The following is a 537,461-nucleotide window of genomic DNA, read 5'->3' as shown; positions in this document are numbered from 1 at the left end:
GGCTACTCTCTAGTTGCAATGTGTAGGCTTCTCATTGCAGTCGCTTGAGCATGGGTTCTAGGCATGTGGGCTCAGTAGTTGCAGTGCGTGGGTTTAGTTGCTCCACAGCATGTGGAATCTTTCCAGATCAGGGATCAAACCCACGTCCCTGCATTAGCAGGCAGATTCTTTACCACTGAGCCCCAGGGAAGCTCAGTCTCTTCCTTCTTAATGCTGCATGGTATTTCATAATATTATGTTCTACAGTTTGTTCAACATTCCACATTGAAGGACATGTGAATAGTTTCTGAAAAGTGAAAGTGAAAGTTCAAGTCAGTCAATCGTGTCCGACTCTGTGACCCCATGGACTTTACAGTCCATGAAATTCTCCAGGCCAGAATACTGGAGTGGGTAGCCTTTCCCTTCTCCAGGGGATTTTCCCAACCCAGGGATTGAACCCAGGTCTCCCACATTGCAGGCGGATTCTTTACCAGCTGAGCCACAAGGGAAGCCCAAGCATACTGGAGTGAGTAGCCTATCCCTTCTCCAGGGGATCTTCCTGACCCAGGAATCGAACCTGGGTCTCCTGCATCGTAGGCAGATTCTTTACCAACTGAGCTATTAGGGAATCCCTAGTTTTTGACTATTACAAATAAAACTGCTATGAACATACACATATAAGATTCTGTGTAAAAATAAGTTTTCATATCTCCAGTAAAATGCCCAACATTGCATTTTCTGGGCCAAATGATAAGTCCATTTTTAGTTTTCAAAGGAACTTCCAAACTATTTTCCAGGGTGGCGGTACCATTTTACAGTCTCACCAGCAATGTATGAACACCCTGGCTCTCTGCATTCTTGCAAGCATTTAGTGTTAGTGCTTTTTTAAAGCCATTCTAATGGGTGTGTAGTCATAATTCATTGTGGTTCTAATTTGTGCTTCCCTAATGACTAATGATGTTGCCCATCCTTTCATGTGTTTATTTGCCATCTATATAGCCTCTTTGGTCAAATATCTGTGTAAATCTTTAGTACATTTTCTATTTTGTTTGTTTAATGTTGACTTCTGAGAATTTTTTTAAAATAAATTCTAGACATCTTAAGTTCTTTGTTGGGTATGCAATTTGCAAGTATTTTATGCCATCTGTAATTTATATTTTCATCATCTGAACAGGATGTTTTGCAGAGCAAAGAAAATTTTTAATTCTGATGAAGTGATCCAATTTATCAATTTTCCTTTCATGGATTGTACTTTGGGTGTCAAGGTTTCAGAACTCTTTGTCTAGTCTCTCCTCCCTCCACCCCCCCCGCCCCCACTTCTGCCTGTGCCTTGATCTCAGACTTCTCAGCCTCCAGAACTGTAAGAAAGAAGCTTCTGTTGTTTAAGCCACCCAGTTAATGACATTTATTTAGCCCAGATGGACTAAGACAATGGGAGAAACCCAGGAGCTCAGTGCAGTGCCATCTCTCAAGTCTCCTTCCTGCCAGTCTGCCTTCCTCTTTCCACCTTACAAATCTTTTTATGATTGAAGGGATTTCCAATGCATTTAGTCATATTTAGAGGGAAGGAGCAGGAACAGGTGATTCTATACCATCTTGTCATGGAATGCCCAATCTTTCAAGTGTTTGGAATGTGTTCCACTCAATGTCTGTCCCTTGGGACGGCTGTAACAGTTCATAACCCCACCAGCAATGTTTGCATCAGTCCATTTTCTTCATCCATGCAAAAACATCTGATGTTGAGATCTTGACCCAAACCTTGAAGAAGTCACAAATGAAATAACTGATAGAGCCCAGAAGAAAGGTGAAAATGCAAGAGAAATCCATGGGAGGCAGAGCCAGGTAGGGTAAGGGAGGGGAGGGGAGACCATTCCAGTTTGGAAGCTGCTGCTCAGCTACCTAGGGCCAGGCCAGAGCAGCACCTCTCCTACTCATACCACTCTAGGGTCCCTGTCTGCCCAGCATTGCTCTTGTGAGGAGCAGATTCTGTGCCAGACACAGTCAAGACCAAAGCAGCCTGGAACCTACCTGGAGTGAGTGCCACACCACCTGGGCAGATCAGCTGGCTGCACCATGGCACCTCCCCATCCCAGGGGACAGTCAATTACAACTGTAGGTTGACAGCCCCAGGACAAAGACAACAATCAGGCTAGAAGACAGGGAGGTTCCCTAAGGCCAGAGTGGCCTTGCAGGGATGAACAAAAAAGGGAATGCTGAGCCAGCATCACCCTGTGCTTTGCCCTGAGGAGCATCCTGCCCGCCTTCTCTAATCTACCTGGAAGGTGCTGCCTGGGGTGAAGGCTGCCAGCTTCTCCTCCCGAGTGTACTCAACCGACTAAGTTGGCTGACCTTCATCAGGGAAAGTGAGTGGGACTTGCATGGTGGGCCGGTGGTTAAGATGCCACGCTTGCACTGCAAGAGCAATGGTTAAGGGAGCGTGGGTTCAATCCCTGTCAGGAAACTAAGATCCTACATGTCTTGCTGTGTGGCCAAAAAACGAACAAAAATCCCAACCAAACAAGTGAGGCAAAACAAAACAAACAGAAATAACAGAGAAAAAAAAATGGCTGTAGGGAAAAATGAGACGTGAGAAAACACCGAGAGGAAAAGATCACAAACTGAATACCAGAGGGAGCAGATAAACACAAGACAGGAAAAGCATTTACATGTGAATAATAAATATCCTCAGTAGGGTACTGGAAATACGAGGCTAGATGAGGCAGTTATGAATAAGAACCAGCTAGATGAGGCAGTTATGAATAAGAACCAGCTGGGGATAATGGGTGTAAACAATGTAGAAATGATGAACTCAATGGGAAGGTTAATGGGCAGAAGAACAAATGAATGAACACGGAGGAGCCAACAAGATGGAGAGTTAAGGGAGGATGGAGGTGAGAAGGGAAAGTGTTCCTATTGATCTATTAATAATATGAGTGCCAGAGGGAGAGGAAAAGATCAACAGATAAGAGAAAATATTTGAAAAATAACTGAGAATTTTCCCATTTCCGATTCATGCCAGTGACACATGTGCTCAATGCTTTTAATTTTTGCCAGTCTGGTGGGTACAAGAAATATTTCATTATCATTTAAATTTGCATTTTTATTAGATATCTAGAGGGCTTTAGCATCTCTTCAAGTGTTTATCAGCCATTCTCATATCTTCTGTAATTTGTGCATATTCTTTGCTTATTTTTCTGTTGGGCCATATTGACTTTGTAAAAGCTCCTTAGGTATTCTGGATATAAACCATGTGGCTGTTTATAAATCTTATAAATATTTTTTCTCCAGTATAACACTTGTCTTTTGATAAGTCCATGATGCCTTTCCTTATATAGAGGTTTTAAATGTTCATATGATCAAATCCAATGTTTTCCTATTTGGCTTTGAGGTTTTGTGTCTTGTCTGGGTGAGTCATTCTTACCTCTTTAATTATAAAAATGACCCTCTATTTTAAATATCCTCTTATTTAAAAAAAAATCTTTATGTTTTATAAATTTTTAATTTTTATTCTTTAGCTTAAAATATTAATAATTATTAAAGTATTTTTCTTTTCAATTTCATATTTATCAAGTGATTATTGGTTTTATTTATTTATTTTGACTAATTTATTTACATTTAGCTTAATTTAATTATTTTGAAGTAATATATGAACATAGATTGTAAACATCCCAACAATACAGGAATAGCATAAAAAGAATGGTTTTCTCTTTAACTTCCTTCCAAACTTTCTGCCTCACAGTTAACCATGTACTCTGTCTGATGTTTATCTTCCTGATCTCTAATTTTAGACACTTATATTCATGTATATTTATTTTCTTCCATGGAAGCTCTCTATTTTTACTACTGTATGTGTCTGGAGGACCTTTCTATATCATTGCAGCCTTTGTGTGTGTGTGTGTGTGTGTGTGTGTGTGTGTGTGTGAGATCCTTGTTCAGTCCGTTAATCCTGTAGAGAGAACTGGGAGCTTCCCATTCTCTCCTGTGTTCTGGTAACATCCATAACAGCCATCCCTTGTCTCTGGAGGTTGAGGGAGCCCTCCTTCATTACCTTTTCAGTTATGTTTATTATTCTTTTCGGGCTCCCCAGGTGGCCCTACTGGTAATGAACCTGCCTGCCAATGCAGGAGATATAAGAGACACCGGTTTGATCCCTGGTTCTGGAAGATCCCCTGGAGAAGGAAATGGCAACCCACTCCAGTGTTCTTGCCTGGAGAATCCCATGGACAGAGGAGCCTGGTGGGCTACAGTTCATAGGGTCTCATAGAATCAAACACGATTGAAGCAATTAGCATGCACTCACACCCACATTCGGAGAAGGCAATGGCACCCCACTCCAGTACTCTTGCCTGGAAAATCCCATGGACGGAGGAGCCTGGTAGGCTACAGTCCATGGGGTCGCTAAGAGTTGGACATGACTGAGCGACTTCACTTTCACTTTTCCCTTTCATGCGCTGGAGAAGGAAATGGCAACCCACTCCAGTGTTCTTGCCTGGAGAATTCCAGGGATGGGGGAGCCTGGTGGGCTGCCGTCTGTGGGGTCGCACAGAGTCGGACATGACTGAAGCGACTTAGCAGCAGCAGCAGCACACCCACATTGTTCTTTTCAGGTTTTCTGCCTCTTGTTAGGCCTATTTTGGTGATTTATATATTTCAGGAAAATCTTCCATTTGAAACCAATCAGAGTGAAGCTGTGCCTACCATCTTCTTGTGATTTAAAACCTCTCCTTCGTATCTGCAGTTGTGTCCCTTTCTTTAACCTCATATTTTCAGCTTCATACTTTTTCCCCTTTTTCTTTTGACTTTCCAGAGGTCAGCCTATTTTAATGGTCTTTTCAAATAACTGGCTTTTGGTTTTACTTATCAAATCTACTTTTATTGTTGTTTTAAAATTAAATTAGTTTATTTCTTATTTCATCCTTTTTTTTTTTTTTTAAAAAAAAAAGCTTGGCTGTATCTTTCCTATATTTAAGAATACCGATCGATTCTCAGGGCTTATCCAGCGGCTCAGCAGTAAAGAATCCGCCTGCAATGCAAAAGTTGAAGGAGATGTGGGTTTGATCCCTGGATAGGGAAGATCACCTGGAGGAAGGCATGGCAACCCACTCCAGTATTCTTGTCTGGAGAATCCCATGGACAGAGGAGTCTGGCAGGCAACAGTCCATAGAGTCACAAAGGGTCAGACATGACTGAAGTGACTTAGCAGGCAAGCATGTATACTCAAAGCTAAGAAATGTCCCCTTATTTGTATATATACTATAGGTTTTGATAGATCATGCTCTTATTGTACTGATCTTTCTCCACTTACAACAGGGTTACATCCTGATAAACCCATTGTAAGTAGAAAATATCATAAGTTGAAAATGCATTTAACACACATAATCTACCAAACATCGTAGCTTAGCCTGGCCTACCTTAAACGTGCTCAGGACACTCAGATTAGCTATAGTTGGGCAAAACCATCTAATATAAAGCATACTTTATAAGAAAGTTGTTGATAGCTCATGTAATTTACTGAAAGTGAAAAACAGAACAGTTGTCTGGGTACAGAATGGTTCTAAGTTATCAGTTGTTTATCCTTGTGATCGTGTGCCTGACTGGGAGCTGTGGTTCCACATCATGAGACAATACTGTACCACATTTCCCTAGCCCAGGAAAAGATCAAAACTCAAAAACTGAAGTATGGTTCTACTGAATGCATATCACTTTCACTGTATTCTGAAGTTGAAAAATCGTTAAAACATTTTTAGTCAGGGACCATCTATAAAGAGTTTTTCATTTTAGCTCTTAGTTTCTCTTCAACATAAGCTGCCCTTCTCTTTCCCCCCTTTTATTCTGTTTACTACAAATTCATTTGGGGATATGGATTTCTCTCTACTTCACAATTTTTTTGAACCCCATATTTTATATAAATACCTTATGGCTATTGATACCCAACATTTTATAATTCCCGTTGTGGAAATTAATTTGGGTTCCAAAATGCTTTTCTAATGTTCTTATTGTCCCTCACTGTACTGCACCTTGGTGACAGAACGTGATCTGTGAGAGATGCTGAGGGCTCCTCGCTCATCGACCACAGCATCAATGTTTCCAAATGCTCTACAGGAGCTTGACAAGAACATATGTTCTCTGTTGGGTTCAAATCTTTCTGTAAAAGCACATTAGAGATATTCCAATCTGTTCTCTTGTTTTGTAATAGCCTCGTTTGTTTTGTTTGCTGAAATCTCTCAAGCTAGTGAGACTTTTTAATGCATCCAGTATGTTTCTCTGCTTAGGCTGAAGGGGTAGAGTAGAGAGGGGCCAGATGCCTGTCGTCCAGGACTGGCACCTTTTCATTTGCTCTCATTGGTCTTGCCAGGTAAGCACTCCCCTGTCTCAGAGCGTAGTGAGCACAATGGCAGGGTGGGGTGCATTTCCCTTGGGTTGGGGGCAGTCCCACCTGTGCTGTTGCAGCTGAGACACTCCCCTCTCCCCTGCCTCATGATAGATCTTGTTGGTCAGCTGGCTCCCACCTGGCCTGGGATCCTGGCCAGCCCACAGTGTGGACATGGTCCCAGCAGGGATGGAGAAGAACTTAGGTTCCTTTGAGAGAACCAGGGTCTCCCCAGGCTGCTGCTGCTCTGACACCAGGATGTCTGGGAAGCCCTACACCTCTTCCCTAGTGGGCGGTCCTCTTCCTGTGGTGGCTTTCAGGGTGTCCCTCTCGCAGCCTGTCTCTCTTGTACTTTGTCTTACCCTGCTCTTTCACTACTTATCCTCTTCTCTCCCAAACTGACTCACATCTTCCGTGAGGTTTACGAAAACCAACTCTCACATGGTGCTCTAGCAGGTGCTAAGAGTGCATAATTCCTTAAAGCAGGGACTCAAACAGATATTTGCACATCCATGTTCTCAGCAGCGTTATTCCCAATAACCAAAACTTAGAAGAAACCTAATTGTCCATCAGTATATGAATGGATGAACAAAATGCGGTGCATCCATGCAATGTAATATTATTCGGCCTTAAAAAAGGAAGGAAATTCCAAAATATGCTACAAGATAGATGAACCTTGAAGATATTATGCTTAGCAAAACAAGCCAGACACAAAAGGGCAAATATTATGTGGTTCCACTTGTATGAGATATCCAGAAAAGACAAAATGGAAGGGATAAAAAATAGGACAGTGGTTGCCAGGGGTTGGGGGAAGGGAGGACCGGGAGTTGTTTCATGGGTTGGGCGTTTCACTTCAGGAAGATGAAAAAGTTCTGGAGATGGTGGTGACGTTTGCACAACATTGTGAATGTACTTAATACCACTGAACTGGACATTTAAAAATGGTTAAAATGTAATTTTTATTTATGCAGATTTTATCACATTTCTTTTTTTTAAGGCCTGGATTTGGAACCTGTCTGCCTGCCTTGGCTATTAAGTCGCTGGGTCTTAGGCAGGTTACTAAACTTCTTTGTTCCTCAGTCCTCATCTGTAAAATGGAAATCTTAGTATTTTAAGCATGATTTTGGGGGATAACACTGACAGAGTTGTTCAGTCGGCCCCGCCCAGTGTTAGCAACGGCCACTGCCACCTTCCCTGGGTGCCTCCTTGGGGGTGGGTATTGCAAGAAGAAACTCATTTTATCATCTCGTTTATTCCCAGTCTTCTTCCAGGAGAGCTTAGCCAGGGTTCCCCTCCCACCCAATGCTCAGCACCCCTCCTCATCCTGCCCTACTTGTTCCTTGACCTCTAATAACATCCGTTCATGCTCAGCTCTAGAGTGGCCGCCACCAGCCTCTCTGCCCACTGACGTCCGGGTTCTCGGTGAGCTCAGCGCAGGCATCCATGTGATGTCTCCTAACACTTCATTGCATATTTGTTGAGCCACCTGCTTCCGCCACTGAATGTTAAGATCCTGGACAAGGTCCGCAGCTGTGACTGACCCAGGCCATGGGGCCCTCCTGGATCCTCCGCTACCACAGTCAGCTTGCCGGGCTTGGCGCTGCGGGCCCCACCCGGGAACTGACCACGATGTCACGTTCTTTGCTGCCCTAACATCCGGCCCTGCCGCCCGTCAGCAAATGCTGCGGGGCTGGACTGGACACAGTGTGCCCTCTTATGGGACCTCACTTTCCCCATCTGTGATATGAACCGACAAGGCTACCGTAACTCAGATACTGTGTGCCTTCCTGATGGTGAGCAATGTCTAACCGGTGTAAGCTGAGCAGAGCCATCCAGGTGCGAAAGATTGTGCACACGTGTGCGTGCGTGCGCGTCACGTGTACGTGCGGGTAAGCGTGCACAGGTGTGTGTTCAGAGAGAGGACGGCCCGAGCTCCTAGCAGAGCGGAAGACTTTCTTTCTCTTCAGACCTTGGCGGATAAGAGGAGGAGAACTGTTTCCGACGTCTTGGGTGAGTAAATTCGCCGCTCGCGGGGATTGGGCTCCACTCCCCAGCGCTCGTCCAGGGAACTACACGCAGAGGCCAGGAGGGGGCGCCGCAGACAAGCAAATGCAGAGCGACGGCCGGTGGGCCTCGGGCGGATGGCGAGGGAGCGGGCCGCGCGTGATTCTGATCCTGGCCCACCGCTGATGGTGAGAGTGATAATTATGACTGCTCAGGACAGCTGGTGCTAATTTAGCGCTTATGCTCTCAGGCACTCGGCTGACCACATAATATGCATTGTCTCATTTTATTTCGCCAAAATTTGGAACTCCGTGTTTTTGTAAATCTGATGTTAAAACACCCCCGCTCAGGGTTGAACTAGAAGTGTAGAGACCCGAGTTCTGCCACTGAGTAGTTGTGTGACTTTGGACTCATCTTTGAGCCTGAAGTTCTTCTACATAAAACAGATTTTTTTTTTTAGCCTGTGTATGTACATATACAGGTGTGTGCAAGTGTGTTCATGGATGTGGCTGTGTGATTGTGTGCTTGCACGTGTACATTAAGGCTGTCTGAGCTGAACTTGAAGAAGTCAAGAGGCGAAGCCAGGAAGGCAGTTAACACAGGGCATTTAGTGCCCAGGAGAGATGCCACGGGCCAGATGCATCCCCGGTGTCGTGTTTTGGGGAGAGGCTCAGAACCTGCTTACAGGAAGAAAGGAGGAGCACTGGTGACTGGATCAGGACAGTCCCGTGCTTCAGGGGAGGTGAAAAGAGAGTGACTGAGAAGATGGAGAGAGTGGTTGGAGAAGGGAGTGGAAAGAGGGGACGCTGAGAAATGCACACGCTGCCAGGAGGGCATTCTGGCCCTTGGACTGAGGCTGTCCCTTGGGAAGGAGGCTGCAGTAGGGACTGTGCTCACAGCTTGGAATAGGAGCCCTTGAAGGAGGCCCACAGAGTGTGAACAAGTGGGCATAAGGTGATGGTGCCACTTCAAGGCACCACTGAAGCATGAGAGAGATGGGTTAATCTACAAAGGTAGTTGAGATAGGTAGTTAATCCATTTTTTAAAAAACTCATAAACTCACTCCTTACACTATGGTTTAACAAAGATTCTAGATGGATTAAACCTTTAAATGTAAAAAAGAGAGGAAAACTTAAACAGAAGACTTGTGAGCGGGTGGGTAATTCGAAGATGATTCCAGGAAGCAGGAGTGAGGGAGTAGAGAGGAGAAGGGATAGAGGAGATGCTGACAGCTTGGTGGCGGGGTGTGGGTGGGGTGAGGGGTTTGGGGGGTGTGGGAGATGGGACTCCTCCTGCCACTGCTCCCTCAGGAGTTCCTCCGAGATCTGGATGCTTCTCACATACAGGCTCCCTGATCAGGAAAGACAAGTGCTAGGGAAGACACAGTACTTGACATCACAGGGTCCACTGAGACCTTCTGGAGCACAAGCATCAGCTGCTTCCACAGGTTTGGTAAAGAGAAAAGTCCTGACCTGCCAAGACCATGGCCTGAGGACCTACTTGTACTTGCTTAGACCCTTCCATGCTTTTTTTCAGGTCTGCATATATTTCCATGGTTGCAGTCATGGAATGGGGCACTACTAAGCAGTCTGGACTTACGCACTTAGCTTTATTTATTTTTATCATTCATTTATTTGGCCATGCAACTTTGGGGTTCTAGTTCCTCGATCAGGGATTGAACCTGGGCCCTTGGCAGTGAGAACTCAAAGTCTTAGCTACTGGACCACGAGGGAATTCCCAATCTACTTAATATGAGTACTTGGATCTCTGTCCTGATATTGCCATTGCTGAGACCTCCCCGGTGGCTAGACACTTATGTTGCTGCCATCATTCTGCTCTTCCCATTGTAAAGGTTCTGCCCTAGGGCCTCCACGCGGCTGGCTGGCTGGCGTGGACTTCCCAAGGTGGACCACACTGTGAACTGCATTGCTATTTCCATCCTCACCATTATTGTCAGCATTGATGGAGAACTTTCTATGCACAAAGCCTAGTTTCAGGTGCTTTATAGGAATTTAGTCTCAGCCCTCATATGAGAAGCAGAGGCACAGTTGTCACCCGATTTACTGATGAGGTGCTAGAGCTTGCAGAGGTTAAATAACAAGACCAAAGGCACGGCCATTTTCATCTGCTTTGTCCCCAGACCAGCCCTTCTCCCTGTGCCTACTGCCCTTCCCACCATAACAGACACACCACCAGGAGTCTCGCTGGGTCCATCCAGCCGGCTCAAGGGGTTTCATCAGCCCCTCGGCCCCTGAGCTTCCCTGAGATATAGAGCTGACCTGGCCCTCCTAACTCTGGGAAGGTGGACTGTAGTGTGTATCTTGCTGTCAGAGCCTCCACAGGGCCTAGCACAGGGTCCTGGAGAGAGATCTTGTTCTATGAGCCTCACAGAATGCCAAGCCCCTGCATGTGTGCACACACATGTACACCTGTATGCACACACACACCCCGTATGCCCTCTTGTCTCTCTGAACCTTGAATTATACCCTCCCTTGCCCATCCCTGCCCATCCTTTAAGGCCATACTCCAAACCCATCTCAGCCATATCTGGCCCTCTTTTCTTCCCTTCCTCTTAGAACTGATGCTCTCCTCCGCCACTGAACATTCACTGGGTGCTTAGTGAATGTCAGGGCCTCCCATGTTAGGTGCAGCTACTGAGTGCAATCTATGTGCCAAGCCCGAGCTCCTCTGAGAAGCCCATGGTGGGCCGCCCCTGTGCTCGTCAGTAGGCCTGTGTCCTGGTTTCTAGGTGTTGTTTCTTCATCCCTGTATTTGTCTGTTTGTCCAGCAAATCAATGTGGAGAAACTTTCATGTGTACTTTCTCATCGTGGTCAGGACATCAGACTGTAGCTGACCTGAGAACTATTATAAAAACGATCCTTAGAGAAGAAACCAGGAGACATCGTTATAAGACATTGGCCTTGGGTGTACCCCTTAGTCTTCTGTGATTGGGTTAGTAGGAGTTGTGTCTCCAGGGTACTGGACCTGCAAAATGAAGAAGCAGACTTTAAGATCATCTCCCCCATCCCCACCATAGCCACTAACTCCAGTGGGAATGGTCCTGTCTTTTCTTTCTAATAACAATCAACTTAACAGCCACTTGGAGCTTCCCTGGTGGCTCTCAAGGTAAAGAATCCACCTGCAGTGTAGGAGACCCCAGTTCGATCCCTGGGTCAGTAAGATCCCTGGGTCAGCAAGAAGGGAATGGCAATCCACTCCAGTATTCTTAACTGGAGATTTCCATGGACAGAGGAGCCTGGTGGGCTCTAGTCCGTGAGGTTACGAAGAGTCGGACATGACTGAGCGACTAACACCTAACATCCACTATCATCTACTGGTGTTTTCTCTGGGCCAGGCTCTGTGTTTAGTGCTTTACACACATTCTGTTATTTGGAACCTCAAAACAACCCTATACTTAGCCCATTTCGGATAAGGATAATGAGCCCTAGTGAGGTTAAGAGTTAATTAAGTCCCTTAGCCAGTAGGTGGCAGCACTGCAGTTGGCCTCACCCCTGGAGCTCTTGGGTTTACATCCACAGCCCTGCATGGTATAATCTCTTTTCAGCAGTCTTGACAAGCAGCTGTGATTGGTCCTGCCCCACTGAGGTGCAGGCAGGCTGGAGCGAGGACCATCGAGCTGAAAGACCTGGAAAGAGAGTCCAGAGCTCGTGCCCTTGAGGAGGGGGCCCTGGTGTGAGCCAGTGAACTCAGATCAGCGCCCACCTGCTGCACGCAGGTTTCTTAGGCAGCCCTCCTTAACCTGTAAAACTAGGGGAACCTGTGATGTGGGGCCGCTGGGCAGGTAAGTGGGCCTTCCAATGCCAGGTGTCTGCACACGTGATCACAGGAAAGGCTGCCTCCTGGGGCTTGGCACCCAGTGCTGCTGGCTGGCCCTGTGATATCCCTGATCCCCAGTGGGGTGACTCCCCAACCCCCCACCCTGGGTCCCAAGCACTGGCCTTCCTCTCTCCTGCTCTGTCTGGTCCTGGTTACTCTAAATTGGCCACGTGTGAGCAGTAGCCCTTCTGGAAGCCACGTCCTCCAGAGAGATTTGATTATGTCCTGGTGGTGCCACCTCGCTAATGCAATCAGGAAGTTTCCTCAAGACTTCAGCTGCTTTGCTGGCAGCCGGGCCTGGCTCCCTGGACGACTGCACTGCTCCTTGGCTCACAGCTTCTCTCCAGGCTGAACGGGCCTCAGGGACCCTCTGCCATCCATGCCTGTGCCCACAGGGAGAGGCTGGCTTTGGGGTGTGGCCTCGCCAGAGAGTCTTCATGTTGCCTTCTCCTCTCCTCCCTCCCTTTGAGGTCCTTGGCTCTGGTGTTAATCAGAATCATTGGGAGTTTGTTTTATCTGCTTAGAAAAAGCACTCAGCATTCAAGAGTCAGTACTTTGGGCATTCCAGACAATGGCCATTTTCCATCAAGGTTAGGCTTTTAATTGAAAATTTTAGGAAGAGAGGAAAGTTGGGGAGAGTCCAGAAATTCTCTCCGTTATAAGCTGTAATCAGAACGAAAGAGTTGTGTTAATTCCCGGGGGTTCTCTCCTGGGAAGTGTCCAGAGTGCGGCTTCAAGAGACACTGGGACTCAGGGTGAGACGGAACTGAAGGAGTCAAACATTCCAGGAAGCAGATACAGGCATGGCGGGGGTGCACCTTGCTCCTTGGTTTTTCTGCACCCCCACCTCCTCACTCCAGCCTGCACCCAGCACTGACCTCAGAGGCAACTTGATGTCGTGCAGTCTGAAAATGTGGGGACTGGCCCTCCAAAGGATGAGTCTGAGTTGTAGCTGGGTGAGCGGGTGGTGTTGGGGGCCATGCAGAGCTTGTGGTGGTCAGGGTCTGGGGCTGAATTTAGGGTCTGGGTTTTCCCAGCCACGCGGGGACTAGAGATTGAAAGTGAGGTTGATGTGGGGGCTTGGGGGTGGGGTCCTTGTGGAGAGCAAAGTTTTCCAGGACACAGCCAAAAGAACCACTTCTCCAGGTGCATCTGGCCTGGCTCAATGGCACAGCCCCCAGTCTCTCTGTTTTATTTTTTAAAATATTTATTTATTTGGTTGCGCCAGGTCTTAGCAGTGCATGCAGGATCGTCGATCTTTGTTGTGACATGTAGGATCTTTAGTTATGGCACATAAACTCTTAGTTGCGGCATGTGGCATCTTGTTCCCTGACCAGGGATTGAACCCAGGCACCCTGCTTTGGGAACTCAGAGTCTTAGCCACTGGACCACCAGAGAAGTCCCTCTCTCTTTATTGAATAAGACTGTTCCTCAATTTTTGTACATTTTCCTCCCACTATTGCTGATTGTGGGACATTTTTTCTGGAAGGAGGTCAGGCATAAAAAGTAAGAAATAATAGGAGATGACTGTCTGTGAAGCGCTGTCTGCCCAGGATGGGTTATGGCTGTGGGCTGGAAAAGAATGGGACTGATGGCCTCAGGGAGCAGGTGTCAAGGAACACACACCTATAGGGACATCATGGCACGTCGTGTGACATATACTCGAAATACACAGAAGTGTTGCACGTGAGCATGGTTGAAACTTCCTATGCACAGGAGTGAAAACAAGATCACAGTCCATGCCCCTTATTCAGTTGTCACCGCGTTCGTATTTCTTGGCTGTCTTGGCTTGTACCTGCGGCGGCACTGTATGTGTTCGTGTTGTGCTTTGCTCACTGACCTCATGCCAGAGAGGGAAGCATCAGGCTTTACGTGAGCTTGTGTCTGACAGTGGCCTGCCTGCGTCTTGCTGAGATCCAGGTTGTTCCTGTTTTTCTGCCCCCCTGATGAAGATAGTGTATGCCTGTTAGTGCATAGGCTGTTTCTCTTCTCTTCAGTCATTTCTGAGGGTAATAAATGTGGAATTCGTGCACCTGAGGAGGAGGATTTGCATGCAGGTTATGTGTGGGGCCAGCCCAAAGCATGGGGCCAGTTCCCGGGCCACTGCCCCAGACACTTGCTCCTGCACTCAGACTTGTCAGTGCTGGGTTTGGCATTAAGACATTAATTTGGTGTAGCACTCAATCTGAATTTCTTTGACTGCTATGTAGTTGGACAGATTGCTCTACTTTTTGTTCTTGTGTTTTGTTTTGTTTTGCTATTTGTATTTCATTCTCTTAAACTATTTGTTCAGACCCATTACAACTTTATCAAGGACTTACTGAGTTCATCAAAACATGAGCAAATTTTTTATGTATCATAAAACTAGCCATAGGTCAGTCATATTTGGTTTTTTTTGTAATGTGTTTCATTTATTGGCTGCACCACAAGGCTTGTAGGATATTAGTTCCCCGACTAGGGATTGAACCACACTCCTTCTAGTGGAAGGTTGAAGACTTAACCAGTGGACCACCAGGCAAGTCCCTGGCCAGTTTTATTTGACAGAAGTATTTTCTAGTTTGTATTTCCTTCTGGAGAAGGAAATGGCTAACCACTCCAGTTGGAGAAGGAAATGGCAACCCACTCCAGTATTCTTACCTGGAGAATCCCGTGGACAGAGGAGCCTGGCAGGCCATGGTCCATAGGGTCTCAGAGAGTCAGACACAACTGAAGCGACTAAGCATGCAACCACTCCAGTATTCTTGCCTGAGAAATCCCATGGACAGAGGAGCCCGGCAGGCTATAGTCCATGGGGTTGCAAATGAGCCAGACATGACTTAGGGACTAAATAACAACAACAACAGATTTCCTTCTAATTTTAGTTTTTTTTTCCTTAGAAATTCAGACTGTTTTCTACCCATGTCATGGGAAGAATGTTCATGTCATGGCTAGAATATTCATTGGAAAGACTGATGCTGAAGCTGAAACTCCAATACTGTGGCCACCTGATGCAAAGAACTGACTCTTTGGAAAAGACTCAGATGTTGGGAAAGATTGAAGGCAGGAGGAGAAGGGGACAACAGAGGATGAGATGGTTGCATGGCATCACCAACTCAATGGACATGAGTCTGAGTAGGCTCCGGGAGTTGGTGATGGACAGGGAAGCCTGGCTTGCTGCCATCCATGGGATTGCAAAGAGTTGGATATGACTGAGCAACTGAACTGACTGAACCCATGTCATGGCCCTGATTTTTCTGGGGACCACCCCTGTCCCGATGCAGTTCCCCACCCCCATCTGGGGATTAACAGAGCCTGGCTGGGTGTGGTCTTGGGGTCCTGCACACCACATCATGCTATATTCCTATTCAGGAGTAAAGGCCCGGGAGCTGGGGAAGGGCACACACCTGGACGAGGGCTAGGGGCACACAGTGCCTCCTGGGATCAGAAGGACCAGGTGGGTGAGCTCCCCACTTGGCCCCAGGAGGGCGGCTACAAAGGAGTTCTTACTTAGGCTGTGTGGCTCTTAAAACCTTGCACACACATAAAAAGGAGAGTCCCAAGGACACGGCCCTCAGGGGCCACACAGTCCTCCATGTTGGTCCTGCACTGAGTGGGCCCTGGAAGATGCTCTGGGGATGGGGTAGGAGCACCCCCAGGGGAGGGTTTTGTGCTACAGAGTCAGAGTCAGGGAGGATCTGAGCCACATGTGCTGAGCAAGAAGCCCCCTCCCCAACCCCCCAGCGCTTCCCATTCTGCAGACCCAGCATCTCCTCAGCCTCCTGCCCACTATGCCCTCCCCTTGGGGTGCCTTGGAGGCAGTCAGTCCTGCTGATCATTCACCATACCCTCCTCACGAGCCTTCCCTTGCTGGCTGCTGCAGTTGATCCCCAGGCCTCTGCACGGCACTTCCTTGGTGTTGCATCCCAGAGGACTTCCTGGTAGAAGTGTTCCTGCTGGCTGTGTACCTGCCCACAGCTAGGTGTGGAAGAGGGCTGTCAGGCTAATGTGTTTGTTGGATGGTATGGTCTGAAGGGTGAGTAAGGTTCCTTTCTGGTCCCTCTGGGATCCCCTCAGCTCCCCCAGATGTGAGTGTGGACTTTTGGAGTTCTCTGGGTGGAGTGGGAGGTTGAGAGGTGCTCCTTTCCTGCCTCATTGCAGAGCCCAGGCTTAGTTCCAGAAGGCAGCTAGCCATCTCCTTGTCTCCGACCTCCTTCGTGTGTGAGTCACCATCTGGAAGTCGCCTTCATTTATTTTAATTTAGCGGGACTCGGCTCATCCTGGGAGCACGGCCACCAGCTTGTCCTTCCTTCTACTGTAGCTTTATGCTTCTGTGGAGAAAGGGGGCAGGGTGCAGAGTGCTTTGCAATAAAGCACTTCCCCCTCATCATCTTTTAAAAAAAATTTCTTAACAGAAGCAATGGGAGAAATTTACTGGCCTGTCAGAAAAGCCATTGCTCATCAGACTGGAGAAAGGAAAAGCAGAGGTCATCAATTCATGGGCAGTGTCTCAGGAAGGGATTAAATCATTTAGCAACATGTTCTTAAGAAATCATTGCAGCCTCACACTGCCGTTTTCTTTCTTGGACCTTCTCATCAAATACATTTTCCAAATGCAAGGTGAGTCAGCTGCTGATGGTCCGAAGGCTGAGCCTGCTCCATTTCTAGAAGATGATGCAGACCTGCGTGTGCATGGGTGTGTGGGTGATACACACACATGTGTCTGCATGTGCCAACAGATCTATATTTGTGTGATACGGTTGCATAAACACACATACAACCATTGTCTAGCTGTGACATTCGGTTTGTTGGGTTTTTTTTTTGGATGCATCATGGCATGTAGAATCTTAGTTCCCTAACCAGGGACTGAACCCATACTCCCTGCAGCCAGAAATGCAGAGTCTTAAGTACTGGGCCTCCAGGGAATTCCCTGATGTTCAGTGTTCTTATGTTTGTGTTATTTGTAAGTTGCCACAAATTTATTCTGATAAAAAAAAATATATATGTATGTATGTATATGTCCCAACTATAGGATTTCAGAGGCTAGGTTAGAGTCCCCTGGGTGTGTGTCACTTCTGTCATGTACAGGGCTCTACAGCACTTGGCCTCGTGTCATCAGGTGACCAGGGAGGCTTTAAACTGCCCCAGGCCAGAAGACCCCTTGAGAGTCAATAGCCCAGTAGTTGGGAGCTTTGGCTTTGAAGTCGGCTGGAACAGGTTCAAATTGCAGCTCTGAGCTGGTGAGTCATGTGGCCTACCCTCTCAACTGTCTCTTCCTGGGGCCACGTGAGCCTGGGGCCACGTGAGCCTGGAACACATGATGCTGTGACTGGTATTCAGGTTGATGGATGCAGGTTGATGGTTGACAACGTCCCTGAAATTCTGGCAGCCTCTCTCAGAAGGACAAACAGGGCACTAGGATACTTGACTAGGCATGAAATATGAATAACTAAGATATTGTGGTGGCTAATTTTATGTGTCAAACTTGACTGGGCCATGGGGCAGACAGATTAAGCATTATTCCTGGGTGTGTCTGTGAGGGCATGCATGGACAAGATTAAGACTTAAACTGGTAGACTGAGTAAAGCAGATTGCCCTCCCCAGGGGGGCAGCCTCATAATCAGTTGAAGGCCTGACCTGAACAAAAAGTGGAGGGAGGATCTGTTGCCTTCCTGCCTGTCAGATTGACCTGGAATGCCAGTGTTCTCCTGTCCTTGGACAAGGCTAACACCATCAGCCCCCCAGTACTCAGGTCTTTGCACTGGGGCTGGAATTACAGCACTGACTTGCCTGAGTCTCCAACTTGCAGATCGTGGGGCTTCTCAGCCTCCATAGTCACAGGAGCCAGTTCCTCATAATCAGTCTTTGTTTGTATCCATCTCATCAATCAATCTTGGAGAAGTCAATGGCAACCCACTCCAGTGTTCTTGCCTGGAGAATCCCAGGGACAGCGGAGCCTGGTGGGCTGCCATCTATGGGATTGCACAGAGTCGGACATGACTGAAGCGACTTAGCAGCAGCAGCATCAATCAATCTATGTATGTACCTATCTCCTATTAGTTCTATTTTTCTCTCGAGACCCCTGACAAATACAGACATGAAGGTGATCAAAACAACCAAGCTGGTCAAGAAAAACAACATAAAACAGATTAAATATCCCTGTTGCAATTAAATAGGAAAACTTTCTAAGCACTGATTGCTTCCTTTTGTACATCCAAAAAAAAAACTTGTCGAGTGTCTCCTTGTACCGGGCCCTGGTCTAGGGATCCAGGGTGAATCTGGAACCTGTCTGTCCCCTTGGGGCTCAGGTTCTTTGGGGAGATGGGCTGCGAACTGGTGAATGAGTAGAGAGGTGCAGCGGGTGGGCACTGTGCAGGCAGCAGCAGGGCCCTGGCAGTGAAGGGTGAGGATGGCCACACGCCTGTGGAGGACAGCACCGTGGGCACCACCCACCTCATGGGGCCCGGGGGAGAAGCTCTGCAGGTCTGTGGAGCAGCACGGGGCTTAGAGAGCTGTCAGACCCCCAGGAGCCGCCCCAGGCGAGGCAGCCGGCACTCAGCCAGGCTGACAGGCTACATCTTCAGTCTTCGTTTCATCCTACAGGAGGCATTCAGGCAGAGACTGCCCGAGGCAGGGCAGGCGTGTGGCCCTTGCAGGGCTCTGAGAGCCTGGAGCATCCCCCTCTGGCCTCCCTCCCTGGAGCATCTTCTATTTTCAGCTCTGCTTGCCAGTGTCATGCTTCCTGCCCAGGCTCAGAGGGGCCAGCCACACTCCTTCATCTGGTCCTCCTACAGTGTTACCTGCTGTCGCCCCTGGCCCCTTGCAGGAGTCAGGAGTGTGACCGGGGACCTGCTAAGTGGTCAGTGGCCTCAGCCAGTGGGTTCTGAGAGTTCCTGGTGGTGGCATGGTGCCTGGAGATGAGCCCATTTAGCCACCTTGGTGGGCGTCACCTGGGACTGGCCCAGCCTCACCCACGATCACTCCTGGAAGGTTCATGGGGCAGTTCTCACTCACCACCCCTTTCCTTGTTCCTGTTTAGGTGGTGACAGCTGGAAGTGCCTCTTAGGCAGCTGGAAACAGTGGTGGGTGGCACTATGCCAGGGATGGAAGACTAGTGTGATGGCCGGAGGCATCCTCCTGTTGGAAGACAGTGGGATCTGTAGTTGGTCTGGTCCTCCTGTGCTGCCTCCACCTCCCTCCCGGAGTCACCCAGGCTCTCTGTGTGTCCACCCCACACCCGAGGACTCTGGGCTGACCCTTAAGGCATTGGGGTCCCTCCCTGGAGCCTCACTGTTCCTGGGTCCTCAGGGGCCACAGTTCTAATCACAGCCTGGCCTAAGAGCTATCTCCGGGGGGCCTCTCCCTTGTCCCTCCCGCCATGACCCTCTCCCTGTAGCTGGATATGAGTCATGAGAATCAGGCACTGAGCTTTACCATGTTCTCCATGGTTCCGCTTCCCCCAAGAGAGACCAAGGGCTGAGGTCAGAGACACACCAAATCCATCTTTCATGCTTATTAAGCAAGCTGTAAGTGAATATGCCCCGTGCCTTTGGGCATTAACTGGATGGGGGATACAGAGTTAAAAACTACGGTCCCTTCTCCCTAGGAGCCAGAGCCTATGGGAATAGGGCATTAAGTTCTCAGGGCCTGCGGGAGCACACAGAAGCCCTGCCTCATGGGGTCGGAAGTAGGAGGGTGGGGGCGAGAGTCTCCCCAAGTGAGTCCTGAAGTGGGAAGAGCTGACCTTGAGGGGGAAAAGGCAATTCAAGCTGAGGACACAGCAGCACAAGACCGAGAGGTGGAGGGACATGGCTCATCCCTCTGACCAGGACTTCCCTGGTTTTAGCAACAAAAGTCCCAAGGGCCAGAAAAGTGCTGCATCCAGGTCCAGCTTGAATGGTTGGTCCTCCTGCTGGGAGGCAGGGTGTGGGTGTAAGAGGAGAGTTCGAGAAAGCAGGCCAGGCTCGGAGGGTGAGAAACACGCCCAGGAGCTTTAACTGGGCCCTGTGTGGTGTAGTGGATCCTGGGGGCCCACTGGGTCAGACTGTGTTTCTGAAAGGTCCTGAAGCTGCACTCAAGGATGATGGGCAGAAGACAGAGGTCAGCCAGGAGGCTTCTAGCAATGAAGGCCGGGCATCAGGGTCCCTCAAGTCGGCTGCAGTGGGGGGAAGGGAGGCATGGAGGAGGAGGTCAAGGACTGGGGGACCCAGTGAGTGTTCCAAGCAACTGACTGGCTGCATGTTGGATCCATGGAACAGGAGGTGTCCTGCACTGGTCAAGACAGAAGTACAGAGGACCCAGACTGGAGTCACCCTGATTGTAGGGTTCCCAGTGAGTTGGTCACTGAAGATCCAGAGGCCCTGGGAGTGTGCAGGCTGAGGGTAGCTGGCGGGCAGATGAGAGTGGGGAGGAGCCAGGGTGCCAAGTGAGGTGGCCATCGGGGCCAGGGAAGGGACAACAGGCAGAAGGGGATCCTTCAGGTTTGCCAGTTCCATGCCTCACAGGAAGACCAGTGTGAACCAGTGGAGACAGAGGTGTGACCGTAGATTCCCCAAATGGGTGAACAACTGCCTGTTGATCTCCCTTGGTGGTGGAGTGTGCATGTGCAAGAATGAGAGAAAAAGATACTGGAATAGGAGAGCCGGCCAGGCGGACCCCACCCAGGGGAGCCCCGGGCATCATCATTACCTCAGTCTCCTAGTATGAGTGGAGCAGTAGATCCCCTTGTCCACAAACTGGCAGAGCTTGTCTGAGGTGAGGTTAGTCAGAAAGCATCTGACGAACACAGCACCTGGATCTCTGCACCTGACTTTGTTGTAGTTGGTTCTGTGGGTAGATTTTAAATTCTGAATGTTCAAGGCATATTTAGGTTTTTTCTTTCTCTGTGAGATTCTGTGCAAGCTTTTGTTTCTTCAAGTTATTGTCCATTTTGCCGATATTTCAAATACATTGGCATAATAATGATCTGTATTTATCTTAAATTTTATGTTATATTTAAAATTATATCCTCTTCTGTCCTATGTGCTAATAACTCTTTGTCTTTCCATTCTTTTCATCATTTGCTCTAGAAGTTTATTTTTATTAGTATTTTCAAAGAACTACCTTTCCGTTAATTTTATTTCTGGCCACACTGGGTCTTCTCTTGTTGCTACGCGGGGGCTTTCTCTGGTTGTGATGAGCAGGGGCTACTCTTGCTTGTGGTGCGAGGGTCTCACTGCAGTGGCTTCTCGTTGCAGAGCATGGGCTCTAGGCACACGGGCTTAGTTGCCCCACGGCATGTAGAATCTTCCCGGATCAGGGATTCAAGCTGTGTCTCTGTATTAGCAGGCGGACCTTCAACCACTGGACCACCAGGGAAGTCCCAGAACTACCTTTTGATTTGGCTGATTCTTTCTGTTTTATCTTTATTTCCTGTTTCGTTGCTCTGATTGTGGTTACTTCCTTCTTCTTATCTAGAGATTATTTTCAGTAACTTCTTCTTCCTCATTTGGACTCTTAAATATTCTTTTTTAATACGTAACATTAAAGATCATAAATTCCTCTAGTGCATTTCAGTGGCATCCCTCAGGTTTTGATATGTATCATTTTCATCAATGATGTTTTATAATCAGTCATACAGTATGAATTATTTTATGCATCAGTTCTTACACTCAGCATTTGTGAGTTTTATCCACATTGTTGCCTGTGGCTATAACATATTCATTTTCTCTATTATATAATGTTTTATTGAATGATTATGTCATAATCTGTCCATCCTAATGTTGGTGGATATTTGGCTTATTTCTGATCCTTGGTTTTATGAATGATGCTACTGTGACCATCCTTGTACATGACTGTCTATTTGCCTGTGCCAGGTCTTAGTTTTGACACGCACTTTGTTTTTCTTTCAGTTGTGGCATGTAGGATCCAGTTCCCTAACCAGGGATCAAATATGGTCCCCCTGCACTGGGAGCATGGAGTTTTAGCTACTGGATCACCAGAGAAGTCCTGTACATGACTCTTGAGATACATGTCCACACATTTAGATTGGGTGTATATCTAAGAGTGAAACTTCTGGGTCATAGGATATGCTTATATTAAACTCCAATTAATAGTGCCATATGTTTTCCAAAATGTTGGTACAGTATAAACTCCTGCCAGCAGAGTGTGAGTACCCACCCCATTCTCCACAGTCTTGGCAACACTTGATATTGTCAGTCTTTTAAACTTTAGCCATTCTGATGAGTGTGTAATCGTTTCTCAGAGAGGTGTGAATTTGTATTTCCTTGACCAATATTGAGATTGAGGAAGTTTGCATGTGTATATCACCCCCGGTGTATCTTTTGTTTGAATTCCCTGTTCAGTTTTCCACGCTGTTTTTCTTTTGATTTGCCTGTCTTTTCCTTACTCATCAATAGGCTATATAGAGAGAATTAAAGTAATTTGGTTTTTTATATGTATTGTAAATATATTCTCCTAGTATGTGGGTTGCTTTTTCACTGTTAGTGGTATCTTTTGATGAATAAATATTCTTAACTTTAATGTAGTTCAATTTAGCAATCTTTCTTTATGGTTAGTGCTTTTTGTGTCCTGTTTAAGAGGTCTTTCCCTACCTCCCAAATCATTCTCCTGTATTATCTTCAATTCACCTAAAATGGATCTTTATGTATGATATGAAGTAGGAGTCAATCCTTATTTTTTTCCCACATGGATATCTGGTTGTCCTAGCATCATTTATTGAAAACTCTATCCTTTGTTCTTTGACCTACAATGACAAGTAAAATCAAATGCCCATGAATGAATGAGTCTGTTTCTTGCTTCTTTATTCTGTTCCACTAATCTGTCTATTGGAGAAGGAAATGGCAACCCACTCCAGTGTTCTTGCCTAGAGAATCCCAGGGACGGGGGAGCCTGGTGGGCTGCCGTCTATGGGGTCGCACAGAGTCGGACACGACTGAAGCAACTTAGCAGTAGCAGCAGCAATCTGTCTATTCTTGCACCAAGACTACTCTTTCAGGCAGCTTAAAATAATTTTTATTGATATCTGATAGAGCTAGTTCCGTCACCTTGTTTGTCTTCTTAAAGCATGTTTTTGCTATTTAGGGTCCATTTCATTTCTATTCTAAACATTTTAGGAACTAGCTTGTCAAATTCCTCTAAAAACCCTGGTGGAATTTTGTCTGTGACTGAATGATTTCGTTGAATCTATCTATGTGGGAATGATTAACATCTTTATTGTGTTAAATCCTCCAATCCAAGAACATGATACATCCCTCCAGTTATTTAGTTGTTGTGTTTCTATATAGAGCTCCAGCATACAGTTTGTTAAATTTATTCTTTTTTGATAGTTGTATATATGATATCAGTCTTCCCTCATAGCTCAGTTGGTAAAGAATCCGCCTGCAATGCAGGAGACCCTGCCGGTTTGATTCCTAGGTTGGGAAGATCTGCTCGAGAAGGGATAGGCTACCCACTCCATGATTCTTGGGCTTCCCTTGTGGCTCGGCTGGTAAAGAATTCGCCTGCAATGTGAGAGGCCTGGGTTTGATCCCAGAGTTGAAAAGATCCCCTGAAGAATGGAAAGGCTACCCACTCTAGTATTCTGGCCTGGAGAATTCCATGGACTATGTAGTTCATGGGGTTGCAAAGAGACACAACTGAGCGACTTTCACTTTCTTTCACTTTCACTTTCTATTTGATATCACTTAAAAATGTAAAATTCATTGTTGGGTCTTCCTTGATAGCGCAGTAGATAGGAATCTGCCTGCCAAGGCAGGGGACATGTGTTCGATCCCTGGTCTGGGAAGATTCCACGTGCCATGGATTAACTAAGTCTGTGAGCCACAACTACTGAAGCCCATGCACCTAGAGCCTGTGCTCTGCAACAAGGGACGCCACCACAATGAGAAGCCCATGCACCTACCACAGCAAGAGTAGTCCCCATTAGCTGCAAGCTGAGAAAGCCCATGCAAAAGCAACAAAGACCCAGCTCAGCCAAAAATCAAAATTAATTTAAAATTTCATTGTTGTTGCAGATGTATAACAATGCAATTATTTATTTATTTATTGAAATATAGTTGATTTATAATGCTGTGTTAATTTCTGCTGTACACCAAAGTGATTCAGCTATACATATACATATATTTTTATATTATTTTCCATATGGTTTACCACAGGATATTGAATATAGTTCCCTGTGCTAAACAGTAGGACCTTGTTGTTTATCCATTCTAAATGTAATAATTTGCATCTGCTAATCCCAAACTTCCAATTCATCCCCACCTACTCCCCTCCTCCTTGGCAACCATAAGTCTGTTCTCTATGTCTGTGCGTCTGTTTCTGTTTCATAGAAAGGTTCATTTGTGTCATGTTTTAGATTCTACATGATAAGTTATATCATGTGGTATTTGCTTTTCAATTTCTGACTTACTTCACTTTAATATGATAAACTCTAAGTCCATCCATGTTGCTGCAAATTTCATACTTTTTGTGGCTGTGTAATATTCCAACAATGCAACTGTTATTTCTAAATATATTGCTCTTTTATCTATCAAGATTGCTAAAATAATTTATTCATCTAAAATTTTATCTGTTGATTCCTTTGGATTTTCTATGTATACCATTAGATCATCTTCAAATGAAAGCAGTTTTATTTGTCTTTGTATTTTAACTTGGTTGCTTGACTAAGGCCAAAGTTGACAAATATCAATAACCACCTTTCAAGAAATACCTCAGATCCTTATCTTGCATCCCATTTTACTATTATTTTTCTCTACTATTTCAGTTCCAACTTGTTTTGTAGACCAAGCATTTTTAAATTTTGATAAGGTCCAACTTACTAATTGTGCTTTTGTGTCAAGTCTAAGATCTCTTTGTCTGACCTCGACTCCAGATATTTTCTCCTGTATTTTTTTCTAAATTTTTTTATAGGTCTATATTTTATATTTGAGTCTGTGATCCATTTTGAGTCAATTTTTGTATAACGCATGAGCTGTGGGTGGAGATTTATTTTTTGCTATGGATATTCAATTGCTACAGCCCAATTTGTAGAAAAAGTTATCCTTCCTTCCTTTTCTTTTTAAAATTTTTTACCTTTCCTTCTTGAAGTACTCTTGCATCTTTGTCAAAAATAAGTTGAGCATATTTATATCTGTCTTTTTCTGGGTTCTTGAGTCTGTTCTACTGATTTGTGTGTCTGTCCATTCACCAATACTTTGATTACTGTACTTATAGTAAGACTTAATATCAGGTAGAGTGATTCTTACTACTTTATTTTTATTTGTCAAGATTATTTTAGTTATTCTAGGGCACGTGTTTTTCCATTTAAGTTTTAGAATAATAATCACGTCTTGGCCTTTTGGCTAAGATCAAGTGTAAATTTTAGAATAAGCTTGCTTATGCCAAAAAAAACCTTGCTGAGAATTTGATAGGAATTGCATTAAACCTATCAATCAGTTTAAGGAGAACTGACATCTTTATAATGGTGAGTCTTTCAGTCCATGAATACAGTATGTGTTGACATTTATTTAGGTGTTCTTTGATTTTTTTTTTCTATCGGTATTTTGTAGTTTTCAGCATACAGACCCTGTACATGTTTTATTAAGTCTATACTTAAGTATTTAATTTTCTTTGGAGTGATTAGAAATAGTATTACAGTTTAGATTTCAGTTTCCACTTGTTCGTTGTTAGTTTATAGAAACACAATTAACTTTTGTGCATGATCTTATTTCCTGAGGGGCTTCCCAGATGGCGCTAGTGGTAAAGAATCCACCTTCCAACGCAGGAAACACAAGAGACGTGTGTTCAATCCCTGGGTTGGAAAGATCCCCTGAAGTAGGAAATGGCAACTCACCCCAGTATTCTTGCCTGAAAACTTCCATGGATAGAGGAGCCTGGTGGGCTACAGCCCATGGGGTTGCAAAGAGTTGGACATGATTGAGTGACTGAACATACACTTATTTCCTGAGACATTGCTGAACTCACTTAGTTCTTTTATATTTTTTGTGTAGGTTCCTTGGTTTTCTATATAGACAATCATGCCATCTGCAAATAGGGACAGTTTATATACTTCTTTCCAATTGTTATGCCTTTATTTCTTTTTCTTTTCTCATCACAACAGCTAGAACTTCCAGTCCTATGTTAAATAACAGTGATGAGAGTGAGCATATTAAGGGAAGGAATCCAGTCATTCATCATTAAGTGTGATATTGTGCTTAGTCACTCAGTCGTGCCTGACTCTTTGCAATCCCGTGGATGGTAACCTGCCAGGCTCCTCTGTCCACACAAGTTCTCCAGGCAAGAATACTGAAGTGGGTTGCCATGCCCTCTTCCAGGGGATCTTCCCAACCCAGGGACTGAAACCAGATCTCCCGCATTGCAGGGAAGATTCTTTACCGTCTGAGGCATGAGGGAAGTGATCTTAGTTGTGTGTGATGAAGGTGTTCTTTATCAAATTAAAGTAATTCCCCTTTGTGACTAACATGATGAGGGTTTTTTTGGTTTTATTTTTATAAAAAATGGGTGTTGTGTTTGTCAAATGCTTTTCCCGCATAACTGATACGATCACGTGATTTTTCTTCTTTAGTCTTTTGGTATAATTAATGATATTGCATACTTGGAATAAATCCCACTTGTTAATTGTCCAACAAACCAATTGTTGTAATTAGTTTGCTAACAAGTAGTTGAGGAATTTTGCGTCTGAGTTTATGGACAATATTGGTCTGCAGTTTTCTTTTTGTATACTTGTTTTATCTGGTTTTATGTGATAATACTGGCCTCATAAAATGAAAAGAGTTTCTTCTATTTTGGGGGGGTTGATAATGTGTAAAACTGGTGTTGTTCCTGTTTTAAATACTTGGGAGGATTCTTCAGTGAGACTCTCAGGGCCTGGAGATTTCTTGTTCAGGAGATTTAAAATTACAGATTTAAAGTTCAATTTTGTTAATGGTCGTAGAATTATAAGACTATGCATTTCATCATTGTTGAGTTTTGGGAGTTTTGGTTTTCATTCATTTGAGAAATGAGACTTTTCCTCCATTTTAATATAAGCATTTAGTGCTGGAAGTTTCCCCTTAGCATTGCTTTATATGTATATTTTAATATGTAGTATTTTTATTTCATATAGTTCTATGTATTTTTTAAATTTTACTTTGAAACTTTTTCTTTGACCCATTTCTTCTAAACTGTTGAATATATGAGCATAAAATTGATCATAGTATTTTCCTAATAGCCTTTGAATGGCTTCAGGATCTTCTGTGAGCTCTCTGTTTTATTTCTGATTTTGGTGATTTGTTTATTCTCTCTTTTTATCTGTCAATCTTGCTGAAGGTTTATCAACTTTACTGATGTTTGTTGAAGTATCAGATTTTTATTTTATTAATTTCTCTACTGCTTTTCTGTTTTAAATTTTGTTGATTTCTGCTGTATATTATTTCTTTGCTTTGGTTTATCTTGCTCTTCTTCTAGTTTCTTAGACCATTGATTTTGAGACCATTTCTCTATTAGTTTCCTTTTCAGATTGCTTTAACTGCATTTCACATTTTGATATATTGTATTTTTACTCTCATTCACTTCTATGTATTTTTAAAATTTTCCTTTGGAGCTTCAACTTTGACCACAGGTTATTTAGGAGTGGGTCGCTTAACTTTCGTGTGTTTAGAGATATTCTTGTTTTTATGTTATTGATTTCTAGTTTGATTATGTTATGGCTAGAGAAAATGATCTGTGTGACATCTATTATTCTAGATTTGTTGCGGTTTGTTTTGTGGCCCTGGGTATGGTACGTTTTGATGTCTACTCAATAGACAGTTGAAAACGAGATAGATTCTGTTGTTGCTGTACAGAGTGCCCTGCTGCTGTCATTGGATCCTGTTGGTTGACTCTGTTTTTCAAATCAATATCCTTACCAGTATTCTGTCTAGTAGTTCTAACAGTTGCTGAGAGGGAAGTATTGAAATCATCAACTGTAATTGTTGATTTTCTGTTTTTCCTTTCAGTCCTGTCAGTTTTTGCTTTATGTATTTTGAGGCCCTGTTTTTGGTACATATACATCTAGTTTTTATGACTTCCTGGTGGATTGATTCTTTTATCATTTTATAACATTCCTTTTTGTTTCTAGTAATTATCTTTGCTGTGAAATTTTTACTTAAGTAGATAATATAGCCAGTCCTGCTTTTTAAAAGCTAATGTTCATATGGTATATGTTTTTCTATAATTTTATTTTTAACCTTCCTATGTCACTGAATTTGAAGTGAGTTTTTATGTTTTGTTGTAAATAGTAGATAGTTGAACTATGGGTTTTTATGAACTATGTAAATAGTAGATAGTTTTTAATTTTTTTGTTTAATCCACTCCTCCTATCTGTCTTTGTGTTTGTATATTTAGACCATTTACATTTAAGGTAATCTTTGATATGTTAGAACTTAAACTTGCCACTTCATTATTTGTTTTATGTTTGTTTCCTCTGGTTCTTACTATTGTTTCTCTTTTGTTGTCTTCTTGGTTACTTGCACAATTTTTAGTATTTCATATTTATTTAGTTATAGTGCTTTTGAATATATTTCTTTGTATAGTTTTCATTTTGGTGGCTCTATATATTACAGTATACACATATGACTTATTACAGAGTGAAAGTGTAGTTGCTTAGTCGTGTCTGACTCTTTGCAACCGCGTGAACTGTAGCCCACCAGGCTCCTCTGTCCATGGAATTCCCCAGACAAGAATACTGGAGTAGATTGCCATTCTCTTCTCCAGAGGATCTTCCCAACCCAGGGATTGAACGCACATCTCTCACATTGCAGACAGATTCTTCACTGTCTGAGCCACCAGGGAAGCCCATTATTACAGAGTACTGGTATCAGTTTTTATCACTTAAGGTGAAATTTGAAAACCTTTTTTTCCATTTAGGTTAATTTGCTTTCCTTAATTTTATATTCTGTAGTCCTGAGCATCAGATAATGCCATAATTTTTATTTCAATCTTTAAATATGATTTATAAAACTCACAAGAAAAAGGATGGTCTGTTTTGTGTATATTTCCGATTATTCTGTTGTTCTTTCTTCCTTTCTGATGTTCCATGATTCCTTCTTTTTCAATTTATTTCATTTTTGAAGATTATCCTTTAGCCAATTTTTAAGGATATATCTGGAGGTGACAAATTATTTGTTTTCCTTTATCTGAGAATGTCTTTCTTTCATCTTAATTTTTTTTTTTGGGGGGGGGCTATGCTGGATCTTGGTTGCTGTGCTCAGGCTTTCTCTAGTTCAGTGAGTGGAGCCTACTCTTTGTTGCAGAGAACAGGCTTCTCACTGTGGAGACTTCTCTTGTTTCAGAGCATGGGCTCTAGGGCCCACGGGCTCAATAGTTGTAGCACATGGCCTTAGTTGCTCCCCAGCATGTGGAATATTCCTGGACCAGGAATTGAATCTGTGTCCCTTACATTGGCAGGCTGATTCTTAACCACTAGACCACTAGGGAAGTCCTCCCCTTAATTTTTGAAGGATAGTTTCACCAGATGCAGAATTTGTGGCTGACAGTTCTGTCTTTTTCAGTACCTGAAAAATGTACCAATACTGTCAGGTGTCCATAGTTTCAAATGAGAAATCCATTGCCGTTCAAATTGATATTCCCTTGTCGGTGTCATTTCTTTCTGGCTATTTCAATATTTTTTCTTTTTAGTTTTTAAAAGTGTAATTATGTTTAGTTTAAGAAGTTTAATTATGATATGTTGTGGTATGTATTCTTTGGGCTTACCCTGTTTGTGGATACTGTACTATCTTGAACCTATAGGTTTATGTATCATTCATCAAAATGAGAATTTTCAGCCATTATTTCTTCAAATACTCTTTTGACTTTCCTTCTTCCTCTCTTTCTGAGAATCTGATGATATGGAGGTTGGATCTTTTCTTATTATTCTACAGGTCTCTGTTCATTTTTTCAGCCTTTTTTTTTTTCTAGTATTTCAGTTAAGTTCAGCCACTCAGTCATGTCCAACTTTTTGCAACCCCATGAACTGCAGCACACTACCCTTCCCTGTCCAACTCCCGGAGCTTGCTCACTCTCATGTCCATTGAATCAGTAATACCATCCAACCATCTCATCCTCTGTCATCCCCTTCTCCTCCTGCCCCCAATCGTTCCCAGCATTAGGGTCTTTTCTAATGAGTCAGTTCTTCGCATCATGTTGCCAAAGTATTGTAGCTTCAGCTTCAGCATCAGTCCTTCCAATGAATATTCAGGACTGATTTCCTTTAGGATTGACTGGTTTCATCTCCTTGCAGTCCAAGGGACTCTCAAGAGTCTTCTCCAACACCACAGTTCAAAAGCATCAATTCTTCGGCGCTCAAATTTCTTTATGGTCCAACTCTCATATCCATGCATGAATACTGGAAAAACTATAGCTTTGACTAGATGGACCTTTGTTGGCAAAGTAATGTCTCTGCTTTTTAATATGCTGTCTAGGTTGGTCATAGCTTTTCTTCCAAGGAGCAAACGTCTTTTAATTTCATGGCTATAATCACCATCTGCAGTGATTTCAGAGCCCAAGAAAAGAAAGTCTGTCATTATTTCCATTGTTTCCCCATCTATTTGCCATGAAGTGATGGGACTGGATGCCATGATCTTAGTTTCTTGAATGTTGAGTTTTAAGCCAACTTTTTCACTCTCCTCTTTAACCTTTACCAAGAGGCTCTTTAGTTCCTCTTTTCTTTCTGCCATAAGAGTGTTGTCATCTGCATATCTGAGGTTATTGATATTTCTCCTTGCAGTCTTGATTCCAGCTTGTGCTTCATTCAGCCTGGTATTTTGCATGATGTACTCTGCATCTAAGTTAAATAAGCAGGGTGACAATATACAGCCTTGACGTACTTCTTTCCCAGTTTGGAACCAGTCTGTTGTTCCATGTCGGGTTCTAACTGTTGCTTCTTGACCTACATACAAATTTCTCAGGAGGCAGGTTAGATGGTCTGGTATCCCCATCTCTTTCAGAATTTTCCACAGTTTGTTGTGATCCACACAGTCAAAGGCTTCAGCATAGTCAATAAAGCAGAAATAGATGTTTTTCTGGAACTCTCTTGCTTTTTCGATGATCCAGTGGATGTTGGCAATTTGATCTCTGGTTCCTCTGCCTTTTCTAAAACCAGCTTGAACATCTGTAAGTTCATGGTTCATGTATTGTTGAAGTCTGGCTTGGAGAATTTTGAGCATTACTTTGCTAGCGTGTGAGATGAGTGCAATTGTGCATAGTTTGAGCATTCTTTGGCATTGCCCTTCTTTGGGATTGGAATGAAAACTGACCTTTTGCAGTCCTGTGGCCACTGCTGAGTTTTCCAAATTTGCTGGCATGTTGAATGCAGCACTTTCACCACATCATCTTTGAGGATTTGAAACAGCTCAGCTGGAATTCCATCACCTCTACTAGCTTTGTTCATAGTGATGCTTCCTAAGGCCCACTTGACTTCATACTCCAGGATGTCTGGGTCTAGGTGAGTGATCACACCGTCGTGGTTATCTGGGTCATTAAGATCATTTTTGTATAGTTCTGTGTATTCTTGCCACCTCTTCTTAATATCTTCTGCTTCTGTTAGGTCCGTACCATTTCTGTCCTTTATTGAGCCCATCTTTGCATGAAATGTTTGGTTGATATCTCTAATTTTCTTGAAGAGATCTCTAGTCTTTCCCATTCTGTTATTTAGGTGGGTAAATAATAATCAACAGATCTGTTGATCTGTCTCAAGTTGCTGATTTTATCCCCCATCATCTCTACTCTAGCCCATCCAACAAGTTTTAAGTTTCTGTTACTGTATTTTCAGTTCTATACTTTCCGTTTGATTTTTTTTTATAACAATTTCTTTGCTGGTGTTTTCTGTTTCTTCAAATATAATTGATTGTTGAAGCATTTTTATGATGGCTTCTTTAAAGCCCTTGCCAGAATATGTGACTATCAGATTTATCTCTGTGTTGGTGTCATTTGATTGTCTTTTCTCAGTTAAGTTGTTATATTTCTGATTCTTCATATGATGGGTGGTTTTTAAAATTACATACTAGAGTCTTTCCAGGTGGCTCAGTGGTAAAGAATCTTTCTGCCAATGAAGGGGACGTGAGTTTGATCTCTGGTCTGGGAAGATCCCACATGCTTCAGAGCAACTAAGCCCATGTGCCACAATTATTGAGCCTGTGGTCTAGAGCCTGGGTACTGCAACTACCAAAGCCCGTGCACCCTAGAGCCCATGCTCTGCAACAAGAGAAGCCACTACAATGAGAAAACTGAGCACTACAACTAGAGAGTAGCCCCTGCTTGCCGCAACTGGAGAAAAGCCCACACAGCAATGAAAACCCAGCACAGTCAAAAATAAGCAATAAATATTAATAAATATAATTTAAAATTGCATGCTAGACATTTAGTCTATTATATTAGAAGACTGATTCTTTTACTAATTTTTTTATTTTATATTGGAGTATAGTCGATTTACAATGTTATATTAGTTTCAAGTGTACAGCAAAGTGATTTAATTATACACATTCATGTATTTATTCTTTTTCAGATTCTTTTCCCTTACAGGTTATTACAGCGTATAGTTCCCTGCGCTGCACAATAGCACTACCCATTTTACATAATTGTGACTATCCATTTTACATATAACAGTGTATTTATATTAATCCCAAGCTCCTAATTTATCCCTCTTCCCTTCTTTTCCCTTTGGTAACCATAAGTTTGTTTTCTAAGTCTGTGAGTCTGTTTTTGTTTTGTAAATGAGTTCATTTGGATCATTTTTTTAGATTCCACATATGATATCATGTGATATTTGCCTTTCTATGTCTGACTTACTTGACTTAGTATGATAATCTCTAGGTCCATCCCTATCGCTTACAAATGGCATAATTTCATTCTTTTTTGAAGATATTTTGATTTATTTATTTTTGGTTGTGCTTGGTCTTCATTGCTTCACAGGCTTTTCTCTAGTTGCTGCGAGCGGGGGCTACTCTCTGGTTTCAGAGCACAGGCTCGCGGGCTCTGACTCCTGGGCTCTGGAGCACAGGCTCAATAGTTGTGGCACATGGGCTTGGTTGCTTCAGGGCATATGGGATCTTCTGGGATCAGGGATTGAACCTGCATCTCTTGCATTGGTAGGAGGATTCTTTACCACTAAGCCACAAGGGAAGTCCTATTTCATTTTTTTTAATGGCTGAGTAATATTCCATCATATATATGTACCACATCTTCTTTACTCATTCATCAGTCCATGGATACTTACATTGCTTCCATGTCTTGGCTACTGTAAACAGTGCTGCAATGAATATTCTAATTACAGTTTTGTGTGGATATATGCCTAGGAGTGGGACTGCTGGATCATATGGTATTTGTATTTTTAGTTTTTTAAGGAACCTCCATACTGTTCTGCATAATGGCTGTACCAATTTACATTCCCACCAACAGGGTAGGATGGTTCCCTTTCCTCCACACCTCTCTAGCATGTGTTATTTGTATACTTTTTAATTATGGCCCTTCTGATCAGTGTGAAGTGGTACCTCAATGTAGTTTTGATTATTATTTTCTCTAATAATTAGCTCAAATGGTAAAGAATCTGCTTGCAATGCGGCAGACCTGGGTTCGATCCCTGGGTCAGGAAGATCCCCTGGGGAAGGAAATGGCAACCTACTCCAGTATTTTTGCCTGGAAAATCCCACGGACAAAGGAGCCTGGAGGGCTACAGTCCATAGGGTCACAGAAGAGTTTGACACGACTTAGCAACCAAACGACAATAATTAGTGATGTTGAATATCTTTTCATGTGCTTTTTGGCCATCTGTATGAAGAAGACGCTGATTCTTATTTAAATTTTCTATTTTAGCAGATGATCACTGTGTTTAGGTTTAGTGTAAGGTGCTAGTTTACTTTTGTGGGCTGTGGTTCCAATGACAGTTTAATGTTCAAGCACTTTGTGGTATTATTTTCATTTTCTTAGTTTAAATCACGCTGTCAGGCTGCCATTGGTCCCTGCTCTTGCTACATGGAAGGCTGAGGAGTTTCTCTAGGCTTGTCAGCCTGTTGTCTCTGAGTGGGGAAAGGGAGTCTAAGGCCCACAGGGACAAAGAAGCCTTCCTGTCTGTGTGGCAGGTTCTGTCGTGCTTGTGGGGTACAGAGAGTGTCTCCCCAGTGAAGCATTTGTTTTGGTAGAATTCCCTTGGCCAGTGCTCTGTCCCCTGTCCTGCTATTTCTGGATAGGGAGACAAATCTCAGGCCTACAGAGAAGTGAACACTTCTTCTGGCCATTTATTGATAGTGGACTCCCAATCTGTCTCCCTGGCAGGTGGTACTGAGCTTTTCATAGGAAGGCACTAGGATGAACCCTCTTGTCTAATGGTGTGAATCCCTGTGACATACATGGAAGGCTCATATGGTTCTTGGTGATGTTACGCCAGTAGAAACACTGCCAAACTGGACTGGAGAGTTTAGAGAGAATACAAAATTAAATGAATACAAAACAAAAGAAGGCTGTTGGATCCCTAAAATTCTACAGGCAAGAAATGGGAACCCATAAAGCTACTCATGTGTTAACCTTTAAGAAAAAGGAAGGATAACTCTGAGGACAGAACCACTAGCTTAAAGGACTGAGCCTTGCACCACAGAGGATTAGTCCCAGACCGTGAAACAAAAAGTCTACATGGTGGGGGTGAGCCAAGAGGTCTTCTTCTCTGTTACCCTCACTGCGTCCTTGTGCCCTCCCTGTCTCGGGACCCCTGCAACCATCCCCTTAAGAGGGCTGAAAGCATCCACCTCGCAGGCTCTCTACCCACCAACCCCAGTACCTCTGTGTTCACAGATCTCTTGTTTTCCTTCTGTCTCCTAAGCCCACCTTCCCTGGCACCCAGCTTCCTGCTGGGCTCCTCAGGTGTTATCTGTTCCATCAGTGCTTCCTGCTGGACGGGGTGGGGAGGGCACTGTGTCTCAGGAGAGAGGAGACTCTGTCCTCTGTGACCTTGCCTGAGGCCTTGTAACACCACATGTACTAATTTTTCTTTTCCATGGCAGGTTGATTGGATTAACAGTGGCTACTGTCTATGGATCGTATTAAGCAAGGTCCCCCACAGTCTTCATGTTCTATTCCAGATGGGTTACCCATTTTCCCAATCCCTATTAAGAATCCTTTGTTGTTTGAATTCATGCTTGCTTTTTATAGATCCATAAAAGACCATGGTGAAAACTGCCCATTACTGTCTCAAATAAGGTAAAAAAGAGGTTACAATTGGGTGTTGCCTTAGTAACACAATAAAGGAATACAAATACTTATTTCCAAAGGGATGGTTATTTGGCTGTTCCTATAGGGGCTTGGCTATAAGTTGAGAGCAAACATTATGTTTTAGCCACTCGTTTCTGTGTGACAACCACTCTATGTAGTTTCTTATGAGTGAAGTAGAGGATCTTTTACACTGTTTACACTATGAAGATGAGCCTCCCACTCGCCTGTCTCTAGCTGTTCATGCTAACAGAGCGTGTGTGTCCCTCCATGTTAGAGAAAGCTTACTTCTTTTGCCTTGACCTTGGAAAGTGTCTAGTTCCAGGAGCAATATGTGTACGTTGGAGAGGAGAAGGAAGTTTATATTTTTAAAAATTATTTAAGATAATTTCTCTCTTCTTCCCCATCACAGTCTCTGCCTATTTCAGTGAATTTATTGTTTTTGTTAGGCTCTCAGTTGTGTCTGATTCTTTGCAACCCTATGGACTGTAGCCCATCAGGCTCCTCTGTCCATGGAATTCTCTAGGCAAGAATACTGGAGTGGGTGTAGCCATTTCCTTCTCCAGGGGATCTTCCTGACCCAGGGATCAAACCTGGGTCTCCTGCATTGCAGGCAAATTCTTTACTGTCTGAGTCACCAGGAAGACAGAGGACTAATTTGAAATTCATGGACCCTAAGAAGAGGGTTAGGGTATGGTTCTATTTCATCTTACTTTTGGAGAAATGTGGGCCTGGCAGGTAGTTGATGAGTAGTTTCTTAGCTAGAATAAAGAAAAAAATCCCCTTGTAATGTGTATTTTATTTGTCTCTTTTGTGAGCCAACATTTGGTGGAAGGTGGCCTGATCAGGACTGTTCAGAAGCAGTGATAGCTCACAGGGAAAAAAGCCACGTGTTTCATATGGTCTTGATCACCTGTGTTTGCCAGGAATAAAGTGAGAGGATGAAACTGCCAGATCACCCAGCAAGAGACCCAGTGAGAGCTGGAAGCCTGGCCTGTCACAACTAGAGGGCAAGTTCTTTCAATCTTGTGCATCCCAACACCCAAGTACCCCCTCCCATAAACACATAAATCAATTTTCTCATCAGGGTCATAACTGTCCTTGAAACAGGGCTTCTTCATGAAGAAGGCATCAGAGATGCTGGCTCAGGACCTGCGGTGCTGATTGCTTACTCTGCATCTGAGGTGGAGAAATGTTTGGGAATCACGATCATTTATAGCTCAAGGGACTGGGGTTGGTTTTTAGGTTAAGGAAGGCATGCGTCTATATCTTGGATCCTTCTGTCTCTTTTCTCCTCCCCGCCTCCCTGCCCCCCCCCCCCCCATAATTAAACTAATACAGTGAGGAGAAACCTTTAAATGCTGACCTTGGAAAATGAAATGAATTTCCTCTCATTTCTTGGAAAAGGAACAAAAACTAGGCCTGGCAGAAATGTAAGTTGTTACAAATAAGCCCTGAGGCCTCTGCTGTCCCTCATCCCCAATCTATCAGTGTAAAATAAGGGCCCCTGCTTGCCTCTTTGAACTAGGAAAATGGCTTTGGCTTAGCAGGGAGGGTGTCCTTGGGCAGAGGGGAGAAGGTGGCAAAGTTGTTCCCTCAGCAGTGGGTGCTGGCTTGACCACAATGAAAGGCACAGTCAAGATGTGTGGATCACAGACTGGGGCCCTGGGCATTGGGCAGGGGCTTTTAGAGATGCCCTGGGCAGAGTAGAAAAGAGCTTGGGCTGGGGGCTCTGAGTCCTTCCCCTCACTTCCCTGCTACTCTGTGGGGCCACTTCTGCAGGAACTGCGAAGATGGTTCCTCAGGAGCACTGGCTCCACAGGGAGGCTCCACCCTGTCTTCTCTGGTGACACCTTTCACAGGGACACAGGGCAAGACCCTACCTGGCTCCCTGTTGTTGGCTGAGTGGCCTGGGTCACTCTGAGCTGTGTTGTCAGAAGTAAAGACACAAGCATTGCAGCTTGCAAAGAAGGTGTTCATGCTGCTCTGAAAGAAGAAGGGCCCCACCAGTCATTGGAAGAGCAAGCAGAAGAATACTAGAGCCCAGTAGCTATGTGTGCACAAGGATCCAGCTTTAAAAACCAGACAGAGGTGATGGCAGTTGGATTATGAAGACTGTTGCAATGATGGAATGAGAAAGTCACAAGTGGAATAAAAAGGCACAACTAGAGGAAAGACGTATGCACACCTTGCATGTGTGTGTGTGGTAGGAAGAAAGGAGATGAGGTAGGAAAAAGAAAGATTGACAGGTTAAATTCTTGATTCTCTTTTATTGACCTCTGTGAGTTAGCTTGGCTATACATATGTATATGCATGCATGTGTGTACACACACGTGTGTGTTTTAGGTCAGGCAGTGAGGGGTTAAAGAAAGTGAGGCCAGACAGACTGGAGTTCCACCTGTCAGCTAGGTGACCTCTGGGCCTTTGCACGTGATGTTTTTTTCTGCCTGGTAGACTCACCCACTGCTTCTGGCCTGGCTAACTCCTATTGGTAATTCACTTCTCGGTTTACAGTTTGGAAGCCTTCTCCCATGCCTACTCCCACCTCTGGGTTAAGAAAGATACTCCTCAGCTGCCTGCATCCTGGCCTTTCCCCACATGTCACACTGCTCATGCTGTCCTGTGAGTGCCCTCTCACACACATGCCTTTTGATGAAGCAAAATGTGCATATACATAGAGAAGAACCTTATGCAATGCAATTGCACTATTTAAATAATAATAATCCAGTGAACATCTGTGTACTTGCACCTGATTTAAGAATAGGATATTTCTAGTTGCTTAGAATATACCCTTCCCCTTCCTTTCTCACTCCCCTGCCAGAAACAACCACTCTTCTGACTTTGGTGGTAAACATCCTTGCTCTACTTCATTAGTATATATAATGAATTTTATATTATTGCAGTTTTATTGCACGTGTTCTGTGATGCTCACTCTCTATGAAGTTTTTGGAATTTACTCATGATAAATTCATGTCACTATCTACAATTCATTCATTTTTCACTGTTATGAAATATGTATATACTATAAATTATTTATTTTTTCTATGCTAATATTCATATGGGTTGTTTTCACTTTTTTTCTGTTGCTCGTAGTGCTCCCAGGAACTGTGTGAGATACATGGGAAAGAATTTCTTTAGTGTATGTGTGTGTATTTTGCATGAAATATATGTATTTGTATGGTATATTTATTTATAGGAGAGAAAATCCTGGGCTGCAGGGCTTGCACATTTTACCTCTTCTAGGAAATGCTAACCTGTTCTTCCAGCAGTGAGTCAGAATTCCCATTGATCAAGTTCCTGTTGTTCAACATTACCAACATGGTATTGCCAAACTTTTAAACATTTGTCGATATGAAGGTAATATAGTATCCAATTGTGGTTTTGATTTGCATTTTTTTATCAGTAACATAGTGAAACATCTTTTCATATTTTATTATTCATTCAAATTTTCTCTTTTATGACTTCATAAAAATCTTCTTAAGTCTCTTGCACATTTTCCCATTGAATTTTCTTTTCTTATTGATTTTTGTAATGGAGCCGCTCAGACCAGGCTCATGAGAACCAACTGTGCCCATCTCTTCCCTCTACGCTCAGAGACCTCATGTTTTGGTGGCTTGAAATCAGCCAAGTGGGCCAATTAGTTAAAACTAATAAGTAATAACCTCAGATATACAGATGACACCACCCTTATGGCAGAAGGTGAAGAGGAACTAAAGAACCTCTTGAAGGTGAAAGAGGAGAAAGAAAAAGCTGGCTTAAAACTCAACGTTCAAAAAATGAAGATTATGGCATCTGGTCCCATCACTTCATGACAAATAGATGGGGAAACGATGGGAACAGTGACAGAGTTTATTTTCCTGGGCTCCAAAATTACTGCAGATGGTGACTGCAGCCATGAAATTAAAAGTAGCATGCTCCTTGGAAGAAAAGGTATGACCAACCTAGACAGCATATTAAAAAGCAGAGACATTATTTTGCCAACAAAGGTACATCTAGTCAAAGCTATGGTTTTTTCCAGTAGTCATGTATGGATGTGAGAGTTGGACCATAAAGAAAGCTGAGTGCCGAAGAATTGATGCTTTTGAACTGTGGTGTTGGAAAAGACTCTTGAGAGTCCCCTGAACTGCAAGGAGATCCAACCAGTCCATCCTAAAGGAAATCAGTTTTGAATATTCATTGGAAGCACTGATGCTGAAGCTGAAACTCCAATACTTTGGCCACCTGATGCGAAGAACTGACTCATTGGAAAAGACCTTGATGCTGGGGAAGATTGAAGGCAGGAGGAGAAGGGGACAACAGAGGATGAGATGGTTGGATGGCATCACTGACTCAATAGACATGAGTTTGAGCAAGCTCTGGGAGCTGGTGATGGACAGGGAAGGCTGGTGTGCTGCAGTCCACGGGATCTGAGTCCGCTCAGAGTCAGACATAACCGAGCAACTGAACTCAACTAATCTGTATAAATAATCTATTTATCAATTAACTTGTCTGATGGTTTGAGCATCCCTTGATTTTTTTTTGGCTTGAATCAGTTATTACAATGGTGCTACAAAATGGTTTCTAACTCTAGATCATTCCTTGTAAAGAAGAACATTCATCCATTCATTCATTTTCTAACTTTTGGTAATAGTATGATACTGTGTACTCTATTTTTATTTGCTGTCTTATAATCTATTACTGTCGTTTTTCATTTTCACTCTGATTATCTCAGGTTTTGCCAGTGGGAGCCTCTTCACTCTGAATACTGTGTCCTTCGTCATGCCTAATGAGTTTTCAAGCACTTTCTTGCTTTCTGGTACAAGAAAATGTACCACAATGTACTTTTCCTGCTTCAGTCTTGGATTTAGCCATTTGGGCCAGAATTTGGTTGGTCGGTTATTTTGAAGAAGGGATAAGGGTAGAAGGGAGAGCTTTGACTATCAATTAGATTTTGTTAATTTTTCCTGGTTTAACTATTCACATTCTTATGTACTTTTGACTTTCTATATTTTTATAGGATATTATTCATTTCATTTAGAATTTTAAATTTTTTCACATGTAACAAAATATTCACCTATTATTTTAAAAAATATCCCCTGTGTTTGTAGTTATTACCCTTTTTGTTCTGTATTTTCTGTCATACTTACTTTTGTATTAATACTTGTCTTTTTTTCCTTGAGGAGTACAGTGAGATATGTGTCTGTCTTTTTAAAAATTTTTTATTGAAGGATAATTGCTTTACAGAATTTTGTTGTTTTATGTCAAATCTCAACATGAATCAGCCATGCTGCCGCTGCTGCTAAGTCGCTTCAGTCGTGTCCGACTCTGTGCGACCCCACAGACGGCAGCCCACCAGGCTCCGCCGTCCCTAGGATTCTCCAGGCAAGAACACTGGAGTGGGTTGCCATTTACTTCTCCAATGCATGCAAGTGAAAAGTGAAAGTGAAGTCGCTCAGTCGTGTAGCCTACCAGGCTCCTCCGTCCATTGGATTTTCCAGGCAAGAGTACTGGAGTGGGGTGCCATTGCCTTCTCCGGAATCAGCCTTAGGTATACATATATCCCCTCCCTTTTGGAACCTCCCTCCCACCTCCCTCCCCGTCCCACCTCTCTAGGTTGACACAGAGCCCCTGTTTGAGTTTCCTGAGCCATACAGCAAATTCCCATTGGCTATCTATTTTACATATGGTAATATAAGTTTCCATTTTTAATTTTTACAATGATTTGTTTTGCTTTTGTTAATCTTCACTGTTTTATTTACTTGATCTCTGTCCTGATAGATATCATTACCTTCTGTGTTGTTTCCTTCTTTGGCTTTGCTGTTTTTCCAACTTTTTAAATTGAATGCTTAGCTTGTTTGTTCTTAATCTTACTTTTTCAAAAATGCATTTAATGCTACAATTTTCCCTCTGAAAATGGATTTTTTTTACAAGTTGTGTTTTTATTTTTTAGTGTTAAGTATCCTTCAATTTCTTTTTTTTTAACTCAAGGATTATATTTATTTCCAAGAATTGTGAGATTAAAAAAAACCCTCTCTTATCTTGGTTTTAATTGTCTTGTATTATGCTTAGGAATTACATTCTATGTGAAATTCATCCTTTAAAACTTATTTGTTTCCTAGTGCATGGTCAAGTTTTGTACATGTTCCATTTGTGCTCTAATTCAATGTATTCCAACTATCTGATGGACTTAGAGTTCTCTCTATATATCTGTTTATTGAAGTGTTTACATCTTGATATATGTGATTCTTTTCTTTGTCTGCTTGATCTATCAGTTTCTGAAACGGCAAGTTAAAGTATTGGTCCATCTCTGTACAGTTGCAATTTTGTTCACTGTGGCTTTATATATTTTGTTACTATCATGATAGTGGCATATATTTTCATGAGTGTGATATGTATATTTTATTTTTCCTTTAAGTAGTTCACCATATCTTAATTTTGCTTAACATTTTATCCTAAATTCTATTTTGTGAGATACCATATTTCATTGTTTCTAAGTCAAGCATCTTTCCACATTTTAACCTCTCTAAATTGAGTTGCTTCTTACACTTGGTGTCACAGAGACAGCAGATGTGACCCAGTTGTCATTGCTTGTATTTATGTGCACCTAATGATAGCTGTTCTTCTTGTCAAAACTTCAGTTGAATTATGTACGTCTTTGGCACTATAATGTGTTGAGTTTAATTGCTGTGTTATAATTTGCTAGTGAAATAATGAAAGTTATAATAGATGTGGAAAGACATGAAAATAGGTAATACATTCAATATTTAAAAGACTGTCATTGGAAAAATGACTGAAATTCTAAATTGTTATGCAAAGCAATAATCAAATGCTTTGTGGAACCCAAGAATTGAAGATACAAGTAGATGAGGTGTGTTTCTTTTATTACTAAGACTCATACAGAAGGGCTGCCTATTATCACCAAGTGCTCCAGTCAGAGGGAAGATACTTTGTTAGATTTCTTGGAACGGATGAAGAAAATTAAAAACAAGTGGCAGGCATGGCCTACTGATATGTCATGTAGGACTTCAGTCAAGATGTCATATATAAGTTTTGTCAGAAAATTCCTGCTGACTTGATCTGAAGCTATTTAACTTCCAGTAACACATGTTTCAGGGGCTTCGCAGGTGGCACTAGTGGTAAAGAACGCACCTGCCAATGAAGGAGATTAGGAGATGTGGGTTCGATTCCTGGCTTGGGAAGATCCCCTGGAGGAGGGCATGGCAGCCCACTCCAGTATTCTTGCCTGGAGAATCCCATGGACAGAGGGGGCTGGCGGGCTACAGTCCATGCAAAGAGTTGGACACAACTGAAGCAACTTAGCATGCATGTAACACATGTTTCAGGCTTCGCTGGTGGCTCAGTGGTAAAGAATCCACCTGCAATGCAGGAGACTCAGGTTTGACCCTTGGGTCAGGAAGATCCCCTGGAGAAGCAAATGCAACCCACTCTAGTATTCTTGGCCTGGAGAATCCCATGGATAGAGGAGCCTAGCAGAATACAGTCCTTGGGGTTGCAAAAGAGTTGGATGTGATTTGACCACTAAACAACAACAACAACACGTTTCAGTTGGGGAAAAAATGTGAAGGTATGAATTACATCAAATAAGAAATACTAATAAAACCCTGATGCTTTCATGGAGCTACTGCTAACATTGCCTTGTTATGAGCACAGGTTATAAAAAGTAGTGCATCACTATGTTGCTATGAATAACTACCCAAATCAAAACTTGCCACCGTATTTAATTTTAAACCACAGAGCAATAACTAAGAGTGAGATGTTTCCCCAAATATGCTACTGTGCTTGCACTAAAAAGAAAAGTAGGACATGAAGTAAACTGACAGCAGACTAACTTAAAGAATATGGAATAGGTGTCTAGGCAACCTAAGCAACTAGCCAAGTACATCTGTTTTGATGCATCTGATCAGCTAAAAAAGAAACTCACTGAAAAGTGAATTGAGTTGGTTGTTACTTCCATGAGGCATGACCAGAGTATGACCCCTTGATGATTCCATCAACAAACCATTTAAGATCTGCTTGAAGAAGGAAAATAATTTCTGTTTGTTATCCAAAAACCTTCCACTGGCAAGTTCTGGTAAGATTGTAGAAGCACACATCAACTTGCAGATTGATGTCAGTGTCTTGGAAGAAAAGAGAGAATAGTGCCGAAGAGAAGAGTGGACACTCTTACACAATGTTTCATCACGAATCTATCATTATCCCAGAGGACATGTTAGTGTACTTAAAAGCTTGAGTAACTGAGTGAAAAAGTAATTCAGAAGAGTTATACTCTAGTGTGAAAAAGTTTTAATTTTCCTTTTTATGTATGAATGAGGGTGATATATGATAAAAATCTGTATCTAAGTAGGTCTAAAAGAATTTTTAATTTTAATTTTATTTTTTTATCTTTTGGCCATACTGTGTGGCACGTGGGATCTAGTTCCCCAAGCAGAGATCGAACCCCTGTCCTCTGATTGGAGGTACAGAGTTTAACCACTGGACCACCAGGGAAGTTCCAAGAGTTATTTTAATATAGATATTAAAAATTCTATGTGATAAGAAAGAATTATTTCATTATTTAGCTGGTAGGGATTTTTCTTTCTTAATTATACATAAAATAGTATAACAGATGAAACCTCAGATACAATGTAAGTATTACAGTTATTCCACAAGCTTTTTGTTAGACATCTATTTTCGTGGAATGGCTATTTGCACCTTTTATGTTCAATTCTTCTGTGTCTCTTTGTTTTAAAAGTTTCTTCTGGAGACCACATATTGTTGGATACTGTTTTGTTTTTGTTTTACTCTCAGCCTTTTAATTGTTGGATTTAACACTTTTTATATATTTTGTAATTATTTCTGTGTACTTGTTTCATATTTCTCTTTACTTTTTTTCCATTGAATACATTGTTTTCTTTCATTGATGTAAGCTTACAACTATTATTTTACTTATACTCATGAGGCAATTGCCTTAAAATCCAAATACCTGTTTATTTACCTCTTCTGTCTTCTTAAGCATATTAATATATACATCTTTCCTCTAACAGTGTAAGTACATTAGACATTCACGATACTGTCAATGTTTTCTTCTTGTTCCTCCAATCCTTGTCATATTGACGTTGTTTAGAATCTCAATTCTTAGTTGCCATAAATACGTTTTCTTCTCTTTAGTGTTATATTTCTTTCCTACCTCTCTACCTCCCTTCCTTCTTCCCTGCTTCCCTTCCTTCCTGCTTTCCTTTCTCTTACTTTAATTTTTCCATGTCTTCCTTTCTTTCTTTTTTCTATCCCTCATTTCTTTCTAAAACAAAGACAGTGTTTGCTGATGTATTTGAGGATCCTTATTGCCCACATCTATAGCATACTTCTGAATTTCTTTCTCTTCTTATTTCTGTATTTTCTCTAAAACTATTCTCATGAGATGGTTAGATAACATCACCAACTGAATGCACATAAATTTGAGCAAACTCTGAGAGATAGGGGGCTTCCCTGGTGGCTCAGACAGTAAAGAATCTGCCTGCAATGCAGAGACCTGGGTTCAATCCCTGGTTTGGGAAGATCCCCTGGAGGAGGACATGGCAACCCACTCCACTATTCTTGCCTGGAGAATCCCAAGGACAGAGGAGCCTGGCGGGCTACAGTCCATGGGGTTGCAACGAGTCAGACATGACTTAACAACTAAACAACAACAATTCTCTTTGTGGATTTTTTTGAATCTTTGAGTGAAAACCTGAGGCCCTATCTATGCTTCAGCATATTTTTAATATATTCTTAGGTTTTCATGAAAAATTGGCTGGAGATTAAAATTCTAGTTTCAAAAAAAAAAACTTCTAGTTTCAAATTTCTTTTTCTTAAATACTTTAAAATATTTTTCAATTGCCCTGTTGCTTCCAGTGTTGCTTTTGAAAGGTTTAAAGCCAATATGATTGTTGTTGTTGTTGTTTAGTCACTAAGTCATAACTGATTCTTTGCAATCCCATGGACTACAGCATGCCAGGCGTCCCTGTCCTTCACTATCTTCCAGAGTTTGCTCAAACTCATGTCCATTGAGTTGGTAATGCTATCTAACCATCTCATCCTCTGCCTCCCCCTTCTTTTGCCTTCAATATTTCCCAGCATCAGGGTCTTTTCCAGTGAGTCAGCTCTTCACATCAGGTGGCCAGAGTTTTGGAGCTCCAGCTTTAGCAACAATCCTTCCAATGAATATTCAGGGTTGATTTCCTTTAGGATTGACTGGTTTGATCTTGCAGTCAAAGGGACTCTCAAGAGTCTTTTCCAGCACCACAATTCAAAAGTATCAATTTTTTGGCACTCAGCCTCCTTCTATGTAAGTGTTCTCTGGAAGCTTTCAGAATTTTCTCTTGTCTCTTATTTTCTGAGTTTGGGTAAACTCCGGGAGTTGGTGATGGACAGGGAGGCCTGGCGTGCTGCAATTCATGGGGTCGCTAAGAGTCAGACATGACTGAGCCACTGAACTGAACTGAACTTATTTTCTTAAGTGTCAATGTAATGAGAGTGAGTGTATCTTTATCTTTTCTGTTTGACACTTTATGAGCCCCTTTAACCTGAAGCCTTTATTTCTGGGAGATTTATCTTTACCTTTATTCAGATCTCTCTCTCTCTCTCTTTTGGAGGATTCCATCACCTCCTTCTCTTCTGGATGTTGGCACTTTAATATCTATCCTCCATATCTTTTAGCTTGCTTCTATAGTTTTTTTTTTCAATATTTATTTATTTATTTGCCTGTGCCGAGTCTTAGTTGCGGCTTGTGGGATCTAGTTCCCTGACCAGGGATTGAACCTGGGTCTCCTGCATTGGGAACATGGAGTCTTAGCCACTGGACCACCAGGGAAGCCCACTTTTATAGTTTTAAATGCTTTATTCTTTGCTGTCTTGTGAAATGTTCTCAACCTTTTCTGTCAGCCTCCTGACCTGCTCCACAGCTCTCTCCAGCATGGTATAAGGCCCAGTCCGATAGACATTTCGGTAGTTTCCAAACAACGTTTACCATGAAAAAACTGTAGTTAGTAGCCTACACCACTTCACATGTGTGAAAGGATGTCTGTAGGATAACTGCCACCCTCAAATTGGAAATGCTGAGTCAAGGGCATCTAATTTTGTCATTTCTGATAATTAAATTGTTCTCCATAGGGGTGGACCAATTTATACTTCAACCAGCAATGGGCAAGAGCCCCAGCCTCAGAGTATCTCACATTTTAAAAAGATTTTGCCAATCTGATAGATGAAAATAGTTTTTAGTGTAGTTATAATTTGCATTTCTCTTGATATGATGTGAAGCATGTTTCCACAGTTTTTGTATTTTTTTTTAATGAACATTCTAGTGGTGGTGGTTTAGTTGCTCAGTCTGGCTGACTCTTGCGACCCCATGGACTGTAGCGCACCAGGCTCCTCTATACATGGAATTCTCCAGGCAAGAATACTGGGGTGGGTTGACATGCCCTCCTCCAGGAATCTTACTGACCCAGGAATCGAACTTGGCTGTCCTACACTGCAGGCAGATTATTTACTGATTGAACCACCAGGGAAGCCTATCACCTTTACACATTTAGAAACTGAATTATTGATCTTATTCATGATAATTCTTAGAAGCTCTTTGTATATTAGAAGGTTCGCTCTCTGGTCTGACACAAGATACAGCGTTTCCTCCAGGGTATTATTTGTCTTTTGATACTGCTTATAGTACTTTTTTAAATTCTCTTATAGACACATTTATCAATCTTTTCTTTCATGTACTTTAGATTTTGAGTCATGGTAAGAAAGGCTTTCCTTCCTTCAAAGGTTTAAAAAAAACTTCCAAAAATGCTTTCTTCTGGAACATTTTTGTTCAATTTTTAATATTGTAGTCTTTGATCTGTTTGGAATTTTTTCTGGTTTAATGGATCAAGTACAGATATACTAATTTTATTTCAAAATGGGTACCAAGTTGTCACCAAATTATTTATCAAAAAATCCATTCTTTGAGATTCTACCCTATGTTGCATACTAATATGCTCTTTCTGAATCCATCAGTAGATTTTAAAATCTATTCCATTGATGCATCTGAATGTCCATGAAATCAATAACATACTCTTTTAGTCATTGAGGCTTTAGAATAATTTTAATAACTAGTTGAACTGTTGCTCCATCATTGCTTTTCTTCCTCAGAGTCTTACTCAACAGTCTTTGGGTATTTTTTTAAAAAAACTTTCCAGTGTATACTTAAGGACCAGTTTGTCTAGTTAAAAAAAGTCTATTGATATTTTCACTGGATTCACATTAAGTTTATGAAGTAAATCAGAGAGAATTCCCTTTTTTATGTTATTGTTTCTTCATACCCACTCCCATTTGTTCAAAAATTCTTTTTTGTTTCTCCAGTGCTAATATCTTAAGGTTTTCTTCATTTTATTATTTATTTATTTTAAAAGTGTATTTACTTTATTTTTTATTAATTAATTTATTTTAATTTTTTCTTTTTTTTTTTTTTTTGGCTGACCTAGGTCTTCATTGCTGCGTGTGGGCTGTCTCTAGTTGCAGCAATCCAGGGCTACTCTCTAGTTGCAGTGCACAGGCTTCTCACTGTGGTGGCTTCTCTTGTTGTGGAGCATGGGTTCTAAAGTGTGTGGGCTTCAGTAGTTGTGGCAAAAGGGGTTAGTTGCCCCAGAGCATGTTAAATCTTCCTGCACCAGGGAACCCGTGTCAGATACTTAACCACTGGACCACCAGGGAAGTCCAGCTTCATTTTAAATTTAACATATAGATCTTGCATATTTCTTGAGTTTACTCCTAGGCACCTTGACTTACTAGTACTATGTCAAAATTATAGCCTTTTCATAATTGATATTTTCTTTTTTAGAACTTTATTGAAGTATATTTCACATGCCATAAAATTCACTCATTTAAAATGGATTTTAGCATATTCACAGAGTTGGGCAACATCACTACACAATAATTTTAGAATACCATCGACCCCTAAAAGAAACCAGGTGAATGTTAGCATTCACTCCAATTCCCACTCCTCCCCCTGTCCCTACCTGTTCCAGCCCCAAGCAACAAATAATTTACTTTCTATCTCTGTAGATTTATCTATTCTGGACATTTTACATAAATGTAATCATACAATATGTGGTCTTTAGTGAATAGCATTTTTTGCACAGCATAGTGTTTTCAAAGTTCATTAATGTGGAGCATGTATCAGTACTTCATTTTTTACTGCCAAATAGTATTTCACTGTGTAGCCATACCATATTTTGTTTATCCGTTCGTTAGCTGATAGATATTTAGGTCATTTCCATATTTTGGCTGCTATTAATAATGCTACTATGAACATTCATGTACAAGTTTTTGTGTGGACCTGCTTTTAACTCTCTTGGGTATTAGGAAGTTCTGAAATCAGTTCCAGTGTGTGTGTAGGGTGGTTTCCTCACCATCATGCAATTCTTGGACTTCAGGTAAGTGTCCTACAACTCAACTCAATTCTGACACTGTTTACAGATTCCACAGGTTAAGGGCTCAGTCCCAAGAGACCACCTTCCCCACATCTGTTACTTCAGATGCCAATCAAAAGTCCAGGTTGTGGCATCTTTAGATGATAAATAAATATTAAAAATTCAGGCTGTCACCTGAGCTTCTGCCCAGCGGCTATATATTGGAAGTTCCAATAACCTCCTTCTTGGGTTGGATTAATTTGCTAGAGTGGCTCATAGAGCTCACAGAAACATTTTGCTTACTAGATCACTAGTTTATTATAAAATGATATAGTTCAGGAACAGTCAAATGGAAGATATGCATAGGTCATGTGAAAGTTGTGCAGAGCATCCATGCTCTATCCTTGAGGGTGCCCCTCTCCCCAGATCTCCATGTATTCAACCACCTGGAAACTCTCTTAGCCTAGTCCTTTTGGATTTTATAGAGGCTTCCTTACATGGGCGTAATTGATTAAATCACTAGTCATTGGTGACTGATTCAACCTCCAGCCCTTCCCCCATCTCCGGAAATCAGAGGGTGGGACTAAAGGTTCCAATCCACAATTTATGGGTGGTTCCCTTGACAACCAGCCCCTATCTTTAGGTGTTTACCAAAAATCACCTTATTAACATAAACCTAGTGTGGTGGAAAGGGCCTTGTTACAAATAACAAGACACTGAAGCCATTTCAGGAACTGAGACAAGAATAAAACATAAATATTGTAAAAGAAGATAATCCCATTTTTCTTATTACTCAGGAGATACGAAGGGTTTGGGGAACTATAAGCCAGGAACTATGAACAAAGACAAAAATATATGAGAAAAATATATTGGTCATCTGAATGGCCAAATATATATCTCTTATAAATCATGATATTGCAAATATATCTAAGGGTGGAATTATGGGGTCATATGGTAACTCTATTTTTAGCATTTTAAGGAACTGCCACACTTTTCTAAAGTGGCTCACCATTTTATATTCCTATCAGTAGTTTATGAGAGTTTCGGTTTCTATGCATCCTCATCAGTACTTGTTATTGTCCATTTTTTTTATTATAACCATCCTAGAGAGCATGAAGTAGTATGTCATTGTGGTTTTGATATATGTTTCCATAATGACTAATTATGCTCAAGATTTTTTCTTATGTTTATTGACTGTTTGTGTGTCGTCTTTAATGGTGTGCACTCAACTGCCGAGTTTAAAAATTAGGCTATTTGTCTTTTTGTTATTGTGTTGATAATTCATATTTTCTACTTGATTATTGCTTTTATTTGTGAAAAGCTATGGATTTTAGTGGATTAATTTTGCTATCTGCTAACTTTTAAAAATGTTTATTTTAATTATTCGGCTGTGCTGGTCCATGGGGTTGCAAAGAGTCAGACACGACTGAGCGACTTCACTTTCACTTTTCACTTTTATGCATTGGAGTAGGAAATGGCAACCCACTCCAGTGTTCTTGCCTGGAGAATCCCAGGGACGTTTGAGCCTGGTGGGCTGCCATCTATGGGATCGCACAGAGTCGGACACGACTGAAGCGACTTAGCAGCAGCAGCAGCAGCTGGATCTTAGCTGTGGCATACTGGATCTTTACTTATGGCATGTGGGAGCTATTTTCCCTATCAGGGTTCAAACCTGGGCCCCCTGCATTGGTAACATGGAGACTTAGCCAATGGACCACCAGGGAAGTCCTTGTTCTTTGCTAATTCAATAAATTGTCTTTTGTTTGTTATACTGTTTCAAAACACTGATTATCTTGGATTTTTCAGATATACAGTCACACCATAGTTTCTCTTTCCAATATTTCTGCTAATTTATTTCTCTTATCTAATTGTATTGGCTGCTTCCTCGAGTACCATATTAGATATAATATCATAAAGGACATCTTGTTTTGTTTCTGACACTGATAGGAATTTTTCTAGTGATATGAATTTTTGAGTTCGATATACATTTATCATATTATGAAGTATTAATATATTATTTTTTCATTTAAAATATTTAAGCTAAGACTGAATATAAATTTTTTATGCCTGTGACGGCAATCCAATTTTTTTCTTTAGAGCCATTGAATTCATGAATTAATTTCCTGATATTCAGTTATCCTCTTATTCTTGGAATAAATTCTACTTAGTCATAATAATGTATTTTTATTCTAGTCAATTGATAAGTTTTGTTTTTGAATATTCAATTTAGGATTTTAAAATTGGAATTAATAATTCAGATTGGTCTATATTTTTTTCCCCTTTTTGTGAGTACACTCCTCATCAGGTTTCAACGTTATATTTACTTCATAGAAAGACATTAGAAGTTTTTTCTCATTTTCACCACTTTGTAGTAGTTTAAAATGCACTGAAAGTGTCATTGTTTATTAAAAACTATGTAAATTATCTTATACAATTATCTAAGGCTATTCTGGAGAATAATTCATTGAAAACAATATTAGCTTGTTGGTGCTGCCATTGTCGGAGAAGGCAATGGCACCCCACTCCAGTACTCTTGCCTGGAAAATCCCATGGACGGAGGAGCCTGGTAGGCTACAGTCCATGGGGTCACTAAGAGTCGGACACGACTGAGCGACTTCACTTTCACTTTTCCCTTTCATGCACTGGAGAAGGAAATGGCAACCCACTCCAGTATTCTTGGCCTGGAGAATCCTAGGGATGGCGGAGCCTGGTGAGCTGCCGTCTATGGGGTCGCACAGAGTCGGACACGACTGAAGTGACTTAGCATTAGCTGCCATTGTAGGGTACCTCAAACTGAGTGGCTTCAATGACAGAAATATCTTGTCTCCAGTTCTGGAGTTTAGAAGTCTGATATCAAGGTGTTGACAGGGCCATGCTCCTCTGAAGGGTCTAGGGAAGGATCTGTCCCAGGCCTCTCTCCTAGCTTCTGGGGATCGCTTGTTCTGTGGCTGCATAGCTCCCATCTTCATGTGGCATCTCCCTGTGTGCCTGCATCTGTGTTCACATTTCCTCTTTTTATAAGGACATCAGTCATGCTGTATTAGTCCCAACCTGCCATAATGCAAGTTAGTGAGATTTCATCCTAACTTGGGCTTCCCTGGGGGCTTAGATGGTAAAGAATCTGCCTGCAATGTAGGAGACATGGGTTCAATCCCTGGGTCAGTAAGATCCCTTGGAGAAGGGAGTGACTACCCACTGCAGTATTCTTGCCTGGAGAATCCCAGGGACAAAGGATCCTTGTGGCTTCAGTCCCTGGGGTCACAAAGAGTCGGACACAACTGAGTAGCTAACACATCCTAACTTAACTGATTACATCTTCAATAACTGTATCCCTAAACAAGCGTACCTTTTGAGTTGCTGGTGGTTAGAATTTCAATATATACATTTTGGAGGACACAATTCAACTTGTAACAACAATCTTATCTCCTTCTTGCAAATCACTCTATTTAAATTTCCTAACTCTTTTGAAGTTAGTTCTAATAAAGTTATATTTTTCTAGGAAATTATTAATTTCTTAAATGTTTTCAAACATATTTGAATATAATTGAACAAGTAAGTATTTATCATTCTTTTAATCTTCTGTTTCTGGTTATGTCTCCCTTATCATTTGTTCTTTGTGATATTAATAAAACCCTTTTTCCTCATGTTAGTGGCTTATAGATTCTATCCTACCACCATCCTTCCCACAACAAGATTTTGAATTTAGTCATCAATTACTCTATTTTTCTTTTTTTCCAAATCACCAATTTATGTTTTCATCTTTGTTAATGACTTCTTTATGTTTTCTCTCAGTTTATTTTTTCTTTAAATGACTAAATGCATTTATTTAAAAATAATTATACAGTAAGACTGACTTTTCAAAAATTCTTTTGGTGTATAGCTCAATGAGTTATGAAACATGTATATGTATTTGTATACAACATATATATATATTTACATAGCGATCACAATAATCAGGATACAAAATTGTTCTATAACCTAAAAAAAAAGCAACTCATGCTCTTCACACCTACCCTCATTTCTAGCTCCTGTAGACCACTGATCTGTTCTGTATCACTATAATTTTGTCTTTTAGAAAATTACATTGGAGTAGAATCATATGGTCTATAACCTTTTGAGACCAGCTGCTTTCACTAAGCACAATACCTTGAAATTCATCCAAATTGTTCTGGGCATCAATATTTTGTTTCTTTTCATTGTGGAGTAGTATTCTATTGTATGGCTATATGACATTTGTCCATCATAGAAAATTTGGGGTGGTTTTGGCAGTTATGACCTGGTGGTTCAGACGGTAAATAATCCACCCGCAGTGTAGGAGACCTGGGTTTGATCCCTGGGTCAGGAAGATCCCCTGGAGAAGGAAATGGCAACCCACTCCAGTGTTCTTGCCTGGAGAATCCCAGGGACAGGGGAGCCTGGTGGGCTGCCGTCTATGGGGTCACACAGAGTCAGACACAACTGAAGCTACTTAGCAGCAGCAGCAGCCACACCAGTATTCTTGTATGGAGAATTCCATGGACAGAGGAGTCTGGCAGGCTACAGTCCCTGGGGCTACAAAGAGTTGGACATGATTGAGCAACTAACACTTTAACTTCACTCTTCTGGCGGTTATGAATAGAGCTGCTGGGTACATTTGTGTACAGGTGTTTGCGGGAATGTAAGTCTTCTTTTCTCTAGGATGAATCCCCGAGAGTAGGATTACTGGGTCATATAGTAAGGGTATCTATATCTTTTTAAGAAAATTATTAACTGTTTTCAGAGTGGCTATACCATTTTGCATTTTCATCATGAACTACAGGAACCAAACACTTCTAAACACAGCATTTTATAGAGTGATACTCTGAAATATGTTTCAACACTGCGTGACAAGATGAACATAGTTGTCTTTGTAAAGCCTTTAGTTTAGAAGTGTGTAGTTCTTGTAGTTCATGCTCGGTGAGACATGTTTAAAGAATGTGCTTAACAGAGAGAAGTGCATGAGGGAGTGATTTTATTTATTAACGTTTACCTGGTATATTTGTCCATCTTTTGGTGCTTATCTTGTGTTTGCTTAGAGTTGGACTTTATTTTGTGATATAATCTGAAAATCCATTTCTAAAAAACAGATGAGGGACACTTACAACTATTTATAGGCCAAATATGTTAACTCTGATCTCTGTTTCAAATCCTCTTTCTTTCTCTCAAATTCTTTTAGCTCTTTCTTGTGTGTTGCATTTTGGTTGCCTGTCTCATTTTTATCCTCCATGTCCTTTAATATGTTTTTCTCATGTCTACACTCCTTTTAAAAAGTGTTTTATTTATTTATTTTTGGCTGTGAGTCTTTGTTGCTGCACACAGGTTTTCTCTAGTTGCGGTGAGCAGGGTCTACTCTCTAGTTGGGGTACTCAGGCTTCTCATTGCAGTGGCTTCTTTTGTTGGGGAGCATGGGCTCTAGAGTGCGAGCTCAGCAGCATGTGGGATTTCCCTGGATCAGGGGTCCAAGCCGTGTTCCCTGCATTGGCAGGTAGATTCTTATCAACTGGACCACAAAGGAAATCCTACACTCTTTTTTTATTCTCTTTGGTTTTCTCACTATTTTGTATTTCTGCTTTGTGATCTTCCTTCAAATACGTTGTTGCTTTATAAAGTTTTTTTTTAATTCATAGAAAGATGTTTTGTTGTTAACATTTTATGGCAACATTTTTCAGATGAGTTTATTTTTGCCTGGTAATTTTTGCTGATCTTACTCACTTTCTCCCTACTGGGATTTCTTTATATTGATGCCATGCCAGCAGCCTTTTAGTTCTCTGTGTAATGAGTTGGATATTCCTTGCTTCGATATCAGCAGGAGGTTATTTTACGGAATGATTTTTACTGACAGTTTCTGAGAATTGTAGCCTCAGTCTCTGGATGTTTTTATAGAACTTCTTCCTTTTTTTTTTTTTCATTGGAGACAGTTTATTTATTTATTTCACCAAGCTGAGTGGACTCTGGGATCTTAGTTCCCTGAGCAGGGATTGAACCCATGCCCCTTGCAATGGAAGCATGCAGTCTTAACCACTGACCCACCAGGAAGTCCCAGCACTTCCTCCTTTGTTGAGTCTGTTGCCTCCTGCTTACTGCTCCCTGTGTCCCACAGTCATGGATACAGGACTATCACTCCAGAGTATGCCCCTTACTTATAGGAAAGGCAGGTTTTCTGCTTGTCTCCTGAGATCTGCTGCTCACAAGGAATCCTCTCCAGTTAATCTTCTTCCCATGTGAATTCTGAGCAGATTTCAGTTTATTAAGTGAACAATACAAAGAAATAGAGGAAAACAAGAGAATGGGAAAGACTAGAGATCTCATCAAGAAAATTAGAGCTAACAAGGGAACATTTCATGTAAAGATGGGCACAATAAAGGACAGAAATGGTATGGACCTAACAGAAGCAGAAGATAGTAACAAGATGTGGCAAGAATACACAAAAGAACTATACAAAAAAGATCTTAATAACCCAGATAACCACGATGGTGTGATCACTCACCTAGAGCCAGACATCCTGGAGTGCGAAGTCAAGTGGGCCTTAGGAAGCATCACTACAAACAAAGCTAGTGGAGGTGATGGAATTCCAGCTGAGCTGTTTCAAATCCTAAAAGATGATGCCATAAAAGTGCTGCAATCAATATGCCAGCAAATTTGGAAAACTCAGCAGTGGCCACAGGACTGGAAAAGGTCAGTTTTCATTCCAATCCCAAAGAAGAGCAAAGAATGTTCAAACTACTGCACAACTGCACTCATTTCACATGCTAGCAAAGTAATGTTCAAAATCCTTCAAGCTAAGCTTCAACAGTATGTAAACCAAGAACTTCCCTATGCATAACTTCCTGGATTTAAAAAGGCAGAGGAACCAGAAATCAAATTGCCAATGTCCATTGGATCATATAAAAAGCAAGAGAATTCCAGAAAAACATCTACTTTTAATTCAGGGGCTACACTGAAGCCTTTGACTGTGTGGATCACAACAAACTGGAATATTCTGAAAGAGATGGGAATACCAGACCACCTGACCTGCCTCCTGAGAAATCTGTATGCAGGTCAAGAAGCAACAGAACCGGACATGGAACAACAAACTGGTTCAAAATTGGGGAAGGAGTACATCAAGGCTGTATATTGTCACCCTGCTTATTTAACTTACATGCAGAGTACATCATATGAAATGCCAGGCTGGATGAAGCACAAGCTGGAATCAAGATTGCAAGGAGAAATATCAATAACCTCAGATATGCAGATGATACCACCCTTATGGCAGAAAGAGAAGAGGAACTAAAGAGCCTCTTGGTGAAGGTGAAAGAGGAGAGTGAAAAAGTTGGCTTAAAACTCAACATTCAAAAAAGTAAGATCATGGCATCTGGTCCCATCACTTCATGGCAAATAGATGGGGAAACAATGGAAACAGTGACAGACTTTCTTTTCTTGGGCTCCAAAATCACTGCAGATGATGACTGCAGCCATGAAATTAAGAGACACTTGCTCCTTGGAAGAAAAGCTGTGACCAACCTAGACAGCATATTAAAAAGCAGAGACAAAGGTCCGTCTAGTCAAAGCTGTGGTTTTTCCAGTAGTCATGTATGGATGTGAAAGTTGGACCATAAAGAAGGTTGAGCGCCGAAGAATTGATGCTTTCAAACTGTGGTGTTGGAGAAGACTCTTTGAGAGACCCTTGAACTGCAAGAAGAACAAACCAGTCAATCCTAAAGGAAATTAGCCCTGAATATTCATTGGAAGGGCTGATGCTGAAGCTCCAGTACTTTGACCACCTGATACAAAGAATTGACTCCTTAGAAAAGACCCTATGGAAAAGGGTCTAATGCTGGAAAAGATTGAAGGCAGGAGGAGAAGGGGACGACAGAGGATGAGATGGTTGGATGGTATCACTGACTCAATGGACATGAGTTTGAGCAAGCTCCAGGAGATGGTGAAGGATAGGGAAGCCTGGCGTGCTGCAGTCCATGGGGTCACAAAGAGTCAGACATGAGTGAGTGACTAGACAACAACAATAGAAAATTTCAATCCATAGATCATTACTGTGTCTTACCTTTGCTGAAGATAAAAAGTCTATGTCTTTTTTTCCACTGGGCTTCCCTTGTGCCTCAGCTGGTAAACAGTCCACCTGCCATGTGGGAGACCTGGGTTCAATCCCTGGGTTGAGAAGATCCCCTGGAGAAGGGAAAGGCTACCCACTCCAGTATTCTGGCCTGGAGAATTCCATGGACTGTACAGTCCATGGGGTCGCAATGAGTCAGACACAAGTGAACGACTGAACAACTTGCACTGCACTTTTTTTCCCACTACCCTGTAATTTTTGTAATCTATCTGAGGTTTCACATGCTACTCCCATGTTTGTACTCCAAGTCTCAACATCCCACGCTGAAATGATTTGGTCAGGGTATTACTGGTCTGTGTGACCCACAGCCATTGTTTTTAAACTGCAATCCATGGTCACCCACAGTGGCTTGTCTCTAACACCCTAACCACATATCTCATATGTCCAAGCATCATTTTGTGTAATCCTAACTGTGATCATCTCTAACAGCAGAGAGAAAAGTTGGCTCTACATATGGAGATTTTGCTTCCCAGGTGGTGCTAGTGGTAAAGAACCTGCCTGCCAACGCAGGAGACGCAGGTTCTATCCCTGGGTTGGAAAGATCCCCTGGAAGAGGGAACTGCAACCCACTCCAGTATTCTTGCCTGGAGAATCCCATGGACAGAGGAGCCTTGTGGGCTTATAGTCCATAGGGTTGCAAAGAGTCGGACAGAATTGAAGCAACTTAGCACATGGAGATTTTAGAGTGTTAAACCTATCATACCTACTTGCTTTATCATGTCAATTCATCTGTCATTAACATTTCCTTTCCTTTCTCTTGACTTCATGCTTGTCAAACAGGCTCACCATGGTACAGAAACATTCCATAGGGGGTTTCTGAGGAGCTAAGGCAGGGGCTGGGCCATCCCCTCTGGGATCATCAGTGTTTCCTAGCGAGTGACTTCTTTGCCCAGTCACATTTACAGGTTCATCTGCTCCAACAGAACACCTTCTTTGGCACTCTCCATGTTTTTGGATCTTGCCAGAACCACCTGCTTAAGTGTCATCACCATCATACTACATGTTGTTCTAAATTCACTAGGCACCTTCACAAGGTTGTCTTCCCCTGAAGATTTACCATCTTGGAACATCACTGTAGGTATGGGCTGCATGTTTGTGACCTCCCCAAATTCATATGTTGAAACTTTAACCACAATACAACAGTATTAAGAGCTGGGGTCTTTGGCGGTAACTAGGTCATGAGGGTAGAACCCTGATGATGGGATTAGTGTGCTAATAAGAAGCAGAAAAGAGCTAGGCTTCTCTTCTTTCTCTGCCATGTGAGGATACAACGAGAAGGTGGCTGACTAACCCAGAAAGGGTGTCCTCAGCAGAACCTGACCCTGCTGGTATCCTGATCGTGGCCTCCCAGCCCCGACAGCTGTGGGAAGTAAGTGTTCATTCTTTAAGCCACCCAGTCTGTGGCAGCCCAAACTCCCCGAGATAGGCACCAGTGAGTGACGGCCCCTGCTTTGAGCCAGCAGACACTGGCTGAGTCTCTCAGAGTTCCACTTCCTGCTGCGTTGTCTGTGACCCTTGTTTGGTGGTCAGGCTCTCAGCCCGGCTCCTATCCCTTGATGGGGACCAGGATGTTGCTGGGCTGGAGGGCCCAAGAGAAGCTTGGCTGTGGCAGGGGATTGGCTGCAAGGGCTCTGCTGCCCACGGGGCTAGTGTCCTCTGGGCCAGCCTGCTCACCACCTCCTCCCCACTCACCGCCTCTGAGTGGGCCAGGTGCCTCGGCACTCTAGTTTCTAAGAGGAACTTCAAATAGCCAAGAACTATAATTCCTGACAAATTCCTGTTCTCCCTCATGACGATATGTATGATTTATCTTCTGGGAAAGAACATCCCGGCCCTTGGCATCAATTCCTTAAGAGGACTCCCATTTGTTCATTCATTTCACGGGAGAGAAAAAAATCATTCATTACAGAGAGAGTGCTGAGAGTGAGGAGAGACAGGGAGACTCAGCCCCAGAAAGGCTGATCAGGCCGAGAGTCCCTGCACGGCCTGAAGGTGTGGCTCTTGGCCACCGCCCTGGTCTCCAACATCCTCTGCTAAATTGCTAGTCCTATTTCATGCCTCCCCCCATTCCTGATCCCCAAGCACTCTGCAGTCAGACGGTTCTTATGAACCCACTAGGGCACTTCTCCATTTTTAGATAGCCTGGCCTATCTGCAACTTTTAACTCTGCTGACCAACCTCTTTTTTTTTTTTTTATTACAAATGTAATGCATGCTTGCAAGAAAATGCACCTAAGACGGAAGCATGTTAAGTGAAATATAACATTTTCTTCCCTCATTGTCCTTCTCCAACACCCATCTCCATTTCTGGAGGTAGCTGCTGTTGATACATTGGAGAATATTCTTCCAGATTTTTCTCTGTACACCTGCACACACACACATTTGCACATCTATATTAGATACTGTTAGTGCTTGCCTAGATGTTGTTCATCTGACCAATACACCCATACCAGCTGATAATGGTTCAGAGTTGCACACTTTTGTGGAGAATCACCCTTAGCAGAAGTGATCTGCTTCACCCAGCAGTGTCTGGGAGGTCAAAGCATGTCCCGTGGGGCCAGCCCTCGACCAATGACTGCATAATATGTGTGTGTGTGTGCTGTGTGCTCAGTTGTGTCCAACTCTTTGCGACCGCATGGACTGTAGCCCGCCAGGCTCCTCTATCCATAGAATTTTTCAGGCAAGAATACTGGAGTGGGTTGCCATTTCCTCCTCCAGGGAATCTTCCCAACCCAGGGATCCAACACATATCTCTTGCGTCTCCTTCATTGGCAGGTGGATTCTTTACCACTGCCCACCTGGGAAATCAATGACTGCATAATGCAGGAACAAAAATCTGGTCCCCTTTCTTTGAGGTGGGGCAGCTCTGTGGTTCTACTCATGCTCTAGAGCTCCCAAGGGGATTGGGTGAGGCTTTTGATGGGTCCAGGATCTTCCCTGGCTTCTTTCTCTGCCCTTGCCTGCTTCCCTCAGTCCCTTAAAAATTTCACCTGAGAGCACTTTCTAAACAAATCCCTTGCAAATAAATGTTACTATATAATGTATAATATACAGGTGTGGGCATGCCAAGTCACTTCAGTCATGTCTGAATCTTTGTGACCCCATGGACTGTAGCCCACCAGGCACTCCTGTCCATGGGATTTCCCAGGCAAGAATACTGGAGTGGGTTGCCATGCCCTCCTCCAGGAAATCTTCCTGACCCAGAGATCAAACCCATGTCTCTTATATACTCCTGTATTGGCAGTCAAGTTCTTTACCATTAGGTCCACCTGGGAAGCCCATAATACATAGGTATATGTATGCAAATATACACATATGTATTTTCAGAAAGGAGTCCATGTTTATCTGAAACATTTGGTGGCTTTTTCACTTTACAGGATGCCATAAACACCCCTGAATGTAAGCCTACCTAATGTTTTCATGGTAGCAGAGTTGCCCTTGGAATTGATCTTCCATAATTTAGGTGATCAGTAGTCCTATTAATGAAATTGAATTTATTCATTCATTAAATGAATGGCTTATGAAGTGCTACAGCATGCCAGCTGCTGCCATATGCACTGGGGTTGCCTCCAATTTTTTCTCTCTTACAAAAACTATGAATATCTTTGTAAGCGTTTTCAAGCATTTGTGTAAGTGGTTTTGAAGGACAGATTCTTGGAGGTGGCATTGTGGGTCAACAGGAAGCTGCACTTATAGCCCTAATGGATCATTTTTAGGAAATTTTCTTCCTTCAGCTCCTCCCTGTGTATTCTTTCTTGGACCCTGTTTTGCAACTTCTCCTCTTTGCATCTTTTCCACCTGCCCAGTGAATGCTCAGAAACCCTTGGAGGGTCAGGGCTTTCTTCTCAGCCCTTTTCACTCTGGTGATGCTCTTTCTCTGAGCTGTGTCCATGCACCCTACCTGTTTCACCAGGCATTGAATCCGAGGACTCCTAGACCAACTTTCTCATGGTTTCCCACTGGATCTCAGGAGGGAGTGTACTAGTCAGGGTTCTCCAAAGAGACAGAACCAATAGGATATAGGTGGATGGATATATAAGAGGAGATTTACTGTAGGAACTGGCTTATGGAGTTATGGAGGCAGAGAAGTCCCATGACCTGCCATCTGAAAGCTGCAGAGCCAGGTAAGCCAGAGGTGAAATTCAGTCCTAGCCTGAAGGCCTGAGGATCAGGTGGGGCTGGTGGTACCAGTTCCCATCTGATTCTGAAAGCCTGAGAACCAGGAGCACCAGTGAGCTAGGGCAGGAGGAGATGGACGTCTTAGCTCAAGGAGAGAATGAATTTATCCTCTCTCTGTCTTTTTGCTCTATTTGGGTGCTCAGTGTGAAGCCCACTCACACTGGGGAGAGCTCTCTGCCTTACTCAGTTCACCAACTCAAATGCCCATCTCTTTAGGAAGCATCCTCCCAGACACACCCAGAAATAATGTTTTACCAGCTCTCTGGGCATCCCTTTTCCTAGTCTAGTTGACACTAAAACTAACCATCATGGTGATCAACTTTTCCCAAGCCTCTTGGCCAAATTTCTACCACATGTGTCCACTGGGATATCCCAAAGTCATTCCAGATTCACCTGTGTCCCAAATTCTCTTCACCTCTGCCCCCAAACTTTCTCTTTCTATGTCCTGTAATACCCAGAGGACAATGTCCCATCACCACAGACACCTTGCTTTCCTTCCCCTCTTTGTCAGGGATAGGTCCTCTTGACCGGCCCTCAGATTCATTTCTCCAACTGACCACTCCTGGGTGTCCCTCTGTTTCTGTCCTAGTCCAGGGCTGGTTTTATGGTCTCTGACTGGCTTGCCGCCTGGCCTGGCAGCACAGTTCCTCCTCCTCCTCACCGTCAGGGGAAAGCTCAGCAGGAGTTGCCCCACCCCTACCCCCAGCTCTGAGGGCATTCAGGACAGGGGAACAAGTAAGGGCTGGTACAGCATCCCAGGCTGACTTGGGCCATTCATCTCAAAGGCATCTTGGGTCCTGAGGACTTGGGACCAGCACCATGCACACCCAGTCCCCAGGAGCTGATGGACACGGCTCAGGCCACTTCAGCTGTCTCCCTGACAGCCTCCTCTCCCCTCACACACCCTTCTCCATCACACCCCCAGCACAGTTTGTTACCTCAGTGAGAGGTACTCACCAAGTGTGTAGGACACAGAGGAGAAGAACATCTCTATGATGGAGCCAGGAGAGGACTATGATGCACTTTTTGTAGGGAGGGCACTAACTAGCTTCGGTGGGAGTAGAAAAGAATGAAGGGCCATTCCCCGGGCTGGTTTCCTAGAGATCTGGGACTGGGCAGGTGACCACACCACTTGGCTTCAGGTGCTTCGTTGGCAAGTCCAAGGCGACAGATAGAGTGTCTCAACAGGCCGCTCTAAAAAAAGTAAGTTTCTTGAAGTATTTGGAGAACATTTGGGAAAACAGAACATTTTTATGGCGTCTTTGTTCTTTTCTGGATGGTGACTGTCCAGTGCCTCACTGCACTGTAGGTGGTGGGGAGATGTGTAATAAATGAGGGAGTGAGAACCTGGGCTTTCCCACCAGGAAAGTGGATGACTTTCCTGATGTAGCAAAAGCTGAGACAGGAACCTGAGGATATCATTTGCTTTTACTTCACTGGAGAATTGTTTTAAGTGGGAGTAACTGGTATACTGCTCGTGGTTGTGCTTGTGGTAAACTTTTTTTGGAGGTCTTTATGGAAAGTCCCCAAAGTATGCATGTCTTTAACTTATTGAAATTTTTTTTTTTGAAACATCAAGTCTGTTTTATTTTATTTTTTTTAAATAAATTTATTTATTTTAGTTGGGGGCCAATTACTTTACAATATTGTAGTGGTTTTTGCCATACATTGACGTGAATCAGCCATGGGTCTACATGTGTTCCCCATCCTGAACCCCCCTCCCACTTCCCTCCCCACCCCATCCCCCTGGGCCATCCCACTGCCCCAGCCCCGAGCATCTGTCCCATGCATCGAACCTGGAACGGTGCTCTGCTTCACATATGACAATATACATGTTTCAATGCTAACTTATTGAAATTTAGGATGTATGGTAAGTTTTAGTAACAAGACTCATCTTTGTAAATGCTATTTATAATAGAAAAAAAGTTGAAAACAACCCATGTGTCCAACAATAGAAGACTGGTTAAATAGATTCTAGAACTTATATACAGTGGACTTCTGTATAGCAGATAAAATTTATTATTGAAGTATATTCTTGATATGGAATAGGAGTCAAGATAAGTTATTAAATTGAGTCATGTTACAAAATAGTATGTACTCTATGGAAATTTCTTAGAACAAAAATGTATATACATGTATATTTTTAAACGTCTGGCAGGGCCTTGCTATCAAAGTGTCATCCCTGGACCAGCAGCCTCTTCATGACCCAGGAGTTTGTCAGAGATCTGAGTGGGTTCAGTGTGTTATACACTCACTCTCCATGTCTGCATGTGGGACGGTGAGGGGTTTTCATCCCTTCTTTTTGCTTATTTATTTACTTGAGATTTTTAAAAATTTATTTCACTTGATATTTAATTTTTAAAAATTTAATTTATTTGATGTTTTAAAAAAATCAGGTATAATTGATTTACAAGGTTGTGCTAATTTCTGCTGTACAGCAAAGTGATTCAGTTATATATATATATATATTCTTGTTCATATTCTTTTCCATTATAGTTTATTACAGGGTATTATAATATAGTTCCCTGTGCTATACAGCAGGACCTTGTTGTTTATCCATTCTAACTTCGTATCTTTTAACCCCAAACGCCCAATCCTTCCCTCCCCAACCCCCTGCTTATTTATTTTTGATTAATGTATATTATTGGCATAAAGAGGGGAAAAGAATGATAGGCCTTCTCCACAATGCACATCGGTGGGCTTCATTGTCATCAGACCTTTCTTGGTTCTTTTCCATCTGAAAATGTGGCAGATGGGCCAGGTCAGCACAGTCTGGGTTCCTGCCGACCACTCTCATTTTAAGCCTCGTTTTTCTTGGGTGCATTTCTCTCCTCCACTTTGGCTCTTGGCTTCAAGAGTATTGTGTTCAGAATCATCGCTGCTTTCCAAGGGACTCTGCTGCTCCTGGGGCAGGGCCTGAGGTAGAAAGTACTCTGCGCCCGCGACCCCAGGCAGGGACAAAACTGCTTTCCAGCCCTCCCACCCCACCGCATGGTGTTCCCATTAAGATTCAGGCTGGCTTGGCGGATGAGCTCATTTCTCTTCCAGTAAGCGAGTTGGCTGCTTATGTATTCTCCTGCGGCACCGATGCCAGACACATTTCTCAATCCTCCTCTGGTCGGAGAAGGCCAGGAACAGGCCGTTTCCACCTTCCTTGCGTCAATCTGTCAGGCGGTGGCAGGTGGCTGTGTTGGAAGCCACCGCCCTCGTCCTCGGCTGTCCAGGGGCCTGTCTGCCTCCAGCTCCGGTGACGTCAGGCGGATGCTCCACCTGCGACGGGAACAGCTGCCTTTCCCGAGTGCAACTTCCGGTCAGACTCCCGATAAGCCTAATGGGACCATGACAGTAGCTGGCAGCTCTCAGCATGCATTCACAGGAACGGGCATTGTTCGCCAAAGCCTCTGAAACAAGCAAGATTTTCGCACACACACACAAGATTTTCACACACATACACCCACACACCCCCCCACACGCACACACGCCCACCACCCACCCACCCGCAGCAGAGGGGGTAAACCGAGCCCTGAGGATTCTTCAAATTGAGTGAGGAGGGTCTTGGGTTCCTGTCCAACTCCGGTTCTAATGACAGATGACCTAAAGTGGAGATGCCAGTGCAAGTATTTGATGACGGTTTCCCATGATCGGAGTATTATCACAGTTTTTAAGACCCAGAGAGTGCTGAGCCCAGTCGCCCAATTTCATTTGCTTTATTCATTCCTTGCTGAGCACTGGCGTCCCTTCAGGTTTAGGGACAACTTATACCAGTGTGTTTAAGGGGAGGGGAGAGAGAACCAAGATACCTAAGATGGGATTGCATGTCAAGGAGCCTGTCACATGTCCGAGAAGGTCATAGGATATGGCTCCTTCCAGGACACAGGCTGAGGAACAAGGCCTGGGATGACCTCTGGGCTCAGAAGTTCATTTTCAAAAAGGTGCACCCAGGAAAGGGGAGGGTCCATGCACACAGCTCTGCTGGGAGGACCGGCTAGGGCCTGAGGCCAGGGCTTACAGTAGGGAGGGGGTGGAGGCAGACCCTTCTCCCCTGCCCTCTCCTCCTCCATCACGTCTCACACACAGTCTCCTGCAGATGGCACATGCGCCCAGGTGACCCATGTCAGCCCAGGGCGTGGTAGGGGACCTGTCCCCACTTTCAGCACTAGCCTAGCTTGTCCTCACCACTCACTCCAGGGACCTGGCCCTGCACCACTGTCCTTCTCAAGGTGGCACATGTTACCCCACTAAGCTTCCCCAGAGCAGCACCAGCAGAGAGACGTGAGGAAGGGTGTGCTATATTGTTCCAGCACTCTCCTGAATGTCCCCCAAATGTCTGACAAGACCAGAGGACAGAGCTTCCCTGGTGACTCAGTGGTAAAGACTGAGGAGACATGGGTTCAATCCCTGATCTGGTAAGATCCCACATGCCACAGAGTAGCTAAGCCTGTGTGCCACAACTATGCAGCCTGTGCTCTAGATCCTGGGAGCTGCAACTACTGAAGCCTGAGTGCGCTAGAGCCTGTGCTCCACAGCAAGAGAAGCCATTACCTTGAGAAGCAGCTAGAGGGTGGGCCCCACTCTCTGCAACTAGAGAAAAGCCTTCACAGCAGCAAAGACCCAGCACAGCCAAGATTAAAAACAACAACAAAAACGGAGGACACACCAGGATTCCTTGGCGACCGTTCCTCTCCCCTCTTTGGGTTTCTTTATTTTATTGTCTTTTACTTCCTTCCCATTCCTATTTGCCTCATTTCTTTCTCATATCCCCAGTCCTTCCTCCCCATACCTACTTGCAAAGACAGCACATGCTGTGCTGGTCCTCAGGGTCCCAGGCCTCTGCTGACCCTGGTACAGCCTCAGGGGTGCCTTAGATGATGGCTCATCTTGGGGCTGACTCCATACTTCGCTACGTGCATGCTTCAAAGGAGCCCCCACCTCAGTCTTAGTCAGCAAGATGCGTTATTCTTATATATACGACTTCTCATGGCTTGCACGCTATATTCCCGGAGCGCCCATGAAAGGAACACCTTGGCCTCTTGCTCTACCCAGGGACTAAGCGGAGAGGTGGGAGAAGTGATTCCAATAACATCTACTTATTGCTTGGTATATTACTATTGGTGTATTATTGCTTGGTATAATTTTATTGGCAAAACTATAGTGGCTCAGATGGTAAAGTATCTTCCTGCAATGTGGGAGCCCCATGTTCGATCCCTGGGTCAGGAAGATCACCTGGAGAAGGGAATGGCAAACCACTCCAGTACTCTTGCCTGGAGAATTCCATGGACAGAGGAGCCTGGTGGGCTACAGTCCATGGGGTTGCAAAGAGTCGGATATGACTGAGCGACCAACAGTTTCACTTTCACTTTCATAGTATTATTGGAACAGTCTTGTGTAAGGTCCTGGCAGATGGAGTTGGGGAGGGACACCGAGCCAAATCAGATCTGGTGCTCTCCCACAAGGATTACTCTTTGCAGGAGATGGAGAGCACTTGGCTGAAACAGAAAGGGAAGAATCAAGAAACAGTACCCATCTGGAGTGAGTCATCCTGATGGAAATCAGGAAAGGCTCCTTGGAGGAGGCAGCATTTGAGACTTTGATGATGAGTTACAATTGAAGGGATTGAAGAAGAGATGGGAGAGGGCAGTCTGGGCTGGAGAAGCACTGGAAGAGGGCGAGGAGGCCTACAACATGTGCTGTGTATAGAGAGTGTGTGAGTACCAGATTGTGTGGAGTGTGCAGAGGGAGATGAGCCCAGGCTGAGAAATCAGGACCAGGTTCAGGGTGGCCCGGAGGGCAGGTGAAGCAAAGGACCGGTGTCCTGGAGGCAAGCAGGAATAACGAAGGCCAACAGGGTGCCTATCTGTGACTGAAAGGACAGGTCCAAGGAGACACTCAAGTGTTGAAGGAAGAAGTGATCAGCCCTGTGCTTTAGTTAGGTCTTCTCAAAATGTGTTAGATGAGAAAGGAGTTCATGATCAAATAGATGTAGGAAATGTTGCATGCTTATTTGCTGCAGAATCTCTCAGAGCCTTTTATCTGGTGAACCTGCATTAAAAATTCAGAAGCAAGATTGGCAGTGAGTGGAGGGAGGTGAGGTGCAGCCTTTTCCAGTGCACCTGACAAAAGGACTTTGTGGGCCACTGACCCATGGGATGCACTCCTGTGAAGTGCCGATCCCAGGGGTGGTCATTCTGGGGCTGTTGGAGGGTGGGAGGAGCTGGAGGAGAGCGCAGAGCCTGCCCCTGGGGATGTCGAGGAGGGGGGGGTGGCTAGTAGTCAGGGTGGGATCCTCCCTGGGATGATAGCTGGTGGCTGTGTGGTTCCTCCTCTTGGTGGACCAGGTACCTCAGAGGAAGGCAGTAGGACACAGAAGGCCTACTGGGACACAGGAGGCTGCAAACTGGGGTGGGATTCAGGCTCCTTCGGTTTCTGCAGAGCACAGGCCGGGCAGACCCTGGCTGAGGCCTCATCCCTGCTGTTCCCTTTCTTTCCCATCGTGGCTCGCCTTTCCAGGAGGGAGAAGGAGCAGAAGGTTGTCATACCGGAGCCTTGCCAGTTTCCTTCCTTCCAGGCGCCTGAACAGCTTTGGAGGGTTCTTCTCCCTTCAGGTTTCTGCTCAGAACCGCACACTCCAGGCAGGGCTCTCTGCCTGGCCATGGCAGGGCTCCGTGGTCATTCCCTGCTGGCCCCAACATGGGAACCTCCCTCAGGGAGCAGTGCCACCCTGGACAGTGCCCTGGCATCTCTCTACAGGAAGCATAGAGGTGACCAGTGAGATCCCTGAGGCAAAGGGAAGTGAGGGCCAAGGTGATGGCTCAGGAGGGGCCCTGGGAAAGCCGTAGACTGCTAGGGGGAGATGGGGCCGTGGGGCTGAACTTCACTGGACAGCAGGGTGCTGCTGGTGGCTGGTGAGCAGGAGGAGACAGTGAAGGCCCAGGTGTACAAAGACGTAAGGTGCAAAGACTGGCATGGTGCCGGGGGCTGTGAAGCCCACACACCCAGCTTCCCAGAGCTCAGCCCTGTAGTTCTCAAGGGGATGTGGAAGGACACACAGCATATTTCGAGCCTGGTGGGTGCAGCCGACTGTCTTCTTCCCTCTGTTACACCTGCTGTGAACTGTATTCTGAGGCAGCTTCCGAGTGGGTCTGGACTCTTGTTCTGGAGACGCCTGCGTGGGAGGTGGGGAGAGGCTGGGGTAGCAGAGGAGGAGAATGGGCTGCCAGTGGAGGGGAGGCCCCTGGGCTGCAGAAGGCAGGTAGGCGCTGACCTCCAGCCCAAATAGGACTCTGAAAAAGGGGGCGGGGGGGAAGCCTTTCTGCTGAAAGGATGCTCCTATGGAGACCTAGATGCCATTTACCTGCAGTTTCATGCAATCCCACAGGCCAGGGCCAGGCACCCACCCCGCAGTACCAGTCACACACGCTCAGAAGCAGCCCAGCTGTGCACAGACCTTTCTGCTCAGAGCTGGGGTCATGACCCCGGACAGCTGCACAAGCAGGGCCCCTTCAAAAAACCAGCAGGAGCATTCCTGGCACCGCCCTTACGGCTGATGCCATCCCTCCCCCCACCTCCCTGATGAGGTATTTGAACTTCTGACGCCCTCTACGTGCAGGACAAGCCTGGTGATGTCACCGACTGATGTCACCGGCTGCAAAGGAACAGCAGGATGCTTCAGTTTTTCCCCGAAGTGCCCAGGTGTGCAGTCCATCCCCCACTGCTGCTGGAGTGTGGTGGGGCTGGTGGGCAGGTAGGGAACTCCTGAGGTTCTGATGTCACTCAGGCTCGGGCTGCAGGTGGAAGCCCTGCTGCTACCTTTTCCTCCCCTCTCACACCAACGGATGGCTCCACGGAAGTGGCAGGCCTAATGCTGTCCATGTAGCTCCGTCCGGCGGCAGGCTCTCTGGCCTCTGGCTCCTGCTGGGCTCAGACATCAGGAGACACCGACAAGTCACAGAGAGTGACCTGGGAGCATTTCCTCTCCCTATTCCTCCACTGCAAGGTTGTACTGGGTGGCCGCAACCTCTACCAAACACCCGGCTTCTGTCAAGCCCCGTCTCCAGGGCAACAGCCACACCATGCCCTTGTCCCTTCTTACCTCAAGAGGTCATTGCTTTCTGCCCTCCCCCACCTTTATAGACAGACTCTGTATTATCAGATGTCCTTGTTCGGATGCACCAGGGTCCCAGCTGGTGCCACTGGCTGGAGGCTGCTTGTTCTACCATGGCTCTCCTTGGATTTATTCCATGCCTTTGACGGGCATTCACTGAGCATCTACCGGGTACACCAGGCCTGTGTAGGTGCCACTACAGGGAAGAGTAAGACTTGGGTCCTGGCCTGCAGTAGGCTGAGCCACAGTGGGGGAGGAGGTAGGAGGGACAGTCAGGGGCCTGTGATCCCAGGGCCCCAGGTGTCCTTCTCAATATCCCAGTGCATGTCCCAGGAGGGGAAAATGGTACCTGTGTCAGTGTTGTGTAGTAGTTCACTGCAACATAAGTCACTGTCCACATTATTTTTATTGATAGTTCAGTGCTATCATTTCTCATTCTTTATCAGGATGGTCAAGAAAACCATCTATGACAAGATAGATTGTCCTCCCTTCATTTTTGTCATATTCTGGTTCTGCATGTGGGACAAGAAAGTCATGGAGCTGGGTACACACACACACCAGAATGCAAAACGTTATTTCTGTAGGAACAAATGTATGTGCATAGACACACACATAGTCTACAAGTATGCACACCAGCTTACAACTGTGCCCCCTCTGGGGTTCTATTAATAGACAGCAGCAAAGAGGAGATTTAACTTTATCTAGAAGGTCTGAGTTTTTTTTTTCAAGGGTCATTGTTTGTTTTGTAAATCAGCACAAGTTCCTGGATTGGTTTTGTAACTTAATCTTATTGAAGTATAATTTGATTTACAATGTGGTTTTAGTTTCTGGTGAAACTATTAATATCAGGGCTTCCCTGATAGCTCAGTTGGTAAAGAATCTGCCTGCAGTGCAAGAGACCCCGGCTCGATTCCTGGGTCGGGAAGATCCACTGGAGAAGGGGTAGGCTACCCACTCCAGTATTCTTGGGTTTCCCTTGTGGCTCAGCTGGTAAAGAATCTGCCTGCAATGTGGGAGACCTGGGTTCAATCCCTGGATTGGGAGATCCCCTGGAGAATGGAAAGGCTACCCACTCCAGTATTCTGGCCTAGAGAATTCCATGGACTGTATAGTCCATGGGGTCACAAAGAGTCAGACACGACTGAGCAACTTTCACTTCACTTTATTTAGTTTCTGGTGAAACTACTAATACAAGGTGATTCAGATATATATAACTGATTCAGGTGTGTGTGTGTGTGTGTGTGTGTGCGCGCTCAGTCGTGTCCAACTTTTTGCGACCCCAGGGACTGTAACCCACCAGGAATCTCTGTCCATGGGATTCTCCAGGCAAGAATATTGGAGTGGGTTGCCATTTCCTCCTCCAGAGGATCTTCCCAACCCGGGGATCAAACTCGTGTCTCATGTCTCCTGCATTGGTAGGCATGTTCCATTAGCGCCTCCAGGGAAGCCTAATATAGATATTGTTTTTCATCTTCTTTTCCATCATGGTTTATTATAGGATATCTAATTTATTTTTATTTATTTATTTATTTATTTATTCTATGGCTGTTCTGGGTCTTCGTTGCTGCGGGGGCTTTTCTCTAGCTGCAGCGAGCAGTGGCTACTCTTCACTGTGGTGCACGGGCTTCTCTTTGTGGTGTCTTCTCTTATTGTGGAGCACAGACTCTAGGTGTGTGAGCGTCGGTAGTTGTGGTTCCTGGGCTCTTGAGGACAGGTTCGATAGTTGTGGTGCACAGGCTTAGTTGCTCCACTGCATGTGGGATCTTCCTAGACCAGGGATTGAATCTGTGTCTCCTGCATTGACAGGTGGATTCTTTACCACTGAGCCACCAGGGAAGCCCTGTTGTTTATTTTAGATATAGTAGTTTGTATCTGCTAATCCCAAACTCCTAATTTATCCCTTCCCCACACTTTTTCTTCTTTGGTAATATAAGTTTGTTTTCTATGTCTGTGAGTCTATTTCTGTTTATGTTTCATAAGTTCATTTATGTCATATTTTAAATTCCACATTTAAGTGATATCATGTGAAATTAGTCTTTCTCTTTCTGACTTACATTACTGAGTATGATAATCTCTAGATCCATCCATGTTGCTGCAAATGGCATTATTTCATTCTTTTTGATGGTTGAGTGGTATTCCATTGTATATATGTATCACATCTTCTTTATCCATTCATCTGGCCCTGAACATTTAGGTTGTGTCCATGTCTTGGCTAGTGTGAATAGTGCTGCTGTGAAAATAAGAGTGCATATGTATCTTTTCAAATTATAGCTTTGTTCAGATACATGCCAAGGAGTGGTATTGCTTCATCCTATGTTAATGCTATCTTTAGTTTTGTGAGGAACCTTCTTACTATTTCCTATAGTGGCTACACCAATTTATATTCCCAGCAACAGTGTAGGAGGATTCCCTTTCTCCACACCCTCTCCAGCCTTTGTTATTTGTAGACTTTTTAATGATAGTCATTCTGACCAGTGTGAGGTGGTACCTCATTGTAGTTGTGATTTGCATTTCTCTAATAATTAGTGATGTTGAGGATCTTTTCATATGCCTATTGGCCATCTGTATGTCTTTTTTGGAAAAATATTTATTTAGGTCTTCTGCCCACTTTTTTTTGTTTGTTTGTTTTACAGTTTCAGTACCAATAAGTTTTTATTCATTGTATATTCCCAAGGAAAAGAAAGGGAAGGGAAAAGGGTCAGCAAGTATGTTACAAAATGATAGGAAATGGGAAAGGAAGTACCTGGCACAGCAAAATCAGCCATCAAATAAACACTGCCCAGATGGGGTCGCTAAGGCCCAAGGGGCTATGTCTCCTGCAGTTCAGGAATGAGAAGGGATGAGGGAAAGAACAGATGGGTACATGCTTTTCTACCCTCCTCCCTATAAATTCAAGATTTCATACAAAGCTTTGGTTTCTAGCAGTAAGCATGGAGTTACATTCAGCCATCTGCTGTTAAACAATCTTGTGGCTACTTTGACATAAGTTTCTTGCACCTGCATAATTGTTCCTAAGTGACTTGGATATACATTCATCTTTCCTTTTGTGGTCTCCCAGCCCCACCTTCTATATAGAAAGCCCTCTTCATTGCTCCTCTCTACCCTTGGATTAGACATTAAAGCTGGTCTTAATCCATCCAAATACAGCAGTCCATTTAACATGAATCAAATCAAGGAATGGACATGACTCGAGATTGGGAACAAGGGATGGAGAGATCTTAGCTTCTTCAGGATTTTTGCACAAATCGTTAAATTGCAGACACCCCACAAACTAAACGTATAGGTATATGGTCTGTTTTGGGGGGGCACAAAGGTGGAAAGAGGAAGGGGTAGAAATCTAGTTTTTAGGACAGATCTTGTTTGAAATAGGAAATAGAGGAAGGGGAACACAAAAGAAATTGCGGTTCAAGATGCTCCCACTTCAAGAAGAGGGGCCCCCAAGCTTATGTTTCAGATCTTTTTACCTGGTGCAGAACATTTTTTCAAAGATGCTTTGGCTATTTTTCTCAATATAAAAAGAAGTTTGTAAACAATAAAACCCCAAAAGAACATGGAGAAGACCAACACATTATATTTACACAAACTAGGCCACCTAGCAGTCACCAAATCAGCTACTTGTGAAGTTCTACAAAGCCCAGACAAATATAATAACTAGAGGGGGCAGCAGTTGGGGGAGACAAGGATTAGACACACATCACCCAATGCATTTTATTGCATTTGCCCCATGACAACACAGTGAGGTAGGTCTGCAGTGATCTCACAGCATGTAAACAAACCCCCCCTCCACTTTCTCCTTTAGCTGCCATGATACTAATCACTGCTTCAGCAGGGCAGGACCCTGGCTCTGGGAACCACAAAGAAGCCATTGCTGATGGTCTCTCTGGAAGCCAAGGAGGAAAAGCCCAGAATCATGAAAGATCTTGTCCTTGCTTCACATGTCCCTCCCTGGGCAGCTCAAGATGGGTACAGAGTCATTGTTCTTAAAAACCTCTCCATAACAACTTCCATTCATTAAAAAACACACACTTACACCCTGTTGTGTGTGGTCAGCCTAGCCCAGTCAGGTGAAGGATGGATCTGGTATATAAAGTGAGTCCTGTGCCCTGAGATTATAGATCTGGAACAGGAATCCTTTATCACACATACAGATGACCTTTACCTAATCTTGGCTTCCCCTCCCTACACTTCTTACCTGACCCAGCCTCTCCTAACCTCTATGCACCACATTTTCCTGTTCAGACCAATTTCCAATCTTACAGTAGGAAGGAGACCCAAGTCATAGGGCAACCCAGTTAAAACCTAGTCTCTCATGAAACGCTGAAGATGGAGGGGTTTCAAGAGGACACTATGGCAGAAGACCCACTTCTAATTGGCAAAAATAAGGTAGTTCAATAGGCTATACACTCCAAATAGTTGTTCTCTCTGGTGATACAGTAACAGAAAGCATTCCTGCCATGCAGACCTGGAGCTGCTGCCTACTTATCCCTGAGATTACTCACAAACCTAAGAACACAGTGCAGGAATGAGGGCCTTAGATTAAAATACACAAAATACAAAAACAGAATATTTATATTACGGGAAAAAAAGTTAAAATGCACAAGATACGTCATTCACACACAGCTAGTGCAGTTGACATCCTGGAGAAAGTGGGACCCAAAGTACAGTCACCAAAGGCAGCAAATAAATAAAATTGTGTTGGCCAAGAATGGGGTGAGAATGAGCTTAGAAGCGGCAGGTCTGCAGCTGTTCCCTCGATCACCCCTTTTTGCCTGTCATCACAACCTACTGCTTGAGACATTTCTCAGCATTCTGTCCCAAGAGGGGGTTATGAGGAGAGAAAATGAGGAAAACCCTGCCACGCCCCTGAGATGTTTCCTCCCACGGAATGTAGTGGCTTGTGGGTTCGGTCCATCAGTCTATTCTCTTCTTAATCTTTATACTCTGATATGGGAAATATTATTCCACATTCTTCTTTAAGAGTCAAACAACTTCCCTACCCAGGCCGCTTTCAAAAGCTGGAGATTCTGGGGTTGGAGACTCAGATAAAGCATGCAGGGAGGGTTAACCCCCAAAGCCCTCATGTGCATTTGGATAGAGCTAATTGGAGTTTCTTTGCCTCACCTCTTCCTCCCACCAAGAAGGAAGAAGGGGTGATGCTGTGGACTCCAGCCTCAGATATATGGCAGTGCCAGCTGCTCCCTACCCACCCTGTCCTCACTTTCTCCACTCTGCCGATTGATGCCTGCTCCTCAAAATTTTCTGATCACAAAAGGATAGCCCCCACCTACTGTGGCTCAACTCTGGGCCTCTGGGAGCATGGCAGAGCTATGGATCTCTTCTTCCTCTTCCGGAAAGTAGGCTGGCTTTCCTTGGGGGCTGGGAGCTTGCTGGGCCTTCAGTGGGCACGAGGCTACCACATGCTTGATGCTCTGGCGGAAGTGGCACTTCTTGGGCTGGGGTGGCAGTTTGCATTCCTTGGCATGATGGTCTAGACCGCCACAGTTGTAGCACCTGTCTCCCTTTGATCTGTGTTTCTGCATATTCTTCCCTTTGGGCCACCTTTCACTCCCAGTACAGAACACCCCACGAGGGCCGGTGACTCGGATAGATTCCAAGCCCTTAGCGGACTTCTTAAAGGTGAACTCCACGGCCTCACCCTCCTTCAGGCTCCAGAAGCCCTCCATGTACAGCTTACTCTGGTGCACAAAGATATCCACTGGGGGGTCGAGTGCGACCCCTGCACGGGCGGTCATGGACAGGAAGCCAAACCCCATGCGCACGTTGAACCACTTACAGATGCCGGCACCATGCAGCAGCTGCGGCTGCTTTAGTCACTGTTTACTGAGCTGATGGTCTGGAGAGAGGAAGGTGGACTCAACCTTCTACCCCAGGAGGGACTGGCCCTTTGAGAGCCAGGAGAGGGACTCACCCAATCAGCGGAACAGGGGAAGGTTTCCAGGAGTGACCCTAAGCAGTAAGGCAAGTAAGGCAAGCATAGGTGGTGGTGAGGATGGGAAAGGGGAGAAGTGGTCCTGGAAGAGAGAAACATGAGATAATCCTTTCAGTAGAGGGACCCAAATCTTCCCCTACTTTCCTGTCCTGGAGGACGGGGCCCAGTCCCTGGCCTTTGTGAGCCACCACCCTTGCAAGGGAGGCCCCGTGTCACACTACACCACTCACTGGCTGACCAGGGCACTCACTCTGGTCTTGGGTGATGGACGTGGTCCTCAAGGCCTCCATCGTGGGGGGAAATCCTTGGAAAGCTGGGGTCATGGAAAGGCAGGGTTCATGCCTTGGCCATCTTGTTTCTCCAGGGACCCTGTCATTACAGCTGGTGATAAACCTGCTGTTTTTCCCAATTAGCAGCCTTAATACCTCATGCAAGCCATTAACAGGCTGGTGCAGTGGATACACATCTTTTGATGTAATTAGCAATGTTGTTAGCCTAATCCATAATCGATACTCGGGTAATTGCTTCCTTGGGTTTGTATTTAGTCCTTGGGGTCTTGGCGTCATGAGGATCATCCATCTCCAGATGTGATAATGAGTGTGTGTCAGTCACCGACAGCCCTGCTTACCCAGGACCCCTCAAGGGACAGCTCAGCAAGCAGACACTGATGGTCAGGCTTTGTCCCCAGCATCCAGGAGCCTTTGGAGGATGTGGTTTCAGCGAATCCTGGGTCCATCAAGGGCTTGGGTTCCTGCTCTGGGAGTAGAGGTCAAAGGGTGGTCCTAGGGAAAGCTCAGACCCTCCCCCTCCCCATACTGCCACCCTTCCGGAAGAATCTAGGGAGAATACTGAGGATGGTCCCCCAACTAAAGGTGATGAGACATCATGTCCTTAATATTCTTCCTTCTCATGCTCCCTCAGCTCTCCCCCTCCAAGCCCAGCACACCGTGGCCTGCCTCCCCAGCTTGCTGGGAAGCCTGGGGCTGAGCCCAGTGCAATTTCCTCTCTATCTGAGGCTGGCGACAGCGATGGTGGCTCAAGGTCAGGCCAGAGCGGCAGGAGAGGAGCCTGTCAGAGGCAGTCCTTATGAATGGGTTCTCATCTGACTGTAATTGGAATTAATATTGAGGCTCCACTTCCAGGAACTTCCCCAGCAGACAAATCTGGGCTGCAGAGGTCTGAGCTGGAATGCTCCGAGAGCCAGCCATAAATCTCTCCCCAACATGACGATGCACAAGCTAATTGCTCTGGAAGCACACAGCATGTCATTCTGCGTCCTCCCAGGCTCGATCCCCTTGCTGGGAACAGGGCCAGGGAGAGGTGGACGGGAGCTGGCAAAGTCACCGTGAAGGAAAACATTTTAATTCATTTAATTATGAATCTCAGAAAACCAAGCTCTGTTTCTTCTTGAGCTAGTCAAAGGAAATGAGATGTGACACTTCCCACCCCCACCTTCCCCTTGGATAAGCTGAAACTGTTGGATGTGGGCAGCATCAGGCTGAGTGCATCCAGGAGCAGGTCCTATAGGGGGCAGTGGTCCAGCCCAAGCAGGCCTGTGCTCCCCAGCCCCTGATCAGCACCCGCCCCCATCCTCTCTCTCTCACACACACGCAATCAGCATTATCTCTTTCCCTTCACAATGGACAAAGTTTCATGCTGGATCTACCCTTTCTAAGTATGTGCTTGATAAATGGCAAGATGGTAATAGATATGAAACTTAAAATAATAATCATAAACTTTGAAATAATAATCAATAAACCTTTAGATGATAACCATAGCCCTTCACCAGAATATCTGTACCTATCCGTCCGTCCATCTATCCATGACGGTGATGTATGTTAGTGTATCCACAACGTGCCCCACTTAAGTACTGGGCACTGTTACTTATTGAGGATGCAGGCAGGGCTTGAGTTCCATTCTAAGGGCAGAACATTAGGGTTTAGGGCAAGAGTTGCCCTGGTTGATGCTTTTAAAAGAGTCAGTCTGAGGGACCCTGGATGCTAACCTGAAGAGGTAAGACATTCTCCTGGAGGAGACAGGAAGCTGGAAGGGGCTTTTCAATAGGGAACTGGCAGATTGTTCTTGCTTGTCTTTGGCCCCTTGTCCTGCCCAAGTGCAAATCCCAGCAGGCCTCACACCTGGCAGCCTGGGGAACTTGTCCTTCCTTAAGGAGCTTGTGTACTTGTGCAAGCCCTGGGTGCACAAGTGGCTTGTGCCAAGAGCAGAGCTCCCCTCCTCCCACTGAGAGGCCTGGGACAAGGTGTCCTTGCCGAGTTCTCTGTTTCCTTCTCTACAAGACAGTATACTGAATTTACACCATCTGACACTGATGTACACTTTAAAACACTTAAAATGGTAAATTTTGGGTTATGTCTATTTTATGACAAAAATTTTATAAAAATTTAATATCCAATTCATGATAAAATTCTCAGAAAAAGTAACAACAAAGGGGAAATAGCTCAACTTGATAAAGTGTTTTTATTAATATCAAAAACCTACAGTCAACATTATACTTTTTTGGCTACTATCCTTAACTTACTAGACATTTATTCACATTTATTAATACTAGAACTATTCCTACCTGCGAAGAGAGCCCTCATCCAGACTCACAGTCAGTACGGGCTTCCTTAAGTGCTCAAAGTAATTTGCTAATTAATAGTAGCAATAATCTTGTATATAGTTTCCATTGTTCTTATTGATTTCTTTTGTCTTTACCTCTCTGGGACTTTTGCATTAACAAATCAATTGAATAAACATTCTTCATTTTATATGTATTGTTTATTAATAATTAAAATAGTTGTTTATCGTTAATTTCACTAACAAGTGATTTTTGAAATTGATAATTGCCTTCCCAAGGGTTTAATAGAAAAAAATTACCCTCTTAGGGTGAGAGAAGACTTACAAAATTTTAAATATATTTTATTTCTGTAAAAATCAAAGTTTAAATTTTGATTTAAATTTAATGACAGAGACAACGTTGCTTTTTCCTTCCCAGGTGGAAACACTAAATGCTTTTCCCCCTCAGCTCAGGAAAAAGATAAGAATGACCACCCTTGCCACAACATTGTACTTATGGGTCTAGATGGTGCAATAAGACAAGAAAATAAAATAAAAATCATTCACCCTGGGGAGGAAGAAGTAATGTTGTCTCTGTTTACAGGTGACATGACTGTTTACATAGAAAATTCAAAAAAATATGCAAAACCCGCACCAAACCCTCTGAGAACCCTCTTGTTAAGTAAGTTCAACAAGGTCACATGACAAAAGATGAACAAAATCAATGTATTTCTATATATTAGCCTGAACACAGGAATACTGAAATTAAATTTAAAATAGACCTATTATACAATTTAGCACTCCCACTTTGGGGTATATCTGAAGGGAATGAAATCAGTATCCTGAAGAGATATCTCCACTCCCATGTTCATGGCACCAATACTCACAATAGCCAAGATAAGGAAACTACTTGAGTGTTGTAAATAGATAAAGAAAATATTATATATAATTATCCATAAAAAAGAAGGAAATCCTCCCTTTGCAACATCATGGATTAATCTGGACATTATGCTAAGTGAAATAAGCCAGATAAAGAAAGACAAATACTGTATGATCTCATCAATATGAGGAATTTTTTAAAAACTCAGAGAAGAAAAGAGGGAAAGAGTGGTTTCCAAGGTCTTGGGTGAGGGTTGGAGGAGGAAGTGGATAGATGTTGGTCAAAGGGTGCAAACTTTCAGTTATAAGATGAATAAGTTATAACTTTCAGTTATAAGATGAATACTGCGCAACATGGTGACTATGGTTAATAATACTATATTGTATACTTTAAATGTGCTGCGAGTAGATTTTTAAGCTTTCTGACCACGTACAAAAAAGGTAACTGTGTGAAGTGATAGATGTGTTAACTTGATTGTGGTGATTATTTCATAATGTATACATATATCAAATAATCATGTTGCATACTTAGTAGCTCAGATGGTGAAGAATCTGCCTGCAATGTGGGAGATCTGGGTTAGACCCCCAGGTCAAGAAGATCCCCTGGAGAAGGAAGTGACAAACCACTCCAGTATTCTTGCCTGGAGAATCCCATGGACAGACCATGGAGTTGCAAACAGTCAGACACGATTAAGTGACTAACACTTTCATTTTTCATACTTTAAATACAATTTTGTCAATTATGCCTCAATAAAACTGGGAAAATACAATACTATTTATAATCACTAAAACAAAACATGTACAGTATTTGAATGCCGAGAACTACTAAACACTGATGAAAGAAATCAAAGAAGATCTAAATAAAGGGAGATACATACTGTGTTTGTGTACTGGAAGACTGAACATGGTAGAGATACCTATCAATTTTTCCCAAATTGAGATTATTCTAAAACTTATATGGAAGGTCAAAGGAACTAGAATAACCAAAATAGTTTTGAAAAAGAAAAATAGAGTAGGGGGAATTAGTCCACGTGATTTTTAAGACATTATACAGCTATAGTGATCAAGACTGTGGTACTGGTAGAGGTTAGTTACATAGATGAATGGAACAGAATATAGAACCCAGGAAAAAACCCACAGAATAAAGCCTGACTGATCTTTGGCAAAGTGCAAAAGTAATTCAGTAGAGGACAGATAGCTTGTTCAACAAATAGTGTTGCAGAAATCAGATAGTCATTGGCCAAAAAAAGAGCTGAACTTCAATCTAAACCTCATATGTGATAAAAAAAAATTAACTTACTAAGGATGATAGACTTAAATGTAAAACTTAAAACCATAAAGCTTTTGGAAAAAATAAGAGAAAAAATTCGGGACCTAGGGTTAGGCAAAGTGTTCTTAGGCTTGACACTAAAAGCACAATCCATTTAAAAAATCAATAAATTGGGCTTCTTCAGAATTAAAAACTTTTGCTCTGCAGAATATTCTATTAAGAGGATGAAAGACAAGCTATAGACAATATATTTGGAAAATATATTTGTAGGCCACATATCTGATAAAAATATAAAATATACAAAGAACTCTCAGAAGGCAATAAAGAAAAAAAACTCAATTAGAAAATGGGCAAAGGACATGAAGAGACATCTCACCAAAGATGGCAAATAAGCACATGAAAAGAAATTCAACATCATTGACCATCAGAGGAATGTGAATTAAAACCACTATACATCTATCAGAATGTCTAAAATAAAAATAGTGACAACACCAAATGCTGGTGAGGATGCAGAGAAACTGGATCCATTGGATACATTGCTCATGAGAACATAAAATGGTAAAGCCACTCTAAGAAACAGTTTGGCAGTTCTTTAAGAACAAAACAAAAAAACAAGCAGCAGCAATAACAACAACAACAAAATCCCTAAATATGCAATTACACTGTGACCCAGCAACTGCATTCCTAGGCATTTATATATGAGAAATGAAAACTTAGGCTTGCACAAAAATCTGTACAAGAAGATATATAACAGCTTTTTTGGTAGTAGCTGAAAATTGGAAACACCCTAGAAAACAGTTTTTCATTGAGTGATTGGTTAAACAAACTATGGCAAATCCACACCATGGAATTTTACACAGCATTAACAAGGAACAAATTTTTGGTCCATGCATCAACCTGAATGAAACTCCAGAGGATTATGCCAAGTGAAAAAAACCAAAGCCTTTAGGGTTTTCTATGTAGAGGATCATGTCATCTGCAAACAGTGAGAGTTTTACTTCTTCTTTTCCTATCTGTATTCCTTTTATTTCTTTTTCAGCTCTGATTGCTGTGGCCAAAACTTCCAAAACTATGTTGAATAGTAGTGGTGAAAGTGGGCATCCTTGCCTTGTTCCTGACTTTAGGGGAAATGCTTTCAATTTTTCACCATTGAGGATAATGTTTGCTGTGGGTTTGTCATATATAGCTTTTATTATGTTGAGATATGTTCCTTCTATTCCTGCTTTCTGGAGGGTTTTTATCATAAATGGATGCTGAATTTTGTCAAAGGCTTTTTCTGCATCTATTGAGATAACCATATGATTTTTTTCTTTCAATTTGTTAATGTGGCGTATTACATTGATTGATTTGCGGGTGTTAAAAAAACCTTGCATTCCTGGGATAAAGCCCACTTGGTCATGATGTATGATCTTTTTAATATGATGTTGGATTCTGTTTGCTAGAATTTTATTAAGGATTTTTGCATCTATGTTCATCAGTGATATTGGCCTGTAGTTTTCCTTTTTTGTGACATCTTTGTCTGGTTTTGGAATTAGGGTGATGGTGGCCTCATAGAATGAGTTTGGAAGTTTACCATCTTCTGCAATTTTCTGGAAGAGTTTGAGTAGGATAGGTGTTAGCTCTTCTCTAAATTTTTGGTAGAATTCCGCTGTGAAGCCGTCTGGTCCTGGGCTTTTGTTTGCTGGAAGATTTCTGATTACAGTTTCGATTTCCGTGCTTGTGATGGGTCTGTTAAGATCTTCTATTTCTTCCTGGTTCAGTTTTGGAAAGTTATACTTTTCTAAGAATTTGTCCATTTCTTCCAAGTTGTCCATTTTGTTGGCATATAGCTGTTGGTAGTAGTCTCTTATGATCCTTTGTATTTCTGTGGAGTCTGTTGTGATCTCTCCATTTTCATTTCTAATTTTGTTGATCTGATTCTTCTCCCTTTGTTTCTTGATGAGTCTGGCTAATGGCTTGTCAATTTTGTTTATCTTCTCGAAAAACCAGCTTTTAGTTTTGTTGATTTTTGCTATGGTCTCTTTTGTTTCTTTTGCATTTATTTCTGCCCTAATTTTTAAGATTTCTTTCCTTCTACTGACCCTGGGGTTCTTCATTTCTTCCTTCTCTAGTTGCTTTAGGTGTAGAGTTAGTTGATTTATTTGATTTTTTTCTTGTTTCTTGACGTACGCCTGTATTGCTATGAACCTTCCCCTTAGTATTGCTTTTACAGTGTCCCATAGGTTTTGGGTTGTTGTGTTTTCATTTTCATTCGTTTCTATGCATAATTTGATTTCTTTTTTGATTTCTTCTGTGATTTGTTGGTTATTCAGAAGCGTGTTGTTTAGCCTCCATATGTTGGAATTTTTAATAGTTTTTTTCCTGTAATTGAGGTCTAATCTTACTGCATTGTGGTCAGAGAAGATGGCTGGGATGATTTCAATATTTTTGAATTTACCAAGGCTAGATTTATGGCCCAGGATGTGATCTATCCTGGAGAAAGTTCCATGTGCACTTGAGAAAAAGGTAAAATTGATTGTTTTGGGGTGGCAAGTCCTGTAAATATCAATTAAATCTAATTTGTCTATTGTATCATTTAAAGTTTGTGTTTCCTTGTTAATTTTCTGTTTAGTTGATCTATCCATATGCGTGAGTGGAGTATTAAAGTCTCCCACTATTATTGTGTTATTGTTAATTTCCCCTTTCATACTTGTTAGTATTTGCCTTATATATTGTGGTGCTCCTATGTTGGGTGCATATATATTTATGATTGTTACGTCTTCTTCTTGGATTGATCCTTTGATCTTTATGTAGTGTCCTTCTTTGTCCCTTTTCACATCCTTTATTTTTTTTTTTTTTTTTTTTTTTTTGACTTTCTTTTTTTTTTTTTTTTTATAAATTTATTTATTTTACTTGGGGGCTAATTACTTTACAATATTGTAATAGTTTTTGCCATACATTGACAAGAATCAGCCATGGGTTTACATGTGTTCCCCTTCCCGAACCCCCCACCCACCTCCCTCCCCCTCCCATCCCTCTGGATCATCCCACTGCCCCGGCCCCGAGCCCTTGTCACATGCATCGAACATGGAATGGTGCTCTGTTTCACATATGACAATACACATGTCTCAATGCCATTCTCCCAGAACGGCCCACCCTCACCTTCTCCCTCAGAGTCCATAAAATTGTTCCATGCATCTGTGTCTCTCATTCTGTCCCGCATATAGGGTTATCGTTACCATCTTTCAGATTCCATATATATGCATTAGTATACTGTATTGTTGTTTTTCTTTCTGGCTTACTTCACTCTGTATAATGGGCTCCAGTTTCATCCATCTCAGTAGAACCGGTTCAAATGTATTTTTTTTAATGGCTGAGTAATATTCCATTGTGTATATGTACCACAGCTTCCTTATCCATTCATCTGCTGATGGACATCTAGGTTGCTTCCATGTCCTGGCTATTGTAAACAGTGCTGCGATGAACATTGGGGTACACGCGTCTCTTTCAATTCTGGTTTCCTCGGTGTATATGCCCAGCAGTGGGATTGCTGGGTCATATGGCAGTTCTATTCCCAGTTTTTTAAGGAATCTCCACACTGTTCTCCATAGTGGCTGTACTAGTTTGCATTCCCACCAACAGTGTAAGAGGGTTCCCTTTTCTCCACACCCTCTCCAGCATTTATTGCTTGTAGACTTTTGGATAGCAGCCATTCTGACTGGTGTGAAATGATACCTCATTGTGGTTTTGATTTGCATTTCTCTAATAATGAGTGATGTTGAGCATCTTTTCATGTGTTTGTTAGCCATCTGTATGTCTTCTTTGGAGAAATGTCTGTTTAGTTCTTTGGCCCATTTTTTGATTGGGTCATTTATTTTTCGGGAATTCAGCTGCAGAAGTTGCTTGTATATTTTTGAGATTAATTGTTTGTCTGTTGCTTCATTTGCTATTATTTTCTCCCATTCTGAGGGCTGTCTTTTCACCTTGTTTATAGTTTCCTTTGTTGTGCAAAAGCTTTTAATTTTAATTAGGTCCCATTTGTTTATTTTTGCTTTTATTTCCAATATTCTGGGAGGTGGGTCATGGAGGATCCTGCTGTGATTTATGTCGGAGAGTGTTTTGCCTATGTTTTCCTCTAGGAGTTTTATTGTTTCTGGTCTTACGTTTAGATCTTTAATCCATTTTGAGTTTATTTTTGTGTACGGTGTTAGGAAGTGTTCTAGTTTCATTCTTTTACAAGTGGTTGACCAGTTTTCCCAGCACCACTTGTTAAAGAGATTGTCTTTTCTCCATTGTATATTCTGGCCTCCTTTGTCGAAGATAAGGTGTCCATATGTGCGTGGGTTTATCTCTGGGCTTTCTATTTTGTTCCATTGATCTATATTTCTATCTTTGTGCCAGTACCATACTGTCTTGATGACTGTGGCTTTGTAGTAGAGTCTGAAGTCAGGCAGGTTGATTCCTCCAGTTCCATTCTTCTTCCTCAAGATTGCTTTGGCTATTCGAGGTTTCTTATATTTCCATACAAATTGTGAGATGATTTGTTCTAGTTCTGTGAAAAATACCATTGGTAGCTTGATAGGGATTGCATTGAATCTGTAGATTGCTTTGGGTAGAATACTCATTTTCACTATATTAATTCTTCCAATCCATGAACACGGTATATTTCTCCATCTGTTTGTGTCCTCTTTGATTTCTTTCATCAGTGTTTTATAGTTTTCTATATATAAGTCTTTTGTTTCTTTAGGTAGATATATTCCTAAGTATTTTATTCTTTTTGATGCAATGGTGAATGGTATTGTTTCCTTAATTTCTCTTTCTGTTTTCTCATTATTGGAGTATAGGAATGCAAGGGATTTCTGTGTGTTAATTTTATATCCTGCAACTTTACTATATTCATTGATCAACTCTAGTAATTTTCTAGTAGAGTCTTTAGGGTTTTCTATGTAGAGGATCATGTCATCTGCAAACAGTGAGAGTTTTACTTCTTCTTTTCCTATCTGTATTCCTTTTATTTCTTTTTCAGCTCTGATTGCTGTGGCCAAAACTTCCAAAACTATGTTGAATAGTAGTGGTGAAAGTGGGCATCCTTGCCTTGTTCCTGATTTTAGGGGAAATGCTTTCAATTTTTCACCATTGAGGATAATGTTTGCTGTGGGTTTGTCATATATAGCTTTTATTATGTTGAGATATGTTCCTTCTATTCCTGCTTTCTGGAGGGTTTTAATCATAAATGGATGCTGAATTTTGTCAAAGGCTTTTTCTGCATCTATTGAGATAACCATATGGTTTTTTTCTTTCAATTTGTTAATGTGGTGTATTACATTGATTGATTTGCGGATGTTAAAAAAACCTTGCATTCCTGGGATAAAGCCCACTTGGTCATGATGTATGATCTTTTTAATATGATGTTGGATTCTGTTTGCTAGAATTTTATTAAGGATTTTTGCATCTATGTTCATCAGTGATATTGGCCTGTAGTTTTCCTTTTTTGTGACATCTTTGTCTAGTTTTGGAATTAGGGTGATGGTGGCCTCATAGAATGAGTTTGGAAGTTTACCATCTTCTGCAATTTTCTGGAAGAGTTTGAGCAGGATAGGTGTTAGCTCTTCTCTAAATTTTTGGTAGAATTCCGCTGTGAAGCCGTCTGGTCCTGGGCTTTTGTTTGCTGGAAGATTTCTGATTACACTTTCGATTTCCGTGCTTGTGATGGGTCTGTTAAGATCTTCTATTTCTTCCTGGTTCAGTTTTGGAAAGTTATACTTTTCTAAGAATTTGTCCATTTCTTCCAAGTTGTCCATTTTATTGGCATATAGCTGTTGGTAGTAGTCTCTTATGATCCTTTGTATTTCTGTGGAATCTGTTGTGATCTCTCCATTTTCATTTCTAATTTTGTTGATCTGATTCTTCTCCCTTTGTTTCTTGATGAGTCTGGCTAATGGCTTATCAATTTTGTTTATCTTCTCGAAAAACCAGCTTTTAGTTTTGTTGATTTTTGCTATGGTCTCTTTTGTTTCTTTTGCATTTATTTCTGCCCTAATTTTTAAGATTTCTTTCCTTCTACTGACCCTGGGGTTTTTCATTTCTTCCTTCTCTAGTTGCTTTAGGTGTAGAGTTAGTTGATTTATTTGATTTTTTTCTTGTTTCTTGAGGTACGCCTGTATTGCTATGAACCTTCCCCTTAGTATTGCTTTTACAGTGTCCCATAGGTTTTGGGTTGTTGTGTTTTCATTTTCATTCGTTTCTATGCATAATTTGATTTCTTTTTTGATTTCTTCTGTGATTTGTTGGTTATTCAGAAGCGTGTTGTTTAGCCTCCATATGTTGGAACTTTTAATAGTTTTTTTCCTGTAATTGAGGTCTAATCTTACTGCATTGTGGTCAGAGAAGATGGCTGGGATGATTTCAATTTTTTTGAATTTACCAAGGCTAGATTTATGGCCCAGGATGTGATCTATCCTGGAGAAAGTTCCATGTGCACTTGAGAAAAAGGTAAAATTGATTGTTTTGGGGTGGAAACTCCTGTAAATATCAATTAAATCTAATTTGTCTATTGTATCATTTAAAGTTTGTGTTTCCTTGTTAATTTTCTGTTTAGTTGATCTATCCATATGCGTGAGTGGAGTATTAAAGTCTCCCACTATTATTGTGTTATTGTTAATTTCCCCTTTCATACTTGTTAGTATTTGCCTTATATATTGTGGTGCTCCTATGTTGGGTGCATATATATTTATGATTGTTACGTCTTCTTCTTGAATTGATCCTTTGATCTTTATGTAGTGTCCTTCTTTGTCCCTTTTCACATCCTTTATTTTAAAGTCTATTTTATCTGAAATGAGTATTGCTAGAGTTAATCAATGAACATAGTAAAGTTGCAGGATATAAAATTAACACACAGAAATCCCTTGCATTCCTATACTCCAATAATGAGAAAACAGAAAGTGAAATTAAGGAAACAATACCATTCACCATTGCAACAAAAAGAATAAAATACTTAGGAATATATCTACCTAAAGAAACAAAAGACTTATATATAGAAAACTATAAAACACTGATGAAAGAAATCAAAGAGGACACAAACAGATGGAGAAATATACCGTGTTCATGGATTGGAAGAATTAATATAGTGAAAATGAGTATACTACCCAAAGCAATCTATAGATTCAATGCAATCCCTATCAAGCTACCAATGGTATTTTTCACAGAACTAGAACAAATCATCTCACAATTTGTATGGAAATATAAGAAACCTCGAATAGCCAAAGCAATCTTGAGGAAGAAGAATGGAACTGGAGGAATCAACCTGCCTGACTTCAGGCTCTACTACAAAGCCACAGTCATCAAGACAGTATGGTACTGGCACAAAGATAGAAATATAGATCAATGGAACAAAATAGAAAGCCCAGAGATAAACCCACGCACCTATGGACACCTTATCTTCGACAAAGGAGGCAAGAATATACAATGGAGAAAAGACAATCTCTTTAACAAGTGGTGCTGGGAAAACTGGCCAACCACTTGTAAAAGAATGAAACTAGAACACTTCCTAACACCATACACAAAAATAAACTCAAAATGGATTAAAGATCTAAACGTAAGACCAGAAACTATAAAACTCCTAGAGGAAAACATAGGCAAAACACTCTCTGACATAAATCACAGCAGGATCCTCCATGACCCACCTCCCAGAATACTGGAAATAAAAGCAAAAATAAACAAATGGGACCTAATTAAAATTAAAAGCTTTTGCACAACAAAGGAAACTATAAGCAAGGTGAAAAGACAGCCTTCAGAATGGGAGAAAATAATAGCAAACGAAGCAACAGACAAACAATTAATCTCAAAAATATACAAGCAACTTCTGCAGCTGAATTCCCGAAAAATAAACGACCCAATCAAAAAATGGGCCAAAGAACTAAACAGACATTTCTCCAAAGAAGAAATACAGATGGCTAACAAACACATGAAAAGATGCTCAACATCACTCATTATTAGAGAAATGCAAATCAAAACCACAATGAGGTATCATTTCACACCAGTCAGAATGGCTGCTATCCAAAAGTCTACAAGCAATAAATGCTGGAGAGGGTGTGGAGAAAAGGGAACCCTCTTACACTGTTGGTAGGAATGCAAACTAGTACAGCCACTATGGAGAACAGTGTGGAGATTCCTTAAAAAACTGGGAAGAGAACTGCCATATGACCCAGCAATCCCACTGCTGGGCATATACACCGAGGAAACCAGAATGGAAAGAGACGCATGTACCCCAATGTTCATCGCAGCACTGTTTACAATATCCAGGACATGGAAGCAACCTAGATGTCCATCAGCAGATGAATGGATAAGGAAGCTGTGGTACATATACACAATGGAATATTACTCAGCCATTAAAAAAATACATTTGAATCGGTTCTACTGAGATGGATGAAACTGGAGCCCATTATACAGAGTGAAGTAAGCCAGAAAGAAAAACAACAATACAGTATACTAATGCATATATATGGAATTTGAAAGATGGCAACGATAACCCTATATGCGAGACAGAATAAGAGACACAGATGCAGAGAACAATTTTATGGACTCTGAGGGAGAAGGTGAGGGTGGGACGTTCCGGGAGAATAGCATTGAAACATGTATATTATCATATGTGAAACAGAACACCATTCCATGTTCGATGCATGAGACAAGGGCTCAGGGCCAGGGCAATGGGATGACCCAGAGGGATGGGATGGGGAGGGAGGTGGGTGGGGGGTCCAGGAAGGGGAACACATGTAAACCCATGGCTGATTCATGTCAATGTATGGCAAAAACTATTACAATATTGTAAAGTAATTAGCCCCCAACTAAAATAAATAAATTTATATAAAAAAAAACAAAAAAAAACCAAAGCCAAGGTTACATACTTCATGCCTCCATTTGCATAACATTCTTGAAATGATAAAATTATAGAAATGGAGAATGGATTAATGTTTCCCAGGGGTTAAGGATGGGGCAGAATTAAGAGGCAGGGAACTCCTCTCCTTGGGGGAGCTGAGGCAGGGGGACATATATGACAATAAAATGGCAACATGAGGATCCTTGTGGTGATGGAAATACTGTGTCTCTCCACTGTATCTGTGGTTATCCTGGTTGTGAAATTGTAGTATAGTTTTACAAGATGTTATCATTGGAGGAAATTGGGTAAAAAGTACATTATAAATGTACTAATAAACCTTTCTGTATTATTTATTAGAATTGCATATGAATCTGTTTTTTAAAATTAAAAGTTTCATTAAAAAGTACTAAAAAAGTTGCCTAGATTTAACAAAATCAAGCTAAGCTGTGAATTTAATGACATAGAGCATTAAAACAAAGTTATCTTTGATTACCTGACTTTTAAACTTCATCCAAGCGATCTGTATACATTGTCTGTATAAAACATTTAAGCCTATTACAAGGCTTATAAAGAAAAATGGCAGTCCTTTGCCCTAACGCTCTCCACCCCTAGAAGGATCTCATTTAGGCTTTACAGCTCTTCCATCTGGTATATACTTTCAGATTCTAAGAAAAATGCTTACATTGCTATTTCTTGATTTTTCCATTTAGATGTTAACTAAGTGAACCTGCTTTCAAGGAAACTAAGAGTTTGGTTCTGCTTACATCCCCTCCTCCCTCCACCCCCTGCCCTCAACTTCCAGTGGCATTATCTCATGACAGCTTCTTTTTTAAAAAATAATATGTATTTATTTATTTGGCTGTGTCAGATCTTAGTTGCAGTATGCAGGATCTTTAGTTGTGGCACATGGGATCTAGTTCCCTGACCAGGGATCAAACCCAGGCCCCCTCCATTGGGAGCACAGAGTCTTAGCTACTGGATCACCAGGGAAGTCCCTCTTATGATATCATTTTAAATTAATTTTACTTTTTAATATATGATTAAGTAAATATCTTTTATAGCCGAGTCAGATCCTTTTCTATTTGTTCATCCAATCATGCATGCCTCGTATGTGCCAGGCACTGTTCTAGGGACTGAGGACCCAACACTGAACAAATGAAATGCTTCGCATTGAAGCTCAAGGAGCTGGATAAGAAACAAATATGTGATTATTTTTCTAGTCTTAAGCACTACAGAGGATCAGGGAATGGGGTGCAAAATGCTCTTGAACAATAACCACAAAATATTATATAGTAGATGAACTGCCAAGAATTGACTATATTAATAAGAAAAGGAACATGTCAATACAGCAAATGCTTGAGTGTCTACGGTTATTCCTAGTGCTGTGTTAGAATGTGAGTATTCAGACTGAGTACTAGTCCTTCCCTATAAAAGCCCACAATATAGAAGTATTGTCAAAAGTCAAAAGTTCGTATGGGTTTTTCCATCACAACTTACGGAAAAACCTGAACAATCTTTTTGGCCAACCCAATAATTCTGTGTCAGGTATTTCATTGAATGTTGAGTAACTGTCAATCATATTGTAACTTTCATGCTTAGGTCAAAAAGCAGTACCAGCAGCAGCATCACCTTTTGGTGATAATTTGACATTCATGATTTTTTTCCTATTAACTTTCATTTTCTGATTTTTCTATAATCATGCAATGTCTCTTTTTTATTAAAGATAGTTGATTTACAATGCTGTGTTAATTTCTGCTGTATAGCAAAGTAATTCAGTTATATATATGTATACATTCTTTTTCATACTCTTTTCCATTATGGTTTATCACAGGATACTGAATATAGTTCTCTGTGCTATACAGTAGGACCTTCTTGTCTATCTATCCTATATGTGATAGTTTGTATTTGCTAACTCCAAATTTCCAATCCATTCTTCCTCCTCCCCCATCCTCCTCTCCCTTGGCAACCACAAGTCTGTTCTATAGGTCTGTGAGTCTATTTGCTAAGTTTATTTGTGCCATATTGTAGATTGCACATTTAAGTGATATCATATGATATCTGTCTTTCTTTATCTGACTTACTTCACAGTAAACAATCTCTAAGTCCGTTCATGTTGCTGCAAATGGCATTATTTTGTTCTTTTTTTGTGGCTGAGTAGTATTCCACTATGTATATATACCACATCTTCTTTATCCATTCACTTATCTATGGACACTTAGACTGTTTCCATGTTTTGGTCATTGTGAGTAGTGCTGCTACGAACATAGGGATGCATGTATCTTTTCAAATTATAGTGTTGTCAGAATATATGCCCAGCAGTGGGATTCTTGGATCCTTTGGCAACTCAATTTTTAGTTTTCTGAGGAACCTCCATACTGTTTTCCATAAAGGCTGCACTCTTTTTTTGTTAGGATTTTTAGTAGAGCTTTGATTGAAATTCTTCTTTGATATTATAGCAGAGATATGTGATTTTCCAATTTATTATGCATTGTAGTTTTCCTAAAATATCAAGAATAATGGGGAGAACCTTGTCTTTAAAATTTTAAAAAAAAGAGGACAGTTTTTTTTTAAGGTGACAAGTTGCGGGAATAAGGAAGGAGAACAACAATTCTAATATAAAGACACATAGGAAGCATCTCAAGTGTTTGTTTTTTTTTAAGGCAATGGAGAAAGCTAAGTCTCATACATATATAAAGCTGGCCCTGTTGTATACCATGGGGATAGTTCTTTAAGCTAGTTGACCTATTTATGTATTTCATGTAACTGTGTCTCCACTTCCCCAGAAGCACTGATCTCTTGTTTCAGAGAAACAGAGGCCTCAGAAATCAAGCAGAAGTTTGCAACAGGCAGAACTATAGGATTCCTACATTGTAGCAAATCCAATGTTTGAAGCTTAGATTACCTTTCTTTTTTAAAAAATTAAATTTATGTATTTTTAATTGAAGGATAATTGCTTTATAGTATTGTGTTGTTTTCTGCCATACATCAACATGAAGCAGCCATAGGTATACCTACGTCCCCTCCCTCTTGAACCTCCCTCCCACCTCCCTCCCCATCCCACCCATCTAGATTGTTAGAGAGCCCTGGTTTGAGTTCCCTGCATGATATAGAAAATTCCCATTGGCTATCTATTTTACATATGATGGTATATATGCTTCCAGGGATGTATGGAGAGAGTAACATGGATTACTTTTCTTTGTAGTGGCCTGAGATATGTGAATGATAACATTATCTTTCTGGGCCAGGGCAAAGCAATAGGTGAACAAAAAAATACATCATAAAAACCTTTATGTTGTTAAGAATTAGGAAAAGAATGGTCAGAGATGGAAAGAGGGATGGGAAGAAATATTATTGGTCCAGTGTCTTGTGGCGAAGCAGTCAACCTCCATGTCAGTTACTTCTGTTCCTAGTCAATTGGATTTGAAGGTCTTCAGCATTTGCATGCTTTCTTTTTTTTTAATGTCATGAGCTTGTGTGTTAGAGATGTAATAGTGTCTATGTATTGGAATACAGCATGGTTTGATCTAAAAGTTTATCTAACTTCTACTGTTAAAAAAAAAAAAAAAGGAAAACCCAAACCCAATGCTCAAGTATTTGGACTTTTTAAAAGTTATTTTGATCAAGTATTGAAGACACAAAGTTCACCTTGTAATGGCCAGAAGAATTTAGGAAATAGGACTACTGAGAATTGGCAACTCTCAGATCCGTGCAGCATTTGTGTGTGTGTATGTGTGTGTGTGTGTGAAACAGAATGTAAAATATAAAATGGTATAGGTGCTGAAAAGGGAACAGTGTTTGCACTTAGCCTTGAAACAAACATAAGAATACAGAACACAGTACTTAAAAATTGAAGTAGAATTTAATATCTACTTAGTTATTTCCTTTCAGTTCAGTCGCTCAGTCGTGTCCGACTCTTTCCTTTAGGTAATATGAAAAACTGAGATGCAGAAGTAAATTGATACCAGGGATGAAGTAAGAGTAGATAAAATGATGACGACTCTGGGTGTTATTCTTCCCAGCAACTTGCAAACCCTCCCTGGGTCTCTCAGCAGAGCCTTACTGACTACTAGCAGAGGGCAGCTCCAGGGAGGGCTCCAGTCTTCTCAGAGTGGACGGAGGAGACACTAGGGGCCTGACAAGGGCGCGCGAGCCCTGTGGGTTTCTAGAGGAAGAGCTTATCCAGGCAGGAGGAACAGAAAGCTCCAAAGCCCTGGGTGGGAGTAAGCTTGGTATGTCCCCAGGCCAATGTGACGGAGCAATGGAAAAGAGGAGGGAACCAGAGGAGATGACAACGGAGCAGGGGCAGTGGCGGGGGGGGCGGCAGCTAACAGTCCCCCTTTCCACCCAGGGCCCTCCACCTCGTGGGAAGTCAGGCTCGCTTCTAACTTACTGATGCCCTGCCTGCCCTTGGCAGTAGCTAAGAGTCAGCCTTTTCCACTCTGTGAAGTCAGGTACCGCTCATCCTCCAAGTTTCCATCTTTCAAAATTCTGTGACACCCCACATCTGCTGTCCTGTCTTCGCCCCCACAGAAATCTGTCACCTCTTCCTGCCGCTCACCTCCCAGGGGTAGAAGCTCCACACCCGAGGGGGGGGGGCCCACCTGGAGGGCTGAGGCAGTCAGCAGAGATGTCGCCAGGGAAATGGAGCTCGAGCTGAACGGGAACAAGTGAGGAGGAGGTGAGGATGCTGCATTCCCAACAGCTGGGACGCGTTGTCCTTGTCACGCTCCGCTTCCCCAGCTCGGGCTATTTTGGGTCAGGCAGCAGGGACCTGCCACGGTAGCACCGTGGGTGGTGAGTGGCAGGCTCGCCTACCTCCTCCAGCTGCCCGGGAACAGGGCCAGGCTGGTCCCAGCTCAGGGTGGGTCCTCACCCCTGGAGGAGAGCCGGGAGGAGCCCTTGGAGCAGGGAGATCAGATCCCTGTCAACATCAGCTTCTGTGGTGCTCAGTTTAGGGAGAGAACAGGTGTCTAAGCAGAAACCTGCCAGGCTGGGCGGGCGAAGTGTGCACCACATGACGCAGGCCATAGGCAGTGTCTCTGGGTGGGCTGGGGTCTGGGGACAGTCTTCACTACCAGTCAGCAGTTGAATAGGGCAAGAGCAGAGGAGTTCGTTAGGCTGAGCAGTGCTGGGCAAAGAGCAAAAGGCAAGGAAGAAGGCTCAAGGACTCCTTGCTGGGGCAGGAGCCTCTCCTGGGGATGCTGTGGCTTTGTCATAGGTCCAGGAGTTGGGGGGCTCCCAACAGGGCTGGCATAGTGGAAGCAGCTGCTTCCCCCAGCTCCGAGCAACCCTTACAGCTACCTGGGAGGTAAAATTCCCTCATCTGAGGAGGCAGGATGTGTCTCCTGGCCGGTTTCAACTTCTTGTTACCCTCACAACTGAGTGTGTGCGTGTTTAGTCGCTTCAGTCATGTCTGACTCTTTGCAACCCTATGGACTGTAGCCTGCCAGGTTCCTCTGTCCACGGGGTTTTCTGGAGTGGGGTGCTGGGCAGGCCAATGGAGTGCTGGAATACTGGAGTGGGGTGCTGGGTGGGCCCTCCTCCAGGGGATCTTCCCCACCCAGGGATCGAACCCAGGTCTCCTGCATCGCAGGCAGAGAGCTGAGCCATGGGAGAAGCCCCACAACTGAGTGAAGCACTATCAGAGTCAACCTTTTGAAAAGTCACAACTCCCCACTTCTTAGGTGCAGGAGCAAAAGGGAAAGATAGAACCCCGATTACTCACTGTGGTCCCCGGTCCCCAGTCCCATGGCAGAAACTTGGGGTCTGAGTGCAGAGGCCACGTGGTGCAGCAGTAGAGGGTATGCGGCTGCACCGGTCAGAGGGTTCACCCTGGGACTCCGGGACAGAATATGCTGTCATGCCTCAGAGCAGGGATGTGTCTGCCAGTGGAAGGGCTCCCCTGAAATCCATCAGAGGAAAGGCCTCTCTACCTGCAGCTCAGTCACCCACACGTCGCTCAGCAGGGTTATCAGGGAATCACTCTGAACCGCTCTGACTCTTAGGGAGGCTTGGTGTGAGTTAAGAAGAAGAGGCAGCACCTCTGCACTGTGGGCCCCACATAGTTCCCGACCAAGCTGGCTCCCAGATTTGTGACCTCTGCGGGCCCAGTCTTGGCTGGTATCTTTGCTCCCAGGAACAGGACAGGGGGTCTTTCTCCTTCTCTTAGGGGAGCTACAGCTGTGGTAGGCAGTCCCAGCCCCTGGCATGGGGGTGCTCAGGTTCCCTGCTGGAGTCAGGGCAGGCTGGTCTGAGAGAAGGAGGGGCAAGTGTCTTGGATTCTGTGTGGTCTCTGCTCAAGGTGGCCATGGCCTTCCCACCTGGGTCCCAGCCAGCGGAGTGGCACAGTGTGCTCTTCACACACTCACCCACACCATCCCACTCCCGCTGATTAATTGCATAATTAGCTTGAAGCTACATGTTGCCACTCAGGGTGAATCTGGTCTAAAAATATTTTCTTATGAAAAACACAACAGAACCTAAAATAGCCCCTCTGCGGTTGCCCAGGGACACCTCCTGCTGGGGCCACCCCAAGCTGTGACTCAGGTTTTTGAGAGTGTGGAATCCTCAGGCAGCAGGCATGCTGGGCACAGTTTCCCTCCCCACGGCAGATGAGCTAGAGCTGTCCAACCTGTCTGGGCACTGCCAGGGCCCACAGACCCCCAGCTCCCAAGAGCTGGCCAGAAGTCCACCAGGACTGCCCGGGAGGCTCCCATTTGTGTTGAGGCAGAGTCCAAACATGAGCTTGGAAAAGAATTTCCTGACCCAGAGCATGTCAGAGGGAGTGAGTTTATTAACAGCAAAGAACAGAGCTAATGTGGGCACTGCAAGCACAGCGGGCTGACCTCCTGAGAGACCAGGAGGAATCGACACTTTTCATGGGTTAGTAGCCAACTTTTATGGCATCAGGACAAAAATTTCTGCTGGAAGTTTGGCATTAGGTGATTGGCTAGGGCACTCTAGATTGACAAGCAGGATGGGCATTTTTGCCTGATTTGGGGTCAGGAAGCCAGCTGGTGATGATCAGGGGGGCTTTTGGCAATGGTTGCAAAGGGGCTCAGACATCTTTGGAGGTGACCTTGATTCAAGCCCATTGTACAAGATCTCACAGACTCAACAGGTTACAGAGAGGACTTGCAGAGAGCCTGATTCCAGGGAAGCCATGATGGTCCCATGAGGAGGTACAGCCCACATGATACGGGGTCCTGTGAAAAGCCCTCCTCACCCTGTCTGAGGCATCAGAGGAGTCTCACAAAGGACCAAAGCTGAACTGGTGTGACTTCGAAGGCCAGAGACACCAGAAGGTGTGGGCCTCAGGACAGGCGAAAGGAACAGCTGCAGCAGAGTTCCTGGGGAAGAGGTCACTGCCAACCTGTGCAGGGGATTGAGCAGGGCTAGAAAGAGGGCAGGCCTGGGATGGAAGGACTGGGCTCAGGCCTAGACCCCCTAAACCAAGGTTGCCAGGCGCCTGGCCCTGTGCCTGCATAGGATTTGCACAGTTTGCTGTACGTTCAGTGGTCAGTGGGGACAAGCAAGAGCTGGGACACTGCCTCTGATTGTGCTCCAAGGTTCATGAGCAAAACCACACCCCTACTCTGTCACAGGTGTCTCCTTGGGTGTACTGATCAAGGGGGATGATCAGGAACTTATTCTTCCTCCCTTATAGTCTCCTTAACTGTGAGCCATCGCCTCCTACTGCTAGAGTCTGTCCAGGCCGTGCCTGCCCTCCATCTGATCACTGGGTAGGTGGCCAGCACTCCTTGCCTCCACTCCCTCCTCTGGCCAACTGAAGCAGCTAAGCGCACATCTGGGGCCTTCTCTCTGGTCCCAGGCCCCTCTGGACCACACAGGGAGGTGAAAGGCACAGCCAGGCTGAGCACTGCCTTCTCCCGAGCCAGGCGGTGGGTACTCGGGGGGTTCCTGCATGAAGAGAGCCAAGAGGATGCTCCCTGCACCCCACCAGCCTTGAATCTCTAAAGGGTGATAGGGTAAGTTGGGAGCCTATATGAGTCATATTCATCGGACTTGACCGTGGGTGCTGCCTTTGGCCAGCAGGGGACCTTGGGCAGGTCATTTATAACCACCGAGCCTTGGCTTCTTCATCTGTGAAAAGGAATGAACAGTCCCACTGCTCAGGGTATGTGTAGATTAAATGGCAGTGTATGCAAACCCTTGGAATTTGATAGTTTTTTTTTTAAATAGGTGGTGACTGTGTAGTTATTACCTGAGTCAGTCAGCTCTCCAGTGATACAGCTGGAGACGTGGCCATCTCTACCGCAGTGTATCACAAAATCCAACATCCCTGGAGGATTTGTTAAATACAAATGACTGGGCCAATAGCACTTGAGGGGGTGGCCTGTGATCAGGTAATGATATGTACTCTAAACTTTAAAATAAAATAACAAAACAGGGTTACAGCTCATGAGTTTTAAAAGGAAATAAAATGGAATCATAACACAGACTTAATTTATGCAAAAGGTAAACAGGAAAAGGGAAAAGGGAAAACAAAAACAGAGTTGCACTTCTGCAATTGCACCATGAGTACTTTCATAAAAAGTGAATTTCTATTGTTTTAAGCTACCGACTTTGTGGTATTTTGTTAAAGCAGCCACGACAAGCTGATACACATTCTGACATGGGGGAGTGGAGTGCCGCTGTAACGAATACCTAAAATAGGCAAGTGGCTTTGGAATTGGATAATAGGCAGGGCTGGAAGAATTGTGAGAACATGATAGAAAAATCCAAGGTTGCTTTGAACAGATAGCTGGTAAATATATGGTTGTTGAAGATTCGGCCTGTGAGGGCTCAGGTGTGCAAGGCTGCATTGTCATAGAAAATCCATGTATCATCATACACAGAACACTGTTAGAAACAGGAACATTAAAGGAACTTCTGGTGAAGGCTCAGACGGAAATGAGGAACATTTAGAAACTGGAGGGAAGGCAATCCTTGGTATTTACTGTCAGGAAACTGAGCTGAAGTGTGTTCCAGATTGTATGGAAAGCAGGGTTTGTAACAGTGATGTTGGATATTTGGTTGAGGAGATTGCCAAGCTTAGTGTGAAAGGTGCAGCTGTTTTTTTTTTTTTTTTTCTTCCTTGTTGCTTATAGTAAAATGTGTGAGAGAGAAATTGAGGAAAGAACTGATAGGCAAAAAAAAAACATTGATGAGTTAGAAAATTCTCAGCCTATCCAGTTTGCAAAAGATGCTACAATTAGGGGATTCCCTGTTAGGAAGCCTGCACCCTTCAGCCAAGGGTGTGGCTGAACAACCCTTTTTTGTGAATGCAGGGACTAGCTATGAGAATTTCCAGAACCGCATTCCCAGAGCCAGGGTAGAAGTATTGGAGGTGGTGCTTGAGTTTTCACCTATAATTAGTTGTGGGTGGAGCTAGAGAAAAATCATCTGTTCTATGTGAACCTGAGTTATCTTTACATGCTGAGTGATACCTCGGGGGCCTCTGCATTCTAGATCTGACATTCTAGTCCTCTCTGGAGGGCTTCGTCCTCCTCTCTGACTCTTATTTATGTCATTCTTAGACTACAGTTTACCATGTATCATGTATTTAAATTTATTATTAGTTTGAGCTTTGCTCAACCATTGTAGTGTATAGAACATAAAATTTAGTTTCACACATTGTTTTTCTCAGTATCTTTTTTTCTCCCATTCCTCAGACTTTCTCCCCCCAAAATCTCTGTCAAATATTCCTTTTTTAAGAAATTGGAGGATAATTACTTTATAATATTGTGATGCCATACATCAACATGAATCAGCCATAGGTATACATGTGTCTACCGATATACAGGTATACATAGGTATACTCTGATGCTGGGAAAGATTGAAGGCAAGAGGAGAAGGGGATGACAGAGCATGAGATGGTTGGATGGCATCACCGACTCAACGGACATGAGTTTGAGGAAGCTCCGGCAGTTGGTGAAGGACAGGGAAGCCTGGTGTACTGCAATCCATAGGGTCGCAAAGAGTCGGACACAAATGAGCGACTGAACTGAACTGACTGATGCATGTGTCCCCTCCCTCTTGATCCCTCCTCCCATCTCTCTCCCCACCCCATCCCTCTAGGTTGTAACTGAGCACCAGCTTTGAGTTCCCTGTGTCATATAGAAAACTCCCACTGGCTATCTATTTAACATGTGGTAATGTGTATGTTTCAATACTATTCTGTCAAATCAGCCCACCCTCTCCTTCCCGCACTGTGTCCAAAAGTTGGTTCTTTATGTCTGTGCTACCTTTGCTGCCCTGCACATAGGATTGTCAGTACTATCTTCCTAGATTTCATATATATGCATTAATACATGATATTTGTCTTTCTCTTTCTGACTTACTTCACTCTGTTTAATAGGTTCTAGGTTCATCCACCCCATTAGATCTGACTCAAATGCATTCCTTTAAGCTGAGTAATATTCCATTGTGTACACATACCACAACTTCCTTATCCTTTCATTTGTTGACAGACATCTAGGTTGCTTCTTTGTCTTAGCTATTGTAAATGGTGCTGCAATGAACACTGGGGTACATGTGTCTTTTTCAATTACGGTTTCCTAAGGGTATTTGCCAAGGAGTGGGATTGCTGGGTCGTATTGTAATTTTATTCCTAGTTATTTAAGAATCTCCATATGATTCTCCATAATGGTTGTATCAATTTGCATTCCCACCAACAGTGTAAGAGGGTTCCCTTTTCTCCACATCCTCTCCAGCATTTATTGTTTGTAGACTTTTTGTGATGGCCATTCTGACTGGTATAAGATGACACCTCATTTTAGTTTTGATTTGTATTTCTCTAATAATGAGCATAGCGAAGGAAATAGCAACCCACTCCAGTATTCTTGCCTGGAAAATCCCATGGACAGAGAAACTTGGGCTACAGTCCATGGGGGGGCAAGAGTTGGACATGCCTTAGCGACTAAATCAATAATGAGCAATGTTGAGCATCTTTTCATGTGTTTATTAGACACCTCTGAGTCTTCTTTGGAGAAAGTCTGTTTAGGTTTTCTGCCTGCTTTTTGATTGGGTTGTTTGTTTTTCTGGTATTAAGCTGCATAAGCTGCTCATATATTTTGGAGACTAATTCTTTGTCAGTTGTTTCATTTGCTATTATTTTTTCCCATTCTGAGGGTTTTTTCACCAAGCAAGGTCAAATATTCCTTTTTTATTGAGGTAAAATTCACATGACATGAAAGTTATCACTTTATATTCATTTACTTGGCGGTGCTATGTGGCGTGTGGGATCTTATTTCCCTGACCAGGGACTGAACCTGTGTCCCCTTCATTGGGAGTGTGGAGTTTTAACCACTGGCCTGCCAAGAAAGTCCCCTGAAAGTTACCATTTTAAGGAGTACAATTCAGTAGCTTATAGTATATTCACAATGTTGTAAAGCCATAGCTACTATCTAATTTCAGAACATTTTTATCTCTTCCAAAAGAAATCCTGTACCCATTAAATAGTAACTCCCCATCCTCACCCTTCCCCCAAGTCCCTGGCAGCAACTAATCTGCTTACAGTCTCAGTGGATCTGCCTGTTCTGGATGTTTCATATACATGGAAACATACAATCTGTGGCTCTGTCTATCTGGCTTATTTCACTCAGCATATTTTTGAAGTTCATTCATTTTGAAGCATGCATAAATATTTTATTCCTTTTTGTGGCTGAATATTATTTCATTAGATGGATATACCACATTTGTTTATCTGTTCATCACTTGATGAACATTTGAGTTATTTCTGCTATTTGATTATTATGAAACCAAACATGTGAATGTTTGTGTAAAAATTTTTGTGTGGACATAAATTTTCAATTTGCTTGAGTACGTACCTGGGGTGGAATTGCTGAATCATGTGGTAATGCTACGTTTAACTTATTGAGGAAGCATCTCCTATAGACAGTATACAGTTGGACCATGTTTTCTTTAATCTGAAAATCTCTGTCTTTAGATTTGATTGTTTAGTTCATTCACATGTTTTGAAGAAAGATTTGCCTTTTAATTAATTTTTCTATTGAAGTATAGTTGATTTACAATGTTATGTTAATTTCTGCTGTAAAGCAAAGTGATTCAGTTATACACATGTATACATTCTTTTTAATATTCTCTTCCATCATGGTTTATCACAGGATATTGAATATAGTTCCCAGTGCTATACAGTAGCACCTTGTTGTTTATCCATTCTATATGCAATAGTTTGCATCTGCTAACCCTAAACTCCCAGTCCATCCCTCTCCCACCCCTACCCTTGGCAACCATCTGTCTGTTCTCTACATCTGTGTATCTTTTTTGTAGATAAGTTCATTTATGCCATATTTTCAGTTCAGTTTAGTCACTCAATCCTGTCCGACTCTTTGCGACCCCAAGGCCTGCAGCATGACAGGCTTCCCTGTCCATCACCAACTCCCAGAGCTTGCTCAGACTCATGTCCATTGAGTCAGTGATGCTATCCAACCATCTCATCCTCTGTCATCCCCTTCTCCTCCTGCCTTCAACCTTTCCCAGCATCAGGGTCTTTTCCAATGAGTCAGCTCTTCGCATCAGGTGGCCAAAGTATTGGAGTTTCAACTTCAGCATCAGTCCTTCCAAAGAATACTCAGGACTGATCTCCTTTATGATTGACTGGTTGATCTCCTTGTTGTCCAAGGGACTCTCAAGAGTCTTCTCCAACACCACAGTTCAAAAGCATCAATTCTTCAGCACTCAGCTTTCTTTATGGCCCAACTCTGACATCCATACATGACTACTGGAGAAACCATAGCCTTGACTAGACGGACCTTTGTTGGCAAAGTAATGTCTCTGCTTTTTAGTATGCTGTCTAGGTTGGTCATAGCTTTTCTTCCAAGGAGCAAGCATCTTTTAATTTCATGGCTGCAGTCACCATCTGCAGTGAAGAATCCAAAAATAAAATCTCACTATTTCCAACGTTTTCCCATCTATTTGCCATGAAGTGATGGGACTGGGTGCTGTGATCTTAGTTTCTTGAATGTTGAGTTTTAAGCCAACTTTTTCACTCTCCTCTTTCACTCTCTTCAAGAGGCTCTTTAGTTCTTTGCTTTCTGCCATAAGGGTGTTGTCATCTGCGTATCTGAGGTTATTGATATTTCTCTTGGCAATCTTGATTCCAGCTTGTGCTGGAATCCAGCCTGGCATTTCGCATGATGTACTCTGCATATAAGTTAAATAAACAGGTTACTGATATCATATGATATTTGTCTTCTCTTTCTGACTTATTTCACTTAGCGTCATAATCTCTGGTTGCATTCATATGCTGCAAATGGCATTATTTCCTTCTTCTTTATGGTTGAGTAGTATTCCATTGTGTATATGTACCATAGCTTCTTTATCCATTGATCTGTCAATAGACATTTAGGTTGTTTCCATGTCTTGGCTATTGTGAATAGTGCTGCTGTGAGCATAGGAGTGCATATGTCATTTTGAATTATATTTTTGTCCAGATATGCCCTGGAGTGGAATTGCTTCATCCTATATTAATTCTAGTTTTAATTTTCTGAGGAACCACCATACTGTTTTCCATAGTTACTGCACCAACTTACATTCCCACTAATGGTATAAGCCTCTTGATGAAAGTGAAAGAGGAGAGTGAAAAAGTTGGCTTAAAGCTCAACATTCAGAAAACTAAGATCATGACATCCGGTCCCATCACTTCGTGGCAAATAGATGGGGAAACAGTGGAAACAGTGGCAGACTTTATTTTGGGGGGCTCCAAAAATCCCTGCAGATGGTGACTGCAGCCATGAAATTAAAAGACGCTTACTCCTTGGAAGGAAAGTTATGACCAACCTAGACAGCATATTAAATAGCAGAGATGTTACTTTGCCAACAAAGGTCTGTCTAGTCAAGGCTATGGTTTCTCCAGTAGTCATGTATGGATGTGAGAGTTGGACTATAAAGAAAGCTGAGCGGCAAAGAATTGATGCTTTTGAACTGTGGTGTTGGAGAAGACTCTTAAGAGTCCCTTGGACTACAAGGAGATCCAACCAGTCCACCCTAAAGGAGATTAGTCCTGAGTGTTCATTGGAAGGACTGTTGTTGAAGCTGAAACTCCAATACTTTGGCCACCTAATGCGAAGAGCTGACTCATTTGAAAAGACTCTGATGCTGGGAAAGATTGAAGGTGGGTGAAGAAGGGGACAGCAGAGGATGAAATGGTTGGATGGCATCACTGACTCAATGGACATGAGTTTGGATAAACTCCGGGAGTTGGTGATGGACAAGGAGGCCTGGCATGCTGCAGTCCATGGGGTTGCAAAGAGTAGGACACAACTGAGCAACTGAACTGAACTGAACAGTATAAGAGGGTTCTCTTTTCTCCATACCCTCTACAGGCTTTGTTATTTATAGACATTTTAGTGATGGCCATTCTGGCAGGTATGACGTGTTACCTCATTGTAGTTTTGATTTGCATTTCGCTTAGTGATGTTGAAGTTATTTTATGTGCTTCCTGGCCATCTGTATTTCTTCTTCGGAGAAATGCCTATTTAGGTCTTCTGCCCATTTTTTGATTGAGTTGTTTCTTTTGTTATTGAGTTGTATGAGCAATTTTTATATTTTGGACGTTAAGCCCTTGTCAGTTGCATTGTTTGCAAATATTTTCTCCCATTACATAGGTTATCTGTTTGTTTTGTTTATGGTTTCCTTTGCTGTGCAAGAGATTTTTGTTTGATTAGGTCCCATTTGTTTATTATTTTTTTTTATTCCTATTGCCTGGGAAACTGACCTAAGAAAACTCTGGTATGATTTATGTCAGAGAGTATTTTGCTTATGACCTCTTCTAGGAGTTTTATGGTGTCTTGTCTTTTATTTAAGTCTTTAAGCCATTTTGAGTTTATTTTTGTGCATGGAGTAAGAGTGTGTTCTAACTTCATTGATTTACATGCGACTGTCCAACCTTCCCAGCACCACTTGCTGAAGAGTAGTTCATTCACATGTAATGTTATTATATAGTTGGATTTATGTCTGCCTTTTTACTTTTTGTTTTCTATGATCATATTCTTCCCCCGTCCCATGTTCTTCTTTAATGCCTTCTTTGGTGTTAAGGAGATATTTTGTGGTATATCGTTTTGATTCCCTTCTTATTTATTTCCCTATATTTTTAGTTATTTTCTTAATGATTGCCTTGCAGGTTATAATTATCACCTTAGCTTATAAAAATCTAGTTTGGATTCATACCAACTTAGCTTCATTAGTATATAAAAACTCTTCTTTTATGTAGCAACACCTGCTTTGTGTTATTATCACAAATTAAGCTTTTGTAAATTGGATATTAATTGTCATAGATTTATAATTATTGTTTTATGTAGTTGTCTTTAAAATCATATGGAATAAAAGGGGGACTTGCTAAATAAGATATGTTAATATTGACTTCTATATTTATCTATATAGTTACCCTCACAGTGTACTTTGTTTCCTCATATGGATTTGAGTTATGGTCTAGTGTCCTTTCATTTCAGCCTGAAGGACTCCCTTTTAGTATATTTTGCACTAGTGATGAACTGTCTCAGTTTTGTTCTCTAAATCTGGGAATTTCTCTTTGATTTTTTGGAGGATAGTTTTGCTAGATATGGAATTTGGGGTTAACCATTTTATTCTTTCAACACTTTGGATATTTTATCCCACAGCCTTCTGGCCTCCGTTGTTTCTGCCTAATGTCTTTGAAAATCTCTTGTGTATTACAAGTGGCTTTTCTCTGCTTGCTTTTGGGATTCTCTCTTCATCTTTATCTTTCAATAGTTCATTTATAATGTGTCTCAGTGTGGATCTCTTTGAGTTTATCCTACTTGAGAATTTTTTAAAAATATATATTCACTTCTTTCTTCAAACATAGGAGGTTTTGGTCATTAATTAAAAAAATATATATGTTTTCTACCCTATCTCACTTCTCCTTCTGGCACTTGTATAATCCATATGTTGATACATTTGATGGTATCCCATACATCTCTTAGGATTTGTTCATTTTTCTTAATGATCCTCAAATGGAGAATCACAATTAACCTAACTTTAAGCTCACTGATTCAATCATCTGCTTGCTCAAACCTGCTGTTGGACCCTCTAGTGAACTCTGAGTGGCAGAACCAAAATTAAAGTCAAGTGCTGCTGAAAAGTTGAGGAATACATTCTTATGTTTCCTAACTCAGGCACAGCAAGCCATGAATTTTGGGTCCCTGATTACTCTCACTCACTTACAAGCAGTTGTTCCACACCAAGAAAAACAAACTGAGAAGATCAGAGGCTACCACTGCCACCCAGTGACCTAGAAGAGTGTCCAAGAGATTTTTCCCTGGGGGAGAGGCCATCCATGAGAACATAGAGCTCCCAAACTCTCTGCTGAGGAAGTCTTCATTTGAAATAGAATAGAGGCAAATTCATGCCTAAGAATTATCTAAGAGAATGGAGATTTTGATGGTAGGCAAAGAGGAAATTGATAACTCCATGAGCACCAAGCTAAATTATAGGCCAGCTAGTTTGCCAGGAAGAACCAAAGAGATAGCTAAGGAAAAAACCTCCTAGGGTCAGAAAAAAATCTGAAAATCATCCCTGCATAAGTTACTTGGATTGGACTATGGAATAATTGATGGGCATTATTAAAACATAGAGTATCTACCATCAAGTAGTGGAAACTGACAGTTGGATGTGGTGGCAAATGAGGTGGAGAGATGAACATAGAGATCAGGGAAAGAGAAAGTCAGAGAGAGCCCTGAGAAAGCCACTGTTATCCCACAGTGGCTGTGTATATATCTGAGGTTGCACCCTCTGAGTAGCAGAATGCTTCACTAGAAGAATTTTGCCAGCTCACTAAAAAAATAAAGACAATCACAATAGCAAAAGCAAGCCCTAGAGAGGATGAAGAAGGGAATCAGTATCCAGAGTTTCTGCAATCTATTGCCTGAACTCTTCAGTCTTCAACAGAAGATCATAAGATATGGAGAGGAACATGAAAGTATGACTTATACACAAGGAAAAAAGCAGGCAACAGAAAATTTCTGTGAAAGGGCCCAGATGTTGGATTTAACAGGCAAAGACTTCAAAAGAGCTATTAAAATATACTCGAAGAGCTAAAGAAAATCTCTTCATTTAAAAGATAAAGAGGCTAGGATGACAATGTCTCATCAAAAATAAAATATCAATAAAAAGAAGTTATAAAATGAACTCAGTGGAAATTCTGGAGTTGACCTTATAGAAATAAAAATAATTACAAAAATATTATGAACAGTTGAGTGCAACAAATTAGGTAATTCAGATGAAGTTCCTAGAAAGACACAAACTACTGAAACTGACTCAAGAAGAAACAGAACAGCTAAGCAGACCTATGACAAGTGAAGAAATCAAATAGTAATCAAAGTATTGCTCTCAAAGTAAAGTCTAGGTTCAGACATCTTTACTGGTAAGTTAAACCAAATATGTAAAGATTCTTGTCATTTGGACCATTTCTCAATGCCAGCATTCATCTACTTGGGTTCCAGAGAGCTCTGCATTTGGCAAAACAGATAAAATTAGCTACTGGAGTGAACTTAGAATCCAGGGTGGGACATTAAAAAAAAAATCCTTTACCTACTCTTCCAAAAAGCAGAATAGTCAGAAACACTTTCTAACTTACTCTATGAGGGCAATATTACTCTGATTCCAAAACCAGATAAAAACATCACAAGAAAATGAAACTGTAGACCAAAAAGTCTTATTACTATATAGACACAAATTGCTCAATAGAATACTTGGAAGCTGAATTTAGCAATATATAAAAAGGACTATAGGGGACTTCACTTGTGGTCCGGTGGCAAAGACTGGGTGCTCCCAATGCAGGGGGCTCCATCTCTGGTCAGGGAACTAGATCCCACATGCCACAGTTAAAGATTCTGCATGCCTTAACTAAAAAAAAAACAACAAAAAAACCCTGTGTGCTGCAACTAAGACCTAGAGCAAATAGATAAATAAATAAATATCTTTTAAAAGGACTATATACCATAATTAAAGGGGGTTTATTCAAGGAGTGCAGGGCTAGTTTAACAAACCAAAACAATTAATGTATATTAATTGTTATTGTTGTATATTACTATAAAGGACAAAACCCATGGTCATCTGAATCAATGCAGAAAAAGCACTTGACAGAATTCAATACCTCTTTAATAAAAACAATCATCAAATTGGGAGTAAAAGGGCACTTCCTCATCCTTCTAAATAGCATCCATGAAAATCGCATAGCTAGCACCATACTTGGGGCTTCCCAAGTGGCGCTAGAGGTAAAGAACCCATCTGCCAATGCAGGAGACTTAAGAGATGCAGGTTCAGTCCCTGGGTTGGGAGGATCCCATGGAGAAGGGCATAGCAACCCACTCCAGTATTGTAGCCTGGCGAATCCCATGGACAGAGGAACTTGGCAGGCTAACAGTCCATAGGGTCGCACAGAGTTGGCCATGACTGAAGTGACTTAGCACACAGGCACCCGACATCATACTTAGTGGTGAAAGACTGAGGATGTTCCCTTGGAAATCATAACCAAGACAAGCAAGTCTGCTCCTGCCACTTTTCTTCAACACTGTGCTGGAAGTTATACCCTGGCAATTTGGTGAGAAAAAACAAATGGCATCCAGATTGGAAAGCAAGAAGTAAAATTCTCTATTTGCCGATGGTATGATCTTTCATGTGAAAAATCCTAATGAATCCACAAAAAAATGTTAGAACTAGTAAACAAGTTCAGCAAGATACAAAGTCAATAGACAAAAATCAGTTGTAGTTGGGAACACTTGAACATCCCTATGTGAAATCTTTTTTAAAAAGTCTATTTACAATAGCATCAAAAGAATAAAATACAGAGGAATAATTTAACAAAAGTACAAGAATAGATACTGAAACCTATAAAACATTGTTGAAAGAAATGAAAAATGGCCTAAATAAATGGAAGGACATCCACATTCATTGATTGGAAGACAGTATCATTAAGTTGGCAACTCTCCTCAAATTGACCTACAGTTCTAAAACTCCCTATCAAAATTTCAGCTTATTTCTTTGAAGAAATTGATCCTAAAATTCATATGGAAATACAAGGGACCCAGAATAATCCAAGTAATCTTGAAAAAGGACAAAATCTGGACACGTGCTTTTCTATCTCAAAAGTTACTATAACCAGCCTGGATGAGAGAAGGGTGGTTTGAGGGAGAATGGATACATATATACGTATGGCTGAGTCCCTTCACTGTTCACCTGAAACTACCACAACATTGTTAATCGGCTATACCCCAATATAAAATAAATGTTTAAAGTTTGAAAAAAAACTCACTATAAAGCTATAATAAGCAAGACAATGTGGTACTGGCATAAGCCCCAACTTTATAGACCAATGGAACAGAATTGAGAATCCAGAAATAATCTCTTACATTTATAATCAATCCATTTTAGACAAAGGTGCTAAATCAATTCAATAGGGAAAAGTTAGTCTTCAACAATGATGCTGGTACTGCTGGATATCCACATGCAGACAAATGAAGGTGGAACCCTACCTCACACCATATATAAGAATGAACTCAAAGGCATCAAAGGTCAAAATGTAAAAGCTAAAGCTATTAAAATCTTAGAAAACATGGGTATGATTTTTCATATACTTAGATCTTGGCTTATCTTTCTGGATTTCCGTATTGTCTAAATGTTTTGACTTGAGAAGTTCTTGCTTTTTTGACTAATTTTTTAATGCATTTTAGAAAATTATTTTTGTATTTTGTCTAGGTTTTCAGTTGTTTTCAGTGGAAGACCTGATGTAGGTATCCAGCCAACCATATTGTCAATGTGTCCAGAATGACCCAATTTTTAGGTTTCCTAATTATATAATTTCAAAATTATGCAGTGCATTTTGTCTCTAAGATTTTGGGAGATTTGAGAGATCAGTCTTATCCACAGACGCTGACATCTCTTCCTTCCAACTGCCATACCCCCTACTCCACTCCACTTATAACATGTGCTTGCAGCCTGTGCAGGGTGGGGGAGTCCTGGAGTCCTCTGTGTCCTAGACTCCAGCTCTGACCTTCTTAAGGTCATGGGCCTCTTTAAGAATTGATGAAAGCTAGATGAGAACACAACAGATAAAAACACAGCGAACAGTTTCTGCTGGATACAGCCTCAGGAGGCTGTGGATCCTGTGTAGTGGGATCCCCTGGTTCCAGAAAGAGGACTGCCTCCTCCCAACTCCTCTGCCTCACATCTGTGGGTTTGCTGCTGGAAGGACAGAGGGCAGCAGGGGCTCAGCCATGGGTGTTCTGCTGTGAACCAGCTGTGCCTGTGTCACGTGCCAGGGCCATGATTAAGAGCTGCTAAGGCGGAGTCAGGATCTTCCCTGGTGGCTCAGCAGTAAAGAATCTGCCTGCAGTGTGGAAGACCTGAGTTTGATCCCTGGGTCAGGAAGATCCCCTGGAGGAGGGCATGGCAACCCACTCTAGTACTCTTGCCTAGAGAATCCCATGGACAGAGGAGCCTGGCAGGCTGCAGTCCATAGGGTCGCACAGAATCAGACACGACTGAAGTGATTAAGCAGCAGCAGCAAGGTAGAGTAAGATGTGGCCCAGCTCCTCCTGGGCTCCTCCAAGCCTCAGCAGAGACTCTGGCCAAGAAGTGAAGTCTCTGGCAGACATCTGGGGTTGTGAGCCATCTAAAGTGTCATCCTTGGCAGAGGCAAGATGCTCAGGTCAGCGACTGGGTGCTTCTGTGCTCACATAGGCTTTTTGTTGGAATGGGAGCTTCTCAGATCAGGACCCCTCTCACTCATGCAGGCAGCCACACCTGGCGCCCCACACTCCACTTAGAGGCTTCTGTCCAGCAGTCAGTTGGAGCCACCTCCCTGCTCCCAGCATCCCTCTAGGCTTAATGAGATCACACTGCAGGCATGGTGCCTCCATCTACAGGGCTCTGGGACAGAGAACTGGGAGCAAAAGCAGACACTTGCTTCCAGAGGCATGAGCGCCTGCAGGCCCCTGAGGAGCAGATGGGCTCAGGTGATGGGGAAGGCCTCACAAAGCAGGAATGGCCAGTGCGGCTTCCGTTACTGCTTCGCCCCCAGGCCCCTCTGCACCTCACTTACTGGGAAAACAGCCACCCTTGACCACCTGCCCACTGGCCCCTCCTGCAGAAGACACTCCAAGAAGCATCTGTTAGAATGTTCTCAGGGCTAATCACTGTTGGCTGTCTCCAAAGTACACTCAGCTGTCCTTGGGGCTCAGCCAGCCCTGCACAGAGGAGGGACAGTGCCCACAGAGGCAGGACTCAGCCACATGGCTCACGGCCTCCATCCCCAGGGCCTTCCCAGCCTCTCTTTAGAAGGCCTTTCTGTTGTTGCAGTATTAGCTTTGGGGTTGTTTACAGAGATTGTCCTGGCGCTATATTAAGACCACATATTGTTTTCCCAGTTTAGACTCGCTCTGAGGTGGTCCATGCTCCAAGGGTGACTTTTCCAGAGCTGCTGCCCCGGGCGGTTCAGAGCAGACCCTGACTTAGCCCGCCCAGCAGAGCCAACTCCCTCTGAGAGAAAGACAGATCAGCCCAGAGCCCTGGGTCTAAAGTCTCAGAGGGCCCCACCCAAGTCCTGTCCTGTTCTTGCTGCCTGTGTGACTTGGTGTGAGAGCCTCTCTGGGACTCCATTTTGTTTTAGTTTTTTTTAATTGGGATATAGTTGCTTTACAGTGTTATATAACAAGATGAATTAGCTATAGGTATACATATATCCCCTCCTCCCCCCTCATCCCCATCTAGGTCACCACAGAACACTGAGCTGAGCTCCCTCTACTGTACAGCAGGTCCCCACTAGCTGTTTTACACTTGGTAGTTCACATACGTCAATCCAAATCTCCCAGTTCATCCCACCACTCCCTCCCATGTCCAAATGTCCATTCTTTATGTCTGTGTCTCTATTACTGTCCTGCAAATAGTTTCATCAGTACTGTTTTTCTAGATTCCACATATATATCTGTTAATATACGATATTTTGTTTTCTCTTTCTGACTTACCTCACTCTGTATGACAGCCTCTATAGGTCCATCCATGTCTCTACAAACGATGCAGTTTCGTTCCTTTTTATGGCTGAGTAGTATTCCATTGTATATATGTACCACATCTTTATTCATTCTTCTGTAATAAGAGGAAACCATTCTTGCGTAGCTCACCATGCTATGATGGTTTAGGGGAGGGCCTGACATATTGCAAGCACCTACAGCAATAATGATCATGTTTATGGCATACCATCATTGTTTCTAAGATGTCCCTGAACAGCCAGCTCCGAGACCTCCCACAGACTGGCTCCTCCAGGCTCCAGACAAGCCTGTCCCACACTCACACCCTGTGCTGCCTGGCCTCCGCTGGCCGTTCTTCTGGGCATTCCTCCTCCCAGGGGCCATTACTGCCGCTCCCAGGGATCCAAAGTCTGGAGAGACTGTTCTCCAGCTCCCTCAGCTCCTTGGGCACCTGTGAACATCACCACCTTGTGCCCCCTCCACCTAGGCCCCACCCTGGCTCAGCCTGCAGTGTCAGCCTGGCCATGGGAACCCACTCCAGCCACTGGGAGTGGGGAGAAAGAGGCTAGCTGGGGCCATTTCTTTGTGCCTGAACCCAGTGTCTGTTGAACTGATTTATTGATCAGCAGTGGACCAGTCCCTGAAATCAGATCCTACTCTGCACTGGGGTGGAGAGCCTGGCTGCCACCCACCAGCCCGAGTGGGTGTGCCCGGGGCCCAAGCAAGGGCCTCCCTGCGCTCCTGGCCCCACATGGTGCTCATTTTTGGAGAGTGACGAAGCTTAGTGTCTCCCCATGAGCCCCAGTCTCATGCTTGGGTTCCCTCTTCACAGCTGGGTGCCCTGCTTTGCCTGCCCTCCCCTGCTCTCTTTCATGCTGGGCTCACATGGCAGGGCCTCTGTGTCTTTTATCTTGGGACAGGCTGGGCCTGGGAGGACAGGAGGGAGGGATGTGGGCTGAGAGGGTGGCCGCTCCAGCTGCTGCATCAGGAAGGGGACCAGAAGTCCCCAAGAGGGAAGTCCGAAAGCGCGGAGGAGTGCAGAGGGTGCGCTGGGCCGATGCGTCATCTGTCATCCGGGAGCAGGGGTTTCCTGGGGACAGCAGGTGGCCGGGTGAGCCGGCTGTGCTGGCTTGCAGGCTCGGAGGCCAAGAGCGATGACATCGTGGGCTCCGGCCTCCTGCCCAGATGTTCCCCTCGTGAGGGGCCTGCTCTGGGCTCCATCGACAGCCAACCCTCTCTTAGCCCAGACCCACTGGGTGGAAAGGGCTCTTCTCCCTCCAGGCACCCACCCCTGGGCCTGTGTCCACCAGGACTTGCCTCTGTCTTCTCACACAAAACAGCAATGATCACCACGGCAAACATTTCTTTCCTTTTTTTTCCCCTATAATTTTATTTATTTGTGGCTGTGCTGCATCTTCATTGCTGTGCCTGGGGTTTCTCTAGTTGCAGTGAGAAGGGGGAGGCTACTCTCTAGTTGCAGTGCAGGGTCTTGTTGCCATGGGCTTTCTTGTTGTAGAGCACAGGTTCTAGAGTGTGGGCTCATTGGTTGTGGTACATGGGCTTAGTTGCCCCGAGGCATGTGGGATCTTAGTTTCGGGACCAGGGATAGAACCCGAGTCCCCTGCATTGGCAGGTGGATTCTTAACCACTGGACCACAAGGGAAGTCCCACGGCAAACATTTCTGAGCACACTGCTGGCCAAGGCCCAACCCACAAAGGTCATGGGCATCACCAGTTGTCATAACTCTTCTCACCACATGCCAGAGGGTCCTGTAGGATGAAAGCCAGTTCAGAGCCCTCCTCTGTTCTGAGTAAAAGTTAGGATTCCCACGTGGCCTGTGAAGCTTTCGAGGCTGCTGCTGCCCCAGCCTGGAGGAGGCCTCAGTCCACACCAGCTCTCAGCTGTCCATCTGCAGAGCTCTTATACACTGAGGAGCAGGGTGTGTTTAAGGCTGGCCTGGAGAGCTGGCCGAAGTGGTGGTCTTATCAGGAACCATGGGACCCAAAGAGACCAGTCAACCTGGCCTAGAGCAGCACCTGCCAGCTGGGACAATTGTCTGGCCAGAAGGACAGAGGGGCTCAGGACAACTTTGGGTGGGATCCTCAGATTTCCATAGTGTGTTACCATTGGAGAGGGGTGGTACAGTGTAGAAGAAAATGATCCAGGGCCATGTGGGGTTCACAGGAGGGTGGGCTCCACAGCCACAGCTGACTCAGAGGCCACCCGCCTCACCAGGCCAGGCCCTTAGCGGCATCCTTTCTGTGCGTTTTCATCCTGGGGATGCCAAGCTATCGGCCACAGTGGGGAGACTGGAGGCCCTGAGCCCAGGTGGCCTCCACCCTCTGCCTGTAACAGGACATTTGTGTTCTCCGGTTTCCTTAGAAGTAAAAGGAGCCACAGGCCTCCTCAGTGGGATTGTCAGGAAGATTCAACAAGATGTAGTACTAAAAATGAGAACATTGACATACTGAGTGTTTTCTATAGGCCCTTCTGTCTTTTAGCTCCTTTGACCCCCACAACCAAAGCATAGCAGTTAGATCCTGGCTATGGTCCTCATTTTAGGGGTGAAGAAATAGAGGTGCTGAGTTGCTTATTAGGGACGTAATGGTGCCCCAGCTGGAGGCCAGGCACCCGGCCTTCACTGCTGTGGGTCAGTGTCCAGGGCTCCGGAGGGAGCCTGCTCCCATACGTTCTCAAGGAGGGGCCTCTCTAGCCCACCCCTCCCCAGACCCAGCCACAGAAACCCACTGTCACGTGGCCACCCCCTACTGTCCTGTTCAAGCTTTGAAATTCAGGAGTCCCTGAATGTTTTTACATAACATTACAGATGTTTAAAATGTTTGTATGTCTAAAGACAGCAATTACTATTAGATCTGCTCACAGATCTCTTTATTTAACACGTCAATAAAAAAGCCTGTGGATTACTATGTCTCAAATCTGCTTTTAACTTGATGATTGTCTATTTATTTGGTTTCCTCTGTTATCATATGTATTTTTATTGTACATTTTAAAATATTACAATAAGAAAGGGCCCAGGGACTTCCCTAGTGGTCCAGTGGTTAAGAATCCACCTGCTGATATGGGGGACACGGGTTCGATCCCTGGTCTGGGACAATTCCACATGCCACAAGGCAACTAAGCCCTTGCACCACAACTATTGAAGCCCAAGTGCCCTAGAGCCAGTGCTCCCAAACAAGAGAAACCACTGTAATAAGAAGCCAATGAATCGCAACTAGAAAGTAGCCTCTATTTGCCGCAACTAGAGAAAGCCCATGTGCAGCAACAAAGACCCAGCACAGCCCAAAAAAATTACAAATAAGTAAATTAAAAAAAAATTTTTTTTTTTAAAGGGCCTATAGGCTCCACCAGAAGCCTGAAGAAGGTCAAGGGGCCTGTTCTTAAGGCTTATTGTCAACCCTTTTTTTTTCTTTAATTTGACAGAAATCAGTTTTTTAAAAAAAATATATTGATTTATTTGGCTACACCAAGTCTCAGTTGAGGCATGCGGGATCTTTAATTGCAGCATGGGAACTTAGTTGGGGCATGTGGGATCTAGTTACCTGACCAGGGTTTGAATCCAGGTCCCCTGCCTTAGAAGTGTGGAGTCTTAGCTTCTGGACTATGAGGGAAGTCCCTCATTGTATCTTCTTGTTGGGAGTCTCCATGTGGCCCTGTGGACAGCCCTTCATGTCTGGCTCCTGAGGCAGCTCTGAAGTGTAATGGGCCTTCAACAAGTGACTGAATATGGTGCAAGATAGACCCCTGCCCAGTCCACTAGCTTCAAACCTCAGCAAGTTGTATCACCTCTTTCTCTCTTTTAACTTTATATTTTGAGACAATTGGAGATTCCCTGGCATCTGTAAGAAATAATAGAGGGATCCCCTTTTCCCTGTACTGTTTCCCACAATGGTAACACCTTGCAAAACTGGAGCACGGTGTCAGAACCAGGATATTGACATTGAGACAGAACATTTCCATCCCCACCAGGATCCCTCCTGCTGTCTTTTAGAACCACCCCATTTCCCTTCAACCCCTAGGGACTGAGCCATGTTATATGAATGGAATCATTACCTTATGAACATTTTGGCCTTGATTTTTTTCACCCTGCCTTGGAGACCCATCCAAGTTAGTGTGTGTATCAATAGTTGATTCCTTTTTAATAGAAATTTAAAGTACAGATAGTACTCCATGATACTGCAATTTTGTTTAACCATTCACTTACTGAAGAGCTTCTGAGTTGTTCCCAATTTTTGGTTATTATGAAAAAACTACTATGAAATTTTATGTAAAGATTTTTATGTGAATATAAGTCTTAATTTCTCTGAGATAGATGCCCAGAAGTGCAATTTCTGGAGTGTGTGGTAATTGTATGTTTATATATAAGAAACTGACAAACTGTTTTCCAGAGTGACTGTAATGTTTTCTATTCCTGCCAGTGACAAAAATATCCAGTTTTTTCACATCTTCACCAGCATTTAATGTTGTCACTATTTTTTTATTTTAGCCATTTTTACAGATATATAGTGATATCTCATTGTAGTTTTAACTCCCATTTCTCTAATGGCTAATGGTGATGAACATGTTTTCATGGGTTTATTTGCCATCTGTATATACTCTTATGTGATATGTCTGCTCATGTCTTTTGCCCATTTTCTAATTGGATTATTTGTATTTTTTAAAAGTATTGATTCCTGAGAGTTCTGTATTTATTCTAGATACTAAAAGCCATTGTCAGAGATGTATTTTACAACAATCTGCCTGTCTGTAGTTTGTCTTTTCATCCATTTAACAGTGTCTTTCACAGAGCAAAACATTTTTAATTTTAAGGAAATTCAGTTGTTTTTTAATTTTAATTAAATTTTGTTTTAATTTTAAGGAAATTCAGTCAAATCTAAGACTCTTGTTAGCCTGGATTATAAAATTTTTATCCCATTTTTTTTTCTAAAAATTTTATAGTTTAACATCCATGACCCATTTTGAGTTTATTTTTGTATGAGGCATAAGATCTAGATCAACATTTCTTATTTTTGCCTTCATTTCAATTGGGTGGCGCAGTGGTAAAGAACCCACCTGCCAAAGCAGGCAACTCAAGAGACCTGGGTTCAATCCCTGGGTCCGGAAGATCCCCTGGAGTAGGAAATGGTAACCCACTCCAGTATCCTTGCCTGGAAAATTCCACAGATAGAGAAGCCTGGCAGGCTACAGACCCTATGTCGCAATGAATTGAACACGACTAACCACACATCCATCATGTCCACAGGTCCTGCACCATTTGTGAAAAGGCCATCCTTCCTTCACTCAACTGCTTTTGTACCTTTGTCAAAGTTCAGTTAGGAAAATTTGTGTGGGTCTGTTTCTGGGTGCTATTAATCTGTGATTTGTCTGTCCCTCTGCTGATACCACACTGTCTCGATCAGTAAGCTTTAATATCAGGCAGAGCGATTCTTCCCACTATATTCTTCCTTTTTAAGATTCCTTTTGCTGTTTCAGGGCCTGTGCCTTTTTAGAGTAAGTTTTTCTATATCTACAAAGAAATCTTGCTAACATTTTGATCCATCTGTAGATCAATTTGGAAAGAATTGGCCTTGTTCTTACGTTGGGTCCTGTATATGTTTTGTTAAGTTTACACCTAAATATTTTATTACTTTGGGGGTGATTGCAAATGATCTTGTATTTAGTCAGTTCATCATTAGTGCTTAGAAATGAGATTGATTTTTTTGAGTGTTGATCATGTATACTACACTTTTGCTGAACACGCTTATTAGTTCTAGGTGTTTTATGTAGATTCCTTGACATTTTCTGTGTAGACTATCGGTCATATGCAAATAAAGACAGTTAATTTTTTTCTTTCCAATATGTATGCCCTCTCCTCTTTTTTCCTTTATTGGAGTGGGTAGAACTTCCAGTGGGGCTCCCCAGGTGGCACAGTAGTAAAGAGTCCGCCTGCCAATGCAGGAGATGCAAGAGACATGGGTTAGATCCCTGGGTTGGGAAGATCCCCTGGAGTAGGAAATAGCAACCCACTCCAGCATTCTTGGCTGGAAAATTCCATGGACAGAGGAGCCTGGCGGGCTACACTCCATTGGGCCACAGAGTCAGACACAACTGAGCAAACTGAGTGTGCACGTGTGTGCATGTGTGCACACAAACACACACACACACACACACACACACACACAGACCTTCCAGTGTTACATTGAATAAGAGAGGTGAGAACAGACATCCTTGCATGGTTCTCAATCTGAGAGGAAGAACATTCAGTTTTTTAATCATTTATGATATTAGCTATAGTATTTTTGTAGATGATCTTTATGAGGTTGAGGAAATTCCCTCCTATTCCTTGTTTGCTGAGAGTTGTTATCATGAATAAGTGTTGGATTTTCTTGAATGCTTTTTCTGTATCAACTAATATGATTATGTGGTTTTTCTTCTTTAGCCTCTCAGTAAGAGGTGTCAGAATAAGTCCCAACTGGTCGTGGTGTTGAATTTGATTTACAGGTTGCTGAATTTGATTTGCTAATATTTTGTTGAAGATTTTTGCGTTGAAATGCATGAGCGATACTGATCTTTAGTTTTCTTTTTGTGTACTACCTTTTGTCTGGTTTTGGTATCAGGCTGATACTAGCCTCATAAAATAACTGCTTCTTCTATTTTCTGGAAAAGATTGTGTAAACTTGGCATTAAGTCTTCGTAAATGAATAGAAGTTTTTTCCAATGAAACCATCTAGGCCTGTAGATTTCTTTTAAATTTCAAATTCATTTTTAAAAATTGTTATAGGACTATTTAGTGTGTATATTTCATATTGGCTGAGTTTGGGTAGTTTGTGGGTTTTGAGGAATTGGTCCATTTTTCTGTGTTGTCAAGTTTATGATTGTAAATTGTTTGTAGTACTCCCTTTAAATGGCTTCAGGGTCTGTAATGATATCTCTGTTTCATTCCAGATATTAGCTATTTGTGTATTCACTATTTTATCTTTAACAGTCTTGCCAGAGATTTATTTTTTTCAGAGAACCAGAGTTTTGTTTCCTTGTTTTTCTCTATCGTTGTCCTGTTGTCACTTTGATTGACTTCTGCCTTTATCTTTATGGTTTCCTTCACTCTGCTTGCTCTGGGTTATTTTGCTCTTCTTTTTTATGTTTCTTGGTGCAGTTATTTAGATTGTCAGTTTGAGACTTTGCCTCTTTTGTTTTCTTTTCCTTTCTCTCTTTCTTTCTTTTTATTTTCTTTCCTTCTTTCTTTTGATTTTTTTCTTTTCTTTTATAAAAGGTATTTATTTGACTGCAGGATCTTCAATCTTTGTTGCAGCATGCAGGATTTTTAGTTGGTGTGTGTGAATTCTTAGTTGTGGCATATGGGATCTAGCTGCCTAACCAGGGATCGAACCTGGGCCCCCTGCATTGAGAGCATGGAGTCTTAGCCACAGGACCACCAGGGAAGTCCCTCTTTTTTCTAATGCAAGTATTTAGTGCTCTACAGTTGTGAGCTTCAGGTATTCTCATTTGCAAATGAAAGCTTAACTGAGGCAGATGGTATAGAAGACAGAGAAACCTGGTCAAGAAAGGACAGGCTCTGTTGCCTGTCCATGGCTTGGTTATTTCAGCTCTCAGCACTTTCTCATCAGAAAATAGAGATCATATACCCATTGTAATGGACTTCTGGGAAGACTGATGCTTCTTGTCTCAGAGTATGTTTCCCCCACCAAGCAGATTTTCAGAAAACCTTTCTAACAGTTTGATTCTGTGATTAATTTAAAAATAACATATATTTTACATTATAAAGTAATTTTGGCCACCTGATACGAAGAGCCAACTCATTGGAAAAGACCCTGATGCTGGGAAGATTGAGGGCAAGAGGAGAAGGGGATGGCAGAGGATGAGATAGATGGATGACATCACTAACTCAGTGGGCATGAGTCTGAGCAAATTCCGGGAGATAGTGAAGGATAGGGAAGCCTGGGACTTCCCTGTGTCTCAGCTGGTAAAGACTCCGCCTACAATGCGGGAGACCTGGGTTCGATCCCTGGGTTGGGAAGATCCCCTGGAGAAGTGAAAGGCTACCCATTCCAGTATTCTGGCCTGGAGAATTCCATGGACTGTATAGTCCATGGGGTCGCAAAGAGTCTGACAAGACTGAGTGATTTTCTAAAATGGCTTCCCTGATAGCTCAGTTGGTAAAGAATCCGCCTGCAATACAGGAGACCTGGTTTGATTCCTGGGTCGAGAAGATCCGCTGGAGAAGGGAAGCCTGGCGTGCTGTAGTGCGTGGGGTCGCAGAGTCAGACACAACTTAGCGACTGAACCACAATAAATGGAGTAATTATATTCCTACTGGAGAAAGTTTGGAAAACATCAAAGAGTGTAGAGAGAGCAAGTATTCAAAAACTTTGCCTCTTCCACCACTTTTTGACTACTGCTGTCCTTAGGGACACCCTTCAAACATTTTTTATATGATCTTTCTTTTAAAAAAAAATAAAGTGCATGTGTATTTTGAACACATTCACTTAGCAATAATTCAAGTATATCTTTATGTTATTAAATTGTCCTAAAATACAATTTTAGCATATGTGGATATATACCATAAGTCCCCAGTTACTGTGTATTTAAGTGTTTCTAATTTTTGCAGTGGGTTTTGTGAACAAAAACATACATAAATCTTTAGATGGGTCTCTGATTGTTTCCTTAAGATAAACTCTTAGAAGGGGAATTTTGATGTCAAAGGATACGGTCATTTTTAAGATTGCCCTCTGGAAAATTTAATCCCAAATTAACTCCCACACAGTGTGCCCTACATTCTTCTATGTGGATGTTTGATTATTTTTAAAATACTGCATTTGCTTTGTGGTGATGGTTGTTTAGTAGCTAAGCTATTTCCAATTCTGTGACCCCAGCTATAACCTGCCAGTCTCCTCTGTTCATGGAATTCCCCAAGGAAGAATACTAGAGTGGGTTGCCATTTTCTTCTCCAGGGAATCTTCCCAACCCAGGGATCAAATCTGCCTCTCCTTCCTGGCAGGCAGATTCTTTACCACTGAGCCACCTGGGAAGTCCCACCTTTGCCTTTAGTATGGGTAAAATCTTATACCATATTGTTTTAATTTGCATTCCTTATAGTAAATCATGGGTCACTCTATGTATAATTTGCACATATGGAGAAAGATCTCATCTTTGTCTTTCTTAAAACCAACTTGCTTTCACTCCAGGCTTGGAACTTCCCTGTGGGGCAGTAGCCTAAGAAGCCCTTCTACACTGGTTACCCCTGAGACCCCTCAAGGTGCTAATGTACATGGATCTTTCAGATTTGTAGTCTTTGCTCTTCCTTCCCTACCTTGGCCATAAGACACCCCTCACCCTATTTCCCTCAGGAACCGGGCTCTGGATCCTTCTAGTGATGTAGCACCCAGACCCTTGCACTCATTCTTGGCTCTGCCAAGCCCCTGGCCTCTTTCTGCTTCTCAAATGTTCTCTCTGCCTTCTCCTCCCAGGACACTAAGCATCATCTATTCTGGGCATTAGCCTCTTAAGGGAGTGGCTACCCACCAGGATCTTCCCATTACCTGAGAAGGCAAAACAGAAAACAGCACACAATTTAGCAACTCACACAAAAAAATCACCTTGCTTTGCGAACCAGTCTCCGCGGGTTGCTGGCCTGCCTGCCTCCTCAATAATGTGACGGCTTTTGTTACTGGCTTCTGTTCACCATCTCCTTATTGAATTATAGGAGATCTTTATACAATAAGACAACAATCCTTTCGTTATCGTTCATGTGACAACATTCTCCCCGAGGGCAGTGTTATGTGCCTTTGAACTCTACTGAGAGCTTTGTGTGTTAATTTTTTTTTCTTTCCTTTTAAATTTTGTTGTGAGTTGAAGCCTTCATTTTTTTTTTTAATGGTTTTCACAGTATTTTTTATAATTGGAAAGGCCTTCCCTACACTCACCATTTGGCTTTTCATGGTTTCCTTGTTAATTTTAAAATGTAAATTGCTCTGGGATGCATTTTGGGATATTATTGGGTGGAACACTCTTGTTTTCTCGCTGGATATCAGATACACCAGTGCCTGCCATGAAAACACCTTCTGTCCACAGTTGACGTTTCCTGGGCTGAGTGCAAGGCCCTGGATCTCCGTAAGGGAAAGAAGGCAGTGGTGCAGAAGCCGGCAGACACCGAGGGGATCCCAAGTCCTCAGGGTGGTGTCGCCCTGCAGTGGCTGAGGCCCAGCACTCAAGGACACCCTTAGCTACAAGGCGGCCCCTCACTCCTTCCTTCCCGTGAAATGGGGGACAAGGGGGCTCTTCCTTCTGGTATCAGGAACCATGACCCCCTTCCTCTGCTGGCTGTTTTAGGCCCTTTGAAATGGTTTCTTTCTTTCTCCCAGGCCTGGCCAACATTCCCAGTGCTCAACAGAATTTGTTCCAAAGACAACATATCACCTAGGATATAACAGAAGCTGTTAGCTGATGGCTCCCTGGCAACCGGGACTGGGGCTCCCAAGATCAGGTCCCTCAGCTTCTGGCCAAGTCAGGGGCTGGGTTCTCTTAAGACACGAAGCCTGTCTCCCCTCCTGTGTTCTGTTCTCTGTTTCCCTCTTGCATCATCACCAGAAGTGTGTTGGGCGGGGTGGGCTGAGGGGCTGAGAGGGGAGCAGATGCAGAACAGAGACCCCGAGCTGAAGCTGCGGTCTTTGAATGGCTGCAGAGGCCAGCGCTGTCTTCCCAGGGCCCGTGCCGGGGAGCGGATGTGATCCTTCTTGAGATGTCATCTGAGGGTCCTAAAGTAAATTAGGAGGCACTTTCAGTCACTGTAATTAAAGGGGAGACAATTACCCAGACAAGGAGCCCTTAACCCTGTGGAGCTGGAGTCAATGGCAGGCCTGCGGGTCCGCCTTTGTTGTCACCCGCGCCCCCCTCCTCTGCTAGCATGACTGAGCTTCCCTCTGGTCCCTGGCGGCCCCTGCGTAGGGCGCTCCTTGTGGGGGCCCAGCCCCTCGGCTGAAGCTGGGGGAGGCGATATGTGGAGCGGCCACTTGCTGACCCCAAAGCACCAGCTTGGGGCTCAGATGCAAAGAGAGGGCATCTATCTTGCGTCTGGCATCTGAACAAGACGAAGAGATCCATCAAGTGCAATTAGGTGAACAGCTCCTTCCTGCTCTGCTTAGCTGAGTAATTCAATAGGAGCCAAACCAGAGGCCTGGCCCGGGAAAGGCGCTCCCAAATCGAATGAAGACCTCGCTTCTGTAGCCCGGCCGCCAGCATTAACATGTCAGCTTCCGCTCGGGAGTCAGGCTGGGGCCACCCCTGCCTTGAGAGGTACCAGGGCCCTGCTGCCACCACCCTGCCACCTTCCCACAGGCACCTCTCTGTCAGGCAGGGGCTCAGGAGGGAAGGGGACTTGTCATGTCAGCCACAGGGAGCAGGAAGCGCCACACCCCCACACAGGCCTGTCCGCAGCTGATGTTCTGTTCTTACCGGGTTCCTTTCTCGGCAGAGTGCTATGCTCTGAGCAGCGTTGCTCCAGGCCAGTTGGAGGGTCAAGTGGAAGAAACCGTGGTGGCGAGGGTGCTGCTGGGCTGGGGGAGGTGGGGACAGGCTCTGGGCACAGCTGGATTCAGCCTCCAGCCAGACCTACCGAGGGAAGCACAGGAGAGGGGCTGTGTGGCTTCCCTTATGGGGCTCAAGGCCAAGGCTGTGTCCCAAACACCTCTGGGTCCCTCAACACCCAGCCTGAATGGCTTCCTTCACTGAGCTCAAATCTTAGACCCAGAGACGCTGGCATCTCAGGACTTGAGGGGATTAGAGAGACCAAAAAGTCAAATTCCTACCTACCCAACCAGGGATTGCCATTAAGAGTAGGGTCTCACCAAGGGTGAGCAGCACTAAATCTAGCTGAGGTTCAGGCGACCCGGAGACATGAGACATGTATGACTAGTTAAGGATAAGGCTTTGCAGTGTTAACTTCTTAATGTGCATATTCTATTGATCATTCAGATTGGTTTTCCTGTGACTCATTCAATACCACTGAACTTCCAGGGCACTTTCTACATAAAAATGTGTGGTATACTCCTCCTAGGAGGTGGGCCAGTTCAAGGATGAGCCATCCTTCCCACTTGCAGTGGGGTCAAGTCCAGCACCCTCAGGGTACCCCCAGAACCTCTCAGGGTCAGGGCTTGATGCTCAAACCCACTCACTCCATCTCTGGGCTAGCATGACTGCATGGAAGCTCTTGAAATAATTTATTATTCATAGACTTTTTAGGATAAATAAATCCATACCTTTGGCACCCTCTGTTGAGATAATGGATTTTTTATTATTCTGTTTTGCTTTGTCTGTGTTTTTGTTGTTGTTTCAGTTTGGTTTGTATTAAAACTGATACCTGCACATGATCAATTTCAAACAATACTGATTTGGTGAAATATATAAAATTAAAAGCTCACCTCCCAATAGTCTCTAGAGTAACTGCTGTTAACCATTCACTGTGTATACTTTCAGAAAAAAATGTTTATGCATACTCAGCATCCACACAATGAGCATCATACTATACATTCACCTGAATCACAGTGCAAAAGCAACTCCTTTTTTAAAGTTTTATAGTAGATTGATCATGTGCAGCCCATGTTCCACAGCTAAGCAATTTCCCACTGGTGGACACTGAGGCTGTTTCCAGCCATTGGCCCCTGCAGACAACACTCCAGGACATCTTATAGGAAATTTTACTTGGCAAAATTTGCAGGTGTGTTCTTAGGATAATTTCCTGGTACTATAACTACCACCATCACCAAATTCATCTGGGCCAAAGCATATGTGGAAATAAGTTTTTAAAGGAATCTTGCTAGATTACTTCCAAAAAAGACCACATTTATATACCCATCTTTCAACAACACAGATTATCAATGCTTTCAAATGAACATATCATCTCATTCTGTTTTGCATGTATTTAGTCACAAGTGAAGGTGAGTGCTTTTTAATATTTTTGCCCCTGGTTCTGTGGGTTGTCTTTTTCCAGCTGGTGTGTGAGTGCTCTTGATCAATTTAGGAAATTAGACCCCCTTGGTTGTCCTGTGTATTGCAAATATTTTCCCCCATTTGTTTATTGTATCATACCAAAGTTTAAAATTTTTTAAATTTAAACACATGTATCAATCATTTTAAAATCAAGTTTGTTTGACATTGCTTAGAAAGGCATTTATTATTTTTAAAAAAATCACATTTACTTCTAATAATTTTGTGGTTTTATGTTTTATATTTAAATTTATTTTATATTTGGCATTGAGTTAGAGTTAGATAACTTTATTTTGCTCAAAATATTGCTTTATTTCTCCCAAATGGCTTATCTGTTGTTACACTGTTATTTATTGAATGGTTCATTTTTACCCCCATTGCTACAATGTCACTCTACCTTCTACTAAATTTCCATACATTTTGACTTAATTTTGGACTCTGTTCTATAAATTTCTTCGGAGAAGGCAATGGCACCCCACTCCAGTACTCTTGCCTGGAAAATCCCATGGATGGAGGAGCCTGGTAGGCTACAGTCCATGAGGTCGCTGAGATTCGGACACGACTGAGTGACTTCACTTTCACTTTTCCCTTTCATGCACTGGAGAAGGAAATGGCAACCCACTCCAGTATTCTTGCCTGGAGAATCCCAGGGATGGCGGAGCCTGGTGGGCTGCCGTCTATGGGGTCGCACAGAGTTGGACACGACTGAAGCGACTTAGCAGCAGCAGTTATAAATTTCTTATACAAGATTAATCTATCCTAATCGCTATAGTTGCAGAAAGGACTTTTCTGTTCTTTTTTTAAAAAAGAATTTTCTTTTTATTTTGGCTGTGCTGAGTCTTCCTTGCAGGGCTTACTCTTGCAGGCTATGGGATCTTAGTTCCCCAAGTTAGGGATTGAACCCACATACCTTGCATTGGAAGGCAGATTCTTTTTTAAAAAAAGTATTATTTATTTACTTGTATTTGGCTGTGCTGGGCCTTCATACAGGCTTTTCTCTAGTTGCAGTAAGCGGGGGCTACTCTCTAGTTGTGGTATGTAGGCTTCTCATTGCAGGGGCTTCTCTTGTGGAGCACAGGCTCTAGGGCACGAGGGCTTCAGTAGTTGCAGCACATGGGCTCAGTAGTTGCGGCTCTGGGCTCTAGAGCACAGACTCAGTAGTTGAGGCCCACAGGCTTCATTGCTCCTTGACAGGTGGGATCTTCCCAGATCAGGGATCAAACCTGTGTCTCCTGCATTGGCAAGCAGATGCTTTACCGCTGAGCCACCAGGGAAGCCCCTGGCCTTCTCTGTTTTGGTACAAGTTTTTTTGTATCTTTCAGTAGCAGTTCAAAGTTTTCTTCATGTAGCTCCTATACATTTATAGTTGGGATTATTTCTTGAGATTTTGCTTCAATGAATTGCTTTTGTATATGAAATATTTTATTCTATTGTGTCTTTATTTTGTTGACGTTTATGCATTGGAAAGCCCCTAATACGTGTACATTATTTTTGTTAGTATCAACTCTACAGAATTCTACTCTTACCTGTTTTGGGTTTACTGGGCAGTCAGTCATATCTGCATTAACAATCATTCTGCCCCCTCCCTTCTCCCATGTCCCATTTCCCCATCTCTTTTTTAACATTGTATATATGTGTATATATATAACTATATTGTTTATTTATTTGACTGTGCAAAGTCTTAGTTGAGGCACATGGGACCTTCAGTCTTCATTGCAGGATGCAGAATCTTAGTTGCAGCATGAGAACTCTTAGCTGTAGCATGTGGGATCTAGTTCCCCGACCAGGGATCGAACCCCAATCCAGTGCACTGGGAGCACAGAGTCTTAGCTCCTGGACCACCAGGGAAGTCCCCCGTTTCTCCCTCTTAATTGGCTGTGTCCTGGCTTCACCCCATTCAGTGGTCATAAATCTATGATTCTGTGGCTCTTGGGGTTGGTGCATGTTTGCTGCCCTATCTATTCTGGTTTCCCAGGTTCACGACTGTTGAATTGTATTCAGTGCCTTTGTAGCATTTATTAAGGTTTATGTTTTCTAGTCTTCAGGGGTTAATTTTGATCATTTACATAATTTTAGAAAATCGTTCTTTTTATCTAGGTATTCAAATTTATTTGTGTAGCAATTTCCGAAGCAGGCTCTTTTGAAGTTCTTTTGCCTCTGTGGCAATTTCCCCTTATTTATTTCCACTTTTCTCTCTTGTCCCTCCGCCACCCACTTTTCCTCCTCCTCCTCTGTGTCGGGAAACAACAGTTGCTGGCTGGCTGGCCTCTGACTCCAGAAGAAGGGCCACTGGCCTTGTGCTCTGCTCCTGACTGTCTGGTCAGATTCCAGCCCTGTGCAGTCCAGGTTGAGGAACAGTTTCCCTGCTGATGGAGGGGTGGCCCCTGGGTCATGTTTGGTGCTGGCACTTTCCTGTCTCTTGCCCCAGAATCAGGCAGACTAGAGAAACTGCTGCCAGGGGATGCTGAAGAATCCTGGGAGTTCACCATCCATTTGGGGTCTGCCTTGTTTCATTTTGTTTTATTAACCCTTTATTATGGAGAATTCCAAACATATGTAAAAGTAGACAGAATTATATAATGCACCCCTCCGTACCATCACCCCAACCCCAAACCATTGGCCTGCAGTTCCTACTGCCTTCTTCACACCCCAACTACTTTCCATTTTTGTTACTTTGAAGCACATCCAAAACATCATATCATTTCATCCATAAACATTGAAGCACATAGCTTATCTATAAAAAATGAAACTTTAAAAAATTGTTTGTGTTTTTAATTGAAGTATTAGTGGATTTACAATGTTGTGCCAACCTTTGCTGTACAGTAAATTGACTCAGGTTATACATATATATATACATTCTTTTTTTTATATATTCTTTCTCAGTATGGTTTATCACAGGATATTGAATATAGTTCCCACACTATACAGTAGGACCTTGTTGTTTATCCCTCCTATATATAATAGTTTAAATCTGCTAATCCTAAAGTCCCAGTCCTTCCCTTCCCTACCCCCTCCCCCTTGGTATTCACAAGTTTTGAAAAAAATGGACACTTTTAAAACATAATCACAATAGTGTTATCACATCTGAAAAATTAATCACAACTTCTTTTCATCAGATGTCTAGTGTTCAGATTTCCAGTTGTCCCCCCAAAATTCTCTTTACAGTTTATTTGAACCAGATCCAAGGAAGGCCCACTCTTTTCATCTATCATTGCTCTTCTATCCCATCCTTTATTGTCTTATAATATTCATTGAAGAATTTTTGCCTGTAGAGCTCCCATCTGCATTTGGCTGGTTGCTGCCCCGTGGTGGTGTATATCTTCCCTGACCTGGGCATTTTCTGCAAGTTGGCAGCTGGATCCACAGGCCACAGGACCTTTAAGCCTGTTATAGCATGTGCTTCTAGGGCTTCCCAGGTGGCACAGTGGTAAAGAATCTGCCTGCCAATGTAGGAGACACAAGAGATGTGGGTTTGATCCCTGGGTCGGGAAGATCCCCTGGAGTAGGAAACGGTAACCCATTCCAGTATCCTTGCCTGGAGAATTACATAGACAGAAAAGCCTGGCTGGCTATAGTCTGTGGGGTCGCAAAGAGTCAAACATGGGTAAGCACACAGCAGCAGCAGTGTGTGCTTCTAATACGTGGGGCTGGTGAGCTTTTCCTTGAAGGGACAAACAGTAATATTTTCGGCTTTGTGGGCTGTGGGGCCTCTATCACAGCTGCTCAAGTGAAAGCAGCCAAGACAATGTGTAAACAAATGAGACTTCAGTTAATAGGCTGGTAGCCATCTGGACAAGGCCCATGGGTGGCAGTTTGCTGGCCCTTGACCCTGAATCACAACAGTAGGAAAAGCCCCCTTGACTCTGCCTGGTGCAGGCCCAGGCTTACTGGGAATGACTTCCAGAAGGAGGACATGGGGTCCACATAGAGGAGACAAGGGGTCCTCACAATACTTCCTGTTTCTCACTTGAATCTGATGTCTGACTGCTAGAAGGAGCCCCAGGAAGAAAAGACTTATTTTTCTGAATACGTCCCAAAGGCAGAGTTAATGGCTTGGGCAAGGGACTGTCTTCTGAGCAAGTTGGCCATGGTAATGAGGACAAGAGACTGATTCCCTGACATCATCACCTGTGCTCTGAGGCAAGCTGGGAATGGACTGGCTGAGGCTCTGTTGGCCTCAGCAGTGGCAAGCGGTTTCTCTGCAGGCTCCGTGGGTCCTCTACAAGTATCCTTCTCAGCATAGGGTCCTGCTCTCCTATCGCCTGACTTTAGACTCCTCCGTCCACCAGCTGCCGGGCCCCCAGAGAGCCTGCCTCTCCCTTCTCTGCGACCTGGACCTCTAGTGTCAGCTTGGACCGTGCGGAAGTCAGGCTGTTCTGGGAGGCCCAAGGAGAGTCCCAGAGAGGCCGTGGGTGACGCTTCCAGTGAGCTGGCCCTGGCAGACCCTGGGATATTCCTGGGGTGGATCTGTCCAGGTGCTGAGGTTGCTCAGGGCCAGCAGGGTCCAGGTGCACACGCAGTGGGCATGATCTACAGGGAAACCAGATCAGAGGTCATGGGTAGAAAAGGCCAACTCTAGCACTTGTCCACTCCCTGTACCCCTGTGCCCTCTGGGGTCCCAAGATGAATGAGGCTGAGCTGGCTTCTAGGGAGCCCTGACCCCCTTTGCTGGCATGCAGGGCTGTGGAGTGGACCCAGGGGAGCAACTTGGAGGCCAGGGGGACCTCAGGAGCCTCCCTCATCTGAGGTTGGCAAACGTCCTCCAGGTGTCGCGTCTCAGGCAGCTCAGTGCACAGTAGGGGCTTTGAACTTCACTTGTGAAGGCCTGGGGACCCTGAACCCTGTTCTCGGAGGACGTGGATGGTATCAGCAGTCAGGTGCCACATACACACAAACACACAGTACATGCACACATCACATCCATACATCTATATGCATACCATACACATACACATACCACACATCACACATACACACCCCAAACATTTATACATATGGCACACACATATACACATGCTACATACACATACAGTACACATATACATATACTGAATGTGCCATACACACCACACACACCGCATACATATATACACCATATGCACACATACACAGATACCACACGCATGCACCACACATGCAGTACACGTGTGTACACACCACATACATACACATACATGCATCACACATACACACATACACACACTATGTGCACACAGTGTGTGCGTGCACACACACAACAAAAAATTCACACCCACACACTGCACATATACCTATCACACCACATACACATGCGCAGTCCAAGAGGGAAGTGAGGACATCCCAGGCCCTCAGTCCCTCACAAGAATAGGACAGGCCAAGCAGGAGGAGCCCTGGGGTCAGAGTTCCTGGTGCAACGCCTCACATCTCAGACCCGGGTCTTTTTTTATTGAAGTATAGTTGATTTACAATGTTGTGTTAATTTCTGATGTACAGCAAAGTGACTCAGTTAAACATAGATATATTCTTTTCCATTATGGTTTATCACAGGACATTGAATATAGTTTCCTATGCTATACAGTAGAACCTTGTTGATCCATTCTATACATACTAGTTTGCAGCTGATAATCCCAAGCTCCCAGTCCTTCCCTCCTCCACCCCCCCATTTGGCTACCACCAATCTATTCTCTATGTCCATGATTCTGTTTCTGTTTCATAGATAGATTCATTTGTGTCATATTTTAGATTCCACATATAAGTGATATCATATGGTGTTTGTCTTTCTCCTTCTGACTTACTTCACTTAGTATGATAATCTCTAGGTCCATCCATGGTGCTGCATATGGTATTCTTTCATTCTTTTTTATGGCTGAGTAGTGCTCCATTATATATATGTATTATGCCTTCTTTATTCATTCATCATCAATGGACATTTGGGCTGCTTCCATGGCTTGGCTATTGTAGATAGTGCTGTTATGAATGTAGGGGTACCTGTATCTTTTCAAATTAAAGTCTTATTTGGATATATGCCCAGGAGTGGGATTTCTGGATTATATGGTAACTCAGTTTTTAGTTTTTTAAGGAACCACTATACTGTTCTTCATAGTGGCTGTGGTTGTTGTTGTTGTTCAGTCGCTAAGTTGTGTCTGACTCTTTGCGACCCCATGGACTGCAGCACTCCAGGCTTCCCTATCCTTCACTATCTCCCAGAATTTGTTCAAACTCATGTCCATTGAGTTGGTGATGCCATCCAACCATCTCATGTTCTGTCACCCACTTCTGCTCCTACCCTCAATCTTTCCCAGCATCAGAGTCTTTGCCAATGCGTTGGCTCTTCGCCAAACTATTGGAGTGGCCAAAGTGGTCAGGTAGCCAAAGTATTGGAGCTTCAGCTTCAACATCAGTCCTTCCAATGAATATTCAGGGTTGATTTCCTTTAGGATTGACTAGTTTGATCTCCTTGCTGTCCAAGGGACTCTCAAGAGTCTTCTCCAGCACCACAGTGCTGTACCACAGTGGCTGTACCAACTTATATTTCCACCAACAGTGTAGGAGGGTTCTCTTTTCTCCACACCCACCCCCAGGATTTGTTAGATTTTTTAATGATTGCCATTCTGACCAGTGTGAGGCAGTACCTCCTGACAGTTTTGATTTACATTTCTCTAAAATTAACAATGATGAGCATCTTTTCATGTACCTACTGGCCATCTGGAGAAATATCTAATTAGATCTTCTGTCCATTTTTTGATTGGGTTGTTTGTTTTTATTATTGAGTTTTATGAGTTGCTTGTGTATTTTGGAAATTAAGGCCTTTCAGTTGCATTATTTTCAAGTATTTTCTCCCAGCCCATAGGTTGTCTTTTCATTTTGTTTACAGTTTCCTTTGCTGTGCAAAAGCTTATAAATTGGATTGATCCCATTTGTTATTTTTGCTTTTATTTCCTTTTTTTAAAAATTAGTTTATTTTCTATTTTTTAACTTTACAATATTGTATTTGTTTTGCCATACATTGACATGAATCCACCATGGGTGTACATAAAACTGACCTAAGAAAACATTGCTGTGATTTATGTCAGAAAACATTTTGCCTATGTTCTCCTCTAGGAGTTTTATGGTGTCATGTCTTAAGCCAGTTCAAGTTTATCTCTAATGTATGGTGTGAGGGAGTGTTCCAACTTCATTGATTAACATGCAGCTGTCCAGCTTTCCCAGCACCACTTATTGAAGAGACTATTTTTTCTTTATTCTATATTCTTGCCTCCCTTGTTGAAGATTAGTTGACCATAGCTGTAGGAGTTTATTTCTGGGCTCTCTCTTCTGTTCCATGGGTCCATATGTCAGACCTGAGTCTTTTACATCTCCAAGCCTCAGTTCCTTCACTTGTGAACTGAAGAGTGTCTGTCTCTGCCCCAAAGCCGTCATGAAGGTGAGTAGAGTGGAAGTGTGCCTGGTGACATTCCTACCATGCATGCCCTCTCACCCTTCCAGGATGCACTAAGGAATGAGAGGCCCTCGTCCTGGCCAAGCCTGTGCTGCCCAGCCTTCAACTCAGGAGGGAAGTGGTCCTTCACAGAAGGGGGCTGGCCCCAAGGTAAGGCCCAGCATGGCATGGGCCTCTTCTCTTCTTTCAGGGGCCTGGATTCAAGTGTCAGCCTTTCCTTGGCCCAACTGTCACTGCTGGGCCTAATAGTGACCTATGGTGGGGAGCTCCAGACTTAGGGGTCAGAGCCTGTTATATGGCAATTTTGCTGTGTTTCTGCCAGCCCAAGGTTAAGGCTCAGCTCCAAGTGTGCCCAAAGGGAAGAAGTGGCCCTGTGCGTCTCAGGACTGGGGTCCCCTCCAAAGGCAGCTGGGTGGGTAGTCATGGGACACTGGACCCAGGCTACAACACCAGGGTCTGCTCTGCTGAGATCTGGATGGCGAGGTGGGCACCATGTGACTCCAGAAGCTCACACCCTTCTCTCTGGAAGGCCCTGCAGTTCTGACTGGGCCTTTTGGGGGCTCCTGTGACCCATGTTAGCCCTGGTAGAACACTAGGCACAGCTCTCTTCAGCCAACCCTCCTGAAAGCCTGCAGAAGCAATAAATGGGAGACAGAAGCTCAGGGAGTTCTCTTGGGATGGTCATAAACTGGGGTTTCCTCATCCTGACTTTGAGGAAGGGAGGGGTGTAGGGCATCTTTCTGGTTCATCAGGAAACCAAGAAGCCCGTGCTTGGTGGTTTGGGTCCCTGCTTGGTGGCGCAGCACCTCTGACCTTCTGTGCTGCTTGGAAGACAAACTTTCTTCTTGGCCAAAGGGAAGCCCAGGGGAGCAGACAAGCTGCAAATGTGTCTGTGAGTCAGGGTGAATGCTTGCCCTGGGGAGGTGTGAGGGCCCAGGGCTCAACATCCTCGGGTCTCAGGCTGGATGTGCCTGGGGAGGGCTGCACTGAGGGGAGCACTGGGCTGGGGTGCATGGGTCTCACAGCAGACCACACACAGGCTGGAGTGCTGGTTGGGCAGGTCAGTGCCAGGGTCTGTTACTCTCATTCCTTTATCAGAAAATTGCCACATTCCCCATTAGGTAGGACTGGACATTATCAAATTTAGTTCTATTGACTTCTTTTCAGGACATATTTAATTTGTGCCAAATGAAAAATATCCTTGAATAGGCTGCTGCATCACATGGAGCTGCTCTTGGGCCCTCCCAGGGGCTTGGCAGGGAAAGGGGTAGTAGCCCCTGGGAGCCCACTTTTCACCTCTGCAGGGTCAAGGAGCTCTGCCCAGGCCAGGGAGGAGGGCCCAGCCTAGATGGGCCCCTCCAGAGGGCACATCCGGAGCCTAGAGGAATTGGGCTTTGCTAGCTCCAGGACGCACTAAGGAAGCGTCATCTCACTGTGACCCAAACAGGCTGGGATCTGCTGTTTAGAGCAGCATGGGAAGACCATGATACAAGGTGGGAAATGAGTGATGCCCATGGAGCACTGCGGGTGTCCAGGCCAAGCCTGACCCATGTCAATGCATCACATTGGTTTGGGGAAAGGACAGAAGCTGTCAAGATGGAATGGCCCCATGGATGGTGTTGGCTGCCCCCAACAGTGTCCCCAGTCTCCAGTGGACCTGGTGGCTACCATCAGTAGTCCCCAGTCATCGGATCCTGGCCTGGCAGAGAGCAGCCTAGTCACTCTGGATTGATGAAGAGGACATCAAATGAGAAAGGACAGGACCCTGCCATGGGGCTGTGCTGACACTTTCCAGCAGCCAGGAAAGGCTCCCTGGTGAAGTGAGGCTTACGAGGGGGAGGGGTGTGGGGTGGGGGCTGGTTGTGAGGGAGAAGGGCTCTAGGCAGGGAACAGCAGGGTTAGGACTCTGAGACCAAAGGCACCTGATGCCCAGAGCAGGACTGACAGTTCTAGAGTAGCAGGTGGAGAAGTGAGCAGACAAGCAGGGCCACCTGGCTCTGGCAAGAAGAAGAGGGCCATCCAGGAGTGGTGGCCAGAGGTACAGGTCCTCAGAGAGAGAGGAGAGCTTTGTGTCTGGTCGGGCTGTATCCTATTTTTTTAAGATGAAAAATATCAAACACAAAGGTTGGAAGAGTTGAAAGACCAGTACAAGCACAGCTGGACTGAGAAATTGTGAAAATTGTTAACATTTGCTAAGTTGGCTTTTCCTCTTCTCTTTCCTTCCCTTTTTCTCCTCACACCCTCATACACACCTATATACACAGATGCACAGGTAGTTTTACTGAATCATTTGAAGACATTTGATTCCTAAATACTTCAGCCTGTATCACACAATAGAAAGGACATTTCCTTATATTCTATTATGATACCTTGGAAAATTAAGAATGACTCCAGTATATCATGCAGTCTCCACTCCAAACTCTGACTTCCCAAAGCGACCCAAGAATCTGTTTTATGTCGTTTTAAAAAGCCCAAATCAATCTGGGACCATGCTGCCATTTGGTTTCACCCCTATGGTCTTTCTAGTTGAGAATTTCTCTTCTTCTGTTATCTTTTTGATGAATCCAGGGACCATTGTCTCACGGAAGACTCACGTCCATGATCTGCCTATTTAGTGTCATTGAACTTGTTCCTCTCTCCCCTGTATTGCCTGTAAACCAGAAGTTAGCCCATTTAGGAGAGACTGTCTCATAGCAGGGCTCCCTTGGTGTTGACCAGGGGTTCCCAGTGAGGTCAGTTCAGTTCAGTTGCTCAGTCGTGTCTGACTCTTTGTGACCCCATGAATCACAGCACGCCAGGCCTCCCTGTCCATCACCAACTCCCGGAGTTTACCCAAACCCATGTCCATCGAGTTGGTGATGCCATCCAACCATCTCATCCTCTGTCGTCCCCCTCTCCTCCTGCCCCCAATCCTTCCCAGCATTAGGGTCTTTTCCAGTGAGTCAACTCTTCGCATAATGTGGCCAAAGTATTGGAGTTTCAGCTTCAACATCAGTCCTTCCATTGAGCAACCAGGACTGATCTCCTTTAGGATGGACTGGTTGGATCTCCTTGCTGTCCAAGGGACTCTCAAGAGTCTTCTCCAACACCACAGTTCAAAAGCATCAATTCTTCAGCGCTCAGCTTTCTTCACCATCCAACTCTCACATCCATACATGACCACTGGAAAAACCATAGCCTTGACTAGACGGACCTTTGTTGGCAAAGTAATGTCTCTGCTTTTAAATATGCTGTCTAGGTTGGTCATAACCTTCCTTCCAAGGAGTAAGTGTCTTTTAATTTCATGGCTGCAATCACCATCTGCAGTGATTTTGGAGCCTAAAAAAATAAAGTCTGCCACTGTTTCCACTGTTTCCTCATCTATTTCCCATGAAGTGATGGGACCAGATGCCATGATCTTAGTTTTCTGAACGTTGAGCTTTAAGCCAACTTTTTCACTCTCCTCTTTCACTTTCATCCAATGAGGTCACCCACTGCCAGTCCCAATGCCTGGTGGGGTGCTGACTGCCAGGTCACCTCATTATCAGGGCTCAGTTTCCTTGAAGGGACATTTTCTGTCCCATCTCTTGGATCAACAGAGCTGGGCCTCATAGGCACTTCCAATTCAGGAAGTTGATATGCCTGACAGGGCTTCCTCAGACAACTGCCCAAGATACTTTGCCAAGGGACAGGTAGAGTCTGAAGTCCACTCTCCAAGCTCAAGGCTGGCTTGACCCACATAGGGCCAGATCCAGAGGGAACATCCTATCCGCTGTGGGCCATACCGCTAACTCTGACAACCTGGGGTCAGGGCAGTGGGGTCCCAAGTGCCCCCCGTCCCCCACTTTCCCGGCCTCTTCCACCATCCAGTGGACTCACTACTACCTTGAGTCCCTGCTCGAAAGGTGGCTGCCTTCCTCTGGGCAAGGTGGAGGAGCAGGCAGCAGGGAGTCAAGATTTATTACTGCTCCAAATCACCCCTGATTTCTTGGAGGCTCCTGCATGGGTGCATGCAGAGCTGGTGGGCTGGCTGGGAACAGTCAGGGAAACTGAGGAAACAGGCCCTACGCTGGAGCACCCAGAGGAAGGGAGAGGTGGGTGAAGTCTGCAGTTTGTGTGGGGTCTTCTCTTTCTTGTTCCCACCTCCACCCTTTTCCCAACCCCTATAAGAGCAGGAGTTGGCCACCAAAGCCATGACTCTGTCTTTGTCCCCAACACACGTACACACACGTGCACACACGCACACACACACACACTCATACATCTGTGTTCATGGGGACTTTATCACTGGGCAGGTGGGGGGGGAGGGCAGGTGGCAGGAAGGAGAGAGAGCCCCCCTGGGGTCCCTGGATAGAGAGGATAGGAGGCAGCCCCTGGTGGACTGTTCAGAGGGACTTGGGAAACTGGGTTGGGTAGATTCACTTTGGAGCCCACCAGTAAGGGGCTTCTCCCCACCTCAGGCCTGGACACCTGAGGAACTTCCTAAGGCGGCTCCTTAGCAGGCAGTGGCTGAGGCAGAGGTGGGGTGGGCAATAGGTAGCAAATGGGGACCTGAAGCTTCAGGCTGGACCTGCTGGGGCCCCAGCAGTGAGCCCAGAGCCCTGTGGAGAGGCTCAGAGCCACCATCGGGTGGGGGGGTGGGGGTGGGTTCAGCCCATCATGAGAGTCTGTGCTGCTTCACAGAAGAGCCCGAGTTTCAGAGCAAGGCTCTGCTGTCATGCTCCACCATCTCTCTACCAGTCCGTTGGCCTCCCTCTGGGCTTTCTAGAGACCTGCCCAAGGCCAAGATGTGGGGACTAAACTGCCTTTTGAACAAGTTAAGGCAGGAGACCACTGAACACTGAGGGGCCAATCCTCCATTCTCTCTGGAATCTGAGTCCCCGGGGTGAGGTGGGTACCCTGGGAGGAGGGGGCCAGGCCCCAGGCACACCCCCAGCAAGGCAGCCCGCCATGGCTCCTGGACCTCCCCCCATGGGGGGTGCCCAGATGAGAGGCCCTGTGGGAGGGGGAAAGCTGCTTCTCCAGGGGCGCCGGCCTCCCTCCAGGCTGCCCTGGGCTGACCCTGAGCAATTTGAAAGGCCCCCTGAGACTTCCTGCCAGCACAGGCCCTGGAGCTGAGCACAGCCCAGAGCAATCACACAGGCCATCAGTCACGGGAGCCTGGAGCCCCGCCTCCTCCAGCCTCCCCCGCAGGCAGCCCCCATCCTGCAGAGCCCCAGGCACCCCCAGTTTCCTTCCTGAGGCTCTGCACCTCCCAGAGCCTCCAGCATCGGCACCCATACCAGCTCAGAGCCACCCTGGGAAGAACGGGCGTGGGGCACACAGGCAGAGGGACCGTCCTGGGGGCAGAGGGCAGAGGGAGGCCGTAGTAGGACAGTGCCCTGACCTGCAGTGGAAGTCAGAAGGATTCTCTGCCCGCCCTGTGCCCAGTGAGACACCCGCACGATCTACTTCCCCATGCTGGTAACCCCAGGAAGAAACTGGAACCATCAGGGCCGGCAAATGACAGATTGGACAGCCCTAATCTCTCTGAAGTTCAAAGAGACCACCGAGTCAGGAGCAGGATTTCAGGCCAAGCTGCCCCCTGTACCCACCCTAATACCTGTTGGCATGGCTGATCCATCCCTGGGGACAAGCACATGCTACCACCAACCACCTCTGCACCCTCAGTCCCAGCGTGAACAGAGCAGAGGCGCCGACCAGGCGTGGGCTGGTAACTGCCCGAGGCGGAGCTCAGGTATGCAGGATGCAGGGTTCCTGGGCAGAGGTAGAGGTCCAAGGCCCAAAGATCCTGTCTTCTGGAAGGACAAGGGACACAACACCTCCAGTGAGTGTAATGAGGCCATTTTACCAGGCTGTGTGCGAGGATGGGGTCTCAGTTTAGACCTACTGATTAATGCTCACTTTGGGGACACGTCACAGGCAGATGAGAAATTCCCGACAGCTTGACGGTCAGGGTCCCTGTGTCCCTGTATATCAAGGAGAGGGAGATGGATTCCACACACCACCCACCCGCCCAAGGCCTGTATAACAGGCGCTGCAGAGGGCGATTGATGGGGGCTGTGACTAGGGCTGCGGCTGCTTCCTGAGCACTGGGAGCATTTTGGGCCGGTTCTGGGGTTAATGCAGCCCTCCTTATCTCCAGATCCACTGGGAGAGGATGTTTTTCTATGATTCAGCCACCAGCTCTCCCTCCTGCTGGCAGATAAGATTGATATAGTGAGGCTGTGCCCCTGAGAAGCAGAGCTCGCAGGGAGTAGCTCTGAAGGGGACAGAGGCTGGGCCCCCTGAGCAGGGGCAGCCTCACTGTCTGGAGGGAGGGCCAGGGCCGGCTGGGACCAATGCGTGCGGATGGAGGCTGGTGTTCAGGGCACCACATTCAAGCCCTGCTCCATCTTCCTAGACTAGGCTCCTGGGCAGGTTATTAATTCTCTCTGAGCCTTAGTCTGAGGCTTAGTCTCTGACCCTTATTGCCCTCATCCATGTAAGTATGTTGATGATGATGGTATCTCAGGGGGATGGGTAAGGAGGAAAGTCTTTAGTGAGAAGTCAGCAAAGGTGATGTTTTATGGAAAGTGTTAGTTGCTCAGTCATGTCCAACTCTCTGCAACCCTATGGACTGAACCTGCCAAGCTCCTCTGTCCATGAGATTCTCCAGGCAAGAATACTGGAGTGGGTTGCCATGCCCTCCTCCAAGGGATCTTCCCAACCCAGGGATCAAACCCTGGTCTCCGGCATTACAGGCAGATTCTTTACCGGGAAGCCCTGGTTTTATGTAAATGCTTGTTATTAGGCAGCCTAAGGAAAGACAGGGCATTTGGCTCTGCTCCTGAGAAGACCCTGGGGAGGTGGGTGGAGGGGGCAGGCAGCAGAGCCTGGGGGCAGCCCTTCCCTGATTCAGATCCTCTGGTGGGAACTTCTGCTTTCTGCAGACCTCTGGGGTCAGAGCACCTGGATGGACACTAGACGGGGCTGGAGGCCACAGCAGGACATCATCCTGTCCTCAGAGCCCTCTGTCTTGTGGAGAAGCACAGTTCCCACTGGCGCGGGGCTCCTCTTCACATTTGGGTGGGTGGGAGTGCAAACCAGGTCCCACTTCTCTCTGTTTTTGATTTTACAACTTTAGAACAGGTTGAGTGAAAAAGAGCTGTGCAAGTGCTCATTTGCATTAAACTTCTTACGTGCTACTTACTTCATGTTCTTTTTTTTTAATTTATTTTTTGGCTGCATGGGACTTGTGGCACATGGGATCTTTGTTGTAGTACGTGGGTTCCAGATCGTGTGGGCTTGCTCAGTAGCTGCACACGGAAAATGGGGTCTTAGTTCCCCAACCAGGGATCAAACCGGCATCCCCTGCATTGGAAGGCAGATTGTTAACCACTGGACCACCAAGCAGGCCCTGCTACTTCATGTTGATTCTTATAGATTACATAGAATTTTATGGTTGACCAAGAGTTTGGTCATCCTCATCTCTCCTTTGCTTGCCCCGTATATCTGGGAAGAAAGCAGGGCAGAGACAGGCAAAATTACTTGCCACTGTTTTACAGAACACAGGCCGTCCAAACCACAAAGTCTTAGAGAGTACCCAGGTACACTGAGAACTAGCTGAGTTACCTCTGCCTGGGTCAGAGACCAGGCCTGGAGGGACAGGAGAAGGGGGCACCGAGGTGCCTGGCTTCTCAAAACAGGGTTTCTTCCCTCCTCATCAATTTCATTAGTGTTTTAAACAGTAGAAATAGCTTTCAGCCTTATTTGTGCTTGTTTCTTTTAAAAGTTTTTATTAATCTCTGCCTTTTAGCACTTCTTTACTTGCTTTTCCAGTTTTTTTGATTTAACAACTTTAGAATTTTCCTTCTTGTTCAATGAATGTATTCAAGGCTGTACATTTTCCTCTAAATACTGATTTAGCTGAGTTCCACAAGTTTTATATTCCACAATATATAGTAATTTATATATTATATCCTGCCCTACTATGCTGAATGGTTTGAAATTTCATCTTGAGTTCAGTCAATTAGGAGTATATTTATAAATTTCTAAGCACACTTTTATGCAAGTACTTCATAAGTTGATTTCCAGCTTACCACACTGTAGTCAGAGTGTTGTTCAATCACTCAGTTGTGTCCGACCCTGTGACCCCATGGACTGTAGCACACCAGGCTTCCCTATCCTTCACTGTCTCCCAGAGTTTTCTCAAACTCATGTCCACTGAGTCAGTGATGCCATCCAACCATTTCATGTTCTGTCACCCCCTTCTCCTCCTGCCATCAATCTTTCCCAGCATCAGAGTCTTTGCCAATGAGTTGGCTCTTCACCAAATTATTGGCGTGGCCAAAGTGGCCAGGTGGCCAAAGTATTGGAGCTTCAGCTTCAACATCAGTCCTTCCAATGAATAATCAGGGTTGATTTCCTATAGGATTGACTGTTTTGATCTCCTTGCTGTCCAAGGAACCCTCAAGAGTCTTTTCCAACACCATAGTTTGAAAGCATCGATTCTCCTGTGCTCAGCCTTCTTGGGCTGTATCAATATCATCTTCTGAACATCCATGAGACTTCTTTTCTTTTCATTTACTAATTTTTGTCTCCTTGAGCTATCTGTCCATTTCTGATTTTTTAAATATTTAAAACTTCCATTGAAGGGCCAATTTGTTAGTTTTATGCAAATTCTTGCTAATATCATATTATTAAGTTCACACAAATCCCTGATCAGTGAGTCATATTGGCAAACATAACTGTGGTGTCTTTCTTTATCCTCAGTATTGCTCTCTGCCTAGCATTTTGTTGTGCCTGAAATTACTATTGCCATGTCAACTTTTTTTGACATTTTGGTCTAAGATTTTCTGGGCGTATGTTTTATCCCTTTTCCTTTTTTTTAAGATTTTTTTATGTGGACCATTTTCAAAGTCTTTATTGAATCTGTGACAATATTGTGTCTGTTTCATGTTTTGGTCTTTTGGCCGCAAGGCATGTGGGATCCCCTTTCCTTGCTGCTGCTGCTGCTGCTACTGCTTCTGCTGCTAAGTTACTTCAGTCGTGTCTGACTCTGTGACCCCATAGACGACAGCCCAGTTCCCTGACCAGGGACCAAACCCACACCCTCCATTTATTGGAAGGTGAAGTCTCAACTATTGGACTGACAGGGAAGTTCCCTGTACCTTTTTCTATGATCTGATTTTAGGTGCATCTGTGATGTCCACTGCATTCATGGGAACCAAGATCTGGTCTGTTGGAGGGACTCTAACAGTCCTGAACCCTCAGGAACAAAGAACCCAGAAGTATCTGTGCTCAAGTTTGTGCTATAAGTACACTACTGCACATACACACCTCACACACACCTACACTGTTACACAGCACACACATGCACACATATATACACACACATACACACACCTGAAGCAGTTTTAATTAACAGAAAATTTCTGTTTAAAAATAGCTGCTCATTCCTACCTGGGCATTATAGATCCTGGAGGAGATGAAGGAGATTACTGTAATTAGCACAATTCATTATACACAGAGGGAGCCTCAGTGTGACCCTTCTCTCTGGGGCCTTTGTTTTCCCTTCACTAAATGAGGCCCATCTGAGGGCATTTCCTGCTGAGCTGCTTCTAGCCACCCTGATGGGGCCTGCTGAGAGGGGAAGTGCTCCCTAGGGACTTTGGTTAGATGGATGTTAACTGCAGGAGGAGAGTTGGGAGGGGCCTTTGAAGCAAGTGGCCCCCTTACCAGTCAGCCACACACCATGGATGCATGGACACAGGGTTCTGCCTCCAGGTGTCAGACCAGGCAATTTAATTAAACACAAACTGAGCAGCCAGCAATGTGACATCATAGTTCCTGAAAGCTGAATTGTAGCCACAACTCTGGCAGCTTTTTATGCCCTTTAAGAGTTCTAAAACATTTTTTGTAGTATGTGTCTTTTTGGTGCTCTGGGCTTTGTTTGGTTACCTTCACAGGGGGCTGGCCTCTTCACGGGTGAGGCCCACCTGCTTGTTAGCAATCTCTCTCTGGCCTCACTGTGGTCCCACCAGTAATTAAGCCTTTTAAGAGATGTGGGAGCTTCAATATCAGTAATTCAATCTTCCCTGTTTACTGATCTCTGCCATTAGTAGAGTTGAAAGCAAAATGTTTTAATTAAAAAGATTGGCAATAAGTTGGTGTAATGCCGTAATTTGCACAGGCCCCTCTAGAAAATGACTTCGCCCTGTCTTGGTTGCTATGACAACTAATGGACATGATCGTTCCAGCGTGAGAAGCAGCCGGGTGCAGTGGGGACAGGGAGTGGGAAGAGGGGCTTCTGAGGGGGACAGAGCCACGAGGTGAAAAGACCAGGCCTCTGAATGAGCTCCAAGGGGGTCTTTCTACTCAGAAATTCCTTCTGGGATCTTCTCTTCATCCCATTTGGCTTGGAGAATCCAGCCCCCTGGATGGGAGACTCAGCAGTGTCTCCAGGTACCTTAGCTAATGCTGTCACTGGCCAGTGCTGTCAGAACTGGACTGTCTGGCCCAGAGCAGAGGATGAGACTCAAAGCAGCTCACTTTGGAACAAGCCATGGGAGCCTCCCTGCCTCCAAGCTGTGCAGATATGCAGAGAGGCCATTACAGCTTCAGGTAAAGGCACTATGTGCTGCCCCTGCCCGTTTCCCTTTCCCACACAGGGGAAGGTCACGGCCAAGGAAAGGGATGCTGGTACCCGGCCTCAGTTACTGAATGGCCGCCGGGACACCCAGGGCACAGACCCTGGAGGCCAACATACCACAGGTCTCCCCAGATGCTTGGAGGACTGGACAGAGCAGGAGATGCTCAGTGTCTGTCCACGGGGGCAGGCCCACCTGGAAGAGGAAAGCAAAGAAGGAGAGGCCTCATAGAAAGGGACCAGGAGCTTCTGAATCTTAATTCTTCATCTGTGAAATGGGAATAAATGTATCTTTCTCTCGAGTCACTCTAAGGATTGACCAAGACCTCAAGTTGAGTCCTACAGGTCTGCTGGTGCATACATGGGATGAGGAGAAGGACCGGGGCCCCTGCCAGTCAGACTCTACGATCTCCATCCTTGGCTCAGTTCCAGTCTGCACTGAGGGCCACAGGGCAAAGTGGGGGGCTCTGAGATGGCAGGACACAAAAAGTTTGGGCTTGAACCCCAGGAGAGGGGCACACTTCCTGTCCAGCCAGGATTGAGGAGGGCTGGGGGAAGCAAAAAGTATACAGGTGAGACAGAAGGAAAAGAGCTGGTCCTCAGTGTCTTGAGCCATAGCTGAGAGGGGAGCAGACCCTGCTGTATTCCAGGTCCCCCAAGTCTGCGCTGTGCCACACCTCCCCTGCCCAGCCAGGGCAGGGGACTCTTTTTTGTTTTGTTTGTTGGGTTTTTTTGGCCATGCAGCACAGCATGTGGAATCTAAGTTTCCTGACTAGGGATTGAACCTACACCCCCTGCACTAGAAGCTTGAAGTCTTAACCACCGGACCACCAAGGAAGTCCGGGGAGCTCTATTCTGACAGGTCCAAGAAACACTCTCCAGGGGACAGCCCTGAGCACGGTTAGGTAGCAACCTTGTGCACAGAGAGGATGACTGTGGACAGAGGGGGGCCGTTTCTGAATGCTAACTCAGGTGTAGGGCCCAACAGTGATGGGTGACATATGAGAACTAGTGGCTCTCACCTAGGAGGCCAATGAGGGGTGGCCTACAGATATCAGACACCCCAGCGTCCTCCACCATGACCAGGGCCACCTCATTCCCAGGCCAGTCCCAAATCGGATGCCAGGGACTGCTGTGTCCCCACCCTGTGTTGCCCACCACAGGTGCTCCCTTCTGAGTCATCCCAGACCAGAGGGCCCGCTGACAGAGGGCAGAGCTTTCTGAAGCTGGGGAGGCGGGGGGCTAGGAGGCTGTGGGGTCTCAGCTCTGGCGCCTGAAGGCTTGTCTGCCTGAGCGGAGAGCGTGCCTTATCAACAGCCAGGAGGGCGATCGATCACTCTCCGCTGTGCTGGTGTGGAAGGACAATAAAACAGATATTGACCGCGATCCTAATCTGGCACGCGTGCGCTGGGCCCCACAGAATGGAACGTGCTGAATGTTGGGCCCTGATGTGAGTGGAGGCCAGCCCACTTCTGAGCAGGAACGAGATAAGAAAATGCCCTGGTTTATTCAATTTAGTGAAGCAAGCACTTAGAATGTCTACTCTTTGCTAAGTGCTATGGGGGTACAGTGACAGATGAGATAACATGCGGCCTTTTCTGTTCTGACAGGCAGGCCCAGGGGCCCGTCCTGGTGGGGGTCGAAGGAGGCGGGTGACATATGCTCAGGGGGCCTGGGCTTCAGCCCAGGCAGGGGAAGGAAGGGCAGCGTAGGGCTGAGGGGAGCTGTGTGTGGAGCTGTGTGAACTGGCAGAGCTCAGGTAGAGCCAGGAGGGTCCTGCTGTGGTCTCAGCCCCGCTACTCTGTCGTCACCTGGTGCTGGCTACTTGGACTCATGCTCGGGCCCCGCCTCTCCCTGGGCCCCCCTCTCCTAGGCCCCGCCTGTCTTCAGCTGAGGCTCACCTGCCAAATGCACTCTTTGTATCCCCTTGACGCCTTTAGCATGTGGTACCCAGGACCCAGAACCACACTGAGATCTACCCCAGGTCTCCCTGTGTGAACTGACCCACCCCTGCTGCTCAGGTCAAACCCCCTTTGAGTCCCCTCACTGCCATTCCCTCACCCCCACACCCAACCAAGGAAGCTCTGTTGCCCACCTCCACAATAGCTCAGTACAGCAACACCTCACTCGGACCCGTCTCTCGAGGATTCGTCCACTCTGTCACCTCAGCTGCAATCCCAGCCCAGCCAGCCTCCATTCTCACCCATCCCCCACCCCACCCCCATCCCCCCCCAGCATCATCTTCCCAAGTGCACACTGGGTCCTGTTGCTTCCGGGCTTGATCCCACCACTAGCTGCCAATGCAGCCAAGACAACCCCTGCTCCTCACTCCTACAGAACTCTCTGTGGGCCCTCGCTCACCTTCCACTTTCACCTCCTTTCCCACCTCTGTGCCTGCATCAGATGCTCTGGCCAGTCTGCCCTCGCCAACCTCACCGCATCCACCCAGCCTCTGGGTCTTTGCTTGGCTGTGCCTTCTGCTTGGAGCTCTTTATCTCCTATCTCGGCAGGCCACCTCCTCCCCCCAACTCAGACATCCCTTCGGGGGCTTTCTCTCTAGCCTAGCCAGAGTCCCTCCCTGGGGTCCCCCTCTGTACTTTCTTATCAACGCCTGAGCCAAGCTGGCCCTGTTATTTGTTTTCACACTGATGGTGAGTCTCCCTCTTTCACTCTGATGTGTCAGCTGTTTGACTCTTCAACTTATTCGTTGTGATGCCCAGAACAGGGCCCTGGAGGTACTCAGTGCCCCACATATGCTGACTGAGCGGCCTCCTGTGCCTCTGTTTCCTCATCTGTAAAATGGGGGCAGCTACAGCGGCGTTGTGAGGATGAAATGAGGGATACATCTAGGTCCTCAGGACAGTGTGCAGTCTGATTACTATTAATGCCATTCATATTGAGCTGCTTAGTCTGTTTGGGGCAGTGCAGTCAGGCACAGGGCCATGAGGCCATCGTCCATTTGGCTCCACTCAGAGCAAAATGTACCTTCCACAGAGTCCCTCTTTTTCGTGCTGCTTGTGCCTGCCTGCCACTTCCTCCCTCACTCAGCAGTGCCCTTGGTCAGCCTGCTCCACACCACCTCTACTAGCTAGAGCTCTAGTCTCTTTGGTTTGGGGCTGGAGGAGTAGCAGGGGTGGCACCATTGAGGCTCCTGGGAGTCCCCGTGTACATGGGTGCCGCGTGGACCCCAGGGCCAGACTCATCTCCAAAGAACCAGATCCCTGATTTGATTTGGCACTGGTCTCCCAGCACCGCTTGCCCGTGTCCTGGGGCCTGTCTCTTTAGAGGGTAATTGTAGGAAGTAATTCTATTTGAGGAACAATCAGTCCAGCAACATGATGATGTACTCTAAGCTAACAGGTCCAGCGCCCTTGCATACTAAGGACATGTTTCCGCTGAGTACAGGGTGTTCTTCGAGAGAAAGGTCTCATTACCCGTCAAGGCGCTGCCCTCTGAGTGGTGAACAGGCAGGCTGAGAACAGGGGCACCGAGGGGAGGAGGAAGCTCAGAGGTGCTGTGTGCACTCAGCTCCTTCCAGGGTCCAGGGCAGCCTGGGGCAGAGGCTCGGCCTGTGGGGCCTGGGCTGTGAGCAGGTTCTCTGCATACCTCCCTCATCTAACCTCAATGTGCCCTGGAGAAATTCCCACTGTTAGCCCATTTTATAGGTGAGATAATTGAGGACGGAGAAGATAAAGGAACATGTCCAAGTCCACACACCCAGTGAGCAGGGAAGCTGAGAACTCTCCAAAAAATTGCTCACAAACTCCCTCACTCCCACTCTCTTTGGCTGACTCGGTTTCCCACTTCTGCCTGGCTCATGGCACTGCCTCCTCACTGTTTGCCCTGCATTTTCTCTTCCTCCAATCTGTCCTGCCCACCACCAACTTAAACCTCTAAATGCAAAATGTTCTCACTCCCCCTTTTTTGGTATCTTTAAAAATTTTATTTATTTTTATTGAAATATAGTTGATATACAATATTGTGTTAATTACTGCTGTATAGCAAAGTGATTCAGTTAAACATATATATACATTCTTTTCATTATGTTTTATCATAGGATATTGAATATAGTCCCCTGTGCTATACAGTAGGACCTTGTTGTTTATCTTACATTTATCCATTGTGAAAGCTTACACCTGCTACCTGGTGGCTCATACAGTAAAGCATCTGTCTACAATGCGGGAGACCTGGGTTTGATCCCTGGGTTGGGAAGACCCCCGGAGAAGGAAATGGCAACCCACTCCAGTATCCTTGCCTGGAAAATCCCATGGATGGAGGAGCCTGGTAGGCTACAGTCCATAGGGTCACAAAGAGTGGGACACGACTGAGTGACTTTACATCTGCTGACCCCAACCATCCACCCCTCCCTCTCCCCCCTCCCTCAGCAACCACAAGTCTTCTCTGTGTCTGTGAGTCTGTTTCTGTTTCGTAGGTAAGTTCATTCATGTCATATCTGAGATTCCACATCTAAGTAATATCATATGGTATTTGTCTTTTTCTTTCTGACTTACTTCACTTAGAATGATAATCTCTAATTGCATCTGTGTGCATGCATGCTAAGTTGCTTCAATCCTGTCCAGCTCTTTGCAGCCTCATGGACTGTAGCCTGCCAGGCTCCTCTGTCCATGGGATTCTCCAGGCAAGAATACTGGAGTGGGTTGCCATGTCCTTCTCCAGGGGATCTTCCCAACCCAGGGATCAAACCCAGGTCTCTTATGTCTCCTGCGTTGGCAGGTGGGTTCTTTACCACTAGAGCTGCATCCATATTGGTGCAAATGGCACTATTTCCTTCTTTTTATGGCTGAGTAATATTCCATTGTATTTATGTGCTACATCTTCTTTATCCATTCATCTTCCACTGGACATTTAGGTTGTTTCCATGTCTTGGCTATCATGAATAGTGCTGCTTTGAACATCGAGGTGCGTGTATCTTTTTGAGTTATAGTTTTGTCCAGATATATACCCACTCACTTATGCTATTAAAATTCTTCACTGCAGTTCAGGAGATGCTGGGGATCCACGATGCTGTGCTTGCACCCCTGTGACTAGTGCCTCCCTGCCTCGGGCTCCCTCCCCTGGCCACGCTGCTCTCCTTGCAGTGTCTTGTTCAGACATGGACACTCTCCTTCAATGCACACTGATTGAGGGCCCCCTGTGCGTCAGGCCCAGCTCTGGGCACTCAGACACCACAGTGACAAAACAAACAAGAATCCTGCCCAAAGGGCTGCAGTGTTCACCAAGGACAGGCAGTGTGGAGGCGCCAGGCAGGAGGAGACCCAGGGCTAGGTGTGCCCTGGAGGGTTAGAGATGAGCCCTGGGCCAGCAGAGTGCAGGAGCTGGAGGGTGAGCAGTGCATGGTCCAAGAAGCTGCTGCGGGGAAGAGGACGGTCACTGCTGGGTTCTGACTTTAGCCTCCAAAGGACTTGTGGCTTGTGGGAAGGGACAGACTGTAGGGCAGGTGGGCACAGAAGAACAGGCATGGGCTGGTGCGGGAACGGAGTGAGAGAGGATAGGGCTCAGGTAGATAGGTGGGCAGTGGTGGTGAGTGGAGGTCTGATTCTGGTGTATTTGGAAGGTATAAGTCACAGGGTCTGCTGGAAGACATGCTGTGGGGGAAGGGAGGAAAAGGCACTGGGAGACACCAAGACCCGGACCCTGAGAAACTGGAATGTTCCAACTGGGTTGGGGGAAGGGGAGGGAGATCAGGCAGGTGCCTTGTGAACACCTACTGGCCACCCCAGTGGAAGTGTGTGTGAGTGGATGTTGGATCTGTGAGCCTGTGGCCCCAGCCCTGGCCCTTGTCCCTGGCCTCCCACAGGGTCAGCACAGTACCAAGATGCAGCCAGTCCCCTGGGGACCCTGGTGGGTGTCATGGACCCCAGATACCACACACAGGCCCGGCACACAGGGGTGCCTAGTGAGTGTATTGTCCCTGATGGCTGTTCCTGCTTTAGTGGACATTCTCTGGGAGCCAGTGCTCTGACCGTGCTGAAGTGAGGGACAGGTTTGTGCCTTGGATTGGAAACCTTGGCCCTCTGACACCTGCCCTGTGCATCCCAGCCGCCGCTCCCAGGATCGCAGCTGCATGCCTTCCCTGAGACCAGGCCCCTGGGGCTTGAACTCCCTGCCTGTCACTATTGAGGGATGACTTTTCTTCTCTTCGCAAGCCGGCAAATTAATTCATACCATCTATTTCCCCGACTCGGATCAAAGGTTGTCAAATTCCTTCACCCACTTAATGATCTATAATATACCTTTCTATTTCCTGACCAGGCTATTAGATGAATTAGAATTCATAATAGCCTGCCGACAGCCTCCGTGCACCTGTGTACATGTGTGGGGTCAGGCAGGACCCCACATCCCCTGCAGCCAGGATGCAACATTTTTCAAAAGATTCTTCAAACCAGACCTCAAGCCATGTGGTACTCTTGATGCCAAATGGATTCTATGGTGCATGTGAAGCTAAAAATATATCACACATGTCCCACCACTGCCCATTTCATGCCCATGGCAGACATTATTGATTAATTATAGGCACTCTTCACCTCTGAGTTCAGACAGGAGCTTCCCTACTCAGCCATCAACAGATGATTTAAATCCAAGCCTGGACAAGGAAACCTCTTGACCATCTAGACAAGAGAAGTTCATTGATGGCTCTTCACACACTGCTTTCTTTCTTTCTTTTCTCTCTCCCTCTCTCGCTCACTCTCTCCCTTCCTTCCTTTCTTTTTAATGTGCATTACCACATCTGAGCATGGATAGCATCAGATGACTGAGCTCCTCACACTGGGCCTCCTCCAGGCTGTTAAAATGGGCCCAGCCAGGACCCTACTGCAGGGCCAGGAAAGAGCAGCCCCAAGCCTGCCTATCTCCCACCTTACAGGGCTCTTGTGTAGACCACTCCAGCTTTGGGGCCTGGAAACACTTTGCTAGACAGGGCCAGGATTACTGGCAGTCAGCAGTGAACAAGCCGTGCTCTGTTAGCTTGGTGACATTGAAGCGTGAACATCCAGGCTGACAGTCAAAGCTGAGAAAAGCCTGTGGCCACCCTGTCCTGCCTTCCCCCCTGTGAGGAGGGCTTGCTCTCGGCCTGAGCGTGACACCGGATCCGGGCACAGGTTGCTCATCTTCTCCCTCGTTGTTGGAGAACTGTGTCAGCTCTGGCCCCTCTGCCAGCCTTGGTCTGCTGGGACCTGCCCGCTTCCTGCCTTCTGTCCTGGCTTACAGGGCACAGCCTCCTCTCCTGGATCTTCTGAGCTGGACCCGTGGGATGAGCTGTCCAAAAGAGCAGAGGAGGTCAGGACAGAGGTCCTGCAAGTGGGGTGAAGGGAGCCGGGACCTCCCTCTCATCCTGGCTTCAAGAGAAGGGCTTCTGGAAGAAAAGGTGAGGACAGAGTGAGAGGGAAGCTCGGAGATTGGAGGGGACCCTGAACTGGCTGCCACATGTCCCTCTGTCACCCAGCCCCTTCTGTTCCCTGGTGATCACAGCGTGGTCTTCCTGGACCTGCAGTCATGCTCTCTGGAGCCGTGAGGCCAGCTTCCCTCACCCCTGCCTCAACCTGCCTTTTAAGCAAATCAGCAATGTAATTATTGATCTGTAAGAGAAAAGGAATTAATACGGCCGCCCACATCCTTTGTACATAAGAGTATTTAACAATGAACTCTGCTTAAACTTCATAAAAGCCTCTTCAGCAAATCAGCACGCAAGTATTGATCTGGAAGCCCTCCTGCGAATCCCAGCTGTCTGCCTCTCCCACTGAAGGACCATTAGTTGGTCTTGCTGGACTCCTTTCTACGTTTATGGCCTGGCGCTTACCTCCCGGGACGTTTCCACTGCCTCTCAGCGAGCGCTGTGCTGCCCAGTTTTGCTGACCCTCCCTTTTCCTGGAGTCCAGGGTTTTGACTTAGGAGTACCAGGCGGGTGCTCCCAGGCTGGGTTTCTGCAGGCTTGTGCTGGCCCCACACCCAGAGGCTCACCCCCATCCCACCCTGCCCCCTGCACAGCCGGGACACCTGCGCACATCTCCTCACTCAGCCTCCCATCAACTCCAGGCATTCCCATCTCCACCTTGCAAAGCAGAAAACCAAGGCTTGAGGTGTCCTGACCCTCCCAGGATCCCATGGATGGTGAGAGCCAGGTGCGGGAATTTGAGCCAATGGCCTGAGCAACTTCCTTTTCTTTTTTCTTTAATTTTTTTTTTTTTAATATTTATTTACTTTGTCTGTGCCAGGTCTTAGTTGTGGCACACAGGATCTTCGATCTTTGTTGCAGCATGTAGGATTTTTTAATTGCAGCATGGCTCAGCAGTAAGGAATCCGCTTGCAATGCCGGAGATGTGGGTTCAATCCCTGGGTCGGGAAGATGGCCTGAAAGAGGGCCTGGCAACCCATCCAGTATTCTTGCCTGGAGAATCCCATGGACAGAGGATCCTGGAGGGCTACAGTCCATTGGGTCACAAAGAGTCAGACACGACTTAGCAACTAAACAACAGCAATGCCGAACTCTTAGTTGTAACATGTGGGATCTAGTTCCCTGACCAGGGATTGAACCTGAGCCCCATGCATTGGGAGCACAGAGTCTTAGCCATTGGACCACCAAGGAAGTCTCTGAGCAACTTTCTTCTTGGAAATGAGTCTAGGGCTCCAGTCAAGCAAAATGGGCCCATTGTTTGTGATACCATGGGCTGTAGGGCAGGAAGTGTCCCTCTTTGAGCAGGAACGTTTCTCAGGAATGTTTCTCCCTGAGAAACGCTTCATGGCTCAGACCATCCTGCCAGCTCAGAGTCTGGGACCCCTAACTTCTTCAGGCCTCCTTTAGGGCTTCCCTTAAATGCAGACTGCATCAGGATGGTGTTCAGACCTTGGCTCAAGGGATTGGGAGAGCGTCAGATTTCTCAAGAAGAAAGCTGAGATGGGGGCAGCTGAGGGGTCCCTGCTGGTCAGGACTGGCAGCCTGGAGGCATCACTGTGCAGGCAGTGTTTTAAGGAGCCTCAATGCAGTTCACTTCAGGCTGTCTCCTAAGGGTTGTAACTGTGGCAAGGGCAGGGAGAATTCCAAGAGAGGTTCTGGAAAATGATCAGCCCAGCCTCCCGGAGCTCACAGCCCTCATGATTGGTCAAGGGATACTAGGGTGCATTGAGCCTGCTCTGGGGTACCCCCCAGGACCTCCCTGGCAGTCCATTCAGGTCAGAGGCCTGCCCCCATAGCCATGCCGTTCTGTCCCCTCACCTGCCACCCCCATGTCCAGGACACTCAAGGAGCTGCTCAACACTGGTGTCTGTCAGAAGGGCAACCCTCCTTCTTGACCCTTTGCTTCCTGCTGCCCTGAGATCAAAGGGTGTCTCCTGGGTGGCAGTTCCTGTCATCGACCTTAATGGAAGCTCTCCCTGTTAGCACAGGGGCTGGGAGGAGAGGCAGCCAGGAGAGAGGCGGGGGCCTCAGACCTGGGCCCCAGCCTGGGAAGGAGAAGGAGGGAGGCTCAATCGCACCCAGGTCCAACACAGGATTTGAGAGTGCTCGTGTACTGGGCTGTGGGTGAGCCTGGGCCCCTCCAGAACACAGTCTTCAGGCGAAACTCCCCTGGGACCCTGGTGTCTCAGAGCCCCTGCGTGGAAGGGACATGGGGTGATAGGGTAGGAGACTGGGATATCCAGCCTCTGCATTTCAGAATCTCCAAAGGGTGGCCATTCCCCACAGCAGCCATCATGAGTGTGTAAAGAGTGTGAGTGGTGGCAGGAGCCAGGGCCTAGACCTCAGTCGTTTCTGTGGCCTGAGGCCTGAGATCCCACCTTCCTTCACCCATCTCCCCATGGGTGTAACAAGGACTAGGTGAGTGTGGGAGGACCAGATGAGACCCTGAGCTCCAAGAACGTGGGCCTCATGGGTGCCTTTGCCCTTGTCCTTCTGTGAGCCCCTTGCTCAGGCATGTCACAGACCGTGGTCGAGGCCTTGCCTGGAGAAGCTTGTTGGGGAGCTGCACCGGCATCCGCATCCCTGGCAGAGTTTGAGCTGGGCCATGAGCTCAGCAGGGCCCTCGAGGACAGCTCCCAGAAGGGACGCGGGGGCCTGGCAGGCGGCCACGGGGAGACGTGAGGACTGCTGACGTTTCTGCCGTGCTCAGAAGGCTGGCAGTGCGTAAGGTGAAGGACATGAGGGACGAGGGCTGCTGAGGAGGTCTCTGGCCAGGCCCGCTGGAAGGGCCCTGCCTGCCGACTCTGAGGCAAAGTGTCCTCCGTGGTCTTGGAGCTGAGGGGTGCCTAGCGCAGCTCTGCAGCCATCACTTGACTCCCCTCCCTGGGCCTCCAGCAGGGTGCTGTCCTTATTCCCACAGAAGCGCCTGCCAACAGCAGCAGCCAGAGGAGAACCTGGTCTCCTTGTGGCCAGTGCCGGGCTCGGGCGCTAAGCCCACCCTTGCAGCATCACCGCACCCAGCACCGCACCGGTTCCAGGCTGTGAAGGTGTTGGAAGGCCCGTGAGACACACAAGCCCTGGGCCATCGAGTGTGACCAGTTTTGGGGAGTGGAACTCAGGCCAGGCCAGGCCTGGCATCAGAGAGACAGTGGCTCACGACTCGGGGATCCCCAGCCTGGCCCGACCCAGTGGCTGTGCAGCCTTGAGCAGGTCCCTTCATACAGTTGGAGCAGGAGGGTCACAGCAACCCCCCCCAACTTCGGACATTCTGTGGGCCCAGTGAGGCCAGGGGCTCTTTGTCCCTCATCCCCGCCTCCCATCTGGGCCTGCTGTCTGGAACTTGGAGACTCGCCAGGCCGGGAGGTTTGTGTCTGTCAGCTCCTAGCATTTAGCTGCCTCTCACCGGGTCCCCTCTGTAGTTCAGCGCAGTGATATGTGAAGACACGTTTATTGACAGCACTCCTGTCGGGAGGGAGATGAGGGGTAGTGATCTGCACCTTCCTCCACATTGCTGGGCAGGGGCTGGCATCCTGTTTCCACAGACCCTTGTGGTAACTCCAATGACAGGGAGTTGATAGAAGCCTATGTGGTTTTTGCTTGTGACCTCGTTTCATTCCCTGGGGTTGGGGATGGGACAACGGCAGCAGCTTTCTCTGGGACTCCTGATTCCAGAAAGTTTGGATCCCTGTGCTGGCCCAGCTGGAGGCTGGAGGCTGAGGGGCTGCTGAGTGGGCTGCACCCTGGCACCCAGGGCCGGACCAGGCCTAGGAGCCAGAAGGCCTGTGCAAAGTGGTGGGGCAACTTGTATCAGGGCTTCGCTGTGGGTAGGGACTATGGGTGCCAGTCAGCCCCGTGGAGGAGAAGCCCATGTCTCAACCATACAAGCAGGTACCTTAGCTGTGACCTCCTTCCTTCATACCCAGCTTACACCACTGCCTGTTCTGGCCTGCAGGGTGAACCCCACATGATTCAGAGACCAAGGTCCCTTCCTCTGAAACACCAGCTCAGAGAAACCAGCTGGAGAGCTTAACCCCAGACTTTCAGCAGGATGTGAGCACTCTAGGGTAGACCCGAGAATGCTGTGGGGATTCCTCGTCACATCTAGGCAGGGGCAGGCCCAGAGGGGCTCACTGGGGGGGGGTGGGGGGCGGGTAGACACAGGCCCACAAGGAAGAAGGAACTCCTGACTGAAGGCCGCCCCCTCTGCCAGGCCCAGGCCCATCACCCCCTCATGGTAGCTAGCCAGCCCAGACCCCTCATGGTGCAGTGACTGCCAGTGGAGGTGAGGTGTTCCCCATGGGTCCGCTAAATGCAGCCCTGCAGACACTTCTCCAGCCTGCGTGGGACACCCATGTCCAACACCTCCCCTGTGGGCTGCTTCACAGAGATGACCAGGGGGCAAGCCTGAGGGGGTAGCAGTTGGCCAGGGACCCCCAGAACTCCCTGTGTCACCACGAGGAAGCAAGCCCCCCCCCAACCTTGTCTCTTCATCCAAACAGGTCCAGGTCAAGGCAGGTTCAATCCTGGGAAAGGTGACTGGTCAGGAGGCAGGATCACGCCGGCAGGGCCTTGCAGGCCACAGAGACGGCCGTGCAGGCTTCTGGACGAGATGAAGCTGCCGCCAGCTCTCCCGTGAGAGCTCCTTCCACCAGTGTGATCTGCCTGGTGTGTCGGCCACCCAGGAGGACAGTCTGTGAGGTGTTGCCTGAGCTCGCTCAGGGTGAAGGTGAGGGTCAGTAGCTTTAAGAATAGCTGATTGAGGCAGCCAAGCCTGAGGCTGGGGGATGACAGAGAGGGGGTGCAGCCCCGGGCAGGGGTGGGTGAGGCAAGGTGGGTCAAAGAAGGTCATGGCGGCCTGTGGCCACCACTCCAAGTGAATGGGGGTTCAGAGACAGCCCCCACATTCCCCTTGCTCTGGGCTGCCAGCTGGGCACAGCTGGGCTCTGCTTCCCAGAGCAATAGCTCAGGTGCCCAGAGCTCTGGCCTGCGGTGGGCGGGAAGCCTGTTCCTCCAACGCTAAGTGTTCAGGGAGGACCTCGAGCTCGGTCTGGCCAGGCCTTTCCAAGGTTCGATCGACCCAAGAGCCGAGCTAATGGGACCCTCTGGGCATTGAGTCCAGGGGCTGGGTTGCCTGTAAGCAAGAATCTCGGGTGCTTTATCAGCAGGCTGCCTCATGCAATATGTAACAGCACATTAACCCACACTCCCGAGATGGAGCCAGCACAGCAGAACCTGCCACCACTCGGAAGAAAAGGCCCAAGAACCGGCTGGGGTGGTTCCACAGTGTGCCAGGCTTGGGGCGGGAGGTCTGGGCCCACAGCAGAGCCTGCGGGCCCTTTGCTTCTTGCTGTGCCTTCATCACGGCCATCCGTGGAGACGAGGTGGGCAACGAAGCTGGCACTTACACAGAGTCACCCCTGCCCCCCGAGGAGGGCATGGGTAATCACTTGCAGCCCCCACTGCTCTCTGAGCCCAGATGAGTTCTCAGGATCTTTCTTAACACGGTACTCCAGATAGTCACAACCAAGATGCCCAATTAGACAAGCAGGGTTGAAGCTGTTGGCCATTCCCAACACCATGATGGTTTCCAGCTCTGGCCCATCCCCCCACTAATTCTGGGAGGTTCCTGACAGTCATTGCCCATGGCCTCTGCACTAACACCTTCTCAGGAGTTGGGAAACCAGGCACAGCAAAGTCTGGACTTAAGAGAAGACAGGGCAGCCAATCCTACCCTGTTCTATATGCCAGGAGGCTGAGACCCAGAGAGAGCCCAGCATTGGGCTGCTTTCCCCAGACACCTGGGTGGCAGTGGAGGTTGGAGGAGGCTTCCTGACCAGAGTTCAAAGTCCCCACATGGGCTCCATGGCTGGAAGCCTGGGGAGGTTTCTGCTCTCCCAAGGCCATAAGAGGCACCCCCACTCAGCAATGGTGGTGGCCCCACCAAGGTGTAGGGAACCACAGCCACCACTCTTTGGGCCAGGCTGCCCTGAGCTGCAGCGCTGGCTCAGGCCTGGCCCCACCCCCTGCCCTCTGCCCTCTGTCTCACGGGTCATCTTGTGCCGGAATGTGAGAGTGGAAACACATATCACTGTGGACACCACCAGCCTCAGAGGAGTCAGGAGACTGGGTGAGCATTCTGGCTCTGTCGTTTGCCAAGCAGGGGAAGGTAGAGGCCGTTTTTGCCACTCTGAGCCTCAGTTACCCATCTGCAAACTGCATGAGTGCTGAGTGTCACACCTGTGGTGACAATCCACTGAAAATGTATATCGTAGGTGCCAGGGTCCCCGCGATGGGTGGTCAGACTACTAGAGAGCCCTGGAGCCACAGGGGGCTCACAGCCCCTCCTCCTCAAAGCCACTCTGTGGACCCTGATGAGAATTTGCATATTCAAAGGAAGATCCTTTGAATCAGGAGGCAGTGTGTGCATGCTAAGTTGCTTTAGTTGTGTCCAACTCTTTGTGACCTTATGGGCCATAGCCCACCAGGCTCCTCTGTCCATGAGATTCTCCAGGCAAGAATATGGAGTGGGTTGCTATGCCATCCTCCTGGAGATCTTCCCAACCCAGGGATTGAACCCACATCTCTTATGTCTACCTTCATTGGCAGGTGGGTTCTTTACCACTAGCGCCATATGTGAAGCCCTCAGGAGGCATTCAGTTCAGTTCAGTCGCTCAGTAGTGTCCGACTCTTTGCGACCCCATGAACCGTAGCACGCCAGGCCTCCCTGTCCATCACCAACTCCAAGAGTTTACCCAAACTCATGTCCCTCGAGTCAATGATGCCATCCAGCCATCTCATCTTCTGTCATCCCCTTCTCCTCCTGCCCCCAATCCTTCCCAGCATCAGAGTCTTTTCCAGTGAGTCAGCTCTTCACATCAGGTGGCCAAAGATTGGAGTTTCAGCTTCAACATCAGCCCCTCCAATGAACACCCAGGACAGATCTCCTTTAGGATGGACTGGTTGGATCTCCTTGCAGTCCAAGGGACTCACAAGAGTCTTCTCCAACACCACAGTTCAAAAGCATCAATTCTTCGGCACTCAGATTTCTTTATAGTCCAACTCTCACATCCATACATGACTGCTGGAGAAACCATAGCCTTGACTAGACGGACTTTGTTGGCAAAGTAATGTCTCTGCTTTTTAATATGCTATCCAGGTTGGTCATAACTTTCCTTCCAAGGAGTAAGTGTCTTTTAATTTCATTGCTGCAATCACCATCTGCAGTGATTTTGGAGCCCAAAAGAATAAAGTCAGCCACTGTTTCCACTGTTTCCCCATCTATCTGCCATGAAGTGATGGGACCGGATGCCATGATCTTAGTTTTCTGAATGTTGAGCTTTAAGCCAACTTTTTCACTCTCCTCTTTTACTTTCATCAGGAGGCTCTTTAGTTCTTCTTCACTTTCTGCCATAAGAGTGGTGTCATCTGCATATCTGAGGTGATTGATATTTCTCCCGGCAATCTTGATTCCAGCTTGTGCTTCCTCCAGCCCAGTGTTTCTCATGATGCACTCTGCATAGAAGTTAAATAAACAGGGTGACAATATACAGCCTTGACATGCTCCTTTTCCTATTTGGAACCAGTCTGTTGTTTCATGTCCAATTCTAACTGTTGCTTCCTGACCTGCATATAGATTTCTCAAGAGGTCAAATCTCAGCTGCACCCCAGTGACTGCAGGACTGTTGTAGGGTGGGTTTCCTGATGCCAGCCTCAGCTTCCTTGTCCACAAAAAGGGCACAGCAGGCTCCGTTTCAATCCTGGAGACCTCAGACATATTTTACCCCACCCCATCCCCCTCCACACAGGACTTAGAAAGACTGGGCAATATATTACAAACAACCTTCAAATGAATAGCTGAGTTTTCGAGAAGATGAGAGGCATTTCCAAGGACAGAAATGAACAGTGAGAAATCAGAGTGGAAGCTCAGGCGCTGATCTGATGCTGTGCTGACCAGAGCCGGGCAGAGGGATGGCTGCCTAGCCAGGACCAGGGCTTGGATACACTCACAAAACACTGACTGCACCCTGCAACCTCAGCATTCAGTGAGCTGGGCCTTCCGTAGGGGGCTGCCAGGAAACACAACAGTCAGCTAAAACTTCACAGAAATCTTCAGAAACTGTTAAGAATTATACCACCCAATAGCTGCACACTTTATTATCACCAAACAAACAGACATTTCTTAAATTGGTAAATTTGGTATATTGGTCATCTGGCAAATTCTGTCTGCAGCAAATTGATTTTTTGAAAAATTGACTTTCAGCAAATTGATTTTCCATAAATTGGCCCTTTGGTGAATGTAGCATCTTGGCCTGCTTTCAGTTTTAAAGGCCCCTACAGGAGAGGTGTCAAGAACTTGGGCCCATGAGAGAAAATGGGAATTGATATACTGAGGAGCAAAGCCCAGCCCACTCAGGAGGAGCAGGGAGTGATATTAATTATGTCCATGAAGAGTCTGCATGCTCCAGCACACAGGCAAAGAATTTCAGGGCAACTTACTAAAGTAATAGAAATAGACAAAATAAGTGCTATATTAGTTTCCTGTGACTGCTATAACAAGTTAACACAAAGTTGGTGGTTTGCAAAAACAGAAATGTATTCTACAGTTTTAGAGGCCAGAAGACAGAAAGCAAGTGTCAATCAAGAAGGCTCCCTCTTGAGGATTTATGGTAGAATCTTTCCTTGCCTCATCCAGCTTCTGGTGGCTGTCTTAGCATTACTTGCTTGTAGTCACATTACTTCAAACTCTGCCAATCTTCATAAGGCTTTCTTGTCTGTGCAGGTCTGTTTGAAAACTCCCTCTGCTTCCCTCTTATAAGGATATATGTGATTGCATTTAGGGCCACCCAGAGAACCTGGGTGCTCAAGTAATGCTAAAAATTCTCCAAGCCAGGCTTCAACAGTACATGAGCCATGAACTTCAAACTGTTCAAGTTGGATTTAGAAAAGGCAGAGGAACCAGAGATCAAATTGCCAACATCTGTTGGCTCATAGAAAAAGCAAGAAATTTCCAAAAAAATCTACTTCTGCTTTATTGACTACATAAAGCCTTTGACTGTGTGGATCACAACAAACTGTGGAAAATTCTGAAAAAGATGAGAATACCAGACAACCTTACCTGCCTCTTGAGAAATCTGTATGCAAGTCAAGAAGCAACAGTTAGAACCAGATATGGAACAACAGACTGGTTCCAAATTGGGAAAGGAATATGTCAAGGCTGTATACTGTCACCCTACTTATTTAACTGATATGCACAGTACATCATACAAAATGCTGGGCTGGATGAAGCACAAGCTGGAATCAAGATTGCCAGGAGAAATATCAATAACCTCAGATACACAGATGACACCACCTTTATGGCAGAAAGAGAAGAACTAAAGAGCCTCTTGATGAAAGTGAAAGAGGAGAGTGAAAAAGTTGGCTTAAAACTCAACATTCAAAAACACTAAGTTCATGGCATCCAGTCCCATCACTTCATGGCAAATAGATGGGGAAACAATGGAGTGACAGACTTTCTTTTCTTGGGCTGCAAAATCACTGCAGGCGGTGACTGTAGCTATGAAATTAAAAGACGCTTGCTCCTTGGAAGAAAAGCTATGACCAACCTAGATAGCATATTAAATACAGAGATATTACTTTGCTGACAAAGGTCCATCTAATCAAAGCTATGGTTTTTACAATAGTCATGTATGGATGTGAGAGTCAGTCTATAAAGAAATATGAGCACCGAGGAATTGATGCTTTTGAACTGTGGTTTTGGAGAAGACTCTTGAGAGTCCCTTGGACTGCAAGGAGATCCAACCAGTCCATCCTAAAGGAAATCAGTCCTGAATATTCTTTGGAAGGACTGATGCTGAAGCTGAAACTCCAATACTTTGGCCACCTGATGTGAAGAACTGACTCACTGGAAAAGACTCTGATGCTGGGAGAGACTGAAGGCAGGAGGAGAAAAGGACAACAGAGGATGAGATGGTTGGATAGCATCACTGACTTGATGGACATGAGGTTAAGCAAGCTCTGGGAGTTGGTGATAGGGAAGCCTGGTGTGCTGAAGTCCATGGGGTCTCAAAGAGTCAGACATGACTGAGCGACTGAACTGAACTGAGAGAGCCCAGGAGAAGCCCCTGCTCTCAAGATCATCAACCTAATCACATCTTTTGCTAAAAGATGATATATACAGGTTCTGGGGATTAGCATGTGGTTGTATCCTTGGGAGGACTTCTCAGGTGGTGTTAGTGATAAAAAAAAAAACAACCCACCTGCCAATGCAGGAGACATAAGAGATGTGGGTTCCATCCCTGGGTTGGGAAGATCCCCTGGAGAAGGACATGGCAACCCACTCCAGTATTCTTGTCTGGAGAATCCCCAAGGACAGAGGAGTCTGGTGGGCTACAGTCCATGGGGTCGCAATGAGTCAGACACGACTGAAGCTACTTGGCAGGCCTACCGTTATCAGCCAATAATAATTTCCAAACCACTAGGAAGAGGAAAAGGGAAGACAGAAAATTTAGTCATTCTAATAGGAGTTAGGAAGGAGAGGGAAAATAGAAGTCTAGAAAAATCCAGGAAAAAATTTAAAAGGTGGAATTAAATTCTCATAGTTCAGTGGAAACAATAAACATACATGTACTCTACAGAGACTGTCAGATTGGACACAAAAGCAAAATCTAGCCTTATGTTGGTAGCAAGTGTCACACTGAAGCAGAAAAAGGTAGAAGGCAAGAGGATGGGGGAATCCTGTCACATAAATACTAAATGTGAATGTGTACATCCCAAGACAATGTGGACTTTCAGACACCAGATGTCATGGGGATAAAGGTGGCCACTTGGAGAAGACACAGGAGAAGATGAAGCCCACTCTACTCTACTGAATCCTCAGTCATATGAAGATGGGTCAGTCACAGTATGTGACCTGGCTTTACAGAGAAAAAGACATTTCAACGAAGGTTGTGGGGCTGTGATCGAGATCAGCCCAGGGCAGCCTGGCTCCCAGTGAACAGCCTGACCAACCCCGTCCTCCTGGGCTGGGGCCACCTCACGGCAGCCTCAGGACCACCCACTGAGCAGCTGCAGAACTAAGCTTGACTCCTTAAGTCAGGAGCTATCCAAACCCTCTTCATCTCCATGAGTCATCTTCACAAGGGGAGAAGAAACCTAAGTACGTTGAAAGACTGATTTGAAGGCTGACATTGCTTAAGATGTTCAATTCAGTTCAGTTCAGTCACTCAGCCATGTCTGACTCTTTGCAACCCCATGGACTACAGCATGCCAGGCTTCCCTGTCCATCACCATCTCCCAGAGCTTGCTCAACCTCATGTTCATCGAGTCAGTGATGCCATCCAACCATCTCATCCTCCATCATCCCCTTCTTCTCCTGCCTTCAGTCTTTCCCAGCATCAGTGTCTTTTCCAATGAGTCAGTTCTTCACATCAGGTGACCAAAGTATTATAGCTTCAGCTTCAGCATCAGTCCTTCCAAAGAATATTCAGGACTGATTTCATTAGGGATTTACTGGTTTGATCTCCTTGCAGTCCAAGGGACTCTCAAGAGTCTTCTCCAACACCACAGTTCAAAAGCGTCAATTCTTCAGCACTCAGCTTCCTTTATGGTCCAACTCTCACATCTATACATAACTACTGGAAAAACCATAGCTTTGACTAAATGGACCTTTGTCAACCAAGTAATGTCTATGCTTTTTAATATGCTGTCTCGGTTGGTCATAGCTTTTCTTCCAAGGAGCAAGCGTCTTTTAATTTCATGACTGCAGTCACCATCTGCAGTGATTTTGGAGCCCAAGAAAAGAAAGTCTGTCACTGTTTCCATTGTTTCCCCATCTATTTGCCTTGAAGTGATGGGACTGGATGCCATGATCTTAGTTTTCTGCGTTTTAAGCCAGCTTTTTCACTCTCCTCTTTCACTTTCATCAAGAGGCTCTTTGTTCCTCTTCATTTTCTGCCATAAGTGTGGTATCATCCGCATATCTGAGGTTATTGATACTTCTCCAGGTAATCTTGATTCCAGCTTGTGCTTCATCCAGCCTGGCATTTCACATGATGTACTCTGCATATAACTTAAATAAGCAGGGTAACAATATACAGCTGTGAGGTACTCCTTTCCCAATTTGGAACCAGTCCGTTGTTGCATGTCCGGTTCTAACTGTAGCTTCTTGACCTGCATACAGATTTCTCAGGAGGCAGGTAAGGTGGTCTGGTATTCCCATCTCGTTAAGAATTTTCCACAGTTTGTTGTGATCCACACAGTCAAAGGCTTTATGTAGTCAATAAAGCAGAAGTTGATTTTTTTGGAAATTTCTTGCTTTTTCTATGAGCCAACAGATGTTGGCAATTTGATCTCTGGTTCCTCTGCCTTTTCTAAATCCAGCTTGAACATCTGGAAGTTCTCTGTTAATGGACCGTTGAAGCCTAGCTTGGAGGATTTTGAGCATTACTTTGCTAGCATTGAGATGAGGGCAGTTGTACAGTAGTTTGAACATTCTTTGGCATTGCCCTTCTTTGGGGTTGGAATAGGTTAAGAAGTGAGTTGATTTACAAAAAGTGATAACAAAGCCAACATAGTATTTGGACACAGCACAAATGGAGAATTAGTGTCTGGGGTCTGGTGTGGGGCACTGACCAGCACCTGGCTGGTCTTGGCATCCAGGGCCTGGCAGGACCCCTCTCCCCTGAGGGGCCTCATCTAGAGGACAGGGGATGAGTGTGCTGGTCTCTGAGGCCTAGAGGGTGTAAACCATGTGGACCTAGGTCTCGCCATGAGCAGCCATAGGCCAGGGCTTTCCCTCCTAGGAATGCTCCTTGTTATCTCTGGATCCTGAGCCCTCGAGGACCCTGTCAAAAGTATGCTAGCCTTTGGAACTTCCCTGGAGGTCCAGTGGTTAAGACTCTGTGCTTCCAATGCAAGGGGCTTGAGTTCAATCCCTGGTTGGGGAACTAAGATCCCACATGTTGCAAGGTGCAGCTAAGAAAATATATATTTAAAAAGACAATTATGTATATATATATATATATATATATATTTTTTTTTTTTTTAAGTGTGCCAGCCTTAATAGGAGCCCTGGATCCACCCTCCAGAACCTTGAAGGCCATCCTCTCTAGTTGAAATCCTTAGGGCCACCCTCACCCCCACCACACACACACACACACACACACACACACACACCACACACACACACACACACACACACACCACACACACACACACACACACACACACACACACACACACACACACACACACACACACACACACACACACACACACACACACACACACACACACACACACACACACACACACACACACACCCCAGAACTGTGGACTCAGTTCTACAAATCTCAGCATGTACCAGAATTATTTCCGTATGTAAGAGCCTGTATTGATTTTTGAAGGAGTTGTTTTTAAACTGCATGTAAACATCATTCTGTCTGGAATCTTATGCCAAGTCTAGGGGTCTCTACGGTGAGGGGGAGTCATCTCACCAAGGCATTGGGAGACTTGCCCCCTTTGAGGCCATCCAGCCTTCCTCTGACTGCCTGTCTTGGCCTGCCCCCTGCAAGATCAGCCCCTGGTGGGTTCAAGGGAGAGACATGGTCCTCTTTCAGCAGGAGGGACTCGTCCTTTTCACCCCCAAACCCCCCATTCGGCATCAGCTTCCTCTTCATATCCCAGACTGTTCCAAGGACACTGACTGGCAGGCCACCCAGCTTCAGAAACAGCCACAAGCCGGCAGGAGTGGGGAAAGCACTCCACCCCCAGCAGCAGGCAGAAGGCAGGACAGTCTGGGGCTGGGAGCCAGAGCACTGGGTCCAGATCCCAGCAGTAATTTGGACTGACTGTGGGACTTCTTCGAACCCGAGTGCCCTGGTCTACCCTGCCTGGGTCACTGGTCGTGGACTGTACACCCATGTCCAGAGAAGTAAGGAGGCTCAGAGTGTGAAGGGTGTGCTCAGGAGATGTGCTGTTAAGTGGTCTCACCCACATCCAGGCTATCCAGCCGAAGCCTGTCCCAGAGCAGGGCGTGTGGCTGGGAGCTGGTGCACATGCGGGGCTCCTGGGCCTGGAGTCTCCAAGCCCAAAATATTTGCATTTTCCCTGTCAACATGTGACTTGGTCAGTGGTGTCCCTGGGGCTTCCTAGGTGGTGCAGTGGTAAAGAATCCACCTGCCAGTGCAGGAGATACAGAAGACTTGAATTCAATCCCCGAGTGGGAAAGATCCCCTGGAGAGGGAAATGGCAACCTGCTCCATTATTCTTGCTTGGAAAATTCAATGGACAGAAGATCCTGGCAGGCTACAGCCCAGTCCACGGGGTTGCAAAGAGTCAGACACAACTGAGCATGCACTCAGTCCCTGGGGGTATTTCTGGAGGATATTAGTATTTGGATCAGTAGAAGGTAGAAAGCAGATTTCCCTCCCTGATGTGTGTGGACCTCATCCAGTCAGTCATAGGCCTGAATAGAACAAAAGGCTGATGCTCCCTGAAGCAAAAGGGAATTCCTCCTGCCTGATAGTTGAACTGGGATGTTGATCTTTTCTGACCTTCAGGCCTGAACTGAAATACTGAGTCTCAAACCTGTCAGCCTTCAGACTGGAACTCAGACCATCAGCTCTCCTGGGTCTCCAGCTGACAACTACAGATCTTGGGACTTCTCAGCCTCCACGATCAGGTAAGCTAGTTCTTTATAATAAATTTCTCTAGATAGAAGCATAGATAGATAGGTAGAATAATTCATTGGTCTGCTTCTTTGGAGAACCCAGGCATCGGAGTGATACAGAGCCCTGGGGCCATGGTACCCAGAAAGGATCCACTCCTCCATGCTCCCAGGAAGGGTCCCTCAGGTAGGGGAGGAACACACTGCCTCAGCCAGCACTTCCAGGGTCTGTGAGGTCAGCAGCCATGGGCTGAGGGAACCACTTCCAAGGTCAGTGCTGCTATGAAGAGAGGCAGCCTGGGCTGTGAAATTCAATGGGTAGAGGTGTAAACTCAACTCAGACACTCAACCAACATGGCCTGGGGCAAGCTACTTGTCCTATGAAATATGGTTTTGAGAGCCCTTGCCTCACAGGGTCATAAATGCCCAGGCCAGTGCTTGGCACAAGGCTGACATTGGATAAGTATTACTGGTGGCAGAAAAAAATGGAAAGTAGACAGCTGACTTCCACCAAAGGGCCAGACTTGTCCCGTGTTTGGCTGTGGACAGAGGGTTGAGCCCCATTTCTGAGGACCCCAGGGCTGCATGCCCAGGGGCCCCTGGCCCAGAACATCTGCAGCTGTCCAACAGATGCATCTACTAGGAGTGGGAGTCCCAAGGGACACAGAGGATGCAGCCTCGGAGACCCTGACCTTGAAACCCTAGTGCCTCTGCAGTTTGTGTGCCCAACACCTCTGGGAATACAGTAGGGTAAGCCCACACTCCCCACTGGGAGGCAGCCAGGGCCTGCATCTGTGCCATGGGTCACACCTTGGTGATCAGAACCCATGGAAACCTCTTCTCAGATCCCCAGCCAAGAGCAACACTCCGATCGTGCCTGTCCCATGACAGCTGGCCCAGAGCTAGCTTCCAGGGGCGTGTTGGTCACCTTGCACTTTCAACCCTCTATGCCAGTTTTGTCATCAACTTGTCATCAGTGGTCCCAGGCACTTTGAGGAGTGCTTAGCACCAGAATCCAGCTCCCCAGTGGTCCCAATATGTCCCCTGACTTCAAAGGGGTCATCCAGGGGAAGGATCCTCTCAGGAGAGGGGAATTGCATGGGAAGGGGTCCTGCAAGCCCCGGTCCACATAGGCCCCACTTCCAGGCACCTGTGCTCTCTGTGCCTCTTGCTGATCTTACCCCTGCTCCTCCAGCCTCACAGTCCAGAGCACCTTCCTATCCAGAACATTCCTACTGGGGCCACTGTATCAGTCAGCTAAGGCTGCCATATCAGACACCACAGACCAGGGAGCTGAAAGACAGAAATTGATTTCTCATTGTTCTAGAGGCAGGGCTGGTTTCTGGTGAGGCCTCTCTTCTCAGATTGCAGGCAGCCACCTTCTGCTGTGTCCTCACATGCCCTGTCCTCTGTGCATGAGCAAAGAGGGAGAGAGAGCAGTGGAGAGCTCTCTGATGTCTTTTCCTCTTCTTACAAAGATGCCAGTCCTGTAGGGGCCACTCTCTTGTGACCTCAATTAACCTTCATCATCTCTCTTAAGACCCTGTCTCCCAATCAGTCACATTAGGAGCCAGGGTTTCAATACAGGCATTTGGGGAGGACACCATTTAATTCATAACTCTTCTCGGGGTGTGTCCCCTGCCCAGCTGTGTGCCGGTGACCGCCAGGAGATTCAAGGCCCTCGGAGAGACTGGAAACAGATCCAGTACATCCTAGGTGTCCTGTCTGCCCTCCCTGGAGTCCAGAAACCCTGAGCCAGCCTCCCTTTAGAGGGATGGAATTCATTGGCTCCAAGGGCCCTTAGTCATCAGTTCTCCTCTCCCCACCAATCCCCCACTACTGTGTGGACCCCATGCCTGTGAACCCCTCTGGTGACCCCAACAGGAGCTAGGGTTCCCATGAGAGATGTGAGACTTGTCATGGTCCTTGCGAGGGCAAGACTCTGAAAGAAAGGGGGTCTTGGAATCTGCATCCCACCTCCAATGCTCCAGAGCAGGTCTGGGAGCCCCATGAGGTCCATCCCCGGACCTCTGGGCCTAGGTCCTCTCCTAAGAGCTCCTTTCTGTGTCTTCCAAGGCTCTTGCATGGGCACAGACCATTACTTCCTTTCAGAAAGAGCTCTTTGAAGAGGGAGGACTTTAGAAGGAGATGTTTCCCAGCAGAGATTTCCAACCAGCCCCTGGTGTGGGATTTGTATCATTGATTTTATTGATAAACAGAGAACACAGCTTGACAGAAAACAAGAAAGGGCTATTATAAATACATGAAGATGGAGCAGAGCCTGTTTTCTGGAGGGAGTAGGGCTAGCAGACTTGCCCTGAGATGCCCCTCACTGCTGCCTGCCTGGCCTGGGCCCTGCCTGGGGAGAGGAGGGGAGAGGTGCTGGGCACCCTGACGTGTGGTAGTGACCTCCTGGAGTGGCCTCACCTGCCTCCCTGTGAGGGATCCTGGGTCTGCTGCTCTGGGCTCTGCCAGAGCAGAGATGATGTCAGGGCTGGAATCCAGGCACAAAGAGTGTGTTTAGGGAGTGGTGGTTCAGCCCCGGCAGGAGAGGGAACGCAGCAGAGAGTCCCAGGAGCGCCGGATGGGGTGGGGTGGGGGACTGATGCTCAGGGGAGGCCCCCCCACCATGAGAGCCAAGCCTTAGTGGAGACACAGCCATCACTCCAGGAGGAGGCTGGGGTGGGTCCACCCCTACTCTGCACCTCACAGCCCCGCCCATTCCCAGGTAAATGGACCCGATTAGGTTGGTGGAGGAGGCTTCGCTGGATTCTAGGGAGTGAATCGGGCTGTGAGCCGGAGGGAACGTCTGGGGTACACCAAGGCCTGTGAACACCAGCACCTCCTGCCTGACTGCCCAAGCAGGGCCCCCCAGGGCTGCCGAGCAAGTGGTCAACCGTGTAGATTCCCACTTCCCAGGACCAGGGGAGGGTCAGGGGAGACAGCGGTGCAGGCCAGCAGTTCAGGTGGTTGTCTGCATTTTCCAGGCTATGAGATTGCTGTGAGGGGAAAGCCTTTCAGAGGGGCATTCAGTCTGGCCCCAAGAGAGGAGAGACACCAACTTAGACAGGCTCTCAGTGTGGTGGGCCAAGTCTCAGACCAGGCTCTCCTGGCCTGGTTGTCTCCCTGAATAAAACAAGGTGACACCAAGGCTGGTGGGCAGCTGGGAGCTGAATCCCACACAGATCCTCCTGGATCCAGGGAGGGACAGAGCCCTGAGTAACAGAGATGCCTGGAGGCAGTCTCTTAAGTACTTTCTTGAAGCTTCACATCCCATGTTCAGGCTACTTCGGCCTGAGTGACATTGTTAAGCTTTCTTTTTGTGAGGAAAAACCCATGGAATTGACTTCCTTTTTATATTTCCACTGGGCTGCAGCCTACACCTTAAATGTATGTCAGGATAAAGGGGGTCAGGGGACATGCTGAGTGACCCCATCTCCAAGTGGTCCATCAGGGCAATAGGAGCATGCCCAAACTCTGCTGGCCCATTTGAGAATGGGACAGGTTCTGGCTGGCTTCATGGTGGTCATTCAGGCTCTGTTGAGAGGCTCCCATGGGCCCCAAAGAGATCAGGGCTGCTATGTAATTACACAGCCACAAGGCGAGAGCTGCCACCTACCTGCACAAGCTAATGCTCAGAGAAGCTCACCCATATGGCCATCTTTCCCTCCAGGTAATGGGGACATGGCTTTCCAAGGGAATCTGGCTTTTTAGGGAGTTGGGGATTCTGATTTTGATCTTTCAACTCTAGTACTTTATCTGCCCATTTTCTGATTAGTCTTTGTCTGACAGGAGCCTTGGGGCCAGCGTTCAGCCCCAGGCTCTTAAGGTTGGAAAGGTCATGCCCCAGATTTCCTACAGAATATTTGATCATGGTGGAAGAACTATGAAACTTTCAGTTAAAATTGGCTGAAGGAGCATCTCATTTATTTTCACTCTCTCCCCAAATCCTACCAAAATGATCATGAATAAAAAGAGAAATTTGAAAGCTAAAAAGACAAATAAACAAGGGGGTCCATCAAAACACACGGGAAGAGACAACAGAACAACTGATGTCAACATACTTGTGGGAACATGGAAAGCAGATAGTTTGGTAGAAACAGCACTGAGTCCCACGGAGGGAAATGAATGAGAAGCAGTGACTGAGCCCCAGAGTCAGGCCCTGAGACCCCCACGCATGCCTGTAAGAGGTGGGAGGAGTGTTCACAGGAAAAGTGATCCAGAAAGGTCCTGGTATTGGAAACATCAAGTATTAGTGTTGGGATTGTAAATTGATATAGCCACAGCGGGGAGAACTATGGAAGTTCCTTAAAAACTAAAAACTGAGCTACAATATAACCTAGCAATCCCACTACTGGTCATATACCCTGAGAAAAACCATAATTCAAGACACATGTACCCCAATGTTCATTACAGCACTATTTATCACAGCCAGGACATGGAAATAACCTAAATGTCCATCAATAGAGGAATGGATAAAGAAGATGTGGTACATCTATACAGTGGAATATTACTCAGCCATAAAAAAAGAATATAATTGGGTCATTCACAGAGACATGAATGGACCTGTGTCTGTCATACAGAGTGAAGTAAGTCAGAAAGAGAAAACCAAATATCCTATGTTAACACATATATGTGGAATCTAGAAAAAAGGTACAGATTTGTAGGGGGAATAGAGATGCAGACGTGGAGAACAGATGTGTGGACAAGGTGGGGAGGGAAGGGAGTGTGGGATGATTTGGGGGATTAGGATTTACATATATATACTACCATGTGTAGATAGCTAGTGGGAACCTGCTGTAGAGCACAGGGATCTTAGCTGGGTGCTCTGTAATGACCTACACAGGTGGGATGGTGGGGGCTAAGTAGGTCCAAAAGGGAGGGTATATATGTATACGTATAGCTTATTCATTTTGTTGTACAGCAGAACTAACGCAACACTGTAAAGTGACTATACCCCAATTTTTTAAAAAAGAGAACCTACTGAGAAGGGGAGGTGTCTTGTTGAAAGTGAGGGACAGGTGAGTAAACATTTGCCTCCTGAGCACACAGGCTCCCCATCCCCTTCACCCATGAAGCAGCAGCCTGAGTATCAGCAGCCATAGTCTCCAGGCCAGAAATCAGCAGGTTTTTCTCTAGGGAAGTGAATCATCCCAGAGAAAAGGCATTTAGGAAAATATCCCTTACTTAAATGCCGGCACATCAATGACGTCTCTCTACACAAAGTTTCCAACCCATTTTTTTAAATAAAAATTTTTCTTTTAGAAGAGCTTTAGATTTTCAGAAGGATTGTGAAGATAGTACAGAGAGTTCTTGTATACCCCACACCCAGTTCCCCCTGTAATTAGCTTCTTTTGTCAGTATGGTACCTTTGTCACAACCAAGGTACCAATACTGATGCACTGTCATCAGTTAAACAACACACCTTGTTTGAATTTTCATGGTTTTATCTGACGTCCTTTTTATGCTCCAGGAGCCCATCCAGGAGAACACGTTACTTGTGATCATCATATCTCCTTCAGCTCCACTTGGCTGTGGCAGTTTCTCAGACTTTCCTTGTCTTTGATGACCTTCATAATTTCAAGGAGTACTAATCAAGTATTTTGTAGAATATCCATCAGTTGGGATATGTCTGATCTTATATCATGATTAGGCTGGGGTAATATGTTTTGGAAACAAAGACCACAGAGGTAAAATGCCCATCTCATCCTATCACATCAAGGGTCTTTGCTGTTAATATGTCTTGGGATTGTCAATACTGACCTTGGTTACTTGGCTGAGATAGTATTGGTGAAGTTCCTCTACTGTAAAATTACCCTCTTTCTTCCTTTCTTCCTCCTTTCCTTTCTTCCCTCCCTCCCTCCTTTCTTTCTTCCTCCCCCCCCTTTTTTTTTTGCAAAGTATACTGTATTCTATAAAAGAAAGTAACTAAGAACAGCCCATGCTTAAGGAGTGGGAGTTACACTCTACCTCTAAGTGTGTAGTATCTACAACAATTGTTTAGAATTCTTCTACATAGGATATCTGTCTCTTCTCCCCATTTTATTTATTTTCTCAGTAATTTATTTATATAAGGCTTTCCTGGTGGCTTGGTGGTAAAGAATCCTCCTGCAACGCAGGAGACCTGGATTTGATCCCTGGGTTGGGAAGATCCCCTGGAGAAGGGAATGGCTACCTACTCCAGTATTCTTACCTGGAGAATTCCATGGACAGAGGAGCCTAGAGGGCTCTAGTCCATGGGGTCACAAAGAGTCAGAACTACTGAATGACTAACAATTTCACTTTCACTTTTATTTGTATCAGTAAGGAATCATCAAGTTTTATTTTATACTTTGGGTTATAATCCAATACTAGTTTATTTTGTCACTCAAATTATTCCAGCTTTGGACATGAGAACTCTTTCACTTGACTCCTGAGCTTCTTCTAGCTCCATCATTGTAGATTTTTTTCTTTTTCTCTTTTGTTTTTACCATGTTCTTACTTTCTGGCACTACAACATGCTCCAGCCTCAACTTGTATGTTTCTAATCCCAGCCTAGATTCAGACATTCTCCAAAGTGCTCTGGTTCCTTTTGTTGGAGAATGGTTTTAGAAACCAAGATCTGAGTGCTGAGTATGCTCATTGCTACTGGGGTGTTGTTGTTTCTAGGCTCTCTTAGCTGACAAAGCAAATAAATAACTGCTCATACTACATGCAATGGTTAGTTTTTCTGTGTCAACTTGGCTAAACTATACATCATTCTACCTTTCCCTCCTTGTTCAGCTGAAATCTTGCACTCCAACAAGGAGAAACCAGACTTCCAGAATCAACCACCCGTGTATTTAATTGCTCAGTTTCAGTATACATATAGAATGGCTTCAGAATTGTTAACTCACACTTTTGTGAGGAACAACTATATCAACTAGAACACAGTGCTTGTAAACAGTTCCTTTTTAGTCTTACAAACTCCATTCATTTTTTAAAAAATACATATTTATTTGTTTATTTGGTTGCACTGGGTCTTAGTTGTGGCATGTGGGATCTTTAGTTGCAGCATGTGAGATCTATTTCCTCGACCAGGGATTGAAGCTGGGCCCCCTGCATTAGGAGCATGGAGTCTTAGTCACGGGACCACCAAATAAGTCTCTCCACTCATTTCTAAAGTCACTTAGATCAGCACCTTTTTTCCCCCATCCTTTTCAGTGAAGTAATGTCAGACATTTCTAGTGCAATTAGATTCTTTTGTCACATTCTGCATTCCATTCCAGCACCCTCCAACTTCCTAAATTATTTATTTATTTATTTGGCTGCATCACATGGCGTGTGGGATCTTAGTTCCCCAACCAGGGATCCAACCCACGCCCCCCTGCATTCGAAGTGCTGGGTCTTTACCACTGGACCGCTAGGGAGGTCCCCTTAAATGATTTTTTTTAAATCAAAGCTTACTGTATATGAATAGCTCTATGCCTAAGGCATTTGTTGACAGCAATGAGCAGCCGTTCTCACTCTGACTGTCTGAGGTAGCAATAGTAGTTGGGGCAGACAAGAGGCTGAAAAAAAACTTCAAAGAAAGCCTAGGGAACATGATGCTTATAACAGGGGGCTTTAAAAAGCTCTGACACATTCCTGGGAATCTAAAAGGTCATATGCACGTGCAGGACTATGCACATGCTTAGGAAAACCTGTCATGAACCTAATCTCTCACTTCTGATGTAACTTGAGGCTCACAGTAAGCAGAAAGTGAAAGTTAAGACAGACTTGTAAACTGCCTGCCTGAGTGTTAAAGATGCCCCGCCTTTCTCTCTCTCTCTCTCTCTCTCACACACACACACACACACACAGAGTCCCTCAGCAAAGGCTAAAGGACTTATTGGTTCAAAGCATTTAAGGAAATCTTCCCAAACATTAGCTGATTATTAATATGTCCACTGTAATCTGCAGGGATCCATTAAGAAAATAACTTTAAAAATACAGTAAAAGAAACAGCAAGGACAGTAAAACAGTATGCTAGAATATATAACACAAAAGAAGGAGTAATGGAGAAACAGAGGAACAAACCACAGGTAGACTGATGAGAAAGAGAGAAAGAGGGAGGAGATGGAGAGGGAGAGACAGAGTGAGAGGATTCAAATTACTAAAGTCAGAATTGAAATAAATAGGGAACATTACTACCAACCTTACAGAAACAAAATGGATTATAAAGAAATACTATAATTGAGTTGCCAACAAATTAGGTACCTTGATAAAGAATCTGTTTCACAGATGACTGAAATGGATTCAGGAATAAATAGAACATCTGGATAGACTTATAATAGGTACAGAAGTTGAATTAGTAATGAAAAGTATTACCCACAAAGAAAAGCCAAAGCCCAGATAGTTCACTGGTGAATTATACCAAACATTGAAAGATGAGTTGCTACAAACCCTTCACATACTCTTCCAAAAAACAGACGGGATCATTTACCACCTCATTCCATGAGGTCAATAATGCTTTGGTTCCAAAACTCAACAAAGATACCACAATAAAAGAATACTACAGGCCAATATCCCTTATGAATATAGATATAAGAATGCTAGCAAATCAAATCCAGCAACATAATTTTTAAAAAGGATTACATACTGTAAGCAAGCGAGATTTATCTCGGAATATAAGGTTCGTATAACATCTGAAAAAGAATCAGTGTAAAACACCATATTAAACAGAACAAAGGAAAAAGATTCACATGATTATATCAATAGATGTAGAATAAGTGTTAGACAAAATGCAATGTATTTTCATGTGAAAAACAATCAACAAGCAAGTAGAAGGAAACTTCCTTAATCTTCAGAAGGGCATCCATGAAAAGCCCACAAAATCATACTTAATGGTAAAAAGACTGAGTACTTTCCCACTAAGATAAGAAACAAAACAAGGATACCTGCTCTCACCACTTCTATTCAATACTGTATTAGAGGTTCGAGCCAGGGCAATTAGACAAAAAAAAAAAAGGAAAAAGCGTATATATCATAAAGGCAGAAGTAAAACCACCTCTACTCACAGGTAATATAACATAATCTTGTGCATAAAAAATTCTAAGAAATCCTGAAAAACTGTGAAAACTAACATGAGTTCAGCAAGTTTTTATGATAGAAAGTCAACAGACAAAAATCCATGTATTAGTACTTCCATAATACATAAAACAACAATTTGCAAATGAGATGAAGAAAAATTCCATTTAATAGAATCAGAAAGAATAAAATGCTAAGAAAAAAGTTAATAAAAGATGTGCAACATTTATTCACTGAAAACTCCAAAACATTACTGAAAGGTATGAAAGAGGATCTAAATAAATGGAAGGGCAGGACTTCCCTGGTGGGCCAGTGGTTAAGAATCTGCCTGCCAATGCAAGGGACACGGGTTTGATCCCTGATCCCAGAAGATTCCACTTGTTGAGGGGCATCTAGGCCTCCATGCCTCAGCTACTGAAGTGCAAGTGCCTTAGAGCCCACGCTCTGCAACAAAGAAGCCACCACAACGAGAAGCCCACGTACCTCAGCTAGAGAGTAGCCCCCACTTGTCACAACTAGAGAAAGCCTTTGCTCAGCAACAAAAACCCAGACCAGCCAAAAATTAATAATTGTTTTAAAAAATGGAAAGGCATCCCTACCACCCCTTCGTCAGTTAAACGCACACATAAGGATCTGAGATGAAACACTGAAAATCCTTGAGATAGAGTCGGCGCCCTGGAAACAGCAGTTGCTCTGGTAATAGTTATGAGAACCCACATGAGGATTAAATAAATGAGATAATGCATTTAGAGAGCCAGGTCCAGCGTGGCTGTGCAGGAAGCCTGAATTCTCTTTATGTCCACTTCCCTAAACTCCCTGCCCAGCCCCACCTTGCTGACCTCACAGAGCAGCTGTATCACACAAGGTTCTGTGTGTGTGTGTGTGTGTGTGACCCCAGGGAGGGCCTAGAGCAAGCGCAGAAGGGAAAAACCATGTACCACTTTCCCCTGGAGCTAATGGAGCTGCTTCCATCACTGCCGGCCTCAGCTTTAATCATCCACACTTTCAAGTGGAAGGCAGCGCTCCCCAGACACCAGCCGGCCGTCAGCTTCCTACCCGGGGTGCGGATCAGGGCTGCTGAGTGAAAGGAGAGATGCTGGACCTTCCTCGCAGGCCCACCTCACTCGGGGCCAAGACAGCCTCTAGGCTAGGGGTGGGGCGAGGTGTTGAAATCAAACTGCTTCCCATAACCACAGCCCCCACGGTAGACATTGGTGGGGAGAAGGTGTCCTGGACCTCCAGAGATCTCTGGGTGCCGGCTGGAAGGGCTAAAGGCCAGTCCTGAACTCAGCCCAGGGGTTGCCTTTGCCCCAGGTCTTCACGCAGCCTCCGAACCATGTTCAAGGGAAATGTTACTTGGAGGCCAGATGCATAAAAACTGTTGGCTGACACGAGGCAGGGGGCTGCTCCCTTTCTGCCCTGCACCCCTACTCCCAGGCTGTCCCTAAAGAGGGCACTAAATGGCACACTTGAGGGGTCCACTCCACCCTGCTCCTCCTCCCTGCAGTGACCACAGTTGGTGGGCAGCCACTGTCCTCCAAGACCACCCTGGACCCTTATCACAGCCTCCCCTCTGACCAACCCCTTTTCCCCCACCTCCTCCCACCTGCCTTTTGCAGGCACCATGGCTCCAAAACGATGCTCACTTGGGCTCAGTGCAGAGTGAGTCATGGGCCCCACATTCAAAAGGCAAGGAAAAAGTACTGAAATGTGAAGCTTCTTCCTTTCTTTCTCCATCTTCCTCTTTTGCAGTGTTTTAATCTGTTATTTAATGTCATTCTAAGGAAAGAAAAATTTTTAATTTTGATTATTAGCATGAACCTTACCATTTCACCTTTCTGTTTTAAATGCAAGTGTAAGAACATTTAACTAATACCCAAAATTCCCAAGACTTCTATTGCTCATATGTTCATGTATTTTTTTTTTTTTTCTCATCAGAACAGTGAAAATACTTCACGCTACTAACCCAACTGTTTTAATTTCACTTCTTGACACCAGGGGACCAACCCCCTCAACCTCAGCTCACTCATGAGAAAGAAGTCTCTCTCCTATCATCATTCTCATCCAAGTGGCTGACTGATACGAAAAGTGTCAAAGTGACATGAGAGAGAAAGGACATGATGGACCCTTGTTTGGGTTTCTTACACCTCCAATGCCCATCGCATTCAGATTCTACCAGAAAGCATGGGCCCTCAGGTCTCATTGCCACCCTTACTCAGTGATCGATGGGACAAGCTCTCTTTGTCCTTGCTGAGTCACTGTCCTAAAACACTGTCCACCCAGCACCCTATTCTCATGAGGCTTCATGAAGTCCTATATAGTCTACTGAAAAAATAGTCACAACCTAAAAGTTGAGCTATATTTTGTTTGGCAGAAATTTTTAGGGCTTTAAGCCCTGGAGACAGCATCTCAAGTAACCCTGAAAGAGCTGCTCCAGGGAGGTGGAGGGAGGAGTTAGGTTATACAGAGGTTTTACAATAAAGGTCAGATAGTCCTGAACATCAAGTGCATGCATGCGTAGTTGGTTCGGTCATGTTTGACTCTTTGCAACCCTATGGACCATAGCCCACTTCTGTCCATGGGGCTTCTCCAGTCAAGAATATTGAAGGGGGTTGCCATTTCCTCCTCCAGGGGATCTTCCCTAGAGATTCAACTCAGGGATTGAACATGCATCTCTTGTGTCTCCTGCATTGGCAGGCAGGTTCTTTACCACTAGTGATACCTGTTAATTAAAGGAAACCAGATATCACAAGTTAAGGCATTTAGTGCTTTCCTATGTATGGGAAGATGCAAGAGTCTGGGCTCACTGAAATCACTCCTTTCAAATGCTATCTGAGGCCAGTGTCCTATGTTTTTCACATCCTGAGCTCAACATAGGAAGTGGCTGTAGTCTGGTAGCTGCCAGATAGCAGGTATTGTTCTCCTTCCTATTTGCCCTGAAGGGCTGGAATCACTGATGACTGTGATGTCCTTGTTTATTGATATGGCAGGAAATACTCCATTTCTCAATATTAAGGAAGCTGCAGCAAATTTACATGTCTCCCCTGATCACGGGTGCTCTGTTTTTCTCCAGAGCCTCACTCAGGGAGCACAAGTTCAAAGGTAAAATGTCAAGATGGCCACAGGTGAAACTAGCCATGCCTCCCATCCCTTACTCTCTGCCTTGTCTGATTTTCTGTCCATGACCCTGGGATCTCACAGGATGGGGGCCATCATTGTGCCCCAGGGGTTCTTCTCTCAAGGATCCCTCCTGCCACACAGGCTGCTGTTTATGGGTCTGTCTTACCCACTAGAACACAAACTCCGGGGACAGGGCTGTGTCTGTCCTATTGGCCACTGGCGCCACACTGAACCTGGCACCTGTGCTGAATAGCTATTAGTATTTGCTGAATAAATGCATCAGCCACTCACTGAGTATCCGTCGAACACCTAGGATGGGCTGGGCATCTCCAGGGTCCAGAGATACAGACAACATAACAGCTTCTGCCCCCAGGGAGGCTGGGTCCTCCCAGCCTTATTCCCACCTGGATGGCTTCTAACTTTGGGCTCTGTTAGATGAGTGGGGCCCAAAGGATTGACCTATCTTACTGATGTAAAAGCCTAGTTGCCAGGAGCATTCCCAGGACATGTGCCGACTGTCCTTTTGGCCCTGGGCCCTCAGGATTCAGACCCTCAGGAGCCTGAGAATGGGAAAGGCTGGGCAGGCCCCCTGTCCAGTCCGGCACCCAGCTCACCCTGGCCTCCCCCACTGCCCTGGGCTGCTGGGTTGGGGAGGAGCAGCCTGTGCCTGGAGGGAGGTCTCCTTAACTTGGAGCCAACCTGCTCCTCCTTCCACTTTCCACTTCAGAGCTTCCAGGCCTGTGCAAGATCAAACATGGGTCTTCACCTGGATTTTGCAAAATGATTTGCATTTACTGATAGAGCACCTGCTGTGTTCAACTGGCCTGTTTTTCCTATTTGTATACCTATTCTTTTTAGCTCAACCTTGTTTCCCCAAAGATGACAAAGACTATTTCTAATGTATAATTTGAACCTGTGCATACTAACATGAATTAATCAGATTTACTGCCCACAAGTTTGCTCTGGGACACTGAGCATGTAAATGAGACATCATCTGAGAGTTGGCTTCTTGAAGATGAGCCAAGGACGTGGCCTCTGAGCAGGGCCATTGGCCCAGAAGACAGTCAGACTGGGAAGAGCGGACTGCAGGAGCCAGTGCTGGCCAGATGGAGGGCACCAGCCCAAGAAGGGCCTCAGTCACCGCTGGGGCTCCCTATCTAGCTGTGTGCTTGGGTCACAAGGCGTGAACATGATACTATGGCAAAAGCTCTCGGTCTCGGGTGGTGATTACATTACTATCCTTTCAGGCGCTCCCCAGCTCCGAGCCTCCCTCCCTGGGGTCCACTGTGAGCACACACCATGGCCAGCTTCTTGGGGGTGGGGGTGGGGGATTCAGGGCCCAGAGAGGCCACCCCAGCTCCACCCCCACTGCACTCTGATGTGTAAACATGGGTGGGCTCCAGCAGGAAAAATCAGATGTGACCATGGAATTCTTTGAGTCTAGAGAGTGCCTTGGGCTGTGGAGAGCACGGCAGCATGCTGGGTCCCTGGAACTTATTTCCGTTTGTGCCAAGTGCTGGTGAGAAATGAAGAGATCAGCTCCTGTCCACTACTGCCAGGGGGTGGATGAAACTGAGGGACATACCCCAACCTCTGCTCCTGAGACCTAAGTAGGCCAGACGGGTGCAAGGGTCAGGTGAAGCCTCTGGGTGCCCACACTGTGAGGCTGTGAGGAGGGACCAGAGCTAGAGAGCAAGGGGCCCAACACGTGATAGCCTAAGACCTTGCAGTGCCTACATCTCTCAGCAATGCCAGCCTGTACCCTGCCTCTCCTGACCCGAGGGCAACCACTTCCTTCCTCCAGGCCCTTCCTCCTGAAGCAGGAGGAAGTCCCAAGCCTGGAGTGGGGGCCAGCACCGGGGCACCACTCATTGTTATCCCTATTTACATGTGAGCTCTCTCTGACTTCCGTGTGGCTGGGACAAAAAAAAAAAAGTCAAATAGTTTTCCCAGCCTTTTCCCCCTCCTTGTCTGTTCTGGGTCCTTTCCTTGTTCCTGGGTCTTCAGTGGACTGAAAGGAACATGGATTTCCCTTGTGAGGGGTCCTGGTCTCCTGGTGTTCGCTTTCCTAGAGGATGGTTGTGAGAGGTAATTCAGGTGATGACAGGGGATTCTAAGTACAGGATAAATGTGGGCTGTTATTTTTATAGCTTGGGTTTATATCTCCACCTTGCTTCTCCTCAAGCGCCAGAACAGGAGGGGCATTTGGAGGGCTGCAGTCTCTGAGCTGGTCTGGGCTCTGGAATCTGGTGTAGGAGGGAGAGGACTGGGCTGACATTGGGCTGGGGCCACAGCCACCAGATCCCCAAAGGGCTTCCATGATGAGGGTGAGTTAGAGGCCAGAGGGGCTGCCCAGAGCTGGACCTGAAACGAGGGCCTGCATAGCCTGATCGAGCAGTGACCAGCTCTATAATCCAGGGCACCCATGGATGCCTCCAAGGTCAGCCGAGAGCCTCTGCAAACTCAGACCCAGTCATGGGCTGGGCGAGTTCATGAATGAAGCCCTGAGATCCAGCCTGGCCAGGGCCCTGCACTGTTCTGAGAGTGGTGGCAGATGCCACTTTCTCCAAATCCATCAACCTTTTTTTAATAGTTGTTTTTTTCCCAGTTCATTCCCTTGGTTTTCCTTTGTGTTTTTTTCCTGTTTAAAATTTTAAAACTGTAGAAAAGTACGGTCTGTAGCAGACACCAGTGTCAGAATTTGTAAATGCTGAGATCTGGTCATGTTTACTTGAGAAGTTTTAAATTCATGTAAAAGCAACGAAATATTTCAGAATTTTTCCTTTCCTCCTAACTCAGGGTGCTTTCCATTGTTTGAAACATACAGACACAGATGCACATACATTCGTACACACACATGCACAAAGGGCCAATGAGCATGTATGGATGGATGGTGAAGCCACACGGACTTTAAACTATAATCTAAATTTGAGTTCATCTACATTGATCTAATTTACTCATTCTAACTTTTCCACAAGGACTCTATTTCTTAAACATCTCACAATTTATTTGTCTGCTTCCCTAATGATTTAAGCTATTTCCAGTTTTGTTCTATGACAAACTTCATACCATAATGAACATTCTTATTTAGCTTCCCAGTGGTATCTAAGGGCATGTACCAAGAGTGGAATTTCCACATCTTCAGGCATGCGCTGTTTTGAATTCACACATTTCTTTTCCATCCTTTAAGTGGTTGGGTTAATTTGCACCCCTGTCCGTGGGTGTGAAATTTCTCACAATTCTTCATTTCATCCCCTCTTGGGATTATCAGATACCATTTTTCCCCCAAACTGATGGATATGAAATGATACTCCATTTTTATTTGTTTGTATTTTCTCAATGGGTTACTGATGTTGAACAGTTGATTTCACATTTTTATGACCATTCGTGTTTCCTCTTCAGTGAATTGCTCTTTTTTATCCCTTGCCCACTTTTCCTATCGTCATCAACAGTTGCTCAGTCGTGTCCCACCCTTTGTGTCCCCATGGACTGAAGCTCACCAAACTCCTCTATCCATGGAATTCTCCAGGCAAGAATACTGGAGTGTGTTGAGGTTGTTTTTATTTTTTCTTACTGATTTTTTAAGTTGCTAGTCCTCAGTTTGCTATATGTTGGTTGCTTCTTATTGAAGCAACATCTTCTCTCTGTTGGTTACTTTTCTTATTGAATTTATTTTGAAGCATGGCACCACACAGTGACAGCATAGTTCCAAATGTGTAGCTCCATGAATTCTCCAGAGTGCCTAAGTCAGTGTCACCCACCCAGGTCAGAGCAGTGCTGGGTTCTAAAGCCCCTTTGCACCCCTCCAAACACTGTCCACCCTCTGACCCATTAACGAGTGGACTCTGTTAATACCCTTTCTACCAGTGTATAGCCTTACTTACCAGAGGGATGGGCCTCCTGGTTGTGGCATATTATTTCATTTGCTAATAATTTAAGGTTTTTGCATCTGTCTTCATAGAGGACAGTGGTCCATGGTCTGGTTATCTCCATTTCTTTTTTGCTGTTTATTGAGTTATGGTATTCATGTTGGGCTGGCTCTGTAATAACTATCTTTCAAATATGACTTTGTATTGATAATTAATCCCAGAAGCTGTGTTAGGGATAAGAAAAAGCAGCAAAAAAATGCCTGTTTAACTCTGGGCATCGAGTGAAGGATCCATCCCATAAGCAGAAGCCTGCTGCCTAGGGCAGGTCAGGCTAGGAGCTCAGGTACCAGGGATGTCCAAGAGCCAAGTGACATATGCGTCCTGCCCAGGGGCTCATGAACTGACTCATCCCCAGGCAGAGGCCCAGAGCTTGGCCCATGGGATGGAGCCTGTGATTCTTACTTCATCATCATGTCTGTGGTCCACTGGTCCAGCTGGGCAGGGCTCTGGAGGGATGGTGACCTGGCTGCTGGGCCCTCACTCATCCCACCTGCCAGCAGGGCCTAGGGGAGGGGCAGGTGATGTGTAGCCCCTCCCTGGAGCAGAAGAGCCTAGAGACTCAGAGTGGCAGGGGACCGGCCCTGTCCGCAGCCCTGCCATCACAGGAGGCATCACAGAGGAGGCACACCTGGAGACATAGAAGGGACAATGCTGACGGTGCCTAGGGCCTGGGTACATGTGAGGCTCAGAGAATGGGGTGCCCTGGAATTGCAATGGGAGGGGCCAGGGCCATGGGCTGGCCAGTGGGTAGGGACTTTGTGTGGCATGATGGGGTGGCCTCCTCAGGGTCTGCATCCTGCCTGTGTAATGACAGTCCCTCTGTGCAGGAGCGCTGGTCCTCAGAGCCATGGTGGGAAGCACAAGGCCTCTGTCCAGTGCTCTGTGATACAAGAGGAGGAGGGTTCAGAGACCAGTGCTAGTCTGTGGTCTAGGCTTTCCCTCAAAGAGTCCCACCAAGCAGAAGACATGGCCAGGCAGCCTCGGTTTGGCGGCTGGGTTGTCTCATGCTCTGAGGGGATATGCCCAGGCCACGGGAAACACAGGGTACTGGGTGCAGTGTTCTCCAGCTTCCATCCCCTGAGATGGCATATGCACCTGAAAAGCTAGAATAATCCATGCTCAGGGAAAGCCAGCTTGGACAGACGCCAGAGAACACAGGAAACACCCAGCCCAACTCAGCAGGAGGAGAGCTCAGAGGCAACCCTGTGCTGGCACCCCGAACCAGCGGGGAAACTGAGTTAGAGGGCGAGGCTCTGGGGCTGCCCAACGGGCACAGACTGCAGCGCCGTAGGCTGAGTTTCTGGTTGGCTGCACACAAAGGAATAAACTGTCCATTGTCTCGTTACAGGCAGGCATTCAGCTCACCCCGGAGCCAGGGGAGTTAGCAGAACTAGGACATGGAGGGCAAAATAATAACCTGTGCTGGCTTGTTTTCATTATTTTTATTACTTCCGTCCTTTCACACAGCACTATCACTTGGACTTCAGGTGGCCCAGGAGCAGGCAGGGCAGACCAAGCTCCCATGACATGGCTGAGGCCTGGGAGGTACAGGGGGCTGCCCCCTCCCAAAGGCCCCCACCCTGGGTGGCTGGAGAGCCTTTTCTGACACTGCTTTTGTTTTTTGTTTGTTTAACAGAGTATAATTGATTTACAATGTTTTGTTAGTTTTGGGTATACAGCGAAGTTATATAAACAATCAGTTATACATATACATGTATCTACTCTTTTTTAGATTTTTTTCCCATATAGACCATTACAGAGTGTTGAGTGGACTTCCCTGTGCTATATAGGGGTTCCTTATTAGTTATCTATGTTATACATAGGTAATTGGGATTGGTCTTCCCTGGTGGCTCAGATGGTAAAGAATCCGCCTACAATGCAGGAGACCTGGATTTGATCCCTGGGTTGGGAAGATCCCCTGGAGGAGGGAATGGCAACCCATTCCAGTATTCTTGCCTGGAGAATCCCATAGACAGAGGAACCTGGCGAGCCACAGCCCACAGGGCAGCAAAGAATTGGACACAACTGAATGATTAACACAAAGATACAGATTGGGATTAACTGCTCTTGTTTTTAATCCTCTGCACATCCCAAATCTGGCTGCTGAAGGAGGAGAGCACCTTGGAGAGCGACATGGACCCTGAACCTCTGGCGGACTCGCCCTGGAGGCCTGCAACAAGAGGTGACAGGAGGTGAGCCCTACAAGAAGGAGGGGTTGGTGTGTGATCTCAGCTACCCCATCCCTGCCCCAACAGCCCCAGAAAACCCACAGGCCTGGCTGGAGGGGTGGGTGCACACTCCCTGTGTGGTGGAGCACAGGTGCTGAAGCTTCTTGCCCCTTGCCAGCTTCCAGGGAATCCCTGGGCAACCCCAAGGGCTGGCACTCTCCATCTTCCCAGGCTGGAAGATCTCAGGAGGCTCCAGGGGAAAAAGCAGAGTCCCCAAATAGGCCTGAACAGAGCTCAGATTTTAGCCGTGAGCATGACGGTCTCTCTAGCTCCTGGCACCAGGCCGGCCTTCTGTGGCCTGTATCCTCTCATGGACCTTCCCAGCTGCCTCCTGAGGGAACAAGGTCGCCTCTGAGGTTCCTGGCTTCCCTGAGGTCGACCACGAAGTGTGCTGGACCCTGGGGTCTCCCTCCCGCCCCACCCCAGTCCTCTCCGTGACACTTCCCAACACCTTCTCCGGGCTGGAGTGGCCCTCAGCACTTGCCCTGCATTTTCATCCTCATGGTGAGCCTGAGAGTGAGGTAGAACTGTTGCCCTGTTTTATGGATGCGTATACTGAGACCCTTGAGAGGCTGAATGGGGTGAATTATCAGGAAGTGTGGCCTCTGAGATTCCAAAGCCTTTAGACAGCCCATGACACTATCTCTTTAAGAAGCAGACTCAACTGTGCTACCTCTCCACCCCAGACCCCTCAGTCCCCGAGGAGCAGCTCCACACACTCACGTGCACATGCATGCACTCACACACACGGGCACACGTGCGCGCACACATGCACCTGCAGGGAAGCCCATCTTCCGCCCGCCTGCAGCCGGCTGTTCCCCAGGCTCCGGGGAGCTAATTACATCACAGGAAATCGCAGTGTGAGTCTCACATCACCGGGGGCGTCCCCCGTGGAGGGTTCGAGACAGAACACATGTGGCAGAGCCACAGGCCAGGCCCAGCTGCAGCAGATGTCCGCCGCAGCTGGAGGGCCGCCAGGCGTCAGGCCATGTGTGGCTGGTCGGGGGCAGGGCCTCGGCTGAGGGTCATCACAGGCCTTCCAGCCAGCGCTGGCCCCGCTGCTGCTCTGCTCACTGGGGAGCACCCCTCCAGGGCACGGGGTCTGGGAGGCAGTGTTTCCTCGTCTGTACCATGGGAAGATCAGCACCATGACCCAGTGAACGGAGCCCATGCAGGTCAGGGCATCACACCATGTACCCGGCTTGGAGGTGGAAGGAGCACTGCCCTCAATGAGCTGACAGCCTGCCAAGCTGACAGCCTGCCAAGGGGGGCAACGCTCATGTGCCTGAAGCAGCGACCATTCAGAGCATGGGCCAGACAGGTGAGTCCCCTACTTCTATTAGCAGAGAGACGGCCAACAAGTCAATAAGGAACATGCTAGCCAACTCTGACCAGCAGGCCCAGTGAAGGGGGCAGACGCGCCAAGGGGACAGGGTTTGCTGGGAGGTGATTCACGCAGGATGGCTAGGGGTGCTCAGGGAGGACCTCTCCTGAGAAATGACAATTGAGCTTGAGAGAGAGAAAAATCCAGACAGGTGAGGAGACAGGGGGCCCAACGGAAAGAAGAGTACAGGGACCTGCAGCTGGAAGGATGGATGGGCGGCAGTGTGGTCCTGGGGAAGGAAGTGGCTGAGGAAGGAGAGGGGCCAGGAGGCCATGAAGGGCCCTGGGGGCCATCGGAAGGGATGTGGAATTTATTCTGCTGGCGACAGGAAGGAAGCTGCTGGGAGGTTTGCATGAAGGAGTGTCAGGGTCTGACTGTCGTTTGGAAAGCTCGCTCTGGCTAATGCTTGTGTGAAGGCAGGGGCTGCGGGGAGGCGATGTTGGGGGACCTGAGGGGAGCAGGGAGGCCAGTGAGAGGCGTCTGCTCTGGTCTAGGACCGAGATGCTGCTGCTCTCCCCTGCCGCCTTTCCCCTGCCCTCTTCCCTCTGTGTCCCCTCCCTTCTCTTTTCTTTCCCCACCCTTCCAACCCACCCCCTCCCGTGAGGAGGCCCAGGCCTAACCCCTCAGATAGGCTCTCAGCATCCGAGACTCCACCCACCGCTATAGGCTGACAAGACTAATACTTGACCCACAGTGGGGCTTCCTGGCAGGTGGGATCATCCCCACCTCCAGTAAGTAGAATCCGGGCTTCCCCACCCCCACCCCCACCTGCTCAGCCCCACCCACTGGGCCGCCCCAGGCCTGGCAGCCCAGTCTCCTCTCAGGAGGGAGGCAGTTGTACTCTCCTAATCCACAGATGTGTAGCCCTTTCATGATGAATGAGGCCAAGGATCCCCAACTGAGTAGTTGATCTCAGTTAAAATGGAAACACCTCCTATGGTTTGCAGGCGGGAGCTGGAGTGGAGGGCGTGGGGTTGTTTACACAGACCTGGAAGGATTCTGCTTGAAATGGGTCCATGGGAGTGATAGCAATTTATAACTATGAGCTGGGCCGTGGTGATTTAATTAAGGCCAAACCAGCCTCAATCTTTGCTCCTCCTTGCCAGGTGTCGCCTGACACCTGCCAGGTGTTGCTTGACAGTGTCAAGCCTGTCCTTCTTCCCTTTTCTCCAGGACAGGTAAGAACACAGCGTTGGCGTGCACCAGTGTTCCAGTGCACCAGTCTGCTTGCAAAGCCAGGTTCCAGGACTGCATTCCAGTCATGGTGAGGGAGACGGGGACCCCCAGGGTGCTGCCCGGGGAAAGGTCCAGCACGCACAGGTTAGCACCCTAGGGCCCCCCATGGGGCCACTCTGCAGGCCCTCCTCGGCAGCTGTGCAGGGCTGGGACTCACACTGCCGTCAGTGTGTCTGTGACACCTTTGTCTGGTGCTGGGGGGAGAGGAAAGACCCTAGTGCGGCCACCTCAGAAGTGCCTGGGTGATGGCTGTTGGGGAAGGAGATTGCTCTGGCCACAGGTGCCCCTGGCACCTTGAGATAGATCCCACAGAATAACTAGGATTGTTAGCTCAGAATGGAGCCTGCCAGCAGTTAACTCAGCCCTTTGACTGCGGGGGACCCCCTGGCAGATGCTGACAACAAAAACACAAAGGAGAGCAAAGGGCACAGCACACAAGAGCCAGAGATAGACTAATAGAGGGCACAGATGACGGAGCTGGCCGGGAGCCCCCCGGGGGGTCATTGACCACAGTCCCACCGAGAAGGAAGCCGTGGTCTTGCCTGGCCTCTGTCTGTCCTGCCCCTCAGAGCATGGGGCCAAACAGAGATTGGGAGGGTCCCTGCACCTGTAGGGGGCTGCCTACCACCCCTCCTTTCTCAGGGAAGAAGGGTGGGGGAGAGGCTGGCACCCCTGCCGCCTTACCCGCTCCAGGGTGCTGGGGACCAGAAGCGGAGGGTATAAGCTGTGTGCAAACATCCTGCCTTCTTCCCAGGATATTTTCTTTAATAAAAGACCGTGGAAATGTCAGCTAGTCTAAACAAATAGCCAGGCTTTACAGAGGACGAACAGCCTGCATACAAGCACCCCCAGGGCCCGCTTTCCGAGGTGGCTTTGCAAAACTGTGTGCTAGGAAAGAAGCTCAGAAGCCTTTCTGATGGGGCAAGCCTTTAGGGCCCAGACAGGTGAGGTTTACAGGGTTCCTGGGGAGGAAGGGGCAGCTGGACCGGGGCCTGGTGTGGGGGTGACTGTCCCAGGTAGTCCTGAGGACCTGGGCTCCCATCAGACCGGGGCTCCCTCCTGAGGACCCTCAGGCAAGGCTGCACCCTGTGGGCAAGGAAGTGGAGGAAGGGACTGACGGCAGAGGACCCTCAGGCTCTGTTCCTCCCCTCCCCCTACATGGGTCTGGTCCATTACACAGATCTCTTAGATGTTAGGGGAGGCACCCATGGAGTCTGATCCTGAGGGGCCTCCCAGAATGAGGTGGGCCTCCCTGCATCCACTGGACCAGGGGACCGGGAGGCCCAGAATGGGGGAGAGAACTTGCAACAGAGCAGTTAAGTGATGGAGCCACCAGATCCCCACTCCTCATCTGTGGAGTGGGGCAGTGATTTCCACCGTGTGTGCCATGAAGAGAGGCAGGCACAGGGCAAGGCACTCAGTCAGTGCAGGTTCCTTCCCCCTTCATGATCCCTCCGAGGCGAGCGCCAAGGCAGGTGCTTCTCAAGGCCAAGGATACCACCCTCAGGCCTCCAGGAAGGGATCCAATGCAGCAGGTGATATTTTCCAAAACTGGCCACAAAAGTGTTCTAGTTCCATATGCTCTCTCAGAAATCTGCCACTCCCCTGCCAACAGGGAGTCCGTTTCCTCTCCCCCTTGAATTTGAGTTGGGTGCTGAGCATAGGCACTGGAGAAGGAAATGGCAACCCACTCCAGTGTTCTTGCCTGGAGAATCCCAGGGACAGGAGAGCCTGGTGGGCTGCCGTCTATGGGGTTGCACAGAGTCGGACACAACTGAAGCGACTTAGCAGCAGCAGCAGCAGCTGAGCATAGGAGTCTGGGCACTCACATCACCTGATCCGCCTCTGGTCAGACAAAACCCGGCAGAGCCCTTGCCTGTTGGCGAGGCCTGACTCAGAAGACCAGGCCCCCTGACCATTCTGTCCCTCCCACCCTCGGCCCCAGAACAAAACTGAACTTGAATTCCTTGGCCTAGAATTCCTTGACAGTCAGGAATATAGCCCCACCTGTCATGAGCCCTCAAGCCATGCCACTCACCATCCAAGCTCTGTCTCATTTAGTCCACGAGAGAATCCCATGTTATCAGCCCTGTTGTTTTTCACATGAGAAAATGGAGGCTCCAAGATCAGCTGAGTCCCTTGTCTAATGTGTCCCGGTTTGACCTTGGGAGAGGCACACTGGGGAGTGATTTAAAAGCCCCCACTCAGGATCACTTCTCAGTGCCCCCATGCCAGCCACTGCCCCACATTGCTGGGGAGAAGCAGCCGCTTTCGGCCCATGGGGCCCCCATCAATCAATATTTTTAATTACTTACATGATTGACTAATAAAATTCTCCACCAACTAATTGATTTTGTGATCAAGCAAGAGCCTCTGTTTTTATTAAAAGGCTACTTAGATGAATTTTTTTCCCCCACTGAAATGGGAGGCTGTATTTCTTTTGGTCAATTTGGAAGAAGAAAAGTGGGAGGGGCCAGGGACAGGAGGATACCCAGAGGCCGAGAAGAGTCCAGGCCCAAACCAAGAGGCCCTGGGATCCATAAATTGGCAACCGGCTTACTTCTGGGTCCTGCCAAACACCCAGAGGCTCCGCAGCGGGTCAGGCGCTGGCCAGAAGAACTCTCCGGTGCCCGCTTTACCAAACTCAGCTTGGCCAGAGCCACTTCTATTGTTTTTATAAGTAAACTGTAAACTTTCCTCTGAATCTTAATGGAAGTATTGGCTTTTCAGTTATAAAAGTAACTCACGCATGGTGCACAGTTTGGAAAAGACAGGATAATCTAACAAAACAACAAAGTGATGAGAGGGTTCTCACCCTGGAGACTCAGCTGAAAAGGCAGTTGATGGAGATGCTGTGAGAAGAACTGCAGCTCTGATCCCCACATTTCCAGGGGCCCAAGGCCCCGGAGAACCATCACCATAGAAACAACCCAGAGCCCAAGGTCCAGAGAAAGCTGCTCATGGTTACTGCCTCAGCAGACTTCTGGTTTTTGTTTTTTTGTTTTACCGCATTGATTTTCGACTGGCTTGGAGTTGTCCTGTGATGTGTTTGTAAATGACTCCAGTGTGGCCTCTCCTGTGCAGGAGCCACTGCTGGTGATCTGTCCCTGTGGTACAGGCCAAGGTCACCTTTCCTGAGCAGTATGCCAGGTGGGGCCAGGGGCTCGGCATGGGCAGTTAGGGTGAGGGAGCATGGAACATTGTGTGAAGGAGGGGCAGGGAGTGGGCTGAGGCTGAGAGAAGGGCATTCACTCACAGCCCTGGGCAGCACTTTCTACCCCAGTCCTCAGACTCCTCACCTGGTGTGGGGCTGCTTCTGCAAGGGGCTCCCAGGCCTGGCCACTCTCAGTTCTCCACTAGGAGAGGCACTGAGGACTGGACTGTAGCAGCAGCTCAGCTCAGGGCCTTGGGCCCACCTCTGCTCATTGCATCCACAGTCACAGTCATCTCCCTGTCCCTGACCTTTGTTGTTTTTGGTCAGTCACTCAGTCGTGTCCCACTCTTTGCAACCCCACAGACTGCAGCATGCCAGGCCTCTCTGTCCTTCACTATCTCCTGAGTTTGCTCAGACCCGTGTCCATTGAGTCAATGATGCCATCCAACCAGAGGATGAGATGGTTAGATGGTCCCTGACCTTACTCTGACTGCATCTTCTCTTAACTGCTACACTCCCAGGACCAGAATGGTGGATGGCACAGAGTGGGTGCTCAGTAACAGGTGAATGCTGAATAAATCTATTTTAACCATGAATACTTGTGATGGTGGTCAGATGGTCCTGCTGAGCCAGCCTTGGGGCCAGGAGACAATGACCTCCATGCCTGTCTCTGAGGAAGGTCACGGCAGACAAACAGCAAGACAAGCAGTGATGCCCCTCTGCCCCTCACCAACCCAGTGTGCAGAGGCCACTCTTTCATCCTCATGAACAGAGGCAGGAGCATCACAGAGGGGTCAAGAGACTCCACACAGGCTGTCTGAAATGGGGGTCTGGTTCTCTCCAGGGGAAGCTGCTCAGGATCACCCAGAAGTCCAGCCCCACTGAACCAAAACCCAGGTGAACTGCCCTCCCCTGGGTGTAAAGTCCCCAGACCCACTCAGGAGCCATGAAGTTATCACTAGCCCACCACTGTGCCTAAGGGATCTAGAACATGTCTGGAACCTAACTTACTTTTTTTTTTGGCTACGGACATTGAATTTGAAAAAATAAAAAGCAGTATTTGTGATGCACAGTACAGCAAAGCATGCAGAAAGGAGGTATGTCTGTATTCAGGTCCTTTGCCCATTTTAAATCAAATTTCTTCCATTTTTTTTCTTTTTTTGCTTTTGAGTTGTATGAGTTTGTTGTATATTTTGGATATTAACCCTGTAGCTGATACATAATTTGCAAAGATCCTAACTTACTCTTAAATAAAATAAAATACACTGTTTTTTCTTACACAAAAAAATAACATCAACTCAAAGTAGAAAACAGATTTTTAAAAAGCCATAAAGGAAAAAAGGTCAGTTGTCCTCCTCCCGAGTACTAATGACACGTCAGAGATGCAGCGGCTCCCAAGGCAGCCGACCCCTCCTCCCTGTATCTCAGGATGTCTGAGGGATGCGCTCGCATCCAGGCTGTCTCGCCCTCCACACTGCTGGCTGCCCTTGACGGGGTGAGTCACTCCCTCCTGGCAGCGCTCCCCTCCCTGGCTGGGACCGGCAGAGCAGCAGCAGAATCCCAGCTCACACAGCTGGCTCGGAGTCTCACCTCACCTGCCACCCACCCTCCTTGGTCCCCTGGCTGGCCTCACCCTCTTGTCCTGACGTGTGGACTTTGGAATGTCCCAAGAGCCTCCGTTCTTGGTTGTCTCCTCTCTTCCCCACTCTCTCCACGGTGAGCTCATCCAGGCAATGGCATCATGCATCTGTTCACTGATGCCGCCCACAAAGGTCACTCTGACACTCTGGAAGGCACCTCCAGGGTAACTAGTAGCACCTGCACAGCTCTGCCCGAACTCTCCCACATGGCAGCAGGTGGCAACCTCGTCCTTCCAGTGCTCCATTCCAAAGCCTAGGAGCAGAGCTGCCATGACTGTGCTATTGTCCCCCATGCTCTCTCAGCAAACCCTCCAACCCCACCCAGCCATCCCACCCACAATGGCCCTCAAGTCAACCATGGCAGTTGATCCTGACTGGTCTCCCCAAGCTGCATGGACACCCAGGAGCTCAGCAGCCCACCAAGCAGGTTGCCTTGGTCCCCACCAAAGCAAGGCCTGAGACAGGACTTGGGGTGGGAGTTGGTTTGGGAGGCGATGGCAGGAGGCAGGAGTAAGAGAGGAGAAAATCCAATAGAGGGGTGGTCATCATGGGGACTGGGGGCTGCTGGGCCCCCCTGAGAAGCTTTCAGAATCATCCACTAGGAGGACGTGAAGCTGGAACTCTGTCTATCCTCCCCTCCCCCATGAGGACTACTATAACTTTATCTCCCAGACCCTCACTCTGCCTTGGGAAGGCCCCAAGTTACTACTTTTCCTTTTGTAATAAACAAGTTCAGTGATTCCACTATTCCTGTTCAAGCTTTCACCCACAAATTTGGCATCTGCTGCTGATCCTTATCTGTATAAGTTATCATTACAATTGTTGCCAAATGATAATTTTTCTAAGTTCTAGCTATACTTATTAGCTGACATTCTACTGTGAAGGCTAGCCTTTCCTTTTCTTTTTTACTAGGCTTTCCAGGTGGCTCAGATGGTAAAGAATCTGCGTGCCAATGTGGGAGATGTGGGTTCAGTCTCTGGATTGGAGAGCTCCCCTGAAGAAGGAAATAGTAATCCACTTAAATATTCTTGCCTAGAGAATCCCATGGACAGAGGAACCTAGCAAGCTACAGTCCATAGATTGCAAATAGTGGGACATGACTGAGCAAGCAGACAATCTCATAGGATGCATGGAGTTTTTTAATTCTAGTGGTTATAATTCATTTCTGTTATTACTTATTTTGATGCTCAAAATATCCCAGTTGGGTCAATGGGAACTCCTTCAAGTCGGTTCCTGTGTCCCTTTGACACACCTCCATCATAGTTTGATTACTTCCTTACTTTCTGTCACAGCAAGCTATTTTAAGCCCATTAAAAATATTATTTATTTATATGGCTGTGCCGGGTCTTAGTTGTGGCATATGGGATCTAGTTCCCTGATGAGGGCTCAAACCCTGGCCCCCTGCATTGGGAGCACAGAGTCTTAGCCACTGGACCCCCAGGGAAGTCCCTCTAACCCCATTTTTAAGTTCCCTGTCCCAACCCTGGAATCAATCATTTCTCCAAGGAGCCTTGGTTCCTGGTTCCTTTCAGTAGGGGCTGTATTTAGAAACCAAGATTAGGGTACTGCATGTTGTGACTGGGGTGTTTGCAACACTTTTAAGTATTGAAAGTATCTACGATTAGCGAGGCATAGATGAGGAGCACTCTTGTCCTCAGTGGGAGAGGGCCTGGGACAGCAGTGAGAAAGGGCATTTGGCCATGCCTGTCATACCTGTTTGATGGTGATAGGTGTGCACATGCACACAACCGTGCCACTCATAGGAACCCCTTCAACCCAAACTAGCACACAAGTACACAAAAGCAACATGTTGGAAACAATCAATGTCCATGGACACAAAGTTAACTGAGGGAATTGTAGTACTTCCTTCCTAAAATGAACCAAATTTAAGTCTGTGAATTATTTTTGGAGAAGCAGCAATTTACAGAATGCCATGTATAGTCTGATTTTTTAAAATTTAAGGTAAGAGATGTGCATCTTACAAAAGTGAGTGCTTTTGTGTAGGGAAAACTAAAAGGACACACTCCAGTCTTACAGGCAACGTTATGCCTCTGAGTTATGGGGAGAGGCCCTGGAGATTGAAAACATAGGAACAGAAAATCATATTTTGCATTTCACACACTTCTGAACTATGTTAAGGGTTTATAGCAGCCATGTATTTCTTTCCCAAATGAAAAAAAAACTTTAAGGACTTCCCCTGATGGTACAGTGGATAAGGCAAGTAGATACCTGCCAATGCAGGAGTTCAGTCCCTAGTCCGGGAAGATTCTGTATGCCGAGGAGCAACTAAGCCCATGCACCACAACTACTGAGCCAGTGTGCCTAGAGCCTGTGCTCAGCAACAAAAGAAGCCACCGCATTGAGAAGCCTTCACACCCCAACAAAGAGTAGCCTTGGTTCACCACAACTAGAGAAAGCCTGCACAGCAACAAAGCACACTAAAAATAAATGAATGAATAATGAGAAAAATGCTTTAAGTGATAATAGGTGGAGAAGAGACAGCCAGCTCCCCAGCCTATAAGACTCATCAGTATTACTGAATACTAAAGTAGCTTTAAAAATAAATGAAAAAGATGTTCATCAGAAGGGGGTCAGTCAATTTGGGAAATGGGAGAAGGAAGAGAAAAATATTGACAGTGTTCACTCATACATGCCCTGGAGCAGAGGAGGGGTCTTGGCCCAAGGTCTTGGCTGTCTGTGAAGTAGCCCCACAGGCTGCCCCAGCCTGAGGCTGTCAAACATTTCAGATTGCAGTTCCCCAGCTCTGATCCTGGCTCTCCACCCTCCTTTAGCAGGTAGCTGGCTTCCCCAGGGAAGTGCGTGAAAGGAAGCAATGAAGCAGCCATGAAGCTCAGGATAAGAAGCCTCGATCAGGGCTGTTCTGGTCTCCCCTGACTCTTGATTGTAGAGAGCGAGAGGGTGAGTATCACATGTGACTGTGAGGATGGATCCTGGAGCCAGACTTTCTGAATTCACATCTTGGCTCACTGCTTACTAACTTGAGCAAGTTCCCTTGACCTCTCTGTGCCTTAGTTTTGACACATGAAAAATGTTCCCCATGGGATTGTTGGAAGATCAGATGAGTCAGTATGCCAAGTGCTTAGGATAGTTGTTGGCATGTAATGAACACTCAGAAATGTTATTTGTATTATTATCATTCCTGGTGGTTACAGCGGACACACCCCTGTCTCAAAATGTGGTGGGAATGCAGGTAGGGTTTCGTTGTCACCTTTGATGCTGGCTGATACTTTGTCATAGTGGTGTGCATTAGCCAGCAATGCTTTCAGCTGCAGAAATTCCAAACACAACAGCTTAAACAAATAAAGCTTGATTTTACCTTAGTTTACAAGAGGTCTGCAAGTTGACAGCTACTGGCCTAGGTTCAGCAGCTCAGCCATATCAAGGCCTGTCTCCATAAGGATTTGCCTCTTTTTCATGTGTTCTGCCTCAGTATTACAACATGACTGCTACAACTCCTGGCGTCACATCCACCTGCAAGGCAGGAAAAAGGGAAATGGAGTGAAAATTAGAAATACCAGCCACCTGTGGCTCTTGAATCAAGAAAACAAGTCTTCCCAGAACCCCCCAGCTGACTTCCAATTATATCTCATTTACCAGAACTGTATTGTTTGACCACACTTAGTTCAAGACAGGCTGGGAATTTAATTAGCTTTTCAGCCTCAATTAGTGCAGATCATAAAGGAACAGAAGGTAAGAATGACCTTGCCGAGTCTGCCACTATTTTCTTTATCCCATGAAAGGAAAATCTGTGACCTTGTTCAGTGAATCAGGAGTGGGTGGTGAAGTTCACCAAACGTTCTCTCAGTAGCAGAAACTTCTCCTGCTCTTGAGGTTCATCTAAATAGAAGCCCACCTGTTGTGAAACAAGAGGCAAATATCAAGCCTTGGGGACCACCTGGGAGCCCACATTTTCTTGAGACTTAGCAAAGCTGAGAACCGTGCAGACCAAGATCCGAGGTTTCCAAAGAACCCCTTTCCAACTCCCAAACCCAGACACCCTTCTGTCAGAAATGGCCATCACTACCAGCCTCAGGCTGGTGAGGAAGCCAGAAGCAATCAGGTTGCTGAACCAAGCCCTTGGCAGCAAAGGCATCTATGCTCATTTCCTCCTGGACTTGTTAACCTGTTTTCCATCTTCCAGGCTCTCAGGAGCACTGGGCAGGCGGGCCAGAGAGTAGGCGGCCCCCATGTGTGACCGCCCTAGATTTCCTTCATGTCCTCTGGGCAGACCAGGCTGATGCTATCTAGTTCCTGAGACCCTGCAGTGAACTCAGCCCTCAGATACCGCCTCTTGATAACAGCTTCACCTTTTCCATCTCTTTTAACAAATACCAACTCCTGGACGAAGCCCAAACTCCTGGCTGAAGACCAACTGCTGGCTGACAGCTCCTTGCTCCTTCCCAGGAGCAAACCTAGTCTGAGATGGCCTGGAAGATGGGGCAGGGAGAAGCAAGCCAAGTGCCCAGGACTCCCTGCCTGCCCCAGGCAGCTCAGTGCCTTTTCTGGGCCTGGTTCCTCAAAGCAAAAGGGGTGTGTTAGATGCTTCCTGGGGTCGCTGCTCTCTGCATGCCTTCTGCAGGCTCCCCTGGCTCACCCATCATGGTACCTGGACTCTGCCCCCATGCCAGCCACAGACTCTATAACCAGCCACGGGCCACCTTCAGCAAAAGGGTCCTTGCCACAGTCCCAGGCCTCAGCGGAAAAGCGGCTTGTTATATTTGAGTCTGTGAAAAGTGCACTTTGAACACATTTGCATCAATGGAGGACACAATATCTCTCCCAGGAGGCCAGAAAAGAAGGAAAATTCAATTTGTCAAGACATCCAGCCCTCAGGTCTTGCTCTCACTACCTGCTTTCTTGGCCCCTGAGAGGCAACAAATCCTCCCGGGCCCAGATGAAGAGGATGGGAAGCAGATGCTGCTTCAGACGGCATTTTTCCTCAGTTCAGTGGCAGGTTTATACTTCCACATATATGATTTTGCCCCCCACCCCGCCACCCCGTCACGCAGAGCAACACTTTGACTCTCTGGGGCACTCTCCACCCCCTACCACTGGTGCCACCTGGATCCCTCTCCCAGAAGGACACAAAGTCACTGCCCACCTCCTGCTCCTGCCTATAGCCTGTGAGGTGGTGTTCCCAGTCACTCCATTTGTCTGATGGAGAAACTGAGGCTTGGGAAGTCCTGCCCCACAGCAGGTGCCTGACCGGGGCTAGTCTTGCAGCCTGGCACACCCAGCATCCCCTGGCTGCACCCTCAGCTCGGACCTATGAGTCTCTGTCCTTCCCCCCACTGGCCCCTTGGAGCTCACTCAAAATGTCTTGGGTTGGTCTCTCCTCCTTTCTGTGAAGCTTATCAGCCCTTTTTTTTTTTTTCCCCAGCTTCTCACAAACCACATGAGACAAGGCTGTAGATGCAACATGAGATTAAAGGCTGAATCTCATCCAGGTCAGGAAATTCCAAAGGCAGTCGCCCAGTTCGTCTCCAGTCCCGCTGACACCCCCAGGGTCACTTGTCTGCCAGTGAGGTGGGGGCCGGGGGAGCAGGCATGAGCTGCAGGGGCACCCGCGTCCTCGGAACTTCCCGAGGACAAGACGCCCTGACTCCCCACCAGCTCCAAGGGCTGTTGCCCTCTCCCTGTCTTGGGCCTTACTTGCCCATCCTTCAGACAGGCCTCTGTTGGACTCACTCTGTACTGACGCTCCCAGTTTCTAAGTCAGTGCTCGGCCTCAATTCTCGATAACCCAGCACTTTTGTCCCTCAGCTGGACTACAGACTCCCTGCCTCACTCTCACCCCTGGGTCCTCTCCTCACCTCCCCCAACACTCACTCCTGTCCTATGGCCCTAAACACCGTACACGCTGCCTGACCCAACTGCCTGCTCAGCCCTCCACCTCAAGGTCAGACAGGCGTCTGGGGCCTGTGAACCCCAACTGCCAGGTTTCCCTGAACCTGCCCCCTACACCCACCCTTAGATGCAGGAATTCTTCCCTCACACCCTATTATTATTGTCACCTTTCAAGTAAACCGGGGACCTGACACCTCTGGCTGTCTCCCTGCTACCCCCCACCTTCCCTTAAACCTATCGCCCACCTGGACCCTGTTGAAATGTGCATTTGCTCAAAGTCTTAAAAGCCCCCTTTCCTCAAGTTCAGGGTCAAAAAAAAAAATGCTAACATGACATCCTTCCATCCCTCTCTTTCCTGCCCCTGCCTCTTGCCCCTCTCGCTCTATTCCAGCCACCCTTGTAACTGCCATCCAGAATCCAACTCTGCCCCTGGAATCCCGAGGCTCAGTCTCCCCCTTCTTCAAGTCTCAAATAATTCCTTCCATCCTATCCTATTTTAAACTGCATCCCCTCCCCTGGCACTCTCTATTCCCCTTTGTGTGAGTTAGCTACTGTTGTGTAACAAGTTAGCCCAAAACGTAGAGGCTTAAAGACAGTATTTGCATGTTTACCTTATGGTTTCTATGGATCAGGAATATGGGTGTGGCCTTGCTATTTCTCTGAGTCTCTCGTAACTTCAGGCAAGCTAGGCTGGGGTCCTTTCAGGGCTGGGTCTGCATAAGGCTGTCTTATAAGGCTGTGGGCAGCAGTTGTCTCCTCCCAGGCTGCCCTCAGTCCCTGGCACGTGGGCCCTCCTAGTGCTGCTCAAAACATCAAGGTGAACAAGGGGAAAGGGAGGGCATGCCAGTGAGACAGACTCACAGACATTTGTTTTTTAATTAAGTAATTTGGCTGTGCCAAATCTTTAGTTGCAGCATGTGGGATCTAGTTCCCCAATCAGGGATCGAACCTGAGCCCCTTGCATTGGGAGTGCACTGGACCACCAGGGAAGTCCCCTCACAGGCATTTGTAACCTAGTCTTGGAAGTGCCAGCCCATCACTCTGCCTTTCCTAGTCATTAAAAGCAAGTCCCAGGTCCAGTCCAAACTTGGAGTGGGGGAACTGCACAAGGGTGTGAGAACCCAGAGGTGTGAACACCTGAAGCCACTTCTGAAACAGGCAACCACACAGTTTCTGCTGGTTTGGTTTTCTCATAGCCTTCCTTCCCATCTGATGTACTCTTCTGTTCATTATCTGTCTCCTCGAGTGCCCTGCAAGCTCTCTGAGGGCCAAGCTTTTCTGTGTTGTTGAAGGCTGTGTCCACACTGTTGCAGCATGTGGCCAGCACTGCATAGATCCTTATTGGGTTGGTGCTTCAGGAAGTTCTTGACAATGCAGAATAATAACAGCTCTCCACTCTCAGTGACTGTCCTTTAGTTTTTCCCAAAGTCAACCAGTGACAGGCACTGAAGGCTGATTTCTGTAAGAGTGAAAGAGGCTGGGGTGTGGGACCCCAGTGCTGGAGTGTGCTGGTTACTATGGCCATGGCCAAGGAATGACAGTCCCTATGCCCTCGCTGAGACTCAGCCTCGCCATTGTGAAATGACACTCAGTCCCAGAGCCTGATCTCAGTTTCAAGGGCTCTTTAAAGGAGTGAGGTTAATTCATTCTTTGACATATGGATTTTCAAATATTTTAAAAATTCAAAAATCATAGTTGTCAAAAAATACTCTTGGATGACAATTTAGCATTATCTACCAAAGCTTTAAATGCATGCACTCCTTGATCCAGCAAGTGCAGAGCCTGGAATTATTGATTTTTCACTATATTCACACATAAATGCAAAGATAGGTGTACAAAGATGTGCGATGCAACTTTGTTTATTGTAGCAAAAGAATAAGAATGCTAAATGTCCTCAAGTGAGGGGCCAGCTAATTACACTTGGGCATGTCCACACTGTGGAATAGCACACAGCTATTGGGAAGACCCAGGAAGCCACATGTCCTGATGTGGATGCAACAACATCTCATTTACTGAGTTAATCAACAGCTATTTCTTGAGCATCTACTGTGTTCTAAGCATTGTCCTAGGCACCAGGGACACAAAAGAGCAAACTCCCTGTTCTTGGAATTTTACATTCATGTAAACCAACACATGCATGTGCAAAGCACACCAACAAATACAACCATGCAAACATAACAGGATTCTGAAGAAAGCCCAGTGGAGCAGGGAGAGCATGGGAGACTGCTTCTTAGAGAATGGCCACTGAGGAACAAGATCTGAACCGACATCTGGGCAAAGTGAAGGAGAGGTCAAGGGCAAACATCTCCCAAATAGAAGGGACAGCCAGGGCAGAGCCCCCAGTACCAACAGGCTTGCTGTATTTAAAGAAGAGCAGGCCTGGGGGGAAGCGGGGCTCTTCCCGAGGGGCTCAGTGGTAAAGACTCGGCCTGCCAATGCAGGAGATACTGGAAACAACGGCTCCATCCCTGAAAGGGGACGATCCCCTGGAGGAGGACATGGCAACCCACTCCAGAATTCTGGCCTGGAGAATCCCCACGGACAGAGGAGCCTGGCGGGCTACAGTCCGTGGGGTCGCAAAGAGTCGGACACGACTGAGCGACTGAGCACATACTGAGCGACTGAGCACACACCTACAGCAGGCTGGAGAAGCCCAAGTGGAATGAGGAGGAGGAGCAGAAGAGGGAGGGGAGGGGCAGGCAAGGGGAGGCTGAGGTCAGGGAGGTGGGGTGAGCAGAGGTGGGTGGGTGAGCGTCAGATGGGTGACGCCCACCCATCTGAGCTGGCTGTGGACCACTTACCCCTCAGGCTGCAGGCTCAGGGGCAGGTGAGCCAATGCAGCTGCTGAGTCACCGCTCTGGCACGGTTGGGACCTCAGCTGCCTGCTCCATGCGATGGGCTGAGTTTTTCCCCAGCATCCCTCTGGGACTGTGAGAAGGGGATGAGGAGCAATGACGGGAGCCTGAGAAGGAGGCCACTGCGACAGCCTGGAGAGGACAGCAGCTTGGACCAATGCAGGTGGATGAGATTCTGAGTATGTTCTGGAGACCCAGCAGAACATGTCATTGGATCAGATTCAAGGTATGAAAGAGAGAAGGGAATCACTTGTAACTCTTTGGTCTTTGTCCTGAAAAACTGAGTGAATATGGCCCCTTTTACTAAGATGGGAATAACTGAAGGACAAGCAAGATTTGGGGGTGGGAAAAGTGGAAATTAATTGTTTGGGGGAATTCCCTGGTGGTCTAGTGGTTAAGACACCATACTTTCAATGCTGAGGTCACTGGTTCAATCCCAGTTTGGGGAACTAAGATCCTGCAAACCACATGACACAGCCACACACACAAAAAAAGAGTTTGTTTTTGATGCATTAAACCTGAGATGCCCTCTGGGGGCCGTGCAGAGAGTCCGTGGGGGGCAGGCATCTTAGTGAATGGACTTCAGTGGGGAGGAGAGGCTCGAGTAGATGGGGGATGGAGGAGAGTGTTGGGGGTGGGGTGGGGTGGGTTTCAAGCTGGGTCTGGATGAGGTCGCTGAGGAGTCAGTGTGGGCTAAACTGATGGCCCAGGTTGGGGATCCTTTGTGAACACATCCATGTTTAGTAATGGAGACGAGGAAGGCACATGGATGAAGAAGAGGAGGGGGTGTGTCCGGGAAGCCAAGTGAGGAGAGGTCCGGGGGTGGGGGCACACAGGCAGGTGGATGAGCAGTCCAGTGCTGCCAGGAGCTGAGCATGTGGACAGCAGAGGGTCACTTCTGGCCCATTGGGTGGAGGTCCTTCAGCTTTCAGGCTTAGACAAAGCCGGAGTCGGGGCAGGGAAGGGACCACAGGGGTTGCAGGGGGATGCAGGGACCACAGGGGCCAGAAGAGGAGGTGGTTACAAAGATAACACCTCTCAAGAGAGCTGAGGGAATTCCCTGGCAGTCCAGTGGTTAGAACTCCATGCTTCCACTGCAGGAGATACAGGTTTGATCCCTGGTTGGGGAACAAAGATCCTGCAAACCATGAGGCCCCTCCCCCCCCCCCCCAAAAAAGAGCCAAGGAATAAGGGACAGGCACAAGGTCTTGTAGTTTGGGTTTGAAGATGAGGAGCATTCCAGCATGTTCTGGAGGGAGTGATCCAGGAAGCCTGAGAAGTGGGTTCAAGCCGCAGCAAGACAATGCACAAGGTTCAGGAGCTGTGACTGAGTGGGTGGTGCAGACAGACTGGAAAAGGCTGAGTAGGTCCTTCCATGAGAGCTGGAGGCCCAGGGAGGTGGCTGTGAGGGCTGGAGAGGCACAGAAAATGGAGTGAGCAACCAGGGTGACTGAGACCGTTGTTGGGAGGAGAGGGTCCTGAATACAGGCAGCCTCCCTCACCTCCTCCAGCCAGGGGAGTACTCGGGGGAGGCAGAAAACTGGGCCACCCAAGGTCGAACTTCGCTGGGTGAATAGGAACACTTGGGGGGCAATGTCGAGGGGAAGAGGGAGAGAGACGTCCAGGGATTGTCCTTGTCACACTCAGTTCCCGGAGCCCTCGCCCATACCCTGCTCTGTTGCACCCCAACCCTGGGGCAGGCACCACTTTGAACCCTTTCTGCGCTGATGACAGGGGGTTTGCAGCTGAGGAAGGGCTCAGTAAAGGGACAGAATCTCTGGGAGAGGCACTAATCTCTGGGATTAGTGACAGGGAGAGAAATGCGGGGGTCAGACCAGGAGTGGAAGAGGCTCCAAGGAGCCCAGGACCCTCACTTTCCGAGGACTCAGATGCTCCCTTTTCTTCCATTGACCTTAGAGATGGCTGCATTCCCTTCTGAGTCTCAGATCCAATAGTTCGATCCAGAATATGGACATTTGGAGGGAACTCCATCCAGGGGTAGGAACGCACCCACCCCACCGTCCCCTCTGGGGTCCTCACAGCAGCCCTGCCCAACATCACAGCCACAGCCCACTCCACCCCGTCTCAGAGACCCTGAGGTCCATGTCTTCCTTGACCTGTTCTGAGAATGAGCAGGAGGCCACAGGACCCCATGTGTGCCCAGCACCGTGCTAGGCTTCACAGAGAGAGCAAGGGAAGGAGGAGAGGGTGTGCCCCTGGCATCCAGAACTCCTGGGCTGAGCCCTCTGACTCCTGTTGCTGCCAGGTAGGTGTCACCTGTGCACAGGTGAGGAATAAGGCCTCAGGTGAGTGTCACCTGTGTACAGGTGAGGAAGGAGGCCTCAGGTGAGTGTCACCTGTGCACAGGTGCACACTCACCCACACCAGGCAGTGGAAGACCAGAGCATGGGCCTGGGTCCTGGGTGCAGACAGCTGTCTTTGCACCCTGGCCAGCTCCTCCCTTGTGTTGGGGTCCAGGGGAGCCCAGCCCAGGGTCGTTTTGTCACTCACACAGGTGTCACAAGTGTAGAGTGCAAGCTTGAGCCTTCAGCCCCCACCCTACCTAGATATCTTGGCTGGGAGGAGCTGACCACCCAGGGTCCCCCTCAGGTAGGTGGGAGGAGGCAGCCATGGCACGGGTCACACGTGCCTCCCATGTGCCCTTGATCCAAGCATCTGCCCTGGCGGCATCACCATATGCTGGCTGTGTTGTTCCTATTGGAATCACAGCTTGCCAGACGAATCAACAAGATTCATAAAATGCCCCAGGCATGACAAATCTTCCCTTTGAATGGGTCATTTGCTGAAGGAGATGCCACTGATGACTCATTCCATAGATCAGAGAGTCCTGGCATCACAGACAGCTGAAGCTGAAGAGTCTTGAGAGAGGATTATTGCTGGTCTTTGTGCCGATGGGCCCACGGGGCCAAAGGGGACACAGGTGTGGCCTGTTCAGTGTTAGCTCAGACTCACTTCAGGGGCAGTAGGGAGGCATTTTTGGACTGTGTCCCTAACTCCTGATGGTGAACCACATTGGGAACCTGCCCCCTTGACCCAGACTCCCCAGTGTGACCTCTGGACCAGGATGTGGCAGGCTGCAAATGACCACAGCAATATTTCTGTCCTACATGCTCTTCCAGAATCCTGCCACCACCACCCCCATCCAGAGATGGATTCTGTTTCCCCTCTCCTAGAAATTGGGCTGGATTTCGTGACAGCTATGATAAATAGAATGTGACGGAGGGATGCAGGGGGACTTTGGAGGCGAGGATACAGAAGGTGATACGACTTTGACTACCATATTGTAAGGAAGCCCAGCTCCTACCTACAGGGAGGTCTGTATGTCTGTGCCCTGGTGGGCAGTTCCAGTGAAGGCAGAGGGTCTGGGCTGGCAACCAGCACCACACACAGTCAGGTGAGGAAGCCCATGTGATTCTACATGACACAAGCCATGCGATTCCAGTCCTGCCTGTGAGCTACCCTAAGCTAAGTGGAGTGCAGCAGAGACAAGGCACGCCTGCTGAGGCCTGCCCATGTTGCAGACTCGTGAGCAAAAGAAATAACGATGTTGTTTTAAGACAGTTTGGGGATGGTTTGTAATTGAGTAATAGATGGTGAGAACAGTGCCCTCAGTGATCTCTGGACGGAGGGACGCAGCACCCACTCTGTGGATGACTGACTGAGAACACAGGTGGGCATAGGGTTCCTTGTTCTGGGGGAGCTCCAGTTGGTTTGGGTCAGTGAAAGCTACTCCAGAGGGTCTGCCAGATGTGGGAGGGGAAGTGTCTCATGCCTGGAAGTGGTTTATGTTTATTTATTTATTTTTTAAGATTATTTGATGTGGACCATTTAAAAAGTCTTTATTGAATTTGTTACAACATTGAAAGTGGAAGTGTTAGTCACTCAGTTGTGTCCGACTCTTTGCGACCTCATGGGCTGTAGCCTGCCAGGCTCCTCTGTTCATGAAATTCTCCAGGCAAGAATACTGGGGTGGGTTGCCATTTCCTTCTCCAGGGGATCTTCCCAACCCAGGGATCAAACCCAGGTCTCCTGTATTGCAGGCAGATCCTTTACTTCCTGGAGCCACCAGGAAAGTTCATATTTACAACATTGCTTCTGTTTTATTTATTTATTTTGCTTCAAGGCACGTGGGAATCTTTACTCCCCGACCAGGGATCGAACCCACACTCCCTACACTGGAAAGTGAAGTTGTAACCACTGGACCACCAGGGAAGTCCCTGGGGGTTTCTATTTAATGGGAAATGTTTTCTTGGTACCAAAATGTTAGGTATTAGTTTTCAGAATAAGATATTTGGTCATTTTCCCAAAGGTTGCGAGGTCTGTGAATCCCTCCTGTGATCTTACAGCAAGCTGAGCTCCGGCCTGCAGAGAAATTCCTTTTTTTAAGCTTCCACTGAAACTCAGTAGAGACAGGGCTGCTGTGAGAGCAAAAGTGCACTGAGCAGGGTGAGTCAGTGGGGTGTCAAACAATACACTGAAATCCCCTGGAATAAGTTTCACCAAGTGGGGGTCTGAGATTTTGTTTAGAATTCATATTGTGTGATTACGCCTACAGCAGTAATGCCCACAAAGTCTTTTCGTTAGAACAACACTGACCTGTTATTATGTGAAAGGACAAGCAAGCACTCAGTAGCTCATTGCTTCCATCTCTTTGGCTGGATGGAGGTGCCCTGTATGGGTCACCATGGGGTTCCTGATCAAGGTCACTGCCATCAGTGGGGACAGAAAACATCACTAAGACAGCGGAAAATGTGGGCTGTAGCGTCCTCATCCACTCCACACCTCAGTGGCCCACACACATATCCAGCAGTTCTCTGCCCTCTATCCCAGCAACCTGGGAACCAACGTCCCAGGAGGGCCTCGGCCCCTAGAATGCACTGAGCAGACGTCCCCATCAGCATCCTCTCCTGAATCTCTGACTGTTGATAAATACACCCCAATTTGTGGATTCATAATAAGAACTAAAAGCATACAAATAATTGGAAACTGGAGAAGGAAATGGCAACCCACTCCAGTATGATTGCCTGGAAAACCCCATGGACGGAAGAGACTGCAGGCTATCGTCCATGGGGTCACAAAGAGTCAGACACGACTTAACAACAGCAAAATCTGAAACACCAACAGCTCCTCCCGCAAAAAAAAAACAAAATTAATAGTGCTCTAAGTTCATTACCAGGACCTTCTTTCCAGTCTGCATCAGTTTCCGGTGACTGCGTGGCTTGAACAGCAGACATGTTATTTTCTCACAGTTCTGGAGGCCGGACGTCTGAAATCAGGGCTGGTCCCTCTGAGGGCTGTGATGGGAGGATCTTTTGGCAGCCTCTCTCCTCAGCTTATGTCTCTTCACCTCACCTTCCCTCTGGGCCTGACTGTGTCCAAATTCCTTCTTTTTAGAAGGACACCAGTGATATTGGATTGGGGCCCACCTCAGTGACCTCATTTTAACCTGATTACATCTGTAATGACCCTGTTTCTGAATCAGGTCACATTCTGAGTTACAGAGAATCAGGACTCCAATATATGGATCTGGGGGGACACCATTCAACTCCTGATACAATGAAAATAATATTTGAATTTCTGTTTCTCCCTTTAGTAGGACTGAGGATGACTGCACAGTAGCCTAGACCAGCAGCATGGGTGATTTGGCAGGCAGAGGGCAGAGGGCACTGCCCTGGGGCCAGAAGGCTGGCTTTACCCTGTGGCCTCGGCCAGTCTCAGTGGAACCTCAGTCTTTCCGTGATGAGGCTTAGACCGAGTGGTCCCTTTGGGCCTTTCTGTCCCTGAGATTGCTCAGGGTCACTTGTCCCTGGCTTTAGGTCACATGAGGCATGGAGGCCTGTGCTGGGCTCACTCAGTATGAGTGTGAACAGAAGTGTGGTGGCCACCGGGGCACTCAGCCAGGCTGCTCAGGGTGGGCATGCAAAGGAGACACCAATAGGCCTCCCCGGGAAGGGCCAGGTTCTTGTAGCATCAAGAACAAGGAACCCGAGTTTCCCTTTCCCCCAGACTTTCCTCACTGCCAGCCCTACAGGAATTTCCCTTGGGGGCTGTATGGTCAGAGCAGCAGATGACACTCCTGAATGGCAATGACTAGGGCTTAACGCTAGAGCAGAGGGCTGGGCAGGGCATGACGAGAAGCTGGTGCCCCTTCCCCCGAGAGCTGCCGCAACTCCAGAGTAGAGAGTGTGGCTGAGGGACCATGGGAGGCTTGGCAGGGAGGGGCTGAGGAGTAAACACTTTGTCTTCCTTGCTTTGGCCTCTTGCCGGGCCTCCATATCGAGGGCCAGATGACAGGGTATTCTTCTCCTCACCCCTCCACCCCCAGGAGCAGCCTGGCTGGCCCTGACACCAACCCGCTGCCCAGCCCCCGCCAAGTGTGGCTGGTGCACATTGGGGCAAAACTGAGTAGGCACAGCCCTCACCGTGGAGGAGTGGGGATGATGCCCGGCTCATCCAGCACAGTGGGGAAGCCAGCCCTGCAACTGCGGTGAGGCCCGTCTGCTTCCGGGCATGAGCCCCAGCCTGAAGCTCCCTGCAGAGAAGCACCCCAGGAATGCCCAACAAGGGCTTAGATCGAACAGCAGATCCTAAGTCTGGGACAGTGGGAACAAATAGTTGCTTAGGCAAGTTTCACCCTAAACCAAGACTTGGGGACAGTAATTCTTGCAGAGCAAAGATGGCTGTGTGATTGCTTACCGTCGGGAGGTTCGCCCATGATTCCAGGGTTGGGGTGCGGGTCCCGCTCTGAGGTGCTCTGGTCTTGGGCAGCACCTGGCTCAGCCTGCCCTGCCCTCCCCTCCCTAGACCGCCTCCTGTATGCCTGGAGGAGTTGGGCACAGGGCTGAGGACCAGTGGGACCATGACATGGTCCAGGCTTCCAGAAACACGTGGGCCACAGGCCTGGAGCTCAAAAGGGTGGCAGAGGAAGGGGAAGAAGGGGCGGGCGGCTCAGATGGGCTGTTGCTCCCAGCAGCCTGCAGGGCTGCCCTGTGCCCCCTCGGTTCCCCTCCCCAGCCCTGCGGGCAGGCATGGCCGGGTGGCCCCATTTCTCATCCCTATCGATTATGCCAGCAGAGCCCTGCAGCACAGAATGTAAATCATCGTCCCTGGGGTATTTAACCCAGGGAGGGTTAGCTGGAGGTGGCATCCCTTATAAGTCCTGCATCTGATGTTTTTATATTAATTCCTATAGTAGCCAGATTAATTTTTATTCCACTGACTATTATCTCTTCTTCATTGACTAGGAGACATTTCTGAGCAGTGCGTATCTTGTGGAGTATCAGTCATTTAGTGGGGTGCTTCCTCTGGCTGCAAGTTTTTCATTAATGTAAAAGGAATGAAAATTCCTTTGCTTCAAAGACTCAGTCTTTGGAAATAACAATGCACAGGCCAGAAAGAGTCACTGCTGCCAGCACCACCACCACCACATATGTGCACTGTCTGGAGGGGCCTGTGAGCCCCTGACTAAGGGTGCAGAGTCCCCTGGCCTTCTCTCTTTCCTCAGCTTCCCCAGCCCCCCTTGGCCATGCACAGGACCTGAATCAGCCTCTATCAAGTGACCATGGCTTGGCAGAGACCGGGTCCTTGAGAGCCAAGCACGTGGTCATCAGGATGATGGCAATAACAGTCTAGCTCTGAGGACCCAGTTGAAGACATGGGTGTTAGGCGGAGAAAGCTGTCTGCAAAAGCAAGTGGGTCCCTGCAGAGGAGTGGAGCAGGCGTGTTCTGGGTGATGGCGACAGCCCACTTGCTCTGCAGATGAGAGAATCGTGTTTGCTGGAGACTCTCTGAATCTCCACCTCATACAAGAGTTGGATGGCAGTAGAATCCAGCCCAATCAAAGAGATGACCACCTTTACCTGCACAGTGAGTGTGCTGGATCGCCCAATGGACTCCATTGGGTCTGAGTCTCCCATGAGGGACCCAGCTGAAAAAACAGGTGTTAGGAGGAGACAGCTGTCTGCAAACACAGCTGGGTCCCTGCAGAGGAGCGGAGAAGGTGAGTTCTGGGTGGGCTCCCAGCGAAGCCAGGGCCGTGGCCATAAACTGGGGGCAGATGGAGGATGCGGACAGGGAGGAGACACAGAAGAGGGGAGGCTCGCTGGGAACAGGGCGTGCTGGCAGCAGAATGAAGCTGGCACCTTCAATTTTGAGATCTTCACCTGTGTCTCTCCCATTGCACCATGCTCTGGGGCGGCTGATACCCACCAAGTGGGCTGGAGACCAGTGGCATCAGCAGCCCCTGGGATCTAGTCCTGAGGACAGCCTGTCACCCTACCCCCACACCCAGAGTTAGAACCTGGGGGGCGGGCTCACAGTGTGTTTGACCAGCCTCGCACTAGAATTTGGAAACGGGGAGCAGAGTGAAGTGAGGCAAGAAGTCCAGAAAAGGAACAGCTGGGTTTGCACCTCAGCGATCTGCCTGGAAAATGGGGCACTGCTCCCACCCAGGTGGGTACTGTGACCCTGAATGAGTTAGAAGCTGCAGCCCAGGGCTGCCCCCACGTAGGTTCTCCATGAGAACCATGAGCCATGAGCCATTCCCACTCTTGCCCACTCAAGGCCTGCCTCCTCTTCTAGGAGAGATGATTCGGGCCTCAAAGCTTTACCTCCCAGGGAAACCTCACTCAGCTTTTCTTCTAGGGGTCAGATATGCATAATTCAACCTTTAGGATTTTGAGATTGCTGATAAATTACAGACACAAATGGGTAACCAGGCAAAGCCCCTCTGTAGCCTGGGTATCCACCTGGGAAATAAAACAGAGGTCATTCCCTCCTGCCCCCTGCCACAGGCAAGGTCACAGGAGCCCCCAGAGACGACACATAGTTTATGGGCTGCTTTAATTTGTGGGTAGCTGCTTCCAAGACAATCGTAAAGAAAACAAAAAAAAGGTTGTGAATGGTGTTAGAGAATCAGCCGTATCCAAGCGTCTGGATCCTGTAAGGAAACAATTATGAGGCAGGAGCGAAGCTTTAGAAGATCTTAGGTGCTTCATCCAAACTCTCTTCTTCCATCCCTGAGGTGGACTCCTGATGAGGGTCTGGGCAAGTCCCAGGGGCGGAGGAGGTAAGCTCGGGGCCCCGGGGCGGGGGTGAGGGGGGAGAGCAGGCACCCAGGTGCCTGCTCAGTCCCAGCCTCTCTGCATCAGTCTCCCTGTTCAGTCATTGCCTGACACAGCCCTGGATGAAATGACCAGGACAGGGAGTGATCTGGTCATTTAGATAAATACATTTTGCGGACCAGCCATCAGGTTCCTGTGAGTGGGAGGGGGGATTGGGGAAGGGAAGGGGAGCTGCTGTGAGTGAGGAGGATGCTTCTAAGTTTCTGAAACAGCTTTCTGTGAGACCCGAGGGGTCTGGGGCAAGGAGAGGGTCTGAGACAGGCCTCTGAGGGCCAGGGCTAGGGGGTGGGAGATAGAGGGGCGGGGTGGGAGATGGAGGGGCAGAGTGGCAGGGCAGAATTATCCACAGACATGGAAAAACCGAGGTTGAGTTTCTCAGTTACAGCAGTTTTTCAGTTACAGGAGTGGTTGAAAATGTGGTTCCAGGTGTCCTCAGAAGTCACCTAAGGGAAACGAGGGGCCCTCCCTGAAATCAGTGTGGAGTCTTGGTATATTGATTGATTAGAACCCTTCTCCTGTCTCCAGGAGATGTCCTGTGTGGAGAACAGCACAGACACAGCGGTCCCTTCTCTCTCATCCCCCACCACCCCAGTGCTCATCTCACAGCTGTATTAGGAGGTGGCCTGCTGTGCCCACAAAGTTCACGTGGGCTTCCTCTCAGTTCCATCCATGTGTTTTCTGCGAGCCAGGTCCTGGGCCTCCCTGTGTGCCCCCAGCCCATCCACACCCACGTGTGGTGGGAAGACAAGCCCGAATTCTGCCTGGCTCAGCCAGGGGGGCTCCCCAGAGTCACAGCACAGACGATCTGCAGTGAGTTCTTCCACGCTGGCCTTGTTCAAGGATAGGTTGCAATTCGCAGAGGTTGCAACTGCATCCACCCCCTCACAATGCAGCCCGTGTCTTGAGGGGCAGGGCAAGGGCTGAGCAGCACACACAGAGTAGTAGGAGCAGCCACACCAGTGGCTGCTTGGTGTCCAGGCCAGAGCTGGGCAGAGGGCAGCCGCAGGGCTCCCTGGAGGTCCTGGGGCAGAGCCCGGGATGGGCAGGTGGGGACCTGTCTCTAAGCCGGAAGGGAGAAGCTTCCAGACATGATTGCATCTGACCTTCTCCTCATGTCTCCTCTCTCTGGCGTAGGGCCTGCAGTGAGCTCAGCTCCTTCGTACTCCTGGGCTTCAGCGTGGGGGAACTTTGTAAAGTTTCCAACCCACAGAAAATTGCCAACCTCTGGAGGCTTGAGAGGGACCCACGACCTCCACACAGAGCCCTTCTCATCCCTGTGGACCTCTGTGGGAGGGAGGAATTGGGGGTGGTAGTTGGGAGAGCTGCTCTGAATGAGGAGGGTGCTTCTAAGCTTCTAAATCAACTTCCCGAGAGACCCTCCACCCCCTACCCTGCTGGCCTGTAGCACCAAGGTCTTCAGAACCTTCCAGAACATTCCTCAGTTGAGCAATCCCAGCCCAGGGCCAATCCCCAGGGAACTTGGAGAAAGAGACGCTCCCCTTGCTGAGGATCCCTGTATCCTTCTGTTTAAAGGGCCAGAGAGAGGAGAAGGATTCTGAGCTTTTAAGAGAAGGTCTCTCAACAAACACTTCCTGATGCTTGTCTGACACTAAAAACCTATTAAAGTCATAAACTTCTCCTGCAGAACACGTCTCAAAAATGTATTTATCTAAAGGGCATCTGTGTTTGGTCTCAAACTCAAACGCTCCAAATGTCAGGCCCCGAATGATTTGTTTGAGGCATCTTGTTCCCTCCCTGTGAATTGTCTTCCGGCTCCAGCCCTGCTGCTGTCGCCCCTTCCGCTGATGTTTACAGACTCAACAGGCTTCTGTTCACACTGAAGAGGCAGCCCAGAGGGAGAAGGGGCGCAGAGGGGTATGAGTGTGCACCGGTGAGGACTGATGCTGTCGCAGCAGATGGCCCTGCCCTACCTCCTGCCTCCTGAATGCACCTTGCCCAGGCTGTCTTCTTAGCTTCCAGGGCCATTCCTCACAGCAGGTCATCCGACTAGCACCCTGAGTCCTCACCATGTCCCCATGGAGAGGGCCAGGAGATAAATCCAGCACAGTTAAGCCAGGAAGCAGGACTTCCCTGGCTGTGCAGTGGTTAAGACTCTATGCTCCTGATGCTAGGGACATGGGTTTGATCCCTGGCTGGGGAACTAAGATCACACATACTGCAGGGCATGGCCAAAACAACAACAACGAAAACAAAAAAACCCAGGAAGTACACTGCATGCATGTGTGTGTGCTCAGTTGCTTCAGTCGTGTCTAACTCTTTGCAACCCCATTGACTGTAGCCCGCCAGTATGCTCTGTCCGTGAGATTCTCCAGGCAAGAATACTGGGGTGGGTTGCCATATCCTCCTCCAAAGATCTTCCCAACCCAGAGATCAAACCCATGTCTCCTGTGACTGCTGCAATGCAAGCAGATTCTTTACCACTGAGCCACCAGGGAAACCCAGGAAGCATACTAGGTTCCCTTCAAATTATTAACATGGTGCATCTGAGTACCGGCTGGGGAGAGGGATACCTTGGAGCCCAGACTTCTGAGTGATGATTAAGAGTTGAACAACAGAGGGGGGCCAGGAGCAGGCAGGAAGGGCTTTCTAGACAGAAGGAACAGCCGGTGGAGGTCAGTGGCCAGAGAACACATGCAGAGTCTGAGGCCACTGGGGGCGGGGTGGCTTGGGAGCAGAGGGATGAGGGCCTGGAGAGGGGCTAGATGCTGAGCTCCCAGCCCCAGCGAGCAGGCCCTTGGGTCTCAGGCTGCTGCACAGAGTCCCCTGACAGCCCTTCATCACCGCATATTAATATGCATAAGCTCATCAGCCCCTTTCCAAAGAGGCCCCTGAGAACAGGGCTCTCCAGCGCCCACTCTGCCTACAGGAGGCAGGGGTTTCAGGAGACGTGGTCAGGCTTGGTGCTGGGTCTGGAGGGGAACAGAAGATTCCCCAGGACAAGAGAGAGTGTGCCCAGGGGGAACCCCAGCAAGACTGCTGCTGGTGGGGGTGGGGGCTCTGGCACTTTCAATCCACCAGGAAACAGAGTGGAAGCTGCTGGATCAGGGATCCCACTGGGACTCAGCAGGCTCTGGTTTCTCTGCTCTCCCCACAGTGGGGGAGGTTTGGGCTAGGAGCCTGCCCAGCCCCCCAGGAGCCCCAGTGAGAGGCTGGGAAGGTGTTTCTTAGAGCATCAATGCCCAATAAGTACACTAGCCATGTATGACTACTCAATTTTACATTATTATAAATTCAGTTCCTGAGTCGCACCATCCACATCTCAAGTGCTCCAAAGCCACACTTGGCTAGTGGCCATCACATTGGATGGAACAGAGGAGGAAGTTACCACCATCACAGAACATTCTGTGGACAGCACTGGGGATGAAGGCCAGGCTGCCAGCTTCTCAGCAAACAGGGGTGCTGAGGGGTGCCCACCTGGGCTGGGTAAGTGGTCTACAGCAGAGCTGGGAGCTACCCCACCCCCACCATGCACCTAGGTTCAGATAGCCACCTTTAGGGAGGTGTTGGAGAGGAAGCAATGGGGGCACCCTAGATCTACCAGAGACAGTGCCCCCCCATACCTGGGGCTCCTGCCATCACTGAATAAGGTCTTAAGGAGCACTTCCTGGATTGGGGTGAAGAGCCTGGGGGTCAGCCAGTGCCCTGCTGCTCGTGGGCCTGTCTGTAAGCACAGGGGGCTGGGGGAGCCACACAGGTTGTGCCCTCCCACAGGCAGGTGGCCGGCCCCCCTCCCCCTCCCTTCCAGGGACAGCGGCACCCCCACACACACTGCCCCAGCACCCGCAGGCCTGAGACGGATGTGCCTGGAGCTGCACCCACCCCATCCTGGGCAAGGAGGCCTCGGAAGCCATTTACAGGACATTAAGTCAATGGACTTCCTATTTGTCAACACACCAAGAACGCAGCAGGCTTTTTCCGCTCCGAAAGATTGCCTGGCTCAGAGCATTCACTCTGCCAATCCTGCAGACTGTAACCCTCTCAGAGACCAGAACTGTACCTTCTAGAGGGGTGAGGTGAGGCTGCCGAGGAGGTGCTTCCCAGGGAGACAAAGACCTCTTATCCCTGCTGGGGCAACAGAAGAAACCCCAAGGCCCACCCTGTCACCTCCCTGCTCCCCCGCTCCCTGTGGGCAGCACCATCCCCACAGCTCTGTCTTCTTTGCCCAAAGTCAACTCCTTGGGACATCCACCCTGACAGACACCCTGCCTGGCGTCCCTCCCCACCTGGGGTCACTTGTGAATGCCCTGTGTGTCTGTGCCTTACCTGTTGGCGATTGTCCTTGAGAAGCATCCCAAAAGGGGGATCTTGGCTTAGCTCACTGTAGTTTGAAAAGGGTGCGGGGAAAATAGTCAGTGCCCAGCAAATATTTATTAAATAGATGAATTTTTCAAGAAAAGCAAATGGTAAATGTGCAGATTGGGTGAAATACAGACTCGGATATGAATTTTTGAGCAAAAACAAGGCTTAACTTCATGCTTGTTGATCATTTTAGGTTACATGACCAGGGATGGACATCCAAGGCCGCTCCCTGTGCACAGACCCTGGCTAAGCAACCCTGCCACAAGACAGACCTCCCTGGCTTTGGGATTCTGCCCTCCCGAAGCACATGCTACCTGTCACCAGTTTTGTTTTGTTTTTCCACTGTGGGCCACAGACCAAATGTAGATGCATCATCCATCTTACCTGAAGGTTTTGCCATTTCAGTCTGGAAACCGGAGAAGTCATAAATAGGTTTTGTGATGGTAAAGGTAAGCTTAATTTTTCATTCACCTCTAGCTAATAACTGATGGGGAGGTTCGCCTTTGCTTCTAGAAGCAAAAGGGAAAAGAAAAGGCTTCCCAGTGACAGGATAATTTGTCAGAAAGTTATGAGTGAGCATAAGCAGGGTTGTATAGGAAGTGTGTATTGAATGATATGACATACTGGCTTCTAATTGCTGCTGCCTTTCTGATCAATAATACATGTTTTCAAAAAGCCTTCTGTTTGCATTTACACAATGGACTGTAACTACTGCAAAGGATCCATTAAGATCTATTTTAAAAAGTGCATTCGTAAAAACTTGTCTAAATCTGCATTACGAGGCAGATTATGAAACTGCCCTGGGAGATGTTTTTTCTAAAAAGCATTCAGGCCATATCTGTCAGACTGGCCAATTCGAGCTCCCTGTTACTGCTATGGCTTGCTTGTAAGCTAGGACAGGCCTTCTCCTTGGTGTCCCTGACGCAAGAGGCGGGCACTACTAGGCCTGAGGTCCCATCAGGTTCCAGCGGTCTCTGGCCAGTGGTACCCTTGGGCTGGGGACTTGATGTGAGCAAAGCCCCCAAAGCCTGGGTGAGGTATGAGCATAAATCAACCCACCACTCCTGAATGTGTAATTATACGCTCAGATAAGTGCTGCAGTGGCAAAGAGGACTCTGGGGTTCTAGGGTTCTCTCTCCTTCCACTGAGAAAGCTGTAGGTCCTATGGGGAGGGCTGGAGACAGGCATTGGCTCCTGCAGGCTGGTATCATTGGCTGCCATCCCCTTACAGGTGTGACTTGTTACCTGTGCAGGTGGGAAGCCAGAGCTGAGGGCAGCAAACAGCTCGTTTTAGGGGCCACCTGTGTTCTGTGCTACCTGAGCAATGTCCACCGACCACTCTGGTCTTGGCCTCAGCTTCCACAGCTGACGGCAATCAGTGATAATAAGGACAGCTCCTGCCCATTGCTGCGGATTCACCTGTCCTCAGGCACCTAAGGGGAGGGAGCTCTGCTTTCCTGAGGCCCAGAGATGTTGCAAACATGCTGAGGTCACACAGACCAGAGAGAGACAGTTGGGATACAACTCAGAACCCCCACCTGCAACCTTCACACCAGGTCGCTGCCCCCAGCCTACCACCCAGACAGCATCTTGGACTTTAGAGGACCCCTGGAAGAAAAGCCAAAAAAAAAAAAAGCTCATTTTCTAGAGAGCTAGAAATGGTGCTGATTCTGTCAAAGCTTCATTTGGGTTCAGCCTGACAGCACTGCCAGGTAGTTACTGTATTATTACCTCCGTGTTCTAGTACATGATGAAGACCCCGAGGCCCCAGTGATTCAGCTAGCCTGATTCTTGTGCTGTGGGGAGGAATGGAGAAGAGATGCTTCCAGAGAAGGGGGAGGGAAGCAGGCGAGGGAGGAAAAGAAAGAACAGAGGAAGGAAGGGAAAAGAGCAAGGTGGGGCCAGAAATTCAGAGGAGAAAAACAACTCCATGGGGTGGCCCATGGAAGGGTGATCGAGGCAAAGAGTTGACATCAGGCCTTCTGGTGGAGGTGGGCCTTGTCTGGGTCTCATAGATATGCAGGAACCGAGGCCAGCAAGCCCAACACTTCACCTCTGCCCTCTCCTGGATGATTGTTTGGTCAGGTCCCTGGGTATACACATGGGGGAGAATGTGCATCCGCGTCCCTGTACATGACACAGGTATACGCTCATGCATACATGGGGACAGAACTACACACAGGAGGCTCCCTGGACTTTTTTCTAAGAAGAAGGCAATACCCCCACCATAGTGTCAGATGTCCTCAAGACCCCCGGTGGTGGTGGAGAGGGAGTGCAAGGGCCTGAGGGGATCAGGCAGGAGCAGAGTGTCCAATGGGCCCTTGAGGTGGTCACCCAGAGCATGACTGGACATTCAGCCTGACCGGTGTCAGCCAAGGCTTGGCCGGGGCGGTTCAACAAGGGTGGGGCCAGTTGGAAGAATGAGCCAGGCCACCCTCTTCCTTCTGCGTCCTCCTGCCACAGGAGCCTCTGTGTAACAAAGAAGTCTCTCTTGGGATCTCCCTTCCTAATTCAGGTCTCTTCACTGTGCACAGGCCTGAGCTCTCAGCTCAGGTATACGCTCATGCATACATGGGGACAGAACTACACACAGGAGGCTAGCACCAGAGGTAGGGCCTGTCCACACCCAGGGGAGTCTGCCACGGCCAATTCCTGCCCCAGAGGTCCAAGGGCCTGAGGCCCTGGGAGGGTGAGGCAGGCAACACAAGGTCTGGTGGCCGCAGGGTGGCTCTCCTGAGCTGGTAGCACTGTGCCCTGGCCTTCTGCCAACAGGCTGGCTTGGACATCTCGGCTGGCAGAGCCCCCAGCCAGCCTGTCTTGGCAGCTCCTCCTCCTGACGGCGAGTGACTTCACTTTGACTTCATATCTGCAGTGATGTGTATAGCTCTTACTCAGCCCTGAGCTCGACCAGGCAGGAGGGTGTGGCTCTGTGCACAGCAGGAAGAAAAGACCCTGAAATAGGGGCACCTCAGGCCTAGGGACCTGGGATCCTCCCACCCCAAAGTCCCATGTGCTTCCCATTCCTCTGTGCCTCGGTGGGGGCCAGACCTCAAAAGGCAGCTGGGAGGCGGGAGAAGAACAGTGGACTTTTCCCACAGGAGGGTAGCACTCACCTCCCACCTCAACCCAGAACCTCCACGTTAGGGACCCAGAGTCTTCCCTCTTTAGTATCAGATGTGTTTATGGGCATCATTTCTTGGGGCAAAATTAAATTCTTTTGGGTTCCAGTTCCTCCTTGCTACTAGTTCTGCTACCCTGTCAGCCCCACATGCTAAGAATTCTAATGTGTGATGGGGGAGACAGGGTATTACCCTCCAAGCATCCCATTAGAGCCAGCTCCCCGTCTCTTTGACAGGTGTGCCCAGTCAGATTCCTGTTTTCTTTGGCTGGACCAGTCCTAAAGAGGGGTTCACAAACTAACGCTAGGACACCCCCAAAGGGACTACGGAAGCCACGCGCCAGGCGCACCCCTGGAGTGCGCAGAAGGCGCGCCGGCTCGCGGTCCCTCGCGGGGGCTCTTCCCCTCCTCCCGCCTCCGGCCCCCAGGGAGGCCGCGCTCCCACCGCACCTCCCCCCTCCGAGAAATGACGGAGGATGCGCGCCGCTCCCGGAGCCTGGAGGCGGGGCGCCTGCCTAGTCTGCTTGTCCGCTCCGGCGCACCCCCAGCCAGTCCGCCCAGACCCCGCATCCCCGCCTGGTTTCCCTGCCCTCTCTGGGCGGCAGGGAAGGTCGAAGCGCAGAGACAGCGAGAGGGCGCACAGGCTGAGGAAGAGTGACTGTGCGTGCGGAGGTGCACGGCTTGGGGCTGCGGCTGCCAGGCCGGTACCCAGGTCCCGCACCTCGCCCCTACTCGTGCCCCGCCCGGCCTGAACCCCGCGTCAGGCTCTCGTCTCCTGACCCTCGCCCCGGGAGAACCGCACCAGGCATCGCCTGGGGTGGTACCCCGCGCCCCGCCCTTACTCCCGCACCCTGGCCCCGCCCGCCCCGCCCCCGGCCCGCCCCCGGCCCGCCCCCCTCGCCGCCCCGCCCCGCCCCTGCCCTCGCCTCGGGCACAGCCCGCGCCCTCCCTGCCTCAATCCTGCGCCGGGAGCCCCGCGCACAGCTGCGGAGAGTGCCCGGGAGCCCGCGCCCCGACGCTCGGCGCCCGCAGTGTTTGCTGCGTCCTCCGCTCCGGGACAGGCATGGGGCGGCCCGGCTGAGCGCCGCACCCCGCCTCTGAGCCCCCCAGCCCAAAGAAGCGTCCCTCTCGCCGCGGCCGCAGCGTGCATCGGCGATGGCGATGGCGAAGGTGACGGCCAGCGCCGTGGGGCTGCGGTTGCTGCTTCTGCTGCTGCCCCTGCTCGGCGAAGGTGAGTTCTGTCGGGGACTGGTGTCCGCGGCGGCCGGGGTGAAGTTGGCGCCGCGCGGTGGAGTGGACGCGTTCGAAAACGCCTTTCTGTTTGCGGCGGGCAGCGGGCCACGCAGTTACTGGCCGCCTGGGCTCCACTGGGAGTGGGTGGTGTGGCGGGCAGCGCGCCCCGGGCCCCAGGCTGGGCGGGTCTCGGGCCGGGGCGGGACACGGGCCGGGCGGCCAGGGTCGGTGCCCAGGGCCCGAGTCGCAGGCGCGCTTGCCTGCCTGGTTGCGCCTCGCGCCACAGCGGCGTCTCGGGGCGAACCGAGCGGATCTTGTCGGTGTTTCGGTGCAGGTGGGGGAGGACGGGTAAGGTAGCCCTAGAAAGCCTACCACTGGAGCAGGAGGAGTTGTGTTTCTGTGAACGATTGCTCCGTCTTGGTTTCCTTTTCGCACTCCACGTCGGTGCGTTTCTCCTCCAGCTCTGATATCCTCTGTCAGGTGAGAACGGAGGAGATCTGCTTTTTTTAAAACGGTTGCTTTTCCCTTGAGCGTTCTCGCCACCCTACTCCTTAAAAATCCCACAAGCCTGTGGTTTCCAGGGAGGCTGCCCTCGAGGGCCCGCTAGGGCTGGCCCAGCGCCGCCGGCCCTGGCTCCAGTCCCACCCGCGTCTTTGGAATCCCCTGCTGTTGCCCCGCAGGGGCACCTGAAGGTGCGGCCTTTGGCACATTTGACGGTTCGGGGCCAACCTGCACCAAGCGCTTTGACCATCCTGAAGTGGAGTAGGGCTGTGAGTCATCAGCATCGGTGCTCGGAGGATTCGAAGTGGCTTTGCAAAGGCTGGTCACTGCCCCCACTTCCAAAACTCTTGACAAGATGAATGAACCTCAAGGCTGTGGAACTTTGCTCGTAACCCCCCTTGGCCACGAATTTTAGTTTCTCTCAAATTGTCCCCGATTTCTCTTTCTTAAATACTTACATGTATGCACCAAATTTCCCTCTGAGAGTAGCCCCCGCCACCCTCCCCCACCTTTCCCTGCGGCATTTGGGAATACAAGAGGTAGTGGTTCCCTGCTTCTGGCCCTGGGTCCTGCACAGACGGTTCACAGGCCTGCCCAAGGTTTCATTTCTGTGACTGGATCCTAAGCTCAAGAGGCAGATACTTACACTAGGATGGGCCCCCAGACCATCACAAGAAAGGCAGGGAGAAATCCTTTCCATGCCCTGGGGAAGAATGGGGGAAGCATTGGGAGTCTGCGGTCAAGGTGCTGTGAGGGGGAAACAGGCAGGAGAATGCTGAAGACAGCAGAAGTAAACACAGACAAGGTGTTCAGAAGATCTCTTGTAACTCTGCGTTGCAACTTTGTAGTGATGGGTGGGTGATCAGGTGAGAGCCCGAAGCCAGGGTGGGCTGGGCGGCCTCAGAACCTAGCAGAGGACTTCCCATGTCTTTCCTATGCTTAGCCAGGGTGTCAGCCGAGGCTAGGAGGACTGGCCTGGGAGCGGGGCTGCTAGCATGGACCTGTGACACTTGGTAGGAATGCAAGTGGCTTTTTCACAGCCTGGCCTCACGGAGTTGGGCGGTGGGAGAAAGGCCCTCCAATCCAGGGAAAGCAGGTCTCCTCCCCACCCACTCTTCCAAACGGGATGAGTAAGAAACCATGATTGGTGACACTTGAGAGTGGAGAGGTGGCCCCGCGGTACCCAGGAGGAGACAGCTGGGCTTTTGGAGAGGCCTGCGGGCACATTTTACTCAGAGTGGCAGTCCTGGAGCTCTCTCGGTGTGGTGCTCCAGGCTGCCACGAGTGAGCCCGGGCCACTGCTCCGGGACTCGCCCAGGCTGGGAGTAGCTCGGCCTCGGGGCGCCCCCTTGTGGATGCAGCCCTTCAGTGGCCGTGCCTGTTACCTGGGGGATGGGCTGGGTCTCTAGAGGGCGAAAGCCTTCCCTGCAGCCTAGACCTGCCTCCCCAAGACCGGAAGCTCTCTTCTGTGCTGGACGACTGATGATAGGCGGGGTAGGGAGGCAACCAGATGGAGCGGCAGTGGTCTCGACCCGAGTGTTGGGGAAGGAAAGCACTGCCTCAGGGCTGGCAGGGATGGGCTAGAGGGCTCAGGGGTGCTCAGAGCAAGGTCATAGGACATCACCAGACCCCTAGAGTGTGCCCCCCTCCACGTGTACACACTCTCACTGTGTAAGAATGCACACGCCTTCAGAAAAAGGTGCCATCCCAGACACAGACTCCCAGAGTAGAGCAGGACTTCTCACCCACACTCTGGAATCTGTGTGAGGACACACATGGGCACACACACACACTCTTGAATCCATGCTCACACACTCTCACACTCACTCGTGGTGATCACTGAGACACCACTGCCCTTTCTCAAGGATACGTGATCATGAGGCCTGTGGACACACTCACACCCATGCTCAGCCCCTCACACTACACCCTCATCTGGGAAACCCAGCCCCTCTCCCTGCCACTCCCACACACTGGGACCCCTGCGTGTATACATAGGGAAACCTGCCTCTCCCTATTCACATGCAGGGGGCACAGCCCATCCACCTGGGACATCCTGGATCCAGAGCTAAAGAACTCCCATCTAGAAGTTCTCAGAAGAGTGTGTGATGTTTTGCTGCTCCAGTGCAGGTACAGGCGTCCCTGTGGCATGGATGAAGAAACTGAGTCCCAGCTTCCAGGGCTCGCCCTGAATGTCTCAGGCTGACCGCTCACCCAGCACCTTCTCCCTGAACCCCTGCTCTTCCTCACTAGGCCTCACCTCTCCCATCTTCCTGGCCTGGCTTCTGGGGTCCCATTTTGCTCAGCACCTCTGCCCACAAGGAGAGACCTGTCCTCCATGCCTGCATGCCCCTGGGGCCTTTCACTCCCAGTACTGGCCATGACTTACAGCCTGCTCTCCAGGCTGTGGGCCCTGCCTCTCTGCAGTTGGACCTGGGAGTGCCACTTTTGCCCGGACCAGCAGGTGCCAGCGCAGCCCCTCAACCAGGAAGGCTGCTCTGTTGACCTCTTTGTTTCTCTTTCTGCCCCTTCCCTCTCTGGCCAGGGACGAGTGGTGGTCCAGTCGTTCACCAGGCTCACCTGGGTCCAGCCTTCTTTCTCCTCCATCACAGCCCCCTAAGCCCTTCTGGCCTCTGGGAGCTGCCTGCGCCCCCCACTGACTGTCCTGGGCCCTAGCAGAGTCCAGCTTTCTGAGGAAGCAAGGGGCTGGGTCAGCTGGTAGGCTCCTAAGGGTGGGGTCTGCGAGCAGAGAGCAAATGGAGAGGTTTATTGAGACCATTGCAAAATTGCCTTTATCCTGCAGAATTGCGTTAGGGATGGCTAAGTAAATCACTGTTTCCTTGGTGGTGTAAAGAAAATGGGATTCTTTCACCTAATGGGGTGCTAATGGCCTTTTAGCCAGGGGAGGAGAAAACAAATTAAAAATTATGGTATCTGTTAAACTGGAGTATGGGGTGCCAAGGCGGTGGGGGGGGCGGGGGGTTGGCCAGGAAGCTGCTGCCTTGTCTGAGGCCTTCTCCCCCTGTGACCCGAGAGAGGTGTCCTCTGCCCATTGGTCTTAGCTGGATAAGGTGATGCCAGCAATGGCCACCCCAGGGGGCTCACGGCCTGCTGATCCTGTGCTCAGCACCGCCTGTCTGCTACTCACTGTATCTTCCTGAAACCCTGAGGGATGTGGCCTTGTTTTCCCGTTTCACATGTATGGAAACTGAGGCTCCCACGGCCTGTGTACCTGAGCCCGTGAAGAGGACTTCATGACTGTGCCCTGGTCCTCTGGTTTTCAGCAAGCCCCTCCTCTGGGCCAGCGGTGGTGGGGACCTGCGACAGGGCTCAGGAGGGGTCCTGGGAGGGGAAGGTGGCCTGAGCCTGCTCACCCACTGGTCACCCTCTGGTGGGGTGCTCCGGGGGCCTGAGGGACAGCCTGGCCTGGGTCTGGGACAGAAGTGTGCTGCCATGCTCCCCAACGCCTGAGTCAGGAGCCCCCAGGACTCTGGCTGATTCTCAGGTGGGACTGCTACTTTAGCTGATGTCTTGGAGTCCTACAGGTCCAGGAACTGCCTCCAGGTGGGTCCTGTCATAACTGGCCCCAGGGGAGGGGACATGCTAGTGGTGTAGGCTGAGAGTGTGACCCCTGCACCCGCCTCTGCTTAGGGACCTGGAACCTGACAGAAGCCACTGTGCTGGGGAGTGGGGGGTGGGGGCTGGGCTTCAGGGCGCATGGATACAACTGTGTCTCCTTACCTGGACTCCAGGACACTATGGGAGAAGAAAGTGCCCACTGTGCACCCCAGGAAAGAGGCAGAGCTGGAGAAGTGCCCCTCACAACAGTATTGCTTCCTTCTATCCAGAGGAAGTGGCTAGTTTCCACTGTGGAGACCCATTCCCTTCCTGTGGATGTGGGGGAGGACACTTCCTTGTGTCAGGGTTGTGTTTGGGCTCCAGTCCCTCATCTCCTCCTCCTCTTCATTTCTTTCTCTTCTTTCTCCTGATTTTTGCAATTGTTTTTCTGAGAGAGTGACTTAATAGTAACAATAACACTACTGGTGCTGCTGCTGCTGCTGCTGCTGCTGCTGCTGCTAAGTAGCAGCCCACAAACACCCTCTGAGGGACCACCTGCCACCCAGGGAGCTTCTCCAGGACTAGGGGTGCACCCGGGGAGACCGCGGAAGGTGACTTTGACCTCAGAGCTGTCTCCCTATAGGAGAAATGGGGAGTAAAGGAAGCGCCAAGCAGTCACTCATCACAAACGTGTGTGTGTGTGTGTGTGATTTCAAATGGAAGTCTGTGGCGGAAGGCAAGCTGGGGGGCTGGCGGGCAGGGTGGGAGGGGGGATGGTGGCTGCCAGGCAGGAAAGGGGCCCTCCTGGCCTTGGGCCACAGGGTATGATGGCAGTGGAGGTCGTCCCCCTCTCTCCTTCCCTCCCTCTCACTTGCTTCCCCTGGGTCTTCAAGGGCCGAGTGCTATGCTTTATGGGTGGGTGCGCTTCAGCCCCTGGAAGGCTGGGGGGTCGGTATGACTCAGAGAGATCAGCCCAGGATGTCCCTCTGAGGGCCATGACCTAGGTGGGCTCAGGGGTCCTGAAGACTCAGGCCTCCAGAGCCCACACGACTTTCCCTCCCTGCCCCAGAGCAGCGGAGTGGCAGCCCAGGCCCCCCCCTTCCAATCCCCCCCCTTCCAACCCCGTGTTCCCATGCTCAAGGGAGGCTGTGGATCCCTAGACAGGGCTCTGCCACACCTCAGAGGACCTTCAGGCTGAAGCCCTGGGAGCCCCTGTGGACGGGGCCCACCTCTTGCCTGGCTTCGCTTCCCAACCCTCCCACCATCCACCTTCCCTGAGCTGTGGGCCAGACGAGACTGGGGCTTCCATCAAGCTCTGGCCTCACAGCTGGGTAATTGTGGGACCCCCTGGCACCTGTCCCTGAGGCTGGAGACTGTAAGCCAGTGGCCCTATGAGCTGTCCACTCCGAGACCCTGGGCAAGGTGGGGTGAGGTGAGAGAGAGCAGTGAGGTAGAACTGACGCCCCCTAGAAAGTGTGGTTGGGGGGTGATGACGCCAGCAGGACCTTGGGGAAGGCAGTTCAGCCACCACCTGGGCCCTCAAGGAGAGCAGGTGGCCAGCCCTGAGCAAACACCTCTGTTTGCTTTTGCCTGCTGAGTGGCTCCACAGAGTATATAGCAGCCAAGGCACCACTGTAGAAAGGTCACCTGTGCACCTGGACAGGTGTGTGCCCACCTGTTGGTCTGGCCGGTGCAGGCTCTCCATGACATCAGTGATACCTAGTGGGGCTGGGGACCTCTGTGGCAGGCAGGGCCCAGTTCTGGGACCCACTCAGGGGAGACACCCCTGCCTCTGCAGACCCAGGTCCTGGGGGCGGGGCTGCAGCCCACCACCCTCAGATTCAGGTACTGTGACTTTACTTTATCCCTGTCTTAAGCCTTCGCTCTTCTGACCTGGGAGCTACTATCTGGGTTCCACAGGACCCTGGGCTCCAGAGAAGTACCCAAGGGGCAGGGTGGCCGGGAGAGGGAAGCAGAGCTCCAAGCTGTGCCCTGAGTACCAGCTCTTGACTGTCCTGTGATTGGAGAAAGGATTCTGCTTCTGAAACAATCAGAACCTCCCTGGTGAGACGATGGACATCACAACTGGTTCTAGTCCCCGATTCCTGCCTATGGGATTGCCAGAAAATTCCAGTGGCTCTTAGTCTTAGCAAAAGGGGAAAAGAAACCATGTAAGTTCCTAAGCTTTAATTAACAAAAATAGGAAAAAAGAAAGTATAAGTTCCTAAGTTTCTACTAATAGCCTGGAAAATGCTTGGGGAGATATACGTTCTGTGTGCCAGAACCTGAGAGTGAGACAGGTGTGGGGGTGGGGAGCGATCTGGCAGTGCACAGCGTGGTGGTAGGAGTCCAAGTGGAGGGAAAAGAGTTTATGGAATTTCTTCCTCAAGTTTTTCTGCTCCTAAAACAGTTAAAGACACAGATACAGGGAAAGACCCAGAAGCTGGGGGGGGCTGGTCCTGAGTGGGCTTTCTCCTTGCATCCTCCCCCAGCCTGCCCTTCCAGCATTGCCTGTGGCGCATTTGCTGCTCTTTTTTTTTTTTTTTCTTACTAGGAAGGAGAAAGGATGGAATCAGAGCTCCATTCTGCAACCTCTTAGCCATGACATGGGTACAAGGTTACCATGCACTCTGTGCTGTGGGCACATGCTTTGCCACTGGGTTGAGCCTCCTCATCAGATTGGCACCTGCAGGGGATCTTTACAGGAGACCACATGTGACTCCACAGAGCCTTGAGAAATCTCCCCTGGGACCCTCTTGAATCTGCTTCTGCAGCCTCCTATCTCCCGTACCTATGTGAGCAGGAAAGACTGTGAACTTGGGGGTGACAGAAACCCCCAGTCTCAATGTCTCAACACTGTTCATTTGTCTCCTGCTCCTGCCCCTCCCCCGCCCTTGGCACCACTCCACACCTGACTGTGTGCACAGAAGGGACCCAGAGCTCTGAGGAGTCAGGCCTGTAGGGCCCTGGGCTCTTTGCCCATGTCCACAGGCTGGAATCACATCACAGGGTCCTTCTCTCTGCAAGAGAAGCCAGTGTGCATAGGAGAGCATGGTGGTTAGGTGGGATGCACACTGGGGCACCTGTGCAGGCTCCTGGGGTCCGCTCTGGACTTGTGCCCCTGCGCCCCTGCCTCTTCCAGGGTGGTCTCTCCTGTGGAGATGGGGGGAAGAAGAACGGGGTGGTAAACAATTAAAATTCACTTCTTTTGAGGTATGAAATTCACATAACAAAATGAAAGTGAAGAGTTCAGTGGGATTTAGTACATTCACAGCATTGCATATTCATCACCCCTGTGTAGTTCCAGAACATTATTGTCAGCCCCCCAAAGGAAACCCCATACCCATTAGGCAGTGTGCCTAGTCCCCCCACACTAGCCCCTGGTAACTGCCACTCTGCACCTGTCTCTATGGACTTGTCTATTTTGGATATTTAATATAAATTGACCTTTGTGTCAGGCTGCTTTTACTTGGTTGGAGGTACATCCACATTGTAGCATGTATTGGTATTTCATTCCTTTTTAAGGGTGAGTAATATTCCATTGCATGTATTGGGTTGGCCAGAAAGTTTGTTTGGATTTATGAACTTTTGGGCCAGTGCAACATGTATCACATTTATTTATTCATTCATCTCTTGGTGGACATTTGGGTTGTTTATACCTTTTGACTTTTGTGAGTAACGCTGCTGTGAACATTTATGTGTGAGTATCTGTTTGAATCCCTGTTTTCAGTTCTCTTAGGTGTTTACTTTGGAGTAGAATTGCCCAGTCATGTGATAATTTCAATTTTTCCTCTTTGAGGAACCCCCAAGCTATTTTCTGGTAACAACTGAAACATTTTACAATTTTACCAGCTGTGTGTGAGGGTTCTAGTTTTACCACATCCTCACCAACACTTGTTACTTTCTGTTTATATTTTTAAATTGTATCCATCTTCTTGGATACAGAGCCCTGTCCTCACCTATGGTTTTGATTTGCTTTTTCTTAATTATCAGTGATGCTGAGAGTCTTTTCACTTGCTTCTTGGCCATTTGTATCTTTTTTGGAGAAGTAACTACTTTGCCCCTGTTTTAATTGGGTGGACCTTCTTTTGTTGTTGAGTTTACTTTGCTTTATCAAATTTCCACCAGGTGTTGCCAAGAAGCAGTTTTTGGCCAGAGACATTTCAGTGTCTGAACCCCAGGTCTCTTTAGAAGAGGACATGGGTTCATCTGGTGTCCTCCTGTGGGCTGAGTCACTGTGACCCCACTGGGACCCTAAGGATAGTCTCAGAAGACACAGACCGTAAAGCCACATTGAGCTCAAATGTCCCAGAAGCAATGGTGTTCCTTCTTATATGTGAGATGCCAGTGCCCAAGGACCATCCTGTAGATGATCTGGGGCTGGGGAGGAAGGTGGGGGTTTCTGGGGACAAGTGACCTACCCAGCCCACTTGCCAAGACAGGACTGAGCAATAGGAGAACCCAGGGCTGTCCTGTCTTACTAAACCTCAATCCAAACTCAAAATAACCAGGCAGATCTGGGGTAAGTTGATCACCGTAATTGCAGCTGTGTAATGTTGTGCTGCCAGTCCCTTGAAGCTCTTTTCCTGGGACAGCAGAATGTACCAAAGCAGTGCGCCCCACTTCTCGCACCCAGAGGCTGCATGAGTGCTGGGACCCTGCTCAGGGTGGGAAGATCTTGACTGAGGGGTTAGCAGGAAGCCTTTGTGGGCCCAGGGAGGTCTCATTCAGGAGTCAGGGAGGAGGCGGCTCCTGGTCAGGCTGTCCCGTGGATGCTTCTGGGACTTTGTATGCTTCCCTTTTTCTTCCTCTTCCCACACAGTATCTGGGAGATTTTTGCTCTTTATTCAGACTCTTGGTTATTTATTGCAGGTTGGCAAGTGCTTGATTTGGAAATGAAGGGTAAGTCTGGAAAGGAGGAAGCAGGTTGGAGACATGGTCTTCCTGACCTTCCAGAGTCAGTCAGCATCCTCTCTCCCTGCCTCTGCGACCTTCCTGGTTTTCCAGGAGGTCCTGGCTGGGGGAGCTTTGAGCTCTGTAACAGAACTGGGTGTAAGGGGGAACTAGGGTGTAAAGACCCCAGTATGGGGCAGAAACACACCTCCTCCCAGCAGCCTGGCTTACCCTCGTCCCAGAACTCGTCTGCTGGTGGTCAGCCCCTGCGTGATCCCTTCATAGCCTGAGGCTGGGGCCGCAGCCTGTGACCCAGCAAACACTGACCAGGACCCCAGTGCATTCCCTCTTGCCTGTCCCTCTGCCCTCCTCTTTCCTGGGACTGTCCTACTTGAATCACTGCATCTGATTTGCCTCAGTGGCAGATCCAGTGCCCTCTCCTTGACCTTGTGATGAAGGTCAAAAGAGCACAGGGACCATTCCCAGGTTAGACTGAGCTCCCTCAATGGGAGGATCTGCCCTTGGCTATTCCCTCTCCCAAGACTCTCAAGGGAGGTGCCAAGAGACCCTGAGACTCCAAGGCTTCCTCCTTGGGATGCTGCCGCTAGGACTCTGGACACTGGGCTGAATGAATTCAGTCAGTCTCACTCCAAGGGTCAGAATGTTAGTCTGCTTTTATTTTTTCATCTGTTTAGTTCTTTGAATAAATGCTGCTGATGACAAGTTGTCTTTTACAAACCATGTGTTCTTTGCAAAAAAAAAAAAAAAGAGGGAGAGAGAAAGGAGGAGAAGTGGCTCTGGCTCCCACCTGTAGGTGCTTGGTCCCAGCAGCCCTTCCAGGAGGGTCCCTGTCCCTGTTCACAGCTGGAAACAGAGAGGCTGAGCACTGAGCTGGCCATGCGGCAAGGCAGAGAAGGAGCACGGCCTGGGCCTGGCTCTGCACTTGTCTCTCTGCTTTCACTAGTCACGCTGAAATCTCTCCTTTGTATCTAGCTCACTTCTCAAGATGAAGTGTGTGTGCGTATGTGTGCGTGCGCACACAGCCTCCGTTGTATCCTACCCTTTGCAACCACAAGGACTCTAGCCCACCAGGTTCCTCTGCTCATGAGATTCTCCAGGCAAGAATACTGGCGTGGGTTGCCATTTCCTCCTCCAGGGGATCTTCCTGACCCAGGGATCAAACCGGCAATAGTAGGATCTTAAGAGCGGCAGAGAGAAGGACCCCTGAAGGCTCACTCCTGTGTCCAGGGGCCATGGGCACATCAGGCCCCCAGCACCCCCAGGTGCCTGCACACTCAGGAGTCTTGACTGTGTCCATCCCTGTTGGACAGCGCTGGCTAAGCAAACTACCCCCGGTCAGCCTTCCTGGGCCTTTGCTCTGTTTCACTGATATGTGAAAGAACAAATTTCCCCGAGACTTTTAGGGGCACCTGCCTTTTCAAGGAGGCTGAAGAAGGCTATGGAGGATTATTTAGGGTGCATTTTCCACTTGGTCAGCAAGCAGGTGGATGTGTAGCCTGGAGTCCCAGGTCACGGTGCCCTGGCTTTTCCGCATGTGTGTGCACAGCCATCACTGAGCAGAGGGGCCTGGTGGCCATGCACACTTAAGAGTGGGACCCTTAAGTCCTGGCTTACTCACTCTGTATGGCCTTGGGCAAGGTAGCCTTTCTCTGCCTTGGTTTCCCTGCTGTAAGACAGGAACCAGAAATTGTCCTTACCCCTGGCAATTGTCATGTCCATTAGTAGGGTGATGCACGTGAAACATTTGGAATAGAGCCTCTCAGGAAGAATGCATTGGCTTGTCAAAAAGTTTGTTTGGGTTTTTGTATAATATCATGCATAAAAACTCAAACGAACTTTTTGGCCAACCCAATAGACGTCTCACTTGTGCTTAGTCAAATCCAACTCTTGGCAACCCGATAGACTGTAGCCCACCAGGCTCCTCTGTCCGTGGGATTCTCCAGGCAAGAATACTGGAGTGGGTTGCCATTTCCTCCTCCAAGGGATCTTCCTGAGCCAGGGATTGAACCCATGTCTCCTATGTCTCCTGCATTGCAGGCAGATTCTTTACCTGATGAGCCCTTGGGGACACCCTTGCTGGTTAATGGTAAACATGGGCTGGGCAAGAATGGTGCTGGGGGGAGGGGCAGAAACCAGAAGGACCATGGCTGTTCGAGGTCCAGTGAGGTGGCAGATTTGTTGAGATCTGAGTCATAGTGCCCTGTTGGATATGAGGGGGACAGTTGCTGGGCAGCAGCACCAGAGTCAAAGCCTGGGATGTCCTGACCTGTTGCCCCCCAAGCCGGGGCTGACACAGCTGCCGTTGGCTGGGGCCACAGAGCACAGGAACCCCAGAGCCAAGGGAGCCTGGTGACCTGCACACGGTCATCAGCAGGCCACTTGGGTGGCCAGTCTTTTTCCAGCCAGGCCTTGCCCTGGGTAAAGAAATTAATTGTAACCTAATTGGCAGTTTCCTTTGCATAGAAGCCGGAAGGAACTGCCAGTGAGGCTGGTGATTAACTCAGCGGCAGCTGGGAAATCACATTTGGGCAGGAGTGTCCATCATCTGAGCGAGGCTGTTGCAGCTTGTCCGGGCGGGTGGGGACATGGGTGGTGGCCGCGGGTGCTTGCTGGGTGCAGCCTGGCCCCGAGGCCTCTGGGAGCAGAAGGTTGGGGCCTGGGCACAAGGGAGGAATTTGGGCTGCTGGCTCCATGCGGCTGTGCTGCAGACCTCGTCTGCACACCTCACTACCCCAAACTTCAGCCACACCCTGACCCTTTCCCTCCCATCAGCAGAGGACTGTGTGGATGGCATGGCAGAGGAGGGGGCTGTCAGGAGACTTAGGCCTGGTTGCAGTTCCATTCTGAGGGCAAGAGGTAAATTCTCTTTCCCAGAATTGGGAAACAGACGGGGAGAGTGAGGTCTACAGTGAGAGCTCGGGCAAGGTGGGCAAGTCAGAGCTTTTCACATGTGGAGGAAGGTGCCTGTACGTATAGGTCTGTGGTGCCTCTGAGGCAAGGCCTGGTCCTCGGGTCTCTCCTCCTCTCTCCGCCTCCTCTTCCAGGCCACCAGCCGCCCTGTCCAGGCAGAGCCGGGGCAGACAGGTGTGTGGGGAGACACAGTACCCCTGCCTGAGGTCGCCTGCCCTGCCCACCGTGGACCACACAGTGAGGCTCAGTCTGAAGGGATGATGGAGGGAAGGCCTGGAGAGCTGGGCTGTTTGTGAAGCCCCTGACCAGACAGGCAGACAGGAGCCTGGGCTCTGCACTGGACAGAATCCTCAGGAGCGTGGAGAGCCCCAGGCACCCAGCGTGTGCCAGGGTGGCCGCTCACTCCTCCTTGTGTGCTAGGCCATCCAGCTGGCCTTTGTTGGGTGCCCAGTCCAGACCAGGAAGACCACTCAGCCTTGTGGCCACAGTGGCACACAGGCTGCCCACTGAGGGCTGCTGGCAGCATTTGGGAAGAGGGGATTTAAGACTGGAATTGAGGCTGCACTCATGGTGACTAGTGTCCTCACCGGGCACGAGGCAAAGTAGCTAGCCCTGGCTTTTATTCACCACCCACATATGCACTTAGCTGTCCAGCTTTGGGTACACCTGCACAGGCCAGAGTTTTCATGATGATTTTGTAGACAGAGGCTTCAGTTCCCAGCATCAGGACTGGGACAAGCTGTCATATTCCCCGCAAGGAGGCACTGGCTTGTGACAGCTAAGCTGAGCCCAGGACCCGTGAACAGAGGTGACTGGCTCTCAAAGTGAGTGAACCATCAAATTACTGAAGCCCACCCAGGCCTTCCCTTCTCGCCTGCTCTGTGCTGGGCGTCAGGCAAGATTCTGGGAATGCAGCAGTGAGCAGGACAGGCCCAGGGCTGGCCTTGTGGGTCTTTCCAGTCCAGCTTTCTTCCCACATCTTATGTGGGTCAAACCTGGCAAAGCTGCTTCATTTGGAAGCCTCTGGATGCCTGACAGAGTGATGATGGTGGTGATGGTTGGAGGGTGGAGTGATGGTGGTGGTGATGGTGTAGGCGTGGTCAGCAGTGGTGGTGAAGGTGGTGGGTGAAGGTGTGAAGTGATGGTTGTGGGGAGGGTGGTGATGTGTCAGTGGTGGTTAGGGTGTGGGGGTGATAATATAGTGGGGGGCTGGAGTTTAGGTGAAGTTAGTGATGGTGGTAGTGATGCTGTGTAGGTGGTGGGGGGGTGAAGGTGATGGTGGTTGTGGAGAGAATGGTGATCATGGTAGTGGTGATGGTGTAGCTGGGAGTGGTGATTGGGGCTGGGTAATGGTGGTGATGGTGGTAGTGGTTTTATGGCCACACACAGGAGGAACTGAGCATCCTATCAGCCCCACTTATGGCCACAGTGGGGCTGGCCTGCACGGCCCTCTCTGTGCTTATAGGCACGGGCTCTCCTGATGTGTGCTTTTCTCCTAAAAAGGAGAAATTACATTACAATCCCTTGCAAAACCAGCCTCCACCTGGGACAAAACATGGAGATTGTAGGGTGTGTGGAGCATTCTACAGGGTGACCCTGCCTGTGAGTGCACACGTGTGTGTGCACGTGTGTGACGTTCTGCCTGATGTCTCCCAGTTGGCAGTGTTCCTCAATTACCGGTTCGTCATTTCCTGAGCCATGGTCAGTGATTTCGTTCTTCGCTGTCCTCAGGGCTTCTTTGCTCAATGCCAACTCTGGCCTCACCCAGGTGGGTCGTTCACTAGAGGGCTCTGTGTGCCCCACGCGAGCCTCATGAGCATGTGGCGGGGGAGGGGGGCATCCGTGAGGCTCCCATCAGGCTCATCCTGCCACTTATCACCCACCTGTGGCTCCCAGTGCCTGTCAGACCAAGCCAGGGGGTGTTGGCCTAGGTGATCTCACCCACCTCTCTAATCCCCTGCCCCCTCTCCTATCCCAAATTCTCACTGTTTTCCAAATGTGCCCAGCCCTTACCCCCCACCCCCGCCACTCTGTCCATGAAACCATTTATGTATTAGTTTGTTCCTTCCTGGATTCATTTTTGTTTCACTCAGTAGTTTGTTCTTTCAGACAGTTCTTTCAGGCAGCTTGTGACCTGATCTGACTGACCTTGGCTGCTCTGGGGCAAGTGGCCTATGGGGTCAAGAGTGGTCTCAAGGAGGGACTTCCCTGGTGGTCCAGTGACTAAGACTGTGCTCCCAAAGCAGGGGGTCTGGATTTAGTCCCGGTCGGGGAACTGAAATCTTGCATGCCACGACTAAGATCCAGTACAGCCAAAAGAAAAAAAAGAGTGGGCTTGGGGAGGCTAGGTGGTCCTCTAAGCTGAACTGAGATGAGGGAGAGGATGGAGCGAGTTGGTAGGGATGTCTCTGGTACTCAGGAGGAAGTCAGGGCTGGTGAATGTGGCAGTCCTTGGCCCAGAGGCAGCCATTCGAGCTGTGGGACTGGCTGCCATTTGCTTAAGGAGACTCTGGAGAGAACACCTAGAAGATAAGATGAGACGGAGGGAACCCCACATGGGAGTGAGCAGGCTGGCTTATCAGAGTGAAATAGGAAAACACCAAACACAGGAGGTCCTGAAGCAACCAGAGAGAAGAGAGAACCAAGAAGGGACCATTAGAACGAGGACAGAGCTCTCAGAAGCAGGACAGCGGAATTGTGCTTTTGAAGGACAGACTAACTGTCCTGTAGAAGTCTCAGAGCTTCCCAAGTGGGCTTCCCAGTTGGCACAGTTAGTAAAGGATCTGCCTGCCAATGCAGGAGATGCAGGTTCAATCCCTGGGTCGGGAAGATCCCTTGGAGGAGAATATGGCAACTCACTCCAGATATTCTTGCCTGGAGAATTCCATGGACAGAGGAGCCTGGCAGGCTACAGTCCATGGGGTCACAAAAGAGTCGGACATGACTGAGCACTCATACACACACAGAATTCTCTGCCCAGCAGAAGTGCCTTTCAAGAATGAGGTAAAAGTGTTTTAGAAAGAGGGGCAAGGAAAACACAGACCCAGAGTCATGTTTGCTGTGAGTGGATGAGGTGGAAGGGGGGTGTGGGAGGGGCAGCCCTGTTGCTAAACGTCCAGTTAAGTTGGCCGCGGGTTCGTGAGTGTCTGTTGCAGAATACTATTTTGACATAAATGTTCTGCAAAATATACTGTTTGTACATATCAAATATTCAACTACAATAAAAAGAAAACGTGAACAGGATATGAGAGGAGGGGGGTGGGGTGGACGAGGAGAGGGTAATGGTGCCAAAAGTTGTTGTCTGGGCGGTGGGACTGGGGGGACCCCCCACAGGGACAGCTGGCCCTCAGGGAGAGGGGGCGTCCCTGGGGAGGAGTCCATGAGGTCTGCTTCCTGTTCCCAGAGAAGATGATGGCATTAGGAAACCGTCTGTTAAGGAGATTGTGCTGGGCCATAATAAAGCTGTCATCTGCAGGATCTGGTGCTCGTCACAGGCAGGAGCAGGGCTGCCCGGTGAGTGGATTCTGCGGGAAGTTACTGCCTTGCACACAGATACGGGCACTATTGTCACCCCACTCAGTTCTTAGATCAGACCATCTTACCATGTGTTTTTTTCTTGAGAGCCCCAAATTCTGGCTTTTACATTGCATTCCTAGGACATTCGTTGTCCGGGGCCTTGTGTGGGATGACCACGGTGACTGCCACTCACTCTGATTAGTCAAGAGTGCCCAGTTAGGAAGCACCTGCCTGGACCGGGCTGGTATGGTCAGACTGGCAGCACATCCTCAGTCGAGGGTAGCAAGGAGGTCGAAGGAACCTCAGGGAAGCTGTGCATGGCCCCTCATGGCCAGGGCTGATCAGGGGGCACTGATGAGGTGAGCCTGCAGTCAGGGCTAGGTAGACTCGGTATGTCTCACTAAATCAGCAAGAGGATGGGGGAGGAGGGGGTGGGTCTGCAACAGGGTGAGAGAATGTGCATGTGAGATGCTAAGTGTAAGAGAGATGTGTGTATCAGTCTAGGTCCAATCCAGAGACACCCACACAGCGACTGGACCAGAGGAGCTTAACATAAGAGTTGATCAGCAGCAATGAATGTAAGAGAGTTCTGTGGGCCACCAGGCAGAGGGCGGGAGCTCAGGGAAGGGGCTCCCTCCCCAGAGTGGGGTCACAGCCCACTGCATGTTGAAAAGTTGGCTGGGTTGCAGGGGCCAGGACTGGTCTGCAGCCTTGGGGCCAGCGGGAGGTGACCCTCCAGTACACAGGGGAGCCGAGGCTGGTGCGCAGAGGCTGGCGATGGGTACATCTAGGGGCTATGGGAGGTGATTGCGGGGCAAGGGCGTGGGCTACGCTGGCGCCAAGGGGCTGCGTGCATTTGGTATGGACTGAGGCGGAGCATGCAGGATGTCCCCACACCCTGTGCTGCAGAAGCGAGGGATGACAAACAGAAACCTTCGTCCACCTGCAAGGTCCTCCACCGCACAGGCAGGTGCTCACAGCATCTGTGTGGGTCTGAGAATGTGTATGAGTGTGACCAGTGTGGGTAGGAGTTCATGTGTGAGTGTTCACACGAGGCTGAGCTTGTGGACGGTTGAATGAGTGAAAGTGAAGTAGAGACTCGGGCCTGCTTCTCTCTGCATACAAATGTGAGTAAATGACACATCCAGCCAGGTGTGGAACATTGAAGACTGCCTTTCCAGGATACAAAAAGGCTGGTGACTGCGTGTGCCAGATGAGACCATCTGTGCCTGGTGGCTCTGCTTGTAAAGATGCTGGAGGAGGCCCTGCTTGGGGCAGGACAGCCGGTTGTCCCCACTGAGTGTTAGTTGCACATCTTCTCCTGCAGGGGTGGGGCAGGGTGGGAGCAGATGGGATCTTGGGCCCATGTGTCTGTCTCTTTCCACCTGCTGCATGCTTGTGCATACACACTCGCGCACATACACAGGCCATGAAGGGGGCCTGGGGTCTCTGCAAATGCGAGCAGCAACCTGGGCCTTTGGCAGGTATGTCATGAGCAGTGTGGGACCCCTCCCCGCTCTTGTGAGAGCAAAGCTCAGCTCCTCACCCCCTGGTATGATGCCAGGGCAGCTTGAGGGGCCAGAACCCCAGGTGGTACTGGCCACATCTGTCGAGGCAGAAACATGAAACTAGGTGTGGGGGGAGGACCCTGTCACCCAGCGGCATTCAGGGGTGGAAGGCATGGGTGAGACAGGCTTTGCAAGTCCTGCTGTGTCAACCTGCCCCAAGTTCCAGGGGAGACTCATCAGAGGTTGGTCAAGAAGCCCTTCCTGGCAAAACGGTGCCGGCAAGGAGGGGTGGTCAGCTGGCAGGGCCTGGGGCTTCCTGGTGGGGCCAGCATCTGCCCTGGTCCTGAGTCCCATCGCCGCTTTGTTAGTCATTGTACCAAACCCCGAGATGCCCAACCTCCAGCTGTTTGATCTTGGGAAGGCTTCCCACCTCCCAGCCTCCGTGTTCTACCTGTTTAATGGGGCGGTGAAGGGGTTTGCCCAGTGATGATAAATCAGAAGTGAGAACTTCATACCACATGTACCTGTGTAAAGGTGAGGCCTGTCTGCACCTGTACCAGCTCCTCCTCTCCCCAGCCTGCCCTTCTCTTGTTCACAGTCGGAGAAAGCAAGGCCCAGAGGAGGCCAGAACTCTACAGAAGCTGCACAGCCCAGAAAACTGGACACCTCTGATGGCCCATTTCAGGCTCTCCTTGTTCACCTCTTGGGGTTGTCCCCATCATTTGTGGGGCCCAGCGTAGAATGCAGATTGTTCTAGAATTATGAATTATTTTAGGACAATGACAGGAGAGCATTAAACCAAGCATGGGGACCTGTGGTCTCCCCAGGCTACACCCCCCTGAGGCCAGCCCTGCACCCACACCCTCGTTCCCTGCCTTGGACCATATGTTTTTCCATATAAAAGTGTTTGTGACAAGGAGGAGCGTTAAGGCAGCCATGCCCTGAGCAGGGACCACCTGGGAAGCATTTTAAGTTCATTTAAGACTGTTTCTGCTCACAATCATCGCCCAACCCACAAATCCCTTTTGGCAGCAACAGACCAGGCCCCACATGGATCCCGTAGGACCTGGCTCGGAGATGAGAGCAGGCAGTGCTCTCATCCTGCACGTGAGGTCTATGTGGTGGGGACTGGACCAGCTCGGAGGTGGGGGCTCCCTGGAGCTCTGGCACCTCCCAGCCTCCAGACCATTGAAAGTACATGTGCTCAAGGGGGCCCCAGGGGAGGAGCCCCATTCTGGATCTGCTCCTCGCTACCTGGCAGGTAGAGTGAGCATCTCGCCCCCCTTAGAAGACCCATCTGCAAGGCCCCCCCCATGGGTGGCTCCCAGGGCCTCCAGTTCTTGCACAGCTGACCAAGGCCACAGGGATTATATCCTGAGAGAATAAGGAGACAAAAGTCGTGATACTCCACTGATGTGGGTGCAGGCATCCCCCAGCATCCTTGCCAGTACTCTGGGCACCAGAATGCAGACCTCACTTCTCCACGGAGAGCTCTGGGACACCAAGGACGGCTGCCAGCCGTCCCTGCTAGGGTTGGCTACTAAATCCCAAAGAAGTGAGCACCCTGAGTGCATCTGAGAGGCAGCCCATGTCCTCGTGGCCAGTTTGGAGGCTGTGGGACAGGAGGGTGGCATCCAGCCATGTGTGGGCGGCTCCTGTTGTGGTCTCTACTGGTGAGACCCCCGGCAAGGGAAGTCAGGTCTCAGCGCTATCTCCCCAGAGTTACCCAGGGTGACTTCTTCCTGGGGCTCCTGGAGCTCCCACCCGCTTCGATGGCGGGCAGCATGATCCTCTGGGTGGATCCCCTCCCCCAAGAGGCGGCGGGGCAGGAAGGCCACAGCACAGAGCCAGCTCCTTGGAGTTCAGCTGCCCTTCCAGTACCTCACCTGCAGAGGCCCAGTGATTCTGGGTCCCACTCCAGGGACAGCACTCCTAGGGAGCAGTTTTCCGAAGGTCTAATAGGTCAGTGCCGTGCCTGCAGCCCCCTCCTTCCATCTCTGTCTTGAGTGCTAGGTGCAGGGCCAGGCCTTTGACTACTGGCCAGAGCATCTCTCCCCTCCATCCTCTCCCCCTTACTCCTTACCCTCCTTTGTCTTTTCCCTCCTTCCCTCTCTCTCCCTCTGTTTCTCTTCCTGTTCCCTCCCTCTCCTGCTGGCTCCATGGTCCAGGCCTGTCTGGCAGGGCAGCACCCACCCTGGGTGGGCGGGACCCAGTCAATGCACACTTCCTCCAAGTTGGCATTCCCAGCCGGGCTGCCTTTGAAGTCATCCTTGGGAAACCTGGCACAGTGCTGGCAACCTTCCAGTTTTCTTACTGTTTCACCACTTTGGGATCCAAAAGAGCTTACCTGTTCTCCTCACCTGACTCCAATTGGCACTTGATTGTTTCCCACACACAAGTGTGTCTTCAAAGATCCAGGCAGCCCCAGGGTGTCTTTCACTGGTGCGGAGCGGACCAACCACTCACCTTGGTGGCTGCAAGAGAAGCAGAATGTGGGTGGAAAACAAATTGATTGAAAAGAGAAATCACTTACATACAAGTACAATGTTTCTCATGTTTGCTTTGTGTGTTAGTATTTTTTGTGCTTTGTAGAGAATATTGGCTGGTTTTCAGTGGTTTTTTAAGCATCGCCTGCCCATTTATCCATCTTTTTAAAACTTACTATTTAAAAATAACTTTTTATGATGCAAAATGTTGAACATACACCAAATCAAGAGCATAGTAGGATGAGTGCCCCATGGGTTCACCAGCATGGCCATGGTCAACATCCCTCTTCCTCATGGCATTTACAGCTCTACCCACAGCCCCTCAGTGATAAATTTAGGCCACATATACATAGGTTGAAATGCACAAATCTTGGCTGTACATTGTTGACAAATGGATGTGTCTGTGTGACCCACACCCCATCAAGATATGAAACCTGTATGTTTCCCAGAATATGCCCCCTGCTTTTCCAGTCTGTTGCCTCCTCCACCCCCAACTGGTACCCAGTCTGATTTCTGTCACCTAAAATCAGTCTGGAATGGTGCCATGTGATTCTTTTGTGCTGTTCCTTCCACTTGGCAGGATGTCTATGAGATGTGTTCAGGCTGTCGTGTGTATCAATAGTTTGTACCCCGTCCTGACTGCATAGGGTTCCGTGGTGTGATGGACCACAGTTATCTGATCACCTGCTGGAGCACATCTGGGTTCTTTCCAGTTCTTGGCTCTGTGGATAACCCCAGCATTTGTGAACAAGTCACTTGACAGACATATGTTTTCATTTTTCTGATAAATGGAGTGGAATTTTTCGGTACTATGGTAGGAGCGTATTTGACTTTAGATAAAGATTTTGTTACTTATAGGGGCTTCCCAGGTGGCACTAGTGGTAAAGAACCCACCTGCCAATGCAGGAGGTATAAGTGACGCAGGTTCGATCCCTGGGTCAGTAAGATCTCTTAAAGAAGGGCATGGCAACCCACTCCAGTATTCTTGTCTGGAGAATTCCAAGGACAGAGGAGCCTGGAGGGCTGTAGTCCTTAGGGTTACAAAGAATCGGACATGACTGAAGCAACTTAGCACACACGCACGTTGTTACTTATTAAGTGCTCTAGTTCATCTTTGGGGACCCCTGCCTGCTCTGCTTGTCTGGCAGCGGCTTGTACACTTGAAAACTCTGGCTCCAGGTGATTTGCTCAGAAGCCTGGGTGAAAGCCGAGTGGTTTATGTGCTTATCTATCTCGGGTAATTGAGGATGATATTGCAACTGTTTATGCTTCCTCACTTCCTCCTTTTTCTGTTTTAAAGCAGTGTATTTGCAGCTAGTGTTTAGCTATACAGATAACTGTGTGTTGATGTTCTTAGGACTACAGATGAGAAAGACCTACATATATCAGAATTTTAAATTAGTGAAGTTTTCTTTTTTGGCCCATAAGGAAGCTATTACTAAAATGTGAAGTCAAGCCACTGGGAAAGCTGATCTGCCTGGGAGGGCTGCTGGGCTCTGCCCTTACCATCACCGGGGTCGTCCCTCCCTCCCTCCCTCACGTGTTTCCCTGCCTCCCACAGCCCCACTGGGACTCTACTTCTCCAGGGACGCTTACTGGGAGAAGCTATACGTGGATCAGCCGGCCGGCACGCCCCTGCTCTATGTCCACGCCCTGCGGGACGTGCCAGAGGAGGTGCCCAGTTTCCGCCTGGGCCAGCATCTCTATGGCGCCTACCGCACGCGGCTGCACGAGAACGACTGGGTCCGCATCCAGGAGGACACGGGGCTTCTCTACCTTAACCAGAGCCTGGACCACAGCTCCTGGGAGAAGCTCAACATCCGCAGTAAGGGGGCGGCCCTGACCCCACCCCCATACACCTGTTACCCACGCCCCGCCCCGCCCTTGCCTTGGCCTTCCTTAGTGCCCATCACATAGCTCCTACGACTCCTACTGTGTAAGAGTGGAGGGAGTGAGATGGGGCTGGCCTGCCTCTCTGACCAGCCCGTGAGGGAGTCAGGATGAGTTTGGGGACTACTGATGACCCTCAGGTCTTCTGAGGCTGTTGGGATTTTGGACAACTTACGGGTAGGACTTGAGGGGCTCTCTCTGTGCTGGCTCCAAATGTCTTTTCCTGTTGGATTAACAGAGATGTGGGGTTATGAGAGAAGAGTTAAGAAAGGCTAGAAAAATCCCAGGATCTTGATTTAGCGGATGATCTGGAACTTGGTGGAGAAGCAGCTGTTCGCACGGAAAGCCCACCTTACCATCAGCAGCAGGCTGCCCTTGGCACCTGGTGAGGACTGGGGCCTGGTGCCAGGGAGGAAAGTGGAGCAGGAGGAAGGCCTGGCTGGCTCCTCAGAGCAGGGTTCCAAGCTGGAGTGAAGGCCACGTGTGACCCTGGTACTGGGAGGAGGGTGTTTGTGGAGCAGAGTTCTGCCTTGTGGTACCAAATGGTGATGAGAACCCCACCTCCTGCTCCATAGACATGGCCTCCCTGCACCCTCACGTCAGCCCTGAGCTCCTGTGAGTGCTGAGAGGCAAGCATTGTGCTGTGAACAGTACTGTCAGAGTGGAATTTGCCGAGGGTCTGAGTTTCATAGGAGGCCTGTTCTGTTCGTGATTGGAGAGTGGCCTCATGTACCTGCAAGCTCTAGTCAGGAGAGAAATCATGGTAATTAGAACAGAGAAAGTTTATATGGAGAATTATTAACCACAGCAGGGGACTGGAGCAACAGGCAGGCTAGTAAGAAGCAGAGAACTGATGACTATGGGAGGAGCAGATGTGGGCGGGGGGCACTTCCCTAGGGCTGAGATAGAAGGCCCAGGAAGAGCCCCTGCCCCAGCTGAGATCCAGACAGGTTGGAGGGGGGTTACTATGGTGCCTCCATGATGGAACTTGCCAGAAATCCCCTCTCTAGGTGCTGGGGAAGTCTGTGTCTCTGCAGGGGTGGGATGGAATTCCCTGGTGGTCCAGTGGTTAGGACTCTGCAGTTTCATTGTTGAGGTCCTGGGTTCAGTCCCTGGTCAGGGAACTAAGATATCACAAACAGCAACACGGCCAAAAATAGAATAGAATTAAGTTATTTTATTTTTATTTATTTTTAATTGAGGGATAATTACTTTACAATATTGTGTTGGCTTCTGCCGTATAGCACAATGAGTCAGCCATAGGTATACATATGTCCCCTCTCCCTTGAACCTCTCTCCCACCTCCCACCCAATCCCACCCCTGTAGTGTTTTTAAAAGTGAGAAAAGAAAGTGCCTGGGGCAGTGGGTGAGGGAGAGAAGGGAGAGAAGGGAGAGAAGGGAGGTCGCCTGAGGTGCCAAGAGCCCGCCTTGGGGAAGCGCTCCATCTTAGACCCAGGGCTCAGGGCACCTCTCTTAGGAAGGGTATTTGAACTGAGACTTGGAATAACCAGAGAGGTGGGCCTGTGAGGCACCCTCAGGATAAGGGAGCGGAACCACAGGGCCCTGAGGCTGCCAGATCCCAAATCCAGGGCCGTAGGGGGCAAGCAGGAGATGGGGGCCAGGGCAGGGTGCCCAGCAGAGCCCTGTGGCCCTTGGTGAGGACTAGGCTTTGCACCAGCCCGGAACTCCTGCCCTCTCCCCATTCAGGTCCCAGCTGGGCAGGTGTGGCTGATGCCCCAGCGGGGCCTGACTTGTCTCTCTGCAGACGGCGGCTTCCCGCTGCTTACCATCTATCTCCGGGTCTTCCTGTCACCCACGTCCCTTCGTGAGGGCGAGTGCCAGTGGCCAGGCTGTGCCCGAGTATACTTCTCCGTCATCAATGCCTCCTTCCCGGCTTGCGGCGCCCTCAAACCCCGGGAGCTCTGCTTCCCCGAGTCAGGCCTGTCCTTCCGCATCCGGGAGAACAGGCCCCCCGGCACCTTCCACCAGTTCCGCCTGCTGCCCGTGCAGTTCCTCTGCCCCAACGTCAGCGTGACCTACAGGCTCCTGGGAGGTGAGTGCCAGCGGCATGGAGCCTTCCTCGATGCCTGCTGAGTGCCAGGCATGGCGCTGCGGTTCCTCTACATGAGCCATCCAGGTTGACTCTGCACCACCCCATCATCCTTTCATTCAGAGGTCCTCATGTATCTCATGTATGCTGGCCACAGGCCAGGCATGGTTCTAGGGACCAAAGATGAAACAGTGAACAATTCAGGCCCAAATCCTGCCTGTCTGGACCTTCCATGCCCGTGGCAGGTGGAGACCACACAGGTGCTAAGGACGTTGGGTGGCCTCTGAAGGGACTAGGTGGGAGGTAAAGCTGAGAGGGCATAGAGTGGTGGAGACCACTGTCCCAAGTCAGGTGGCTGGAGCAGGGTAAAGGAGGGTGCCCAGCAAGTAGGGTGAGCTCCTTTGAAAGTGCCAAGGGGGGAGTGTAGCTGGAGGGGAGGGCAGAGGCTGCTGAGGGCAGAAAAATTCAAGGCAGGGGGCAGGACTTCCTGGTGAGGGGACTAGGGAGCCGTAGAAGGTGTTTGCGGGGGTAGAGGGAGAGAGTGTCATTGACAGGATATAACTTCCCTTTAAAAGGCTAGTCTGGCTGATGTGTTAGAAATGATTTGGGGTGAGTGGTTCGGAGGAAGCAGGAAAACAATTAAGAGGCAGGAGAAATCTTTGAGTGAGAGGATGAGGACTGGGGTTGAGGGTGGAAGCCTTTAGGCTTCCAAGAAGCAGGCAGGTTCTGGGCATGTTTTTGTAGGAAGATCCAGCAAGATTTCCTGGGGAGTTGAATGTGGGGTGTTGAGAGATTCACGAGGTGACCAAGCATGGTTCCAGGATTCCGCCTGAGCCACTGTAAGGACAGTGGACCTTGTCACAAGATGGTCCTACCACATGATGGCCCTGGGGAGGCCACATGGATATGGGGTAGGGGAAGGGCACTGGATTCGAGTGGAGATGAGAGAAGGCAACTGAGCCGCCATGTGTGAGGTGCCATTAGACAGTTTAAAGGGGACGTAAAGGGCACACTTACTATGCTGGACGGCTATGAAGCCTGGATTCCCACGAGGTTGATGGCACCCACACATGGTCATAACGTTAGAGGAAACCTCAGTAGTGTAAGGAAAGTAGTCACTCACACTTCCAGAGTCCTTTCATTTATCCTGCCACAGGGATGGATGTCTTTGTACAAAATTGTCCCCAAAGCCTATTGTTTAGTGTGCTGCCTTTTTCACTTAAAAGAAAAATAAAAGCTGTTTTTGTAACCATAAGCAATAGAGGGAAACGTGTAATTCACATGTAATATGTGGCTCTGATGTGATTTTCCACCAAGTGGAGTTGACAACCCTCCTGAGGATGGCTATGGGGTGGTCACTGTTGACCTTCAAGCCTTCAGCTTTTCCCCCTTTCTGGGTCATTTCTGGAGGATGAATTCCAGGACAGGCTTGGGTTGAAGAGTATGTTGTTATTACTGGTCCTCCCACCAGGTTGCAGTGAGTCATTGAACTTAACAGCAGTGTCTGGCCACGAACACACACAGCATCTCATCTTCTGGGGCTTCCCTGGTGGCTTAGCTTATAGAGAATCCGCCTGCAGTGTGGGAGACCTGGGTTCGATCCCTGGGTTGGAGACACCCCCTGGAGAAGGGAACAGCTACCCACTCCAATATTCTGGCCTGGAGAATTCCATGGACTGTATAGTCCATGGAGTCGCAAAGAGTCAGACATGACTGAGCAACTTTCACTTCACTTCATCTTCTGGTGAGGAAACTGAAGCACAAAGAGACAGAACCATCAGCCTCAGGCCATGTAGCCTGCAGGTGTATAGGGCAGGGATCCAAACCAGGCAGTCAGAAATATTTGTGTGTTAACATGAAATCACACCAAATGTCCCCCATGTTGGTTTTCAAGTGGTGGAATTGTGGCTTTTTTCTCACATTCTCTAAAATGAGCATGTCTTGCTTCCACAGTTAAGAAAATTCCTAACAGTTTTTCGAAAACCAGCAAACGCTAGGAGCTGGATCTCTGGGCCTGCAGCCTGACTAGTGCCAGCCCTCGCCACAGAGGAGGCAGGGAGGGTGTGTAAAGGGGTGTGCCCCTCCTAGGTGATCAGGTTGAGGACCTGAGGCAGACCTTCTGGTCCCGGCTCTTCCCTCAGCACCAGTGCAGGCTGTAGGCACAGTGATGCTCAGAGCACACTCTTCACTGCAAACTGTGCATGGAAGCTGTGCTCCACTGTGGAACTGAAGAGGGGCTGTGGCCCAGGGCCAGCGTGCACCCCAGCTCTGTCTCCTTTTGTGCACTGCTCCCTGTGGGCCCCTGAGGAAGGCAGCTCCCCCTCCCTGCAGCTCGGGGTCATCCCGGGGTTGCTGGTCTGCTTGGTGCTCAGGTGAGAGTCTGCCTTTCCGCTGCGATCCGGACAGCCTGGAGGTGAGCACGCGCTGGGCCCTGGACCGCGAGCAGCGGGAGAAGTATGAGCTGGTGGCCGCGTGCACGGTTCACGTGGGCGCGCGCGAGGAGGAGGTGATGGTGCCCTTCCCCGTGACCGTGTACGACGAGGACGACTCTGCGCCCACCTTCCTCGGGGGCGTCGACAGCGCCAGCGCCGTGGTGGAGTTCAAGCGGAAGGAGGTGCCTATGCGTTTGTCTGGTGCTTGTCTAGTGTCTGTCGTCTCTCTGTTGGGCATCTGGGTCCCTCCATTCGTCATTTGCTCCTTGGTCTATTCAGCTGTCCATCCTAGCCATCCAGACATGTGGCTAACCATCACTCCAGTTATTTGTCTTTCATTTGTACATAAGTCTGTCTGTTGGGGTTTTGTCGGTTTCCAGGACAACTGAGGAGAAGAGAGGACCAGCCCTGCTGGCACCGAGCTGACCCCTGCCCTGGGAGGCGGGCGGGGGGAAGGGGAGGTGGGGTGCCCGTGGGGTTGGGGGTAAGGGTGCCCAGCCTTTGACTCAACCAGCAGGGCTCACATCAGAGGGGCGCAACTGTGCTGCTGTACAGGCGGGCGCACTGCCCCAAGGAGACAGAGAGGACATCTGCCGGGAGGGCGTTCCCTTCTTCGGGCTGTCAGCCCCTCAAGGGAGGGCCAGTGAGTTCAGGGCGGGTACCCCGGAGTGGAGGAAGTCAGGCCAGTGGATCTGGCAGGGATGTCCCTGCGCCGCCCCGTCCATCGGGGCCCCGCCTTCCTCTGGCCCGCGCAGGCGCAACGTGACTGCCACCTGCTGGGCCCTGGGCTGTCCTGCAGCCGGTAGGCTGGCGGGAGCAAGGGGAGGGTGGGGGTCGGATATGTGGTGGTTGCCTGCTTCTCTGGGCACCCCTGGAGCAGGTTTGATGGATGGATGAGCAGGAGGAAGGCACATGGCATAGAAAAATGTCTCATGAGCCTGGCAGGGCAGCTCCATGGTGACACTGTGGAGCCTGGTCAGTAGTGAAAGCAGAGATGACCTGTGACTTTACTCAGAACTCCCCCTCATGACCCCATTCAGCCTGGGGTACAGAAGAAGCTTTAGGAGAGCATTCTGGTGGACACTGTGCTGAGGTCCCAGCTCTGTCATCTGTCACTACATGACACTGAGCTAACTCTACTGTGCGGGGCCCAGCTTCCTCGAAGGAGAGTGGGGGATGCCTGCTCTGCACTGTGGGGACCTGAAGGAGGTCTTCCACAGAGCACCAGGGCGTGTGTTCTAACCCATAATCATGGGAAGTTTGGAGGTACCATCATACCTGTTGCAGCGGTGAGGTGCAGTGGCCCAGGAAGGGTGACAAGCAGGCTGGCTGGGGGTCCCTTTCAGCTTGAACCCCGATCAGTCTGCCCCTGGAGCCAGCTCTGACCATACACACCTGATCCACCTGTGGGGCACGTGCCCTCCTATGGGCTCTGGCTTTCGGGGCCCTGACTGGCCCCCATATTCTTTGCAGGGCACAGTGGTAGCCACATTACGTGTCTTCGATGCAGACGTGGTGCCAGCCTCCGGGGAGCTCCTGAGACGGTACACGAACACGCTGCTCTCTGGAGATGCCAAGGCCCTCCGGACCTTCCGAGTGGAGCACGCGCCCAATGAGACCTTGACCCAGGCCAACGGCAGCTTTGTGCGGGCAACCGTGCATGACTACAGTAAGAGGGGACCAGTGTGGCCTGACAGGGCCCCCTGGGGAACTGGCAGCCCGCTCTCCTTGGGCAGGGTAGCACCCTGCACACATAGACACCTGTCCTGGCCCTCTCAGCCCCAGGTGGCCACCCCTTCCAACCCTCTTCCCAGCCTTTGTTTCTGCTGGGCTCACCTTGGCCACCTTGGTGGGTGTTTACAGGCTGTCCTTTCTCCCTGAACTGCCCCTAGGCTGAGGGCGACCCTGGCAGGACCCCAACACACTACCCTGTGCTGACCACGCCAGGGCTCATTGCAACACGTGTCTCCCTCTGGCCCCTGGCACCAGCTGTACCACCTCCTAGGTGCCCAAGTGCCCAGGGATCCTTGACCCCCACCACCAACAACTCTCCACTAACAGGAGTTGATGTCCAGTAGCAGCTTTGTGCCCTCAGGTTGGAGGGTTCTGGGATGATTGTCCTGTCTGGCTTCTGAAATGTGCCCACCCTCAGGGCTAAGCACCATGTGCCCTCAGGGCTCACCTGCAGAATAGGGTGTCCCCATCAGTTGCCAAACCTCCCTGCCTCCCTCGCCTGCTCTCCTGCCTGTGTTTTGTAGGATCACCTTTCAAATATGCCACTTGTGCTTGGATCCTTGTTTGGGGGCCTGCTTCTGGGGAACCCAGGATCACTGGTGCCTTTACCCCTTTTTGCCTAGCCTGATCCTATTTCCTGTCTTCTCCTTCCTCACCAAGCCTCTGATGACCTCTGCTCTGTGCAAGGGAAAATGTCATCCTTGCCCCTTACTCTGCACACTCACTCTGTACGCCATGTGCACTCAGAGATCCTCACCTCCTTTGTGCTCCACTAAATGGGGATCTTAGCCTTGGCACACAGTGACTGCTCAGGAGTGTGGAAGCTCCTGGGTACTTGAGGCCTGTGGAATCTAAGGGTCCACAGGAGGCTGGTGCTGTTGCAAGAAGTTCTCACAGGCCAGGACGGTCTTCTTGGGACCTTGGTGGTGGTGGTGGTGGGTCTTTACCTGTGTGTGCTTGCCTCTCACACACGTCTTTCTCATACACATGCACACACACAGACACCTCACTGAGGTTACCTCCCAGCTGAGGAGGGTCTTATGGGCTCAGCTCAGCACAGTGACTCATGTTTAAAATAGTTCAACCTTAGTGCCTCTTGCCTGGTCTGTTGTCTGTGGACTATGTGGGTAGAAGTACCTGTTGTCACATGTATGCCCATGTGTCCAGGGAATGCTTTGCAGGGGAGATGTGCAGCAGCATGGGGCAGTGGTCTCCATGCGCAGGGCCCCTGCCCATCATCACATGCCTCCACCCGCAGGGCTGGTTCTCAACCGGAGCCTCCCCATCTCGGAGAGCTGGGCTGTGCAGCTGGCCGTGCTGGTCAACGACTCAGACTTCCAGGGCCCGGGGGAGGGTGTCGTCCTCCTCCACTTCAATGTGTCTGTGCTGCCTGTCAGCTTGCACCTGCCCAGTGCCTACTCCTTCTCGGTGAGCAGGCGAGCCCACCGCTTCGCCCAGGTGAGCCCCTGGCCTCTTGCCAGCCTGGGGAGGGGAACAGAGGAGCAGGGACCCCCGGGGTCACATGGGGGACATGTGGGGACACCCCCTCCCTGAGCACACAGAGTGGCCCTGGGGAGCAAAAGGCACAGAGCCAGGGAGGCTAAGGCTGTGGGAGAATGGAACAGTCGTGAGTGGGGCTGGTGGGCTTTGTGGGCTCCTCTTTACCCACTCCCTTCTTGGCATTTTTACATTTTTTACTAATGAAAGAGCAGTGCCAGGTAAATCTATGCCGATTTGTAAAGATGTTCCTGGTGAATGAAGTGGGAAAAGTAGTTTGCAGAAGTATTGGTCTCAGGTGGCTCAATATGTTCAAAACCAAGTCTTCATTGCTGGAAATTTCCAAGTGTGCAAACACAGGCATTTCTGCAAGGAAAGACAGGGAGTGCTTCTACTTTCTACTTTCCTGCAAGTCTGTTTGCTAGAGCTTATTTTGCATTTGTCATCAGAAAATAGTGATTAGAAGTAGAAAAAAAGGAAAAAAAGTAGTAAGAATTCATCAAAAGGATATAAGGGATAGACAGGAGTGATCTCTTTTCCTCATATCAGCCAGTGTTTAAACTTTTGGTGCAGTTCTTTCTAGAAGGTTTCTCTGAAGCACTTTTTAAAGTTTACTTGCAGTTACGGCAAGCATATGACTTAACATACTGCGTTCTCCTAATGGCATAGCTGTGGCCATGTCCCCTTTAGAATGTCCCATTTAGGGTCATCTCCTAAATAGGACAGTGGCTTTGCCAGTTTCTGTGGTTGGTTCCCGTGCCCCCTCCACTCCTGGCAGCCACTCAGGACCCAGCACAAGAAGAGCCCCACCCTTGGACACAGCCAGGCTCCCCACTTGCCACCCCCGCCAGGCCTTTCCTGGAGGCAGAGGGCAAGGGTAGTGAGAGGTGATGAAGCAGAGGGGCCTGAGGGGTGTCCAGGGGGGCTGAGGCGGGCACAGGCATTGCCAGGGGTGTGTCAGCAGAGCCAGGCAGTAGGGAGGGTGATGAGGGCTGAGTGGGAGTGGGGTCTGTGAGGGCAGGCCCTGCTAGCCTCTGCGACACCTCCCACCCCTGCCCACTAAGTCTTTCCCTGCGCCTGGACTCAGGAGGGTGCAGGGACCTGAGTCCCAGCCCAGCCTTAACACACACTGCAGTCTCTCACCAGCTCCCCCGCCTTAGTATTCATGATTATAAATTGAAGGTCATGACTTTAGGCAAGTTTGAGGATCACAGGAGAAAGTGGAAGTGAACCTGCTTTTGTACAAGGAAGTGCTCGGAGCCCAGGAGGTGGTTTTGTTGTGGTATCAGGAGTGGGCTTGGTGGAGCCTAGCTCTGCCCTGGGCCTGAGCAAGGCTGAGCAAGGTCCTGGCCTGTGGCTACAGGCAGGGTGCTCTGTGCCCCCACTGCTACCAGGCCCCCAGCCCTCAGCCTTGAGCTTCTGGTCTCAAGCCCCTGCAACCCTAACTCCCACTTGGGTGGTGAGGGAGTGAAAAGGAGAGTTCCAGGCCCCAGTGACCACTGTGGCCACGAGATATCCCTAGAGAAGTATCCCTTCTCTCCTAGGGGTTCCAGCCCAAGTCTTAGGAGGCTCCGGGTCCTGGGTGGGACAGTAACCCTGCTGTGTGAACTGTGGCCCAGGTGCTGTGCTCTGACTGACCAGGCAGGTGGCCTGGACAGGGCACCAAGGATGGACCCTAGTGGTCCCCAGAGCACGACAGGCCTGCCCAGAAGAGAGGGAGGTGTGTGGGAGGCATCCAGGCTGCCTCTGTGCCTGAATGAGTGAGCAAGTGAGGAGTGAGTCGGGCAAGCCAGCAAGCACCTCCCTGGAAGGCCCCTAAACCAAAGCCCTGTACCCTGTACCCTGTGTTCTTTTCACATCTGGCTCCCAGGAACGGGTGAAGGGTGGTGTCATGGTCTGGGGAGGGCCAGGCCAGGCAGGCACATGGGTCTACAGATTCCAGGGTCGTGGAGGATGGGGAGGTTGGGGGCCGCCATCTCTGGGCTGAGTGGGAAACTGTCCTTGGACTCAAGCTGGTACAAAGCCCCTCCAGCCACTGTCCCAGGTGGTCCAGCCACCTGGCTAAGGGTTCCGTGATCCCATGCCTAGATCGGGAAAGTCTGCGTGGAAAACTGCCAGGAGTTCAGCGGCATCCAAGTGCAGTACAGGCTGCAGCCCTCCAGTGCCAACTGCAGCGCCCTGGGGATGGTCACCTCAGCCGAGGACACCTCGGGGACCCTGTTCGTGAATGACACGGAGGCCCTGCAGCGGCCTGAGTGTGCCCAGCTCCAATACACGGTGGTGGCTGCTGAGAGACCAACCCGCCAGCAAGCCCAGGCCCCGCTGCTCGTTACCGTGGAAGGGATGTGTGAGTGCCCTGGCTGCGGGAAGAGTCAGGGTGGATGGGGCAGAGCCTCGGGCTGTTCCTGTAGAAGGGTGCAGTCCTAGACCCCGTCACTGACCGGCGGGTTTCCTTGAGCTTCCTTCTCTGTGAGATGAGAAAAGAGTGCACAGCTGCACTGAAAGGATGACGGGGGAGGTGTGACACAATTTAGTCCAGAGTGACAGCGTTGTGGGTGGCCTCTGCTGCCCATCGCTTCTGTCAGCAGGTCCTACCTTTGCACTTGTTTTAGGGCTGCCAGGTACGATATAGGACCCAGGTTGAGTGTGAATTTCAGGTAAACAACGACCAATTTTAGTGGCTTAAGTACGTCTCACGCAGCCTTTGCAGTGTGTTAGAAGACAAACTCCCCTATGTCACTGTGATATTAGGGCCATATTTACACAAAGCAGGTATTCACCGTTCTCTGAAGTTCAGGTTTAACTGGGTGTCCTGTGTGTCCTTGGCTGAGTCTGGCCACCTCCCATCCCCACTCCATACTCAGCCCCCTAGCTGCCCCCGCTGTGTGACTGTGATGCCACCCCTCCCCCAGCAGCCCCCTCACTACCCTGCGCCCCCAGAGTTTAGTGACTGCCTCCCCTCTGGGCTCAACTCATGGGGACAGCTCAGCCAGTGCTGCCTGCACCCATGGGTGCCCGTGGCAGGCTGGCCCCCCATGACTGCTTTCTGCCACCCCTAGACGTGCCTGAGGAGCCTGGCTGCCCCCTGTCCTGCGCGGTCAGCAAGAGGCGGCCCGAATGTGAGGAATGTGGCGGCCTGGGCTCTCTGACAGGCAGGTGCGAGTGGAGACAGGGAGACGGCAAAGGTAGGCCCTGGGTGGAGCCAGGCAGTGGGGAGGGTGATGAGGGCTGAGTGGGAGTGGGGTCTGTGCGTGCGGGCCCTGCCAGCCTCTGTGACACCTCCCAACCCTGCCCACTGAGTCTTTCCCTGTGCTTGCTCCCTGCTGTGGCTCCTGACGCCGGGAGAGGGTGGTCACGAGCACAGGGAGCAGAGAGCTTTCCAACTGTTGATCGCCGATGCGATCACAGGTGCCTGAGGCTGAACTCACTCTAGACTTGAGAAGGTCGGGGGCAAAGTTGAAATGTGTGCTTTCTTTTTACTTTATTCTAAAATTCTAAATTTCTGATTTGGTGCCTAAACCAGATGGTAATTAACACGTATATATCCATTTCTCTACCCATATACACAAAAATGCACGTGCAGTTGTGAATGTGAAAGTGTTAGTCGCTCACTCGTGTCTGACTTTTTGAGACTCCATGGGCTGTAGCCCACCAGGCTCCTCTGTCCATGGAATTCTGACAAGAATACTGGAGTGGTAGCCATTTCCTTCTCCAGGGATTGTCCCAAGCCAGAGATCGAACCCAGGTCTCCAGCATGGCAGGCAGACTCTACTATCTGAGCCACTATATTCACCCAAAGCCTTCTTTTTTTTTTTTAACTTTTTATGGCATAGTTGATGAACAACGTTATGTTAGTTTCCAGTATACAGCATAGTGATTCAGTTACACATATACATGTATATATTCTTTTTCGAATTCTTTTTCCATTGAGATTTTTATAGAATATTGAGCAGAGTTCCATGTGCTATACAGTAGGTTCTTGTTGGTTATTTTAAATATAGCGTGTGTACGTATATATCCCAAACTCCCTGCCTATCCCTTCTCCCCACTCTTCCCCGCATTCGCCCAATGCTTTTAGACACATAGTTCACAGACCCTTTTCGAAGATCTCTTGGTAATATTACTGTGCATCCAAGAAGTAGAGGAATTAAAGTAGGCTACACTGTTGACACGTCATTTATAGTTGGCTTTACTTCATGAAAACACACACCTTAAAATAATTCAAAATATCCAAAATGGTCTTCAGAGAGTCTCTACCCGGGAGGTCCCAGCCCAGGGGACATGGACCCAAATAGGAGGGACCTGAGCAGGCTTGGGTGTGGACAGCAACTGGCTGCCAGCTGGGCCCGCCAATATGAAGGTTCCACCCACAGTGCGGCCTGGAGAGGGTCCCAGCCTCGTCTGGTCTCTCTAGCCTCTCTGATGTGAGCCTGGCACAGCTCTGGGACTGCCTGGCTCCTCTGGCCCTCACCATCCTGGCTGCCCTGTACCTCAAGGATGCCCTGCTGGTGCAGCTCTGTGTGTGGTTCTTCTCTCCTTAGATCTGTTTGCTCTTCCTTGCAGGGGATGGGGTGGGGTACAGGGTTGACCTGGAAGGCCCTGGGATGCGATTCTCCTGGCTCTGCAGTCCGAACAGGGCAGCTGCTCCCTTGTCGTCATAACTGCCCGCTCTGTGTCGTAGGGATCACCAGGAACTTCTCCACCTGCTCCCCCAGCATCCGGACCTGCCCCGATGGCCACTGTGACGCCGTGGAGAGCAGAGACCCCAACATCTGCCCCCAGGACTGCCTTCGTAAGCAGCCCGATGAGCCTGCATGGTGAACCTGAGCGAGCAGGAGCCTGGATGGGTGGGGGGGAATAACAAGCTAAAGGGACTTGGACTCTCACCTGCGCTTCAGCCAGACCAGCCGAATTCCTGGGGTTTGAGTGCTGAGCCCTTTCCTAACATTTTGTTTGAATAAAGGCACTCCTCCTCCAAATCTAGAGCTTACTGGCTTGATCCACACTCTCCAGTGTTGCCCTGGCCAACTCATGGGGCACGACTCCCTGTCCCCTGTTTTGCCGACTCCCAGCTGCCCCCGCTGCCCCCTTTCTGCTTCTGAAAAGTAACCAAGTGTGAACCTTGGCCGGGGCCCAGGCTAGCCTGTAGGTTCCTCCTCTCACCCGATGTGGCCAGGGAGCTGGCTTGGGGGCCCATCATGCTGCAACAGGGGCTTCCCAGATGGCGCTAGTGGTAAAGAAACCTGCCTGCTAATGCAGGAGATACGCGGGTTTGATGCCTGGATCGGGAAGATCCCCTGAAGAAGGGCCTGGCGACCCACTCCAGTATTTTTGCCTGGAGAATCTCACGGACAGAGGAGCTTGGTGGGCTACAGTTCATAGTGCTGCAAAGAGTTGACACGACTGAAGCGACTTAGCACACACGCATGCATGCTGAGGCTTCTGCCCAGGGTGACCCAGACTTCTGAGCTCACTGTGCTCCCTGGGCCTGAGAGTGCTGACATCAGGTGGGGAGGGGCCTCTCATGATCCTGTCTGGTAGTCCTGGCTGGCCAGGTCCCCCTGGAGGCTGAGAGTGGGCTGCTGAGTGTGTTGTGTCTGTCCCCAGGGGGCGGCAGCATCATTGGTGGGCACGAGCCTGGGGAGCGCCGGGGGATTAAAGCTGGCTTCGGTATCTGCAACTGCTTCCCTGAGGAGAAGAAGTGCTTCTGCGAGCCGGAGGACAGCCAGGGTGCGTTGAGCGAGGGGGTGCTCACAGCTGGCTGGGGTCCCCACGCCTCCCTGAGCCTCCAGAGAGCAAGGGAGAAGATTGCAAGAGGGAAGAGAAACCTAGGAGGGTTTCCTCCTTCCCTGGGGACTTGGTTCCCCCATGTGTGCAGACAAGGAGCTGGCTCAGGGCTACTAAGACTGCCCTGTGGCCCGAAGTTGCTTGTTTTTTTTTTTTTTGCAAGGCTTGTGGGATCTTAGTTTCCTGACCAGGGATTGAATCCTGGCCATGGCAGTGAAAGCTCCCTGTCCTAACCGCTGGACCACCAAAGAATTCCCTGGCCTTAAGTTCTATAATAAAGATTGGACTGGAAAATTAGCTCTTCCACCAAATCACTCAGCATCTCCTCAGACTGTCCCTGTGTAGAGCCTTTCCTGGGCCTGTGGCATTGGCCAGCTGGGTCCCCCCTCGCGGCACCCTCCAGGTGCTTCTTCTAGAACAGGGTCCCCCACTGAACACAGAAGGAGCTTTTCTGGCATTTGGGTGGTCATTGCACGTCCAGGTCCTGGGCCACTTGTCTTTCCTCTCCACTAAATATCGAACATAAAGAAAATACCGAAGACATTGGGAGCGCAGGAGAAGAGCTTCTCCTCCCACTCCTAGGGCCCCTGGGCCTCTGGCTTCAGTGCAGCATTCCAGGGTGTGGGGGTGCAGGGGTGCACAACCTCTGGTGTGTGACCTCAGGCAGGCTGCTTATAAATGCCCATTCCTTCCAGAAAAAGAGCAATAACAGTCTCCTGTAGCAAAAACATACAGAACAGTATGTATGTTCTGGCGCGGGTCAGGAGGGTTGGCAGGCAGCTCACAGTTGGTCACAGCAGCCATTTCCTAGCTGTCACAGGTGTGGCTCTGTTGGGTATTGGGGATCCCCCTTCTGGGGTGTCTTCTCTCATGGCCCCACTCGTGCACAGACTCCCTGTGTGATGAGCTCTGCCGCACAGTGATCACGGCGGCCGTGCTCTTCTCCTTCATCGTATCTGTGCTGCTGTCCACCTTCTGCATCCACCGCTACCACAAGAACGCCCACAAGCCGCCCATTGCCTCTGCCGAGATGACCTTCCGTCGACCCGCCCAAGCCTTCCCGGTCAGCTACTCCTCATCCGGCGCCCGCCGGCCCTCTCTGGACTCCATGGAGAACCAGGTCTCAGTGGACACCTTCAAGATCCCGGTGAGGTTCTCCATGTGGCTGCAGGGCCAGGGAGGCAGCCCTTCCAGGGAGCCCTGTGGGTAGCCTCTGGTCTAGGGCAGCTGGGGAAGCAGGGGGCGGGGGAGACAGAGGGTGCAGGGCCCCTGGGGCTGTTGCATCCTTGCCCACCGGGAGGACCCCATGAGCTTCCAGCCGTCCTCTACCTCCACTGAGCTGCCTTTCAGGGAGGGCAGAAGGCAGGGGTGGGGCAGAGAGCATGAAGCAGGATCAAGAAGGATGGGCACTGATTTAAATGACTGAGATCTGGGCCGTTAGAGTCCGAGAGGGCAGGCCATGCTGTACCCACGTGGGATCTCTCCTGCGGAGGCCCCAAGTGCTGGAGGACGAAGTCTGAGGGGAGGCCCTGAGGGGGAGTGTGAGTTTTATACTCAGAGGATAGGACCCCCCCCAGGGCTGGAGGCCAATGTTCTGCCTTCATTTCCACAGGTTGCTCTGTTGGGGAGTCTGTAGGGTAGGAGCCGTAGGAGCCCCGTGATGAAACACTGTCCCCATCCAGGCGAGAGAGATTGGCAGGTGGGGGGGTTTGGCCATGGTGGCAGCAGCCTGGAGGGGAGTCTGTCTGTGGCTTAGAGAGTGGGGATGCTGAGAGGCCTCTCAGGCACCTGCGGGGGAGCCCAGCCCCAGGACTCCGTGACTGGCCTTCCAAGCGGGGAGAGTCAGCCAGAGCCCACAGGCCTCCCGAGCCGCCTCCTCCATAGCATGGTCTGGGCCGCGGTCAGTGCGGGAGCCTCAGACACCACCTCCTGCCCGACCAGGCCGCTCCTCTGCCTGTCTGCCCTCTGGTGTGCTTGCTGAGGAGACTGAAATGCTACGGGGACTAGGGGCTGGAGATCCCCCACCTGCCGAGTGTTTGGAACCAGCAAAGTCAGGAGGGAGGCCCCTGTGGCCACCACATCTGGGAATGGCCCTCGTGACCCAGGGACAAGCCATTTGATTCCCTTATATGCCCTGGCGGTTTGTGCTGAGACGCACAATGAGAGCTGTTCTTCTGTGGGGGGCCACGGACCACTTTTGGCCTCCAGCCCAGAGTGCAGAGAAGCCAGAGCTGGGCCTGAGGCCAAGGGGCCACACTGACCAATTCTGAGGTCTTAGACACATTTCGACCCTTTGGCCTTTGTTCTGTTTTACATAAAGTGGGGAGGACACTTTGGGTTTTTAGCACTTTTAAAGAGAAACAAATCAGTGATATTCCCTCTTAGCCCAGCCTCTGTGTGCAGTCAGCTGTTATCCAGTGCAGTGTGGACAACAGGGCAGTGGTGACTGTGTTGTCACTTTTGACCCTGACTGTGGGTTCTTGGTGGAGGAGGAAATGGCAGCCCACTCCAGTATTCTTGCCTGGAGAATCTCATGGACAGGGGAGCCTGGTGGGCTATAGTCCATGGGAGTCAGACACGACTGACTCTTTTGCGACTACAGAACAAACAACATGGGTTCTTGGGGAAGCTGAGACACCAGGAAGCCTGGGGAGCTGGCTGGAAGGCGCCCCTGGCCGTGGTGCTGAGAGGAGGCTGCCTCTGCTCCCAGACGTAAGAACACAGGGCTCTGGTCACTGGGGGGCAGTGGGTCCCCAGTGGTGGTGTGTCTGTGGGTTAGGCAAGCCTGGCAGACACATCATAAGCAGCCCCTGGAGCCACGCCCACACCCAGCCACAGCGAAACTTGGGGACCTGGGCACCCGGTGCTGACAGGAGGGCAGGTTCCAGATGGGTTCAGCATCCCCAGGGTTCAGGTCTTTGAGCCAGCCTCAGGGTCTGGGAAGGCCCCACCCCTGAGGGGTTTTGAGTGGGCGTGGCACGTTGGGAAGGCTGGTGTGTGCAAGTTCTGGGCAGTGGCTGGATTGTGCGGGGAGCAGACTCTTCTACACGTTGGCAGGGAGGGGTGGGGGATCCTGAGGGGCACAGTGGTAACTTTCTAGAGGCTGCCATCCAAGGGAGGTGTCCTTGACACCCCCACCTGTAGCTGGGAGTCCAGGGCTAGTAGGCAACTTGGGCCACATGTGCCGTTTGAGTTCTCTTGGAAGTCCTGGAGCCTGGGCTGCTGTCAGTGCCTGGTGTCCAAAGCAGAGGAGGCACCATGAGGCTTGGGCCTGACTCCCAGGGAGGAGGCTTTGCTCCCCTGTGAGCACCTGTGGGTGCTGAGTAAACCCTGAGTCCCTCACTGGAGATAACAGGCCCTGGGCCTAGGGTGGCCCAGGGCATCTGCAGTAGATGGAGGCCAGCGAGGGTAGGTGCATACGGAGTCCAGGCTTGTCTGTGGCAACACCTGCCTTCCTGTGGGGGAATGCATCTTGTCACGGCACCTCAGGGCCTGACTGTGGGATCTTGCCCTTGGACATGGTGACTGTCACCTGAAGTGAAGTGCAGTGAAGGTCTGCACGCTAGAGCTTGTCCGCCGGCTCTTGCCTTCCTTTCCTCTTACCTTCGCCATCTCTCTTCCCTCTCTTCTTCCTTCAAACCCGATGTAGGAGGATCCCAAGTGGGAATTCCCACGGAAGAACTTGGTGCTTGGAAAAACTCTGGGAGAAGGTGAATTTGGAAAAGTGGTCAAGGCCACAGCCTTCCGGCTGAAAGGCAAAGCGGGGTACACGACTGTGGCTGTGAAGATGCTGAAAGGTACCTGACTGGGCAGTACACAGGGGGCTCTGCCACTCACACCTGCAGGGGCCCCAGGGGGTGGATGAAGCCATTGTGAAAGCCAGGACTCTGGCAGTCAGCCTGCTGCCTCCTGAAGAACCAATCCCCCACCTCTGCTCTTCTTGAGCAGCTGCAGTCTAGGAACCCCCACCATGGATGATGTGGGCTGGTGTGGTCCCTGGAGAAGTGGGGTAAGACATTCCTCCCTTGAAAGCTTCCAGAGCCATGCTGCTTCTGTATCAATGTTGGGTAAAGATCTGAGTTTAAATTAAAAGTCTTTAAGTTCAAAACCGACAGCTGTCCCCACCGCAGTCTGCCCCATTCATTCCTTTCGCCAAGCGTCCACTGAGGTCCTGGTGAAGAGACCACCTGTAAGGACTGGCCCCTGCCCTCCAGGGCCCTGCCTTGCCCAGTCCCCCCCAGCCCTTAGCGGGCCAGCACTACCCCAGTCTTGCCACAAGCTGGGTATCCTCACTGCTGCTTCTCAGCAGGGACTGGGTAGACGGTCCTCTGCCATGGCCCAGCTCTGGCTCAGCTGGACCAAATGAGGGCCCAGTGGCCATGTGGTGGGCACATTTTGGGCAGATGCACACTGATCTTCAGCAGTCAGGGAGCCATGCAGTGCCGGGTACTTCTGTGTACTTACCCAGGGCCTCAGACTGGAGTCGCCCTTTGCCTATGAGACCCCAGGCCCTAAGAGGGCACAGTGAGACTGGCCCTGGGTCACCCATGTGTGGTCCAAAGGGTTCCAATGCCCAATCTCCCAGCTGTCTTCTTGTTTCCAAACAAGTCTACAGCCAGAGGCGGTGGCACAGCTGGGCAGTGGGCTGTGGGGCCATGACCCAGGAGGACAGTTTAGCCAGGAGACCTCCACACCCAAGCTCCTGAGCACAACTCTCTCTGCCCTTGGGACACACATGCTCAGCATGGCGAGACGACTTCCGTGAAGTCTCATGGCCTTCACCTTTCTCCAGGGCCTCACCCCCCTTTGCCAAGTGCTTGGTCGGCAGGTGTCTGGGGACACCAGGGAGTCCCTTTACCTCCCCAGAAGTGTTAATGGAGGGGCGTCTTTGTGCACCACTGTCTTTGAGAGATGGTGATTGCAGGGAAATAAAGCCATTTGCGTGCATAGCCCAGCCCAGAAGGCTTTCCATGGAAAGACTCTGCTCACATGAAAGTGCGCTCCTCTAGTTCTTACTCCCTGGAGGCACTTGAAGCCGCTGTTGACCCTCCCATGGGCTGAGAGTAGCCCCAAACAGTGAGGTCCTGGCAGGCCTCAGTCTGAACCTGGGTAGGATGTCTAGGAAGGAGACAAGTCTGTGTAGACCCCATGTGTGCGTCTGTGACCCAGCAAGGTGGTAGCAGGGGCTTTGCAACCCACTTTGTTTCTGTGTGTTTCAGAGAATGCCTCCCCAAGCGAGCTGCGGGACCTGCTATCAGAGTTCAACCTCCTGAAGCAGGTCAACCACCCGCAAGTCATCAAGCTGTACGGGGCCTGCAGCCAGGACGGTAAGACTGGCTGGGGACTAGCAACTGCCAGGCACAGGCCAGGGGCTCCAGGCCGCCTCATTCTGCATTCTCCCTCTTCCCCATCCTTTTCTTCTCTGGCCCCTGTCCTTTCTCTTCCCGGAAGCATGGTCTCTGACTCTGGCCCTTGCCTGGAACTTGTGTGTCAGTGGACCATGAGGGGTGCCACAGGAGTGTTCCCTGGGCCTTCCAGGGCTGCCATGAGGTCTCTGCTGACATCCTGGTTGTCAGCACCCTGTTCCAGGCCGAACCCCTAAGACAGGGAAGTCCAGAGATGAGCAGTGTCTCCTGGGCACCTACTGGGAACTAGATATGCCATAACCTCCAGGTGACCTCAACCCCAGCCTGGGGTGGCAAAGGCAGCGGCAGCGTCACCATTTTTCACATAAGAGCATCTTTCTCTATTGGTCTTCCAAAGCTGCTCTGCCACCCCGGGGGCTTCCCACTTTGTGTGTGTGTGTGTGTGTGTGCACGCGAACGTGTGTTTGGGGTGTGAGGGAGATGGGAGGCCAACAGGGAGAGGGCAGCAGGGACATCAGTCAGCACCAGGAGCACTCGGGGCCGGGCCTTGGGCAGGAGTGCGGCCTGAGAGCAGGCAGGGCAGGGAGAGGGTGGCCACGGGCAGTCTAGAACCTCTGCCTCCATCAGCCATCCCCAGGCCATACTGTGGCAGCCACGGGCAGTCTAGAACCTCTGCCTCCATCAGCCATCCCCAGGCCATACTGTGGCAAGACCAGGAGTCCAGAAAGTTCCTGACATCAGAGCAGCAGCGATTATCTCCCAGGGCAGCTCCAAATGCCGTGACTGCTTGCCCTGGGCACCCAGGAAAGAGGTTGTGGTCAACTGTCCAGGCAACTGGCTTTGTAATCCAAAGCCCCTGCAAGATGGAGGAGCTTCCCAAGTGGCACTAGTGACAAAGAACCTGCCTGCCAATGCAGGAGACGTAAAAGACTTGGGTTCAATCCCTGGGTTGGGAAGATCCCTTGGAGGGGAACATGGCAACCCACTCCACTATTCTTGCCTGGAAAATCCCACAGACAGAGGATCCTGGTGGGCTACAGTCTGTAGGGTCACAAAGAGTCAGACACAACTGAAGCAACATAGCGCCACAAGGTGGAGAGCAGAGTGATGTGAGAGTGAGCTGGGGCTTGAGTCCTCAGGCTGCCAGAAGCGATTGCCCTGCGCTGGCCCAAATTCCGCCTGCCCAGGGCCACCCAGGCAGCCTGCCCACGTACCTCCTGCTCTGTCCCCAGGGCCGCTGCTCCTCATCGTGGAGTATGCCAAGTACGGCTCCCTGCGGGGCTTCCTCCGAGAGAGCCGCAAGGCGGGGCCTGGGTATGTGGGCAGCGGGGGCAGCCGCAACTCCAGTTACCTGGACAACCCAGAGGAGCGGGCCCTGACCATGGGCGACCTCATCTCCTTTGCCTGGCAGATCTCACGGGGGATGCAGTACCTGGCTGAGATGAAGGTGCGTGCCACCCCAGCCCCGCGCCCCCTCTGCCGGTGATGGGCCCGGGTTTCAGGGGTCCCTGCTGTTGTCTTCCCCGCAGCTCGTCCATCGGGACTTGGCAGCCAGAAACGTCCTGGTAGCCGAGGGCCGCAGGATGAAGATCTCAGATTTTGGTCTGTCCCGAGATGTTTATGAAGAGGATTCCTATGTGAAGAGGAGCAAGGTACCAGGTCCTGGGGTGTGATGGCCTGAGGGCAGAGGGCAGTGATCAGGGAGCCCACAGGGTGGGGACAGATTTTGATCTGAAGAAGATAAAGCAGGTTTTTAGAGTGTAAACTTCCAGTCCTCATCCCCGAACTCTTCCCTAGTCCTGGGGCCCCTGAGACCCAGAGCAGAACTCAGTCCTGATCCTGTTCCTTGTCTTCCTCACAGCCACATGTGCTGTTTCAGAGCTGCGGGCTGTGGAGCAGGGTTCCCTGCAGCTTCTCTCGCTTTTCATCACTATCACTTCTAAAGGTCACACCTACCACTGCAGAAATAACAATCTTCTTGTCTGCAGTTGTTCTCTCACTGCTGCAGAGTGAAGGTCACTGTTTTACTTTCTGTGTAACTTTAGTCCTTCGCTTGGGGAAAAGAAATGAATTAAACCCAAGCTTGCTAGTCATTCTTCACAGAAGGGAATGAACCACTCTACAGCAGGGTATGCTCCTGGTACAAGGGCCTAGGAACCACTGACTAAGTGAGTTTGGAAGGTGATCAGGAGGGTCCTGGAGACAAAGTCCAGAGTCGCAGTGTAGAGATTTGGGAAGCTTTTTCCAAGTCACCGAAACAAGTGGTTCGGGGCCCTTCTTGGGAAACCTGGTTCTCTGGTGTGGTCCCCTCCCCTGTGACATTGGTCTTGACTCTCTTGGTGCTGTTATCCTCTCAGCCCCTCTCCAGTAGCCTCCCTGTGACAGACTAGACAGGGCAGATCACAGGCCCCTCAAGACACACAGCTAAGCTGGCATTCAGAACAGATGCTGCACAAAAAGAAAAACACAGAAAGCCACGACATACACTTCAGCTTTGCTCTGAGGGTCGAGAGAAGCCCAGGTGCTCCCGGGGCTGTGAGGATGACGTTTGATTTCTTGTGGGGTTTCCGCTGTGACAGCATGTCTTAGAAGTGCCGAAGGGGAAGTGGAGAGGGGTGCTCCCTACCCCGTGGAGGGGGGTGGACGAAACTTCCTGTTGGTGCACTGGTCCTCGGGAAGGCCCTGTGTCACCCAGCAAGGAAGCACAAGGTGCCCAAGCTTGGCCCCTGAGAGCACAGCCTGCAGGTGGCATTGTTAGAAACACACACCCTCGAAGCAGTCACACTTCATGTAGGGTATGAATCCTAAATAGTACTTTCTTAAAAAAGGAATTATAATAAATGCATTAAAATCCAAAGCAAATGCCTTTTTTAAAATTGATTTGTGCCTTGAGGCTGACCTATTTGTTGTTGTTTAATCGATCAGTCATGTCCAACTCTTTGCAACCCATGGACTATAGCCCAGCAGGATCCTCTGTCCATAGAATTCTCCAGGCAAGAATACTGAAGTGGGTTGCCATTTCCTCCTCCAGGGGATGGATCTTCCTGACCCACGGATCAAACTCGCATCTCCTGCACTGCAGGTGGATTCTTTACCACTGAGCCACCAGGAAAGCCCCCTGATCTATTTGTACCAAAAAGCTATTTCTTAAGTTGTATTAGAAAGGATTTGCTGGATTGAACCCCAACCTCTCCATGGTGGAGGGCTGTCTTTCAGAGGATGCTAAAAGGGCCCTGGGATAAAATAAGTGGGAAAAACCAGACTCAAGACACTCACACTGGTTTCTTCCCTCAGAGCTTCTCAGAAGGGCGTTTAGTGTGTTCGTTTGAGTCAGAAATTCCCAAGATGGAAACACTGGATGTCAGTTTCCCAAACTCCTTCACCCTAAGAAATCAGGGGAGATCTTGATGGAAGTGCTTCCAGCCTACCCATTGGGCAGCACCCAGGGTGCCCCTGATCTCCCCAGAAGTGGCCACAGTGGAGCCTGGCTTGCACTCAACATCAATTCCTTGTATAGCTGTGGGCAGGCCGACTGACTCCCTCTGGCATCTCAGCCAACCCTAGGAAGGCGGGCCTGGGACTCCAGCCCCTGTGAGGCTGTGCTATTGGTTTGTACCCAGGAACACACTGGAGTCATTACTCAGTGTCCCCTCAGAGCTGAAAGAGCCTGAGACATGCCCCCTCCTCACACCAGTTCCCAGGATCTCAGAGCAATGTTAATGCCTTTCTTTCACTCCCTCCTTAGGGTCGGATCCCAGTTAAGTGGATGGCCATTGAGTCCCTCTTCGATCATATCTACACCACCCAGAGTGATGTGTGAGTCTGGGTGTTGCCTTCCTGGGGTGGAGGTTACACGTATGCACCTGTCTGGGCAGCTCCGCTGGGGAACAGAGCTGCCCTGAGTGCCTGTCAGCTCATTCCAGCCATCCAGAGTGACCTCCCCAAACTGGGGGGCTGGGGGTGGGGGAGCTTTGTATACTCTCACAGCAAACAGCAAGGGCCCAGGCAGTAGTTCTGAGTGCCACGGTGGAATGCATGAGGGCATGAGCCATGGCTGCAGACCCCTTCACCTCCCCCACCTGCCCTGCCCTGTCTTTGGGCATCTCAGTGACACACAGTCCCAGACAAACAGTTCCCTCTCTGTGGGCCTGAGTATGAGCTGGCTTCAAGCAGGTCCCCGGGGACTGGTCCCCACCCAGAGACAGGTTTAGGGTGGGGTGACCTTGAGTGGGTTTCCAGTACCCCAAACTGCTCCAAGACCAAAATTCAGTCTTCCAAGTCCAACTACATTCTCGATTGTTTTCAAAACCACAACAGACTTGTTTCTAAATGTTCTGCTGTAAACAGCCTTGCATATTTTGAATAAGGTGGGCTGTGTAAAGGCAATTCTTAAACAGTTTTAATAACTGTGTTCTGATTACCAAGTTGACTGTAAAACAACTGGAAATGCAGGGGAAAGCCTAACCAAGAGACTAAAAGTCACTGGGACCCTACCATCCCTAAATAACTAGGGCCAGCCCTCACTGGCCTTGCCTAGAGTTGTCCGTGGCATGCAAGTATATATCCTTTATTACTGTAAGCGGGCTTGTGTGATAATGCTGTTTTGTGATATGATTTTGTCCCCACTTCACAGTAAATTTTCCCTCACGGTTAGGTATTTTCCTATTGCAGTGTTTTTTTCCTTTTAACATCTTATGAAAATTTCCAAGCATACAGAAAAGGTGAAGGGGTTTTGCAGAGTGCCCCGGTGCCCCGTGGCCTTGGTCCCACCTGCTTTTCACTGTGCTCATTTGCATTCTCTGTGCCGTCTCTGATGCTACAGAGCTTCACCTCAGGGGTCAGCCGCCTGCCCTCTTTGGGTGTGGGGGCTGAGCTTGGGCAGCAGCTTGTCGGGCGGGTCGGGGCAGGGCAGGCAGACACCCGGTCCCACCTCCATTCCACTTCCATCTGTCTGGTCAGCCCAGGTTGAAACGGTGGGCCCTTGGACCGCTCTCTGTACAGGGAACTCGGGTCCTGTTGCTGCTCAGGGGGAGGATATCTGGGGTGCTGAGGGTGCCACAGAGCCAGTGCAGCCACTCACTGGCCCTCTGGTTCTGCAGGTGGTCCTTTGGTGTCCTGCTGTGGGAGATTGTGACCCTGGGGGGCAACCCTTACCCTGGGATTCCTCCAGAGCGGCTCTTTAACCTTCTGAAGACAGGCTACCGGATGGAGAGGCCGGACAACTGCAGCGAGGAGATGTGAGCATGCTTTCTGTGGTCCAGCCTCCCCAGACACTGACGCTCCGGGCTTTGGCGGGGTGGGGCCACGCGCACTCATCCTTTGCCGCTGCTGTGCAGCCCTGGGTGCCAGCCCCAGGCGAGCTAGGCAGCTGGAAGTGACGGGCTGAGACAAAGGCACAGATGACAGAGAACCACTCTGGGGCATGATGGCAGATGCTGGGGACCCAGATTCCACTGGGGGCTGGGTGGGCCTCCTGGGGGGTACTTATAAGGCTGAGAAGGAGCAGGACCCCAGGAGAGGTGGTGGAAGGATGAGGGGGTGCTTCAGACTGAGGGAGCAGCTTCAGTCCAAGGCTGGAGACCTGTCCCAGGATGCTTGGGGAGGGGCAGGTATTTCAGAATGGTCCCAGGGGTACATACAGGGGAGCACCCAAGTGGAGACACCAAGGCAGGCAAAGAGCAGGCAGGTGGTGCCTGGACTTCAGCTTGAGGGCACCAGAATCTTCTCATCGAATGGTGGTTGCATCAGATGATCCTGGGAAGACAGGTTGAGAACACATGAGAGGGGGTCGTCCATGGGCAGAAACACATGGGTCCATTCATTCTACAAAGTCTGTCATGGACCTGTCACGTGCTTGGCTCGGCGCTGTGGGAATGCAAGGGCGAGTAGGTGCTGCTTCCCTGGGCATCCTAGACTGGCAGGCACAGGCCCAGCACTCACCTACAAGGCGGCCCCTGCAGCCCTGCCAGAGCCCCAGGGGAGGGAGGGAGGTGCAAGACAGAGTGTGTTTGGCAGGTGTTTGTGTTCATACCCAGTTCATCCTTCGTAAGAATTTTAAGGACTGGCATTTCTGCACTACCTGCCATAGCGAGCATGGCTGGACCACAGCGCCAGACACTGTGAGCCCCTGCTGACCCATCATACCCTGGCCCAACTCAGAGAAGGATGTCAGTGACACAGGAACAGCTTTGGGGTTTGGGAACAGAGCCTCTGGGGCCCAGGGTGCACTGTACTGGGTGTGGTGGTTGTGACTGGGCAATCTTTGATGGATTGTCACCATCCACCTGTTTGTCCCACCAGGTACAGTCTAATGCTGCAGTGCTGGAAGCAGGAACCAGACAAGAGGCCAGTGTTTGCCGACATCAGCAAAGACCTGGATAAGATGATGGTTAAGAGCAGAGTGAGTACCTGGAGCCAATCCCTGGTGTCACTTCCCTCACCCCAGTTCATGGAATTCCCAGTGCAAAGGCAGAGTGGGGCTGTGCAGAGTGAGATGGTCATGTTGTCTCCTGGCAGGGGCGGGCATGAACCTTTATCCTTAATCCAGGCCTCTTGGACTTCTTGAAATTAGGAAGAAACCAGGATTTTTATCTTGACACTTAGGAAGAGCCCTCCACAGACAGGGGTGGGAAGAAGATATTTCAAAGCCAAACAAAATTATTTCCAATAGTGGAACCTGAGGAAGTAGAGTTGGAATGAATGTGTCCTAAATTCAGATTCTATGAGGGGTCTGGCTAGGGGTGGGAAGTGACTAGGGAGCAGTGGAAACTGTGGCAAATAGTAGCCCACTAGCTGCCTCTGAAGGACCTCTCACCGTAGACACATGTAACCTGCAGGAATATGAGTGCCAGCATGCCAGAGCTTTTGAATTTTAGGGATGTTTGTGTTTCCCGGTTTTTATAGCAATTTCCAAAAGCTCAGTGTGGGCTAAACAACGTATCTGTGTGCCTCCAGTTTACAACTCTAGGTGATGGAGGAAGTCAACACAGTTTCCACTGATATTGATTGGGCAATGGGCTGTCTCCCATATTCTGCTTTGGATGCTGGGGATACAAATAAAGAAAATAGACCCAGATCTTCATCCTTACATTGACACAGTTACTGAAAGTTGTCATTTCTTCAAACATGGAAAGCAAGATGCATGGACTGGGCCCCTTGGAATAAAACCCAACCTCAGTGTATCGTTTGGGCAAATCCTATGATTCACCCTAAACAGAGGTAGTAGGTGATGCCTACAGACAGCTTTCCTAGAACAGTGCTGAGAACCATCCAGAAACATACTGGAAGCATTCTTGACACCTTTAACCAAGGCAGTGGAAGTAGCTGGTCCTCACGAATCATCCTGCTTGGGAGCTGAAGCCTCTAGCAGCGTCTTATTCAAATCCCACACCGATGACTCAGATTTCTTGGTACTGACTTGATGTTGGAGATGGCAGGAGTGCCTGGAGGGAAGCCGGAAAGTGTGGAGCAGATGGGGAATGTGTCTTGGCCTTCCCACATGAGTCACGGGGCTGCAATCCCAGAGCCTCAGGTTTTATAAACAGGCCCGTTCTCCAATGCCAGGCCTGGTGCCCCCAGCGCTGCAGAGAGAGGGCCAGGACAGTGAGGGGACACATTTCTGCCTCCAAGGAGGTGATTTCCTGCAATGAGGACCACAGAGCAGGGCTGGACGAGGCAGAGGCTGGGGGAACTCAGTGCTAGCAACCCTGGCCAGGGGCTCAAATCTCGCGAGAGGTTGATAGGTGTGGGGTGGGACTTAGCTGGGGCTTCTGCTCTCAGGCAGGGCGGGGGTGGGTGTGGGTGTGTCCAGCAGTGGCCCACTCCAGGGGTGACCAGCTCTCTCTCCCTTCCAGGACTACTTGGACCTGGCCGCGTCCACCCCATCCGACTCCCTGCTGTATGACGACGGCCTGTCGGAGGAGGAGACACCCCTGGTGGACTGTAATAATGCTCCCCTCCCTCGCACCCTCCCCTCCACGTGGATTGAAAACAAACTCTATGGTAGAATTTCACATGCATTTACTAGATTCTAGCCACGTTGTTCCTGCTCTCTGCACTGTCCTTACTCTCTGTAATGCTTTTTAAGAGTGTTTCTGGTTTGAATGAAACCAAAGTCTGCTCTGAACCTTTTTGTTTGTAAATGTCTGAGTTTGCATCCGTTTACATTCAGGCATTTTTTTTTTTTTTTACAACTATGTTTTTTTTAAAGGATGTGAAAATATGTGTGATGACCACATTGCCCAGCAGCTTAAGATGATAGAGGAGAGGGCGGGGCAGAACTCTCAGGGGATATTGAGAAATGATGACTCAGTCATCTCTGGGGTGGGGATTTAGTCATACTACTTCTAATTTAACTACTGGGGTACATTTTCCTGACCTGGGGAGGCATTTAATCTAGAAAGGCGGAACCAGCACTACCCTGCCTGCACTGAGAACACAGCCAGTAACCCCCAGGCTCTGCCTGGGTGAGTGGGGAGGGGGGCTTGGAGGCCACCCGGTGCCCACCATCGGCAGGAGGGAAACACACAGACTACTGTTTTCACATCCTTTGTATCACACACTGTCATGACAGTTGTCACTTATGAAGTCAGTGCTAAAAGCTGGAGCAAAATGCTTTTTGAAAGAACGTAGTCTGTGGTGCTGTGGTCTTGCAATGGACAGTAAATATGGTTCTTGCCAAAACTCCTTCTTCTGTCTTCAATACTTGAAATTTTTTTCCTGTTTCCTAACTTCATCATGGAATGTTTTGAAATCTTGGAGTCTCAAGCCTTTTTCAGCCGAGATTGTTCCTTTTGCATGCCTCCTGGGTCATTGATTCCTTGCTGGCTAGTGTTCTTGCCACTTGTCCCGTCGACGCTGTGGGACTGGGCTGCGTGCACCCTTGATTTGGAAGATCCTCTCCTCCGTAGTAGGCTGGGATGGAAGACAAGTAGGCTTCTTTACGTTAGAGCACTTTTTATAGAAGCTTCCTGCTGCAGTAAGCCATGCAGTACAGCAAGGTGCTGATGCTTTATGCTGCCTTACAGAAAGAGTTCAACAGGTCACCAGAGATTGATCAGATTTGAGAGTCCGAAGCTTATAAAAGTCAAAATTGGTAGTTTCTGGTAAGCTACAGTTACCAAGAGAACATGTGATGTTCCCCCCTCCCCCCAAACATTACCCATGTTTTGGAAACCTGGAGCACGAAACCCTGCAGGCAGTTGGCCCAGAAACCAGAAGTTTGGTTTGAACCTCAAAGGGAGTTTTGCCAAGGCCTTACTGTCTGCACATGAAGTTTGGTTCTTCAGCGCAGAACAAATGATCTGTTTTCATTTTTAGGCATGTCAGACCCGAACTGGCCTGAAGAGAGTCCTGTACCACTCACGAGAGCCGCTGGCACCAACATTGGGTGTCCAAGATATGCAAATGATAGTGTATATGCTAACTGGATGGTTTCACCCTCAGCGGCACAATTAATGGACGCGTTTGATAGTTAACATTTCTTTGTGAAAAGTAATGGACTTGCGAGGGGAAGAAGCATGCTGAGAACAGAAGGTCTGCCGGCCCCTACTTTCACATTTCACACTGGCTGGTGGTCTTGCCACCCAGCAGATGTAGCGCATGGGACGGTGTAGGTGTTCCTTCTTCTTCAGCCCTCGGCAGCACCCAGCCGGTGCATCCGTGAGCACCACGCACTCCGCGCTCACATGTATGGGTCCCTCACTCACTACCTGAACTGTTTGATTTTTTTCTGGTTGGCCTCCAAAAAAGGCTACATGATTTAAACATGAAGCACACACACACAAAAAAGGCAGCAGAGGAAAAAAAACCTGGCCCAGACGACCTGTCCTCGTTCAAAACAAGAGCCGGGCCAGGCCTCATAGGGATGTCAAAGCCCAACCAGGGCTGGAGGGGAAGAGGGGACTTCTGGACAGGCCTCGCCACAACCTTCAATATCCTGTTTTGTTTTTTTTTTAATCATGTAACCTTTTCTTAGGAAGACATTTGATTCTTATTATGATTAAAGTGATCCTTAGGTTTAGCACAATGGAGAGACGTGATGCCACATTTGGTATGTAGGTAGGTGGTGTGAGGGGAGGGGGCTTCTAGGACACTTTTGTCCACCTAGCTGAGAGATCACTACCCGTGTGATGAGAAGTGTATGGAGGAGGGGGCCCTGGAGTGGAGTGGACTCATATCCAAGGATTGCTGACCACAGAGACTTGGCTGCTGCGAACTCCCCAGCCTCCCCCACCACAGCCTTCAGTACGCACCCATCCAGTGCCCCAGAGTGGCAGGGGCTCATCTCACATGTTCGTGGTTGGGACTTGTGCTCAGTCTCAGCTAGTTAGGTTAGAAGTAGTGTCGACAAATGACCAAGGACTGTGACACCTCTGATCAGACAATTCTGATGGGGAAATGACAGGGTTTTGGCTCTTATAGAGCTTGTGTGAAAAGGTACGTGTGTCCACTCTTCCTGTGTTTGTAACGTAATGCTGCTATGGCAAGACATTTTTGTTCTTAGGTTCTGACCATGACTCATAAGCTTCTTGTCATTCTTCACTGCTTGTTTGTGGTCAGAGACACTCAGCACTCCTCCCATCCCGCGGGGGTGGCTTTCGGGAAGTCCCGGTGGCTCTTCTTTCTGTCCCAACGCTGTCACTTTGCAGGAGAGAGTCGGTTACCAAAACACTGCCTGGTCTTCAAACTTAAAGCACTGTGAAAGAACTTAACGATGTCTCATGAAAATGCTGGATTTTATAGCCATTTCACCAAAGTGGTAAAGTGGTAAAATTATGGCATTTTTGTGGCCAAGAAGGCTTGGATGAGTTATGTGGAGGAGCCGTATGTGTGTGTGTGTGTACATGCGCATGTGTGTGCACACACCCAGGGAGAGCACTGGAAAAACACTTAACTGCAGATGCGACACGGCTTTAGTTTGGGCCATTGTTCAGACACACTGTGATAAGTTCTTTTACAGATATCTAGTCATTGTAGTAAACTTGTGGGTTTCAGATGTGCTTAATGATAGTCTTGTTAAATGCAGAAGTAGGGAGAAACTTTCTCGAGTTATTAAACATGCCTACTCAGTGTGAGAGGCTGTAGCAGGTTTGTCCTCAGCAGGGGGAGAACTCCAAGCCTAACTGGCTGACCCAGTGGTGGGGAGTTAACCCTTGACTCATAACCTAATTGTCTGTTCCTGAGTTATCCAGGTACTCATACTTGTTAGTCTATCAGACAGTTTTCATATGCATATACACAGAAGTTACTACTAAGTATTTTAAGTATTACTGAGTATTAAATAACAGTCTGTTTTAAAATTTGTTGAATCTATTTATGAAAGGTTATTAAATCATACCGTGTCAGTTTGCTTTTGTAGTCAAGGTGACTAAGAAAATCATTTCAGTTATGTAAATAAAATCATGTATCGTACAATGTGTAAACTTATTTTCTCTTTTTAACTTTCTGGTTGGAAGCATTAGGTTTCTGATTTTAAAGTTTCCATATAAGGAGTAAGATGTCACAAGGGGATCTATTGTGGTGACCACCTGGGAAGTAAGACTGATCAAAGGACTGTGGGGCCTCTTGGTGATGTTGTTGACTTGTCTTCTATAATATGGACATGAACAGCTGCATTTATAGTAATTGTGAAAACTAAGCTCGTTCTGCCACTCAAAGGATTCCTTCCCTAAAACAGAGCAGCAGCCAATGTCGAGTTCAGGTATGGGCTCTTCTCTAGCAATCTGCTGTTTGTTTCTTGAAGCTGGAGTTGGACAGTTGTGAGGGAGACTGTAAAATGCATTGTCATGACTGAAGATCTGTTGGAGGAAAAACTTTGCCTTGAACCACTACGAGATCTAAAATACTAAATACTTCTGTTCATGACTTCCTGTTGGGTTATGCAGGAATGCTGTGAGCTCCTCAGAAACCTGGCAAGGAGCAGGTGGTGGGTCAGTAAGGAAACACAAGTTATTAGCAACATCAGTCTGATTTGCGGTTACATTGTGCACTGGACACTGAGAGCCTTGGGTGCACACGTGTACACATAGTCAGGTGCGTGAGTCACCCAGGGGCTGCCCCAGGCCCACGGTGCTCCAGCTCCTGGCCCTCAGCGCCTCCTTCAATCTAGACCTCAGGGATGGGAAATGAATGTAATTTCTAGACCCAGTTGTTTGCCTCTGAATGTTTAGAAACCCGTGTTGAAAAAAGCAAATACTAAAATATGAAAAACTCCTTTTTCAAGAGGAGAAAACTTCCATTAGTAGTGTGTGTGTGTACGTGTGGTTTATTTTTCTTAAAAGGCACATTCTCCACCAAGCTTCACACAGCATTGCTTAGCCACAAGGTCAGCTTATTTGGCTAGAAATGTAGTTGAATATTGGAGGGGGAAATGGTTACCTGTTCCAGTATTCTTGCCTGGAAAATTCCATGGACAGAGGAGCCTGGTGGGCTACAGTCCATGGGGTCACAAAAGAGTCAGACATAACTGAGCAGGTATTTGAATATAATGTCTGAGAACGTCTTGGACAAACATTTAACATAAAAGGGAAAGCAGAGTTTCCCCCACTAAAAACAAAGCATTTTTCCAGGCAGAGGAGTGAATATTTCCCTCTTCTTTGAGCATGTTTATATGTGGGGTATTTGGATGGTGATATTTAGGGTGATTCTAGAAAGTACTGAAGAAATCCTTACCTCTGTGTCCCTGAAAAGATGCAGTAAGAGTGGGTCTGAAAGGCATGTGCTGCAGTGGAGGCACAACCTCTCTTCCATGTGAATTTGCACATGGTGCTTACTCTCTGGGTGGGCCTATACATCCAGAAAACACCATCCATTCAGGTTGCTTGCCCCACTCTGTCCCTTCTCCACGGCAATAACTTTGGCAGGCTCACTAGAACTTTATAGGAACTTCCCTGGCAGTCCAGTGGTTAAGACTCCATACTTCCATGGCAGGGGTCATGAGTTCTATCCCTGGTCAGGGAACTAAGATCCCCACATGCCAACTAGCACAGCCAAAGTTTGTGGGGTTTTTTTTTTGTTTTTTTTTTTAATAATTAAAAAAGAACTTTGTAGAGTTTCCCACATCTTTAGGGGGCTGGGATTCACATGAATAAATCTTGGCTGAGATCAGGAGAAACCAGAACCTGTATGTAGAGAGTTTTTCAGTGTGGAGTATGGTGCTGTGCCTGCAGAAGAGGCTGGATGGGTGGCTGTGTTAACAGCTGGGAGGATAAGCTTCACTCCTAGAATTAAAGAGGCACGTATGTGAATGCTTGAAAGAAATCCCAGTTAATTGTGCGACTCAGGTTTCAATTGCTGTGTCAAGTGACGAGATATTTTTGCAGATGTTTCTGGTATGTGCTAAGTCACAGGACCTGGCGAATGGCGATCTCTCAGGGGACCTGTGACAGGGAGGCCGTCTCGCTGTGTCAGCTTCAGGGACATCAGTGTCGCAGGAACTGGGCCAGGCACATGGAAGTAGCCACGACCAGAGACCACGCCAATCAGTGTGACCACAGGACTTCTGTACCACCCCAGGAGAGACCATGATCTTGCATCCTCTCAGATGACACTGCGCAGTTCAAGTTCAAAACTGGTGTGGGCAGGTGAGGTAAGTGCATTCTAAAACTAAGGGGGAAAAAAGCATTTTTCAAGAAAAAAAAAATTGATACTTCAGACAGAGACTGTATTTATCATGCAGACCATCAGTTTTTTTGAATAAAAATGCAAAGTTCATTTTTTATATCCCTATTTTTATTGATGTCAGTTTTGTCGTACTCTTTCAGGCTGCACTGGGTTTTTACCTGGGGTCCAGTCCTATTCTGCAGTTTTCATTTTCCCTTAGAGGAAAGTCATTCCCGTGGGTTGGGAAGGGTCTAGCCCTAGGTGGTACAGTGGTGAAGAATCTGCCTGCCAATGCAGAAGGTGCAAGAGCCTGGGGTTTGATCTCTGGGTCAGGAAGATCCCTTGGAGTAGGAAATGGCAGCCGCCTGCAGTATTCTTGCCTGGGAAATCCCACGGACAGAGGAGCCTGGCAGGCTACAGTCCATGGGGGCGCAGAGAGTTGGACACGACTGAGCAACTGCATACACATAGCCTGGAAGAAAAGAACATAAGGCTGCCTCTTGCTACTGGAGGCAAGGGACTTTGAAGGACTTCAGGGAGCCCATACATGCCTTGTCACAGCCTCTGCCCTTAGGAACTCCTCTCAACAAGAGCAAGTGACTTGCTCCATGTTTTGTACCTTTTTTTTCTGGGAGTTTTAAAGAGCTTGAAAATTTTCCTTGAGACTCTCTGGCCACAGGACCTGAGAAGCCAAAGTTCTTGGGTTCTTCAGAACTCTAGGGTAAAGGTGTTGGAGGACTTCATGAACATATTAAAAGAAAGATAAGATTACAGGAAACAAATATATGTATGTATGTGTTTATTTAGCGTGGAGTTTTAGCCACTGGACCAACAGGGAAGTGCCCATAGGAAACAATTTTTAATGTCAGGAATGACATAGAAGAGGAAAAGATTCCGGTTTCTCGAAGGATAGTCATTGAAAGAAATTAAAAGAAGTGGCAAAAACAGAATTTTTTTTTTTGTCTGCTCTGTTGTGGCTTGCAGGATCTTAGTTCCCCAACCAGGGATTGAACCCATGCCCCCTGCAGTAGAAGCGTGGAGTCATAACCACTGGACCACCATGGAATTCCCAGGCAATTGTACTTGTTAAAGAGCTGAATCATCTATATAGCTTTGTAGAAATAAATAAGACCATCCTCCAAAAGAGAACGAGCAGGGTTTATTTATTCTGCACTTGCTATTGCAAAGGAAGAGGCCACCATCTTCTTGCTTTTGGCAGAGACTCAGGCAGGCAGAGGAGGAAGAAAGCTTTACAGGAGAAAAAAAATAGTGGGGGAGGCTTCAGGTATACTGTGATTGGAGGCTATTGGCATGAGGAGGCTGAAGGCACTAAAGTAACTAGAAACTGAGCATCTTAGGTGATTCACTTGGAGAATATATTTGGCTTCCTTTGGGCGGTTTCAAGTTGGAAATTGGGGCAAAATAAAACGGGGTATCTGGCAGTCATTGACCAAATTCTGACCATTTTGGGCCAGTTACTGCAGAGGTTACGGGTTGGAATTCTTTGGTTATACATGGGCTGGCCGTTGTCTGTTTGCATATTCAGTCTCTCAGTTCCTCTCTTTTGGTCATTTTTTTGCTTGAAAGGTGATGAATACAAGGAAGTTTAGAAATCCAGGCCTTCACCGCGTAGAGGCTGATTGTTCAGTCATCTCCATGGTTAACTGTATTGTGAGGTATTTTTTTTTAATGGATGGATTATATTTATTTATTTACTTTCAATGTGTATTTATTTGGCCATGCTGAGGGAGTATGTGGAATCTTAATTCCCAGACCAGCGACCAATCCCATATCCCCTGCATTCTGGAAGCACGGAGTCTTAACCACTGCACCACCAGGGAAGTCCTTGTTGATTGTTTTCTTTTTTTTGATAAGAGTCATTCTAACAAATGTGAGGTAATACGCCATGGTTGTTTGGACTTGATTTTCCCTTACCTTCCTGTTGTATCATCATGTTGATCACCTGGCGAGAAAGTGGCTGTTCAGAAGCATTTGTGTCCCAGATAGACACAAAGAACCAGCATCATGACCACTAGGACAAAAACAAGAACAGCTAATAAACCCTGTAAGGTTTATTGAACCAAGAATCCCAACCCAAGCCAAGCACAAATCCCATATAGACCGGGAGGATCAAATTTATTAGAGTGAAGTAGCTTTGCCTGAAGGCATTGTATTGTCTGTCCCAGCTTCCCTGTTTCAATGACACAAGTATGGTATTAGGAGTGGCACAGATCATGACTAACCAACAAGAAATCTAGAGCAATGCAACTGTCCATCACTACTTGTGTCAACAAGATGGGACTGATCTGTGTTCCATCTGGGGAAGAGGCAGTACTGCTAATGTCTTCTGCCAGATTTAGTGATAAGTTTCTTACAAACCTATATTCATGATTTCTACTGATGGAACACTGCTCTAATTGTTCACATAAACAATGAGACAGAAATTCCCCCAGGTTGAGTGCTGCATAATCAAGGTTGGCTTTGTTCTGGAACTCAGAATTTTCAGCCTTGGTCATTTAGAGATTTAGAGTCTCTGTGTACAGACAAGTCTTAGAATATTATTCCTAACTTGCATGAGATGCATGCTATGTCACTTCAGTCATGTCTGACTCTGCAACTCTATGGACTGTAGCCTACCAGGCTCCCCTGTCTATGGGATTCTCCAGGCAAGAAAACTGGAGTGGGCTGCCATAATCTCCTCCAGGGGATCTTCCCGATCCAGGGATTGAACCCACATCTCTGGCATCTCCTGCATTGCAGGTGGATTCTTTACTGCTGAGCCACCAGGGAAGCCCAAAGCAAACAGGACCAGGCATCCTGATTACAAAAGATGTAATATCTGGTAGAGACAATGGAGATCTAGGAAAGAAGTTACTCATAACAGAAGGCTGGAACCAGGGCTTACATGAGTTGCATTACATGTTTGGATCGCTGTTGGTCTTTTACAGGTGGCAAATATTTGACTCATCACCCTGTGAAAGTCATTGAATTCAAATTTAGAATTACCTAAGGTCTGGCAATTACCTAGATTGTAATAACTTTTTTTTTTTCTTGATAAAGCAGGGCACAAGGAAAGTCACAAGTGAACTTGTTTAAGGTTGTTTTCTATGTTGCTGCAAATAGAGCTGCCATCAACTGTAATTCTTACTGTCTCCTTTGATGAGATGATAGCTTTCTTGTGGTATTCATCACGGGGGTCTTGAGATGGAGAGTAGATTGAGCAGTCAGTTTAAGATCTAGGGCAGTGGCTACTTCTTGGGATAATCTAACAATGGCATTAGAATGAGTATGTTCTGACTTAACCATTGTAATAAAGAGAAAAGACAGGAGAGGAAAAGGGTCATTATTGGTAAATGACAACCAGAGATCTACAGAAAATGAGAATAAGAATAAGCAAGCCAATAAAAAAAAAATACAAGAATTAGACAGGGTTTTGATCTAACATCTTGGGGAGAACTACCCTATACCTTGCCCACTATCCTAGGTCGCCTGCTTGTTCTAAAGGTCTTGAGTCAGCTCCCTGCTTCTGAAGATCAGCCACTTTTGGGGGTCTCAGAATCCTCAGTTTGAGGTCCTCTATTGGAGTAGCTTTCCAATTATGTGGAATTCCAGATTACTTCTTAGTTGTGAAACGTGAACCCGAGGATTGATGCCCTAAAGTTTCACTGCTGTAACATATTCCCTCCTGGATGAAGGCAGAAAAGGTATTGACTGTCCTTGTTCAGCCTTATTAAAAAGGCATGAAATTCTGACATATGCTGCAACATGGATGAAGCTTGAAAATGTTATGCTAAGTTAAGTAAGACAGACCACAAAGAGACAAACACTAGATTATTCCACTTACATGAAGTACTTAGAGCAGTCAAATTCTTACGATACAGAAAGTCAAATGGTGGCTGCCAGTGGCGGGGGAAGGGAAGGTGGCAAGTTAGTGTTTAATTGGTAGAGTTTCAGTTTTGGGGTGATGAAAAAGTTCTAGAGATGGTGGTGATGATTGCATCATGATGTGAATGTACTTAATGCCACTGAACTGTGCACTCGAAAATGTATAAAATTGTGAATTTTATGTTATGTATATTTTACCTTGCACACACAAAGAAAGCAATTGATTGTCTTGATCTAGAAGCACACGAAAAAGCTAAGCAAAGATTCACTACATGAAAGTATGGTATTTGAGTTAAGTGAGGAGTAACAGGATGGTATTTGAGTTAAGAAGTGAGGAGTAACAATTTTATTGATGGTCCTGCGGTCTTAAACCTGTCCTTGTAATGTGGGCATACTATAATGGCAGGGTATGAGCAGACCTTTGGATCTAAGACTTTCAACTATCAGTTGGATCCCTTACTATGCTTACAGTTTCAGAGGTTATTGGGGAAATTTAAGCAATGGTTTGGTAGGATCTATATGAACTTTAATAGGTTCTCTTCCAATTATTTTCCCATAACAGTGGAACTGTGAGCCCATAGAGTGTCAGGTTCAGTTTCAGTACTTACCTGGGGCATGCACCAAAAATAATGCAATATTAAATATACACCAGAGTATCGGGGACTATTTGTGAGGGTCCAGAGGACTCCTGTACTTACAAGCAGGTTGATTCTGTTCCCCGTTATTTTTTGGTGCATAATTTCAAATGCATTTCTCAAATGAACAAACTTGTTCAAAGTCAGTGTTCCTCAGAGTGGCCACTGAAGGCCCAGAGCAACCTTGGTGAAGTTATGCCATTTAGAGAGATAGACCCAAGAGTTGATGGGTGTTGCAAAGCAACAATATAAGAAGCAGGAGGTTTCCTGGAGGAGAGGAATTAGACTTAGGGGATACTATGAGAGCTGGCAACATCAGGTAGGAATGTCATGCTTGTGTACCTCATGTCTCTCAGGACATAATTGAGATGGAAGAACCCCCGTCCAGTTTTACTGGCAACTGCAATAAAGTTTGTCCTAGTGGATGAACCCTAGATTCACAGGTCGAGGAGGCTCTGCCTGTGTTCTGCACCATGACTCTCCTTCTGACAGAACACTTTTAGACAGTACAACACAAAATGGAAACACAAAAGTCAGCAAAGAGGATGCAAAAGAATGACCTGATTCTATCAAAGATGCCAGTCAAATAGGAATCAACAACAAAACCTGAGTACCAAACTGAGACTAAATAGCCCAGGAATCTAACATAAAGAAAGCAGAGGTAAGACCCCAAATGAAAAACTGCACGGTACAAGGAGGCCACATGTACCACATCTGCTTGAAGGCCGCTGTCTGAGGCAACAAGCAGACTATGATACAGACCATATCTTGGTGGGGCCACCAGGAAAATGATACAAATGAAGATTGCCCCACTGAAACGGGCAAAGGCTATTTATTCAGAGCTTGCCATAGAAAGGGGGTCAGACCCATCACTTACTTTTGCAGAGACTCAAAGGCAGGCTGGGTTTCCCAGATGGCTCAGTGGTAAAGAATCCACCTGCCAATGCTGGAGATGTAGGTTCGACCCCTGGGTCAGGAAGATCCCCTGGAGGAGAAAATGGTAACCCACTCCAGTATTCTTGCTGAGATAATCCCATGGTTAGAGGAACCTGGCAGGCTATAGTCTGTGGAATCACAGAGTCGGACACGACTGAGCACGCACACACACATGCAGATGCAGGCTAAGGAAAGCATTATAGTTTAAAAAAAAATCCTCAAGTTAGAGATTGGTGGGAGATTTTAGGGTTCTTTAAACTATATTCTTCTGATACTAATCATATCACAGTTACGCTTTAGTATTTTTCCCAAGGGAACTACTTATTTTATAAGCCCCAGTATATCACCCATTATCTACCACAGAATTTGAATTATGCATTATCTTCTTTCTAAATTCAAATTACATACATTAAGTGTATGATTAGAAGGAAATGGCAACCCACTCCAGTGTTCTTGCCTAGAGAAGCCTGTGGCCAGAGGAGCCTGGTGGGCTGCTGTCCGTAGGGTCGCATAGAGTCGGACACGACTGAAGCAACTTAGCATGCATGCATGCGTTGGAGAAGGAAATGGCAACCTACTCCAGTATTCTTGCCTGGAGAATCCCAGGAACGGAGGAGCCTTGTGGGCTGCTGTCTGTGGGGTCGCACAGAGTCAGACACGACTGAAGCAACTTAGCAGCAGCAGCAGTGTATGATTTGGCAGTTAATAAGCTTACAATTTAAATTCATCGATGGCAGAACCTCAATTTTATTTTTAAAACAATTCTGATGCAGGATTCAAAGAACAGTTTTAAAGAAATGACACACTGCTATGATTTCATGCCAGATCCTGCGCTGAGAGAGCCTCTACAGTTTCTTCTCTGAGTTTCGGTTTTCCCTGTTATAAACTGAAGACCGTAACCTACTCCATAGGGGTATCAAGAGACTCTCCCTAGAGCATGACCAGGCAACCAGACCAAAAGTTTAGTTATGGCAGGCAGAAAATGTAATCAGGCATGTCATCTCTTCTAGAAGCTGGTCAAATGGTAGAGATTCTGGAAAAGAGAGGGATCATTATGTGTTATTTTAACCAATTCAATACATATTTATTGACCACTGTGTGCAAAGTCCTGGGAGACAAAAGACATGACCCTTATTTTCAGAAGCTTAGAGACCCATGGAGTCTATAACTAGATGAATTCTTTACTCTTGAGTCAGGTTGAGGGGGAAATGATGTCAGAACTGTAAATGTTTTCATTTGCTCAGAAATGATATGAGAGCAGAATGAGACCTTGACGGTGGGTAGAGACTGGATCTTCTATAAGCCTGGCTTGGAAGTAGACTTCCAGACTCTCTTACCCATGGGATTTTCCACAGGACATATCCAAGGAGAACATCCTGGTTAAAGAAATCCCAACAACCATCATCCAGTAAAGACAGCGGTCATTAGGAAACCCCCCAGAACACCACCTAGTGTGACCTTCCCTAGTGGCAAAGAGTCTGCCTGCAATATGGGAGACCTGGGTTTGATCCTTGGGTTGGGAATATCCCTGGAGAAGGGAATGGCAACCTACTCCAGTATTCTTACCTGGAAAACCCCATGGACAGAGGAACCTGGTGGGCCCCAATCCATGGGGTCGCAAAGAGTTGGACGCAACTGAACAACTAACACACATAACACCACCACTCCTACAGGATGCATCCCCCAGTCACCCCAGACTTCTGCTCTAACTAATGCACTTCATAATAACCATGAGCTCTGCCTACCACATACCTGCTAGGCACAGTGCCAAACACTTCAAATTTTCCTTTAATCCTCACAGCAATTTTAGGAAGTACATGCTGTGTTATTGTCCCCATAACATAGTCGAGAAAGCCGAGGCTTGAAGTCCACAAGCCTGCAAATTTTCCTTTAATCCTCACAGCAATTTTAGGAAGTACATGCTGTGTTATTGTCCCCATAACATAGTCGAGAAAACCGAGGCTAAGTCCACGAAGCCTGCCAAGGTAACCAAATGGGGAAAGCAGAGCCCAGATGAGACATAAGCCCTCTTAGCACAGTCATGTCCTACCCAGACAAAGGCAGATGCCCGGTATCTCCTCTACTGCTCAGCTCCGGGCCTGACAGAGTGCCTTGGGGATGTCTCTGGAACAGCAATTGAGCGGAGGGAATGTCAGGGAGGGCTTTTTTCCCCCGCACCCACTGAAGTCAAGCAATGTCAGATCTCGAAGTTATTTTCCGTAAAATCTACCCCAAATCCCCTCCTTTCACATACAAGGAAATTAAGGGCCAAAGAAATGCGTGACTGGCAGCCAGGGCTTCCTCGCTGGGGCTAAACACGCAGCCCAGCACTCCTGAGGATGCTCAGACACCTCTGGCGACCTGTCAGTCCTCAGCTCACTGCCCACGCAGGCGCTTATCGCCCCCTCGGTCTCCCAGGACAGGGCTCCCGGGCAGGATCAGCGCTGCCATCCTCTGCTGAGTCCCTCCCTTTTGCAAAGCCAGCCGTCTGGCGCGAGCTGGTACTCCCGTCCTTGTAGACGCTTGCTCGGGCAAAAGCGGTTTCCTGACTCCCGCACTCTCCTAGCCTCCACAAATCGTTTTTTGAGCTACACAGACGCGGGCACGCACACAAGCAAATGTGTAACAGATCATGGATTATAATCAGTACTGGATGCTAATTATTGCGCTTTCTTTGCCAAGCACTGGGCGCGGATGCGGCGGGCGCGGGGCCGGAGCGGTCTGGGCGTGGCGAGATCGCTCCGCTGCGGCGGCCCTATTTCCTCACGCGCGCCGGAAGTGGAGGTTGGCGGCGCGGCGGCGCGCCCGGAGGGTGGGAGGTGAGGAGGTGGCGGCCTCAGAGAGCCGGGCGCCGCCCAGGAGTGCCTGCGGCTGGGGAGCTGGCGGCGGGGCAGCAGCCGCCTTGAGCAGATGGGTGAACGCGGTGAGTACCCAGGCCTCCTGGCTCACCCGCCTGCGGCTTCCAGAGCTCGGGTCCGGCCCTTGCGGGCGCTGGGGCGCGGGTCGCGGACTGTGGGTCTCCGTCCTGGTCGGGTCACCTCACGGACGAGCTCTCCGGGGGGGTCCTGTCCGCGTGGGGTCGCCGCACGGACAAGCCCTCCGGAGTCGGCTCTGGTGTCAGGAAAAGCCGCGGTTTTTCGGAACGGTTTAAGTTGTCTTTTTATGAACAGTGCTGCTAGAGACCGTTGGTTTGCGTGTTTTATTTTTATCACTTCTTTTTTTAAACCAATACACCACTGTCTCTGCTCCCCTCAGTGGATAAACTTTGTAGTCAGCTGTTACCTCTTTATTGCGTTAAATGAGTATTCTCTGGCGGCAGCCTCGCTTTCTGCCAGACGCTAGGCGCCTTTGAAAGACACACATTTGTGGAGCAATTAGTGGGGCCGAGGAGACCAAGGAACGGGAAACCTCTTGCATTTTCAGACTTCATCTTGAAAATTATACTATTCCAGAGCAACTTGCAGAGGAATAATTTGTAAACGCCATAGTGAGGCTTTTGTTGATGATGATGTTATTGGCAGAATGAAAATTTGATCGTAAATCTTAAGCTTTTATCCTTCAGCCTGCTTTTCAGATTTATACGCGGTGTCTGGATATTTAACTATCATTGATGGTTCTCAGGAGCTGGGCCTTCATTTTTGCTGGAATTAATGTTGTATTAAAATAGTACTTCAAATGTGAAAGTAGGACTCCCAAGTATCTTATGACTGAGAATGTTAACGTTGGTTTTGTATTATTATTCTTATACCATTTGTTTTAAATTGTCTTATGATTTAAAGAATGTAAAAAGGATTTTGGATATACAGCATTTGTGGCTCAGAGAATTTTGACATAAACACAGTTTTAGTCCATCAGTTTGGAAATTACATTTTTTCTTAACTTTTTGATTGAGGTATAAAATATATATGAAGTCATAAAGTGCATGAATCTTAGTTGTACAGCTCAGTGAACTTTTATGTATTTACTAAGTTTTGCAACCACCAGCCACATCATGTTATATACCTATGGAATGTTTCCATCATTCTAGGAGTTTCCCCCTGCTGCTTCTAAGTCAGTTATACCCCTGGGCCCGCCTCCCCATCAGTATTCAGATTTCTGTCATCTATTAGTTTTGTTTATTTGGGGGTTTATATTAATGGAATCATACAATATACTCTGCATACTGCTTATGAGTTTCACCCATAATGTTTCATGTATGAGTAGTTTGTTCTTTTTTATTATGTAGAATGCATTGCATGATTATATGACTACTCTGTTGGTTGATCTTTTTGTTTCCAGTTTTTCTATATTGTGTATTTTAAAGACGGCTATGAACATTCTTACAAATGTTTGGTCTTACAGATGTCTTGGTGAACATCTGTGTATCTCTGTCAGCTGTGGATTGGCTAAATCATAAAGTAGATAGAAAATTACTTTTTAACCATCATGGAGTCTTCCTTTTTAAAAAATACAATTTGTTATCTTAACTTCTGTGACATTAAAGATTGGTAAAAAGCATAACCATTAATATTTTCAAGACTTAAGTGATTTATTACCATATTATTTACTCCTTGGATTGCACATCTATGACTGTCATTGTTTAACTCTCCGTTAGTTAAGTCTGATAGATAGAGCTGTTGCCGTTTCGTCCGTTTCGTCCCTGAAACTTGCTGTATAACACTTAGGTAAGAACTGTGTTACTCAAGTTAGTGGTTGTTAGGCGAAATGAAACACTGAAAGAAGGTCACTAAAAATGGATTGAAGAGTCATAGGATTGCAAGTCAAAATACTTAACATTGTTGTCATACTGCACAAAGTTCTGGGTATAAATGTAAAATTGAATTATAAGGTTGGTTACAAATGTGAATTTACTACAGGAGTACAGTGATTTCCACCTGTGCTGAGATAGTGATACATTTATAATGGAAACAGACCACAAAGATCACTAAACATTTGTGCAAAATCGGTAGCACATAAAAGATAACCCTGACTGAACTAAACACAAAGGATTGGACCTGAAGCAATGGAGTTCATGTAAGAAAAAGAAGAAAAGTTTAATATAAATATTAATATGCCCACATTTGGGAAGGTGTGGCTTCCCCAGTGGCTCAGTGGTAAAGAATCTGCCTGCAATGCAGGATACGCAGTAGATGAGGGTCCGATCCCTGGGTAGGGAAGATCCCAAGAGGAGGAAATGGCAACCCACTCCAGAAGTCTTGTTGGGACAATCCCATGGATAGAGGAGCCTGGTGGGCTACAGTCCATGGGGTTGCAAAGAGTCGGACATGACTGAGCAGCTGAGCATAGTCAGCACAGTCACATACCTACTGAATATATACCAGCTGGCCTGAAAACACACAGTCAGTTCTTGAATATTAAAACAGAGTGTTGGAAAAAGAACTTCCCTGATGGTCCATTGGTTAAGACTCTAGGCTTCCACTGCAGGCGATAAGGTTTCCTTCCCTGGTTGGGGAGCTAAGATTGCACATGCCATGTGTTGTGGCTCCCCGCCCCCCCCGCCACTGGACATGTTTTGAATTCAGAATCTTATTTCTCACCAAACTCTCACTCAAAGTAGTGGCAAAATAAAATCATTTTTACTCAGACCCACTTGGAATGTCTCAGGATGTACTGTATCAAATGAAAAATTAATTCAAGAAAAATACATGTGGAATTCAAGAAACAGTAATCAAAGAAAACAGTAAAATGTATTTCTTTACTCCGAGGCACTAGCTAAGAAGTTTAATGCAATGCAAAAGAAGAATTCGTAAACCAAAGTATGTAGTTTTTAAGTCTGTAATCTGGAACAGATATTTGACATGATTTTAAAGTTAATTGGGAAGATGGGTAATAGATAAGGCATGTTGGAAGGTTTATCCCGAGTAAGGGAGAAGCTGTAGATAACTGACCAATTACTGTTGAAATGAATGCTTTATGGAAATTTGTCCCAGTTGGAAAGTTCCATTTCCAGGGATTTATCCTGAAGATGAATTCACATGTGGAAAGTTATGTATACACATAAAAGACTATTTCTGCTAAGATGTTAATGTCAGTGGATTTAGAAGAATACACAAAAACTGGAGAAGGGAACCCGGCCTCTGGGTTAGAAGGATAGGTGTCACTGAATGCCTTTATATTGTGTGTAACCTTTTTATTACATGTATTTATTTTGTGGAATTTTATAGATATAAAACATTTTTAAGAATGTAAAAATTTGTAAGTGTTTAGAGCATGGGTTGCCAGGTCTGGTTGACTACCTACTTTAGTACGATCTGTGACCTAAGAGTGGCTTTTATATTTTTAAGTGCTTGGGGAAAAAAAGAATAGTTTGTAACATGAAAATTATGTGAAGTTAAAATTTCAGCATTCTCTAGAACACACTTCTGCCATTCATTTACCCATTTTCTATGGCTGCCTTTGTGCTGCAAGGCAGAGTTGACTGGTTGTGATATTTACTGCTTGACCCTTTACCTAAAATGTTTGGTAACCCCTAATTTAGAGGCCAGAAATAGACTTCCATATGTGTAGGGATTTTGCTTTGATTAAAGTGGCATTTAAAATTAGTGTCAAGAGCATGGATTATTTAATAAATTGTAAGAAATGACTATTTGAGGAAATAAATTTTATACTAGAATTATTTCTGGTAGGGAAGCCAAAATGGAGAAGTTGTGCAGGAAAAGATTGGTAGGTTTAACCATTAATAGCAACAACAAAGCAAAACTTTGTGTAATGGGAAATAATACCTAACACTTATTGAACACTTAATGATTGTCACGTTTTGCTTAGTTTATCTGTACAATAACACTCTAAGGTAGATTCTGTAACTGTCCCCACCTAACAAATGAGAAAACTGAAGTTGATAGAGATTCAGGAATTTGTTTGTATTGATGAGTTAGAAAGTGATAGAGCAGATGTGTGAACTCAGACCATCTGGCTCCCAAAGACTGTTATACAGACAAAACCGCAAAGAAATATTTATAGTTTGTTAACACCATTGTATAGATATTATCCATGTCAGCCACATCTGGATCTACTTCATCCCTTTTAGATAGACGTTCTGTTGTTTTCTGGGAGACATTCTGCAGTATTCTAAACCTTTCCCCTATTGAAGGACTTTAAATTGCTTTTATTTAGCTATTATATCCCTGGGGTTCAGACGGTAAAGAATCTGCCTGCAGTGCAGGAGACCTGGGTTTGATCCCTGAGTTGGGAAGATTCCCTGGAGAAGGGAATGACTACCCACTCCAGTATTCTTGCCTGAAGAATTCTATGGACAGAGAAGCCTGGTGGGCTACAGTCCATGGGATCACAAAGAGCCAGACATGACTGAGCGACTAACACTCACTCACACTCATAACACTAGCAAACATCTTATGCATTCACTTTATATATTAATATGAATATTTCTATAGAATCTTAAACATGAAATTGCAAATTGTTGAATTAAAGGGCATGTGCATTTAAATCAAATTTGTCCTCCAAAAAATAAGAATGTATGCATGTGTGTCCATATTGTGTGTATTTTTAGTTTATCTTTGTCTGTATGTGTATGTGTATATTTTTAGTTTATCTTTCATCATCCAGACAAACCATTTCTTTTTACAGACCAAGCCCAGAAAGGTTAAGTGTTATGTGTTATGCTCAAGATTACATAGCTATTAAGTAGCTATGATTTGCCTCTTTTTTATTGTGCTGCAGGCTGCCTTTGGCAAAATTTTCTGCTTTACTATAATGATATTGATGTTACTGTCATTTATCTTGCTGAAATCCATGTACCATAAGTTTAGTTTTGGTAAACTTATGAAATCCATAAGTTTAGTTTTCCCCAGAAACACTTGTCAGAATTAATCCATCTGACCTTACTTGTTCTTGACACCCAGCACTATGCCTCTCTTGGTCAGTTTGGGCAATTATATTAAAGTACTTGTAGACTGAGGGCTTCCGCTGTGGCTCAGAGGCAGAGAATCTGCCTGCAGTGGAGGAGATGCAGATTAGATCTTTGGGTCTGGATGATCCCCTGGAGGAGGAAATGGCAGCCCATTCCAGGTTGCTTGCCGAGAAAATCCCATGGACAGAGGAGCCTGGTAGGCTACAGTTTGTGGGGTCACAAAGAGTCAGACGCAACTGAGCAAGTGACCATAGTTTGAGTGACTTATAACAAGTATATTTCTCAAGTTTGAGATCGGGATGCCAGCATGGTTGGGTTATGGTGAGGACCCTCTTCCAGGCTGTATCTTATTGTATCTTCACAAAGCAGAAAGAGGGCTACTTTGTTCTCTCATAGGGCTTCCCTGGCTGGCTCAGATGGTAAGGAGTCTGCTTGCCGTGCAGGAGACCTGGGTTCAGTCCCTGAGTTGGGAAGATCCTGCGGAGAAGGAAATGGCAACCCAGTCCAGTATTCTTGCCTGGAAGATCCCGTGGATGGAGGAGCCTGGCAGGCTACAGTCCATGGGGTCACAAAGAGTCGAACACGACTGAGCGACTTCACTTTTGTTCTCTCATAAGGGCACCAGCCATTTAAGAGGGCTCCACCTTCATGAACTGATTAGCTTCCAAAGGCCCTGACTCCTAATACTGCCATATTGGGGTTTAGGATTTTAACATATGAATTTGCTGAGGGCTGGCGGGTGCAGCTCATTCATTGCAGTGCCTGGACACACACTAGGTACTCAAAATATTTGTTGAATGCACACTGCCTTTTGGTAATCAGTATTTCTAAATATCTACAAAACATTTATTCAATAACATGTTAAAGAATCCATGTATCATTGGAATATTCATCAGTTGCTCAAGAAATAAAAAGTTCTAATTCCCTCCCTCACATATGTTTGTACTTCATGTTTAGTCTACTGACAGGCTTTGTTTTCCTAATAATTGTGATTTTGTCTAAATGAACTCAAAATTAAATATTAAGTTTTTGAAAACTTAATAAGAAATTATTCTACACAGAAAATTTAGGAAGATTATACAGAGTAGAATTTTGAAAATATTCAGATTCAAATGAATTGCTTGTATTTTGCAGAAGATAGTAGGCTACTCTTATTGCAGAAGTCAGTTTGGCATCCTGCAGTGTAAGCATTCTGAAAGTGATGTTTGAAAAGTTTATTAGTAGTTCCATAAAATTATAGAATCAAATGTTTGAGTAGGAACTGGAAAAGTCATATTATGTACGGATCAGTACTGCAGAATGAGCTATCTTTAATATTCTCTTCTTGTCTCAAAATCACAAGGCAAACAGAAAAGATGAATGAGACTTTCAGAGTAATCCAAATTCTACTTTTGTAGGGATGGAGCCTGGGGTATTCTTAGTTTTGTTTTTTTAAATACAGATTTGTTGTTAATAAATCTTTGTACTTGTCCAAATGACCAAAATGGAGTTTACTTGCAAATGCCTCTTTGGCACTACTGCTGTTGCTGCTGCTGCTAAGTCACGTCAGTCGTGTCCAATTCTGTGTGACCCCATAGACGGCAGCCCACCAGGCTCCCATCCCTGGGATTCTCCAGGCAAGATTACTGGAGTGGGTTGCCATTTCCTTCTCCAGTGCATGAAAGAGAAAAGTGAAAGTGAAGTGGCTCAGTCGTGTCTGACTCTTCGCGACCCCATGGACTGCAGCCTACCCGGGTCCTCTGTCCATGGGATTTCCCAGGCAAGAGTACTAGAGTGGGTTGCCATTGCCTACTCGAACTAAATCAGATTTGGTTTTATTTTTTAAACAGCTTCATTGAGGTATAATTGACTTATAATAACCTACACATATTTAAAGTATAAAATTTGATAATTTGACCATGTCTACCTGAAATCATCACCACACTCAAAATGATAGACATACCCATCACTACCAAAAGTTTCTTTGTGCCCTTTAATAATTTCTTCCTGGTATCACCTTCCCCTACTCTCACCCCATTCCAGGCAACCACTGACTCCTGTGCTTTCTGTCACTACAGATTACCTTACATTGTCTTGAATTTATATAAATGGAATCATAGTCTTTCATTGTACTCTTTTATTGTTGGACTTCTATTATTGAGATTCATCCATATTGAAGCTCAGTCACTCCCATCTCTTTGTGATCCTTTGAACTGTAGCCTGTCAGGCTCCTCTGTCCATGAGATTTTTCAGGCAAGAATACTGGAGTGGGTTGCCACTCCTCCAGGGGACCTTCCTGACCCAGGGATCAAACTGTCTCTCCTGTTACAGGTGGATTCTTTACTCACTGAGCCATTGGGGAAACCCATTGAAGTCTGTATCAGTAGTTTATTCCTTTTTATTGCTAGCAGTGTTCCACTGTATGGCTGTACTAGTTTGTTTATCCATTCACTTGTTAATGGACATTTGAGTTTCTAGTTTTTGGCTGTTTCATGTACAGCTGTTTTGAACATTTGTGTACAAGTCTTTGTATGGACATATACTTTCATTTCTCTTGGTTAAATATCTAGGAATGGAATGGCTCAATCAAATGATAGGCTTATATTTAGCTTGTTAAGAAACTGAAACCATCTTACATTATCACCAGCAGTGTATGGAAGTTCTAATTCCTCCACTTGTCACTAACATCAGGCTTTTAAATTTTAGCCCATCTAAGATTAATCATTGTGGTGTCTCATTATGTTTTGAATTTGTGTTTCCCTAATGGCTAACAGTGTTGAGTATTTTTTTCCTGTTCTTATTTGAAGTGTTTCTTCACATCTTTTGCCGATTTTTTTTACCGTGTTTGTTTTGTTATTACTGCATTTTGATACTTTTTAAAATATATTCTGAATATAAGTCTTTTATCATATATTTGCTTCACCTGTATTTTTTCCTGGTCTGTGACTTGTTTTTTCCATTCCCTTAATGCGTTCTTCAAAGAGCACAAATTTTGATGAAGTTCAGTTTATTAATTATGCTGTTAGTTACATATCAAAGAAATCTTTGCCTAATTCAAGGGCACAAAGATTTTCCCCTATGCTTCTAGTTTTATAGTTTGCATATAGAACTATGATTGATTTTAAGTTGAGGTGTAATATTAAAATATTGAGTTTTCAGGTGTATGACATAGTGATTCACAATTTTTATAGGTTATTCTGCATTTAAAGTTATTATAAAATATCAGCTGTCTTCCCTGTGCTATACATACATCCTTGTATCTTATTTATACCTAGTAGTTCATACCTCTTAACCCCCTTCCCCTATCATGCCCCTTCCCCCTATGATTCACTTTGAACTATACACTAGTGCATATGAAGCAGTGTCTCATTGTGGTTTTCATTTTCCTATTGGATTATGATGTTGATCATCTTTGTATATGCTTGTAGACTTAATCTTTAAAGAAATGTCTACTCATACCTTTTGGGTTATGTATCTTTTTTTTTTTTGGCTGCATCAGGCAGCATGCCGGATCTTAATTAGTTTCCTGACCAGAAATGGAGCCCATGCCCTCTGCATTGGAAGCACAGAGTCTTAACCACTGGACTGCCAGGGAATTCCCTGTTATTTCTCTTTTTAATATTGAGTAGTAAGAGTTCTTTATATATTCTAGGTGCAGACCTCTATCAGATATATAATTTACAAATATTTTCTCCCATCCTTTACACTTTGCAGCACAAAAGTTTTTAATTTTAATGAAGTCTGCTTTATTTGATCTTTGGTATTTTGATGTCATATCTAAGAAACCATTGCCCAATCTAAGGTCCCGAAGATTTACACTTATGTTTTGTTTGTAAGTGTATAGTTATATAGTTTTAACTCTAAAACACTTAGATCTTTGATCCATTTTGGGTTAATTTTTGACTATAGGGTGAGGTAGAGATTCAGTTTCGTTCTTTTGCTTGTGAGTATCTAGGTATCCTAGCACCATTTATTAAAAAGACTGTTCTTTTTCCATTGAGTTACCTTGCCACCTTTGTTGAAAATCAGTTGACCTAATGTGAAGGTTTATTTCTGGACCCTCAATTCTGCCCCATTGATCCATATGTCTGGTCTTATGCTAGTTCCATGCTCTTTTAATTACTATAGCTTTAAAGTAAGTTTTGAAATGGAAAAGTTGAGTTCTACAATTTTGTTCTTCTTTCTTGGTACTGTTTTGGCTATTCTGGGTTACTTGGATTTCCACATGAGTTTTAGGATAAGCTTGTCAATTTCTGTAAAGCTGGGACTCTGAAGGAGATTGTGTCGAATCTGTAAATCAATTTGGAGAGTATTGCCATCTTAATAATATTAAGTCTTCCAGTCAGTGAGCATTGCTATCTTCCCATTTATTTAAATCTTTAGTTTTTTTTTTTTTAACAGTGTTTTGTAGTTTTCAGAGTACAGGACTTGTAACTTTTTTTTTAATTAAGGTATAGTTGATTTACAGTGCTGTGCTAATTTCTGCTCTATAGCAAAATGATTCAGTTATACATACATAGACATTCTTTTTTAATATTCTTTTCCATTATAGTTTATCCCAGGAGATTGGATATAGTTTCTTTGCCATACAGTAGGACCTTGTTGTTTATCCATTCTAAATGTAATAGTTTGCATCTACTAACCCAAAACTCAGTCTTTCCCTCTCCCTCCCCTCAACCCCATGGCAACCACAAGTCTGTTTTCTATGTCTGTGAGACTGTTTCTTTTTTGCTGATAGGTTCATTTGTGCCATATTTTAGATTCCATATATAGTGATATGGTGTTTGTCTGTTTCTGACTTACTTCACTAGGCATGATAGTCTCTAATTGCATCCATGTTGCTGCAGATGACTATTTCATTCTTTTTTATGGCTGAGTAGGAGAAGGCAGTGGCACCCCACCCCACCCCAGTACTCTTGCCTGGAAAATCCCATGGACGGAGGACCCGGGTAGGCTGCAGTCCATGGGATCGCAAAGAATCGGACACGACTGAGTGATTTCACTTTCACTTTTCACTTTCATGCATTGGAGAAGGAAATGGCAACCCACTCCAGTGTTCTTGCCTGGAAAATCCCAGGGACAGGGGAGCCTGGTGGGCTGCCGTCTATGGGGTCGCACATAGTCGGACAGACAGCAGCAGCAGTATTCCACTGTATATATGTACCACATATTCTTTACACATTCATCTGTTGATGGACATTTAGGTTATTTCCATGTATCGACTGTTGTGAACACTGCAGGTATGAACATAGGGTGCATGTATCTTTTGGTATTATAGTTTCATCAAGTATATGCTCAGGAGTGGGGTTTCTGGATCATATGGTAATTCTGTTGTTAGTTTTTTAAGAAACTTCACACGTTTTCCATAGTGGCTGTGCCAACTTACATACCCCTCAACAGTGTAGAAGGGTTCCCTTCTCTCCATGCCCTCTCCAGCATTTGCTATTTGTAGACTTCTTAATTTTGGTTATTCTGACTGGTGTGAGGTGGTACCTCATAGTTTTGATTTGGATTTCTCTAATGATTAGTGATATTGAGCATATTTTCATGTGCCTACTGGCCATCTGTATATTTTCTTTAGAGAAATATCTATTAAGGTCTTCTGCCTGTTTTTTAGTTGGCTTTTTTGTTGTTGAATTGTATGGCTTCTTTGTATATTTTGGAGGTCAGGCCCTTGTCAGTAACATCATTTGCACATATTTTTCTCTCACTCTGTAGTTTGTCTTTTCATTTTTTAAAAAATGGTTTCCTTTACTGTGCAAAAGCTTGTAAGTTTGTTTATTTTTGTTTTTATTTCTATTACCGTGGGAAACTGACCTAAGAAAACATTGGTGTGATTTATGTCAGAGAATGTTTTGCCCATGCTCTGTTCTAGTTTTATGGTGTCGTGTCTTATTTCTGACTCTTTGAGCCATTTTGAGCTTATTTTTGTGCATGGTGAGAGTGTGTTCTAACTTCATTGATTTGCATGCACCTGTCCAACTTTCCCTGCATCACTTGCTGAAGAGGTTATCCTTTTCCCATTTTATGTTTGTTGAAGATGAGTTGACTTTAGGTGTGTGGGTTTATTTCTGGACTGTAGTACTTTCCATTGATCCAAATGTCCTGTTTTTGTACCACTACCACACCATTTTCTTTTCTGTAGCTTTGCTGTTGTCTGAAGTCTAGAGAGAGAGAGTTATGCCTCTTGCTTTGTTTTTTTTCCCCCTCAGAAGTGCTTTGTCAATTCTGTCTTTTATGATTCCATATAAATTTTTGGAGTGTGAGATTTCTTTCCATTTCTTTGAATCATCTTTAATTTTCCTTTGTTAATGTTTTATAGTTCTCATCATATAAGTCTTTCACTTCCCTGGTCAGGTTTATTCCTAGGTTTGAGGGTTTTTTGTTGTTGTTTTGGTGTGATTTTAAAAGACATTACATTATCTTTACATTTTCTTTCTGATGTTTTATTGTTAGTGTAAATAAATGCAGCCAATTTTTGAATGTTAATCTTGTATCCTGCCAATGTGCTGAATTCATTTACTAGATCTAGTAGGTTTTGTGTGGAGTCATTAAGATTTTCTCTATATAATATCATGTCATCTGCATATAGTGACAGTTTTACCTCTTCCCCTTCCAATTTGGATACCCTTTATTTCTTTTTTTTTGTTTGATTGCTGTGGCTAGGACTTTTAACACTGTATTGAATAGAAGTGGTTAGCGTGGGCATCCTTGTCTTGTTCCAGATTTTAGCAGACAGGTTTTCAGCTTTTCACCATTGAGTATTATTTTGGCAGTGGATTTGTCATAAATGGCTTTTATTATTTAGAGATATATTCCCTTTGTACCCTCTGGTAAGAGTTTTTATCATGGATGAATGTTGAATTTAGTCAGATGCTTTTTCTGCATCTATTAAGATGATCATGTGGTTTTTTACTTTTCTTTTTTAATGTGGTATATTACATTGATTTACATATATTGAACCATCTTTGTGAACTTGGATTAAATCCCACGTGGTCATGGTGTATGATCTTTTTATATGTTGTTGGATTGGTTTGCTAATATTTTGTTGAGAATTTTTGCATCTATAGTCAACAAAGATATTGACCTGTGACTTTTCTTTTTTGGTGGTTATCTTTGTTTGGTTTGGTATCAGAGTTGATGGTGGCTTTATAAAATGCCTTTGGGAGTATTTCCTCCTCTTCAGTTTGAGAAGCGTTTGAGAAGGATTAGTATAAATTCTTCGTGTATTTGGTAGAATTTGCCTGTGATGCCATCTGGTCCTGGACTTTTGTTTGTAGGGAGTTTTTTGTTTGTTTTGATTTTTGATTTTTAAAGATTATATTTCACTTTTAGTAATTGGTCTGTTCAAATTAGCTCTTTCTTCTTGTGTGTGATGCCATCTGGTCCTGGACTTTTGTTTGTAGGCAGTTTTTTGTTTGTTTTGATTTTTGATTTTTAAAGATTGTATTTCACTTTTAGTGATTCTGTTCAAATTAGCTCTTCTGTCTCAGTTTTGATGGGCTGCTTCTAGAAAGTTGTCCATTTTTTGTAGGCTGTCACTGTTGGCATATAATTATTCATAGTATTCTCTTATATATTTTTTCATATATTTCTGTGGTATTGGTTGAGGTTTCTCCTTTTTCATTTTTTATTTTATTTGGATTCTCTCTTCTTGGTAAGCTTGGCAAGAGGGTTGTCAGTTTTGTTTCAAACCAACTCTTGGTTTTAGTGATTTTTTTCTGGTGTTTTTTTAATCTCTATTTTGTTTGTTTCCTGCCTGATCATTATTATTTCCTTCTTTCTGCTGACTTTAGTTTTATTTGTCCTTTTTTTCTAAATCTTTTCAGTCAGTTAAGTTCAGTCACTCATTCGTGTCCGACTCTTTGTGACCCCATGGACTGCAGCATGCTGGGCCTCCCTGTCCATCGCCAACTCCCGGTGTTTACTCAAACTCATGTCCATTGAGTTGGTGATGCCACCCAGCCATCTCATCCTCTGTGATCCCCTTCTCCTCCTTCCTTCAATCTTCCCCAGCATCAGGGTCTTTTCCAATGAGTCAGTTCTTCACATTGGGTGGTCAAAGTATTGGAGTTTCAGCTTCAGTCCTTCCAATGAATATTCAGGACTGATGAGGTGGTAAGTTAGGTTGTGTAATTTTACTTGAGATTTTTCTTGCTTTTTTTTTTTTTTGAGGAAGGTCTATATCACTATGAACTTCCCTTTGAGAACTGCTTTTCCTGCCTCCCATGCTTTATATTATTCCATGAAAGTGAAAGTTGCTCAGTCGTATCCGACTCTTTGCGATGGAATTCTCCAGGCCAGAATACTGGAATGGGTGGTCTTTCCCTTCTCCAGGGTGTCTTCCCAACCCAGGGATTGAACCCAGGTCTCCCACATTGCAGGCAGATTCTTTACCAGCTGAGCCACAAAGGAAGCCCAAGAATACTGGAGTGGGTATCCTATCCCTTCTTCAGTGGATCTTCACGACCCAGAAATTGAACCAGGGTCTCCTGCATTGCAGGTGGATTCTTTACCAACTGAGCTATCAGGGAAGCCTATATTATTCCATAGATGTCTTATATTGCTTTCATTGTTTTTTACTTTCTGCCTGCTGTTTTGATTGGGCAATTTCCATTATTCTATCTTCCAAATCACCTATTTTTTCTTCTGCATTATTCATTATGCTATTCATTGCCTTTAGCTCAGGTTTCATCTTGGCAAATCAATTTTCTAATTTTTCTTGACTCCTCCATGTAGTTTCTAGTTCCTTTTTACAGTAATCTGCATTTCTGTTGCTACCCTTTCTTAATTCTTTACTTCAGTATCTTCATTACCTCCTTTTGAACTTGGTGTCAGACCAAAGAGATCTGTTTCATTGCTTGTTCCATCAGGGTAATTCTCTTGGACTGTTGGTTTCTCTGCTTCTTCATTTTGCTTATATTTCTGTTACTCTGTGAGTTTAGGAGAAACAATTCTCTACTATAATCTTGGAGAGCTGTCTATAGTCAGGAGCATCCCTGTGTAGCCTGTGTGGGTTTAATATATGTTTGGTGTGAGGGTTGTTTTATTTATTTTTTTTTTGGCATGCTAATAGGAAAACATTTTATAGCCTACATGTTTTATCAGTTATACCAAATTGTGACACAAACATTGTACATGTGCTTTTAGCAGTAGACTTAAAAGTAAGCAGTGATACATGTTATGAGTAGTTATACTCTGTAAAAACTTCACTAGATAATTTTCTTTCCATCCTGAACACTGGGGTAAAAAATATGTTTAGTAGAAATACAATAACTTTCCTAGTTTGTTGAGTGATTTTATCAGGAAATGGTGCTGGATTTTGTGGAATGTTTTTCTGTCTATTGATACAATCTTATGGGGTTTGTCCGTTATTCTATTAATGTAGTGTATTGCATTAATTGAGTTTCAGATGGTAAATCCAGCTTGCATTTTTGGGATAAATTTCAGTTGGTCATGATGTTGTGTGTTGATAGATTTAGTGTGCTTATATTTTGTTGAGGATTTTTGTGTCTGTATTCATAAGGAATGTTATTTTCCATTGATATCTTTGTCTGGTTTTGATATCAAGAGTAATACTGGCCTTATAGAGTGAGTTAAGTATTCTGTTTTTTGAAGGATTTTGTGAAGAATTGGTATTAATTCTTATTAATGCTTGAATTCACTGGTAAAACTATCTGGTTCTGAATTTTTCTTGATGGGTAGTTTTTTTCATTGCTAATTCAGTCTCATTATAGATCTATTCATATTTGCTGTTTCTCCTGAGTCAGTTACAATAGTTTGTGTAGGAATTTACCCATTTTGTTCAGTTATATTTTAAAGCAATTTAAATAATAAAAGAAATCTTGAGGAGTTCTCTGGCAGTTCAGTGGTTAGGATGCAGTGCTTTCACTGCTGTGGCCCAGGTTCAATCCTGGTCAGGGAACTAACAATGCCACAAGGTGTGTGATGCAACCAAAAGGAAAAAAAAAAGGAAAGAAAGAGGAAATCTTGTAATTATCCATGAAGTTAACACTTCTTGTTTATTCATTGCTTTGTGTTGATCCATATTTTCAACTGCTAACGTTTTCTTTCTGCTTAAAGGACTTTAGTGCAGGTCTGATGATGAGGAATTACTTTCAACTTTCTAATGTCTAAAAAAAAGTTTTTTGCCTTTATTCTTGAAAGACACTTTTTTATTTTTCCTTTCAGTTTTATAAAGACATTGCTCCGTTGTTTTTGTTTCTTGTATGTGTATGATGTGTCTTTCTCCTAGGGTTCACTTTAGGGTTTTCTGTTTATCAGTAGGATTTGAGCAGTTCAATTATAATGAGCCTTACTTTAGTTTTCTTTTTGGCTTTTGTATTTGGTATTCATTGAGCTTCTTGCATCTATATGTTGATAGTTTTCATCAAGTTTGGAAAATTTTCAGCCTTATTGCTTTAAATATTTCCCCTAGCTCCTCCCCCCTCTTTGGAGACTCTGTTGTTCAGTCACTAAGTCGTGTCCAACTCTTTGCGTCCCCATGAACTGCAGCACACTAGGCTTCCCTGTCCTTCACTATCTCCCGGAGTTTTCTCAAACTCATGTCCATTGAGTCAGTGATGCCATCCAACCATCTCATTGTCTGTTGCCCCCTTCTCCTCTTGCCATCAGTCTTTCCCAGCACCAGGGTCTTTTGCTGTTCACATCAGGTGGCCGGATTGTTGGAGCTTCAGCATCAATCCTTCCAGTGAATATTCAGGGTTGATTTCCTTTAGGATTGACTGGTTTGATCTTCTTGCCACCCAAGGGACTCTAAAGAGTCTTCTCCAGCACCATAGTTAAAAGCATCAATTCTTCAACACTCAGCCTTCTTTACGATTCAGCTCTCTAATTTTATTTTATATATATATATATTAGGCTGCTTGAAGTGGTCACACTGGCTCCTTGAAGCTTACCAGGTGCTTTATTCATGTTTTTCATTCTTTTTTCCTTCTACATTTTAAACAATTTGTTATGTCTTCAATTCATTAATGTTTGTTGTGAAATATTTAGCCTGTTGTTAATCCCATTCAGTGTATTTTTCATCTCATATATTGATGTTTTCATCTCCTTAGTTCAATTTGGGTCTTTTTTTTTTAAATGTCATTTGTCTCTCCCTATGTTTTTTGAACATAAATGTCTTTTTAAATACAGTTGTAATAACTTTTGATGTCTTTCTGTGAATTCCAGCATCTGTTTCTTTCTAGGTCAATTTCAATCATTAATTTTTAAAATTATGGGTTGCGTTTTTCTTTGTATGTCTGATCATTTTTGTTTGGATGTCAAAAATTTGAATTTTATTTTACTGAATGCTAGATATTTTGTTATTTCTATAAATATTTGTGAGGCTTATGCAATTACATGAGAACAATTTGATCCTTTCAGGTCTTACTCTTAAGATTTGTTGGCAGGATCAGGTCCATGTTTAGTCTGGAGCTAATTATTTCCCACTACTGAGGCAAGACCTTTTTGAGTCCTCTACCCAGTCAGTGCCCCATGAATTCTGAAGTTTTCCAGTCTGTCTGGTGGGAACATTCACTATTCCTGGTCCTGTCTGAGTGCTGAGTTCTGTGTCTTCTTATTTTTGTGTGCTTCTTTCCTCAGCCTCAGTTAGTTTCTTTGTATGTCTGCCCTCATCAGTGCTCTGCTGCACTCCTAAAGGGTGTCCTCTTAAAATCTCTGGCGTTCTCTCCCTGTGCAGCTCTCTCCTCTGGTACTGTATCTTTTGAACCTAGTTGCCTTGGTCTCCTCAGACTGTCAGCTTCCCCTCATCAACTCAGGGAGTTAGCTGGGCTCTGCTTAGGAGAGGACTTCCTGTGCTATGGCATGGAAACTAAGGCAGTTACCTGTGCAGGCACTTGTTTCTTGTTCTTCCAGAGATCAATGTACTTTATTACCTAATGTTCAGTATTTTGAAAATCATTGTTTTGTATATTGGGTTTATTTTTTAATTGATTTTGTTTGTGTTTAGTTGTTTCAAGTGTGAGAGTAAATCTAGTCCATATTACTTCATCTTGGCTTTAAGAGGAAATCTCTTTAGTCTGTTTCAAAGAGTAAGAATTGATGGCTCCTAAACTTTCTGGGGCTTTCCTGGTGGCTCAGTGGTAAAGAAGGCGCCTGCCAACACAGAAGACTCAGGAAATGTGGGTTCGATTCCTAGGTGGGGAAGCCCCCTGGAGTAGGATATGGCAACCCAATCCAGTATTCTGCCTGGAAAACCCCATGGATACGGGAGCCTGGTGGGCTTAGTGACTGAACAAAAACAACAACAAGGATTTCTTTCTACTCCGAGCTCGTTGATTTTGTTTTACATCTGTGACAGTTCCGTTTCCCATTTCCACCATATCCCACCCTCAGAATACTTAACTGTCTGCTGTTGGTGCTTGGAAGGTTGCTTGGGATTACCTTTGGGTTATGAATGAATCTTGTTAATCATATAAACACACTACTACAGTGATGGCAGTCGGGGTGTAACAGCATGAAAATGGGGGTGTTCTCTAATACTATTCTTAACATATTTAGAGCTGTCATAATCCATTTTTTCAGGATGTTGTTAAAGAATTTCTTTTAGGAACTAGATAAATAAGGCTTTAATTGGAATGCTTAAAGTAGAATGCTTCATTTGTGGTTAACAACTACAGAGCTCTGCAACTAACATTTATATTCTAAAGTAATTACAACAACTTCTCTTTCATTTCAGTGGGTAATATGCAGCATAAGATATTTAACTATAACATAGGCATGTAAGATCTCTCAGACCTATATTTTGCTTAAAGGAAGAAGAAAGATGACCTTGGCTTTAATGCGATCACTTAATAGTTATATTACCATATTTAAATTAAATCTTTTCATTTCTGGACCTATTTTTCCTAGACAAAATGGAGATAAAAACAGCACTGTTCTAAAAGGATGGCATGAGAAATGTATAAAAATACTTTATAAATCAGTATTTTTTCAAGATTTTTGGATCACAACTCACTTATAAACATTTTGTGTGGCTAGCTTATGCATATGTGTGTATGTGTATGGATTTACAATACAAAATTTGCTACTGTACATAATGTATGCCAATATTTCCTGTTCTGTTTCATTGAAAAGTAAACCTTAGGTGCGTGTGGGTTCATTCACTTGGATTCAACTCTTTGTAACCCCATGGATTGTAGTCCCGCCCAGGCTCCTCTGTCCATGGAATTTTCCAGACAAGAATATTGGAGTGGGTTGCCATTTCCTACTCTAGGGGATCTTCCCAACCCAGAGATCAAACCTGTGTCTCTTGGCATCTCCTGCATTGGCAGGCCACTGTGCCACCTAGGAAGCCATTAATGGATGATATCTCAGTTTCAAATACACTGTCTATATGAAGAAAGAAATTATGAGTATCATATTAATGAAAGGTTGAAGTACTTAGATTATTTCATTCAAAATATCAAGTTTGAATATAGTATAGTTAAATATGTGTAACTTTATTAATAGTTTATTCAAGATTATATCTCCACATTTTTAGTTTTAGTCTTTCTTTCCCTTGATAAACAGGCTAGTAATAACTTATAAATAATTTAGAGCGATGTCTCTAAGTTTTAAACAATGAAATTTAAATGGTTTCTTATGCAGAGGATTAGTTTTGAGACATGTTAAAAGTCCTTAAACTATTATTAGCTTTGCATCCTTATTTTTTACTTAGTTTTCTTAATACTGATTTTTTTCCCTTATTTTTTCTATGTCACTTAAAATAAGATTTAAAATCAGTAAAACCGATGCCATCATAGTAAAATTTACTTGTGAATTAAATTTTTAAGGATACATGGTTATCTTGTGGTTAACTGAAGTAATAAATGGCTAAGGATAGTAAAGTCCATTGTTTGTGATCCACTAGCCCAAAGAAGTTTGAATCTATCCTACATTTTGTACAGACATGTGCCACAGGGAGGGGGAAATCACAGCATTTTACACAGAAGGCATCCATACTTGCCAGATCAGTAAGAAACTGATGAGGATCAATGTTCCCCAGTGACTTTTTTCCATAGGTTCTGCTGCAGTGGTAGAAACCAATTCTGTTAAAAGCTAGCTGTAGTATGACATATTCTTCTTGACAGACACTTCTTTAGTAGAGTTGTTCTCTCTGCAGTAGAGGCCTTCCCTATTTCCTGTCTCCTAGGTTTAATCTTCTCTATTTCTAAAATTAAGTATCCTTAAAGTTTAGAAAGAAACATCGAAGCGCTCACATAACTGGATGAGGTGTGAACGATAGCATGTAATTTTGTAAATTTATAATGGATTCTTTGGAGAAGGGAATGGCAACCCACTCCAGTATTCTTGCCTGGAGAGTTCCATGGACAGAAGAACCTGGTGGGCTACAGTCCATGGGATTGCAGAGTCGGACACGACTGAGCGACTAACCCACCCACATAATGGATTCTTTAATTTTTTTCCTGCAGATAAACTTGTTCATGTTTTTCTTTATAGAGACTCCAAACCTTTCCAGACTTGTAGGAAATCTGTTGCTGTGTAATACAGTGGAAAGAATTATGTGATCTAATGCTCAAATAATCTACTGGAAGAAAGACTTTGGATATAAAAATGTTTCTTAATGTATTTTCCAGATATCTGTGGCCTTCTGAAATTGCTCCCCCCCCACTTAATTTTAAGTCTCTTAGATTCACTAAGTTGAGCTATAGAAATTAATAAAGTAGAATGCTTGAATTGAATAAACAGTAAGAAAATATCTCTCTCTAGAAAGCCATTATCAATATAACAAAAACAGTTTATAGAAGCTCATCTCCCAAGGGTGATATGTTATAGTTGGGAAATGGTGAGTTAATTGAAATATTATGTTAGTACAGAGTTATACGTGATGTAATTTGCAAATAGGGACCATTATAATCTATGTAACACAAACTGTGCTAAACATAATTTTAATGTTTCCTTGATTCATTCAAGTTATGGACTTGTAGATATTCTGGTTGAAAGTATTACATATATTTTAGTGTTTCAAAAGGTATTTTTCTTAATACTTTCCCCCAGCATTAACTGAATATTACATATTATATTAGTGGCTCTCATGGTGCTCTGCCTGTGATATCATATAGCTAAGTTTACTAAAGCTGTCAACAGTTTGATACACTTAAGGAAACAAAATTCTGATTGATTCTGATGTGTTTCTTTCAGAAAAATCAACACCCATGGAGTTTATCTGATTGTGTAGATCAGGATTTTTTAGTCTGGATATCATGGTAACAGTATAGGAAATATGCATTATGTCTCATGTCTGCAAGTAGTCTTCACTGCTGAAGGAAGCAATTTTTTAAGCTACAGCCAAATTCATTTTGGTACCTTTTGTGGAAATCTTGATTTTGTTTTTACTTTTTTATAACCTTTTGCAAAAGGTATGAACAAGCAAAGAGCTCATCTCATTAGGCAAGTCCACATTAATAAGAATGCCTAGAAGAGGGTTGATTCTTCAGACCCGGACCCACTGGCTACTGTTGGGTCTTGCTTTACTCTGCAGTTTGATATTATTTTTATATCTTCTGGAATGTGCCCCCCAGACTGATGGAAATGCATCTCTTCCTGGTATCATTGGGGAAAATTATGGTAAAGAGTATTATCAAGCCCTCCTACAGGAGCAAGAAGAACATTATCAAACCAGAGCAACTAGTCTGAAACGCCAAATTGCCCAACTGAAACAAGAACTACAAGAAATGAGTGAGAAGATGAGATCTTTGCAAGAGAGAAAGAATGTAGGGGCTAATGGCATAGGCTATCAAGGCAACAAAGAACAAGCACCTAGTGATCTTTTAGAGTTTCTTCATTCACAAATTGACAAAGCTGAAGTTAGCATAGGAGCCAAACTACCTAGTGAGTATGGAGTCATTCCCTTTGAAAGTTTTACCTTAATGAAAGTATTCCAGTTGGAAATGGGACTCACTCGCCATCCTGAGGAAAAGCCAGTTAGAAAAGATAAGCGAGATGAATTGGTAGAAGCTATTGAAGCTGGCTTAGAGGTCATTAATAATCCTGATGAAGATGATGAACAGGAAGATGAGGATGGTCCCCTTGGAGAGAAACTGATATTTAATGAAAATGACTTCATAGAAGGTAATGTGAAAAATGTGTTGGTCCGTTAACGTTAGTATGACAAAATTCGGTTATTGTATGCTGATAATATGTCAGAAAAAGTTATAATGTGATCAAAATAAAATAGAAAATAAGGACCAGGGAAATAGAAGAAATCTAAGCTTATATAGCAGAATACTCCCCAAGTTGAAGGGCTCTTAGGGTTGTGTGTGTGTTTGCATGTATATGTATTTGCATTCATCTCTGAACTGGTTTTGATGTTCCTTTTTTATATTTTTTAAAATGTATGAACTGAGGCTCAAGATTTGAAAACTATTTGCTAAAGGAAAGAAGAAGAACCTAATTAAGATTAGTGGTTATTGTGTATTTTAAGTGGAGGAGAAACACATGTCAGAACATCAAGGAGGCATACATAATTTTGAAAAGCGTATTTGGCATTTGAAAAAGTAAAGAAATAAACCCATTTTCTCAATACAGACTGCAGAAGGGGCATAGCATTTTTATATGTCAAGATGGAACATGGCTCAAAAGTTGAGCACTCATATACATTTAAGAAATTTGTTGATTGATATAATTATAGATTATATCAGAAATAATTATAGACCCCAATCCATATCCATCTTATACCCCATGCTAGATATTTAATTGTAGGCTTAAAACCATTTTGAATACAAATATTTCTTAAAAGTTCTCTTTGCTTGATTCTGTATGCCACATGTAGTTTTTTTTTTGTTTTTTTTTTTTGACCCCAATCTTCATGGGTATCCCTTGCTATAATATAATACCTTCAGCCTTTGGAGGCCGTCAGCAGGAGCCTTGTGCTTTTCTGTGGCATTTCAGCTATCTTCTCCCTATAGCCATCTCTTTTTACCCTGTCACTTCCTGCAGTTTTTGATGGGTTGTTTCTTTCAAAAACTCCTGTAGTTTTTCTGCAGGCTCAGCTTTTTATCTTTTCACTCAATATGTTTATAGCTTATGGCAGAATTGAAAGCTGCAGAGGAAGTAACTAAGATATGTAAAATGTCTTCGTGTCTTCTTAAAAAGAAAGGAACCTATGCCAGTTTTATACTCTATAGCTTCTGCTTTTTATATATATATATATAATTCTCCTGGGATTCTGTCACTTACAGGATTTTTCTGTTATGGAACATATTTTGCCCCTTGCTTTTCCTCCATTATGCCACTTCCCTCATCAGAAAAATAATTACTGACAATGATTTAGTAGCTCCTGTTCCTCTGCCAGACTTCAGCTTAGATGTCACTTCATGTGGGGAGGTCGTCACCAACCTACAAGTTTAAGATAGCAGTGTTCCTGTTTGTTGTTGTAATCTCTACCCTGTGCCCCCTCTCAGAGCACTGTCCTAACATACCACATTGCCCATTTCCTGGTTTGTAGTTCCTGTTAAGACTATAAGCCTCAAGAGGAGTGGGACCAATCTCTTGTTCACTGTTTTATTTCCAGACATTGGCTGACTGACACATCTGTAGGTCTAATCTCTCTCCTGAGTGTCACACTTAAAAATCAGATTGCCTAATACACTTCCAGGCTTTTCTCCCAAAGGCATCTCAAATCACCATGTTTAAATTTATACTAATTTTTCTTTGTCTGACTTCATTCTGTCTAGAGTCTGTGTGTTTGCATGTGTATATCCCTGTATTATTATTTCCTTTTTCTGTCTCCATTGCTAGACGGAACTGGGACCGTGTAGCCCTTTTTATACCATTAGTAGCTGACACAGATACACTCAATTCATTTTTTGTTAAGCTGAACCAAGCAACAGAAGTTTTGACTTTCAGGTCTAGAATTTAATATTGCTAGAAGTAATTTCTTTATTTTCATCATTTGGTTTCTGTGTTGATAGATCCTGCTGTTAAAAAAAGTCATATGTAAAAAGGAATCATCATCATTTGGAGTAAATTTTATGGATTGAATAATAGAGCAGAATATTTTTTTTAATCTTTTTTAAAGTAGTAGTTTTTACTGACTGTATCATGGGGATAAAATTTTCACAAATGTATAAAAACTCTACAAGTCTGATTTCACACTTTTGATCGAGTAAAGTCAGTAGTCATACTGAATTTGTGAACTTTGATATGGAGACATCTTTGTTCCTAATTCTTTCCTTTAGGTTATTATCGCACTGAGAAAGATAAGGGCACACAATATGAACTCTTTTTTAAGAAAGCAGACCTTATGGAATATAGACACGTGACTCTCTTTCGCCCTTTTGGACCTCTCATGAAAGTGAAGAGTGAGATGATTGACATTACTAGATCAATTATTAATATCATCGTGCCACTTGCTGAAAGAACTGAAGCATTTGCACAGTTTATGCAGAACTTCAGGTAATTCCCAGAGCTTAGTGATTTGGCTGAGTGCTCCTAAAAAAAAGAGCACATTTCATGCCATTTTATTTAGTTTACCTTCACTGAGTAGGGTTACTTAGAATTCCAGAATAATTTTATAGGCTTTGGGGAACTTTATGTTATTAATATTCCCTTTATTCTTAAGGCATGTATAGTATATTGTGTTACTGACATTATGAACTGTGAAGTAAATTGAGGGTGACAACTATTAGGAACTAAATTTGGTTACCTTTATAATTGTGTTTGAATTCATTTTAGGACAAGTTGAATTTTTAAAAATAACTTTATTGAGGCATAACTTATATACAATAAAATTGACCTATTCCAGGGATACAGGTTTCATGACTTCTGACAAATTTATACATTCTTGTAACTGCCTTTCCAATTAAGATATGGAACATTACTATCTCCCCAGAAAACTCCCCTGAGAATTATTTGAATTTCAAAATTGGAATAAAAGACAAATATTCAAGTAAAAATGGGAGAATGTTATTCCATCTTGGGAAGCAGAGATTGTAACAGTTTTAAAAGCATTTTTTTAATTATTAAATTTGGATATTTTTATATGCTGAAGTGTTAAAAATTAACAGCTACATATTAAAGTTTTGATTTGAGAAAAGTTTTGTTTTTTTAATTTAATAATTGTCATGTTTTTAATACTTTAATATGATAGTCTTAATTCTTTGTAATCCCAATTTTTGTTCTCATTGGAGTTGTTGGATATAAAAACTAACACAATTCTGTTTCAGAACATCTAGAAATCATGATTTCAAATGAGTTTTGCCTTTTTGAAATTGCTCACTTGAGATCTGATTTCCTAAAGCATTTCTAATTGCCTTTTTGGAATTACCTTCAGATGCTACATTTTTCTTTACAGTTAATAATCTCAATCATGACAAATATTTACTCCTTGATGATAGGTATAATTTCTCTAGGTAGTCTGAGGACAAAATAAGTTTTGAACTAAAACTTGAGTTATTTATTTGATTTTGAACTGATTGAACTTAATTCTTTGAGTAGCTTATAGTTTGCTTCTGAAGGCAATATCAAAGCAAAAGTTCCAAAAATGTTTCAAAATATGGCAGCTTCTTGGGCTGCTTACATTGGCTCTCCAAATGTTGCATTCATTTAGACATATATGCTGTTACATGTTTGCTGTGATGCCTTTAATAATTCAGCAGTATTGCCAGTTTTATATTTCCTTAGCTTCGTGTGATTTTATTCTAAATGAGTAATGCTTTGTTTTCTTGTAAAGCTTCATATGATTGCCTTCTGAATGAGTAGTGCCTTCTATATTTTCCTGAATGAACTTTATTTTTCAACCCTGTCAGGGATGTATGTATTCATCAGGACAAGAGAATTCATCTCACAGTGGTGTATTTTGGTAAAGAAGGACTTTCTAAAGTCAAGTCTATCCTAGAATCTGTCACAAGGTTGGTGAGCCATGTCCACATTGAAGTCTTGTATGTGTAATAGCAGAAGAATGAGAATTTCACATACTTAATGAATTAATAATTTTGAATAGTTGCTGTTGAAAGTTGGCTGAGATGTGAATGGTAGTGGTAGTAAGTTCCTCATTTCACCCCTGAGTTTATTCATGCAGCTGTAATGACTTGTCTTCCCTTAACCTCAGCGTGGCATGATTAGGGTGCTCTTACTCTGTGGCCCACTCACCTTCTCTGTATTTGCCTCCATCCACTCTTCATTTCCTTCTTTTGAACTCTTTACTTTTTTCTAAATCTAATCCTTTCACTTTGATATCATCTCCTAAGCTTGTCTCTTACTTGCCACCTTTCTTTCCTTCCATTTTCCTAAGTTCTTTCTCTCCCTGCAAATGATGCTTAGGTCTCCCCTATCCTTCAGAGACCCCCCACCTGACTGTGCAGTACCTAGTAACTACCATTAGGTTTCTGTCCTTTCATAGCTAAACCTCACAGAACAGTAGTTCTCTAACCAAGCAACTCATGTAGTACCTGGCACATAGTAGGTGCTCAGAGGTTGGAACGATGAATTAGTCATTCCTTAATACTCCATTATTAATTCTGTAGCTTCTCTTCCTTTTCATCTCTAAGTTATGGGCCCAGAGTTATGACCTAACTGCCAATTTCAGCCTTTTCTCTGTCATCCTCTTTGACTGCTTTCTTACACTTGATACCTAACCAGTATTTCCTTCTTGAAACTCTCCTCTGATGTTTGTAAAATGTATATATTTTGTAAATGTAGATATGTTATAATGTAAGATACTAGGTTGATTGTCTTTTCTGACCACATCAACTCTGTATTCTTTACTTGCTTCTTTACCTTTCTGCTAGTTGTGGCCACTCCCTAAGAGTCCAGCTTTGGCCGGCCTTTCTTCTCGAGTCGTTCAACTAACATTCATTGAGTCCCACCGACTATGTTCCAGGTACACTGCTTGGGAGTCTGACTGGGGTGGTTGGGATAGGACTGGGCACAGAGGAGGTAGTGTGCTCCCTATCCCAAAGGGACTCACAGCATTGGGGTATGAAAAACATTGTCTTCTCCTTCCCCTTCACTCGCTCCTCCTCCTCATGGCCCTCTTTCAGTTCACACTAAACTCATTCTCATAATCCCTGGGCTTGATGTCTAAGAGCAGCATCTTTCACTCGTTCTTTCCCTGTAATTAGTCAGTTTCTGCGCACTGCCCAGGACCTCTGCTCTGTCCTTTCCTTGCTGCTGCCACCACCTTAACCCAGGTTCCTTTCCCTCCTTACTGTTTTCAGATCACCTACTAAGTGCCAGTGACTGATGTTAGTATCACTGAAGTTGCATTAATCAAGACTCCTCTGTGGCAAATGATGAAAACTTCTAACTTATTTTGAATTTACTTGAGAAAAATGGGAGCGTTATTGAAGAATCTTGGATAACTCCCCAGATTAAAGGGATTATTAAAACCAAATTTAATGAAGCATACCAAAACAGTTTTGGTGTCTCAGTGACTGGGATCAGAGACTTGAATACCATCAGAATTCTCTTGTCTTCTTGTCTGTTTTTCTCTGCATGTTGACTTCATTCTCCTGTTGCAGATTGGCTCCTTCCACATGTGAGGTATATGGCTGTTGGCGGCTCTGGGCTCACATCTTCTCAGCTTTGCTGTCAGAGAGGAAAGAGCTTTCTCCCAGGTCCAGTTGAGAAAATCCCGGGGAAGGACTTTTGCCCAGTCTTGAGCCAGTTACTATGGCCAGGTGGAGTGGGGATATTTTCACTAGCCCAGCTTGAGTCTGGGTCCCTGCCCCTAGGAAGTCACTGTGGTTGGTATATTCTATGATTAGTTCCTCCACTTGATCCTGGGAGTGAGAGGTGGTGATTAACAGTTTCCTCAAAAGAAGAGAGAGATTTGCAACATGTTGGGTGGAGGGGCATGGGCACTCAGAGTCCACTCCATGCCTTGTTTGAGCCTTGGCATCCATCTCTCCAGTCCCCATTCTATCCTATTGTAAGAGTAATCTTTTTAAAATGTTCCTTTTTTGATCCAGCTATCCCCTAGAGCAGCAGTTCTCCAACATCAATCACCTGGAGTGACTTGTCACTAGAGAGTCGCAGATGCTTGGCTCCTCCCCTAATATCTGATTCAGAGGTCTGGGATGGGGCCTGAGAATTTGTGTTTCTGACACGTTCCCAGGCAGATCTGATACAGTGGGTGCAGTCCCTTGGCTGTGGAAACCACTGCCCTTGTGGAAAAACCCTGACTCCTCCTTGACTTCAGAACACTGACCAAGTTCTTTAACCTCTCCTCCTCAACCTGACCGTTTTCTGGTCTTCTCTCATTGTTGCCATTTTTATCCCTGTATTCCGGTCTGATTTGTCTGATTACTGTTCTTTAAAAAGCTTTCTACTTTCTTACCTCCTTGCCTTTGAGAATAATTAGTTGGAATGACCTTTACATTTCCCACTGAAATCAGTATTTTAACCAAAGCATAACTTAAATTCTGCTTCTAACATCTTTTCTAACTACTACAGACACAAGCAGTCTTTTTTTCTCAGAACTGCACTTCATTCATTCAATCAGAAAATACTTATTGAACTCATACCCTGTGAGGAGCACTGTGTCCATAGTAATGAACAAAACAAAATCCCTGCTCTCATGGAGCTTATATTCTAGTGGGAGACACTCGAACAGACTTGTCTGGTGATACTGAGGGAAACAACGCTGGGCAGAGGGATGAAGATTGAAGCAAAGGGAGGTCAGAGCTACTTCACGTATGGTGTGAAGGGGATCCCTCTGATGAGGGCACATTTGAGCAAAGGTCTAAGAAACTTGAGAAAAGAATATTGTTTGTATGTATCATTCATGTGGATTGCATTATTACCAGATAAATTATGATTGTTTTTCCATGTATATATTTCTTAACCTCCCCAATAGGTTTTTAAGATCCTGAAAGGTAGTGGCCTCTCAACACTTACTAACTTCACATCACTACCGTGTTGCCTCAGATGTGGGTATTTATTTAGTTGAATATCTGTCCCTGATGATACAGATATTTAAAGCCGATGATTTCCCTTTATGAATATAGACCCAACATAATGAATACCTGAAATGTAAAGTATTTTTTGTAACTTGTGTTAACAGAGTCAACTTCAAGTGGGACTTACCATTTGTTGTATGTGTTTTCCTCATAGTGAGTCTAATTTTCACAATTACACCTTGGTCTCATTGAATGAAGAATTTAATCGTGGACGAGGACTAAACGTGGGTGCCCGAGCCTGGGACAAGGGAGAAGTCTTGATGTTTTTCTGTGATGTCGATATATATTTCTCAGCCGAATTCCTTAACAGCTGCCGATTAAATGCTGAACCAGGTGTGTAAAATGTTGGTAGGTGAATTGAGTGTGAAATTTTAGAACAGTGTCAGCACATTCCATATTTTGAATCAAGTTAAGCTTTTAAAAGTTATTTTTGGCATGATTTAATTGGAATATTAAGTAAGAAAGTAAAAATTTGCCCCTCTGAAGTTCATACCCCTTATTATTTTATGGCCAAATTCCAGTGTATACATTTGAATCCAAATAAACAAATGCAAAGAAATAAAAAGTCTTGAAATTGATTAAGGAGAAAGTAGAACTCATCAGAAAAAGCCAAACAGTGTGATGTGTGTGAGTCAGAAGCACTCTTCCTCAGGCAGATGGTGCCAACATACATGTAGGCGTGCACTCACGAAGAAGTCTAGGTACAGATGGTGCTTGGGCTCCCAACTGTGCATTTTGAGATGACTACTATACTTTGTTTTATTTGTACATATTTCAAAAATGTTAAGAGCAAATGACTTTTATATATCAGATATTATTGTAATGTGATAAGGAGGTTTTCTATATTAAAAATTCTCATACTGTATGTTTTTTATATAAAACTACTCAGATAATGCATGTTCTCTTCTTAGGAATCATTCTGGTTAGGGATGGTTGTCAGGAACTCTTTGAGACTCGGATAAATGAGAGTTAAATTTACTTTTTTTGCAGCAGATAGCATGAAGTCCAGAATGTGGTAGTTAAAGGAGATGTATTTGCTTAATGTAAAAGAAATATTTTATCTGAAGTATTTTATATACATTTTAAATTGTTTCTTTAATGTAAAAGAAATAGATTTGCCTTGGGGAAATTGAGCTCCCCTTCTCTATGTGGGTTTTAATGAAGATGAATGAAGTCTGCTGGGGATCTTATATTAAAAAGACTGCCACATTGTTTACAGGGTCCTTTGCAGTTTCTGAGCACTTTATATTACCATGTCTGATTGAAGCCAATCTCAGCAAGGTGTTCTCTGTTGAGGGGAGATGGGCTAGCTAGTTAGCCTTAATGGTCTCTTCAGTCCTAACTATTTGAAAGCTAATGACAAGGCCTTTTGAGGGGCCATCGGGTACTTAAAACTTAGTCTTCCCAAGTTTTCCAAATCTTGTTCAGATCTGTCTGCAGTTCTATATTTTACTTATTCTCTGTATATCCATTGTACAATATCCTGTGGATTCACTGTTTCACAATTCATTTTGAAGGATGGATTTAATAGATGTTTTGGAGTTTCTTGGTGATTGGTTAACATACATCTGTTACTGCTAATTCACTGAAATAATGATTAATAAATGGCTCACCTCATGAACAGCTAAGAGAATACTTTTGAGCATCCCTCAGAGTTAAAGGGAATAAACATGTCAAAATGGAATAAAGCATCTTTTAGTCTTTTTTTCTCTGTTCTTTTGCAGGGTTATAGTTTCATAGCCTGAATTACTGATACACTGTAAAATCATTATCATGATCATCAACATGAGGTTTTAGTAACCTGAACGTTGATAGAATGCAATATTAATAAAATAAAATCATCATATGTAATAAAAACTTTAACAAAATTGTAGTAGGTATTGCAATAAAGATCAGTGCTTTATTTTATTGTTTTTGTGATGTAAATGTATATTTTCATTTATAGGTAAGAAGGTGTTTTATCCTGTGGTGTTCAGTCTTTACAACCCTGCCATCGTTTATGCCAACCTGGATGTGCCCCCACCTGTGGAACAGCAGCTGGTAAGACTCTTACTGTCAGTTATGAAAAGCTTCAAAGATCCTTGTTAGGTTCCTTAATGTTTGTTTCACTAGTAGAAAAAGTTTCAATTAAAAACTATAGTTACTATAAACACATTTTCATAGTGTACCCTCCTCCATAACATGCTTTCATATTTATCATTTCAGAATTGTGTCATTCTGGCAGGGATGTTGGGGATAGGAGAGAAAAGTTTAGGCTACAGAGAAAAATTCATGTTCTAGACTGAAATTTTCTGGTCAATTCTACCAAATTACTTTTAGTGATACTAAAAATAAAATTTAATTTTAAAACCTTACTGGAAATTAAAACTACTAAATAAGAAGGAATAATATACTATGAGAGATTACTTAGAAAGTCTTAGAATGGGATGCCATATATCAGAACTTAACAGTTATTGAAAAAGTTATACAAATTTTGAAAAAAAAGTTAAATTTCTATGGAATAATTCAGATTTAAGAAAAGTTGGAGAAATAGTATAGAGAGTTCCTATACTTCACCCAGTTTCCCCTAATGTTAGCATCTTACATAACCATGGTTCATTTGTCAAAATTAAGAAATTAACATTGGTAAGTTACTTCTAACTCCACTGTAGATTTTATTAGGAGTTCACCAGTTTTTGTACTACAGTCCTCTTTCTGTTCCAGGATCCGGTCCATAGTACATTGCATTTAGCCTAATCTTTTATTGTTATTAATAACATTAAGAACAAAAAGGAAACAAATAAACTAAGAAGATAATTTAACATGTCTAAAAAATGAAAAATAACTCCAGGAAAGAAGTAAAGATAAAAGCAGAAATTAATGAACCAAAAATAATAGGTTGCCACACATAAGAGCTTATTCTTTATGTGCAGGAAAAAATTAATCATAAAGTTAGGTGGATTCAGGGTATAAAAGAAAACACAACATAGGAAATTAGAATAAGAAAACATTACAAGAAATCAACCTCATATAGTAAGTTTTTAAAAATTCTAAATAGGAATTCCCTGGTGGTACAGTGGATAAGAATCTGCCTGCAGATTCAGAGAACACAGTTTGATCCCTGGTCTGGGAAGATTCTTCATGCCTCAGAGCAGCTAAAGCATACGCCACAACTACTGAGCCTGTGTACTGCAGCTGCTGGAATCTGTGCTCTACAAGAGAAGCCAGTGCACTGCAATGAACAGTAGCCCTCACTGCCTGCAATGAAGATGCAGCACAACCAAAAAAAATAATTCTAACTAAAAGGAAAAATTTGAAAGTTTATAAAATATCAACATGAACTAAATTCATGTAAGTATTTTATGAAAAGCTCATCTTAGTATTCTATAAATAAAAGAGGTGGAAGCTCTTAAGAGATTAAGAGCAACTAAAAACATAAGAACAGTTATCAAATAGTTAACCTCCAGATATATATATATATGTATATATATTTCACTGTTGAGTTTTTCCAGACTTTCAAAGAACAGATAATATTAGTACCATATCATCTGCCTGCCAGGCTCCTCTGTCCGTGGGGATTCTCCAGGCAAAATTACTGGAGCAGGTTGCCATTTCCTTGTCTAGGGGATCTTCCCGACCCGGGGATCAAACCCAGGTCTCCCGCAATGCAGGCAGATTCTTTACTGTCTGAGCCACCAGGGAAGCCCATCTTCATACCAACCCCTGGTAAAACATGTATACATAGCATACACATAGGCAGATGTCTACTTTATCTGTAGGCCAGTATTAGGAATATAGATACAAATGGGGTCAAAATGACAAACTGGGCATCCACATCTGCCTTATCTGACACTCTAAATCCTTTGTAGAAATAATTATTAAAAATGAAAAGCCATATTAGTATTGGAGAATGATAGAAGTGCCATTGGGAGATCTAAATTTTGAGAACTTTCTATAAGATGACAATAGTTGTCATAGGATTGGTTACTGGAGGAGAGAGCAGGCTGGAACATATTTAGGAGAACAGTAACAATAAGGCTGCCTTGCATCCTCTGAGCTCATGGAAGACAGGAGTGGTGGAGTCTGTGTGCTTCTCTGGGAGGTGTGCTGAGCAGCAGGCATCGCGGGCATTGACCTACAGGCTGAGGCAATATGTTTGGTCTCTGGAGCTAGAGAGGCAGGGTAGAGCCCTAGGATTACTGATTATAGGGTGGATGGGGAGCCCCAGACTCCAAAGGTGAACTGCTGTTGGCACATTCTGTCCAAGACCATGTTTAGCCCCTTCTTCACTGTTACTGGAGATAGACCTTTGTAATCATAGCTAACAGCCATGGTTTTTGAACAGTGATTTTTGAAACAAAAATGAGAAGCAGCTAACTACAACTAGCCAAACAATTGAAGGAAACTACACTATGAAAGAAGACCAGATTTTAATAAATAGAAAAATTGACACATGAGAATATGGATAGAAATAGAAAACAACTTTAACTTAAATATATCTTTAAGGAAATTAAAGAAAATGTTAATTTCATAAAAGTGTTAACATTTGTTACTAAAAATAGAACTTGGAAATTGCGAAAATATAGAACTCACTAAATGGGCTGAATAGCAGAATGATCACAGTTGAAATAGATTTGTAAACTAGCAGACAGGCCAACTGCACATAAAGACCAAGAGGCAATGTGAGAGAAAAATCAAGATATGGGAAATCAATTCAGAAGGTCTAAGACTGTTAAATAATTGGAGTTCCAAAAGGAAGAGAAAAGAGAGAACAGAGTGAGGAGGAAATAGAAGAAAACATCAAAGAACTAGGGAAAGAGAAGTCTTCTGGCATTTGAGAACAGAAGGGGCAATCCTAATATTCCAGAGATGCTCACAGTAGCAGAATCTAGCTTATCACAAAGGAATAATAATCAGGTTGGCACTTGCAGCCTTTGTGATAATATTGATACTAGAAAATACTAAAGCAGTCCCTTGAACATTCTAAAGAAAAATAACTTCAATTATAGAATCCATATTTGACCTATTTGAAAGCAAAATAGACACTTTTGAACACTGAAGAACTCAGTTTAACTATTTCTCAGAGGCCTTTTCTAATTCAACAGAATGAAAAATGAACATATTGAAAGAGGAAGACCTAGGAATAAGAGTGGTCAACAAAATAAGAACCCAGTAAAACTTCTTTAATTAGTTTCTTTAAATAGTTGATAAAACACATAATAAAAAAAGTTCAATGGCAATTTAGGATTAAAAAGTCAACAGGTATATACATGGTATACATATGTGTATTACCTAACTCTGTCCCAAGATACCCAGAAGCAGTGACATCCTTAGAGTAATAAGCGTGCCCAGCTCCCAGATCTTAGTGCTAAGATGGGTAATAGAGGAGCCCAGAACATCTTGTAGCTCTAGAAAAAAAAAGATGATGGTATATGTCAGAAGGATGTAAGACCCTGAAAGAGCACCCAGTGGCAAAGCTGGAACAATTTGAGCAACAAACTAGTACTGGATTATAATACCAGCATAAAATAAATATCATGAGTCCATACTGATATGAATAACTTTGTGAGTGAATAAGGAGATAAATGATAATAATAAATGACAGATTGATAGGTTGATTAGATTAGATGGGGGAAAAAAGGGACAAATCTTCCCACAGAATTTTAAAGAACTTTTGTAGGTACTCCCTTTCCCACAAGGTGGAGCTAGGTGACTCACATCCAAAGAAACAAGTATGAAAAAAGAAAACTTTTTCTTCTTAACTTTTCAACAGAGAAACCTGGCAGGCACCACCTTAAACTAAGTAATGAAGATTAACATCACTAGTGTTGTAGCCCCCACATATGATGTAACAAAAAGGGCATGTCACCCCTGTGGTCTTTCTTCCAAAAACCTATAACCCCAGCCTAATCATGAGAAAAATTTCAGACAAACCCAAATTGAGGGACATCCCATTAAATACCTGACCATTATTCCTCAAAACTGTCAAGATTATCAAAAAAGAAGACTGAAAGGCACTCACAGTTTCTCAGGAGACAACACCAAATGTACTGTAGTGCCCTGGACAGATCCTGGAACAGAAAAAAGGACATTAAAGGAAAAACTGGTAGAATTCAAATAAAGGAAAAAACTGATGGAATCCAAATAAAGTCTGGAGTGAGTGAGTAGTAATGTATCAATGTTGGTTTCTTAGTTTTGACAAATGTACCACAACAGTGTGAGATCATAACATTTAAAGGAAGCTAAAGCTACATGAGAAATACATGGGAACTCTTTATTATGTTGTAACTTTTCTGTAAACCTAAAATTGTTTCAAAATTTAAAAAATCTAAAAGTTTTACTTGAAAAACAAACCAAAAGAAATGCAGAATGGACTCAGCCTATAAGAACAAAGAGCTCATATTCTTGTCTGGTTTGAGAGAATGTGGACAAAGAATGTTTTGAAGTAGATTCATTCTAGATGTTGTATAGTAAAATAAGTTTAAGTGCTTCCACTTCAAATTCTAGTTTCACCACTTTGTAACCATTGCGAGTTATTTAACCTATTTAAGCTTCATTCTCCTTAAAAAGCATAAGAGAAAAGTTTGCTCTGTAATGTTTAAAGATACATTAGAAAGTAAATAGGAAATACAGCAGACAGAAAAAAATAGATAAAAGACATTTGACAATAATTCATAGTAAACAGTTTGAAATAGTCATTCTTCGCAAGAATGAGTTAAAACAACAGGTGATAATTTTTTCTGCTGTTAATCTCTTTTTTAAAAAAACAGTCACATGAGTGAGGCTGGCAGGGTAGAGTCTCTTCCGTCCCTGCAGTGGTGTGGGAATGTAGGTGTACTTTGTGGTTTGAGAGTTGTCAGGTAAGTTCATCCCTCTGATCCAGTAATTTCCACAGCAGGAAATTACTTCCAGTCTCTCCTGAGGAAATAATCAGAGGTGTAGAGTAGCAGTATGCAGAACATTGACAACATTCAAGTCAAGTAGAACTCTAATAATAAAATAAGTTGAATTATAGAATATACTGTGGTGAATGTTATGTCTCAAGAGGAGATTGTTCATGAAATGGAAATAAATACAACTGCATAAATGTAGAAGTAAATGTAAGGTTAAAAAATGGAAGCTGGTATATATATATGTTAGATATTTTAATACTATAATATCTAGTATTTTTATGTACATTTTTCTTCGTGCAAGGTACTGTTCTATTTTTTATACATGTTAATTCATTTAATCCTGTAACAACCTCTCAGGTAGGCACTATTATTACCCGTATTTTATAAATGAAGAGAGAGCTAGGCATGAATGGGTGCCCCTCCCCCAGTGCACAGCTCGCCAAGGTGGGGCCAGGAGTCTCCACTCTGTTATGTTAATTCATTAAATAGTGAGTGTCCATTCTGTGCCAGCCATTATTCATCACTGGAACCCCGATACCCATGCAAATGTGGTTATTATTCATAAGAATCTTTAGTCTTGCAGGAAGAGACAGAAAATAAAATCAGTTAGCAAATAACCAGCCGATAATTAAAAGAGGCTGAGTTGTGAAGAATGATGAAATCATTTCTGTGCTGTTTGGTCAGAAAGGCCTCTCTGAGGTGAGGCTGTTGGAGGGCCATCTGAATGACAGGAAGGAACCTGCTGCACAGTGACTGGAGAAGGCAGTTCCAGACAGAAAGATAGCTAGTGGATTTCCTAAGGTGACTGGAGCACAGTGGGTGAGGGAGCACAAAGGCCAGGTCATGGAGAGCCTGTTTATACCCCTGTGACGAGGTATGAATTTATGCTAAGGGTGATAGACAGCCTTGGGAGCTTTGATTCTGTGGAGAATGAATTGTGCGTGGCTCCAGCTGCAAGTAGCCGGTTAGGCTTTTGCAGTAGATCGAGGAGGTGCTGTGGCTTGGGCAAGGGTGGTAATTGTGTAGAGAGGTTTAGGTATGATTTAGAAACAGCATTTGCTGTTGGATTAGAATGTGGGGAGTGAGGGAGAGACAGGAGTGGCAAGAGGAGAGAACAGGACTTCGGTTTGAGCATGGTAGGTGCGTGTCACTTATTAGTGGCCTGAGGGGACGTGTCAGGATTGCCAGGGGATTCATGAACCTGTTGTTTGTGAGGGGCTGAGAGCTGGAGATGTAGCTTATACGTGGATAGCTGCATCCCCCACTTGCTTAGGAAAAAAATAAGAGTAAAAACAAAATGCAATAAAATATTAACAATCAGGGATTATGGATAATATGAGTTTCCTTCTATTTTCCTCCATGAAAATGTGCTGATTTAAAAATCAAAGCCAATGACTCTTTCCCCCAAGTCTGATGATATTTGAAGATTTTTCATAATATTTATTAAATCAGAATTGGCATAGGGTAGAAATGTCAGAGTAGATGTTTTAATACTTTGCACCAGGATTATATGTATTACATATTTTTTGACTGAAGAGATAAGAATATTAGAGCCTAATCTTGGTTTTGCCACAGAAGTTATACCTCTATAAGTTTGTTTATTTGTTTAAATATTTATTGAAAGCCTATCTTGTGCCTTGTATTGTTCCAGGTGCTAGAGACATAGAAGTGATTAAAATTAGCAAAAGGTCCTGCCCTCAGGAAGTTTTACATTCTACTGGAAGCAGGAGAGAAGCCTTCCCCACCCCAAACCTCCCAAATGGAATAGGAAAGTTTGTGTTTCATTTATTAGCTCCTACTTGAGCCAGATCCTCAGTACTGCCTGGATCATTCTGTTTTCCAGCTGGTTCTCTCATTCTGCACAGCAGCTTTTTCAGACTGTCCCCTGAAACTCTCAACTCCCCTAACTCTTCTCAAAAGTTACTGCCTCTACAGACCTGTATATTCTTATATTCCTGTTCTCTGTAAGAATTTCCACGTGGTTGCCCTATAGATCACTCAAATTCATTATGTCCAGAACATTGCTCTACATCATTCCTCCTGGGCTGACCCTTTCCTGGTGCTCCCATTCTTGGGGGAGATAACCATCACGTACCCTTTGTCAGGAGAGCAGTCTGGGGTCCGACCTCCTGCCTAGTTTTGTAGGGCCCGGGAGTTAAGAATGGTTGAAAAATATTTTCAAAAGGATAATAATTCATGACATATGAAAATTTCATGAAATTCAAATTTCAGTAGCCTTAAATAAAGTGTTTTGGAACACAGCATGTGTCTTGAACTGTTGTTAATGACTGCTTTCACTCTACACTGGCAAAGTTGAGACAGATTCTGTGTTCTTCAGAGCCTAAAATATTTACTATCTAGTTTTTATCAAAGTTTCCTGAGACCTGCTCTACATTCATGGGCACCGATACATCTGACTCCAGTATTTAGATGCATCATTTTTCACCCACAGTGCTCTCTCCCACCTCAGGGCTTTGCACAAACTGTTGTCTTGCCTGAAACTCTCTCCCAGCATTTCTTCTTTCACTTGATTAACTCTTGCTTCTCTCTCAGATCCCAGCTCTCGCTTCATTTCTTGGAGGAAGCCATCTCAGAATGCTGCACTTTGGGTGAGGGATCAGTCTCTCTTCTCTCTGTCACCCTCCTCACGGCCATATCCTCACTTCCCTCCATATCTGACTAGACTCCATGGTCAGTCATGAGCCACAGCCTCTTCTCTGCTATACACTCACCTCCTTCATCCCTCACTCCTTCCAGTGTTTTCTCTTAGAACCTCAGCCTAGTTAAGGGCACCTCTGTCAACCAGGCTGCCAAGCAGCAGAAGGTAGAGAGTGAGAAACACACTCCCACTGCACAGCACAACTTTAAATACTTGACCACAGGCCTTTGGGTCTCGGGCTGCCTCTAGTCCCCTTACTCTTTGTCCTCCAGTCCAGCCGCACTGTCCTTACGCCTGCCAGCAACCCTCACCACTTCTCACTCCATGTATCCTGCTTCCTGTTTCACTTAGGAAGGAGAAGCAGTCAAGCGTTCACTTCCTTATTCTCCTGTCATGAGACCCATGGGCCTCACTGGTCCTGCCACATCCTCAGCCTCTCTCTCTCCATTCCCAGTGGAGGAACTAACCACATCCCTTCCTAAGGCCAGCTCGTCCTTCTTTAGTGAATTAGATAGAGCTTATTCCTGATGTCTAAACAAGGACATCCCTCCAGCTTTCTTCACTCTCTCATGTCCTAACATTTTGCCTTTTCTGGATCATCTCCATTAGCCTACAAAAATACTCTAATACCACTTAGGTCTGAAAAATGTAATAGCTCTTTCTTGACCTGGGGCCACCTTCTTGCCCTTGTTTTCTGAGCTCTTGCAACAGTTGTTTCTTTACTGTCGAACACTCCAAATGTGCCCCTACCTCAGAGCCATGGTACATGTTCCTGGAATGATCTCCAGATATTTGCATAGTTCACTCCCTGATTTCACTAGGGTCTCTGCCCAAACTACCTCCTCAGGCCTTTTGTGGCTGTTATATCCAAAATAGGCTTTCTGTTTTGCTCTCTCTTTGGCCTACGGCATCTTTCTTCCTAACATGTGTCACCACCTGAGACCTATATTTATTTATTTGCTATTTTCCCATCAAAATGGAGGCTCTGTGGTAGCAGGGACTCTGTCACCTCTGCTCATGGCTGGGTCCCCACTGAATTGTGAATTTTAAAAGGCGGCCTATCAAGCTTCAACTTTCACTTGATTCTACACGCCCAATATCATCAAAGCCCTGATTTTTTTCTTTCTCTGCTTGGACTTCAGTAGTGACTATTCCGTTTTAAAGCTGGTTTCCCTCGTGGTGGGAAAAAACTGCAGCAGTTTCAGACTTCATATTTACACCCTATGCCAGAGGCTGACAAACTTACTCTGTAAAGAGCCACATAGGAAATATTTTAGGTTTTGCAGGCCATAAATCCCTGTTGCAACTATTCAGCTCTGTCATTGTACCATGAAAACACCCACAGACAATTCATAAACAAACGAGTGTGCCTGTGTTACAGTAAAATGATGTACAAAGCCAGTAGCCAGCCAGATGTAGCCCAGAGGCTATAGTTTGCTTACTCCTACCCTGCACCATCCAAAGGGAGCAAGCATTTTTTTAGTATCTCTCTCAGAAGAATGAGGGGGCTCTCTGTTTTCCAAAGTTCCCAACAAGCGTCCTATTTTAGCATGTTGGCCTGAACATTATCTAATGCCTGTTAATGAAGTAGTTCGTGAGTGAGTGGGATGAGACTCTCACTGGTGGAGAGTGCTCGCAGTCCAGTCTGATGCTGCTAGTGGAAGGAGCATCCCTGAAGCTCACGGGCTGCATGGGGCCAGGTAATTACCTGAGCAAAACTGTACACAGTTAGGAATGGGGATAGGGGAATGGATGCTGGCCATGCATCAAATAAGGTCTGCTATGTAGAAGTGATTGGTGTATTACAGTTTGTGCTTATGCCACTGGTGTCCTCCTAAAATAGAATGTAAGCCCCCTGAGATCAAGCATCACACTCTGATTATTAGCAACCTCAGCTCGAACCTCGTACAAGACTTGAATCAGATTACGTTGAAGATGGTTAAGAATCCTATGCTCATGGGGATTACTATATTTTTGTTGGTTTTTATAAGGATTTAATAATATAAAGCCATGTGATCCCATTATCAATCACATAAATGATTCCTTTTTTACAGAAAAAATTATTTGGAAAATAATTTGTTTTATCGTTGATTGAAACTACTTCTGGTTTTTGAGGGATTAAATTGAGTTTTGTTTTTTAAACTTAAGGTTCACAAAAAGGATTCTGGCTTTTGGCGAGATTTTGGATTTGGAATGACTTGTCAGTATCGATCAGATTTCCTGACCATTGGTAAGTACACCTTACATTTAAGACTAGGACTTTAGGTGTTTACTATAATATCTTAAGACGTTTTTCTAAAAGGTCTCAGATTTGAATGTTTTCCTAATAAATTTTGAATATCTGAGATTAGCTGAAGAATCTGGAAATATGAAAGACAAAATAAGCTTATTATTAGAGTTTTTGACTATAAAAATGAGGTCATAAAGATAAAATACCCATGTTTGCAGTTGTTTCTAGTACTGTAACAAAAGATCTGTACCTAACTTTGGTGTTGTAATCACAGATTGTTACAGCTAGAAGTAATGTTGGATTATCTGGCTCAAGGGCTTTCATACTTTTTTATTTAGAGAGGAAACCACCTTTATTTGTCTTTTGAACATAATGCAGAATTTCAGTATTTAAAACAAATGGGGGAAAAAAATCTCCTCTCTCTAGCTCTGGTTGTAGTTGGATTAAGGGACTTGGAATCACTGGCTTAGTCATCCACTCCCCTAAACCAGGTTGACCATGAAGAATCTGATCTAAGCTACCTTGCCACCCCACCATCAGTCTTACCCAGCAAAAACAAAGCATCAGAGCATAGTTTAAGGAAGCAAGCTGAAACCTGATTTATTCATCCTATGTTTCCTGATTCACTCAGGGGCTCCCTTTCCACTGCATATTGTTGTTGCCATTCAGTTGCCAAGTCATGTCCGACTCCGCATCCCTATGGACTATAGCATGCCAGGCTTCCCTCTCTCTCACCATCTCCTGGAGTTTGCCCAAGTTCACGTCCATTGCATTGGTTATGCCATCCAGCCATCTCATCCTCTGGCACCCTCTTCTTCTGCCTTCAATCTTGCCCAGCATCAGGGTCTTTTCCAATGAGTTGGCTGTTCGCATCAGGTGGTCAAAGTATTGGAGCTTCAGCTTCAGCATCAGTCCTTCCAGTGAGTGAGTATTCAGGGTTGATTTCCTTTAAGATTAACTAGTTTGATCTCCTTACTGTCCAAGGGACTCTCAAGAGTCTTTTCCAGCACCACAGTTCGAAAGCATCAATTCTTTGGTACTCTGCCTTCTTTATGGTTCAGCTCTCACAACTATACGTGACTGGAAAGACTATATGGACCTTTGTCGGCTTTGCTTTTTAACATACTGTCTAGGTTTGTCATAGCTTTCCTGCCAAGAAGCAGTTGTCTTCTAGTTTCATAGCTGCAGTAACCATCCACATTGATTTTAGAGCCCAAGAAGAAATCTGTCACTGCTTCCACGTTTTCCCCTTCTGTTTGTCATGACGTGATGGGGCCGGATGCTATGATCTTACTTTTTATAATATTTAGTTTTAAACTGGCTTTTTCACTGTCCTCCTTAACCCTCATCAAGAGGTACTTTAGTTCTGCTTCGGTTTCTGCCGTTAGAGTGGTATCATCTGCATATCTGAGGTTGTTGATACTTCTTCCGGCAATCTTGATTCCAGCTTATAACTCATCCAGCCCAGCATTTCTCAGGATGTGCTCTGTGTATAAGTTAAGTAAACAGGGTGACAATAAACAGCCTTGTCATACTCCTTTTGCAGTCCTGCGCCAATCAGTTGTTCCATACAGAATTCTAACTGTTGCTTCTTGACTGGCATACAGGTTTCTCAGGAGACAAGTAAGATGATATGGTATTCCCATCTCTTTAAAAAGTTATCCACAGTTCGTTATGATCCACACAGTCAAAGGCTTTAGCATAGTCAATGAAACAGAGGTATATGTTTTTTTGGAATTCCCTTGCTTTCTCTATGATCCAGCGAATGTTGGCAATTTGATCTCTGGTTCCTCTGCCTTTTCTAAATCCAGCTTGGATGTCTGGAAGTTCTCGTTCACATGATGCTGAAGCCTAGCTTGAAGGATTTTGAGCTTCTTACTAGCATAGGAGATGAGTGCAATTGTCCAGTGGTCTGAACAATCTTTAGTACTGCCCTTCTTGGGAATTGGGATGAGGATTGACCTTTTCCAGTCCTGTGGCCACTGCTGGGTTTTCCAAATTTGCTGACATATTGAGTGCAGCACTTTGATAGCATCATTTAGGATTTTAAATAGCTCTGCTGGAATTCCATCACCTCCACTAGCTTTATTGACAGCAGTGCTTCCTAAGGCCCACTTGACTTCACACTCCAGAATGTCTGGCTCTGGGTGTGTAGCCACACCATCATGGTTATTGATGTCATTAAGATCTTTTTTATACAATTATTCTGTGTATTCTTTCTATCTCTTTTTGATCTCTTCTACTTCTATTAGATCTTTACTGTTTCTGTCCTTTATTCTATTAGGTCTTTACTGTTTCTGTGCTTTATTGTACCCATCTTTGGATGAAATGTTCCTTTGATATTTCCAGTTTTCTTGACAAGATCTCTAGTCTTTCCCCTTCTGTTGTTTTCCTCTACTTCTTTGCATTGTTCATTAAAGAAGGCCTTCTTGTGTCTCCTTGCTTTTCTCTGGAACTCTACATTTAGTTGGGTGTACCTTTCCCTTTCTTCCTTGCTTTTCACTTCTCTTCTTTCTTCAGCTACTTGTAAAGCCTCCTCTGACAACCACTTTGCCTTCTTGCTTTTCTTTTTCTTTGGGATGGTTTTGTTCACTGCCTCCTATGCAGTATTATGGAGGCAGTGTGCAATATCCATAGTTCTTCAGGCACTCTGTTTACTAGATCTAATCCCTTGAATCTATTTGTCACCTCCACTATATATAAATAGGGGATTTGATTTAAGTTGTACCTGGTTGGCCTGGTGGTTTTCCCTGCTTTCTTAAGTTTAAGCCTGAATTTTGCTCTGAGAAGCTGATGTAGTTTTAATAGAATACATAAATATATGTCCATTTTACCTTCATTTTTATAGTCAGCCATTTGCTTCGGAAATTCCTCCACCTTGTCTTTTTATCTCTGTAACAAATGATGGAAAATCAGCAAATAGTAATAAAAAGACTATTAAGTGAAACTTAACAAATTTTTCCCCTGATTTCTTGCTTAATAAAATAGTAAGGATCCATCATCGCCTTCTGACCTCTGTTATTTCTCACCGCTCCTTTCTCTTTTTCCCCTCATATTCCTATCAGATGTATATTGGAGCAGTTAATGGTGTTCTGCATTTCTCTGAGACATGTTCATTTTTCTTCATCCATTTCCTCTTGTCTTCGTGTAACATAATCTCAGTTGATCTGTCTTCAGGTTCTCTGATTCTTTTGTTAGTTCAGATCTACTTGTTGAGCTGCTCTAGTGAATTTTTCATTTGAGTTATTGTGCTTTTTAACTCTAGAATTTCTCTTATTAAAAATACATAATTTCTATCTCTTTATAATGTTCTCTACTTGATGAAACATCGTCATTTTTCTGTTACTTCTTTAAACATTATTTCTCATAATTCTTTGAACATATTTATAATGGTTGTTTCAAAGTCTTTGCTAAAACTGATATCTGGTCCCTCTCATAGGCAGTTTCTGTTGTCTGCTTCTCTTTTGATATATAGGTCACAGTTTTGTTTCTTTCAATACCTTTCTTTTTTGAAAATGAGACATTTTAAGTTATATGTTGTGTTGATTCTAGATATTAATCTCTCCTGCCTGCAGGGCTTACATTTTGTTTTACCTTTACTTGTTTATTAATTGACTCAGCTTTACTATTTTAGTGAATTGTGTCTCCCCATCCTCCATCTCATGTCACTTCTCAAGTCGGCCATCAGGGCATGTGTACAGTCATCCTGGGATGACCTTGGATTGAGTGGCTATCTTTTTCCCTGTCTCCTCCCATGCCTCTGCTGGTGTCACACCCGGCTATTAGGCTGCATTAATTTGCTCACAGGACAGTGCTCTGGGACATAGTTTGCTCCACAGTCTGAACAGATTAAACTAAACCCTTTTGAAAGTGTTAGTCGCTCAGCTCAGTGTCTGACTCTCTGCGACCCCATGGACTGTAGCTCGCCAGTCTCCTCTGTCCATGGAATTCTCCAGGCAAGAATACTGGAGTGGGTTGCCATTCCGTCCTCCAGGGGATCTTCCTGACCCAGGGATTGAACCCAGGTCTTCTTCATTGCAGGCAGATTCTTTACCATCTGAGCCACCAGAGAAGCCCTTAAACCCTTTTATAGGGTAGTTTTGGAGGCAAGTTTTTGAGGTTTGTTTGGACCCCAGGATGGCTCTTAGCTGTTTCTCTTCCTTCCTTTCTGGTAAACTGGGTGGCCTACATTTTAGCTTGCTCTAATGGGCTACCAGCTGCCTCTTAATTGTTGATCACCAAATCTCCAATATTTACAGGAGCCCCTTTAGGCCTTAATTTCTGTACACTTTCTTTCAGATAAAGTCAGTTCCTTTGGGAAGAACTCAGGAGTGTTTGTTCTTATGGACTGCCTCTTCCCATAAAAAGCTCTGAGTCTCTGCTCGAGACCTGGGGGTGGAGATGGTGGCACAGTTCTCTCAGAGGGACACCCCTGCCTATGATCAGAACATTAGGTGGGAGCCAAAGGGCCCCTCTCCCTCTTCAGTTCAGTTCAGTCACTCTGTCATGTCTAACTCTTTGCGACCCCATGGACTGCAGCACACCAGGGTTCCCTGTCCATCACCAACTTCCTCTCCCTCGTGGAGAGCCTCTATCCTGTGAATGTGGGCTGGGGGAGACAGGGAGCCCCTTCCCCTCAGCAGCACTCGTTTGCAATTTCACCTCATTCATTTGGAGCTTGTATTCCTTTCCTTCTTTCCTTCTGGCTGTCCCATTATACAAATGTTGTACCTTTGGTAATTGTCCCATAGTTCTTGGATATTCTGTTCTGTTTTTTTCTTTTTTCCCCCACCTCCAGTCTTCTTTCTCTTTGCTTTTCAGTCTTGGAAGTTTCTGTTCATGTGTCCTCAAGTTTAGAGATCTTTCCTTAGCCAAGTCCTGTCTACTAGTCAGCCCTGCAAAGGCATTCTTCATTTTGTTACTGCTTTTTATCTTTAACATTTCTTTTGATTCATTCTTAGAATCTATCTCTGCTTCATTGCCCATCAGTTCTTGCATATTGTCTTTTTCCATTACAGCCCTTAGTGTATTAATCATAGTTGTTTTAAATCCACAGTCCTATAGTTCCAACATCCCTGCCATATCTGAGTCTGGTTCTGATGTTACTCTTTCTCTTCAAACCTTTTTGACCTTCAGTTTGCCTAATTTTTTTTTTCATAGCTGAACATTAGGTACTGGGTAAAGAAGACTGAAGTAAATAGGCCTTCAGTGATGTGATGGTAAGGTGTGGGAGAAGAGAAAGTGTTCTATAGTCCTATGATAAGGTCTCAGTCCTTTATTTAGCAATCTTGTGAGTCTGGACCATGAATTTTGCAGACATTTCTCAGACACTGCCCCCAGTCTTAGGTAGGACAGGATGGCTAGAGTGGACTAGTTGGCTATATCCTTTTCCCCAGATAGGTTAGGCTCTGGTAGGATAGTTTTTCCTGAGGGTAGACCTTGTTAAGAACAAAAAACACCCTGGCATATTTCAGAATGGTCACTTTCCCCCTCCTGAAATCACTGCAGGATTTTTCTGCAGTCTTCACTGTGAGAACCCGGTAGACCTAGAGGTAAAACGCACAAAAGTTTATGGGCCCCTCTGGAGTTTTCAACTCTTAGATTTTTCCACTGAGCCTCTAGCAGTTCATCAATTCAGACTTTCCTACCCCTGTACTGGTTCCCCTGGAGATTTTGTCTAGTCTGTTTCTTCTCTAACATTAATAGTTGTGATTCTGTCTTACACACCTATCTATCTCTTCAGTTTAGGGAAGAGAAGTTTGCCCTGTGACTTTATTTCTCTGAGGGATCTGAGAAGAGTTGAGTTTTCAGTTTGTTCAACTTTTTATTTGTTTGACGGATGGAGTGAAGGTCTGTCTGTACATGCTGGAGAGAAACGGGAAGTCCTCTATTTATTTTCACTGTCTATACCATCTCTAATATTTGAGGAACTTATTCATATATACAAGTAAGAAAAGCCAAGATATACCAAACATAGCATTTAGTAAAGCTGTGATTATTTAAAATAATACTTTTCAGAGATCTCAGGATTCTTGTCATCCTGTAAGTATGAAATTAAGTGACATGGAATTATTTGATAAAAGACATCATTTGGAAACCTAGATTTTAATTAAAGAACTAATTTTTTCTCCATCTTTCAGAATCTTTTCTAGCTCTTAAAAAAACTCAAAATAGTTTGTATTCTCCATGCTTCTTTAAAGTTAGTTCAGCCTAAGCCAACTTAAAAATAGTGTGAACTTGATTTCCTGTGCTCTAGGTAAGGCTGTAAGTGACATTTAACGTTGCCAAGTCTACTTGATTCTCTTTAATTGAGCAGCACATGATCATTTCTTCCTCAAGATGCTTTCCTCACTTGACTGCTGTGATGACACATTCTCCAGAATTCTCTCCTTCCTCTGGGGCTGCCTCAGTCTCTTTCACTAACTTTCTCTGCCTGTTTGCCCTCTAGATATTTGGCATTTCTTAGCAGTTAGACCTGGGCCCTGTTTTCCTTGTAAACTTTATTAGTAATGTCACCCACTAATGAGGCTTTAAATCATCTGTGTTTCTGTTCTCAATTTTATGTGTCCCACTTGGCCCATTTCTTCTGTTTTCACCTCTGGAAAACTTTTCTGTGACCCAGAAAAACTTGGATCTCAAAGGATCGAAGGAAAACACAATAAAACATTAATGGTGGTGATGTTGTGGGTGATTTAGGTTTCCTTCTCTTTTATTTGACTTTCTAGAGGTTTTCTATAAAACTGAAGTTGGCAAAGTATCCTCAAATATTTAATCTTATTTTGATACTCAACAACAGACCCTTGACCTTCCAGCTATGAGCTGGTAACTATTTCTAACCCAAGATGTCAGTCCTCTACTTCAGGTGTCTTTAGATTGTAAATGTCATCTCATTTGAAGCAGAATGTTTAAATCTTTATCAGGTTTGACTGTGCTCTGCCAGGCAGCTATTTAATAGTATGAGTTTTGATCCTGCAGGTGGATTTGATATGGAAGTAAAAGGTTGGGGTGGAGAAGATGTTCATCTGTATCGAAAATACTTACACAGTGACCTGATTGTGATTCGGACTCCGGTTCCTGGTCTTTTCCACCTCTGGCATGAGAAGCGCTGTGCTGACGAGCTGACCCCTGAGCAGTACCGCATGTGCATCCAGTCCAAAGCCATGAACGAGGCCTCTCACTCACACCTTGGAATGCTGGTCTTCAGGGAGGAGATAGAGACACATCTTCACAAACAGGCATACAGGACAAATAGCGAAGCTGTTGGTTAATGTAATTGTTGACACATTAGTCTGAACCACAAACCAGCATTGTTTGTTTAGCCTTAATTCCAATTCCAGATGCAGTGCCTCTTTCAGGAAGACATGCTTTTGTGTTCTTGCTGATGTTACTTCAGCAGTTTAACTTGGTGTGAGGAGAAAAATCAGTGTTGCAATGCAAAGTCTCTTTTTCTGAGCATACCTCACTATGGATCATTGACAAATCAAAATCTGGTATTTGTTCTAAGAGTAGTCTTGAGTTAATTTCTACCTGGCTTCATGTTCTGATGTGTATCCTGGTTGCATCTGGGCTGAGGGGTGAGATGTGTTGTGCTAAAGGTAGGTTGGAGCATCTTGTTCCTTTAGAGAGGATGGAGTATTATGGATGGAGTGTGTCAGCAAGGGTTCATTACCTGCTGACCACTGAGTCAACCTGCTTGGTTTTAAATGAAGATCTTTGGTCAGTTGCTTAAAGAATCCTTTTTCTGCCAGGATAACTGAAGCAGAGGATAACTAAATGACATATCTAAAATTCTCAACTAATGAAGAGCAAGCAGAGATAAAAATTCCTCAGCTTTGTGTTGTCTAGCCCCCTGAATGTCTATTTTTAAACAAATGGGTAATAGAAAATACTAAGGATAGAATCTGTGACTTGATTAAAAATATAATGTGTTACTAATTTCTCATCATGTTCAGGATTAGGAGTCAGAGTTGCTATAGGCTGTTCTGAACAAACAAATAAATATGGAAACACCTTAAACATAACAGTTAGCTATGCTGGAGTACAGGACACTAGGGGTGTCTGGGAACATCAGTTTACATGAGCCAGGGCTCTAGCAGGGCCTTCTTGTGGTTCAGAATAGATGAACATAACATAGTGTTGTGTGTTTTTTGCTTTGTGTTGTCTCATTTAGCATGGATCCATATGTTTGTATTATCCTTTTTGTCTTATATGTTAATTATGCTACATCTGTATTTACATTATTAGAATACTTTGAGTTGAGGGGAAGTTTCACTGAGGGGAGAAAAACCAAACAATTTAGTGAGGTATGCCATAAGATCATACTGTTTCAAGGAAAGGGGCGGAGCAGAACATTGTCTAAATGGAAATCTGAATTATAGAGTATTTTAGGGAAATACATAACTTGCAGATAGAATGATGTTTTAATTGAGGTATAAATTATATTAATGAGACAAGATGAGTAAGCAGTTATATTCAGATAGTACTGTACTGTGCTGTTTATCACACATGGATCTTTTGCCATAGGGTCAATCGCTGTATCCACAAATTGGACATGTGGTGAAAGGCATGCATAGATTTTTGAACCTTTGGCTTTTAAAATGGACCTATACGGAATTCTTCCTATTGTATATAAACCCCTGAAAATTCATGGAAGACAAATCATTATTTTTTTTGCTCCATATATCATATCATCTGAAATATTATAAGTCCCAAATTTCTTGGTGCTACATGAAGTCAATTTTACAATAACTCTTACTGAATATTCTTTTAAGTATTAAGTTGGGATAGCATTTAGGCTTGGTTTTTTAAGATGTGTAAAATGTTCTCTGCAGAATTGTTCAGGTCATTGTCTCCTTTTATATACAGTTATTTATTGTAAAGACCAGTGAATTAAGATATTTAAAGTGAGAGAACCTAATTATTTACAGAAGTGAATTGTAGCTTGTTTTTTGACAGAGCCAAATGAATTTTTTCTTCTTTTTTAAGAAACAAGCTTTTAATTTTAAAGATGGAAGCTAAGCAATGGAAACATAACTATGTTTTTGATAGTAAAAGGTACCAATAAAGTATTTTATTACCAAAAGTTAAATGAAAATGTGATAGGTTAATTTCTTCCTGTTGAAAAGTATCAAATACAGAAAACTGCATGATATGTAATTGTGTACTTTAAAGAATAGTGACACCAACACCAGTGTAGCAGCTATTCAGATTAGAATCTCGAACTTTGTTGGTGAAAGGCCTCTGTGTGCACTTTCTTAATCACATACCCTCACTCTGTCCCTATTAGTCACTATCCTGATGATTTTTGTGATAATTTTTCACTTATTTTTCTTCACTATTTTCCCAACTATGTATGTATATCTACATTAGTCTACACAATAGACTATTTTGCCTGTTTTGAATTAATATGTGTATTATTTCATCATATATTCTCTAACCGTCAGTGGTTTTTTTTTTTTTGGTTCATTCATGTTAATCTCAAAATTAATTCATTTTAATTACTGATTAGTATTCCACTAAATGAATATCCTGCAGTATTCTTTCTGCTCTTTTTATTTTGGATCACTCAGTTTTTTTTGTTGTTTCTTCCCTTATTTGCTTTTGCTGTCACAAGCGATGTTGCCATGAATACTGCTGTGCGTGTCTCTTACAAGCATTTGAGAACTTCTCTAGGAGTAATGATGCTAAGTCACCAGTTGTGTGTATATTCAACTTACTTCCCAAAGTGGACCATTTCCAGCACTGTAAGAGATTCACTTTGCATCCCTGGCAATACTTAATTATGTCAAACTTTTTAATTCTTGCTAATCTAGTGGGCTTCAGGCATGAATTGTAGTTATAATTTTCATTTCCAGTATTTTTGCCATTATTATAAATTCATAGGAATTCTTCACATATTCTGAGTACCAATTCTTACTGGTTAAATGTTTGCAAATATCTTCTCTGGGATGTGGCTTGTCCTTTCCCATTCTTGATGGTACTTTTTGATGAATAAAAATTAACTCTAATGTGTTTAGTTAATCTTTTTTCCTTTATGTATTCTTTTTGTTATTAATTTTTGACATCATAATGGAGAAAAGTATCTTAAAGCTGTTGTTCTGTATTATCTTCTGAATACCTCAGACATAGCTTTGTTCTTAAGGATTGTCATGGTTATTTGTAACCTTTGTACTTTCATAGAAGTTTTAGAATAAGCTTGTTAAGTTTCATGAAAACTTTTGTGAATTTTTATTAGAATCTCAATGAATCTACGGAGAAGGCGATGGCACCCCACACCAGGCGATGGCACCCCACTCCAGTACTCTTCCCTGGAAAATCCCATGGATGGAGGAGCCTGGTAGGCTGCAGTCCATGGGGTCACAGAGTCAGACACGACTGAGCGACTTCACTTTCACTTTTCACTTTCATGCATTGGAGGAGGAAATGGCAACCCACTCCAGTGTTCTTGCCTGGAGAATCCCAGGGACGAGGGGAGCCTGGTGGCCTACCATCTATGGGGTTGCATAGAGTCGGACATGACTGAAGCGACTTAGCAGCAGCAGCATCATTGAATCTATAAGATCACTTTGGGGGAAAAGTACATTTTATCATACAGAGCCCTCCAGTCCTTGAACATGATATTATCTGTTTTGGTCTTTATTAAGTTTTGTACTTTTTCACACAGTGGATTTACATGTATTTTTTAAAGCTTTTTTTTCTAGATAGTTTGCATTTTTGATGCCACTGTAAATATCTTTTTTTATTTTTTATTTTTTGCTGGTATTTAGAAATCAAACTGATTTGTGTTAATTTTTGTGTTCAGTAACCTTGCCAAGCACAATTTTTCTTTTCTTTTCTTTTTTTTTTAAACCAGCACGTGGGATCTTAGTTTCCTGACCAGGGATCAAACCCATGCCTCCTGCAATGAAAGAGTGGAGTCGTAACCACTAGACTACCAGTGAAGTCCCAAACAATTCTAATAATCTATTTCTAGTTGGCATTTTTTCTGTTACACAGTTATGTATCTATGAGTAATAGAGAACTTTTGTTTCTTTTCAATTTGTATATATTTTTCTTGTTTTAAACTGTGCTTGTTAGGATTTGTTTTGCAGTGTTGAATGGAAGTGATAATAGTGGACTTCCTGCCCATATTTCGGATTTCAAGGGAGACGTTCGCAGTTTCATCAGTAAGTATGGTATTTTTTTAAATAAATACCCTTTATTAAGTTAATAAAGTTACCTTCTGTTACCACTTGGCAAGTTTTTATCAGTCTTGAAAGCATTTGTTAAATGTTGTTACTCTATCTTTTGAGATGATTATATGATTTTTCCCATCTTAAATATGTTAAATTGATGAATTAATTTTCTGAAGTACCTTGCATTCCTGGGGTAAACACCAATCTGTCATGATATATGATCCTTACACATTGCTGGATTCAGTTTGCATGCATATACAAATATTTCTTTGCATATCTGTATATATTTGTGTATGGGTGTTGTATATATAAGTACTTTTTTCAGGTGTTTTTCATCTGTGTTCATGAATAAGATTGCCTATATATTGTACCTCCTTTCTCCTTCTTGGGCTTTTCTATAAAGGTTTTGCTTACTTATAAACTAAGTTATAGGTGTTCCTTTGTACTCTGTTTCTAGAAGAGTTTTGTATGACTGTAATTATTTCTTCCTTAGAATACTTGACAAAACTTCCTGAAAGCTACCTGGGCCTGAACCTTTCTACACAGGAAAATCTCTGATCACGAGCTCAATTTATTTAATGACTGTAGAACTGTTCAGATTTTCTGTTTCTTCTAGAGTCAGTTTTGATTGAGTTATTTTAGGTAAGGTGCTGTTAGGAATTTATACTTATAAATTTGAAATTTTAGATGAAACGTACAAAGCTGTTTGCCATTTCCTCTTGTTATCTGTGTAACATGTATGGGATCAATCATGATAACCTCTTTTTTATTCTTGATATTGTTTATTTGTGCTTTTCTTTTTTCTTAAATAGTCTTACCAGGTGTTGTCAAATTTTTCTCAGTCCTTCCAAATAACTGAACCCCTACCAGCCACATATGAGAGATCTAGTTGCTTCATATCCTCCCCACAAATATTTTCAACATTTTTAATTCCAACTCTTTAATTTCTGTTGAGTGTGTACAGTTATTTAATTTTGATTTAGCTTATCATTAGGAAAATGATGTTGAGTATCTTTTCAGATGCATATTGGCCATTTGAATTTCTTATTTGTGAAATGCCTATTCTATTTTTTTGCCCTTTTTTCTTTCATTGGCTTTTTTTTTTAATTGATGTATAGGAGTTACTTCTGTATTCTAGATATGAGTCTTTTGTCAGATTTATATATTGCAAATATCTTCTGCCAGGCAGGGGACTGGTCTTCATTCTCTTAATATTACCTGTTAATAAGCAGAAGTTGTTAGTAATAAAGTCCAATTTATCAGCTTTCTTTTATGGCTAGTGATTTTGGTGTCCAATTTTAAAAACCTTTGCCTACTCCAAAGTAAAGATTAAATGTTCATGTTTTCTTTTAAGTGCTTTATTGATTGCATTTCATATTTAGATCTGTGATTCATATGGAAATAATTTTCATGTAGTAGAGTCAAAATTCATCCTTTAGAATTTCTTTTGGCGAAGGCATTATGCCAGACTCTGTTTTAGTTTATAAATATCTTTATCTCATTTAAGAAATATTTTTGAAAGGTTTAGAATTCTAGGTTGAGAAATTTTTTAGCACTGTCAACTCTAATAATATATTCAGCTATTTGACCAGGAAAAGCAAGTTTACTCAGGAATAGCCAGAGGAATTGCAATTCAGAATAAGTGAACTACAGTGGGCCTTAGGCAAATCAGAGAACAAGAACAGGAAACTTGTTTCTATATGGTAAAATGGAGAATTGGGAGGAACTGTATTAACCGAAACGTTCACTGGAGGAAGCTGGGAGTTCATTCTAGTTGGTGGGCTTCTGTACTCTCTGAAGAAAGAGAAGTTTTCTCTCTTCCTGGTTGGTGATAAAGCAGGCAACACCTTCCTGTGATGGAGATGTTTGCTGCCTTTCTTGCTGTTTGGAGTAATTGATGATGCATAGCTGGGTATGAGAACTCCCCCTCCTGGCCTGTTCCAAATCTAGCTGAGGTTTCTTTAATTCCACAGCACACTGATGTTATGATTCTACTGTCTTCTGCCTTCAGTTATTTCTGTTGTGAAATAAGCTATCAGCTTAACAGTTGATATGCCATTAAAGATAATCAACCTTTTCTTTCTCTGGCTGTCTTTAAAATCTCTTCTTTGTCTCTAATCTGAATCACTATATGTCTGTATGCAGATTTTTTTTTTCTTCTGATCCTGCTTGAGAATCTTTGGGCTAATTGGATTGTCTTTTGTCAGTTCTGAAAGATCTCAGCTATTACATTTTCATTGTCTCTGCCTCATTCTCTTTCCTTCTGTAACTCTAATAACATATGTTAAGTCTGTTTCATATTTTCCAGTCTTTGCCTTTCTGTGTTACATTCCAGTTATTTATCCAGAATTTTGTCCGAGTGGATTTGGACAAAAAGAGAGCGTCTGTATAAGTAGGTAATTTATACAGAATTTATCCAAATAGAGCATCTAGAAATGAAAATTTTTTAAATCTAGTAGGTAGATTTAACAGTATATTAGACACAGCTAAGGAGAGACTTCCAACTAGAATATAGATCAGAACTTTTGCTTCTACTGGGTAACTTTGGGATAATACCAGTTCAGGGCCATGTTAAACTAAATTCTGAGCTTGAAGTTTTTTTGACCAGTGGGTTTGTGCTGTAAAACTTTGTGAAACTCACTGATTTGTGGTTGTCAGTTATCGGGTAAATTCTCCTCATTCCCATGGAGTGCTGAGGTTCAAAACAGGCAATCTTCCATAGCATCTTGGTCGGATTGGAGTAGGAATGTTTTATTTCAAGTTCACTGTTATGCTGAGGGGTGGCTCTTTGATACGTCAGCTTTATGGGCTAAGATCTCCTATTTGACCCTTCTTGAACAGGCTCTGGACTTCTCTGACCCCCTTGTGGACTGAAAATTAAAGCTATGAGTTTCTGCCTTTACTTGGATGTTAAAGTTTTGCATAGGTTTATCAGTCAGTTTCAGTAGGTGAGCCTTTAAGCACTCACCTCACACGCTAGCAAACTAATGCTCAAAATTCTCCAAGTCAGGCTTCAACAGTACATGAACCGTGAACTTCCAGATGTTTAAGCTGGAGTTAGAAAAGGCAGAGGAACCAGAGATCAAATTGCCAACATCACTGAAAAAGCAAGAGAGTTCCAGAAAAACATCTACTTCTGCTTTACTGACTATGCCAAAGCCTTTGACTGTGTGGATCACAACAAACTGTGGAAAATTCTTCAAGAGATGGGGATACCAGACCACCTAACCTGCCTCCTGAGAAATCTGTATGCAGGTCAAGAAGCAACAGTTAGAATTGGACATGGAACAACAGACTGGTTCCAGATCGGGAAAGGAGTATGTCAAGGCTATATATTGTCACCCTACTTCTTTAACTTATATGCAGAGTACATCGTGAGAAATGCTGGACTGGATGAAGCATAAGTTGGAATCAAGATTGCCAGGAGAAATATCAATAACCTCAGATATGCAGATGACACCACCCTTATGGCAGAAAACAAAGAAGAACTAAAGAGCCTCTTGAGGAGAGTGTAAGAAGAGAGTGAAAAAGCTGGCTTAAAACTCAACATTCAGAAAACTAAGATCATGGCATCTGGTCCCATCACTTCATGGGAAATAGATGGGGAAACAGTGGAAACAGTGACAGATTTTCTTTTCTTGGGCTCCAAAATCACTGCAGATGGTGACTGTAGCCATGAAAGTAAAAGACGCTTGCTCCTTAGAAGAAAAGTTATGACCAACCTAGACAGCATATTAACAAGCAGAGAGACATTACTTTGCCAGCACAAAGGTCTGTCTAATCAAAGCTGTGGTTTTTCCAGTAGTCATGGATGGATGTGAGAGTTAGACTATAAAGAAAGCTGAGCACTGAAGAATTGATGCTTTTGAACTGTGGTGTTGGAGAAGACTCTTGAGAGTCCCTTGGACAGCCAGGAGATGCAACCAGTCCATCCTAAAGGAAATCAGTCCTGAGTATTCTTTGGAAGGACTGATGCTGAAGCTGAAACTCCCAATACTTTGGCCATCTGATGCGAAGAACTGACGCATTTGAAAAAACCGTGATGCTGGGAAAGATTGAAGGTGGGAGGAGAAGGGGATGACAGAGGATGAGATGGTTAGATGGCATCACTGACTCAATGGACATGAGTTTGAATAAACTCTGGGAGTTGGTGATGGACAGGGAGGCCTGGCGTGCTGCAGTCCATGTGGTCTCAAAGAGTCAGACACAACTGAGGGACTGGACTGAACTGAAGCATTTAAGTCTATCGTGCTTAACTCTCTTACATTCTTTTTTATCCCATTTAAAAAAATTTTTAATTGGAGGATTTGTTGTTGTCAGTCGCTAAGTCACGTCTGACTCTTTGCAACTGCCTGGACTGTGTAGCCTTCCAAGCTCCTCTGTCCATGGGATTTCCTAGGCAAGGATACTGGAGTGGGGTGCCAATTCCTTCTCCAGGGGATTTTCCTAGACCAGAGATTAAACCTGTGTCTCCTGCATTGGCAGGCAGATTCTCTACCACTGAGTCACCAGGGAAGCCCTAATTGGATAATTGCTTTATAATGTGTCATTGTTCTTGCTGTACAGCAAAATGAATCAGCTATATGTATACATGTATCCCCTCCTTCTTTAGCCTCCCTCCTGCCCACCCCTGCCCCACCCCTCTAGGTTATCACAGAGCACTGAGCTCTCTCCCTGTGCTATACAGCAGCTTCCTGCTAGCTGTCTGTTAAACACAAGGTAGTGTATATGTATCAGTGCTACTTTCTCAAGTCGTCCCACCCTTTGCTTTCCCTGCTGTGTCCACAGCTCTGTTCTCTATGTCAGACTTGCAGATTTGCTCATCAGTACCATTTTTCTAGATTCCATATATATGTGTTAATACACAATATTTCTTTTTCTCTTTCTGACTTACTTCACTCTGTATGACAAACTCTTAGGTTCATCCACATAACTAACTACAAATGACCCAATATTGTTCCTTTTTTATGGCTGAGTAATATTCCATTGTATACATGTACCACAACTTCTTTATGCATCTGTTGATGGATATTTTCTTTTATTCTTGACAACACTGTTCCCTTAACATTGTTGCTGAAGATCCACACCTGAGTCTCCCATTGTTGCTCCTGCTGGGTGGGGACCAACATCTTGAGAAACACTGCCTGGAGGGCACCACGCCATGTGTGAAGGACAGTGCCAGGGCTTGCCAAGCCAGCTCGCCTCCCACTCCCAGCTCAAGCTCCAAGATGCAGACCAAGTGAGGTGCTGCTCCTTCTTCAGGTGAGGTATGTAGTAACTTCCAAAACTAACTATACCAAGAAAGTAAGGATGCCATTGAGTGGAAAGACCTAAAAAGTGTTTTCATTGATCCAAAACTCACTTACGAATCCTCACAGGGTTCCTCATTTGCTCCACAAACACCCGAGCCCCTATCGCATACTGTCCATTCCACAAGGCACTTGGATGGGCAGCAGGTGATGAGGCCCCCCAGGCCTTGCCTCTCTCCAGTACGGTGGCCACCAGCTATTTAAATGTAAATAAGTCAAGAGTTCTGTTCCTCTTGCACTGGCCACATTTCAGTGCCAGTCCCTCGGCATACCTGGTGACCACTATATTGGTAGATAATGACGCAGCACAGCATCCCCCTCAGTACAGAAAGGTTTCTGTGGGCAGCGCTCTTTAACGGGCTGAGCTGACTCTATCCCCACCTCAGCACAGCATCCCCCCTAGCACAGAAAGGTTTCTGCAGGAAGCACTCTTTAATGGACTGAGCTGGCTCTGAGGAGCAGCGTCAGGTCTGCGGAGCTGACCTCGTCCAGCCTGGGCACCTGACAAGTTGGCCGTGAGACAGTCCGGACAAAAGCAGCATCTCACTTCTTTTCCTTCAGTTCCACAGCTCTTGTGTGCCCCTCAACAACTCTCCTTTAGCACTCCTGAACGTGACCAACTGAAACAGAGGAACCGCGATGGAGAAGCACATCAGCCAGCGCACCCCAACATCCCCAGCCCCCCAGAGAGACCCACAGAGCCCATGGACACCAAAGATTCTTATCAGTCCTGCAGTAAAGGAACCTTGACAGTCATTGAAGGTGGGCCCTGAACTTACATGACCACACAATTCAGGCTGCTAGTGATATCCTTCTGGAGCTGTCTTTGAGGAAAGCAAGGTAGAACCTGACTCTTGTACAATTTTTTCTTGTTTTGCATTATTTGAAAAGTCCTTTGTCGGAATGTGGAGGTGAGAGTTCCTGTTCCATCTCTGAAAGGCCATGGTGGCCCTAGCATCTGATCCTCCCCTCTGGCCAGGCATCCCCGTGCCTCCTGCCAGCATTAGAGCCACCATCCTCACAGCTGCACACAGAGAACAGGCAAACGAGGGGAGCAACATGTTCTTTTATTGATGCAAGTACGTCCAGTCATACCAATAGCTGACATCCTGCATTATGGTACAGCTTTATACTCAAGAGTTCATCTCGAAATACCAAAACATCAGAGTTAGGGTATGTATCAAATTGGAAAAACAAAATAGCAAATGTAGACACTGTGGTAGGTTGGTACTAGAACTGATAACCCGGTGAAGTGCACATTGATGTTGGAGCTCCTTAACACATGGACAGAAAAGGTTCTAACATTGTATTCCAAATATAGATTCTCAAGTTTTAAACCTTTATCTCAAATACATAAAGCAATATGTACTATCAATATACAGTATGTACTATCTAGAACATCTGAAAAGTGCAAAAACACTGTGACAATACAGTGTGAATATCCTTGCTCCACCCAGGGCTGAGGGCGACATCAGCAGCAGATCACAAAGCCACCTCCCCCTGAGGCAGCATCTTCACATCTCCAGGCTCTCCCAGGAGTTCTAGGAATTAGCAACTAATAGATCCATCCTCACCCAGGCCTCCCAACTCTGGCGAACGCCAGCCATGTGGGGAGAGAGAGGGTGAGTAGTTCTGTTTGGGTGGAATGAAGCCCGCCAAGAGGGAGACAGTCAACGTGGACTGCCCACTTCTGGCCTTGGAGGGAGCAGGGCTGTCGTGGTCCCACGGCCAGAAAGTCAGACAGAAAATGGAGTGTACGCCTCAAGTCTTGGTGTGGAAAACAACTCCAAATGTTGGGTGGTTGTATGTGCATGGGCTCCGGCAGATACGGGCCTGGCTAACTTTGGGTTTCAGTTCCACTAGGGGAGCTCCCCGCCCAGAGGGAAGGAAGGTACTGATTTGTAAGTTGCTTCTTTTCACTTTGTACTTGGACTTCAAGGTGGCTTTCCGTGTCCCCATCCTTCATTGTACTTGGTTTTCACTTCATTACGGCTAAAGTGTGTCAGAGTGATAGCCTGGAAAACTGACAATTCCATGATTCCCCTCCTTAACGTTATTTGAGATTTTCTCTCTTCCTAAAATGTAGTTGAGTAATTTGCCAGACATATTCCAACAGAAAATATGCTGCCAGGTATTCCCCTCCCCTCCCCACTGACCCCCATAAATCCCTGATAAAGGAAAATGAAAATGTAAACTTTGGAAAGCCCATGTTCAAGGTGCACTTCTAGAAATAAGCAAATGAGACCCCCCTGGCCACCCGAGCCCTTCCTGCCGGATCCTCGCAGGCCTGGGCGCTGAGGGCAGCACTTTCCCGGCGCCTCCAGTACCCTCTAAGGCACTAACCCCGACATCAGAGACAGTGGCTGGAAAGGAGGCAGGGCTCACGTTGGTTTTGGTTGGGTTTTTTTAAATATTTTTTTTGTAAGATGTTAATAATCAAAAGTAGAAAATAAAAATCTACATTTCATTAGAATAAGATGTTATCATGGACACCATCTCCCATGATACTCTTTCCCCACCCCTCCCCAAAGCAGGGCCCTGCCCTGTTATTTAAAGTAAACAAAAGAACTTTGTTAAGTGCCAAAGGTTGATGCATGAAATAATTATTTTTTTCTTCATAAAAGTTATGTACAAAATGGACCCCAACCAGTGAGGCCTCCTCATCTCAACCCATATCAATCAAGATTAAAACTCAGTACATAAGTGTGCTTCATCCAGCGTCTGCAGGCCGCATCCGTGCCTTCAGGCTCTGTTAAGGAGAGTGGTCCTAAAGGTGGGCAGGGAATGAGGAAATGGTCAGGCGGCCGCGGGCCCTTCCCCCGAACAGGCAGAGGGCAGGCCTGTGCAGCTAGGGGAGGTCGGGCTGCCAGGAACTGGCCATGGAGGGAGGATCAGGGAAGCTCAAACCGCAAGTCCTCAGGGATGCTCCCCCATCTCATCCTTTCCCTTCCTTATAGACTCGGGCATGGGGGTTGGTCATGGAGTCACGAGACTGCTCCTGGAGTTCTCCTACCTGAGGGTCTTCCAGCTGTCCTTTTCCATGTGGTTTTCTGGACCTTCACTTTCAAAGGAGGCGATGAAGAGAGCTGAGAGACGAGAAGACCCTCAGAAGCCATGTCCACACATGGTCAGTCTGCCCCTGACACACATACCCTTCTCAAACCCTCCCTTCCAGGGTGGAGTGAGGCCCAGGAAGGAACTCCCAGACTAAGCAGGCAGTGACGTCTGGCCCAGGGGTCTGCTGTGTGGGGCTCCCAGCTGCTTGGGGACTCGGATACTTCTCTGGTTCCACAGCACTGGTCCAGCCCCATCCTGGCTCTCAGGAGCCCGATCTCTCTTGTCTTTCATCTCCCATCTGCTCACAGCCCACCCTCATGCACTCTCCCCTGAGAGCTGAGCTTCCCCAGCGTACCATGGGAATAACCACCCTGGGAGGGCACCCCACGTCAGAGTGACATTTACAGTGTGTCTTGGGGGGGGTGGCCCTCACCTTCTTCGCTGTAGATTGGAGCCGTCAGCAGGTAACTCTGAATCTTCTTGTCCTTCTCGAAGGGACACTCCACCTGTGTCCATGTCATGAACTCATGGATCTGTCTGGAGATCTCCCAAAATTTCTGAAGGGTCAGAAGATTTGTCACTTTAAGCTTGAAAACCTTGGTTAGGGAAGGGGACGTAGGCTCTGCTTTCAGTCTGCTGCTCACCTCCCTGGTCCCAGCGAGACAGGACAGTAGCCCTACAGAGCCAACTCAGACCCCAGAAGGGCCTCCACACACAGCACAGCACCACCAACCAGAACACACCCTGACCTCACTCTTGGGGGGCCTTGTATCTCCCAGCTCTGTAACCAGATCACCCACCCAGAGCTAGGGCCACCACACACCTGGAAGTCACTTAGCAGCCATGACCCACCCTGGAGCTTTCAGGGCCACTGGCAGACAGAGACAGATTCTGCCTGTTTAAGAGTGAAGCCTGATCTCTCTCCTTGAGTGGGGACAGGGCACAGGGCGGAGCTAACCTTGAAGTTAATGTGTCCATTGGGCAGGTGGTTGGTGTGGATTTTGTGCAGGAAGTAGATGTCCTTGACAAAAAGGTTGAACACGGGGATGACGATCTTCTCCCGGCTGCTGTTCGCTGTCTGGGACCTCTGCGTGGCCCCCTGCAGGGCTGTCCGGTAGTTGCAGAAATTGCTGGACGGGTCCATGTGGTGCTGTGGGCAGACAGGAGGATGTGGTGGGCACTGCACCTCCACACCCCTCAGACCTGTTCTGGGCGGCCCGTCGTTTCCAGGAGTGAGCACAGTGGGGGAAGCGCAGAGGACAACTGTCTGTGCACCGGGCCAGGCCTTTGGGTTAGGGTCCGCGCATCACAGGAGAGAGGTCTCCGCAGCTCACTCACACCGCCTCTTTCCCTCCTGAGTATGCGTCTTAACCTCCTTCAAAACCTTCCTGTGCCCTTCTGCGGAGGCCAACAACCCCAAACCTGACCAGCTCCACAGACACATGCCTATAAAACTGGATTCTGTGATCAGATACATCTGGTCAAGGCTGCATACTCACTGGCAAGCCCCTGGGCCACCCAGACGACCCAGGACTTCAGGGAACAGGCCAGTCTCTGCTTAGTCAGCCTTGCCCAGCCTGGGGCTATTGGCCTGCCTTTGCCAAACCCCTACTAATCTCTCCCCAGAATTCTGCTTCAGGCAGTGCCGGTTCTGAGTGAAGTCCCGAAGCTAAGGATGCATGGGCTGCCTGCCTCCCGGGCGCAGCGCAGCCAGGCCTGCTGACACGTCCGACACCGGACGGCGCTCGGGAGCACGTCCTCACAGGGGCCGAAGCACGGTGGGAGCCCCCTCCTGAGGCTGACGCCTACCTCTAAGACGTCGAACTTTGCTGTCTTGACCTTGGACCACGTTTTCTTCAGCCTTGCCACAGGACTGAGGTTCATGCCAGCTGCAGGGGGTGACAGGCAGGGTCAGGGCGGGGGGAGGCAGGCCCCGCAGCGCCGGAGGGGGACCCCTGGGGGCCACACACTCACAGATGATGGCCATCATGGAGTTGAAGTTGCCGATGTTGAAGCACTCTCGGGCCACGTCAATGAAGAACTCCAGCATGCGGGTCCGGTGCTTCTTCTTCACTACCTGAGGGCAGCCAGACCACTCAGCTTGGGCCCCACTGGGGGTTGTCCCCTCCAGCACCAGCCCTCGGAGGGCAGCCTGATGGGGAGCTGCCTGTGCCCACAGAGCTGTGGGACCAGGGTGAGGGGACATGCCCAGGCTGCAGAGGCAAGAGATGAGGCTGTGGTGGTTTGATGCTGGGCCAGGTGGTGGGAGGGCAGGCAGAGGGGGCCATGCTGGGCACAACAGGGTGCTTCCACAGTGGGTCACTGTTGTAATTTAAGTCATCACTTTGGGCCGTGGGGTTGGGGGGGTTGTACTTCCAAGGCCCTGGCAATAAAGCTTCCTGTCTCCACTTACAAAGTTTCATCCTCTGCGGGGAAGGGGAGGCAGAGCCTCAGGGGACACCGTGAGGTCAGGAGGAGACTGCGCCCCACCGAGACCGCCGTGCAGCACTCACCCGGCACACCTCGGTGGCCACCAGCATGCTGAGGCAGTTGAACCAATTGTCGTAGGCCTCCAGGCTGTAGGTCTTGGTCATGTCCCCTCGGCACTGCAGGGACACAGCAGGTCATAGGGAGCCCGAGGACCCTGCCAGTGGGAGCTGCTCCACCCCTACCCCCAGAACCAAGGAGCCAGGGCCAGCAGAGGAGACTGTGAAAGCAGTGAGGGGAGGGGAGTGGGGCTGCTGGACACGCCCCCAGGGGATCCCCCCAAGCCCTGCAGGGATCAGCTTGGAGGCCTCTGGGAACCCTGCCCCCCACCCCAGCATACATCACCCTGCATGGCCGTCCACCACCCCTGGAGCAGGCGCTAGGAGCTGACCCACGTGCGTCAGTTGTGAGCCCCGCCGCCTCCAGAACACCCACAGCCCTCACCCTGTGCTTGTCCCGGGAGTCCATGTGGCTGACGATCTGCATCAGGTCCTCGGGGTGGATGCTGCTGACTCTCTCCTGGGGGGAGCGGGGAGATGGCACAGGAAGGGTGACCATCTGCCCTCCTCAGGCCAGCCCCACCCTCAGGGCACAGAATGTGTCCAGAGCCAGCAGTCAGGACCTTCCTGCAGGGGTGGGCACCACAGCCACGGCCCTTCCTTGATCAGAGCGCCCAGTGGACAGGCCTCCCAGAAGTACCCCAGGGGTCTGGAAGGCCCCCCTGGGAGCAGGGGGATAGGACTGTGTGCAGAAGCCTCAGGGCCACGGCTGCTACATGCGGGGTACCTGCCCAGCCCAGGGCGCAGGCAGGACTAGGAGACCAGAGCCAGTGGGAGGAGCTCTGCCCTTGGAAGCCCCTGCCATGAACACGAGGCTGCCATGATCCAGGGAACCTGCTGCTCAAGTGGACACACACCTGCCAGAGGCAGTGGTCAAAGCTGCTATGCGGGCTTCCCCCGACACCCCAGTCTGACCAGCAGGGGAGACCCTGCCGCACCCTGTGTGGGGTGGTGAGAGGATGAGCATCTGAACGCACCCCAGCCCCGCCCTGGAAGGGTGTCCACCACACTAACCAGCTCTATATGTGTCAGCTGCTGGGCCAGCACCAGGGGGTCGCAGCACACGCCCAGGATGTCCTTCTGAGCAGCTGGAGGCTTGGCCTTGAGGACGGGCCCTTTGTCCATGGCTGGTGAGCGGAGCTTCTCCCGCAGCTCCTGAAGCTGGCTCCGGGCAGCCAGGGACAGCAGCAGGCTCTGAGTCATCTGGGAGATGGCCTTCTTCACGGTGCCATTCTCCTGAGGGGCAGGGGTGGAGAAGGCGCTGTTGTGGGCTGGAGGGACCTGCTGGAGGTACCCAGCTCATCTCCAGGGACCTACCTCTCACTCGGCACCCACCCACAGGGCAGAAGGAGGGGGCCTGGGACCATTCCCACTCTAGCCTCAGGGTGTTCCATGTGCAGAGGATGCCGAGGGCAGGCCTGTGTGTTGCTGGCCAGCTGAGCTGCTCTCATGGGGGTGACGGGCAAATGGAGCCACCCAGCAGCCCTCATTAGGAGAGTGACTGCAAAGGGGACCATGTACAGAGCTCCCCTAGACAAGGCACCCTGCCAGGGTCTGAGAGGCACCTCACCTCATCACACTGGGTGACCCGATGGGTGATGGCCTTCAACTCAGCCATGGCCTTCTCGTCCTGGAAGTCAAAGGGGAAGGCCTCCGTCCACTCCTTAAGCAGCTGCACGATCTTGGCTGAGAAGGACTTCAGCTTGGCCTGGGTCAGGGCGGGTAAAGTGAGGTCTGAGCCTCCAGAGTGAGTGACAAGATGACAAGTGGTACAAGCACCTCTGGTTCTGTGGCTCCCCCCACCTGTCCCCAGAGGGCCTGTGTCCCCTGTCCCGACACTGAGAGCTACTGGGTAGGGACAGACCCCCGCTGCCTTCGTCCACCTGCGGTTCTGTCTTTTCCCGCTTCACTTTCCATTCCCCTGACGCCAGCTCTCTTCTTCACTTAAATTCATTTTCAAAAGACCACCATGACATAGAAAACTAGTTTCATTTGCTGCAATTAGAAGTTACCCATCAAAAACACGATGAAGGGCCTCCCTGATGGCTCAGTGGTAAAGAACTGACCTATCAGTGGAGAAGACACAGGTTCCATCCCTGATCCAGGAAGATCCCACATGCCACGGAGCAGCTAACCCCTGGCACCACAACTACTGGGCCTGTTCTCTAGATCCTGGGAGCCACAACTATTAAGCCCACACACCCGAGAGCCCGTGCTCCACAACGGGAGAAGCCACCACAATGAGAAGCCCGCATGCTACATAGAGAGTAGCCCCCACTCACTGTAACTAGAAAAAAAAAACCCTCACAGCAATGAAGATCCAGCACAGCCAAAAATAAAAAATAATTTTAAAAGATGAAAACCAGCAAAATCATGATGTTAAGCAAGAAACTAACTGCCTTTTCTCAGTGAAAAGCAGGTTGGCAAGTGCCAGGAAGGACTGCAGACACCCCAGGTGTCCTCTTCCCAGGTCCACATGCATATACACAGCTCAAGAAGGGGGTACAGGATGCCTGGTGCCCAGCCCTGCTCAGGTTCACCAAACCCTTCCTGGGCCCACCTTGGCTCCTGCCTGCCCCTGACCAGCTCCCTGTGCCTACCTGGACCATCCTGGCCTCGACTGCCCTTGGGGCCCGGCCCCCTCATGACCCCACTGCCCGCCCCTACACCCACCTGCCCCCATCCACCCATGCCTGCCTTATTTAGCCCACTGATTCCACCCTTGCCCCCTGCCCATGCCCTGGTGGTGGCTCCCATGCCCTTCAAAGCCTCCTCCCCCAGCCACTCACAGCACTGAGTCACGGCACCTCAGGAGGCCCTGCTGACAACTCCCAGGTGCCCGCTGCACCCACACTCAGCAGGAACAAGAGGCCTGCGTTCCCTCCTCAGAAGCCCCGCCCTGCACGTCACCCCAGACAAGGCTGGTGGGCTCACCCCAGGCTCCTCTCAGGCCTCTACTGACCCCTTGCTGACCCTCAACTTCAAATTCCATCTCCCACTCACCCTGGTCTGGCTGTTTTCCACCCATGCCTTGAGGAGCCCTTCCTGGTCCCCAGGCTGCAGTCGGTGCCTGTCCCCCTCCCAGCCCAGCAACCCCGAGACAGACCCCCCAGGGGAGACTCGGAAGAGCTCTTCATGGGCCTTGGCTGCAAACCTCCAGTGGAAGGAGGCCTAGCCGGTGGAGGGACAGGTCATTGGGAACAGGCCCTGCCAGCTTTTTGCCAGTCTGCCTGCCACCCTTGCTTCCGTACCAGACCTTGGGCTTCTAAAATCCACACCCCAGCCCGTGCCCCAGTGCAAAAGGGATAAACTGTGATTTCTTAACCATCCTGACCACCCAAAGCCTCACTCAGAAGACATGACACTGGCAAACAACCCTATTTGAGTCATTGCAAACTCCAGCCTGAGGGCGCTGCCCCCCTACCCTCCTCAGAGGGCACGGTGACCCAGGCCCCACTGCCTTCTCCACCAGCTGTAGCCGGAACTCTCCCTCCGGGGTCCTGGCATAGAGCAGGAGAGCAGTCCTCTGTGGTCCTCCACCGGGAGGGGTGCGGGCACCCACCAGCGGCAGTCCCTCCAGGCCCCTGGGAGTATGCTCCACGTGCACCCCTGCAGACCCTCAGGAAGTCCAGCTCCAGCGATGCCAGGAGGCCATACAAACAGACCTGCCCCCAGCAGGAAGGGCCCCTGGCCAGCTCAGCCAGGCCCCATCCTGAGCCAGCTTCTTGCCCAAGCGCGAGCAAGATGGGCACAGTCAGGAGCTCGCTTTACCTTCTCGGACCCAGCCTCCAGCTGCTGCCTCTGCTCCACACAGAGCTGCCCCACGCGGGCCAGCAGGTCATGAGGGGGGATGAAGACCCGGGAGCTCAGGAGAAACGTGAAGATGTATGTCCTCTGAAGAGAGAGATGGAGAGAGTGACGAGGGAGTCAGGCCTGGTGTGGTCCCCAGGGGTGGCACAGCCTACCTTTCCACCTGGTCCAGCTGCCCCCTAGACCCCGTGTGGCTGGGTCACCTTGAATGCCCTTCCTCCTCCCTCCTCACTGCTCCCCAATCCTGCCCACCAGGCAGGACAGACAAAAGCTTTCAAGAGCCCTGGGCCCTGCCGCCTCTCAGACCATGAGCACCCCTCAGCCTGCACCACAGCCTGGTGATGCAGGGCTGTGGCTCAGCTCTGTGCCACACCTGTGGCACAGCTGTGTGGCTCAGCTCACCTTGAATGCCCTTCCTCCTCCCTCCTCACTGCTCCCCAATCCTGCCCACCAGGCATGGCACAGACGAAACCCCACTTGGCAGCAGCTCTCCGCCACCTCCCCTGACGAGCCCAGCTCCCAGTGCTCTTACTCTGCTGGGAGGCTTCCCTACCCACTGCCCGACCCCACGCTGGGAACTAAACCCGAACATGCATGTTGGGGGACCCTCTGGGCCTGGGTGGGCCTGCTGCCCAGGCCACAGTGCTCCCTGGGCCAGGCGCCATGCTTGCTCTGTGCCAGATGCTCAGTGGCCAGTGGGGCAGGGCCTAGGTGGTGGGGAGTCGGTGGGGGTCTTATCTGCAGGGCAGGGCAGTCCCTCCTTGGCCCCAGGATCCCACATCAGAAATTGCTGCAAGCCCCTGGTCACCAATCAGCTGTGGGCCTTGCCCCTATCTGCCACACCAGGGCCCCCCAGTCCCACATCCACGTGTCCTTGTCACCGGGCTGTGGTTCAGGCTGAGGGGTGCTCATGGTCTGAGAGGCGGCAGGGCCCAGGGCTCTTGGAAGCTTTTGTCTGACATGGGTTCTGCCAGGCCCCTGCCTGCAGACAGGGCGGACTTGGGGGTGGGGAGGCTGCTTGGGGCTCTCCCGGGGACTCTAGTCAGACAGTAATCTACCCACACCTGGTTGCCTAAGGCTGGGGGGCCTGGGAGCCTCCGCCCCAACTCTAGGCCCAAAGAAGCAGGTCTTCCTTGCTCTAGCCTAAAGCCAGCCTGGCCATGTGTGCTGGGTGTGCAGCTCCTGAAACCAAGCTCGGCCCTCAGGCCCTCACGGCCCCCACGCAGCCCTCAGAGGCCACCGGGAGAGGGGGGTTTCCCTGGAGTAGCAGGGGATCCTCTACCACCACCCTTCCTCCCCCCACCACCTCCACTCCCGACAATTCCAAACTGGCCACTTCCTATCCCCAGGCTGTGCATCATGCAGACACTGGGGTCCCAGCTGGTCAGCGTGAGACCCTCAAGGACCCCTTTGAAGAAGAAGGCTTTGAATGAGGAGAAAGGTGCCCGGTGGTCACGGCTGGGAGCTCTTAGCTGAGGGCAGAGGAGAGCCCAGAGCAGGAGCTGGCGTCTCTGAGGGGTCTGCAGGGCAGGGGCGGTGAGGAAAAGGCAAGGAGCCCAGGTGCTCACCAGAGGGACCCCATTCTGCCATCACCCGCCCTTTGCTCTCTCCTGGGGCTCAGGCTGGGACCCCGGGGCACAGTGTTTTGGGGACAACACAGGAGGAGCAGCCTGAGAGGGGAGCCTCCCCCCGCGTGGACACAAGGCCACTGTGGCACAGACCAGCACTGGGCTTGGAGGTCCCTGCCCCTGGGGGCCGCAGCCCTGCTCCGGGCTTCTCCAGGGCCTGGCGTCCCCACTTCCTGGTTCTGCCACCCAGAACCTCGGCTGCCATGACTGCACCCCCAACAGCAGCCCCGGCCGGGCCCTGAGAGGATGGACGGGGTGGAAGGATGGACAGACAGAGGTGTGGATAGAACCCCGGGAGGGAGGGAGGAGACCTGACAGGTGAGGGTGGGCCAGGAACCCGGGAAGCCCAGCTGGAGGGCACAGGGGGCGGCTGCTCCCCACCCTCCCTCGCAGCCCCGTGTGTGACTGACGCTGCCCGCAGGAGGGAGGGGCCCCTGGAGAGGGAGCCGGGAGCAAGCCCACTCCACCATGCGTCGTCACTACCGGCAGCAGAAGGGGAGCCACACACGACAGGGGACACTTGCTCACTCTTCCAAGAATGTGCCAACGTCATCTGGAGTGACGGGGAGGACGGGGGCTGCCCTGCCCACACAGGCAGGTGCCCCGGGGTCTGTAGGCAGTGGGAGTGGGAGTCATTCTGAACCATGGCGGCTCATGAACAAAGTCGACTTCCCAGCTCAGAGACAGGCCCCATGCTGGCTGGACCCTCCCCGGAACCCTGAGGCAGCGGCCTGCCCCTTGGCCTCCTCTTCTCCCCCAGGGCCACCTCCTACTCACCTGGGGACAGCAGGGGCAGAGATGGGAGGGGCAGGAGAGCACGGGAGGGGAGGGCAGGGCTCCCTGCCGCTCCGGCCTCTCTGACCAGGCCTCCCTCCCCAGCCCGGCCTCCCTCCCTTGCCAGCCCCCTCGGTCACCAGGCACTCACGTCAGGGTAATAGTCCACAGTGGGGACCAGGTGCTCCATCAAGGCCTCCAGGGACCCCGAGATGAGACGTCCGTCTTGGAAGATGAGGTCCCCAGAGCCGCCGGCCCCACCGCCTCGCTCCCCCATGCCGGGCTGCCCCTGTCCACTACAGCTGGGCCCGAGGATGCTGGAGAACACCACGGACGTCTGGGGCATAGTTTCCTGGGAGGAAAGAATGAGGCGGTCAGACATCAAAGGCTCCTCCACCCAGCTCTCCTCCCCGGCGGGCCGCAGGGAGGGCCTGAGCCCCAGCAGGGCCAGGAGGGGGTCATTAGATGTCAGCGCAAGCAGAGAACAGGCTCCTCAGTGGCCCTGAAGCCACCGATCAAGGTGTCTGATAAACATTTCCTCAGCATCTGCTCTGTGCATACCAGGCCTCATTCCAGCAACCTGGACACAGAGCACTCTGCCTCCTGGGGTTCTGTCCAAGCAAAAAGACAAACCGTGGGGAAAAAGTAAAAACAGCACCAGGGGAACAGCAAGTGTGTAGGGGTGGCCACAGCAGCCGCAGGGAGGCGGCCCTGAGGCAGACTGAGCGTGAGCTGTGCGGTACAAGGCACAGCCGGTGCCAAGGTCCTGAGGCCAGGGTGGGGGAGGGGAAAGTAGTCTGGGGAGTGACCAGCCTGACCGTACACACTGGCAGCCCAGGGTGCACCCACTGAGTGACCCAGGAGGCGTGGGCACTCTGGGCACAGGAGTGACCTGACTCGGGGTGAGGGTCACTGTGGCTGCTGTGTGGAGACCAGCAAGCGAGAGATCTGAAAACCAACTGGTCTGGGCTTTGCCATAACAAACCCCTAGAAGAGATGGCTCAGGTCAGGTGACAGAGGAGTGGGGCAGAGTCGGCTCTGGACACTGGGATGGATGGTCTTTGACCTGAGCCACTGACCCGCATAGGGGAGGGCTCTGAGGGTGGGGTCTGGTTAAAGACCTGGAACTTGCTTTGGACTCGCTGGATCTGAAATGCCTGTTAGATGCGGGTGTTGGGCAGCAGTCTGAGGTTCAGTGTGATGGGTTGAGGGTCCCCCCTCGCACGGCAGCCAGGTCCTGCTGGAGGCTCTCCTGAGGCCTGGGACGGTCTGCAGCCCTCTGGATCTCAGTTTCCTCTCTGCCCAGGCAGCCAATTCCACAGTGTCAGTGGGTACACACCCGCCAGCCCGAGGCTCGGGAGCCAGCGCCCGTGGGTGCACTTTCCTTCCTACTCCGCGGGTGGGGGGCCTACCCCACCTGCTGGGCTAGTCCCCCCGGGCAGGACAGGGAAACTGAAGCAGGGGTGGAGGAGCTGGCCCTTCCTGCCTCTGTGGGGACAGTAGCCAGGTCTCACACTCTGGGGTCACCAGCAGGCAGGTGCTACCACCCCACGCCCAGCTCCCCAGGTGGCCACACTGACCTCTCCAAGTCCTGGGAAGTGGAAAGAGCCCCCAGGGCCAACCTGCCGGGGATGATGCCTTCAACCGGACCTGGTCTGCTCTCTCACTGGGACTGGGGCCAGCCCTGGAGCCCTTCCGGCCTCAGTTTCTCCACCGTGTAGAGCAAACAGCAGCCACAATTACTTTACTGCCACAAGGGGCCCCTCCAAGGGCTTTACCAGCAGAGCCCACTCCCGCCCCACAGCACATAGGCCGAGCCTCACACCAGGGTGAAAGGGGCCCTGGGCCAAACGACACTGGCTTCCCTGCCAAATGCCTGGAGGTCACCTTAGAATTCTCAGAACATCCTTTGAGATGAGGGCAAGTGCTCAAGGGAAGTCCCCGGGGCCAAGGCCAGGAGGGCAATGTCTGTCCCCCCAGGCTCTGTGCCGCCCTTGTTCCATGGGTTCAGACTCACAGAACACTCCCCACAACCCATGTTAAAATGAACGCTCCCAGACCCCACTGGGTCAGAAATTTGGGTGGGGTCTTCTTTGCCACTCAAGTCAAAGAATCACTGACTCACACAAACTCTTCATCTTTCAGATAATGAAACAGAGGCTCCGCAAGAAGGAACTCAACTGAAGAAACCCTAGGATTTCCAAGTCCAGCCTAGGTGCCGCCACCTCTAGGAAGCTTCCCTGGGTTAATCCCTGGATTGCTGACCCACAAGGCGAGAAGTGCCTGATCACCCGCCTTAACGTCTTCCTGTCTGGCTGGAGCCCGGCCCGTGGCCACACTCAGGAATCATTTAGGGAAGGAAACAGTGGACGCCCTGGTGGCTGCCCTGCTGCTGTCACTAGCTCCGGAGGGGACCTGGACCCTAGAGCTTCAGCTGAGGGGCCATCGCTGTGGGGTGACTTCCCCACGATCACACAGTTCTGGGTTCAAAAGGTGACCTGAGACTGGTAACCGTGGTCAGCTGGACATCCTGACCCCAAGCTTCTCGGTCATCAGAGATGGCGTTTTCGGAGCCCCTGGCCCCTCATCTGCGGAGGCAGTAGGCTGCTCTGGTCAGGAGGTGCTATGGAGGGAGCACGCTGATACCCCCCGCTAACTCACACAGTCCCCACCCAATCCCCCACAGGGCCAGGCCACCTGCAGGGACACATGCCCCGGGGCTGGGAGGTCAGGAGCCAGTGGGAAGTCAGCCTGGGGACTCAGCCCCCCCAGCTCTGCTACATGAAGGGATGGACAAGTCCAACAGGAGGCCACAGGGCAAGTTCTACTCTGGACACCAGCCCACCGCTCCCTGGGAGCCTCAGCACTCACTGTCTCCCTTGACAGGTGAGGGGCAGACACTCAGGGTGGAGGCACCTACCTAGGGGTGGGGCCCCCGTCCGTGTGTCCTGGACTCATCATGCTGCTCCCACCCCAAGGCTCCCCACCTGTGTGAGGGTCTCTGTTCCCCCAGAGACTGTCCCAACACCTGCCTACGCACAGCCCAGGAGGTCATGGGAACAAGCAGCCAGGTGAGGCCCATCCCTCCAGCTTGGGGTGGTGACTCCACCACTGGACTCATCAGGTGCACAAGACCCCATATCAGTCATTAAGTGACATCAGCACAAGTACATAAATGCACAGAGGACATCCAGCCACCCCTGGCCATGCTCATCGCAGAGATTACTGCAAGGGAGCAGAGGAGGGAGGGGACTTGCTTTCCATTCTACACATTTGTCAACTATCTGATAACGTTTCTAAATGGCACATCTATCTTGTCATCTTTTAAATAACTTTTCTTTTTTAGTTCAAAGAAGCTGAGTTTTGAAATCAGCACTTTTTATAAAGGCAAAATAGGCTTCCCAGGTGGCGCTAGTGGTAAAGAACGCGCCTGCCAATGCGGGAGATGTAAGAGACTTGGGTTCCATCCCTGGGTGGGGAAGATCCCCTGGAGGAAGACATGGTGACCCACTCCAGTATTCTTGCCTGGAGAATCCCATGGACAGAGGAGCCTGGCAGACTACAATCCATGGGGTCATAAAGAATTGGACACGACTGGAGCGACTTGGCATACATGCATAAAGGTACAATAAACAGGTGCTGGGCCTGCAGACAGAAGCACGGCTACCATCCAGCAGGTCACCTGTGAGGTGGGCTTCGAGGTAGAGGCCCACAACCTCTCGGGGAATTGGGAGAGCCCACAGGGGCTGTGCGGGACCACCCCAGCCTCTCCCCTACCCTGGGACCCAGCCTGGGGCCAGATCTCCCTGACCACAAGCCTCCCCCCCTCCTCTGTACACTGAGCCCTGTGGATCCTGGGGACCGCCCCCCAGAACCCTTTCCTTACTACCCCCCACCCAGTCCCTAGTAGAACCCATCCCTGCCTGGTCATGAGCACCTTGGGGAGGGTCTCCAGGCTCAGTGCCAAGTGGGAGAAGACAGGTTCCCTAAGTGGGTCTTCCAGGACAGGAGTTTAGATCACCCCTGGGTTTGAATCCCAGCTCTGCAACAGGCCAGGTCCTTGCTCCTAGATGAATCTAACCAGCCTTGATTTCCTCAGCTGTCAAATGGGGATGATGGCAGGACCACCCCTGTTGAGACCTCTGCCTGGCATCTCTGCTGGCCAACCCAGTCCGCTCTGTGGCCCCTCCTGCTCCTACATGTGAGGCTCTCCCCTCAGTTCCAGCAAGAGCCACACCTGTGTGTCCATCAACCCTGACCGGACCTCTTCTCAGGCAGGAGCCACTCAGAGCAGAGCACCAGGAAATCTGGGCTCCTGTCTCAGGAGGGAAGGAATTGCAATCAGCAATACAGCAGCTATTAGGAGGGGCTCCTGCTGGACTGGGCATGTGCCCCCATATTGGTCACTCTGTCTGTCCCCTCCTACCTGGATGGGTGAGGGTGCTCCGGGGCAGCCTTGGGAAGCAGATGCCAGCGGGGGGTGCACACGCAGAGGTGAGGCTGAAACCATCACTGAGCCCCAAGGGCTGTGCAAGGGAGAAAGAGCTGAAATCTCTCCTCATGCGAACCACAGATTTACATCCTCACAAGCTGCTTTGTAAACTCAGTGCCTGCGGAACATCTGAACAGACAAGCAGTGCTCCCACGGTGGAGATGAGTCTACCTTTAGCACCTGTGGACTCATGGGCTGCATACCCAGGGGCTGGGCCAGGCCAGAGCCCGAGCTGTCCCCACAAGCAGGTCTAAGTGCATGACACCACAGCCTCGGTCCCTGGGGGGATCTGGTGAAAACAACGCCTTAGAGAGACCAGGGCCAACTGCCGGCACACACAGGGTTAAGGTGGGCCCGAGAGGAGTAGGGGCTTCTGTGGTGGCTCAGTGGTAAAGAACCCATCTGCCGATGCAGGCAGACATGAGAGACTCAAGTTTGATGCCTGGGTCGGGAAGATGTCCTGGAGAGGGCACGGCAACCCACTCCAGTATTCTTGCCTGGAGAATCCCATGGACAGAGGAGTCTGGCAGGCTACAGACTGTGGGGTCACAAAGAGTCGGACACGACTAAAGTGACTAAGCACGCACACACGCAAGAGAGGAATACCAACTATAGTGTAATGTGAGCGCTCACATCACGGGTGAGAGTGGACACAACAAAGTATCCTCCTGGGTGAACTGCTCCAGAGAACCAATACTCAGTGACTTCTCTCCCAGTGGGAGCGTTCCAACCCTCCCTACTTCACACAAAAGATCAGAAACACAGCTAAGAAACAGATCAACAACAGATCCGGGGGCTTCTACAGCAACAATTGGGGAGGAGACCCTGCCCCTCATAGGGCAGTGACACCCACAGCAAGGGGAGGCCCTGCTCAACACCCAGTTACCACCACATCAGTCACATGTCTCATCAAGCAGGTAACGGCCAGCATACACGAGGAAAGAGGTGGCAGACATCCAAACTAAAAAGAGCCCTCGCACCAAAAATATTAAACCCACATAGGGATGATCCTTCCTAAAAACATCCCACTAAGACAGTCTGAGGGTCTGGCACTGGGAAGACCTCCAGAGCATTGAGCCCTGAAGGCCAGCAGGGCTTGAGTACAAGAGCTCCACGGGGCTGGGGGAAACAGACTCCACTCTTGGAGGCCACATACAAGGTCTCATGTACACCAAGACCAAAGCAGTACCTCCACAAGAACCTGGGCAAGACATACTTAGGGATCTTGGACACTCTCCTGGGGAGGCAGAGGTCAGCTGACCTGACCACACCAACAGCCTGCAAGCTCCAGCGCTGGAACACCTCAGGCCAAACAACCACAAGACAGGAGCACAACTTCACCCATCAGCAGACAGGCTGCCTGAGGTCATACTGAGCTCACAGCCACCTCAAGACACACCACTTGACAGAGCCCTGCCCATCAGAGGGACAAGACCCAGCTCCAAGAGGGAAGGCACCAGTCTCCCACCAGGAAACCTACATAAGCCCCAGTACCAATATCATCCACCAGGGGGCAGACACTAGAAGCAAGAGGAACCACTATATCTTGCAGCCTGCAGAAAGGGGACTACAAACAGAAAGTAAGACAAAATGAGACGACAAAGAAATACGGTGCAGGCGAAGAAGCAAGACAGAAAACCCCACAAGGACAAATAAATGAAGAGGAAATAGGCAAACTATCTGGAAAAGAATTCTGAGAAATGACAGTAAAAATGATGTAAAATCTTGAAAAAAAAAAAAAGAATGGAAGCACAGGCTGAGAAAATACAAGAAATGTTCAACAAAGAGAAGACTGAAAGAACAACAACAAAACCAGATAAGCAACACAACAACTGAAATGAAAAATACATAAAAGGGAATCAATAGCAGAATAACTGAAGCAGAAGAATGAATAAGTTAGCTGGAAATCAAGAGAGGTAGAAATAACTTCCATGGAATAATAAAAGAAAAAGGAATGAAAAGAACTGAGGGCAGTCTCAGAGACCTCTGGGACAACATTAAACACACCAACATTTACATTAGATGGATCCCAGAAGAAGACAAAGATAAAGGGCCTGAGAAAATACTTGAAGAGATTACAAAAACTTCCCTAACATGGGAAGGGAAACAGTCACCCAAGCCCAGGAAGTGTAGAGAGTCCCATACAGGATAAAACCAAGGAGGAACAAGCCGAAACACACAGTGATCAAAATGACAAAAACTAAATACAAAGAAAAAATATTAAAAGCAAAAAAGGAAAAGCAACAGATAACATACAAGGGAATCCCCATAAGGTTATCAGCTGGTTTTTCAGCAGAAACTCTGCAGGCCCAAAGGGAATAACACAATATATTTAAAGTGATGAAAGGGGAAAACCTACAACCAAGAATACTCTATCCAGAAAGGCTCTCATTCAGATTCAACAGAACAATCAAAAGCTTTACAGACAAGCAAAATCTAAGAGAATTCAATGCCATCAAACAGCTTTACAATAAATGTTAAAGGAACTTCTCTCGGCAGGAAATGCAAACCAAAAAAACTTCAATAGATATACACACAAAAAAGAAAAAGCAACCCAAACACAACACTAAAAATAGTCACCAAATCACAGGAGAAGAGAACAAAACAGGAAGGGAAGAAAAAAACACTTAAAAAAACAAATCCAAGACAATTAAGAAATCACACATATCAATAATTACCTTAAATATAAATGGAATAATACATATCAAGAATCATACATATCAATAATCACTTTAAATATAAATGGATTAAATGCTCCAACCAAAAGACACAGACTGGCTGAATGGATACAAACACAAGACCACCATATATGCTGTCTACAAGAAACCCACTTCAGATCTAGGGACACATACAGACAGAAAGTGAGGGAATGGGAAAAGATATTCCATGCAAAGTGAAATCAAAAGAATACTGGAGTAGCAATACTCATATCAGACAAAGTAGACTTTAATCAAAAGACTATTAGGGGCTTCCCTGATGATTCAGTGGTAAAGAATCCACCTGCCAATGCAGAAGATGTGGGTTTGATACCTGGGCCAGAAAGATCCCAAATGCCGCAGAGCAACTAAGTCTGTGTGCCACCACCACTCAGTCTGTGCTCCAGAGCCCAGGAACCACAACTACTGAGCCCATGTGACACAGCTACCAAAGCCTGCATGTCCCAGAGGCCACGCTCCACAAAAAGAGAAGCCACTGCAACGAGAAGCCTTTGCACTGCATCTAGAGAGTAGCCCCCACTCACCACAACTAGAGAAAAGCCTGCAGAGCAACGAAGACAGCACTGCCAAAAATAAATAAATAAATAGACTATTACAAGAGACGAAGAAGGACACTACATAATGATCAAGAGATCAATCAAGGAAAAAGATATAACAATTGTAAATATATATGTACCCAACACAGGGGCACTTCAATATATAAGTTAAATGCTAACAGCCATAAAGAGGAAATCAACAGTAATACAATAATAATGGGGAGCTTTAACATCCCACTTACACCAATGGACAGGTCATCAAGACATAAAATCAATAAGGAAAGAAGTCTTAAATGACACTTTAGACAAGATGGACTTAATGGAAATTTATAGGGCATTCCATCTGAAAGAAGCAGAATACACTTTCTCCTCAAGTGCACATGGAACATTCTCCAGGATAGATGACATCTTGGGCCACAAATCAAGCCTAGGTAAATTTAAGAAACTGAAATAATATCACGCATCTTTTCTGACCACAAAACTATGAGATTAGAAATAAATTGCAGGAAAAAAATAGTAAAAACACACAAACATGTTGAGGCTAAACAACATGTTACTAAACAACCAATGGATCACTGAGAAAACCAAAGAGGAAATCAGAAACACCAAGAAACATATGACAACAAAAACATGAGGATCCAAAAATGTATGCAGTTCTAAGAGGGAAGTTTACAGTGATACAATCTTGCCTCACAAAACAAGAAAAATCTCAAATAAACCACCTAATCTTACACCTAAAGCAACAAGAGAAAGAACAAACAAAACCCTAAATTAGTAGAAGGAAAGAAATCATAAAGATTGGAGCAGAAATAAATGAAATAGAGATGAAGAAAGCAATTGAAAAGATCAATGAAGCTTAAAAAAAAAAAAACTGGTTTTGTGAAAACAAACAAAACTAATAAGCCTTTAGCCAGATTCATCAAGAAAGAAAGGGAAAGGGCTGAAATCAATAAAATAAGATCTGAAAAAAGAGAAGTTACAGTGGACACCACAGAAATACAGAGATCATAAGAGACATCTACAAACAACTATATGCCAATGAAAAGAAAAATCTAGAAGAAATGGACAAATTCTCAGAAAGGTACAACCATTGAAGACTGAATCAGGAATAAATGGAAATTACGTACAGACTAATCACAAGTACTAAAATTGAAAGTGATTAAAAAACTTTCAAACAAAACCCCAGGACAAGATGGCTTCACAGGTGAATTCTATCAAATATTTAGGGAAGAGTTAAAACCTATCTTTCTGAAACTCTTCCCCCAAATCACAGAGGATAAAACATTCCCAAGCTCACTCTATAAGGCCAACACACCTTGATACCAAAAACAAAGATACCACAAAAAAAGAAAATTACAGGCCAATATCACTGATGAACATAGAAACAAAAATCCTTAACAAAATACCGGCAAACCAAATCCAGCAACACATTAAAAGGACCATACACCATGATCAAGTGGGATTTATCCCAGAGATGCAAGGATTCTTCAATATATGCAAATCAATGTGATAACACAATTAACAAAAGAATAAAAACCATATGATCGTCTCAATAGATGCAGAAAAAGCTTTTGACAAAATTCACCACCCGTTTATGACAAAAACTCCAAAAACTGGGCACAGAGGGAACCTTCGTCAACATAAAAAAGATCATATACATCAAGCCACAGCTAACATCATTCTCAACTGTTAAAAACTGAAAGCATTTCCTCTAAGATCAGGAACAAGACAAGGGTGTCCACTCTCAGCACTTTTATTCAACACAGTTTTTGAAGTTCTAGTCATGACAACCAGAAAAAAAACATAAGAGGAAAGCAATTGGAAAAGAAGTAAAACTATCAATGTTTGCAGATGACATGATACTATACATAGAAAATCCTAAAGACATTACCAGAAAACTACTAGAGTTCATCAATGAATTTGGTAAAGCTGCAGGATACAAAATTAATACACACAAATATCTTGCATTCCTATATAGCAACAATGAAAGATCAGAAAAAGAAATTAAGAAAACAATCCCATTTACCATTGCATCCAAAAGAATAAAATGTCTAGGAATAAACCCACATAAGGGGGCAAAAGACCTGTACTCAGAAAACTGTAAGATGATGATGAAAGAAGTCAAAGATGATACAAACAGATGGAGAGAGATCCATGTTCTTGGATTGGAAGAATCAATATTGTGAAAATGAGACTACTACCCAAAGCAATCCACAGACTCAATGCAATCCCTATCAAATTACCAATGAAATTTTTCACAGAATTAGAACAAAAACATTACAATTTGTAAGGAAACACAGTTCAGTTCAGTTGAAACACAAACGACCCCAAATAGTCAAAGCAATCTTGAAAAAGAAAAACAGAGCTGGAGGAATTAGGCTCCCTGACTTCAGACTCTATTACAAAGCTACATTAATCAAAACAACCTAGTACTGGCACAGAAACAGAAATATAAACCAATGGAACAGGACAGTCCAGAGAGACCCACGTACCTATGGTCAACTAATTTACAACAAAGGAGGTAAGAATATACAAAGAAGAAAAGACAGTCTCTTTAGCGAGTAGTGCTGGGAAAACTAGATGACTGCATGTAAACGAATGAAATTAGAACACTCTCTAACACGAAACACAAAAATAAATTCAAAATAGATTAAAGACCTAAATGTAAGACCAGATACTATAAAACTCTTTGAGAAAAACATAGGCAGGACACTCTCTCACATAAATAGCAACAAAATCTTTTTGGATCCACCTCCTAGATAATGAAAATAAAAACAAAAATAAATAAATGGGACCTAATAAAACTCAAAAGCTTTTGCACAGCAAAGGAAACCATAAACAAAATGAAAAACAATCCACAGAACGGGAGAGGGTATCTGTGTACAAAGCTACCAACAAAGGATCAATCTCCAAAATACACAAACAGCTCATGCAGCTCAATAAACAAAAAATAACTCAATCGGAAAGTGGCCAGAAGATCTAAATAGACATTTCTCCAAAGAAGACACATAGATGGCCAAAAAGCACATGAAAAGATGCTCAACATCACTAATTATTAGAGAAATGAAAATCAAAACTACAGTAAGGTATCACCTCACACCAATCAGAATGGCCATCATCAAAAGTACTGGCGAGGGGAACTGCTGGTGCGGGCTACGGAGGAAGAGAGCTCCCCCGGCGGCCAGTTTCCCTACAGTGACCCCTGCTGGTAGAACCTGATAGGAAACCAGCTGTCCAGAATGGTAATTGGCAGAGCCTGGTTGCCAAACTCAGGGGAAAGTTGGGTTTGGAGCTGGAAAGCCAACAGACACAGGAGGAAAAAAAGAAAAGAAAAAAAGTGCTGGAGAGGATGTGGAGAAAAGGGAGCCCTCCCACAGTGTTGATGGGAATGTAAATTGGTGCAACCATTATGGAGAACAGTAAGGAGGTTCCTTAAAAAAACCAGATGCAGATCTACCATATGATCCAGCAATCCCTCTCCTGGGCATATATTCAGAGAAAACTGTAATCCAAAAAGACACATGTATCCCAATGTTCACTGCAGCACTATTTACAATAGCCAAGACATGAAAGCAACCTAAATGTCCATTGACAGAGGAATAGATAAAGAAGATGTGGTGTGTGTACACACAATGGAATATAATTCAGCCATAAAAACAAATGAATTAATGCCATTTGCAGCCACTTGGATGGACCTAGAGATTGTCATACTGAGTGAAGTCAGAGAAAGACAAATACTATGTATCCCTTATATTAGTGGAATCTTTAAAAATGGTACAAATGGTAAAGAAGAAAATAACAGATGTAGAAAACAAACTTATGGTTACCAGGTGGGGAACGGAAAGGGAGGGATAAATTGGGAGGTTGGGATTGACATGTACATACTTGGAGTGGGTTGCCATGCCCTCCTCCAGGGGATCTTCCTGGCACAGGACTCGAACCAGCCTCTCTTACATCTCCTGTATTGGCAGGTGGGTTCTTTATCACTAGTGCTTCCTGGGAAGCCCCATACACACACTACTGTATATAAAATAGATAAATAATAAGGACGTACTATATAGCACAGAGAACTCTACTCAATACTAAGTAATGGTCAATATGGGAAAAGAATCTTAAAAAAGAGTGGATATAGGTATATGTATAACCAATTCACTTTGCTGTACAGCAGAAACTAATACAACCTTGTAAATCAACTATACTCCAATAAAAATTTTTTAAAAATGAAATAACAGTAGCTAAAACTCTGAGTACTTTGTATGTGTCACCAGTGACACTATTGCTAGAGTTGAATCATCTCATTAATCCTCACAATAACCCCAAGTGAGCAAACGCTACTCTCTGCATGCTGCCAATGAGGACAAGGCACAGAGAGGCCAAGTAACTGTCCTAGATCACACAGCAGATAATCCGAGGAAGCAGATGCAATGAGGGCTTCAGAGCTGCCATTAACAAGTCTGATAAAGCTTCAGTAGGTGATGATGATGAAGGCATGGAGATGTTGGACAACACAGAAAAGAGTTCAAGATGGGGGAGATCGCAGCAGGGCCAGGATGGCAGCAAAGGTGGTCAGGCAGGCCTGAGTCTGTGCCTGGATCAGCCACTTGTGGCTTTATCAGGACCCTCAACCTCTTGGAGCCCTAATGACCTCATCTGTAAATGGGTACAGGGAACACTGTTTCAGAGGTATGCTGGGAGGATGGAGTGTGCTCTCTTGGGTAAAGCACTGCACACTAGAACACAGTACCACCTCCCACCTGAGGAGCAAACTCCCACATACGAACCTACTCCATGCCCCACACAGGCCATTCTAGACACACAGGTCCCCAGGGAGCCAGACCCTGCAGGGATGCTCTAAAACAAATGCAAAGCTGGAGCCACAGGGTCAGCACTACCAAGAACTTGTCGGCAGCAGCAGTGCACCTTCCCCTGAGTCAGAACTCACTGTTCTCTGGAGATTCAGATCCTCTCCTTTATAAAGCTTTGCTGCTCCTACTGTGGGCTTTCCTGGTAACTCAGTGGTAAAGAATCCACCTGCCAATCAGAAGACTCGGGTTCGATCCCTGGGTCGGGAAGATCCCCTGGATAAGGAAATGGCAACCCAGTCCAGTATTCTTGCCTGGAGAATTCCATGGACAGAGCAGTCAGGTAGGCTATAGTCCATGGGGTCGCAAGAGACCAGCACAACTCCGCAACTAAACAGCAGCAGCAGCTGCACCTGGTGTGGCCCAACCCACAGCGCCACCATCTGGCTGATCACTGAAGTGCAGGGCGCTGAGTCCCAGCCCAGGCCTGCCGGGTCATGCCCACACTTTCCCTGGACATGCTTGTCCGTTTGAAAGTTTTAGCCTCCAGGTGATAAGAGCAGCTTCACTTAGGTCAGTGCCTCTGGGTGTGGCTGCATAACAATCACCTGGAGAATTTAGAAAACCACTTTGCCCAGCTCCCACCACAACAATTCTAACTGGCCAGGGGTACAGCCCGGGCACTGGTGTTTTTCAAGGCTTTCCAGGTGAAAAGGGCAAAGCAAGAAGTGCACAGAGCCTCTCTCCTGCCTCCGCTGCTCCTGTCTACAGTCAGACCTGCTTAAAGGCTGCAGACTCAGACACTGGTGGAGCTCTCTGGAAGCCTCCAGAGGCCAGAGTGAGCGAGAAGGAAGATGGAGCTGGGGTCGGGGGGACAATGATGGAGCTCCCAGGGACCTGAACCTCTGGCCCAAGTCAGCTGGTACTGGTCTGGACAAGACAGCAGCCCTTTAGAGGGAGTGGGAGACGGACTTGGCACTGCTTCCTCTGACTCCTTACAGCTCTTCCTCTGTTCTGGCAGGAAGGCCAGCACCTTCTAATTATAGATGCAATCAACTCACAGTCATGCAGGTGAAAGTGATTCACCGGCTCTTGGAAGCCAGGCCTTCGAGTTTCCCACCTCCCGCACAGGCGCAGGTGGGCATGAGGGCAGGCCCAGGAGCAGGGGGGAGCAGGCACTCCTGCCAGCTCGGGAGCGAGCTGGCACTGAGTGCAGAGGCAGCTGCCGTGTGTCAGCACTTGCTTGTCTCATACATGGGTTTACCCAGCTCTCTGGGGGCACTATGGAAGAAGACGGTCCTCCCTGCAACTGAGCCCAGAGTCCCCGTGGCCAAGCCTCAGAGGGTGCCAAGTGCCCCTGCATGGACAGAGCACCACCATGGGTGCCGAGGGTGGGCTGGGAGCGGGCAGGGAGGTCCGGCCGGGCAAAGGCTGAGCCTGAGGGGCCCTCTGCTACCTGCCTGGATGCGCTGCCACCAGCAGTGTCCAGCGGGCTGGCTGTAGGTCAGGAGGGCTGGGTGGGCCAAGCAAGGAGGCACAGGGCTTCCTGTGGCTGTAGTGTTGCCCTTTCCCTGTGTCCACCCGTCCTGGGCCGCCCCACTGCCTGACCGAAGGCTTTCCTGGCCCCCCCAGGCTCCATTTCCTGCTGCCTCCAGAGCCAGACACCAGCTACCCCTACACCACAGTCCAGCCCAGCCCCCGGCCTCCTAGAAACTACGTTCCTTTAACACTCCCTGCCTGCACCCTCACATGTGACCTTCGCACACACACCTGCTGAGTCCTCTCCTGCGGTTTCACCCTGGAAGCCGGTGAGAGAGTCCAGGCTGGAGTCAGGAGACACGGTCTCCACAACTGTAGGGAAACCTCTGAGCCGCTCTGAACCTCAGTTTCCTCGGCTGTAAAATAGGCAGTAGAGTTTCCTGCGCCTCCTCCCTCGCTGAGTAGGGATGATGGTTAGATGAGAAAACATGTCCCTGGGAGTGGTACCAGGGCCGTTGTGTGCCACTTGCATCTGTGCCTTGCCTCGGTGGCACCCTAGCCCAGCACCGCCTGCCACCACTTCTGACCTACAGTCTCTGACCTACGGCCTCACAGCCATCAGCAGGGCAGAGCAGCACCAGAGGGATGAGCAGCACCAAGGGCAGAGCTGCTCTTGTCACCTGGAGGCTTAAAGTTTCAAAGGGACAAGCATGTCCAGGGAAAGTGCGGGCATGACCCGGCAGGCCTGGGCTGGGACTCAACGGCCTGCATTTCAGTCATCAGCCAGGTGGTGGCACTGCGGGCACCAGTGGGTGCCGAGGGTGGGCTGGGAGCTGGCAGGGAGACCCTGTGGCTCCACCCCGGCCCGTGTGGGTGTGCGCATGCGCACAACCAGCCGTCCGCACGGAGCCAGGTAAAAACCCCGGGCAGACTCAGACCACAAGCTTCACAGAGGCTCCAAAGACCTGCGGTAAGGCTGACCATCAGAACTCAGCACCGTTACCTGGCTGCTCTTCCTCCCTCCTGTGTCCCGGGGCCAGCTCCCCAGTAAAGTGCTGGCACATTGGCCTTGCCTCCATCTCTAGGGACGCTGAGTTCAGAGAAGGGCAGCCATTCTTCTGGTTTCCACACACACCCCTGCCCCGACCCCCCACATCTGAATGAGACCCAGCGGCTCCTAAGTGCCCTGAGGGCCAGGGCTTAGGAGCTGACACCCCTCGACCTGGGTCCAGGCCTCCCTCCAGGTGTTGGTTTGGGGCAAGTTACTCCGTCTGTGTGAACCCTGGCCGTGTTTGTCAGACAAGTTGTTGGTCCCCGAACTTCCCGGTGTGGGTGTGGGGATAGAGGAGGGGAGAACCACAAGGAGCTCTCTTCAGCCTAGAATAACAGCTCACACGCCAGGGGTGTCATAGTTCAGAAAGTAAACGCCATCCCCTGGGTACTGCTCAGCCAGACCAAGGACTCTGTGAACACGGGATCCTTCCCACAGGGTATAAGTGGGAGCTCATCCCTAGGTCAGAAAGATCCCCTGGAGTAGGAAATGGCAACCCATTCCAGAATTCTTGCCTGAAGAAATCCCATGGACAGAGGACCGTGGCGGGCTACAGTCCAGGGGGTCACAAAGAATCGGATGCAAGTGAGCACACGGCACACTGCGTCCACACAACTCAGGTCGAAGGCCCTTTTTAGGGACTCAGCCAAAAAGTTTAGCTTCTGAGTATGTGCAGCTGCCCTGCACATGCACACACACACACACGTGTGCACACCTTCTAAGAAACACACTGCACCAAAGCATCAAGGACATAGAAACTGCTGGACTGAGGATCAGGAGGTGAGGGAGGCACAGTGGGGGAGTAAGAGGAGATCTTGGGCAGCCCCTGTGCTGTGAGAGATGCCAGCAAAGGTGGGAAAAGAGGGGTTTTAGGAATCTTCCGCAGAAGATTATGAACAAAATTCCCTTTTGCAATGTCTTCATGAGACTTTAGCTAGAGATCTGGGGGCCACTCACTGCTGGGAGCCACTCATGCTATGTGCTTTCTAATGTGGCCCTAGTACAGGGGAGTCCATGGCTCTCCATTAGGCAGTGAAATCAGGAGGAGGGTATCTTCTGCTGGCCACATGCATGCAAAAGCCAGACATCCATACGTGCACATGTGTACAGCTTTTGTGACCTGAGGCACAGTCCTTCCACTCACAAACTCCAGCTGTGCCCAAGAGGGCCTTCAGAGACCCTGCACCTCTAGGAGCTGCAGCTGTGACTAGAGGCCCAGGGCTCCTGGCCTTCCTAAGATGGCCAGAGCCCGCTCCGTACACCCAGATGAGCCCATAGCTACACCTACGCACATCTTCACATCCTCCACTCGCACCCTCGTCCAGGCCTGGGTAAAGGCCTTTCCCAAGTGCTTTTCCTGCTTCTGGTATGAGAGACCCAACAAGGCCTGGGGGAGGCCTAACCCTGCCCAGTGGTCTCGTAAAAGACTTCCACAGCTGAAGCTATCACAAACGATTTACTTAAACATACTTGGGTAAAGAATATAAGTGACACTGACTCTAGACAAACATCCAATTACTGCAGCATCCATGTGCAGGGTTGTACATGCTCACGACTATCTGGGGCAACCTTGCACACCCTCCTGAAGGTGTTCCCACACCTGAGGTCTGCTCCTGCCTCACTTCTTGCCTCCCAGCCCTGGGAGGCGATGGTCCCTGCCCAGGAGCAGGACCTGTGGGGCACTAGTCAGCCCCCTGGCTCGATGCCCCAAGCTCTGAGCAGGAAGGTAGGGTGGGAGGGCAGGGCAGGAAGGTGGGGTGGGAGGAGAGGGCAGCAAGGGACTTGGGGCAGGAGGTAGGGCAGAGACCTCAACCTTCAGGAGCTACTTGGGAGGGACCCCACCCGTGGGCTCTCAGGGGTCCTCCAGCCTCCTGGCCTCTGATGCCCAGTTACCTGTTCCTAACACCAACTCTGCTTTCAGGATGCATCCCAGGAAAGGGAAGGCACTGCCCAATGGGCATGCATGGCCCCCACCCCAGGGGGGTCTGCATGACACACGTTTCTCAGCCCCAGAGGGAGGAGTCAGAGGGTGTCTCCAGGAATAACTGTCCACCGGCTCTGCCCAGCTAAGAGGGGGGTCAACAGCCCAGGAAGGGGACAGACTCCTGTACAGCTGGACCTGAATGTCAGGCCTCCATTCAGCTCTGAAGGGGAGGAGCTATCTAGGCCAGGTTGCCAGGGTACAGTCAGAATATAGGACTCCTTTCAATCCTGGAGTCTGCAGTTTGGGAAGTTTCTAAGAAATGGAGAAGCAGGGATAAGCGTTCTTTGACTAACCTTCTATATAATTTTTTAATTTACTTTTTTGTGTGTGTGTGGCCATGCCACATGTGGAATCTTAGTTCCCCAACTAAGGGTCAAACCCATGCCCCCTGCAGTAGAAGCGTAGCATTTTAACCACTGGACCACCAGGGAAGTCCTAACCTTTTGTACTTGAGATGTTTATCACTGGGAGTTGGGAGCCCAGCCAGGTGCTGGGTGTTACACCTCATCCAGTGCAATTCCCCCAACCCACAGGGGGCAGTGTGAAGATGCTCATTTCTTAGATGAGGCTGCCAAGTGCACAGGACTTGTACAAGGCTGCGCAGGCAGGCGGCAGTGAGTAGGTGTGACCAGGCCTGCCTGCCCAACTTCCCTGCTCCATCTGGAGACTGTTATTCCAGCTCGTCATTGTGCCTGGCCAGGGCTTGACCCTCTGAGCATCAGATGAACACTGAGGCCCTTGCCTTGGGCACACGGATAAGTGCACCTTCCCACGACCTTCTGCATAAAATTTCAGGGACTGACAGGCTCCCGGAAGCTCATCCATGGATGCCAAGTTAAGCATCCCAGCTTCCTGGAAAATGGGGACAAAAATGGCCCTGAGGGCCCATCTTGCATGAGCCCCCAGGGAGCTGCTGGGAGGTGGAGGAGGGGCGCCACAGCCCCCTGCCTCTGCCAGGCTTCACAAGGGGTGCTTTTTTGGAGGCAGCACATGGGCTTCTATTTTTTAACCTACTCAACAAAATGGAGACTATTTTTAGCTCAGCAAGCTGCAGGGCATCACAATTAGCAACTGAAAATTACACATCTTGCCAGTCTCCCCTCTGTTGACTGGAGGAGAGTGAGAGCAAGTGCTCCTGGGGGGAAACTGGGTGCCAGCCCTGGCCCCCCACCCTGGAGGACCACTCAACCAAGAGGGCAGCCTTTGGCAGAGATTTCAGAATGAGTGCATACGTGGGGCTGTCTCTGGTTTCATCCCAGTTCCAGAAAAACCCAGGCTTGGTGGGAGCAGGGCAGTAGCCCCATCAGCACTCAGAAGCCACAGTTAGGGCAAGATTCATGCTGGCTGTTTGGCCCAGGGACCTCTGCTGGGAACCTTGGGGCAGCTGAGGCTGGGCCTCCTACATCTGCAAAATGGACCCCTTCACCCTTCTAGGGCTCACTGTCTGGTTCTCTGATGTCATTCGCGCTGCAGGTGGGTAAGAGGTGGGTGTTCCACAGAGCCCTCACTCCTTGACCAACTGACCATTCATTCGTTCATTCATTCATTCACAAGTGTTACCAAGGACCCGCCTACACCTTGGAGACCTACCAATGAAGGAAACTGGGTCTCTGTCCCCACTGAGCCACTTGGGGCAGGCTATGGCTGGGATGCACAGTGACTACACAGATAAGGATGTGATATTATGGGTTAAAAGGAGATCAGTCCTCCAGAAGAGGAAGAAGAGGAGAAGGTCAGGAGAGCAGCTGCCAGCCTGAATTCAGACACAAGTAGGCAGACAGCTCTCTCCTGGGGGCGGTTCTTCCCCTCCCCAAATCCTGCCTTTTAGATCTTCCTACCTTTGAGCTCAAATGTGTCTCTTAAGCTCCTGCAGCTCTAGTCTTGTCTGCCGGGACCACATACTAAAGAAACTCAGGGTCTGGCTGCAAACATGGGCTGGGGGTCCAGCAGGCTGGGAATGACACCTGGCCACCCCTGAGCTGGGAGCTAGCAACCTCCTCTATAAACTCTCACCTCCAGCAGTGGCTTCACGGGTGGTACTGAGTGTGACCTGAGGCCACCACGCTCAGGACAGGCTTGGTACCTGTTGGTTTCAGTGGAGTCAGAACTGGACACTTGTTCTCCAGGGTCCCCATCAGCTTTTAGACACAGTTATGGGGGCTGGCGCTGCCCCTCTCCTGACCCCACCCTGGGGCCCTCTCCCCTCTGGACATACACTCTGGATAGCCCCTGGGCCCCTGATGCAGACAGGGAGAAAGTGGGGGGAAGCCGCCTCTCCTTCCGGGCAAGCAGACCCACTTGCCTGGCCATGCTCCCCTGTCCCGGCATGTGGGGCTCAGAACTGACTCTGGGGACTCCCCTGGTGTCCAGTGGTTAGGATTCAGTGCTTTCACTGCTGAGGGCACAGGTTCAATCCCTGGTCAGGGAACTAAGATCCTATAAGCCTTGAAGCATGGCCAAACTTTAAAAAAAAAAAATTGTTAAATAAAAGAACTGGCTCTACCTTTGAGGTGGCTGCTCTACCTGGGGTGGAGAGTGGCAGGGGTGACATGCCTCTGTGGAGAGGCTTCATTAGTCCTCATCCCTGTACCCCCGTGGCCCTCCCAGCAGGGAAGCCCTCAGGAGGGCATGGATGGCCCCATCCTTGCAGACAGGGTGCTGTGCAGCTCTGTGCAGCTCCCATCCTCCCAGCCTGATGGACCTTGTGGGGAATGAGGGTGAGGAATGGTGTTTTTCACAGAAACCAAGCTTCAAGAAATCATATTCACAAATGCCAGGAAGCAGAGCTGTATTTACCTCCGTGCACCCTCTGGGCTGGCCAGGGCAGTCCCGGAGGCTGGCGGAGGGCCGTGGGCCGGACTCCAGCCAGGAGGTGGCTGCCATGGGAACGGAGCCACGCTGCACCTCGGTGCCTTCTCCACAAAGGCCCGGCCTCGGAGAGATGCCAACAATTAAAGCTTTGTTACAGATGCATGATTCATTTTTTTTTTCTCCTTCTGAATTCTTTCCTATTACCAAATCCTATTTGAATTGACTAAAGGAATCTTGCCATCTCCTCTTCACCCTTCTAAATACTGATTCTGCCGAGTCCGGGTTTCCTCCTCCTCCTTCTTTCCCTTTCTGCCCAGTCAGCTTCTTCTGGTGGCTGCTCAAGGGACAAAATGTCATTGTCCACCAATAACCATCCCATTATTGAGCCTTGAGAGGCCCAGGGAGGAGCAGGTAGGATTTCAGAGAATCCTTGCCCTTTTCCTGGAGGGCAGGCTGCTGGCATGCCAACCTCCCACTCAGGGCCCCCAGGGCAGGAGGATGGTGCCCAGGGCCTCCCCATCCCCTCTCTGGCCTCAGATTCCACAAGGGTCACGGTGCACTCCTGCGCATGGGCAGGTGACTCTCAGACTCCTGGAGGCTGAGCTGGGCACAGCCTCAGACAGAAGGGTGAGGAAGATGAGATAGACTTGAGAGGCACTCCTGTCCTCAAAGCGCTACCAAGGAGGGCGTTGTGCAGCCCTCACCTCCACTGGACTCCCACCCTCTGTGATCTCCTTCCTCTACAGGGCATCCACTTAAGATTGGTGCTAAGCATGTGAAGCAAAATCTGGGGCAAAAAAAAGTCTGCAAAAATCTGCCTCCTGTCAGGACCCCAGGTTCCAGAAGGGGCCGTCTGACCCAGGCTCCCCCTGCACCCCACACAGGAAGGACCCTAAGGAGCAGCAGGGGCATGGCTGTGAGACAGCAGGACAACAGGGAACTGGGTCAGAGCTGAGGGTCCTTGAGAGGCAGGGAGGCTGGGCCCCTAGGGCTGGAGGGGCTGGAGAGACAAGCCACACTCAGGCCTGAGTAGACAGCGGCCTCTATTCCACCCTGCAGGCTGTCTAGGGGTGCAGGGGGGAAAAGAACATACAGCTCTTTTATTTTTAAATGACATTTAATTAGGCTGAGCAACGATTTTCCTTTGTGTTTAAAAACAAATAAAAATCCATTTCCTTTGCCTGAATTGTCATCCTCCTGGCAGACACCCAGAGTGGCACCCCTGGGATCCTGCTGCTCTTCAGGGGCTGGAGGTTTGTGTGCCAGCCTCAGGGTGGAGAGCGGCAGGCACCCAGCTCCCTACTGGGCCTGGACAGCACAGCCTGTCCAGTGGCCACGGCCTCTCAGAAACAGGACCTGGACACACATCCTGACCCTCAAACAGAAACATCTCCCGCTCCCTATGCACACACTGTGTACACAAGCAGCTTTCCTGCCCCATGCCCTGCACCCTCTAGTGTCCAGAACTGGCCGGCCCCCAGGAGCACCAGCAGCATAGCTGTCTCCATCCCTCCCTGAGGCACTGTACTTTCCCACTCGCCGCTCTGCACACGTGGCTGGCACAGCAGCTGTCATCCCATTTTCCAGACAGGGAACAAAGCCCCAAGGGTTTAAGTCATCAGCCCCAAGCCTTACAGTAGCTCCAAAGTGGTGAACCCTGGGGAGTGTGACCACCATGATCTGCCATGAAACCCAGGATTCAGCGCAGGCTCCAGAGAAGGGAGGACAGGTGCAAGGCGAAGGCAGGTGGAGGGAGACCGCCAGGGTCCCTGAGAGATGGACAAAGCCTGGCCCAGAGCCACCTGCTCGCAGAGGGCATGGAGGGGCCAGTGAGCGCAGCATTGAGGGGTGCCAGGATCCGAGGGCCAGGTGTGCATGTCCACCTGAGGGGCCCCAGGCTGGGTGGCCAGATCCCGGCCTGACCTGAAACAGCCGGCAGTGTCACTGCCAATAAGTGACACTCACAGAAGGTTTCCACCTTCTGGGCCATCCTACACATCCCCACAGCGCCCCCCAAGGCATTACTGGTCCCTGCTGGGATAAGGTACAGCCCAGGAGGCCAAGGACAGCCCGAGGCCACACGGTCTGGCCAAGCAGAGCCAGGAACAGCCCGCTGCTCCAGCCTGCAGGCTGGTTCTTTCTGCCAAGGGCTGAAAGTGAAAGGCACACTGCCGAGAACATGCTTGCCCCGCTGTGCCCAGGAAATGGGCCCGGCGCCCAAGCACAGTGCATAGGGCTCTTCGTGGACCAGAAACAGGCAGGACAACAACTAGAACTTTCTACAATTCCTGACACGAATTCAGACCCAAAGAGATGAGTTACCACTCATCAAAAAGGAATGAAAGTACTGCAGGGCATTCTCTCAGGACGTGGGGATGGAAGCATAAAGAGAAAAATAGGTGAAATATCATGCCCTATAAACAGCAAGCCATGTTCTTCTATCCAAGAATACTCATCCACATTGCTCACACATCAAATGACCAATGAAATCCTGATGGGGTTCCCAAACATAAATGTACAGGCAACAGAATGATATGTCTGGATATTAATAAACAAACAGTGAACCAAAAAAAAAAAAATCACCCATTTAATAAAATGCTTCCCTAAGTCATGTTTATGTTCAAGTAGCAATCAAAACTCCAATTATAGACACATCAGAAAAATAACCGTTAGAAGAAATTCCGTGAAATTCAATATGGCCAAAGCTGTACTCAGAGAAAAATTCATAGACTTCAATATATTTTAAAAAAACAAGGGGGAAATGAAAACAAACTAAGCGCTTGATTCAAAAAGCTAAAAAGAGCTTCTAAACAAAACAGACATTCAGCAAAGCAAACTGGAGGAAGGAATTACTAAATGAGAAATTAGTGGATTTAAGGAAAGGAAGACAGTAGGACTGCTGTACACTCAAGAGCTGGTTTTCTTTTGAAAGTGCAAATTTAAAAGATAAACGTTTGGCAGTTCTCATCAACAAAAGGATGGAAGAAAGGAAGGAAGCTAGCAGAAAGAGAAAGAGGGAGGATGGGAGGGAAGCAAAGAATGAAGAGAGGAAGAAATGCAAAAACAGAGGGATGAAAAAGAGAAGCTAGTGTGGAGAAGATGTGGAGAAGAAACCTTAAAAGGATAGATGATATAAATCTGTGCTAAAAGGCCTGAAAGCATTTCGAACTGGGATATTACCTAGAAAATATAAATAACCAAAATAGGCTAAAAATATTTAGAACCCAAAAGGACCAATAACCATAGTACAAATTAAGTAACTTCACAGCCAACTGAAACCTCAGGGAAAAATGAAAGCAAGCCCCGGCTGAGCCAGTTTCCAAAATGAATTATTTCAAGCCTTGGAGAGTCAGATAATTTTATATGATATTTAAACTATTTCAACTACACAATTCATATTGAAAACCTTTCCTATTCATTTTATGAAGCTAACATAACCATGATTTATAAATGTGACAAATATCTACCCTAATAGAAAAGTATGAATAAATTCTCACCTATGAATATAGATGAAAAATACCCCAAGCAACATATCAGCAGAATGAACTCAGCAGCATTTCAGAACACAATTGAGCCTGACCCTGTGGGATTTATTCCAGGAACAGGATGATTTAGCTCAGAAAAGCTAATAAGTCAACACATTAATAGGTCCAAGGAGGAAAGGAATTTGATGATTTTGCCAGATATAGGAAAGCCTCGGATGAATATCCATTCCTGGTGTACACTCTTGGCACTTAATGTGGGAATGAAATGTACCTCATGATGAAGAATATCTGTTTGAAATTTAGGGCCAATTTCAGACTTCACAGCAGAACATCAGAGGCCTCTTCATTAAAATGAAGATCAAGCCAAGGACAACTGCTATTATTGAGCTGCTGTGTACCTTTTAGAAAACACAGTAAGATCAAAAAGTTTTTAAAAGATACATTAGAAATGAATTAAATCATTCTTGGGTTTTCCAGGGAGCCTAACTGAAAATCTGTTCCAACTAATTAGAGAGTTTAATTATCAATTACCTAACACACATTTTTTTTTAAAGATCAATATCTTACCTATCAACCTCCTCAGGGAACGTCCCGACTCAGTCCATGTGGAATGTGTGTTTTCACTCCAGTGGCGAAAGAGAAGGGGGTATGTGTGAGCCAGGAATCTGCGTGTGTGGGCATGTGTGCATGCCCTGGGGCTTCCCAGCTCTTCACTGGCCAGGGACACGTTCCCAATGGGCCTGCTCTGCTACCCACGTCAGCCACTCAATTCACAGCCCCCTTTCCTGGCCACACACCCCTGACAGCCTCCATGTTGCCCTCTGGGCTGGGCACCCCTGGGAACTCGCTTCCCTCTTCTAAGGATGCTGCACAGGCCCCTGGTGCGTGCAGGGGGTCCAGGATCTGGGGTCGGCCCGCCCCAGGATGAACACCTGGTCTGCTCACGTGCTGCCTTACATCGTGGAGCCTCAGCCTCCTGTGTCACTGGCACAGCAACCTTGTGAGGGTTAGAGGAGACCAGAGAGCTGGCTCCCAGGGCCTCTGACTCACATTCACCATGGACAGGGGGGCGGCTCGTGCAGCAGCCACACTGACCTTTGGGAAATGCCGTGGGCTTGGCCCCAGCCAGGCAGGCGGGGGTGAGCAGGACAGTGAGGGTGGGGTGGTTCCACTGGAGGCGGAGACACAGGGCAGTGGGTTTGCGAGAGAAACCCCATGGCCTGCTGACAGCCCTGAGGCCACGGGGCCGGAGCCCTTGGGGGCAGCAGGGATCCAGGGGGAAAGAAGTGGAGAACCCCAGTAGAGGCCATCATCCACATGCTCCCACCTGACCCGTCACCTAGGACTCTCCATTCTGTCTGCCTCCAGGCTCCCCTTGTCCTGGAACTCACACCGCTCCAGCCAGCCCAGAACCTGGTACAGTGGACATCGTGGTCAAGGGGCCAGCTCAGACCCCTGGCTGAACTCAGGCCAGCTGCAGCCCCTGTGGGCCTCAGCCTCCCCATGTGTAAAACAAGGAAGCAGAAGTAGGCAGTCTCTGCGGGCCACTCCAGCCCTTGTGTCTGCTTCTTCCTTCCCTCACTTATTTAGCTGACAAACATCCCTGAGGTCCTTTGACCTGTGCCACACACTTGAGACTGGAGGAGCCCACGGGGCACCATGTCAGCTAGCAGAGGGAGCGGAAACACAACAGTGCAGTGTGTGAGAACTGGGATCAGATGTCTGTGCTGGGTGCTGAGGGGCACAAGGGTGGGGGGTATAACTCTGTAGGGAGAAGTCAGAGAGGACTTGAGGTGGGTTTCCAAGGAAACTCCAAACCAGGGAGTTTCCAGTGGGTCAGGAGAAGGAATAACAGGGAGACATAACAGGTCTCCTCACCGACACCAAAGCCCTGACAGACCAGCCCTCTCTGGTCACTTACTTGCAACTCCCCGAGGGAGACTCCCAAGGAGCCCAGAGGTGTGGAGGGTGCAGGTGGCTTCCACAGGCACGTCAGTGCCGTCTCTCTGGTCAAACCCTACCCATCCCAAAGCTGATACCCCAAGCGGCTGTCCTAGACAGCCTAGTCTGTGAAGACCCTGCACCACTGTGGTCCCTGTCTTGGTGGTTATGCGACTGTCCCCAGTGCTCCAGCACCTCAGAAGGCAGACAGGTCAACACAGGATGCTGTGGCTCCCTCCGCTCCCCTTGCCTCCCCTGGTGGAGCTCACCCGAGGCTCCCCCAACCCCAGCAGCAGGCAGGCCCAACAAGACGGGAGCGTGGCGCCTGGGTGGGCTGTCCTGAACCAGCAGGTACGAGTGTAGGCAGCACGGCCAAGAGGCGGCAAGAGCCCGCAGGATGGAGCAAGCTGGGGCTCTGCATCAGCACCCGGGCCAGACCCTCCCTGGACTCCATACTGCCCGGGAGTGCCAGGTGACATTGCCCCAGGGGGTGTCAAACTGTTCCCCCTCCTCCCCGCCCCCACCTCCTCCACCTGCATCCTTTCCCACCTCTCCTTCCTGGAGTTGCTGCCTCTTCTCCATCTGTACCCCATATTTCCACCATCAGTAGGGCCTCTCGATTTACCTCCAGAGTGTGTTCAAATCAGGCCTTCTCTCCTCCTCCACTCCCTCAGCTGAGCCCCTGAGCCACTGCGCTGGCCAAACTATCCTGACACCCTCACCAGCCCTGCCCCTGACACTGGCTTCCAGTCTGGTGCCTGAATACACAGGCAGCTTCCTCTTCTAAGCTGGGCCTGACATCCTGCCATGCTCTCCTGCTCCCCCTGCCACTATCTCCCTGCCTCTCGTCCAGCAGGTCCTCAGGTGAAGGCTCCCCCGGACTGCCCTACCCAAGGCAGCCCCACACTGGTGGTCAATGTGCGGGGCACCAAACACGCTGGACATGTCGCCAGGCTGAGCGGAACTGTCACTGCTGGTCCTAGTGAGATTGAGTGGGGCCATGTGACTCATCTGGCTCAAGAACAGTGAGTGGAAGTGACGTGTGGCACTGTGAAGTGGGGCACTGAAATGTCAGTGCAAGGGCCTCACTCCCCCTCTGCCATGGGACCTGTCAGCCCAGGTCCTTGAGAGAGGAAGGCTTGGGGTGGGGCCCTGTCAACCCCTGACAGACAAGCCAATAAGTGAAAATTACACTATGTTGTTATTAGTCCCTGGCTTTGGGGGTTGTTTGGCTACTGCTGATAATCTAAATTATCCTGCCTGATGCACCCTTGATATTTTCTATTGGTTCACTTTTTCTCTTTTAATACTTATCACAATGTAACATCCCATATCTCATTTATTGATTGTGCTTTTTTTATCCCCCTGTCTCTTGCTAAAAGGTGACCCATGAGGACAGGAGCTATAGTTTGTATCTGGTTCCCTGCTGAATCCACAGTGCCTGCACATAACAGGTGCTCAATAAATGTGTGCTGAATACGTGAAACAACGAATGAGTCCTGCTTCTTGGGCACAGCCAGGCCTGATTAGCCCAGCTGCAGCCCCCTTCTCTTCCCGAGGTCCTGGGTCTACACTGATCAGCTCCAGGCTGAGAGGGCTTAAAAAGCAGCACCTGAATCGCATCATCGGATCATCTCAAAGCAAGAACTGTAATAAACAGCCATGGAAATGCAACACTGCCTCATGCTCAGGGTTAATTCCAGGACAGTTTCTCAGCCTCCCCTCCTATAGAAAAAAAGCTGCCCCTCATCGTGGGGCCCACATCCCTCAAAGCCCCAGCCTGAGGCTCACTGCCCTTAAATACACAGGTGTCTGTGGGCTCACACAGGCGCAGTCCCGCCCCACTCTGTGCTTCTCTCTCTCTCACACACACATCCCATATATAAACATCCCACGTTTTCACATAATCTCACTCTTGCCCACACAGCAGACATACACATCTCCCACGTGCCCACCTCGTTACAGTCCCCCTGCCTCCTCCAGGGCAAACAAGTGGTTCTGTACCCCTCAAGTCAGGAAAAGGATGCACTGTGGTCTTGTCTCTTACACGCCTGACTGTGCCAGTCCCAGGGCGGCCACCCTCCCGCCGGCCCTGCTGCTGGGCTGCTGTCACCCGCCTCCCCAGCGCTATCCGCCCCACAGGGGTCTGTACCAGGTGGGCAGGTGCCGCTCAACCGTAGACTAACACTGGCCTCCGCAAGCCGGGCCAGGCAAGGCAGTGGCAGCCTGGGCTGCCCATCCGTTCTGAGCCCTGGGCACAGCCCACCTGGCAGCAGGTGCTCGGGGGCACCCACAGAGGGATTGGTTCCCAAGGGCAAGCTTCTTCCAGGCCGAAGATGTTCTCCGGGTGGCCGCACTCCTTGCCGGGAGGTCAGCACTGCTTCCGGAGCTCGGCGGCGCAGGAATCCCTAGCCCCGCGGTCCTACTGCAATCAAGGGGTTGCCCTGCGAGCGCGTCCACATCACCGCCTCCGCCGCCCGCCGCCCTGCACCTGACACGCGCCGTAGCCCTACCTGGGGCTCCAGAAACATCCTGGCTACCTGCTCCCAGCGCTGTCCCCCCGGCGCCCGGGGCGTCTCGGGTGCGGCCGCCTCTCTGCCCGCGCGCACAAGCTGCTCCAAACAGCGGCCCCGCCCGCGGACTTCCCCACGCCCGCCTCCTCCCGCGGGGCGGGGCCGGGCCAGGGGCGGGGCCGAGGGGCCGCGGGCGTCCGGGGAGGGGCCAGGGCCGGGAACTTTAGGAGTCTGGGTGGGGCCGAGGTAGGGGGCCCAGGGCTAGCGGGGCACTTGGGTGGGGCCGAGCGGAACACGTGGCAGGGGCAGGCGCCCGGCCGGTGTTCGAATGGGGCGTGGCGTAGGGGGCGGGGCGCTGCTGGAGGGCCGGGGGGAAGGTGCAGGGGGAGGGGCGAGAGGAGGGGCGCGGGGAGGGGCGCCCCGTGGGCCGGGTTCACAGGCCCGGCGCGGGGTTTGGGGGCGCCGGGAGTGCAGGGGGAGCGGGCCGTGGCGTCAGTACGGAGGGGGTCGGAGCGGGGTGCTCCGGACGGGCTCTGCCACTAGGCGAAGGGGCGCCGTGCTGGTGGGCGCTTCGCGCGGGGTGGGAACGGTCGTGTTGGTGAGATCCAGCTCACGAGGAGCCCCTAGCGCCCCCATATCCTCCCTCGAGCCTCTCTTCGCCCTCCCCAGCCTCACCTCATCTTAGAGGTCCACTACAGAGTTACCGCAGGTGCTTGGCCAGCGCCTGGCTTGAATGCCTCCACTCACGGGGTTCTCACTCCACACAGCTCTGGCCTCGAGCGTCCCACGGAACTATGTCCTGTTTCCTTGAGTGAACACAGGGGACATAGCAGCTGCTTTCGTGGGAGGACTAATCTAAGACACGGTGTGGGGCGAGCCTGGCACATGGCACAGCGAGGCATCATTCCGTCCTCAAGAGCCCCAGCGCTGAGAAAATCCTGTCAGGTGACCGATCTTCCCCCTCCACCGGGTTCCTGCGTTGCCCTCAACCCAGGCTCTGAGAATTTGAAAGGAAAAGGTGGACTGAGGGAAGACTGCCCTCTCTAGGAGGTCTAGAACCAGAGGGCCCAGAGGCTGAGTTGAGAACGGGAGCAAGGCAGACTCTAGGAGAGCTCATGAGCAAGCCTGGGGCTGGGATGGGAAGAGGTGACCCTGTCAGTATTCAGGTAGGTCCCCTGGAAGCCTGCCTTCGACAGTCCCACACCTCACCCCCAGCAGCCTTGTGAAACAGCCATCTCTCCCCTCAGCTACTTCCTCTCCTTTGCCTATTCTGTCACTAGTAGCAAGACTGGCCCTCAGGCTGAGTCCTGGAGGACAGCTATTTGTCCTGAGGAATGAGGGGCTGTGCCGAGTCCCTTCACCAGTCTCCTCCAAGAGGATACAGCAGTTTGGAAACCACCCCACTTTCTCTTCTAACACTGGAACCCAGATTTCACTGCTCCAGCACCTGCACTATTAGCTACAGCCTTGTACAGCTCCTGGGGTGGGTAGTTAGGTAGAAGGAGGCAACATCAGCAGAAATGGCCAGGGCTGCAGATACATCAGCCCCTCCCCCGAGAAGCTTTCACACTATCCTCCCTCTGCTGCTTCTGCATCTCCTTTCAGGCCAGTCAGAGTATGCAGAGCTCACAGTGGCCTCCACAGGGGACTCATGGCACCAGGACCAGCCTGGGTCCTTAGTCCTGAGCCTGCCTGGCCACCCTGCCCCTTTGGAAAACTCCATAGTGCCAAGAGGGGTGAGGGATTTTGCCCTGAGGGAGTCTGCCAGCCACCCACCCTTGCAGTCCTCAGCTCTATCCCACAGCAGAAAGTCCAGAAAGTCCACGTGGGCAGTTAACACCCCTACTGCCACCTGCATCCAGAGCAAGCCTTCCCCTCTGCCTCTCTAGGTGTTATGGTCCAGAGGAGGTGGCTGAGCCCATGTACAGCCCCACTGCGCCTTTCTATACATGCTCACTCACAGATTTCACCAGCATCCCTTGATAAGGTAGATGCTTTCCCAGGAGGAAGGAGTACCCGCTGCCCATCGTCCCTGCGATGGGAATGTCCTCACATACATGGATGGTGCTCTCTCTCCTCTGCTCACAGGTGTGACCTCAGCATTCATGTGTGTACATGGACCACAGCCACATCCTTCCTGGTTCCCATGGAGGCAAGGAGATGGGCCTGCCAGGGCTGACCCCTGCCAGGGTGTTCCCCCACTTGAAGCTGTGGGTGGGGCTGGGCTCATGGAGCAAGATGCTGCAGGGAGAGCTTGTGGGGACCAATACGGGAACCCAGTAACCTTGCCAGAGCTGGCTTTAGAAAGTGGAAAAGGAACCAGGTGTGGTGTGGTCAGCAGACATGTGCTGGGGGCTTCTGGGAAGATGAGGCAGCCCAGATGATGTGGGCTGGCCATGAGGCCAGGAACAGGGCATCTGTCCCATAACCATGAGAGGATGCTCTGAGCAAAGAGCAACAAAGCCTGATTCCGGGATGACAGTAACCCTGGACATTCTCACCAGTACAGACACCTGGGACCAACAAGAAACTGGGACAGGAGGCTGGACTCAGTGCTACAGGCTCCTAATTAATGTCCCTGCTTCCACCGATCCTGCCTTGACACAGTAGCTCGATTGGCCCTGTTAAAACCTATGTCAGGTCCTGCCCCTCCACTGCCCAGAACCCTCAGTGAAATGAAAGCCAGGGTCTAGTGGCCATGTGGGTGCTCCGACTTGAAACCTCCCACCTTCCACTCACCCCCGCCTCTTGCTCATCCTCCCTCTGTGTGCAGCTCTCTTCCTCTTGAGTCTTTACTGATGTGTCACCTTCTTGGTGACATATTTACAGTGTTAACCTCCACTCCCACACTTCCTCTCCCCCTGAACTTTCCTTCTCATGGCTACTTCAGTCTGACATATTCTTTCTACTTTCTACTTCCTTATTTGTCAGTCTCCTCTAGGGGGAACTGAGCTCTGTGAGTGCAAGGCCTTGGTCTGTTCACTGCTGTGCCCCAGGGACTGGGACATGTTTGCATATGGGGGCACTTGACACCTCTCTGTTGAGTGAACACGTGTGTGTATGTATGCCTGTGAATACATGTGCAGAGCTAGACATAGGTGTATACATCCAGTTCAGGCCTCATGTCCAGAATATATAAAGAACTCACATAAATCAAAAAGGTCTGAAGACTCAACTTTTTAAAAATAGGCAAAAGACTTAAAGAAGGACATCCAAAAAGATGATAAACATAAGAAAAAGCATTCAATTTCATTAGTCATCAGGGGAAGGAAAATTCACACCACTGTGTGATACTGCTGTACGCCCACCAGGGTGGCTAAAATGGAAAGGCAGAGAATTCCAGGTGCTGACAAGGATGTGGCACAAGAGAGACTCCCACCATTGGTGGTGAGAGCTGAACTGGTAAAGCCACGTGGGAAGATGGACCAACAGTGCCTAAGAAAGCCAAATATACACAGGCTGAACAGCTCCTCGCTGGGTGTAGAACCGCCAGAAATGCTTACATACACACACCCAAAGACCCATCCACCAGTGTTTAGAGCGGCACTGTCCACAGTGTTTCTATACTGGGAACCAGCCAGCTGCCCTCCACCACAAGGAGGTAGAATCAATCTGGGAGCACCACCATCAGTGAGAGTGGACACACCAGAGTCAGTCTTACCAGCATCACGTGGAGTAGAAGAAATCAGACGCGAAAGAACATCTAATCAGGATCCAAGGGGTCTGCTGGGGCTGGGCACTGGCCACCCATGTATTCACCCCATGAAAAGTCTGAGCTGCAACATTTATGACTCACGCACTTTGCTATATGTACATTACACTTCAGAACAATTTTAGAAAAAAGTTGATAGAAAAAAAAACAAGAAGAAATAACAAGCCAGGCAGGGCAGGCAAAGCTGTCTGAGCCCCAAGACCCTTCCAAGTGTGTTGTGAGCTGCAACTCAGAGAAGCAGAACTGGGGAAAGGAACATTTTAAGGTGGTCTCTGCCTCCCTCTCTTCATTCTCCCCCAAACCAAAGGCCCCTCTGGGTAAAAACTTCCTTCCTTTAAAAAGGTACAGCCTGCAAGGTTTTAGTTTTGGAAGATGGAAGTTACCTCATGTGGGGTGACTGCCCTTGCAGAACAGAGGAAGCAGGGACCCAGTGCCCACAAGGGGGTGTGGACCAGCATCACCACAAAGACCCTGTGGAGGCTAAGTCCTCAGAAGCTAGGGCTCCAGGGAGGGAGGGGGGCATGGGGGGAGGGGCAGGTGCCAGCAGGCTCAGGTGAAAGTCTGATAGGACCTGAGGGACCAATAGAGGTGATGACCACTGGTGAGGGAGCAGGTGACAGTCAGATTCTGCTTCCTGCACACTCTCCCCTCCCTACACTGTCCAGCTGAGGCCACTCCCCACCCCACCAGCCGCTTATCACCCAGGGCAGCCATGCAGGCAGAGCTTCAGCTCCGACTCTGAGTGTCATGGATGAAGCAGGTGCCTCTCTGAGTTATCATTTCCTGGATATAAAGCAGGGCTCATGACCCCCAGGTCACAGGGCGGCTGGCAAAACATGAAGCCAGAGAATCAAGCACGTAGTAAGCCCTGGAAACTTCTCAGTTTCTAGTTCCGAGGGCTTGAGTTGTCCAGGGGCTCTCCGCCTGCCCAGGGAGGCAGGCCGGGCCATCTGTACTCGTAACCACCCCCGGAGAGGCCCTCTCCAGCTTCCTCCACGCCCTCACTAACAGTGTTTAACAGGAACCTGTGGGACGTGGTGTGCCCTGAGGGCCAGTCCGCAGTCTGAGCGGTCATGGGTCACCCAAGCTCACACCCACGCTAACCTGTGAGCTTCATGGCACGTGTGTTTGACACCCCAGGGCAGGACCCTGACTGCTGACCCTGTCCTCAGGGGACCCAGCTGAGTTAGGCAGGCCGATGTCCACTGAGAACACACACGGGTCTCTGCACTTCCCTAGCCCTGTCCCATGAATACTCCCTTTGGGAGAATAATGTTGGCAGCAAACAAACTGATATGGTTTTAGGTACCACTGGAGCACAAGGGGCAGAGGAGGGCAAATGAGAGGAGAGTAGATCATTCTGATGCCCCCTCACAGCACACAGGTTACTGCTCTGCCAACAGAGACAACTCCCTGCAGGATCCCCCAAGAAGCCTCCCCATTGCCTCTGCTTGCCTTGACTGTGGCACTCCCCTTCATCTTATGTGAAAATAGATTAAGGTAGAGCCACCCATCCACCACGTTGTGTAACTTGCCACGAGTGTGTAACTGGGCGTGTAACTAACCATGACTAACAGCGCAGACCACCTGGGATGGTGGCCACTCCCTGCACCCGGGCCCGTCATCACTCTCCCGTCAACAAGCAGGGAAAGGAGCAGGTGAAGAAGGGGCCACAGGGTCGTGTGTTAACTGCAGGCTGGCTCCCTCCCCGGGCCCAGGCGCAGGGGGACCAAGGGGCCAGGCGGACTAGGTGGGGACAGTTCCCCAGGGGCCTAGCCAGACCCAGAGGGTCCTAGGGGTTGGGGAAGGGCCTGGGTGCCCCAGTGGGCAGGGCTGGGAGGGTGCAGAGATCCTGGTGCATGGGGCTGGGCAGGGGGGCCTGCTCTCACAAAGGGTCCCAGAAGGTGCCAGACGTTAGAGAAGCAGCCCTTTGGAAGGGGAACTGGGTGCATCAGGAGAGCCGTCCCTCCATGCTCAGTGCCAGAAGCCTGGCTTCCACTTCCAGAGAAGGAGGGCGGCAGGTGGGAGGAGGCCCCGTGAGGTCCCCCAGTGGAGGGAGGAAAGGAAGAGGGGGGCCTGGGCATGAGCATATCTGGTCCTGTCCTCCAGTGAATGGGGACCAGTTCCTAGCAGCCCCTCCTGGGCGTGCTCCTCTGAATCCTGCCACCCCTTCACACTGAGTGCTCACCAATCCTGGCTGGCAGTACTGGGCAGAGATCACCAGGCAGAGGTGGAGCAACCAGCCCAGGGGGGCCTGAAGAGCATCTGGGCCGGTGCCCTGGTGCCCATGGTGGGTGGACCAGGAAGGGGTGGGGGGCAAGCAAGTACCAGGAGGGCCACCCGAGGCCACACTCTGGCCCTTTCCATGGCCCCACCCACAGGCCTTAGAGAGGCCACACTCAGGTTCCTGCTCTCCAAGAAATAAGATAGTTCCTCACAACTGAGGCCTCCCTTCTGGCGACACTCCCTAGCTGGCTCAGCTTCTGGAGTGAGGCGGTTTTCTGGTCTATGTGTGGGACCAGCCACCAGCATTTATTTCCCAAGAGCATGGGAGGAGAAAGAAATCCCTTTCCCTGAGGAACCCAGACCTGAGTCCCTGCCTGTGACAGCAGTGGGAGCTGCAGAGGAACCTGGCTACTGGCCCGGGCAGACAGACTCCCCCTGGACCAGAGTGGCAAGGCCCCACCTGCCATGGCACCCCGAAAGTTTCCATTCCTCTTAGTCAAATATTTGGCAACCTGATGGGCAACCCCGATGTTACACAGCCATTCCAGTACTGGTTATCGTCAGAGAACAATCCTCTGGCCAAGAGAACACGATCTCCCCATTTGGAGGCCTTGCCATGGGGAAGCTGACCCTGGAGGGGTCATGTGGAGGTCAGTGCCAAGGTGAGACTTCTGGGTCCTGCAGGGCCCCATGCTGAGAGGATGAAGATCTCAAGGTTGGGTCCTCCAGAAGGCCTGTGACCTGAGGCTGGGCAGCCCTGTGGCCACTCTGTCCAAGATGGTGGTCATTCTCTGGATGGTGGTGGATGAGGAAGCACACGGGACCCTCAGCGAGCTGCCCCTGGACTCTGCAGTCATTAGCAGATGGCCCTTGGCCAGGTCACAGCTTCTGTGAGCCTCAGTCCCCACCCCAAACAGGGACTCACTCCCTGGGATGACATAGGTCACGATGTCAACCAGGCATCCAAAAAGAGCCTGACAAGAGGACACACAGGGGTGGCAAAGGCAGGAGGTGTAAAGGGAAAAACCCTGCCCCTTGCAAAGCTCCCACCCTAGAGGAGTAAGGACTGCCTGGGGAACAGACCAGCCAGTGGGGCCAGGACAAAGTGTGAATGTCCTCATGGCACCCTGCAGGGTCTCCACCTCAGAGCTGGTGAGAGACAGAGGGCCTGCAAATGAAGAAGCAGGAGAGGCCCATCTACCAGGAGCAAGCTGCTTCACGGCAACCAGAAGCCTGAGTCTCAATTCTCACTTGTGCCATCTGCAAAAATACCCTTTAATGTAGCACAGGGTGTTAGCGCGAGTGTCAGAGTCATTGGTGGGAAAGGCGAGAAGCGGATGACAGAGGTGGGTTTCCACAAGGCACCTCACGGGACAACAGCCCCTCCTTGGCAGCCTGGTGGAAAGTATAGCAGGTCTACAAACGGCATAGCAGGTTCACGCACACAGACATGATCTTGCGCATGTGCTCAGGCTTGTGTGTGCCTGTGTGCATGTATCAGTATTTGCATGTGTGTTCCTTGTGCATGGGTATCATGTGAGTACATGTGTGTTCACACATGTGTGCATGCATGTACCTGTGGCATCCCTGTGCTCAAGTATGTGCCTGTAACAGATTGGCGCACCCAGCCTGAAAGGGTCATCAGGGCGCCTGCCCACCACTGGCCTCCTCTTTGATGTCTTCATCGAACGCTTCCCAAGTTTTCTTCACTGCACATGAATGTCTCTGTCATCAGCATATTGAGATACATGTTCTTTTGCTAAAACCAGGATGGGATGCTATGGTGCTCCTCCTGAGGATGCCTGGTGGGAGTCAGGGCTGGCTCAGCAGTAGCCCACCAGGGGGGTACCAGCCCTTGAGCATCCTCACCACTCCTAGAGAAGGGAGACCTGTTCCTGCCAGCCAGGGTGTAACCAAGGGAGATAGAGTGCCCAGGGCAGGCAGGCAGCATGAAGGGTCAGAAGAGCCTATGGACCCTGCTGGGTGGGCATCAGGAAAGGCCACATCAGGCAGCACGGCTGAATGGGAGCAGCACCCTCCAGTCTCAGGACAGGGCCCTGTGCTGCCTCGCTCACCCAGAGTGTGATCTGCTGTATGTTCTCAGCAGTGCTTGTCGCTTCTCTCCTTGCATCCCACTAGCTCCTCCCTCCAGCTGGAAGACCAGAAGACTCTGCTTGGTCCCAGGCAGGGACAATCTGCGGGAGCCAGCCCAACAAGTGCCCTCCTCCCTGAACAGGCTGGTTTTTACTGTCTTGGGGATGTAGCCACTTGATCCTTACCTCCACGACATATGTGATCACCCATCCTCCAAACTGTAGTTCCTCTTCTCTCTCTGTCCCAGTGCCTTTTGGGCCCACCCTGTCACCTCCTCCAGGAAGCCTTCCTGATGTTCAGAGCATGCTTGAGGGCCTTGTCCTTGGATGGCCAGCACGCTCACAATGTGTACCTTATACCCTAGTCTTCCTCCCACCACATCTTAAGGAGAGCTAGTGGCTCCCTGGAGGGCCTCCCTGAGATCTGAGTTCCTGTCTAGTTCCATCAGTCACATGTGCCGTATGGTACTAGTGATGTCTTTCTCGGCTGAGGGCATGGAGAAAGAGGAACCAGGGCCCTGGATCTGAAACACTCCTCATTGGTGGGCTCCTCAACCACTGAGTGGCATTTTGCATTCCTAACTATTCACTTATTCATTTTTTTAAAGTTAAGGAACATTTACTATGTGCCAAGTTCTCAGAGACATAGTCCCTGCTCTCGGGGTTTACCCTCAGGGTTATGGGAGGGGAGAATGGTAAACAAATGAACAAAATCCAGCTGGTGATGAAAAGGGGAATGGCATAGAGCCTGGGGGTCAAAGGCCACCTCCTTGGGCAGGGGAGTTGAGTCTGGAGCAGAGGCTGCTATGCTGGGTGGGAATGTCCTGGTAAAGGTACCAGGAAGGGTGTGCCAGGCAGAAATACAGCAAGTGCAAAGGCCCCCCAAGAACGGAAGGAGCTTAGTGCACTCAAGGCAAAGAAACACTGATGTGGGGGCCTGCAGTGAGAGATGTGCGTGCGTCTATGCATAAGTGCTCAGTAGTGTCTGACTCTTTGCAACCCCATTGACTGTAGCCTGCCAGGCTCCTCTGTCCATGGAATTTTCCAGGCAAGAATACTGGAGCAGGTTGCCATTCCCTTCTCTAGGGGATCTTCCCGACCCAGGGATCAAACCTGCATCTCCTGTGTCTCTGCATTGGCAGGTAGATTTTTTACCCCCTGTTCTACCATGCACGCTATGGCTGTCCTGGGAACTCTTCAGAAGCTCAGCTGAGTTGAGAGGGGGCAGGGAGGAAGGGAGACACAGCTACCTGTGAGGCTTTCCCCAGCAGGAAGTACGAAACAGAAGGTTCAGGGTTCGATGCTCCCTCTCAAGACCCTGAGCAGTCCCAGTGCAGCTCGGTACTAGATTTAAGCCCTTGGGAGCTGACTCAACAGCGACCTCTTAGGGATGCTCAGAGAAATATCAATAACCTCAGATATGCAGATAACAACCATGGCACATGGCAGAAAGTGAAGAGGAACTAAAGAGCCTCTTAAAACTCAATATTCAAAAAACTAAGATCATGGCATTTGGTCCCATTGCTTCATGAAAATAGATAGGGGAAAAATGGAAATATTGACAGACTTTATTTTCTTGGGCTCCAAAATCACTGTGGACAGTGACTGCAGCCATGAAATTAAAAGACACTTGCTCCATGAAATTAAAAGATGCTTGCTCCATGGAAGAAAAGCTATGACAAACCTAGAAAGCATATTAAAAAGCAGAGACATCACTTTGCTGACAAAGGTCCATATAGTCAAAGCAATGGTTTTTCCAGTAGTCATGTGTGAATGTAAGAGTCAAACCTAAAAGAAGGCTGAGTGCCAAAGAACTGATGCTTTTGAATTGTGGTGCTGAAGAAGACTCTTGAGAGTCCCTTGGACTGCAAGGAGATCAAACCAGTCAATCCTGCAGGAAATCAACCCTGAATACTCATTGGAAGGACTGATGCTGAAGCTGAAGCTCCAATACTTTGGCCACCTGATGCAAAGAGCTGACTCACTGGAAAAGACCCTGATGCTGGGAAAGACTGAAGGCAAAAGGAGAAGGGGACGACAGAGGATGAGACAGTTGGATGGTATCATAGATTCAATGGACACGAGTTTGAGCAAACTCTGGGAGATAGTGAAGGACAAGGAAGGCTGGGGTGCGTGGGGTCACAAAGAGTCAGAACAACTGAGCGACTGAACAACAACAGAGGTGTGGTGGGGCTGGGTCAGTGACTGCTACCCACAAGGTGATCTAGCTCCAGTTCTCAGAGAAGACTGCCAGAGAACTCATACCTGAGATCCCCTGAGCACCTGTGCGTGTGTGTGTGTGTGTGTGTGTGTGTGTGTGTGTCTATGTGTGTGTTGGGGTGGGTGGATGCTTTGGACCTGCTTGGGGTGGGGGTGGGGAATGGGGATAGGGAGTCAGTACCCCAGCCTAGCTTTGTGGGGTAGGGGTGGGGATGGCCAGGATTCGGAGCTGCCAGCATATGGGGGAGGGACTTCTCCCATCTCACTGGGTTCCCCTTATCCTTGCCAGCTCCCAAACTCCTTCCCAACCCCACCTCGTGCTTCTGGAGCTCCTCCTGCCCCTCCCCAGGCCCTGGGCCTCCCGGTCTGCCCTCCCACTTCATCTTCTCCTTTGGATGGAGCCCTAGCCATCAGGTGGGCTGGTCCTTGGAGCCCCCGAGGGGCTCTCCTCCTTCCCACCTCCCTCTCCCCTTCAGCCTCTGTCTCCACTTCCTCTCAGCTCTGCACTTCTCCAGACCCACAAACACAGCCTCCCTGACCCCTGATTCCTGTTAGCTGCCTTCCGATCTCTTATCATCCACATTTCTAAAAAAAAAAAGCAGACTGCATCTGCCACTTCTCTTTCTCCTGGTTTGGCGCACACTCTCCAGCCTGGGCCTCCCCCCACCCTCAGCCTCTGGAACAGTCTTCCCACCTCTTCCCTCACTGTGGCCACCCGACCCACCCTGGGGCACTCAGCTGACCCAGGCCCAGGATTTCAATAGGACATAATTGCTCACAGCCAAGCTTCAGCCTGGTGCCAAGCCCAGGGAAGTCCTCAGGGGCTCCATGCCGGATGCTGGACTGGCCTGGGCTCCCCTCCTCCTGAGCTGCTCCTCTGTGGGGAACCTCCCCACCAGCCAGCCCTGCGGAAGCCCCTGAGAACCCACTCACCTGCACGTCCCAGCCCAAAGGCATCAAGACACACGTCCTAGGACCAACACAAGCCTTCCTCCTCGTGGAGGAGAGTGGAGACTTGTCCTGTGATTCTTGGGCACAGGCACCAGGAGACCCACTCCTTGCACACTGTGGGCAATGACCTAGGCCAGGTGAGGCCCTGACCCAGTGGGGGAGTGGGGAGCTGAGCAGGTGGAAGTGAGCGGCGTGTGATGCAGGTACGTTTGAATTCCACCTTCAGGAAAAGGTTTTACCCAGAGCAGAACATATGGTCTCCTACGCTTGAGCTTCTCTATTTACTTGGCTGACTTCAATATTTTGGAGAGTTACATTATGCTTTGTGACAGTTTACTTATATATTGAGGGAAGTTTGGGTTCCTCCTTTGATTTCCTTGATCACTGTCCCATCCTCATGACCACATATGGTCCTGCAGTGACCCTGTGACCCTGAAAACACACCCGGGCCATCATGAGCATCCCAGACTCTCTCCCAGCCCTCTCTCCTGTGGCAGGAAGAGGCCATCTGTGATGGACAGGGAGGCATCTGAGCAGGGGAGGCTCACTGAGGGACCCTGAGGAGAGTCCAGAGGAAAGGCTGGTTGAGCTGATGGGAGTGAGCAGGCTGGGCACCTCTGGGAGTTCTTAGCGCCTCCCTGGGGAGGGGCTGCGGCTGCCTGCCCAGGAGCATCCTCGCAGCCACACCCTGTCTGGAGCCAGAGAGACTGATGCTCTGGGCTGGTGGGAAGTACCCCACGTGTACTGCTGTGCACGGGCCTGTCCCTAGGCAGACACAAACATTCCCAGGAGGGGTCTCTCACAGTTAGTTCCAGAATCATGGCATCTTGGAGGATCCCACCAACCTACCCTCTCCTCTAACCCCAGACAGCTGCAGCCCCCGGGCCAGCACCCCCATCCTGGCCCTCACTACCTGAGGCCTGTCCTGAGAACACCCAGCAAGGGCACGGAGCTGAGAGCAGACTGTGTGCCCTTTCCCCTCCAGGTCCCACCCCTGTCCTGGGGGCATGGTAGGAGTTGTGGGCACCGCCTACAGAGAAGTGTTCATTCTCCCAGCCAGCACCACGGCCCCAGAGGAGGGCCTAGCTGGGCAGGGTCTTTGCTTGCATTCACATGTTTGTTTGCCTAGTTTGCTTGTTCATTTTACCTGTTTTAAAATTGAAAATGCAATACATGCTCATGAAAAAACACTCAATAATACAAAAGATTACACAAGGAAGAATAAATGCCCTCCCACCCCGGTCCCAGACCCTCCCCAGAGACATCCACAATTAATTAATCTTGGGTGCAACCGCTCAGAATTTTCTGTTCATGAGATGATTTACATGTACATGTGGGGTTCTTTTTCTAAACTAAAGGGCAAACACTTCACACACTAGTTTCAACTCACTCTTTTCTCTGGGCAACTCTTCATGTTCTGTACCAGCTTCAGGACATTCTGCTGGGTGGTTGGGCTGTCCCCTAGCAAAAGGCACTCAGGTGTGGTGTGATGCAGTGACTACAAACAAACCTCAGTGACCATCCTGACAAAGCGGTCAAAAGGTAAAAACTCACAGTAAGATAAATAAGTTCTGAGGATATAATTACAACATGACTACAATTAACAGTACTGTAGAGTATATTTAAAAGTAGCTAAGAGAGTAAATCTTAAAAGTTATCATCATAAAGAAACAATCTGTGGGACTTCCCTGATGGTCCAGTGGCTAAGATTTCATGCTCCCAGTGCAGGGGGCCCAGGTTGGATCCCTGGTCAGGAAGCTAGATCCCACACGCCATGACTAAGAGATCACATGCCACAACTAAAAGATTCAGCACACAGCAATGAAGACTGAAGGTCCTGCATGCCACAACTAAGACCAGGTGCAAAGAAAATAAATTTTTTTTTAAGAAACTAAATTTGTAACTGTGGCATGATGGATATCAACTAAACTTTTGTGCTAATCATTTTGAAAAATATGCATATATGAAATCATCATGGTTTATACCATAAACTTTTACAATATTATGTCAATTATATCTCAATAAAATAGGAAAAAAGGAATTAAGGAAATTATGTCAGAATAATTAAAGTATGGAAAAAATGCTTCACAAAATAAAGAATATCAACAAAGGGGTATAAATTATTTTAAAAAATAGAAGTTCCAGTACTGAAAACTACAGTAACTGAAATGAAAATTTAACTAGGGGACTCAACAGCAGATTTGTACAGGCGGAAAAAAGAACCAATAAACCTGGAGAGGTCAACTAATGTCATCCAGTCTGAGGAACAGAAACTAAAAAGAATGAAGGAAAATAAATAGAGCCTCAGATACCATCACACATACTAACAGGTATATAATGGAAGTCTCAGAAAGAAAGGAGAGAAAGGAGCAACAAGAATACTGCGCTACACGCCGCAACTACTGAGCCTTCGTGCAGCAACTACTGAAGCCCATGTGCCTAGAGCCTGTGTCCACAGCAAGAGAAGGCACTGCAGTGAGAAGACTGTGCATTGCACTGCAGAGTAGCCCTTGTTCACCAAAACTAGAGAAAGTCAACGCAGCAACAAAGACCCAGTGCCACCATAAATAAATAAATAAAAAGAATGTTAGGAGCATTGATGGCTAAAATGTCCCAAACTTGATGAAAAACATCAATCTACACAACCAAAAAGCTCAACAAACTCCAAGTAGATTCCCTATCAGAAACCAGAGAAGGGCAGGGCAGAAAGCAGTGGGATAACATATACAAAGTACTGAAAGAAAAAAGATGTCAACCAACAATTCTTTATGCAGCAAAACTGTCCTTCAAAAACGAAGAAGGAATTGCCCAGCAAATAAAATCAACCTGTCATTAGGAGGCTTACCCTATAATAACTACTAAAGAAAGTCCTTCAGGCTGAAATTAAAGGACACTAACCAGGAACTCAATTACAGATGAAAAAATGAAAAGGATCTATAAAAATGAAAAGTAACTATATAGGTAAGTATAAAAGACAGCATAAATGTATTTTATGTTTGTAACTCTTTTTTTCTCCTATCTGAATTCAAAAACAACTATATAAAGCAATAATTAAAAGTATTGCTGAAGAGTACGCAATGTATAAAAATGTAAATTTTATGACAATAAGAGCATAAACAGAGGGCCTCCCCCCTGTTTATGTAACAGAACTACAGAGGAGCAAAGTTTTTGTACACTACTGAAATTAAGATATTAATCTGAATTATATTGTTATTAGTAAAGATGTTAATCTGCCAAGCAACAAAGGAAATAACTCAAAAATATACAGTAAAAGAAATGAAAAGGAAATTAAAACAGGGCTACAAAAGATTTACTCAACACAAAAGAAAGGAATAATGAAGGAATAGAAGAACAAACATAACATATGAAAAACAAATAGCAAACCCCATCTTACCAGTAATTGCATTAAACATATATGGATTAAACTAAACACTGCAATTAAAATCCAGAGATTGGCAAAATGAATTTAAAAACATTATCTAACCATGTTTTCTACAAGAGACACAAGTTAGATTCCAAGACAAATAGGTTGAAAGAAAGGATGGAAAAGCTATCTCATGTAAACAGTAACAAAAAAAGAGCTGGAATGGCTAGATCAGTCAAAATAGACTTTAATATCAGACAACACAGACTTTATTAGACACAGTAGACTTTAATAAAAAATGTTACTAGAGACAAAGGACATTTTATAATGATAAGAGAGTCAATCCATCAAGAGGATATAACAATTACAAATGTATGCACCTGCGAATGGAACCCCTGAATTTAAGAGCAAAAACTGATAGAATTAAGGAGTAAAATAGACAATTCAACAAAAAAAGTTTGAGACTTCAATATCCCACTTTCAATAATGGATAAAACAACTAGATAGTAGGTCATTTTGTAAACAGAAGACTTGAACAACACAATAAACCAACTAGAAATAACAGACATGTATAGAACATTTAACAATAACAATACATATTCTCCTGTAGTGGACATGGAACATTCCCCAAGATACATATGTTAGTCCATAAAACACATTTTAGTAAATTTAAAAGGACTAAAATCATACAAAGTATGTTCTGGGACCATAAAGGAATAGCAGAAGTCAATAACAGAAAGAAATCTGGGAAATTCACAAATATGTGTGGAAATTACACAAACCACTGCTATATAACCACTGGAGAAAGAAATAACAGGGGAAATTTTAAATGACTTGAGATAAATGGAAATGAAAACACAATATACCAAAACTTATGGAATGCAGATAACAGTGCTTAGGATGATATTTATAACTGTAAATATATGTCTATAAAGAAGAGAGATCTCAACTTTTATTCAGTATTGTACTAGAGGTTTTAACCAGGACTATTAGGAAACAGTGAGAGACTTTATTTTTTGGGGCTCCAAAATCACTGCAGATGGTGACTGCAGCCATGAAATTAAAAGATGCTTGCTCCTTGGAAGAAAAGCTATGACCAACCTAGACAGCATATTAAAAAGGTCCGTCTAGTCAAAGCTATGGTTTTTCCAGTAGTCATGTATGGAATGTGAGAGTTGGACTATAAAGAAAGCTGAGCACCAAAGAATTGATGCTTTTGAACTGTGGTGCTAGAGAAGACTCTTGAGAGTCCCTTGGACTGCAAGGAGATCACACCAGTCATTCCTAAAGGAAATAAGTCCTGAATTTTCTTTGGAAGGACTGATGCTGAAGCTGAAACTCCAATACTTTGGCCACCTCATGTGAAGAATTGACTCATTTGAAAAAGACCCTGCTGCTGGGAAAGATTGAAGGCAGGAGGCGAGAGTGATGACAGAGGATGAGATGGTTAGATGGCATCACCAACTCGATGGACATGAGTTTGAGCAAACTATGGGAGTTGGTGATGGACAGGGAAGCCTGGGATGCTGCAGTCCATGGGGTCGCAAAGAGTCAGACACTTTTGAGTGACTGAACTGAACTGAATGGAACTGATTAGGAAAGATATAAGACATAAAAGCGGAAAAGGCAATGGCAACCCACTCCAGTACTTTTGCCTGGAAAATCCCATGGACGGAGGAGGCTGGTAGGCTGCAGTCCATGGGCTCGTGAAGAGTTGGACACAACTGAGCGACTTCACTTTCACTTTTCACTTTCATGCATTGGAGAAGGAAATGGCAACCCACTCCAGTGTTCTTGCCTGGAGAATCCCAGGGACGGCGGAGCCTGGTGGGCTGCCGTCTATGGGGTCGCACAGAGTCGAACACGACTGAAGCGACTTAGCAGCAGCAGCAAGACATAAAAGACATCCATATTGGAAGGAGGAAGTAAGACAATCCTTTTTGTAGATGACATGGTCTTTTGTATGAAAATTCCTTAAAAAATACACATACACACACACAAATGCACACAATTAGAACTAATAAGTTCAGCTAGGCTGCAGGATATAAGATCAATATACAAAAATCAATTGTAATGCTATATACTTGTAATGAACAACCTGAAAATAAAATTAAGAAAACAATTTCATTCACAACAGCATCAAAAACAACAAAATACTTGGCAATAGATTTAACAGAAGAAGTACAAGAATTGTACACTGGAAACTACAAAACATACTTGGAAGAGATTTAGTCTTAAATCAATGGAAGGACAGCCATGTTCCTGGGTTAGAAGGCAATACTATTAAGATGGCAATACTCCCCAATGATCTTCATGTTCAATGTGATTACCCCAAAACTCTAGCTACTTTTCTTATTTTTTGCAGAAACTGATAAGTTGTTCCTAAAATTCACAGGAAAATGCAAGGGACCTAGAACAAAGGATTGCAAAAGCAATTTTAAAAAGATAACGAAGTTGGAAGGTTCACACTTCCCCATTTTAAAACTTACTACAAAGCCTATAGTAATCAAGTCGGTATAATACTGGCATAAGGTTAGTTATATATAGACCAAGGGAATAGGATTGAGAGTTCAAAAATACACTTGTGCATTGATAATCAATTGATTTTTAACCAAGGTAGCAAGGCATTTCACTGGGGAAAGAATAGTCTTTTCAACAAATGGTACTGAGATAATTAAAGAGCCACGCTTGAAAGAACCAAGTTGAACCCCTATCTCACTACTATGTGTAAAAATTAACTCAATCTAAATATAAGAGTGAAAACCATAAAACTCGAAGAAAAAGCATCTTTGTGACCCTGGATAAGGCAATGGTTTTTTAGTTATGACAGCAAAAGCACAAGCAACCAAATGAAAATGAGATGAATTGGATTTCATGACAATTTAAAATTTTTGTGCTTCAAAGAACACTATAAAGGTATTGAAAATACAACCTCCAGAATGGAAAAAAGAAAAAAAAACATTTGTATATCATATGCAGTAGTCTCCCCTTATCCATAATTTCACTTTAGAAACAGGCAAAGAGGGAACTTCCCTCATAGACCAATGAATGGCTTAAGACTCCGTGCTCCCAATGCAGGGGGCCTTGGTTTGACCCCTGGTCAGGGAACTAGATCCCATACTCAACTAAGAGTTTGCATGCTGCAACTAAAACTCCCAAAGGCTGAAACTAAGACCTGGCATAACCAACTAAATAATTAAATATTTTTTAATAAAAAATTAAAAATGGGCAAAGAATCCGAATAGTATTTCTCTAAAGACAGTATACAAACTATAAGTAAGCACATAAAACTCAACATCATCAGAGGAATACAAATCAAAACCAAAATGAGATACCACTTTACACCCACTAGGATATAAAGAGACTCCTATGAGAAGTCTTAATGAAGCTGTTAAGGAATTGGAACTCTAGTACAATACTGGTGGCAATGTAAAGTTGTGCAGTCATATCCAGAGACAACTATAATTTGAAGACTCATGTACTCCAATGTTCACAGAAGCACTATTTACAATAGTCAAGATATGGAGGCCACCAAAATGTCTATCGGCAGATGAATGGATAAAGAAATCTGGTGCATACATAATATAGAAAATTACTCAGCCATAAAAAAGAATGAAATAATGCCATTTGCAACAACATGGATAGACCTAGAGATTATCACACTAAGTGAAATAAGTCAGAAAGAGAAGGACAAATATCATATGTGGAATCTAATACTTACATGTGGAACCTAAAATGTTAAAAAGGTGAACTTACTTACAAAACAGAAACAGACTCACAAACCTAGGAAACAAATTTATGGTTACAAACCACAAAAAAGGAAAGGGGGGATAAATTAGGAGTTTTGGATAAACAGATACATACTACGATATACTGGACCATAAAGAATGCTGAAGAATAGATGCTTTTGAATTGTCATGTGGGGAAGACTCTTGACAATCCCTTGGATAGCAAGGAGATCAAACCAGTCAATCCTAAAGGAAATCAACCCTGACTATTCACTGGAAGGACTGATGCTGAAGCTGAAGCTCCAATACTTTGGCCACCTGATGGGAAAAGCTGACTCGTTAGGAAAGACCCTGATGCTGGGGAAGATTGAGGGCAGAAGGAGAAGGGGGTGACAGAGGATGAGATGGTTGGATGATATCACCGATTCAATGAACATGAGTTTGAGCAAACCTGGGGAGATAGTGACGAGTAGGGAATCCTGGCATGCTGCAGTCCATGGGGTCTCAAAGAGTTAGACAAGACTTAGCGTCTAAACAAGAACAATTACTATACATAAAATAAACAACAAGGTCCTGCTATATAGCACAGAAAACTATATTCAATATCCTGTAATAAACCATAATGGAGAAGAATATGAAAAAGAATACATATATAACTGTATCACCTTGTTGTACTAGAAACTAACATAACACTGTAAATCAACTATACTTCAATTAAAAAATAAAAGTTATTGCCAAAAAATTTTTTTGCACTTTGGAAAATAGTCTGTCAGTTCCTTAAGATTTTAAACAGAGAGTTACCAACGTTTACAGTCTTAGGTACATAGTCAAGAAATTTGGAAGTTTATGCTCACGTAAAAATTGCACACAAATGTTCATATCAACATTATTCATTTTAGCCACAAAGTGGAACCTCAATACCCATCAACTTATGAAGGGACAAACAAAATGTGGGAAATCCATACAATGGGGTATTGCCGTGCTCAGAGGCTTCAATCATGTCTGACTCTGCAGTCCATGGACTGTAGCCCACCAGGTTCCTCAGTCCATGGAATTTTCCAGGCAGGAATACTGGAGTGGGCTGCCATGCCCTCCTCCAGGAGATCTCCTAACTCAGGAATCAAATCCGCCTTCCTTGCATTTCCTGCATTGACAGGCAGATTCTTTACCACTATGCCACCTGGGAAGCCCCTTATATGAATTCTATATGCCAATTTTTTGTAAAGAAAAAAAAGAGATGGTCCAAGTTATAGGCTCAGGACAGCATCCAATTCCCCGACAATACATTGTAAGAGTTGAGAATGGTCTCATTGCAGACTTAATTTGTATTTCTTTAATTATGAGTGATACTGAGATTTAAAAAGGCTTTTTTCCCCCCTGAAATTGCCTACTTTGGGGTTTTCCCCTTTATTCAACGGGCTTGTGGATTTTTCTTATCCATTCATTCAGTGACCACATACAGAGCATGTGACTTGCACTGTTCTAGGTGCTAGCAAAACAATCAACAGAGTCCAGGTCCCCTGGCAGAGGGAAGACATAAATACCAAACAAGTGAATAGACCCCAGCTGTCTGGAAGAGCCATGCAGAGAAGCAGAGCAGGCAGGACAGACCAGGAATGGATAGGGGAGGTGGGGTCTTTGCTGTTTAAAGCAGGCATTCAGGGGAGTTCCTTCTGATGAGGTGATTTAGCAAGCGCTGACTAAAGTAATCCCTGTGGGTCCAAGGGAACAGCCAGTGCAAAGGCCCCGGGGCAAGAGCATACACGGCCTGTTCAAAGAACAGGCCTCTTCAAGGCCAGTGTTGCTGAGGCAAAGCCAGGGTGGAGAGAGGTGAGAATAGGCCCTGCTAGGCTTTGAAAGCCTGGATAAGGGCTGTTTCCTAGGGTTGCTGTACAAACTACCAAAAACTGAGTGGCCTGAAACAGTTAAAGTTACCCTGGTGGCTCAGACGGTAAAGAGTCTGCCTGCAGTGCGGGAGACCAGGGTTTGATCCTTGGGTCAGGAAGATCCCCTGGAGAAGGGAATGGCTACCCACTGCAGTGTTCTTGCCTGGGAAATCCCACAGACAGGGGAGCCTGGTGGGCTACAGTCCATGGGGTCACAAAAAGTCGGACACAACTGAGTGACTAACATTATTATCCAATATGGCCTCATTTTCACTTGATTACATAGACCCTATTTTCACATACAGGAGAAGGGAATGGCAACCCACTCCAGTATTCTTGCCTGGAGAATTCCATGGACAGAGGAGCCTGGCAGGCTACAGTTCGTGGGGTCACAAAGAGTAGGACACGAGTGAGCAACAAAGCACATTTTCACATAAGGTCACATCACTGTTTCCAAGTGAACGTAAATTTGGGGGGACAACATTCACCCCAGTACAGGGCTCCTCTTCAGACCCCTGGAGTCTACGTCTGTGTGTGGTGTTCCCTGCCTCTTTCATCGATCCACACAATCTCTTTACTTCCCATTGGAGGGTTGGAGTGGGGGTTGACACAATCAAATTTAAACCACTCTGGTTGATTTACAGAGCCAAAACCACAGGAGGCAGAGGCGAAGCAGAAGCCCAGTTAGAAGCTCCTGCAAAAACCTACGTGCTTTGGAGGATGTGCAGGGAGTGAGAAGTGGCAGGTTCTGGACTTTTTTGCAGCAACAGGATTTGTTCATTGATCAGATGTAGGTTTTGAGAGAAAGAAAGATCAAGGCTGCCACAGCAGAGTCAGGCCCGAGGAAAGGCAACAAAATCTATGGATTTGTAAGAGTACTTCATGTAGCACTTCTGACTTCTAGTTCAAGAGAGAAACAGCACGTGCACTTGCTTTATACCCCTCCAACCTCCATGGGATAAGAGAGAACAGAGGAAACGCTGTGAAAGAGGGTGGGTGGCTATTGGACAAGACTGACTCATGCTTCTGGAAAACGGAAGGCACGAGGGGCGGGTGGATGGCAGAAGCCACAGAGGAGCCCAAGCAGGAAACCCCACCTTTCAGGTGGGCACACAGACAAAGGCAGAGGGCTGCCTGGGGGCGGGGGAGTGCCACCTCCACCCTCCAGACACAGGACACAGACAGGTCATGACTGGGCTCGGAGGCAGCGCAGACCCCACACGGAGAGCTGTCCTCCAAGGGGGCTTCCAGCATGGAGCCGGGAGGCCAGTGCGAAGCCCTCCAAGTGCTGGCACAGCCCACCTCACCGCACGTGTCTGCTCGGAAATGCCACAGGGGAAAAGATGCTGTGGGGCAGTCAGACCCAAACACAACAGAGGGCACACTCGGTGGACCCCCCAGACCTCCTCCTTACAATGGACAGCCCCAAGTTCAGGAGGCATGTTAACAATTGCACATTAACATGTTCACAAGGCAAGTTAACAATTCACTCTCAGGAATCAGGGCTCAGTGAGCACCCCTGCCCCAAGGGTCAGAGGCCGAGACTTGGGGTCGAGGGTTGTCAGGGCAGGAGACCAGGTCCTGAGATGGTGGAGGCCTTGTCTGAGAGGATAGACAGCATAAAAGCAAAAGGCCAAACAGCCAAGGGAAGAACCAACCCCAGAGAAACAAAAGAAATCTTAAAAGAAGAAACTATTTTGAAAGAGAGAGACTCAAGAAGCTAGATCCCTCTAGTGAGTAGGTTGCCACATTGAGGACCAAGAAGAGCTGTCAAGACCCCTCCCTGGCCCCTGCCCCACAGCCAACCCATCGCCCGACACCAGCAGTGTGCCTGCTCTGCATTTCTCACATCTGACCACGTCTGTCTGTCCATCCCAACTGGCACACCCTAGCCCAAGCAGCTGTCCTCTCTCCGCACTGACCTCCCAGCGGCTGTTTCACGACCGTGCCCCACATTCCATCCCCTCTCCATCTGCTAATCAGTCTACAGATGGGATCACACGTGTGACTTCTGCACACCTCAACTTAAGAGTTGAGGGTTCAATCCCTGGGTTGGGAAGATCCCCTGGAGAAGGAAATGGCAACCCACTCCAGTTCTTGCCTGGAGAATCCCATGGACAGAGGATTCCTATGGTGGGCTATGGTCCATGGGGTGGCAAAGAGTCGGACGTGACTAAAACGACTTAGCAAGCACTCACGCTTCAACTTAAAACACTTCATAGAAGTCAAAACCTGGTGATGTGGCTGGCAAGGCCTAGACTCACCCTGACCCATACCCATTGCTGTCCCACGGCTCTGCTCCTGCACCCCCATAGGGCCCCACATGGGGTGTTCCCTCTGCTTAGGGAGTTCTTCTGGCCTGGCCTCTCCCTGCCCAGGAGCAGCAGCCTTCTCTTCACAGCACTTTCCAGATCTCAGGTGTGCTATTCCGGGGACTAGCCTGTGACTGTCTCTCCTACCAGACTCTCAGCTGCCTTCTCCACCTCCTTTCAAACTGAGCTGATTCCCTTTGATCTATTTTGCATCACCCCGGGTTTCTTTCACTTCACTGCTACAGAAAATTTGAGAATGCCTGGCACACACCATATTGCCTCCAATTTGGAAGAGGCACTCTGAGTAACGGGGTTGGTGTGCTGAGCCCTTTGCAGTCTGGCCTGAGTCCTATCTTACTTGATGAGTGGAGGGTAGGGGCGGGGGATGGGGACCCGGGATCCAAGAACACATTGCAGACGTGGATGAAACTGCCTTCTCTTCTATCAGGCTCTCAGCACAGACTCAATCTTCCCTCCGACGTTCAAAGGACTCTGCGAAGGAACCTTCTTTAGCATGAGATACAAGGCATGTTTTCACTCTCAGGACCAGGGCTCAGTGAGCACCACCACCGCACGGGTCTGAGGCCAAGGGTCTTGGGGTGGGGGGTTGTGGGGGCAGGAGACCAGGTCCTGAGATGGAGGGGAACTTGTCTGAGTCAGGGGGTGCTAACTGAAGCATTTGGCTCCAGGCTCTGATAGTTCCTTCATCAGAGAAAATGTTCCTGCAGAGATTCAATTCAGGTGTTTAAAGTTTCTTTTTAAAGCAGGATTATTCAATGTCCTCTTCAGGTAGAGCACCGCCCCCTTCCCCGAGGGAGGGCACACAGGGCATGCAGCATTGCCTGGTAGCCTGGTGAGGTCTCCAGCTCTGCATTCCCCCTGAGGGAGTCGGCACAAGCCTTCCACCTCTCTGAGCCTCAGTTTCCTCTTCTAGAAAACACAGCGTGTGATGGACACCCAGGAGGCTGGGTGCAGCTCCCCTCCCAGCACAATACATCCACAGATGCGGCTAAGGTCTCAGGCCTATGAAGGGTGACCCTGGAGGTGGGGAGACCAGGAGGGGTCCCCTCCAGGGGACACATCAAGAAGCTTCGACAATTCCCAGCTGGGCCGATGCAGAGACCAGCCCCCTGTTCAGCAAGCATCTGTCACCAACCACAAGTTGTCCCAGCGGACAGAGGAGGGTCCAGTTCTGCCTGTTGTCTGGCATAATTCACTCTCAAAAACTACACCACTCACCCCACCCCCACCCCCCGCCACCCCACATGACTGATAAAAATAGACCTCTGGGCTCCACCCCTGGACCAATTAAACCAGAATCTCTGGAGACGTGGCTCAGGAATTTATACTTCCCATCAACTTGAGCGACTTCTACTGTGCAGTCAGGTCTGAGAACCCCTGGGTGTGGGAAGTGCATGCCACAGGGGAAGGTGGGCGAGGTACCCCAGGTGAGGCCCTTAAGTCCATCACCTTGTTTCCATCAGCCCCTCAACCAGCCCCAAGGTCAGGCTAAAAAGCATCAAAGGCAGGGACTTCCCTGGTGGTCTAGTGGCTAAGACTCTGTGCTCCCAATGTAGGGGGCCTGGGTTTGTTCCCTGGTTGGGGAACTAGATCCTGCATGCCACAACAAAGATCAAAGATCCCAGGTGCCATGCCTAGACCCGGCGCAGCCAAAATAAATAAGTATGTTTTTTAAAAAAGTCAAAAGCACATGAGAGGCATCATGGCTCAGCTATTTTCCACCTGCCACCTGGTCAAGGCCAGTTTCCCATAGGGAGGAGAAAAGGGGGCCATACAGGGCTGGGCCCTTGTCCCCTCAAGGGACAAGGTTTGTCCACCCTGGGGTTGGTGGGGGGGGACTTGTGGGCAGAACCTGTCCTGGGCCAGGCAGTGGCTCCTACAGCTCGCTGAATATCTAGAAGGATGGGTGTGAGCAGGGCCTTTGCCCTGAGGAGCAGATAGAGGCAGTGAGGCCTGGGCATCACACAGGGCATTGCACACTACATCACAAACCCAGGCATTCCAGGGGCGGGGGGAGTGGTGCCCCATGGCTGCAGGTCACAGAAGGCACTCCTCACTCCTCTGATGGGCACCAGCCCATGAGGGAAACCTGGGATGCACCAGAAATCCAACAGGAAGGGGAGAGGTGGCTCTGAGATTGGAGCCTGGTTCCACTTGCCCTGTGACCCCATTTCCCGCCCCAGTCCCGGGCGGATCCCTGGAGAGAAGTGTCCCCGTGGGCTCAGCAGCAGGTCCCCTCATCTGCCCGGGGTGGGCTGCAGCCACATGCAGCCTCCCAGGCCACCCCCTCGCCATCCTGTGATTCGGGGCTTTATCAGGCGCTCCTCAGGAGGCACAAATGCTGGAGCAGGAACACACCTACACGCGTATTGAAAAGAATAGAAAAAACCACACAGATTGATTTTCTGTTCCTCATTCGCAGCAGAGCAGGAGGCGCCGGGGTGTGTAATGGACGCAGGCAGCTGTGAAAATTGAGATGTCAGCCTCGAGCCCCCAGCCATGCCATCTCACCTCCAGACGTGGCCAGGGACACACAGCACAGTCCTGTTCATCGTGCGAACCCTGAGCAGACGGTGAAACGAGCTCATTATGGTGGTGGCAGAGCCTCAGGCCTTTTGGGTTCGTCAGAAATCTGGGCCGTGGCCTCTGCCCTCACGGCTCAGCTGAGGGGCACCTGTGCTTCTGCTCCCGATCACAGCCTGCTCCTCCCTATGAGTATCAGTTTCCTCTTGTTCTCCTTGGGTTCAGAGGAAGACAGGTGAAGATGTCACACCCCTCAAGTCCCAAGGACAGACTGATGGCTGATAACATGGCAACAGGTGGCAAGGGAGCGGTCCCTGGGTAGGTGGTGGCATCATCCCTGAGGACACACAGGAGCGGCCTGCTGTTCCTGGCCAGCTCCTGCCTGGCCAGGCCAGGAGGTGTCGTGTCCGAGTTCTGGATGAGGACATGGGGGGACACCTGTCCTAGTGATCCTAGAAGGTGCCAGGACAAAGACTTGCCCACATCAGGCCCCCAGGAGAAAATAGAGCTTGGAGCCCCTGGTGGATCAATCAGGACATCCCTCCCATCCGTGTCTGGTGTCCCACCAAACACACATGCTCTGCACATCAGGACACCTGCCTCCAGGTCAGAAGCTGTCAGCAGGTGGAGCAGACCTGACTCTCCCCAGGCCCAGCCTGGCCAAGGCAGAGGAATTTGATCCATGAGCTGTGGCACACAGTGAGCACCCACACACAGTGGTCTGCACTCCCCTCTCCTGCCCCAAACTTTGGGATTCTTAGCAGCACCACAGGAGGGGCATTCTGGGCTCAGGCTACAGGACTGCCTGCCAGGAGTAGGGGGCTGAGTGAGCACTATGCAGTGCGCTTGCTGGCTCTGTCTAGCTGTATGGCCAGAGAGCCGCCCGCAGGAAGGGCTGGGCAGGATGGCACACATGGGCACTCTGCCCTTCCTGCCCTGTGGCAGGCTGGGCGGGACTGGGGCTTCCTGGCTGCCAGCATCCTGAGAGAAGCTCTGAGGACCCTCCCTGCCCCCATCACAGGCTCCCTGCTCTGAGCAGAGGCTCCCCCTGTGCCCCGACCCCACCAGAACTCCACAACGTGTAGCAGATGCCCCTCCCCCAAACTCCCTCACAGAGCATCTGCTGCTCCCTTCCCACAGGACCACCCGAGTTCACAAGGAGCCGTATGATGGAGAGACCACCACGCCTCTCTGGTGTCCATCCCACAAACAGGGAGGCTACACACCCAGCCCTGGGAGAGCCCACTGTGGGGAGTGGCTGCCCCACACACTCCCATGGTGTACAGTGTGGCACAGTGGGGGTGATGGGGCATGACACCCTCACACACCAGAGAGGCTGGGCAGCAGGGGAGCCCCACCAGGCTTGCCCTGGGCTGTGATTGCCCAAGGCCTTCTGACTCCCTAGAGGAGGGACCAGGCTCCTAACAGTGGGTATGGGTCCCAACTGTGCCTAAATCCTGGGACTGTGAATGTGACAAAATGGACTTGCGGCAAAAAGACTCCACTGTAAAAGGGACTTTGTTTGTGTGTGTGTTAGTCACTCAGTTGTGCCCAACTCTGTGACCCCATGGACAGAGGAGCCCTCCAGGCTCCTCTGTCCATGGGATTCTCCAGGCAAGATAGCCATTTACTTCTCCAGGGGATCTTCCAGCCCAGGGATTGAACTTGGGTCTCCCACATTGCAGGCAGATTCTTTACTGTCTGAGCCACCAGGGAAGTTTTTACATGTGATTAAATTAAGGCTTTTGATATTATTATCCTGTGTCACCCAGGTGGGCTTGATCTAATCACGAGTCTGTAAAATTGGGGAACCTTCTAGGCTGTGGTCAGAGCAAGAGATGTGATGATAGCGTAGAGTCAGAAAGATAAGCAGACCTCCCTCAATCAGTGCAGGCTCTGAGGTGCAGAGAGCCATATGACAGGCCTGGCGGTGAGGGGCCCCAGCTGACAGCCAGCAGAGAATGGGGACCACGGTCCCACAGCATGTGGAACAAACACCTGGATGAGCAGGAAAAGACCCTCCCCCAGAGCCTGCAGAGAGAAAGGCTGGCCACCCTACTGAGACTGCTGGCCTCTGAAGCACAGAACCGTATGATAAAAAAAATGTGAAAGTCACGTCGGACTTTTTGCAACCCCATGGACTGTACAGTCCATGGAATTCTCCAGGCCAGACTACTAGAGTGGGTAGTCTTTCCCTTCTCCAGGGGATCTTCTCAACCCAGGAATTGAACCCAGGTCTCCTACATTGCAGGCAGATTCTTTACCAGCTGAGCTATCAGGGAAGCCTGTAAGATGATAAGTGTGTATTATTGATCATCTTGTAGCAACCACCCCATGCACATCCCTGGGGCCGTGGCAACCAGCCATGGTTCAAAGCACCAGGGGGTGGCCGCGGTGGCACCATGAAAGGGGCCTCACACACCACCTGGGCTCCACACACAAGCCCATCTGGATGTGGGCTCTGGAACTGCCCACGACAGCTGCCACACAGCCACATGCACAGAGCTGATGGTCCGCCTGCCTGTCCCTAATGTGCTCAGGAGCGGGGCCCGGGGCCAGCACCATTATTCCCACCCCGCAAGGCTGAGTGAGGGCTGAGTGGGACCTGCATGGCAGGCCCTAGCACATGTCGGCATCGGTACCCAGAGAAGGCACATCCCTTCAGAAGTGCTTCCTGTGATCCTGGAGGCTGTCATGATCTCAGCTGTCCAAGGAGGAAGCAAGCTGGACCAAAATACCCAAGGCAGGAAGCCCAGGAGTTAGGATGCAAAGAGGGCCGGGGGTGCACAGGGGCGGGGGGCTGCTCTCAGGGCCCTCTCAAGCCCCCACACTGCAAAGAGAGCACCAGATAACCGTGAGGGGCCCCCACAGGCTGACGGCCCCTAGTGCAGCCTCTCTACATCCGCCCTGGTGCCCACTGAGGCCACACTTCCCCAGGCTGCTCCCACCGCAGGGCACTGGGGCTGTCTCCACCCCAAACCACTCCTGCTGAGGGCAGGCCTCTGCTAACAGGCACCTTTCCTGCAGGCTCCATGCGGTCTGTGGTCTGTGGCTCTTCCTGCCTGGCCCTTCCTGTCCTAATCTCTCCATCCGGGGCTCACCCAGGCTCTGCTGGCCTGCCCCTCCAGCCCCCGCCCTCAGCTTCTCAGAGGACCTGGAACTGACACCTTCACACCCAGTTTACCACCCTGAGACCCCAGGTCTCCTGGGCCCTGTACTGCAGGAGGGGCGGGGGGTGGGGTGGGGTGGGCACCCCACTCAGCAGTCACTCTGGGTGGTGCCCCACTTAAGGTGGTGTTTCCTGAGCACAGTGCCTATTGCTTAAACCACGATTGGAGCCACAGCTGCAGCTCAAGGTCACTGCGGGATGAACTTCAAACAGGGGTTCTCCCTGGAGTCCCCAACACTGTGGTTAAAGGGAAGGACCGTGAGGCAGCCTCAGCATGGCACATGGGTGACATGAGTGACACGTATGTATGTCCCCATGGGGGTCTGACCACACGGGCGCCCCCGGCCTGGCTGGTAGTGGTACCCACTCTAGGCCCCTGGCCCCAGCACCCCTGGCCACAGCACACAGCAGGAAAGCTGGGGACTTTCCTCCTGGGCAGAGGCCACGGCATTCCCAGGCCTTTGAAGCGGAAACTAGGCGGTGCTGGGGTTTCCAGCTCCCTCCCGGGAAGTCCCCTCAGCCACCGCCTGGTCACTGCCTGGCAGAGTCCAGCCCCACTCAGCCCAGGCCAAGCCCTCTGGTTGGCCAAGGTGGAAATGCCACACGGAGACACAGGAAAACCCTCCAAATGTCGCCAAACAGCCACAGCCCCTCCCTGGAGCCAACACCCAGGCACTCTCCCCACCCCCAGCCTTGGCTAACCGTGCGGTCCTCGCGCCCTCGCTGGCCACCTGCTCAGCGTCTCTCCTTCCTGCCCCACCCACTGCCACCACCCTGGCCTCACTCTGGGTCCGGACCCCTCCAGGGATGTTCTGAATAGTCACACAGGCTGGGGTATGGAGAGCTGACCCTGGTACCTTCAACCAGTTTTTCCAAAGACCCTGGATAGTCTGTCACCATCATCTTCTTAGGTTGTCGCCTCCTGGGGGGCAGGGACCACTCCTCATTGAGCCTCCCATGTCCTACACCCTCACACAGCTTTGTCATTTATTCCTCACAGTAACTCCTATGAGGAGTGCTACTGGCCCATTTTATAGGAGTGCAGACTGAGGTCAGAGACTTGAAGCAGTCAGTCCAAGGATACAAGGCACTGGTCAGGGTCAAAGTCTAGACCAAAGCCAAGACTCCACATCAGGGGTGCCCTAGAGGCTGGTGCTGGAGGGAAGGGGAGACCAGCCTCAGGACCACCAGGTGGCAGGTGTGGCTATTCCTGGGAGCCCCATCACCCTTGGCTCCTTAGAATAGACAGGCCTGGAGGGAGAGCCTGGTGCCTCCAGGAGACTGGTTCCTAGCCCTCTGACAGCCCGCTTCAGAGGAAGGCTACCCAGAGTGGGGCTGGGCATCAGTGCAGTCTAGGCTCCTCTCTGACACCCTCCTTGCTCCTCTGGTTGCCAGGCAACACTAAAAGCTTCAGCATGCATGAGAATTTGGGAGGCCCTTCCAGACTTCCCTCCCTCTCCCTTCCCTCATCCCCTGCTGCCTCTTTCAGACTGTTTACAGTAGAGGCTGTGCACTGTGTCCCCTGCCTGGGGGAAGCATTTACGGGAGGAGGCCCCCGAGGTGACCCAGAGTAGACCTGACGGCAGGGAACTGGTGCTCGCTGACAGACGGGCCACGCTGAGCTGGGCCTGCCATGCAGCCTCCCCTACACTCGGCGGGTGAACTGGGCTCACTCACTCTCCAAGCTGGACCCTGAGAGACTGAGCTGGGTGGAGCCCACATGGGCCTGGGGCGGAGAGTGCTGGGGGTCCCTACCGGGTGGGAGAGCTGCGGAGAGAGCAGGGCAGATATGGCGCGGCCCCCAGTGATGTGCGTCCAGCCAGCCCTGGGGCCCAGTTTACAGGTCACCTCCCTCTACAGAGGAGGTATCTGAAACCTGGGGAGGGGCGGAGGAGGCAGCCACTTGTGCCAGGCTGGGAGTGGCAGAACTGCCTTCCAACACAGGGCTGCACCCTGGCCGCTGTGTGCCTGTTAGGCTCTCCTGGAGGGGATCACGTGGGAGAGCAGCCCCCCTGGCTCTAGACGTGAGGAGGCGGCCCAGGCCTGCGCAGGCGTTTCGTGCTGGGGAGTCAGAGTCTGGGAGTGCAGACATCTGGGGGAGACATGAAGCAGAGACCAGAGCTCCAGCCTGGCAGCCCCCAGGCCAGACACTTTGAGGCATCTCTGGCCAGCGCCTCTGGTCATCTGGCATCCCCAGTACCTCCCACCTTTCCTGCCCTGAGGAGAACCCCAAACCACCAGGCCACCACAGGGCCCCCCCTTGTCAACAAGAGGCGACAGGGACTCAGGCCTCCCCAGGGGTGATGGACACCACCTGGCCTCACATGAGAAGCAAGGAGAATTGGCCCATCAACCCGCCTGGTGACTCAGGGAAACGGTTTCTGGGGGACTTGGGGATGGGTCCAGCCAGCCAGTGTGCCCTGACCCTGGGAAGCGCTGGGGTAGCCCCAGCCTGGCTGTCTGCCTCACAGATGAGGAAACTGAGGCTTGGGCACCACACTGCTTATCCTGGGCCCAGCCAGGCGGCAGGCCTTGGTTCTGGGCTAACTCTGGTGGCCCAGAGCGTGGCTCCCACTGCATTTGAGGAGCAGGAAGAGGGAAGGCGGGTCTGGTCACCTCACCCTGCCCAAGCAAGCAACCAGGGAAATTGCCTGTGGTACCACTTTATAGGCCAGCTCTAGCAGGGTGCTGTAGGCAAAGTCAGAAGCCAGACCTGCCAGGGGCGTGGTTGTGGGCCTCTGAGCCCAGCAGGGTGCCCACAGAGCCCAGTTGGTACCCCTGCAGCATCCCTTTTTCCTCTGTGGTCAACAGCACGGCCTGGAGCCAGCCTGCACCTCCTGGCCAGTCCTTAACCTCTTGGTTTCCTCACCTGAAAGATGGGGGTGAGAACGGCCCTGTGTGTCAGGACTAGATGAGTTCCCGTGCATGAGATGCTCACAAAGCCCGTACAGAGCATCCCCTGTGAGCAGCCATCGTAACCGTCACATCCTCTGCCCACACTACCACACGAGGACCCCATGAGCGTATCCGGTCCTGCCTCCCTGAACCCCAGCCCCACCCCCGTGCCCACAGCCCAGCTCTGCAACCTCTGGAGCAGGAGGGCAAGCTTGTCTCTGAGGTCCCCAGGCCATAGGCTTCCTCTGCACAGAAAAGGCTGTAGAGCTCACAGGTCTGGGCTCAAACTGTGGCATTCTGCTCCCAGACAGGAGGGGTGGGGGAGGGGGCAGGTGGCTTATCCGCAGGGAGGAAGGTGGAAGTCGGGAGGGGTGCAGTCCACAGTGGGGTCACCGGTAGGAGGTGGCCTGCTGGGGCAGAGCTGCAGGGTGTGGGGCAGACAGCGAGGGACAGAGGCTGGTCTTAGGAAGGACATGGCCTGAGCCAGAGCTCATGAAGACCCAGGCCAGGGCCTCTGGGCCTGAGCAGGACTTCGGCTCCTCTGCTGGGACCACAGACTGCTGGGATCAGGCCTGGGGAGTGGAACAGAGGGTTGAGCGAGGCTGAGGGAGCAGAGCAAGGGTGAGGCAGGGAGGCGGGACAGCAGGGAGGCGGGTGAGGGAGGTGTGGTGAAATGGAGACCACTGGAGGGGGCGTCGTGCGTGACAGGGGGAGGGGTGAAGAGGACAGTCTTGGTGGGCTGGAGCGCCACAGGCGTGACTGAACGGACCCTCCTCCACCGGGGACTCCCCCTGGGCTACGAAGGGTCCTGTCCCCCACCCTCCCTGGGCTGAGTCTCTGCTTGCATCTGCCCAGGATGAAAGCTTGGAGGCTCAGCCAGGCAGGTGAGACCCACCTCTGAACTCTCAGGGAACACCTGTCCTGGGGACATTTCTTCCACTCACCACCCCCTGCACTTAACAACGAAGGGCCCCCACTCTCCCCAGGCCTGGAGCAGGAAGGGGAGGGGCTGCGGCCTGAGCCCCGTGGGCACACAGAGGCCCCGGGTGTGCGGTCTCCCCAGTGACCTTCCTGGACCTTGTGGAGGGCTGTTTACTCCTGACAAAGACCTCCCACCCGCCAGGTCTGAGGCAGCCTTGGCCCACCGCCCAGTGGAAGGCAGGCAGCCAGGCTGTGGTCCCCATGGCCACCATGGGACCTGCCTTTCCCCCCGGCAAGGCAAATCCAGCACCACGTGGCCTGGGCTGCCAGGCCGCTGGTCATACTGGAGGACCTGCTGGGGGCGGGTTCCCGGGGCCTTGGCCCACAGCTGCCTGTGCAACCTCCCAGCCCAGGGGCCCCTGACCCAGGGTCTAGCGGGACCAGTCCTTCCTCCCCAGAGGCTATGGAGATTCTATACACTCTGTCTCCCTCCCGAAGCTTCAGAAACCAAATGAATACACTAAGGTCCCAGCAAAGCCCATGATAAACACATCAGTTTAACTTGTTATGTAATGACTAAATATCCCACCCTGTATTTTGGGGAGAGGGGGCCCCCAGGTTACACATTTGTTCCTAAAGGCTGAGGCTTGTGTTTTACCTGATGAGAGGGCCTGGGGCTCTGGGGACAGTCAGACAGGAAATGAGTGTCCTCTCTGATCCATACTGTTGTGTGAATTTTACTGGGTTTCCCAGCCTCTCTGAGCCTATTTTGTGTTTCTATAGAACTGGAGAAGGCTGCTATCCTTGGCATCTGTGAGAATGAAGAGATCTCACCCGAAAACATCCCCTTCCCTCTCAACCCACCACCTCTCTTACCCAAAGTCAGGGATCCTTGTCAAATGGTCAATTTAGAGAAAGTCTTTGCCAGGTAGGTACACCACATGCATGATCAGTCACGTCCAACTCTTTGCGACCCCATGGATGGTAGCCTGCCAGGCTCCTCTGTCCATGGAATTTCCTAGGCAAGAATACTGGAGTGGGTTGCCATTTCCTTCTCCAGGGGATCTTCCTGACCCAGGGATCGAACTCATGTCTCCTGCACCTCCTGCACTGGCAGGTGGGTTCTTTACCGCTGAGCCACCTGGGAATACTCCTGCCAGATACAATTCCTGCTAATGCAGTGACTCCCTGACCCAGACGCTGTCTTGCCCCAGGCAGGGAGAGAGACGCCAAGGAGAGACATCAGGCCCCCGCATGTCCTAGAAGCCCTTTCAAGCTCCTGAATGCCGATTACGGGAAGTCGGATTCATCTGTGCTCTGAGTAACTGGATCCAAGTGACACCCGAGTGATTGTCTGAGCTGAGTGTGGGGGGGTAACAGGCAGGAATGGCCTGGGAAGGCGCTCTCTCACGTCCTGGCCCTGGGCCAGCCACTAACCTCTCCCAGAGGCTTTAAGGTAAGGGCACGAACCACAGCCCCTGAGGGATCTCCAAGGGTGCAGTCGACCTGATCTGCCCCACGATTCTGCCCCATGACTCTGTGACTGATGCTGAGAGTTGGCCAAGACCAGGCTGTGAAAGCCCTCCTGGCAAGAAAGAGGCAAGAGGACTCCTAGGTGTAGATTCTGCTACTGGTGGATTCTTCTGGCCAGTGAAGTCAGAGACCCCCTGCTCACTGCCCATAATCCACACCAGCATCAGTCCATCCATACAGGGCCTCAGCAGACCCCAGGCATCACAGGACAGGGACAGAGCTCAGATCCCCACAAGCCAGCACGGATGGAGCAGGACGCTGAGCTGGGATCTAGACCACAGGAATCCCCGTGTTGGCCCCTCCCACAGGCCCCGCCCCCACAGACCCTGCCTTCCCTTAAGACCCAGGTCTGTGCCTCCAGGGGCCCTTCTTCATCACAAGTCCACACCTTCTTAAGCCCTTCACTGGGAAAACCCAGCTTCTGTATGTACTGTGTGGGTGCCATACCTCTCTTAGAGCTCCAGGGTGTCCTCCCAGCTGGGAGCCCTGAAGTGTCATGAGGCTGTCACTGTCTGATGCTCTCTAATGTGCTCAACCATGCGAAGAAGCCGCTTTGGTTTCGATAGACGCTGGGCCTGTCAAGGCCTTCAGCTTCCCTCTCACCCTCTCTCCTAATGCACAGACAGCTCATATCCCTGGATTGAGAGCTGAGACGACCCAGGCTGGTCTCCCTCCACAAAGCCTCTTCACAAGCTTCTCAAATGTGCGCTCATTTCTGTTCCAATAAGATCTAGCATTCAGGGAGAAAAAAGCCTCACCCGCTATAAGACTGCCCCTCAATATATCAGGACTGATGAGAAAACCAGGTTGGGTCAACCACCCCCATGGGTGTGATGTCACACTAGGAAACAGTCGCAGTGACAACCACAGTAAATACTAGCACAGTTAACAAGGCTAAGTTCTACCAGATAAAGGAATCCTACAGTAAATACAGGGCTGTATTTTCAAGACATAACTTGAAAAAAAAAAATGGTAAAGGCAACTTGGTCAGGTGAGGGTGCTGAGTTTTAGAACAAGCACAAATTGCAGAAATCAGAGGAACTATGTGTTGGTAAAGGAAAGAATTTAACACTTATATTCCTTTTTTTAATGAAATTATTTCAGGGAATCCAAATAGCCCTGGTTGATGAAGGAACGTTTTTTAGAGAATTCCACTAATGCTTTCAGACGGAACAATTAGATAGGTGCCATGTTGCATCCCTGGATGCCATGCTTGACTCAGACGGTGGTCATCAATGGCTCAAACAATCAGGATGGACAAAGAGATGCCAGGGCATGAGGGTATCTCCCCCTATGTCCCCCACGTTCACGACCACTGCAACCAGACCTGACGTGATAGACTCCTGCCACAATGCCAGGCAAAGGGCAACACCATGAAGCATTCTTGCCCAGATAACATAAACCCCCAAAAAATGAAGCTGTTTGAGCTACATCCTAGTTTAGAGGAAATGCTAGGACTGGAGGAACTAGTTAAATGACACCAAGAGGAAGCAGACAAGTCTTGAAAACAGGACACTATAGAGAACTCAAGAAGATTATGCAACAACCCAACAGCTTTTAAAAACAGTGGTGGGGGAAATAAGCTGCTTTAGATTAAAGAGGCTTTAAGGACAATACAAACCAAATGCCACATATGGATTTAATTTGGTAACCAATTTTACAAACCAACTGCAAAAAGGCATTTTCAAGACAATTAAGGAAAATGGCATGTGTACTGGGTGTTAGATGATAGCAAGAAATTGCTGTTAATTTTGTTAAGTGTGCTAATAACCATGTGGTTTTGTTTGCAAATGGCCTTGTTTGTTTTACAGATCCATACCAGAGTATATAGGGGCAAATTACTGAGCTTGGGGATTGATTTAAATACTTCAATCAAAAGGAAAAAGAAAAACAGGAGACAAAAAGAAAGAAAAATGAATTTAAGTGAAGCAAGTGGGTAAAATCTTAACTACTGAGTCTGGGTGATAAGAATATGAGGGTTCATGACTATTCTCTTTACCGTCCATGGCATTTGAAAATTTGCATAATAACAGTTAAATTTAAAACACGATATCAGCCCATGAATATACAGTCAGAGCAATGAAGCCAATGAGAAAGTCTAGAAATAACCCCAAACACATGGCAGCTCAATATATGATAAAGGTGATATTTCAAATCAGTGGGGAAAAAAGCAATTATAAGTGGCATTGGACAAATGGATGACCATCTGGAAAAAAATTAAGTTGGAGTCCAGCAGATGGATCAAACATTCACACTTGAAAAAAAAATGAAACCATAAGTTGAGAACATACGAGAATTTCTTTGTACTCTCACAGAAGAGAAGGTCTTTCTGTTCATTTGAATCCCACGAAAGTACTGATAGGCAACTATTTTTGCCTACAGAAGTAGTAATTTCACAAAAATTCGTGTATGTTACAAAACCCCAAAACCATTTTTAAAAATGATGGTTCTGGTTGCATACATTTTTAAAATTTTGCATGGCAAAAATCATAACAAAATGAAAATACAGATAAATTGGGGAAAAGATTTGCAACTCATACTCCAAAGTATCAGTTGCCTCAATATATAGAGAACTTCTGTGAATCGATAAGAAAAATGCCATCAACCCAACATAAATACTATGTTAATAATTCATCAAAAAGAGAATACAGGTGGATCTTAAACATACAAAAATATCCTCAATCTCATTCATAGTAAGAGAAATTCTAAATAAAATTGCAACAAGATACCATTTCTCACCTATCAGATTGGCCAAGATAAGATAGAAAAACAGAGGCTCACATAAATTACCAACAGGGGTATAACCAAGTATGGCCATGGAGGACAGTTGGGCAAAGTCTATCAAGATTATAAATGCACCTCCATTTCACCCTGCTATTTTATTTCTAGGGATTTATCCTACAAATATGCTCACACTTGAGCAAAAGTATACACGTGTAAGGGTCCTCATTGCAGCACTGCTTAGAAAAGGAGAGTGGACACAGACTGTATGTCCACTTTTCAGTCCCTGGATGAACGAGTTATCATGCGTGCATGCTCAGTCGCTTCAGTCGTGTCCGACTCTTTGTGAACCTGTGGACCATAGCCCGCCAGGCTTCTCTGTCCATGAGATTCTCAAGGCAAGAATACTGGAGTGGATTGCCATGCCCTCCTTCAGGAGATATTCCCAACCCATGGATAGAACGCGCATCTGCCTGTATTGCAGGTGGATTCTTTACCCTCTGAGTTAGCTGGGAAGTCCTGAGTTATACATACATCCATTGTGGGAACACCACATGTGTGCCAAAAGCAGCAAGGCCACTCTACACACACTGAGACAGGAGCTCCAAGATGCTCCAGGGAGAGAAGCCAAGCCAGGCACAGCTCCATCACCATCACGTGCCTGATGGAAACTAATGCACTGCCAGTGTGTGGGGACCAGAAATATGAGGTAGATACTCAGGAAACAGATAGAAACAGAGCTTCAGCTGGGAGGAGCCAACAGGTGGCCTGGGACGGAAGGAGACATACTCCTGGACACTTTTTTTACTTTTTTTTTTTTTGACCATGTGGCATGCAGGATCTTAGTTCCCTAACCAGGGATGGAACTAGTCCCGCCAGCAGTGGAAGCGCTGAGGGAATTCCCCCCTTTTTACTTTTTGAATGCTATTAAAATAAAAACAATACTGGGGTTTCTACATTGAGGAGGGGGAAGGGAATCCTAAGGAAAGAAGAGCTGGGGAGGGCCCCACCCAGGGAGGGCCCCACCCACACGACCACATGCCCACACACCAGCCATGCTTCTCTCAGCTTCCCAGAGCACCTCAAACTCAATATGACCCCATTGATCTCAGCCTCTTCCCCCAGGCAGGCCCCCTGAGCAAGGCCCACCACCAGGCTCTCTCCTGGAGGAGGTACAGCTCTATCCACGTGGGGCTGGAACACAGCTGGTGTGGCAGGTCAGCTGACCCTCTGCCAGAGCCATCCACACGTGAACATAGCTGAGCCATGGAGGTGGCATGAGACCCCAGTCAAAGCCACAACTCCCGTGGCTCACCCCAGGGTGACCTGTCATAAGTGGCAACAGTCACTGACTGCCCCAGACTGTATCCCCCCACTGACTTGGCATTCCCAGATGTGCCAGTATGTGTCCATCTTGGGGCCTGGGACTAGCTGCACCCTCTGCAGGGGCACTCTCCGTCTCCCTTCTGATGTCTGTGTCAGAAGCTTTCTCGATCTCTTTTCTTACTTTAATAAAACTCTGCTACACAAATGTGCTTGAGTGATCAAGCCTGGTCCCTGGTCCCGAAGCTAAATCTTCTTCATAAATCACAAATCCTACATTGTTCACCATAAGCTATCATCTTGGGGGCTCGTTTGGGATCTTTAGGACAAGGTAAGAACACTCAGAGCTCTAGCCTCTCTGCCTTCTCAGTATACACATTTTCTGCTTTACTTTACTAACTTCTACAGTGTGCTTGTGTGAATGGATGACACGCCCTGTGCAAGCAAGTGATGAGCCCTGCTCTGCAGTTTCGCGGTGCCTCGTAATGACTGAAGGCAGCCCCCAAAAGGGGAGCCTTATCGGGGTTTCAACTGACCTGCCAATGCCAAGAGACACCCAACATCCTTGCGAGGGGAGCGGCCAGAGATGAGCAAAGTGCGCGGACCAAACTTTCCTTTCTCGGTCACCTTTTCCTGGTCTCTTTGACCATTTGGTAATTGCGTAGGGAATTAGAACTACCAACATAATCTGTCAGATCATAGACTTTCAAGGGACTTGTGATCCATGCTGTTACTATGTACTTTTACTTACACTCCCCAAGTATGAGGGGCTTCCCTCATAGCTCAGTCGGTAAAAAATCTGCCTGTAATGCAGGAGACCTGGGTTCTATTCCCAGGTTGGGAAGATCCCTGGAGAAGAAAATGGCAACCCACTCCAGTATTCTTGCCTAGAGAATCCCCATGGACATAGGAGCCTGGAAGGCTATAGTCCATGGGGTCACAAGAGTCGGACACGACTTAGGGACTAAACCACCACCACCGCCTGCAGGGAGCCCCCTCTCTCCCAATGTCCATGCAGCTTCCTCCTCTCTCTTTCCAGTGAGACTGTCCTAGTCCTCTGTTCTGATCGGAAGCCTCCGGGCGCTTCCTCTCCCTCCCCCTCTCCCTCACTGATTTCTGATTCCCTGTTCTGCCTTTCTCTAGCTGTTTTCAGACTGGGATAGCGTCTCCACTCCCCAAGCCTGGGCTGGGCCTGGCGCACAGGTCCTTTGCACACACCCTCATGGATGGGAGGAAGATGGACGGGCATCCACCAGGTACTTCCAGTTCTTCAATGGCTCTGCCAAAGCCCATCTCAGAAAGAGGTGAGGATGGGCAGCACCTCAGACTATGGGTCTCTTTTGGCCCGCAGTGTGGTGAGGAGTACAGGCCTAGGTCCATACCCTGGACTGGCCACTTCTCAGCTGGGCAAGGTTCTCAACCCCTTGGAGACTTGTTGCTACAAGGGTAACCATTTTCATGGCCACCTGGGGCCCGCTTGCGTCTGACCACCCCTCCACATCCACCCCCCCACATGGGCACCTGGGCCCCACTCCTCTGTGCCCAGTCTCCACCTTTGTCGATTTGGCCTGCCGATCCACCCAGCACCAGTGTCCTGTGAAGCACACTCTTCCCGCCTCGCTCATCCCCACCATGAGAGCACCGAGCACTGGGCAATGACAGCTTCCAGAGTCCAGGGCCCCCTCCCACCCTGGAGCAGGCCTGGAACAGACACGTTATCATTCTCCAGCGCCAGCCCTGTTGACTATCTCATTAGGCTGTGCTTATAGTTTTTAATCCCTGCAGTAAAATGTCTGATGGAAACTGGTTTCATCCTCACTGGGTTCCCACAGAGGGCAGGTGACCCTGCTCCAGTTTTCCCAGCTGGCCTGGGGGACCGGGTGCTCCCTTGGGGCTGACAGACTCACAATGCCACAACCACCCTCCTCCTACCACCCAGGGCCTGGCCAACTGGGCAGTTGGCACTTCTAGCCAAGGTGCATGGCTGCAGCCTGGGGCCAGGACATGCGGGCCTCCAACATCAGAGCTGCAGAGGCTCAGGTTTGCAGCGGTCATCTATGGGGGACATTTACAGCCCCTGGCGAAAGCCACACAGCACAGGTGAGCTCAGGGCTGCCGGTGGTGGTGGTGGGGGGGTGTGCACAGGAGCACTGACAGAGGCCAGTCCTCCCCTGAGCCCCTCGGGGACCTGAGCTCTGAAAACTGTTTGAGTCAACCTGTTAATGAACGATGGGAAAACAGACGAACGATTTAGTTCAGTTCAACTCAGGGTCACCTGAGTATGTGGGTGTGGGGGTGTGTAACCCTAAGGTGGGGTTACACGGTGCCTGCATGGGTGAAGGCACTTCCAAACAAGTCTGTCTTATCAGGAGGCCTGAGGTGAAAGGCAAGGGCAGGTAAAAACAGGCTCCTAAAAATAACGAAGTAATGCATTTGTAGCAACATGGATGGACCTATAGTCATACTGCATGAAGTCAGACAGAGAAAGACAAATATCACATGATATTGCTTATATGTGGAATCTAAAAAAAATGGTACAAATGAACCTACTTACAAATCAGAAATCAAGCCACAGATGTAGAGAACAAACTCATGGTTACCAAAGGGGGAAGAGGGGTAAATTGGAAGACTGGGATTGACAGAAACGGTGACAGACTTTATTTTCTTGGGCTCCAAAATCACTGCAAATGGCTTCCTCCCCTCCAGGGGTGGCCGTGGCCAGAGTATGTGCTTTAAAGAAGCCTTGGTCTCAGGGCTTCCCTGGTGGTCCAGTGGCTAAGACTCCTCACTCCCAACGCAGGCCTGGGTGTGATCCCTGGTCAGGAAACTTAATCCCACATGCAGGAACTGAGAGTTCACACGCCATAACCAAAGATCCACATGTCTCAAGGAAGATGGAAGATTCCACATGCTGCAACTAGGACCCTGCGCAGCCAAATAAATATTCTTCAAAAGCTGTGTCTGTGTACTGGGAGCAGGGCAGCTCCCCCAGACCCAGCCTGACCTGATTACATGGAGAAGCCAAGGGATACTGAATTCTCCCCTAGGCACCCCTGCAGTCTCAGGAGGCCTGCCCACTGCTCTGGCCCCTTTCCCAGCAGCCATGGTAGAGGAAGAGGGACCTGGACACGGATGTAGGCTCTCCAGACAAGGTCAGCTGGTGACATCAGCAGTGCCACAAAGGCTGCGTCCAACAAGTGTCCCTCATAATGTTTCTATCATTTAATTTCATTGTCATCTCATTTCCATTATGATTGCTTCTTGGATTCACTAAGTCTTTATACATGTATTTTAAATTTTCCAAATACCTAGACTCTGTTTTTTTTATTAATTTCTATCAGAACTGCATTGTAGGCAGAAAACACAGTCTGAATCACAGGGTGTCTCTGATACTCCTTGCGGTGTTTTGACGGCCGGTTGGCAGGCAATTTCCATGAACATTTCCATCATTGACTGCCTGGTTCTGCAAGCAGCCTGGAGCTCCTGAGCCCTGCACCCTGGGGGCCGTCCAGGTGCTGTGGGAGGCTCCAGGCTCCGCCCTACGTGACACGCCCATTTCGGAAGTGATTCTGTCTGCCCTTGCCTTTCCCACAGGAACAGCTCGGACCCTGGCCCACCCTGCTCACTGTCAACCGTCCCTCCATCGTCCCGGAGAACCCCCTGACCCAGCAGTGAGGGGCCAGGGCCCAGGCGCTCGCTCACAGGTCACCACAGCAGGGAACACTGACAGAAACACTCAGACTTGCCTTGGTCGGGGCGGGCTCCCAGGCTTGAGGAGGGAGGGGTGCCGGGCATGGAGGGCTCTTCCTGCGGTGGGGCTGAGCAGGGAGTGGAGACCTGGGCGGTGTAGACAGGACGTGTGCTCTTCCAGGAGCAGCCCTGATGTCTTCCTGCTCCTGGCCTCATCTGCCCAGTGGGGGCCACCCACTGCTAATAACCACAGTGAAACGAATAATTGACGGAACCTCCTGCCTGCTCAGAGTGATTAACTCAGGAAAGCTGAGGAAGCTCTCCTCAGAACTCCACGAGCTCCTCCCCTATGAGCCTCTAATCCCATCCAACCCTAATCCACCCAGCCTTGTCCCTGAGCTGGTCCACGTGGCCAGCTCTTGCCTTCCTTCACTCTCACTCCACTCTAGGGGCAGAGACTTGGACCCCAGAGCCTATGGTCCCCCGTCAGCTTGGCCAGGGCTGCCCCTCATTTAATCAAAGCCCTAACCTCAGAGCAGTAACGGAATCTGGACAGGGCTTGTTCAGAGTCCACAACTGAAACGGGCTTGGGCACAGAACCAGTCTTCAGGAAAGTCCTGGGCAAGAGAAGTCTGGGCCTCTGAGCCTGAGTTTCCACAAAGGCTCCTCACCCTGGGAGGTGTCTGGTGCCAGGGCACAGCCTGCACCTACCCCCCCAACTCAGAGGCCTCCCTGGGCCTGCCCCGAGAGCCAGCTGTGGCTGAAATACAAGCCACACCCAGACGGGATAGAGGGTTCATGACAGTCACCTGGGGAGGGTCTGGGTACCAGAGGCCCAGCAGAGGGGTACATGCGACTTGGGCAGCCTTGGTGGGGGTTGGGGAAACAGGCTCTGCTAATGAACCCGTCAGAACGTACATCCTCGCCCAGCCCCCTCAGTTTCTGGGTGAGCCAGCCTCCTCCACGGAAGCCACTCTTTGTTAACAGCGTTGCCATAACAACCAGATCCAGGGAGAACTCTCTCTTCAAGGTAGAGTCTGAGGGTGACACTTGGAGAAACGGAAGTGGTGGTGACAACAGGCGAGGGCCTGGCCTCCCAGCCCCACCCCTACTATTCCTTCTTGAACAGGGATCTGGATCCTCAGAGACGCCTTCCTCTTGCCATTCCTGGAGTTTGTGGGTCTGCTCCCCTCTCGCCTCCCTGAAAGGGGAAGCAAGATGGCCGAGGCTGGGGGGCAGGTGCCCCCCCACCCCCAACACACAAGTTCCCAAACACAGATCCACACTTCTCTACCCCGCCACGCACAGCAGCTCACAGATTTTCACACACATCCTGCGAATGTCTGCTGAGTCCTCCAGCACAGCCACCCTCTCATAGCTGGTGGTCCAACTGGGGCCAACAGGCCAGGTATAGACTTGACCCCGAGGGATCACAGCCTGACAATTACACCCACGTGCCCAGGGCACCCTCAGGGCGCACCTGTGCAGGAAGGCACCCTGAGGAAGGCTGGGAGCTGACTAGGTGGGGAGAGCAGGTCTGCATGGAGCATAAGTCTCAGCATCTTTACAAAGGGAAGGTTAAAAAGGTCACCTGGCTGTGCCGTGGGGCAGGCACTACAGGGGCAGGAGGCTGCTGGGCTGTCCAGGCCAGGGGAGGGCAGCCCAGCCCCAGGAGATGGCAGAGGGGAGAGGGAGAGGGAGGGGTGGAAGAGAGGTCAGGGGTGAGGGCAAACCAGCTGAACACTCAATGAATGCCAGGGTTGACCTGGCAGAGGTCCAAGAGAGACAGACCCTGGCTGTCCCACCTGCTCAGAGAGGGGACCGGGCAAGGGAGGATTAGGGGTGCCGTGACAGTGGACAGGCTGCCCGTGGTCACCTGGGAGGCAGCAGGCAGGTCTGGGTTTGAATGCTGCCCGGAAGAGCTGGGGTCGGATCAGTACCAAGGAGGAAACGGAAGCCAGGGTTGAGGAAGAGAAAGTGGAGGCCCAGTTCCCGAGGAAGGGGGACACCGAGTACCCCAGGAGAGGAGGGGGGACCCGCAGAGCCCAGAGGACCACAGCCTGGGAGCAGGGCTGGAGACGTCCTGGGGCCTCTGGAGCCTGTTTCCCAGGAGTGGGGGGCACACAGATGGGAGTGGGCCAGGTTGTGTGGGAGGTGATGGTGTGCGGTGAGCAAGCAGAGAATACACTTCACAGTCAGCCCCGTGCAGGGGAGAGAGCAGGGTGCAAAAGAGCCAGAGGGGGAGACAGCTGAGGAAGGTTGCTGTGTTGAAACTGGGAGAAGCAGTAGGCAAGTGGCTTCACCTCTGAGGCATGTCAACTAGGGCAGCAGCACCGCACCTGGGAGGAGCCGGGGTGGGAGGAGCTGGATAAGCCAATTAAAGCGCCCCCTGAGTTCTCAAGGCTACACCTACCGGGTCAGCTCCCTGGCTGGGGGTCTCAGCACGTGTGTCCCCCAGGAGAAATGGGGGCCTCTCCTCTGTAGAGCTAGGACACTTACCAAGGCCCAGGCCCCTCCTCCCTGAGCTGGCACTCGCCCACTGCTCCCCAAACTCACCCTGCAGTGCGGAGAACCCAGAGCCGCTCAGAAGGGACACCAGGGACCCCGAGCTCCCGCCACCACCCAGGGCAGCACAGGCCCTCCCGAGCCAGTGCACCAACCCTGAGGAGCTGCCCTGTCAAGTGAGCTGGGGAGAAGCGTCCAGGGCAGGACCCCTGGGTGTTGCCCTGAATCCTGCCCCAAGGCCCCTGTGGGGCTCTGAGGAAATGCTTCGCACACAAGTGTTCAGACACAGGAAGCCATTTCTGTCCACCCTGAGGCAGGGTCAGTGCCAGGCAGCACTCACACCCCTGCCCTTCCCTGGCCCTGCAGGCATCGGTGTGACCCTAACACCGCCATACCAGACACCTGTCACCTTTCCACAGGCCTGAGCCCCGTCCCAGGAGGTGAGTCCTTGAGGCCTTCCCTGCCCCAGGGTGACCGCCACTCCTCCACTCCTGGCCCCCGGCCCGCCCATACTCGGTGCCGGCCAGAACATGAGGCTGTCGACTCTCCCTTCCATGGTTCCCGCCATGCTGACGTCTGCTGACCTTCCCAGAGCTTACTTCGGGGTTGTGAGACTGGGACTTCCCAGTGTCCCCACTGCAGGGACATTCTGAATGGATCCACAGCGGCCAGTTCACTCTGCCCAGGGCATCCTTGTGTTCACTCTCTGACACACACACACACAGAGCCCCAGGCTCTGTGCCCAGAAAGAGGTGAGAAACACACTTAGTCTTAAAAGAGGGCAGTGTCCTCCCCGACCCCAGCAGATCAGGGGCCCTGACCTGCGGCCAGTGGGTGTCAGAGGCCATCCTTCCCTCCTGTGACCAAGGGCCCAGGAGCTTCCCACCGAAGCAGCCCTGTGACTCCAGGCCTCTCTCTACCCACCCCCTCCCCTCCCTCTGTGCTCCTTGCCTCCCCGGATTCAGCTGGAAGCCGCGTTGCTAAGTAAACACACATCTCAGGAGGGAGGTGGGCAGGCGAGGGCAAAGGGATGAGCGGCAGCCTGCAGTGGGTGGGAGCTCCACGAGGCAGATTTCTGCTCAGCATTTGGAGGCTCTGAGAGAAAAAACAGCCAGTGCGGACCAGGGCTAAAGCAAGCAGATGGCCTCCGAGAGGAGAGGGAGGGAGGAGGCGGCCCAGCAGGGGGCAGTAGGAGGGCCGGCCCGGCCCGGGAGCCACACTTAGCCAAGACCACCTGGACAGGCCTCGCCTGCTTCTCTGTCCCTCTCCCCCACTGTGGCCTGGCACCTACCCCCAGCAAGTCCTGTGGGGCGGCCCGGGGCCCCTCTTCTGGGGTAGGGTCATGCAGAGAGGTGCAGCCTACACTCGCCCACCCCGGTCCCAGCTTCGCCTCCTAGCCCTGCACCTTCACTTGGTCTATTTGACCAACTTAGCTTTGAAACATATGGCTTCAGAACAGGGTTCTGCGGTTAAAAAAACAAATATTAACCAAAGCTATTCCAGTCCCACCCATTAGGCCTAGTATCCCAGATAAGGAGACAGGTAGGCTTCAGGGGTGCTCAGGCAGCACCCCAGCCTCCAACGGATCTCCTCTGGAGGACCCGGGAGATGGACTGGTGGGTCTGTTCCTGACCTGGCTGGCTGCAGGGGATGCCCTCCCCCATCAGCCTGAGCCCAGCAGCCTCACTCAGGCTGACCCAGCACAGATGCTGGTGGTGCTGGTATTTCTCCCTCCCCCGCCTTCCTACGGCTCCTCTCCCTGTCCTCCTCCTCTCCATCCTCTTCTTCCCCCTCCCCCTCCTCCTGCTCCTCCTCCTCCTCAGCCTGCAGTTGCTAAGTTACACCAAAAAACCCCTCTGCTCTGTATGAACTGTTCCATTTCCACGATTTGCCAGGTGGAAGGGAGCCATCAGGCTGGCAGTTCGAGGATGTCTCCCAGAGAAAAACAAACTTGTTGGCTGGCTCTCCGGCCCCCATGGCATACCTGGGGACACCTGTTTATGCTCCCCAACCCAGGAGCCATGTGCTGGAGCACACAGCTGCCCTCGGAAGGGTGTTAGCCTGTGGGTCCACACTGCTTACTCTTCTCAGGGGCAGGGTTTGCAGATTCTGTTGCCACCCCCACCCAGGCCCATGACTCCAGAGAGCTGCTGGTCACTATGATACATGTCCCTACGAATGAAGGCAGGAGGGGAGAAAACCTACCCTTGTGCCCCCAGCCAAGGCCCTCCACTTGCCCCCACTCTGAATCCCCTCCTCTTATTCTGGGCCAGTGCAAAGTGTCCCCAGATGTAAGGGACTTGTCCTCAGAAGTCGCTGAAACCACAGTGTCATTCTACAGACAAGGAAACTGAGTCTCGAAGGAGCCTGCAGCCTGCCCACAGCTCCAAAGTCAAGACCCATGGCCTCCCAACTGCACGCAAGAGCTACTGCTTTGCTCTCTACGCCTCCTACCTGGGCAGGGAAGGGCCTGGACTCAGGCTAGGCTGCGAAAGACTATGTCCAGAGGGGGTGGGAGACCCCTGAGGGGCAGAACAGACCACCGCCTCTTCGAGGTCCCCCAGCACGCCAAGCTCACTCTGCAGATCCTGGGCTCCCAGGGCAGGTGGCCATCGGAGCCCTTCCATTGGTCTGGAGGGTGGGGGCAGTATGAGAGCAGTGGAGAGGCTGAACCTGATGGGGCTCCCAGTTCTAAGCAGGGAAGGAGGGTGTCCCAGCCCCCACCACATCTCAGCCCCAGGTGGCTCCCAAGAAGTAGGCGGCCTCTCTGTAACTGTCCACCAGCTCCAGCGCTCTCAAGCAGCTAGAGATGAGGGTGCAAGGGGCCTGCTGCTGTGTCTCTCCGTAGACAGCAGTGCCCCCCACCCCCACCCCACAGGCGCAGATCAGAAGTGGCTGCACCTGCCCCAGACTCGTTTCCAGCAGGGAGGGCGTGGGGCAAAGAGAGCGCGGTCCTTCAAATGACCCTTGCCCACGGTGCAGAGAGGGGCATCTCGCCCTGGCCAGCTCTCCTCAAAGGCTGCGCTCACGCCCCAATTCCTCGCCAAACAGCAAGGGCGTGAGATGCCACCGCGGGGCCCAGAATGCAGACAAGCAAATGGAAACTTCCAACTGCGCAGCCCCAGCTCCTCAGATTTCCCAGCCCCCTCCTCCACGCCAGGCCCGGGGCAGAGGACCCGTGCCAGGGAACCCACGCCAGCCTGACAAGTGCGCTCCAGCCACGCCCAGGCGGAGACCGCCCGGTGCCCAGCAGGGGCTGGGAAATGGGGGGTCCTGGCGCTGTCCAGCCCCTGGCGGAGTTCTGGGGAACTCCGTACTGGACTCCCGCACGCCCTTCTCCACGCGTCTCTCGACCCGTGCCGGGAGCCCGCGCCCCGGCCCCACGACGGCCGCGCCGGGCGGGACCCTGGACCCGCGTACGCCCCGCCCTGCCCGCGCGGGCGACCGGAGGGGACGGGCCGCAGGAGAGAGGGAGGGACGGAGGGACTGAAGATCGGGCGGCCGCTGCCTACCTCGGTCCGGGCCAGCGTAGCTCCCGCGCAGCCCTCGCGCCGCAGTCGGGCCCCAAGCAGCGCGCGGCCGGCGCCGGCGGCGGCTCATGCTCGGCACTCGGGCCCGCGGCACCCGCCCACCCGCGGCCGCCCCCGCGCTGCGCCAGCTGCGGGCAGAGAGGCTCCCTCCGCAGCCGGCGCCTGGGAGCGCGAGCGAGCGAGCGCGGAGCGAGCACGGAACGGGCACGGAGCGGGCACGGAGCGGGCGGGCGCGAGAGCGCGGGGAGCGGGAGGGCGCGGGGCGAGGATGCGGGGCGGGCGCCGAGAGAGGGAGGGCGCAGGGTGCGGAATGGTGTGGGATGCGCGAGTGGAGAGCGAAAGTGTGGGACGAAGGTGCAAGGAGAGGTAGGGCGCGTGTCCAGGGCGCGGGGCGGCAGGCGGGGGCAGGGGTTTGGGGGCTAAGAGGGAGGGCGCAGGGAGAGACAGGGCCAGCCTTTCATTTTAAAAAGGACAAGGCAACAAACACCCCGAAAGGTGATGTGGCCGCCTCAGGTAAAAGACCCTTTGGAAATTCTCGCAGAGCTGCCACAATTTTTATCATCGGCATCTGACAGTCAAAGCGCTTCCGTGGGCAAATCTGGCCCCTTTGGTTATTCCAACCATCACAACCATCCTGTGTGGTTGGTGTTGGTTTTGTTGCCATTGGGCAGATGAGGAAACAAATATACGGTCAGGGAAGTGCAGTGACCCAGCAGCATCTCAGAACTGATAAGTGGCAGAACCAGAGTCCAAAATCATCTTGAGATTCCATAGTCCCCATTTTTCCAAAACCACTAAGAGGTCGATCCAGGTCTTCTGGCTCCCAGAGGAGCCTCCTGTCTCTCTCTCTGAAGAGATATCCCTGTTCTCTAACAATAAGGTGGGGGGCAGGGGCAAGGGTCAGGAGTGACTCAGGCTCAGGTGACTATGGAACAGGTCTGGTGCCCCATCACACCCCTTGGGGAAGCTGAGGACCTTTTTTTACTCATTCATTCAATACATGTTTATTGAGCACCTACTGTGCCATTCTGGGCTCTGGGGTACAGGTGTGAATGTCCCTGTCTGGTTGAAGTCTGCATTTTTGAGGGAAGTAGGCAATAAATAAAAACACAAGTAAATATTCCATATGTCATGATGCAGATGATCTGGAAAAAAAGCATGGTGAGGAGAGGGCAATTATAGGTTTATTTTACTTTGACTTTGGTCAAGGAAGTCTTCACTGAAAGGGTGGTGTTAGAGCAAAGATTTGACTTAGGCAAAGCATGCTGAATCTGAAAAATGAAGATGTGACACAAAGGGAACAAGAAGGGCAAAGACCCTGAAATGAGAGTATGCCTTGGATGTGTGCAAGCAATAAGAAGGAGGTCAGAGTGATATGAAAGTGAGTGACAGTGTGGTGATGATGAGATTCCAGGGGGTGCCAGGGTGACCAGATCAGGAAGAGGCTGGTGAGTTGGCCATCAGCCCACTGTAGCTTTGACTCAGAGGGAGCTACATAGCTGGTGGAGGGTTTTGCACAGTTGATGCTATGGTCTGACTTTTTTTCAACAAAAACATGATTATGGAAAATTGCATTTTCAAAAGTAGGTCCTAAGAAGGTATAATAAGCCCAATGTTGGGCTTCAATAATCATCAATATGTGGCCAACTTTGCTCCATCTGTGCCCTCACCCACTATTCCCTATATTAATTAAGTGAACACCGACAGCTTTCTCTATAACATATATATTATACATAGACAATAGTACATAAATCATGAATTTGTGCTTGATAGATTTTCAGTGAGGGTACTAATAACCATCTGTATCTTGATTTTTATTGTGGAAAGGTTTTAAATTACAGAATCATTTTCTTTGATAGAGGACCATGCAGATTATCCACTTCTGTATCACTCTGGTAAACTGTGTTTTTGAAATATTTTTCCATTTTGTCTAAATTTTCAGATTTACTGACATGTTATTCATAACATCCTCATATTATCCCTCAGATGTCTGTAGAATCTGTAGTGATGTCCCACTTTTCATTCTGATATTGGGGCTCTTGGTGTTTTTCTTGATCAGTCTTGCTGGAATTTTGTCAATTTTATCATTTTTTTTTCCAGAGAAGCAACTTTCTGCTTCATTGAGTTTTTTGTCTATTGTGTCTTCTATTTCATTGATCTCTGTCCTTAGTTTATCATGTCTATATTTCTACTTTTAGAGGGATATTTATTGTCCTTTTGTTTGTTTCTTAAGTTGGAAGCTAGGCTCATTTTCAAACTTATTTTTGACTAGGTACATTTAAGTTATAATTTTTTTTTTAGGCACTGCTTTATTGTCTCTCACAAGTTTTAAGTGTATTTTAAAATTATCATTTAGCTCAAAATATTTAAATTTCCATTTTGATTTTTCTCTTGGCCTATGAGTTATGTATTAATAGAAGAGTGTTACTTAGTTTCCAAGTATTAGGGGATTTTCTAGTTATCTTCCTGTTATTGAGTTTCAAATTAATTATACAAAAGGCAGAGACTCTGAATTACTTCAATTATATGAAATCTGCTTATACATTCTTTATGACCCAGAATATGTTCTATTTTGGTAAATGTCCCATATGCCTTTGAAAAGAATGAAAATCCTGTGTGTAACAGTTAGGTCGGGTTGATTAGTCAAGTCCAAATCTATATTGCCACTGAACTCGATCTTGTATTCTGTCAGTTCCTGGGACAAACTGGAAACAACCCAAAAGTCCTTCAATGAGTACACATCCACAGAGTGGAAAACTACTCAGCAACAACATGAATGATTCTCAAAAGCATTATGCTGAGTGAAAGAAGCCAAACTCAAAGGAATCCAAACAGAATGATTCCATGTATATGACATTTATATGACATTCTAGAAAAGGCAAAACTCCAAGAGATGGAGAACAGATCGGTGGTCCCCAGGAGTTGGTAGGGTGGGGGCAGAGGAGGGTTGACTACAGCCTGGGTAAAATTTTAGGAACCATGGAGCATATCTGTATCTTGATTTGTGGTAATGATCACATGACTTTCTGCATTGTCAAGACTTAAAGTAACTGAACACCAAAAAGAGTGAGTTTTACTGTATGTAAATTAATTTTTTTTTAATTTCCAGTATAATTACGGGCCTCTGTGACTACTTTGTCATCTCTTTTTCTTGAAATGTTGTTCATAAATTTGTGACTCTTCCTTTTTGCTGTATCCATTATTATGGGGGGGGGGGAATCAGGATGATCCATTACTGCCAGTGAACATGGCCACTGTTGCCACAAAGATGAAGTCTGAAGGATGCACAGGGTAAGTGGAGGGAGAGGTTAAAAGGCTGTTGCAATAGTTAGATGACGGATGATGGTGACAGACCAGGATACCTACTGGAGCTAATAGGGCCAATGGTGCTAAACGTTTGCGACTGGACATGTACAGCAGATGGAGCCAGAAGTGCCTGGGTCAGAGAAAAGGGAGGAGCCCCAAATCCTTTGGCTCCAGTGACTCCTTGCTGAGCCCCTTTCCCATGCTGGGGAGCATGTCCCGTCCCAAGGTACCTCTGCATAGTGGGACGCTGGTAGTGCTTTGAACGTTGCTTTATTTAGGCTGGTTTGGGGTAGAGGGATTTCTGCAGGTTGTGGGAACTAAGATATATGTGTCTGGGACTTCCCTGGTGATCTAGTGACTAAGATTCCATGCTCCCAAAGCAGAAAGCCCAGGTTCAATCCCTGGTCAGGGAACTAGATTTCATATGCCGCAACTGAAGATCCTGCATGCCACATCTAAGACCCAGCACAGACAAATAAATAAATAAACAGAAATATTTTTTAAATAAATGTTTATGACAATTCAGCCCCTGCTGCACCCAGACATTGTCTTGTACCCCCTTTAAACACCTCCCAACACCATGACTGCATTGTCTTGCAGCTTTTTACTTTCATGGAGTCTAGCTCATTGACCTCAGTGGGTCCTCAAGATCTCTGATCCCTGGCCCAAACCAGGTCTTCCCAGGATTTCAGCTTTCACCCTCCTGGTTTCACTTGCCTCCCCTTTTAGTCTTGTTTCCACAGAACAAGTTTTCAGTTGTTCTCTTGCCAAGACACTAAATTTCCTTGCTCATTTTACCTTCATGTCTTCCACCTGCAAAACTCCAGTGACAGACGAATCCAATTCTGCCTTCTCCAGATGTACCCTCAGGTATCTAAGTGCTGCCAGAGGCAGCACAGCCTTGCTATCGCTCTAAATTCACAGTAAACTCATCAATGGAACTGAGAACTCCACATTATTCATCCTTTTATGGTTTTTTCTCTCCTCTTCTTAAACTGTAAAATATGTCAAACATACAGAAGAGTGTATGAAATGTGTATGTACAGTTTCAAGAATAATCACAATGAGAATACCCCTGGAATTAGGACTTAGGGCTTTGTCAGTACCTGAGAGGTTGTGCTAGTGGTAAAGAACCCGCCTGCCAATGCAGGAGATGCAAGAGATGCGGATTCAATCCCTGGGTTGGGAAGATCCCCTGGAGAAGGAAATGACAACCCACTCCAATATTCTAGCTGGGAAAATCCCGTGAACAGAGGAGCTTAGCAGGCTACATACAGCCCATGGGGTTACAAAGAGTCAGACACTACTGAGCACACACACATATGTACATTTGTACAGTACATGTGAGGCCCCATATGTGTCCTCCCCAGTTGTCTCATCTCCTCTCCCTACCACCTCTGTCTCAGAGGTAATCATTATCCTGATATTAATTCTCATGCCTCTGTTTAAACTTTTACCCCTAGATATGTATGCCTGTTTTTGAATTTTTGTGGATGGAATCATATTGTATATTTTCCACTGTCATTTGTTTGTATCATCAATATTAGGTTTGTGAGATTCACCCATGTTGTATGTGTAGTTTATTCATGTGTTGTTTGGTATTCTGTCATGTTTATTTGGTCTACTATTAGTAGGCATTTGGGGAGCTGACATTTTTGCTATTACTCATTCATTCCCTGAGCATCCACTTGAGCATTTCTTGAGCATCTACTATAGTAGATGCCAGGCACTACTTTAGGCATTGGGATAGAACAGTGATCAAAACTGATAAAATCCCTTCCCACATGGGTATTCTAGGTGTGGAGAACTACAGTCAATATTTTAAAAATAGATAGGCTATAGTGTATGTTAAATGATGAGATGTCCTAATTAGGAACAAAAGCAGGGAAAGAGATGGAAAGTACCAGGATGGGAGGTTTTATGGTATTTCCCACTGTTGCTATTGCTGTTGTTACTCAGTTGCTAGCTGTGTCCTACTCTTTGCAAACCCATGGACTGCAGCATGCCAGGCTCCTCTGTCCTCTACTATCTTCCAGAGTTTGCTCAAATTCATGTCCATTGAGTTGGTGATGCTATCTAACCATCTCAACCTCTACTACCCTCTTCTCCTTTTGCCTTCAATCTTCCCCAGCATCAGGTCTTTTCCAATGAATTGGCTCTTTGCATCAGGTGGCCAAAGTATTGCAGCTTCAGTTTCAGCATCAGTCCTTCCAATGAATATTCAGGATTTCCTTTAGGACTGACTGATTTGATCTCCTTGCAGTCCAAGGGGCTCTCAAGAGTCTTCTCCAGAACCACAATTCAAAAAGATCAATTCTTTAGCGCTCAGCCTTCTTTATGGTCCAACTCTCACATCCATACATGACCACTGGATAAACCATAGCTTTGACTATACAGACCTTTGTCAGCAAAGGGATGTCTCTGCTTTTTAATACATTGTCTAGGTTTGTCATAGCTTTCCTTCCAAGGAGCAAGCATCTATTAATTTCACGGCTGCAGTTACTGTTCACAGTGATTTCGGAGCCCAAGAAAATAAAATCTGTCACTGCTTCTACTTTCTCCCTTTTATTTGCCATGAAGTGGTAGGACTGGATGCCATGATTATAGTTTTTTGACTGTTGAGTTTCAATCCAGCTTTTTCACTTTCCTCTTTCACCTTCATTAAGAGGCACTTTAGTTTCTCTTCACTTTCTGTCATTAGAGTGGTATCATCTGCCTATCTGAGGTTATTGATATTTCTCCCGGCAATCTTGATTCCAGTTTGTGATTTATCTAGCCTGGTATTTTGCATGATGTACTCTGCATAAAAATTAAATAAGCAGATTTCCCACTGAGCTGACATCTAAGCCAAGACATCCAGCCATCTAAGGTGAGAAGATGCAGCAGCAGCAGAAGCTCCAGCAGAATAAGGAGCAGCATACAAGTTTCAAGGCATGACCCACACAGAAGGGTCTGTACAGTGCAGTTCTATCACTAACTGCTCAGAGTTAGGCCACTTCACAAGTTAAGGGCACATTGCCCATAAGACTACCCCCACTTCAGACACCCGCTCCGAGCTCAGGGGTCCCCAGGCCACCCACAACTGGTTACACATGTGGAGATTCCCCCTACTCCTCAAGTTTAGGAATTCACTAAAAGAACTCATAGAACTCAGGTACACACTGAACTTATGATTACAATCTTACAGAAATAGAAAGGATTCAAATCAGGAAGAAGAGTCTCACAGGGCAAGATCTGGGAGGATTCCAAACACAAAAGTTTCCATGTCTCCTCCCCACCATCAGGATGCATCACCCTCCTGGCACAGAGTATTATTATCCAGGGAGTCTCCCCTGAACTTTTGTGTCCCGAGTTTTATTTCTGTGTCCAGGGTTTCATTAAGCAGGTATGATTAAATCATCTGTTGCCCATGTAGTTCGGTCTGCAGCCCCTTCCCCCATAAGATGGGCTCATGTCACATGACTCAAAGCCCCAACTCTTATCATATGGTCTTTCTGGAAAGACCATTCTGAGTCACTTCATTTGCATGAACTTAGGTGTAGTCTGAGGGCCCACCATGAATAACAGAGGCACTTCTAGGACTTTCCTCATGGTCCAGTAGTTAAAAATTCACATTCCAATGTAGAGGATTCCTGGTCATGGAACTAAGATCCCACATGCCATGGGGCAACCAAGCCTGAGTGCTGCAACAAAGACCCAACACAGCCAAAAACTAACAAAACAAAGACACTTCTATCACTGAGGAAATTCCAAGGATTCAGGAGCTCTGCAAGGGACAAAGGTCAGTCAAATTCTTCATCTTATAGCACCCTGAGTGTCTGAAGAAGAGTAAGCAAGTCCAAAAATAAAAGGAGACGCGATCAGAGAAGATACTCGGACTAGATCTCTTTGATTATTCTGGTACCTAGATGCAAGGGTTCTCTCAGGTAGAGGCTGGAAGTGCAAATTCTGGGTCATAGGAAATGCACGAGTTCAATTCTGTTGGGAAATGTCCAATTGTTTTCTAAAGTAGTTTTGAAACAGGAAGGAAGGGAGCAGGGCACAAAGTTAAAAGAATTATATAGCCTGAGGATAAACATAAACTGAACAGAATCAAGTAAGTCCAAGATGGCAAATGAGTAGACTTCTGCTAGGCCTTGAGCTTCATATACATATACTCATCGTAACACATCAGCAAGCTAAATGACACACCCACCTGCACCATGACAGTTGAGGCCAACCATCAAAGGCAAAAAAGTGAGCAGTGGCCCAATTCCTGGAAATCCCTACCCCTTACCCCAAAATAGTTGGAATAGTCCTCCTACTCATTAGCCTATGAAATTACCCACCCCATAAAAATTAATCATGCCATATTTCAAGGCCACTCTCTCCTTCTGAGATGGCCAATGCTCTATCTGTGGAGTCTGTTTCTCTCTAAATAAATTCACTTCTTATCTACTACTTTGTCTCTCACTGAATTCTTTCTGTGATGAGACATCAAGAACCCAAGCCTCATTAAGTCCTGAAACCAGGTGTGTGATCTCAATCAAAAGACCATGGTTTTAAGTCCCAATCTGAGTTTTGGCTGGATTTGAGTTCCAGCGCATGTGTTCAAGTCTCAATCTGAGTTACACAATGTAAGCTATACCAATATACACATTTACCAGCAGCACAATGAGTTCCCATTGTTCCAGTCTGTGGGAGGCAGAATAATGGCCCCCCAAGAGCCCATGTCCTAATTCCCAGAATCTGTTAGTATGTTTCCTTTTCTTATATTATAAAAAACTTTGTAGATGTGATTAGTTAAGGATCTTGACTTGGGGAGATTGGAGGGAATGGGGGTGGCCAATGTAATGATAATGACACTTATAAGAGGGTGGCATGAGGTTCAGAGTCACAGGAGATGTGATAAGAAAAGCAGAGGTCAGAAGGGGTGAGAGAGGCTTTAAGATGCTACATTGCTGACTTTGAAGATGAAAGGAGGGACTGATAAGGATAGAATAGGATCGTTACACAGGTAGTTTTAGAAATCCCACTAGGGGGTTATAGATAGGGAAACTTAGGAAATTCTGGGAGACCAGTAAAGTTAATGATCACTCAGGAAAGCTATTGGAATGCAGCAGACTTGCTTAACTATAAAGCCATCAATAAAGGCACAGGGTATGCCCCTGGCCATTAAGCGAAAAAAATGAAGCCTGCATCCTGCTGCTCAAGTCCAGCAAGATGACGATCCTTAGAACCAAGGACAGGAATATCAGAGAAAGGTAACATTCCAAAGTGAGAGACCCTCATTACACTGAAACCGAGATGATTTTAACATAGTTTAGTATATGTCACCACCCTTCTGCTGATTTGAATAAACACCATGACAGTCCTAGTTTGACCTCATAGGATCAAACACTCTCCTGCCTGATGCGGAGGAGCTAGTGATGTAAGCCTGTCCTCTACTCAAAGAATGAGGAGGAAGGTGGTCTTCTCCCCCTCCCCACTCTCCTTTGATTATAAAAATGTAGCCTGCTTAATTCTTGTGCTGAGCCTAAGTAAGTCCAGATACCTCGTGAGTAATTCTGATTAAAAGACCATGAGTTCAAGCTCTAGTCTGGGTTTCAGCTGAGTTCAAGTACCAGCCTGTGGGTTCAAGTCCCAACTTGAGGCATACAGTTTCAGGACTACAAACCAAGGAAAGTAGATAGCCTGTAGAAGCTGTAAAAGTCTGGAAAACAGATTCTCCCCTATAGGCTCCATTAAGAACTAGCCCTGCCAACATCTTGAATTTATCCCAGTGAGACTGACCTCCAGAAATAGGTGTTGTTTTAAGCCACTAGGATTGTGGTAATTTATTCCAGTAGCAATTGGAAAATACTATGTAATCCTTGCCAATACTTTATAAGTGTTGATTTCTCATTTTTTGATAATCTGTTTGTTGTATAGTATTATCTCACTGTAGATTTAATTTTTATTTTCCTGATTATGAATAATATCAAACATCTTTTCATATATCTATTAGTCATTTGAGCTTACTCTTTTTTTTTCTTTTTTAACTGAAGGATAATAAGGATAATTACTTTACAGAATTTTGTTGTTTTCTATCAAACATCAACATGATGAGTTTACCCTTTAGTAAAATGCCTGTTCAAGGTTTTTGCTCAATTTTCTATTGATTATTCTTTTTTCTTATTGACTTAGAAGCTTTCTATATACACTAGATAGTGGTATGATGAGACTTAAATGTGTTATAAATTGGTAAACATTCAATTGTTTGGACAACTGCCTCCCAATTCATAACTTGTATTATCACCCTCTCTGTGTTATCTTTTGATGGAGACAATAGTCATAATTCATATAAAAGAGTCCCATTTATGGCTTTTTTTTCATGGTTTGAGTTTCCCACTCTGTGTTGTTGCATGCGTGCATGCTCAATCATGTCCAATTCTCTGAGATGTCATGGACTGTAGCCCACCAAGCTCCTTTGTCTACGGAATTTTCCAGGCAAGAATACTGCAGTGGGTTGTCATTTCCTACTCCAGGGGATCTTCCTGACCAGGGATTGAACCTGCTTCTATTTCACCTCCAGGCAGATTCTTTACCACTATACCACTTGGGAGTTTTTCACCCTACTCTTCTCTAAATTCTCCAAACATTCCCAAGAATTTCAAGTCCTCCAGGCCTTTACAAACCCTGGACTGCTCTCTATTTCTCTCCCTAACAGATGGTGACTCTCCCACTTTTATCTCATTGTTGTTGTGTTTCAGTTGTTCAGTTGTGTCTGATTCTTTGTGACCCCATAAACTGCAGCACACTAGGTTTCCCTGTCCTTCACCATCTCCCAGAGTTTGCTCAAACTCATGTCCATTGAATTGGTAATGCCATCCAACCGTCTCATCCTCTATCATCCCCTTTGCCTCCTGCCTTCAATCTTTCCCAGCATCAGGGTCTTTTCCAATGAGTCGGCTCTTTGCATCAGGTGGCCAAAATATTGGATCTCATAGGGAAATTCTACACTTCCATCAGGAACTGCCTCAACTCTTACCCCAAATTTATACATTTGTCTGCATCCTTCCCTCCTTCCTTCCTGTCACAAAGGAGGACACAATCCCTTCTCTCTCAGAGGTCATTCTTTCCTCCTCTGCCCTGGCTGCCATTCCACATACCTCCTCTTTAATATGGTGCATTTAAATATACCCTCTCTCTTCTCTCTCTTTAATGTCCTCCATTTAAACACCTAAGCTTTCTCATTTTCAAAAAATACCTGGAATATCTATACCTCATAGAGTCCATTCTGCCTTTTTTTCCCATCCAGAGTCAGGCTTCTTATATATATATATATTTTTAATTGAAGGATAATCGCTTTACAGAATTTTGTTATTTTCTGTCAAGCCTCAACATGAATCAGCCATAGGTATACATATATATCCCCTCCCTTTTGAACCTCCCTCCCATCTCCCTCCCCATCCCACCCCTCTAGGATGATATAGAGCCCCTGTTTGAGTTTCCTGAGACATACAGCAAATTCCCAGGCTTCTTCAAAGAATTAGCGGTCTCCCTGCAATCTGCCTGAACCTCTGTGGCATAAGAAATACATACTCAGACTTTGTCCCCTTTCCCTGGCATGGAACTCCTACATGCCTTGGAATTTCCTGAGTGAGAGAAGTGCGTTTTCTTCTAATAAGATGACTCTTGGCAAATGCCTTAGTTCAGGATGGGGGCTAGTCACCAGGAAGACCAAACCTTGATAAGAATCTTGGAAGTTTCATCCCCATTCCCCAACCTCCAGGAGGTAGAGGGGCTGAAGATTGATTTAATAATCGATGATGCCTACATGATTAAACCTCCATAAAATGGAGGTAAACAATGTAATTCAGAGAGTTTTCCTGGTTGGTGAACACACTGAAGAGCTGGAAGGGTGGTGAGCCTGGAGACATCACGCCCTCCCTCCATGACCTACGTGACTCCTCCTTGTGGGTGGTCCTGAGTTGTATCCTCTATGATAAACCATTGTAAGTAAACTGTTTTGCTGAGTTCTGTGAACTGTTCTAGCAAATTATCGAAACTTGGGGCAGGGGGTGGTCATGGGAATCCAAGTGAGACAGTAATATGGGTAACCTGGGGACCTGACATTTGTGACTGAAGTCTGAAGTAAAGGCAGTCTTATGGGACTGAGAGGTGTTTTTTTGTTGTGGTAGTGGTTTTTTTTTTTTTTTTGGCCAGCCACATGGCTCATGGGATCTTAGTTCCTTGACCAGGGATTGAACCTGAGACCCCTGGAGTGAAAGCATAGAGTCTTAACCACTGGACCACCAGAAAATTCCCTGGGACTAAGTCTTGAAACCTGTGGAGTCTAATTCTAACTCAGGATGTCAAAATCTAATTGAATTAAGAATACCCTGTTGGTGTCTGGAGAGTCAGGGAACTGGTTGGTGCAAAGAAGGAAAAAATAACCCATACATTTGGTATCCCAAGTGAGTAACAAAGAGCTCCGCCCCAAATACTAGATTAAAACTATTCTTGCTTAGGTTGCCTGAGACCTATTTTGCCTGATGCAGCCACAGTGATCTTTCAAACACTCAAATCTGACATGTCTCTCCCTTCCCCGAGATGTAATGTTCATTTTCCATCACATTTAGGATCAAGCAAAACTTCCATTAATGTCAACACTTTAGAACACTTACCCTTTTGTCTAAGAAAAATGTGTAACACCATGAATTTCAATAACTCCTTTTAGTCATTTGCATGTAGTAACCAGCACAGCTCTCTCTCCATGATACAGAGAACTTTCATGGTTGGCCTCTACATCCTCACGGAGAACATTACGATTCAGCTCTTTGGTATTCTAGTCCAATATGTAAGGAGTTTAGAAGTTGTCACTCTGTCCTAATGAGCAAAAGGCTGAACAAGCTGAAAAATCAACACCTTTTGTTAGATTCTTCAGAGAAGTGAAATCACAGAACAAACTATTTCCCAAATTGGAGAGATAGGCAGATAGGGAGAATCACAAGTTAATGGAGCAGAAACCTCCAGAGGAACCACTATCAGAGCAACCTAAACTGTAATTGAAGGATTTCTGAAAGCCCTATATGGACAAGTCTGAGAGTTAAAAACTCGAGGGGTTCCTAGTCATTGGACACTTTTGTGAGTTTTATCTCCAAGAGCCCTACCAAATCCCAACAGTGAATATCACAGAAAAATCCCCCCAAGCTTCTGGCAGAGAAGAGGGAAAGGAAATCATTTTGAAATACATCAGAGCATTCTGTTCTTCTTGACAATGCCTGGACTCTTGAAAATCTGTTTTACCAAAGCCTAACTGGAGCTTTATCAGAGCCTAATCTACCCAGGGAAAGGGAAATACCAAATTCCAGCCCCTTCTAGCCATCCTGTCCCACCTAAGATGGGAAGACAACTGAGAAGTACTAGTGAAGTTCACAGACCAAGGTACAGGTTCATCAAAAGACTGAGATCTAATCATAGGACTATATAGTTTCCCCTTCCCCCACACCTTACCACCACTTTACCAAAGGTCTATTTACCAGAGTTCCTTTCACTCAGTATATTACTCAGTAATATCACTCAGTGTATCACTCAGTATATCACTCAGTTGAACTGCAGAGTTCAACAAAAAAAAAATTACAACACATTCTAAAGAGGAAAAAACACGGTTTGAAGAGACTGAATGAGCATCAGAATAAGAGCCAGATATAGCAGGGATGTTGGAATTATCAGACTGGAAATTTACAACAAGTATAATTAATATGCTAAGGGCTCTAGTGGAAAAAATAGACAACATGCAAGAACAGATGGGTAATGTAAGCAGATAGAAATTCTAAGAAAGAATCAATAAGAAATGCTAGAGATCACAAAGACTAGAACAGAAATGAAGAATGCCTTTGATGGGCTTATTAGTAGAATGAACATGGCTGAGGAAAGACTCTCTGAACTTGAGGACATGACGACAGAAACTTCCAAAATTGAAAATCAAAGAGAAAAAAACCAACAGCACAGAACATCCAAAAACTGTGGGCAACTATAAAAAGTGTAACATACATATGATATGACTGTCAAAAGAAGAAAAAGGGGTGGGGGTAAGAAGCAATATGTAAAGGAATAATGGCTGATAATTTCCCTCAAATTAATGTCAGACACTAAACCACAGATCTGGGAAGCTCAGAGAACACCAAGAAGGACAAATGCCAAAGAGCAATAATAAAAACCTATAATTAGGCATATTGGGTTCCAACTTCACAAAATTAAAGGTGAAGAAAAAATTTTGAGAGAAGCCCGGGGAAGGGGCCGGGGGAACTTACCTATAGAGAAGCAAACATAGGACTGATGTTTGACTTTCCCTCAGAAACTATGCAAGCAAGATGAGAATGGAGTGAAATATTTTAAGTGCCTAGAAAAAGAAAGAAAAAAAACTGACCTAGAAATCTCCTTAAAAAGAAGAAGGGAGAAAAAAGATTTTCTCAGACAAACAAAAAAACTGAGAGAATTTGTTTCCAGCAGACCAGCCTTGCAAGAAATGTTAAAAGAAATTCTTCAGAGAGAAGGAAAATTATATGGGTCATAAAGTCTTATTTATAAAGAAAGGAAGAACACTCAAAAATGAATATGTGAAAGTAAAATAAAAACTTTTAGTTTCTTAAACTGATCTAACAGATAACAGTTTGTTCAAAATAATTATATGTATAAGAATATTTATACTTATATATAAGCGAAATTATTATCAGTAATGACACAAGGGATGGGAGGGAAGAATTAGAGATATTTTGTTATATAAGATACTTTCACTGAGTAGGTTTCATGAGTATGAAACCATAGTCACTTGAAAGTGGTTTTGGATTAGTTGTAAATATATAGTAAAAATTCTAGCACAACCACTGAAAACAGTAAAAAAAAAAAAAAAGTACAAAAACATGCTAATCAAGGAGAGAAAATGGAATCATAAAATGCTCAATTAAAACTACAAAAGGCACAGACTTCCCTAGTGGTCTAGTGGTTAAGAACCCACCTGCCAATTCAGGAGACACAGATTCGATCCCTGGTCCAGGAAGATTTCACATGCTGTGGAGCAACTAAGCAGGTATGTGACAACTACTGAGCCTGTGCTCTGGAGGCTGTGCTCTGCAACAGGAGCCACAGCAGGGAGAAGCCGAGCACTGCAAAGAAGAGTAGCCCCCACTCACCACAGCTAGAGAACGCCCACACGCAGCAATAAAGACCCAGCACAGCCAAAAATAAAGAAATAAAAATTTTAAAAACTACGAAAGGCAGAAAAATGTGTTAAAAGACAAAAATGGAAACAGAAACAAGGGCAACAAAGAGAAAAAACAAATATGGTGGATATTAATCCAACTATGTCAATAATCACTTTAAATGTCAATTATCTAAATTGTTGTTGTCTAGTCACTCAGTCATGTCTGACTCTTTGCAACCTGATGGACTGCAGCATGCCAGGCTTCCCAGTCCTTCACCATCTCTCGGAGCTTGCTCAAACTCATGTCCATTGAGTCAGTGAGGCCATCCAACCATCTCATCCTCTGTCATCCCCTTATCCTCCTATCCTCCTGCCCTCAATCTTTTCCAGCATCAGGGTCTTTCCCAGTGAGTCGGCTCTTCACATCAGGCGGCCAAAGTATTGAAGCTTCAGCTTCAGCATCAGTCCTTCCAATGAATATTCAGGGTTGATTTCCTTTAGGATTGACTGGTTTGATCTCCTTACAGTCCAAGGGATTCTCAAGAGTCTTCTCCAGCACCACAGTTCAAAAGCATCAATTCTTCGGTGCTCAGCCTTCTTTATGGTCCAACCCTCACATCCATACATGACTACTGGAAAAACCAAAACTGATTAGACGGACCTTAGTTGGCAAAGTAATGTCTCTACTTTTCATATGCTGTCTAGGTTGGTCATAGCTTTTCTTCCATGGAATTCTCCAGGCCAGAATACTTGAGTGGGTAGCCTTTCTCTTCTCCAGGGGATCGTCCCAACCCAGGGATCGAATCCAAGTCTCCTGCATTGCAGGCGGATTCTTTACCAGCTGAGCCACAAAGGAAGTCCAAGAATACTGGAGTGGGTAGCCTATCCCTTCTCCAGCAGATCTTCCTGACTCAGGAATCGAACTGGGGTCTCCTGCATTGCAGGCAGATTTCATTACTGACTGAGCTACAAGGGAAGTCTGTTGTCTGCATAAACCCACTTAAATAGAGACCTATATAGATTAAAAGTAATCAGTGCAGTAGCTCAGTTGTGTCTGACTCTTTGTGACCCCATGGACTGCAGCATGCCAGGCTTCCCTGTCCATCACTAGCTCCCAGAGCTTACTCAAACTCATGCCCATCGAGTCGGTGATGCCATCCAACCATCTCATCCTCTGTCATCCCTTTCTCCTCCCACCTTCAATCTTTCCCAGCATCAGGGTCTTGTCCAATGAGTCAGTTCTTCACATCAGGTGGCCAAAGTATTGGAGTTTCAGCTTCAGCATCAGGCCTTCCAATGAATATTCAGGACTGACTTTCTCTAGGATTGGCTGGTTTGATCTTCTTGCAGTCCAAAGGACTCTCTAGAGTCTTCTCCAACACCACAGTTCAAAAGCATCAATTCTTTGGCGCTATTAAAAAAAAAAAAAAGGAACAAAATAATGCCATTTGCAGCAATATGGATAGACCTAGAGATTATCATACCAAGTGAAGTAAGTCAGACAAAGACAAATATCATATGGTATCACTTATATATGGAATCTAAAATATGGCACAAATGAACCTAACTACAAAACAGACTCACTTTAACTCTGAATCACTTTGCTGTACACCAGAAACTAACACAACGTTGTAAACCAACTCTATATATATAGAAGGTTTTTTTTTTTTAAAAAAGGAAAATCCATGAAACCAAAAGCTAGTTCTTTGAAAGAATCAATAAAATCAATAAGTTTCTTGCCAGGCTAAGAAAGAATACAAATAACTTATCAGAAATGAAAAAGGGACATTTCTACAAAGCCTGTGAATATTAAAAAAGATAACAAAGGAAGATTATGAACAACAGCTCTATGCTCACAAATTTGATAACCTAGATGAAATAAACCATTTCCTTGAAAGATGCAATCTGCCAAAAGTCACTTGAGAAGAAACAGACAATCTGAATAGGCCCACATCTATTAAAGAAATTGAATCAATAATTTATAATGTAACAAAAACACCAGCCCCATATGCTTTCACTGATGAATTCTATCAAACATTTAAGAAAGTATTCCAATTTTCTACAAATTCTTCCAGAAGACTGAAGTAGAGGGATGACTTTGTAAATCATTTGGTGAGGCTAACATTACCCTAAGAGCTGAACCAAAGATAGTACAAGCAAAGATTCAGCTACTTAAGAAAATATAGACTACATGTATTTGTGTGTAGCGGGGCCCATGGAAACTATAGTAGGTACAAAATTATGATAGCAGGAAAATATATAAGGGAAGCACTGTCCACCTTCTGCAGTGGGAGTTCCTGTTCTGCCCTTTAAAAAGCATGTGGCCTTTACCAGACATGACCAAAATCCACACAACACTTGGTCAAGGCAGGTACCTGAGTCAGTCTGCATATTAGCTGTTGGTAAAGCTGAACTTATCTATCTTAAATAATTATATATAAATGAATCACCTTGCTCGCCTAACACTGGAATGAGCTCAGGAAGTAATATTTACCTACTAAGTACCGTCCCTGTGCTGAGTTTATGTAAATTTTTTTTATATTTAATTCTCACAGCTCTATGGAGTTGATTCTGAGATAATCCTCACTGATGGAAGAAACTGATGTTCAGAGATAATGAAGCAGCTTTCCTAAGGTCACTCAGCTATTGAGGGTTAGGTGAAAATTCAGAGATCTCTGGCACTGCTCTCTGACCCTTATCAGAGACATTGCTTTAACCATATTTGGAATGGCAACCATAATTGGGGGAGTATTCCCACTCTTTGTTTAGTGCAGTCACCCTTTTTATTGGACACAAATCAAGTGCAACTTTATGCAACACTTTTGCTATGACCCAAGGCTCTAGTCCTTTCTCGGGGGGAGGCTGAAATCTATTTGTATCCTGAGCTGTCCTTGCCTCTAACCCCTGGATGTCCACAGGCGATGCTCCTGGTGTTCTACCAGGGGTTCAGTTGGTCCTTGTTTCTATTTGGCTGTATCTCATTTTTTTTTCTGGAAGAATATCTCAGACATCTGAATTTATGATTTGGCAATGCCACATTGCTCCACCTTCTAGCATTTATGCATGCTTTTCTGATTTCTGTATTCTATTTATGGAAATTTGGAAAGAGGTTAGCGTTGTGTACAAATGTAGCCATCTTATCCAGAAGTGTATTGCATCAAGTACAAAAGCTAAACATTTTTCTTGCCTCTAGAGCATGATTATGAGCTAGTTCTCTGAACTGAGATATTCTTTCTTTCATCCAGGCTAAGAGCTCATACCATAAAGTAGTCCACAGTATGTGCATTTAACAAATTATCAAGCCCAGGAGAAGCTAGAAGGTAGAGGAGGTTGGGTCCTTCAAAATGCCCCCAGGCTGAACTTTTCTGTTCACCCCACATGGACCCAGTCAAAGACCACTGTTGTTTACAAGGCTCTTTTTAGGGTCATGGTTTTCAGGGTGCACTCTGTGGGTCCCTGGGGAGTGAGAAGGAGGTTGAGTGTGAGACTCCAGAGCCCTGTATTCCCACTTCATCCAAGCAGCTCTGTGTGTATCTATGCTAGGAACACGGCCTGAGTCCTGGTCAGACATTTCTGGATGATATAAGCATGATTGATTCAGGTGTATCCTTGTGAGAGAGGCTTAGGGGCTTCTGAGCGAGGTTCAGTCCTCATCCTGAGCCAGGAAGTCCTGTGGCAGAGACAGAAGGACCCTGTCCCAGACAGTGGTGGGGAGTTCAGTTCATCGGTACCCAAGGCTTGGGTTCAATTTGTCTCCTTAAAGAGGTCAAATTTCTCTCATTTTACAAAAGAATGGGGATTTTTTTTTTTAACTACATGGAAAGGGAAATATCAAACAAATACATATTTAAGACAAAGGCCAAGAGTGATACCTCTCTGCCCTGGATGGGGGAGAGCTTCTACCTCTGATGGGGGAGTGTGTTCACTGCAGCTGCTTCTGCTGTAGACACTGTGATCTGTCAGTTGTTTCCTGCTCTACAAGCAGCAGAATGTGCATGCTGTGCTTCTCCCATGGCCAAGCGGTGTCTCAGCACCTCTTGAGTCTAAGAAGTCAGGAGGCATAAGGCTTCAGGTAGCATGAACACTTAGAAGGTTGCAATTCTGAAACCAAATGCAGCTTTACACAAAAATTTTAAAGCTCACCCTCTATCGTAGGGGTCCTTCACAGCTTGTCATAAGGAGGTGTGATGTTGGTCAGCACCAAGGACAGCTCCTGGACGAGCGCTTATTAGAATTATTGGATGTCAAGTTTGGAAAGAAAAGCCTCCTCACAGATATGAGGAAGAATGAGACTGAGGATAGGGGTGTGCCCAGGTGTCCTTCAAATGCCACAAGGAACTGACATCCCCCTTCTTGTCATCACAACATGAGTTATCTAGTGGCACCTTCTAAAGTACGGACACTGACTTAGGCGCTAGGAGGCAAACATTTGGCACAAATGGATGTCATGAGAAGACTGGAGTCTGGACAATTTCACTGGAGAGAGATATGTGATATGCCTCCCCAAATGGCAAGCTCTACCTGACCAACACAGACTGGCCTCACGGCTCTGCCTCCTGGCTCAGAACACCCTTTCTGTCTAGCTTGTGTGCTCGTGCTGTTCACCTGGGATGCTGGGCTTCCCAAGGACCCTTGACATGGGAAAGGAAGTGCCTTTATAGATACACCTTTAAGTGGAGAAATCCTGAGAGCAGTAGGAACCACTGTAAGAGGGAGAAGAGGGACAGTCACAGTGGGACGAGGCTGCCCCAGGTTCTGGCCCAGGGTTCCAACACTACTTCTGGGTTGGGGCAGAGTCCCATTCTCAGATCACCGAGTGGTGAAAAATGGTTCTTTCGTGGCCTTCTGAGGAGCTACCTTCTGCTGACCACTTCCTATGTCCCACAAACACTGATCTCTTTACCTGTGTTCTCTCTTTGACCATCACAGCAACCATGTGGCGAGGGGCGGCGGCGGGGGGGGCGGGGAGTCTGGCTGCTGCTCCCATTTTGCAGACAAGAAAGGGAGACCTAGAGAGGGTAAATTACAGCCAGGAACTGTAGCCAGGACTGTCACTCAGATCTGCCTCCCATCAATGTCGCTGTTCCATACTGTATGACCCCAAGGGCAGAGGATTCCTAGGGTGAGGATCCTGGAGTAAAGGACATACTATAGCCAAGAGCTTCTCTAGGTAGTCAGGGGCCATTTAGATTTGAGGGTCAGCAAACAAATGGCATTGCTCAATGCTGGGCTTACAATGTCTCTGCTCCTGAAATTAAGACTTCAAAAAAAAAAAAAAGAAGACTTCAACAGGAAGACCAGCCTTAATGCACAAAATAGCCATACAGTGTTAACTTCCCAGCCTCCACTCTGTGTATTTTCATGTCTCTCTCATGCACTGCCCAGGAATAAATTCCACTAAAAGTGTCTAGCCCAGGGTACATGCTCAATAGACATGACCTTCTGCTAAGCTGCACGCTGGGGGCCTGTGAACTGAGCCTTTCCCTTCTGTACACTGAGTCACAAGCAGCAGATCCCCAGCCAGAGGTCATGAAGGTTGAGCAGCTGCTGCATCGTGGTGTATCTGCTGTCCCGCAGGTGGGAGGTGGAACCTTCCCCATGACCACTTCCTGGTCACTTCCCTTTCCTTTACCTTTACACTGCTGAAGGCCAGTATGTTGGCCTCCAGGGCCACATGATTTTCTTCCTTGGAAGCCCAAGGTGCCTCTCAGTAAGGAGATTGCTTGAAACCCACAGAGCATGGGGATCTGGAGGGAGGGGGTTGTGTCCCAAACTGAGAGGTGAGAAAAGCCGCTAGGTACATCTGCACTAGAGGCAGATAGAGCTGTGGTCCCAGAGGGCTTGGGAGTGGTCACTGCTGACTTCTGTCCCAGTTCTGCCACTCACTGGCTGTTTGGACTTGGGCAATCCCTCATACCCCACAAGCAGCCGTTTCCACTTCAGTCAAGTGAGTCAGCTGAAGTTCCTTCTTTAGATAAAGGAGGAGGTAACACGTGGAAGACACCAGGAAAGTCCTCACAGTGGCAGCGATCAACAGAGGTTGACAGTACGCGCGCGCGCGCACACACACACACACACACACACCTCTCAAAGCCTGCTTAACTCATCCATCAGGGCAAGCTCTCTGAGACTGAGTTTTGTATAATGAAAACATTTTGCGAGTGATAAATGCCTGAGGCCGACAGCATTTCTCAGAAAGTGCAGTTGATGCCCTGCTTCCCACACGATGTGCTGCCCCAACCCCACAGGAGAGGGGGCGGCTGGTCCTTGAAGAGAAAGGACATGGAGCCCTGGGTCCACACCCAGGCTTCCCTCACCACCCAGGCTCCTGACCCGCACCCATCAGGACACTGGTGGTCTGTGGACACATCCATTCCTCTTTCCCCCTCCCCCTTCCTCACTCTTTTCTCTACTAGAAAACAGAACCACATGTGGGGTTGGGGGCTAGGGGGATGTCCTGCTAATTGAGGCCGAGAGAGTTGAGTACTCTTGTCTTTCTTAAGGTTGATGTGTTTGTCGAAATCCAACTTCTTCCCCTCCTCACAGCTTATTAAATGACTCATTTCTCATTTGGATAAAAAGCTCGGAGGTATCAAAGATACCTTTTTTTTTTTTCAATCAAAAAGCTCCTACGTGTGTGCTTCTGTTAACAATATTTATCTCTGACCTAAGCAGATCATAACAGGTTAAAAATTTTCCTCCATTCTTCTGATTTATCTGCTTTTAAATGTCAATTTCAAGGAAGCAAACAGTGAGGTCCAGGTTGGGGGGGGGGCATAAGTTAAAGGCTCTCAGAGAAGCAAGGAAGGTGGGATGTGTGAAAGAGGAAACTGTTTTCAAAGGGCCAGGGCTGGAGCACGTTGCTGCAGCCCCAAAGCACAGGGGCACGTCCAGCGCATGGCAGGCTGAACAGATGAATGAGTGAATGAAGAAAACAGGCAGAGAAATGGGAGTTGCAGGGGAGAACTGGTGTTTGCTTAGCTTGGTAAGATGGCCACTCAGGTCCCCTAACGCTCACATCTCACAGGGAAAACAGGCAGCCGTCTTACAGAGGAGACTGAATCAAGGGGCTCGGAGACTTGCTCCACGCCAATGGCAGGGGTTAGGCAGAGTCCAGATGCCACAGCAACAGGCCCACCCCACCCATCATGCAGCTTGAGTGGCTCACAACCAGTCCCCTAGCCATTCTTCCAGGTTGGACTCGGTCTCCTGGTCCATTCTTCCAGGTCTCCCTTGGGGACCCCAGGACTAGAATCACAGCTGTCCCTGTAGGGGTGGCCCATGAACCCCTGTGCAAGAAATGAGGGAAGAGGGATGAGGTGTTCTGGGAGCGCTCTGAGCCTCACCCCAGGGCAGCAGGGTCTGTGCTCCATGAGCACACTGCAGTGGGTCTCTGGTCCTGATTCTCACAGACCACACCAGCCCTCCCCAGTCAGGGCCAAGGGGCAGCTTCAGCCTTGCCTCCTTTGCTCAGGGGCCATCATGACTGTTGTTGAACTGACCACTCCTGCTCTGCCTGCAGCACAGCTGATGGCTGGTAAAAAACAAAACAAAACAGGGACCTTCCCTGGTGGTCCAGTGACTAAGACTCTACACTCCCAGTGTGGGGGACTCAGGTTCAATCCCTGGTTGGGGAAGTAGATCCCATGTGCCACAACAAAAATCAAAGATCCCGCGCACCACGACTAAAATCCAGCACAGACAAGCAAATAAATATTTAAAAAACACACACACAGAAAACCAAAACTGAGGCAGATGGAACAGAAAGGGAGACAGATAGATGGAGGAAGAGAAGATTTCTTGAGAAAGAGTGGGAAAGGGACAGGAAAAGATGAAGAAACAGATAAGGATGGGGAAAGAAAGAATAAAACTGACTCCTGAAGAGGACAGTGTGTGCACATGTGCGTGCACACACACATGAGCCAGGTGTGGGGGGCACGTGTGTGAACAGGGCATGTTTCCCTGAGCCTTGCCAAGCTGCAGGTGAGCATCAGTCAACTGGCCACCATCATGGTTTGGACATCTGTCACGTGGGCACTGCCAGGAAGGTAAGAAAGCATGTTGAAGCCTCTAGAAATCTCGAGGGGGTGGAGCCAGGATAAAATGTGACCTTTCCTGCTCCCATGAGTTCCCAGAGACTCTGGCCACCCACTGGCCAGGGACTGGGGGCTACAGACAAGCCAGCGTGATGCAGGCACTTCCCAAACTTGCTTGCAGTGAGGAAGTCTTGGACATCTGAATGCACTTCAATGCACCGGTGCTGTCTGAAATTTTCCCTGTGTTCCTTTCCATGTTGACATTTTGAGAAAGGAATAGTATACTCATTTTACAGATGAGAGGATGGAACCTATGAAGTCAGTCTTTTAGTCCCTTGTGGCTACAGCTTTGAGTTCCCTGGTGGCTCAGGGAAGAATCTGCTTGCAATGCAGGAGATGCAGGAGATGCAGGTTCAATCCCTGGGTGGGGAAGATCCCCTGGAGGAGGGCATGGCAATCCACTCCAGTATTCTTGCCTGGAGAATCTCAAGGACAGAGGAGCCTGGTGGGCTACAGTCCATAGAGTCGCACAGAGTCGGACATGACTGAAGCAACATAGCACATAGAGCCACAACTTTATGGAGTAAAAAAATACCTTTGTAAAAAAAAAAAAAGCATATCAAGAAAGGACCTCTGTGAAACGTGGGTTATGCTGGAGGCTCTGAGGAAAGACACAGAGCAGAGGGGACCTGAGCTTCCGAGGGGTGAAGACTTGGGACACTGGGGGCAGTAAGTGGAGGCTGAGGTGCTCTGTCCTTCACTTGCTCCAGGAGCAGTAGGTGTGGGCACTTGGGCCTCAGAGGACAAAGCCTGGGGCAACTCCTAGGAAGCCAAGTATTCCCCAGTCTAGAAACCTCCATCACTGGGGCTCATGACTGACCACAAGGCTTGCCCCTGTCCCTCATGTTCCTTGGGCAGGAGGCTGTAGGAAGAAATAGAACATTCCTACAGAGTAAACAGGAAATGGCAAAGACAAGGATGAGTGACAGTCACATGTTCCTGTGATTTAACAGGCACCAAAGGAAAACAAATCCCACGGAAGAGGAAACCAACGCATCCAGGGGAAATCAACATTCAAGGACCTAGAGTTAATTGAGCAAACAGAAAAGACTTTAGCATAAGTATAATTAATATCCACAGGGAGATGTGACTGAATAGGAAGCCAGAGAAATATTCAATTACAAATCTTGAAGGCATCCAGATTGGAAAGGAAGAAGTAAGACCATCTCTATTTGCAGATAATATACTCTAGTATGTAGAAAATTTTAAAGAATACACACTCACTCACCCACACACACAAACACACATACAGGACTTCCCTGGTGGTCCAGTGGTTAAGAATCTGCCTGTCAATGCAGGGGACAGAGGTTCAATCCCTGATCCGGGAAGGTTCCATATGCCATGGGGCAGCTGAGCCTGTGCTCCACAACTACTGAAGCCCACGTACTTCAACTACTGAAGCCCATACACCTAGACCCCATGTTCCATAATAGGAGACGCCACACAGTGAGAAGCCCACGTACCACACTAGACAAAGTCCACACACATCAACAAGGAGCCAGCATAGCCAAAGAACAAATAAATTTTAAAAACACATACACACAACTATCAGCGCTAATAAATGAGTTCAGCAAAGTTGCAGGGTATACAAGATCAGTGTACAATCAGTTTTATCTTTATATATCAGCAATGAACAATCTAAAAAATAAAGTTAAGAAAACAATTCTGTGTTAGTTTGCTAGAGCTTTCATAAAAACATGCCACAAAATAGGTGGCTTAAACAGAAATGTTTTTAATTTTCTTTTTTTTAAGAAAACCTTTTTGCTTTATATTGGAGTATGGCCGATTAACAGTGTTGTTATAGTTTCAGGTGGACAGAGTATCCACTCTCCCCCAAGCTCCCCTTCTATCCAGGCTTCCACATAACACTGAGCAGAGTGCACTGGGCTACACAGTAGGTCCTTGTTGGTTATCCATCTTAAACACAGCAGTGTGTACACATTAATACCAAACTCCCTATCCATTCCCCCAGCACCATAAGTTCATTCTCTAAGTCTGGGTCTGTTTCTTAAACAAGAATTTTTTCGTCTCATGGTTCTGGAGGCCAGAAGTCTAAGATAAAGGTGTTGGCTTGTTTGGTTTCTTCTGAGGGTTATGAAGGAAGGGTCTCTTCCAGGCTTCTCTCCTAGCTAGTGTGCTAAGAAGCTTCAGTTATGTTCGACTCTTTGTGACCCTATGGACTGTAGCCCGCTACGCTCCTCTGTCCATGGGATTCTCCAGGCAAGAATACTGGAGTGGGTTGTTGTGCCATCCTCCAGGGGATCTTCCCAACCCAGGATCGAACCCTCATCTCTTATGTCTCCTGCACTGGCAGCCAGGTCCTTTATTACTATTGCCACGTGGGAAGCCCCTTTGTGTGCATGTCTATGTCCAAATTTCCCCTTCTTATAAGGACACAGCCACATTGGATTAGAGGTTTCCAATTTTAGGGGTTTCAAAATTTACCACCAAGTTACAATAACAATACTGTGTTATTAGCATAAGGATATACACAGAGAGACTAAAGAAATAGAATTGAGAATCCAAAAATAAACCCTCATATTTATGAGTAATTGATTTTGAAAATGTTGCCAAGACAATTCAATGGAGGAAAGAGTCATCTTTTCAACAAATGGTATTGGGACAACTGAACATTTATATGCAAGAGAATGGAGACAGACCCTACCTCACACAATATATCAAAATTAACTGAAAATAAATGTGAAATGTCAATGTAAGAGCTAAATATATATAGCTCTTAGAAGCAAACAGGTGTAAATCATCATGACTTTGGATTAAACAATGGTTTCTTAGATATGACACCTAAAACACAAGCAATCAAAGATAAACAGGTAAATTAGACTTTGTTAACATTAAAAACTTTTATATTTCCAAAGACATGATTAAGAAAACTAAAAATCAAGCCAGAAACTGGGAGAAAATATTTGTAAATCATGTATCTGCTTTAAAAAATTGTATTCAGAAAATAAAGATCTCTTAAAAATCAGCAAAAAAAAATTTTTAAACCTAATTTTTAAGTAGGTAAAGGATTTGAAAAGATATTCACCAAAGAATAAGTAGGGATCATTAATAAGCAAATAAAAAGATGTTCAACATCTTTTGTCATTTAGGGATATGCAAATCCCTATATCAGTGACATATCATTTGCCAATCACTAGCATAACTGTGCATAAGAACTTCTGAAGGAGGTCACCATTATTAAAAAGCAGAGACATGCCCTGGAGGAGGGCATAGCAACCCACTCCAATATTTTTGCCTGGAGAATCCCCACGGACAGAGGAGCTTGGTGGGCTACAGTCCATAGTGTCACAAAGAGTCAGACATGACTGAAGTGACTTAGCACACACAGTGGCTATGCTGCTGCTGCTAAGCCGCTTCAGTCATGTCTGACTCTTCGCGACCCCATGGACTGTAGCCTACCAGGCTCCTCCGTCCATGGGATTTTCCAGGCAGGAGTGGGGTGTCATTGCCTTCTCCCACAGTGGCTATACAACTCTGTAAATTTACTAAAAACTCATTGAATTATACACACAAAATGAGTGAATTTTATGGTACATAAATTACAACTCAATAAAGCTCTTAACCACACACACATACACACAAAAAAACTGTTAGTGAATATATGATTCAGCAAAGTTACAGGATATAAAATCAGTAAACAAAAATCAGTTGTATTTCTATATGTTCACAATAAACAAATCAAAAGATAAAATTTAATTGATTTGTGATAGCATCAAAAAGTAAAATTCTTAGTAATAACCTTTATTATTTTATTTTACTGAAGTGTAGTTGATTTACAGTGTTGTATTAGTTTCAGGTATACAGCACAGTGATTCAGCTATTTTTTCAGATTCTCTTCCATTATAGATTTTTATAAAATATTGAGTATAGTTCCCTATGCTCTGCAGTACCGGTCCTTATTGGAATAATTTTAACCAAGAACTTTATATACTGAAGACTGAAAAATGTTGCTGAAATAAATTAAAGAAGACATAAATGAAAAGCCAACCCATGTTCATTGATTGGAAGATTTAATATTGTTAACATAACAATAATATCCAAAAAAATCTACAGAATGATTACAATCTGTCAAAATCTCAATGGTATTTTTTACAGAAAAAGTCCTAAAATTTATATGGAATATCATGCACACTCAGTCATTCAGTCATGAGGGTTCCAACTCTTTGCAACCCTATGGACTGTAGCTCACCAAGCTCCTCTGTACCATGAAATTTTCCAGGCAAGAATACTAGAGTGGATTGCCATTTTCTACTCCAAGAGATCTTCCCAACCCAGGAATCAAACCCAAGTCTCCTGCATCTTCTGCATTGGCAGGCAGATTCTTTACCACTGCGCCACCCAGGAAGCCCATATGGAATATCAAGGGACCCCAAACAGCCAAAACAATTTTGAAAAAGAAGAACAAAGCTGGCAGCCTCACAGTTTATGATTTTGTGCTATATTACAAAGCTACAGTGATCAAAACAGTACAGTATTGGCCTAAAGTACAGTGCTGTACAGTATTGGCCTGTATTCCATTTAAACCAATGGAATAGAATAGAGACCCCAGAAGTAAACCTTCCCACATATGATCAAGTGATTTTCGACAAGGGTTCCAAGGTCATTCAATAAGGAGAGGATAATCTTTTCAACAAAAGATGCTAGGAAAACTGGATATTCACGTAAACAAAGTTAGACTGAAGCCATATTAAAAAAATTAACTCAAAATGGATGAAAGACTCAAAAATAAGAGCTGAAACTATAAAATGCTTAGAGGAAAATGTAAGTGAAATCTTCATTGCATTGTACTTAGCATTTATTTTTTGGATTAGACACCAAAAGCACAGATATTGGAACTCTCAGAGATTGCTGAGAGTGGGAATGTTAAAATGATGCAGCTGCTGTGGAAAACAGTTTGGCACTTCCTCAAAAAGCTTAACGTGGAATTACTGTGACTCAACAGTTCTACTCCTAGTTATATACCCCAAAGGAATTGAAAAGCAAGGACTGGAACAAATATTTGCATCTCAGTGTTCATGGCATTATTCATAGTAGCCAAAAGGTGAAAACAACCCAAGTGTTTATTAAAAAATGAATGGATAAACAAAATGCATTTTATACATGAAATATTATCCATACAAAGAAATGAAGTTCTGATACATGCTACAACATGGATGAACCTTAAAAATAAGGTGAAAAAAACAGACAGAAAAGTGCAAATACTGTATGATTTCACGATATGATGCATCCAGAATATATGAAGCAAATTCATAGAGATTGAAAGTAGATTAAAGATTACCAGGGTCTCAGGAGAAGATGAGGAGTTTTTGTTTAATGGATAGAGTTTCTGTTTGGGGTGATGAAAAACCTTGAGGATAGATACTGGTGAAGGTTGTGTAGCCTTGTGAATGTCATTAATGCCACTGAATTGTATACTTTAAAATGGTTAAAATGGAAAATTTTATGTTACATTTTTTACCACAATTTAAAAAAATTAATAATGTAATAAGATCAAAAGCCGTTGAATTGTACTGATTAAATGTGTGAACTCTACAGAATGTGGATTATATGTCAGTAAATTTATTTTTTAAAACTGATGGAAACATCAGAAGATATTAAAATAGCTCACACACACACATAGTAGGTTTTATATATATATAATTATTTATAGATTTATATATCTTACGGAGAAATCATCATATAAAGTAGAAAACAATAAATAAATTTGAAAAATGCCATTAAAATCTTTCTATCAACAGCAGAATTAGTCTTGGACTTCCGTGATGGCTCAGATGGCAAAGAATCTGCCTGTAATGCAGGAGCCCTGGGTTTGATATTAAAATCTATCAACAATAGAATTAATCTTTAAAAGGTACAAAATTTCCTGAGATATAAGAAAAGCTATGACCAACCTAGATAGCATACTAAAAAGCAAAGACATTTCTTTGCCAACAAAGGTCCATCTAGTCAAAGCTATGGTTTTTCCGGTGGTCACGTATGGATGTGAGAGTTGGACTATAAAGAAAGCTGAGCACTGAAGAATTGATGCTTTTGAACTATGGTGTTGGAGAAGACTCTTGAGAGTCCCTTGGACTGCAAGGAGATCCAACCAGTCCATCCTAAAGGAGATCCATCCTGAATATTCATTGGAAGGACTGAAGCTGAAGCTGAAACTCCAATACTTTGGCCACCTGATATGAAGAACTGATTCATTGGAAAAGACCCTGATGCTGGGACAGATTGAAGGCAGGAGGAGAAGGGGATGACAGAGGATGAGATGGTTGAATGGCATCACCGATTCGATGGACATGAGTTTGAGTAAGCTCTGGGAGTTGGTGATGGACAGGGAATCCTGGCGTGCTGCAGTCTATGGGGTCACAAAGAGTCAGACACGACTGAGCAACTGAACAGACTGAAACTCTCAAATACTTCTAAATTAAGTCTAAAAAGCGTAACCCATATAGCCATATTCACTGACCTCAAAGTAATTAAGTTAGAAATTAGTGATCCCCCAAATTACATAACAGCTTCCTAAGTGGCTCAATGGTAAAGAATCTGCCTGCCAAGCAGGAGGTACGGATTCAATCCCTGGGTCAGGAAGATCCCCTGGAGAAGGAAGTGGCAATCCACTCCAGTATTCTTGCCTGGGAAATCCCATGGACAGAGAAGCCTGGGAGGCTACAGTCCATGAGGTTGCAAAAGAGTTGGACACGACTTACCAACTAAACCACCACCACCAACAAATTACAAAATACACTTAATAATAACTCTTGTATTTAAAAGAGCATCATGACAGAAATTATCAACATAATAACAGAAATTGATGACAACTGAGAAATAGATGACAGAGTACTCCACTTTTTAAACTTGTGAAAAGTTTTCAGAGCAGTAGCCCAAGAAAATTTAGAACCTTAAATGCATTACTTAAAGAAAGGAAAAATGAAAAATAAGTGAACTACTGTCTTAGTTCAAAAGCAGGAATGCCAACATTAAAACAAATCCAAGAAAGTTGAAGAGTGATTGATAAAGAAGATGAATGTAATAAAATAGAAATCAAACATACAATTGGTAAAAACTTGCACTGTTAATCCATAAAACCCAAAATGTTCTCTCAGAATTAGCAATGCTGAGTTTGCATAAATGCTGAGCGGTTCAGTGCTGTCACATGCATGTTTACAACGTGAGTACTGCAACTTGGTCAGACCCACAAGGAGAAAACACAGACAAGGTGAGGAAAAATGAAGCAAGATCAAGGAAATTAAATCATAGTAGGCTGATATGTGGGCTTTCCTGGTGGCTCAGCAGTAAAGAATCTGCCTTCAATGCTGGGGATGCAGGTCTAATCCCTGGAAGATTCCCTGGAAAGAAATAGCAACCCACTCCAGTATTCTCGCCTGGAAAATTCCATGAACAGAGGAGCCTGGAGGACTACAGTCCATGGGGGTCACAGAAGAGTCAGACACAACTTAGCAACTTAACAACAACAGGCCAATATGTACAGTAAAATGTTTGAGATCATAGACATCATGGAGAAATTCACAGAAAAATGTGAATTATCAAAATGAGTGAGAAAACTCAAACTAATAACTGCAAGGGAGGAAATGGACAAGAGAGTACAAAGTTTGTCCTAAAATGCAGGGTCATTTGTTTCAGACAATGTGACTTCCTACCTAGAAAATTGAGCTAACAAACTATAAGAATAATTTGGATAAATTCCATTAGGTGGAGAGAACTGCCTATCTATGTCAAGCCCTCCTATCTACCAGCAATGAATTATAACATATAAAGAAAAATGTCATTCATAATAGCAACACTCTTACAGCACAGCAAGGGATAAACCAACAACCACAGAAAAAAATCTCATGCACTACCTATATGAGAAAATGATAAAGTGTATAACTTTCTAATTAAAATGTACATGAATAAAGAGAGACACTGTGAAAAAAATGTTCAATTAAAAAAAAAGAGATACACTGTGTTCTTTGATGGAGAGATTAAATATGACACAAATGTCCATTTTCCCCAAATTAGTATAGAATTTAATTTCAACAGTAATTACAAGAGAGTTCCAGAAAAACAATTACTTCTGCTTTATTGACTGTGCCAAAGCCTTTGACTGTGTGGATCACAATAAACTGTGGAAAATCCTGAAAGAGATGGGACTACCAGACCACCTGACCTGCCTCTTGATAAACCTGTATGCAGGTCAGGAAGCAACAGTTAGAGCTGGACATGGAACAACAAACTGGTTCCAAATAGGAAAAGGAGTTCGTCAAGGCTGTATATTGTCACCCTGCTTATTTAACTCTGATGCAGAGTACATCATGAGTAATGCTGGGCTGGATGAAGCACAAGCTGGAATCAAGATTGCCAGAAGAAATATCAATAACCTCAGATATGCAGATGACATCACCCGTATGGCAGAAAGTGAAGAAGAACTAAAGAGCCTCTTGATGAAAGTGAAAGAGGACAGTGAAAAAGTTGGCTTAAAGCTCAACATTCAGAAAACTAAGGTCATGGCATCCAGTCCTATCACTTCACGGCAAATAGATGGGTAAACAGTGGAAAGAGTGTCAGACTTTATTTTTCTGGGCTCCAAAATCACTGCAGATGGTGATTGCAGCCATGAAATTAAAAGACACTTGTTCCTTGGAAGGAAATTTATGACCAACCTAGACAGCATATTAAAAAGCAGAGACATTACTTTGTCAACAAAGGTCCGTCTAGTCAAGGGTATGGTTTTTCCAGTAGTCACGTATGGATGTGAGAGTTGGACTATAAAGAAAGCTGAGCACCGAAGAATTGATGCTTTTGAACTGTGGTGCTGGAGAATACTCTTGAGAGTCCCTTGGACTGCAAAGGAGATCCAACCAGTCCATCCTAAAGGAGATCAGTCCTGGGTGTTCATTGGAAGGATTGATGTTGAAGCTGATACTCCAATACTTTGGCCACCTGATGCGAAGAGCTGACTCATTGGAAAAGAGCCTGATGCTGGGAAAAATTGAGGGCAGTAGGAGAAGGGGACAGCAGAGGATGAGATGGCTGGATGGCATCACCGACTCAATGGACATGGGTTTGGGTGGACTCCAGGAGTTGGTGATGGACAGGGAGGCCTGGCGTGCTGCTGTTCATGGGGTCGCAAAGAGTTGGACAGGGCTGAGCGACTGAACTGAACTGAATTACAATATAACAGGTTTTTCCCCATGAAATTGACAAACACATTCTTTTAGTCAAAGGAGAAAATGTGCAACACTAGTCAAGACTGTTTTGGAAAAGGAAAGCAATGAACTGTGAATTATCTGTGATATATAAAAATATATAATAAACTATTGTAATTGAAGCAATATGTAAGAATAAACATACAGAATATCATGTATTCACTTTGAAAGAACAAAATTTCCTGAAACTGGCCTATCCATTTAGGAATTTGCTATATAAACGGAAAGAGTGTAATATATATACATTATTTTTAAAATGGTCCTGGGTTGACTAACTATATATTTGTAATATAATAAAGGTAGATAGTTAAACAGATGAGTTACTCCAAGAAAATTATAAAAATCATTTGAAGAAATTATTTTAAAATATGTAAGTTAATAAAAAATGAAAGAATATATATTGAGGTAGGAAAGTCATTCTTAAGACACAAAGTACAGAATCTATAAAATAAATTTACACTAATATTACTTTGTAAAACCTCAAGATACGAGATACATTTTTCACTAATCTGTTTGAAAAAAATGAATAATATTTAGAATTGATAAGACTGCACTGCAGGCAGACTCTTTACTGTTTGAGCCACCAGGGAAGCTCCAAGAGTGTAAATAGGTACAGCATTTTTCAGGACAATTTAGCCATATCTACTAAAAGTGTAAAACAATTTCAGTTCCTACACATATACATAAGCTGGCTAAACAAGGATGTTTATTTAGCCTTGTTTATAGTAGCAATATTTTTGGCATTGTCTTTCTTCAGGATTGGAATGAAAACTGACCTTTTCCAGTCCTGTGGCCATTGCTGAGTTTTCCAAATTTCCTGGCATATTGAGTGCAGCACTTTCACAGCATCATCTTTTAGGATTTGAAATAGCTTAGCTGGAATTCCATCACCTCCACTAGCTATGTTGGTAGTGATGCTTCCTAAGGCCCACCTGCCTTCGCATTCCAGGATGTCTGGCTCTAGGTGAGTGATCACACCATCGTGATTATCTGGGTCATGAAGATCTTTTTTGTATAGTTCTTCTGTGTATTCTTGCCACCTCTTCTTAATATCTTCTGCTTCTGTTAGGTCCATACCATTTCTGTCCTTTATTGAGCCCATCTTTGCATGAAATGTTCCCTTGATATCTCTAATTTTCTTGAAGAGATCTCTAGTCTTTCCCATTCTATTGTTTTCCTCTATTTCTTTGCACTGCATTGCATTTAGGAAGGCTTTCTTATCTCTCTTTGCTATTCTTTGGAACTCTGCATTCAGATGAGTATATCTTTCCTTTTCTCCTTTGCCTTTCACTTCTCTTCTTTTCACAGCTATTTGTAAGGTCTTCTCAGACAAGCATTCTGCCTTTTTGCATTTGTTTTTCTTGGATTTGGTCTTGATCACTGCCTTCTGTACAATGTCATGAACTTTCATCCATAGTTCTTCAGGCACTCTATCAAATCTAGTCCCTTGAATCTGTTTGTCACTTTCACTGTATAATCGTAAGGGATTTGATTTAGGTCATACCTGAATGGTCTAGTGGTTTTCCCTACTTTCTTCAATTTAAGTCTGAATTTGGCAATAAGGGGTTCATGATCTGAGCCACAGTCAGCTCCCAGTCTTGTTTTTGTTGACTGTATAGAGCTTCTCCATCTTCAGCTGCAAAGAATATAATCAATCTGATTTCAGTGTTGACCATCTAGTGATGCCATATGTAGAGTTGTCTCTTGTGTTGCTGGAAGAGGGGGTTTGCTATGACCAGTGAGCTCTCTTGGCAAAACTCTGTTAGCCTTTGCCCTGCTTCATTTTGTACTCCAAGGCCAAACTCGTCTGTTACTCCAGGTATCTCTTGACTTCCTCCTTTTGCATTCCAGGCCCCTATGATGAAAAGGACATCTTTTTTTGGTGTTAGTTCTAGAAGGTCTTGTAGGTCTTCATAGAACCATTCAACTTCAGCTTCTTCAGCAATAGTGGTTGGGGTATAGACTCGGATTACTGTGATATTGAATGGTTTGCCTTGGAAATGAACAGAGATCACTCTGTCATTTTTGAGACTGCACCCAAGTACTGCATTTCAGACTCTCTTGTTGGCTATGATGGCTACTCCATTTCTTCTAAGGGATTCTTGCCCACAGTTGTAGATAAAATGGTCATCTGAATTAAATTCACCCATTCCAGTCCATTTTAGTTCACTGATTCCTAAAATGTCGATTTTCACTCTTGCCATCTCCTGCTTGAGCACTTTCAATTTACCTTGATTCATGAACCTAACATTCCAGGTTCCTATGCAATATTGTTCTTTACAGCATCGGACTTTACTTCCATCACCAGTCACACCTACAATTGGATGGTGCTTTTGCTTTGGTTCCATCTCCTCATTCTTTCTGGAGTTATTTCTCCACTCTTCTCTAGCAGCATATTGGGCATCTACTGACCTGGGGAGTCCATCTTTCAGTGTCATATCTTTTTGCCTTTTCATACTGATTATTTCATCAATAACCTCACATACGCAGATGATACCACCCTTATGGCAGAAAGCAAAGAACTAAAGAGCCTCTTGATAAAAGTGAAAGAGGAGAGTGAAAAAGCTGGCTTAAATAAATGAAGATCATGGCATCGAGTCCCATCACTTCATGGCAAATAGATGGGGAAACGATGGAAACTGTGACAGACTTTATTTTGGGGGGCTCCAAAATCACTCCAGATGGTGACTGCAGCCATGAAATTAAAAGACACTTGTTCCTTGGAAGAAAAGCTACGACCACCCTAGACAGCATACTAAAAAGCACAGACATTACTTTGCCAAAAAACGTCCATCTAGTCAAAGCTATGGTTTTTCCAGTAGTCATGTATGGAAGTGAGAGTTGGACTATAAAGAAAGCTGAGCACCCAAGAATTGATGCTTTTGAACTGTGGTGTTGGAGAAGACTCTTGAGAGTCCTTTGGACAACAAGGAGATCAATCCTAAATGAAATAAGTCCTGAATATTCATTGGAAGGACTGATGTTGAAGCTGAAACTCCAATACTTTGGCCACCTGATGCGAAGAACTGACTCATTAGAAAAGACCCTGATGTTGGGAAAGACTGAAGGCAGGAGGAGCAGGGGACAACAGAGGATGAGATGATTGTATGTCATCACTGACTCGATGGGCATGAGTTTGAGCAAGCTCCAGGAGTTGGTGATGGACAGGGAAGCCTGGCACGCTGCAGTCCATGGGGTCGCAAAGAGTTGGACATGACTGAGTGACTGAATTGAACTCAACTGATAGTAGCAACTAGTCCCAAATTGGGAAAGGAGTACGTCAAGGCTATATATTGTCACCCTGCTTATTTAACTTATATGCAGAGTACATCATGTGAAATGCTGGTCTGGATGAATTACAAGCTGGAATCAAGATTGCCAGCAGAAATACCAACAACCTCAGATATGCAGATGATATCACTCTAAAGGCAGAAATTGAAGAGGAACTAGAGAGACTCTTGATGAGTATGAAAGAGGAGAGTGAAAAAGCTAGCTTAAAACTCAACATTCAAAAAATGAAGATCATGGCATCCAGCCCCATAACTCTATGGCAGATAGATGGGGAAAAAGTGGAAACAAGTTTTTCTTGGGCTCCAAAATCACCGCAGACGGTGACTGTAGCCACAAAATTAAAAGATGCCTGTTCCTTGGAAGAAAACCTATGACAAACCTAGACAGTGTATAAAAAAAAGCAGAGACATCATTTTGCCAACAAATGTCCATATAGTCAAAGTTATGGTTTTTCCAGCAGTCATGTACAGATGTGTGAGTTGGACCATAAAGAAGGCTGAGCGCCAAGAATTGATGCTTTCAAACTGTGGTGTTGGAGAAGACTCTTGAGAGTCCCTTGGACCCCAGGGAGATCAAACCAGTCAATCCTAAAGGAAATCAGTCCTGAATATTCATTGGAAAGACTCAAGCTGAAGCTTAAACTCCAATACTTTGGCCACCTGATGTGAAGAGCCAACTCATTGGAAAAGACCTTTTAGGAATGATTGAGGGCAAGAGGAGAAGGGGGTGACAGAGGATGATATGGTTGGATGGCATCACTGACTCAATGGACATGAGTTTGAGCAAATTCCAGGAAATGGTAAAGGACAAGGAAGGCTGGCGTGTTACAGTTCACGGGGTCGCAAAGAGTTGGACATGACTTAGTGACTCAACAAAAACAACAACAATAGTAGCGATACAAATATATAAAATAAATAAACAAATGTCTATCAACATGGGAAAGGGTAAATAAATTTTATCAATATTCAATTTATAAATGAGATCTTCCTATATGCACTTAATATGGGGGGTTCTCCAAGATTTCTTGTTAAAGAGACAGCATATTTCAAAAGCCCGACTACCCGGAATACTATTTATGTTAACTATTTGTGTTAGTTCAGTTCAGTCGCTCAGTCATGTCTGACTCTGCGACCCCATGGACTGCAGCATACCAGGCTTCCCTGTCCATCACCAACTCCTGGAGCTGACTCAAACTCATGTCCAACGAGTCGGTGATGCCATCCAGCCATCTCATCCTCTGTCATCTCCTTCTCCTCCTACCTTCAATCTTTCCCAGCATCAGGGTCTTTTCCAATGGGCCACCCAAGACGGATGGGTCATGGTGAAGAGTTCTGGCAAAATGTGGTCCACTGGAGAAGGGAATGGCAAACCACTTCAGTATTCTTGCCTTGAGAACCCCATGAACAGTATGAAAAGCCAAAAAGATAGGACACTGAAAGATGAACTCCCCAGGCCAGTAGGTGCCCAATATGCTACTGGAGATCAGTGGAGAAATAACTCCAGAAAGAATGAAGAGATGGAGCCAAAGCAAAAATGACACTCAGTTGTGGATGTGACTGGTGATGGAAGTAAAGTCCGATGTTGTAAAGAGCAATATTGTATAGGAACGTGGAATGTTAGGTCCATGAATCAAGGCAAATTGGAAGTGGTCAAACAGGAGATGGCAAGAATGAACATCGACATGTTAGGAATCAGTGAACTAAAATGGACTGGAATGGGTGAATTTAACTCAGATGACCATTTTATCTACTACTGTGGGCAAGAATCCCTTAGAAGAAATGGAGCAGCCCTCGTAGTCAACAAAAGTCTGAAATTCAGTACTTGGGTGCAGTCTCAAAAATGACGGAATGATCTCTGTTCGTTTCCAATTTGTGTTAACTCACCATGAAACTCAAATTATGCAAAAGCAAATCAAGCAAAAAACTGTGAGGAAGGATACATACCCCAGACAGTTATGATGTCCTCTTTGGGGAGGGCCTTGGGCTTGTCTCCACCCAATCACAGGAGATACCTTGTCCAAAGGTAGGGGATGAGTGTGTATGTTGTGAGAGACAGAGAGGTACTGATGGTCACTTTCTAACTCTGTGACATCAACATCCAGGTTTTTCCACACGAAGCTCTCCTCCATGCCAGCAGGAGCATGAATGATGTGGCACTTCTAAACACAACACCCCATTAGCTTTTTCAAGATATGCCAGTGATCTCCATTCTACAAGGTTTGGTGCTGGCTCTTTCTTGATCTTCCCAGCAGGCATCAGTAGAACACTTCAGACACCTTTTAAGACCCTGGTTCTTTCCTCCAATGGTCCTTCAATAGTTTGTTGACAGAAACATTGAGGGGTTGAGGGGTGAGGTCATCCAGTAAGCTACCAGGAGTAACGTGTGCAGGAAGCAATATTAGCCCCAGGGCTGCCACTGAGCCAACAGAAAATTAAAACTGTTGATGGAGAGATATGACATGATTTCTGAAATGTTGAGTTGAACAAGTATACATTTCAGAACTGATTAAATGCATGATTTCTCTCCCATCAACTCCATACACCCAGTGAAGTCATTAGTCTGTCTGTAGGAAATCCAGGGGAGGTGGGAAAGGGCAGTGCAGTCTTCCTATCATCTGAAACCCATCAAATAAGGTCGATGCAGCTCCAGTCCAAATTTACAGATGCTCAGAGAGGTTAAGTCAATTCCTTGGGGTCACATAGGCAATAAATGGCAGTCAGGACTTGAACTCATGGCCTGTGGCTCTGAATCCAGTGTTCACTCTATTCTGCTACATGCCCAAGGGAGCCTTCTGGAGGACGGGGCTTGGGGCTGGTCCTCGACGATGCAGCGTGTTCTGGCTCCTGGGAACACCTAGAAGGGGTAGCCCAGCATGGCTCTCACTGTTCGCAGGACCAGACACTGCTGGGGCCAGGAGAGGGTAGGCCATAATATGCTTGGTTTCTGTTTCAGCCCTGAACAGCTGGTGACCTTGCTCTTGATCTTCTTCCCCTTGGATGTGAGTTCTGGAAAGAGCATGTTGCACTCTAGGGTGTCCGAAAGCCCTCCTAGTTCTGAAGCTCTGCAACTGGGTGATTTCCAGAAAGAAAACTGTGTGAGACTGTGTAGCCTCCTTTCTTTGTAGGAGTCTAGTGGGAGTATCTGAACTGAGGACTCTATGCTTTGTTCTGCCCAAGGACTTGGACTTGGTGGGTGGTGAAAGACTGTGTGACTGAAGTTCAATGAATGGGGCTCCACCTATCAGGGAAGGTGGCTCCACAGGGAAGGTGGGTCCAGGGAATACCTGTGAGCGAATGCCTCTGGCCATGGATTGCTAAGCCCAGCTTTTGAGAGCCCAGGATCGTGGAGCTAGAAACTAAGAATGGGGAAAACAGGGTCCTTGTCAGCCAAGACCAAAAGGTCCTCTCTTGATTCTGGAGAAAGTCTCAGAAGGGAAATTCAGATGGTATTCTGCAGAGCAGAGGGGCTGCTCCCAGCAGGAAAAGCTGATCTACCTATGGATCACCCCAGTTCCCCCATCAACCACTCCATTCCCACCCATGGGCTGTCTTGGACCCTCCCGACCAATCTGACTAGAACTCCACCTGCCTCTGCATGTCTCCCTAAACATCCTGTGTCCCTCTGCCCACCTGGGTTGGAGCTGGAATTCCCTATGGAATTTCCCAGGTCACTCTGACTCCAAACCGGTGCTGGAACGCAGCACTCCAGGGCTCTCCAGAGAGAATTCCAGACCTTCCCTGAGTTGCTGCTCACATGGCCCCAGAGCCCCCGTTTACCTCTATAAAATGAGTCACTTCTATCTACTTCACAGGGTTCCATGGAGGAGCCTAAAGGCATTACCATCAGAGAAGCACCAGCCCAGTGAGTGGTTCCATTGCATTTGGCGTGATTTGCTCTGAAAGCCTGATGTCCCTCCTACAGCTCCTCCCTGTTAGGACCATGCTTCCCACCCACTGACAGCAGGTTTGGCAACTGACTTGTTTTGGCCAAAGAAATATGAGTGGAAGTACCATGCGCCTATTCCAAGTGGAACATAAGGAGCCATCATGTGGTTCTTCCATTGCTCTTTTCTCTCGCCTGCGAGACTGGTAGGTCCCACAGACTGACTGCTTCTGAATCCCGAGACCCTAAGTGTACACAGCTGAGGTCAGCTTGCAGTGGACTTTAGATGGAGGTGACAGATAATCCTTTGCCGTCATATAGCACTGAGAGTTGGGATCATTTGTTTCAGCAACATCTCTTAGCCCACGCTGACTGATACAAGCACAGCAGACGGGGGGTGTTTATTGGTTTCTCAACATCTCCCCGGAAGGAAGACACATCCATCAGGCTTAATATAGTGAATTAGGAAGAGGAATTCTCCAAATTTCAGAGGCACAAGAGGGGACCAAGGACAGTGGCTGGGAGTGGCACTGCTGGGAGTGATGGAGCAGAGGGAGGGGGCGGGCAGGTGGAGAACCTTGGATGTTCTGGGTTGAAGACCTAGAGGGACCCAGTGATGCTGCGTTTTTGGCTGTGTTTCAGTGTAAAAACAGTATCATTACTTATCTTCCAAGTCCTTCTTTTTTAATTTTAAAAAATATTTATTTATTTATTTGACTGTGCCAGGTCTTAGTTGCAGCTTGAGGGATATTTTTTTTTTCAGTTGTGACATGCAAACTCTTAGTGGCAGCATGTGGGATCTATTTCCTGACCAGGATCAAACCGAGGTCCCCTGCATTGGGACACAGAGTCTTAGCCAGTGGATCAGCAGGGAAGTCCCCCAAGTCTTTCAGTAATAATGAAATTTTGTGAGTCACTTATTTGGGATGCACGCATGCATGCTTAGTTGCTAAGTCATGTCCAACTCTTTGCAACCCCATGGACTGAAACCTGCCAGGCTCCTCTGTCCATGGAATTCTCCAGGCAAGAATACTGGAACGGGTTGTCATTTCTTTCTCCAGGGGGTCTTTCCCACACAGGGATAGAACCTGCATGTCCTGCATTGGCAAGCGGCTTCTTCACCACCGAATCACCAGGGAAGCCTTTATTTGGAATGAGGTGTTACATATCCTATTTTAGACATTCAGGCAGAAGACAAGCCAGGCATCCCAGGTGTTAGCACACCTGGCAGAAGGCTTACGGCCGGTCCCCAGGTCATGTAGTGTAGGTGGGATGGCACAGACCCCGAAGACCAGAGGCTGGAAGCAGACCATAGGTGCACTGGTTGATGTGCATGGGCTGGGCTGGATATAGGGCAGAGCCATCTGTAGACGACCTCTGTCCTTGTCCCCAGCCCAGGGTTCTCCACAGGAGGGAGACTGTCACACGGTCAGAGATTGTCAGGGCTGGGACTGCTGCCAAAGCCTGCCTTCTGCTTGTCTAGTGTTAATAAGAATATTATCTCTGAGAAGGGACGCTCTCCTTGGAGGCACAGGATGATGGTTGGAGACGTTTATCTTGGTAAATGTGAAGCCCAGCCACAGAGATCTGAGTGGAAGGAGCACAGATTTCTGCTCCTTGTTAATTTCATGGTTGACTTAACTGTTCTTAAGTGATTAGCACTGGTGATGATGTGCTTGAAGTGCTTTTAACTTTTTTTTCCCCAGCCAGTTCTCTTTCTTTGTCCCAAAAGATTCAGACTCTTGATTTGAAACGCAAATTCATTGTCTTAAGGTTTCTTGGGCATCGCTGCTTGTGGGAACATATTTTGCCTGTCATAGGAGGAAGAGCACTGAAGAGAGGAGGAGGATGCTGAAGACGATGATGACCTGCATTCCCAAGCCAGCACAGCCACTGGAGTAGAAGCTCCATGAGGCTTGTTGGACCACTGCACCCAACAATCCAAAGTAAGAGGTCAGGCACACAGTAAGAGTTCAATAAATATTTGTTTTCTGAAAAGAGATATTACCACCCACATTCTAAAAATAACAAAACTGGGGAGGGGAGATTAAGGCTGGGGAGATTAAGAGACTTGACTGAAGCCACAGGGTTCCTAGGTGGCAGAACCGGGACTCAGATCTCTAGAACCGAGAAGGTTGTCATCTGCCTTTGGTGGGTGGGGATCATTCAGTCCCCCTCAATGGTCAAGACAGACATGGAAGTGGTGTTAGAGAAAGAGGCATTTTAGAAAAATGCAGGTGGAACTTATCAACAGGCTGGGCTACACATTTTTAACAGACTGTGATTTAGGCTGCGCGTTAATGTAGGAACTCTTGCAGCAGTCTTTTCCACAGGTGGCCACACATGCTCTTTCTACAGTGTTACAGGGACTTGCCTCCACCACGAGGTGGGGCTTGAGTCCCCTCCCCCTGAACCTGGGCAGACCTCAATAACTGCCTCAACCAAAAGCATGCGACTCCAAAGGTCAGTCATACGAGTCAACACAGCCTCGTCCTGGACCTCTCTTGGGACATGAGCCTTGGGTATCTCAGTTGACAGGTGAGAAGTCTGCCCCCCACCCCCTCTATGCTGGGGCGGCCACATGGAGACATCATCTTCAATCCCAGCCCAAGCCTGGAGGTCCAGCTGGGGAGCCTCACGTGAGCTGCCCTGGTGCTCTGGCGCCCTCTAGTGTCCATCTGCTTTAGCATCAACTCTCAGCCCTTCCTCCTGCCTCCCTCCCCTTTCTCGGCTGAGCTGGCTTTGGGCACCTGCCACCTTGATATCCCTTCTTCTCTCCCTCCAAGCACAATGAAGTTCCCTACAGAGAAGGGTATTTCTCCCTCAGAGTCTCCCAGGGCACTCACCCCTCCCTACCCCAGACCACTACTTTAAATCAATCAGTCCCCGAAAGTCAGATGAAGTTACCTGACTTTAACTCAATTAGTTCCTCATTAATTCACGTGAACTGGCTTTGGTCAAGTTCCCCTAGCAGGGCTGTGGGCACAGGAAGAAGTGGATCATGTGGAAAGGGAAGAAAAGCATTTGGGGAGAACTTTTGAGAAAAAGGGAACAGGGATGAACTCAGCCCACCCAGCAAGTGCCAGGGCTTTTACAGGCTTCAGGTTCAGGACCACCAGGTCCACTTTCCAGATGCCGACACCCTCGCAGACCTGCAGCTTAAAAGCTGCAAGCCCAAGAGCTGGGCCAGGTATTTCTGGGTTCAGAGTGTCCCTCCTCTGGAGGAATAAGGAATGTTCAGTCTGCAGACAGCCTGTCTGACTGGACACTGGGCACCAAACCAGGCTGCAAGTGCCAGCATCGAAGCCAAAGGCAGACCTCTGTCTGCTCTGTGAGGTGAAGCGATTTGAACCAGTGAGTCAGAGGGCCCAGTAACCAACCCCTCCTCTCTGGGCACCTCCTTGCGGTTCTGCCAACCCCAAATCCAACCCCATCTCGGAGCCTGGTGGCCAAAGAACCCACAGGGGGGCTCCGTTGGTGCTCTGGCGCCCTCTTGTGGCCGGCAGCTCTAAAGCCAACTCGCAACTCTTCTCTCCCTCCCTAGCCTGCAGGGCTGCACTTGCCTTGGGAACTACCAGCCTGATTTCGTGCCTCCTCTCCAAGTACAAAGAAGAGCCCTACAGATGGGGATATTGCTCTCTCCAAGTCTACCAGGGCACTCACCTTTCCCTACCCCACCCTACTACTTTAAATTAAATAGCCTCCCCCCCAAACTCACATAATGCTGCCTACCTTTAACTCAGTTTGCTCTCCATTAATTCAGCTGACCTGGCTTTGGTCAGATCAGGAGGGGACAGGAAGAGGAGGCTCGGATGGGAAAGGAAGAAGGAAGTTTGGGAGGAACTCTAGAGAGGAAGAAAGGACACAGGAAAGAGCTCAGCTCGCCCAGCAAATACCAGGTCTTTTACAGGCTCCACATCCAGGACCAGGAGCCCTGTTTTCCAGATGCCAATACCGTTGTAGACCTGCAGCTTAACAGCTGCATGTCCAAGAGTTGAGCCGACCATCTCTGGGTCCAGGATCCTGCCTCTGGAGAAACAGGGCAGTCAGTCTACAGACAGCCGGTAGACTGGCCAATTAGCCACCCCACCAAGCTAGAAGAGCTCCCATCAGATCTGAGCCAGTGAGTCAGAGTGGCCCAGTTATCAACCCTTTTTCTCTGAGCCCCTTCTTGAGGTGCTGCCAATTTCAAACCCAACTCTTATCTGGAGATATGGCCAGGGGGCCACAGGTGGGCTCCACCGGTGCTATGGCGCCCTCTTGTGGCCATCAGCTCTAACTCCAATTCTCAGTCCTCTCCTTCCCCAAACCAGGGACTGCACTGGTCTTAGGCACTGCCAGCCTGATTCCTTCCTCCTCTCCCTCTAAACTCAGTGAAGTGCCCTACACATGAGGATAGTTCTCTCTCCTTATCTCCCAGGGCACTCACCCCTCCCTACTCCACCGCTTTAAATTAAATAGCCCCTGAACTCACTTTATGATCTCCTTATTGCAAATTTTGGAGTTAAATTGGAGAAAGTAGGGAAAACCAATAGGCCATTCAGATATGGCCCAAATCGAATCCCTTATGATTATACAGTGGAAGTGACAAATAGATTCAAGGGATTAGATTTGGTAGACAGAGTGCCTGCAATCACAGATCCTGTGTATTCTATTTAAACTTAAAAAAAAAAAAAACTTTCCTGTTAATTCCAACTGAACCTCCCAATCTCACCCAATCTCATTGTGCCAGATGGTCTCTTCATACAGATTCTGCCCTTCCTGGATTCTGTTCTCCACATCACAGCCAGAATTCCCCTACTTAGAACCATTCCCTTTGCCCTTTGAGTGAAATCCTTAACATCACACAGACACTCTGGACTGATCTGTCTGCTCTCCTCTCTCTCACGTTTAAGCTCTCTGCTGCAGCCACTCTGATCTCTCCCATTGCCCTCAAACTCCTGTGTTTCTTGATCTGCATCTCAGAATACTGCCCATTCTGACATCTCAAACCTAGAAGTTCTCCTGCCATTTTTCTCTTACTTGACTCATATGAATCCTTCACATCTCAGCCTATACATCATACATCACAATTCCTGATACACAAGAAATAAATATTTGTGGCTTGATTCCCTCTATTATTCCAGCTGAGACTTCCACCAACTCTGATTCACACTGCTGAAATAGCCTCCAATCTCTTCTGTGTCACTCTGTCCCTTTTAACTACAGTGAGTCCCCTATATACTGACCTTCAAGTTTTAAACATCAAAGATGCAAACGTGCGTTCCATCAATGTCAGGCATGAGTGCAATTGCAGCTTGCCCTCTGTCTCCTATTGGTAATAATCCTTTAGCTCTACCATCTCCCACCTCCTCTCCTCCTCCAGTCAGTAATTCTTCTTGCCTGTTCACTCAATGCCAGCCCCTTTATGCCAGCTATTGTATTGTACTACTGTACTTTTCAAGGTACTATGCTGTAAGATTTAATATGGTTTTAATTTTTGTGGTTTTTATCTATTATTTGTATGAAAAATATTATACATCTATTACAGTACAGTACTATATAGCTGATCATGTTAGTTGGGTACCAGGGCTAACTTTGTTGACTTATGAACACACTCTCAGAACAGAACTCATTCATATGTAGGGGACTTACTGTAAAGTGTCCTCTATGAAGATGCTAGTTGCCTGGGTTTAATTACTAGGTTTAATTCTCTGACTTTACCTCTTCCTTCTTTGTTTCCATTTAATTGTATTCTCCAATTTCAGTATAAGTACTTAACACAGTAATTTATTAGATAAATGATTCATCTTTTGATTAACATACTGACTAGTCAGCATAGATCTCATTTACTGAAAATGCCCATCTTTAGTTGCACTTGAGTGATGTCTTATAAGATGTTGTTTCAAGAGTCAAATATCATAGTTTCTTATAATGCATATCACAAACTTGGAAAATTCACTTTCTTGATAGCTCCACCAAAGTGTAGAATTTTGCTAAAAATATGTTATAAGTTAGAATGCCAGCATCATGTTTTCCTGTCTTTTCCGTAAGTTCAGTTCAGTTGTTTGGTCGTGTCCGACTCTTTGCCACCCCATGGACTGCAGCACACCAGGCTTCCCTGTCCATCACCAACTCCCAGAACTTGTTCAAACTCATGTCCATCGAGTCAGTGATGCCATCCAACCATATCATCCTCTGTCAACCCCTTCTCCTCTTGCCCTCAATCATTCCTAGCATTAAGGTCTTTTCCAATGAGTTGGCTCTTCACATCAGGTGGCCAAAGTATTGGAGTTTCAGCTCAGCATCAGTCCTTCCAAAGAATATTCAGGACTGATTTCCTTTGACTGGTTTGATCTCCTTGAAGTTCAAGGGACTCTTAAGAGTCTTCTCCAATACCACAGTTCAAAAGCATCAATTCTTCAGCACTCAGCTTTCTTTATAGTCCAACTCTCACATCCATACATGACTACTGGAAAAACCATGGCTTTGACTAGATGGACCTTTGTCAGCAAAGTAATGTCTCTGCTTTTTAGCATGCTATCTAGGTTGGTCATAGCTTTTCTTCCAAGGAGAGAGCATCTTTTAATTTCATGGCTGCAGCCACCATCTGCAGTGATTTTTGAGCCCAAGAAAATAACATCTGTCACGGTTTCCATCGTTTCCCCATCTATTTGCCATGAAGTGATGGGACCAGATGCCATGATCTTTGTTTTTTGAAGGTTGAGTTTTGAACCAGCTTTTTCACTCTCTTCTTTCACCTTCATCAAGAGGCTCTTTAGTTCTTCACTTTCTGCCCTGTTATCTGCATATCTGAGGTTATTGATATTTCTCTTGGCAATCTTGATTCCAGCTTGTGCTTCATCCAGCCTGGCATTTCGTATGATGTATTCTGCATATAAGTTAAATAAGCAGGATGACAATATACAGCCTTGACGTACTCCTTTCTCGATTTGGAATGAGTCCGTTGTTCCATGTCCAGTTCTAACTGTTGCTTCTTGACCTGCATACAGGTGTCTCAGGAGGCAGGTAAGGTGGTCTGGTATTCCCATCTCTTGAAGAATTTTCCACAGTTTGTTGTGATCCACACTGTCAAAGGCTTTGGCATAGTCAATAAAGCCGAAGTAGACGTTTTTCTGGAACTCTCTTGCTTTTTCGATGATCCAACAGATGTTGGCAATTTGATCTCTGGTTCCTCTGTCTTTTCTAAATCCAGCTTGAACATCTGGAAGTTCACGGTTCATGTACTGTTGAAGCCTGGCATGGAGAATTTTGAGCATTACTTTGCTAGCATGTGAGATGAGTGCTACTGTGCAGTACTTTGATCATTCTTTGGCATTGCCTTTCTTTGGGATTAGAATGAAAACTGACCTTTTCCAGTCCTGTGGCCATTGTTGAGTTTTCCAAATTTGCTGGCATATTGAGTGCAGCACTTTCACAGCATCATCTTTCAGGATTTGAAGTAGTTCAGCTGAATTCCATCACCTCCACTAGCTATGTTGGTAGTGATGCTTCCTAAGGCCCACTTGACTTCACACTCCAGGATATCTGGCTCTAGGTGAGTGATCACACCATCATGGTTATCTGGGTCATGAAGATTTTTTTTGTATAGTTCTGTGTATTCCTACCACCTCTTCTTAATATCTTCTGCTTCTGTTAGGTCCATACCATTTCTGTCCTTTATTATGCCCATCTTGGCATGAAATGTTCCCTTGGTATCTCTAATTTTCTTGAAGAGATCTCTAGTCTTTCCCATTCTATTGTTTCCCTCTATTTCTTTGCACTGATCACTGAGGAAGGCTTTCTTATCTTTCCTTGCTATTCTTAGGAACTATGCATTCAGATGGGTATCTTTCCCTTTCTTGTAGCTCAGCTGGTAGAGAATCTGCCTGCAGTGGGGGAGACCTGAGTTCAATCCCTGGGTTGGGAAGATCCCCTGGAGAAGAGAAAGGCTACCCACACCAGTATTCTGGTCTAGAGAATTCCATGGACTGTATAGTCCATGGAGTCACAAAGAGTCGGACACAACTGAGCAACTCTCTTGTCTTTTGGCTGCCACTAAATCACAGTTTAGTATCATCAGGGTTATACTGAATTTTACACAGCTTACTTTACAGGCAAATTTGTGAACTTAACTCCTTTACAATAGGTACAAGATCTAATAGTAAACTACCCCAAAGGATGGATAATTTATATTGCTACTTTAAACAAAAGAAACAATAAAACAATGACTTATGAGAATAAGATTACATTGAGAAATTGAAAGGAATGATACACTAGGAACTAATGAAAATTACACTAAATATAGTCAGAAAAGTAGAAAACATCATCTTTATACCTCTATATTTAAATAAATACTTACATAGTAGGGAATAAATAGTTCAACAGAAAATTCTTAGAGAGCAGAATGTTTTGTAAAATAAATACATGATGACAATTTCTCTTAGAAACATGTACGCATTTTTAAAAAGGCTAATAAGTCTTTTCCAAATATACAGGAATATTTCTGCCATCTAAAAGCATTAGGATTGTCAACTAAGACTTGACTCAAGTGGGATCTAAGTGAAACTTTCTCCTGGTGCCTAATTCATCAAATTCAAGTTATTAAGATATTTATTTCAGAAGTAGGTTTCGTTGTGTAAAGATTTCTGCCTTTCCCTAACTTCAGATATCAGTATATTTGCATTATCAAAAATATAAATATAAAACATGTTGATATCTTTGTGGTCTGGGATAACTGTTAATGTTTTTTTCTGTTTGGGTAGAATTAGTTTGTTTATTTCCAAAGTGGTATGAAATCAAATAACGTTGTCTTGTTTCTATGTCTTTTATAAAGTTAAGGACAATTGAAATAATAGTTACATTGCAAGAATATATATGACCACAAAGACTGGCAAAAGCATTACTTTATTTTATTTGTTTATTTTTGGCTCCTCCATGTGTGATGTGGAATCCGACTAGGGATCGAACCCACGCCCCCTGCAGTGGAAAAGTGGAGTGTTAACCACTGGACTGCCAGGGAAGTCCCCAAAAGCATTAGTTTAGAATTTATTTTTTTAAGAATTTTTTGGACTTCCCTGGTGGTACAGTGGATGAGAATCCACCTGCCAGTGCAGAGAATACAAGTTAGATCCTTATCCGGAAGATTCCACATGCTGCGGAGTAAGTAAGCCCCTGCTCCACAAATACTGAGTGTGCCTCCTAAAGACCTAAAGCCACAACTTCTGAGCCCGAGTGCTGCAACTGCTGAAGCCTGTGCATGTGCCTAGAGTCTGTGCTCCACAACAAGAGAAGTCACCACTGTAAGAAACCCGACCACAAAGAAGAGGAGCCCTCACTCACTGCAGTTAGAGAAACTCCCCGTGCAAAAACCAAGACCCAGCACAACCATAAAGAAAGAAAAAGAATTTTGTAGTAATAAAAAGATGAGAGAATGTTGCAGGTCATATGTTGTAGATACCATCCTAGTAAAATTTCTGAGAAGGCATGAATGAGTAATTCTACATTACCTAATGGTATAGTATAACCAAACATTTATCAAAATAAAAATGAGGTCCATATACATACAAAAACAACTCTTTATCTTAAGTATCACCAGAAACTATAGAGCCCCAAATGAACTCTTGAGTGGTAGTAAGGCTCTTAAAAGAATAACATTTTAAGTCCTTAACTATTACAAACCCATTTGATAATCCTTTTAATTGCCATGATGCTAATAGTTTGTATTCAAACTGAAGTCATAAGTACTACTACAGCAGTTTCAATATAATTCAGCCTTAGTTAAAAAGGAGTAAATGGATATTTAAAATTACATGTTACCAGGAAGGCGGGAAAAAACCAATTACAGCAAACATTAGTTTTTTAAAATAGCAAATGAAAGATTTGTATTAAATCGTGTTCTTTCTTCTCTGGACATGTATAGAATACAATAATACAGGAAAACTTGCTATATCAACCACTCCTTTTCCTTGCCTCAGCTGTTCTACTGATAAATTAGCCTGGAAAATAGAAACTGGGATGTAAAAAATGACTCAGAAGGGGAGGCTGAAATTCACTTTACAATATTTAGTCTATGAAAAGGGTTTTAAAAATACCACTGAAGTGAAGTGAAAGTTGCTCAGTCGTGTCTGACTCTTTGTGACCCCATGGACTATACAGTCCATGGAATTCTCCAGGCCAGAATACTGGAATGGGTAACCTTTCCCTTCTCAAGGGGGTCTTCCCAACCCAGGGGTCAAACACAGGTCTCTGGCATTGCAGGCGGATTCTTTACCAGCTGAGCCACAAGGGAAGCACTAGGCCAATACATTTTAGCTGAAGGAACAGGTAGTTGTGTATGCCATTTTATTTCTATTGGCCAGACAAATTCTAATGTTCCTTTTAATTTTCTCCTACATTGGAGGACTGACATTTGAAAATCCAACATTAGAGACTTCATGCCATAAATTCAAGATGGTATTTTTCAATGTACAGGTCATAGAATGACCCCTGGATGTTTGTTAAAAACAAACATTCCTGTGCCTCAACCAAGTTCTATCAAGACAGAATCACGAGAATCAGCATTTTGACAAGCAACCTGAAAATTCTGACATACACACTTATTTTAAGAGCTCCCCAGGCGGCTTAGCATTAAAGTAACTGCCTGCCAATGCACGAGACACAGTAGATGCAGACTTGATTCCTGGGTCGGGAAGATGCCCTGGAGAAGAAAATGGCAACCCACTCCAGTATTCTAGGCTGGAAAATTCCATGGACAGAGGAGTCTGGAGGGTTACAGTCCATGGGGTTGCAAAGAGTATAAATATTACCTCACCCAACCTTCAGGCAATTTCTTTTTTGTAAGAAGTGTATTTATTTAGAGAGAAACACACTTCACAGAGTATGAACCATCTCAGAAGGTGAGAGTGGCCCAGTATGTGTGCATGCTCAGTAGCTAAGTCATGATAAGTAAAGGTGGACAGAAAAACAGCTGTAGGGACCTCAAGGATTTATTGCCCCCAGCCATGGTTCTCAGGACTTCCCAGGTGGCACCAGAGGTAAAAAATCTGCCTGCCAATGCAGGCTATGCAAGAGACATGGGTTCGATCCCTGAGTGGGGAAGATCTCCTGGAGTAAGAAATGGCAACCCACTCACTCCAGTACACTTGCCTGGAAATTCCATGGACAGAGGAGCCTGGTGGGCTACAGTCCATGAGGTCACAGAGAGTCACACACTGAGCACACAAACTGGGTACACACTATTTCTGCTAAAACCACTTTTCACCATGGCCTAAAGGATCATTCATATTCTATCTTTCAGACTCTTGTTTAGTCTCTTTCGAAAAACTCAAACTGCCTTTTGACCTCTTTAACAAAGCCTCATTTTAACATCACAGCCATGGTCTTGTCTTCTTTCTCCAGATAGCAGAAGCACTAACTGTCTGAACCAATCAATTTCCTATTTTACAGATCTTACTTTCTTAGAGTTCAGAGGTTACACTTGTCTGTAATTTTAGCACAGAAAAGCAAACACTGAAAGATGAACTCTCCGGGTTGGTAGATGTCCAATATGCTACTGGAGATCAGTGGAGAAATAACTCCAGAAAGAATGAAGAGACTGAGCCAAAGCAAAAACAACACCCAGTTGTGGATGTGACTGGTGATGGAAGTAAAGTCCAATGTTTTAAAGAGCAATATTGCATAGGAACCTGAAATGTTAGGTCCATGAATCAAGACTAATTGGAAGTGGTCAAACAGAAGATAGCAAGAGTGAACGTCAACATTTTAGGAACCAGCAAACTAAAATGGACTGGAATGGGTGAATTTAACTCAGATGACCATTATATCTACTACTGTGGGCAAGAATTCCTTAGAAGAAATGGAGTAGCCCTCATAGTCAACAAAAGAGTTGTAGTTGAAATGCAGTACTTGGATGCAATTTCAAAAACAACAGAATGATCTTTGTTCATTTCCAAGGCAAACCATTCAGTATTGCAGTAATCCAAGTCTATGCCCCAACTAGTAATGCTGAAGAAGCTGAAATTGAACGGTTCTATGAAGAACTACAAGACCTTCTAGAACTAACACCAAAAAAGGATGTCCTTTTCATCATAGGGGACTGGAATGCAAAAGTAGGAAGTCAAGAAATACCTGGCTGCTGCTACTGCTAAGTCACTTGAGTCGTGTCCGACTCTGTACGAACCAATAGATGGCAGTCCACCAGGCTCCTCTGTCCTTGGGATTCTCCAGACAAGAATACTGGAGTGAGTTGCCATTTCCTTCTCCAGGGGATCTTCCCGACCAAAGGATTGAACCTGGGTCTCCCGTGAAAGGCAAAGAAGAAAAGGAAAGATATACCCATTTAAATACAGAGTTCCAAAGAAGAGCAAGGAGAGATAAGAAAGCCCTCCTCAGTGGTCAGTGCAAAGAAATAAAGGAAAACAATAGAATGGGAAAGACTAGAGATCTCTTCAAGAAAATTAGAGATACCAAGGGAACATTTCGTGCAAGATGGGCTCAATAAAGGACAAAAATGGTATGGACCTAACAGAAGCAGAAGATACTAAGAAGAGGTAGCAAGAATACACAGAAGAACTATATAAAAAAGATCTTCATGACCCAGATAATCACAGTGGTATCACTCACCTAGAGCCAGACATCCTGAAATGCGAAGTCAGGTGGGCCTTAGGAAGCATCACTATGAACAAAACTAGTGGAGGTGGCGGAATTCCAGCTGAGCTATTTCAAATCCTAAAAGAGGATGCTGTGAAAGTGCTGCACTCAATATGCCAGCAAATTTGGAAAACTCAGCAATGGCCACAGGACTGGAAAAGGTCAGTTTTCATTCCAATTCCAAAGAAAGGCAATGTCAAAGAATGCTCAAACTACCATACAATTGCACTCATCTCACACGCTAGTAAAATAATGCTCAAAATTCTTCAAGCCAGGCTTCAATAGTACATTAACTGTGAGCTTCCAGATATTCAGGCTGGTTTTAGAAAAGGCAGAGGAAGCAGAGATCAAATTTCTAACATCTGTTGGATCATCGAAAAAGCAAGAGAGTTCCAGAAAAACATCTACTTCTGCTTTATTGATGATGTCAAAGCCTTTGACAGTGTGGATCACAACAAACTGTGGAAAATTCTTCAAGAAATGGGAGTACTCAACCATCTGACCTGCCTCTTGAGACATCTGTATGCAGGTCAGGAAGCAACAGTTAGAACTGTACATGGAACAACTGACTGGTTCCAAATTGGGAAAGGAGTACGTCAAAGCTGTATATTGTCACCCTGCTTATTTAACTTATATGCAGAGCACATCATGAGAAACACTGGGATGGATGAAGCACAAGCTGGAATCAAGATTGCTGGGAGAAATATCCATAACCTCAGATATCCAGATGAAACCCTTATGGCAGAAAGTGAAGAAGAACTAAAGAGCCTCTTGATGAAGGTGAAAGAGGAGAGTGAAAAAGCTGGCTTAAAACTCAACATTCAGAAAACTAAGATCATGGCATCTGGTCCCATCACTTTGTGGCAAATAGATGGGGAAACAGTGGAAACAGTGACAGACTTTATTTTGGGGGGCTCCAAAATCACTGCAGATGGTGACTGCACCCATGAAATTAAAAGACACTTGTTCCTTGGAAGAAAAGTTATGACCAACCTAGGTAGCATATTAAAAAGCAGAGACGTTCCTTTGCCAACAAAGGTCCATCTAATCAAAGTTATTGTTTTCCAGTAGTCATGTGTGGATGTGAGAGTTGGACTATAAAGAAAGCTGAGCACCAAAGAATTGATGCTTTTGAACTGTGGTGTTGGAGAAGACTCTTGAGAGTCCCTTGGACAGCAAGGAGAGCCAACCAGTCCATCCTAAAGGAAATCAGTCCTGAATATTCTTTGGAAGGACTGATGCTGAAGCTGAAACTCCAATACTTTGGCCACCTGATGCAAAGAGCTGACTCATTTGAAAAGACCCTGATGGTGGGAGAGATTGAAGGTGGGAGGAGAAGGGGACGACAGAAGATGAGATGGTTGGATGGCATCATCGACTCAATGGACATGAGTCAGAGTAAACTCTGGGAGTTGGTGATGGACAGGGAGGCCTGGCGTGCTGCAGTCCATTGGGTTTGCAAAGAGTCGGACACGACTGAGCGACTAAACTGAACTGAACTGAACTTGCACAGAAAAAGTATTTAAATCTTCAAAATATTAATTGTCTTGCTTATAACTCTTCTCTATAAGCAAATCCCTACAACGCTGACTTCAGTACAACACTGACTCCAAACAGCCCACTGGTCTCTAACAGAATGCTACTTCCAAAGTTGCTTAATATTACAAAAAATAATTGATATACCATTTGCTATTTATTAACTCCTTAAGTGAGTCAAGTCCTCTAATAAGCACTAAGTACATTACCACATTAAATTCTCACAATCGTTCTGAAATGGGCATTATGATATTTATTTGACTGAAAAAAAGACATGGAAACTGAGGCAGAGGAGTTCAAGGAACTCTCCCAAAGCCACACCCGAGGAGTAGCAAGGCTGAAAAGTGCGAACCTATGTTTCTCTGACTCAAAGCACGCACATTATCTCCACTATGTTATACTGGAGATGGAGAGATTCGGTATTCTGTCATCATGTCGAACTTACTGCCAAGAACCCCAGAATGTATGGGTCTTGCAATAAAGATACTTCCAGCATACTGTTTGTAACTCTCTATTTTCTACACCCCTAATGTATACATATACACATCCTAAAAGTAAGCCATTGTGAAAAAAGAAATTTAGAGAGGATTTCTTGAGACCAACAGATACTGTTAAATGACTACAGACAGCAAAGAGCTCTAAATTCCATCACCATTCTCTATGCTATTTACCTGCAGACAGCCTAAAGACAACTGAAGAACTCAAAGGGAACTACTTGAACATTCACAAGGAGCTCTAATAAACTTTTGCCCAAAGCAATTACTGATGATTAAACACTGGAAGCATTCACATACACATATATGCATAAAAAATTGAAAAAATCTATAAAGACAATGAAATTTTTATCATACATTCTTAGCTTCCTTACCCAGAAAACAGACCAAGAGGTTCTATTTCAGTTTCACAGCTGCCAGCACTTTGAAGACTGGACTGTTCAGAGAATAAACCACACCTGTTGGATTGTTTCGGTCATTCCAATCAACAGCTAATACAGTAATGAAAAGTTAACACTCCTCCTCGGCCTACCTGAGGTGTTCAACAACGTCGACAGCCTGCCAGAATAATGACATCCTGCTCACATGGAGGCGGCATTGTAAATGCGCTGGTCACTGGGTTGTAACCCACCACGGTTCTCTACATCTGCACATAGTGAGACACTCTGGTCCATACTTTGTGCTCTGTGGGGAGAAAAATGCCACAAGGATGGGTTTTTAGTATGCAAAGGCATCTTCAAATGTCAGAAAATAAGTGAGATGTACTTTCATTTTTACAGTGTTTTCCCTGAACTGCTATAGAACAGTTAAGGACAGTAATCCTTAAAGTATCCCTACTCTCTTCTCATGGGCTTCCCTGGTGGCTCAGATGGTAAAGAATCCCCAGTCAGGAAGATTCCACATGCCACAGAGCAACTAAGCCCGTACCCCGCAACTACTGAGCCTGTGCTCTAGAGCCCAGGAATCGCAACTACTGAGCCCACGTGCCGAAATTATTGAAGCCTGAGTGCCCTAGAACCTGTGCTCCACAGCAAGAAAAGCCGCTGCAATGGAAGTAGTTGCTGCTCACTGGAACTAGAGAAAAGCCGAAGCAGCAACAAAGACCCAGTGCAGTCAATAAATAAATAAATAAAATTACTTTTTAAAAGATTTTTTAAGTGTTATTATAAACCCATGATGATGTTATCTTTTTTAAAAATGTAGATATATGTTCTAACTCTGTCCACTGACAAAGTTCCCAAACAAGGACCAACCTCTGGCACCAGATTATCACCCCTCAATACCATTTTCTAGTAAGAGAAAACTAAGCTCCTGGAGAAATGGCTGATTCCAGGACTGGAAATGGTAAAAATGGTCTGGAACATATTGTCATATTAGAAACAAATAAATTACTGGAGACAGACAACCATTCAAAAATCCCCAGGGTCAAAGAAGAAAGATTTTAATTAACATGAATCAGAATTTCCTGCAATGAATTAAAATACATCAAGGATATTTAATTCTATGAGTTCACTGAAAAAAAAAATTTAATTTTGAAAGATGCTAGGTAACTAACACATTATTTTGAATATATGAATATAGTATATGAAGGCAAAAAAATACAGCATTAAGTCCAAGTTACCTACATGAAGTGTAATATATCTAAATATTTAGTATAACTAGATACTCCCTTTATGAAAATATTTCAGCTCACAAATAAAGGCTAAATGATAAATTAGAGTGTTATCATTTTGTAACTTGTAAAAAGTTAGTAGAATCTCAGGAAGATTGGGCTTCTCCAGTGACTCAGCAGTAAAGAATCCGCCTGCCAATGCAAGAGACGCAGGTTCGATCCCTAGGTGGGGAAAATCCCCTGGAGGAGGGGACGGTAACACGTCAGTATTCTTGCCTGGAAAATTCCATGGACAGAGAAGCCTGGCAGGCTACAGTCCATAGGGTCGCAAAAAATCGGAAACAACTGAAGTGATTGAGCATGTACCCACACAAGGAGGATTACTCATGTCTGCTAACCACATCCACAAGTGAAATGAGAAGAGGTGTGGCTTTGGAACAGGAGAGCAGGTACCTGCACTACAGTGAAGCAGTGCAGAAGCAAATCAGACATGCGTTTCACCAAGCTTATAGTCCTACCTAAAGGATAGGTAAAGTACCCGCCAGCCAATGCACAAGATGCAAGAAACAAGGGTTCAATCCCTGGATCAGGAAAATCCTCTGGAGCAGGAAATGGCAACCAGCTCAAGTACAAATTCTGGGATAATTTCATGGACAGAGGAGACTGGAGGGCTTCAGTCCATGCGGTCGCAAAGAATCAGATGCAACTGAGCACACAGGAATGAATAGTCCTAGCTGCCAACTGCTAGAAAATACAAGGGAAAGGGGAACACGTCAAAATGAACCAAAGGGAAACAATCAACAAGATCCATACTGTGGAAAACCATATAGATCATATAACCTAGTTTTTCAACAGGTAAGCAATACATTACAAGGGAAGAGAGACAGAAAGAGACTGACAGGGACTTCTCTGGCATTCCAGTGGTTAAGAATTCCCCTTGCAATGCAGGTGATTCAGGTTCAATCCCTGGTCAGGGAAATAAGTTCCCACATGCCATCGAGTAACTAAGCCTGCACGCTGCAATCACTGAGCCCACCCACCACAACTAGAGAGTCCCTGTGCCACAGTGAAAGATCTCACATGATCCAACTAAGACCTAACACTGTCAAATGAATAACTAAAAGAAAGAGAGAGAACTACAGATGAAAAGAGAAAACCTGAACTGGGGTCTTTCTATTTCAGAAAATGGGAACCTCATTCTTCCAGTTCCCAAGACAAAGCCTTGGCGTCACTGTTAACTCTCCTCATTCTTCCGCCTCCACCTGCAGCCTGTCAGTGACTCCCCTCTGCTCTATGTCCTCGGAATCTGAGCTCCCCTCACCCCATCCCCCACCACTGCTCTGGTCAAAGCCTCTAGGGCCCCTCACCTGCATCCAAGGGGAACCTCTAACCAGCCCCCTTTTTTTCACCCTGAACTCTGATGCCTACCATCAAGACAGCAGCCAGGCTGAGACTTTTCAAGTACAAGTCAGATTCTGACACAGCTCAAAGTCTTCATGGGTGTGGCAGCTGGTCTCAACCACAGTCCAAGTCTAGTTCTTAAAACAGCCTAAGGCCCTCAGCAATCTGGCTCCTTCTTGCCACCTGCTAACCTCCCCCTTGTTCCTCAGGCTCTGGCCACGCTGACCTCCTTGAGTTTCTCAAACAGATCAGGCAGCCCCTCCTTGGAGACTCGCTCTTGCTCTTTCCTGTGTCTAGAGCCATCTTTCCTCAGATCTCCTCGTTCCTCCTTCCCTTGCAGATCTAAGCTCCAGAGTCAACCATTCCTTCATGAGTCCCACCCTCATCACACCTGCTCTCCGTCTACCTGCCCAGTTTGGCACTGGTAAATTATTTTTTAATTTCTTTATTTTATTTTTGGCTGTGCTGTGTTGCTCTGCGTGGGTCTTCTATAGGGGCAGCGAGCTGGGGCTACTCTTCCATTGGCTTCTCATTGCAGAGGCTTTTCTTGCTGAGGAGCATGGCTTCAGTAGTTGTGGTACATGGGCTTTAGTTGCCCCACAACATGCAGAATCTCCCCGGATCAAGGACTGAACCCATGTCCCCTGCATTGGCAAGCAGACTCTTATCCACTGTGCCACGAAGGAAGTCCTAAATTAGTTTTTGATGTCTGTCTCCCTCCATTAGAAGAAACAAAAACAAGGACTTTTTTCAATGCTACGTGCACAGTGCTTAGAATGGTAACTGGCACATAGTAGGGCTTCAGAAATGTTAGTTGAATAGAAGCATGAATTGACAAAAATAAATAGAGTACAAATACTTGACTTGGGGACTTCTGAAAATCATTTTGGTTCAAGTTCTGCAGAGACTGTCTTAAGGGACTCTGGACAGACCCTTCCTTCCTAGGAGCTAGAATTTACCTTCATCAATTATAACACTCCTCTCTACCAGAACATTTTACCAGCTCGCTGTTCTTAAATCATTTAAAACAAGTTCATCTATGGTTACCCTGTAGTCATTTTCTATAGGGTAATGATTTTTCCAGTTTTATTTTTGGCCTGTTCAGAGCTGCCATTCTGGGACTTCCCTGGTGGTCCAGTGGTTGGGAGTCCACCTTCCAATGAAGGGGACACAGGTTCAATCCTTGATCAGGGATGATCCCACATGCCATACAGCAACTGAACCCACACACTCTGGAGCCCATGTGCCACAACTAAGACCCAAAGCAGCCAAAAATAAATAAATAGTAATAAAAAAAAAAAAAGAACTGCCTTCCTTTAGCTCCTCTGATACAGCAAGAAAAGCTACAAGATATTTTGGTAATTCACTCACTTTCTGACATGATTCTGAACTGATTGTCATTTAGATCCAGGCCTGTGGGTTTACCTTCACCTAATTAAAAATTCATTAATTAGGTTGGGATAAGGATAGGGAATAACAAATCTGACTCCATATTAGATCTGTTTCTTTTACTTTAACCTTTGTTTTCTATTGGTTTTGCTACAAGTTAATCACTAACGGGATATTGTTTATTTTAATGATGGCCCATCTCTGAGAAGCCCCCCATGCCTGAAGGTTAAACTAAAATATCTTTGTTCAGATCAAAGGAAACATCCTGATCTAGCCCACCTGTGAATGGCTGCAGGAAAGAAGAAATTAACACACCTCCTCCCCAGTCAGGCCAAAATCAGGACATCTTTGCAATAACTTTTACTGGTCTTCTTACTTTACCTCCTCACCTCCCCCTCCATCCAGAGCCCAGCAAGACGGTTCTCTAGGACCCTAGCCTGCCATCTTGGAGGACTTTTATTTACTAATATGCAGTTCTCTGGGTTTCCCAGGTGGCTCAGCGGGTAAAGAATCCACCTGCAATGCAGGTGACACAGGTACTATCTCTGGGTAGAGAAGATCCCTCGCAGGAGGGCATGACAATCCACTCCAGTATTCTTGCCTGGAGAACCCCATGGACAGAGGAGCCTGGTGGGCTACAGTCCAGAGGGTCGCAAAGAGTTGGACACGACTGAAGCGACTGAGCACACACACTCAGTGAGGATCCACTGATCACTGGATCCGTTAGGATGTGTTTGGCTTCAAGTAACAGTAAATCCAAATGAAAGAGGTTTAAACAATAAGAATAGTGCAGGACTTCATGTTATATGAAACTCAGAGGTGGGGAAATTCCCAAGTGGGTTGACAGAGAGACTCACTGATCCCATATTTTAAGTGCAAGAGAAAGCTATTGGAAGATTTTCCAAACATTTTCTAAAGTGTTTGCAATTTTGAAAGTTCTTTCTGGCTGCTGTACATTGTATGCAGTGGTGTGGGGTGAGGGTGGCAAGAGAGGGAACAATGGTGAAGTTTTTGCTATAATTCAGGGGCAAAGAGGGCAGCTCAAGTTTGAGATGCTTATTGAAAATCTCTGTGGATATGTGAAGTAGGCAATTGGATATGAGTGTTCAGAGCTCAGTGGAGAAGACGGGCTGGAGACACAGAGTGGATTCTGATCAGTACATAGACTGTATCTAATGCTTGGTAACTGGGTGAGAGCACCTGGAAAGAGGTGGATAGAGGGAAAAGGGTACAGGATAGACATTTGGGGCATTCAGACACTTCCAGTTCAAGCAGAGGAAGAGGCCAGCCACAGGGATGGAGTAGGACAATGGTACAGAAGGATGAAGACAGAAGAGTCATGGAACCCCGGTAGAGAACACTTTATAATGAAAGTCTGGTCAGGACTTCCCTGGCCATTCAGAGATTAAGACTCCGTGCTCTCAGTGCAGGGACACGGGTTCAAGTACTGGTCAGGGAACTAAATCCCACATGCTGCGCAGCCAAAAAAAAAATGCAGGTCTAGTCAACTGGGTCAATAGCAATTGAGAAGTAAGATAAAAAAGGACAGAACAACGATCACCAGACTTGACAACGCATAACCACTGATGGCCTTGAGAAAAGAAATCCTGGTAGAGAAGTGGGGAGAAAAGATAAGTAGAGTGGGTTGAGAACAGAAAAGGATATGAAATGAGTCACAGTAGACCTGCGCTTTCCAATATGGTTGCACTAGCCACATGTGGCTAATTAACTTAAAAATTCACTCCTTGGGTACACTAGCCACATTTCAAATACTTGACAGCCACATGAGACTAGTAGCCACCAAATTAGACAATGCAGAGACAGAGTATCCCCATCATCTCAGAAAGTTCTGTTGGACAGCACTGCTATGACAATAATTATGTGACATGGATGTGGATACACCTGTAGGGTAAATTCCACAGCACTGGCAGTGGGGTTGGGCAAAGACTCACAGGTCTTTGTCTTGAGCAAATGAGTGGAAAGGGTGCATTTCTTGGAATAGAGAAGCTGGGATAACGCGTTGTAGGGAAATCAGATGTTCTATCTGGGATGTATTAAGTTTGAGATGGACTTCCCTGAGGGCTCAGCCGGTAAAGAATCCTCTTGCAATGCAGGAGCCACAGGAGACTTGTGTCCTAGCAAATACAACTAGAGAAGCCCATGGTGGACTTCTGACCTCTATAAATGTAAGATAATACTTCTTTTTTTGGTTGCCCTGTGCCACATGTGCGATCTAAAATACCAGTCTGATATATAACTCCCTTGCTTAAAATGGTGTTTTCCAATTCCTATAAGACAGCAAATACATTCCCTAACTTGGCCTACAAGGCATCCCTATTTGGGCCTGGCCTGCCACTCAAGCCTCTCCTTTAGGATTCCACACCCTCTGCCTCTTTTAGGCCTTTGCATATTCTATTTCCCTATCTGGAACATTCTTCCCACCCGCCACCCTTCATCTTCCCTGGCTGACTCTTACTCCTCCTTCAGGCCCCAACTGGGATGCTATTTCCCCTGGCAAATTTCCCAGACCCCTAGAGCAGTTAGACCCTTCTGCATAGAGGGGCCCTAGATAGCCCCTCCTGTGGCACCATCTAATCGCCATCTCCACTTCCAGACACCAAGGGCTCTAGAACACAACTCGCCTAGCACAACACCTGACATACAGGAATGTTTGAAAGACAGGGGTTAAAAATGAAATAGACACCATTCGAAATGGCTTAAGTGGCTCAATTAGGATATATGGGAGACTGGAGAGATCCTTAAGAAACTCTCCCAAGTCAGTTTTATTTCATCTTTTTCATATTTATTTGGCAGTGTCAGCTTAGTCACAGCATGCAGGATCTTTGTTGTGTCATTGCAGGATCTTTCGCTGCAGTGCAGGGAGTCTCTCATGGTGCAAGAGCTCCAGAGCCAGAGGGATTCAGTAGCTCCAAGGTATGTGGGATCTTAGTTGCCTGACCAGGGATCAAACCCGAGTCTCTTGCATTGCAAGGCGGATTCTTAACCACTAAAGCACCAGGGAAGTTCCCCAGGTCAGTTTTAGTCCCTGGGAACATACTCATTCTCCCTGACACGCAGGCAGAGGGCAGGACCAGGTTGCAGTTCCATGCTCAGTTTTGCTGAGGTATTTGAAAGAGACCACCATCTAGTCTAGAACTCTTGTATTTCTATAAGAATCTGTCTTGTTTTTTAGAAGTGATCACTTCAGTAAGGGCTTCCCTGGTGGCTTAGATTGTAAAGACTCTGCCTAAAATGCGGGAGACCCCAGTTCGATCCCTGGATCAGGAAGATCCCCTGGGGATGGGAATGGCTACCCATTCTAATTTTCTTGCCTGGAGAATTCCATGGACAGAGGAACCTGGGGAGCTATAGTCATGGGGTTGCAAAGAGTTGGACCCGACCAAGTAACTTTCACACACTCATACACACACAGACATGCACCTCAGTAAATGTTCATGGGAAGTGCTGGGCTTCCTTTCTGTTGGTATTGTAGCAGTGTTTTTCTGCGAGTTCTTGGTCAACTGTTTTTTCCCCTTCTTTCCCTTTCCCTTGTAATATCTCTGTATAGATCTTTTTCTGGTTCATTTTTGATAACTCATCTCCCTTGAGGTGTTTTCTGAACCAGCACTTTGCAGAAGGTTCACATGGAGGACGGCCCAGGGCTAGTCAAGGCTTTAATATGCAGTTGTTTCTTTTGCATTTTGAAAAATTAAATTGAGAGAATATATGAAATATAAAATGTATATGTAAGATTAAAGAAAGAAAATAGAACAAAGATCAGTGTATCTGGAACTCAGGTAACAAAATCTCCATCTTTGGGGCCCTTGCAGGGCGCCCACCCTAAAGCAACATAACCCTAAATGTGTGCTTACTAATCCCTGTTATTCTTCGTAGATTTTCAGTGTCCTTTTTTATGTCTACACATTATATTAAATAGTATCATATATACTTGGACTTTCAAAGATGCAGTTTTATGCTTTATATCATCTTCTGTGATTTGCTTTTTTTTTTGAATGATGTGTCTTCTAACCATTGGAAGGGATAGAACCCATGCCCCCTGAAGGGCAGAGTCTTAACCACTGGACTGCCAGGGAAGTCCCTGATATGCTTTTCTTAGTCAACATCATACTTGAGAGATGGCTCCACATTGGAGGTGGTGGTGACACTTGTTACACTCCCTTCAGAATGGCATTCCACTCTACTGACTGTACACAACTGATTTCTCCATTCCTCTGTTGAAGGACCTTTGTGTTGTCCCAGGCTCTGCGATGTTATCCATCTAGACTACCTAGAACAAAATCATCTGGTCCCTGGGACTCCTTTCCAAGAGTCCCGCAGGGCTATGCTTCTTGGAGAGGAACTGCTAGGACCTGAGACAGGCCCCAAGTCTACCCCACCCTGCACACTGGTTTCCAAAGTGACTGTACTGACAATGCTCCAACTCTCAGAGATGGCTCACTCTTCTATGTCCTTCACACCTTTCATATTTTTGTCATTCTCACCAACAGTGAGTGGACAGTGGGAGACATGGGGGAAACTCCCCACACTCCTTTTCTCCACCAAACTATCTTCTATGTGACTTGAGCATGTGGTTCCTTATTCGCACCCACTCATTTTTTTCCCTGCAGAGAAGGTAGCTGCATTTCATTCCTGATCTCACAAGAGAGGTGTCTGCATTTTGCACTGCAGGATGTCCACTCCTTCTGCAGCCCATTCTGCACCCTCCTTCTCCTGGCCCTGTGGATGGCTCCTCTCCTACTTGATTGGTTCAGCATTTCAGCTCTCCCTAGTTCAGTTGAAGACCATATTTGTTCTTATTTGGTTTTGGAAAGAAAAGGAAATGCCAACTTAGAGTCACTATTATTAAATGGAAAGACTCTAAGACACTGTTTTTTGGTTTTTTGCTTTTTTTTTTGACTATGCTGTGTCTTTGTTGCTGTGCATGGGCTTTCTCTAGTTGCAGTGAGTGAGGGCTACTCTTCATTGCAGTGCACGCCCTTCTTGCTTCTCTTGTTACGGAGCTCCGGCTCTAGGTGCACAGGTTTCAGTAGTTGTGGCATGTGGAATCTTCCCAGACCAGGGATCCAACCTGTGTCCCCTGCACTGGCAGGATTCTTAGCCACTGCACCACCAGAGAAGTCCCTCCAAGACTCTTAAAAGCATCAGTTTCTCAGAGCAGTCCTAGGTCCCTTGCACTAGGTATTTCCAGATGAGACCCTGAGTATCTGTATGTTTGAAAATCTCTCCAGGTGAGAGTCCTTGGCAGTCTAGTGGTTATGACTCTGTGCTTTCTCTGCTGAGGGCATGGGTTCAATCTCTGATTGGGAAACTAAGATCCCACAAGCTATTTGGCCAAATAATAATAATAAAGTGATGCCCCCCCAAAAAAACCCAAAAAAATCCCTCCAGGTGATTTAAGTAGAAAGTCATGTTCAACAAATTTGACACAGAAAAGACTTTCTACCTAAGTCTTATTCTTCCTATAATTTTTTAGTTGAGAACCAATCTTTTACAAGAACTAATCTGTTAGGACATTCCTAAATTTCTTTTTTCCTTTTATATGAAACTTGTCTCTTATTTAATAATTCTTCAACAATTGTGCTTCTTAATCTGTATTTGGCCTAAGAGATAAACACTCAATTTTATTTACTCAAATGATTAGGTTTCCATTATAAATTAGCTTGTTAATGACTTGGCTTCTTTGTTACATTCGTTTCCTGGCAACAGGGGAGTCTTCCACATGTTGGTTTGCTTACCTAGAGGATGGAATGAAATTTTTTCAATAATTTTACTTATTTATTTTTGGCTGTGCTGGATCTTTGCTTCTTCACGGGCTTTTTTTCTAGCTGTGGCGATCTGGGGCTACTCTCCTGTGGTCCATGGGCTTCTCTTGTTGCGGAATCCAGGCTCTAGGGCACAGGGGGCTTCAGTAGTTGCAGCTCACGGGTTCTAGAGGACAGGCAGGCTCAATAGTTGTGGCACACGGGCTTAAGTTGTTCTGAGATATGTGGGATCTTCCTGGATTAGGGATTGAACCCCTGTCTCCTGCATTTTGGCAGGCCGATTCTTTACCACTGAGCCGCCAGGAAACCCTCTGAAATGAAATATTAAAGCCCAGTGGCTGCCTGGCACCATCTTGGTTTCCCATCCTTGTGTACTAGAGAGGCTGCCCCTGTGAACCCGTGGCTGCTTGTACTATCTAAGTTTGTGAGAACTGAAATCTTAGCCTGTGTCAGGCATAGGACTAAGTGCTTAACTTTTGGTGTCCCATCAGTTTATCTCTAATTACTCCTAGAAAGGCAAGAAGTGCCTATCAAAGGAAATATATTCCTAAAGATGTAAACATATCTTTAAGTATCAATGCCTTCACTTTCTCTGGGCTCAGTTCCTGGAAACAATCACCAGGATTTGAATTTCCAGTTACAACAAAATAAATCCTGAAAGTGACTCCAGAGGAGGTAAATTGGCGTTTCCTTTGACTGTTGTTGGCTTTTGGCTTTGTTTCTTATGAAAAACAGTAGTCTCCTGATATCCTCGATGGATTGATCCCAGGACCCTACAAATAACAAAATGTGTGGTGGCTCAAGTCCCTTTTAGAAAATGGCACAGTAAGCCAGCTGGTTGTATCTGAGAGCTCTCCCTCTAAGAATTCACCCAACTGGTTGAATCTGCTGATTCAGGACCTAAGGATATGGAGGGTCAACTGTATATACGCTTGATTTTTTCTCCTCTGGGACGGACACTCAATTATACAATTACCTATCTTTGCTTCACATATATATATATATATTCTTTTTAAATTAATTTTATTTCTCTATTCATACATTTTTGGGTGTGCTGGGTCTTGGTTGTGGCAGGCCAGTGCTACTGTTCATTGCCATGCATGAGTTTCTCATTGTGGTGGCTTCTCTTGTTGCAGAACATGGGATCAGTAGCTGTGGTACATGGGCTTAGTTGCTCAGCGGCATATGGAATCTTCCCAGACCAGGGATCAAACCCATGTCACCCACACTGGAAGGTGGATTCTTAACCACTGGACCATCAGGGAAGTCCTACCTTTCTTTCTGATGTAAAACCTAAGAGACCCACAATATGGCCCACATATTGGCCCACAATATGAAATGTCACTTAGTAAATACTTTTCTGATTCCAGTTTATACTACTTTTGTCAAGGTAGGGTGTGTGTGTGTGTGTGTGTGTGTGTGTGTGTGTGTAGGGAGAGAGTGAGCTATTTTTGAACTGGTAGAAAGGGTATTGCTTGCGTGCTAAGTCACTTCAGTCATGTCTTACTCTGCGATCTCATGGACTGTGACCCTCCAGGTTCCTCTGTCCATGGGATTCTGCAGGGAAGAATACTGGAGTGGGTTGCCATGCCCTCCTCCAGGGGGTCTTCCCGAACCAGGGATCTCTTAAGTCTCCTGCATTGGCAGGTAGATTCTTTACCACTAGCACCACCTGGGAAGCCCAGAAAGAGTATTAAACATGGTAAAAATAGTAAAATTTACTTTTGGAGCTAGGGTAAATCCCAAGTATTTTCTCCTCTCATGCTACCCGTAGGATGCCAGAGGCAGAAACTGGCACTCCTATTATGGGAACTACCATTGCCTGGCATTTTCTGCCTCCTTCCCTAAAGTCATGTCCACAGGGAGAAGAAACCCAGATTAAGGAGGAGCCTCGTGATGCTTGGGACAAAACACAGAAATAGTTGTTTGATTTGGTAGGTATTCTTAATAGATGGTCACACTGCCTGTGAATTATGTCAATGTTATTACCTCTCTTTTTATTTGCTTTTTGTCTGCACCTCGAAGCATGCAGGTTCTTAGTTCCTCAACAAGGGATCAAACCAACATTCACTGTGATGGGAATGTGGAGTCTTAACCACTGGACCACAGGGAAGTTCCAATCTTTTTATTCTTTTCTCTCATTTCCACCTGTCTACCAGCTATCTCCCTCTCTCACTCTCTCTCTTTTTTTTTTTTAATACTTGCTTATTTGGCTGCACCAGGTCTTAGTTGCAGCATGTGGGATCTTTAATTGCAGCATGCCAACTCTTAGTTGCAGCATGTGGGATCTAGTTCCCTGACCAAGGATCAGACCCGGGCCCCCTACATTGAGAAAGCAGAGTCTTAGCCACTGGACCACCTGGGAGGTCCCTCTCTCTTTCGTATCTTAGTGTTTTTAATTTGTTTCTATGAGAACTGAAAAGGAGTAACAGAATTTTGGTTTTCACTTAACTCAAGTTGAACTTGAAGGCTAAAAGTACATTTCTGGTTCTGTGAATTATCTGCCCTTGACCATTTTTGTTTCTATTTTCCTTTTTTAATCTCTATTATGTAATACTGTTGATTGTAGAAAATCAGTAAAAATGAAAAAGTTAAGCAGTAGAAAAAAGTGGAAGTTGCCTAAAATCAGCCAATGCTGAAATGTTCTCATCCTCCTCTGCCTCCTCCTCCTTCATCTCTGCCTTCTTTTTTTTTTTCCTGCATCTTTTTAGTAATATTAATATTAAGAATACCAGACAGGTGCACAGGAATGTAAGTACTGCCTTTTCCTCCCAAACATCACATGGTCCCCTCGAGAGATCACTGGTACAGCTAAGGCCACTCTGTTTTGAACCCTCCCCTGTCCAATTTTATGCAGAACTAGAGTAAGGTGAATGTTGACAAACCAATGCAAAAAAAAAAAAAAATCATGATGAGAAAAATATCAATATTTTAAATAAAAATAAAATCAGCATTACTGATTTTTTTCTTTAGCTTCAAATTCCAATTTGGCTTAGCATGAGACTGATCCTTCTTTATTTCAAACGTTGATATTTTATTCATTGTGAAATTTTTGCATTAATTTTTTTAAAGACTATATTAAAATATTATCTGGATTACAGGCATCTGGGGCACTCCTTGAAATGTTATGTCCACACCTGCCTCACCCTAGTTCCCACCCAATTCAGAAACCTCTATAATGAGACCTACAGCCCTGGAGTGCTTGGTTTGAGTCGCCTGCTGGTCTCTGAGTCATAGCACGTGGCAGTCCCCCATTTTCTGAGACTGTTGTAAAGCACGAAATGAAGAAGACTGAGGAAAGAAGAAAGCAATCCACAATTTCCCTTGGGTGTTTGGGGTTCCTGTTTGTAACTCAAGGCCCAGTTTTTTTCCCTACTTGAATTAAGTTATCTAATCTTTTTTCCTAGAGGAGAAACTGATGGACCAAAATGGGCACTGAGAAATGTCAGGAATAATCCTGGAAGCAAGCCATGTGTTCCCAACCAATTTGTGGGGATGAACAAGAGGGCTTTCATGGGACTTCCCTGGTGGTCCAGTGGTTAAGACTCAGTACTTGCACTACCAAGGGCCCAGATCCAATCTTTGGTCAGGGAATTAAGATCTCACAAGACTTGAGGCACAGTCAAAAAAAAAAAAAGAAGGCTTCTGTGCCACAATCCAATACGAGCCACTGGGAACCACTCGATGGTCCAGTCACTGGGAACCACTTGATGGTCTGCTTTTTTAACCAAAACACTCCTATGGGATAGTCAAATAGCGCTGTAACATGTTGGCACCACTTGTCAAGAAAAATTAGGTGTCAAGCAAAGACGTTTATAACATATAGGTCATTAGCAAGGTATAAAGCAAAAGAAGTATGTTATGAGATTTGTGAAAGTGAGACAGTCTCTAAATAAGCACCATCTGCTCCCTGGCCCACTGCCTGCCAGGTTCCTGCTCAGTGGAAGGCCAGCCACAAAGATTTTTCAGTTCAGTTCAGTTCATTTCAGTTGCTCAGTCGTGTCTGACTCTTTGCGACCCCATGAACCACAGCACGCCAGGCCTCCCTGTCCATCACCAACTCCTGGAGTTTACCCAAACTCATGTCCATTGAGTTGGTGATGCCATCTAACCATCTCATCCTCTGTTGTCCCCTTCTCCTCCTGCCTTCAATCTTTCCCAGCATCAGGGTCTTTTCAAATGAGTCAGTTCTTTGCATCAGGTGGCCAAAGTATTGGAGTTTCAGCTTCAACATCAGCCCTTCCAGTGAACACCCAGGACTGATCTCCTTTAGGATGGACTGGTTGGATCTCCTTGCAGTCCAAGGGACTCTCAAGAGTCTTCTCCAACACCTCAGTTCAAAAGCATCAATTCTTCAGCACTCAGCTTTCTTTATAGTCCAACTCTCACATCCATACATGACTACTGGAAAAACCATAGCCTTGACTAGATGGACCTTTGTTGACAAAGTAATGTCTCTTCTTTTTAATATGCTGTCTAGGTTGGTCATAACTTTCCTTCCAAGGAGTAAGTGTCTTTTAATTTCATGGCTGCAATCACCATCTGCAGTGATTTTGGAGCCCCCCAAAATAAAGTCAGCCACTGTTTCCACTGTTTCCCCATCTATTTGCCATGAAGTGATGGAACCGGATGCCATGATCTTAGTTTTCTGAATGTTGAGCTTTAAGCCAAATTTTTCACTCTCCTCTTTCACTTTCATCAAGAGGCTCTTTAGCTCCCACCAAAGGGCCCCTTTGAGCACCCAAGAGTTTTCTGTGTGGCCACTAGGGGAAGGGAGTGAGGTATTCTGGGGCTCTTGGGTACCAAGGATGCCTGCCTGCATTCCAGATGGGTCCATGGTTTTCTGTCATTTTTCCATTGAGTCGGTGATGCCATCCAAACATCTCATCCTCTGTCGTCCCCTTCTCTTCCTGCTTTCAATCTTTGCCAGCATCAGGGTCTTTTCGAATGAGTCAGTTCTTCACATAAGGTGTCCAAAGTATTGGAGCTTCAGCTTCAGCATCAGTCCTTCCAATAAATATTCAGGACTGATGTTCTTTAGGATGGACTCGTTGGATCTCCTTGCAGTCCAAGGTTCTCTCAAGAATCTTCTCCAACACCACAGTTCAAAATCATCAATTCTTTGGCGCTCAGCTTTCTTTATGGTCCAGCTCTCACATCCATACATGACTGCTGGAAAAACCATAGCTTTGACTAGACAGACCTTTGCTGACAAAGTAATGTCTCTGTTTTTTAATATGTTGTCTAGGTTTGTCATAGCTTTTCTTCCAAGGAGCAAGTGTCTTTTAATTTCATGGCTGCAGTCACCATCTGCAGTGAATTTTGGAGTCCAAAAAACAAAGTCAGCCACTGTTTCCACTGTTTCTCCATCTATTTGCTATGAAGTGATGGGTCCAGATGCCATGATCTTTGTTTCTGAATGTTGGATTTTAAGCCAGCTTTATCACTCTCTTTTACTTTCATCAAGAGGCTCTTTAGTTCTTCTTTGCTTTCTGCCATAAGGGTGGTGTCATCTGCATATCTGACATTTTTGATATTTCTCCTGGCAATCTTGATTCCAGCTTGTGCTTCATCCAGCCTGGCATGTCACATGATGTACTCTGCATAGAAGTTAACTAAGCAGGGTGACAAGATACAGCCTTGACGTACTCCTTTACCAATTTGGAACCAGTCTGTTGTTCCATGTACAGTTCTAACTATTGCTTCTTGACCTGCATACAGATTTCTCAAGAGGCAGGTTAAGTAGTCTGGTATTCCCATCTCTTGAAGAATTTTCCACAGTTTGTTGTGATCCACACTGTCAAAGGCTTTGGCATAATCAATAAAGCAGAAGTAGATGTTTTTCTGGAATTCTCTTGCTTTTTCTATGATTCATGGATGTTGGTAATTTGATCTCTGGTTCCTCTGCCTTTTCTAAATCCAGTTTGAACATCTGGAAGTTCACGGTTCACGTACTGTTAAAGCCTCACTTGGAGAATTTTGAGCATTACTTTGCTAGCATGTGAGGTAAGTGCAATTGTGTGGTAGTTTGAACATCTTTGGCATTGCCTTTCTTTGGGATTAGAATGAAAACTGACCTTTTCCAGCCCTGTGGCCACTGCTGAGTTTTCCAAATTTGCTGGCATATTGAGTGCAGCACTTTCACAGCATCATTTTTTAGAATTTGAAATAGCTCAGCTGGAATTCCATCACCTCCACTAGCTTTGTTTGTAGTGATGCTTCCTAAGGCCTTCTTGACTTTGGACTCCAGGATGTCTGGCTCTAGGTGAGTGATCACACCATTGTGGTTATCTGGGTCATTGAAGATCTTTTTTGTATAGTTTTTCTGTGTATTCTCGCCACCTCTTCTTAATATCTTCTGCTTCTGTTAGGTCCATACCACTTCTGTCCTTTATTGTGTCCATCTTTGCATGAAATGTTCCCTTGGTATCTTTAATTTTCTTGAAGAGATCTCTAGTCTTTCCCATTCTATTGTTTTCCTCTATTTCTTTGCATTGATCACTTAGGAGGGCTTTCTTATCTCTCCTTGCTGTTCTTTGGAATTCTGCATTCAGATGGGTATATCTTTCCTTTCCTCCTTTGCCTTTAGCTTCTATTCTTTTCTCAGCTATTTGTAAGGCCTCCTCAGACAATCATTTTGCCTTTTTGCATTTCTTTTTCTTGGGGATGGTCTTGATCACTGCCTCATGTACAATGTCATGATCCTCTATCCATAGTTTTTCAGGCACTCTATCAGTTCTGTATGTGGCCTTCTGTATATGCCTTGACTTTGTTTGAGGACTTGTGGGTGACTCCCTAGTTAAGGCTGAGGCCCATTCTCAGACACATTTAGAAACTAGAGAAACAGTTTGGGATATCACCCAGTGTGTTGCGAAGGACTTCTCCAGTTTCAGGAGACAGGCCAAAAGAGCCTTCTTGACCTAGATGTGACTTTTCTGGAAAGATTTTTATGAACATATCTTCTGGGAATTGGCTCTTGGAGGCAAGCCATGTGGTATTTTCAAAAGGCTACTCTGTTGCTCTGGCCCTCTATTCACAATCTGGCCATTTTCCAAGCACTTGCTACATTACTATGCAGATATTTCTAAACTCTGACTCAGTTCATGCTGATTCACTCAATGTCTTAAAGAGAGTGGAGCTCCAAGAATATAAAATGGTATTAGGCACTGGCTGCTGGTGCACAACAAACTGGCCTAGGCCATGGATCCTCGGGCAGAACAGCATTTAAGTCACTCAGTCCTTCTTAACAGATGTTATTTCATTAAAAGCCCTGCCCTCACCATAGCTTGAGGACTTAGGCCTCTTCTAAGCCAGAGTCAGAGGTGTTGAGTTCTTGGGTCATGGGAGTCTTCCCGTACGCCTAGCCCTCTTCTTGCATTTCTGTTCCAAGACTGGCTTCTCTACTCTCTGGTCTGCTGAGTAGTGACGGTCCTCACCCCAGTTATTCACATCTGTAATCCCGAGGGTTTTCTGATGATCTCCTTTAGCTGGTTTTTATGCTTCTTTGTCAGCTGTAGGTATCCTGTGATGGGCTCCTTATCTGATACTTGTTCTGCGTCCCTCACACGTTGAGACTGCAGAGGGCAGTCACTCAACCCAAGAGCTCCCCAGTTGCTCACTGAGGCCCAGGAATCTGATGCTTCCCAGGGACCCAACGCTCTGGCAAGATTAGGAGAGAGAAGAAGCTCAGTTAGAGAAACACTGTGGATTGGAGGTGATTGGTGCCTCTTCTGGTCTGTTTCTGGTCCCAACTCTCTGAAGCTGCACCCAGATCACAGAAGCAGGTGTTTCCATGGTGATGACATACAACCCTAAACTCTTGTTTCTGTATCATGTCCAGGTCCTCACACCCCCATCCCTAATTCAGTGCTCAGATGTCTATGTGCAATGAGGCATAATACAAAGAAGTGGGGCTACAAAGGTCCTGGGGAAGGAGTGGCCAGGGTGCTTTTGACAGAAGGCAGAGGGCCTCTGGGGTCAGGAACTATGAGCCTATGGTCCAAGGCTGTGTAGCATCTGAGATGTCAAGGATAGGAGGTTTAAGGAGACTTGGGAACATGAGTGGGAGGCCAATGAGAGGGGGAGCCCAGAGGCTCATGGAGCCATAAAAAGCAGAGATCTAGGACCAGCGAGTGGGGAGTCAAGGTGGGGGAGAGAAAAGCTCATCCTAAGGAAGGCCTTCTCCATTGTAGAGCAGTCCTAGAACAGGCCTCTAGGCCCTGGAGACCTGCGGGCAGACTCCTGATCATTCCTGCAAGCAATCTGCCCAGAGGGCTCAGACACTGAGTCAGGTGAGGAAAGAGGCTCTTTGTAAACATTTTAACTCTTAGTTACATATCACATAGTTGGAAAAGTCAAATATTTCTCTAAGGCTGTATCACAAAAGATAGTGACTCCCTTCTCCTTTTCCCACTGCCTGCTCTCAGAGGAAATCACTCCCGAGCTGGGCTTTTCCATCCCTGAGCTCTTCCAGGTCACGGTTCATCTCTGAGGTCCTGCCATCTTCCCCTCAGCTCTGTGTCTCCATATTTGTCTCCTGTTTGCAGAGAAGATTCTATCAGCCACTGTCACTTAACACAAGATGTGCCTCATGGCAACAGTCCTTCCTCATCCATTTGTGTTGCCTGGACTCATTTTTGGGGGTTCCTGGATGACTGAGTGGTAGAGGATCCACCTGCCATGCAGGAGATGCAAGAGATATGAATTTGATCCCTGGGTCAGGAAGATCCCCTGAAGAAGGAAATGGCAACCCACTCCAGCATTTTTTCCTGGGGAATTCTCCTGTAGTGACCTCCAAAGTGATCCTTTGCTGGTTTCTTTTCCTCATCTCATCTTGGAATTGAGTTTTTCCTGGATCAGATTTGCACAGGACATTTATGTAAGGGAGAATCAGGGCTGTGAGTGTCCGTGCTGTATTCTAGGCTTGCATAGATTTTGTGGTGATTCAAGTTTTTATATGTAATCGTCTTTCTCATCTTGAAAGAATAAATGTCATGCTATGTATACGAGATGTTATAAAGGTAGGGCATTAACAGCACTAGGGGGACTTCCCTGGTTGTCCAGGATTAAAGACTTTGCCTTCCAATGAGGGAGATGTGGGTTTGATTGCTGGTAGGGGAGGTCAGATCCCACATGCCTCTAGCCAAAAAAAAAAAAAGCCAGAATATAAACAACAGAAGGAATGTTGTAACAAATTCAATTAAGATTTTAAAAAAAAAGAATACTAGGAAGTAGGACCAGTGTATTACTAAGTAAGTCTCAGTGGATGAAGTAGACACACCATCATCTCAGAGGTCCTCTGTGTACCTGAGCCTGAGCTGCAGTTCGAGGGGGAGAACCATTGACTGCAGATGTGGCCATATCCCTGAGACCCACCCAGGGGTTCACTTCGATCCTCAATTTGAACGATTTCCTTGCTTTTCTTCATAGTCTTACTCCCTTTGTGCTGTATCCTGAGAGGGCTGGCTTCACACATCCTGGACAGTCTCTGTCCGTGACCTTGCGCCTGTGTCTTCCTCCCAGGAAATTAGGATTCCGCCTCAACCAAGAGGCCAGTCTGTTCGGACAAGCCTTTTTGGTGTTGCCTTTCTGATGATCAGACACTAAACTCCGGGGAAAACAAACAGTGTTCTCAATGTGGTTTTATACCCAATCTATCTTGATGCCTCCTGAATAAACAAAAGCCCCAGAAATTTTTGCTCCTTCACTTGCCACCTGTCAGAGCAGTCACGTGTAAGAGACCCTAGAAATAAGAGGCATAGCATTATCCTTTATATTTAATTAGCTCCATATTTTTTATTAAAGCAACATTAAAGAACTGACCTGCTGACCCATTTATCCAGCCTGCATCTAAAAATGAAGTTCAACCTTTTGGACATTAATTTTGTATATGCAGAATGTACAGAGTATAAATAAAATGCTTTATTAAAAAAAAACATTTTAGAGTTTGTACACTTTACAGGGTGACTCAGAAGGTCTGGCTACGTCATGGTGCTCAGGCCTCTGGGAAAGGTCATGTGTGAAGTAGTTTGGTATCTAACCCCTCGAAAGTTTACTTCTTTTCATTCTTCATTCTGTAATAATTTAACCAGGTCAAGCAGTCATGTCTTCAGCAGATGGCCTCTGCTTTCCTGCCAGGCTTGCCTGGAGACCCATTTTAAGCTAAGAGCCAGAAACTGCATGTCCAACAAAGGATCCTCTCAAAGCCAGGATGGGAAGGACTGGATTGTATACTCAGCAAAGGACACTACAAGAAAGACTCATGGGTACATGATTCTTAGCATCAGCTAACATCACCTGTAAAACTGTCCCAGGGAACCGAGTGAGAGCTTCTAGGACTCTGAGTTCATAACAGAAGCAAGTGAATTATGACTGTGTGTGTTTCGGGAATCCACGGAGATGGACACATCGTTGCATCATATATTGGCACTGCCTTGTCTTCAGGGTGCAGGGGAACAGAATCACATCTTCTGGCAAGGGCCTTCACTCTGCCTGATGAACTCCATGAGTAGATATGCCTGTGCTATGGAGGGGAAGGAAACAAAGACAAGGATAGCCCAGAGTGCCTTGCCCCCAGCCCCCACCCCACAAGATGATGGATGCCTGGCTCATGCCTGGGAGAGGTTGGCAGCTGCCACTCCTCCAGGATCCTCCTCCGCTTCATTCCTGCCTAAAAGTGGGCCTTGGCATCAAGAAGAAATCGTACAGAGACTTCCCTGGTGGTCCAGTAGCCAAGACTAAGCTAAGTTCTTTCAATATAGGGGGTACAGGTTCAATCCCTGGTTGGAGAATTAAGGTCCTACGTGCTGGGTGTAGCCAAAAAAAAAAATCTCTATGTCTGGGGTGATAGTTACACAACTCTGTAAATATACCAAAGTCACTGAATTGTGCAAGTAAAGCAAGACAATTATAACTCAATTTAAAAAATTATTAAAAAAAAAAAAAGAGGAAACCATACATTTTGGCCGTAGTGTGGCCAGCCAGTACAATTCACTTACTCCCAGCCCTCAGCCTGCCCTTTTCCCAGGGCCAGGCAGTAAGGCAGAGAAGACATTTGAGAGTCAGGCTGAAAACCAGTGAGGTGGACCCAGGAGCCAGTTGGGATCTAGGCCAGAGAGGCCGAGGGTGTGGAACCCCAGTGACGACTCCTGAGTTCATGACCCAGCTCTGCCACAAGTTGGCTGTGGCCTTGCTGCCTTTCTATAGAATAATGGTGAGAGAGCCTCTTCCCTTGCCTTGTTATGACCCTTCAGTGAATTAATATGTTCAAAAAACTTAGAATAGCCTCATGAGTGCTCATGGTGTTAGCTGTCATTTTCATCCAGAGACCTCGGGGAAGACTGTTCCTTGAGCTCTGGTGACCACTGTCCATCTCAGCCCCAACCTGAAGATCAAATGAGAACATGGGACAGTGCTTCACCCAGGGACACTTGAGTATATAGGAGGGACTCGTGAAGTCACCATGGCACGTTTCTGTAGCTTCCCTAGAAGGATGGTGTGCCCTTCCCCTTGCAGTGCTATGCTCCTGCCTCCTGCTGGAGCCCTCTGTGGGCCCCTCCCTGCTGAAGAATCTGACATTCCTATCTCAGTTTTTGCCTCCAGTTCTTTGGGGCAGGAGCAGGGTGGGCAAGCAAATGGCTGTGGGCAAGCTTCACTCCATACTGTTAGGCCTGAGGGTGAAGTCTGGGCCATAGGATGCAAGTGGGTCCCAGTCCTCACGCAGAGAGCTATTAATATTTGCCTGGCACATTGATAAACATTCCCTATAACTGAGGCCTATGTCAGAAGTGCTCTAGTGCCTATCATTGGAGGGTTATAAAACAACAATGTCCCCTACTAACATTTACATTTTACTACCCTTTGAAATGGGTTTCCCTGATAGCCACCTGTAGTGCAAGAGACCCAGGTTCAATCCCTGGGTTGGGAAGACCTCCTGGAGAAGGGAATCCCCACTCCAGTATTCTCGCATGGCGAATTCCATGGACAGGAGCCTGGTGGGCTACAGTTCATGGGATTGCAAAGGGTTGGATACGACTGAGCGACTAACACTTTCACTTATGGGCTTTCCAGGTAGTGCTGGTGGTAAAGAACCTGCCTCCTAATGCAGAAGACGTAAGAGAATGGCAACCCATTCCAGTATTCTTGCCTGGGAAATCTCATTGACAGAGGAGCCTGTCAGGCTGTCAGGGGAATATTTATCAACCCTGTCCATAGGGTCGCAAAGAGTTGTACACAACTGAAGTGACTTAGTACACATGCACCATTTGAAATAACATTTTAGTGAATATCCTTGTCAATAATAATAATAATAATTCTCTGTGCATGCCCACCCCCCTTTTTTAGCTGTACAGGGTCTTGGTTGCTGCGCATGTATTTTCTCTAGTTGTGGTGTGTGTGCTTCTCATTGCGGCAGCTTCTCTTGTTGCAGAGCATGGGCTCTAGGGCACTTGGGCTTCAGTTGTTGTGGCACGCAAACTCTGTAGCTGCAGCCTGCAGGCCCTAGAGTGCAGGCTCAGTAGTTATGGTGCATGGGCCTAGTTGCCCTGAGGCATGTGGAATTTTCCCAGACCAGGGATTGAACCTATGTCTCCTGCATTAGCAGACTCTTAACCACTGGACTACCAGGGAAGACCCTTAAGTGTTTCTTAAAGTAAGGGTTTAGTAATAGAAGTAATGGGTTAGTGTAATAATTTTAACACATATGGCCACACATTGGCATTCCTGTTTCCTGAGCCCTTACCAAAAACACATTTCATAGTTTGAGGGTTTTTTAATTTTTTTTTTTTTGGCCATACCAAGAGGCATGTGAGATCTTAGTTCCCCAACCAGGGATCGAACCCACACCCCATGAATTGGAAGCGCATGGAGTCTTAACCACTGGACTGCAAGGGAAGTCCGCAAACACATTTCATAATCTATATCTCTATATATCATTGCCAGTTTCATAGATGAAAAATTATCTCTGAAGTATAAAAGTTCCTGTAAAAGTATTTTGGTTGGTTATTGCCGGAATACTGTGTACAAACAGGCACAAAGTTTCCATGGCATAAAAAACTTTGTTCCACATTCATGCACGCATGGGGTGGGTGGACTTCAGCCAACACAGTATGCTCAGGTCTGCTCCCTGGGTCTCTAGTTCTCCTGGGACCAATGACAACCTACATACATTCTTCTGCTGCAGAAACAGCATACATTCTGTGTGCTGCAGAAACACAGGAGAAAAAGTCTCTGCTCACATCATAGCCACAACAGTTTCAAAACAAGTCCCTGCCAAAGCCCAGTGTCAAGGGACAGGAAGTCCATGCCACTCACAATGATGTCATGGTGGCTGGTGGTCCCTACTGCAGGAAAGTGAAGCATCCAGACTAGTAATTCCACCAGAACTGTGAAGCTGGACACTACCTTACATGCTTATTAGTGGTATTCCTTACTTTGGAGTATTACCTATTTGGGAGTGCCTTGGACCAGGGGGCAGGTTTAGATATAACGATCAGGGAAGGTGAGTCATGCAGGAGGAACAGTTTTCAAAGCCAGAAGAATTCCAAGGGGCCAGTGTGAGCAGGACAGGGAAGTTCAGGAGCAGGGATGGGGTGGGGGGAAAGTTCAAGGTGACATGCTCCAATATGTGGGGAGAGTAGATTGGGATCCAGAGCAGCAATAGGGGGATCCCTTCTTAGGCTCCTGCAGTAAATCCTCAACTTTAAGGTTATGAATAATTTTTTAGTGGACAAGGGCTTCAAAGAAGAGCAAAGGTGAGGTAAACTGGAAAGCTTGGAGATGTGAGTGAGAGGGAGAAGCTGAAATGGGGATTACCGGTGGTAGGCTTGGTTAGTTCAGCCTCTTAACCACCGTAACTAAGTCCACTTCCCCAGGAAGCTCGTCCTGCCCTTCACGGTCACAGGCGGCACCACACTTCACACACCATTTACCCAGAACAAAACGCGCCCAAACTCCACATCCGCCCCGCCCCCCGCGCCCCCTGTCCCAAATCTCCGGATATGGTCAACATTGAGCCAGGCTGCCCCCTCCCTGACACAAGGACTGGCCCTCAGGAGGCTCTGCGCACTTTGTTCAGAGCACCCCACGAGTGTTACTACAGCTTTGGTTTCGGAGACAAGAAGAGGCCAGAGTACCCGTGAGAAGATGAGGGAACCAGAAGACACGCTAGGCAAACCCAAAATTTTCACTAACCAACAAGAAGGGTTGCGGGGGAGGCGCGGGGCGCTCTGAAGAAACTGTTTTCCCCGCAGTCTCAGCCGCTCACTTGCTCCTAAGGTACCTGTGTGGGTCTCCCTGACTGAGGTTGCTTGCTCTCAGGAAAGTCAGCCTCTATACACGAGGGCTACCTACTGTCACCATGGGAACACCATGGGCGGGGCTGCGAAGCCGTCATTGTGACGCTCCCGGATCGGAGCCTCGGATTGGTCGGTAGGGTGCGGGGCGGGGCTGGCTGGGGATGGGCTGAGAGCCTGGAGGCGCCAGGTAGGTAGTGCCGGAATGCGCCGTGGATTTAAGGCTCAATAGAAACCTCATTTCTGGGGCCTGGCAAAGTCATAGAGGGAGATGTTGAGATGTTTGCCCCTTCTCATCCCTTTAAGGAACCTCCACAGCCACAAAAATATCCTCCTGCTGGCCACTCCTGATCCCCCACACCCCCGCAAAGAAACTTTTTTCTGTAGGACACGTGAAACTGAGAAGCAAAGAGCCGAAAACAACCACGGATATTGTTAATCTTTCTCTTAGCCTTCCCCCCAAAGACTAAAAGCTGTTTGCCAGCGTCATTACAGTGCAATAGGTAAAAATAATCATACTTTTCAGAAATTACTACACATTGGCTCTGAAGTAATTTCTGAAGATCACCATTCAGAGAGTAGGGGCTTATGAAGTTTTAGCTTAGGTCCATCTCACAGAGGCCACCCTATGGTTGTTTGCCCAGTTGCAGAATTGGAATAGACATACTCGGCAACTGACAGAATTCTCACATTGGTTCCCTGATCTGTGGAGCGAGGGTGGTTATTGTAGGAAAGGCCAGGTGGAAGCCACTAGAACAGCCTCTACCAGAAGAACAGTTAAAAAAACAAAAAATGAAACACTATGTTCCTGGAGGGATTGCAGAGATTAGTGACACCATCAAGGATCTGAAGGATACTGGAGTGGCGGTGATTCCCACCCATAAACCCATTCAACTCACTCTTTCGGCGTATGTGAAAGACAGGTAGATCTTGGAAAATGACAGTGAACCTGGTTGTCTAGGGATTTAACAAGGAACACAATTGCAATATTGGTGACAGTGAAGTTTGGGGAAGAAGTACGTGATCTGCTTTTCTGAATAGGCAAAACCAAACCCAAACCATTTGTGTCTTGTGTGACTGCTCACCCAAGTGTGACTGCAGCAGAGGAGAATTTTAATAATCAAGGGGATAGGATGATCCCTTCTGTGGTTACCACTCAGCCTCTTTCCTCAGCCACCCTGTCATCACCCAATGGGCTCATGAGCAAAGTGGCCACAGTGCCAAGTTGATTCTGCTGGAAGAAAAATCACTTGGATCTTACTGGAATAGACACTTAGTCTGAGTATGGACTCTCCTTTCTAAGAGGGTTCTTGCTGTGCCACGATGCCCGTCCAAAGATGGCCATGAATTTTTCGGATCTTCTCCCATACTGAAGTGGCGTCTATGTCCCCTCCCCTTAAATCTGGCAGGCTCTTCAGCTGGTTTGACTAATAGAATATAGAGGAAGTGATGCTAGGCCAATTTGGGGCTCAGGATTTTAGAAGCTTCCACTTTATGTCTCTCAGAACACTCAGTCTTGGGGTTCTCAGCTGCCAGGTAAGAATTTCTGCTACTTTTTTAAAGATACCATATTGAGAGCCCATGAAACTGCACAGAGAGAGAACTTGCTGAGCCCAGCTTCTGGTCATAACAAAAAGCACCAGGCACATGAATGAAGCCATCACGGGCCCCAGATCACCCCAGTCACGAGCTGAAAACTGAGTAACCCCAGCGCACACACTTATGGAGCAAGAAAAGTGGTCACCTTGGGAATTCCCTGGTGGTCCAGTGGTTAGGACTCAGCATTTTCACTGCCTGAAAGTGAAAGTCGCTCAGTCGTGTCTGACTCTTTGTGACCCCATGGACTATGCTGCTGCTGCTAAGTCGCTTCAGTCGTGTCCGACTCTGTGCGACCCCATAGATGGAAGCCCACCAGGTTCCCCCGTCCCTGGGATTCTCCAGGCAAGAATACTGGAGTGGGTTGCCATTTCCTTCTCCAATGCATGAAAGTGAAAAGTGAAAGTGAAGTCGCTCAGTTGTGTCCGACTCCTAGCGACCCCATGGACTGCAGCCTACCAGGCTCCTCCGTCCATGGGATTTTCCAGGCAAGAGTACTGGAGTGGGGTGCCATTGCCTTCTCCACCATGGACTATACAGTCCATGAAATTCTCCAGGCCAGAATACTGGAGTGGGGTGCCATTGCCTTCTCCGCCATGGACTATACAGTCCATGAAATTCTCCAGGCCAGAATACTGGAGTGGGTAGCCTATCCCTTCTCCAGCAGATCTTCCTGACCCAGGAATCAAACCGGGGTCTCCTGCATTGCAGGAGGATTCTTTACCAACTGAGCTATCAGGGAAGCCCAAGTACTTGGTGTTATTACCAGGTTAGAGGTGGGGGGATCCTGAGAGGGAGGGAAGGCACTTCTGCAGGTGCAGAGGATTCATGGAAATCTGAGTACAACTGTCTGCTCAGATGTCCCTATGCTAAGCCTCACGGAACTTCTGTCCCAACAAGGGAAGGAAAATTTGCTAAAGCTGAGAGTTCCTCGTTTGCTCCAGGTCTAATTAAGCCCTGGGCCCAATTCTCAGCATTTTCAGTGCTCTAGTAGCAGGAAAAAGTCTCTTTAAACACAGAGTGGAAAGCCTCTGACTCTGACATTTCACTACCTGTTGGTAATGAGTCATACTTAGCTTCTCATTGTCTTTTCCTAGTCAGTGGTCTCAACAGCAGCCATCCAGTTCCAGAGCTTATAATTAGTCCTGCCCTGGAACCTCTCAGAAGCCTGAGATACTGCGTCCCCAGTGCATTTTTTTTCCCCATTCCAATTTACCGCCAGCGAAAGTGTTAACAATTTCATCTATTCTCAGCATGCCATGGGCATCAACACATCCCCATCATCAGTGATGGGGGGATGGAGGCAGGAGGTTTTCACTAGGCAACCACTCAGCAATGAAACTCCAGAATCCCATTTAGGGTCCCACCTACCTTGACCCACCCTGGAATCGACTGCCTTAGGTCACGATCCCTGGGGAAGACTGAACTGGCCATGTGCATGCAGGAAGTTTATTGGTGAGTGTTCTTGGGAACAATACCCATGAGACATGGCTGAAAGCAGGATGGGCAGAGGAGGAGTGACCCAGGACACCAGAGGCCTCATTCAAGGCCACAGAGAAGCTTGGAGCCTGGCTGGCTGGCTGGTCAGGGATGTCCTGCCTTGAGGCAAGGGAGCCTTTTTGCCCGTGCATTGCCTTGCCGTGTCACTGGAGGTAGACTGCCCCCAGGGAGGGGATGTGGCCTTGGGCCAAAGGCAGTTCCTGGAGTGGGACTCAGCTGAGAGTCAACAGCAGCCACTACTTGAATGGTAGCTAGCAGTGAGCAGCAACTTGAACCTTAGTTCCCTGACCAAGGATCAAACCCTGGTCACAGGACTTCCCAGGCAGTGCAGTGATTAGGAATCTACCTGCCAATGCAGGGCACACAGTTTTGATCGCTAGTCTGGGAAGATCCCACATGCCCCAGAGCAACTAAGCGCATGTACCACAACTACTGAGTCTGCATTCTAGAGCTCGGGAGCCAGAGCTACTGAGGCCTGCATGCTAGAGCCCGTGCTCCACAACAAGAGAAGCCACCTCAATGAGAAACCCACGCACCACAACTAGAGAGTAGCCCCTGCTCACTGCAACAAGAGAAAGGCCATGCACAGCAATGAAAATCAAGCATAGCCAAAAATAAATAGTTAAAAAAAAAAACAAAACCCTAGTTGTGCTGGTGAGAGTATCAGATTCTAACCACTAGACCATGAGAGCCAGTTGCTAGAGTTTGGGTCCTGGTTCTTATCTGCTTTGAAAAGAAAAAATTCTGACAAGGAGACGGAAGATAGAGAGGAAAGCGTGCAGCAGTGTGCAAGTTAAGTGTTTAGTAGAAAAGCAAAGTACATGCAGATGCACTGGTGAGTCAGCGTGAGAGTTGAGACATTGGGAAGTTTAAATCCTTTCTAAGGGGGGACAATTTTCCAAATCTTTGCTTTCCCTCTGGCCAGTTGTCTTGCTTTGACCCCATGGCTGATTTGCCTCAGGACCCTCCCCTATGTGTGCCCACACCTTTCAGCCAAGATGGATTTTAGCCCAAGGGCTTGGAGGAGGAGGTTGACATGACCCATTATGGTCTGTCATCCTCTGCCTTTTGACACACCCCTGCAGGAGACTTTTCTGCACATGTGTAGTATATCTCTTGCCCCAATGATGGGAATATGTAATCTCTTGATCTTTTAGTCAGACAGGGTTTAGCCCCTCTCTGTCAGACATGGATTCAATCCCTGGGTCAGGAAGATCCCTAGAGTAGGAAATGGCAACCCACTCCAGGATTCTCACCTGGAGAATCTCATGGACAGAGGAGCCTGCCAGGCTACAGTCCACGCAGTCCCAGAGTAGGACACGACTGAGTAACTGAGCATGCATGCACGTCCCTGCCTTAACTGTTAACTTAAAGAATCCACAGGAAACAAAGTCCAGCTATTTACCCTGTTCTTGCTAGTTCTATCTCTAAGTGCAGGCAGAAGGCTGGTCATAAATATCTACCCTGGAGCCCACTTGCCTCTTATCCCTGGAAATGTAACCAGGAGGCTAGTTGTAAATACCCAGCCTGGAGCCCTTCTATCTCCTGCCTCAATCCTGCCCTGCAGTCCTCATGGTCCAGCACACTACATGCCTCTGAATGTCCCTTCCAGCACATTCCACCCTGGACTGCACAATACTGTGGACACACCTCCAATTCCAAATGCCATGAGAGCCAGGCTGACTGCCAGCATGGAGATGTGGACAAGAGAAGGGGACAGAGAGTCGGCCTGAGCATATGGTGAGTTTGAAGAGGCATCTGACAGCCTGGAACAAAGGCTGGGTGTTGGGGAGAAGCTGGAGAGGGGGTGGAATAGGCAGGGAGTGATCAAGCGGGGAGGGAGATGCTGAAGCTGGAGCTGAGGAGCTGGGCATGATTGGGGAGGAAGAAGGAAGCCCTGGGAGGTTTCCAGCAGGGACCAGGTGGGGTTAGAGCAACGCTTGAGAAAACTCCATCTGATGTGGAGGGGAGAGCGGCCAAGCAAGTCTGGGAAAGGATAAGTTGTGGGAGGAGGGTAAATCCCCAGGGCAACTGGGGACAGAGGGATCTGAGAGACAACTGGTGGCAGCCAGCCTAGAAACTAGATGGAGCGTGGGGGTGAGGCAGCAGTACAGTTTTGCACCCAGTTCAGCCAGAAAGACCAGAAGAGCAAGAGCAGGAGGTGGATCAGAGGTGGGTAGAAGCACGAATTTCCTGGGGCTGTGCAAGGTGCCCAAAGTACTGCTTTCACAACCTCCAGGAGCGTCAGAATGAGGAAGCAGGAATGCACAAGGGAGAAAGGAATGTGAGAGGAGCAGCACCTGGGGAGGCCAAGGCAGGGCTGGTGGAGGGCACCCACAGGGCTTTGGACGAATGTGTCCTGAAGGCCCAAACCCAGGGGGCAGGGCGGAGCTCGGGCTATGTCTACACAGCTCCTAGATGTAGATGAGGGCTGGAGAGAGGGCTGTGCACCTGGATTGAGTCTGAAGCAGAGCAGAGAAGCGGTGCCCTTGAATCAACGGGTCAGTTTTTGACGTAGGATCTACTGCTGTCTTGAGGCAGGAGACCGACAGGCTTCAGGTTAGGCATTTACAACTGGCCTCCTGTTTGCATTTCCTGAGATAGGGGATAGGTGGATTCCAGGTAAGGCGTTTACAATCAACCTTCTGTTTGCCCTCCGAAATGGAAGTAACAGTAGAAACAGGGTAAATAGCCAAGCTATGTCTCTTGCAAACACCTTTTTAAGATAACAGTCATGGTGAGAATGAAGATGAACAGAACTCTGTTTGAATAACGGATTAAGGGACCTCTGTTTCCTACCTTCTTGAGACAAGGGAGACACTACAAATGCGAAGAAAGGGCCCTTGAAGGTCAAGAGTCAGGGGACAATGTCAGGCCATAATGAGTCTTACTTTTCCAAGATGCCTTCACATCAAGATCCATCTTGGCTGAGGGGGTGTATGCACAACTAAGGGGAGGGTCTTGAAATTAATTAGTCAGGGGGAGCAAAATGAAATGATTGGCCTGAAGGAAGACAAAGACCTGAAAAACTTCTCTCTTACAAAGAATTTAAACTTCCCAAAGGTGCAACTCTCTCTCTGAGTTTGCCCGTGCATTGTTGCATATGTACTTTTCTTTTCCAATAAACTTACTTTTCTCTTTACGTTCTGCCTCCTTGCCTGAATTCTTTCTTGACAAGGCAGGCAAGAACTAGTGGTCTAGGCCCTAGTCACTGGTCCTGTGGTCTAGTGGTTGTGAAAGCCTTTTAGTTCCCAGGCCGGGAAGTAAGCTCTTGCTCCCTGCTGCTGCTCACTGCTGCTTGCCACAAGCGGCCACTTACTGCTGTTTGTGTCGGAAATCAAGCTGTGTGGCCCTGGCCATAACCCAGGGCTCTCCAGTGCCTCCACTGATGAGTGTATTAATGTTAATCACTTCAGTCATACCCGACTCTTTGCAACCCCATGGACTGTAGCCCGTCAGGCTCCTCTGTCCATGGAATTCTCCAGGCAAGAATATTGGAATGGGTTGCCATGCCCTCCTCCAGGGGATCTTCCTTACCCAGGGATTGAACTCATGTGTCCTGCGGCTCCTGCATTGCAGGCGGGTTCTTTACTGTCTGAGCAAAGGTACAAAAATAGCTCCTGTTAGGGACTTCCCTGGTGGTCCAGTGGCTAAGACTCTGCATTCTAAATGCAGGGAACCCAGGTTCAATCCCTAGTCAAAGAATCTGAATATTCACTGGAAGGTCTGATGCTGAAGCTGAAGCTCCAATACTTTGGCCACCTCATGGGAAGAGCGGACTCACTGTAAAAGCCCCTGATGCTGGGAAAGATTGAGGGCAGGAGGAGAAGGGGACAACACAGGATGAGATGGTTGGATGGCATCACCAACTCAATGGACATGAATTTGAGCAAACTCTGGGAGACAGTGAAAGACAGGGAAGCCTGGTCCACGGGGTTGCAAAGAATCGGACACAACTTAGTGACTGAACAACAAGGAACTAAATTCCACATGCTGCAATTAAGAGTTTGCATGCCTCAACTAAGACCCATGACAAATAAATACTTAAAAAAAAAAAAAAAAAGATCCTGCTGTATTTTCTCAGGGAAGGAGCCACCAGAAATTCTGGGACTAAGCCAAAGTCAGGCCATTGGAGGCCCAGCAGTGAGGTTGTCAGGCAGGAGACAAAGTCCTCCAGTAAAACACTCATGTATTGAGTGCTGGCTGCCAGGCACCTCCACCTCAGCTCATCCTAAGTGGGGTGATGTGCCCTCATCTCCCTCTTTCAGGAAAGGAATCTCCTCCCAGGGGTAGTAACAGGCCCAAAACAATGCAGCTTAGAAGTGCTTGGGTCAGGACATGAACCTGAGTTGGTACCTGAACCCATGACCCTAGGTGCCAAGCCACTCTGCCCATTGTGAGGCTTCAGGAGGTCAAGAACGAAGAAGGCCAGGACTTCCCTGGCAGTCCAGTGGTTAGGACTCCAACCTTCTACTGCAGGGGCCCTAAGTTCAATCCTTGGTCAGGGAACTAATCCTGCAAACTGCATTGCACAGCCAAAAAAAAAAAAGAGAGATGAAAGGGCCAGGAACAGCCTTGACAAAGTGGCTCCCAGGAACACGGGCTGGGGGAGGACAGAAAGGGAGTGGTGTGGTGGGAACAGATATTCCTAGGACATTTTTCAGAAAGGGAAGAAGAATCCCAGTGGCAGCTTGAGGGCCTGGCAGTGTCTAATAGACTCTGTTACAGGAGCTGGGAGAGAGGCCATGCTGAAGAGGCCAGTGGAGGCTGCAGGGGAAGAGGGGGCAATGAGCTCCTCAAAGAGCTGTGTGTGGGACTTCCCTGGTGGCCCACCACATAAGAATCTGCCTGCCAATGCAGGGAACATGGATTTGATCCCTGGTCCAAGAAGAGAAATTTGGAATCATGATCTTTCAGTGAGGAAGGATAAAGACCCCCAGGCACTGGATGTTTTAGAGAAGAATTCCAAAGACTGATCCCTGGGCATTTCAACTTTAAAAGGTCAGGATGGTGAGCAGCAACCAGCAAAGAAGTCCAAGAAGGACCAGCCAGTGGGGTAAGAGAACTATGGGACAGTGGTGCTGGAGGCCAAGGAAAAACTATGAATACTTCAAAGAGAAAGAAATTATCATCCATGAAATATCTGCTAGGTCAAGAAAGGCCAGTGGGGTCATGCTTTCCTGCTGATGGGAATGTTTCAGTGGAGGAGGACAGAGGAAGTGCAGGAGTGGAGGAACATGTCCTTAAGCAAGGAGAGGCAATGAGGTCACTTGGAGGAGCAGAAAAGTTCACCCTGGAGGGCAGTCCAAAGATTCCCTCCTGATTGCTTCTGTCAAGTTGGTCAAAACGAACCCAAGTTTTCACGGAGAGTCAGGACAAGGAGGATGTATTGGGAGAGTGAATTGGCCAGAAGCAGAAATGGCAACCCACTCCAGTATTCTTGCCTGAAAAATTCCATGGACAGGGGAGCCTGGAGGGCTTGGCGGGCTACAGTCCATGGGGTCCGGAAGAGTCGGACACGACTGAACAAATAACACACATGGAGTAAGAGCATGAAAGACAGTGCCAAGGGCAGTTCCAAGCTCAGAGTCATGTTTAAATCATCAGGGTGATTGTGGAGGTCCCTCTCCCTGGGCTTTAACTTATGGACAACTGTGGAATACTAGGGGGCAGAATGTAATGAACAAAGACCCAGAGAAGGAAGGAGGCCAAGGTGGATCCAGGCAGTGACATCAATGAAGAACCAGGATGTACTGATCTGAGCTCTAAACTCTGCTCTGGGACCCAGGACCCTCAAGGCCCCCTCTCCATATCCCTCTATTTCCATCTAGGCTCTTAGCCCCACCCTGTCCTCCCAGTGCCTGCTGCCCTGGGCATGAGACCTCATCTCACCTCCAATTCCATCTGCCTGGGTTATACTTGAGAGATGAAAAGGGTAGCCAGATGAAAGCTGAGGTTTGTTTACCATCACCATGGAGACCATGGTAGTCTGCTGTGTGTGGGTGGGGCTTAGGGGCTGAGGCCCCTGGGAGAGAGGTGGGCTCTGGGGCTCCACTGACCACTGCCCTCAAAGACCTCTCCCCGCCCCTGCACTGCAAGTCCTATAACCCCAAGGAACTAGATTCTGCCAATAACTCAACTGGGCTTAGAAATATTCCTGCTCAGAGCCTCCAGATAAGAACCCAGTTGGCCCACACCTTGACTTGGCCCCTGCGATCCTGCCAGAGAACCTGCCTGGCACACCTGGACTCCTGACCCCCATAACTGTGAGGTGAAAACAGGCATGCAGGATCTTTAGTTGCAGCGTGTGGGATCTAGTTCCACAAGCAGGGATCTAACCCAGGCCCCCTGCACTGGGAGTGTGGAGTCTTAGCCACTGGACCACCAGGGAAGTCCCGAGATGGTTATTGACCTGTTCCCCATGAACTCTCATTTCTGTTGGTCTACCTCACCTTGAATTCCTGTTCATGCTAGAACAGGCTGAATGTGGACTGGGGAGGTGAAGGGCAGGGCCAAAGTTTCTTCCGGAGTCTTTTGGTCCTTGACTATTTTCAGCTGGAAATAATCTACATGCCAGAGAGACGTTTTGGAGTCGTGAATTATGTTCCCTTACAGCCCCCAGATGATGTATGACCTTTGTAACCTGCCCTGGGACACCGCTCCTCCTCCCAGCATGAGAGAAAACCTTCCCAAAGAAAAGGATAGGGCAGTGAAAAGTGAAAAGTGAAAAGTACAGGTAGGCTTTGGAAGGGAGGGTGTTAGTCGAGTGCATGTGGTGTCATGGAGCTGTTGTGAGCCATGCAGATGATATGCTGGCCTGCTGAGCTGCTGCCACCAGAGGCCACATCATCTAAGAGTCTATCCTGCATGAGAAGGGCAGAGAGGACAAGGACCTTTGGTAAGAACTGTAGAACACAATGGGGACATGCATAAGAACTGTGGAACACAATGGGGACATACATAAGTGCTAAATAAAGATATGTGATATACAATGATAATTTAGGTCGATTGGTTTGAAGGCCCCAAAGTTTCAGGTTCATAATGATCATAAACAACAGCCTGCATGGAATACGTCCTCATGAAGAGCACTGGAAATGCACACAGATGTCAGCAATATGAGGCATGCAATATATAAAACATTTCATAAAACAGAGAAAGAATCTGCCATCTATACATGAAATGTATTACATCTATCTCCCTATGGACAGAAATGAAGACTACTTTAATAAAAATTATGTGGTTAGACAAATATAGTGGTTACATAAATATTTTTTAAAATGAAGAGAAAGTGTAGAACAGTGTTTAAATTAATTCTAAGCGGAGACATGGTATACACATGCATAGTACGTGCATGCTCAGTCACTCAGTTGTGTTCAACTCTTTGCAACCCCATAGACTGTAGCCCACCAGGCTCCTCTGTCCGTGGGATTTCCCAGGCAAGTATACTGAAGTGGGTTGCTATTTCCTCCTCCAGGGAATCTTCCCAACCCAGGGACTGAACCCACATCCCTTATGTCTCCTGCATTGACAGGTGGATTCTTTACCACTGTGCCACCAGGGAAGCCCATGCATAGTAAATATACAAATTTATCTCGGTAGATTGGTAAAGATAGCCATTTGCATATCCAGTAGTTAGATAAATATAATGTCTAAGTTGACACTATATACATAGGAAAATATATTTTTCACATTTCTTGATAAACCAGATGTATAGAGTGATTCAGTAAACATATAATCAGATTCTTAATGGTTAGTTAAGTGTAGTTGTTAAGGCACCTGAATGCTATGAAGACAAGCTTTTCCCACCAAAAGCTTCAGCCAGGTCAAGCCAAGGACAGTCCTGTCAAGTCCTGTATCAAGAGTACTAGTGGGAGCACTGACCCATGGGGATAGCACCAGCCAGAGGTAAGAATGGATAAGAAGGGCTTCCCTGGTGACTCAGTGGTAAAGAATCCACCTGCCCATGCAGGAGACGTGGGTTCAATCCCTGATCTGGTAAGATCCCACATGCCGAGGAGCAACTAAACCTGTGTGCCACAACTATTGAGCCTGTGCTCTAGAGTCTGGGAGCTGAAACTACTGAAGTCTGTGCGCCCTAGAGCCCATGCTCCACAACGAGAAAAGTGGCAATGAGAAGCCTGTGCATTGCAACTTGAGAAAAGCCCACACAACAATGAAGACCCAGAACAGCCCAAAATAAATAAAATAATTTTTTAAAAAAAGAATGGATGAAAAATACAAGAATGTGATAGTAATGGCATTCCATAGGCACTGGGCACTTAGGTGATCTCAGTTACCTCCCCAGGTGGATTATTCCATTAACCCCAAGTTAGAGTAGAGGAAACTGGGGGCCAACAAGGAAGCATCTGGCACACTAGTAACTTTATAAATTTTATATGTCATGAGAATTAATGGGCTACTCCTGATTTGTAAAGGCAACTTCAGGGTAAAGTAAATCTGCTGCTCCCAAATCTACTCCTCGCTAACCTGAGAGTGTCCAGTGGGAGAAGCAGAGGGGAAGAACCAATGCTGAAGCAGTCCTTGACTGCCACCTAGTGGCTAATGGGGGTGGACTCCTTCCTGTCTCCTCAAATGAAAACCACCTTGGGATCCCACACCCTTTCTTGCCTGACTCAGAGGCCAGGCCACAGAAAGGGTCCTGGGTAAGTGAAATGATGAGCTGACCACTGGCTTCATGCCTGGTGGGGCTGTGGCCTGAGGGGGAAGTTTCTGGGCCTGGCCTGGAGGGACAGTAATGTTACAAAGAAACTAAGTCAGGGAGGCATTGAGAGACACATGGATATAGCAAAGATACAGAAATAAAGATGCCAACAACTTAAGAGACCCAGAGGGATGAGAGAGAGACAGAAAGAAAGTCTCAGACAGACTCAGAAAGCAACACCAAGCAACATTCAGAGACACAGACACACAGAAGGCTGTCGGCAGGTGGGAGGACCAGCCAAACAGGAAGCGTCCTGTTGTTCCCAGACTTCCAGGTAGTCCTCCAGCCCCACTGAAATACACCTGTCAGAGGTCCTGGCACTCTAATTTCTAGTCCTTTCTGAGACTCATTGGTACATTTTAGCTTATTTCAGGGCTTTCCTTGGGACAGGCTGAGGTGCCACCTCTGCTGTGGTAGGTCTAGATTTACAGCTTCTGAAACCCGGCAGCCATTGTCTCTTTGCCCTTCTCTTTCTCCTGGTGAGTGTATTTCCCAGGTCTCCTTCATATACATAATGTATCTTTTCTTACACATAAAAACCTCTGTAGGGACTTCCCTGATGGTCCAGTGGCTAAAACTCCACGCTCCCAGCACAGGGGGCCTGGGTTTGATGCCTGGTCAGGGAACTAAATCCCATATGTTACAACTGAAGATCCCGCATGCCGCAACTAAGACCCAGAACAGCCAAATAAATAAATAAATATACATTTTTTAAAACTTCAGTAGGGACTTCGATGGCAGTCCAGTGGTTAAGGATCTGTGCTTCCACTGGAGGGGGCATAGGTTCCATCCTTGGTCAGGAAACTAAGATCCCACAAGCTGTGTGGTTGGGCCGAAAAGTTAAAAAAAAAAAAAAATTCTGTAGCACTTTGCCTGGAGAAAACAAAACTGACTATGGGTTTCCTCCCAACTGACTGTGTTCTCCTGAGGCATAAAGAGTTGTGAATTTGGAGGGTCCAGGGATCTCTCCTGGCTTGCTGAAGACCCCTGACTGGCTGATGAAAAACAAGATCTGTTTTAACCCACTGTGGACACCTTGTGGCTTCATCTGCTTCATGCAGTCTGCTAATTTTGTATCATGTTCCAGGACCACCTCCTTGCTGGCACTTAGCAAGCTCCTGGAGAACGTGGGGTGAGTTAACAGCGGAGGGACTTGGGTATGAAATGTCAACTCTCCTGCATTCTCCTCTCACCTTCCCCACCTAGTCTCACCCTGAGGCCACTGTCTGTGGCCTAGAGGCCTAGACTATGGAAACTGACCTTCCGGATTCTAATTCTTTAACTTTTTTGGCCATGCCACATAGCACACAGGATTTTAGTTTCTCAGTCAGGGATGGAACTTGCACCCCCCTGCAATGAAAGCGTGGAGTCTTAACCACAGGACTGCCAGGGAAGTCCCCTGGATTCTAATTCTGATCCTACCACTTACCATCTGGCTCTCCTTGCTTCCGCTTCCCCAAATATAAGACAGAATACTGATAGGGTCCACTTCATAACATTGTCGTGAGGACTCAGTTAACACTGCAAACTGTGGCACTGAACAGAGTTAAAACTTGGGACTTCGGAGTCAGTCTGGCCTTGGAGAATTCATTTAATCCTTCCAAACTTCCATTTCTTATCTGTAAAATGGGCACACTTTGCAATATTAACCCTGGAAGTCCAGTAGTTAAGACTTGGTGTTTTCACTGCCCTGGGCCCAGATTCAATCCCTAGTCCAAGAAATAAGATCCCAATAAGCCATGCAGTAAAAAAAAAAAAAAAAAAGCAACTGTTCTTTTATTCTAAATACATATGAACTTTCACACAAACATATTATGTTCATACTTTGTGTTCTTTTTCTTAGAACTTTCAGCACTGAACCGGTTTCCGCTCCCACTTCCAAGATCTGCCCTTGCCTCTCTTCTGGGGCTGGTATGTTTGTGCTCTGAGGGCCTTAAGTGGGCCATTGCTGCTGGGCACCATGTTTGCACTATTCCAGTTTTCAGAAGCAATGCCTCTTGTTTCCCAAGGCAGGTATGCCAATTTAGAAATCAAACTGAGATCCTGTGCACCCCACTCTGCCCAAGCCTAGGAGCTTTGAAGGTCTTAGTCACCATGGATGAAAAAGTAGAATAGAGCAAACTCCACCCAGTTCTAGTGGCAAAACTGGTTCTCCAAGTGCTGCGTGGTGGAGCAGGGATGGCTTCAGACCCTCACTATGGAAAATTCCAATGTTGATCATTAGAAGTTAATACATTAATATTTCACTAGTTTATTAAGAACTTAAAGACTTTATTCATGAAACTACAAGACATCCTACATGACAGGAGGAAAAAGTGCTACACAACTTTTAAAATATGATTTCCCTTTGTTTACTAATCTTCAACTTCAGTAGTTCATTTTCATTTGGTAAACATTTCTGGGAAGAACTTGTCATCCTGTTTTGTAGTCTGATTGAAGTAGAACAGAACAGTAGCTCTCTTTGTTTATTGGTAACACTGTCTAACATATAACTGCAAAACATTAGGGGACTTTTAGATGAGCTACTGTAGTGGAGAAAACAAAGACTTTGTCACGCTTTGATTGCTTTTGAATCCAGATTTCAGGTGGCCACAAACTCAATGCATTCTTTATCCTCCAGGCAAGGTTCTAGAAACTACTGACATTCATAGTCATATTCAATGCTAACAAACACAGAATTAAGACCCCTACTAATCCTAGTGTCTTTGGTCTGTTGAGCTACTGTTTTCAGCTTTTCAACCATAACATTCAACGCCAGTAAAAACATTCTTTTATTCTATTATTGCCAAATAAGTTAGTAATGCTCTTTATCAGACAATCTTATTATAACTAACTTATACAAAGATGTGGATAAACAAGTTTGAAAGAGAGATATTTCTTGGAATGAGAGCAACTTGATCTAGATAAGAGACCCTTTTCATAAATTATGCTCTAATCTGAAATCTGAGTATGTATTTGACTTCATTGGCTCAGTTTAACAGGGGTGAAATGGGCAAAGGGAAATTTATGACTATGTCAACCCAAATATTTTTAAACCTGTATTTCTAACACTGACCAACTCTAACCTTCTAAGAAGGCAGTCTCTCTCCCCCATCACTATATAACTCAGCTGCTTTATGTGTCTTCACTACACTCGTCAATGTCAATCAATACTTGAAATATTATACCAGCTTTTTTCTCTTTCCTACTCATCCTCATCATGTCAGCCATTCAAGGCAGAAGCTTTGCATTACCCAGTTGGAACCCTCAGTTCCTGGAAAAAGTGCCAGAACAGTAGTAAAATTCAAGACAGACATTGAGTCAGTGAATACATATCAAGTAATTATATTAGAATGAAAATATTTTGAAAGATGTAAGATCAAATTATAACATTAAATTTATAAAACATCGTAGGGACTTCCCTGGTTATTCAGTGTGGTTAAGACTCTACCTTTCCAATGCAAGGGACACTGGATCAATCCTTGGTTGGGGAACTAAGATCCCACATGCTGTGTGGTGAGGCCAAAAATAAATACATGAATAAGTACATACTTCAATTTAAAAAAAAAGCACAGTACACATACTACGGAGAAGGCAATGGCACCCCACTCCAGTACTCTTGCCTGGAAAATCCCATGGATGGAGGAGCCTGGTAGGCTGCAGTCCATGGGGTCGCAAAGAGTCGGACTCGACTGAGCGACTTCACTTCCACTTTTCACTTTCATGCATTGGAGAAGGAAATGGCAACCCACTCCAGTCTTCTTGCCTGGAGAATCTCAGGGACGGAGGAGCCTGGTGGGCTGCCGTCTATGGGGTCACATAGGGTCGGACACGACTGAAGTGACTTAGCACACACACTACATGTATGCACATGCATGCTAAATTGCTTCAGTCATGTCTGAAACTCTTTGTAACCCTATGGACTATAGTTCGGCAGGCTACTCTGTCCATGGGATTCTCCAGGCAAGAATACTGGAATGGGTTGCCATGCCCTCCTCCAGGGGATTTTCCCAACCCAGGGACCTAACCCACATCTCCTGCACTGGCAGGCAGACTCTTTACCACTAGTGACACCTGGGAAGCATAGTACATATATAGTAATACCAACTTTCCCACAATGGCATGTTAGTGAAAATAAAATACACATTTATCGACACAAAATATCTAAACAGATAGGCATCGGCCTAAAATTCACATATGCATGCATCGGCCTAAAATTCACATATGCATGCACACCAAAGAGAAATACACACACACACATATATATCTCCAATATACAATCTAAAAAACATAGAAATTGTACAATTTAAATGGGAGAATTGTTTGGTATGTGAAATCAAAGCTGTTTTTAAATCACATTCAAAATAAAATCACAAGCATAGTTTAACATGGAGAGTGGTGGTTAAAAGAACTGGTTCTGGAGCTGTCACTTCCAGTTGTGAGGTTGGGTGCTTCTTTTTTTAATTTATTTTTAATTGGAAAATAATTGCTTTATAATATTGTGTTGGCTTCTGCCATAAACAACTTGAATCAGCCATAGGTATACGTACATCCCCTCCCCCACGAACCTCTCCCAACCCGACCCCATCCCACCCCTCTAGGTTGTCAGAGCGCTGAGCTCCTTGTGTTATACAGCAACTTCCCAGCATGCTTCTCTTAATCTCTCTTCATCTAGTTTCCTCATCCTGAAACAAGGTGAGAGTCTTGTCTGGAAAGGTTGCGATGATATGAATTAACATGGGGAAAGTAGCCTGCGAGGTACCAAGCACTCACCAAGGCTGCCACTGTGGATACACCCAGAGTGCGGGGTGCTAGTCCCCTTACCTTTAAGAAGGTCATCATCTGAGGGGGTGGGTGACACACATCAATAGATAATCCCCATTATGATGTGCTCAGTGGTGGCCTGTGTGACCAGGTGGACAAAGGAGTGACTTTTCAGGGAATTCTGAAATGAGAGACAGGGTTGGCTATGGGGGAGGTGACACAATGGAAAGGTTTATTTCAGAAGTGGTTGACTGGGCGGTGTGTCCGGGAGGTACTTCAATAATAAGGTCGAGGGCTGAGGAGTATGGTTGGGAGACAAGAGCAGCAGTCGGACACGGAAGCTAAGAGACCCCTGGGGGAGCTCTAACAAGCGGAATGAAGGGTCGATGAGAAATGACATCTCCCCGTATCTGTTTTGGGAACACTTGCGCTTCTCTCCTCTCGCACAGGTTTTCATTCTCACTCTTCGAAAAGTGAAAGTGAAATCGCTCATTCGTGTCCGACTCTTTGCGACCCCATGGACTGCAGCCTACCAGGCTCCTCCGTCCATGGGATTTTCCAGGCAAGAGTACCTGAGTGGGGTGCCATTACTCTTCGAAGGGCCTTCTCAAATGAAAATCTAACAATGTCTCTCCCCTGCTTGAACCCCTCCCTCCCAAGGTCCACTGCCGGCTTTCTGGCCTCATTCCCTGCGGTCCGCCTCCACGGCTCGTCCCCCTCCTCCTTGGCCTCCTGAGCTCATCCGATGCTCTGTCCCTTCACCTCAGCTATCCCTCACAGCCTCTAAAGACCCAGGTCCGGAAGACTGCGGCCATCTCGGCGGCAGGAACGGATAAACGGGAGAACAAAGGCTCCAGAAACGACTTAACCAGAACCCCTACCGTTACAGGCTGACGCAGAGGAGAAAAGAAAACTGCGCACGCGTAATGCTTGACAGCCACTCGCGAGAACCCAAGTAGGGCCAATCCGCACGAGGATGAGCCGGACCGCTTCCAAGCCAGAAAAGCCCTGCCCACACGGCCTGGGCCCGCGCCTGCGCCTTACAGGCGGCTTTGCCCAAGGCCCCGCCTCAACTCCCTTTCCTTGGTGCCGATTGGCTGGAAGTCATCGTAGTCCTGCTCCGAATGGCTGTTTCTCGGTCCCCTGCACGAGGGATAGTGGGTACGGATGGCTTCTTGGAAGGACATCCTAAAAGTCAATGAAGTCTTTTTGGCCGGACTTGGCCGAAGAGAGCCAGGCAGTCACTGACTGCCGCCCAGACCTCCATATCCCCATTCTTGAGACACTCCCCCACATCGTTTCAGTATCCCCTAGTCGAGAAGGCTCTTAGATCGCGCAACGTGACGGGCCCATCCTGCCGCCTCTCAAATGCGCAGGAGTCAGCCTAGACCGAGATCCAGGGAAAAGCCCTCAAACTGCCGCTACCCTTTAAATAGCCTTCCCTGCACCTTGTCTTACACCCATTCACCTCCTGCTCTCGCACTGGTAGGCAGGTGAGCGAAGTCAGGCTTCCTCCCGCCACACAGTCCTCAAAGAAAGTGAGACCCAGGTCTGTGGGCGAGGAGCCCAGCACCCTGAGCACCCAGAGAGGGACCTGCGGAACATGTCAGCCAACGAAATTAAATACATACCCAGATGCGAAAGAGACAGGAATAAGAATAGGGGGGCTCCTGAGGAAGACAGCACAGAAGGGGTCCAGGTGGGACTTCAGTATTTCTGACAACTGGGAGAAGCCTCAGAGATTTCCTTTGTCCTTGTTCTCTCATGAATGAGGCCTTTTCTCTTCTCTACCAGATTCATCAAAAGAGACAATCTCAGCTTTCTACTGACGCCTGTGACATTCAGTCTATCTTCGAAGGCAGGAAAAAACACTCCCACTCTGTGCCAGGCATAATATTAGCCACTTCCCTTTTATCTCTGGCCAACCTTAGCTAATTCCTGTTTTAGTATCTTTCTTCAGAAAAATTAATGACTTTGAGGATGCATCTATGTTCTCCGCAGAGTAACTGGTAATGCTTTGAGACGGGGAAAAGTATAGTTTGGGAGTATGAAGAGCTTTGGCAGTGACTGACATGAGCAGAAGAGAGAGTCCTGGGTGTGAGTGCTGATTATCAGGTGGCCACTCTTGGCAACAGACTTCCCTTGTTCCACACAAGGTCCTTTGTATCATTTGCAGCACTGAAGTCCAGAAGAGGAAGGGAGAGTTCAGAGCTGGATCTTGCTGCATTCTCTCTTTTGACTTTTGATACCTCTAGGCTCTCATCTGCATCCATCCGACTGAGGCTGGCTCTCCATCACCCACTCCTCCGAACCTTCCATCATCAGAGATTTTATTTCCCTGTAGGTCTCAGTTCCTCTCACCAAGCTCCCCATCTGGTAGATAAGAAATCAGGCCCAAATGGATGGTTCCAGAAATTCTGCTAAGGAATGCATGCCCAAGAAGCAGGGCGAGTGGCCAGATCTCCTTGAAAATGACTTCCTGAAAACAGCTTTCACTGCCAGTCCAGCCCCTCAGGAATCACATCTTGAGAGAGCAATTGTTCATCCTAAATACTCCAAACAAGTGAGACACCTTTTTATTTTTGCATGAGGTTTGGGAGATCTTAGTTCCCCAACCAGGGATCGAACCTGGGCCCCTTGCATTGGGAGCTTGGAATCTTAGCCAGTGGACCACCAGGGAAGCCCCCTGAGACAATTTTTAATAACATACAAAGCTTGTAAAGTTTTCTACATGCACCTTCATGATCACTTATAAGCACTGAGTTTAACATCTAAGAAGCTAAATTCATTAGCTTGGGAACTGACTTGTGCTGCTTCCAGCGTGGAAAGCATTGTTCCCCACCACTGAGTGTGTGGCCAGCCTTTGGGGCCTCTCTGAAGGGACAGAAGCAACACTCAGTCTTAATGCACCTACACCGAACTCTGGCCAAAGGGGGAGATGAGGTGGTGACTCGCCGTTGTGCTCACAGAAGTTACACACAGGTAGCTGGGCTCCCTCTCCCTGGCTCTGTCCTGGGCTCAACCTGCCTCTACCTTCAACCAGCAGCAATAACAGCTGACACAGGTGAAGTTTTCCTTCTACCTGTTAAAGGTGATAATATCTCATGGTGATAGGGATGGGAATGGAGGATCCTTCAAGTGGGCAGCAGCTTCAAGATGGGGTAAAAGTGCTAGAACCTTCTGGAGAAGTGGATCTGAGGTCTTTTTCATACTTCCTGGAGATCCTTCCAAGCATTTGGGACTTAAAACAGTCCTCTTCCTACAAATGCTTGCTTTCTTGCTGTTTATTTCTCACATGTGGAGTGTGAAAACTTGAGCTGAGTTTCCACTCTGCTACCATGGCATACAATGTGACCTTGAGCAAGACTTTTATCTTCTCTGGAGCACAGTTTCTCTCATGCTGCAGAGCTCACTGTGTGTATATAAGGGCCATTCCCAGCTACACAAATAGCTCCTGTGAACTGAGCAGCATAATCAGAAGTCATCATCACAGCACATACTCAGAGTCAGCTCAGTCATAGTTCCCACTTCATGGATGAGCAAACAGGCTGGAAGAGGTAAGTTGCTCAAGTGCATATAGCAAGTAACTAACAGAGCCTGGGGTTGACTTCAAGGTATGCACTATTAATGGTTTTTCTGAATCTTGAGTTTCACATACTCTCCTTACATGGGGCCTGGGAGGCATTCATTCCACAAATACAAATTGAGGACCAGCCATGGGTCAGCCCCTTGCCCCTGCAACACCTCCACCCCAAATGTCAGGTAAGTCCTGTTGTTACTGCAGTCTAGAGGAGAGGGAACTGAGGCTTGGAATGAAGGAACTGATTGAGATCACCCAGTGAGCTAGTGGCAAGCTGGGGCCAGCCAGAGGCCCTGATTTAAACTCTGTACAAACTGAATCAAGAATAGGAAGCACCATGGAAGGTTTTTGTGAGGAGGTGCCACATGTTTGCACTATGAAGGTCCTCTCTGAATCCTTCCCACCCCTGTCTTTCAGGGCTCTGTCCTGCCCTCTGACCCTCAGCACCATGATCTGCTGATGGCTTCCTGTCCTCAATGACTCAACAATTCAATCAAAATCTATCAGTATCCATGACTGGGCATTGGGAGGGAATAGGAAGGCAACAGTCCTCTTTCAGTTGGTCACCATGCATTGGAGAAGAGGATGAAAAGGGAGGAATTAGGGAGGGGGGACAGGAGAATAGAGGGCTGGAGTCATCCAAGGTCAAGGGCACAGGTAGAAGGCATGTGGCGGGGTGAGGGACAGGAAGAGAATTTGGCCAGGCATGGGGTCCACAGAGGGAGGTGGCCCACTCCTCATCTTGGGGCTGGTGGTCCTCCTCTTGCCCCTCACCTGGCCCCATCACCCTATCTTATACCCCTGTCCCCAGGCAGTAGGCAGGAACTGAGGACCTGGGGGGTGGTTCTGATTCCAGCTTCTGCCTCCCTCCACACGCAGCTAAGTGGTTGTCAGGGCTGGTCAGAGGGTGGGCCATCTTAAGGGGTGCCCATTAGCCCCATCTCTTCCCCTCAAGGAAACCCAGTCCAAGGAAAAGCAATGAGACCACTGAGCAAATGGAGCCTCAAGGCCAGACCCTGACTCTTCGTTGACACCATGTTTCTGGGACACTCCCCTACAGAAGTCTTGGAACCCCTACTTTTGGTCTAAGTACCCAGAAACATCCTGGTCCCCTCCAGCACCTTTCTGGACTTCTCTTTTAGGGTCCAGGTGAGCTAAAAAAGCAGAAAGCCCACCTTCTCATGAGAAGGGTCTGGGGCCCAACCCGCTCCCCACCATTGCCTTAGACTCTGAGTGGGCCTGGGTCCCTTACTCCGCTGTCCACCAGGTGTGGCAGTCTCCTTTAAGAGCACACTGGGGAGAGGGAGCTGCAGGAATCTCAAGGAATCTGACCAGTTCCTTCTGCCTGATAGTATTGTTGCCCTGGGCAGGCGGGGCCGCAGGCTTAAAAAACCGGAACCCACCTGGGCTGGACGCAGCCCTAGAAACCTCCTCACACCAGTTCTCTGCACCCAGCCGGCTCTCAGGTGAGCTCAGGAGAAGGCTCTCAGGTGAGCAGGTTTCTGCTAGGACTTCAGGACTCCTAGGCAGAGGGGTGAAGGCGGAGGGGTGGTCTGGGGTACCAGTCTGAGGAAGGGTATGGTACCTGCCTAGGTATTCCCAGTAACAGATGTGTCTGGGGGTTTGGAGGACAGGAAGCTGCCTGCCCTGTGAGCACCATCACGCGGAAGGTGGGTTGGGGGCTGGAGGAAACAGGAAGCACTCTTTGGCTAAAGAATAAAGGGCAGTTGTGACCCTCATGATCCAGAAATTCCAGGATGATAGAAGGGGCAGGGAGAGACAGAGAGGCCAGTGGAGGGCCCGGTTTACAAATTGCTCAAAGCCAAAAGACCCCCATGTTCAGAAGGAGCAGCTTAATAGTCCTGACTTCCTACTGCAAAAGGATTCCTGTACTTGTGTATTTACTTACTGTAACATGTTTCAGTACTTATTATGTGCTTGGCACTATTCTTAGGCTCAACATATATTAACTCATTCAATTCAAACATAACCTTAGGAGTTTGCTCTTATAATTATCCTCATTTTTACAGGGCACTGAAGCACAGACAGGTTAAGTAACCTAGCTGAGTCACACAGCTATTAAGTGCTGAGAGGAATTCTCCGGCTACCTGGGCCCAACATGTAATAACTGGGGTTGCAATTTGGAACATTGACAATCCCTATGCCTGCCTGAGGCTAATAATAGGCAGAAAGCTGGGAGCGTCTTATCTCAAGGACACAGCCACCCTAGGGACTAATAAATGAAGACAGGAATAGTTCTCACCCTAAGGAGAAAGAAGGGGCCATGTCCCAGCCACCAGGCACTCTCCTGTTAACAAAAGTCTGCATTCTGAGAGTGGAATTTGAGGCTACCTGGAGCATGGTCCTTGGCTGGGGCTGGGAGGGAGGCATTTGCCTGCACGCAGCATCTGCCCCCTAACTCCTCCCCTTCCCCTGTCCCACCACTCACTCAGAGGAGTTCTGGGCATGCCCTGTGTGAGCACGCTCAGTGTCTGACTCTTTGTGACCACATGGACTGTAGCCTGCCAGGCTCCTCTGTCCATGGGATTTCCCAGGCAAGAATACTGGAGTGGGCTGCCATTTCCTTCTCCAGGAGATCTTCCCAACCAAGGGATCAAATCCACATCTTCTGCTTTGGCAAGAGGGTTCTTTACCACTGCACTCCCTGGGAAGTCCAGGCATGCCCTAGCTGGAGGCTGTCTTGGACTTCAGCCTGGTAGTGCCCCAGGCCCAGATAGTTGGAAACAATACCTCAAGTCCTTTGAGCTGGGGGTCAAGAAGCTGACTCACCAAAGCCTGAGTCAGAGCAGTAGCCCTCCTCCTGAAGGTGTGTCAGGCATCTGATTACCAAATTTTAACAAAACCTCATATAGCACTTACTATTGGGTTGGCCAGAAAGTTTGTTCGAGTTTTTCCATCAGATGATACAGAAAAACCTGAACAAACTTCTTGGGCAACCAATATGTACAGGCATCGCTCTAAGTATTAGAGGTATTACTATTATTAACTCTAGACAAGGACACAGAAATTAGTAACTTTCTCATGTCTACCCCACAAGCAGCCTTGAGATTTGTGCCACCGGGCTGCGTGAGTGTGGGGCTGGTCCGGGCTGTCTGACCCCAGCCTGCTCTCTTCTCCTGCAGACCGGTCCTGTGTGCTGCTGTGTCATGGAGGGAGTGACCCGGGCCCTTCTCCTCCTGTTGGCTGGTGAGTCCTCCCAGAGGCGACCTTGCTGCCACTCACTCACCTACCAAGGCTGTGAAAACCAGAACAGCATCTCATAAAGGGCACCTGATGTTGAATAAATGGGTTTTCATTTAGACTGCCAACTTAAAGATAAACATAAAGGAAGTATTGAGTTGGCCAAAAGGTTTGTTTGGGTTTTCCGTAGATCTTACAACCTGAATGAACTTGTTGGCCAACCTGATTACAGTAAGGTAGATGTTCCCAATTTTATCCTGAATCATGGAACTTTGGGAAACTGTAATCACCTGTTTGCAAGAAGAGACCAGTGTTCCCTACTTCTTTAGGAGGCAGACCATTAGCCGGGATCTGGGTAGGAAGCTTTTCAGGAGAGGGTAAAGATACCAACACACCATCCCATTTTGAGTATAAGAAAGAATAACAGGAAGCCTGAAAAATAGCAGGAAGGGCTTGGATGGGGGGTGGGGCACAAAGGCCAGAAAATAGGAGACAAAATCCTAGGTCTGTTTGGGTTGGGGAAGGTATGAGGAGGGGAACCAGTGACCTCAGGGTCCCCCCCACCCCCGCACTCCAGTGCCCCAAGCAAGGCTGGTTGATCTTTTGCCTCTGGGCTGGGATCCTGCCTGCTGATTCATTTTGAGACCAGCATCATGAATTAACACCCAGTCCCTCTGCTTCTCTCACCCAGGACTGCCTGTCTTGGAAGCCAATAACGTGGTTGGTGAGTGAGGCCCTAAACTGCTCTGCTGGCCCTGTCCCTACATTTTCTCTCTAAGACTCCACATCTTACCTCCTGGCTCTGGTCGTTAATTTTTTATTTTTTTCCCTTTCCTGCAGATAAAGACAGTCCCTTCTATTATGGTAAGAGTGGATATCCCTTGCCCCTGACCCCTACCCTTGCCTATGCTAGACCCCTTTGCTAGAGTTGGTAAGGGGTGATGTGGAGCCCAGTGTAGACAGAGCGGGGCTTGAGGGAGTAGGCAAGGAGGGGCAGAATGAGGATGATACTGGGAATTAAAGAATCAGCATGGTGGATCAAAAGAATGACAGGCCAACATGTAACATCATCTTTGGGAGAACTTCCCTCCAGCAAGGAGTTACAGGGGCCTGCAGGATGTTTAGGAAGACTCCTGGGAAAGTGGCTGGAGGCAGCTGGCTGATCTCCTTCCTTCCATTCACTCTCTCTTCTCTTGATTTCCCCAGGACCAGCTCCTTGCTGCCCTACAACCCCCACAAGGAGGTGTCCTCTCCTTCTGCCTGCCACTGTCCCCCACACACCCTCATCTTCCCTGGGTCTCAGCTCAAATGCCACCTTTCAGCAAAGCCTTCCTTGATCATTCTTCAAAGCCTCTTCTTTTTCTGTGCATTTCTGCTTGATTTTTCTTCCTAGCACTTGTTCCCACCAGATATGACATGATGTATTTATGAGTTTGTCCTGCTTGTTGCCTGGAATGTAAGTGCGTCTGTATAAGCAGGTGCGCATAACTATCTGTTGAATGAGTGGGGTGGAGCCAGGCTGATGCCAGCCCACTCTCCACTCCTCTAGACTGGGAAGGCCTGCAGCTGGGCGGGATGATTTGTGCGGGCCTCATGTGCATCGCTGGACTCTTGTTCGCCCTGAGTGAGCAGTGGGACTAGCAGGGTTGGGTGGAGGTGGGGCGCAAGTGGGAGGAGGGTGGCCCAGGCTCCCCAGGCTCTTTGCACTGGCTGTGTCTTCCTTCACAGGTGGCAAATGCAAATGCAAGAACAAGCAGAAGCACGGGTGAGACAGGGCCCTATTGTGTGTCCTTTGAGATGAGCAGAGCAATTTGGGCATAATGTCCTACAATTTGGAAAAAGAGGACAGAGTCCTGGCTGTCCCTGGGTTTGCAGTAGAATTTGTTATTCACAGATAATCAACCCTGAGGGGGCCTCCGTCAGAGAAAGCTCTGACCCTTTGTACTGTTTAAATTGGTACCAGGAATCTTAGTAGGGGAAAAGGACATAAAGTTCGAGGATGCTAATCTGATATGTTCCTTTTGCAGCTCCTTACCTGAGAAAGCTGTTCCACTCCTCACTCCAGGTAAGATGGACTTCTTTGAGAGCCTTCCTGGCACTCTGGCAGTAGAGCCATATAATTTGAGGATTAATACATGTTATGCTTGTGTGTAAGGCAGGACTGTCCTGAACCAGTTAGCCTTGGGGATGCCTGGGAATGAGGATGTGTCTATGGAGTTTGTGAGGACCTGACTCTGCATTCTCTCCACAGGCTCTGCCAGTACCTGCTGAGCACAGGATCGGTTTCATGACCCTCCCTGCACTGGCTCCCATGCTGTCCCCTTCCCCTTGGGGGCCTTACCCCCTCTCAGGAAGGCTTTTCTCTTTGTGGGTGGGCCCTGAGGCTCCCTTCTGATCAAAAGGCTGTCCAGAGCTTATTTCTAAATTAAATTTCTCTACCTCTCTGATGGACTTATGACCTTCTGTGGGGCGGGTTGGGGATGGGCAGGTTGGGACAAGACGATAAAATCTTGCTCAGGAAAGTCCAGGCCTCTCAGCCGGGGTGGGGTGGGAGATGTCCCATGGATGGCTGATGCATCTTGTGGCCGCACGTTTGTCCTGAAGCCCATTCCCAGCATTCCCCCCACCCCTTTGAGGACCTCCTGATAATTATCTCCTGCCTCATCCATGCACCACACAAGACACCTCAACATTTTATCAAAGAACATTACAATTTCCACACCTTGCCTGAAGACCTTAGAAGTCCCTGTGACCCAGATCCCCATGACTTCCCGTAACCTCCCGTAACCTAGAATGATCCCCAGTGGTTTGCCCTCTGCTAAGACCCCAGCTCATCCAGTGAGTGTTCACATAATCCAGGAAATGCAGTTGTTCCTTCACTGTCTCAGCCCAGTAAAACCCTTTATAAACCCTTAGAGCAACCCATGGACACTTCCCTTACTCCAGGTAATGTCCTGTGAGACCCTACTACGAACAAGATCCCAAGAAGCCCTGCATAGTACATTTCAGAACCCAAAACCATCCATGCCACTCTGGGTCTCAGTATGTCCAAAGTCCGCTCCTGGAATACCTCATTGAGAGGCCCCAGCATGCATGGCATGGGGCTGGGGAAATGGCTCTTCCACCTTGGCAGCCTGTTCATCTGCAGCCTCACCCCTCTTGCCGACCTCCATACCCTAAGGTGGAAGGAGCTGAGGTCTACTCTGCCCAGCCGCTGCTCCTGGCAGAGACCCTGGGATGGAGACAGGCCAGGCAGCAGTGGTCTGCCCTGTCCCTGCCAGGCAGTGGCTCACAACCTGGGTCTGAATCTGGGCTGATAGGGCATCAACCTGCATTGATGTTGTTTCAAGCCACCTCTACTGGCAGCATGGAGTGCATGCTGTTGTGTCTGACTCTTTGCGATCCCATGGACTGTAGCCCGCGGCTCCTCTATCCAAGGGATTTTTCAGGCAAGAATATCTGGAGTGGGTTATCATTTCCTCCTCCTGGGGATCTTGCCAACCCAGTGATCCAACCCAAGTCTCTTGGGGCTCTTGCTTTGGCAGGCAGATTCTTTACCACTGCACCACCTGGGAAGCCCCACCTCTACTGGTGTCCTGCTCCAAACCTTCCATCCATTTCCAGGGTGTTGTTACCAGATCCTCTGGAAACTATACTGTGTCCAAGACCTGTGGGCTGGGGTTAGGAGGCCAGCACAAGGGATTCTAGAGGCTGAGGAGTCCGCCTTCTGGTCTTCAGCCCTCCCAGGTCCTGAGGTCTAAAAATGAGAATCATAGATCTGTTTAAGGCCCTTAATCAGGATACATAAGCAGGGTGAGGGGACGGTTCGAAGGCTGGCCCAGAGCTATAGCCATTACTCCAAGAACCTGAGTGGAACTCGGAATACCTTGGTGAAATTGGAGCCATTCACTGTCCAAGGTGAATAGGGGAGGCCTAGCAGGGTGCTGGAGAAGGCAATGGCACCCCACTCCAGTACTCTTGCTTGGAAAATCCCATGGATGGAGGAGCCTGGTAGGCTGTGGTCCATGGGGTCGCTAAGAGTCGGACACGACTGAGCGTCTTCACTTTCACTTTTCACTTTCATGCATTGGATAAGGAAATGGCAACCCACTCCAGTCTTCTTGCCTGGAGAATCCCAGGGACGGGGGAGCCTGGTGGGCTGCCATCTCTGGGGTCGCACAGAGTCGGACACGACTGAAGTGACTTAGCAGCAGCAGGGTGCTACCGGCATGGATGGCTGAGCCAAGCTCATCAGCCACCCAGACAAGATCCTCTTAGGTGTTTACGACCCCAGCAGTAGGAGTCGGATAGATATCATGAAAAAAGTAAAATGAGTGTGCTGCAGCGGCCCGGGTGCCTGGGCAGTGATGGGTGATGTGGTCAAGTCATTAAGTGACATGACATCTGAGATGAATCCTCAAAGGTGAAAATGGAGAGGGGCCAGTCGTGCAAACATCTTTCCTGGTAAAGGGAACTTTGGTCTTTTTGCTTTTTGAAGACCAGAGGAAAGTCACCGTGACTGGTACACAGGCAAGAACCCCCACCGAACCCTGAGCAGGAACTCTAGAGGCCCGCAGCCGCGCAAGCAGCGAGACCAGGAAGGAGACAGGGCGCAGGCGCGCCCAGGGAAGACGCAGCCCGGACGCGACGCGGCGCAGCTTCTGCAGCCCAAAGGCGGTTTCCGGCCCCGCCTTTCCGTCTTGGGGAGTGGGCCACTCCCTGAACGTGGGAGGCTGCTGATGTGAAGAAACTGCATTGGAGAGTAAAATTAGCTCCGCCTAAAAAAAAACCCAGCAAAGTCTGTGGCCTCACGTGGGGCTAGAGTGGCAGATGCGGACGCAGTATTGTCAGAACGCCCTCTTCTGGGTGACTGGCAACCGTTCTCTGAGAAAATTAGGTCTGTACCATCGCAAAGGGTGAGGTGCTCTTCTGTCTGAAATTCAGTCAGTATGAAGGAAAGCCCCATTGCTGCCAGGGGAACCTGAGTCAGTTTGGCAAGAGATTCAACCTCGATTGCCACCGGGGCGCCCAGCTCCGGAAGAGGCGTTTCTGGACTCAGTGTTCCACTTCCATCTTAACGTTTTGATTCCCCAGCTCCGATTCGCGGTGGAGACCAGTTACACCGTTTTAATCTGCTTGCAGTCCGCCAAACAGCCTAATTTCACCTAAACAAACTCCACAGTTTTTCTCATGCCCCATAATCCACTGAAGGGCACCATATCCCCATACACCCTTGGTGTACAGCTCCCTCATGGCCGAGTCAGTGAACCTGGCTTTGACCAATTACAGGGTGCCGCCACCAGGTGGTTTAGGTTGATACTACCTGTCCAAGGCTGAGGCACAGGGCTCATGGAGAACATCGGGGAGCCTGGGTTGATAGTGGGTGAGAAAAGTCACGGACTGCGATGGGAAGGGGGGGGGAGGGCCATGCAGGATAGAGTTGATGTTAGCCTGGTGTGGCTCCTGGTGCTGATTCCTAAGAGAAGCTAGCTCTCCTTTTTCCCTCCCAGTAGGAAGGAGGAAGTAGAAGTGGGAAAGATTAGTCATAGGACGAGAGGAGTCTCTGCCCAGGCTTCACTGTGTGGAATTACTCGCTCTGCCTCAGAGACCTCTCCCTCAAGCCCGTTCCACGCCCCACGCCCCCCCCCACCGCGGGAACAGGGGGTTGGGAATTGGGAGGAAGCTGGGGTTTACGTCACCATTCCTGCCTTTTGTCATCTCCTGGATGAGGGCTGCCAAGGAAAGAACCAGAGTAAGCAAAGGGTAATTTCCACTTAATTGAACACTTATGTCATTATGAGCACTGTTATAAACACTTCCTAACAACCTATGTGATGGGGATTTCATACTACGCCCTCTGTGCTTAAGAGACCTAGGTTCTCACAGGTCATCTTACTCCTGAGCCGTTTCTGAAGGATTAGGTTACACGGCCTTTCTGGTATTCACTATCTGAAAGAGAATCCAGGTTCTGTACCTGCCGGGGGACTACACACACACACACACAGACACACTCTTTTTATTTAAACAATCTTATTTTCTGATTGCAAGCATTTTTCATGCTTATTATCCAGAAACCAGTACAGAAGTATCTCAGAAGGGAAACCAATTTCTTACTCAGCACTCAGAAATAATAAAGGATATAAGTTTTGATATATAATGATAGTATTCTATAATTCTCTGGAGCTCCAGGTTGTTGCATGAACCTGTAGGTCATTAGTTTGTATTGCTGAGTAGTCCCAGGCCGTCCTCTTAAAATAAGGGAGGGCCTACTAACTGAGAGAGTTAATACGGTTTATTCTAAGACTAGTCATTTGAAAACACTGATATTTCTGTTCCACAGAAGGTAGCAGTCTTTTACCCTCAATTTCTGTGTGTGTGTTAGTCCTTCAGTTGTGTCCAATCTGCGACTCCATGGACTGTAACCCAACAGGCTCCTCTGCCCATGGAATTTTTCAGGCAAGAATACTGGAGCGGGTTGCTATTCCCTTCTCTAGGGGATCTTCCCAATCCAGGGAGTGAACCTGGGTCTCTTGCATTGCAGGCATATTCTTTACCATCTGAGCTACATGTAAATACTATAAAGCTTGGGGTAAGAAGTGAGGGCTAACAGCTAACATGAGGGAGCATGATCCGGTTATCTTGGTTGTCCAATGGTTAGATCCTGTGCCAGATCCTATAAAGGGATTTATCACTCAAGTCTCAACCCAGCCATCTCAGGTCAGATCTACTCAAAATGCACTAAAGATAACGTATTTATCTAACAGAAAACCCCTTCAGCTGAAGCTCCAATACTTTAGCCACCTGATGCAAAGAAAAGACCCTGATGCTGGGTAAGATTAAAGGCAGGAGACGGGAACGACAGAGGATGAGATAGTTAGATGGCATCACCGATGCAACAGACATGAGTTTGAGGAAAATTTGGATACAGGGAGAGAGGGAAGAATAAGGAAGCCGAGGAACACCAAGGACTGCCAGCAGTCATCTAGGCTGGAAGAGGCAAGGATTCTTCCTCAGAGACTTCAGAGTGAGAAGGGCCTTGCCAACGCCTTAATGCCTACTTTTTTGCCACCAAAACTGTGAAAAAATTAATTTTTCTACATTATGTAAAAAAGTTACCTGGAAACTTTACAACCCACAGTAACTGATGTTTAACAGCCAATTAGACTTAGCTGAAGAGAATGACTGAAGATAGATAAAAGGAATAAAGACATATAAAGGAAGAGTATTAAATAAAATCCAATTTACCAGTGATTAAAAAATAAATTGATACTAAACCTGAAGTAACTGAAAATCCTAATAAAGAGTATGCAACAAAAAATCAGTATTTTTTTAACAATCAGTATTTTAATAGAGAAATATTATTGAAAGCTTTCTCTTTGAAATTGGGAGTAAGATGCCCCCTGACCCCAACTTTGTTCAGCATCATGTTTCCTAATGATAAAAAATGAACTTACCTAAGTAAGCAACAAGGCTAAGAAAAGAAAAAAAGTACCTAAGGATTAGAAAGAAATTAATCAAACTGCCATTACTTGCAAATGGCAGGACTTTGTACGTAGAAAATTCAAAGAATCAGGACCTCTGTAGTGATCAAGTGGCAAAGACTCCGCACTAAAAATGCAAGGGCCTGGGCTGGATCCCTGGTCAGAAAACTAGATCCCACATGCCGCAACTAAGACCCTTCACAACCAAATAAATTAAAGAAAAAAAGAAAATCCAAAGAATCTACATTTAAATCAGCATAAGTGATTTTTAGCAAGACCACAAAAGTCAACATAAAAAATAATTTTTTTTAAAAAAATCCTGGTATTTCTAGTACCAGGAACAAAACTTTCAGCAAAAGAAAAAGGGACCATTTAAAATATAATACCTAGAAATAAGTCTAACAAAATATGTCGAAGTTTTACACAAAATCTAAAAACAAAACTGATAAAAGAGCCTCTGGATTTGATGCGTCTGCCAACAGAGGGGGATCTTAGTGCAGGGTGAGCACAGTAGCTCCAGTAGCTTTTTGAATGGTAAACGGCTCCCTGATACAGAGGAAGTGTTGCTTCCTACCACGCAGGCTGCTGAGCAGTCACCATGTAGTGAGACATCAGAGACACCACACAAAACCATTTACAACAGATTCCTGGATGGTGAAGACTGCTGTGCTTTGCAGCAGCGCAGCTTGCAGAAACCCTGCAGCCTGCTAGTCACCTGGTAGTTGGGTAGCAGCATTGTTTTCAAGTCAAGTAACATCTCTCCAAAATTCAAAAGGTCCTGCCAAAACTTACGCTTCTTTCTTGGTGAGGCAGTATCTTGACTTTTCCATTGGAGGAAATGTCCGTTTTGCCCAAGGCCTGAAGTCAGCAAATATTTCCTATAAAGGCTCCGAGTAAAAATCTAGGCTTTGTGGGCCACATGGTCTGATGAAACTCATCATCTCTTGGCAGAGGTAACACAAGAGCAGCCTATACAAAATAAACGAATGCAGATGGCTGTGTACCAGTAAAACACTATTTACAAGAACAGGTCCAGATTTGGCCCATGTGCCCTAGTTTGCCAGTTACTGCCCAAGACTATTATACTGGACCCCAAAAATGTCCTTGACACAGCAGAGCCCTGAATTCTTCCACCTGCTAGCACACAGGTGTCTTTCTAAGGCATCCCAAGTACTCACTGCTTCCTCCTTGCCAAGACCAATGAGCATATCATAAATACAGTGGATTTGGCAAGGTGGTAAGTCTCCAGAGGGCTGGAGTTACCGCCAGTTGATGACAGACAAGAATGTCCGTGTTATAAGGTCATTAAAAAAAGAAAATCTTTTGATGCTAACTCAGAACGTATTCACTAGGTCAGGGGCTTCCCAAGTTCCAGAGGCTTGATCTTTCCAGCCTCACATTAAGCACTGAGCTGCAACTGGGGCAACTGCGTGGTTAAGTTCCTGGTTGTTTGCTTTTATCTGCCAGAATCCATCTGCTTTCTGGGGAACAGACATGCAAATAAAAAGGGCTAGGCTTAACCTCTTCAAGCCTTGGAGTATGGCTCTAACCCCACACGTTGCAGACATCACAGAATCTCTGTTCAGTCTTGGATGGGAGCGCTTTCTGAGAGGTTCCTCTTGGCCTTTCCTACCTCTGTAACTTACTTCACAAGGACCCAAGCGTGTTTCCAGGTGGGGAAAAACCTATTAGCTGCCAAGGATACCCCTTCCTACTCACTCATGGAGATAACCTGAGGCATCTTCACCTGTTTAATCCAGTGACATCAACTTGGGCCTGTGAATCCGTATCACGTGGCCTTCCTATGCTCCCTTCCACTCTGTCATTTTGGATGCCTGGGATCAGTATTTAACTCAGACTACCTATGCAACAGTATATAAGCAATTTGGGTCACTTCTTACCCTTGGCCTCAGAGGACAAGATGTATACATTATCTTTACTAAACTTGTTGCAATGCTGCCAGGCCCTTCCTCCACTTCATTTGATGGTCTCTGAGCCTGAGACCTGGCTCTGTTCTGCAAATGGAATTTTTCCATCTTTTTGCTCACATCAAGAGAAGCAAGCACTGGGAGCAAAAGCTGAAAGACATCTCAGAACTGTGCCTGCAGGACCCTGACACACGTGTTAGCCTCACCACAGATGTGGCAGGGTCAAGGCTCCTTAACTGCCTTTCAGGCTTTGCTGCCCATTCATCCAATTGCTTCCACTTCCTCTCCTCTTCTGGAATTGCACATCCATCCTTCTCAACACCCAGGATCTCTCCCTTCTGTAGGTCAGTCTTCAAGCTTCAATTCTACAGTAAAAGGGCTCCAAAAGTGCTTACAACTTACACACTCAGTCCTAATACTTGTGTCGTTTCCTTTAAGAGGTTGGGTAATAAAAATTTGAAGGCCAAGGCACATTTGAAGTTTTCACAATTTTTGACAAAACTAGAAAACAAGCGCAGTATTTTGTCTATTAGTATTAGGAATAGATTTTGGGTAAATAAATATTAGGTCTATTATTAGGAATAGATTTTGAGACATAACTTTAATTGGGGTTCCCTGCCATCAAACTGCTTCATCAAAATGGAAACCATTTTCAGGGCAGGCTGGATTTGGCTTACCAGCATTTTACCTCAGTCCTGGAGCAGACTTTGAGACAGAGATTCTCTTCGTTATCAACCACCTATCTCAGGTGAGGTGGCTAAATCTTCTAGTAAGAGACAGGTAACTGCTGCAGCTGCAGTGGGATTTACAGTCATCCAACACATTCCCGATTTCCTACCCCAGGTTCTTAGAGCCCACTCCATGTGCCGTACTTAGTCGTGTCTGACTCTTTGTGACCCTATGGACTGGAGCCCACTAGGCTCCTCTGTCCATGGGGATTCTCCAGGTAACGTGGGTTGCCATCTCCTCCTCTAGGTAGCCCTCGCAACCCAGGGATCAAACCCAGGTCTCCCACATTGCAGGTGGATTCTTTACCATCTGAGCCACCAGGGAAGCCCACTCCTTCCATATTTGAACCTTTAAAGTTGCAAAGATCTACAGGAAATATACTCCCTCAAACTTCACTGCTCTATTAAACCTTAGCCTTTTCATTGTACCCTAGCTCTGGCATTACTGGGTGATGTTGCCACTGTATCTTTGCCATCTGAGCCTGCAGACCACTGGTGGGAAGAATGACAGGATGGGGCCACGAAGTCCAACAAAGTTACTAAAGGCCTAAGGCTCTCTCTAGTCTACCTACAGACTTAGTTCTGGGCTACACTGTTCGGTCACTAAAGCTGAGAAAATTAACACCCATGATGTGAAATTCTCTTGTTTAAGTCTTGATAGTATTTCAGTATTAAAAATCTGATTGTAATGCTGTGTGCAGAGCTACCTGAAATTCAGAATTTGCTTCCCACTGCTAGATAAACAATTTTCTAACAATAATTTGGATGTAGGTCTCAAACCTCAGAATATGCATATCCTGCAATAACCAATAACTGTAACCCAAGAGTGTGTCCTATAGAAAGTCCTAAATAAGGGAGACTGTTCCAAACAGCACATCTTATATAAAACCATAAATTTGGCTAACGACTCAATGTATGTGGCACCAAAAACTAAAGACCTCTAGCTGTGAATAGGTGCCACCGTGATATAAAGGGAACAATAGGATATTATAAATGACTGATGAATAGAAAAAAAGTCACAGGAAAACTGGAACTCTATGCCTCTATTCTAGTTTCTAGTCACCATTTCTACTCATGTTTAATGTTTTTAAATTTGACTTTTAACTTAGCCTTGTTTTAAGAACACAAGGGAAATCACAGTGCTAAATTTAAATTCACACTGTAACACAGCAGTATTAAATTCAACCACCCAAGTCATTTTGCTATTTGTTGGTGAGTATATAGTCTGTGCCAGTCATTGTGAAAAAGTCTTTTTATTTTAAGAAAAAAATTTAGTTAACAAAAAAATTTAACAAGTTTCACTTAGCAAAATACACCCGAAAGGAAATCACAGTACAAAGAAAGTTTTTAAGTCAAGGCCTCACCAATTCCTACAGTATTAGTAATGTGTCTCAATTTTCAAAACTAACTTTTAAAAAGCTTAAACTTAACCTAAGAGATTTTAAATGAAAATAAACTAGAATGAACAAACATGAGAAATGTCCTCTTTGAATTAGGGATCTAGCACCTTGAGTTTTCCAAAAAAGCACGCCTCCCCAATGTGTTCACAATGATGTGGTGTAAAAGATCCACATTTAACATACTTAAAACTACTTTAAACTCAGATAACATCACTCCAGAAGTACACTACCAAAATGTTAATTGAGAAAAGCTGCAAATAGTTTTAGTTTACTCAATATCACATGCTAGAAGAAAGTTTGCATGAGAAAACACTGAAGAGGTAATTTTTTAATCCAGATTTCACAAACTCAGGTGCAAAATGGGTCCCATAGCTTCCTCAAGAGTAATAACTGCTTTTCACTGCTTGTTGGCTGCCTGTGAAAATTTGACTGAAATAACTCAAAAGCTACTACAAAACTAGTCATATCCACCCATGCTGTTCTGGCCACCATAGCCAGCCCCGTAACAGCCACTCACAGACTGGCTCTCAAGGCCACTGTAAGTGGACTGAGTTGACACCCCCATGCCTTGCATCATCTGGCTGCTATATGCCCCGTTGCTGGCCCCTGTTGTGGAATTCAAGAAAAGTTCTATGTATCTATGTTGCATGTTGGCCCTGTCTTTGGACATGGCCGCCACGGCTTCTTCGTGAGTGGCAAACTCAACATCAGCTTCACCGGTCACTCTTCCATCAGGGCCAATCTCAATGTGGACTCTCACAGGGTTGAGCGGGGAGAAGAAGTTGTAAATGTCGTTCTCTGTGGCTTTGTAGGGCAGCCCTCTCATGTGGACGCAGTGTCCAGTGGTGCTCTGGACAGTGAACTCGCCATCTCCATATCTGTGGTCGTACATCCCAGAGAGACAGTAACTGAGGTCTCTCCCAAACAGGTCGGTGGTGAAGCCGTAGCCATCACTGAGGCCGCTGTACTCCTCATAACCCCCATAGCCTGCACTGTAGGCACCAGACCTCATCCTCTCCAGGCCTGCCTGCTTGACGATGCCAATATACCTCCTGGCGGTGCCAGGGCGGTCATAGGGCCCTGGCCGCTGCACTGACATGAACTTCAGTGGGGGATCCGAGTATGATCTAACTTCTTCCTGACTGCTCTTGAACACCTCAATATACCTGTGCCCTATTCTCTCCTTGTGCTTCCCTAGAGCCTTCTCTGCTAACTCCTGTGAGGCAAACTGCACAAAGGCTTCCCCTGTAATCTTGCCCTCGGGGTCCACAGGCAATGTGATCCCGTTTGGCACGATTTCCAACCCTGAGAAGAACTGAATGATCTCTTCCTTGGTGCATCCAAACGGGAGTCCTCGAAGTCGCACGAAACCATCATTGGCAGTGTCAGCACTGTTTGGACCACTGTGCTTCAACACCCAATCCATCTCGGTTCTGTGGGACTTGAACACTTCAATGTACCGATGTCCCATGCTTTCCCTGTCTTTTTTAAGGGCCGATTTTACATCATCTTCTGATTCAAGTTCAACAAAAGCCTCACCACTCTGCCTGCCTTCTCTAGTGTAGATAAAATGAACACCTGCGACCCCGTCATGGATCGTGCAGTCGGAGAGGAAATTCTGCACATCCTCAACAGAGCAGGACCAGGGCAGGCCACGGAGCTTGACCACAAAGCCTTCACCTCCCTCAGGGCCCAACATCATGGACACTCGACAGAGGAGACGTCAAACAAGCTCGGGTGCAGCTTTGTGTGGCTGAAAAGAAAGCAAAAACTACTTTACATAAATTTTCATTTAATATGTATGTATAACAAGAATACAGAACTAAAGGCAAACAGATGAGCTGTATTACTGCATCACTAAAGTAAAAGGCAAGAGAGTAGGTGGGAAGTCCTGTTGTCTATTCGTATTCAAAACCCCAATCAAGCGCAAGGTCAAATTAAGACATATCCAAACAAACAGGTAAATTCATCAGCAGAGTATCAGTTATATGTGATGCAAACAGAAATCAAATTATATGCTTCTCAGTTTCACACTGCCGTGGCTTGGGTTCAATCCCTAGCCCCATAAGCAGCACAGCATGATCCCCCCCCCCCCAAAAAACAAAACACATTACATTCTTCAACGTAACACACACATCGCTGTGTTTCACTGAACGACTAGAAAGGGAATCAACCCTTCACTGTACAAGAGGCACGACAGGTGCCCCTCCTGACAGAGTGCCATGAAGTGCAAGTGGCATCTGACACCCAGAGTCCAAGCTGAAAAAAAGAGTAAAGGTCAAATCCATGTCGAAGGGCAGCATTCTGAAGAGCAGGAGCTGAGTCAGACACCAATATACAAATAACACAGACAATAAAAATACAGATAGGGCCAAAAATATATTCAGAACAAGCACAAGTATACAGAAGTTGTTTTATGGAATTGTCATTTGATATCAAGTATAACAGATGTAGCTGTTAAGTCAGTGGTAAAAGATGCCTTTTCAAAAAAACTAAGCACATTAATTATCACGCAGAAAAAGATAAAACAGAATCTTACCTCAGATGAATCCCAATACTATCTCAAATGGCTAGAGCAAAACATGGACAGATTTCTAAAAACCCCACAATTAAAACTAGAAAGCATGAATGGTAAGAAAAAGAAAAGCAAATTGGTTTAATAGAGACCTGGTGAAGCAAATCACAACAAGTTTTAGAAATTTATAAACAAGGGAATTGCTTCTTCTGTAGCTGATCTGTGGCTCTGCTCTGGTCAACTCCACCCACACCAAGGAATCTCCATCTTTACACAAACACTTCACTGAACACTATTTTATCAATTAAGGAGATTTTCTCATTTCTAATCACCCCCTAAGATACATCTTTCCTGATACCAACTTTGCCTCCAGCTACTTGTTTTGCTTTCCCTTTCAGTGAAATCTCATCCTCAAAAAGGCTTCTTACACACCCCACCCTACCCCACCATTAAACTAGGACACATCTCACTCTGCCAAGGACCTCCATGGCAAAAAAAGAAACATTTTCTTATCTCCATCTCTTCTGTGCCCACAGGATTTAACCACTCTCTCCGGAAATCCTTTCTCCTCTTGGCTCTTGGTTTTCCTGTTAATTCCTTAGGTACTCTGCCTCTTTGAGTCCTTCCCCAAGGTTTAACCATACACAATCACTGGCCTCCTTTTTGCAGGCAACCTCACCTGATCCTTGTATGTCCAGGGCCAATTCTGGGTTCAGGATACACAAGTTCCTAGATTTAGACTCCCCA

At 47.0% G+C, this 537,461-nt stretch overlaps 5 protein-coding genes, 2 long non-coding RNA genes, 1 other non-coding gene and 1 pseudogene across 51 annotated transcripts in view; 6 read left to right on the top strand and 3 right to left on the bottom strand.

Annotated features, from left to right (window-relative positions):
* Window positions 1-74,476: 74,476 nt before the first annotated feature.
* Window positions 74,477-75,422, bottom strand: LOC145539548 (protein lin-28 homolog A pseudogene; annotated as a pseudogene).
* A 78,206-nt stretch (window positions 75,423-153,628) lies between these two features.
* Window positions 153,629-171,617, top strand: LOC145539688 (uncharacterized). Its single transcript, XR_014077907.1, has 3 exons — window positions 153,629-153,858; window positions 163,691-163,812; window positions 168,214-171,617. It is a non-coding gene; the product is annotated as an uncharacterized LOC145539688 (long non-coding RNA).
* A 26,997-nt stretch (window positions 171,618-198,614) lies between these two features.
* Window positions 198,615-198,687, top strand: TRNAE-UUC (transfer RNA glutamic acid (anticodon UUC)). The gene has a single exon. It is a non-coding gene; the product is annotated as a tRNA-Glu (tRNA).
* A 16,961-nt stretch (window positions 198,688-215,648) lies between these two features.
* Window positions 215,649-267,611, top strand: RET (ret proto-oncogene). Of its 2 annotated transcripts, none has more exons than XM_081569172.1 (20): window positions 215,649-216,050; window positions 237,004-237,267; window positions 239,099-239,386; window positions 241,756-241,997; window positions 243,289-243,484; window positions 244,808-245,007; window positions 247,135-247,393; window positions 248,106-248,231; window positions 249,728-249,838; window positions 250,654-250,776; window positions 251,724-251,980; window positions 254,483-254,630; window positions 256,053-256,160; window positions 257,432-257,646; window positions 257,729-257,851; window positions 259,945-260,015; window positions 261,299-261,436; window positions 262,500-262,599; window positions 264,053-264,200; window positions 265,518-267,611. In XM_081569172.1, the coding sequence occupies exons 1-20, from the start codon at window positions 215,975-215,977 to the stop codon at window positions 265,673-265,675; spliced, it is 3,351 nt and encodes a 1,116-aa protein (XP_081425298.1). In that variant the 5' UTR covers window positions 215,649-215,974; the 3' UTR covers window positions 265,676-267,611. The 2 variants fall into 2 exon arrangements, with proteins under 2 accessions (XP_081425298.1, XP_081425299.1); XM_081569173.1 differs by having other exon boundaries at window positions 264,053-264,140; window positions 265,518-265,675.
* A 10,433-nt stretch (window positions 267,612-278,044) lies between these two features.
* On the top strand, window positions 278,045-327,812 carry CSGALNACT2 (chondroitin sulfate N-acetylgalactosaminyltransferase 2). Of its 10 annotated transcripts, none has more exons than XR_014076556.1 (10): window positions 278,045-278,180; window positions 298,272-299,201; window positions 301,310-301,526; window positions 302,879-302,980; window positions 303,860-303,951; window positions 304,592-304,687; window positions 306,186-306,364; window positions 307,977-308,071; window positions 317,711-317,792; window positions 324,768-326,880. XR_014076556.1 is itself a non-coding variant. In XM_081569107.1 (10 exons), exons 2-10 carry the CDS (start codon window positions 298,541-298,543, stop codon window positions 325,058-325,060), a joined length of 1,821 nt encoding a protein of 606 aa, XP_081425233.1. In that variant the 5' UTR covers window positions 278,045-278,180; window positions 298,272-298,540; the 3' UTR covers window positions 325,061-327,812. The 10 variants fall into 10 exon arrangements, 6 of the variants coding, with proteins under 6 accessions (XP_081425233.1, XP_081425234.1, XP_081425235.1 ...); XR_014076555.1 differs by having other exon boundaries at window positions 304,289-304,687; window positions 324,768-325,096; XM_081569107.1 differs by having other exon boundaries at window positions 302,879-302,984; window positions 324,768-327,812.
* A 6,171-nt stretch (window positions 327,813-333,983) lies between these two features.
* Window positions 333,984-516,901, bottom strand: RASGEF1A (RasGEF domain family member 1A). 6 transcript variants are annotated; one of them, XR_014076558.1, is made up of 15 exons: window positions 499,220-499,365; window positions 475,377-475,528; window positions 346,242-346,442; window positions 343,650-343,772; window positions 341,449-341,586; window positions 340,893-341,114; window positions 340,264-340,338; window positions 339,846-339,938; window positions 339,307-339,409; window positions 339,142-339,221; window positions 338,291-338,482; window positions 337,766-337,889; window positions 337,289-337,361; window positions 334,759-334,895; window positions 333,984-334,257 (listed from the first exon to the last, which is right to left on the bottom strand). XR_014076558.1 is itself a non-coding variant. In XM_081569127.1 (15 exons), the coding sequence occupies exons 4-15, from the start codon at window positions 346,434-346,436 to the stop codon at window positions 334,859-334,861; spliced, it is 1,455 nt and encodes a 484-aa protein (XP_081425253.1). In that variant the 5' UTR covers window positions 346,437-346,442; window positions 475,377-475,528; window positions 515,942-516,062; window positions 516,763-516,901; the 3' UTR covers window positions 333,984-334,858. The 6 variants fall into 6 exon arrangements, 5 of the variants coding, with proteins under 5 accessions (XP_081425253.1, XP_081425254.1, XP_081425250.1 ...); XM_081569127.1 differs by lacking the exon at window positions 499,220-499,365 and adding exons at window positions 515,942-516,062; window positions 516,763-516,901 and having other exon boundaries at window positions 333,984-334,895; XM_081569129.1 differs by lacking the exons at window positions 333,984-334,257; window positions 334,759-334,895; window positions 499,220-499,365 and adding exons at window positions 335,323-337,042; window positions 515,942-516,062; window positions 516,763-516,901.
* On the top strand, window positions 336,325-339,748 carry LOC145537993 (uncharacterized). Its single transcript, XR_014076559.1, has 3 exons — window positions 336,325-337,048; window positions 337,233-337,402; window positions 338,959-339,748. It is a non-coding gene; the product is annotated as an uncharacterized LOC145537993 (long non-coding RNA).
* On the top strand, window positions 516,098-525,110 carry FXYD4 (FXYD domain containing ion transport regulator 4). 16 transcript variants are annotated; one of them, XM_081569163.1, is made up of 10 exons: window positions 516,771-518,444; window positions 520,417-520,610; window positions 520,832-520,927; window positions 522,605-522,668; window positions 523,354-523,386; window positions 523,503-523,526; window positions 524,212-524,286; window positions 524,391-524,427; window positions 524,690-524,727; window positions 524,914-525,110. In XM_081569163.1, the coding sequence occupies exons 4-10, from the start codon at window positions 522,629-522,631 to the stop codon at window positions 524,931-524,933; spliced, it is 267 nt and encodes an 88-aa protein (XP_081425289.1). In that variant the 5' UTR covers window positions 516,771-518,444; window positions 520,417-520,610; window positions 520,832-520,927; window positions 522,605-522,628; the 3' UTR covers window positions 524,934-525,110. The 16 variants fall into 16 exon arrangements, with proteins under 16 accessions (XP_081425280.1, XP_081425279.1, XP_081425289.1 ...); XM_081569164.1 differs by having other exon boundaries at window positions 517,031-518,444; window positions 520,832-520,951; XM_081569166.1 differs by having other exon boundaries at window positions 518,062-519,643; window positions 520,729-520,927.
* Window positions 525,111-534,036: 8,926 nt separating this feature from the next.
* Window positions 534,037-537,461, bottom strand: part of HNRNPF (heterogeneous nuclear ribonucleoprotein F) — an 18,367-nt gene continuing 14,942 nt past the window's right edge. For all 14 annotated transcript variants that reach the window (XM_081569139.1, XM_081569130.1, XM_081569144.1 and 11 more), the window contains one exon: window positions 534,037-535,952. In XM_081569139.1, the coding sequence (XP_081425265.1) occupies window positions 534,657-535,901 (1,245 nt within the window). In that variant the 5' untranslated portion in view covers window positions 535,902-535,952 and the 3' untranslated portion in view covers window positions 534,037-534,656. The remainder of the gene's footprint in view (window positions 535,953-537,461) is intronic.

This window comes from Giraffa tippelskirchi, chromosome 2, assembly GCF_054371585.1.
Source record: "Giraffa tippelskirchi isolate mGirTip1 chromosome 2, T2T-mGirTip1v1.2.pri, whole genome shotgun sequence".
In the NCBI taxonomy this organism is placed as follows: domain Eukaryota; kingdom Metazoa; phylum Chordata; class Mammalia; order Artiodactyla; family Giraffidae; genus Giraffa; species Giraffa tippelskirchi.
This window is presented reverse-complemented; position numbering and strand designations above follow the sequence as displayed.

Bases quoted from the DNA above. Each gene is read 5' to 3' on its own strand.
- RET (XM_081569172.1), top strand. From the start codon at position 215,975: ATGGCGATGGCGAAGGTGACGGCCAGCGCCGTGGGGCTGCGGTTGCTG. The intron at 245,008-247,134 runs GTGAGCCCCTGG...TCCCATGCCTAG, and splicing joins GAGCCCACCGCTTCGCCCAG to ATCGGGAAAGTCTGCGTGGA. The intron at 264,201-265,517 runs GTAGAATTTCAC...TTTCATTTTTAG, and splicing joins GATTGAAAACAAACTCTATG to GCATGTCAGACCCGAACTGG.
- CSGALNACT2 (XM_081569107.1), top strand. From the start codon at position 298,541: ATGCCTAGAAGAGGGTTGATTCTTCAGACCCGGACCCACTGGCTACTG. The intron at 302,985-303,859 runs GTGAGCCATGTC...CCTTTCTGCTAG, and splicing joins TAGAATCTGTCACAAGGTTG to TTGTGGCCACTCCCTAAGAG. The intron at 303,952-304,591 runs GTACACTGCTTG...CTCCTGTTGCAG, and splicing joins TCCCACCGACTATGTTCCAG to ATTGGCTCCTTCCACATGTG.
- RASGEF1A (XM_081569124.1), bottom strand. The intron at 341,587-343,649 runs GTAAAGCGAGCT...GCCCTGACCCAG, and splicing joins TGGAGGCTGGGTCCGAGAAG to GCCAAGCTGAAGTCCTTCTC. The intron at 339,410-339,845 runs GTGAGTGCTGCA...GGCTGCCCTCAG, and splicing joins TGGCCACCGAGGTGTGCCGG to GTAGTGAAGAAGAAGCACCG.
- FXYD4 (XM_081569154.1), top strand. From the start codon at position 518,280: ATGGATGGTTCCAGAAATTCTGCTAAGGAATGCATGCCCAAGAAGCAG. The intron at 524,428-524,689 runs GTGAGACAGGGC...TTCCTTTTGCAG, and splicing joins AAGAACAAGCAGAAGCACGG to CTCCTTACCTGAGAAAGCTG. The intron at 524,728-524,913 runs GTAAGATGGACT...TTCTCTCCACAG, and splicing joins TGTTCCACTCCTCACTCCAG to GCTCTGCCAGTACCTGCTGA.